Genomic DNA, 576716 nt, shown 5'->3' with positions numbered 1-576716 from the left:
AGGTCAGCATTTGCAAAACTGATCCACAAATCCCTCTTTCTAATACATATTAATGAATGGTGTACCCACAAAAAAGATTTTGTGATCAAACAACTTAGAAAAGTGCTACATAAATTTTGGGAAATTCAGCCTAAAATACATTTTAAAGGTACATTGATTTCAGTACTGAAGAGTCATAATTTTGTTTCATAAAAGATATTACAAAATTATGAATTCCTCTATTTATTAGAGAAATAAAATTTCTATATGTCATATATATATTTTAAATGTATATCAATCAAAATTTCTAGGCATTGCTTTTATATAAAGTCCACTCTGTTTTGTTTGCTAATTTCTAAATCTAGCAAGAGATCATAATAATAAAAACCCAATATTTTCTCTAAGAGGCAGATACCAAGAGTCTCAGCTGAATATCTCTTTTGGCTTGGTTAAAAGGTGGACAGAAGTTACTAAGTTCAATTACAACCCCCCCAAAAAATCCCTAAATATTTCAAACAATTGACTTTTCATACAAAGCACAGGGTATAGGCATATGGGCTGGTATAATTAACACCAGTTTAGGCTGTCTCTTTGAAATTTTCATTGTTTTTTGTGGCTCTGATTTGAGTCACAACAATGAAAAGATAATTAGTCATAAGAAAAAAAAATCTGGTTATATATGTGGTTCAGCTACATTATGAAACCAATATCAGACATTTTAATTTTTCCTTCTAATGAAGATGAAAATGGCTAGTGAATAAATCATATAGAGACACTATAAAAAGAAGGAGTGATTATCACATTGAGCAGTATCTTGCAATTTTTTGAAGACTGCTTCAATGTATCAAAAGAGGGAATGAGGTTTTAAGGATACTTGCAAGAAGCAAAAGGAATCATTTTTACTCCAGAATCATAAAATCGCATCATTGTTTTTTAAAAAAAACTACTGGACACTAGAATGAAAACTACAAACACTGAATTTAATGTGTTAAAATTCCAGACAGCCAATAATAACTTTTCCTGAAGAGTTCATCTTACTAGGATTCAGTGTGGAGACTGGGGAAATTCACACCATTAAACGGAAAAAGTTCCGGTGTTTGGTCAGTTCCAGGGAAATAGACTCTAAGTCTGGGATTAGCGTGCAGGGGGCTTGTTGAGGGGGCAGAAGCAGGGGGCAGAACACCGGGAGGTAGAAAGGGATGTGGAACTGGGCAGAGGGGAAAGTTGAACTGTTATGTGGCTGTGATAAAGTCTCAGTCAGCTCCAGTGAATCCTGTAGGAAGCTGTGGAGCTGGGATGGCCCTTTCAGAGCTGTGCAAACTTGAGGCAAGAGAGCCAGTTCCTTGTATCTCCACACTGAATGTGGACTGCCCTAGGGAGGAGATGGAACCTGGGGCAAGATCACCCTCTTTGGCCAAGAGCAATGCCTGGGGAAGGACTCAGCTGTGAGCCAGCAGCTGGTGGAATGTAGGGTTCCTGGGCAGTGCAGGAAGTATCTCAGGACTACTGGTCCCACGAGTGGGGACTGTTACTAATCAGTGACATTGAGCTGCAAGAATTCCTGACATTAGTGAAACGCAATGAGAAATTCATTTCATGCTTGTCTACTCAGGTAAAGTTCAAAGAAGAAAAATCAGCAGAACAAAAATAAATAAATAAATAAATAAATACATGCTAGAGTAGAAGTTTGGGAAGAACAGAAATAGATGTAAAACTCTGAGATAATTGACATCTGCTGAAGTCGGATGTTAAGTATTTATTTAGATTTTCTCCCCCAGGCACATGCACATACCATACACACCATGATCCTTAAGTCAAGAAAATTTAGTCTAAGCAGTAACTCCTGGTCAGAGAAATGTGTCATCACTCTGTTGAACAGATATCTGCATGCTATTACTTAACTCAGGCCAAAACTAAAACCACACACTTGTAGGTAGGTAATACTAATGCACAGCGACCTTGGCTTAGCAATAGCATTTTATTTCCCATTTCCCCCTAGTATTTTGGCTGCTGAGAAAGTCCTGTTTCCAAACACCTAAACCAAATAAAATGTAAAATGTAATCTCCCTATTTCCTATTTCTGTGTCTTCACTGCATCTCAAATCTAAAATGGCTCACACCAACCTCCCCACCACATTCACTCAGAGATTTTTTTCAAATTAACAAGATATAAAGCAGACAAGATAGGTACATGATGCTCTCAGTTGCATTTACTAAAATCAACCTGAAAAGCAGGAAATCATTAATTATTTTTAAGTAGAAGGAACAAAATACTAGATATTCGATCAATTTTCAGTGGCACAATTTTGGGGTGGAGGTGTTGATGAAATACATATCATGCATTTTTCCTCAACCAGAAACCTACCCTTTTTTCAAGGTTTCAGAATATATATACCCTTTTTTATAGTTTCAGAATCACTTATATACCTAAAACACATTGAACAAGCTATTACATGTGAAGAGTACAGATTCACAGCAAGAAAGGATCTTAGATCACCTAGTTCAACCCATTTGACAGGTAAGGAAAGTGAGGCTAGAAATGGGAAACCACTCATCAAAGAACATGGAGCTAATTAGTAGCCACTGCCACACAAAAACCCAACTCTCAAAGCAGTGTTCTTCCTGCAACAATAGCTCTGTTAACATTTCGGGAAGTTTCAATGTGTTCTTGTTTTCTATGTCATTGCAATTAACATTTAATCTAGTAGGAGACTGTGGTTCCTAATGCGGTGGCTAATGTTTAAATGTTTAAGCTACTTTGGTATTTTGTGAACAATGCAGGAAACTAGCCAGATTTTGTATCTTAGATAAACCTGGTTATATGTTTTGTATGGCTCTTAAAGCTGGGTAATGTGGTTATCAAGTCACAAAATTTTAAATGCATCTAACGTTAGTTCTTTACCTAGGCTCCAGGCCTGGTACAAAAAACTGAGTCCACGAGACCCATGTGCTGATGGAACCAGTGGCTCTAATAACCGCCAGCAATGTTCTGTCTGGCAAGAGGTTTCCAGCTTAAGAGGATGCATAGCCCAAAGCCAGCACCAATCTTACAGCATGAAAAATTAAAACCAGAATATAGTTTCAAAATCTGTAAGGCATTTTAAATGTCTGGCTAACCCTGTGCTGTAATTTCCATTCTAGCTTTTCCACTGTATTCAGAACGGGATTTTGTGTTAAGATTTTTTTTTTTTTTTTTTTTAAAGTATTTGTTTATTTATTTATTTATGGCTGTGTTGGGTCTTCGTTTCTGTGCGAGGGCTTTCTCTAGTTGTGGCAAGCAGGGGTCAGTCTTCATCGCGGTGCGCGGGCCTCTCACTATCGCGGCCTCTCTTGTTGCAGAGCACAGGCTCCAGACGCGCAGGCTCAGTAATTGTGGCTCACGGGCCTAGTTGCTCCGCGGCATGTGGGATCTTCCCAGACCAGGGCTCGAACCCGTGTCCCCTGCATTGGCAGGCAGATTCTCAACCACTGTGCCACCAGGGAAGCCCTGTGTTAAGATTTTTAAAGAAGATACAGAGGGGAAGAAAATCCATAACCATACATCCTCTCAACCTCCAGACATGATACACTTTTGCTGAGCATATTTTATATATTATCTATGGCACTTTGGCTCATTCCATGCTTATGAAGCCAAGGTTAAAAGTTCAATTGCAGCAAGAACTGTGGCCCTAGACACTCTGACCTGTGGCCCTAGACAGTGTTCCAGACCCTAATTACCCTCCAATAAAAGATGTTAGGAAAACCCCATACAGGAGTGAATGGTCTCCTGGAACTACTGGAAAATATCTTCAATGACATGTCCTTTGTCCAGAGACTAGTAGCACTATCTCCACATACAAAAAGCAGAGGCGCTGACATTTTTTAAAAAACCAACTACATTCCAGGCCTTTCCCTGGACCCTGGGGACAGACACATTAACGAGAAAGTTAGGTACAATCCCTGGATTCTAAATTCTGCTTCTTCCAGGAAGCCTGTTGGAAAATTTCAACTAATCCTGATTCCTCTCTTCTTTGAGCTCCTATAGCACTTAGAGTCTGTAACTAGATATCAGAGCACCTTCCACTGGTATCTCTTGCTTCGTTTTCATTTGTTCTTCACCACAAGAGGGTCTCATTTCCCCAACTAGATTACAAACTCTTTGAAACCAAGAACCATTGAGCTTTATTCTCTGTCCCACACAACGCTTAACACAAGAGTGATCACTCTATTGATACCAACTGTTGCTTTTTAATTGCCCTTAAGCAGCTAAAAAATTTTAAAAAATAGTTAAGAAGGAAGACTGAGTGATGTCAGATAAAATTTCAACTGAGAATTCATTTCCTTAAAAATTCTCTCTCAAAACATTGACAATAACTTTTAATCCACACAAAATGCAAAGCCTAAACATAAACTAGTAAGTAATACATTCACACATGAATGTTAATACACAGTATCTATACAATATTAGGTGAAAAAGCAAATTATTATCACTATATGTATAGAAAAAATAAGGATAAATACCAAAATATTACATTAAGCCATAGGAAATTGTGGGGTTTTTTTCCTCAAGAATGTTCAACTCCCACCAAGTTCATATGGCTAAAGTGTTATTAATTGTGTTTGGTTCTAGATGTGAACATTATAGGTAAATTGAAATGCTCTTCACATTTTAGGGTATTTCTATTACTTTTCTATTTTTCTACAGTGAGCATTTATGTTTAAATTAGAAAAACAATTTAAAACATACTCTGATTTATTGACTATACCAGTAAATTTTTTTTTTTTTTTTAATTTATGAAAAGATGGCTCTGCCACAGGAAATCTGGCATCTAGCCTACCGAAATCTTGGTCAGATTTGCTTCATTAGATTCAGCTCAACGCTCCTTGAGAAAGCAGCTCTTTAGTATCTAACCCCCTCTAGTGAGCAGATTGCAAACCCTCAGCTCACTCTTGGAATTACACTTGAAAACAGACTAGCCGTACATTGGATGCTAGCATTGTTCCTAACAGTTTTTAATTGCAGAATATTGCAAGCTCATTTCTCAATGAGTTGTTTTTATTTTTCTCCAGACCAAATGAGTCCAACATTTCTTTTATTAATGGGTCCATCCCTTACCTTCAATTCAATTTGAATTGCAAAGACTCAGAGTAGAAAATGGTATCACGATGTTAAGAACATCAGGGTTAGCTGGATCGTCCACCACATTTCTAACTTCAGTGCAACCGACCTCTGTTACCTAGGGCACATGCCATAGGGATAATACCCACAGAACTGACAGGAAGAACCAAATATGTGATCTAGTACAGGCGGGCTGGAGGGATCATTAAATGCTACACAACAAAGCTGGAGGCTAATACCAAACATGGCTTTCACTGTTGGTTTGTATTTATTCAGAAATTTTATCAATGTCAGTCTTTTATAGAATTTCAATTTAGCCTTCGGTTGAGCTTCTCCTGTGGGTTTAGATTTATTGTGAAAATTTTAATTTGATGCATCAAATAAATAAATGAACATCTAGGGACTTCCCTGGCGGTCCAGTGGTTGAGGCTTCACCTTCCAACGTAAGCGGTGTGGTTTCGATCTCTGGTTGGGGAGCTAAGATGCCACATGCCTCGCGGCCAAAAAACCAAAACATAAAAACAGAAGCAATATTGTGACAAATTCAATAAAGACTTTAAAAAATGGTCCACATCAAAAAAATCTTTAAAAAAATTAAAAAATAAATAAATGAACATCTAATATATGTACTCATTTGTAATTATAACTAGATTTCCTAGATTTATTATCCATTGCTTCCTGAGGTTGAATCACTCCTGAAGGAGTTGCTGTTGGCACATCTACGGGATCACTCCCCTCTTCCTCCAGGAAGGTCCCACACACAGTCTCTTGTTTCCCTTTACACTGGGAGGAGGGCTCTTTGTGAGATGCAAGCCTCGGGCTGAAAACCATCTCACATTTCCTACTTCTGTTGGTTCAACAAACATTTACTATGATCCCATTAGACATAAGTCACTGTGATGTGTGGAATACAAAGATGAATTAACTCTTTTTTTTTTGGAAAATGGAAAATTCCCCCAGGACAGCTGATCATCTAGAAAAGAAACTCACATCTGTATGTAAGTAACTATAGAGTGAGGCAGAGTGTGACAAGAGGCCTCTGTGAAAGGTGCAAATGAAGCGGGGTTGTGAGGAGGCGGTGGTGTCATCATCACAGGTGACCTTAGGGAGAAGGCGGCACTAGGTCTTAAACAACCATCCAGCTCAAAACCTTTCCTCTGCCCATTCCTACCCCAGTCTCCTCTGCACCAACCTCTCCTCTTCCAAATGTTTCCTTTTTTTTTTCTTGCCTATCACCCGTCAGAACTAAGTCATAGATAGGGGTTGGTCAGATACCAAGGGGGAGGTGGACCTGGGAAAAGAAAAAGAAAGTATAGAAGGCCAGGAGATTGAAGAGAAAGACAAAATGTGTCCCAGGGAGACAGGCAAAGGGCTTACACTGCAGGACTCAGGCAGGGGCAGCAAAAACCTGCTGCAGGTACCCCTTTCAACATGTAGCTTGGTGCAGGCCCAGGGGCAAGGGTACCATGTAGGTAAAACATACCTACACCAAGACATGTAAGTGCTTAGGGCTCCAGGTAAGTATGGCCCTTCTTTCAGCCAAGCCACAGCTGCTGTGCAGAGAAGAAGCATTTCTTCCACTCCCGTGATGGCCAAGGTCGCCTAGCCCAGTGAGGAGGCAACGCTCCCAGAATTTGAATGGCAAATTCAAATCTTTGCGCTCAGGCTCACTTGGTTTGGGTCATCATGTTTCATGTATGTTGAGAAAGCAGGAAAAGACCCATTCTTCTAAAGTAGGGAGTAGGATGGACTTTTTCTTCGGTGTCCCTAATAATCTCCTGTTGTAGAGGAATGGATAAAGAAGATGTGGTACATATATACAATGGAATATTACTCAGCCATAAAAAGGAACAAAATAGTGCCATTTGCAGAGATGTGGATGGACCTAGAGACTGTCACACAGACTGAAGTCAGAAAGAGAAAAACAAATATCGTATAATATCGCTTATATGTGGAATCTAGAAAAATGGTACAGATAAACTTGCTTGCAAAGCAGAAATAGAGACACAGATGTAGAGAACAAACGTATGGATACCAAGGAGGCAGAAGGGGGGATGAATTGGGAGATTGGGATTGACACATATACACTATTGATACTATGTATAAAATAGATAACTAATGAGAACCTATTGTATAGCACAGGGATCTCTACTCAGTACTCTGTGGTGACCTAAATGGGAAGGAAATCCAAAAAAGGGGGGATATATGTATACATATAACTGATTCACTTTGCTGTAGAGCAGACACAACATTGTAAAGCAACTATACTCCAACAAAAATTAATTTTAAAAAAATCTGTTGTAAGCAAGGGATAGCGTGGAGTAGACCTAAGGAAACAATCCTTCAAGGACACAGCCCCACCTTGCATCCTTACACAAATGACAGCAGAAATGCAAAAGGACCAAACCAGGCAGGGAACAAGCCAGCAGCCCCTTCTGTTCTCTTATTGACAACCCTTTCTCTCCCCTGGTCCCCTGCCTCTAACCTACATCTGTGTCACCCTGACCCTCCAAGCTTTCAAACTCTGCCCTCCATAAAGACTTGGACTTGATTCCTCTGATAACTATCCAAGAGTCATTTAATCTCAATTCCTCATTCAATCCCAGTTCCTCATTGCATTACCTGTAGAATGGAAATAATAATGACTACTTTACAGAAATGGGAGGATCACGTGAGATGATGTTTATAAGTTAAATGATTTTATGTATGTAAATTTTATGTGCATCATTTATATATATACATAAATGATTTTAGGTGAGGCGATCTGCACACATTTAGACAATGTTGTCTAGCACACAATAGTTCTTTAGCCCCCTTGCTGCTATCACCTTGGATTTGCTGCCGTTTATGCTATTATGGAAGTTAAGCATTAGTATGTGTGAAAGCGATTTATAAACTGTAAAGATCTATGCAAATGTGATATTGCTAATGATTTACTTACTCTGTACCAAGGGATATTTCCATTTTATTTGGAGACAAAATCTTAAGCTAAAGGTGATGCTATAATGGCGGGAATTCAGACATGGGGGAAGAGAATGTAGATAAGGAAGACAATCCCCTCAAGGCCCCCCAAAAAGATATTAAGTAGGAAAGTAAAGCAGCTTGACACTTTCTCTACATATAAAGGCAACTCTGAGTAAAGTCAGTTAGTGATTGTACACAATGTTGAGGATAAACAGAAATAGATGGTTCCAAAAAGTCTGTCGTAAAGATGGGATGTATTAGTCTTTGAGCATCTCGGGTCTCCTTGTATCTCCACCATCACATAAGGACTCGCGTAGGCATGCAAATGCAAACAGGCACACACTTTCCATCATGCAATACTGAACTTGCTTCCCTCCCAGCTTTGCTCTCCCGCCAGACAACTGGGGAAGGAGCATTCTCTTTGAGTTTAAGGATCAGAATCATTCACTACGGAAGCTTCCATTTTACACTTGTAAGTGAAGGCCAGAAAGGTCATGCAGCTGAGCGTGAATCACAGTCGAGAGAGGGGCAGACCCAGCTGGAATCCAGGCCTCCTCTTCCCCCGCCACCCCGTGCCTACACGGCCTCATGCTGGCATCTGGCTTTTAGTCTAGGGTCTAAGGTGAATGCATGTTCCAACATCATTAGCCATATAAGCTATTTTAAGGGAGACGCTTTGGTAAATTATGCCTGTTTGGATTCAGTACAACACTGATTCCAGCAGATGGCAATGAAGAACTTTATAATTCCCACATATGGGTGAGGAACCCAGTTTATGCTCTTAAGTGATTACAACAGCTTTTGTTCTTTTTTTTTTTTTTTTTTTGGTAGGTAAACAACTCAGTTTTTAATAACATGGAAAGATTTATGCAATCATCACCAACATCAAGTTTTAGAATATTTCCATCACCCCCAAAATTTCTCCATGCCCATCTAAGGTGAATTCTTGTGCCTACCTCCAGTACTGGGCAACCACTGATCTTCTGTCTCTCTCTATAGATTTGCTTTTTTCTGGAAATTTCACACAAGTTGAATCATGCAATAAGAATCTTTTGTGTCTGGCTTCTGTCACTTAGCAAAGTATGTTTGAGGATCCTCTCTGTTGTAGCATGGTTCAGTACTTTGTTCCTATTCATTACTGAACAGCATTCTACTATATGGATAAGTCATATTGTGCTGATGGACACTTGGATTACAGCAGTTTTTGTTCTGATCTAACCAATGTTTAGGTACAAGAAGAAAATTGTTCTCTTCTGAATGACGTTTATTTTTTCCCTCTTTGTCTGAATACCAAAAAATCTGAAACCTAAGTTTGTTAATTCATCTGACCCAAAATATATTACACTATGGCTCTGAACCAGGTACAGTGGAGGCTCTGTGGAAGGATACTGAGATAAACAGACGTGATGCCCCATCAGATCAAAACAAATGGGTCTGGTCCATCCACGCAGGGACTTTCACAGACAGTTCAACAACCGGAAGTTAAAGAGAATGAGTTTTAAGGAGACCTACTTACTTCTGACTCTAAATGTGAAGACTTAATAAAATCATGAAGGTGGTTGGACCAGAGCAGCAATTCCCAGATCTGCCTGATGTTTTCTCAAGTCCTTCTTCCATATATTCTGATTTATTTAACTTACAGATAAGCACTGAAAGTTATGTATTTTGAAGCTCCCCAGGTGAATCTGATAAACCTGATGTCAGGTTTGGGATCTTCTTGTCTCTAGATGGCCTTTGCTGTCCCTTCCAAGACCAAGGGCCCTCATTACTGTGGAAGACAGCCAAGAGCAACAGAACCAGCTCCTGCTGGGCCCCTTGTCAGCTGAAGCCAGAGCAGAGAGCCCTGAGTTTTGGAAGCAGTCTACTTGGAAATAGGGATGGACCTTTTATTCTGCATATGGACCTTAAAACATGATTTGTATACACATATGTATGCAAACACTGGTAATATATATATCAGCCGAAGGTGGTTATCAATATGAGGGTTAGAAAATGCTATTAACGCCATTTCCCTAAAAGATCCACTATTTCAGCCTTTTAGAAAGCACCGTATGTGGTGAATACACTTTTGAAGAAACATATCAACATATATAATTATCGAACAGAGAGCAATGGGATGTATAATATTGCCAATCTGCTTTACTTGAAAGCAATTAGAACACTGAGCATTGGCTTATAGTCCCTTTTCAGGGAACAAATTTAACTGAGAGCCAAATAGCACAAAGCTCTGTAACTTAGACAAAAAGAGTTATTAAAACTGTCAAGGCCAATACATACTTAAGGATGAAAGTAAACTGTAGTTGACGCCTTCTTTCCATTAGCTCACATCCATATTTCCCTTGGATGTGTGCTTGTCAATTCAAAATTATTAAGTTCCAAATGAGTCATTTGTTTTGTTTTGTTTTTTAACTTCTTTATTGGAGTATAATTGCTTTACAATTATACAATGTTGTGTTAGTTGCTGCTGTATAACAAAGTGAATCAGCTATATGTATACATATATCCCCATATCTCCTCCCTCTTGTGTCTCCCTCCCACCCTCCCTATCCCACCCCATTAGGTGGACACAAAGCACGGAGCTGATCTCTCTGTGCTATGCGGCTGCTTCCCACTAGCTATCTATTACATTTGATAGTGTATATATGTCCATGCCACTCTCTCACTTCATCCCAGCTTACCCTTCCCCCTCCCTGTGTCCTCAAGTCCATTCTCTACGTCTGCGTCTTTATTCCTGTCCTGCCCCTACTGGGTATATACCCTGAGAGAACCATAATTCAAAAAGAGTCAGGTACCACAATGTTCATTGCAGCACTCTTTACCATAGCCAGGACGTGGAAGCAACCTAAGTGTCCATCAACAGATGAATGGATAAAGAAGATGTGGCACATATATACAATGGAATGTTACTCAGCCATAAAAAGAAACGAAATTGAGTTATTTGTAGTGAGGTGGATGGACCTAGAGTCTGTCATACAGAGTGAAGTAAGTCAGAAAGAGAAAAACAAATACCGTATGCTAACACATATATATGGAATTTGTTTTGTTTTGATGGAAATATCTGAGATTCTTTTTGGATGTTATTTCTGAAATAGAAATAACGATGTACCCCTACTGATTATTGGCAGATTTATGTTTACATATGAATCCCTAAAGAATCCACTCGAGGAATACGCTGTCTTGATAGAGATCTTAGGATAAAGGTCTTCACTTCCAGTGTTCTCTTTCAGGTTCCTGCACCACCACTGTCAGAGCCATTCTTTGGACATTTGCTATATATTCCTAACTTGTTACCACTTAGGTGTTTTTGTTTTGTTTTGTGTGAAGTGTTTCCTGGTAGACAACTGTTTGCAGGCTGTGTCCTCTGTCCAGGTTAGAAAGAAGGAACTGTTAGACCGTCCAAGTTGACATTGGTGCCCAGATATCTGAAGTGTCACCCTGGCCCTCCTCCTTGGGGGATGGGGTTTTGGTGTGATCGATGGAGTCCACTGGGTCTGTAAACCCACCAAGTGAGTGTTTACCTGGTTCCTGAATTTATAGTTGGGAAAAGAGTGCTTAGTCAGTGGGTGTAATGCCCACATTGGATCCTCAATCTGTGAAATAAGGGATCTCATGGTGGGGAAGGTCAAACTGAAATCTCTGAAACTGCCCCCCACCAAATTTAAAAAATTATCACATCCAATGGGTAGGGGATGGCAGGAATCAGTGCCAGCTTTAAGGATCTAAAGGATGCAGTGGTGGTGGTCCCCATCATATCTTCATTTGATTCTCTAGCCTGGCCCATGGGAAAAAAACAGATGGGTTCTAAAGGGAACACTCTTACGCTGTTGGTGGGAATGTAAATTGGTGCAGCCACTGTGGAAAACAGTATGGAGGTTCCTCAGAAAACTAAAAATAAGGTTACCATATGATCCAGCCATCCCATTCCTGGGCCTATATCCAGAAAAGACAAAAACTCTAATTCAAAAAGATACATGTACCCCAATGTTCACAGCAGCACTATTTACAATAGCCAAGACATGGAAACAATCTAAATGTCCATCAACAGATGAATGGATAAAGAAGATGTGGTACATGTATACATAAATAAAAGCATAAAAAAGAATGAAATAACGCTATTTGCAGTAACATGGATGGACCTAGAGATTATCACAATAAGTGAAGTAAGTCAGAAAGAAAAAGACAAATACAATAGAATTCACTTATATGTGGAATCTAAAAAAAAATGATACAAATGAACTTATTTACAAAATAGAAACAGACTTCAAAAACAAACTTATGATTGCCAAAGGGGAAGAGGGAGAGAGATAAATTAGGAGCTGGGGATTAACAGATACACACTACTATATATAAAGTAGATAAACAACAAGGAACCTACTGTATGGCACAAGGAACTATATTCAATATCTTGTAATAACCTATAGTGGAAAAGAATCTGAAAAATATATCTATAAATATATATATATATAACTGAATCCCTTTGCTGTACACCTGGAACTAATACAACAATGTAAATCAACTATACTTCAATAAAAAGTTGTTTAGGAAAAAAAAAAAGAAAAAGCAGATGGGTTCTAGAGTGGACCTTTGAAAACTCCACCAGGTAATAGCCCCAATTGCAGCCACTATGCCAGATACGGTATTCTTCTAGAGCAGATTAACACAACCTCAGGTACATGCTATGTGGCCATTGATTTGGCATATATGTTTTTTTCTATTCTAATCAGAAGAGAGGATGAGAAACAGTTTGCATTCACATGGAACAGGCAGCACCGTACATTTACAATTTGCCAGAGAACTATGTTAATTCTCCTTCCTCTGGTCATAGTATATTCCAAAATATCTGGATTATCTGGATATCCAACAGAGAATCACATTGATTGATTAGACATATAACATTATGCTACTGGGCAAGATAAATGAGAAAGCTAGCATGCTGGAGGCCTTGGTAAGACCCATGCACCCCAGAAGGCGGTAGACAAGCCTTATAAAGATTCAAGGGGCTACATCAGGACAAATTTTGGAGCCCAGTGGTACTAAGCATGCCAGTAAATCCTCTCCAAAGTAAAACAAGAATTATTGCAGCTTACCTTCTACCCTGAAGTAGGAAGCTCAGTGCATTCAGGCTCTGACGGCAGCATACTCCATACCTGGGAACGCTGCTCCAGTCTCTGTACCAGGTGATGCAAAATACTGCCAGCCTTGAGTGGGGCCCCAGGAAAGAAAGGGCTCTTCAACAGGTCCAGGCTGTGGTGGTACAGCAACCCTGTCAACTTAGCCTTCTGAGCCAGCAGAACCTATGGTGGTAGAGATATCCGTGGTTGGAAAAGATGCTGCATCGAGTGTATGTATGCCGCAGTGGAGGATGAAGTCCTACAAGTCCTAGGAATCTGGAGCAAGGCCATGCCATAGGCGGGGAAGAATTAGACACCTTTTGAAAGACCACTCCTCATTTGCTCCTGAGCTCTGGGAGGGATGGAGTGCTTGGCCACAGGGTACCAAACAACCATGCAGACAGAAACGCTCAGCATGAGCTTGGTCCAATCAGACCCACCAAGTGATGACGTCAAGTAGGCCCAGCAGCGCTTCATCACAAGATGGAAAGGGAATATCTGGGATCAAAAGCCCGCCAGATCAGAGGGCATAAGCAAGCTGCATGCACAAGTAGCTCAGACCCCCTCACCAACCACTTTGTCAACCGCTTTGCCATTCCCTCAGCTCAAGCCCACAGCCATTTGGAGAATCACGTCTGATCAGCTGACCACCACGCTTTAAGGATGGATTGGCTCAGCAGGCGGTGCAAACTAGAAATGGATGGCAGCTGTTTCAGCCTCAAAGAACAGTTTCAAAGCCTCAGAATGCTTATATCAGGACCAGAAAATATTCTGGCCCATGGAAATTAAAGACCAGCAACATCTGACCAAAGCTGAAATGATTTATTTTTCAGTTGACTGATACCCAGGATACTATTATTGTCACCGGTGTTCATTATCCAGCAGATGCTAACTTTTTCACAATAACTGACAACCTGAAAGCCAGGCAGCTGAGCTACCCTCAAGCTAACTGCAAATGATGTTATTCAGAGTCCCAGATCCCTTCAGTTTCTAGTATCATCTTCTTTACCTGCTGAGGGGGTAAGGCTTTGATACTGGGTCACCTCACGTCACAATACAAAACAGGTTTTGCCAGAAGCCTACAGCAGCCTAGGATGCAGACACCTACCCAGCGGATTCACGGGAACAAATGCAAAGCATCTGCCCATGTTAATTACATTAAGATCAGCGGAAAGCTGGCTGCCCCTTAAAACAACAGAGTTAAAATGAAAGGAAGGCTGGTTCTTTGAAAAGTGGTAAACAAACAAATGACTTTATTCCTTTTTGGGAAACTTATTCAGAAAAGGCATATCATTTTACACACAGGACGACAAATACACAGTCATTTTAATTACACCACGCTCAGGAATCCAGCCCAGCACCTACTTTTACACCACCCCAGCAACTTAATTAGCTTTCTCTGGTTATCATTTTATTTTGCTGCCACACTTTTGGAATGACCACCTTTCAAACACAATCGTATTAACATGTAATATGCTGCCCTGTGACATGCCCCCTGCTATGGGGCAGTGCTTTTTGCAGAGCCTGACGTGTGCCGCTTCCCCTGGCAAAGTTGTCTTACCTGAACCCGGCAGGGACTGTACAAAACCTTTCTGTTTCCTGTCCAGGAGGCAGGGCACCCCATGGGGCCAAATCATTCTGCTTTCTTAATCCCGTCTTCACTTAGCATATGGGAAGAGACAGAATAGCTTTTCCCAACCGACCCTGAGCAAACACATCAATTAGTTCAAGAGGAGCTTCACAGCTGAAAGGAAATGTGGAATTCATCTAGACTAATCCTCACGTTTTGCAAATTGAAAATCCATGTCCTAAATAATGGATCAGACTTCCACCAGGCCACTCAGCTAGAGAGCAGGAAATGCTAGCGGGCATGGGCCCATGACAACGCACCCTGCTAAAGAGAAGGCATCAGCTGAATTAGCGGGATTGCCTTAGCAATCCACCCCCAGTGACTGCCTCCCATACAGCCCCAGACCTTTTCTCTGGTTACCGACCCTCTGCTCCGTCTTTGGCCTCTCTCTGGTTGGTTCCAGCTGTTCCTCTTGGTGTATGGTGTCAGCTGGGGTCCAGTCCAGAGGATAGTTATGCCAGGTATTTAAAACCGTGGGGATTTACTTCAGGGACTTGGTTATATGGTTGTTGAAACACTGAAAGAGCAAAAAATAGCACGCAGAGATAACCCAGAGGTTAGTAATTGCAGGAAGCAGACACCACCACAGGTAGGGGAACAACAGGAAAGAAGTGGGGTCACAGAGGCTCTGCAGTCACAGGATGCTCCCCAGGATGCAGGTGCTCCAACAGCCAAGGCTACAGCCGTCAGCTGGTGCCTCGTGGCTGATACCTGAATCCATGAAGGAATTGCCACGTGATTGTTGCTGGTCAAATCATTCCAATAGGACTTATTCTACCGCTGAAGAAAACAAACTGTTTATGAAAAGAAACTCTTTTACAACAGCTGAAAGCCTTGTTATGCGAATGAAAGATCATTTTATGTAACCATTAAAGCCAGTCCCTTAAGGATATATATACTAGGTAAAACTTTGTAGCCTGGCCCTAATTACTGCATGTAGTTAAAAGTAATCAAAAACCATTTCTTCAAAATTGTTCTGTAATTAAGACGGCTCATCAGTTAGATGTGACTTTTTCCCTATCCCAACTTGTCCGAATTAGTAAAGTTCTTACCAAGAGCAATAAATCAAAACCATTATAATTACACTGATTGTGTTCAGTCTCATCCATCATAGGTCTCTAATCATTTGACCTATAATTGCTTTTGTAATTGCTTCAAGCTTTAGTAACAATAATTGCTGCTATTTATTATGAGTTGATTACGTACCAAGTAAGTTATAAAAATTTCATTTGATTGTTGCACTTTACCTGGGAGGTATTATTCCCATTTTAGAGATGAAGAAGCAGTTCTGAAAATGTCCTTGACTCACACTCACAGAGATCTTTTAGGACTTACTTTATGATTTATAGTATTTATCTCTGTTCCTTATGCTACTACAGAGATTAATGGAATTATATAAAAAATAATCCAAAAAAACACATAGCAATACAACTATCCAAAATAGAACATGTGGAGCATTTTTATTATAGTTGTGGTAGCATCTGTGTCTGCTAATTCCATCATCTCAACAGCTTCTACTCTGTATCTACTGATTGATTTTTCTTCTGGTTATAGGCCTTATTTTTCTGCTTCTTTGCATGCCCGGTATTATGGGTTGAATTTTGTCCCCCAATAAGGTGTGTTAAGTCCTAACCCCTGGTACCTTGGAATGTGATCTTATTTAGAAATAGGGTTGTTGCAGATGTAATTAGTTGAGACCTGGATGAGGTTGGGCCCTTAATCCAATATGACTGGTGTCCTTATAAGAGGAGAGGGCAGAAATTCATGGTGAGAGCACCATGTGACAGAGGCAGAGGCTGGAGTTATGCAGCTGAAAGGCAAGGAGCACCACGGATTGACAGCCACCACCAGAAGCTGGAAGCAGCAAGAAAGGACTCTACCCAGAGTCGTAGAGGCAGCACAGCCCTGCAGACACATTGATATCACCCATCTAGCCTCTAGAACTGTGAGAGAATCCATTTCTGTTGCTGTAAGCTACCTAGTTTGTGTTCCTTTGTTACGGCAGCCCTAGGAAACTAATAAACTTGCCAATTTGGATTGGATGCTGGATATTGTGAATTTTGCATGTTTGGGTACTGGATTTTGTTGTATCACTTGAAGGAGTATTGGGCTTGGTTCCAGCAGGCAATTAAGTTACTTAGGAACAGTTTCATCTTTGTGAAACTTCCTTTTTTTTTTAAAATTAATTAATTAATTTATTTATTTATTTTTGGCTGTGTTGGGTCTTCGTTTCTGTGCGAGGGCTTTCTCTAGTTGTGGCGAGCGGGGGCCACTCTTCATCGCGGTGCGCGGGCCTCTCACTGTCGCGGCCTCTCTTGTTGCGGAGCACAAGCTCCAGACGCGCAGGCTCAGTAGTTGTGGCTCACGGGCCCAGCTGATCCGCGGCATGTGGGATCTTCCCATACCAGGGCTCGAACCCGTGTCCCCTGCATTGGCAGGCGGACTCTCAACCACTGCGCCACCAGGGAAGCCCCGTTTTGTTTTTTTTTTAACTTTATTTTATTTGTTATTATTATTTTTTTGGCCACGCCGTGTGGCTTGTGGGATCTTAGCTCCCCAACCAGGGATCGAACCCGGCAGTGGAAGTGCAGAGTCCTAACTCCTGGACCGCCAGGGAATTCCCAAAACTTGCTTTTAAAGTTCATTAGGATGGCTCAGGAGAAACCATTAGTCTAATGCTAACACCCTCCTTCAAACTATACTCAATGCCCATGTTTTACAAGGCCTCCCCACTCTGGCTGATGGGACTAAGAACTATTTCTAGCCCAGTGTGAGCTCCTGGAAACGTTTGACCTATTGCTGTCTGTGGGTCTTTCCCCAGCCTCGAGGAGTTTCTTCTCAGGCTGGTGCAGATCAGGACTCAGCCAAAGACTGGAGAGGACCCATCTGCCCATCTCAGGAACTCTCCGGGTAGCACTCTCTTCTCTGGTGTTCTCTCCCACAAATTCTAGGCATCTATTCTCTCAAAATTCTGATTTCTATCTCTTCCACTCAGCCAGACCTCTGGGCTCCACAACCTGGAAACTGCCTTTGGGCAGTAAGTTGAGTCGATTGTAGAGCTCATCTTATTGATTTGACTGTCCTTTTCTCAAAGATCACAGTCTTTCACTGCCTCTTAGTCAATTCATGGAAATCTTTGCTTCACGTATTTTATTTGATTTTCCTTTTTTTTTTTTTTTTGATGTTGAAGACTGAATCCAGTCCCTATTACAACATCATGGCTAGAAGGAAAGTATGTTATTTATTTTTTTAAGTAAACAAGAATATGGTGTTTTGAAGTTTCTTTCTTTTTTTTTTTAAATATTTTTTTAAACATCTTTATTGAAGTATAATTGCTTTACAATGGTGTGTTAGTTTCTGCTTTATAACAAAGTGAATCAGTTATACATATACATATGTTCCCATATCTCTTCCCTCTTGCATCTCCCTCCCTCCCACCCTCCCCATCCCACCCCCCTAGGTGGTCACAAAGCACCGAGCTGATCTCCCTGTGCTATGCGGCTGCTTCCCACTAGCTATCTATTTTACATTTGGTAGTGTATATATGTCCATGACACTCTCTCACCCTGTCACATCTCACCCCTCCCCCTCCCCATATCCTCAAGTCCATTCTCTAGTAGGTCTGTGTCTTTATTCCCGTCTTGCCACTAGGTTCTTCATGGCCTTTTTTTGAAGTTTCTTTCTTTTCCCCCTTCTTAGTAGCTGGAGGGCACATCCCCCGTCACTACTGCACATGAATGTGAAACATATCATGTATCTTTTTTGGCACCAATAGGTTTGCTGTGAAGTCTCCAAGAAAGAGAAAACTAAAAAAGTGAATCAGAGCCCGGCAGATCAGACCCAAGGAACCCCAATCTCAATAAACATCTTGAGTTACTGATGACTGTTAGAGGCAAACTGGTAACAGAAATCGCATTTTGCTTTTCAAGTGATTTCATGAGCCAAGCAGATGGCAAGCTTCCTCACTAGTCAGCAAGTACAAACTCTGCAATTGCCATCTTTCAAACAGTCTTACCTTGACACCATGTGGGACCAGGCAGGGCTGGAGGAGACAGAAAGCACTGAGATGACAAGTGAAAGCAGATGTCTTGTGTGGTGTGATCATTAGAAACCAGGAAATTTACGTAAGAGTAAGTTGGGCAAAAAGCAACACTCTATACTAAACACATGCTAAATTACAGAGAGTTCATAAACATGCCAAATGCCATATTTTTATAGCAATTCATAAATTATAAGACATTCCCACATTTATTTATTTTTTTCAAACCTACTGTATACATGGTCTTCTATTTCTCAGCTGATGGAAATTCCATTTTCCAGACGTTCAGGCCAAATCTCCCAGTCATTGCTGGCTCCTCTCCTCTCACACACCTCCCATCCAATCCAACCCAGCAAATCTGGTAAGTTCTAACTGTAATAGATCAAGATGCAACCACGCCTTAATACCCCCACTGTCTGAGTAACTAACTGTCCTCTCTCCCTGGATTCCTGCAAGAGCCTCCTAACTAGTGAACCTGCCTCAAACCCAGCCTTCCAAGACTATTTTCAATCCAACAATCAAAATGGCCCTAATATAAATCAGATTATGTCACTCCCCTGCTCAAAACCCAGTGATGGCTCCCTATTTCTCTCAGAGGAAAAGACAAAGTTCTTACAATAGCCTATAAGACCCCATAGGACCCAACTACCCTGCCTGGTTCTCCTTACCCTGGTCTACCTTTTCCTTTTTCCATAATTTCATCATCTAGCCTGCTATATAATAGGGTTATGCCAAAATGCAACCCAGTCTAGCAAACCAGCAGCCTTGACTGATAAAATGATACATATGCCCTCAGCTAATACATCTGGTGAGGACCGGTTTCCATACTGTTACTAACTACCTTAGCCAACACAGTCATACACAACTCTCCTTTTTGGTAGATAACAGTTATCTATAGAGCAGTTTGAGGTAGATGAGGGTGAATTGCTGCCACACTCTTGCTATTTAGGTTATAACCAAAGCAAAGCTGACATGCATGCAGGTATGGGTTGAGCAAACAGTTATTAGCAAGCAGCACAAAACATCTCTGCTAAACTGTGTAAGTTCAGAGAGATTCCAGCTCCCTGGATCCCTTTAATGTTACCTGACAAGTTCTCTCGAGGCAGACACAACAACATTTCAGAGGCAAGATTCTGTTAGCCTTTTAGACATCATCAAGCAACAAGAATCCTCTGAAACCAATGGACAGAGGATCATTTAGGGAATGAGCCTGAGGTGCCTTCCCTAAGGACATAGACTACAGGCTTTCCCCAGTTTTTATACCTTATTCATGCAAGAGGTATAGCCAATCCTCTTATCTTGACCACCTCAAATTTCACAAAGGAGACCCCATTTCTAACATACATTATATAGTCAACAGGTCCCCATTTTTATCAATAACACAGTTCTGACATTCAATTCTAATGGAATATCTAATTACCATACCCTTGGTTTGCTCAAGATACCAATAATCCTTATGGTAGCCACATCTAGTATGAGACTGCTATAGTCTAGAAGCTGATTACCCCTTTTGTATAGATTCTCCATTGGGCAAATCTCTGCCCCTAGATTTAAAACTTGTGTTAATTAGCACATACTTAATTTCACATTATCTACAGGGAATATATTAAAGTAGATTAGAGATCTTATAGCACATGGCAATGAGTTAACTGGTGCCTCCATTGACAAATAGTTCAATGCCTACTATTTTCACTATAACAAGCACCAAGACAGAGTAGGTTTTATTTTCCTTTTTTTTTTCTCACAGCCACAACTGTTGATCAATTCCTGGTATCATATAACATGCCTGTGGCAGAAACTGAAAATCCAATCACAAAGAATTGGAAGACGGGAATGTCACATCAAAATGTCTTAAGTGTGGGTAACTGCCTGCTCTCCACCAAAAATTTCTTATGTCTGTGGAAAGAAGTGATGGAAGAAAAATGGGCTTTCTGCAAAATCAGAAAATTCATAAGCTAGAACATATAGTAGAATGCAATCAGAGCCCTATATGTCAGTCATTTTTATTCTTTTTAAATGCTTTCTTTTATCCTTTGTGACTTGAATGATGCTGTTGTGAGTGTAGAATAATTGGCTTTTCTGTTTGAAAAAGGAATAATGTGTTTCTAGTAAAAGTACTAGATTAAAAATATTCTTTTCATTGTATGCCAATATTTTTCATTTTTATGTTTGCTAACATGTCTGAGCAAATAGAAACATCAGATACTTTAGATGTGAATTTCAATGTAAAAATTACTCATTGAACATGAGTCAACAATATTCCCTACAGAAAGCTCTGCCAAACACTATCAGTCTAAAAAATATTGCTCTATCAAGCCATGCATCATTCAGGGAGAGTTGTACAAGAAAATCTGTCTTGGTTTTTTATTGGGTTTTGCCAAATAATATTTCCAATATTTATGACCTTCAGATCATAAGTTCTCTAAAATTAACTATTTAAAAAGAGATCTTGAATTGTGTTCTAGAAAGTCAGTCACCTGGTTTTTCCAAATTTTCAGTTATTGATGAACAAAAACAAAACCCGTATTGATTCCGACAGGGCCAAGGTAGGGTTAAAAGAGTATTTCTGTCCTTGGAGGAGAAATGATTTGGCTGGGCCTTAGAGAATTGCTGGCATTCAGCTCATGCTTCATGCCTTTCCAGGTGACAGCCAAACACAAGTTTGTCACGGAGACCAGAAGGAGCACTTGTCAGGGTGAGAGTGAGGTCGAGGGTGGAGGAGGAGAGTGAGGAGGGAGGGGGTGAATGAGAAAAATCAGCTTGGCAAACTCAGGTGCATGATCGAAGGAGCAAATTAAGCACTGGCTTAGGGCACGAACACAGCAGAGGGCCCAAGAAAGGAGAAATATTAAATTTTGCCAAGTTGATCTGGAATTTTGCAAGCCAAAATTGTAAAAAAAAGGGGCTATTTTCATTTCAACATAGATGTGACTTGTACCTTTTATAGATGAGTGATGCTTTATTTTGAATTATGTCAGATGAGAGATGGGGGTGGCAGGACCTCTGGCACCAACATCTCCTTAGTCCCGGGGCCTCTAAAGGTCTTATTTGGGCTCCAAGTGGAGCTCTAGAGGAGAAAGCTTGGAAATGTGACAGGAAAAAATACACTGGCACATCAGGGGAAAGAAGGCAGCATCTTGTAAGATGAATCGCGCAGCGATATATGAGGTGGAGGAGAGCACAGTGAGAATTGTCACAGAGGGGTGAGGTGACGGGAACTGCCAGGAACACTAGCCCAGGGGTATTTTGAGAAATATTTCGTTTATCAGTACAAAGAGGCAGTGTTGAAAGTAGCATAATCCGCTTTCATTCTATTTTTGTATGGCAAAATATCCTATTTATGTAGGTTAAATGTAACTAATCTGTTAATACTCTTTATCAAATATCCTCCTTGTAATAACATCAAATCTTATAAAACATACATTCGTATATGTGTATGTATATATGTATATATGCATGCATGTATATATGTATATATACAAATGTACATAGAGAGAAAGAACTGATCCAATTCCTAAGATTACTAACGTCAGTGTATGTTTTTAAAGCAGCTTTGAGATAATAGTTCACATAGCATACAACGCAGCCATTTAAACTGTAGAACTGAATGTCTTTTAGTATATTTACAGGTGCATGCAACCATCACCACCGTCAATTTTAGAACACTTTTATCACCTCTAAAAGAAATCCTTTAGCTATCGCCCCCTACCTTTCCAGGTCACTCCCAGCCCTGGGCAACCACTAATCTCCTTTCTGTCTCTCTTCTGGATATTTCATATGAATGGAGTCATATAATATGTTGTGTCTTAAAGAGGGGCTTTTTCACTTATAATGTTTTTAACATTCAAACATGTTGTAGCATGTATTTGTGCTTCATTCCTTTTTATGGCTGGATAATATTTCACTGTATGCAGGTAGGTACCACATTTTTTAAAATCCATTCATCAGTTGATGGACATTTGGACTCTTTGCATCTTTTGGCTATTAAGAATAATGCTGCAATAAACATTTGTGTACAAGTTTTTCTATAGGCATGTTTTCATTTCTTCTGGGTCTATACCTGGGAGTGGAAGTTCTGGGTCATATGGTAACTCTACGTTCAATCATTAGAGAAACTGTTAGACTGTTTTTCAAGGTGGCTTCACCATTTTACGTTCCTACCAGCTGTGGATGAGGGTTCTGATTGCTCTACAGCCTCATCAACACTGATTTTTGATTCTAGTCATCCTAGTAGGTATAAAGTGGTATCTCATTGTGGTTTTGATTTGCATTTTCCTAAAGACTAATGATATTGAGCATCTTTTCACGTGCTTATTTGCCATTTATATAACTTTCTTGGAGAAATGTCTATTCAGCTCCTTTGCCCATTTTTAATTAAGTTATTTGGTTTTTTATTGAATATTATTGAATTTTAAGAGCTCTTTATATATTCTCGATATTAGATTCTTATCCGATAAATGATTTGCAAGTATTTTTTCCCATTCTGGGGAAGTCTTTTCACTTTCTTGATGGTGTCCTTTGAAGTAAATTTGTTTTTAATTTTGATGAAGTCCCACTTATCTATTTTTTCCTTTGGTTGTTTGTGTTTTTGGTATCTTATCTGAAGTATCTTATCCTTTGGCAAATCCAAGGCTATGCGAGTTTACCCCTATGTTTTTTTCTAAGAGTTTTGTAGTTTTAGCCCTTACATTTAGGTCTTTGATCCATTTTGAGTTAATTTTTGTGTATGGTGTGAGGTAAGGATTCGACTTCATTATTTTACACGTGGCTCTCCAGTTGTCACGGAACCATTTACTGAAAACTTTTCTTTCTACATTGGATGGTCTTAGTGCCTTTCTCAAAACTCAGTTTACCATAGATGTGTGGGTTTATTTCTAGACTCTCAGTTCTATTCTGGTGATCTATACATCTAACCTTGTGCCAGTACTACCTTGTCATGATTACCATTGTTTTGTAGTAAGTTTGAAATTGGGAAGTGTGAGTTCTCCAACTTTGTTCTTCCTTTTCAAGATTGTTTTGTCCAATCTGGGTGCCTTACAATTCCATATGAATTTTAGAATCATCTTACCAATTTCTACAAAGAAGTCAACTTCTTGCTTGAAAAAAGAGAAGTACCTAATAAGATACATTTCATTTTAACACTTGAAAGATATTTTAAAGTCCGGCATACCAATCAGACAGAAAAGATTACCTTATTTTTTGGCAGGAGCACATAAGAAAATGGAAAATGTTTTCAAATTTTTTCAGCCAAGCAGATTCAGCACTATCACAAAATTCAATCATATCTTCCTGGAGAGAGAATTAACTTTTCAACAATCAAGGAAACATGTTCAGATCCTGGGGTCAAAAGTCAATAGGAATCATTTCTACTACTTTAATGAGATATCCATCACTTCCTCCAATGTCCTAATTCCAATCTTCCACAAGTCTGGTACAGATAGAGCAGATGCATCATTTTAAAATGCTCATTCCCCTTGCTGATGGGCAGAGAAGGGTCTCAGAGAACCTCTGAAGCTCATTGTATTTTGAAATTGGAGGAACTTACATTCCAAGGAGAGAACACTGAGTTTTGAGGAAGCTGATAGTGTTAGAAAATTACTGTTTTCTTGGCTTCTGACTGGGCTGATTTATGTCAATTTTGTATGTATATTCATAGTTCGGTAAAATGTTAACTTGTCCTAAAAGGAAGAGCTCTAAAAAAAGGAAGAGCTCTAAACACTAAAATAATTTTCCCCAACTCATTTTATTCAGAAATTTCTGGGAATACTAAATTCTAAAATACCTCAATGACACACCTTGGAATTCCGATGTAGTCTCCCACCTCCCATTTCCCAAGATATAGTTCCCCAAAAGACATAGCTAATCAATGTACTCATAAACCAGTAAGAATAGGAGAAGTTTGTCACTCACTCAATCAAAACCACAAACGTAAATGGTTCTCTTCATTATTTCTATTCTTTTCCTCTAAATTCTTATTCTAGGAATGTATTTAGGAAGTAGACTTTACTATTGGAGCTTTAGAATCATTTTTAGGGGTTTTTTTCAGGAAAATAAAACTGCAAGACCTTTGCTTTTCATGACAGTATTTTTCTGCCAATAAGTATAAAACTCATTTGACTTTTTCCCATAGGAAAAGTGTTTTAGTGGAAATATAGGATACTCCAGGGACTGGGCATTTGTAACCAAATAGTGTGGCAGTTGAGTTACTCTGTAGCCTTTTAAATTAGCAGATCCATGTGACAAGACAGATAGCCAAAAAAGAGTTAGACAGCCTTGGGTTGAGCTTTGGTGATGTTATTCTTTAACTGTGTCATTTGGGGTCAGGTTAATCTGGTTCAATTTCTTCATCTCCACAAATAGGGGGAAAAAAATGTCCATCTTACAGCTTTGCTACGATTATATAAGAAAAAGAAAACTGTGTAGACGTTAACCCCCAACAAAGCTATAAAATATTCCCACAAGATTCATGCATTTTTAATGCAAGCTGCCTCATATGCTCTGAATTATACAGATAATGAAAAAAAAAAAAAAAAAGCTCAATTCTGCCTTGTCTGACTTAAAATTAATATTTTAACTTTACCTGTCTTTTAAAACCTATATATGATTTTGGGAAATGACTTGAATGATCCATGTCACTACAAAAGATATTTAGGGAAGATTCTACTGCAGAATTTTCTGTGTGATACTCTTCAGGGAGCAGAGACTACTCAAATCATACCTTCAGCCATTTCCAAAAATAACATGCATTTCTCACTTCTTGACACTAGATGGCACACCTCTGAAATAAACCAAGGAATTTGTATAAGGGAGGAAATGAATCTGGGTTAAAATAAGCCTCCTCAAACCAACATATCGTGACATTTGAAATGGAGGAAGATGGAGAGTGCCTGGAAAACCATTTATCTTTTCGACAATTAGGAAATGACATGGGAAATTAACCATTCAGCCATTGTATTATTTTCCTAGGGATGTTGTAACAAAGTACCACAAACCAGGTGGCTTAAAACAACAAAAATGTATGACCTCACAGTTGTGGAGGCTAGATGTGGGAAACCAAGGTGTCGGCAGGGTTGGTTCCTCCTTGAGACTCTGAGGGAGAATCTGTTCCAAGATCCCCTCCTAGCTTCCGGTGGTTGTCAGCAATCCCTGGCATTCCTTGGCTTGGAGATGCATCCCTCCCACCTCTGTCTCAGTCTTCACATGCCTTCTCTGTGTGTCCCTGTGTCATCCCGTGGCCTTCTACAAGGACACCAGTCATTGGATTTAGGGCCCACCCTAATCCAGTATGACCTCATCTTAGCGAATTACATCTGCAAAGACCCTATTTGCAAATAAGTCACAGTCTGAGGTTCCAGGTGGACATGGATTGCGGGGGACACTCTTCAGCCCAGTACACACAGCAACACCCAAACTGAGCAGCCAGGTTTGGAGCTGAGCTGTGAGACGCATGGACAAGCCATATAACCTGCCTAAGCACCACGTCTTCATCTTGTGAAAAAGGAATATTAACATATGTACCTCATAGTATTGTTGTGAGGGTTAAATGAGGTCATACACACAATGTACTTAATGACTGGCACATAGTAAGTACTCAATAAATATTAGCTGCTACTGATGTTATTGTTGTTACTAGAATTCAAAAACGGGTCCTCCCACCTAACGTTTCCTCCAGAGCCTGACATGAAGGGTTCTCTGGTCTGAGTTTGACAAAATGATGAAGAGGGTAAAATGCATCTCTTTAAAGACACAGACTTGCCTCTGTACTTCTCCTCTGCGGGAAAGGGTCCATCTGTGTCTTGATTTTTTTTATCATGTATTTATTAATCTTACTGAGTCTACTTTCCAAAAAGGATTTGTGGCAACAATGTCCTTGTGTTCTCTTCCTGCTTCCTCAGGTTCTAAATGTGCCCAGGAATGGTCCAGATCTAGAAGAGCGGAGGACTTCGCAGCATTTGAGTAAAGGGGTAATAGGGAGTGATGAGATGTAGTGACTGTCCAACCTCAAGCAGAACCAGCTCAGAACAGGCGAACAGAGTCGCACCTGAGCACACAGAAAGGGAGGGCCAGGCTGGGTCTGGGTGGGACTGCAGGGGTTGTAACAAAATAATCACACTTGGGGCCCAAAGCCAGCAGTGGATCTGGTGGGTGAAAGTGATGCTCTAGGGGAGGAGCCCCCCAGGGCACTCAGGAGGGAAGGAGTTTAGGGACGGCCTGAATACCTGCCAGTCGGAAGGAGGAAGGCTTTCAGACAGAAGGTGGTACCAAAGAAGCAGAGGGTGAGGAGGAAATGTCTCTTTCCAGGGTAGCCAGGATCAGTGGACTCTGAAACCCCTACCTAGTTCCCTGGGCCCCTCAACTTTCATGCTCTAAGCAAACCATCACCCCTACCAGAGGCCTGCTCTGGCTACCACATTCCCTTTCTCAGAGAAGGCCCTCCAGAATCACCAGTCAGAAGCAGGGGTCATTCTGGAACCCTCCCTCTCCCTCATGGTCCACATCCTATGGGTTCTACAACTCCAGAGTCACATGACTCCATCCCTTCTCTCCCTGCCCCTCCCCAGTACCTAAAGAACAAAGTCTTCAGCATGGAACCCAAGGCCTTTAGAATCTGAGCCCTTGTCTACCTTTTCAAGCCTCACCTGCTTGGTCCTCCATAGGTACCCTAACCTCCCTCCAAGACAAACTGTGACAAGGTGATTGCTGAATGAATACAGGAATGAATAAATGCATCACTACAAACAGGAGGAGGTTTAGAGCTTCCAAATATTTTTCTGTCAAATTCTACCTTTTAATAAAACAAACATTCTGGGGTTCTCTTATTAGACTGATAGTCTGTTGTGGAGTTAAAAGGACCCTATCCAAAAAAAAAAAAAAAAAAGACCCTATCTGTTATGAGAGTAGAGATTGCATCTTTCTCAGTCCTAGCATGGTACCTCACACAATGATATTTGTTGAATGGCAAGATCTAAATTCTCAGCCCTGGGGAGTTCAAGTTTGAGTTTTCTTCCAAGGTTGGGTCTTCCAATCTGCCTTGTATATGGAAGGAGCAGAAATGAGTGACCTGGATGAATGCACCTGCTTCTGCAGCAAGAATCCCTTGGCAGACACCTCTGACACAAGGGGCAGGAACTTGGAGGGAGAACTGAGGCCAAAGAGGAAGCAATGTGTGCAAGTAGGAGATAGGTGAGGGGCTAATGTTGATCTGCGGATGGAGTCAGTTGTGAAAGTCCTGGAGGTGAATCCCAGGATGGATTGTCAGGTGAGATACAAAGACATCAGTACTGGAGCCTACAACACAGGGTCAGACATCAGTTCACATGGGTGCTCCTCTCCCTGGGTCTTCTTCAAACTGAACTCTGTACCCCCCAAATTGATATGTTGAAGCCCTAACCCCCAGTGTGATGGTATTTGGAGACGGGACCCGTAGGGAGGTAATTAAGGCTAAATAAGGCCATAAGGGTGGAGCCCTAATCCGATAAGACTAGTGCCCTGACAAGAAGAGGAAGAGACACCAGAGCATTCTCTCCCTCTCTCTCTCCTTGTGCACACAGAGGATGGGCCTCGTGAGACACAGTAAGAAGGCGTCTTGTCTGCAAGCCGGAAGAAGATCTGTCACCAGGAACCGAATTTGCTGGCACGCTGATCTCGGACTTTAGTCAGTTTGGGATATTTTAACAAAGTACCATAGATGGTATGGCCTATAAACAACAGAAATTTATCTCTGGAGACTGGAAGGCTGAGATCAGGGTGCCAGCAAGGTCAGGTGAGGGCCCTTTTCCGGGTTGGTTTCAGACTTCTCATTGTAACCTCACAGGGTGGAGAGAGAGCTAGTTAGCTCTCTGGCCTCTTCTTACAAAGGAACTCCACTTTCATGACCTAATTACCTCCGGAAGGCTCCATCTCCAAATACCATCATATTGCGATTAGGGTTTCATCCTATGAATGTTGGAGGTGACCCAAACATTCAGTCAACTGCAGACTTCTAGCCTCCAGAACCATAAGAAAATAAATGTCTGTTGTTTAAGCCACCAAGTCTGTGGTGTTATATTATGGCAGCCCTAGCCACTAAGACAGGTCTCTCTGGAAGGATCAGGCCCTGCCCTGGTATAAGAAGCACTCTAGTCTTCCTATAGAAGCCACACACCGTGGTGGCTGCAGAAGACAGCCCCTGGCAAACACACACACACACAAAGATAAAAGAATGAATCTATAACCGTGGAGTACTGAGTATCAACCGAACAAGGCAAAGGAAGATATCCTGAAAGTAAGGCTATGCAAGCTGTCCATAAGGCCAGATCTCTCTCCGAAGAAGTTATTTAGGGACCCCACAAAGCAGGGCATTAAAGCAGTGACTCGTGCAGTTCGGGGACTCACAAACATCAAAATGGTCAGTCACACTGTCCCTAAATGATTGGCTTCCAAGTGTCTGTCTAGGTTCTTACTTGTTCCTCACCCACCTGCTGGCTGACCTTCACTGGGCTGCTTCTACTTCAAGATCAACAGTCTTATCTCCATGACCATGAGCCTTCCTGATTCCATTTATGCTTCACTTTGGAGATTTGGGAAATTAGAGCCACCATGAAACCAGACATCTATCTTTTTATTTTTGCAGTAAAAGTCCTTTAACAAAATTATTGCTTCTACTCCATGAAGATGCGATTAAGAAAGTTGCTTCCTCCAATCAATCTTTTTTGACTATTTCCCCTGTAATCCAAAAAGAATTTATTTATATGTCTGCAAAAATTGAATGAAGCCAGATATAAAGACATTTTTGAAAACTCTTTGGTCATGAAATATACAAGTTGCTGTCTGGCCCAACAGGTTTCCCAACAGTGGAACATATAAAGTGATCCTGTAGTTAAACCCCATGTGTTTAGAAGATGTGAAACATCCTCCCCTCTGTCTGTGAGTAGTGATGGTGCTTCGGTTTTTAACTACTACTAAAAGCAAGTTTGTTTTATGTTGAAATCCACCAGATCAATCATTTCTATATTCCTGCATCATTGCAGGAATTTTGCATCATTGCTAAAAAGGTATCTTGACAATTGGCTTCTGTGTCCCAGGTGGACCCTTGCACCAAAATAATGAACCTACCATTACATGAACTTTAAAGAATGTCATCCAGTGCTTTGCATGTAACAAGGAGGTCTGTTACTCTCAAGCACAGTTTGGGGTACACTTACCATGTTAGACCACAAAATTAGGGGGTTGGGGATCAGGATGATTTGTGCAGGCTTTAGGATATACAACAGAGGATCCATGAACCCTAGTGTGACACAAAGGCCCCTGCATCAGGAGCCTAGCTACACAGTTTTTGAACAAGTAATTAATAACTAATAATTAATTAAAATTAAAATAATCAAACAAATGTTGAGTTACCAGTTTACTGTTTAAAACAAGCTAGTTAAACATGCTGAAAATCTTATTTTCTGGAAATTTTTCTTCAGTATTAAAAACACAAAAAAATTTTCTTTCTTAATAAAGAAAAATTTAGCTCTTTATGCAGTAATAGAAGGCTTAGAGAAACACTGGACATGTTTGCTAGTTAAAACTAAAACCTATGCCTCTGAACTACATGCTGGCATGGCAGTGGGATTCTGGACTGCACTTCTCTCCTTGAACCACCAGGGGTCACGATTTGCACTCTTTAGCAGAGAACAAAGCGAGCTGGCCGTGAAACAAGGTCAAGAGGGACTTTTTTCCTGGTAGTTTGAGCAAAGGCCCAAAACCAGGAACAAAGGCACTAAAGTCCCCTTCTTAGCTCACAGAGCTGCCAACACCTGCCTGCAGCTGGAGCCGGTTGCAGGGCCTGCAGGCTGGCTGAGGGTTCCTAAAACCAACCTGAGCTCCAAGAGCATCCTACCTGCTACTCAGACTAGACAAGAGGAGGGAGGGAGTCGGTCACTTGGGGGACTGCAGCATCCATGGAGAGAGACAAAGCCTTCCTTATGGGGAGAGAGACAGGGCTTACTCTCCCCAAAGTCTAGTGCAGGAAGGAGCCCCCAAGAAATTCTCTTGTTAAGATGGGGTGTCTGCAAGAAACAGAAGGCAGTCCATTCCCTCAATCATGTCTGCTCAGTCCCTGACTTGCTGATCTGCCCCCAGCAAAGAACAAGAGAGGTGAGGTCAGGGCTGGAGAGCGGGCAACAGTGGAGCGGCTCAAACCCCTCTGATGGCCGTGGGAAGGGTGCCAGGTTTCCCCAAGGATGGCGTGGTCACTTCAGACAGTAGCTGAGCTCATACTGCCTCACCAATCCTCACCCTAACATGCACCAACCGGGGAGAGAACCCAGCACAGGGGCCGGGGATGGGCGGTCTTTGGAGGGGCTGAAGGGTGAGGTGAAGGAGGCCCAGCAGGAGCCGGCTCTCCCAGGCAGGGCAGGGAGCTCAGCATGGGAATGCCTGTGGCAGCAGCGCCCACAGGAGGGGACACTGGGCCCCAGCCCCACAGGGACTGTGCCAGAAAGGGCAGCCTGGATGAGCCAGAGAATCAGCAACAAGAAGGGACGCCACAGCCTGCCCAGGGAGGGAGAGACACCTCTGCTCTTTGCCTCTCCCTCCCTCTGTTCCAATGACTGGAGGGCTTGGCTGGGGGCAAGGGGAGCTTATAAAGAACAGATTGTGTTCCTCCCTGTACACACACACACACACACACACACACACACACGGCCATGAAAACCATAGATAGTTGTGACCTCCAGGGGCAGGAAGAGAGCTTCAAAAGGAGTTTGAACTTGAAATTTAAAAATGATTGAGGGACTTCCCTGGCAGTCCAGTGGTTAGGACTCTGTGCTTCCACAGCAGGGGACACAGGTTCGATCCCTAGTCAGGGAAATAGGATCCCACACGCCGCGCGGCGTGGCCAAAAAACCCCAAAAAGAATGAAACTTAGTCAACTACTAAAATAAGATTGTGATAAATCAAAGTGACTATAAACTTAATGGTTACCCTCACGGTTGTACTCAGTTACTAGTCTTCTACTGTCCTTTTAGAGAGTGTCAGCTCTCTTTCCCCTAAACTGGGATTTGCGTGAACCAGATCACCCAACACAGCAGGGAAAACAAAATGCGCGAGCATACGCACACACGCGCACACACACACACACATAAATCAAGAGTTCATGGAACTAGTACAACAAACCTTAAATATTATGAGAAAACTCATAATCCTGTTTGAGAAAAAGATATAAATTCAACTTTATGGATAAAGTACACCCTAATTATAGACTATTTAGGCAGTCAGAGTGGGTGTGGAGAAAATGTGAAATCATGTCAACCGCCCATAGGGTAGGTCAGATGGAGGATCATTGCCAACCTGCATCTCTACCTACAAAGTGTGGAACTTGGATTAGGCGGTCTGTAGCATCCCTTGTCACTCTCTGATTCTATCTTATATATACATCTTTATTAAAGCACATTCCCAATTTCTCACATCCTTTTTAAAAAGGCATGTCAAAGTGCAACACACTGAAACTTTCAACTCTGGAAAGAAGGCAAGGTGGACTCCTGGGTGGGGGGCTTCCAGGGTCTAGAGAGGAAGGCAGCCGGCTTCCTACTCCAGACAGATGGCGCCCTTCTACCTCCCGCTTCCAACTTGCAAACTGCCAGAGCTCCAGACGTTGTTTCTCGGCCAATTGTTTGGAACTTGGAGCCCCAGAGAAGTGCAGTGACTTACCAGTGTTGCGTGGCTAGTTAATGAACTTGGACAACAGACTGGTTCTCCTAAGTGCCTGTCCAGAGCTGAAAGTTAAGCAGATTCACTCACATGTTACACAGAGTAGTGAGGACCGTGCCTCCCCAGAGAGGCTCCCTCTGCCACAATCTCATCCAGTCACTAAGAGATCAAGAGCAGCCATTTCCATGGCTGCTGCCCCTCCCTGGGTCATCTCACTTCTTATGTTTGTCTCCGCTTCAGTCTTTGTCTCCCCATACCTGCCATGTCTCCCCTCCCTTTCCAATTCTCCCAACTCCTCCTGAACATAATAGTAATAATATTCTCTGTAACACTTTACAGTGGACAAAATGCTTTTGCCTGAGAGCACATTGTCTAAATTCCACCACAGTTCTATCTTGTGATTAGGGACCAACACGATTTTACAAACAAGGGTACTGAGTGGGGGGAAAAGGGACCTTCCCAAGGTGACAAGGCTAGTGTTGAAAACAAGACAACAGGCTAAAAAATTGAGTCATTTTGTTACTGAACCAAACTTGGGTCCCCTAGCACACAGTAAAGCCAATCTACTGACACCAGTTGTGGTGAAGGAAAGCACAGCATTTATTGCAAGGTGCCTGATGTGGGACTGAGCAAGGAGAACGAGCAGGGCAGCCGTACTCAAAAGACCTGAACTCTCCAATGGCTTTCAGGGAAATGTTTTTAAGGGCAAGGTGAGGAGAGGGTGGCAGAGTGCCTGATCAGCTCTTGAACATTCTTCTGATTGGTCAGTGGTGAGGTAATCAGGAATCAATATCATCAGCTTTGTGGTTCCAACTATCTGGTGTCTAAGTACTTTGATCAGCATGCAGTTAACTTCTTCCACCTGGTGGGTGTCTTATTAACTGCGAAACAACTCAAGGCCATGACTCAGGGTATTATCTATAGCCCTTGAGGAGGAACTAAAAGCCCTTGACTTTGTTTTATGGCTAAACTATTATTATTTTGTCTTGCTTGACTGTTTCCCTTTGCTTCTGCATTTTCTCACTTCTCTGATTAAATTTGTTCTTTGGGACTCAGGAAAGGTCTAGGAGACTAAAGCTTTTCTACAAACAACAGGCAGGTGAGGGACACCGGGGTGGGGGGGGGGTCTGTCCCCAGGAAGGCCCAACAGTGTCCCGCTCAATTTCAGTTTATGTTAAGTCCCACATCACCAAACCAAGCCTTAATTACGGCTTCCTTCAGGCTCTCCCAGAAATGGAAGCTTAAACCAGGCCATCAGCAATCACCCGACCAGCGCTAGTTAGGCAATCTGCCTGATAGACCCTACTGTCCCCTAAAGGAAAGTAAACTTGCAATAATTAATCTGCTTTTTGTGAGTCCCTCGTTCCTGCTTCCTGTTCCTTTTAAAAGTCTTTAACTTTATACAGCTTTTCAGAGCTCCTTTATATCTGCTGAATTGGCTGCTGCCTGATTCAAGTTGATTTTTGCCAAATAAACTCTTAAAATGTTTAATATGACTCAGTTTATCTTTTAATACTAGTATTAGTAGACTTGAGGATTTGCTCTTGTTCTCTGCAGCCCCCATCTTTGTTCTTCCCATTCTTAAAGATTGTGATTTTTTTTTTAAATAAGAAACTATGGTTCAGGAACCCTTTTGCACTGTTGGCTGGAATGTAAATTGATACAGCCACTATGGAGAACAGTATGGAGGTTCCTTAAAAAACTAAAAATAGAACTAACTACCATATGACCCAGCAATCCCACTACTGGGCATATACCCTGAGAAAAGCAGAATTCAAAAAGAGTCATGTACCACAATGTTCACTGCAGCACTATTTACAATAGCCAGGACATGGAAGCAACCTAAGTGTCCATCGACAGATGAATGGATAAAGAAGATGTGGCACATATATACAATGGAATATTACTCAGCCATAAAAAGAAATGAAATTGAGTTATTTGTAGTGAGGTGGATGGACCTAGAGTCTGTCATACAGAGTGAAGTAAGTCAGAAATTGAAAAACAAATACCGTATGCCAACACATATATATGGAATCTAAAAAAAAAAAAAAGGTTCTGATGAACCTAGGGGCAGGACAGGAATAAAGACGCAGACATAGGGAATGGACTTGAGGACATGGGGAGGGGAAGGGTAAGCTGGGACGAAGTGAGAGAGTGGCATGGACATACATACACTACCAAATGTAAAATAGATAGCTAGTGGGAAGCAGCCGCATAGCACAGGGAGATCAGCTCGGTGCTTTGTGACCACATAGAGGGGTGGGATGGGGAGGGTGGGAGGGAGATGCAAGAGGGAGGGGATATGGGGATATATGTATATGTATAGCTGATTCACTTTGTTATAAAGCAGAGACTAACACACCATTGTAAAGCAATTATACTCCAATAAAGATGTTAAAAAAAAAAAGAAAAGAAACTATGCTTCATTATGGAAAACAGTGTTTGCGCACTTAAAATGCAAATCATGTTAGCCATGAGTGTTTGACTTTACCACCCACCTACTGATAATTTGCCCTCTGATGACAACCTCACTGCTTTTATTCTAATTCACTTACATCCACCAGAAAGGTGGGTGTTTGGGGTATTTTCCTGTTGTTCTGTTCCCACTGACTTGAACAGTGCCTGACACTTAGAAGAGTTTCAGAAATATTAAATGAATGAGTGAACAAGACAACCAGTATTTTTTGAAAAGCCAGTATAGACTCTTCTAGAGCTAGAAACATTGCCAAAGGCATTCCTCCTTGTGAAAAGTTATTTTTAAGTAAAACAGAATGATTCTAAAAGATTAACTTTAAACCTGATGAGAATTGTCATTTTTGTTAAGATGTTATTTATCCTCTCTTTTTTTTCCCCTCTTCCACATGCCATGCTAGCATTGCCCAAGAAGACCCTCTCCCAGGACCAGTCTGGAGGTGAAGTGAGAACCTAAGAGTTTGTGTATGCGTGTGTGTGTGTGTGTGTGTGTGTGTGTGCCTGCATGCACACACAAGCATGAGTTATAGAGGGAAGAGACAGGAGCAGGTGATAGACAAGTAAGAAAGGGAAGGGGAGGAGAAAACTCCAGGAAGCAGTCTCCTACCTCTTTGCCACTTAAAGAAGCTGATATAAAAGCATATACATTCAGGAAAACGTTGCTTCCACCGCCAATGGGACAGATTCCAGGATGATGAGGAAGGGCCTCAGCAGGTAGAACTACTAGAAGCCACTGGTGGACATTCTGAATCTTGCATTTTACAAAAAGCTCTCATCTGGAACCACTGCCTCACGTGTCTTTCTCTGCATATCACATAAGCAATTTTTCTAACGTTGTCACATAAATTGATTTGGAGGGCAGAACTTCTCAGAGCATTTCATTGCTGATTCTTCATGAAGCCTAAACAAAAGCCTTTTGCCTGAGAGATGTTTACAAAAATCATTTCCTTTGTATGTGGTTCACTGAACTGAAAATGAATGAATCAGACTGAATTTTAACATCATTTGATAAAAATAAATGGATTTGAGTATAACCATGACTGGTCTACCTTAGTCATTCATTTGTTAGGTAAGGTTCTATTTGCAACCAGGTTATTTGTCTCCCATCCTTTTCCCCAACCCATTCCACCTCCTCAGTTGAAGGACAGTGATACGCGAGTGAGGAGAACCCAGCTCCTCCACCCTCTGGAGAAGGGCATGCTGGCTTGTTGCTCCACAGACCCCTGCTCTAGGAATTAAATGCCACTGCCTAATCCTTGCAGAGTCTGCCTTCCTGCAAAGGCCACCTTGGAGAGGTTAGTTGAGCTCCAGGAGAATGGGATGAGATTGCCATTTTTTTGGATTACTGAAATGCACAGTTACTATTTTAGAGCATTGTTTACACAATGTTGATAGAGCGTTCATCACCTCCTTTACATAGCACTTTCTCAGAGATGGTAAATTATCGGTCCAAATACCAAGTTTGGCTAGTTGCCAGGCTTTTGTTGGGCCCATTCAGTATACTGTTTTTTGATTTAATCAGTTGTCATCATTTAAAATTTGGGACGCTTTACATTTAAAAAAATGGATTTCTACCTTCTCTTAAGAAATAACAAATCTCCTAAGTTTAGGTCCATGTTTTTTCATGAAACAAAATCTCTGGAGTTGAGTGGTAGCTGACCGTTTTAGTAGACAGGACACGGTCCCACTGCTTTCTACTGCCTTGCACACAACCCATTACAACTCGTATTATCTGCCTGAACCATTTGAATTTGCAACTTCTGCTTTTCACTCAACAAAATAGTTCTGAAAATGTTCTTTTTATTGTTAATCAGAAATCCATGTGTGCTTGTTAGTAGTTTATGAAACATTGTGCATCTATAATTTGTCAGTTTAAACTATTTTTACAATGAGAGGCTTTAACATGTACATTTAGTCTTGAGACATATAATAGGACATTGAATAGTATTTTTCTTCTTGCCTCAGAACTTTTAAGTCCCAATGCTGAGGGTAATTAGTGATAATGTCCTCAAATCCTAAAGAGAAGCTGCTGGACATATTTCGTGAGAATCACTGAAAGATATAGAAGGTCATCCCCCAGGCCTTCATTCACCTACATGTCCTATGTAAGGAAAAGAATAGCAATCCAGAGGGAAGGCATCAAAGTAAAGAGCCCTGGGGAGAGAGCTTTGGTTCTCCTCACTCTGGAACCAAGGAAGGGGGAGTTCAAAGAGCATCTCCTGGGAGGTTAGAAGTGCCTGCAGGGAGGGGATCCTGACAGCAATCTCCTTATCTGGATGAGGCCAAGCAGCAGAATCTCACAGGCTCACCTTTCCAAGGAGGAGCACAGGGAGGGAGCACCTAGGAGAACGTGCCATGCATCCTCTTAAGCTGGGGACATGCATGAGCAGAGACTGGGGCTCACTCCTCACCTAGAGATGCTTTCAGGCAAGAGTCAAAGGAGGCTGAGCAGAGAGGGTAGCAGTGGGGTCACCTGCACCCTCCCCAAGGATGCTTGAGTGTCGCAGGCAGTCCTGAAGTTGGAAACTTTCAAGACTGTTATAAACTGATGTCTCGTTAGTCACTAAGGACTTGGATTCTTTCCCCTTAACTACACTTTCTGCAAAATCAAGGCCCCCCAAGGTGCCTAGCACTCTGGTTTCAAGATGTCATTTCCTAGGGTTACATCTGCCTCAGTTCCATCCTAAAGGAAAGTGTGTCAAGGTTCCAGCATTTCAAGAAAGGGTCCCGAGATGCACTCCTGTTGCCCCAGCTAAGGGTACACTCCAGGCTTGAGCCAATGACTGTGGACATGAGAGCTGTTGAGAGGGTAGAGGTGGTGATGGGCTTAAGCTGGTCAGCCTCCATCTCTGGAGCAGGATTTGAGCTTTGAGGGTAGGGGTATCCAATTGAATGAAAATCATTTGGAAGCAGGGAGTGAATTGGGTAGGCAACCAATATTCGTTCTCTGCAGAGGCAATTAAAGATATTTAAGTAGGGAGTGAAACAACCAACCATAGATTTGAAGTCATTTTGGCTACAGTGTGAAATTTGAAATGCAGGAAGGCAGGACTGGAATGGGTATCTTTCCTATAAATAAAGACTTGGCTATATTTGAAAGTAAAATCTTTGGCCTTTAATATGTGCCTTGGTGCTTATATCAAAACTGGGAGCAGTGAAGAAATGAAGGCAAATATTTCCTGAAATTGCCAGACATCCTGACATTGCCACATCATCTCTGTTGATGTGTCTTCAACCTATCAAAACCACTCTTCTGAAAACCGTACTGTCAACATGGATACAATTTCCCATCTAAAGAGCACCGAAAATACATGTGTCATAGATCTACAGAAGTTTGACTTGTTTTCAAAAGAAATAAATATCTCAGTTCCTATTTGCACCTAAATGTGTACATATGCATACATACACTCACACACATATTCATTCACTCACATGTACTTACATACACTTACACACAGACACTCATAATCACACACACAAACACATTCACACACACACTCATGCACTCACATATGCTGTCACACACACACACTTTCTCACTTACACACTTAAATATGCAAGAGCCAATGCAAAGAGAACCATGTATTGATATTACTCCGTAGGACCCAAAATGGAAGAAGCAAAATGATGAATATTTATTTGGGTCCAATTTTTAAAATCTTGCTGGTTTACTTTTATATTTCAAGGAGAGAGGGGAGATCAGTCTAGGTTTGGGGATTCAGATCTTGGAAATTTCCATCTTCATTATGTATTCTAACTGTCTGGGGAAAAGCATTTTTCTCATTTCAGCTTTAGCCTGCTCAATCAGTTTGCAACAGCTAGCATCTCTAAAAGAAAGGGCATCAGCAGCTTTCTTGGAATCCAAACTAGAGAAAAATTTCAAACATATTTACGCCACTATCTTAAAAGAGAAAAGGATGAGGATAATATCATGTTACTAATAGAAATAATGGAACAACAGTGAAGTAAGCTGTGGCAGCATCTCAAGTACAGTCTAGAGACTTGGGGAACTGAGTTTTAGCCCCAGGTCTGCCCCTGACCAGCGAGGAGACTTTGGTTAAGTCCCTTGAACTTTTTGAGTCCAGTCTTTATTCGTTCAATTCTGATAACCGAAGTTTTTTTTTCCCCAAATTTTTGCAAATTGAATTGGGTAACAGTGAGGTAGGTAATTTTCTTTGCAGAGCCTGACCTTAGCCGGAGTCTGAGTCCCGGCAATAATGTGCTCTGTGTGGCTACACCCTCATCCCCGGGAAACGCATTGCTGGGGTATCTGAAGCCCCTGACATGCTCCTTAAACCCTCAGCACGAATTCAGACCCCTCTCTCCGCTATGCCACGAGACTTCACTCGCGCCCACAGGCTGAGGACAGAGGATGGAAGTGAGGAAATGTGGTGGGTCATCTCCACGGTGCTGCTCTCCATGGGGTGGAAGTGAGAAAGCGCTGTAGCAGCATCTCTCCTCCGAGACCCACTGCATGCAGCCCAGCCTCAGGTCATAAAAGGATTTGTGTAAACAAAGAAGACACACTCTTATCTATGTCAGAATTTGTCATCCTTGATTTTCTTTTTTTTTTATTTTCTGGCACTGGCTTGGAAAAAATCTTAGAAAGTTAGACATACTGATGTCAGTACATAACAATATGACTCTACTACAGTTTTCATTCCAACCCTAGAAAAACCCAAGAAGTAGGTGACCTGTGTGTGAGCTCAGGGTCCCTCCAACTTTACTTCGTGGGCTTTTAACCCCAACACTGAAGGTCTCCCCACTGAACCTCAGATTCCCAGGATATTCCATGAAAGCCTCCATAACAGCAAGAAGCATCTCAAGCCCTTTGCCCTTTTGTTCCCTTCAAAACCTAGAAGTCCTAAGTCCCTATTCACTAATACACAACTCTTTGCCAGAAAAGCCATTAGAGCATGATGTATGCCTATTTAACTTGTGCAAATTGAATTATACACAGGTAGGGAGACAAAATAGAAAGATATATATTTATATAAACACGAGCCAAGTACCTCTCCTAGTGTTCAATAGAAGCAGCAGTCATTTATTCCAACTCTGGAGGAAAGAATTGCTGTCTGGGCCTTAACAAGAGGCAACAGAATCCACAGAAAACCAGGCCCACAGTCTTTATAGACCTTAGCACTGTGCAACTCCACTATAACTCAAGGCAAAGAAATAAAACATGTAATAAAAGCTTAATATTTTACCTCTTATGAGTCATTTTTCTCTCTTAACAGGGCTCGTCGGTATTCAGTGCCAAACGGAAGTTACTGTAATTTCCTGTTACCTACAGGATAAGTAAGTGACCACAGCAGCATGGCCCACCTGCCTCATCTCCCTCCCTCAGTCTTTCTTTTTTTTTAATAACTTTTATTGGAGTATAGGCCATTACAGAGCATTGAGTAGAGTTCCCTGTGCTATGCAGGAGGTTCTCATTAGTGATCTATCTTACACATAGTAGTGTATATATGTCAATCCCAATCTCCCAGTTTATCCCTCCCCCCCGCCCACCTAGCGACCATAAGTTAGTTTTCTACATATGTGACTCTACTGTGTTTTGTGAATAAGTTCATTTGTACCATTTTCTTAGATTCCACATATAAGTGATATCATATGATATTGAATATTTGTTTTTCTCTGTCTGACCTACTTCACTCAGTATGACAACCATCCATGTTGCTGCAAATGGCATTACTTCATTCTCTCCCTCAGTCTTCATTCTGGAACCTACCCTACACTTTCTTTAATTTTCTGACCTCATATTTTTCTATTAAAACAATATAAACTCATAAAAAGCTGAGTTCAAAAAATATAATGTAACAAAAAGCAATATGTATATTTTTCTTCTAGACTGTTATATAAAAAAAAAGATGAGCTCATTCCATGTAGACAATTATATTCCCTTATTTTTCTCTTAACTCTGTAGCCTAAGCACCTCCCCACAATGTTAAAATCTCTCTGTAAACATCATGAAAAAGGGTTACGTACTACTCCATGGTGTGACTATTTAGCAATGCACTTAGGCCTTCCCCTGTGGTGTCGAGCATTTAAGTTGCTTCCATTTTTCACTACGATAACGTGTACTGATCAGGCACACTTTATGCTTCTCTGCTGTCATTATGTTGTCACCTGCCTGTCACATCTTTCCCTCTGCTCTCTGCCTGGTAAACTCCCACATAGCCTTCAAGTCCCAGCTCAAGTGTCACCAGTTCTGCCTACTAACCTGTTCTATAACTAACTCCTCTGGGTTAGTTACTTTCTATTCTGGGTTTCTACATCACTCTGTGTATCTCTATTACAATACCATCCACACTGTATAATATTAAGATGTTTGAGCAACTCTTCCACCAAAATGTGAGCTTCCTGAGTGTACAGTCATGTGTTTTTCATCTTTCTAACCATATCACCTAGTACAACGCCCAGCACATAGTAGATGCTCAACAAATATTTGCTGAATAAAAGGATTTCAGTCATTTTAGCAGAGTGTCTGAGGCCCAGGGGTGTTTTTTTTTCCAGAACTCTTCAGTTATAGCATTCAGAAATTATGTCCATTCATTCTTTTTTCCATCTGTGCTAGTGGTCTGGTTGGTACAAATAATTTCTATGGCTAAAGAGTGTATTAAAAATTGTTTTAACTTCCTACTAAGTATGTGCCCAGAACTTTGCAAGATCCAATATGGGACTCAATGGGAGAAGCTGAAGTACTTTTCAAAGGGAGGTTAAAATGAGTGGGAAGACAGAGATAACTTTAAAAAAAATGTGAAAGTCAAAAGGATAGTTTATAACAGTTTGCAAAAATGAATATCGGTTGCAATTTTCAAGGCAGATTTTGTGGAAGAGGTAGATTTTTAGCAAGAATACAGATAATATTCTGTCTCCCCTCACCCACCCCGCCCTTCTTTCTCAAGTTCTACCAATTCCATACCTATGTGTACATCTTTTCGTGGCTTAATTAGAACAAAAATTCTAGGATATGGTGGTTCTTGTCTCTCCACTAAAGTGGGAGGAAAGTTTGGGTCTCCATTGCCTTCCTCAATCTCCTCTGCTTGTTACTTACATCGTCCTTATCTCCTCTTTCTATAGAAGAAATAGCACAATACCCACGACCAGAAAATTCTTGCACTTAGTATTATACACATTAATCTCTCTTAGTGAAATTGAATGTTACCTGCATACCTGAAATTTATGTAAAGAAGTAGTGTGTCAGATTTAAGTAAAAATGATTATTTTTCCTTGTGTGAGAACTCCCAGATGGAATACCTAACAACTGAATTTAGGAATCAATTAAAAAGGTCATTCGCACTAGGCTTTGTATGAGAACATGCAGAATATGAAGAGGAACACAATCCAGAGCCTTCAGTGAACACAAGCAAAGCAGATAACAGAGGTTAGTGTGCCAGCAGACTTTTCTTGTACTCACATTAAAATGCCATTTTTGTAGCTTCCAGGGTCTAAGAAAAGTTGTACAGATCTGCCCTTCCTAGTGACAAAACCTGAGTTGCCTTTACCCAAGAAGCAGTTATCAGTACTAATTCTGATTACTGGTTTGGTGCTTTTAGCACAAACTAGATTTTTTCCCCCTGAAATACAATAATTTTCCTCTCCACTATCTCCAGTAAAATTTGCACAGTTTTAGAATGTTCCCCAAAAGTCTTATGAAGAAATGAGGTGGGCTGAATTCCATCCCCTGAAAATTCATACTAACAAAAATCATACTAACCCCAATACCTCAAAATGTGACTGTATTTGGAGATAGGGTCTTTAAAGAGGTAATTAAAGTTAAATAAGGTCATTAAGGTGGGTCCTAATCCAATCTGACTGATGTCCGTATAAGAGGAGATTAGGACACAGATACACACATACATACATACACACACACACACACACACACACACGAAACACCATGTGAAGACACCGAGTGAAGACGACCATCTACAAGCTGAGAAGAGAGCCCTCAGAAGACACCAAACTCGTTGACATTTTGATCTTTAACTTCCAGCCTCCAGGACTGTGAGAAAATAAATTTCTGTTATTGAGCAAAGTATCCTGTCTGCGGTACTTTGTTGTGGCAGCCTTAGCAGACTAATACAGGAGGCTTTCACTGCCATGAATTTGATAGATACACAGCGAGAGAATTTGCAATTTGTGATTAACAAGATAAACTAACAAGGTGTGAAGTCTCATTTGTTTGCTTTGTTTTTAATTCCTCGTGTAAAGAAAACGTTTTTAAATTCAAATTTCTTACCTCTGAACCACAGGTGTTTACCTATAATGTTTTATTTGAATACTTATCATAAATATAATCTGTTAACCAGCTTTCCCATGGCTTTAGCTTTCATTATACTCATTTATTTCTAAAAGCCAGAGGATGAGGGAAGTGCCGGGGTGGGGGGAAGGCGGGGGAGAGGCAGAAGGTGAATCCTTTGTGTGTAGAGCACCTCCAAAATGAGGCTGCCTTTTACTCGGGGCTGTCTGATGACCCACCTCCCTCCAGGTGGAACAAAAGGGAGTGTCTGAGTCTGCGGCCACACTGTCACCAGGGTTAGCTGTGGCTGTGTTACAGAGGTGTGTAGCTTCCTGGCAGTGGCTTCCCAGCTCTGCTGACGCGTCTCCTCTTGAGCTTTCTCTGCACTTCTGTTCTCATCTAAGGACCTCCTGCTGCCCCCACCACCTTCCACGGCTTGCAGGACCTGGCGTCACAAGCTGAGCTCACCACGTGTCCGCCCAGGGAATCAACAAGCTTTCTCTACCCAGGCTTCGCCCAGTTAATTTGACATGATATTCAAGCAAATGACTTCACTCAGTACTATGTCTAGGGGGAAAGTAGACATTTTCTCCCAAATTTCTTTAAAACAACAACAGCACAGGCAGAAAGGAAGTCCAGCCGATCCACAGAGACTATAGTAAATGTCACACATAAAGACTCAAAGGTGCTAAAATAAATCACAGGCTGCCTTATTTTTCAGTCACACCATATTTTCCACGCTCACCTCTGTTTTCACAGAATCTCAATGAAAAGCTCCACAAAGAAGACCCACATCAGGGGTGGTCACCTCTCTGGCTTGACACACACACCCATCAACATGGGTGACAGTGCTCCCTAGCCCACAAAATGGAAATATATCAAGAGACCCACAATGACAGTCTGTCCCAGTTCAGTAAGATACAGATACGTCCAAGTGACATGCATCTTGGTAAAAGCCAAAATATTTAAGTTCCTTGATTTATGACCTGACTCCTGGGATTTAACCTTAAGAATTAAGGTTAAGGAAAATAATCCAAAAGAAAGAACAGTAGATTACAAATGCTTATCTCGGCATTATTGGGGGTGGTACAACAATCCCCAACAGGAAAATGGTTAAACAAAGCAAGATATTTGCACTTTAGTCTGTTATAGACTGATTTCTGGAGCCATATAAATCAATAGAATGGAAATTGCCGTAGAATAAATCAAATTATAGGAAGATGTGATAGAATTTCCCACTCACGTGCTAGGAAAAAGGAGTCACTACACCCCACACCTCACTCACCCAGAAAAAAACGTTACCTTTGGTATGTGAATGAACAGCTTTGTCAGGTGAAAGCAGGGCCCGGAAAAGGCTGGAGCTGGTAGGTTGCCAGGCTCCCACAAGATAAGGAAAGAGGGGCCCACATGGCAGCCACAAGCATTTGGCCTCTGGGAAGAGCCCTGGGAACGTCAGGCATGTAATAAATGGTGATGGAAGGTGCGTGGTGACAGTGCAATGCCAGATGTGCCACATGTGATCCAAATGACCAGCTGGGCCAATCAGGAGCTGTCCTTGGATGCACATATATGGAAATGAGCTGGAAAGGAACACAGTAAATAAAAACAACTGGTTTGTAACTGTACTAAGATTACGGACTCATTTCCCTTTAGAATTTTTATTGATATCATTGAACAAGAAATATTTCAAACATGTATTTCAATAGACTTTTAAAGAGTGGCACATGCTGGTTGAAGGAAACACCATGCATCCTATTTATTATATGGATCAGACAGGGACTCCCAGATGTGGAGGAAAGGGAACCCTCCTACACTGTTGGTGGGAATGTAAATTAGTGCAGCCACTATGGAGAAAAGTATGGAGGTTCCTCAAAAAAACTAAGAACAGAGTTGCCATGCGATCCAGCAATCCCACTCCTGGGCATATATCCAGAAAAAAAACTATAATTCAAAAAGATACATGCACCCCTATGTTCATAGCAGCACCATTCACAATAGCCAAGACACAGAAACAACCTAAACGTCCATTGACAGATGAATGGATAAAGATGTGGTACATATATACAATGGAAAACTACTCAGCCATAAAAAGAATGAAATAATGCCATTTGCAGCAACATGGATGGACCTAGAGATTATAATACTAGTAAAGTAAGTGAGAAAGAGAAAGACAAATACCATATGATATCACTTATATGTGGAATCTAAAATATGACACAAATGAACTTATCTACAAAACAGAAACAGACTCCTAGACATAGAGAACAGACTTGTGGTTATCAAGGGGAAGGGGGGCTGGGGGAGGGAAGGACTGGGAGTTTGGGGTTAGTAGATGCAAACTATTATATATAGAATGGATAAACAACTAGGTCCTATGGTATAGCACAGGGAACTATATTTGATATCCTGTGATAAACCATAATGGAAAAGAACATGAAAAATTTGTATGTATATGTAAAACTGAATCACTTTGCTGTACAGCAGAAATTAACACAACATTGTAAGTCAACTATACTTCAATAAAATAAATTTTAAAAAAAAGTAAGGGACTCCCAGCAGCAGGGACTTTCAGGATGTTCAGTGGCCAGGAAAGAGTCTTTTTTTCATTTATCAACAGTTTTAATACCTCCTGCCTCCTTCTCTTTCAGGAAAAATGACACCCTGACAGACATCTTGTCCTCTTCCACTGCCACTTTTGTGGCTCCTTTGCCATTCACCAGCCTCACTACAACTCAGATTTATTTATTTGTTTATTTATTTATGGCTGTGTTGGGTCTTCGTTTCTGTGCGAGGGCTTTCTCCAGTTGCAGCAAGTGGGGGCCACTCTTCATCGCGGTGCGCAGGCCTCTCACTGTCGCGGCCTCTCTTGTTGCGGAGCACAGACTCCAGACGCGCAGGCTCAGTAGTTGTGGCTCACGGGCCTAGTTGCTCCGCGGCATGCGGGATCTTCCCAGACCAGGGCTCGAACCCGTGTCCCCTGCATTGGCAGGCAGATTCTCAACCACTGCGCCACCAGGGAAGCCCTACAACTCAGATTTAATGTGGCCCTTTGTCAAATCCAAACAGCTGCCTTTTTCTCAGTATTCAGAACAAACTGTGTGCGGGCACGTTCCCTCCGTACCCTTCCTTTAGTGCAGCTCCTTTGGCAAAGTCCAGGGCATACCTAATGGTCATGAGGGTCGAGTGTTGGTTCCTACTAACTTAAATAGCCCCTTTCCCTTTAAAAACATCTGACACAGAAATGAAGAAGAATAATTCAATTAAGTTTCTCTTGGGATTTATGCTAACACCCTGAACTCTGGGAGAATGATCATACTGCCAGGACCATCACTGCCTTAGAGTATTTGTTAATATTAATATTAATAAAATGCAAGCAAATTATTCATTCACTATATATTCATTGAGACCCGCCATGGGTACTGAGTAGTGACAGAGCTGGGGCAAGGATCCAGGTCCGCTCTGAACAGATTGAGTCCTTACTCCTAGGTGCCCCAGGTAGGCACTTACTCTGGGCAATGCCCTCTTCTCAGACTAGAAGGATAGCAACGTTTGCACTCTGCACACTTACAGTCAATTTGGTTGCCTAAAGTTCTCTGTTTTTTTCAACCTTCCCTGGAGGCTGTACTTCCTGCAGCCATCACCTGGCAACCCCCATACATGCACCTACCCTTCCATTTGCTTTTTATTTTCATATGTTTAGCTACACCTAAAAAGCTTTCCTTTGGAGGAAATGTCTTCAGCAATTGTGTTACGTACTTTGAACTTCTTTCTCTTAAGCCATCGGCCTTTCTCTGTTCCCCACTGTGAAACTAACTAAAACCAGCATGAAGCTGACAGGTTTTTGTACAGAGACCAGACATAGCATAAAAAAATGTCAGATTTTTGTTCCCTCTTTTAACACATGGCATCTTCCAGTGCATCTTTTTCTTCATGTTGTTATTATCATTATTCACCAAAAGTTTTTGTTATCCAAAAAGATAATTCAGAACTAGAAACTGTATTCAAACAATCGTTCTCAAGTTGAGCTCTCCTGGAAAATGACTTATACCCTAAATGCAATATTAAAACCCTTTGCTGAAGAATAAAGTAAGTAAAAATGGATTTTTCAGATTTTCTTTGCTCATTTGAGTTTTTTCAACCCATAGCACATTTTCCAGTAAGAAATGGCAGGATATTCACCCTGTTCTGCTCAGAGAGAAAAAAATACAGGAGGGGACACAGAGCTTTAAAAATAACATCCGTGGCAGAAGTAGACGGACATCCGGGCGTGTGTCTTACTCAACCTCATGTCCACTAAGCCAAGCCCGAGGCCTGGCTCAGAGCAGATGCTCAATAACTGTTTGCCAAATAAACCCATGAGTGAGTGGAATCTGTGCCCCGGCACCAGCTCTTTGTTGGAAGAAGGGCTGGTAGATAGAGGTGCTCAGTCAATAGCCTCACCACATTCATGGTCCTGGCCAGCTGAAGATAGAAAGAGGCATCTCACCCCACAACCTGCACCAATGGCAGAGCCAACCTCAAGAGGACTCTGTCTGGACATGAGAGTCCTCTAAAAGCTATGTCCAAAGAAGGTTCTGGGGTCCCCTCCAGAACCTTTAGAGGCCTGAGGTCCCCAGGGCTACCTCTGGAGTCCAAGCTGGAGTGTAGGCCCAGCCAGCAGCTCTCACAGCAGCACCCAGAGGGTGCTGCCCAGATGCCCGGCAGCTTCTTAACTGTATGCTTTGGTTCCCAAAATTATGCCTCCAGTCAGACAGCTTTCCTGGATCTCAAACCATTTCACATTTTCTTTTGAACATCACCCTGGGGGCATCTTATAGAAATGTCCAACTCAAGCCATCGACTTTCCTCTGAAATATGCACTACCTCTCGCGTGCCCCAATACCAGACTCACTGTTTGTGCCTCCCAATGGCACCCTAACCTCCCTCAACACTGAACTCCCCACGTTTCCTGAACACCTCCACATTTTTGTGAGTGGCATTTCTGGTGGCTGAAATCTCCTTGCACCAATAGCTTTCTTGGAAAACTACTCATCCCTCAAGAACTTACTCCATGTCACTTTCCTCTCCTTACCTTTCCTCACTCCTCCCGCATGGAGTGAGCTTTCAGAGAACTTTGTTCAGGGGTTCAGCTAGCACTTGTAATTTAACTATGAGCTTATTTGTCACCTCCTGACTGTGACTGCCTCCCCCAAGAGATTCTCAAACCCAAGTGAACATCAAAATCATCTGGGGAATTTTTGAAACAGAAATTCCCAGGCCTTACACCTGGAGATTCAGACTCAATAGGTCTGGGGTGGAACCAGCAATGCTGAATCTCTAAAATCTCCTGAGAGGATTCTGGAGCTCAACCATGTGTGGGAGCCTCTTCCTAGATAATAGCTCCCGTGGGTTTTTTTTTTTCCCTAAAGTGTTTATCCATTCAATGTATTTGTTATTCTAAACATTGCAAGGCAGGATGGGAATTTTAAAGATGGGGGATAGAGGACTCAAGCACAGACAGCACACTCCACAATCATATTGCTAGAATACTGTAAAGGAATAGCTCCAAAATCACAGCCCCCACTGCCATGACGTACAATTTCCAAGACAAGCTGTGTCAGGAGGAAAAAAACGCGACCAAGGAGAAGCCTTTGTGAGAAGAGTACTTCAGGACGTTCCCCATCAGATGAGCACAGCCCTGATCCTGTATGCTCTCTCATGCAGCAGGTGGCATAGCATCAGTGTGTAGTAGAAGATTCATCTTTGGTGGGAGCATGGATGAGTAGACAGAAAGATGTTTGGTGGATAACAAAGGACAGGGAGACATTCTGAACCACTACAAAACTGAGAGGATCCTGAAAGAGACTCTCAAGTTAGTTCAGAGCCTCTGGAAATAGGTGGCAGAATTGAGCCCCATTTCCAGCTCCAGAAAGCCTTGGCTACTCTGGGGAGCAAATTGAATTTAATTTCTGGTAGATTCTCTCTTCTCCCTTTGTGCATTTCTTCCCCATCTCCCCACTTCCTCAAAGGCTTTTATAGACCAGTAGCTTCTCTAGTCTTCCCTAAACCCCAGATCAGGTGTTTCCAAAGCCCAAGGGGATAACCTGGCTGAATACCAGGGGCCTGGTATGTGTCCCATAAATGGGTCCAGCTGTCCAAAAGGTTCTCTGAATCAACCCTGGGCAGGGAATCCGACCGAACACAACTTCAGAAAGGTGAGAAAGACCTTGAGTTGGAGATGTGTGTGGCTGGTTCCCTGCTGTATAGGAAGGAGGAAGTTCCCTCCCACGGTGTTATCTCTGCAAGAGGCAGCCGGTGCGGGATCCCCTGCATGGCTCCCCTGCCATCTGGCAGCATTTGAAGCTCCTTGGGGACTCTGTTTAAGAGCCATTTAAATCCATAATTCAAACTCAAGAGCATTTTCGATGTAAAAAAGAGTAATGCTTGATTTAATTTTATTGCCTTGGGCTTACCGGGAAAAGGGAAGTGGGGAGGGGAGGAGAGGCTGCACTTCTTCCCCATGAGCAGTGACATCTGCTGCTGGTGGGAAAATGCGTGTAATTATTCCTGGGCAGGAAAATAAAAACAATCCACATTTTCTCCCCAACCTACCAGCCTCTTTGCATCTCAGGAAACAAGCTCTTTGCCACTGGAAACTTGACAGGCTTCTCTGCAACAAACATCAACTGTCACAGGCATAGTGCAAGGAGAAGGGAAGCCTCCGGGGCCAAGCAGAAGCCATCAGGAGAGTTCAAATGTGCCCACCAAAGGGACCTTCCAGATAAGCATCAAAGAGCATCAGGGTTGATTAGGGTCCAGCAGATGGCTCTCCAGGGTCTGCTTGTGTTTCAATGTCTATTTTCACATGGAGAATTCATGGGCTATTTCTACACACAAATCTCACCTCCTTGGAAAAACAATGGCAAGATTAGAGCAAAAGTAGATGCATCTAAACCAATATCATTGACCTCTTCAATCAACATAAAGTCATAGCAATCCTAGCACCCTCCCAATCTTCCCAGCTAGTATACTCCTCACACTCAGGTTGAGATGAGAGGAGGATGCAGCTCTCCTGTAGGCGGAGAGCGTGGTGGCTTCTCCTGCTCCCTTGCCACCTACAGATGCTAAAGTGGTCTGGCCAGGGCCACATGGCTCCCTGGAGCCCTAGTCTGTGAAGACCAGTGTCCCTGGAAAGGTTGGCAACATGGGTTAGTTTGGACTTTGCTGAATGTATCACATTTCACAGTGAAGGAATTACTCGTGGTATAGCATACGGCACTAAGCAAGTCCTCCAGTGGTTTGTATAGTATATGTATGAACAGCCATGCAATCTGTCAGGCCTGTCCCTCGCTCTGGGATTCCAGCCACACCCACCCAGTTAGCTATTTGGTACCATACAGCCTGCAACCCTGGTTACAGCTGGCTGGACCACGGAGGTATGCGTGACTGAAGAGCAGCCTGGCTCAGGGACCCTGCCCAACAGGCACAATTGTGACCTAATTAAGCTGATCAGATCTCATTGCTTAGACCTTGTGAGAGCCAGCATTAGGAAAAAAAAAAAAGAATTAGCCGTTGGTAGAGGGAATAAAAACATTCTGCTTACCAAATATGCAGACAAAGTTCATATCTAATCACCAGAGTACCAAAAACACTTATTTTGGAAATAACTGATATCTGTTTTATTTTATAAAAAATTAATCATCACAGAGGAAAAAATCAGAACTTTTTCTAGACTTATTTATATCTATCTTAAAACTCTGTATGGCATTTACTTTGAAATTCAGGATCGGGAGGGGAGAGCAGTCTACACATTTTCTGGCCTAAATTTCTTAATGTGAACCTGAAAAACTACAAGGAGAAGCAGCAGGAAGAAGCCCTGAAGTGGTAGGAGTCAGGAATAGGAGAGAAGAAAATATCAAGTAGCCAGAAGGCAGGAGCAAGAGGCGCAAATCAGAGACTTGCTGAGTCACCATAGTGACCGGGCAACAGAGAGAGGATGCAGGCACCCCTTTCTGGAGGAAACCTCTGAAATTCCTGCAGCACTCAGAGCTGGCCTCAGTGCAGCCTAAGGCTCCCTCTTTCCTCATGTAGCCTTATTGCAAATACTTACCTCCTAAGGTTGAGGTTTGTCTTTGCTTCTTGAAACCTAAAAGAACCTAACTAAGGCATCATATTAGCAAATAAAAGAAATATATTCAGATACTATAATCAAAGCCAAAGGTAAGAAACATTAAAGGGAGTGGACAGGATACTATGATTTGGGTGTCTCAATTGAGAGGCTTAATTCAAGAAGAGCTTTGAGTTGAAAGACATTACAGAACATAGAATACCTTCAGGAAGATAGAGCCCAGGATGAATACATGTGAAACCATGTCTTAAATGGGCAACAATCAGGAAGCTAGGGATGTACCACCAGAAGAAGAGAAGACTCAGGGGGCTCATGATAGATGGTGTCCTGTGTCAGAGGACTATCAGGTGGAGGAAGGATTGAAATTTTTTCATGTGCCAAAAGGAAAGATATAGGAACAGGGAGAGTAAAGGTTTCATTTCAATAATTAGAAAAGCTTTTCAAAAATCTGAATTTTTCAGAAGAAGGGGTGGTCTGCTTTAAAAGGTAGTGAATTTTTGTCATTGAAAATGTTCAAAGAAAGAGAAAATTTAAGAATCATCTCAATTCTGAAACTGAGAGAAAGACTCCTTCTATCCATGACATTTCCTACGTAGGGAGCACAAATTCTGGAGCCTTACTACTCAGGCTTGTATCCTGGATGACCCTAAGCAAGTTACTTGGCTCCTCTATGCAAATTTCCCAATCTAGAAAATGAGAAAATAGTAGTACCTATATCATAGAGATGTTGTGAAGATTAAATGAGATCATTCAAATAAAGAGTTTAGAACAATGTCTGGCACCTAAGAAGCACTAAATATATATATTGGTTGTTGTTGAGATTTGGTCCCCAGGACTTCTTCAAAGTGCTCATAGTTAAACTAATTATAACTGTGAAGGGACTATCTGCTCATCATTGAAGGAAATAAATATTAGAACTACTTTATTAAGTGTCATTAAATTAGTAAATTAATGCTGAAAATGACCTTAGGTTTTGGGATATTCCCTTCTCCTTAATTATAAAGCCATGTATGACTTTTAAAAGAACAAAAAAAAGGCAGGCCCAGGGGCTGTAATTGAATTCCACCACTGGTTCAGTAAATATTTGGGGGGTACCTTCCATGTTCCTGGTACTGTACTACACAAAACTAACACAACCAAAGAAATAACTTGCTCCAAAGGAGCTTACTTAAGTCAGGGAAATAAACCATCAAGATGAAAACAAACAGGTGGCCAAGATGGTGGAGTGGAAACACCCTGAGCTCACCTCCTCCCACAGGCACACCAAAATTACAACTGTTTGCAGAGCAACTATTTATGAGAAAGACCTGAAGAGTAGCAGAAAAGATTTTCCACAACTAAAGATATAAGAAGGAACCACAATGAGATGGGTAGGATGGCCAGAGATATGGTATAGTCAAGACCCACACTCCCAGGTAGGCAACTCACAGGTGTAGCCAGCTGCCCTGAGACTCAGCCCCTCATACCAGCAGGTCAGCCCCAGCCCAGGTCTCCCCAGACTCCACAGCCAGCTGCATCAAGACCCAGCCTTCCCCACAAGTGGCCAGAAACCACCATTAGAGGCAGGACATGGCAGCCAACTGGGCTGGGAGCCAGTCCCGCCTGCCAGTGTGCACACAGTAGTCAGTCCCACCGCAACAGGAGGGCCTACTCAGTTCATATAGGGGGTACCCCTAGAGCATATAGCTCTGGTGACCAGAGGGGAGTGTGCTACTGGGCCCCATAGGACATCTCCTACATAAGGCCACTTCTCCAAGATCAGAAGCATAACTGAATTACTTAAGACATAGAAATAAACACAGAGAATTAGGCAGAGTGAGGAGACAGAGGAATATGTTCTAAACGAAGGAACAAGACAAAACTCCAGAAGAAGAACTAAGCAAAGTGAAGATAAGCAATCTATCTGATAAAGAGTTCAAGGTAATGATCATAAAGATGCTCAACAAACTTGGGAGAAGAATGGATAAACATAGTGAGAAGGTTAACAAACAGTTAGAAAATAAAAAGAAGAACCAAACAGAGCTGAAGAACACAATAGCTAAAATGAAAAATACACTAGAAGGAATTGATAGTAGATTAGATGACAAAGAAGAACGGCTTAGCAAACTAGAAGATAGAGTAGTGGTAATCATTCAAGCTAAACATAGAAAAGAAAAAAGAATTTTAAAAAATGAGGACAACTTAGGAGGCCTCTGGGACAATATCAAGTATACTAACATTTGCATTATAGGGGTCCCAAAAGGAGAAGAGAGAAAGAGGCAGAGAACTTATTTGAAGAGATAATAGCTGAAAACTTCCCTAACCTGGGGAAAAAAACAGACATCTAGGTCTAGGAAGCACAGAACGTTCCAAACAAGATGAAACCAAAGAAATCCACACCATTTAATTATAATTAAAATGGCAAAAATTGAAAATAAAGAGAGAACCTAAAAGCAGCAAGATAAAAACAACTAGTTATGTACAAAGGAACCCTAATTAGACTATCAGGGTTAGACTGATTAGACTATCAGGGTTAGACTATCAGCTGACTTTTCAGAAGAAACTTTGCAGGCCAGAAGGAGTGGTACATTATATTCAAAGTGATGAAAGAAAAAAATCTTACAACTAGGAATACTCTACCCAGCAAGATTATCATTCATATTTGAAGGAGAGATAGAGCTTTCCAGACAAGCAAAAACTAAAAGATTTCAGCACCACTAAACCAGTTTTACCAGAAATGTTAAAGGGACTTCTCTAAGCAGAAAAGAAAAGACCACACCTAGAAATGTGAAAATTACAAAAGGAAAAATCTCATTGGTCAAGGCAAATACACAGTAAAGGTAGTGGGTCAACCACTTATAAAGCTACTAGGAAGGTTAAAAAACAGAAGTAGTAAAATCATCTATATTCACAATAAGTAGTTAAGGGATATACACACACACACACAAAATGTAAAATATGATGTGAAAAACATTAAACATAGGTGGGGAGTAAAAATACATGTTGTTAGAAAGCATTCAAACTTAAGAGATCAGCAACTTAAAATAATCATATATATATATATATATATATATATATATATATATATATATGCACATATAGAGAGAGATAGATATATAGATTGCTATATATAAACCTCATGGTAACCACAAATCAAAAATCTGTAACAGATACACACTAAAAAGAGGAAGTAATCCAAACATAACACTAAAGATATTCATCAAATCACAAGAGAAGAGAGCAAAAAATGAAGAAAGGAACAACAACAAAGAAAACTATGAAAACAACCCCAAAACAATTAACAAAATGGCAACAAGTACATACTTATCAAGAATTAGTTTAAATGTAAACGAACTAAATGGCCCAATCAAAAGACACAGAGTGATTGAATGGATAAAAAAACCAAGACCCCCATATATGCTGCCTACAAGAGGCTCATTTCAGATCTAAAGACACACACAGACTGGAAAGTAAGGGGACGGAAAAAGGTATTCTATGTAAATGGGAATGAAAAGAAAGCCAGAGGAGTAATACTTATTTCAGTCAAAATAGACTTTAAAACAAACACCATAGTAAGAGACAAAGAAGGACATTACATAATGATAAAGGGATCAATCCAACAAGAAGATATAACAATTGTAAATACATATACACCCAACATAGGAGCACCTAAATACATAAAGCAAATATTAACAGACATAAAGGGAGAAATTGATAGTAACACAATAATAGTAGGGAACTTTAACACCCAGACAGAAAATCAAAAAGAAAACACTGGCCTTGAAACACACATTAGACCAGATGGACTTAATAGATATAGAATACTCCATCTAAAAAGCAGAAGAATACACATTGTTTCCACATGTACATGGAATATCCTCCAGGCTAGATAACATATTAGGCCACAAAACAAGTCTCAATAAAGTTGAGGAGAAATCATATCAAACAACTTTTCTGACTGCAACAGTGTAAGACTAGAAATCAACCATAAGATTAAAACTGCAAAAAAGCACAAACATGTGGAGGCTAAACAATATGCTACTAAACAATCAATGGATTGCTGAAGAAGTGAAAGAGGAAATCAAAAAATACCAGGAGACCAATGAAAATAAACACAACAATCCAAAATCTATGTGATGCAGCAAAAGCAATTCTAAGAGGGAAGCTTATATTGATACAAGCCTACATCAGGAAGCAAGAAAAATCTCAAATAAACAATCTAAACTTATACCTAAATGAACTAGAAAAAGAAGAAATAAAACCCAAAATTAGTAAAAGGAAAGAAATAAAAATCAGAGCAGCAATAAATGAAATAGAGACTAAGTTTTTTTTTTAAAAAGCAATGAAACTAAGAGCTGGTTCCATGAAAAGGTAAACAAAATTGATAAACCTTTAGCCAGACTCATCAAGCAAAAAAGAGAACAGGCCCAAATAAGTAAAATCAGAAATGAAGTAGAGAAGTTACAACCAACACCACAGAAATACAAAGCGTCGCAAGAGATTTCTACAAACAATTATACAGCAATAAAATGGACAACCTAGAAGAAACAGATAAATTCCTAGAAATGTGAAATCTCCCAAGACTGAATCAGGAAGAAATAGAAAATATGAACAGACTAATTACCAGTAAGGAATTTGAATCAGTAATGAAAATTCTCCCAGCAAACAAAAGTCCAGTACCAGATGGCTTCACAGGTAAATTCTACCAAACGTTTAAAGAAGAGTTAATACCTATCTGTCTCAAACTATTCCAAACAATTGAAGAGGAAGGTTTGCTTCCAAACTCATTCTACAAGGCCAGCATCAACCTGGTACTAAAAGCAGACAAAAATGCCCACCCCCCCCAAAAGAGAAGAAAATTACAGGTCAATATCATTGATGAACATAGATGCAAAAATCCTCAACAAAATATTAGCAAACTGAATTCAACAACACATTAAAAGAATCATACATTATGATCAAATGAGATTTAACCCAGGAATGCAAGAATGGTTCAATATCCACAAATCAAGCAATATGATACACCACATTAACAAACTGAAGAATAAAAATTATATTATCTTCTCATAGATGCAGAAAAAAGCTTTTGACCAAATTCAAGATCCATTTATGATAAAAACGCTCAACAAAGTGGATATAGAGGAAATATACCTCAACATAATAAAGGCCATATATGACAAACCTACAGCTAACATTATACTCAATGGTGAAAAAGCTGAAAGCATTCCTTCTAAAATCAAGAATAAGACAAGCATGCCCACTCTCACCACTTTTATTCAACATAGTATTGGAAGTCGGAGCCACAGCAATCAGATAATAAAAGGAAATAAAAAGAATCCAAAATGGAAAGAAAAAAGTAAAACTGTCACTGTTTGCAGATGACACTGTATATATAAAATCCTAAAGACACCACCAAAAATCTATTAGAACTAATAAACAGATTAAGTAAAGTTGCAGGATATGAAATTAATATACAGAAATCTGTTGCAATTCTATACACTAACAACAAACTAAGAAAAAGAAATTAAGAGAAAAATTTTCATTTACAATTGCATCAAAAAGAATAAAATACCTAGGAATAAATGTAAGGAGGTAAAAAACCTGTACTCAGAAAACTATAAGACACTGATGAAGATAATTGAAGATGACACAACAAATGAAAAGATATACCATGCTCATGAATTGGAATAATTAATATTGTTAAAATAATCATACTCCCCAAGGCAATCTACATATTCAATGCAACCCCTATCAAAATACCAATGGCATTTTTAACAGAACTAGAACCAATAATTCTAAAATTGGTATGGAAACACAAAAGACTCTGAATACTCAAAACAATCTTGAGAAAGAAGAATAAAACTGGAGGTATCACACTCCCTAATTTCAAACTATACTACAAAGCTACAATCATCAAAACAGTATGGTTCTGGCAGAAAAACAGACACATAGATCAATGGAACACAATAATGAACCCAGAAATAAACTCACGTGTATATATGCAATTAATCTATGACAGAGGAGGTAAGACTATACAATGGGGAAAAAGTCTCTTCAATAAGTGATGTTGGGAAAACTGGACAGATACACGCAAAAGAATCAAACTGGATTACTTTCTCACACCATATACAAATATAAACTCAAAATGGATTAAAAATTAAATGTAAGCCCTGAAACCATAAGACTTTTAGAAGAAACATAGGTCTTTGACACCAGTCTTAGCAATTTTTTTTATATATCTCCTCAGGCAAGGAAAACCAAAGCAAAAATAAACAAATGGGACTACTTCAGACTTAAAAGCTTTTGTATAGTGAAGGAAACTGTCAACAAAATGAAAAGGCAGCCTACTGAATTGGAGAAGATATTTGCAAATGACATATCTGATAAGGGGTTAATATCCAAAATATACAAAGAACTGATACAACTCAACATCAAAAAAACAAACAACCCGATCAAAAAAATGGGCAGAGGACCTGAATAAACATTTTTCCATACAGCTGGCCAAAAGGCACCTGAAAAAGATAATCAACATCACTAATCATCAGGGAAACGCAAATCAAAACTACAGTGGGATATCACCTCATATCTGTAAGAATGACTGTTATCAAAAAAGACAACAAATAACAATTGTTGGCAAGGATGTGGAGAAAAGGGAACCCTCGTGGACTGTTGGTGGGATTGTAAATTAGTGCAGCCACTATGGAAAACAGTACGGAGATTCCCCCCAAAAAATTAAAAATAAAATTATCACACAATCCAACAGTTCCACTTCTGGATATTTTTTTCAGCAAAAAACAGAAACACTAATTTGATAAGATATAAGCACCCCAGTGTTCATTGTAACATTATATACAATAGCCAATATACGGAAGCAATGTAAGTGTCTATCAATAAATGAATGGATAAAGAAAATGTGGTATGTACTATATATATATACACACACAGATATATACACATACATATATATACACATGCATATATATATATATATATACACACACATATATATATATACACACATACATATATATATGCAATGGAATGTTACTAATCATAAAAAATTATGAAATCGTGCCATTTGTGACAACATGGATGGGCCTAAAGGGTAACATACTAAGTAAAATAAATCAGACAGAGAAGGACAAATACCATATGGTTTCACTTATATGTAGAATCTAAAAAACAAAACAACTGAACCAACAAAACAGAAACAAGCATATAGATCCAGAGAACGACCTGGCGGTTGCCAGTGGAAAGGGGGTGGGTGGTTCAGTGAAATAGCTGAAGGGAGATTAAGAGGTACAAACTTCCAGTTACAAAATGAATAAGTCATGGGGATATAATGTACAGCATAGGAAATATAATCAATAATATTGTAAAAACTTTGTAAGTGACAGGTGGTAGCTAAATTCATCGTGGTGACTATTTTGTAATGTATAAAAATATCCAATCTCTATGTTGTACACCTGAAACTAACATAATATTGTAAGTCAATTACATATCAATTTTTAAAAAGTGAAAAAAGGATAACAGATGAACACAGGGAATAAACAGAGTGCTGTGATGGGTGTTAGAGCGGACAGTGAAGTGAGGGTGAAATGCTTGCCTGTGGCCTGAATCCTCAGAAAAAGACAGGGTCTTTATTCCTCTGGGGGAAAAAGCAAACGACTAATGCAAATCCTTGTTGCCACAAAGAGGAAGAGAATTGAGGATAGGTAAGAATCTCTGTTTAACATCTCAGGTTTTTTACCAAAAATAAAAAGATTGGCCATTTTTACAGACAAAAGAAGTCTCTGCAATGTTTTAGTCATGTAGCCTCCATATAATTATATATTCCATTTCTCTGCAACCGCCTCAAATATTAAATTTCTCACTTTTCTCATAGTCCATTCTGCTTCACAGTAATAAGATCACATCGATAACTGAAACTAAAATATAAGCCAAAATTTTCATTTTAGTAAAAAACATCCAATTTCCTCAGCAAATCTTTAGTAGCCAGCATATCTTCTGAAGGGCTAGACTAAAAGGAAACCAGAGGTTAAAAGAGACATAAAGAGGTATACTCCTCCTGGGCTATCGGCTCCCATGTAAGAGTCGTCTAGCTGGGCAGTTTATTAATCAGGTTAAGCTGGACTATTCTAACAAAGTATTACAAATCTCCAAATCTCAGTGGCTTAACATGACAGCAATTTATTGCTTCGGTCATTTAAAGTCCATTGCAGACAAGCAATTCCCCAAGGTAACTTATCCTCCACATGGTGACTTAGAGATACAGGCTCCGTCCATCATGATTTCAGGATGTGTGTAGCAAAGCAAGAGAAAGTGCAAAGAGCTCACACCTCCTCTTAATTGCCTCTGATTAAAAGAAAAACATATCTCTTCTATTCACAATCTGTTAGTCAAAACCAGATACATGGTTTTGACCTCCCTGCAAGGAGGCTCAGAAAAGTAGGGGAGCACATGAAATACTGAGGGAGTATTACTGCCTCTTTTGGTATATGCAATTCTCACCAAAATCAAACTCAGGCCAGGAATATTCAGATGTCTTGGAAATTCAACCTCAGGCAGGTGCAGGTACCCCGGCCTCAACATTCCACAGTTTAAGAATTTCTACTTGCCTATGTTTGTTTGTTTATTTATTTATTTATTTATTTATGGCTGCGTTGGGTCTTCGTTGCTGCATGCAGGCTTTCTCTAGTTGTGGCAAGCAGGGGCTACTCTTCGTTGTGGTGCACGGGCTTCTCATAGTGGTGGCTTCTCTTGTTGTGGAGCACGGGCTCTAGGCGCGTGGGCTTCAGTAGTTGTGGCACTCAGGCTCAGTAGTTGTGGCTTGCGGGCTCTAGAGCGCAGGTTCAGTAGTTGTGGCGCATGGGCTTAGTTGCTCCGCGGCATGTGGTATCTTCCCAGACCAGGGCTCGAACCCATGTCCCCTGCATTGGCAGGCAGACTCCCAACCGCTGTGCCACCAGGGAAGTCTCACTTGTCTATGTTTAAAACACATGTAAATTTTCCTCATAAGGAGAGAGCACCCTGGCACTGGAATAAAGTGTTACAGAAAGCAAACTGAGCCCCAGTTTTGTAAAAGATGGAACTTTAAAGATGGCAGCAAAACCAGCACTGTTCTTGTCAGACTTGGTCCAAGATTTGGAGAATATCATACACCATAGACTGGACACCATGCACATAAGCCCATCATTGGGCATAGATCAGGTAATTAACAAACCTTTTTTTCAAATTATATCCACAGCAAAACATAGAGCCTTTCTATTGTTCCGTGATTTTTTTTCTGAAATGGTGTAGTCTTCAAAAAATTTTTATTTTTTTTTTTGTGAAACTAAGATAAGTCTATCTCTCTGTAGGGAGAAATACCTCTCCTATCTCTCTGTTTTTGTTTTTTGTTTTATTTTGTTTTGTTTTTGTTTTTTAGTTTTCTTTTTCTTGGAGCTATGTGTATAAAACTTACAAGTGGATCAACCCACACTGTGCAACGGTTTTGCTGCCAGGTCTATGTGGAAATTTACATCATGACATTTTTCTAGTAGTGGTTGTTCTTGGAAAAGTCTTCCGTTCTTAGTGTACGTATAGGAGAATGACATTCAGGAAAGAGACTCACAGTAATAAATCTGATTTAGGAAAGATATGTGACTGAGAAATATGAAATCATCCTAATAGCACCTGGAGTGGTAACTGTGCAGATTTTTTTCCTCTCTTTTTTTTAATGGCAATTAGTGACCTCCAGGTTTCTTTCCAATATGCACTGACTCTTTGACACCTTTCTACACAGCTATCTCTGCCATCGTCTTGGACAACAGGAATCCACTTATCCAACAGAAAGGCTCCTGGGCACTTCCCTCATGGTCCAGTGGTAAAGAATCTGCTTTCCAATGCAGGGGACAAGGGTTTGATCCCTGGTTGGGAAACTAAGATCCCACATGCCACGGGGCAACTAAGCCCGTGCGCCACAACTACTGAGCTTGTGCGCCTCAACTAGAGAGCCTGCGTGCCGCAAACTACAGAGTCTACGCACCACAACTACAGAGCCCACGTGCCCTGGAGTCTGTGCGCCACAACTAGAGAAGAGAAAAAAACCCGCACACCACAACTAGAGAGAGAAGCCTGTGCGCCGCAAGGAAAAGATCCCACATGCTTCAGCAAAGATCCCACGTGCCACAGCTAAGACCCGATACAGCCAAAAATAAATAAATAAATAATCTTAAAAAAAAGAAGGAAGAAAGAAACGCTCCTGTCTCCACAACTTCCTTAACTTCAGTTACCTTATTAGGCTCTATCCACATCAATCACCCATACAGGTCTGACCCAAATCCTGTGACTATCCCCAATAATTCAACTGCTCAAATTTAAACTCTAAAATTCCAGTCTTTAAGTATGATTTTCATTTCTTAGAGTACACTCATTCTGTCAATCCGTATACCCACTTTTCACATATTTACAGCATCCAGTCCCTAATGCCTGCCCTGGGAGGTAGTGAGCTTCTTGTCTCTGTGGATGTTCAGGAAGAGGAAGGATGATCATCTGTCAGGGATACAACACAGGCCTATCCTGACCTTTTGAGAAAGTCATGTTGCCCTAGAAGGTGCAGGGATACAGAATTCACGGACATATTGCAACTGTGATTTAAATGCTTGATTCTAGTAGCTGCAGGGACCTGACCTTCCAGTAAGTTTTCCATATTTAAATGACCAAGGTTCTAAATCAAGCACTAGATAATGACAAAATAAAGTGATAAATACTGAAAAACTTTAGCAGGATTAGGAAAACATGTGTCAATTTAAATAAGTTGAGTAATAGGGGTAGGGGATTAAGAGGTACAAACTATTATGTATGAAATAAATAAGCTCTGAGGATGTATTGTACAACATAGGGAATATAGCCAATATTTGAAAATAATATAATGGAGAATAACCTTTAAAAATTGTGAATCACTGTGTTGTACACCTGTAAATTTATAATATTGCATATCAACTATACTTTAATAAAATAAGTATAGATAGATAGATAGATAGATAGATAAAGCTGAGTAATGTTACAGCCACTACCTTGCAAATGCAAGAAACAAGAGACTGTAATTAATGTAATACCTGGAAGGAAAATGGTGCTGCTCAAGAATCATATACAGTGTATAGGGTAACACTTATTAGGGCCATAACATCAGCCTCAAATCCAGTATGCTGAGGTAAATTAAAACTTGCCTCAGTTTTTAGACTCCAATTTAGATCGGACTCAACTGGAAGAAACTTATTTGTTGTAATAAGAAAAGATAATACAAGAAAAAGAATCCTAAACTTACAAACTAAGTGAAAGCAACACAGCAAGTCAAATATACACAAACTTGTGACCAGTTGGAAGTACCTAAATGGTAATCTCCAGACTGCTGGGATGAAAATACTCCTGCATAGAAATCCTAAGCATTTATTGGATTTGGGATTATTGTTTTAGTATTCTTACATTGTCATCAAGGAAGACGATCATTAACTATCCATGTTTTTTCAGCTTAAGCGATCAAATAAGAGGATATTTTATGCATCAAAGAATAATGTCTCAGACATTGGTTACCAATTGATAAAATCAAAGGGTAGAATATTAGAAGAGACCCTCAAAAATCCTAGGACAATCTAATGTGACTATGGAATTATTTTTCTCTTCCTTGGGGAAAAAAAGGAAGTTAATAGAGCATAAGCATTGTTTGTAAGCTATTTACAAGAAGATCTATGTGCCTCCTTTCCAGAAGATAAATACACGGAGGGAGGAGAAAATATAACTCCTGCCACAAACCTTGCTCAAAGCTCTTTGTTAGATGATTGTGCTGACTTACTTCCTATGGTTCTTCGAGAGCAGAGAAAGAATCTCATCTCCCATTGTCCTGAGTGAATTAAGAGAATTATTGTTGACAGACACAATGGACCCAAAATTTCTGCTCTGAATAAAGTCTAAAAAAAAGAATCAGACCACCTTCCCATTACTACTGTTCTCTCCTGAAACAGCCACTGCATTTCTGCCCGAGACGTGAGAACTAGTAGTAAAACCTTTTTACTATATCCCATTACCAAACAAGCTCTGCAGCCTTGAGTTCCAGGGTTATTCAGATCTTTAAATCTCAGTTTTGCTGGAAAACTGGAAGCAAGGTAGACAAAATAAGATTATTTCTTAGCACTGTATTTGATAGCAAAGATAGGGTCAACAAAACGTTTTGACTTAAGAGTCCTAAATTGTCCATCTCATTGCAAGGAAAACAATATCAATAATTTCTAACCCTGGCTTCAAGAGACATCCTCTAATTTGGGGAAAGTTCTATGATACTTTATTCAGTGGTCAACTGGGCAAATAACGTCTAAGCTTCCTTGCAACTCCAGAGCATTACACAAGTGCTTATTATGTAGCGGGCTCCTTATATAGCACTGAAATAATATCTCATGCAAATGTTCAAAGGAAAGGAAAGGAGATACAATGAGAATACCTTTAGCATTCCCACAAAGGAAAAGCTGATCTTTCTCATCTGATGTGCAGACACTGGACAGATTTAGTCCACTTGCTAACTTTTCAGCAAGAATCCTAATGATGTTTAAGAGCTGCCACTGTTGTTGGTGGTAGTTTTGACCCCCCCTTTAAAAATATGTATAGAACTTTGATAGGTGATTCAAACCTGAAAACAATTTGTAAAATACGTCAGTTGTTTTATACCATGGAATATTAAGCAGACACCAAGCTGCTCAAATGAAGTAAAAAGGGGAAAATATATCTAGCTTATTAGCTTTTCGCAGCCATCCCTATTATGGCCAAAAATTCTTCAGCAAAATAATAGAAGACAAAAGCTAGTCTGAAACTAATGTCACAGGGAAAAATGGTCCTAAACTCTCAATAAGTTGAGTTCTAAAAGAAAAATAATGAAGCCACTAGCTTAAAAGCAATATCAATTTTAAAAGATAGAAATGCAGTGGGGACTACTCTGCATTTAAAATGACTAAACTCTTTCATTTAATGCAAGCCAGGTATGATGTTTACACAAACCGTTAGAAGTTGCTGGAATATATGAAATCCTAAGGAGTCCAATAACACACACTGTGTGATGAATCACACAATGCTTCTGAACATAAACAGCAGAGACAACAAAAATTTGAGATTTGAAATCTTAAAAAATGAGATCTGACGTCTTTGGTAGAACTGCTTGTATTAATAATGGCACTTTAAAGTCTATATTAAAGAGAAAATAAGCAAATCCATGTTCTTTTGGAATGCATATGCCCATTAAGAGACGCTAACAAGCTGACTGCAGCAAATCGTACATAAATGGCATCTATCCCAAAGTCAGGCTGAGGAGTGTTTATGGCTTCCTGTCTCCCAATCACATTAAGTTGCCTTGGTGACTTTCTGTCTCGTATTGGTTTGCTCTCCAAAAATACAACAAGCCAGATGCCTGTGGGTTCGGGTGTGTCTAACTGAGCTACACTGAGCACCAAATGACCTGGAAATGTTTAATCCAGCTTTTGTCAGAACAAATTACTGGGCTGTTCTCCTGCCCTTTAGGGACTAATTTATGATTGGATCCCAAGTCCTGTGCAACACTATGGGCCAAGGCTGATGCCCTCCTTCCCCCCTGCATGCAGAGTCTCTGGGTATGGTGCTCTGATATGAAGAAGATCCACCCTAAAATGGTAGGACAAATAAGAGGATGGCCACATGAAATACTGCGAGGGTCCTGGAGAGAGGTGTGCGTTTTGTGCTTTTTGCTCCTCAGAGAGCTCTTTTCTGGAAAGAGAGCCTCGGTATTCTCTCTACAAATTGCCCTGTGACGTATTGCCAAAGAGACGACATAACATGTGTTATGGACTGAATGTTTGTGTCCCCCCCCCCCAAAATTCAGGTCTTGGAACCCTACCCCACAATGGGATGGTATTAGGAAGTGGAGCCTTTTGGGGGGTCACTAGAATTAGGTGAGGCCATGAGAGCGCAGCCCTCATGAATGGGATTAGTGCCATTATAGAGTCAGGAGAGAGCTTGCCCCTCCCTCTGCTCTCTGCCGTGTAAGGCTATAACAAGAAGACAGCAGTCTGCAATCAACCTGAAAGAGGGCCTCACCAGAGCCTGACATGCTGGCCCCTGATCTTGGACTTCCAGCCTCCTGAACTGTGAGAAGTAAATTTCTGTAGTTTATAAGCCACCCAGTCTATGGTACTCTGCCATAGCAGCTGGAACTAAGACACCATGCCCTGGCAGTGAGCACTAACCTAGCAACTCTAATATTTTCAGTATCAAATTATTCCCATTTCATAAACACTTCACTAGGGTGCAGGACTTGCAGAAAGAAACTCGAAGATCAGGTCTGAGCTCGGTATATATTGATGTCAGGTGGGAGAGGCTCGGCCCCGCTGAGCTCCCTCTCAACTCCCCACCCTGCCACAGGGCCCTGAAGGGGCACAGGCTGCAGGGTATAAGCGGCTCAGTGGGTGTCTCCAGAGGACACCTTCTCTGCACTCAAACTTCTCACTCGGTCTCATGGACTCACCCGTGTTGCACACTCCTTACTTTGTTATCGCTCTCCTTTTGGATTTTGGACGCAGAGTGTTTAGTATGATATTCTTCAGTTTCAGGGTCTTCTATCATCATCAATCCATGCAAAGTCCTTCTCTTGTTTTATTTCTGTATTTTATTATTTCTGTATTTTTCCCCATCATAACCTATCCACACGCTTTTCTTCCTCCTGCCCTATAGGCATTAATTCTAATGTGTTTAATATATATCCTTGGATCTATATGGGTCTTGGAAAGATATGTGACTGTGATTTCAATTTATATGAATTGTATTGAATTACATGTCATTCGGTTTCCTCCTCTGCATCTACATAGGTACAATGTTGTTACCTCTGACTGCTATGGAGTATTCCACTATTTGCATCCACTGCTTATTACTAAGTACAGTCATATTGCTCTGCAGAGATTGCTCCTTTACATTCCCAGGAGATATGCATGAGAATTCCTGTTTGCCCACACTTGGTTTTATCCAACTTTCTAACTTTTGCCAATCTGATGTGGGTCTTATTACTGTTTCCATATGCATTTCTCTGATTGCTACTAAAATTGGACATCTCTTCACATACTTGATACCCATTTACATTTCTCTTTCTATGGGTTTCCTACTCATTTCTTTTGACCATTTTTTGTTTATTGATTTGTTCATTGTATGTCTTAGATATTAATCCCTTGTTAATATGCAGCATATATCTTCTTCAGGATGGTAGCAGAGTTCCGAGAGAGCACAGAAGTATACAAGGCTTCCTGAAGCTTTGGCTCAGAACTGGTACAGTATCACTTTTTGCTACGTCCTAATGGCCAAAGTAAGTCACAAAGCCAATGTAGACTCAAAGGATGGGGAAATAGACTCTGCCTCTTGATTAAATGAACTACAAATTCACATTGCAAAGGGCACAGACACAGGGAGGAAAGGATAATCAGGATCATTTTTGCAATCAATCTACCACTCGTTTCAGTTATCTATTGGTTTATAACAAAGCACCCCCAAAATTTCGTGGCTTACAATGACAATTCATTATTATCTCTTCTGGTTCTGTATGGTGGCCAGATTTATATGCGTTCTCAGTTGGGGTCTCTAATGCAGTTACTGGAGTTGGATGATGGATGGCTGGGACTGGAGTGGTGTGAAGGCTCAGCTGGGCTATACATCCAAGACGGTTCCTTTCCTCCCATGTCTGGTGCCTCAGCTGAGATGACTGAAATAGCTGGGGACTTCCTCCCATGTGGCTTCTCCATGTGCTAGCTTGGACAGTCTCAGCATGCCTTCTCAAGTTATTCAGACTTCTCACATGGCTGCTCATTTTCACCAGAGAAAGCATTCCAAGAGATCAGAGCAGAAGCTTCAAGGCTTCTTCTGACCTAGCTTCAAAAGTCACACACTGTTTCTTCTGGAAAATTCTATTGGTTACACAGGGCCAGCCCAGGTTCAGTAGAGAAGGGGGCTGCACAAAGTTGTGAATACTGGGCATTTGTGAGCACCTATATGTGTAAGTGTGTTCAGTGACATATATGTATGCAATGCAATATCATCTTCACTTTTAGTTCTGAATCTGTAGATTTTTTTTCCATGTAAATAAATATATGTGTACATGACACCACTTTTTTAGATAATACATTTTACTTATTTATCTATTTCCTGGAGTATTGGGTTTATTTTTATTCTTCCAGAATGTATAATTCTTTCAACTGTGTTGTCAAAGTGGACACTTTTGAGGCCTCGCACGAAATGACCTGGAAAGAATATCTTTATTGCATACTCACTTTTAATTTTTTTGACATTTCCTCCCTTCAATACTTTGTGTCTAGTGTTGCTATTAAAACACTTCTTCTCTAGGGTCATTAGACAAGTTTCCTTTGTCTTCACTTTTTTTTTTCTAATTTTGCTCTCCTTTTTGTCAGTCTAGGCTCAGTTATTACCCACTTCATCCACCCCCTCCCAATGTACTCATCAAGTGATGCTGTCTCTAAAGGAACTTCCAGGCATTACTCTTTCTCAGTGGCTGCATCAGCGATAATCCAGTCCTTGAAGTGGAGAGCAAGGAAAGCAGGGAACATTCAGGGTCCAGATCAAGGCTGCACTTGCTTTCATCCATGCCTCCTGCCAGACCACAGTGCTTGATACTGTCTTGCAGCCTCCAGCTAAGGGGCTGGCCCTACCATTGTCCCTCCTCACAGTGGCTTTGGGAAAGGCAATGTCACTCAGGGAGATGTGGGGCACAACGAAAAAACTCCCCCAGGCTACTCTACTCATACTACCTACATCTCCTCCATTCCAAGTTGCCCCTTCCACCCAACCTCCGTTATTTCTACCCCTACCTCTGGCGTAAAGAGACTCAACCACCTTCCACCTCCTCAGGCCGTTCTCACAATCTTTGTGCTCTGAGATATAGCATTGCCCCTGTGGGCTCTGTGTCATCCTCTGAGCAGAAATCACATTGTTTACCCATCTGATCAGGATACACATGTCCAATGTCCCAGACCCTTCACTTCATTTTTAGATAACACATTATTATATTAAAATGCAGTACTGAAATTAGAATACGCTAAACTTCAGAACATAATCTTTGAAATAAGTTTTCTCAAACAACTCTACAGTTCCGCTGGATATCGCACCTAATAGAATTACCTTGTTTTCTAAAAATTAGGTTAAAATGAATAAATTAGCACACATTATACATGTTTGTTTTCTAAGTTTGATTAATCAATAAAGAATAAAAATGAAAAATTATAAATATATTCATCTTGGTAAAATAAAGGACACTAGTGTTTCCTTACAAATTAATGGATATATTCCATTGTTTCCCTTTTTCCAGAACATTTGGCATTCTTTATCAACTAGTACATAAAAGAATAGAAAAACAAAGGTTTCTCATGTTGTCCTTTGTACTTCTATATGAATAAATCAGAAGGATAGTCCACTAGAAATTAGTAAATGACTTCAATTATAGAAAGGAAGGGATCTGCCTTACCATTTTGATAGGGCCAAAAGCAAGTGTTTCTTATTTTGGCTCAACCTGTTTCGATCTTTGAAGTCACACACTGGTGAACATTTTAATTGTTTTTTTCCATTGGTGTGTATAAATATAATTATTTTCAGTATGGAATCTTTTTCTTACTCAATTCACGCCAATCACAACCCTCTTATCGTTTGGGGTTTGTTTTGGGGGTTTTTGTTTGTTTGTTTTGTTTCTTTGTTTTGCATTTAATACATGGTTTGTCAGGGTCATTATTTTTGCCTCTACTGTGAAGTCTTTTTTACAGATGAAGATACATACTTTTTACTGATACAGAATTGGGACCAGATAAACCAAGCACCACATTCTAGTCTTTTTCTCCATATTCTTTTACATATATATATTACATATATATTATGTATATTATTACATATATAATATGATTATATATTATATCTATAATACATATATTATACATTACATATTGTATTAATTTATCATATATACTTTTATATTAATATAATGTTATATATAATATATATTTACATCTTTAGATTCTAAGAGCTTTGAACGTATAGCAGTACCTTTGCATCTGTTTCTTTTGGATGATTATTGATGTGAATCAACAATAAAAATCTCACAATCTATTCTATTAGTACATTTTCAACTGGAACCTCACAGGTATAACTGAAAACATTCTTGAACCATCACTTTGGAAATACTTTCTTTCTCACTTAGCTGAGCTTTTGGAAGAACTTCTTAAGTATAAGTTTTGAAGGGAATATTCAAAAATAATAAAGTAGTTAATTACTATTTATATTCTTTTAATTTTGAATTATTTTCTTTGAAAAATTTGGGTGGATGAAGAGATATTTTCCAAAGCCCACTTTTACTCTTAGCTCCCTGTTTGCTACTCTCCTGGCCTCAGCCAAGCCCATGCCATTCCCATACTTCATCTTCGTGCCTGGAAAACCAGCTGTGTTCTATGCCCTAGGTCTGTGCCCTGGGAGGGAAGTGAGACACTTAAAGCCTGTAACTGACCAATGTGAAGTGTAGCCATGATGCTCTCATGAACCTTTCTTGATAGCTGAGTATCAACATGCTTACTATTTGGGAGAAGATTGGAGAGAGGAAAGTTCATTCTTGCAAAGAATACAGCATGGCGAATTCAGTTAAATGAGAGGTTGAGAGCAACCATCTGCTTACCGTGCAAAGCAAAAAGCAGACCTCTGGGGAGACAGGTGATGGAGTGGAAACAGAGTTGAACTGAAAATCAGGAGGCTTGTGTGATAGCCCCAGCTTTGCCTGTCCTGGCAGCATTGTGACCTTGTGGGAGGTCAATTAACCTCTGAGGACCTCCGCTCTCTCAGCAGCACATCAAGAGTATGGGATTAGATGACACCAAAGTATTTACAAACTCAAAGGATTTTTTTCTTGACCCCAATTGACCTCTCCTGCTAATGCAGACACACATCAAACACAACTGTTTGTTCCTAATAGGGATTCAATATGCTAAATGGAATGTCCAGGGGCAACCTAATTAGGCAGGCAGTGGGGCTGTGGCTTTATCTGATGTGACTCCAATGACCTTGAAAAGCATCCTTTGGTCTGTCCGGCCTTGACCCCAGCTGTCAGAGTGTTAGTGTTCTTTGCTGACTTACGGAGAACCGTAGCTACACCCATGTTGAAACTCGTTGTCACCCATGCAGAATATCATTCTTACTGGGTAGTTAATACACGTTATTCCACGTGCAGAAAGCTTTGGGTTTCAGTTGGTTAGTCTGTAAGCTAAGATAGAGTCATTTTTCCAAAAATTAGTTCCTATAAATATTGACAATGAACTGAGGCAGTGGCAGAGGGACAAAGGGGAAAGGTCATATCTCAAAGATGAACGGTGACAGGCATCCCCATTCTCACCTCAGATGGCAAGATCAAGAGGTCACTCCTAATACTTCCTGGGGTCCTTTCATTAACTTGAATATTTTCATAAGTAAGAGTTACTTTCTTCTGAACAGGAAGACATATCAAGTACCATTAAGTTCCTGTGTCTTTTTCAGAAATTATTCACTGAGGATGAACATACCAAATAGGAAAACTGCTGTTAACAAATAGGGCAAGAAATATTCCTATGACCCAAGTCATAGGTTCAGAAATTGTATACACATTGCAAAGAAGTAAAATATTGAATTGCAATAACAGGCTCGTCTCCTTTTTTTTTATTGCCCGAATGGTTGGTGCCACGGAAACAGTGTGATTTCTATACTATATCAATAATTCAGTAGTCTGAAGTGGCATTAAGGATAAAAACATTCATTTTGTTAAATTGTTTTACCACAAAATCCATGAACAAAATTAAAGAAAAAGGAGAACATCCTATGAGGATCAGTTTGCTGGAATGAGACTACTGTTTATTAATATAAATAATCTGTTAAAATAAATCCCTTTTCAAAACAGTAGCACGCATCCCTTTCTCTCATTCTCCCTACATTTGACTCTCAAACTGAAATTAAGTGGTAACTTGGTTCTATTTTAGAATGATCTAAAGATACACAATATTTTTGGATACATTATAAAACCTTTCTTCTAGTTATTAATGGTATGTTTAATTCAAGTAAGAGCTTTTCTATCAAGTATATTTTTAAAATCTACTGTGTGTATACTTTATTGTCTTTTTTTCAAACTCTTATTATCAGAACTCTTTTGCTTCATCAATAGTCATTTATTGAAATCACTATGTGCTAGGATGATTTAGTTTTCTTCATTCTAATGGAGGCCTAGGTGTCATATAATTATGGGTCCTTCATTAGTAGTATTGCTTCTTCCTAACTCTTTTCATTGCCTTCTCCCTGATTACTTGAATCTTCAGGTTAATTGAGATTTCTCTGTACTGATGAATTGGCATCAGTCCATGGGCTATTCTAAATAGACCAGAAAAGAGAATCCTGCCTTTTCAACTATACACTAGTTGAAGCCAAAGGATGGGGAATGTTTCTTTAAGGACTCCTCAAGCAGCTAGAGTGGAAATGACAGGATGGCCGTTTCTATCCGAAGCCCTCCAAAAATTCCCATGCCATCGGTGTTAGTCAGGAGAAGGTAGGTAACACTGCAATAACTAACAACCACAATGCCACATACATTTATTTCTTGCTCATGTCACATGAGAAAGGCAGGTCAATGAGGGGCTCTGCAGCACACCATAGCAGGGAGACTCAGACTGAAAGAGGCCTCTCTATTCCCAGGACTGTTCTATTAGAAATATGTGACCTTCTCAGTCTCTGCAACAGAAAAAGAGAGTACTGGAGTGACTTGCACTTGGCAGTTAAATGCTTTGACCCAGAAGTAACATGCCACGTCCATTCACAGCAAATGGCCAGAACTAATTACTTCTCCCTGCCTATCTGCTTAACTGTAATCCTCCTGTGTACCTGGAGGGAAAATAGGCAGGATATGAGTAAGCACTCAGGGTCTTTATGACACCACTCATGGATCAATGAATGCAGGATAAAGGCTTTGGGCTGGGGTGGCCAAATGGACACTTTCCCCATGCCCTCACCTGGTGCCATTTTTTCCCCCATATGACACTTATGTAACGCAGAAGAGGGAGGCCCACAAGAGTCTCATATCCATATAAGGAGCAGAGCCACTAGTATTGACGGGAAGCCATTTGAGAGATTTGGCTCTTTTATCAGATGCCTGAGGATAAATGATGATTAGAAAAAAGATGGTTTACATAAACAATAGATGCCAGCTAAGGATACAATGTCCCATTTTCACCCATACAGTGGCCCACATAAGCCACCTCACCATCCACACACATAGAATTTAGATGAGATTTTAGGGAGAAAGGGAGAGATCCTGAATTTATTTGAGGATATCCCAGAAGTCACTAGCTCTGCATTATCCAAGATTATGTTTCAGCTACAAGTGGAATGAGAGTTCAAGATCGATGTTACATCATTCTGGGTAAAATCATACCCTCAACCATGGTTTGCAAGTATAATGACTGGCACATGATAATGAGTTAGTAAAATAACTAAGGAGTTATAGAAAGACATACCTGTCAGGTGTGGAACATCTTGGATGGGAAAAGTGAAAAAAATGGGAACCCTGACACACAGGCAGAAAACAGGTGTTCCTGGACTAAGTAAGTAAGAAGTAGGTAAGAAAGATTTGACCAAGCAGGGAATTATATTTAGTCTCCTCCAATTTTAATTTAACTTGTTTTGCCTCAGTGCTTTTTTAGGATAAGAATCGGGGCTTGATGGAAAGGAAGAGGTCAAATTATCTCTGTTTGCAGATGATACGATCATATATAGAGAGAATCCTGAAGACTCCACCAAAAAACTATTAGGACTAATAAAAAAATTCAGTAGTTTTGCAGGATCCAGAATCAACATACAAAAATCAGTTGTATTCCTATACACTAACAATAAATTAATTATCTGAGAAATAAATTAAGAAAACAGTCCCATTTAAAATAGTATCAAAAATAAAGTATTCAGAAAGAAATTTAAACAAGTAGTGAAAGATCTGTGCACTGGAAACTATAAAACATTAATAAAAGAAATTGAAGATGACACAATTAAATGGAAAGATATCCTGTGTTCACAGATTGGAAGAATTAATATTGTTAAAACGTCCATACTACCCAAAGTGACCTACAGATCCAATGCAATACTTATCAAAATTTCAATGGCATTTTTCACAGAAATAGAACCAAAAGTCCTAAAATTCATATGGAAAAACAAAAGACCCAAATAGCTCAAGCAATCTTGAGAAAGAAGAACAAAGCTAGAGGCATCACAGTTCCTGATTTCAAATTTTATTACAATGCTATCAAAACAGTACGGTACTGGCATTAAAACAGGCACATAGTTCAGTGGAACAGAGTAGAGGGCCTAGAAATAAACCCATACGTATTTGGTCAACTAACCTTTGACAGGGTGACAAGAATACATAATGGGGAAAGGACAGTCTCTTCAATAAATGCAATGACCACATGCAAAAGAATAAAATTGCACATCATTCTCAAAAATTAACTAAAATGGATTAAAGACTTAAACGTAAGACCTGAAACTGTAAAACTCCTAGAAGAAAACATAGAGGGTAAGCTCCTTGACATTAGTCTTGACAATGATTTTTTGATTTGACACCAAAAGCACAGACACCAAAAACAAAAATAAACAAGTGAGACTACATCAAACTAAAAAGCTTCTGCCTAGTAAAGGAAATCACCAACAAAAGTAAAAGAATAGGAGAAAATATTTACAAACCATGTATCTGAGAAGACATTAATTTCCAAAATATATAAGGAACTGTGACAACTCAATAACAACAGCAACATTAAAACAAATAACCCAGCTGAAAAAATGGACAAAGAACTTGAATTGACATTTCTCCAAAGAAGACATACCAATAGCCAATGGGTACATGAAAAGACACTAAACATCACTAATCATCAGGGAAATGTAAATCAGAACCATGAGCAGCTATCTCATCACACCTGTTAGGATGGCTATTATTGAAAAAAAAGAAAAAAAGATAAGTGTTGGCAAGGATGTGGAGAAAAGGGAACAATTGTACACTGTTGATGGGAATGTAAATTGGTGCAGCCACTATGGAAAACAGAATGAAGGTTCCACAAAAATTAAAAACTGAACTACCATATAATCCAGCAACCCCATTTCTGGGTATGTATCCAACAGAATTGAAATCAGGGTCTTGAAGAGATACCTGCACTCTCGTGTTCATTGCAGCATTATTCACAGTAACCAAGATATGGAAACAACCTAAATATCCAGAAACAGATGAATAGATAAAGAAGATGTGGTACATACACACAATGGAATATTATTGAGCCTTAAAAAGAGGCAATTCTATCATTAGAGAAATGCAAATCAAAACCACAATGAGGTATCACCTCACACTGGTCAGAATGGCCATCATCAAAAAATCTACAAACAATAAATGCTGGAAAGGGTGTGGAGAAAAGGGAACGCTCCTGCACTGTTGGTGGGAATGTAAATTGATATAGCCACTGTGGAGAACAGTATGGAGTTTCCTTAGAAAACTAAAAATAGAACTACCATACGACCCAGCAATCCCACTACTGGGCATATACCCTGAGAAACCATAATTCAAGAAGAGTCATGTACAACAATGTTCATTGCAGCTCTATTTACAAGAGTCAGGACATGGAAGCAACCTAAATGTCCACTGACAGATGAATGGATAAAGAAGATGTGGCACATATATACAATGGAATATTACTCAGCCATAAAAAGAAACGAAATTGAGTTATTTGTAATGAGGTGGATGGACCTAGAGTCTGTCATACAGAGTGAAGTAAGTCAGAAAGAGAAAAACAAATACTGTATGCTAACACATAAATATGGAATCTAAAAACAAAAAAAAGGTTATGAAGAACCTAGGGACAGGACAGGAATAAAGACGCAGACGTAGAGAATGGACTTGAGGACATGGGGAAGGGGAAGGGTAAGCTGGGACGAAGTGAGAAAGTGACTTGGACATATATAAATTACCAAGTGTAAAATAGATAGCTAGTGGGAAGCAGCCACATAGCACAGGGAGATCAGCTCAGTGCTTTGTGACCACCCAGAGGGGTGGGATAGGGAGGGTGGGAGGGAGACGCAAGAGGGAGGGGCTATGGGGATATATGTATATGTATAGCTGATTCACTTTGTTGTACAGCAGAAACTAACACACCATTGTAAAGCAATTATACTCCAAAAAAGATGTATATATATAAAAAGAGGAAATTCTGCCATTTGCAACAACACAGGCGAACTGGAGGACATTATGCTAAGTGAAATAAGTCAGGCACAGAAGGACAAGTACTACATGATAATACTTATACATGGAATATAAAATAGTCAGACTTATAGAAGCAGAGAGAATAATAGTGGTTGCCAGAGGTTGGGGGGAAGGAAGAAACGGGGAGGTGAGGGTAAAGCAGTACAAAGTTTCAGTTATTTAAGATAAATTAAGTTTTGGAGATCTGCTATACAGCATAGTGCCTACAGCTAACAATATTGTATACATAAAATAATCTAAAAGGGTAGATCTCGTGTTCCTACAACAATAATAATAATGATAATAATAATAATAATAAAGGAAGTGGGAGGAAATTTTGGAAGGTGAGGGATATGCCTGTGGCTTTGATGGTGGCGATGATTTCAGGAGCATATACTTATCGCCAAACTCATCTAGTTGTAAACACTAAATATGCACAGCTTTTTACAGGTCAGTCATACTTCAATAAAATGGTTTTAAAAACAAAGAAAAAGAATTGGGGGCTTCCCTGGTGGCGCAGTGGTTGAGAATCTGCCTGTGAATGCAGGGGACACGGGTTTGAGCCCTGGTCTGGGAAGATCTCACATGCCGCGGAGCAACTAGGCCCGTGAGTCACAATTACTGAGCCTGCGCGTCTGGAGCCTGTGCTCTTCAACAAGAGAGGCCGCGATAATGAGAGGCCTGCGCACCGCGATGAAGAGTGGCCCCCACTTGCCACAACTAGAGAAAGCCCTCGCACAGAAACGAAGACCCAACACAGCCATAAAACAAATAAATAAATAAATAAATAATTTTTTAAAACTTAAAAAAAAAAGTAAATACAGCACAATCTTGGTAATTATTAAAAAAAAAAAAAAGAATTGGGGCCTGAGACAGGTCAGAATTGAGATGAAATTGCCCTATGACTAATTAAAGCATTGTTTTGACTGCATCCTATTAGCCCATTGTTGTCAGAATGACCTTTCTAACCTAAATCCCATCCTTGCATCTACTACATAAAACTTTCACTAGATCACTTTATCCTTGTAGGACAAAGTGCAAACTTCTTAGCAAAGTGTACTGTTCTCACCTTCCTCTTTATCTTCATGTTCTCCAAAGAATCATGCTCTAGTTATGTTGAAAAATCTATAGTTCTCTGTCACACTCTTTTACTTCATATGTCCACATGCTCTGTCCACATGTTCATAAAATGAACACAAGCATCACCACCCCCAGCACTAGTGCTACTAGCACCACCACTACAAGCTCTACCATCACCTTTATATCCATCAACACGGTCACCACCACCACTGCCAGTATCATGTCCACTGGTACCGTCACCACCACCACCACCAGGATCACTTCCACTGCCACCACCAGCACCCATTTGGCAAAGACCCTCTTCATCCTTTAAGACTTGGTTTTAAGTGTTAGCTCTTCTACAATATTATCCTCTGTGCCATCAATGAACCCTTGTGTCGTCAACGTCCTTTCCTGAAATGTGATCATGGAAGCATTTGCCTCCAGATATTAATATTTGTTCCACACAATTACCTTTATTAATAGCTGCTTTATGTCATTTGAACTAGGTCTTTAATATGATTTAAAATAATGTTTTTAGAGGAGGAACCAAGATGGCAGAGTAGAAGGACGTACTCTCACTCCCTCTTGTGAGAACACCAGAATCACAACTAGCTGCTGAACAATCATCAACAGGAAGACACTGGAACTCACCAAAAAAGATACCCCACATCCAAAGACAAAGGAGAAAGCACAATGAGACGGTAGGAGGGGCACAATCGCAGTAAAATCAAATCCCATAACTGGTGGGTGGGTGACTCACAGACTGGCAAACACTTATACAACAGAAGTCCACCCACTGGAGTGCAGGTTCTGAGCCCCACGTCAGGCTTCCCAACCTGGGGGTCCGGCAACGGGAGGAGGAATTCCTAGAGAATCAGACTTTGAAGCCTAGTGGGAACTGATTGCAGGACTTTGACAGGACTGGGGGAAACAGACACTCCATTCTTGGAGGGCACACACAAAGTAGCGTGCGCATCGGGACCTGGGGAAGGAGCAGTGACCCCAGGGGAGACTGAATCAGACCTACCTGCTAGTGTTGGAGAGTCTCCTGCAGAGGCGGGGCATGGCAGTGGTTCACCGTGGGGACAAGGACACTGGCAGCAGAAGTTCTGGGAAGTACTCCTTGGTGTGAGCCCTCCCAGAGTCTGCCATTAGCCCCAACAAAGAGCCCAGGTAGGCTCCAGTGTTGGGTTGCCTCAGGCAAAACAACCAACAGGGAGGGAACCCAGCCCCACCCATCAGCATTCAAGTGGATTAAAGTTTTACTGAGCTGTGCCCACCAGAGAAACAGTCAGCTCTACCCACCACCAGTCCCTCCCATCAAGCCTCTTAGATAGCCTCATCCACCAGAGGGCAGACAGCAGAAGCAAGAAGAACTACAATCCTGCAGCCTGTGGAACAAAAACCACATTCACAGAAAGATAGACAAGATGAAAAGGCAGAGGGCTATGTACCAGATGAAGGAACAAGATAAAACCCCAGAAAAACAACTAAATGAAGTGGAGATAGGCAACCTTCCAGAAAAAGAATTCAGAATAATGATAGTGAAGATGATCCAGGGCCTCGGAAAAAGAATGGAGGCAAAGATCGAGAAGATGCAAGAAGTGTTTAACAAAGACCTAGAAGAATTAAAGGACAAACAAACAGAGATGAACAATACAATAACAGAAATGAAAACTACACTAGAAGGAATCAATAGCAGAATAACTGAGGCAGAAGAATGGATAAGTGACCTGGAAGACAGAATGGTGGAATTCACTGCTATGGAACAGAATAAAGAAAAAAGAATGAAAAGAAATGAAGACAGCCTAAGAGACCTCTGGGACAACATTAAACGCAACAACATTCACATTATAGGGGTCTCAGAAGGAGAAGAGAGACAGAAAGGACCAGAGAAAATATTTGAAGAGATTATAGTCGAAAACTTCCCTAACATGGGAAAGGAAATAGCCACCCAAGTCCAGGAAGCACAGAGAGTCCCATACAGGATAAACCCAAGGAGAAACACGCCAAGACACATAGTAATCAAATTGGCAAAAATTAAAGACAAAGAAAAATTATTGAAAGCCGCAAGGGAAAAGGGAAAAACGAAAAATAACATACAAGGGAACTCCCATAAGGTTGACAGCTGATTTCTCAGGAGAAACTCTACAAGCCAGAAGGGAGTGGCATGATATACTTAAAGTGATGAAAGGGAAGAACCTACAACCAAGATGACTCTACCCAGCAAGGATCTCATTCAGATTCAATGGAGAAATCAAAAGCTTTACAGACAAGCAAAAGTTAAGAGAATTCAGCACCACCAAACCAGCTCTACAACAAATGCTAAAGGAACTTCTCTAAGTGGGAAATACAAGAGAAGAAAAGGACCTACAAAAACAAACCCAAAACAATTAAGAAAATGGTCACAGGAACATATATATCGATAATTACCTTAAACGTGAATGGATTAAATGTTCCAACCAAAAGACACAGGCTTGCTGAATGGATACAAAAACAAGACCCATCTATATGCTGTCTACAAGAGACCCACTTCAGACCTAGGGACACATACAGACTGAAAGTGAGGGGATGGAAAAAGATATTCCATGCAAATGGAAATCAAAAGAAAGCTGGAGTAGCTATACTCATATCAGACAAAATAGACTGTAAAATAAGGAATGTTACAAGAGACGAGGAAGGACACTACATAATGATCAAGGGATCAATCCAAGAAGAAGATATAACATTATAAATATATATGCACCCAACATAGGAGCACCTCAATACATAAGGCAACTGCTAACAGCTATAAAAGAGGAAATCGACAGTAACACAATAAGAGTAGGGGACTTTAACACCTCACTTACACCAATGGACAGATCATCCAAAATGAAAATAAATAAGGAAACAGAAGCTTTAAATGACACAATAGACCAGATAGATTTAATTGATATTTATAGGACATTCCACCCAAAAACAGCAGATTACACTTTCTTCTCAAGTGTGCACGGAACATTCTCCAGGATAGATCACATCTTGGGTCACAAATCAAGCCTCAGGAAATTTAAGAAAATTGAAATCATATCAAGCATCTTTTCTGACCACAACGCTATGAGATTAGAAATGAATTACAGGGAAAAAAACGTAAAAAACACAAACACATGGAGGTTAAACACTACGTTACTAAATAACCAAGAGATCACTGAAGAAATCAAAGAGGAAATCAAAAAATACCTAAGACAAATGACAATGAAAACACGATGATCCAAAACCTATGGAATGCAGCAAACACAGTTCTAAGAGGGAAGTTTATAGCTATACAAGCCTACCTCAAGAAACAAGAAAAATCTCAAGTAAACAATCTAACCTTACACCTAAAGGAACTAGAGAAAGAAGAACAAACAAAACCCAAAGTTAGCAGAAGGAAAGAAATCATAAAGATCAGAGCAGAAATAAATGAAATAGAAACAAAGAAAACAATAGCAAAGATCAATAAAACTAAAAGCTGGTTCTTTGAGAAGATAAAAAAAATTGATAAACCATTAGCTAGACTCATCAAAAAAAGAGGGAGAGGACTCAAATCAATGAAATTAGAAATGAAAAAGGAGAAGTTACAACAGACACCACAGAAATACAAAGCATCCTAAGAGACTACTACAAGCAACTCTATGCCAATAAAATGGACAACCTGGAAGAAATGGACAAATTCTTAGAAAGGTATAACCTTCCAAGACTGCACCAGGAAGAAACAGAACATATGAACAGACCAATCACAAGTAATGAAATTGAAACTGTGATTAAAAATCTTCCAACAGGTACCGCTCCCTCCCCCCGGCCTGACTGAGCCAGAGCCCCCGAATCAGCTGCTCCTTTAACCCCGTTCTGTCTGGGCGGGGAACAGACGCCCTCAGGGGACCTCCATGCAGAGGCGGGTCCAAATCCAAAGCTGAACCCCGGGAGCTGTACGAACAAAGAAGAGAAAGGGAAATCTCTCCCAGCAGCCTCAGAAGCAGCGGATTAAAGCTCCACAAACAACTTGATGTGCCTGCATCTGTTGAATACCTGAATAGACAACGAATCATCCCAAATTTAGGAGATGGACTTTGGGAGCAGGATATATTAACTTTTCCCCTTTTCCTTTTTTTTGTGAGTGTAGATGTGTATGCTTCTGGGTGAGATTTTGTCTGTATAACTTTGCTCTCACCGTTAGTCCTAGGGTTAGGTCCGTCCGTTTTTTGTTTTTTTTTTTGTTTTTTTTTTTTTTGGCTTAAAAAAATTTTTTTTTCCCTAATAAATGTTTTCTTAATAATTTTTTCCTTATTTTCTATTTTTAAAAAAATTTTTAATAAGTTTTTTCATATTTTTTATTTTAAAAAATTAAAAAATTTTTTTTCTTAATAAATTTTTTCTAAATAATTTTTTTCTTATTTTTAGTATAAAAAAATTAATAAATCTATTTTTAAAAATTAAAAAAAATTTTTTTTCTTAATAAATTTACTCTTAATAATTTTTTTTCTTATTTTTTATTATAATTGCTTTATTTTATTTTATTTTATCCTCTTTTTTTCTTTCTTTCCATTTTTTCTCCCTTTTATTCTGAGCCGTGTGGATGAAAGGCTCTTGGTGCTCCAGCCAGGCATCAGGGCTGTGCCTCTGAGGTGGGAGAGCCAACTTCAGGACACTGGTCCACAAGAGACCTCCCAGCTCCACGTAATACCAAACGGCGAAAATCTCTCACAGATCTCCATCTCAACATCAAGACCCAGCTTCACTCAACGACCAGCAAGCTACAGTGCTGGACACCCTATGCCAAACAACTAGCAAGAGAGGAACACAGCCCCATCCATTAACAGAGAGGCTGCCTAAAATCATAATAAGGCCACAGACACCCCAAAACACACCCACCAGACGTGGACGAACCCACCAGAAAGACAACATCCAGCCTCATCCACCAGAACACAAGCACTAGTTCCCTCCACCAGGAAACCTACACAACCCACTGAACCAACCTTAGCCACTGGGGACAGATACCAAAAACAACGGGAACTACGAACCTGCAGCCTGTGAAAAGGAGACCCCAAACACAGTAAGATAAGCAAAATGAGAAGACAGAAAAACACACAGCAGATGAAGGAGCAGGGTCAAAACACACCAGACCTAACAAATGAAGAGGAAATAGGTAGTCTACCTGAAAAAGAATTCAGAATAATGATAGTAAGGATGATCCAAAGTCTTGGAAATAGAATAGACAAAATGCAAGAAACATTTAACAAGGACGTAGAAGAACTAAAGAGGAACCAAGAAACGATGACAAGCACAATAAATGAAATTAAAAATACTCTAGATGGGATCAATAGCAGAATAACTGAGGCAGAAGAACGGATAAGTGACCTGGAAGATAAAATGGTGGAAATAACTACTGCAGACCAGAATAAAGAAAAAAGAATGAAAAGAACTGAGGACAGTCTCAGAGACCTCTGGGACAACATTAAACGCACCAACATTCGAATTATAGGGGTCCCAGAAGAAGAAGAGAAAAAGAAAGGGACTGAGAAAATATTTGAAGAGATTATAGTTGAAAACTTCCCTAATATGGGAAAGGAAATAGTTAATCAAGTCCTGGAAGCACAGAGAGTCCCATACAGGATAAATCCAAGGAGAAACACACCAAGACACATATTAATCAAACTATCAAAAATTAAATATAAAGAAAATATATTAAAAGCAGCAAGGGAAAAACAACAGATAACACACAAGGGCATCCCCATAAGGTTAACAGCTGATCTTTCAGCAGAAACGCTGCAAGCCAGAAGGGAGTGGCAGGATATACTTAAAGTGATGAAGGAGAAAAACCTACAACCAAGATTACTCTACCCAGCAAGGATCTCATTCAGATTTGATGGAGAAATTAAAACCTTTACAGACAAGCAAAAGCTGAGAGAGTTCAGCACCACCAAACCAGCTTTACAACAAATGCTAAAGGAACTTCTCTAGGCAAGAAACACAAGAGAAGGAAAACACCTACAATAACAAACCCAAAACATTTAAGAAAATGGGAATAGGAACATACATATCGATAATTACCTTAAATGTAAATGGATTAAATGCTCCCACCAAAAGACACAGACTGGCTGAATGGATACAAAAACAAGACCCATATATATGCTGTCTACAAGAGACCCACTTCAGACCTAGAGACACATACAGACTGAAAGTGAGGGGATGGAAAAAGATATTCCATGCAAATGGAAATCAAAAGAAAGCTGGAGTAGCAATTCTCATATCAGACAAAATAGACTTTAAAATAAAGACAATTACAAGAGACAAAGACGGACACTATATAATGATCAAGGGATCGATCCAAGAGGAAGGTATAACAATTGTAAATATTTATGCACCCAACATAGGAGCACCTCAATACATAAGGCAAATACTAACAGCCATAAAAGGGGAAATCGACAGTAACACAATCATAGTAGGGGACTTTAACACCCCACTTTCACCAATGGACAGATCATCCAAAATGAAAATAAATAAGGAAACACAAGCTTTAAATGATACATTAAACAAGATGGACTTAATTGATATTTATAGGACATTCCACCCAAAAACAACAGAATACACATTTTTCTCAAGTGCTCATGGAACATTCTCCAGGATAGATCATATCTTGGGTCACAAATCAAGCCTTGGTAAATTTAAGAAAATTGAAATCGTATCAAGTATCTTTTCCGACCACAACGCTATGAGACTAGATATCAATTACAGGAAAAGATCTGTAAAAAATACAAACACATGGAGGCTACACAATACACTACTTAATAACGAAGTGATCACTGAAGAAATCAAAGGGGAAATCAAAAAATACCTAGAAACAAATGACAATGGAGACACGACGATCCAAAACCTATGGGATGCAGCAAAAGCAGTTCTAAGAGGGAAGTTTATAGCAATACAAGCCTACATCAAGAAACAGGAAACATCTCGAATAAACAACCTAACCTTGCACCTAAAGCAATTAGAGAAAGAAGAACAAAAAAACCCCAAAGCTAGCAGAAGGAAAGAAATCATAAAGATCAGATCAGAAATAAATGAAAAAGAAATGAAGGAAACAATAGCAAAAATCAATGAAACTAAAAGCTGGTTCTTTGAGAAGATAAACAAAATTGATAAACCATTAGCCAGACTCATCAAGAGAAAAAAGGAGAAGACTCAAATTAATAGAATTAGAAATGAAAAAGGAGAAGTAACCACTGACACTGCAGAAATACAAACGATCATAAGAGATTACTACAAGCAACTCTATGCTAATAAAATGGACAACCTGGAAGAAATGGACAGATTCTTAGAAATGCACAACCTGCCGAGACTGAACCAGGAAGAAATAGAAAATATGAACAGACCAATCACAAGCACTGAAATTGAAACTGTGATTAAAAATCTTCCAACACACAAAAGCCCAGGACCAGATGGCTTCACAGGCGAATTCTATCAAACATTTAGAGAAGAGCTAACACCTATCCTTCTCAAACTCTTCCAAAATATTGCAGAGGGAGGAACACTCCCCAACTCATTCTACGAGGCCACCATCACCCTGATACCAAAACCAGACAAAGATGTCACAAAGAAAGAAAACTACAGGCCAATATCACTGATGAACATAGATGCAAAAATCCTCAACAAAATACTAGCAAACAGAATCCAACAGCACATTAAAAGGATCATACACCATGATCAAGTGGGGTTTATTCCAGGAATGCAAGGATTCTTCAATATACGCAAATCAATCAACGTGATACATCATATTAACAAATTGAAGGAGAAAAACCATATGATCATCTCAATAGATGCAGAGAAAGCTTTCGACAAAATTCAACACCCATTTATGATAAAAGTCCTGCAGAAAGTAGGCATAGAGGGAACTTTCCTCAACATAATAAAGGCCGTATATGACAAACCCACAGCCAACATTGTCCTCAATGGTGAAAAACTGAAACCATTTCCACTAAGATCAGGAACAAGACAAGGTTGCCCACTCTCACCACTATTATTCAACATAGTTTTGGAAGTGTTAGCCACAGCAATCAGAGACGAAAAAGAAATAAAAGGAATCCAAATCGGAAAAGAAGAAGTAAAGCTGTCACTGTTTGCAGATGACATGATACTATATATAGAGAATCCAAAAGATGCTACCAGAAAACTACTAGAGCTAATCAATGAATTTGGTAAAGTAGCAGGATACAAAATTAATGCACAGAAATCTCTTGCATTCCTGTATATTAATGATGAAAAATCTGAAAGTGAAATTAAGAAAACACTCCCGTTTACCATTGCAACAAAAAGAATAAAATACCTAGGAATAAACCTACCTAAGGAGACAAAAGACCTGTATGCAGAAAATTATAGGACACTGATGAAAGAAATTAAAGATGATACAAATAGATGGAGAGATATACCATGTTCTTGGATTGGAAGAATAAACATTGTGAAAATGACTCTGCTACCCAAAGCAATCTACAGATTCAATGCAATCCCTATCAAACTACCACTGGCATTTTTCACAGAACTAGAACAAAAAATTTCACAATTTGTATGGAAACACAAAAGACCCCGAATAGCCAAAGCAATCTTGAGAACGAAAAATGGAGCTGGAGGAATCAGGCTCCCTGACTTCAGACTATATTACAAAGCTACAGTAATCAAGACAGTTTGGTACTGGCACAAAAACAGAAATATAGATCAATGGAACAGGATAGAAAGCCCAGAGATAAGCCCACGCACATATGGTCACCTTATCTTTGATAAAGGAGGCAAGCATATACAGTGGAGAAAAGACAGCCTCTTCAATAAGTGGTGCTGGGAAAATTGGACAGGTACATGTAAAAGTATGAAATTAGAACACTCCCTAACACCATACACAAAAATAAACTCAAAATGGATTAAAGACCTAAGTGTAAGGCCAGACACTATCAAACTCTTAGAGGAAAACATAGGCAGAACACTGTATGACATAAGTCACAGCAAGATCCTTTTTGACCCAGGTCCTAGAGAAATGGAAATAAAAACACAAATAAACAAATGGGACCTAATGAAACTTAAAAGCTTTTGCACAGCAAAGGAAACCATAAACAAGACCAAAAGACAACCCTCAGAATGGGAGAAAATATTTGCAAATGAAGCAACGGACAAAGGATTAATCTCCAAGATTTACAAGCAGCTCATGCAGCTCAATAACAAAAAAACAAACAACCCAATCCAAAAATGGGCAGAAGACCTAAATAGACATTTCTCCAAAGAAGAGATACAGATTGCTAACAGACACATGAAAGAATGCTCAACATCATTAATCATTAGAGAAATGCAAATCAAAACTACAATGAGGTATCATCTCACACTGGTCAGAATGGCCATCATCAAAAAATCTAGAAACAATAAATGCTGGAGAGGGTGTGGAGAAAAGGGAACACTCTTGCACTGTTGGTGGGAATGTAAATTGATACAGCCACTATGGAGAACAGTATGGAGGTTCCTTAAAAAACTAAAAATAGAACTACCATATGACCCAGCAATCCCACTACTGGGCATATACCCTGAGAAAACCATAATTCAGAAAGAGTCATGTACCAAAATATTCATTGCAGCTCTGTTTACAATAGCCAGGACATGGAAGCAACCTAGGTGTCCATCATCGGATGAATGGATAAAGAAGATATGGCACATATATACAATGGAATATTACTCAGCCATAAAAAGAAATGAAATGGAGGTGTTTGTAATGAGGTGGATGGAGTTAGAGTCTGTCATACAGAGTGAAGTAAGTCAGAAAGAGAAAAAGAAATACAGTATGCTAACACATATATATGGAATCTAAGGGAAAAAAAAAAAAAAAAGAGGTCATGAAGAACCTAGTGGCAAGATGGGAATAAAGACACAGACCTACTAGAGAATGGACTTGAGGATATGGGGAGGGGGAGGGGTGAGATGTGACAGGGTGAGAGAGTGTCATGGACATACATACACTACCAAATGTAAAATAGATAACTAGTGGGAAGCAGCCGCATAGCACAGGGAGATCAGCTCGGTGCTCTGTGACCACCTAGAGGGGTGGGATAGGGAGGGTGGGAGGGAGGGAGATGCAAGAGGGAAGAGATATGGCAACATATGTATATGTGTAACTGATTCACTTTGTTGTAAAGCAGAAGCTAGCACACCATTGTAAAGCAATTATACTTCAATAAAGATGTTTAAAAAAAAAAAAAAAAAAAAGGAACAATATTAGGGAGCTACCAAGGAGAGGCTGTATGTATTTAGAGCATCTTTTAAAAAAATAAATAAATAAATAAATAAAAAAAAAATCTTCCAACAAACAAAAGTACAGGACCAGATGGCTTCACAGGTGAATTCTATCAAACATTTAGAGAAGAGCTAACACCCATCCTTCTCAAACTCTTCCAAAAAATTGCAGACGAAGGAACACTCCCAAACTCATTCTATGAGGACACCATCACCCTGTTACCAAAACCAGAAAAAGATACTACAAAAGAAGAAAATTACAGACCAATATCACTGATGAATATAGATGCAAAAATCCTCAACAAAATACTAGCAAACAGAATCCAACAACACATTAAAAGGATCATAGACCATGATCAAGTGGGATTTATCCCAGGGATGCAAGGATTCTTCAATATATGCAAATCAATCAATGTGATACACCATATTAACAAATTGAAGAATAAAAACCATATGATCGTCTCAATAGATGCAGAAAAAGCTTTTGACAAAATTCAACACCCATTTATGATAAAAACTCTCCAGAAAGTGGGCATAGAGGGAAACTACCTCAACATAATAAAGGCCATATACAACAAACCCACAACAAACATCATTCTCAATGGTGAAAAACTGAAAGCATTTCCTGTAAGATCAGGAATGAGACAAGGATGTTCACTCTCACCACTATTATTCAACATAGTTTTGGAAGTCCTAGCCACAGCAATCAGGGAAGAAAAAGAAATAAAAGGAATACAAATTGGAAAAGAAGAAGTAAAACTGTCACTGTTTGCAGATGACATGATACTATACATAGAGAATAATAAAAATGCCACCAGAAAACTACTAGAGCTAATCAATGAATTTGGTAAAATTGCAGGATACAAAATTAATGCACAGAAATCTCTTGCATTCCTATACGCTAATGATGAAAAATCTGAAAGAGAAATTATGGAAACACTCCCATTTACCACTGCAACAAAAAGAATAAAATACCTAGGAATAAACCTACCTAGGGAGACAAAAGACCTGTATGCAGAAAACTATAAGACACCGATGAACGAAATTAAAGATGATACCAACAGATGGAGAGATATACCATGTTCTTGGATTGGAAGAATCAATATTGTGAAAATGACTATACTACCCAAAGCAATCTACAGATTCAATGCAATCCCTATCAAATTACCAACGGCATTTTTTACGGAACTAGAGCAAATCAGCTTAAAATTTGTATGGAGACACAAAAGACCCCGAATAGCCAAAGCAGTCTTGAGGGAAAAAAACAGAGCTGGAGGAATCAGACTCCCTGACTTCAGACTATACTACAGAGCCACAGTAATCAAGACAATATGATACTGGCACAAAAACAGAAACATAGATCAATGGAACAAGATAGAAAGCCCAGAGATAAACCCACGCACCTGTGGTCAACTAATCTATGACAAAGGAGGCAAAGATATACAATGGAGAAAAGACAGTCTCTTCAGTAAGTGATGCTGGGAAAACTGGACAGGTACATGTAAATGAATGAAATTAGAACACTCCCTAACACCATACACAAAAATAAACTCAAAATGGATTAGAGACCTAAATGTAAGACCAGACACTATAAAACTCTTAGAGGAAAACATAGGAAGAACACTCTTTGACATAAATCACAGCAAGATCTTTTTTGATCCACCTCCTAGAGTAACGGAAATGAAAACAAAAATAAACAAATGGGACCTAATGAAACTTCAAAGCTTTTGCACAGCAAAGGAAACCATAAACAAGACGAAAAGAGAACCCTCAGAATGGGAGAAAATATTTGCAAACGAATCAACGGATGAAGGATTAATCTCCAAAATATATTAACAGCTCATGCAGCTCAATATTAGAGAAACAAACAACCCAATCCAAAAAATGGGCAGAAGACCTAAATAGACATTTCTCCAAAGAAGACATACAGATGGCCAAGAAGCACATGAAAAGCTGCTCAACATCACTAATTATTAGAGAAATGCAAATCAAAACTACAATGAGGTATCACCTCACACCAGTTAGAATGGGCATCATCAGAAAATCTACAAACAACGAATGCTGGAGAGGATGTGGAGAAAAGGGAACTCTCTTGCACTGTTGGTGGGAATGTAAATTGATACAGTCACTATGGAGAACAGTATGGAGGTTCCTTAAAAAACTAAAAATAGAATTACCATATGATCCAGCAATCCCACTACTGGGCATATACCCAGAGAAAACCATAATTCAAAAAGACACATGCACCCCAATGTTCATTGCAGCACTATTTACAATAGCCAGGTCAGGGAAGCAACCTAAATGCCCATCGACAGACGAATGGATAAAGAAGATGTGGTACATATATACAATGGAATATTACTCAGCCATAAAAAGGAACAAAATTGAGTCATTTGTTGAGACATGGATGGATCTAAAGACTGTCATACAGAATGCAGTAAGTCAGAAAGTGAAAAACAAATATCGTATATTAACGCATGTATGTGGAACCTAGAAAAATGGTATAGATGAACCGGTTTGCAGGGCAGAAGTTGAGACACAGATGTAGAGAACAAACGTATGGACACCAAGGGGGGAAAACTGCGGTGGGGTGGGGATGGTGGTGTGCTGAATTGGGCGATTGGGATTGACATGTATACACTGATGTGTATAAAATTGATGACTAATAAGAACCTGCAGTATAAAAAACAAACAAACAAACAAAAAAACAACTAATACTAAACTTTCTTTGGGTTATTTGTATGGAAATATGTTAATATAAATGTTTCAGACATTACGTGAAATTTCTAAAAATCTTATATGTTCTTGTATAATGTTATAAGTCATAATTCTAGTTATTACTTTAAAATGTATATCTCAGAAGTAACTAAATTTCCTTGTCAATTGCTTTATTATGAACTTTCATCAAATCTTTAACTGTGCTCATTTTTAAGTCTTTTGTCATTACAGACAGTTCTGGGTGTACTGTGATGCTTTTGCAAAAATGTTACTATAAAAGGGTTTCATCTTCAAGGAATTCATGGAAAAGACTCTGACAAGTACAGGTTTCTGGTAACTGACTATACTGCTGAACCGAATGAATAAGCATTTTCACAACTCTAATGGAAAACTGATGAATTCATAAAAGTGCTAACAAAAGATCAAGATGAAAAAAAATTAATTACATGGGACTGAGTGAACTGATGAGGATGATTATAATTTTTGTGACTTTCTGTTTGAATAAAAAACAAAATCCCACAAGGACTCAGAGGCAAAAAATATACAAATCAATTTTCACTGCAAAGTAAAGGAGCTGTTACAGTGGAGGATTACTGGACTGAATGTCAATATTATGACATAGTATGAGTGTGTTTCGTGTTTGGTAATTGCAATCATTGTTGCTTTTGTTGTGGTCATTCATTTACAATGTTTGGTGTCAGTTTATTTATCTCTTGTAAAAATAAAATACAGTGTGTGTGTGTGAAAAAAATAAAAAATAAAATGTTTTTAGATAGTATAAATAATAGAAAATATAGTTTTCATGCCTTTGATGTAATAATTATGAATAATTATGATAGATTTACTATCCTTTAAGTAATAATTTTAAACTATGCTGTTTTGAGAGTCTTTCTGTGTTGGAATTATTTAGTTATATTTAAACCCAGTCTTTCCTCTATTTTGTGTACTAATATTTAGACTACATCATTGTTTAAGGAGGTTACATTTACATATACACATATACATATGTGTGTATATATACAACTTCCTTAAATAATGATGTAGTCATATAAATATACACACACACATGTACAGGTGTGTGTGTTTGTGTGTGTGTGGTTTTTTAGATTTAACTGGTATAAGTGTGATGTCCTTACACAGATGAGGGGAGATGGGATTCCGTGCATAAGCAGTGTTACAGACAGAAGGTTTTGTCCCCTAAAATTCATGCGTTGAAACCCTAACCCCCCAATGTGACTGAATTTGGAGATAAGGCCAGTGAGGTGACAAAGGTTAAATGAGGTCATAAGGGTGGGGACCCAATCTGATAGAACTGGGGCACATATAAGAGGAAGAGACCCTAGAGTTCTTCTCCCTGCCATGTGAGGACACAGCTGGCCAGGAAAAGAGCTCACCAGGAACCAAATTGTCCAGCACCTTGATTCGGACTTCCTGGCCTCTAAAACTGTGAGAAATAAATTTGTTTTTTAAGCCAAAAAAAAAGATTTAACTGTTTATAAAGATGTTTTTTTCTAGCCTTCTTGGTTAGAGGTGAAAAACCAAAAGCAATGTGTAGGTGGATGCTCATGTGGCATGGCACTCTCAATTCTATGCCAAGGGGGGAAAAAGTTGTAAAACCCATGAGATACATTTTCTATTTTTTAAAGCTAAATCTGCAACTTAAGTGTTGAAAAATTTATGTTTCATCCATTCATGCAAGTAGTATTTGTACAGTGCCTTTTCTGTGCCAGGCACTGAGCATCAATGGTAAACAAGACTGACCCGATCCTCAACCTCAGTGTAGATTCCATTCTATCAGGGCAAATGGATTTTTTTAAAAAAAGGAAAACAAAATAATTACAACTTGTGTTGAGTACTGTGAAGAAAAGAGGCAGAAAGATAATTCAGGGAGGCCTGTCTGTGAATTGAAAGATGAGAAGGAAATTAGCTAAGCAAAGAAAGGAGGTTAAGGGCATTGTAGGCAAAGGGTACAGTATATACAAAGGCCCTGAGGCAGAACAGGGCTTGGCATGTTTGAAGAACTCGGAAGAAACCAAAGCAGAACACAGTAAGATGACAAAGTCCAAAAATCTAGGCATGCCCTGGATCTGGCAGAAGATTCTAAGCCATGGTTGGGAGTTTGGATTTGATGACATGGCCCCAGGATTAAAAGGTTTTCAGCGGGGGGAACATGACCTGATTGATGTTTCCAGATATCCTAGCTTTTGTGAGGAGGCAGTGCTGTTGAGGGGAAAGAGTAAAGCAGGAACAGCAGTTAGGTGGCCCAGACGAGAGATGCTGGAGGTCTGGCCCACATGGTGCCCATGGAGATAGAGGCCAGTAGGGAACTTCTCTGACTTGTCATCAACCCTCAGAACTGTCCTGCCAGCGAAGTGCTCGTATCAGCACAGATGAGTGGCTTCTGTTAACTCATCTAGTCAACTGACAGCTGAGGCCAGATTGAATCCCACAACTGTCTAATTCTCAAGCACAGCTTTTTCTGCTGTGTTGCCAGCTTCTTACTGCCTTTGGAGGGCTGCCTGCCCCACATCAATTTTCCTGCTCCTGATTAGAGGCTGAGATACCACTGTTATTGCCAGTAGGAGGATATCCTTTCCCTTTTTTCCTTTCTTAGAACATAGGTTCCCATCCTAGGGTACCTGTGACCATTCAGCTGGCAGATAAGGATCAGGAGAACGTCCCCCAGATTCCCTCCAGGCTTAGCCACGATGCCTGTCCCTTCTGCCCCCTGCCCTCAGTCAAATACCCCAAACACCACCATACTGAGGGTTCAAGCTTCAAGCTGTGAATTTTTCAGGGGGACACAATTCAATGCATAACACCACATGATGCTTCAAATCTTCCCTTTCTCAATTTATATTATTCCATGATTCTGGTTTGTTTCCACATTTCCACTACCCAGGATGACTGGCAGTGTCAGTGAGGTTCTGCTTGGCACATTTAGTTAGGCTTCAGTAAGAGACAGGATTTCATAACCTCTCAAAACAAGTACCACAAACAATTCAGAGACCAGAGGAGATATCAGAGGCCCAGAACAGGTTAATTTACCCATTCCATATTTCATATGGCTGAAATTTAAGCTGTCTGCTGAGGCACATGGAATCTCTGCAAGAAATTTAGGTTTCTCATGTGTTGTTTCACACTTCTCAAATAATGAAGTGGACGTTAAGAATTCAGTCTTCAGATCTCATTATCAAAACTTGCAGTGAGTGGGGTGGAGCAGCTCTGGAGTTCTTGCCTGTCTACGGTGGGTACAGTGGTTAGCACCTGGGTTCTAGCCCTGCTTCTGCAACATATTAGTTGTGGGACCTTGGCAAGTCACTTCGCTCTCCTGAGGCTGCTTCTTGATTTGCAAACAGGGATAATAAAACATCCTCTGAGCATCTGACCGGATTACCGAAAAGGGCCAATACCAATGAGGCAACTTAAAACGGTGATGCTGTTATGGTCACACCTGAAATGTCACCCTCTAGAAATGGTTTAAGGTCTTGGTTTCCCAGAATTACCATAAAATCAGCATTCCAGAGCTGGTGAGTAGAAGTAACCAATCTTTTCCACTGGCCTTGTGCATGTGGTTGCTCCCAGTACTTCTTTAACAGATCCTAAATATGATGAGAAGGGATAAAGTGTGTCCCTAAAACCAGAGCTCTGCTCTAAACACAGTCACTTGTCTCAAATGTCACTTAGGAGACTGTTGTCAAGAACTTCATTTAGACTTTTTCTCTTCAAAGCAAAAGGTTCTTAAAGGACTGACTCTTTAACAGTAGCAAAACAAGCCACTGCTTTGCCTCTTCTAAAAGTTTAGGGTACTTGGACAGGCATGAAGAGAGGAAAAGTTATTAACTTAGACTTTTCCCCTTCCTCTGACTCTAGCTGCCTTGTCTCTTAACCAAACACACCTAAGTAAGCAGTGCACCAAAAATTAGGTAACCAGTCCTAGAAAGGGGATCTTTAACAGGTAGGCAGATACAACCAGTTTAGAAAAACTAACTGGTATGGGGCAGTAAATCCTGTGTACACACAGAGTAGTGAAGCTTTGAAATGAAACCTGAGATGTCAGCCAAACCTGCAGATAGCTTGCCTGGCTCAGGAGCAAGTGGGCTGCTTGGCAGAGCCGGGGAAAGGAGGGCTGCGAGAGGGAGTGATGGGCTGTGTGGGAACCTCAGGATGTGGCAAGGAAGGGAAAGGGTGGCCAAGGTCCCACTCTGGGTAGCCAGAGCATCTAGTTCAAAAACAAAACAAACAAATCTTAAGAAAGGTCTAAGATAGTCATCAAGCTGTTTAAAGTTTCAGAAGGAAATTTCACTAACAGCTGAGTCATTCCAGAAGTCCAGACTCAGTCTCCAGCCCAGCTCAGGGCCTTTCTGCACACTAGACAATCATTATGGGCTTGTGTTGCCCTAAAATTAACATGTTGAAGTCCTAACCCCCCAGTACCTTAGAATGTGGCCATATTTGGAGATTAGGCCTTTAAAGTAGTAATCACAGTTAAACGAAGTTTTGAGGATGGAGTTCTAATCCAATAGGACTGGTGTCCTTATAAGGAGAGGAGGAGACACCAGGGATGCACACACAGAGGAAAGACCACTCGAGGACACAGCAAGGACGCAGCCATCTGTAAGCCGAGGAGAGAAGCCCCAGGAGAAGTCAAACCTGCTAATATCTTGATCTTGGACTTCTAGTCTCCAGAACTGTGAGAAATCAATTTCTGTTGTTTAAACCAGCAGTCCCCAACCTTTTTGGCACCAGGGACCGGTTTTGTGGAAGACAATTTTTCCATGGGTTGGGGGGATGGTTCAGGCGGTAATGCGAGTGATGGGGAGCGATGGGGAGTGGCAGAGGAAGCTTCGCTGGCTCGTTTGCCACTCACCTCCTGCTTGCGGCCCAGTTCCTAACAGGCCGTGGACCGGTATTGGTCCGTGGCCTGGGGGTTGGGGACCCCTGGTTTAAACCACCCAGTCTATGGTATTCTGTTATGGCAGTTCTACTTCTAAGTGTAGTGGGAACTAATTGCAATCCAAAAAACCATTAGTACTTTATTTTTTAATAGCTCAATTTACAAGGATTTCAGAATCTGAACCCCCATATTCGCTCTACCCCAGCAGGGAAGAATCAAACCACAGTCAGTCAGGGCATAGAGAAGAGGAGGCAAGGGCCCTATCTGGCCCTTGGGTGTTATGACATTCTTTGTCCACATTGGTCCTTCAGGTGGGGATCTCTATAAGGCTGCAATGGTTCCACTGGCCTAGATGCACCATTACATGTTTTTGTTTTCTGGAGTCACACCACCTCCCCTTGACATTGACAGAAAGCAAGACCTGGGACCCTACTCTTATACAGCATACAGAGGATGCTCTCTCTAGTATAACAGGAAGTTCAGCTTCACTATCAACGTTTTTCTGTCTATAACTACAAATTTCATTCACTGGGGTAAAATCAGAAGATGGGCCTGATACCCTGAGAAATGGGCTATCATCCTTCCATACCCTAATTATAGCTATAGGCTGGAGTGGTCTAACCTTGCTACTGACAAGCCAGTAACACTGGCATCACTTGGGAGCCTGTTAGAACTTCAATATCAGGTCCCAACCTAGAATCAGAAACTACATTTTAACCATATCCCCAGGGGATTTAAAAATCCATGTTAAAATTTGAATAGCAGCAATATTGCACAATGATTCTCAAATTTTAGCAGGCATCAGAATCATCTGGAGGGCTTGGTAAATTACACATGCCTTGACTGCACCTCCAGACTCTGTATGGCTGGGGTGGGGCCTGAGGATTTGCATTTCTAACAATCTACCGGGTGATGACGATGCTGCCAGTTTGGGGACCACGATTTGAGTAGAACTGGTATAGAACATATAAAGATACATTAATGTTTTATAAGTTAAGAGACCTCAAGTAACTTTTTCTGACTATTTCATTATTAGTTGAGGCAAGCCTGTCATACATAACATTTGTGGAGTTCAGGGCAAGAGTACAAAAAGACACCCATGTACCATTTGTATAAATATTTAACAGTTATAAATCAGGATGAAAGAAAAAGGATTTAAAAATATTCTGTCCTCTATCTTGACAGATAACTTTGCATGATGATGTGGAAGATCAGGTTCAAAGGTAGAATTCTCAGGAGTTCTCAGGATCGTCAGAATTCCGTGCCTATCCTCGTCCCAGCCTACCCGCTTTCTCTTCCTAGTCTCACCCCCTTCCTCAACCTGGGAGAAGACACAAGAAGTGGGCTCAGGGCCTTTGGACAAGGAATTCCAGCATCTCAGGAATTCAGAGGAATGGGTTCAGAAGGGACACAGACTCCAGGGTGTCATATCACCTGACCTCAGGGACTCATTGCCTAATGGGGAGGAGTGAGGCCACAGAAGGACCAAAATGCACAAAACAAAAGCACAGAACACAGAACAGGACTCAACATGGTCAAATCTAAGTGTAATACAGGTTGGAAGGCTTGAGGCAGCCTATGGTTTTCTGATAATATTCTCAGAGTCATAAAACTATTTAGTGCCACCTAGGAAGTCTGCAAGATAAAATATAACAGTTGACCTACTAAGTTCTGTGACTCTCAGTGTGGTCCCCAGACCAGCAGCATTGTTATGGACTGAATGTTATTGAATGTTTGTATCCCTCCAAAATTCATATGTTGAATTACTGTGAACAAAACGTTGGTAGAAATATGCACAGTAAAGGCCATGCTGCTGACAGACAGAAATGAGGAAAGGATTATTGGGAAATGGACAAGAGATGATCCGTTTTATAAAGTGGCAAAGAATTTGGCTCAACTGTGTTCTGGTGTTTTGTGGAAGACTGAACTTGTGAATGATGAAATTAGATATTTGGCTGAGATTTCTAAGCAGAGTGTTGAAGGAATGGCTTGGTTCCTCCTGACTGTTCTTAGTAAAATGTGAGGTCAGAGATTAATTGAGGAAGGAACGGTTAAGCAAAAAGGAACCAGAACTTGGAGATTTTGAAAATCCTCAGCCAATCCATTTTGCAAAAAATGAGAATGCTTGTTCTGAAAAGAACACTGAACAATCATTTAATAAAGAGATCATGTTGCAGTTCATAGACTTTATCAGTCATCTCTGAAGAAATCAGGAACAGAGGTGGGATTACATTGGCAGAAACACTGTCAGCTGGGTTTAAAAGGACAATGGAAAAAAAATGGGACAGAATGAAACATGGTCAGACCTCTGGGATTCTATAGGACTGGACAATAGGCATAGAGCTATCCAGCTGCAAACATGTTTTATTCTTCAAGAACAGAGAAAAATGACCCTGAAGGTAATTCGGAGATCATCAGGCTACCACCCCCACCATAGACCCAAGGTCAAGGCTGCTTATTCCTTGGCTTCAAAGGGTGGGGCACTCTCAGAGAGCTGTAGGGGTGGTGCCCTCTGAAGCCAAAGGGGTGACGACCCCACTGAGCCATGCGGGTGACACTGCCACCCCAGTCAACCTAGAAGGCAGAGCATCAAACCAAAGAGGATATTCTTGAGTCTTAAAAGCTCATGGAATTTGTCCTGCTAGGTTCTGGATTTGCTTGGGACTCACCATATTTTTCTTCCTTCCAATTTCTCCCTTTTGAAATGGAAATGTCGACCTCACCTGTCCCACCATTGTATTTTGGAAGCTTATCTGGTTTCACAGATTCGCCATTGTAGAGGAATTTTGCCTCAGGCTGAATCATGTCTCAAGGCTCACCTGATTTCCATGATATTTAAATAAGACTTTGAACCTTAGACTTTAGAATTGAGGCTGGAATGAGTTAAGATGTTTGGGGGCAGTTGAGATGTTATTTCCCTAAACTGAAGTTGCTATTATAATTATATAATTCACAGAAAGAAAAAATGCACACCTTCCAGATCCCCCTTTTTCAGAAGAGAGAAAACTCAAGGAACTCTGGTTGTTCAAGGTTCTACACAGGTGTGGGCCCTGATTGGCTTTCATCAATTTCCTTGCTTCTAGCCTGCACAGGGAAGGGGTGATAGGTGGGGCTGATGAAGTCATAGGTGACCGTAGTGAGCCACTGTGGTGGTCAGAGGTTAAAGCTTCCTGGGAAAAAAAAAAGTTGTATACATATTTTGTAGTTTCCAAGCGCCCTCAAACAGCTAAAAATCCCCCTGAATCCAGCATTTTACTCAGAGTTCTTACTTCTTGGGAGAGCTGATTTGGTCTCCTAGAAAAAACAGATGAGAATTTGGCCAATGGCCTCAAAGAAACCTGCTATTTTAAGAAGGGGATGTGTATCATCAAATTCCTTTCCTTCCCTTCAGAAGTGGCACTTTGCTAGATTCAGGGCATTCCACCCTCATGAGTGTCTACCTAGGGAGTCCCCACCCAGGAAGTTTTACCCCATAGCCTAAAACCACAGAGTTTGTCGGGCCAGTCAATTGAAGGAAGTCTACTTGATGAGTCTAGTTGACCACTGGCTAAAAGAGGAACTAGATAGCTCTGTGGCAGGATTCAGGAAAGAGAAAGCTTGCTTATCTTCCCCAGAATTGGAAGGGCAATGCCTGGCTATTAGAAAAACAAGCCCATCCCTGGTGCTAGAAGTGTAGCTGTTGCCATGGCACCCATCCAGCCAAAGTTTCAGTTGCTGTGGAGGCTCCACAGAGACCAGGTCCTCAGAGCTGACAGCAACAGTAAGATGCAGCTGCTAATTATGTATTAAAGTAACAAGAAAACCCCCTCTGACATGCTGCCGATGGTGTCATGTCCTGAGGTAAGCTCTTGGCAAGAACAGAGCTGCCATTGATAAATTCCCCTTGTTTGTCCATTAGAAATGCACAATGCTGGGTCATGTCTGGGGCAACCAAACCCAGTCTATGGAACATTGAGAGTATATACCTCTTTGGCTTGTCCCTACAGTTTACACTGTAAATTCTGCCCCTTTTTACCTTTAGCACATTAGGACACCTTTTATTTTCATGGTATGATCTTGGCATCCATTTATCCAATTCCTTCATTTAACAGATGAGGAAATTCATGTTCGAAGGTGTATATTCCCTTTCCCAAATCACGTAGCTAATAAATGATGGAGGCAGGATTAGAACCCAGGTCTGTCTGATTCCAAATAAAACCCATGTTTTTCCTCATCAATCTGCATTGCTTTCCTGAACTAGTGGAAACTGTATTATGTCCTATATCAATTAGGAACAATTTTGACTGCAAGTAACTACAACAAAACAAACATAAAAACCCAAAACAAAACCGAAAACAAATCTAAGAGTATCTTAAACTATACAGAAATTAAATCTGAACATAGGTAGTTCCAAAACTGGCTCAAAAGCAGTACAGGGTCAGGACCCCAAGTCAGCATCTCTGCTGTTCTCAGGCCTTCATCACATGATCACGAGACGGTCAGTGCAGATGCAGGCATCAGGTCCACATGAGCATGTCCAAGCCAGGATCAGTGGACAGCTTTATAATAGGAGGAGGAAGGTGAAGGTGAAAAGATCTACTGTGATGGTCTCTCCTTTTCTCAGGGAGTAAAATCCTTCCCAGAACCCTCCCAGTGGATTTTTTCTTAAGTTTCACTGGACAAAACCAGATTATATGCACAACTGTAAGCTGCAAGGGAGGCTGGAAAAGCGAGGATTTGGCTTTTCTCAACTGCTCTAATGGGAAGTAGTTAATAGAAGTGCATTGGAATGGCCATTAAGTAGCCAAACACAAATTGTCTGGCACAGGTCCTCACAGGCTCCGGGGAAACTGTGCTCAATGGCAGGTCCCTGGCTCGGTGCTCTTGATCTTTTTCTAGCACTACTCTCAGAGCCTCCTAACTGATATTCCCTGTCCGGGATTTACCCATTTAGCAGAAAGATCTGTCTGAGCCTTCCGCTCAGCCCTCATGCCTTTTCCATCACAGGACCTAACTAACCATCCATGCATTTAAACATAAGCATTTAGAGAACTGTTGTTTAGATTTTCTATTCTGTGCATAAGTGGAGAATATTTTCAACAAAAATACAGCAGAAGAACCTACTGTCTTTCTCTTCCCCAGACCACCTCTCTCACCCAGGGTCATTTCATACAGATTCTCCAAATGATCTCAGTCCCAGATGAACTTGAAATGTACTCTGGAGGAAGAAACACACACACACACACACACACACACACACACGCTAAAATCAAGAGTAAAAGCAAGACAAAATCCTTACAGACTTACAAATTGACTACATGGAAACTTAGAGGTTTTCTTTCTTTCTTTCTTCCTTTCTTTCTTTCTTTCTAATATAATCATTTCAGTATGGTTGCTGGTTTACAGATTCATTGACTTGGAAAATTAAGGCTTTCCTATGGGATATTTTATGCTTGTCACTTGATAAAGTCCCTGCCTATCTGATTCAAAGGCCCAGACTCAAACAACTTCATCTTAAAAGGCACAGAACATTTGCATTTATTTTTTATCCATAAACTAGGGCTGGAATGATGCATCCATAAGAATGCATAGCAGCATCCCTCCCCAAGCATTACAAACTCCAGGAGGAGCCATTCACATATTATATGTAAATGCAGCCCCCTGGAGCTTTGCAGCTGCTGTCCTAACAGTAGCTGCTCCAAGAAACAGCAAATGGTACACCAATTAGCCTGAGAGCTAGTCCCCCAGGGTCTGTGCTCACAGCGATGAGCCAGTCCTTTCTGCTGTTGCCAGAGCACGTGTGTGAAGGTTACGCATAGAAATGATTGTCCTGTTCAGAGCCCAGGCTGATTGCACCCCAAGAGGAGCAGTTGCTCCTTTAGTCTTTGTGTACGATGCATAGCTCTTGTTTTTAAATGACAAAAGGAAAGGGGGCCCTGGTGTTTCAAGCCCTCCTCTCCTCAGAGAGAGTAAAGACAAAGGACAGAATAAGGGAATGAAGGTTAGGCAAGGGACAGAGGCAAGGGCCAGGAAGATACTGAGAAGAACTGGGAGCACGCAAGCTTTTTATTCTCTGAGAGAAGGATGCAGGTGATTTTTCAATCAGAGAGCAAGCCGATTTGGGGGGAGCCTGCACCACGCAGAGCATGTTGGAGCAAAGAAGAGAAATTCCAGCTGTTACATTAGTCCATGGGGAATCCGATTTAGCAGAAGAGAGCAGTCACAGAATTTTTATTGTGCTTTTCATTCATTCAACAAAGATGTATCGTCAAGCACAGCTCTATGCCAGGCACCGGGGCTGGGATTCAGCAGTGGAGGCACGCATGGTCCTTGCCACCAGGAAACTTACAGTCCAGTGGGTAAGGAAGACATTTAACAAATAATCACACAAAGAAGTGTGTAATTTGAATTGTGACAAGTGATGGGGTTTGGGGTTCAGGATATGCTACCCAAAATATGGCACCTTGGCATATTGAATAACTCAAGCTGAAGAAATTGGAGAAGTGGTGTATGCAGGAAGGACTTTCTTTCCTCTGAAGTAGATCATTAAATCCTCATTTGAGAGACGCCCTCTCTATACCTGGAGTTGAAAGGAGCATCCTTACCTATCTCCGAAGATGAAGAGACAGAGAGAAACCTGAACTAACAAGCCTTGCTGGGCTTCCCCCAATTTACTGCACTTAGCTCACCTTTGTCCTATTACATCTTTCCACGACTTTCCACTCTCCATCAAAACTAGCATAAAACACTCAGGTCTGTTTCTTTGGGTCTTCATTTCCTTACGAAGGCTCCTGTGTCACATAAAACTTAAATAAACTTATATGCTTTTCTTCTGTTAATCTGTCTTTGTCAATTTAATTTTCAGATCCAGTCAGGGACACTAAGGGGGTCAAGGGAAACTTCTTCCTCTCCTACCTCAGGATTTCAAAGAAAAAATACAGGGTACCAGAAGAGTGAAAAAGAAAGGAAAGATACCCAGACGGGGCAGGGTGCACGCAAGGAAGCAATATTTAAGCTCATGAAGGATGAGTAGGGTTCAGTCAAGTGAAGAAGAGAAGTGCTGGAGGCAAAGGGAACAGCACGTTGGGAGACCCTGAGTGTGGAAGAACTTGGCACTTCTGAGGACAGAAAAGAGGCCAGCGTGAGCAAGGAGAATGGTACTGGAAAGCCGAGCGCTCGGATTGGCTCTAACACGCGGGGAATTTTAGAGGACATCCCCCTTCCAGGTCCTGAATCCTCCCAGGTCACATCACATCCACTGCAAAAGTGTCCCAGTCATCAGCTCATCAAACACCAGGCAGGAAGCCACCTTGCTTTGAGAACACCGTCCCCTGCTCTGAACCTTCAGCAGAGTATAAATTTTCATCCCAGAGTAATTCAGAGGTATTAGTAGAGGAAGCACCAGGCCAGGGCAGGTCATTGGCTATTCAAATCTCTGACGTTTGGGGCACTGTGTCAGGTTCCTGGGGCCTCCCTTAAATCACACATGGCAACTGCCAACGCCAACAGGTAGGGGAACTGGCTTCAGACCAAAGCAGCAGATCTTCTCAAAGAGTTCCCTCCCCTTCCTCTCTCCTCCCACTGCAGACTAGTAATAGCCCAAAGCAGCCTGGCCCCTGGCTTCAAAATCTCTTTGGCTTCATTCCCTAGTAGTTGAAAAAGGAAGCATTTCCATAATATGAGATTTCAGGGTTCTAGTGGTTTCAGTTACCTGTTACCTGATACGTCAGCAATTTCTCCCCAGTAGACAGGAGAGGAGAGGAGAGCTAGGAGTGGAAGGAAGCTGTTATCCAGGCCTCCTCACAGGCACAGCCTTGGCATTCAAGGGACCAGAAAGAATTTGCCCATGCTAACTTCCACTAAAATGCTAATGTGGAAATATCTGGAGCTCTTCAGATCTGTAGACCCCAGAGAGAGGCTGCTCCAGAGCTCTCCAGAACAGCGTTGGGCAAAATAGCAAAGTGAAAGGCATAACTCTAGTCTTGTTTGGTTTAAAAAAAAAAAAAAAACTAAACTAAAATCAAAAAGGACTCAGTAATGAGAGACTAAATATTCAAACAGACAATGGCCAGACGATATATAAAATAGAAATCTGACCCACAGCCTGCAGCAACCAGGCCAGGAAAACAACGCTTTACCTACATTAGCCCGGCCAGGAAGTCCATCTGCTATCTAAGTCAGGCTTACAGGAAGTCAGACAACTATCTAGTACAACCCAGGAATCCAATCAATAACCCATGTAACCATCAGGCCAAAAAGGCCAGGACTTGATTAGTAATTGCCATCTTCCCTAATATTTGTCCCTGCTTCCAACTTAGGACCAATTAAAGGAAAGCCTGCCATGCACCCCCAACCAATCACATCGATGCCACCTACAGCTTCCCCACCAACAGCCCCCAATCAGGCATGTCTGAAACCTTCCCTCTTTTCCACGACAAAGCTTTCCCACTCCTCTGCCAGCCTTTGAGCCTCTGCCTAAACGTAAGTGACAGTGGCTGATTCCCTTGCTATAGCAAGCCCTGAATAAATAGCCTTTGCTTGCTCTCATTTAGTTGGTCTGCATTTATCTCCACATTAGGGTTCCATCTTTTGCTGGGTACCTGATACATACCTGCTCATCATCTCCGGATCTCAGTCTCCTCCTCCATAAAATAGAGTTGATATTGCTAACCTCCGTCTTCTTCATAGTATTAAGAGGAAGAAATAAGTGCTTTGGAAATGAAAACACTGAAGCAACAAAGTTACTACTTTGGGTGTCAACACTGCCCCTCCATCACCTTCCTCTGCTCTCCCTGTTCCTCTTCTCATTTTCACATCTCCATCTTAGTTCAGCACTTCAGTTTTAGTATGTAACACATGGAGGAAGCCATGTAAATGTCTATCAATTTAAAATGTTAGAAATAGAAACATGGAGTGTTTTTCTCCACTGCAATGTCTCTTTTAGCCCTTCTTAGCTTCCTTCCTTACCTCTCTCTGGCCCTCCGCCCCCTCCACTTTGATTTTTCTTCCCCAAAGTGTGTCTTTTGTATTGTGAACTTCTCTCTTTCTCCTTTCTTCCTTTCCTAATTATTGATGTTTTCTGTTCTCTGATGCTAGATTCGAGGATTTTTTTTAACACCTTTATTGGAGTATAATTGCTTTACAATGTTGTGTTAGTTTCTGCTGTATAACAAAGTGAATCAGCTATATGTATACATATGTCTCCTCGAGGATTTTTTTGATATTTTTTTAATATTGAAGTATAGTTGATTTACTATGTTTCAGGTATACAGCAAAGTGATTCAGTTTTATATATATATGTATATATATGCACATATATATAGTATTATGTATATATCCTTTTTCAGATTTTTTTTCATTACAGGTTATTAAAGATATTGAATATAGTTCCTTGTGCTATACAGTAGATCCTTGTTTATTTTATATATAGTAGTGTGTATCTGTTAATCCCAAACTCCTAATTTATCCTAAATTATCCCTCCACCCTCTTTCCCCTTTGGTAATTCTTTGTTTTCTATGTCTGTGAGTCTATTTCTGTTTTGTAAATAAGTAGTAATAAAAAATTGTAAATTATAAAATCCTGCAAGTTTTCCCTATTTGAGGACAAATGTCTGTCTGGAGGGTCTGAGAGCATTTTAAAAGAAATACAGTTTCATTACTCCCAAGGACAAAAGACAACACTGGTTGAAAAGTGAATAAGAAAGGCTTGCACTTGAACAGATCAGAGTTGTAATTAGCCTATTCATTGTTTGCATGCAAATTCAGGCTCACAAACTGAGAGTATTTCCCTTGTTTGTGCTCTCAATTCCATTAGCAAATCTTATTCTCTGAGATGCAGAAAATCCCATTACAGAGTAATATTCATCAAAAAAATTAATCCCAGGGTCTCCCATAATCACATGTATTAATCCCTAGGACTGGTCCAGTGCTTTGTTCACATGATTACAACAAATTTTCCACACATAATAACTTCATACAATAGATGCTGTTGCAGCAAATGGGCCTGCCTTGCTCATGCATCCAGAGTGGTGATCCCCAGGGCAGCGTTCTCAGACTTGAGGGTGATTCTGCACTGCCCCCTCTCCCCCTCACCTTCTTGAATTTCTGAGTCAGTAAATCTGGTGTGTGCAAGACATGAGCATTTCTAAGAAGTTCCCAGATTATGTTGATGCTGCCAATCCAGTGCCCACACAAGAGAACTGCTGCTTTAGGTGTCTGAGAAATTGGGCCAGACTTGAGTCCAGCCAAAGCCACTCTGGTCCTCTGATGCACACTTTCAGGTTATGAGTTTTCCAACTGAGGCCAAGCCTCCTGTCCTTAGAAATCAAAAGGTAACCAAGGACTTCAGTTCATGCTAAGACACAATGCCTGATATCAGCTCCTACCAGATGCTACCTTGAGAGGAGATTGGAGGGAGGACAATGACAGTGAGTCAACTGAATGACAGGCCAGAGGGCAGGGAGGAGGCCCTGCGAGCATGGAACAAGCTGTGTCCACACCATCTGTCTAACCCCAACTGGCTTTCTCAACAGGAGCCTCTCCCCATAAGGACATGCCTGTTTCGACATCTTCCAGTTGTAAGTGAAATGATAAAAGGAGAGCTGAGAGTCAGGGTGTGGTTGAATGATTCTGGGTCCTTGCTGCCCCACCTACCAGTCAACTACAGTTATCTCCCGTCCTGAAGCGTTCTTACACTTCTACCTGTAGTTATCTCACTCTGGGACTTTAGAATCCTAAAGGATGGGAGTCACATTTGATAGTTGGTATGTTTTGTTTAGATATAAAAGGAACAGGATAGATTTGTATTGGTTTTCTTGACCTGGAGCTCTAAGAAGGCTTTGGTTTCTAGGTATCACTAAACTGTGTGTACTGAGCATGATAAAACAGTAGAGCCAATATGAATTAGGTTCCCACTTCTCTGAGCAGGACTGAGGGTTATGTAAGACAAAGCAAAAAGTTCTTGCTGCTGATAGAATAGCTTGGGGTAGAAGGGCCTGTGAGGGGGATGGTTCAACAGGCTTGGGGTAAAGTGAGGAGCTCTGAAAGAGAGCTAAGTAAGTGCAGGCAGGATACTCACCTGTTGCCTATGCACTTTTTGCCTGTTCACGTAATAGGCTGAGGCCACCTTGATTTCACTGACTTCTTCAGCAAGAAAACCAAGCAATTTAAATACGTGGGGTCAGAGAAAAGTCTTACCCAGAGTGGAACTGCAGGGGCATGGCCACTACTGCAGGGCACTTTCTCAATATCAGGGACTGTTTAACAGTTTTTAACATAATGTATGGACATGGTAATTGTTAAGACAATGATGAAAGAACTTAAAAATGAAAGGAAGCCTTCCTACATAGGCTCATTCTACTCCTGTAAGTACCTCTTAGATTCATCTGTGGGTTGGCTAATAGTAGAATAAGAATACATATTATAATAAGCATAGCTTGTGGTTGATTATGAAGGAAGTCCAAGGTAGTAGTGAAAAGAGCATAATTATTCTCTGAGATGCAGAAAATCCCATTACAGAGTAATATTCATCATAAAATATAATTCCTTCCATGAATAATTTCATTGAAAATAGTAGGCAAGAGTCCCTCCCATCAAGCCTCTTAGATAGCCTCATCCACCAGAGGGCAGACAGCAGAAGCAAGAAGAACTACAATCCTGCAGCCTGTGGGAAAAAAACCACATTCACAGAAAGATAGACAAGATGAAAAGGCAGAGGGCTATGTACCAGATGAAGGAACAAGATAAAACCCCAGAAAAACAACTAAATGAAGTGGAGATAGGCAACCTTCCAGAAAAAGAATTCAGAATAATGATAGCAAAGATGATCCAGGACCTCGGAAAAAGAATGGAGGCAAAGATTGAGAAGATGCAAAAATGTTTAACAAAGACCTAGAAGAATTAAAGAACAAACAAACACAGATGAACAATACAATAACTGAAATGAAAACTACACTAGAAGGAATCAATAGCAGAATAACTGAGGCAGAAGAATGGATAAGTGACCTGGAAGACAGAATGGTGGAATTCACTGCTATGGAACAGAATAAAGAAAAAAGAATGAAAAGAAATGAAGACAGCCTAAGAGACCTCTGGGACAACATTAAACGCAACAACATTCGCATTATAGGGGTCCCAGAAGGAGAAGAGAGAGAGAAAGGACCAGAGAAAATATTTGAAGAGATTATAGTTGAAAACTTCCCTAACATGGGAAAGGAAATAGCCACCCAAGTCCAGGAAGCACAGAGAGTCCCATACAGGATAAACCCAAGGAGAAACACACCAAGACACATAGTAATCAACTTGGCAAAAATTAAAGACAAAGAAAAATTATTGAAAGCAGCAAGGGAAAATCAAAAAATAACATACAAGGGAACTCCTGTAAGGTTAACAGCTGATTTCTCAGCAGAAACTCTACAAGCCAGAAGGAAGTGGCATGATATACTTAAAGTGATGAAAGGGAAGAAACTACAGCCAAGATTACTCTCCCCGGCAAGGATCTCATTCAGATTCGATGGAGAAATCAAAAGCTTTACAGACAAGCAAAAGCTAAGACAATTCAGCACCACCAAACCAGCTCTACAACAAATGCTAAAGGAACTTCTCTAAGTGGGAAACACAAGAGAAGAAAAGGACCTACAAAAACAAACCCAAAACAATTAAGAAAATGGTCACAGGAACATATATATCGATAATTACCTTAAACGTGAATGGATTAAATGCTCCAACCAAAAGACACAGGCTTGCTGAATGGATACAAAAACAAGAGCCATCTATATGCTGTCTACAAGAGACCCACTTCAGACCTAGGGACACATACAGACTGAAAGTGAGGGGATGGAAAAAGATATTCCATGTAAATGGAAATCAAAAAAAAGCTGGAGTAGCAATACTCATATCAGATAAAATAGACTTTAAAATAAAGAATGTTACAAGAGACAAGGAAGGACACTACATAATGATCAAGGGATCAATCCAAGAAGAAGATATAACATTATAAATATATATGCACCCAACATAGGAGCACCTCAATACATAAGGCAACTGCTAACAGCTATAAAAGAGGAAATCGACAGTAACACAATAAGAGTAGGGGACTTTAACACCTCACTTACACCAATGGACAGATCATCCAAAATGAAAATAAATAAGGAAACAGAAGCTTTAAATGACACAATAGACCAGATAGATTTAATTGATATTTATAGGACATTCCATCCAAAAACAGCAGATTACACTTGCTTCTCAAGTGCGCAAGGAACATTCTCCAGGATAGATCACATCTTGGGTCACAAATCAAGCCTCAGGAAATTTAAGAAAATTGAAATCATATCAAGGATCTTTTCCGACCACAACGTTATGAGACTAGAAATCAATTAAAGGGAATAAAACGTAAAAAACACAAACACATGAAAGCTAAACACTACGTTACTAAATAACCAAGAGATCACTGAAGAAATCAAAGATGAAATCAAAAAATACCTAGAGACAAATGACAATGAAAACACGATGATCCAAAACCTATGGGATGCAGCAAAAGCAGTTCTAAGAGGGAAATTTATAGCTATACAAGCCTACCTCAAGAAACAAGAAAAATCTCAAATAAACAATCTAACCTTACACCTAAAGGAACTAGAGAAAGAAGAACAAACAAATCCCAGAGCTAGTATAAGGAAAGAAATCGTAAAGATCAGAGCAGAAATAAATGAAATAGAAACAAAGAAAACAATAGCAAAGATCAATAAAACTAAAAGCTGGTTCTTTGAGAAGATACACAAAATTGATAAACCATTAGCCAGACTCATCAAGAAAAAGAGGGAGAGGACTCAAATCAATAAAATTAGAAATGAAAAAGGAGAAGTTACAACAGACACCACAGAAATACAAAGCATCCTAAGAGACTACTACAAGCAACTCTATGCCAATAAAACGGACAACCTGGAAGAAATGGACAAATTCTTAGAAAGGTATAACCTTCCAAGACTGCACCAGGAAGAAACAGAACATATGAACAGACCAATCACAAGGAATTAAATTGAAACTGTGATTAAAAATCTTCCAACAAACAGAAGTCCAGAACCAGATGGCTTCACAGGTGAATTCTATCAAACATTTAGAGAAGAGCTAACACCCATCCTTCTCAAACTCTTCCAAAAAATTGCAGACGAAGGAACACTCCCAAACTCATTCTATGAGGCCACCATCACCCTGATACCAAAACCAGACAAAGATACGACAAAAAAAGAAAATTACAGACCAATATCACTGATGAATATAGATGCAAAAATCCTCAACAAAATACTAGCAAACAGAATCCAACAACACATTAAAAGGATCATACACCATGATCAAGTGGAATTTATCCCAGGGATGCAAGGATTCTTCAATATACGCAAATCAATCAATGTGATACACCATATTAACAAACTGAAGAATACAAACCATATGATCATCTCAATAGATGCAGAAAAAGCTTTTGACAAAATTCAACACCCATTTATGATAAAAACTCTCCAGAAAGTGGGCATAGAGGGAACTTACCTCAACATAATAAAGGCCATACATGACAAACTCACAGCAAACATCATTCTCAATGGTGAAAAACTGAAAGCATTTCCTGTAAAATCAGGAATGAGACAAGGATGTCCACTCTCACCACTATTATTCAACATAGTTTTGGAAGTCTTAGCCACGGCAATCAGAGAAGAAAAAGAAATAAAATGTATACAAATTGGAAAAGAAGAAGTAAAACTGTCACTGTTTGCGATGACATGATACTATACATAGAGAATAATAAAAATGCCACCAGAAAACTACTAGAGCTAATCAATGAATTTGGTAAAGTTGCAGGATACAAAATTAATGCACAGAAATCTCTTGCATTCCTATACACTAATGATGAAAAATCTGAAAGAGAAATTATGGAAACACTGCTATTTACCATTGCAATAAAAAGAATAAAATACCTAGGAATAAACCTACTTAGGGAAACAAAAGACCTGTATGCAGAAAACTATAAGACACTGATGAAAGAAATTAAAGATGATACCAACAGATGGAGAGATATACCATGTTCTTGGATTGGAAGAATCAATATTGTGAAAATGACTATACTACCCAAAGCAATCTACAGATTCAATGCAATCCCTATCATATTACCAATGGCATTTTTTACAGAACTAGAGCAAATCATCTTAAAATTTGTATGGAGACACAAAAGACTCCGAATAGCCAAAGCAGTCTTGAGGGAAAAAAACGGAGCTGGAGGAATCAGACTCCCTGACTTCAGACTATACTACAAAGCTACAGTAATCAAGACAATATGGTACTGGCACAAAAACAGAAACATAGATCAATGGAACAAGATAGAAAGCCCAGAGATAAACCCACGCACCTATGGTCAACTAATCTATGACAAAGGAGGTAAGGGTATACAATGGAGAAAAGACAGTCTCTTCAATAAGTGGTGCTGGGAAAACTGGACAGCTACATGTAAAAGAATGAAATTAGAACACTCCCTAACACCATACACAAAAATAAACTCAAAATGGACTAGAGACCTAAATGTAAGACCAGACACTATAAAACTCTTAGAGGAAAACATAGGAAGAACACTCTTTGACATAAATCACAGCAAGATCCTTTTTCACCCACCTCCTAGAGTAATGGAAATAAAAACAAAAATAAACAAATGGGACCTAATGAAACGTCAAAGCTTTTGCACAGCAAAGGAAACCATAAACAAGACAAAAAGACAACCCTCAGAATGGGAGAAAATAGTCCCAAACGAATCAATGGACAAAGGATTAATCTCCAAAATATATAAACAGCTCATGCAGCTCAATACTAAAGAAACAAACAACCCAATCCAAAAATGGGCAGAAGACCTAAATAGACATCTCTCCAAAGAAGACATACAGATGGCCAAGAAGCACATGAAAAGCTGCTCAACATCACTAATTATTAGAGAAATGCAAGTCAAAACTACAATGAGGTATCACCTCACACCAGTTACAATGGGCATCATCAGAAAATCTACAAACAACGAATGCTGGAGAGGGTGTGGAGAAAAGGGAACTCTCTTGCACTGTTGGTGGGAATGTAAATTGATACAGCCACTATGGAGAACAGTATGGAGGTTCCTTAAAAAACTAAAAATAGAATTACCATATGATCCAGCAATCCCACTACTGGGCATATACACAGAGAAAACCATAATTCAAAAAGACACATGCACCTCAATGTTCATTGCAACACTATTTACAATAGCCAGGTCAGGGAAGCAACCTAAATGCCCATCGACAGACGAATGGATAAAGAAGATGTGGTACATATATACAATGGAACATTACTCAGACATAAGAAGGAATGAAATAGTGGAAATGGGCAAAAACATAATATATATCCTTGTGATGGTCAATTTTGTGTCTCAACTTGGCTAGACAATAGTACCCAGATGTTTGATCAAACACAACTGGATGTTGCTGTGAAGGTATTTTTCGGATGAGATTAACATTTAAATCAGCAGACTTGGAGTGAAGCCGATTGCTCTCCATAATGTGGGTGGGCCTCATCCAAGCAGTTGAAGACCTTAAGACCTTAAGAAAAAAGACTGATTTCCTCAAGGAAGAGGGAGTTTCTCCAGCTGACTGCCTTTGGACTCAGGCTGCAACATCAATTCTTCCCTCAGTCTCCAGACTGTCAGCCTTTAGATTTTGGACTTGTCAGTCTTCACAATTGTGTAAACCAATTCCTTATAATCAATCTCTCTTTCTCTATTCCTCTCCCTTTCTCTCCCTCCACTTTACATATATATGTATGTATATATATAGATAGATAGATAGATAGATAGATATATGATTGGAGATTACCTATTCACCTATCATCTATCTTTCTATTCTATATCTATAAATAGAATATATATATTCAATATATAATATATAATTATAGATATGCTATATATGCATATATATTCAGGGTTCTTCAGACAAACAAAATCAATATGTTTATATATACATATAAAGAGACTAAGGAACTGGATCACCTGTTTGTGAGCACTGGCAAACCTGAAATTTGCAGGGCAGGCCAACAGGCTAGAAACTCAGGCAGGAGTTAACTCTGCAATCTTGAGAGAAAATTTCTTCTTCTATAGGAAACCTCAGTTTTTGCTCTTAAGGCCTTCCAACTGATTAGATAAGGCCAGCCACATTATCAAGGGTAATCTCCTTTACTTAAAGTCAACTGATTGTAGATGTTAACCATATCTACAAAATTCCTTCACAGCAACACCTAGATTAGTGTTTGATAGAATAATTGGTACTACAGCCTATCCAAGTTGACACAAAAAACTAACCATGGCTCCCACCAACAGTGAATAAGAAAATAAAGTCTAAAACTTATAGTATATCTGGCCATCACTTAATATTTCCTCTATGTAAAGCAGCTAGTCAACTGAAGAATTTTACTCTTGTTGGGCAAGCAAAAATTATTGTAGCAGATGTGAGATATACTTTGTGTCTAGAACTATTTCTGTGACAAATATATGATGTACTCACAATATATCCTAAAAATCTAACTGATGGTTTTGCTCATATTATTTCTATATAACCAAAGGATTCATTTGGCTTCCTGCATAAATAATAAGTGAAATTATTCTGAATCCAGATAAAATTAGAATAAATCCTTCAGGAAGTTCAAAGAATCATAATAAATATTGATGTGAAGTTGGGTCTTCACATCCCACTTGATCAAAGAAGGCCTATTAACAGTATAATAGTTATGGCTTTAAGTACTAGAAGTAATAATAATACAACTGCAACAATTAATACATATGGAAGAGAATGTGGTGTGCTGTTTGGGGTATACTAGGTAGTTTTAAGTTAATAATTGCAGTAATGAAATTAATGGCACCTAAAATGGTAGGTACGTGCTAAAGGAAGGGAGAAGATAGTTAAATATATGAGGTACCTGCCATATGTTAGATTTCCAGCTAATGGTGTACATTCTCCATCCTGTTCCAGTTCTTTAGGGAGAAAGTCAAAGGATGCAGGCTTACTCCTGTAGACGAAAAGTCATAAAGGCTTTCTGCAATTCTTTAGGCATCTCAAAAGGGCAATCCTAAGGAATATATGTAGAATCACTCCAGTGAGAATTAGCTGCCCAGTATGTTCTACTTCAAGCCAGTGTTACCCCAGCCTTCAGTGAGTGCTGTCTCCACACCCCAGGTATATCTGCCCCTGGGAATCAGAGTGAGGCCGCAGCCGAAACACTGAATGGACATATCTGTGCTTCCAACCCTACCCACTCTTCTCCTCACCCCAAATCTGGTCCTGTCACTTCCCTTAGGGGCCATTGAGAATTAATGATTTTTTCAAGCTGACTCATTCTTTCTGATACATGCCCTGGGGGGTTAAAACATTTGAATCTTTCTTTACCCCTCACCTTGAGAATGACTGCTGGGTTCAACTCTACTGACAGAGCAAGTTATCCTCATGGGTCTTGGGGAATATTATAGATTGGGAACCCAGATTATAGTTGGGGACCCTTAGTGTATTCGTTGGTATATTAGCCAGATAGACAAGGCTCTTCATGATCTGGCATCTTCCTATACTTCTAACATCATCTCTCATCACTATCCTCCACTCCCTTCACCACACACTATGCTTCCAACAATCACATCATACTTATTCACCCCTAGAAAGATTTTTCCCTTCTTGTCATTTTGGATAGTCCATACTAATTCTTCAAGACCCAGCTCGGTGAACTCTGTGAAGTCTTTCCTGACCCCTGTCCTGGGCAGAAGAAATCACTTCCTTGCTGTTGCTTCTACAGCATCACTCCACTGTACTGATAGGTTTTTTTTTTTCATGCCTCTCTCCCTACCTGGTAAGCATCCTAATAGCAGGAACCATAGCCCAATCATATCTGTATCTTCCAAATTTTTGATCTCCTGGCACGGAGCAGATATTCAATGAATGCTTGTTGAAAAAATAATGAAAGGCAGCAGATTATAATCCTCAACTCCATGTGTGGTGTTTGTCAAAGTGACCAACTCTCTTCCGTTCTGCCCCTCCACCACATCGTGAGTCACTGATGACACCTGTAGTAGAGCTGACAGAGATAAAGATACAGGTCTTTTTCATTGGAAACCTCTCCTAGACCTCAGATAGCTCCCTTGTTGGATGATTTCCAGACCTTCCCCTGGGGTCCAGCTTTGTCTCTTGAGGCAGGGTCGAGATGCACTGTACCTAGTCTGGATTTTGTTCTCCTCGGGTCGCCTCCCACAAGCTATACTTTATAGTTATACCCCTTTCTGGCACAGTCTGCAGGCAAACTGCTATGGTACTTGGCAATAAACTCAGTCTTCATAGCATACCTCACAAGGATGAGGAGCTATTCTATTAACTCTTTCCACAGGTTGACACAGGCATGCAGCCTTCCAAAGAAGCAACTTGCTCCTTGCTAATGGCCTTCTGTTATACTGTGGAGTTCTCTGTACTTTTCAAATCTATTTCACACATAACATTTTCATCTGACCATTACCATAGCTCTCTGCGCTAAATAAGCAGAGTAGATCTAGTATTCCAATTTGCAGATGCAGAAGAGACTCCAAGAGTTCTCAGCCACTAGGTAAGGACACTAACCAAAACCTGATTTCAGATCTTAAGACACCTAGTGTCCTGTTCTGTGTACTATACCATATTATGTACCAATATATTCCAAGCTATCTCCAAGATCTGCTCATTCAGTACAAGTTAACTCAGCTAACCATTTCATGGACTAGTTCAAGGAATTTCCAGCACAAGAAGCAACAGTAGCAGCAGAGTTGGTGAGCTAAGCTAGAAACACTAGTTAACAAAAGTATTCTCAACTACAAGTCCATTCTTAGATATTGCTGGAATTGGGATGTGAACATACTGAAAATATTTTTAATTATTCCTTAATCAAAAATTCCTTCCACTTACCTCATGTCTATCAAGTGGCACACTGTGCCTTTCAAGAGATGGGAAGAGATTGTATGCCTCACTGACCAACAAAGGAGGTTTCAAGACTACAGCTTACCCTCGTATGAACTCACCACAGTCCTTCCCCAGAAGCTTCTGTTCTGAAATGTTAAAAGGTAGCTGAAGAGGAGAAACGGTGAATTTTTGTTCCAGAAAGCCCTTCTCTCTCTCCCCCTCTCTCCCTCTTTCCATGCCTTCTTCAATTTAAGTTCTTAGATAAATCATTTCATCCCATTCAAAATAAAACTAAAGGACAATTCATTCAAAGAGTACTAATGACTGACATTGTCAGAGAAAAATTAAATATTCTAATGGTTTTTCCTTGCTTTTGTCAAGAATTCAGCTTTAAAGAAAAAAAATAAGTATGTGCTTTGCAAAGTTGAAGTGATTCATCTTATTCCTCCAAGGTGAGGTGACCCACATCATTTCGTCATTTCAGACTAGCAGTCATATGAGGTTTCAAAATGAAATGTGACTCCTCAGAGGTAAAAACCAAACATACCACAGTGAAAAGTCAAAATTTTCATTCCTCTATTTTGCATTTTCAAGTCCTCCCTGCTTACGTCTCTTTCCAGCTTGCCAGAATAAGACTTTTTTCTTCATAATATCAAGCATTTAGATGTGGAACTGTCTGCCTCAATTTCACTGTATATGGAAGAAGTCCAGTGGGAAAAACCTCAAATATTTCTTTGATCTCCCTAAACATCTCAGGACCTTGACTCAGTTCCCTAGGAATGGTCAGAGCCTAAATCTTATTTTCTTAATAATTCTAATCCCAACATTGGGTAGGAGAATGGTAAATTTGCCTACCCTAAGAGGCATGGATTCTCCAAAACATTTCCCCTAATTTATTGGATTTCCCAACTTCCTTGCACAGATAATACAGAACTTTACAAATACTTCTTTGTTCCTCTCCTTTTATTCCTGGATAACTCCTTAAGATTTACTTTAGATATAGCCTCTAAGCTTCTCTCCCTCTTCCTCTAAGATGGGTACTCCTCCTTTCTGCTCTCAAGGAAAGGTATGCATAGTGGCTAAAATATCTGAAGACCAAGATTTGAACTCTGGTTTTTCCATTTATTAGTTTATAACTTTGAGAAAAAAAGAAAAAGAAAGTAGACTCTCTCAGTCTGAGTTTTCTTATCTATAAAACCCGATGAAAGAAATTAAAGCAAACACAAATAAATGGAACGATATCTCATGTTCATAGTTTGGAAGAATTAATATTGTTAAAATGTCCATACTATCCAAAGGTGATCTACAGATTCAGTACAATTCTTTAAAAAAAATCACAAAGTCTTTTTTCTAGAAATAGAAAAAAAAATCCTAAAACTCATATGTAACTGCAAAAGACCCCAATCAGCCAAAGCAATCTTGAGTAAAAAGAACAAATCTGGAGGCATCACCCTTCCTGATTTCAAAATATGTTACAAAGCTACAGATATCAAAACAGCACAAAAACACTGGCACAAAACAGACACATAGACCAATGGAATGGAATAGAGAGCCCAGAAATAAATCAATGCATATATGGTCAACTGATTTTTGACAAGGGTGACAAGAATACACAATGGGGGAAAGGATAGTCTCTTGAATAAATGGTTTTTGAGCAACTGGATATCCACATCTAAAAGATTGAAATTGGACCCTTATCTTACACCATACACAAAAATTAACTCAAATTGAGTTGAAGACTTAAACATAAGATCTGAGACTGTAAAACCCCTAGAAGAAAACATAGGGAAAAATCTTGACATTGGTCTCAGCAATGATTTCTTGGATATGACACCAAAAGCACAAGCATCAGAAGTAAAAATAGACAAGTAGAACTACATTAAACTAAAAAGCTTCTTCACAGCAAAGGAAACCATCAACAAGATGAAAAGGCAACCTAAAGAACGGGAGAAACTATTTGCAAACTTTATATATTTTATATATGAGAAGGGATCAATTCCCAAAATATATAAGGAACTCTGACAACTCAGTAGCAAAAAACAAAAAAAAAACTAATTTAAAAATGGGCAAAGGGGGCTTCCCTGCTGGTGCAGTGGTTGAGAATCTGCCTGCCAATGCAGGGGACACGAGTTCGAGCCCTGGTCTGGGAAGATCCCACATGCCGCGGAGCAACTGGGCCCGTGAGCCACAGCTACTGAGCCTGCGCGTCTGGAACCTGTGCTCCACAACAAGAGAGGCTGCAATAGTGAAGAGGCCCACGCACTGCAATGAAGAGTGGCCCCCACTTGCCACAACTGTAGGGAGCCCTCGCACAGAAACGAAGACCCAACACAGCCAAAAATAAATATAAAAATAAATAAATAAATAAGACCCGGTGCAACCAAATAAATAAATAAATATTAAAAAAAAAAAAAAGCACTGCTCTAGAACGTGGAGAACTTCTCTCCTTATTAAAAAAAAAAAAAAAAAAATGCGCAAAGGACTTGAGTAGACATTTCTCCAAAAAAGAGATACAAGAGGCCAACAGATACATGAAAAGATACTCAACATTACTAATCATCAGGGAAACGCAAATAAAAACCAGGAGATATCTCTTCATACCTGTTAGGATGGCTATTAAAAACAAAAATGAAAACAAAAGATAAGTGTTGGCAAGGTTGTGAAGAAAGGAAACTCTGGTACACCACTGGTGAGAATGTAAATTGGTACAGGTACTATGGAAAAAAGTACTGAGGTTCCTCAAAAAATTAAATAAAGAACTACCATATGATCAAGCAATCCCATTTCTGAGTATATATCCAAAGGAATTGAAACCAGGATCTCGAGGAGATATCTGCACTCCCATGTTCACTGCAGCATTATTCACAACAGTCAAGATACAGAAACAAACCAAATGTTCATTGACAGATAAACTGATACAGAAAATGTGGTGTATACATAAAATGGAATAGCATTCAGCCTTTAAAAAGAAAGAAATCCTACCATTTGCAACAATACAGATGGACCTAGAAGACATTATGCTAAGTGAAATAAGTTAGTCACAGAAGAATAAATATTACATGATTCTTCTTATATGAGGCATCTAAAATAGTCAAAAGTATAGAAGTAGAAAACAGAATAGTGGTTTCCAGGAGATGCGGGGGAGGGAAATATTGGGAGTTATTATGTAATGGTTATAAAGTTAGAGTTTTACAAGATTAGTAAATTTCATAGATCTGCTGTACAACATAGTGCCTATATTTAACAATAGTTAATCATGTACCAAAAATTTTGTTAAGAGGGTGAATTTCATGTTACCTTTTCTCACTGAAAAAAAGGGGAGACAGGAAACTCTTGTAAGTGATGACATGTTTATTATCTTGACTGTAACATAAATGCATACATATGTCCAAACTCACCAAATTGTATACGTTAATTATGTGCAGGGTTTTTTTCTTTTTGTATAGCAGTTATACCTTAATAAAGCTGGGGAGAAAAAAAAACAATGCCTTGATTTTGATAAATGCCCAATAATGCCAGATATTGACATAGTTATTATTCTAATATTTATGGTATTGTTATAATTTATGTTTGTATGTATGTACCCTACCAGCGGCTCTTCCAAGTACTTCTTAAGGACAGGAAATATGATGTTTACGCTTATAAAATTATGCTTATAAAAATATAATACTTTTGGGCTTCCCTGGTGGCGCAGTGGTTGAGAGTCTGCCTGCCAATGCAGGGGACACGGGTTCGAGCCCTGGTCTGGGAAGATCCCACATGCCGTGGAGCAACTGGGCCCGTGAGCCACAATTACTGAGCCTGCGCGTCTGGAGCCTGTGCTCCACAACAAGAGAGGCCACGATAGTGAGAGGCCCGCGCACCGCGATGAAGAGTGGCCCCCGCTTGCCACAACTGGAGAAAGCCCTTGCACAGAAACGAAGACCCAACACAGCCATAAATAAATAAAAATTAAAAAAAAAAAATTAAAAAAAAATATATAATACTTTTGTCTAGCAAACTATCTAGCATAGAATGGGCCTTCAAAATATAGTAGAAGAATGAATGACTAAAGAAATCAGGCTTAGTATGTATCTGTGATAGGGCTCTACATTCTCTTAACCTAATTAGGTCAAAACAAAAATCTTTAAGACAAACCCAAAGTTCTGAGAGATTCAAGGCACTCAGAGGCCCAAGCAATGTGTTTATAGCAACTGTCTGATCCATCATATCCTGGACACAATTACAGTGACATAATTAAAAATATGGATTCTGAGGTCAGGGTTTGAGACCTAGCTCTGCAACTTAATTGCTGTTTGACTTTAAACTCCATAAGTCACAGCTTTCTCATACATGAAATAAGTATAGTTCTGCTTCATTGATTTGTCATGGGAATTAAGAAAAATAATTTACAAACAGTGCCTAGCATAATTCTTGGCATATAGTAGGTGTTCAGTTTCCTGGCAGTGAATTTTCCTGAGTCTTGTTTGTCTAAAAAAAATTTTTATTTCATCTTCATCTTCTCTGGTTATATATAGAAATTTAGGTTGTCAAAATTATTTTGTTGAGCACTTTAAAATTGTCATTCAATTGTCCCCTGGTTTTTATTGTTTGGGTTGAAAAATCTACGTCAGTCCTACTGGTGATCCTTTGAAAGGAATGTGTCTTTGTTCTCTGTTTTTAAGATGTTCTTTTTGTCTTTGAACCTCAACAATATTATGTGACAATGAGATTTTAAATTTTACTTCATTTGTAGTTTGTGACCTTTTTGATTTTGTAAAACTCTTAGCCATTATATCTTCAAATATTTCTGCCCCAATATCTTCCTCCTCTCCTTTTGAGACTGTAATGAATATATGTTAAACCTTTTCACTGAGTCCCACATGTTTCTAACATTTGTTTCTGTATTTTCAATTTTGTTTCCTCTATGTACTTCACTTCAGATACTTTTTATAGACCTCTCTTCAACCTGGTGTGTGTGTGTCTGTGTTTGTGTGCATGTGTGTTGGAGCCTCCTCACTCTGGAAGGGGATAATTTATTTAATACTGAGGAGATCCCCATTATATTAAGTCCTTAAAGTGAGGGAATTTTTCTTCTTTTTCAGAAGTCCAATCTTGACAACACTCAAGATCTGAAGAAATACACCTCATTTTAATTCCTTACTGAAATAAACTGGATATTTGTGTTTCGCCAAAATTTGTATGTTGTAAACCTAATCCCCAGCATGAAGGTATTTGGAAGAGAGGCCTTTGGGAGGTGATTAGGTCATAATCATGACCTAATGAATGGGATTAGTGCCCTTATAAAGGAGACTCTGGAGAGCTCCCTCATCCTTCTGCCATGTGTAGTTACAGCGAGAAAACAGATATCTCTGAACTAGGAAATGAGCCCTCGCCAGACACTGAATATGCTGGTGCCTTAATCTTGGACTTTCCAGTCTCCAGAACTATGAGAATTAAACTTCTGTTGTTTATAAGCCACCCAATCTATGGTATTTTGTTATAACAGCTCTAATAGACTAAGGCACTTACTTTTTATTACATAGGTTATTATTCCTACCTGTCATTCATTAACATTTTTCTTTCCTTCATTATTTTGGTTTCAATGTTCTCTATGCTTTTTAATCCCTTGTGGGTTTGCTTCTAAACCAAGACTAGATATTCACCATCAGCATCAGGGGTTCTGCTATAACCAACAGAAAATCTGGATGGAGATGGGCAGAGGGCTAAAATCTTTTCCAGTACACTCTAGAGCTATAGTAGGGACACTTAGACCAAACAAAAAAATCACACCATGTTTCTTTCTGGGAATTGTGAGAAAAAATTAATATGATCTAAAAGAAGAAAAATGGAGCACTGCATGAGAATTAACAGACATCTTCAATTTGGAACACTCCTTAGTGTTTATTATAAGAAACTAAAAACCAAGAATCTTCTATGCTTTTAAAAATGTAACACTGGCACACCTAAATATCATTTAAATTCTCCTGGAAGAGGAATATTTACAGTATATGAACATTTAGAAACCTGAGACATGAGAAAATGTAAACCCTGCATTTTTTGGTTATGGATATTCTGAATAGAACTAGGTTCATTCCAGGTGAATAAACATGAGGAGGCAGCTACAGAAGTGTTCCATGTTTATTTAAGTAATTACTCCCCTCAGGGAAAACACTTTACAACAGCAGTGGGGAAGTGAGGTGAAATCATGCAAGTTAAAATGCCTTCAAGTATAACCAATGGCCTGGGGACCCCAGAGAAGAAAGCCATATGCTAAGGAAATATACAGCTTGGCAACCTTTAGAAAACATTCCAGGAGCAGAAACTTTCTGGTCCTTTCAACTTCTCTCACAACTTCTTGCACAAGGGCCATTGCCAGCTGCAGTACCCAACCTAGAAAAAAGCATTAGATTCTGAGGAGAAAATAGATTTTATCCTCAAAACTAGAGGTAGAGCTTGCAGGGGGGTGGGAAATGGGCAGAAATGGTTACACAGAGAAAAATGTGAGTAAATATAGTCCAATTCTCTTGTCACTAGCTCTCCCCCTCAGAGTTTCTTGATAGTGGGCTGCATAGCCCCTTGAATATTAATATTAATCATCTTCTCAGATTATATATTAAAATAAAATAATTTGTTTTAGAATTCCTAGAAAAAATTCTATGGGTTGCACAGCTCTCAGATATCATTTACTGCACTCTGCTTTCTGCCACTAAATAAAGCATGTTAAGCATTAACTGAGTAATGAGGAAAGCTTCCTCGTGCATGTCCAGCAGTGTTACAACCAAGCAGAACTTTGCAAGATACAGTTGATTCAGAGACCCTTACAAATCCAAAAGAATGCCAATGTCTCCACCTACATAAGTGGTCAGCATTTACATTAAGAAAGAAGAAAAATTACTGAGAATCCACTTGTTAAATATATTTATAGGCATAGGATAAAATGGACAAGCAAATGAACCTCTGATCCCCTTATCAAAGGCAAGAATGGCTACTCTTGGTTTTGTTTTGTTTTTTCCTGTGACTGTAAGACCTCTGCAAAGTAACATTTTCAAAGGTTTTGTTTATCGCTGTTGACTATGGAGATTCTGAAAAGTGCAGTCAACAAAACAAGCTAAATGGCACAATATCAACTCCATCATCTTTAGCCATTTGGATTTCAATTTTCACTAAAGAGTATTTCATTCTCCCCCACCCCACCCTTACTGCAACAGACCTGGTACTATCACCTCCAGAGCTCTTTCTTTCCTCTTTGATGCAATGAAATTAGTTGTTTCCAGAATATTTTGCATGACTAAGAAGAAAGGAATTGAATAAAATATTATAATTTACAAATCTCAGTTGGGAAAATATGTGCATATAGATCAACATTTCTGGTAAAGGCCCCCAAATCCTTTTAGTCTCCCACTGAATTCACTCAGTCTTCTGCCCATGAATACATTCAGAGCAATAACACATTTTGAAAGTGACTCACTTGATAAAGGTGGTTAAAAAATAATTCAACAAGACAATCTCAGCTTTAAGTCTCATTTGAGTCCTCAAGGCAAAGGTGGGCATCAGTCATAACTATTTATCCTAAAGCTGCCAAGGTGAAGACCCAAAGCAGAAAGACATCTAGTCTTTAGCCATATAAGTAGGGCCATTCTACTCAAAAAAAAGGACTCTTTATAGGCACACACTCATACACATTCTAAGAGACAGTGTGGTAAAATGAACAGAACCTAGACAGGGTTTCAGAGTTGGGAAGAACTAAATTTGAACCCGAGCTCTTCACCATGGTCAAACCACTCTTGACCTTGGTTAGATCATTTAACCTTGTTGAAATTCAAGTCCTTCATCTGGAAAATGAAGGTAATAATATCTGCCTCCTGGAGTTTTGTGAGGATAAGTTCACATCCAATGGTGGTCATCACACCTTCATCCTCCCTATCTCCCAGCTATAACAGTCTGGCAAGGAATAATAAAAGCACCATAACTCAAGTAATAGTTCTTAAATTATATCCAGTCTTCCAAGCTCTACACCCTCTGTCTAGGAAAAAAAAAAATCACATATATTCCTGAAACCCTAGTATTTTTGGCTTCACATGGAAAGAGTGGGGTAGTAAAGTCTAGATCTAAATTGTCTTTCTGTTAGCCCATCAGACATATAGAGTCCCAAAGAATATATAAAACATTTTATTTCCTCCGATTTGACTTTTTACTGGAGTGGGACCTTAGTTCTTAACCCTTAAGACACCCACCCACAGAGCCACCACCTTAGAGACAGCAGAGAAACCTCCTCTCCTATTCCATCTTTATCTTCCCCAAGGCTCCTTGGACATGAACAAGATTTCTCTTTAATTTTGCACCTTTAGAATAGTCTCTTTTTATGTGCAGGTAATCATCCCTTCACCCCACCAAATGCCATCTAGATGGTTCTTGGGTAGGACATTCTGGGAGGGAGAGGAGACTAGGGACAGAGGGAAAGAGGCATGCATAGCTATTTTCATTGAAGATGCTATAGCTTCCTGGTGATGAGCACTTTCAATGTTCAGAAACCCTGTGGACATCTTCAATGTGTTTTTCCACCAACGAGAACAGGAAAAGGAAAAAACAGACCCATCCTGCTATGCACCCTCTCTATGGAAACTTCTCAGTCCTCACAAAGGTCAGTATCCCTCCCCAGCCCCACTTGTGGGTGAAAAGGTACTGAGGTTTCTCCATACATACTTTGCCTACATCATTTGGTCTCTAGACATGTAGCTAGTCTCCCAGAACCAACAGCTTACGCACAACCCTCCACCACTGGTACTCCCTCTGTCACCCCCATACACGTCCTAGGTCACTCTGCTTCCAGTGTACCATTTGCAGTCCCCTTCTGGACACTGCTGGCTCCAGATTAAGTTCTTTACAAGGGGTGCACTTCTTCCCTGTTTAGGAATGGTAGAAATCTCCCCACGCACCTGAGGGGAGAAATTCTGAGCCTTATGCCCACAACTCAAGTGTCACCCTCCCACAGTACATCTCTCCCTATCCCTAGGGAGGTTAGAGGGGACCCTTCTTGGCTCTGTAGTAGAAACTACTAACCTCTTTATGGGAGACAAGGTCAGCATCCTGAAAAGCAGCAGATCCTCTCTCCACCGGCTCCCAGCTGAATAGTAGAGCATTCTGAGCCCTGGTTTGGTGCAACCTTGAAACAAACTTCATAAACTTGACGGTATCCTAGCTGGCTTTTTATTAGATTGACTGTTGAGTTCAAATATGGTTTAGTACCCATCTATTAAGTATTCTGGGCTGTTGATGCCTCTGTAGGTGACAGTGGACAAGTTCCAGACTTTTTTTTAAAGATTTTTTTGATGTGGACTGTTTTTAAAGTCTTTATTGAATTTGTTACAATATTGCTTCTGTCTTATGTTTTTGATTTTTTGGCCACAAGGCATGTGGGATCTTAGCCCCCCAACCAGGAATCGAACCCACACTCCCTGCATTGGAAGGCAAAGTCTTAACCACTGGACCACCAGGGAAGTCCCAGTCCTAGACTTTTTAACCCCAAACAATTGAAATACTTTGGGTGGTAAACAGCTCTCAAAATTTCTCCCTTGATCAGAATGGACTCAAGAGAGAAATCTTTAAATTGTTAAGATTTTTTTCTGAACCTGTATGGTATGTGCCTGGGGGGAAAAGTGGGTAAACAATCCATTGCCACCAATATATTGCCAAGGATTCAGATGCCTAGCCCTCAAACAAACAAAAAGAAGTCAATGAGAATTAATTCTAAGGGTTTGCTGATTAAATAATTTCTAGATGGGCTGCCTTTGGGGAAAAATATTTTCTTGAATGTAGCAAACCCAGTGGTCTCATTTTGTCACCCCATTCTCCACCATCAGAGGCCGAAGGACTGTCCTAAGCACCTGTGGTGCTTCAGTCCTCCCCAGTGGCTTAAGTCATCATGCATCACCCTGGGCCCAGAAGGCACTATTTCCAAGTGCTTCCCCAGCCCACGTATGGGGCACTCAAAGACTTTCCATGACATTCCATTCCTGAAGCAGAGCCTTTCTGGTCCTGGAAAAGTTGGGTAACCTTTCCTGCTGCAGGGCTCACTTTCCCCCTTCCTCCACCACCCATAGCTCTGAGGCTTCTCACTGAGCATTTTACCAACCCCATTCCCACAGCAGCAGTGGTGAGGAGTCTGGCCTGATAAAAATTCACCACAGAGTGTGGGCATCTCTCAGGGCTTAGCTTGTCTTCCTCAGTCAGGAGTCTCTGATACAACCACTTCTCCAACATAAAACTGAAAACAGCAACCCTTTCCCAACAGTCTAAGGCATTCAGAATCTGCAGCACGGTATATTGATCCTTTTTTGCCCATTTGTTTAATATTATACTTTCTTAAAGAATTTGTCTCCTTCCATTATCCTAGCACTTTATATGTCCTATGCTAGGAAGAGGAAGGGAAAAAAGATGTCCTTCCACTCACAAACATGCACAACCTTGTATACAATCTTGTATGCCAACCACTGTATTAGTTTGCTAGGGCTGCTGTGACAAGTACCACAAACTGGGTGGCTTAAACAACGGAAATGTATCATCTCACAGCTCTGGAGGCTAGAAATCCAAAATCAAGGTGTCAGCAGGGTTGGTTCCTTCTGAGGACTGTGATGGAAGGATGTGTTCCAGGTCTCGCTCCTTGGCCCGTAGATGGCCATCTCCTCCCTGTGTCTTTTCATGTTGCTTCTCGTTTATGCATGTCTATCTCTGGGTGCAAATTTCCCCTTTTTGTAAAGACACTAGTCGTATGCACTAGGACTCACCATGACCTCATTTTAATTTGATGACCTCTTTAAATGCCCTAGATATCTTTCTGGGGAGGAGGGGGTCACACAATTCAACCCACAACACTGCCCATTCATAGACTCCGTTCAAGAATGCCTGGAATAAAGCATCACCCCAGTACAAGACAGACTCTAGTGGCAATTAGAAAAGAACTCTAAGTTCTTATCTTGTTGCTCAATCAACAGCAAGAAAACTGTATTCCCACCCACTGATTCATAGATCTCTCCAATTACACAGAAACTATAAACATTTTTTTTTCTAAGATTCTATCTTTAATGTGAACCCTTTCTAGAACCTTAAAGCTCAACTTTTAAACGGGTTATTTTTTAAATGCTCTTGGTGTTTTAAATTAATTTTGTTCATAATATTGTATATAATTATGAAAATATTTTTGAAATTTATTAACTCTAATGAATTAACAATATGTGCTGAACAAGTTGCCAGAGTGAATAAGATCGCATATAAAATTAGTTGTTCACTTGCCAATTGTCTGTTTTTTGTTGCCTGAGCAGTAACCTACTTGCTTCTGTACTCAAGCAAGACCAAGAAATTATCATTCACATATTTACCCATTTTAGCTGAGCTCAATGAAATTTGAAATTTTTCACCTACTTTAGAAGCGCGCTCTTCAAAAAAAAAAAAAAAACCTTCTTCCACTGTCCTTTGAACAAATGGCGTCAAAAGACAAATTAAGTCAGACAGGCAATAAGGTTTTTAGAAGGCATATTGGTTTTACACAGAGTTGAAATTTCAGAATCACACCTGCCCCCTAAGCCCAGAATCTATTTCAGAAACTAAAATCACTTTTTGCTTTCGGCTTTCAAGTTGGCTTTGGGGATCTTATTTCCCCGACCAGGGACTGAATCCCGGCCTTGGCAGTGAAAGCGCCCAGTTCCAACCACTGGACCGCCAGGGAACGCCCATCAGTTTTCAAGTGTTGATAAAACGTAAATCCCATTTTTTCCCTAAAAATCCCGTCTTAGGATGATACCATCTTTTCATAAAGGTCTAAATACTCTTATATTCCCATACAAACCCCAAAAGAATTCTGGAGATTCCATCAAATAAAAAACACAACGAGAAGAATCAATACTGGGAAGCAACATGAGCTTAATTTTCTTCTTTAATATTTAGGTGAAAACCCTGAAGCATTCAGCGACTCAAAGTTTCCAGGAAGGGTGAGGTCATCTGAGCCTCAGGTACTTGAATCAGGCCAATTCTATGGTGAAACTTGGGGGTGGGTGGGAAGAGGGGAATATCCAGGACACTGTGTCATACTGAATAACTGAGACAGTTTATCAATGTCCAATATCACTTTGGAGTACAGATGGTTAATATCCTTCTACACTAACTTTATTGGACTCAGTATCTATTTTCAAAAATGTGTCCTAGGTGATCTCCCAGCCTATTCATCTACTCTCAACACTATTCAGTCTGAACATTCGAGGGGGTTAAACAAAGGGGGTTCACCCTTTAGAACTCACAGCAGGCACAACTGTGCCAGGCCTGTCATGTACAAGCCTGAGAAACTGACAGACCAGCTTATCTGGTTCCTAAAAGAGTTGCCCTCATTTCTATCCCTTACATCTCTACCTCTGGGTTCCCCAACCCTGGCCAGCATCTCCTGTTTCCCTTGGGTTGACCCAATGGACACAGTTATTAGCATCTCCATAGTTTGGAATTTGTGAACTAATTTGCATGTCAGTTTCTTCTGGAAAATTATGGATGATACATCAGTATTTAGAAGTTGTATAAGCAATTTCATTATCTAGATTTCTGTCTTCGTGGGTAGACCCAGTTTGAGATGGAATGGCCAGCAATAATAGGATACCTCCTTTTTGATCATGGCTCAAATAGCTCTGGGTTTCCACTTCAGATCTTGGAGCATTTCCTAAATGAGCAGGTTAGTTTGGGTTCTGTCCTCTTCCAGTGTTTTTCCTCAAGTCAATTATTGGAAATTGGGGATTGTTTCTCATTGATTCATGTACTGGTCAGAGTTCTCTAGAGGAACAGAACCAGTAGGAGATACATATAGAAGAAGGTTTATTATAATGTATCGGCTCACGTGATTATGGGACTGAGAATTCCCATGATCTGCCATCTGCAAGCTAGAGACCTAGGAAAACTGGTGGTGTAGTTTAAAGGCTTGAGAGCTGGAGGGCTGATGGCGTAGATTCCACTCTGAGTGCGAAGGCCTGGGAACTAGGACTGGCGAGGGCAGTAGAAGATTGATGCCCCAGCACAAGAAGAGAGGCAGAGAGCAAATTCAACCTTCCTCTACCTCTTTGTTCTATTCAGGCCCTCAACGGATTGGATGATACACACCCACACTGGGGAAGGCTATCTGCTTCACTTAGTCCAATTCAAATGTGAATCTATTCCAGAAACGCCCTCATAGATGCACCCAGAAATTATGTTTAACCAGATATCTGGGCATCCAGTGGCCTAGTCAAGCTGACACATAAAATTAACCATCAAAAGCCATAGCCCTTGGGATTGCCACATGAAAAACAGCTTACTTCCCCATTGACTTGCTTCCTTCTAAGTCATAAAAATGAGGGTTATTTCTCATTGGTCCATCAGCTTAGTAATTCTTAGTAAACAGCAATTAGCAATACTAGGGACCCGCACATATTTGCAGTCAACAGTTACTACTTCATACAGATTCAATCTGCTATCTCCAAACGGTATGTGCTGCACATAAGCTAACTTAATGCTTTCTCTCATTCCTTTATCTTGTAAGGCAAGATAATAGAACAGAACAGAGAATCCCCAATACATTCAGGTTAACTTGACCTAGAATTCATTCTTAACGAAGGCATGAGGGGGAACACCAAAACAAGAGAAATGGAATGGAATAGACAAAATGGGGAGTTGCATTCTTTCAAGCTGCAAAAAGAAGGGATCATTGTTCTTCCACAATTGCATATAACTTAATACCACACTATAATGCACATGACTTTGGAGACATGTTCCAATTAGTTTAACAACCCTTAAATTATCTAAACAATTTATTTTATAAAAAATATATACAGTATGAAATATATCTTTTCTCCTCCTCCTCCTTTTTTTTTTCTCTTGGTAAATGCTTAATGGTATAAGGATAGAGAGTATTCATTAGATTGCCGTAAATCATCTCCCCTTATACATTTTACGTGATGGTCTGCAAATAAAAGAAATTTATGTACAGGGTTTAAGTCAGTAATACTCTAATGGAAATTCAGTGATATTTAAAATTTTCATGTGGAGAAGACAATATTAAATACAGCAGTTTATAATTATAGAAAGAATTACTACCTATTAAGTTGTTTTCTCATTAAAGAGTAATTTGTATTAATTGTAAAAGGTTCTATATTCAATTACATGTAAGTGAATATAGAATTCAAATATAAAAATATTCTTACTGTGTAAATAATTTTATAAATGACTTTTTCTTAACTTAGCTAAGTGATCTGAATATTTTTTCTTATCATTAATAATTTTGGACAAATTTTAAAAATTGCTCTCCACAAGGGTTAATTTGTATATCTACCAGCATTCAATGAAAATCTTCTTTCCCCCATAATGGCTATGATCTTAAAAATAAAGACCTTCTTTGACAACACTGTAAGGAAAACGTAGCTCATTGTTTTGTTTTGAATTTCTTTGACTGTAGGTTGAAAAATGTGTGGCCAATTCAATGACTATTTCCTTTACAAGTTACTCATTTAGGGGTATTCACCTTGTTCTCATTGGCATGGAAGAACTCTGTATGTATTAAAGATAGTAATCCTCTGTCTTTCATAAATGTTACTAAAACCGTTTGCTTTTCTCTCACTTTATCACTTGTCTTTATATTTTTAAAGTGTTTTTAATGTCCTGAAGATTTCCATTTTCATGACATCAAATCTATATATTGTACCTTACTGTTTCTACCTTTGGTGTCTGTCTGAGCACTGACTCTCTACCTTGAATCTTTATACTCACCTATGTTTTGTTCTGCAAATTTCATGGTTTTGTTTTTTATATTTATACCTTTAATCCAACAGGAATTTATTTAGATTTAAAATGTAAGTTGGAAGCTACATGTTCCTCTGTGCCCCACCCCCCATAGCAAGTTGGCCAATTTCTCCATGATTTACTAAATAAGTCATACTTTCCACATAGCTTGGACCCTCTTCATCACTCTTCTTTACTAAAAACAAAAAAACAAAAAAACTCCTGTATGCAGATTCTTCCTTAAGGTCATTCTGCAATTTTTGTCATTCCTGGTTTTTTTTAATCTCACTGTTATGTGATTGGGATTACATTATATTCTGAATTTACATAATAGGAAGGGGATTGACAGTTTCACAGAATCGAGCCTTCCCTTCAACAGCTCTTTCTAATCAAGTCTTTTATGCTCTTCAGTAAAATGTTTCGGCTTTCTTACAGAGGATTTGTTGAATAAGCATTTTATATTTTTATTTGTGATTTGGAATGGAATCACTTTTTCTCTTTTATTTTCTATCTGATTGTTGTTCCTATGAAGAAGGGTTTTTTGTTTTCTTGCTTGCTTATTTGTTTTGTTCTCTTTTTCTGTCTATTACACTCCTGAAGATTTCTGGCTGAGGAGAATGGGGTGATGGTATACATCTGAATGACAAGGGATTCAAAATTATTTCTAGTTACTATGGTTTGTTGCCTATAAGGATTGAAAGTAATATTAAATCTCTGTTAGAGATTAGTGAAAATAAAGATGCAATTTTTTTTTCCATCCAAGTTCACAAATCCCAGGTTACAACCCCTGATGGCTCTGGCATTTCTTAGGGTATCTTTGGAGTTTTCTGCTGGGTCCCCTACAATCAGCTGCAAGAGATGGGGAGAAGGAGCATGCCCTTAACCACTATTTGCTGGGATACATTTTTCAGTCTTTCTAAGTCATTTCATCTTACTTAGACAGCTCATGTACACACCACTCTTAGACTTTAATCTGGTCTCAGTCACTCACATTTATTATGAATACTGAACTACTTCAGACTTACTTCTGCAATCTTAATTTCCCTTGATATATTTCTTTCATGCTTTTGTTTTGTTTGGTAATTTGTTATATGTTCTTTCCTCCATTTTTTCCTTTTATAAGTTTGGAAGTTTTATACAACCAATTTCTATCCTTCCAGAGTTTTAAAATATATGAGCTTACATCTTTCTATTGTTGTTACTATCAACAGTTACTTAAGACCTGAAAAGAAACATAAAGATAAGCATATCTGAAAGGATGTTTACTTGTCTCTCTCCCACCCCATGTGCCCATTTACCTCCGAAGAACATAAAGGAGACAAGAGGAGAATGGGAGAAATCCTATCACCTACCTTCTGGTCGTGGCAGGCACTGAGGGGTAGAGAACATACAGCTAACAGAACAAGACAGAGCAGTATTCCTACACTTCTTTGCGGATGACAAGTAGACATGCCCCTTATCGAATTCTCAGTTAGAAGCAGTCCAGTAAAGTGATTTCTTCTTGAGGTAGTTTGCTTAGGATTGTAATGCCATTAACTGGGTGTAGTCTGACAACGTAGGCATGACCAGGAGCCTGGTCTACCAGTTGCAATGTTTTACCCAGGGTGAGTATCCATCTTTCTCCATCTATCTCTCCACCAGGGGCTCCTCACCTATTTTCTCTGTGTTTTGGGGTCCCTGGCTTAAAAAAAAGATTTCACTTCCAATGCAGGGAGCGGGGCTTCTCTCCCTGGTTGGGGAACTAAGATCCCACATGCACAGCCAAAAACGTACTGAGGGCAGGAAAAGGGAGTCTCCCATATGTTGAGGAGCCCCACAGACCTCACAAATGTGTTGTCTTAGACCCCGCATGTTCGTGACACCCAGGGCAGGGGAACGTGAGGAATTTTACAATCCCAGCAACACACTGCCACCTGGGTTCTTTCTACTCAGCCCCTTTCTCACAGTGTTTGGCCTGTAAAATCCCAGCGGTGTGTTGCATTCTGGGAAGTGTAGCTTTCACAATTCTGTGCTATATTCTCAGTGTAGGGGATGGGGGCAGGGGTGAGACCTCTGAAATAATCTAGGAGAAGTAGGGATTGGGGAAGAATTCTTCTGGCCTTCTTAAAGAAGCAAGTATCTCTTTTTTGGTTGATGTAGACTGGCTCCCTGATGCCAACGGAGGGGATACAAAGTATCTTCCTACTGTTTTTATGTTCTCTTTGTTTCCAGGATAAAAGACTGAATAAAATTTTTTTTTCTCTCAGTCCACCTCCATTTGGTTTAGACTTAGTGAACTTCTTCCCAGCTTATTATAATCATTTTTAAGTTATAGCTTTTAATGGCATTGCACCTTTTTTTCTTTTGCTGTCATAAGCAAGTTAACTGGAAGCTGTTAGAAAACTGTCATTTGAAACAGGAGTCTCTGCTACTGTCTTTTCCTTTTTTAACTGTTATTAAAGTCCCAGATGCGTATGATTCTAAAATATACAGTAACAGGTTATTTAGTGCTATTCATTTAATTGCCTAGAGTCGGAGAGTTGGTTCTTTGAAAAATAAGCCAAGTTTTGGTTTGTCTTTCCAGAGGGAAAATTTTTGCAATCAAGCCCTAGTTTCCTACTCATTTGTAGTCTACTATTTTGAGTTCCAAAAAACTGTATAAAGGAAGCTTCTTTTACATTGCTCTGAATTATCAAGCAAGAGCCATTATTTCTCATCTGATCAGACAAATAGACTTGTTCCCAGGAGGTTGCTTGATATTGGATCTCAGGAAATAATTTTCTCAGGAGAGAGAGGACGTGATTGAATACAACTCTGCCAACAGTGACTGTAATTCCAAGCTCCGCATGGTGGGAATTCAGGAAGTTGTGTTTCAACAGCATGGTGATCTGGGGCAAATATTTGATACTGCTGTTCTTGGACACTGAGAATGTTGTTGCCTTGTGTCTTATCCTGTTGACGTTGAACCCAAGAGCCATGCCCTACCCTCTTTTCTACACTGGCAGAGTCTGCCTCTCATGAGACAGGTTGAAAATGTCAGATGCTTACTTTGTCAGGCTCACCTGTAGCTAGAGGTGGCCAAGCAAGCCAGTTCTGACTGGTGTGGTACAATGGAAAGTCTGTTGTGATGAAAGATTTTCTTCCCTGATTGGAAGGGGAGGGGAATTGGGAGAGAGAGGCCCCACTCCATCTGATAAAGAAGCTAGGAGACCCCACCCTTCTCTTCCTGCTTTTGGATATTGACATGAGAGGATGTGACATTTGGAGCTGCTCTAGTCATCTTGTGACAAAAAGATGTCCCTGACAAATCAGGGACAGCAGATTGGAAAGACAGGAAGCACCTAAGTCTTCAATAATTGCCAAGCCACTGAAACAACCGTGGTTCTGTCTACCCCCAGATTTCCTAATGGAGAGAAAAATAAACCCTTGGGAATACCTATTACCTCTGGTTGCAAATGTCTTGTTCTTCTCTACTTCTGGACACACAGGAGCACAGCACTTCTCTGCCACCAAAGTATGGCTCTATGACTTGAAATGATGTGTGACCAGAGTATTGTATTTCGTGTTCAGTGATTGATCCCTGGTGCTCTTCCCTGCAGTGGTAATCATGGGAGCATGTACATTTGTGGAGGTGCCGAAGATCCAAGCAGCCTGGAATAATGAGCTAATGCCTAAAAAACCGCTGCTGTGGACAGTTGCCTGGACCCTCAGCTGATTTTGCATGAGTAAGAAATAAACTTCTGTTGTGTTAAGCCACTGATGGAGGCTGTTACTGCAGTATAATGCAGCCTATCATGCCAGACACAATCTCTATTCTTTTAGCCACTTGTATTTTTATATGCTCCTACTTGTAGCTGAAAGTACCTAATTGATACAACATACATAGCAATTTGACCTGCAGACAACTGTTTCTGAAAAATGAGATGGTTGCATTGGTGGGGAAACGAACATTTACGATTTTCTCCTGCCCAGACTTTAGTTTCCACCTTCTAGTAACAACATCCCAATTTTGCTTAAGGAAACTGGTTACTCTGGCAGACATATCCATTCCCTGACCATGTCTTCTCAGCACTTACTTCTACTCACAGAAAGCTGCTCACTTCAAACTCTTATGACTCCTTACCTGAAAACTTTTGTCTAATTTTAATAACATGCTGAATTCATACAGAGGACAAGCCAGAATTACCCAAGAGTTAATGTCCCAGAAGCTCTCAACCAACGGTTAGAAAATATTCTAGTTTCTTCATCTCTCAGTTGAAATAACTCTGATGTGCATTCTAAACTGTCTCCCTTTGAGAGTAAACCCCAATTGCCAAGAGTGGGAACTGCTTTGATAACACATCATTTATTGGCTTCTTCCCCTTCCTTGCCTCTCTTCCCCCCTCTTGAGTAAACCTCCCTGGGGTCAACTCCCAAATGAAGCGCTTGCTCCTGAATCCTTGTCTCAGAGTTAGACTCTGGTGGAACCTAAACAGACACTATCCCTCCCCAAGTGGACCCAATCTTTCTAGGACTATCAATAAAGGTACATTACTTGCTCTGTCTTTTGTATGTGGACCTTGAACGGAATCACACAATGACTATCTTCAAGAAGGCAGAGGCTCTTCAGAAGGTCTACTTATTAGTTCCTTCTTTATAGATTCCTGCAGCCCCTCTGACACCTGCCTTTTTTGAGCCAGATACCTTAGTTGTTTCCCCTGGTTCTATGAGTTAACCCATATCCTTTTAATAGATTCATTTTGGGATGAGATAGCTAGAATTGCTTTCTGTGATTTGTAGTCAAAGCAACCAATGGATATAGATGATGTATTAGACCTCTTTCAGCTATAAAGATTTCATGATAAAAATGAACGAGTTATAAAAAGTATAAGATCACTAAACGCTGTATGTTATTCATAAAATCAAATCCATAGAAGTCACTTTAAAATGTCAATGTTTTCATATTTCTTCACATTTTACTTGAAATAGCATCTCTAGCTTGTGAGAATGTCTTTCTAATATTTCAACACAATTCCCTCAAATAGTTATTGATCTGAAAGAGTGAAATAACTTTGTGGTGGTAGGGAGGGGTCATGGTGGTTGCTGCTATTTTGTTTTTATCTGGGTGACTATTAAGTTCCCATTATCTGGTGTAGAATCTTTTGAAACATTTTTAAGAATAAAAAGTTCTTAAGAAATTTCTATGCAAAGAAATCCATAATGCTAAAATCATAGAGAAACCTTGTTTATTTACATTAATCTTACATACCTGAACATGAGAATCACAGAGAAAAACTATTTAAATATACACTAACAACAAAAGATCAGAAAGACAAATTAAGGAAACAATCCCATTTACCACTGCATCAAAACAAATAAAATACCTAGGAATAAACCTACTTGAGGAGTCAAAAGACCTGTACTCAGAAAACTATAAGGTACTGCTGAAAGAAATCAAAGATGACAAACAGATGGAGAGATATACCATGTCCCTGGATTGGAAGAATCAATATTGTCAAAATGACTATATTACCCAAAGCAATCTACAGATTCAGTGTAATACCTATCAAATTACCAATGGCATTTTTTCACAGAATTAGAACAAAAAATTTACAATTTGCGTGGAAACACAAAAGACCCCAAATAGCCAAAGCAATCTTGAGAAAAAGAAATGGAGCTGGAGGAATCAGGCTCCCTGACTTCCTACTATACTACAAAGCTACAGTAATCAAAACAGTTTGGTACTGGCACAAAAACAGAAATATAGATCAATGGAACAGGACAGAAAGTCCAGAGATAAACTCACACACCTATGGTCAACTAATCTATGACAAAGGAGGCAAGAATATACAATGGAGAAAAGACAGCCCCTTCAATAAGTGGTGCTGGGAAAACTGGACCGCTACATGTAAAAGAATGAAATGAGAACACTCCCTAACACCATACACAAAAATAAACTCAAAATGAATTATAGACTTGAATGTAAGGCCGGATACTATAAAGCTCTTAGAGGAAAACATAGGCAGAACACTCTCTGACATAAATCGAAGCAAGATCTTTTTGATCCACCTCCTAGAGTAATGGAAATAAAAACAAAAATAAACAAATGGGACCTAATGAAACTTAAAAGCTTTTGCACAGCAAAGGAAACCATAAACAAAATGAAAAGACAATCCACAGAATGGGAGAAAATATTTGCAAATGAAGTGACTGACAAGGGATTAATCTCCAAAATATACAAAGAGCTCATGCAGCTCAATATCAAAAAAAACAAACAACCCAATCAAAAAATGGGCAGAAGATCTAAATAGACATTTCTCCAAAGAAGACATACAGATGGCCAAAAAGCATATGAAAAGATCCTCAATATCATAAATTATTAGAGAAATGCAAATCAAAACTACAATGAGGTATCACCTCACACCAGTCAGAATGGCCAACATCAAAAAACCTACAAACAACAAATGCTGGAGAGGGTGTGGAGAAAAGGGAACTCTCTTATACTCTCGGTGGAAATGTAAACTGGTACAGCCACTATGGAGAACAGTATGGAGGTTAATTAAAAGACTAAATATGGAACTACCATATGATCCAGCAATCCCACTCCTGGGCATATGTCCAGACAAAACTCTAATTTGAAAAGATACATCCACCCTGATGTTCATTGCAGCACTATTTACAATAGCTAAGACATAGAAGCAACCTAAATGTCCATCAACAGATGAATGGATAAAGAAGATGTGGTACATATATACAATGGAATATTACTCAGCCATAAAAAAGAACAAAATAATGACATTTGCAGCAACATGGATGGACCTAGATATTCTCATACTGAGTGAAGTCAGACAGAGAAAGACAAATATCATATGATATTGCTTATATGTGGAATCTAAAAAAAGATGGTACAAATGAACTTATTTACAAAACAGAAATAGAGTCACAGATGTAGAAAACAAACTTATGGTTACCAGGGGGTAAGGGGAGTGGAAGGATAAATTGGGAGATTGGGATGGACATATACACACTACTACATATAAAATAGATAACTAATAAGGACCTACTGTATAGAACAGGGAACTCTACTCAATACTCTGTAATGACCTGTATGGGAAAAGAATCTAAAAAAGAGTTGATATATATATATGTATAACTGATTCACTTTAGTGTACACCTGAAACTAACACAATTTGTATATCAACTATACTCCTATAAAAATTAAAAAATTAAAATTAAAAATTAAAAAAATAAATATCATCTCCCTTAAAAAAAAAAAAAAGTGTCTCCTAATACCCAAATCTAGGACAAGACGAGAAAAATTGTAAGAGTAATGGATTATAGCCTAGTATATAAAATATATATATATATAAAATTTGTGAGTCCATACTGATATAATTGAGTAAATAAATGGGAGAGAATTCCAATTAATAAATGTAGAAGGAATAATGGCAATATAAAATAATCATTTGGCAACATAATAGTAATAATTATCTCAGTCAAGAATCATTAATAGATGCTAAAATTAGCAGGAGAAAGTACAATGAGAAACAGAATATTTACATACTCCCAAATATCTCCTCACAAGATACTTGCCAAATACAAAGAGGAAAATAGTAATGTTACAGTGGAGAAATTTAGAAGACTCTGCCTTATTCAAGTGCTCCAATATCACCACTAATGAGACAAAGTGGCATCATGTGCCTCCTGATTTGATATGCTGAGAACGTGTGATGGTTAATTTTATGCACCAACTTGACTGGGCCATGGGGTGCTCAGATATTAGATTAAACAGCATATATGGGTGTATTTGTGAGAGTGTTTCTGGATGAAATTCACATTTGAATTGGTAGAATGAGTGTAGCAGATTGCCCTCCTCAATGTGAGCGGGCTTCATCTGATCTGTTGAAGGGCTGAATAGAATAAACAGGTTGAGTAAGAAAGAATTTTTTGCTCTGTGTATCTTACTAACTTCAAGCTGGGAAACCAGTCTTCTCCTGCCTTCGGGCTCAGACTTGGACTCAAACTATACCATTGACTCTCTTGGGTCTGGACTTCTCAGCCTCCATAATCACATGAGCCAATTCCTATTTATATTTGTGTGTGTGTGTGTGTGTGTGTGTGTGTATACATACACATATACACACACTATTGGTTCTGTTTCTCCTGAGAAACCTGACTAATACAGATATTTTGGTACTGAGGGTGGTTCTAGAGGAACAGAATTTTAAGGATGAGTTTTCTGAATTGATTCTGGCCTTCTGGAATTGACTCTCGAATCTGATTAGATTTAAAGATGCAGAATGACTCTGCATCCAGTAGTAAAGAGAGCACTTATAGTCCATGGCATGACCTGGCAAAGCAGATACAGAAAATATCTGCATTGGATACTCCTAATCAATCCTTTATAAGAAGCAAGATGCTGGGTGACTGTGTATATGATACTTTCAAACATTTTGGGAAATCTAACATATCAATATAATGAGGTTGGCTGGTTGCTCCTAATGTTGCTGGACAAAGTGACAAAAAAAAAAAAAGGATGAGCTCATGAATTCAATTTCCCAGCTCAGACACCACATAAATGACCTGAAAGCTTCTATACATGCCTTGGAATACTCTTGCCTCCTGTAGCTGCAGGGCCCAGATTGCTGAAAATCAAAAGAATCTCACCCTGTGATTAACTGAATTACAGGTTAGACTCCCAGCCTCACAGAGTGTCTACCGTTAAAGTGAGGGCATTGACTGGGGAAAAAATGGGATCCTGCATGCTACCATGGGGATATATGGGGAAAATCTGATGAAGGTGGAGACACCGAACGCCTAAATTCTGATGAGCCTTCTTTGCCGGTGGAAGAGGCCTCTCCACCCCCCACTGGAAGTGACATTGGGTCAGGTATGTGGGATTTTTGCAACAATGCATAACCTGAATTTAATCATGAGAAAATATCAGACAGACCAAAACAGAGGGACGTTCTACAAAATAACTGGCCAGTACTCTTCAAAAAGGTCAAGGCCATGCAGGACAAGCAAAGGCTAAGGAACTTTCACAGATTGGGGGAGACCAAGAAGCCATGTCAACTAAATGCAATGTGGGATCACTGATTGGAATCTGGTCCCCAAAAAAAGGTGATTAGTGGGACAATCGATAAAAGTTGCATAAGACTGTAGATTAGTTCGTAGTACTGTATCAATATTAACTTCCTGTTTCTGATCATTGTACTGTGGTTATGTAAGATGTTAACCTTTTGGGGGGCTGGGTGCAGTGTATGCAGGAATTCTTTGTGCTATTTTTACAACTGTTTTGTGTCTTAAATTATCTCAAAATGAAAAGTTCAAAAGTTAAAAAAAATAAGTTCAAAGCATTATTTAAAGTGAATTACACAAACGTGCACTGAAGTAGCAACTGGAGATGGAGAATATACTGAGGGAGTAAATGTAAAAAATATCCGGAATATTGATTAGGGTCCCTGAAATCATACTGTGTTCAAAACACGCCGCGGTCACACTGTGAAAAGCAAAATGGAAATAAGAAACTAGATGTAAAAAAAAGTCACAAACAGCCTGAAGAACAATGCAAAATGACCACTTATTCAACCCATGAATTGAAAGGAATTCGGAGTAAAGAACTGATTGAAGAAGGGTTTGGAAGATTTAAGAAAAATGTGACTGAACACAAGTGAGGATTTTGACATATATGAGTGATTTCCCTCCTCTACTATTTCTGATAAGAAATTATAAATATGTATTTCTCTATAGATGAATATTTTCTATTTCTTCTAATAAGTATGCATACATCTATAAATTATGAATAGAAATTTATCATCATCTCTATAACTAGGAAAGGGTAGATATAAAGAATTGTGCAAAGGTCAAAAAATTCTGCAAAAAAAAAAAATGGAGTTGTACTCCAGGGAGAAAGAAACTGATCAGCCCAGTAGTTACACAGTGACTAAACGGAAAGAAGATCTAATAGTATATCATCATCATTATCTTAAGGCAATTATAGTATAGCGGCAAAAATCTGAGCATTTACTATATACCAGCCACTATTAATCAAGGACTTTACATGTCAATTCACATAATCCTCACAACATATGAGGTTAGTCTACTATTCTTCCCATTTTACAGATGATGGTAAAATGTAAATGGCAAAAATGGGATTTGAGGGCAAGCAGTTTGGTCCAAAAGTAAAGTTTTTAATCACAAGTTTTAACCATGCCGTGAATTTGCAAGAAAAGACTTGACTCAACAGACTGGTTTTCCCATTCTCCTGGGAGATGAAGCTTCTAATTTGTAATACTATTATGCCTTAATATGATCAATACCCAGGATTAGGATCTTCCTGTCACCAGGAGGTGATGGACTAGGGCATGTGTGGCAAGGTGAAGCGTTGAAGGTAGGGAAGGGGTGACAAGAAGGCTCAGACGATAGGATGTAGAGCCCACACCCCTCACGCCAGCACTGAGGCTGGCTGTAGTCCCCTACTGGCCAGGGCTCTTGAAGGGACCAGAGTGAACTGCTCCTGCCATACAGACACTGCCTTGTTGATTAGAAAATGGTCTTTTGGGTAGAATTTGAACTGGTGATGTCAGGCCTTGTCACACCTACCACTTGACTCCAAAGTGGCAGCTGGGAGGACAGTCAGCAGAGGACAGTGGACAAATGCTCCTAAGTGTGAATTTAGATTTGGAAAACATCCTCAATCAGTTCATATATCCTGTGTTCAGAAAATCTGGACACCAACAGTCAGGACTCACTGCGGTAACTGACTAGGAAAAATAACATGATGAAAACATTTGAGAAATATTTGTTCTGGAAACAAAATTTGCAAATGAATTTAGAGTAGGGTCAACTCAAAAGCCTACAGAAGACAAGGAGGTAATGGATTATAAATCGAGTAAAACAGGCAGAGCTGTTTCTTTTGAAGAGGCTTTGCTTCCTTATTAAACACATAGACTAGTCATCACTTCCACAAAGAAATATGCCCTCTCCAATGTTGCTTTTAAAACACACAGCTCTTTTGGGCTATCTTTTGTTTTCCTGGCTTTGATGGAGAGACGCACAGAGAAGTAGTTCTCTCCTGTGGGACTTTCAGTAATGTAAGCATGATGATAAATGTGGACTGACAAGCCCTAAGAGGGAGACAAGAGGCAGTGTGTGGGAGGATGGGAGGATGGGAGGATGGACAGCACGCGTGCACTGATGAGTACAGGCTCTGTCTCCTGGCAGCTGGCTTTTGCCAAGCAGAATGTGGGCCCTGTGTGGTCAGACCTCCGTATTGTTGAAGAAAGCCTGAAAACATTTTTGTATGAAATATCTTGGCCTTCCAATATTTACCTCAAGCTTTCAAATTAGGTGCAGACCTCCTTCTTAAAACACTTTCATCATCTTCAGTGACACTCTCCCAAGTGTCTTCCTTCTGTACTGGATGCTCCTCATCTCCTTTTCTGGGTCCCCCTCTTCTCCTCATCATCTAAAATAAGGATGTCCCAGATCCACTTCTCTGCTCTATCTACATTCTCTACCTGGGCAACCTCACCTGATCCTGTGGCTTTCAGCCACCTGTGCCAGAGATTCCCAAACTTATATCCAGCTCTGACCTCTGCCTGGCACTCCAGACACTGTCACCGTGACTTCTCCAAATAGATGTCTAATAGAAAACTCAAATTAACATGGCCAAAAGGGAACTCTCCCCTGACCTACCCATACCTTCTCCTCCCCATCTCAGGAAATGGAACACCATCCACCAACGTGTTCAAAACAGAAAAAAAAAAAAGCATTTCATGCTTTATGTAATATTTATGTGTGGTATAATTTTATGCTTCACACTTGTTTATGTTATTCCCCCTTTTTAGGAGACTCTTTCAGCCCCTTCCTCATCCCTTTCACCAGGAAAATTCCTATTTATCTTTCAAGAATCAGTTCCAGCATCATCACCTCCAGGCAGGGCTGATCACATAATTTTCTGGGCCCCATGCAAAATGAAAATGTGGATGAAATCAATCTACTCGTCACATGTTTGGTCACCCCAAGCCAAGGGACTGTAGCCTCTGCACGGGACACTCTTGGTACCTGAATTGAAGGTGAGAGAGAGGCCCTCATGAGTTGCCTAGACAATGAGCCTGTGGATCTGCCAGCGCAGGGCAAGGACAACTGCCACCTTGCCCCACCCCAAGACACTGCGGGGCACAAGCCTGGCCTTGACCATCCTTGCTCCTGTGCCTGGTCTCTGCCTGGGATGGAGGGTGATGGCAGTATGCGGGCCTCCCCCTGCAAGTTTCACTGCCCCATGGCTCCAGTGGCTGAGGATGGGCTGCTGAGAACCCCTCCTGGGGAGACAGGGAAGCAGAGGAAGGTGGGACTGCACTGAGCTGGGGCTCCAAGCCCCGGGTACATGCCCATTGTCCCATTGAACTGCACCTACGAAACACACATTTCAAGGATAAAGCTACAATATTAAGAATTTCGAAAGGGGACCACAGAGCATTAAACCCCAAGCATGAGCACTTGTGAGCGTGAGGCCCTGAGATACTGGTTGTATGCCCATGAAGCTGGTCCTGCCTCCGAGAAATTTTCTCTGACCAGTCCCGCCAAACTGAACTAGCTGCCCCTTTCTGTGCTCCTTGCTTACCCCATGTTTGCATGTACCACTACATTTAACACATTATCTATTTATATGTATGTTTCACAAAATATTTTGTAAACGTCATAAGTTCAAGGAATTTGGCTAAATCCTTTTTTCTTTTTAATTTCTAGGTCTCAGTATTGAAACTGCTTCTCAGTAGACCTTTGATAGGTGTTCAAATGACCTGACAAATATACTAACTGGCTGAGCAGAAACCAATTTATACACCATCCCTTTTCGGCCCTGCCAACACCCCTACCATGGTTGTCTCCCTTGTGTTGCAGCCCCAGCAATGGATCACACCTGATCCACAGTTTTACATCCCCACTACTATAGCCACTGCCACCACCACGGACTAGGAAGTTTCCATGCACAGCTTCAACTGACAAGGAGAGATCATCATATCTGAACATCTGAACACTCACCAGATGGGATCCACAGAGGCTCTGGCTTCCCCTGGGGAGCTGGGAAAGGCTGTGTAACATAGCTGGAAAGGTGAGAAAGTTAACATCCTAAGGAGGCAGAATTCAACAATGAAAGGCAAGAGATAGAAAGGAGTCAGCAGATATTTACCTGTCTTTCCTTCCCCTAATGGATTGTTCTGAAATGCAGTCGTTTTATTTGGCCTCTCTGGAAATGTCCCACGAGGCTGGGCAACCAGCCATGTTTATTCTGAAGTCATAGCCAGCTTGCCAATACTCCTCCTTGTAGTTTCTTACCCTACTTAGGGTAAGTTTAGGGATATCAAGTTGCCACTGCAACTGATCAATGGGGGTAATGATAATTATAGTACTTTTGCAGCAGTTGGCTACTTATGATGGCATTGAAATCCTTGATAGGTTCGGGGCAGCTAACTGTCATTTTAAGGCATTCTGTGAAAGCCATAGATGGCTTGAAGGTAGGTAGTAAGTCCAGATCATGAACACATCAAGCAAGAACCAGAGGAACATCTGTGGGGGTAGATCTTGAGGGTGTTGGACCCTCAAGTGGAAATGGAATTTTAAACTAAGCAGGAGAAATTTGTTGAAATGGGCAACTCATCCATAAGTTGGAATTTAGTGTCTAGCAAGTCTTAATAATGTCCTAATAAAATTCAGTGTTTACTCCTAATAGTTAGCTGGGATGATGCCATAAAGCCTGGATTCACAATGGCTCAGTTAGTTGAGGTGGATTTGTTGGAACTTACTTGGCAGAGTAATGAGAGAGGGGTGAGAAGGCTCAGGAAAAAGAGAATATTAGAATGAAGATATGCAAACCCACTACCTGAGTGTATTCTCCAAGAGGGGACACTCCCTTCGCTAAGAAATGTACCCATGATGGGAGAGCCAAAATCACTGAGAAACTCACTGTTGGTTGTCTTCTTCAGGCCAGGGTTGACAGTGGAAGATCCTGGCATAGCACTGGACTTTATATCAATGGAGATATTGGGATTCTGGAAAGGCAGAAGCCAGGGGGGATATAATTACTAAACTGAGTAGTATGGTCAGAACGGCAATCAAAGTGCCTTGGCCCAAAGTGATCATTACCTCAAATTGATGATGGTTTTCCCAAAGGTAACATAGACAAACCACCATCTAAGAGCATTGGTTGTCCAAGTGTTGTCCTAAGATCAGCAGCTTTAGCATCACCTAGGAACTTCTTTGAAACGAAAATTCTCAAACCCCACTCCAGGCCTACTAATGTAAAAATTCTGGGGATGTGGCCCAACAATCTATGTTTTAACTAATCCCCTAGGTGATTTGGATACATGCTAAAGTTTAAAGACCATTGACACAGCTTTTGCTTGATTTGTACAACCAAAAAGAATTCAAAACTGATGATCATAAGGCTGATGTCAGACACTGATGGAAAACTGAAATTTCCAGTTACTAGATCCAAGCCAGTTCACAGAGCCAGAGCCCATTGATTAAAGGGAATATTGGGTCCCCACAATGCCACCACAGCATGGCAAGTATCTCTCTAACCTTTCCTCAAATTTGCCAGAGTAATTGTGTGCTGAAGAAAAGGGAATACCCAGATTTTTTTTTTTTTTTTTTTTTTTTGCTGCACCACGAGGCATGCGGGATCTTAGTTCCTCAACCAGGGATCAAACCTGTGCCCTCTGCAGTGGAAGTGCAGAGTCTTAACCACTGGACCACCAGGGAAGTCCCCAGATGTCTTGAGGATAGTTAGAATGAGATCACAGCTGACAACAATATTAGAGAACCCCAAACACCACCATGGTCCTCCAGTTAAAAGGGAGCCTTATAGATACCAGATTGTAAATGGTGTTTGTGTTCAAGGTCATCTCACAATGGATCCAATAGATCCAAGGACCCACTCTGTTGCTGTATCTCTAGTCTCTGAATGCCTAATGGGATAGATATACTTAGAAGTTTGCCCTTGGTTTCCTGACCTATGAATTAAGGAACATTATGATTAAAAAAGGTGCAAGGCACCTTCACTCCAGGCCAAGACAGTACATCAGAAGCAATATCACCTGCCAGACAAATTGCGGAAATTAGTACCAAAAAAGACTTAAAAGATTCAGGGATGGTGATTCCCATAATATACCTAGTCATTTCACCTACCTGGCCTCTGCAAAAAAATCATGTGGATCATGGTGGGTGCCAGTGGACTACTATAAACTTAAAATAGTATCCCCAATTATAGTTTCTGTGCTAGATATGAATTTTATGGGAGCAGATCAATTCAATCTCTGGCACTTCATTTGTGACTACTGTTTTGCTGAATGCTTTATTCCTGATTCTCATCAATAGAGAGGATCAAAAGCAGCCCATCTTCACGTTTCAAGGACAGCAGGAAGTCTTCACTATCTTGCTCTAGGTCTGTGTTAATTTTCTGCTGTCTGTCATGTTCTATTCTATAGCGATCTCCATCATCTTGCTGTTCCGCCGTGCATCATGTTAGCCTTCTGCACTGATTGACATTTCACTATTTGGACCTAATAAGGAGAACAGGTCAAGTAATTCAAATGCCCTATTAAAACACATATGTGTCAGAGGGTAGGCAGTAAGTCCTTGATGATCAAGGGGTCTGCAACTTCAGTGAAATTTTTAGGGGTTCAGTGGTCTGGAACATGACGGGCCGTACACTCTGAAGTAAAGCCTGAGAGCCTGACAATGGTACACCAAGTAACTGTGCAATTGGAGCTGCCCGTCATGAGCTTAGTGTTAACAGAAACGCCCAGAAGAAGGTTGAGAGGCAAAGAAGCAAACTATTGCATGAAAGAAATGGTAGGTTTAGGGAGACTCAGGTACTCCAGAAGATGCAAAAAAAATACGACTTGTTGGCCTAGACCTCCATATCGCCTGCCTCTGCTGCACTGATGCAACTCTCTCAGCCCACACCTATTCCAACTGAGGGAGAAAGAAAGACCTTGAACTCAAGTCAAAGACAGTTTGGTAGTATGCTATATTGGGTCCTATAGAAATGGATCACTGCCACATTATGCCACAAAGAGACTCCTAATAACCAGGGAGATAGAATGACCTATTTTCTGGGTGTCAGTCAGCTTCTCTCCTTGCTCAGTTCACTGCTTGCACAATGGGCTAATGAACAAAGTGGCCATGGTGGCATGTTCAGATCCTGTACACGAATCCAAAAGCAGGGGCTCCAGGGGAAGTGGGGGTGAGAAGCGGCTGCAGCTCCGGGCAGAGGAGGTAGGAACCCGAAGGCGAGCAGGGGCCGCGTGGGCACCACGGCGGGGGTCACCATCGAGGTGGTGAAGCGCGAGACCCTTGTTCTGCAGCAGCAGGCCGGTGACGCGGAGGAGAGGGCCGAGCGCCTCCCGCGGAAGTGGAGGGAGAAAGGCGGCCTGGGAACAGGCTGAGGCGGCCTCCTTGAGCCGTAGGATCCAGCTGGTTGAAGAGGAGCTGGACCACACTCAAGAGCGCCTGGCCACTGCCCTGCAAAAGCTGGAGGAAGCCGAGAAAGCTGCTGATGACAGCGAGAGAGCCATTAAGGTTACTGAAAACCGAGCCTTAAAAGAGGAAGAAAAAATGGAGCTCCAGGAAATCCAACTCGAAGAAGCTAAGCACATTGCAGAAGAGGCAGATAGGAGGTACGAAGAGGTGGCTCTTTGGCTGGTGATTATTGAGGGAGACTTGGAACGCACAGAGGAGCGAGCTGAGCTGGCAGAGTCCTGTTGCCGAGAGGTGGATGAGCAGATCAGATTGATGGACCAGAACCTGAGTGTCTGAGTGCTGCTGAAGCAAAGTACTCTCAAAAAGAAGACAAATATGAGAAAGAGATAGATTCTTACTGATAAGGAGACAGAGACTCATGCTGAGTTTGCTGAGAGATCGGTAGCCAAGCTGGAAAAGACAGTTGATGATTTGGAAGGTAAACTGAAATGCACCAAAGAGGAGCACCTCTGTACACAAAGGATGCTGCACCAGACCCTGCTTGACCTGGATGAGATGCAGGCACCCCAGTCCCGCCCCGCGCTGCTCCTCCCTCTGACCCCGACTCCGCTGAGGCCAGCCTGCCCGAAGCTGACCGTTAAGCTGACAGCTGATCTTTTTTTTTTTTTTTTTAAACATCTTTATTGAAGTACAATTGCTTTACAATGGTGTGTTAGTTTCTGCTTTATAATAAAGTGAATCAGTTATACATATACATATGTTCCCATATCTCTTCCCTCTTGCATCTCCCTCCCTCCCACCCTTCCTATCCCACCCCTCTAGGTGGTCACAAAGCACCGAGCTGATCTCCCTGTGCTATGTGGCTGCTTCCCACTAGCTATCTATTTTACATTTGGTAGTGTATATATGTCCATGACACTCTCTCACCCTGACAGCTGATCTTTAACTGGAAGGCTGCTTTCTCCTTTCGCCACCTCTCCCACCCCCTCCCCTGGGTCCTCTTCGCCAGACTGCCTCTGCCTCTCCCCAGAGATTCCAGTTGGACCAGAGGCTGAGCATCTTTGGGAACAATGTTTAAGGGAACGTGAGCACAATGCCAAGTGTCTTTAAAAGCATGCTGTGATGGACACATTTTGTAATTACCTTTTCTGTTGTTGATGTAGCAGCCATTGGTAAAACACTCCAGATAATTCCGTAGTTCTGAAGCAGCAGTCTAATCCTGGTCTCACTTTTGGAAGGTAACTTTTCACCTTAATGCACATTGCCCTCTCCGTAGAGGAGGGGAAAAGGTATGGGCCTGCCTTCCTGAGAGCCAAACAGCCCAGAGAAAGGCTCCATTTTGGGAAACCTCGTTGCTCTGTAAAAAGTACCCACCAAACCAGAGAGGTGATTCCAGGAGGAGTTAGCAAAAAAAAAAAGTGCTGTTCAGGTTCTCAGCTGAAAATGGTATCTTTGGGCAACTTTTTTTTTTCATCAGAAGTGACCAAACAAAATTTGTTTGGTGGCAAGGACTTCCCTGATGACACAGTGGTTAAGAATCTGCCTGCCAATGCAGGGGACATGGGTTTGAGCCCTGGTTCGGGAATATCCCACATGCCGTGGAGCAACTAAGCCTGTGTGCCACAACTACTGAGCCTGTGCTCTAGAGCCCACAAGCCACAACTCCTGAGCCCACGTGCCACAACTACTGAAACCCGTGCGCCTAGAGCCCGTGCTCCACAAGAGAAGCCACCGCAAAGAGAAGCCTGCGCAGCGCAATGAAGAGTAACCCCCACTCGCCGCAACTAGAGAAAGCCCACGTGCAGCAACGAAGACCCAACGCAGCCATAAATACATAAATAAATAAATAAAATTTAAAAATGGCGAGACCTCTGTATGAGACCAAATCCTTGTCCCAGCTCTACCCCATTCCCAACCGCTCACAGAATGGATCATGTGCCCCTTATATTGAGGTGACCACTTATTTGCTCTCCCGCCTCCTTGAAAGAAAATTATGTTTTGCCACTGATTTAGCCATCTGAAACTCATCTCAGCACCCTTTCCTGGGTCTGAAGCTGCTGTCTCTAACAGTGCCATCTCATTGTGCTTTGTATCAGTTAGCGCTGGAGAAATCTTAAATAGCTTATGTACAAAGCTGTTTTTAAGTTTTATACTATTTTGAAACTTTGCTTCTTTCGGGGCACACTGGTCACCCCATCTGGCTGTGAGAGCTCTCTAGTCTGTGGGCTGGCAGTGTGCTGATCTTTTAAAGTTTCTTTCCCCACCCAATCCCCCCTTTTTGGTGAGGTTTCAGTGAGGTTCGTTAGGTGTGCATCCTGCAGCTTAATTGACTTAAAATGTACTCTCCTTTGGTGTGGTCTCTTTGGGGGCCAGATGGGAGAAAGAAAAACCAATAGTGTAACTGTTTTGGTACTGAAAATTGATAAATGTCTTTTTGAAATAAAGAACCAGTCCCTCCCCCCTAATAAAAAAAAAAAAAAAAAACAAAAGCAGGGACTCTAGGAACCAAGAATCAGCCTATCTTCTACCGCTTTTAACGACCCACTTGCAGAATTTGTGCTATCTGTTCCTACAACCTTATACCTGCTGCGTTAGAGATCCTGATTCCCAAGGGAGCATTGCTTCCTAGAAACAACATTAAGTCTCACTGAACTGGAAATTGAACTACTTTGAACTCCTCATGCCAGTGGATAAGCAAGAAAAGAACTACTCTACTGACTGGTTTAGTTGACCCTGATTGTCATGAGAAGGTGGGGTTGTTGCTACACAATGGGGGCAAAAACAAGTACATCTGGATTGTAGGACTCACTGAGGCACCTCTTGGTGATTCTCTGGCCATGAATAGTTGTAAATGGACACTCAAAGCAACTATTGCCTGACAAAGGAAAACAACTGAGGGTTCAAATCTATCAGGGATGAAGGACTGGGTCAACCTACCAGGCAAGCAACCTACAGCAGCTGAAATGTCGACTGAAGGTGAGAGAAACTAGAATGGGTGACAAACGAGGTAACTGATGAATATCAGCTATGATCCTGGGACCAGCTGCAGCAGTGACAATTGTAGCTTGGTTTGTTAATCCTCTTTAAGTCTTGTTGAGAAATGGAAACTGACTGATACTTGGAAGGACTGGCCTTGCATCTTCCTTCTTAATGAAGTACAGGAAGTATATCTTGTTCTCATACAAGATCTAGGGTATTATAACAGGATGCAAGTAAATCTGATTGGTTCAAGGGATGTAGTATAGGAGGCCCAGCTTATGTATCACCCAGGATACACTCATCCCTGCTGCCCATTCCACCCAGGCATCAACCATCTGCAAGTCTTCTAGCTATTCAAAATATCCCTACAGTGGTTAAGTCCCAGCCACTGCCACTGTCATCGTGCACTGATGGTCCCCACACATAGCCCCAACTGGCACGTGGAGACTGTCCCATTGCAGGCCAGAGGCTCTTGTTGCCCCAGTGGCTGCCTGGAGGGTCTGCATAATACAACCTGGACACATAGGAAGTTAATGCCTCATAGAGTGGATTTCAGCACTGAAAGAAAGTAGGTAGGAAGGACAACAGGAGATAAAATTTGCACCCTTCCTTCTCTACAGTGGACTGCTCTGAGATGCAGTCTTTCCATTTGGCTTCTCTGGAGACATCCTGCAAATCTAGGCATCTCGTTCATGGTGTTGTGAAGTTTTGGCCATCTCAGTAACTCATCCCTTTGAATTTTCTCTCCTTTTTCTGCCTCAATTCCCTTTGACTCTCATTCTTGCTTCCCTGGGAATGCAGCCACCCCACCCTACCCCCAATAAAACGTTAGCATGTCAAACTTTGATGTAGGTATTTTTGTGTGATCCTGAGCTAAGATGTCAGCTATTTTAATTTTTTTAAAAAGTGGGTGATTCAGGACTCTCAGTTTCCAGTCCAACACGTAAAGAGCTTAGAAGTCACCATTCCTTCCCAACAAGGAAAAATCTAAGCAAACCGAAAAATCAACAATCTCTTCTAAGATCTGTCAGAGAAGTGAGGTCACAAGGCGAACTGCTGCCCCCCAAATTGGAGAGACACACAGGTGAACACAGAAAACCACAACTTACCATTGCAGAAATCCATGAACAGACATCTCCATGGGAACCAGTGCCAGGGCAGGAAAATCTGAACTGTAATTGATGAATTGATGATGGAGGCTCAGTGTGGACAAGTCTGAGACTTAAAAACTACAGGAGGAACCAGTGATGGGGCGGGACGGGATGGGGGGAGCATTGCTCACACTTCTGTGAGTTTCACCTCACAGGTCCTCACAGTCAATACTGGAGGAAAATCCCCTCAACCTTCCAGCAGGGGAAAAAGGAAAAGAAACCATTTTGAAATATGCTAGAGGATTCTGTCTTCTCAACAACCACCGCCCCCCCACCCCCACCCCCAGGAGAAACTATTTTACCAAAACTTAACCTGCTGGGGTTTTATCAGAGCCTGACCAACTTGAGGGAAGGGAAACACCCAACTCCAGCCCCATCTAACCATCCTGTACCACCTAAGCGGGGGGTGGGGGTGGAATACTTAGAAGTACTGGTGAACTTCACAGTCCAGGCACACAGACTCATGAAAAAAGGGAGACCTAATCACAGGACTTTCGAATGCTGCCCACTCCTCCTCCACATGTTACCACCACAACACTAAAGACTTACATACTTCAATTCCTGGTACATCACATCCACCTTTCAACCAAAAATTACAAGGCATACTAAAAGGCAAAAAATACTGTTTGAAGAGGCATGACAATCATCAGAACCAGAGTCAGATATGGTAGGAATGTTGGAATTATCACAACAGTAATTTGAAAAAAACTGTGATTAATATGCTAAGGACCTTGATGGTAAATGTAGACAACATGCAAAAACAGGACATGTAAGAACATGAAGTAGAGAGATGGAAATTCTAAGAAAGTATCAGAAAGAAATACTAGGGATCAATAAAGACGTTTGATGGGCTCATTAGGAGAATCGATACAGCAGAGGAAATAATCTCTGAACTTGATGATATGACAATGGGAACTTCCAAAACTGGAAAGCAAAGAGAATGACGAATTACAAAAAATAGTACAGAATATCCAAAAAATGTAGGACAACTATAAAAGGTATAACATACACATAATGGAAATAGAAGGAAAAGAGAGAAAGGAACAGAAGAACTATCTGTAACAACAATGTCTGAGAATTTCCCCAGATTAAATGTCAGACACGAAACCACAGATCCAGGAAGCTCAGAGAACACCAAGCAGGATAAATGCCAGCAAAACCACTACAGATTGGTATTGAAACTTCAGAAAATCAAAGCTAAAGGAAAAATCTTGCAAGAAGCTGGAAGGAAAAAACCCTTACCTATAGAGCAACAAAGATAAGAGTCACAACCAACTTGTCCCCAGAAATCACAGAAGCAAAAAGAGAATGGAATGAAATATTTAAAGTGTTGAGAAAAAAAGAAAAAAAAAAACCCAACAACCAAACCCTATTATCCTAGAACTCTGTGCTCTTTGAAATATACTTCAGAAGTGAAGGAGAAATAAAAACACTCTCAGACAAACAAAAATTGAGGGACTTTCTTGCCAGTAGACCTACCTTGCAAGAAATGTTAAATTCTTCAGAGAGAAGGGAAATGATATAGGTCAAACTCATATCTACATAAAGAAGAATATCAAAGAATGAATAAGTGAAGACCAAATAAAAACTTATTTTTCATAATTCTTCTAACAGCTAGCAATTTATTCAAAATAATTACAAAACGTTTTTGATTATGTATGCTTATGTGTGTACATATAAAACATACATATATGTGTGTATATATGTATATGTGCTTATATATGCATATATATAAGTGAAATGAATGACAGCAACGAAACAAGGGAAGGGAGGAATTAGGATTATTTTGCTATTATAATGTATTCACACTACCTGTGGAGTGGCACACAGGCATATCTTGTTTTATTGTGCTTTGCTTTATTGCACTTTTTACAAATTGAAGGTTTGTGGCAATACTGAGTGAAGCAAGTCTACTGGCATCATTTTTCCAAGAGCATTTGCTTACTTCATGTCTCTATGTCACATTTTGGTAATTCTTGTAATATTTCAAATTTTTTCATTATTATATTTGTTATGATGATCTGTGATCTTTAATATTACTACTGTAATTGTTTTGGGGTACCATGAACTGCAACCATATAAGACAGCAAATTTGATAAATGTGTGTGTTCTGACTGCCCCACCTAAAGGCCATTCCCTGTTTCTCTCCCTCTCTCCTCAGACCTCCTTATTCCCTGAGACACAACAATATTGAAATTAGGGCAATTAATAACCCTACAATGGCCTCTAAGTGTTCAAGTGAAAGAAAGAGTCGCACATCTCTCACTTTAATTAAAAGCTAGAAATGATTAAGCTTAGTGAGGAAGGCATGTCAACAGCTGAGACAGGCTGAAAGCTAGGCCTCTTGTGCCAAACAGCCAAATTGTGAATGCAAAGGAAAAGTTCTTGAAGGAAATTAAAAGTGCTACTCCAGCAAACACATGAATGATCAGAAAGCAAAACAGCCTCACTGCTGATATGGAGCAAGTTTTATTAGTCTGCATAGAAGATCAAAATCAGCCATAATGGGAATAGGAACATACATATCAATAATTACCTTAAATGTAAATGGATTAAATGCTCCCACCAAAAGACACAGACTGGCTGAATGGACACAAAAACAAGACCCATATATATGCTGTCTACAAGAGACCCACTTCAGACCTAGAGACACATACAGACTGAAAGTGAGGGGATGGAAAAAGATATTCCATGCAAATGGAAATCAAAGGAAAGCTGGAGTAGCAATTCTCATATCAGACAAAATAGACTTTAAAATAAAGACTATTACAAGAGACAAAGAAGGACACTATATAATGATCAAGGGATCGATCCAAGAGGAAGGTATAACAATTGTAAATATTTATGCACCCAACATAGGAGCACCTCAATACATAAGGCAAATACTAACAGCCATAAAAGGGGAAATCGACAGTAACACAATCATAGTAGGGGACTTTAACATCCCACTTTCACCAATGGACAGATCATCCAAAATGAAAATAAATAAGGAAACACAAGCTTTAAATGATACATTAAACAAGATGGACTTTGATATTTGTAGGACATTCCACCCAAAAACAACAGAATACACATTTTTCTCAAGTGCTCATGGAACATTCTCCAGGATAGATCATATCTTGGGTCACAAATCAAGCCTTGGTAAATTTAAGAAAATTGAAATCGTATCAAGTATCTTTTCCGACCACAACGCTATGAGACTAGATAGCAATTACAGGAAAAGATCTGTAAAAAATACAAACACATGGCGGCTACACAATACACTACTTAATAACGAAGTGATCACTGAAGAAATCAAAGGGGAAATCAAAAAATACCTAGAAACAAATGACAATGGAGACACGATGACCCAAAACCTATGGGACGCAGCAAAAGCAGTGCTAAGAGGGAAGTTTATAGCAATACAAGCCTACCTCAAGAAACAGGAAACATCTCGAATAAACAACCTAACCTTGCACCTGAAGCAATTAGAGAAAGAAGAACAAAAAAACCCCAAAGCTAGCAGAAGGAAAGAAATCGTAAAGATCAGATCAGAAATAAATGAAAAAGAAATGAAGGAAACAATAGCAAAAATCAATGAAACTAAAAGCTGGTTCTTTGAGAAGATAAACAAAATTGATAAACCATTAGCCAGACTCATCAAGAGAAAAAGGGAGAAGACTCAAATCAATAGAATTAGAAATGAAAAAGGAGAAGTAACCACTGACACTGCAGAAATACAAACGATCATGAGAGATTACTACAAGCAACTCTATGCCAATAAAATGGACAACCTGGAAGAAATGGACAGATTCTTAGAAATGCACAACCTGCCAAGACTGAACCAGGAAGAAATAGAAAATATGAACAGACCAATCACAAGCACTGAAATTGAAACTGTGATTAAAAATCTTCCAACAAACAAAAGCCCAGGACCAGATGGCTTCACAGGCGAATTCTATCAAACATTTAGAGAAGAGCTAACACCTATCCTTCTCAAACTCTTCCAAAATATTGCAGAGGGAGGAACACTCCCCAACTCATTCTACGAGGCCACCATCACCCTGATACCAAAACCAGACAAAGATGTCACAAAGAAAGAAAACTACAGGCCAATATCACTGATGAACATAGATGCAAAAATCCTCAATAAAATACTAGCAAACAGAATCCAACAGCACATTAAAAGGATCATACACCATGATCAAATGGGGTTTATCCCAGGAATGCAAGGATTCTTCAATATACGCAAATCAATCAACGTGATACACCATATTAACAAATTGAAGGAGAAAAACCATATGATCATCTCAATAGATGCAGAGAAAGCTTTCGACAAAATTCAACACCCATTTATGATAAAAGCCCTGCAGAAAGTAGGCATAGAGGGAACTTTCCTCAACATAATAAAGGCCATATATGACAAACCCACAGCCAACATTGTCCTCAATGGTGAAAAACTGAAACCATTTCCACTAAGATCAGGAACAAGACAAGGTTGCCCACTCTCACCACTATTATTCAACATAGTTTTGGAAGTGTTAGCCACAGCAATCAGAGACGAAAAAGAAATAAAAGGAATCCAAATCGGAAAAGAAGAAGTAAAGCTGTCACTGTTTGCAGATGACATGATACTATACATAGAGAATCCTAAAGATGCTACCAGAAAACTACTAGAGCTAATCAATGAATTTGGTAAAGTAGCAGGATACAAAATTAATGCACAGAAATCTCTTGCATTTCTATACACTAATGATGAAAAATCTGAAAGTGAAATTAAGAAAACACTCCCGTTTACCATTGCAACAAAAAGAATAAAATATCTAGGAATAAACCTACCTAAGGAGACAAAAGACCTATATGCAGAAAACTATAAGACACTGATGAAAGAAATTAAAGATGATACAAATAGATGGAGAGATATACCATGTTCTTGGATTGGAAGAATCAACATTGTGAAAATGACTCTACTACCCAAAGCAATCTACAGATTCAATGCAATCCCTATCAAACTACCAATGGCATTTTTCACAGAACTAGAACAAAAAATTTCACAATTTGTATGGAAACACAAAAGACCCCGAATAGCCAAAACAATCTTGAGAACGAAAAATGGAGCTGGAGGAATCAGGCTCCCTGACTTCAGACTATATTACAAAGCTACAGTAATCAAGACAGTTTGGTACTGGCACAAAAACAGAAATATAGATCAATGGAACAGGATAGAAAGCCCAGAGATAAGCCCACGCACATATGGTCACCTTATCTTTGATAAAGGAGGCAAGCATATACAGTGGAGAAAAGACAGCCTCTTCAATAAGTGGTGCTGGGAAAATTGGACAGGTACATGTAAAAGTATGAAATTAGAACACTCCCTGACACCATACACAAAAATAAACTCAAAATGGATTAAAGACCTAAGTGTAAGGCCAGACACTATCAAACTCTTAGAGGAAAACATAGGCAGAACACTCTATGACATAAATCACAGCAAGATTTTTTTTGACCCAGCTCCTAGAGAAATGGAAATAAAAACACAAATAAACAAATGGGACCTAATGAAACTTAAAAGCTTTTGCACAGCAAAGGAAACCATAAACAAGACCAAAAGACAACCCTCAGAATGGGAGACAATATTTGCAAATGAAGCAACTGACAAAGGATTAATCTCCAAGATTTACAAGCAGCTCATGCAGCTCAATAACAAAAAAACGAACAACCCAATCCAAAAATGGGCGGAAGACCTAAAGAGACATTTCTCCAAAGAAGATGTACAGATTGCCAACAGACACATGAAAGAATGCTCAACATCATTAATCATTAGAGAAATGCAAATCAAAACTACAATGAGATATCATCTCACACTGGTCAGATTGGCCATCATCAAAAAATCTAGAAACAATAAATGCTGGAGAGGGTGTGGAGGAAAGGGGACACTCTTGCACTGTTGGTGGGAATGTAAATTGATACAGCCACTATGGAGAACGTATGGAGGTTCCTTAAAAAACTACAAATAGAACTACCATACGACCCAGCAATCCCACTACTGGGCATATACCCTGAGAAAACCATAGTTCAAAAAGAGTCATGTACCAAAATGTTCATTGCAGCTCTATTTACAATAGCCAGGACATGGAAGCAACCTAAGTGTCCATCATCGGATGAATGGATAAAGAAGATGTGGCACATATATACAATGGAATATTACTCAGCCATAAAAAGAAATGAAATGGAGGTATTTGTAATGAGGTGGATGGAGTTAGAGTCTGTCATACAGAGCGAAGTAAGTCAGAAAGAGAAAAATAAATACAGTATGCTAACACATATATATGGAATCTAAGGGGAAAAAAAAAAAAGGCCATGAAGAACCTAGTGGCAAGATGGGAATAAAGACACAGACCTACTAGAGAATGGACTTGAGGATATGGGGAGGGGGAGGGGTGAGATGTGACAGGGTGAGAGAGTGTCATGGACATATATACACTACCAAATGTACAATAGATAGCTAGTGGGAAGCAGCCGCATAGCACAGGGAGATCAGCTCGGTGCTTTGTGACCACCTAGAGGGGTGGGATGGGGAGGGTGGGAGGGAGGGAGATGCAAGAGGGAAGAGATATGGGAACATATGTATATGTATAACTGATTCACTTTGTTACAAAGCAGAAACTAACACACCATTGTAAAGCAATTATACTTCAATAAAGATGTTTAAAAAAAAAAAAAATCAGCCATAACATTCCCTTAAACCAAAGTCTAATTCAGAGCAAGGCCCTAATTCTCTTCAATTCTCTGATGTCTGAGAAAGGTGAGGAAGCTGTGGAAGAAAAATTTGAAGCCAGCAGAGGTTGGCTCATGAGGTTTAAAGAAAGACGCTTTCTCCATAACATAAAAGTACAAGATGAAGAAGCAGGTACTGATGTAGAAGCTCCAGCAAGTTATTCAGAAGATCTAGCTAAGATAATTAGTGAAGGTGGCTACACTAAATAACAGGTTTTCAATGTAGATGAAACAGCCTTATATTGGAAGAAAATGCCATCTATTACTTTCATAGCTAGAGAGAAGTTGATGCCTGGCTCCAAAATTTCAAAGGACAGGCTGAGTCTTGTTAAAAGCTAATGCAGCTAGTGACTTTAAGTTGAAGCCATTGCTCATTCACCATTCTGAAAATCCTAAAGCCCTTAAGAATTATGCTAAATCTATTCTGCCTGTGCTCTATAAATGGAACAACAAAGCCTGTATGACAGCACATCTGTTTACAACATGATTTACTGAATATTTTAAGCTCACTGCTGAGACCTACTCCTCAGAAAAAAGATTCTTTTTGAAATATTATGGCTCACTGACAATGCACCTGGTCACCCAAGAGTTCTGATGGAGATGTACAATGAGATTAATGTTGTTTTCATGCCTACTGACACAACATCCATTCTGCAGCTCATGGATCAAAGAGTAATTTTGACTTTCCAATCTTATTCGTTAAGAAATACATTTTGTAAGGCCATAGCTGCCATAGATAGCAATTCTTCTGATGGACCTGGGCAAAGTAAATTGAAAACCTTCTGGAAAGGATTCACCATTCTAGATGACATTAAGAACATTTGTGATTCATGGGAAGAGGTCAAAATATAAACACTAACAGGACTTTAGAAGAAGTTGATTCCAACCCTCATATATGATTTTGAGGGGTTCAAGACTTCAGTAGAGGAAGTGATTGCACATGTGGTAGAAATAGCAGGAGAACCAGAAGTAGAGCCTGAAGATGTGACTGAATTGCTGAGATCTCATGATAAACTCTAATGAATGAGTTGCTTCTTATGGATGATAAAGAAAGTGGTTTCCTGAGATGGAAACTGCTCCTGGTGAAGATGCTGTGAAGACTGTTGAATTGACAACAAAGGATTTAGAATATTACATAAACTTAGTTGATAAAGCAGTGGCAGGGTTTGAGAGGACTGACTCCAATCTTGAAAGCAGTTCTACTGTGGGTAAAATGCTATCAAACATCATTGTACACTACAGAGAACTCATTCATGAAAGGAAGAGTTAATCAATGTGGTGAACTTCATTGCTGTCTGATTTTAAGAAACTGCCACAGCTACCTCTGCTTTCAGCAAACACCACCCTGATCAGTCAACAGCCATCAACATTGAGGCAAGACCTTCCACCAGCAAAAACATTACAACTTGCTGAAGGCTCAGGTGATGGTTACCATTTTTTATCAAGAAAGTATTTTTTTATTAAGGTATGTACATTTTTTCAGAGATAATGCTATTGCACACTTAATAGACTACACTATAGTGTAAACATAACTTATATGCACTGGGAAATGAAAAAATTCATGTGACTCACTTTATTGTGATATTCACTTTATTGTGGAGGTCTGGAACTGAACCCCCAAAATCTCCAGGGTATGTCTGTAGTATTATCTGAAAGTGGACTTGGATTAGGTGTAAATGTATATTGCAAACTCTAGGGCAACCACTAAAAATAGTAAGAGAGAAAACGGAATCATAAAATTATCAATTAAAACCACAAAAGGCAAAAAAAGTGTGAAAGACAAAAATAGGAACAAAGAACAAATAGAAAATAGTAACAAATATGGTAGATATTAATCCAACCATATCAATAATCACTTTAAATATCAATGATCTAAATAAACCTATTAAAAGACAGATTGTCAGAGTGGATCAAAAACCAAGGCCCAATTATATGTTGTCTAAAAGAAACCCACTTTAAATGTAAAAACACATAGAGATCAAAGTAAAGAGATAAAGATATACCATGCTAACACTAATCAAAAAGAGTGAGAATAGTTACATTAATTTCAGACAGCAGACCCAGAGCAAGGAAAGTTATAGGAATAAAGATGCACATTACATAATGATAAAGGGGAGAATCCTTAATGTGTATGTATCTAACAACAGAGTGTCAAAATATATAAGGCAAAAAACTAAAATAGATGGAATACACTAATAGAGTTGGAGAGTTTAATACTTCTCTATCAGTAATGGACAGATCCAGCAGGCAGAAATTCAGTAAAGACAGAGTTGAACTCAATAACATCATGAGTCAACGGGATATAATAGACATTTATTGATTTCTTCATCCAGTAGCAGATTACACATCCTGCTCAAGCTCACATGGAATATTCAAGATAGACCATTTTCTGGGCCATAGAACATACCTTAATAAATGTAAAGAATATATATCATACAATGCCTGCTTTCAAACCATAATGTAATTAAACTAGAAATCAATAATAGAAAGCCAACTGGAAGATCTCCAAATACTTGGAGATTAAACACCACACTTCTAAATAACCTACGAATCAAAGAAGAAATCTATATTCATTAAAGAAATTGAATTAATAATTAATAACCTTCCAAAACAGAAAGCACCAGGCCCAGATTGGGTTCCCTAGTGAATTCTACCAAACATTTAAGGAAGAAATTATACCAATTCTCTACAATCTCTTCCAGAAGATAGAAACAGAGGGAATACTTTCTAACTCATTCTATGAGACCAGTATTACCCTAATACCAGAACCAGACAAAGACATTATTTAAAAACTACAGCCTAATATCTCTCATGAACATTGACGTAAAAATCCTCAACAAAATATTAGCAAATAAAGTCCAACAATGTGTAAGAAGAATTATACACTATGACCAAGTGGGATTTCTCCCAGGTATGCAAGGTTGTTTCAACATTCAAAAATCAATTAATGTAACCCATCACATCAACAGGCTAAAGAAGAAAAATCACATGGTCATATTAAGAGGTACAAAAAAAGCATTTGACAAAAGCCGGCATGCATTTATGATACAAACTCTCAGCAAACCAGGAATACAAGGGAACATCTTCAACTTGATAATGAACATCTACAAAACACCAACAGCTAACATCACACTTAATGGTGAGAAATTCGAAGCTTTCCTGCTAATATCTGGAATAAGGCAAGGATGTCCACTTTTATCTCTGCTTTTAAATATTGTACTGGAAGTCCTGGCTAATACAACATGACAAGAAAAGGAAACAATGAAAGGTATTCAGATTGAAAAAGAAATAAAATTGTCTTTGTTCACAGATGACATAATTCTTTACGTAGAAAATCTAGAAGAATTGACAAAAAATAAAAAAAAAACCTCCTGGAACTAATAAATGATTATAGCAAGGTTGCAGGATACAAGGTTAATATGCAGAAATCAATTGCTTTCCTTATACCAGGAATGAACACGTGGAATTTGAAATTAAAAACACACTACCTTATATATTAGCACCCCCCAAAATGAAATACTTAGGTATAAGCCTAACAAAATGTGTACAAGATCTCTATGAAGCAAACCTCAAAACTCCAATAAAATATCAGTATATCTAAGGAGAATAAAATAATTGGAGAGATTGCATGTTCATGGATAGAAAGACTCAATATTGTCAAGATGTCAGTTCTTCCCAACTTGATCTATAGATTCAGCACAATTCCAATCAAAGTCCCAGCATTTTGTGGACATCAACAGACTATTTCTAAAGTTTATATGAAGATTAAAAGACCCAGAACAACCAATTCAATATTGAAGGAGAAGAACAGTGCTAGCGAGGATGTGGAACAATAGGAACTCTCATTCATTGCGTGGTGGGAAGGCATAATGGTACAGCTACTTTGGAAGACAGTTTGGCAGCTTCTTATGAAACTAAACACACTCTTACCATATGATCCAGTAATCATGCTCCTTGGTACTAACTTAAATGAGTTGAAAACTTATGTCTATGCAAAAACCAACACATTGATATTTATTTCACCTTTATTCATAATTGCCAAAATTTAGAAGCAACCAAGATGTCCTTCAGTAGGTAAATGGATAAACTGTAGTACATTCAGACAATGGAATACTATTCAACACTAAAATGAAATGAGCTATCACACATGAAAAGACCTGGAGGACATTTAAATGCGTATTTCTAAGTGAAAGAAGCCCATATGAAAAGGCTGTATTGCTCCAAGTATATGACACTATGAAAAAGGAAAAACTATGGAGACAGTACAAAGATCAATGGTCTCCAGGGCTTGGGGGTGGAGGGGGGGAAGATGAATAGGCAGAGCATAAAGGATTTTTAGGGCAGTGAAACTATTCTGTGTGATATCACAGTGGTGGATATATATCACTATACATTCATCAAAACCCACAGAATGTGCAATACCAAGAGTGAACCCTAATGTTAACAATGGACTTTAGGTGATAACAATGTGTCATTGTAGGTTCATCAACTGTAGTAAATACAGCCACTGTAGCAGATGATGTCAACAGTGGAGGAAGTTGTAGATGGGGCCGTATGGGCGGGAACAGAGGGCATAGCGGAAATCTCTGTCCTTCCTGCTCAGTTTTGCTATGAACCTAAAACTGCTCTAAAAAATAAAGTTTATTAACTTTTCAAAAACTGGGTTATTCATGGACATCATATGTATGGCAACATAACTTTCTAATTCTTTTTCCTTATATTTTCAACTACCATACGTAATATGTTTCTAAACGTTTGGACATTTGGAACAAAACCAATATATTATGTCTCAGCATCTCTACCAGCTGGTGGCTCCCTAAAGACAAGTCCCTATTCTCATAATCCCAGCAGCCAGCTGAGTCTCTAGCCCAGAAGGGATGCTAACCAAATATGCACTAAAGTCTTCACGAAAGGCAATGGTGTATAGGGTGAAGAGAACAAAATTAGGAGTTGGATTAACATTTCTTGGTGATTTCCTAGGCCCCATGACCTTGGGCAAATCACACGTTCACTGAGATTAATTTTCGGAAGCTACGAAATGGTGATAACCTCATCTCTTCACAAAATTGTTGTAAGGACCAAGCAAGATGCACCACATATAAAACTATTTTTAAATTGCAGAATCCTTTACAAAAACCAGCTACTCTTACTCATGGGAAATGACTAAATAGATACTAAATTAAAAAGGAGAGAAAAAGATGGGTTGGACGGAAAAAGGGAAATGAAAAAATTAAAGGGAAACAAAGATAAATTCAGTCATCACCACACTTGAAACAAGATTCTGTGCTTCTTCCTCCTTCCCTGCACACAACAAACTGTGACAGCAGACACAGGTTTTCTCTCACATTTTCCCTAAGTTCTCATTCATCAATGTATCAAACATTTACTGAATACAAATAAGTACCAGGCCTTGAGCTAGGAAAGGGCACAAGGCCTAATCAGTGCCCTCAGAGAGGTCTACGTCTAGTGGGGGAGGCATACATGTGAACAGACTGATACAATCGAGGGCAGTCAAAGGCCCCCAAATGGAGCTGAGGGATTCTTGATGGGTTGGGTACAACCAGGGAAGAGGAGATGACAATCAGAGAAGGCTCTCTAGAGGAAAGGACCCTCCAGGATACATCTTGGAAAATGTAGTGAGTAAAGGAGGAAAGGGCAGTCTAAAGCAGAGGAGACCAGGCTATAGAAACAAAGGTACCGAAACAAAGACCTTATATGCAAAGGCTATGGAAACTTATTCCATAAGTGATGGGGATCCACTAAAGGGTTTTAAGTGGGAAAGATGGCTTGATCAGATTTATGTTAAGAAGCTTTACAAGAGGGAGGGGATATGGGGATATATGTATACGTATAGCTGATTCACTAAAAAAAAAAAAAAAAAGCTTTACTCTGTCCTCGTGGATACTGCCACTGTTGCAGGCAACTCTCCCAGGCACCTGTCGCTGCCCAGGCTTGGAATATTCCATCCAGCCTCTAAGAAAGGAGTCAAATGAGAGAACTGAAACCTCACAGGGCTTGCTCTAGTCAGACTTGGCAGAGAATGGGGGCTTCCTGGACTCTCTAGCTCTCAAAAGAAAAAAATTAGAAAGCCTGTTAATATCTTGCTTGAGATCTCACTGGCTGTGTGATTTCCTTGTGACTGAGTGAGTCCCTGATCCATCCTCCAAACAAATGAAACCGTGGTCAGGAGTCTAACCCGAGCACTGAAAGCTTGCAGTAAAATTTAAGCTTTATTGCTTCATCTTCCTTGTTAGGCAACCCCCAAATAGTAATCATGAATTCACTTTCCCTTCTCTTCCTAAGTCTATCAGTAGAAGAATACTTCATGTATGGGCGACAGACACACAGGGTACCTGGGGGATTGGTCTCATAACCCATCACTTGGCACCAACCATTTATGTTACTACTAAATCACCTTGAGATAGGGTTGACATCCATATGTAAACTCCTGGATTTTTTTAAGAATACAGATTTCTGGGACTTCCCTGGTGGCGCAGTGGTTAAGACTCCACGCTCCCAATGCAGGGGGCCTGGGTTTGATCCCTGGTCAGGGAACTAGATCCCACATGCATGCCACAACTAAGAGTTCACATGCCGCAACTGGAGCCCGCGTGCTGCAACTAAGGAGCCCATGTGCTGCAACTAAGGAGTGGGCAAGCCGCAACTAAGGAGCCCGTGAGCTGCAACTAAGACCTGGTGCAACCAAATAAATAAATAAATAATCAGAATGCCTCTATATCCATTAAAAAAAAGAATACATATTCCATCAAATTAAAAAAGGCAGATAAATTCTATACCTTTTTGCAAATGAATTTCAACAACTTTATACCATGTTAATCTCTTTAAGACAAAGATACTTTAAAAACAAACCAAGGTCTAAGGATGGAACTTTGTGGGTTCAGAACCCCCAAGATGATGAAATATCTCAGGTTCACTAAGGGATGGAAAATGGGTCCCTCTCCTTTCACCATTAAACCCCTACCCCAACCAGCATCCCAGTGCTTGTCTAAAGAGAGGAAGACCCTCAGCACTGGGGAGAAGTTCAGGGTTGGGAACTGAGAGAAAGCAGAGTCTAACTGCTTTCCTCCCCACTCTCCCCACACACAACAAAGATTCAGGTGGCCTAATTTGCCAAATACAGCCTCTTGCCTGCATTGCCTGCATACCCTCCACCCCCCCCCCCCGCCCACCCCCCTGTCACACGCAGGATTTGGGAAGGACTTTTAAACTAGCAACATCATCACCAAATGCAAATAAACTCATTACATTGAATTTCTTCTCAAGTCGCCTTACAAATACGGTCTTTAAAGCACAGTGAAAACACTCAAAGACATGAAATGCTGCTTAAAACTATCCCTGTAGAAGTGATCTCTTCTGTTGCAAAGAGATGAAAAGGCAAATATTTCTGAGTGCTTCGGGTTCCCTACTCAACAGTCATCACATGAGCTTCAATTGTTAAAAAAAAAAAAAAAAAAAAAAAAAAAAATTCACGAAGTGTTTAAAAATCTCCTTTAATTTTATTTTCATGAACTCCAAGAAGAACATTGTTGCAGTTAATGTTACAAAAAAGCAAAGAGGGACATCTGAACATGCAATAAAAAATGGATTCACTGTGAAAATAATGTATGTTGGTACTAAAATATAGTTACTTGGCTCCCTGAAGGGAAAAGCTTTCTTCTAATTATCTATTCACTTGGGTTTTATCATGAGAAAAAATTTTTTTTTCTGGAAAGCTTTGGGAAGTTTTCAATTTGTGCTACTGTTATTGTTAGCATCTGCTGGAAGTCCCTCATTCTGAAAGCCATTATTTGCAGTCTATAATTTAATCAGAAAATTCAAAAGTACAACAAATAGCTTGGCAACTGTGTTCTTGTTACATACAAAGCCATTAGCAAAAATATGTAACAAAATTTATGTGAAACAAACAATTTTGTCCTTATATACAGAAGTTTGCTTTATTCCTCATACCCTCACAGCCTACTCAAAAATGAGAGGGTGTGGAGGGAGGCAGCTACCAATCTCCTTTGAACTCTCCTTCTGGGTGGGGTAGAGAAATCTTAAAAGTAAGTTAACTATTTGAATCTTCTTTTAACTGAGTTACAAAAATGCAGCTGGGCTTCTTAATAAAGAACAAAAACTAGGAAAAACGATAATGGCTTTAAAATAAAGAATTCATCCCTTTGTCCTTTGTAAAATCTCTTAACAGAGAGTAAAAATGACTACATTTGTGACTGTGATCTGAGGACACAGAGTAAAGAGCATCTTGGTGAAACATACGGACGGTAGAAACCAAGCTGCTGAGAAGTTTCACATCTAGGGCATGCACATACATCATACCGATAGAGTTTACAGCTCAGGGGAGAAAGGTCAGAAAGGTACACGGGAAATGTCACCCGAAGCTACATACAAACGCATGAACAAGAAGAACACATGGAGTCAAAGGGAGACGGTAATACAAGTTTAAAAATACATTTTAAAATCATCTCAAAGCCAAGGAACATATTTACTGAAAACTCGGACATTCTACAGAATATCTTGTAAACAGTGAAAATGCAGCTTATTTAAAATGTAAAAAAAAATAAAAATAAAAATAAATGCAGCTTTATGTAATTCACAGTCTCAAAAGAAAATAAATTTCTGGTTTATCATCACTGCTCGGCTCGGTCTGCAAAACGGAATGATGTGAACAGAACTGGTCGGCATGCCCGGAGCGCAGGGCTGCGCACGCGCCCTCGGGGATGCCGCGGCCCTCCACGCCGCAGCCGCCCTTGGCGCTCCGCAAGTAGCCCGCGATGTACGAGCCGGTGGAGTGCCGGTTCCCCGCGGGCGCCGGCGCGCAGGGTTTGCTTCGAAGGACCACTCCTCCCACAGGGCTGGGGTTCACACTTTTCTGCTTGTTGGCTTCCTGCTTTTCCTTGGCGCGACTGGCAATATTGCGCACTCTGCTCTGACTTCTGGATGACAACTTTCTGACCAGTGCCCTGGGGAATTGATTGACATCTTGCTTGGAATACAGCACTTGGCAGCCGTCTTCCTGGTCAAAGGACACAAGCTTCCGCAGCTGTTCGGTCAGGGCATCTATAGGCTCTAACGACTTTGTTTTCACAGTTACGCCCTTCTTGTCTCTGATGCCAGTTGTAACAAAGCTCTTACTAATACACTGGTACTTGCTTTCAAAATTACAGGCTATGTCCTCTGATGTTAAGTCCCCCAGACTTTTGGATTTGCAAGGACTGGGCAGCTTCAGAGCAGGCAGAGGAGGGTGTGTGGACCGCTCGGGGGCAGGGTCATGCATGTCTTGAACGCTAGACAGGGGCCCAGGGGTCTGGTTCTTTTTTGCATCTGAATTTGAGAAATGGTTATGCATAAAACCAGCACCCTGATAGGCTAGATGAGAAATATTTTGATTTCTGACATCTTGAATACGGTTGAATATTTCAGAGACAGAAGAGTGGAGAGTCTCTTTACAGTAGCCATTTCTCAAGCCTCTTTGAAAATGTTCCACCACATCCTGACTGTATTTCAGTTTTAAAGGAGAAGCGAGGTGACTTGTGCCCTCTCTCCTATATCCATAGGTTGTTAAAGGCAGACTTTGTGAGTCTCCATCCATTTCCACGAGACTGCTCTCCCCAGAATTTAAACAGAGAGTGGGATCCACTATTACATCTTCCAGTGTCAAGTCAGTGGAAGTGGCAGGGCTGTGGTTCTTCAGTATTTCCCAGTCTTTTTTGTGGGTGGGACTTTTTGGTAACCAGCAGGGAGGATTATTAGAGGACAGAGGCAGATTGTTTTCCATGGCCCCTGTCTTGGTCTTCCCAGAAAGGTCATCATCTGCTTTAGTTTTAGGGACAGGAGTGCAGATAGTTTCACAAACAGCTGCATGTGTTGAGCATTCAGAGTTCTCGTGCCCCAAGAATGCAATCTGCTCAGGAGATGAGCACAGGAAGGATGACTTGGGTTTTCCACTGGAAAAGCCATGCTTGAAGGGCATTTTTAGGTCCGTGGTAGGCAAGGGAGGATGGCCCGCTATCACACTGGGGCTCTGAAGATGCGACACAACTGTGGGGTTAACCTGGTCTCTGGTCTCATCAAACTGGCCAATCAGTGCTGAGATGGAACTGCCAGCCTCATTCTCATTTGTCAAAGTGACATTATCAATAAGATGGGAAATTTCACTCTCCTGGAGAATTGCAGTGGAATGTAAGTCAGGTGTGTCAGAACAGAGAGTAGAGACGTCTGACAAAGAAAAGGATGTTGCAGCTCTGCCCTTATCCCAATTACCTTCCAGCTTCTTAATCTCCAGATTGCTTTGAGAAAGGATGCTTCCTGACAGTGCGCTTTTCCCTACCATGAAGCCCCCAGCATTCCCGTTTTCCTTGGTTTTCACACCACACAGATCTTGTGTTAGGCTAACTGCAGGGTCACGAGCCAAATGCTGCCTTGGGGAGAGGGATTTGTTGGTGCACTGGTGTTCCTGGCGATCACTTAACACATTTGATTTGGTTCTCCCACCCTTTGGACCTGGTACCAACTGTTCTGTGATTGACAAGTTGGCAGTAGAAACAGCAGAGTCCCCGTGGCTGATGTCTTTGTGGAGGAGAGCGCTGGAGGAAGCGGATAACCTTTTGTTGAAATTTGGAAAATGTTGGTCTTTTATACTTGCCTTCCCATCTCTTCTGCCATCCTTATCTTCTGCTGAATGAAACAAACAATATTTTAAGTGACACGTATCACTTTATGTAGGACCTGCAAACACTCATGTTTGTCTTCAGACAGACAAATGGAAAATGTAAATCTGTTACATCGTGACAGAATATAATTATGGATTGCATAGATTTGCAACAAAGTGTCTGTGTGATGGATAAATGGTAAAATATAGTAATTTCACCGAAACTTCCCTTTGAATAGCTATTACATCAGCTAAGGATGTAATATTCATTGTAAAAAAAAAAATGTCAATGAGTTACCATACTTTTACAGTGAAGATTACCTTAAGTTGTTTCCTATTCAGATTTGTACTACACAGAAGCATGGCAATAAAAACAGAACAAGACAGCTCTGTTAAACAAAGTATTGTGGTACCTGTAAGCAAGATACTGTAAGCTTTCAAAGTTATACATGTGTTAGAGAAAAAAAAAAAAACCCACACAAATCATTTTGAAAAACATTTTGGCAAAATACTGATTTTAACCAATTAATTTCTAAAACAAATTGGAGGGTGCAATAGATGCATTAAAATATCAGTATCTGTTGACTTTAAAATGTAAAAATAAAGACTTGGTCACCAATTCTATACCATTGCTAATATCTAATTTTCCGTTGATCCTATCTTTTTGGTTTTAATACATAAATTTCATATTGCATTCTCCCCTAAAAGAGGCAGTAAGATATCAGGCACAGTAAGGAAAACTATAAAAATACACAATTCAAAGTAATTTGGGGTACCCCATCCTGTTTAGTATAGTGCTAAGACAATATTGATATTAGGTGTTCAAGGATTCTTAATCACATTATTTTAATGGATTTTATGCTTTCAGTTATGAGAATCAAGAAAATATGTTTAACTTTTTATTAAATATTTTCCTAACTAAAAAAATTCATCATGATAATTTGATAAACCCAAAAATGATAAGGAAAAATATAAAGATTATATGCTGTTACCACTCAGATAGCCACTGTAAGCTTTTGTAGAGGGATAGAATTATGTATACAATTTTTTATTCTGAATTTTTTCCACTTAATTTTTCTTCTACATGATAACTTGAATCATTGCATGGTTATGTACTGCTCCATATTTATAAGATTTATACTTTATTATTAAATATATTATGCTATATATATATGAATAACTTATATAAATTTCCTGTTTTTTAAAGGGAGGAAAGAAACATAACTATTCCTTTCTAACTCACCTTAATGGTAGTAACATCTTAATTGTGGCATTACAGGATTAATTGTTACTCATTTCTTTTGCTTTATTTTCCCCCCAAAATGGAGTTATTTATATTTATATATAGTTTACTTTCCCCCAAAATGGAGTTTTGAAATAAATTTTAAAGCATATATTTCATCTCTTCTCTGATACTGCTCTTAGCAAAATTTCAAACTTGTTAACTGCCTTTTTCTCCTTCAAATAAACCATTCAAAAATTGGTTTGTCTCCCTACAATATCTTACAATAAAAACCAATACAAGCAAAGTGGTGTTTGTGAGAAAATAGATCACTGAAATTAGATTGCATGATGAAAGAATTTTGCTAAAAGAAACAGGTATCACATTCTACTGTCTGAAGTGATTTTGATTTAATTAAAACTTATTTGTTGCAGAGACCTCACATGGACACAGTTTTGGTGCTTAAATTATCTAAAATAGGATGGGGGAAGAGTCACCGACACAAGGCAAGAGCTCTTTGGTACACTGTAAAGCAGATATCACTCTTTATCACGTTCTTGATATGAGTGAAGCACTATGCTCAAATTAGGGGAAAAGATAGGTAATGCCTGGTTCCTATGCCTGAGGACTCTGTGAATGGACAGGAGCTGCAGACGTGCTTCCTTCCCTGCCAACATCCAGCGGTCAGGGAAACGAGGCCACAGGAAAACAGCTAATAAGCTACCTCTTGAGGAAGCAAAGATTTCTCAAGTGAAGAAGGTGGATTACTTTTAACATCTGGCTTTTCCTCTTTCTCCATAAACATTTCCAATTGTAGAAAACATGTTATATGGTGGGAAAGAAATATAACTAAACTCAACCTCAGAAAAGTCAATTTAATTCTATTCCTCCTCAGAAAATCAGTAAATATTGTACCCACTTAGAAAACCATGATCTCTGCTCATATTTTGCAGGTTTCACCTCCCTCTGTGGTACCTCATAGACCCGGAGGCTCCATGCCATCACATCTGATCCCTCACTGCCAATTTCAGATGTCAATGTTATTTCGAGGCTTTAGGTGACTAGGAGATAGCTCTTCTACCACCCACTCCCCAAAGTTTAAAATATGGTCTAAAAGGTAACACTGTAATGTACTGTAATGATTTATTTTTCAGTATATTTTACTTTGACTACAAAATGTCAGCCATGTCATAATGGTAATTAGGGACCAAAATGGGCCTTAAAGGGGTGTATTCTTAGAGAAACTTAAAGCATCTTACCCAGAGAGTTTTCTTTTCCTTCTGTGTCTCTTGCAGTTTCGGATATAGGCAGCGACAGAGCCCCCAGAAGACTTCTGTCAACAGGCATAGAGACAGGGCGTGCTTGCAAACTGCGTGTGGTCCTTCTCAGGACCCCATCTTGATCTCTTGCAGCCTCAGACACAGAATCCTTTATCTCTACCATCTCCTGGAAGCCCATTTTGCTCTTTTTTCTGCCTTTGGCTGGAGCACTGGCTGTGCGTCGCAGAATCCTATCTCCAATCGATCGCTTCCGAACATAATGGGAACTGTTTTCTGAAGAGCTGTGCCTGGGATTCTTATTGAACAGCCCCTTCAGACCTTGGAGCTGTCTGTTCTGAAGACACAAAAGGACCAAGCACAAGTTAAGCAAATACCACTGTGTCAACTGCTTGCCTTTTCAATGACAGCTCCATGAAAAATGGATACAAAACGAAATCCCACAGCCACTGAAGAATATTCAAACCAAGAAAACAGCAGCTCACAGCATGTTTGCACAACGTCATGCACATCTTATCAACCTGACTTTGGGAGGAAGGCAGCCTCCCATTTTCACAACCAAGCTTTCCCACAAGTCTCCTGCCCAAAGATGACAAGGTGGTAGGAAGAGTTTCCACAGTGAAAAGACTATAATGAACTTGAGCCACCTTAAAGCAACAGATGCATGTTTTAAAGTGGTAAGCAGGAAGATGGAGCGATGTGAGTAAGCATGCCGCCATGACCACTGAAAGAGAAACGCGCCAGCAAGAACCAAGCACCATGCTGAGAAACTACCTTTGTAGCTCCTAGAAAGTGCAATATAGTGTAACTGGGGTTGAGTATTAAAGGGCTCCACTGCAAGGGGGAAAAAAGCACAACAGAACACAATTTGGGCTCATTCAAGAAGGCTGCACAAGTAAAAACAGAAGGAGATAGAACACATATGCTCTATAAACCCTTTCTCCCACTTTGGATTTTTAGTCACAAGTTCATTCATTGCTCAATTCACCACCATCATGTTGTGGTTTATGCATATCAACCCAAACACACCTTGAAAGTAATAAATGACTTACACATGGACATTTATTTAGGAGAGAGAACACAAGTCCTACAGAACATCTTCTTGGCTCAAGTTTTTAACAAACTGATTTTTATTACTTCCCTCAAGCATGTTAAGTGCTAGAGATGCTGCTTTGTTCACCTGGGATTCCTAGAAATTCAAGAATCATTTTTCGATCATTTACATTTGTTTATGTTTAGGCCAGAGGAGAGAGCCCAACAAGTGGCACAAATAGAAACCCAGGACTAAACACAGAAAGTCATAAAACTTTATCACTCTTAGAAATTAGGATCCTTAGCACCTCACCCCTCCCAACTGATGGATGTGAGAATAAACACATACCTCCTATTTCAGGCCAAATTGGTCCACTACCTGCCAGTTGGATTATAGTCTTTAATAATATTAATATTAGCCAACATTTTTAAGCATTTACTATGTGCCAGGCAGCTTTTTAAAAATAAAGTATTTGTTTATGAAGTAGGTACTATTTTTACCCCACATGTACAAATAAGGAAACGGAAGCACAGAGAATGTATATACCTCTGGAGGAGGAGCTCCAGGCAATGCAGACCTTCTGATAAAGAGCACTGGACATTCCTGGGCCCTGGGCAATGCTACAGTCCCTCCAAATCACATCTAGTCCTGAAAATTGATTCCAGTGGCCAAGTCCCCAATTACTTGGCATTACCAGAGGACAGCCTATTGATTTGTAAATCTCAAGTGAGCTCTGCAATGAAGAAATTGGCATCAGCAAAGAGCTAGAATACACTTTTATGGTTTCTTCCTTTTAAGTCCTGTGGGTGGCTTTTAATTCATTCATGATTTTTAGGTTTCCAGTTGAATACAATGGCACTAAATGAATGCATCCTGCCTAGAACTGGCTGGGATCATAGCCCGGTTAGTACAGGTAATTCAAACATCTGAGACTACATTTCCCACTGCAGCCAGCTGGGTCTTTTTAAGGATTATAATAAAATTCAAATATGTAAGTCTATCTTTACTGTTTTAGTCAAACAAATGATTGCCCTAGAGAGTAATAGTTTTCTCAATTCTTTTAAGCCCAGAGAGGGCCCCTAGGTGGAGGGAATGAGTACCCACCCCTAAAAAGAGGGAGGAGCACACACGGATGGAGACCTGTGGGCAGGAGAGCACACTGAGAACAGTGTGGGCTGGGCTTCCCTAGAGTTTTCTGTTAAAAAAAAACAGCTTGTCAAGATACACGTTCCCTTTTATGCAATGAATTAGAAAACTTTATTAAGGACCATATTATTGTTGCATGTGGCTTTAAGCCCTGTGATCTTTCTTACCTTTCCATAGATTTCATTGATTGTTATGTGGACAAATATGGATGCTTCTGTCAGTCCTTCCAAATAGACATGCCGGTAGCCTGATAAAAGTAGAGAAAGTAGTTTCCTTTTAGTTGAACCTGCATTTGGCTTTCCCATGGGTGCAACAGAATTCAATACCTGACTTTACTATAGTTCTTTATGCTAACACTCACATTATCATATAACACATATTTTATATATCATATATGCCATGGATCATGTATAGCACATATCACATATTAAATCTTCCAAAGAAAAGGAACGGTCAGTCTAGAGAGAAAAGGCCAGCCAGACTTACCAGGCACTAAGCTGCTAAAGGTCACAGTTCTTTGCCCAACAAAATCTCGTCCAATCGGATCGTGATCCCACACAAGGAACCGAACCAAAGCTATTTCTGGCATGTGTACTGTAAATGTGAGGGTTTCTTCCCACACAGGGTTAAATCCTCAGAGAAATAGGAAAAGACAAATTAGAAAAGCGAAGGGGTTGGCTAGAAATGATTTAGCAGCAACATCTGCAAAGCAGACAGTGAAAATTGCTTGCAATGGTTATTAAACTCGTGAAGACGACTGAGCCACCCGGGGATGCCTTACTGAAATAAAGCCTTGGAATTTACCCCATTGCTAGAAAATAATTGGTAAGAAATTGCCTGTAAATCATTACATCAATTCTAATAATCTTTGATGCCAAATTGCATTGTAGAGAAAGCTCTTTTAGACAATATCCAGAATGTTTCAATAAGCTCAAAAAGTATCTATAGTAGTGATCTAAGAATAATGTTTTAGCAAAAGCAATAAAGAATGATTCCTCTCCCCCACCCCCATCCCACCCCAGTAGAATGATGCTTCTCACCCACCAAAGATTCTGCTGCTGTAAGCATCACCAGCAAGCATTTTGTAAGGTTTCAATGCTATGGTACATGTACCATCCTATTTAATTCTTATGGTAATCCTCTAAGGGTGGCAGGGCAGAGGTATTTTTCTACTTAAGAAAAAATATATATTACTGACTTTCAAAAATATATAACTCCTAAAAATTACACAAGTAACCCATGCTCACTTTTTAACATAGGAAATATAATGCTCGTTTTATAGTTGAGAAAAACTGATGTTCAGAGAAAATAACATGCCTAACATCATACAACTAGTGACAGAGCCAAAGGAGACGAGGCACTGCTGATTTCCAGTGGCTTCTCATGAAGCAAGACCTTAATATATGAAAGATGACATATTTTCATAGCTACTGAAAATAAATAGGAAAGGCATATAATTCAACTCAAATTCTAAAAGGCAAAACCACGTTTATTTCTTGGTAAAATTCTCTCAGATAAAATAATTAAACTGATAAAAATTCAAGTACTCTATAAGTTTGTTTTTCTTTTCTAAAAATGAAAATTCATGCTATTAAATGTATGCGTTCAGGAGGCATCAGCCACTTAACCCTAATGCCTTAGCTAATGAAATAATTATGGACTGAAAATCATTGAGATGTCCCTCCTGAACAAGAGAAGAGATACTTTTTGTTGACTTAGTGATGACATCTCAATTATTCCTGAGACCAAAAAAAATATATTGAGCATTGGTAGGAAAATGCAGTCTGGGGAGTTTGCTTATTTTAAGCATGTTATTTCCTAAGTAAAAGGTTTGTGCTACTCTTGAACCCTCATATTCCTTTCCTTAAACTCCTCTTAAGGTGTCTCTAGGAACCTCTAATTTCCCAAACGTTTTGAGGATTGGGGTTTAGATTTTTTACAGTATTAAGGACTAGAGATTGAGAAAAACAGGCATGCAATAATGTTTGTCATATGTATGAGTAAGTACAACCTTAGAAGATTACTAAGAAAAAGACATGAGGCTTGAGTAAAGAAAGTTTTCTTTACATGATGGCCAAAACAGAAGAAGAATGCTGCCCATGCACCACAAGTACATATTCAAGAAGTAAACTTGCCAGAGCATGCTGCACTTGCCTTTACAGTTGTACATGCTCCAGAAAAAAATGAGAAATCATTAGGACGTGGGCTTCACACATGAGAACTTTGAGGCAACTCATGTCATGAAAACAATATAAAAATATAACGAGTCATTTTCCTACATGAAGTTTTAACCCAGATCTTTAAAATATCATTCATTTCACTGGAAAAAACCATTTGCTTCAAAAGCAGAAGTCTTGAGAGCCTAGATTACAACATCCATCAAAATATACCATGATGCATCAATCCCATATTTACTTAGTTTTATGTGTTGAAAAATCTTAACAAAACTCAGATGGCAGTTACAGGTTTTAGAAATTTGTTTCTCTTCCATGTAGACAAATTCTCTTTTTCAGTGCAAACTCTATTTCTAGAGCATCCTTATTAAAAGTGAACAGAGATTATAATCTTACCATTGTCATCTACCACACGAGTTTGATCTTTACAACAATCTACTGGCAATCCGATAATTTCAACTTCTACAAAAGGATCAATGATCTATATAAATAAAGAAAGTATTACTACAACTGATAAATTTCTACACATGTTAATTTAAGAATATTGGCCAAAATATCACATATCAACAGCAACCCATTTATTTAGGTGCTTACTAAGAAAGAGAAATTGTACCAGATTCAACAGAGTCAATTATGAAGCAGGAATAAAAAAAAAGATTACACTGTTATTTGCCAATATCTACTAATGCTACAAAAACTTAACCCGATGAACCTTCAACTCCAGTTGAAGGTATATACCCAACAGAAATGAGAGCTTCTATCTATGCAGAAATGCTCAGAGCAGGTGAATTCATAATAGTCACACATTGGAAACAACCTAAATGTCCATTATGAGTAAGATGGATAAACTGTGGAATATTCATTTAACAAATACTACACAGCAATGAAAAAATAACAAAGTTGTGCTACATAGCCATAATGTGGAACGAGCCAGACACGAAAGAGTGTATACCGTCAGAGTCCATTTACATAAAGTTTGAGCACAGACTAAATGAATCTGTTTTGACAGGGACTGGTATTTGATGGGGGGAGGGGAGGACTGGGAGTAGATATTGACTGGGAGGGTGGACGGAAGCCTTCTGGGGGTTCTGGATATGTTCTACCTTGATCTGCTTACATAATAATTAATCAAGTTATCCACATTTGATTGGTGCACTTTAATGTAGTTAAATCAATTGTGTACTATGATGTAAATTTAAAAGTACTTAAAAATAAAAAGATGAAAAGGTAATCAAAAGAAAAATATGAGTGTTTAGTGCCCCTCGTCCTCACCGTCACCTCCCCCATACCCCCCGCCCTCTGGGAGAGGGATCCTGCTTTGTTTGTCATCTGTAAGCTCTCCTTTGTAGTGTCATTACTGGATAAGTAGCAATGAAGGAATAAAATCCTAAGGAACCCAGAAAGGAGAGAATTATGAAGTCTGGGAAAACATATTTTTAGGAGCTTGGAGAGTAAGGAGAATACAGTTTTGGAGGGAGCTTCACGGAATATGAGCTAGAGGTATGATAGAAAAACATTTTGAGACAATTAGGTGGATAGACACACTTTTTGTTTACTAAATAAATCACAGCTAAAGTTTACTCGTTTTTCCATTCTTTGATGCTAGAAGTTTTTCCTTAGAATAGAACACTGTGGTAAAACTGTACCATTGGGAGTCTTGGATTTGGGGGCAGCTAATAAATATGACTAAGGAAAATATAATTAAATTCCTTAATCTTAAGGAATTTAAGAGGCTTAATTTAAGTCTAAATTAAGGAATTTAAGAAGCCACAGGCTTGAAGAACAACTTCCTGCTTCGACACTTGGTTCCTGTGCTGGACTTTGGCAAGTCGTGTAACTGTCTGTGCTTCAGTTTCCTCATCTGTAAACCTAAGATAACAGTGTCAGCTTCATCATGCTGTAATCCAGGTGACATGCTGGGAGAATGGAACTGGATAGTGGTAGCAAGATTAGGGAGAGATTTGGGAGGTAGAATGTCCAAGAGATGCTAATTGAGTAGATGTGGAGAGCAAAGAAAAGGTGAAAATTAAAGATGACAATCAATTTTCTGATTAGGAGCAAGAAAAATTATTATTTCATTCTCAGAGATATGAACAATGTGAGAGATCATAGGCTGAGAATTCAGGGGGACTAGAGGGGGGAGAAACTATATTTTCATTAGCCTCTGACTAAAGCACAAATAGTAGAGTATTAGTACTATAATTTTGTGCCTGGCAGAAATCACAGATGTTTTCAAGTCACATTACAGTTGTTGCAGAAATCTCTGTGTATCATCCATACTTATCATGACTTCAAAATTCTAATAGTTATTCAACCCCCCTCTAGATCCTGCTATTTATTGCACACACATTTGTATGTCACAGTTTGTTTTTAATATACTGGTAAGTGAATTTCAATATAATTTGTCCTGTGTACCTTTATCTATTTTATTTTACGCATTTAAAAACATTATTCTGAGAAGGGGTCCAAAGGCCTCATCAGATACCAGTGGGTTCTATGGCTCACAAAAGAGTTAAAATCTCCTGACAGAGAACCTCATAAACCACAATAAGGAGGTTGGATTTTATTTTAATTATAAAAGAAAGATAATCCTCATACATTTAAATGATTACTCTAACCCCACAGACTATGTATTACAAAGATAAAGAAATACCGATGCAGTGAAAAACACCTGGAAGAAACCTCCTTATCCAAGTAACATTATCAATCCTGGGATAAACTGACATAATATGGCCCCTGATATGATACACTGAGAAGGATACACATTGCCCATGTAGTATTCCTGCCAAATATGTTTAGTCTGATTCTAATCATGAACAAACAATCAGGTAATCCAAACTGAAGGACACTCTGGACACAACTGGCTTGGACATTTTTAAAAATATCAATATAATGAAAACAAAAGCTGGAGAACTGTTTTATATTTTAAAAGACCAAAGAGAAATGACAACTAAAAGCAATGTGTGATTCTTAATTGGATTCTGAATCTAAAAAGAAAAAAAGAAGATGTAAGAACAATTTGGGGACAATGGGGGAAAATTGAATATAGATTTTACATTAGATAACATTAGTGTACCAACAAACTATTGGGTATAAGATAGGCTCCAGGATGTACTGTACAACGTGGGAAATACAGCCAATATTTTGTAATAACTATAAATGGACAGTAACCTGTAAAAATTGTATAAAAATTGTTTTAAAATAAAATTTTAAAAAATGAATAAAGTTCTGATGGTCTAAAAAAATAAAATAAAATAGAAAAAAATATATTATTGTACCGATAGTAAATGTCATGGGTGTAACGACTGTACTGCGGTTATACAGGATAACCTTCTTGTTCTTAAGAGACAAATGCTGAAGTATTTAGGGATTGGGGTCATGATGTTAAATTACCCTCAAATGACTCTCCAAAGAAAAGAAAATGCATATATATACACACATATATATAATTAAATTTTGTTATATTTGCTTTATTTCTCCCTTTCATGTGGATAAGTATATATGTATGTGTATATGTATATTTATGCACACATTTACACATGAAAGGAAGATAAGGCAAAAGTAATAAAATCTAATGAGTTAACTGGTGAATCTAGGTGCTGGAGATATGGTGTTCATTTTATTATTCTTGCAACTTTCCTGAGGTTTGAAATTTTTCAAAATAAAAAGTTTGGGGGAAAATATAGGAAGTGAGTCTTCCTTTTTGCAGACAATAAAGAAAAATGGAAAGAAGAGGAAGTAAGGATAAACTTTCTGATACTACCAAAATAACTATTCTTGCTGCTGAGAGAACAGAATTGGAAGCAGGGAGGCCAGTGAGCTGGAGGCTACTGCAGCAGAACTGCCAAGAGATGATGGTGGCTTGGATTAGGCTGAAGGCAATGCAGATGGAAGACATGGTCCCACCTGAAGCTCCTACTTTCTGAGAGGGAGGACATGGGGCCATCTGCTGGAGAAAGTGATGAGAACGAATGTTTGAGGAGAGACGAGGTTGAAAATAGCCACTGTGGAGAACAGGATAGAGGACTGATCAGGGGGGAGTTGGGATGGCAGTGCAGCACTACGTGTGGGTCGGTGGAGATCTGAGACAGAGTTGATGGTGGGACCACTGCAGAGCTGCTTGGTTTCACCATCGACATTCAAGATCCAGAAAGGATAGTTTAACAGGTGGGAGAGGCAAAGAGCCTGAAGTGATGGACCACTCCTGAGAGGATGGACATGAACAGAGGAGGGGCTGACAGGTAGGGAGAAAATGGAGGCCAAGGAGGCCAAGAGCAGGTGGAATGGGAATAATGGAATGAAAGCTCTGGAAAGAGCGGAGGCTGTGGTCACAGAGGGAGACGTTTTAAAATCACGCAACAGAAGTGCAGCAAGGCAAGAGCCAGCCTGTGGCCAGGGAGCAGGTGGCTGATGTGCAGCAGAGGTGAGGGTCACAGTGGATGAGAAAGGCGGACGGAAGGTTAAGATGTTCTCCTAGGCAATGTGTCTATTAATAACAAAATTGCATCTCAGTTTATTGGCAGTGTCAGTCTTGAATCGTGAACTGAATTGTATTGCACTCATGCCTCCGAAATAGATGATGCACTGCACTCCAGAAAGAATTGTGTGTGCTTTGCCAATAAGTCAGTTAATATCTGATGAGCTGAGGTCAGTGCTCATTTACAAACACACATACACACACACACACAGAACCCTTAAGACATTTCAGATGAAATGTAAACACAATAAAATAAATCACATAATTAACCACTTGGTCGTATACAGCTTACCTCGCCTCGGTCTCCAAACATGGAATCTGGAGGTTTGGGGAGTTGCTGTCCACTAATCACTTTCAGGATGAACTGCTTCTTAGGGTTGGCAGGAAGTGGATCACCAGAGAAAGGGTTGAAAGTACCTAAGCCAAGTAAAGCAGAGGTTAAAAATCTAGGTTTGGTAGCATGGAAAAATACACACACACACACACACACACACACACACACACACACATACCTTAAGCTTGTAGAACAAAGAAACAATAAATGCTGGATTACTATAGTGTTTCTTAAAGCAAAGAAATTATCACATAACTATCAGCGTGGCTTTTGCCTGAAGGCAATGCCAGCTGGCATTTCCATAGCTGTGTTTTTTTGTTAGAGTCTATGCTCCCAAAGGCCAGAAGATTGGACCCATTTAAAACAAGTGTCTGTGATGCAATTATCAACCAAGGCAGGGGGTAAGAGGAACATTTTATTTGAATGTCCGTAGTATAGAGAAGGGGAGCAGTTGTCAGATTCACATAATTTTCTATCCTAAACTATTGCAGGTGTAGAGTGAATATAATAAACAGAAAGAAGACCTGAAATTAAGTAAACAGCATAGCAAGAAAACACGCAAAGCACAAAATTCTGAAGACACATCTGTCAACAGTTTTTTACCTGAACTGTTAAAAATCCAACTTGGAAATTTTAAAAAGAATGTTAATGAGCAGAACCAAAAGGAAGTGTTTTTGATCTAACATTGCATTACCTTTTGTTGTTGTTGTTGTTAGCACTGTTTTGTAATTGGAATAAACTGACTAAAAAGGGCTTGATAAAATTGTTTCAGGTGTTATTACAATTTTGCCAGCAGGTCTCAGACTCATACTCCCTTAGAGAGTTTCTGAAAGCATTCAGTGAATATCATGCTGGACCACTGGATTTCAGGTGACAATCCACTGCTATTATCCATGTCCCTCTTTAAGTGCATAACATCGCAAGGAACATTCTAAACATCACACTACCCAAATATTAAACAGTTGTGACAAGAGTTCTTTATTTACATTTCAATACCGAATTTATCTCTTTTTTAAAAATCATGTTGCAAAACAGAGGCATCACCCTTTCCACAGAGCTCCTTCAATAGAGGTCTCCTGCGTTCAGAGCCGTGACTATGAAATTAACACACACCTTTGCACATCTGCTGGGGTTTGAGGACATAGCCGCAATTGCCGTTTGTCTTGAATTTGGCTCGATTTAACTGCATCATTCGCCCTTCAGACTGGTAGTTCAATGCCACTGTGCAAATTCAAAGTTTAAGAGAATTAGGCAAGACGGCAGCGTAGAGTCAAGACACACGGAGAACCGCTCCTCCCCGAGGCATACACACCTAGCTGGCAACCTGCGTTCCAGTAGGGCAGAGGGTTGAAGTTACTGGAGTCGATGCGGTAGGCGGAGGGATAAATCCTCGTGAGCTGCTTCTGGTTATAAATCATGAACTGCTCAGATTTCTGCTGAACCACCTGATGTGCTCTTGTTTCACTGAAGGATAACACATTTCCTGTGGTTCCTAGAAGTTTTTAACAAAGAAAACAGAAACGTGAGAACTGCTGCAAAGAAAACACCACTCATAAAAGATCTTATGATGATGCCCGATTACACCCATCATAAAAGGCAGAGCAAAAGAGTGAATTCAACCAGAGCAGGTGCAGCTCCTGAGCAAGAAAGGTCTATAAAGTTCCCCTCTCGGGACTCTTTTGCCATCTCAGATCAGAGCTGTGCATCTTGCTCAGATAACTGCCTATTTCTGGATCCCATATTCTCCCGAGAATTCAATCATCTCACTACTTCATGTCTATCTGACTAGTATGAAGAGGACAGACAGGAAAATTATTTTCTAGGCGCATGATTCAAACAGAATAGCTTTGCCAGAGATCAAGACACCTATGGATAAATAAAACTGTCTTTGTAACTCATTCCTGATAAAAGGGAGACATCCGTTGAAGGCATTCATCTAAAAAGCATACATATGAAACACATTAAGTGACAGCATTCAGAGTCGAAGAAAATAAAGGGAAAAGACCAATTCCAAAACAGGAAAATTGGGTTTTAAAGTTACTTTGAATAGAATTATGAAACCAGTCAAAACCTATTTGGGAGAAAGGAATAACAATGGAAAAAGAATTCAAAAGAACATTATAAAAGAAATAAAAGTTTCAGAAACAAGAACAGTCATCCACCTAGCCAGATTTATAAATAATGGAAATGTAAAGGGAGGTAAAAAACAGGAAGCCTATATTAAAGTTTCTGCTTGGAGCATCATCAGAAAGGGTTAATCCAGGACCAACGAAGCTACAAGTTAGGGGGTCATGATGGAGTGAACCTCCAATTATTTAATATCTTACCCTTTTCTCCCAGTACTATCTTTTGTACCACATCTAAAATGCTCCCACCACTCCCACCCCTTCACCAAACATCCATACCCCAGCCCCAAAATGACCACCCCATGTCATCTGGACCTGTTGGAATAGACCAGCCTAGATAAAGATCCAAACTTGCCCACAGTCTCATTCTCATTCCAATGTGTGCTCTGAACGCAGACTGAGGGACATGGCCCATGAAACCAAGGAGGTGAATTATAATCTTACTGGGCCTGAACTGTATCCAGACTCTGCATGTTTATTCATGCACACAGTCTCCCAGGGCCCTTGTTGTCCTTAGGGTTGTACACCCTTAGTTATTAAACACTGGCCAAATGACTAGCAACTACACTCTACAACGTGGAATAGTCATAAACACAAGTGAGAGGCAAAGAAATTAGAGGATTACAGTGTTTAATCTGATGATTTCCCTCATTTAGACTCTTCCCTTATCAAATATATCAATAGCTTATTGACATAACTTAGCATAGTTTACATATCTCAAGCATACTAAAAATGGTCATATTTGTAGATTTTGATAAGGAATACTTTGAACATGATAAGAGAAAATATAGTCTTTTTGACAAACCACATTCAGATGGAATAGCACTAAAATTAGTACCACTATTTTCTCTGTCTCTCTACATAAATTACGCACACCACATTATCAGTAAGATGACCTTGCTAATTAGGTACATGTCAATTAGTATATTAATAGAGTTGAGTTGCTTTGCATTAAGATGAGCCATGCATTCATTATCTATTGCTTATTTTGTGGCTAACACACACACACACACACACACACAAAAGACAAAAACAGATAAAGTTCAAGAACTAAATAGTCCTCAATATTATTTTCCATTAAGCTAACAGGATTATGATTACCTAAGGCATGTAGTAGAAATTATATTTCTATGAACCAAATATACCTTTAACTCCATTAAAATACTTCCTGAGTTTATTTTCTAGCTGTGGGCAGATATTATAAGAATGTGATGTTCAGGTACCACCTCACACTGGTCAGAACAGTCATCTCAAAAAGTCTACAAATAATAAATGCTGGAGAGGGTGTGGAGAAAGTAAAACCCTCCTACACTGTTGGTGGGAATGTAAATTGGTGCAGCCACTATGGAGAACAGTATGGAGGTTCCTTAAAAAACTAAAAATAGACTTACCATATGATCCTGCAATCCCACTCCTGAGCACATATCCAGAAAAGATGAAGCTCTAATTCGAAAAGATACACACACCCCAGTGTTCACTGCAGCACTATTTACAATAGCCAAAACATGGAAGCAACCTAAATGCCCATTAACAGAGGAATGGATAAAGAAGATGTGATACTTATATACAATGGACTATTACTCAACCATAAAAAAGAATGAAATAATGCCATTTGCAGCAACATGGATGGACCTGGAGATTATCATATAGCAAAGTCAGACAGAGAAAGACAAATATCATATGATATCACTTACATGTGGGATCTAAAATATGACACAAATGAACTTATTTACAAAACAGAAATAGACTCACAGATATAGAAAACAAACCTATGGTTACAAAAGAGGAAAGGGGAGGGATAAATTAAGAGTTTGGGATTAATATATACGCACTACTATATATAAAATAAAGAACAAGGTCCTACTGTGTAGCACAGGGAACTAAATTCAATACCTTGTAATAACTTATAATGGAAAAGAATCTGGAAAAAGAAAAGAATGTGATGTTCACTTGCTGAGAATCCTACAGGTTCTCATGTTCTCACATGTGAAATTAATTTTTTTTTTAATAATTGTCACCATCTAAAGAAGGAATCAACACCAAAGGGAAGAAAATCCGCAGATAGAAAAAGATACACTTGTGGAATGGGGGGGAAAAAAGAAAGATCTGAGGAAAGAATCCTGGAGGTTGTGAGGACATAAGACTCAGCACAATGTTGTTTTCCCTTCACTGAGACACAAGAAAATGGGAGATCCTGACGTACATTTCTCTTCCACTAAAATTACAATTAGATTGAAAACCCATATGACCACAGTTTATTTTCATAAACACCCATTAACTGAACAAAATACAAGTGAGAAAGGAAGAGGATAAAGAGAAAGAGCAGCTAGCAGGAAACTCAGGGTAAGAACATTTGTAACTAGAATTTCTCAACTCCACATACGGCAACTGATGGGTAAGAAACTGTGAAAGAGTCAATGCTTCTGAAATTTCTGCTCTTGTTGTTAAAATTGCAATCTGTGGATTAAATTATTTTCATCAAGGTCAAAATTTTCAATGAGAAAATACAGGGCATTTCAAGATGTTATATTTGTCAATTAACTTCCTCTTTCTTCTAGTCATTCACACTTGGAACAGCCATCTGTGATCTGGCCATCAAACTAGGTCAAGTCTCCATAGTTTGAAGACTGGGAAGACCTTGCTCTGATACATTTGTCTTTTTAATAATAATAAAGTCTTCCTCTGCCCTGTTGGAAATTTCTCTGACCTCTAGCCAATCAGGCAAAGTAATCAGTAGACCCCTCCCTGTGAGCTAAGCATTGTACCAGCAATCAGTTTCCTGACACTCAAGCTGGATTCTACACAGTTCCAGAAATGTGTGCTGATGATCCGATTAACAAAAGTTTAATTAACAATTGACAAAGAAAGGTCAGGATTGTGTATCCAGAAGAAGAAACACTCAGGCCTTACCATCATCCACAATGTCCTGGGCTGCCACGGAGTTTGTGTACACAACCAAATCAGAGAGCTCTCGACAGAGCTTCATGGTTTTCCTTCGGCGGCCCAACCTGTAAAATACACACCCAGGACTCATGACATTTTAGAGCTGGAAGAGGTTTGGGCTTTTGGTTACTCCACCTTCCCTACTTGCTCCTGATGGAGCCAGGATTAGAAACCAAGTGTGATTTTTAGTTCAGCATTCTCTCCACCACAACACCGTACTCATGTGGCTTTTTTTCACCGCTCAGCCAGACTTTATTCACAGTCTCTTCTCCTGAATTTGTGAGTTCTACTGTGAAGGGCTTGATTCCCACCATTACCCAACTATGGAGTAAACCAGAATTTAGCAGGGAATCACTCTGCTTTGTCAGAAGGTGAACCTGGACTAAAAAGCAGTAGGGATACTGTACTGTCAGTCACAAGAATCCTATATCTAAAGATAAATACACCAAACTTTCCACAGTCATTATCTTCTAGAGGTATAATTACAGTGATTTTTGTTTTCTTCTTTATGCTTTTTCTATATTCTTCAACTTCTTAAGACAAACATCCATTACTTACTCTCTCTGTACACCTATATCATCTGTATCCCATAAACCACTCCTAGGATCTGCTCTGCAACTTTACAAATTCTGCTACTTACTCTTTGCCACAGTAAAATTCTCCATAGATTATCACATTCCCCTCACAGACACACTTTTCTCCTCTAGGAAAACATATAATCATTAAAAACTTCAATCCCCACCAAAGGAGATACACAAATGGCCAATAAGAACATGAAAAGAAGCTCAACATTAGTCATTAAGGAAATGCAAACCAAACTACAGTGAGATACCACTGCATATCTACTAGGTTGCCTATAACCAAAAAGGCAGGCAATAATGAGTGTTGGCAAGGATGAGGAGAAACTGGAATGCTCATATATTGCTGGAGAATTTTAAATGGTACAACTGCTTTGTCAGCATAGTTTGTCAGTTCCTCAAAAAATTAAACAGTTACCTTGTGACTCAGGAATTCCACTTTTAAGTATATACCCAAGAGAAATAAAAACCTATGTCCACATAAAAACTTAGAAATGAATGTTCATAGCAGTATTATTCATAATAGCCGGAAAGTGAAAACAACCTAAATATCCTTCAGCTAATGAATAGATAAATGAAATGCAATATATTCATACAATGGAATATTATTCAACAATAAAAAGGAATGAAGTACTGATACATTCTACAACATGGATGAATCTTGGAAATATTATACTAAGTGAAAGAAGCCAGACAAAAAAGGCCAAATATTGTAGGATTCCATTTATATGTAATGTCCAGAAAAGGCAAATCTATAGAGACAAAAAGTAGATTAGTTGGTACCAGAGACTGGGGGAGAGAGAGATGGAAAGTCGCTGCTAATAGTAGAGTTTCTTTTTGGTGTGATGAAAATGTTCTGGAATTAGATAGTGATGATATAGATTTATTCACTCAGTGAATATTTATTGAGCATCTATTGGAGATAAAATAGTGAACAAATCAGACAAAAATTCTTACTGTAATGATACTTATATACATTCAACAAAAGAATTAAGGCCAAAATGTGTCAACAACTCATTTTGCCAAGAAAGAAGACATGCACATAGACAGGTATAAAAACCAATGGGAAGAAGAGTCCATGTTCCTCCTTTACCATGTAATTAGGAAATTCTCTAGCCCTTGGTAAAAATCTGGTTTTGTGAAAGCAAATGATTATAAATCAATGTGAGGGAGGTAATGCCTAGAAATGACAAGTAAAACTAACTCCCAGGACACTCCATAACACAGAGAACTTCTGTATAAAGTTAGCTCTTTTTAGTCCTTATTTAAAATTGAATTATTTTATTGAAGTCCCAAAAGGACACCGTCATCGATGCTTGAGCCTCGATAGCTATTACGGGCAAATCTCTAATTGACTTAAGAGCAGCATGCAACGTGATTTCATGTGATAGCTTCCCTGGCTATATGATTCAGAGTCAAGCCTTTCTCAAACTTATATTTGAGAACATTCACAGCAGAGGTCTCCTGGAAGGTAATTCTATTTCTCTTATATCCTTTACTGTAACTACATATTGAATTTTCTGTACCCTAAGGGTAGGAACCATACACATCTCCTTTGCCCTCACTAATTAGTTACTATTTTATGTATGGACATGCTGTTGGAGTGAAGCTCAAATATAAAATTTAATTGAACACTAAATGTGATTCATTCCTATAGGACCTCTATGCCTCCAATTTTGTTTAGTTTCAGTCTTTTGATAAAGTCACAGAGGGGTGTGTGTGCACATGTGCACGTGTTTGTATATCTATCTATCTATGAAGGATATAATTTACATTCCTTTGTGAGACTTACTGTATACATAATTTGCCAGAAAATCCTGTATCAAATCATGTGTCACAATTTGGGTTCTAAAATTATGGCCATTTTACTCATCCCAAATTCTACTGGCAATAATAAAGAAAACAGCAGCTAATATTTTTGAGCACTTAGTTAATTGGAGTAGGGCTCATCAAGCTAAATAGCTTAATTCCTTTAATCCTTACAATGACCCTAAGAAATAGATACAAATGAGAAGCCTGATTTGCCCCGTCTTAAAGTTGGAGGAACAAGAGTTTGAAGTCTGGCTGATTTCAGATCCCTGACTCTTAACATGTTCTTGTCATCTATCTTCTCCTTCAGTCTCCTGTGAGAGCCCCTCTGTACGAGTTCATGAGGTCCCTCTCTCTTCCCTGAAGATATCTTTTACCTGACAACTGCTACAGCCAACATTTATTAAGAGCTCACTGTGTGCCAGGCAGCACAAGTCCCCTACATGTTTTATAATCTCACATCCTGTTGATCTTCACATGTCCCATTGCAGAGCTCTTTACCTTGCAATCTGATTTCCTAGACACGTACAAGTAAAACAGCCAAGCTGATGTGGATGGAGAGGTCCCAGGAGCCTGAACAAGAAACATGGAGAGCTTTCTTACCTGTACAGCTGGCCGGTCTCCTTGCCAGGATTCTGCTGTGCGTCCTCCTCCTCATCAGCACTATAAGATTTAGACCGTGATTTTGTGGTTTTCTGCCGGAAAAATCAGAGTTCACTTAACACAAACTCAGTGCATCAGGTACATCTACGACATACGGAGAAATGAGCTTTAAAATAGACACACACACACACAAGGACAATTACTTGGAGAAAAACAACTGACCAAATATTGCAGCTTGCCTCACCATCAATAATAAGCATGTCTGTGGCCCAAATTAACTTAAAATATCAAGGCAAAACTGAGGGTTTCATGCTCTCACATTGACTTCTAAGCCACATAAAATGTAGGTCTTAGACTATTAGTCATGCATTGAAGGTCTCTATGAGGGGTAGGGTTAAAGTTGTAATATCTGTTTAAATGATTATAAGGGATAAAGTGTCCTCTTATATAGGAAGCTCACTATTCCTTTTGACTTACTTATAAAAGGCAGATTTGATAAAAAAGACAAGTAGTAATTTTTAAATGAATAACTACCACTCCTGCTTTTGTTCAGTATGCACTCAAAAACCCATCTAAATCAAACTGTTCATTTGAGACTTTGACCCATTTTAATTTCTAGAGCAGAATGAAAATTGTTACCTACAGGAGTCAGGCTGAAAGACTGTAGGACTAACCTGGTGTCTTTGGACAGCTTAGCTGTTAGACATAAAACCTCTTAGGAATGATGCACTTTCAGCCCCACCACACTGGAGATAACCCCAATATTTGGCAACACACACCTCAACAATACAAATGATGCAGAGGGGCCCTAGCAAGTGCAGAAAAACTTGCCACCAAAACTACAGCTTCTACAAACAAAGGTAAGACTTTTAGAGTACCCTGGACATTTTGGGAACGTGGCTTAGAGAAGGAAAGGGACTCCATCCCCATATTACCATGGGACCAAATCGACTTCCAGATTTTCTCATTCTCAACAAATTAAAAAAATCAAACTACACTGTTGGCATAAACACATTAAACTCTACTGCACTGACAGCAAGGCGCCAATTTAGTCTAGAACATTTTTACGTCTAATTTATGCCTTGAAAATTTCAGTGCACATGGCGTGCACCCAGGCACCTGATGATCTCATGTTCCAGATTGGCCTCTCACCAAGCTGATAAATTGGCTAATCTCTCAAGCTTCCTATTGTGCTTTTTTAAAGGGTAGGACAAAAACATCTGTTCTAAAGGATTATTATTTTTGTGATGATTAAATGAGATGACATGGAAAGTCATTCTGTAAACCACATAATATTAACTTTCAATTTAAAATACTATTAATACTTATTTAAATAACCTATAAATAGTCTTGTAAACATTCACTCTTATGACTTGAGACATAATAAATTCTAATTCTATAGTAGCAAAGGTACTCCCTAAAAGCTTTACTTTGGAAAATAATTTTAATTTAAATGAGTGGTTGTAATCAAGAAATGAAATATTCTCCAATTCCGCATATAGTTAGTAATTTGAGGTGTTACAATAATAAATCTGTCTTTCCCAGGTTCATTTTAAAATATAAAATGCAGAAAGTAGAAATAAGTAATGAATCGCCAATGATAGATATTTGGAGAAGTGATGATATATTTTCTTTACATACAGTTTTGATACATCTGATCACAGTTAACATACGACATAATCAGTTTTTCATCTTACTTTTTTATTTAATGTTTTGCATGTTGAGCTCATCAGAGTGATCATCTTTTAATGGCTGCATAATTGTCCATTGTGTGAATGAATCATGATTTACTTAAGCAGTCTTTATGGGAGAACATTTTGGTTGTTTTCAGTTTATTATGACTATTTTGTCCAACCTTTTAATAAATTATCCTATTGATGGGGCAGGAAATTCCAGATACAACATTCATTAAAGTACAAGAAATGGCCTTGGAGAAACCTCATGCATAAAGTTCATCACTCAATAATTGACTTCTTGTTTAACATGTTTTACCTTTTTATTGAAGGTAAAGCATACACTTAGAAAAGCACAAGAATCATAAGTGTACAGCATGATGGCTTTCCACAAAGTGAAACCACCCAAATGAGGAAATGGAATATTATCTGCCCCAAAGCCTTCAGATTCTCCCGTTCGGTCATCACCTTCTCCCCAAAGGTAACTACTATCCTGACTTTTATCCCATAGATTTTTTTTTGCCTGTTTTTGAGCTTCATATAAATGGACTCAAACTGTATGTACTCTCTTGGGTCTGGCTTCTTTTGCTCAATGTCATGTTTACGAAGATCACACTATTGCATGTAGTTGTAGTTTTGTCATTCTCATTGCTGATAAATATTCCCTTATGTGAATACGCCACAATTTTTATTCTTTCTAATGCTGATGGACGTTTGAACTGTCTCCCGCTTGTACTACTGCAACTAATGCCCCTGTAAATATCGTTGTTTCAGTCTCATGACACACACCTAACAATGGAACTGATAAGACATGGTTCATAGAGCGGCTTTAGTTGGTACTGGGAAACAGTGTGTGGAAGTAGCTGCACAAAGGCAGGTTCCCATTAGCAGTTGATGAGAGTTCAAGTTGCCCAGCATCCTCACTAACACATGGTGTTGTCAATCTCTTTATGTTTGCTGTTGTGGTGGGTATACACGGAATCGCATCATCATTTCAGTTTGCATTTCCCAGAGGACTGATAAGGGGGAGAACCTTTTCCATATTAGCCACTTGGATATCTTCTGTTGTGAAGTTCATTTAAGTCTTTTGCTTGTTTTTTAAAAATTAGTTTGCCTTTTTTATTGATTTATAGGAATTCTTTATATATTCAGGAAAGAAATCCTTTGTGGACTTGTATAGAATATTGAAAATATTCTTTCCCAGTATGCTATTTGCTCTTTGATACTTCTGATGAACAGAAGTTCTTAAATTTTAAAATAGTTTAATTATCAACTTTTTCCCTTTCTGGGGTCCTCTTTAAGAAATCTGCAGTTATTCCAAGATCATGATGATAGTCTCCTGTCACCTTCTAGACTCTTTAAATTACCTGAATTATGCACACTTATCTTTCTTAATTCCTACCTTATGTTTTCCGAAGTTGGTCATGAGGGATCGCCCATGTGTTTTCTTTCCACTTTCCTTCACATCTGGATGCTGAGTAAATAAAGCATAACATGACTATTTTTCTTCTTTGCTTTTGTTTTTTCCTTAGTTCTGGTGGAAGGGCATGGAGTCCCCCTCTCCTTCCATCTCTAGGTGGGCAGCCAGCAGGTCCTGCTAATTTCCTCCTGCTCTACCCTCTACTTCCCTGAAGGTGGCTGTGTCTGCCTTGAGACAGGGGGGACGCTGCACAGAGAGACCTGGGCACCACCAGGAGATGGCAGCTGGCAACAGCTCCCCAAAGCTGGGGTCAAGGACCTCTCAGTAATGCCCAGGTGTGCAGGCCTCTCTAATGCGTGTTCACAAGGCTCTCTACAGCACAGGATGTATTCTTTCGAATGCCTTGAGGGGGAATAAATCATCTTCAGTTAAAAGTAGATTTAATTTTGAAAAATGGCCAAAAGTCATTAACAGCCAATTCAGTTGACTAAAAAAAACTAATCAGACTGATCACTTAATTACAATTTAGAATTTGGAAACATTAAAAATAAATAAAATCCAAGTATATCTATGAGGCAATAAGATTGTTTTTCTTTAAGTAAACTGCAACAGAGCTTATCTGTTCATTAAAATCATTCCCTCTGTGGTGAGCACAGGAAAGATGTATTGTAGATTCTGAATTCCTCCTCATGTTAATTAATTTTCCAGGCTAGAGATCTCTTTACTCTAGGGGACAGAAAGACCACTCTGCTAAAAGGGTTTAGACTCTTTTCCAATTGTCATCCCTAAAAATATGTATTAGGTGATTCACTGTTAATTACATGATGTAAGAGGAGACCAATAGGCCCCGCCCTCCCAGGACGTTCAGCTGAACAGAGATAATCTCATAAATGGAATAAATGTAGGTGAGCAAAACCACCCAAAATCAAAAGGTCAGGAAGAGCATCTACATATATCCATAGAAACTAATCAAAGATGCAATGCGGGATGGGGAGGGGGAACAGTGAGAACTGGGTTGGGGAAAAGGCAGTTCAGAAAATAATGGAGGAGGGTGGGTGGCAGGTTTACAGGGTAATTTTAGTTGACTGGCTTATATATATTGACTGCCTTTGAAGATCAATTAAAGCTGATCATTATTCAAAAACCCTAGAATTAAGAAAGTAGTAAGATATGGTAATAGAAGTAACACTGCTCTTCAAGTTAGGAGACCCAGTTCTGCCACCATGTAGCCACAGGTCCCCCATCTCTTTTTTTTTTTAAGCTGATTTAAAAGATTATTTTTAACCTATTAGAAAAGTTTTACAGAACTAGGCTTATTCAGTCTGAAGAACAGAGAATTGAAAGGGTATTTTAAGGTGAATGAGAGTCTCTCTGATGGATTTAAGTCTAAGCCGGAAATTATATACATCAATACATTGATGGGAAACAGAAGCTGAACACATAAGAAATACCCTGGGACTCAGAATCAGATGGAAGGAGAGGGATTAATAGGTGAAGCAAAACATAGGAGATTCCAGCACACACTCTGTGCTAAAGACTTGCTCCTCTGGGGCAAACACCCACCTCTTGACCTCAGTCCTCTTATCTGTGACATGGGGGAGGAATGGACCAATTAACCTCTGAGTTCCTCTCCAGTTCTAGTAGCTCATCTATTAGTAGGGAGATCATGTCATCTATTGTCCAAAACAGGACTCTTAAGAGTGAAATGGGGGCTTCCCTGGTGGCGCAGTGGTTAAGAATCTGCCTGCCAATGCAGGGGACAGGGGTTCGAGTCCTGGTCTGGGAAGATCCCACATGCCATGGAGCAACTAAGCCCATGCGCCACAACTACTGAGCCTGTGCTCTAGAGCCCGTGAGCCACAACTACTGAACCCGCGAGCCACAACTACTGAAGCCCGTGCGCCTAGAGCCCGTGCTCCACAACAAGAGAAGCCACCGCAATGAGAAGCCTGCACACCACAACAAAGAGTAGCCCCTGCTCACCGCAACTAGAGAAAGCCTGAGTGCAGCAACAGAGACCCAACGCAGCCAAAAATAAGTAAATAAAATAAATAAATTTATTTTTTAAAAAAAAGAGTGAAATGGGGCACCTTTAATAATTACGCTGGGACAATAGGTATAAAGCGAGGTTGCCCCAGGCAAGTTGAGGTATAAGGTCATCAATTTTAATAGGCACCTGCTATGCCCCAAGGATTATGCTAAGTGTATTACATATATTCTCACTTAATATATACAACCATCCCTGGAGATAAGTATAATTAAAATCCTAGTTTTGCAGATAAGAAAAACAGAAGTATAGTGAAGTTAGATAATATGCCCGAAGTTACAAAGCTACTTGGTGATAAAACAGGGATTCTGTGTAGTTCTGTCTCCTCTCTGGCTTTCTCCCCCTCCCCCACTCTACACTCCTTTTTGTACCAGAGGAATGCACACACATATCTCTCCCCAACTTGACCTCTCCTTGAGCATCAGCACTGCATCTTTCATTGAATCCATGGATCAAACACTGTGCTAGGAACTCGACATGAATACAAGAGAGACAGCAAGCAAGAGAGATGTAGACTCTGTCCTCCCTGGGCTTGCACTCTTATGATGGAGACAAATGATCATAACACACTATAATAAGACTATGACGGGGAAAGTTCAGGGTACTGCCTGAGGACACGGGAAGGCCATCTACCTAGACTTGAGGATCAAGGAGGACTTCTAAGGGGACATGTTACAAAAGCTGAAGCCAGAAGATAGGCAGACATTATCTACGTGAAGTAAGGAAGAGGAAGTGTGCAAGGAAAAAGCAAACACAAAGGCCAAGTGCCAGGAACATGGCACCTTCCAGGAAACAAAGAAAGGCAGGGGTTGGGTTGTGTATTTGTACTGTACACACGCACATTAGTGGACAAATCAGAGCTGGGGTCAGATGATGGAGAAAGGATCTTTTGGGCTATAGCTTTCAATTTGAGCTTTACCCTCCAAACTATGAAGAGCATTTGAATGGTTTAAAAAAGGAGAGTGATGTGATCAGTTGCATGTTTCTGAAATATCGCTATGGTAGTGGTATAAATGAGAGACGGGAGGGAGCGGGACAGCAGCAGAGGTGCAAAAGTTCATGGAAGGAATAATTAAGGCTACCCAGATGGCTGTAGCTGGGATGTAAACAAAGAAGTGAATTCAGAACTCTAAAGAAGGCAGGCATCCTTCTACTAAGTTCTTCCGGCGTGAAGGATGAGAATTTCATTTTTATTTTACTTCAGGGATCTCCAGGAAAAAGCTGACACCAGTAGCACACAGGACTGCACTGCTGAGTGACGATCCAGGAGGGAAGGGAGCTGAAGTGACGAGCTGTCCTGAACCCCACAGCACATTCTCAACCTCGGCTCTACATGTGCATATGTATCTGACGCAGATGGACTTGTCTCAACAGTAACTTGTCTTTGCTTGCCACTGAACCAAAACCATACTTTAAAAACGAACACAACAGCAGGGTTAAAAACCTTAACACTTCGTAGTCCAGTTTATTAAAGTTGCAGGCTCCATTTACTTTCTGCAAGTCTGATACGTTCTTGCAGTCACCCAGGTTTAAGGGAGAGTAAAAAATAAGAAAAAGGAGGATGAGTTTTGTCCTACTACATTTCTGAAATTTGAAGTCCCTTACCATCTTACCTGATGGGGAAACTACCATTAGGATCTCTTCCATAAAAAGAAAGATGGGCTTGATTTGTTTCCTCAAAACTCCCCAAGACCTGCTGTTGTCTTTCCAGTTGGAATGATCTAGGATGGAGCAAAGACTTCTCCAAAAGCATAAGGGGAAGTGACTGGCCCAGATTAGCCAAAGAGAGTTCACCAGGGAAGAAGAAGCAGAAATCAAGCTGTGTTAACCGAATGTGATTTTACAGACATTTGTGTGGTTTAAACTAAGAGGCTGGAGGGTCAGGGAGGAAAGGGAGAGGCTTGCTGGTATTTATAGAAATGTTTAAGAAAATTCAAAATTGTATGATAAACTGTAAGGGCAGTAATGCTGTAACTGACATTTTGGTTGTCTCCCAACATTCCATTCTGCCCCTCCAGCATGCAGGGGCAGAATGCATTTTCAGAGGGGCAGACCTTGGTGCCAGTTCCAGGGGTAAGTTCTCATTGGCATCAGCAAGCCAATGGTATCCTACGCCCTTGCCAAATTACTGTGCCAAGAAGGACACATATGCAAGGCCACCACGGGGATCAACTCAGGGGTGGGCACATGAGCTAAGATGCCCAACCAGAGCTCAGCACAAACTCTGGTTTGTTGGATGAGGCACATACACTGTCTCACTCTCTCTGGACTTGGACCAAGAAACACATAGCTCAGGGGCCTGTTGGCAGTCACCCTGCAACCACTAGGAGAGGGGGAACCGACATGGGATGATGCTAATCACGTGGTAGGTAGAACAGAAAGACAGGTCTTTGATGACCCTGCTGAGCCTCTGAATTAAGCCCACCTTGAAGGCCACTCTGCAAATGAACTTGCCACTTACCTAACCCAACACCTTTCTTCATTATTTAAGCCACTTTGAATTAGGTTTTCTATGTTTGGAAACTAAACAGACCTGAGAAACAGCCAGGCGTTTGAATGGCTGGACTTCTGTAGAGTCTAGAAAGTTACTACCAAAGTTGAGTGGTTGCTCAGATCCAAAAGTGATGATCTTCCCTCTGCCTGGGGAGCTCTGGGCCCTGGAGGATAGGCGGCAGTAGCAGGGGAGGCTGCTATCAGCTAAGCCAGTGACCACATGGATCTCCTCTGGTCCAGAATACATGCCCTCAATGTCCTTCCATGATAACATCAGTAAACCCACTATCCCTCTTCCTTGCCCATTTATGATATTTTTATTAGAAAGCAGAATAAAAACCTCAGCCAGAGCCCAAACCATTCATTCACTCAGCAACTATATATGAAGGTCATACTAAGTCCCAGGAACTATACAAGTCAGGAAAACAATGGTTATCAAGACTGACATTGTTCCTGCCTTCATAGAATCTACAGTCTAGTTGAGAAGACAGATATTGAACAAATAATTGCAAATGTGTAAGAAAAAAAAAAAGTTCTTGAAAAAGAAGATATAACAGGCTACCATCAACAATATAAAAGGGATAGCTAACCTAACCTAGGGGTCAAGGGAGGACTCATTTAGAATACCACATTGATGCTGGAATTTAAAAGCCTAAGTAGGAGTTAGCTAGAGTAGATGTGGAAATGGAGTGTTCCAGGCAGAGGAAATGGAATGTGAGGAAGACCATGGCATTTAGATGGTTGTGGCTGGTGTGACATCGTGGGTGGTGGTGTGACAGGGAAAATGGGGAGATCTGAGACAGGAGAGGTAGGCAAGGATGGAATTATGTAGTTCCTTGAAAGCCCAGTTAGTTTGTAATCTATCCCAAGCATAATAGGAAGCCACTGAAAAATTCTGAACAGTGGAGTGACATAATCAGATTTGCATTTTTAAAACACCATGCTGATTTCAGAATGAAGTTTACATTTAAAGAGGGCACGAGAAGTCTAAGTGAGAGTTAACATTGGCCTGAATTAGGACACAGCCATGGAGAAGAAGTGGACAGACATACACATTCAGAAGGTGTGACCAACAGGGCATGGAGGCCGCCTGAATGAGTCCCCACCCTCACCTGAGCACAAGTGGGGAAGGTGAATGCAGGGGCACTGGGCTTTGTCCTGAGCGTCCCAGTGAAGGAGTATATGAATCATTTCTACACCCACCCATGCACTTTAATCTATTATTCACTATTTCTCTCCATTTTGCGGAAGGAGATTCTCATTTTTCCAGCAATATGAGGATAGAAATGGAAGAAACTGGAGAAGCCTTCCACAAATGACAAATGATCAGAAACAAAGCATGAGGTGCTTTCTTTTTCCTGTTGAAGGACAAGTACAAGAGGGAAATGTATACCTGCTTCAGGTGTGCATTTAAGCCTTCATGCGTGGCCTTCAGTAGTGCCCTCACTGTGAAACTATCAGCATCTTCCTTGTCTCGAATTTGAGATTCTTTTAACAGCGACTCCAGTTTTTTCCTTATGAAAGATTCCACCTGATGCTCAGTGGTCCCGTTATTCTGTGAAGAATTAAACAGTGGAAATAATTTCCCTTAAGGAACACAGAATCACTTAGAACACAGCCTTCACTCAAGCCAACATTGCTGCTATAATTTCTCTCTCAATTACCTGTAAGAAGTTAAGCTTATTGTACCATTTTTTGTCCTTCTCCCACCAGCCCTCCACCAATCCCATAAAATAATGATGATTATGACTGCATTCAACCTTTAACAACCCTATAGTCCTATTATCATTCCCATTACAGAGACACAGAATCTGATGTTTAGAGAAATAAGTTGATCAAGGTTACAAAGCTAGCAAAGAACTGAGGCAGGATTCCAACTCAGGGCTCCTAAGTCCTTCTCCCCACACTACTTTACACTTTCACTAGAGGGAGGGCCAGGGAAAGTTTTGGGAGAAAAAGTTTTCTGTACCTACATAGGGAAATTTGAACAAGAATGTGCTATTTAAAACAAATCACTTCCTTCACTGAAGGGAAAAAAGTGCTATGGAAATCTTTGGAAAGGAGGATTATTCTGAGATAAAATTTCTTTCCTATCTCTGCCCCACTATGTAATTGGAGGGAATTCACTACTGACCTGTGCTGTGACTCAGCACTGTAATTACCTTAAGATCACAACTAATTTCAAGTGTTTTGGATAACAAAGCTCTGCCCATGTCTGGGAGATAATTTACACAATGTTTAAGTGATCTAGGGACCCAGATTTCCTAGAAGTCTGCTTAGTGCAGGTTTTTGGCCCCCTTGTTCTACCTGAAACCAACGGCCCAGGCTCTGTTCACTGCTTCTCCCCTTCTCAACTCCCTCCCCCTCCCCCTATGTCCAACACCCTTCCATAAACTCTTCAGCCACTTGCCAAAGGCCAACCCACCCAAAGGCAAGGAAGGGGCGCTCCTCCACCAGAACAATGCCCCTAGTCCTCACCAAAGGTTTAAGATCCATATTTCCACTTGCAAATTTGTTACTAAGAGGTCATTATATTTAAACAAGAGAATGGGCAGTTTTTCAGTAATGCATTCATTTTCACAAAATCTTATAAGAGCAAAGCAATATAAACACAAAGGGAAATTGGGGAAAAAAAGCTACATCAGAATAGGTTATTGAATTTCCCTGTATTAATATCACATGAATGAATATCTTTAATATACCCAGTGAATGAGGCACTCCACTTCACTGGAGGCCCTCAGGTCCTGCAGGAGACACAAAGGTGGAAAAGGGCTGGCCTTTGACATCAGGAGCAAAGATCCCATTAGGCTAACAAGGGCATGTCCCCAAATATCCTACCAAGGTCCGCACAGCTGCCTGCAAAAGCACAAATGACCAGCACAACAGTGGTTCTGAGAAGGAACACAGCATTCCTGCCTGAGTGACCAGAAAGACCTCAAAGAACAGGGGGAACTCTGTATGGTAACTAAAACTTCAACAGTGATGAAGACATGTCATCCATCACTCTAGCAAAGGTTTTACATTACCAAAGCATGTTTTATAAACATAGGAACAGATTCGTTTTCCTGGAACAGAAGTTCATGAAGGGGGGTAGTGGAAGATAAAGTTGGAAAAGTACTTTGGGAACAGGTTGTAGAGATGCCTGAAAGCAAGAAGTCAAGAGGTGTGGAGTCGCTGAGAGTCTCTGGGTAGACAAGTGTCTGAGTTGCATTTTAGAAATAACAGTAACCAGGCAGCATGTACAGAAAGAGAAAAGGTACCTTACAAATGAAAAGTCAGACGTGAGAATTGGTTCAAGATGGTGGAGTAGAAGGACGTGCTCTCACTCCCTCTTGCAAGAGCACTGGAATCACAACTAACTGCTGAACAATCATTGACAGGAAGACACTGGAACTCACCAAAAAAGATACCCCACATCCAAAGACAAAGGAGAAGCCACAATGAGACGGTAGGAGGGGCTCAATCACAATAAAATCAACTCCCATAACTGCTGGGTGGGTGACTCACAAACTGGAGAACACTTATACCACAGAAGTCCACCCACTGGAGTGAAGGTTCTGAGCCCCACGCCAGGCTTCCCAACCTGGCGGTCCGGCAACAGGAGGAGGAATTCCTAGAATCAGACTTTGAAGGCTAGCGGGATTTGATTGCAGGACTTCGACAGGACTGGGGGAAACAGAGACTCCACTCTTGGAGGGCACATACAAAGTAGTGTGCATATCGGGACCCAGAGGAAGGAGCAGTGACCCCATAGGAGACTGAACCACACCTACTTGTTAGTGTTGGGGGGTCTCCTGCAGAGGTGGGGTGTGGCTGTGTCTCACCGTGAGGACAAGGACACTGACAACAGAAGTTCTGGGAAGTACTCCTTGGCGTGAGCCCCCCCAGAGTCTGCCATTAGCCCCACCAAAAAGCCCAGGTAGGCTCTAGTGTTGGGTCGCCTTAGGCCAAACAACCAACAGGGAGGGAAGCCAACCCCACCCATCAGCAGACAAATGGATGAAAGTTTTACTGACTTCTGCCCACCAGAGCAACAACCAGCTCTACCCATCACCAGTCCCTCCCATCAGGAAACTTGCACAAGCCTCTTAAATAGCCTCAGCCCCCAGAGGGCAGACAGCAGAAGCAAGAAGAACTACAATCCTGCAGCCTGAGGAACAAAAAACACATTCACAGAAAAATAGACAAGATGAAAAGGCAGAGGGCTATGTACCACATGAAGGAACAAGATACAACCCCAGAAAAACAACTAAATGAAGTGGAGATAGGCAACCTTCCAGAAGAAGATTTCAGAATAATGAGAGTGAAGATGATCCAGGACCTCAGAAAAAGAATGGAGGCAAAGATCGAGAAGATGAAAGAAATGTTTAACAAAGACCTAGAAGAATTAAAGAACAAACAAACAGAGAAGAACAATACAATAACTGAAATGAAAAATACACGAGAAGGAATCAATAGCAGAATAACAAAGGCAGAAGATCGGATAAGTGACCTGGAAGACAGAATGGTGGAATTCACTGTTGCGGAACAGAATAAACAAAAAAGAATGAGAAGAAATGAAGACAGCCTAAGAGACCTCTGGGACAACATTAAATGCAACAACATTCGCATTATAGGGGTCCCAGGAGGAGAAGAGAGAGAGAAAGGACCTGAGAAAATATTTGAAGAGATTATAGTCGAAAACTTCCCTAACAGGGTAAAGGAAATAGCCACCCAAGTCCAGGAAGTCCAGAGAGTCCCATACAGGATAAACCCAAGGAGAAACACACCGAGACACATAGTAATCAAACTGGCAAAAATTAAAGACAAAGAAAAATTGTTGAAAGCAACAAGGGAAAAACAATAAATAACATACAAGGGAACTCCCATAAGGTTAACAGCTGATTTCTCAGCAGAAACTCTACAAGCCAGAAGGGAGTGGCATGACATATTTAAAGTGATGAACGGGAAGACCCTACAACCAGGATTACTCTAGCTGGCAAGGATCTCATTCAGATTTGATGGAGAAATCAAAAGCTTTACAGACAAGCAACAGCTAAGACAATTCAGCACCACCAAACCAGCTCTACAACAAATGTTAAAGGAACTTCTCTAAGTGGGAAACACAAGAGAAGAGAAGGACCTACAAAAACAAACCCAAAACAATTAAGAAAATGGTCACAGGAACATACATATCGATAATTACCTTAAACGTGAATGGACTAAATGCTCCAACCAAAAGACACAGGCTTGCTGAATGGATACAAAAACAAGACCCACATATATGCTGTCTACAAGAGACCCACTTCAGACCTAGGGACACATACAGACTGAAAATGACGGGACGGAAAAAGATATTCCATGCAAATGGAAATCAAAAGAAAGCTGGAGTAGCTATACTCATATCAGATAAAATAGACTTTAAAATAAAGAATGTTACAAGAGACAAGGAAGGACACTACATAATGATCAAAGGATCAATCCAAGAAGAAGATATAACAATTATAAATATATATGCACCCAACATAGGAGCACCTCAATACATAAGTCAAATACTAACAGCTGTAAGAGAGGAAATCGACAGTAACACAATAATAGTGGGGAACTTTAACACCTCACTTAAACCAATGGACAGAGCATCCAAATAGAAAATTAATACGGAAACACAAGCTTTAAATGACACAACAGACCAGATAGATTTAATTGATATTTATAGGGGATTCCATCCAAAAACAGCAGATTACACTTTCTTCTCAAGTGCACACAGAACATTCTCCAGGATAGATCACATCTTGGGTCACAAATCAAGTCTCAGTAAATTTAAGAAAACTGAAATCATACCAAGCACCTTTTCTGACCACAACACTATGAGACTAGAAATCAATTACAAGGAAATACACGTAAAAAACACAAACACATGGAGGCTAAACAATACGTTACTAAATAACCAAGAGATCACTGAAGAAATCAAAGAGGAAATCAAAAAATAGCAAGAGACAAATGACAATGAAAACACAATGATCCAAAACCTATGGGATGCAGCAAAAGCAGTTCTAAGAGGGAAGTTTACAGCTATACAAGCCTACCTAAAGAAACAAGAAAAATCTCAAGTAAACAATCTAACCTTACACCTAAAGGAACTAGAGAAAGAAGAACAAACAAAACCCAAAGTTAGTAGAAGGAAAGAAATCATAAAGTTCAGAGCAGAAATAAAGGAAATAGAAACAAAGAAAACAATAGCAAAGATCAATAAAACTAAAAGCTGGTTCTTTGAGAAGATAAACAAAATTGATAAACCATTAGCCAGACTCATCAAGAGGGAGAGGACTCAAATCAATAAAATTAGAAATGAAAAAGGAGAAGTTACAACAGACACCGCAGAAATACAAAGCATCCTAAGAGACTACTACAAGTAACTCTATGCCAATAAAATGGACAACCTGGAAGAAATGCACAAATTCTTAGAAAGGTATAACCTTCCAAGACTGAACCAAGAAGAAACAGAAAATATGAACAGACCAATCACAAGTAATGAAATTGAAACTGTGATTAAAAATCTTCCAACAAACAAAAGTCCAGGACCAGATGGCTTCACAGGGGAATTCTATCAAACATTTAGAGAATAGCTAACACCCATCCTTCTCAAACTCGTCCAAAAAATTGCAGACGAAGGAACACTCCCAAACTCATTCTATGAGGACACCATCACCCTGATACCAAAACCAGACAAAGATAGTACAAAAAAAGAAAATTACAGACCAATATCACTGATGAATATACATGCAAAAATCCTCAACAAAATACTAGCAAACAGAACCCAACAACATGTTAAAAGGATCATACACCATGATCAAGTGGGATTTATCCCAGGGATGCAAGGATTCTTCAATATACGCAAATCAATCAAAGTAATACACCATATTAACAAATTGAAGAATAAAAACCATATGATCATCTCAACAGACACAGAAAAAGCTTCTGACAATATTCAACACCCATTTCTGATAAAAACTCTCCAGAAAGTGGGTATAGAGGGAACCTACCTCAACATAATAAAGGCCATATACGACAAACCCACAGCAAACATCATTCTCAATGGTGAAAAGCTGAAAGCATTTCCTCTAAGATCAGGAAGAAGACAAAGATATCCACTCTCACCACTATTACTCAACATAGTTTTGGAAGTCCTAGCCATGGCAATCAGAGAAGAAAAAGAAATAAAAGGAATACAAATTGGAAAAGAGGAAGTAAAACTGTCACTTTTTGCAGATGACATGATACTATACATAGAGAGTCCTAAAGATGCCACCAGAAAACTACTAGAGCTAATCAATGAATTTGGTAAAGTTGCAGGATACAAAATTAATGCACAGAAATCTCTTGCATTCCTATAAACTAATGATGAAAAATCTCAAAGAGAAATTATGGAAACACTACCATTTACCATTGCAACAAAAAGAATAAAATACCTAGGAATAAAACTACCTAGTGAGACAAAAGATCTTTATGCAGAAAACTATAAGACACTGATGAAAGAAATTAAAGATGATACAAACAGATGGAGAGATATTCCATGTTCTTGGATTGGAAGAATCAATATTGTGAAAATGACTACACTACCCAAAGCAATCTACAGATTCAGTGCAATCCTTATCAAATTACCAATGGCATTTTTTACAGAACTAGAACAAAAAATCTTAAAATTTGTATGGAGACACAAAATTCCCCGAATAGCCAAAGCAGTATTGAGGGAAAAAAACGGAGCTGGCGGAATCAGACTCCCTGACTTCAGACTATACTACAAAGCTACAGTAATCAAGACAATATGGTACTGGCACAAAAACAGAAATATAGATCAATGGAACAGGATAGAAAGCCCAGAGATAAACCCACACACCTATGGTCAACTAATCTATGACAAAGGAGGCAAGGATATACAGTGGAGAAAAGACACTCTCTTAAATAAGTGGTGCTGGGAAAACTGGACAGCTACATGTAAAAGAATGAAATTAGAACACTCCCTAACACCATACACAAATATAAACTCAAAATGGATTACAGGCCTAAATGTAAGACCAGACACTATAAAACTCTTAAAGGAAAACATAGGAAGACTACTCTTTGACATATATCACAGCAAGATCTTTTTTGATCCACCTCCTAGAGTAATGGAAATAAAAACAAAAATAAACAAATGGGACCTAATGAAACTTAAAAGCTTTTGCCAAGCAAAGGAAACTACAAACAAGATGAAAAGACAGCCCTCAGAATGGGAGAAAATATTTGCAAACAAATCAACAGACAAAGGATTAATCTCCAAAATATATAAACAGCTTATGCAGCTCAATAGCAAAAAAACAAACAACCCAATCCAAAAATGGGCAGAAGACCTAAATAGACATTTCTCCAAAGAAGACATACAGATGGCCAAGAAGCACATGAAAAGCTGCTCAACATCACTAATTATTAGAGAAATGCAAATCAAAACTACAATGAGGTATCACCTCACACCAGTTAGAATGGGCATCATCAGAAAATCTACAAACAACAAATGCCAGAGAGGGTATGGAGAAAACGGAACCTTCTTGCACTGTTGGTGGGAATGTAAATTGATACAGCCACTATGGAGAACAGTATGGAGGTTCCCTAAAAAACTAAAAATAGAATTACCATATGACCCAGCAATCCCACTACTGGGCATATACCCAGAGAAAACCATAATTCAAAAAGAACATGCACCCCAATGTTCATTGCAGCACTATTTACAATAGTCAGGTCATGGAAGCAACCTAAATGCCTATTGACAGACAACTGGATAAAGAAGATGTGGTACATATATACAATGGAATATTACTCAGACATAAAAAGGAACAAAATTGGGTCATTTGTAGGGACGTGGATGGATCTAGAGACTGTCATACAGAGTGAAGTAAGTCAGAAAGAGAAAAACAAATATCGTATATTAATGCATATATGTGGAACCTAGAAAAATGGTACAGATGAACCGGTTTTCAGGGCAGAAATTGAGACACAGATATAGAGAACAAACGTAAGGACACCAAGGGGGTAAAGCGGTGGGGGGTGTGTGTGTGTGATGAATTGGGAGATTGGGATTGACATATATACACTAATATGTATAAAATGGGTAACTAATAAGAACTTGCTATATAAAAAAATAAATTAAATAAAATTCAAAAATTCAAAAAAAAAAAAAAGAAAAGAAAAGCCAGACGCATTGGTTCCCACTACAAGCACTAAGACCAATGTGCTGGTGGGGGAGTTAATACAGGTGCGAGAGAGTTTGAGAGCATTTTGCATAAAACAAACATATATTGAGCTGTTATATGCAAGGTGAAAACATTGATAAGGTACAACCCCACTGTCATAGAACTCTCAGTGTCACAGAGGAGGCAGACACATCAGTGCATAATTACACAACAGGTGCATGTAGGGTGACAGATGGGCACACAGAGGAGGCGCAGCTCGCCCAGCCTTGGGAGTGCAGGAGAGACTTGCAGGAACAGAGGACGCTTGAGCCGAGCCTTAAAAGAGGCGTGTATTAGGTTCCTGTGGCTGCTACAATAAGTTACCACAAACCTGGTAGCTTAAAATGAAGAGATATTTATTTTTTCACAGTTCTAGAGGCCAGAAGTATGAAGTCAAGCTGTTGTCAGTGCTACTTTCAGCCTCCCCAAGGCTCTCAGGGAAAAACCCTTCCTTGCTTCTTCCAGTTTATGGTGGCACCAAGCACTCCTTGGCTTGTGGCAACATAACTCTTGTCTCTGCCTGTCTTTGCATGGCCTTCTCCTGTTGTCCCCACTCCTAACATTAATAAAGGATGAGCTGCAAAATAAGGACAAAATAAGGACCCACAAAATAAGGACACTTGTCGTTGGATTTTTAAGGCTCACCCGGTTAATCCAGAATGATCTCATCTCAAGATTCTTAACCTAATTACATCTACAAAGAGTCTTTTTCCAAATAAGGTCAAACTCATAGGTACCAGATGGTAGGACTTGGACATATCTTTCGCTGGCCACAAATCAACCTTCTACAATGGGTTGTATGAATATGAGTTGATAATCTGGCAAAGAGTAGGGTAAAAGTATTCCAACATGAGCAAAATTTGAGCAAAGCAGTATCTATGAGAACTAGTAACCTATATGAACATGGAGAAAAGAGCACCGGGAAACACAGAGAAAGCAACTAAGACTTTATATGTTGTGCTAAGGCTTACAAAGCACTGTCATGTAACAACACTTTGAACCATGCAAGACCCTTTAAGGCAGCATAAGACTAGCCAGATTTTACTCATAATGATGCAGAGGCAGAAAGATTCAACACCTTGTCCAAACACACATGCCTATGAAGTGGCTGAGTTGGGACCTAAGACTTCCAATTCAAAATTCTGTGTCTACTTCACCATACAGCACTGCCGTCATCCCTTTTCTACTGTTACAGAAAAAGATAAATTCCTGAGTCAAATTAATCATATTTTAAATAATCTTTATTCCTACAGGATATCTGGGAAATAAAGCATCACAATCCCTCTGTAGAAAAATATACAATAGTAGGTTTCACTTTGGGTCAGAAGTGAATCCAAGAGGGACTTCCTTGGTGGTCCAGTGGGTAAGACTCCACGCTTCCAATGCTGGGGGCGAGGGTTTGATCCCTGGTCGGGGAGCTAAGATCCCACGTGCCATGCAGCCAAAAATAAATAAATTTCTTAAAAAAAGAAGTGAATCCGAGAAAGGAAGTCCAGGTCTCAAACTCCCAACACGTTTCATCAAGTGACCCAGAGCCTGGCAGGGAGCACGTGTGTTGAAATATCCAAAAGAGAAAGCGTGTAAGAGCACCTAGCATGCCTGGTGTCGCACAAATGCCCCAAATAAGTAAGCATCAGTTTCCTTGCCTGGCTCAGGGCCACGTGAGGAGTCAGAGACAGCGAGGAAATGAACCGTGGCAGTTATGCCCAAACACTTTCAGCATCAGCAAAACAAGGCTAAAGATACAAAGCCGGACAGACTGGTGCTGGTGAAATAATGAATGCTTAACACAAAAGCTATAGTTATTTATTCACTTCACATCCTCTCAACACTGGGAGTTGCTGAAGGAAAGATATTTCTGCCTGTTGATCTTTTTCTTCCCTGTGATTTACAGCACAAGAATAAATAAATGTGTGGCTGAGGTTTCATTAATATATTATCGTTCGGCCCCGGAACCCAATAGCACTACTGAAAGAAAGCTGAGACACACTTAACCTGGCAACAGTCAGCCACCGTGCAGCTGCAGCAGGGACCAGAGCTGAAAGCCATATGCATCTTGCTCTTTTGTCCCCTGAGCGGTGGGAGAGGGAGGATATTGCAGCTGGAGTCGGGGGGAGGGGAGAGCAGCCCTTCAATATTGTCTGGAGTAGTTTCCACCTGAGCCGCAAGCAGGCTTCCTAATTCCCATTTCTGAGAAGCAAATATGATCTAGGAATATCAACCACAAATAAATAAGTCAAACACAAAACACATTCTTGTTTTGTCTCCAGCATGAAATGAAAGGATCACTGGAAACAGAGAGGGCTGACCACTTCCAGGCTGGGAAGCAGCAGGAAAGGGGAGGGAGTGGTTTGGGAGTGGGCTGCCCCTTAATGAGGGGTTCTCTCTACCACCATGCAGAGTGATGCTCTACCTGGGCTGCACACTGGAATCACCAGGGACATGTGGCAAAATTCCAGGCCCCACCCCAGACCAATTACATGGGATCTCTGGGCGAGAACCAGGGCATTGGGATTTTTGAAAGCTCCCCTGTCATTCCAATGTGCAGCCAAAGTTGGGGCCTTTGCTTTAAAAACGAAAAACAGAACACTGGAATATCTCACTGTCCCAAAATGTCTTTTTTCCCCCTCTGGGCTAGAGTTGCAGACAGGAAGGATAATATATTAGCTGCCCTTTGTGAGTGCCTTAGAGCTCTCCAAGCTGGCCACCTGAGTGTCTTGGGCTGAAGAGCAGCTGCTTCTCAGCCATCCGAGGCTGTGCATTTACTCCTGTCCTCTCCTGTCTCCTGCCTGCTCCTTTAGCTCCCTTAAAACACCTTCTTCTGCTCAAGGACCAGCTCAGGACTTACATTAGTGATAATCATGCTGCAGCTGCTATTCTTCTTACTGATCGTACCTAACATTTATTGAGTACAAATTATGTGCCAGGCATTGTTCTGAGTTCTTTACAGAGTATGAACTTAACTTAACCCTTATGATAATCATTTTCTTCTTTTTTCTTCAGTTAAATAATGATTTCATTCCTTTACTACATAATAAGTCAAATTTATACAACTATGGCAGAGGATGAGAATGGCTTATATTTCCAACCAGGAGAAGTCACTATTCCTTACTGTAAAACTGAAGTATAGTTGATTTACAATATTATATTATATTATATTATTATATTAGTTTCAGAATGGAAGAAAATATTTGCAAATGATGCAACTGACAAGAGATTAATCTCTAAAATATACAAACAGCTCATGCAGCTCAGTATCAAAAAAACAAACACCTCAATCAAAAAAGGGACAGAAGCACTGTGGAAAATGGTATGGAGGTTCCTCTGAAAACTAAAAATACAATTACCACATGATCCAGCAATCCCACTCCTGAGCATATATCCAGACAAAACTATAATTCAAAAAGATACATGGACTCTTATGTTCATAGCAGCACTATTCACAATAGCCAAGACATGGAAACAACCTAAATGTCCACTGACAGCTGAATGGATAAAGAAGATGTGGTACATATATACAGTGAAATACTACTCAGCCATAAAAAAGAATGAAATAATGCCATTTGCAGCAACATGGATGCAACTAAAGATTATCATACTAAGTGAAGTAAGTCAGAAAGAGAAAGACAAATACCATATGATATCACTCATAAAATATGACACATATGAAACTATCTATGAAACAGAAACAGAATCAGGAACACAGAGAACAGACTGGTGGTTGCCAAGGGGGAGGGGGGTGGAAGAGGGTTGGATTGGGAGTTTGGGATTAGCAGATGCAAACTGGAATATATAGAATAAACAAAAAGGTCTTACTGTAGAGCACAGGTAACTATATTCAAAATCCTCTGATAAACCATAATGGAAAATATGAAAAAGAGTGTGTATATATATATATATATGTGTGTGTGTGTGTGTGTGTGTGTATAACTGAGTCACTTTGCTGTACAGCAGTAATTAACACAACACTGTAATTCAACTATAATTCAATAAAAAATATATTTTAAAAAAATGGGCAGAAGATCTAAACAGACATTTTTCCAAAGAAGACATACAGATGGACAAAAAGCACATTAAAAGATGCTCAACATCACTAATTATTAGAGAAATGCAAACCAAAACTACAATAAGGTATCACCTCACACCGGTCAGAATGGCCATCATCAAAAAATCTACAGACAATAAATGCTGGAGAGGGTGTAGAGAAAAGGAAACCCTCCTACACTGTTGGTGGGAATGTAAATTGGTATAGCCACTATGCAAAATAGTATGGAGGTTCCTTAAAAAACTAAAAATAGAGCTACCATATAATCCAGCAATCCCACTCCTGGACATACATCCAGAGAAAACCATAATTTGAAAAGATACATGCACCTCAATGTTCATAGCAGCACTATTTACAATAGCCAAGACATGGAAGCAACCTAAATGTCCATCGACAGAGGAATGGATAAAGAAGATGTGGTACATATATAATACAATAGAATATTACTCAGCCATAAAAAGGAAGAAAATAATGCCATTTGCAGCAACATGGGTGGACCTAGAGATTATCATACTAAGTGAAGTCAGAGAAAGACAAATATCTTACATCACTTATGTGTGGAATCTAAAAAAATGACACAAATGAACTTATTGACAAAACAGAAACAGACTCACAGACATAGAAAATAAACTTATGGTTACCAAAGGGGAAAGGTAGGGGGGAGGGATAAATTAGGAGGTTGAGATTAACACATATGCACTACTATATATAAAATAGATAATCTACAAGGACCTACTGTATAGCATAGAGAACTCTACTCAGTACTCTGTAATAACCTATAAGGGAAAAGAATCTGAAAAAGAATAGATATATGTATATGTATAACTGAATCATATGGTAGCTCTATTTTTAGTTTTTTAAGGAACCTCCATACTGTTCTCCATAATGATTGTACCAATTTACATTCCCAGCAACAGTGTAGGAGGGTTCCCTTTTCTCCACACCCTCTCCAGCATTTACTGTTTGTATATTTTTTGATGATGGCCATTCTGACTGGTGTGAGGTGATACCTCATTGTAGTTTTGATTTGCTTTTCTCTAATAATTAGTGATGTTGAGCATCTTTTCATGTGCTTTTTGGCCATCTGTAGGTCTTCTTTGGAGAAGTGTCTATTTAGATCTTCTGCCCAATTTTTGATTGGGTTGTTTTTTGATATTGAGCTGCATGAGCTCTTCGTATGTTTTGGAGATTAATCTCTTGTCGGTCAATTCATTTGCAAATATTTTCTCCCATTCTGTGGGTTTTTTCATTTTGTTTATGGTTTCCTTTGCTGTGCAGAAGCTTTTAAGGTTAATTAGGTCCCATTTGTTTATTTTTGCTTTTATTTTCATTACTCTAGGAGATGGATCAAAAAATATCTTAAGGCAATTTATGTCAGAGAGTGTTCTGCCTATGTTTTCCTCTAAGAGTTTTATAGTATCCCAGCCTTACATTTAGATCTTTAATCCATTTTGAGTTTATTTTTGTGTATGGTGTTAGGGAGTGTTCTAATTTCATTCTTTTACATGTAGATGTCCAGTTTTCCCAGTACCACTTGTTGAAGAGACTTTCTTTCCTCCATTGTATATTCTGCCTCCTTTGTCATAGATTAGGTGACCATAGGTGCATAGGTTTATCTCTGGACTTTCTATCCTGTTCCACTGATCTATATTTCTGTTTCTGTTCCAATACCATACTGTTTTGATTACTGTAGCTTTGTAGTATAGTCTGAAGTCAGGGAGCCTGATTTCTCCAGCTCCGTTTTTCTTTCTCATAATTGCTTTGGCTATTCAGGGTCTTTTGTGTTTCCATACAAATTGTAAAAATTTTTTGTTCTAATTCTGTGAAATGAATCATTTTGCAGTACACCTGAAACTAACACAACGTTGTGAATCAACTATACTCCAATATAAAATAAAAATTAAAAAATTAAAAGTAAATTGCTTATTCTTATAATATAGAGTCTATTAATTTAGTTGTTCTCAGTTAAGAATCAGAATTTAGACCCCTTATTCTTTCTGTTTGTCTCAAGATTTTTTCACATAGTAATAGCTTTTTTAAAGAGTAGAGATCCCCAGGAAGATAAGGAGATAAAATGGATGACTTCAAGATTCTCAAGATATTATGGCCAGTCACACAATGTACTTGTGCAAGGTCATGAGAGTCCCCTAGGTTTGTAGACCTGCTCCTTCTCCAGGTCAGAGGTCAATGTCAGCCAGGAGAGGATACTCCTACCACAGTTCAGAGCCAACTGGGACAACCCCTTCCCAGGAGTGTGAACACAACTTATGAAGGTGGGAGGCAGGTCAGAGAGCCAGAAAAACATTTTGACGTATTATTTTGATGTCCATTTAGAAGATGAGGATAAAGAAACTGAGGCCTAGAGTGGCAGAGCCAGGCTTTGACCTAGGCTCCAAAGCCTGTGTGTTTGATGACTGCTACCTAGTATGTCATCTGACCTACTCTGAGTATTCCAGGCTACCCTCAGCTCTCTTTCCTCTGAATTCACATTCTCTTAAGTCAATTCCACATGACATAACAATATGTCAAGTTTGTTATTATTTGTTGCCAGTGTGATAAGTGTGTCTCTCCAGCTAGATGAACTCCCCAAGACATAAATTTGAGAGGTCATACAAAATATCATGCTTGAGAGCAAGGATGGCCCATATAATTTTCCTCCTCTAAATTAATCACTAGATTAATTACTTTATCTATCACAACCCCATTTTCCTAATCTGTAAAACATTAGAAATGGTAGTTTCAACCCCATCCCCATGGCTATAGGAAAAAAATGAAATTCTATAAGTATAAAGTCCTTAGCATAGTGCTGGTGCTAATAAGGGTTCAACAAGTGGTTCATATTTAAAAGCTGATTTTAGCTCAGGTATAAAAAAATAATAGTACAATGTCAGAAAAATAGCAAAAGGTAATGTTTCTTCAGAGCTGTTAAGCATACATTTTAAAATGTTATTAGAGCAACCATTCTTCATATACATTAAGAAAAAACAAAAAAATACTGTCCATAATGAATATAAGTCTGGGTTTGTGCATCTGTACATACATGTGGGTTTATATATGACAATGTACATTCATGCTTTGAAGTCCCCCACTGCTCCAATGACAGAAGAACTAACAAAGAGAAAAGTCATAATCTTGGTCGAAATAAAATAAACAAGATCACTGCAGATCATAAATGTAGCTGAGCTCCACATTCACAGTGGGTAAAGGTGGCCAAGAATTTATACCTTATAGTACAATAGAAACTAAAAGTGCTCCACATGCTGTGGGAGGTTAGAGCTGGTCTCTCAACATGAAACCAAGGTGGTGAAGAAAGCTGGAATGGGATCCTTGCTTATAGTAGGAAACATTAAAAAAAAAAACAAACCAAAAAAACTACTGTGAGGAAGATTCAAAATTTAATATCAAAAGAGGCAAGAATAAGAAGACAACCAAAGTGCTGGTTTGCTTGGTGACTGAATGGGTAATACCTTCAACATCTCTAGTGGCAGAGAACTCTCAATCAATGTAAGGTCTGGTTAGGAACTTGGGGCACAGGTGGGCTGTGTGTATATGTGTGGGCACCATGGGGGTGGTGGGCGCTTAGTGTTCAAGTAGAAGCAATCCCAAAACCACTAGATAAGAAGGTTAAATACAGAAAGAAGGAGAATGGAAGGGGAAAAAACATTCCACTCAAAACTGAATATTCAACCCAAAATTCTAAAACCCATGTGGAAAAACTAATGCTAAGAGGGAGGGCTAAAAACATCAACACATGGAAAGGAGACTCACTCTTTCACTTTGAAATAAGTAGGTTTAGATGTTCAAAGATATAAAGAAATAGCTCCATAAAAAGAACAAGAAACTAAGAAGCCAAACAGTAAAATAAGAACAGGTGTCTATGAAAAAAAAAAAACAATAAAAATTTTGTAAATCAAGTATATAGTCATTGAAATTAAAAGAATAGCTGGGATAAACTCTAGACCAGACGTAGTCAAAGAGATAATTAATGAATTGGAAAATAATACTGTAAATATATAGTACCCAGAATCAGCAGAGACATAAAGAAAACATTAAAGAATTAAGAGATATAGAAAATAAACTAAGATTCTAACCTAAATCTAATAGTACTTCCAGAAAAAGAAGACTGATGAAATGGCATAAAAACATATTTTAAAAAAAAACTGTTGAGAATTTTCTAGAATGAAAGAAAACATGAGTTCTCCAGTAGGAAGTGAATACTGATTGCTAAGAAAAATAAACCTACTCCTAGTCATTTAATAGTGAAGTCACAGAACAGCTAGAATAGAAAGGAAAGACGTATTACCAACAAGAAATAGTTGTAGAAAACAAACTTATGGTTACCAAGGGGGAAAGAGGGAGGGATAAATTGGGAGATTGGGATTGACATAGACACACTACTATATATAAAACAGATAACTAGTAAGAACCTACTGTGTAGCACAGGGAACTCTACTCAATACTCTGTAATGACCTATATGGGAAAAGAATCTTAAAAAGCGTGGATATATGTATATGTATAGCTGATTTACCTTGCTATACAGCAGAAACTGACACAACACTGTAAATCAACTACACTCCAATAAAAATTAATTTAAAAAAACAACAGGGATAGTTGAGTTCTCGGCAATAATTCTCAGAAGATAATAACTTTGAAATATAAGGGAAATATATACATACACATATCGATAATAAATACAGTACTAGACCTTAAATGTTCATTACCTTAACTCTCTGGCAGGGCAGGGAGGAAGAAATTGTATCATATACTAGAAAACAACTGGAATCTTCAGCTCACCTTCCACTCCTCACCCCTTGTCACCAGGATGCAACAGCATGCCTGGCACGTGGGTGTTTACCGAGGAACAGGACCTCACAACATCATGAGGTAACTCATCCTTTCCATGAGCGCTGACAAGTCTTAAAACAACAAGATTCATAATCGCCCTTAAAATGGCTCAAATCATAAAATGAATAACTTAGGAAAGAAGGTCAATCTAAGGTAGTAGGGAGGGAGGAAACTATTGAAGTGTTTAGTGTGAGACATGCAGAGTGAATAATGGTTTTAGGGTACTAACATAACACAAAAAGTGGTTACATGTTACTCTACTAGGGCTTGTTTAAACTTGTTGGAAGCCTTGGTGTTCACAGGATAAGCTTCATGTAGGAGACAGACAGCTTGATATTTGTGCCTAAGAAGCTGGCTGAACCCAGATTCAGAGAGTGCAAGGAAAAAGATACTGAATAGCTCAGCAGAAGAGGCAAATAATCAGTGAGGTTGAACTATGGGGGTGGAAAGTCTGTAAGGCACACTGACATTAGAGGATCCCATAAAGATGAATAATGGTGAGCTGGCCCCACTGAATCAAATCTGTTAGATTACTGTGCTGTGGTTGAAACGAAGCTGTCCCCGGAGTCTTTGAGCTGTGTGATTCTTGGGTCATTGAACACACCGGCTTTACCTATGGCTTTTTACAGTATGAGCCAGATTTTCTCTACGGCTGAAGCCTCAAATTAATGGGGCAGAAGCTTAAAGGATTCAATTAATTCAAAAGAAAGCATGTCTTAAAAGAGCAAAAGCTTTTGGTGTGGTTTGAATCCCTTAGCTAGATGGTAGACTAGGAGGAGTAAGAAGGCCAGCGTGAGGGTCCTGCCTCCCTCTCTGTTCTAACGTCCGGGTAAAGCTGTGCGAGCCACAGATCCTGCTTCTGACCTCCGCATCTGCTGTTCCCTCCGCCTGGAACAACCTCCCCCAGATATGAGCATGGCTAACCTCGCCTCTTTCCGGTCTTTGCTCACGTGTTACCTTCTCTGTGAGACCTTTCCTGGCCATCCCATCTAAAACGTCAACAGACCCTTTACACACACACTTTCTACACTTCTTCCCTCCCTTTTTCCCTTTAGCACTTACCACTGCCTAGTACACTACACATGTTACTTATTGTCTATCCTCCCTTCTCCCACCAATGTAGAGACTCCACGAAGACAAAGATTTTTGTCTGTTTTGTTCACTGATATATGCCCCAACACCTACAGCATGTTGGTGCATCTCCAACAGGAGTTCCTCCATAAAAATCTTTTGAATGTGTTAATGAATCTTGCATAAGCCCCATGACAGCTAGCATTCCAGTGTTCGTGAATGCTAAGCTGCAAATCCTTATTTATTGCAATAATTCAGATATAACTTATAAATCTAACCACATTCTGGTAACTTAAAACTGAGGTTAAGAACTTCCTCTAAGGTAATTATTGGTTCCATACAAACTATGCACAGTACATCCGCCTTTGCAGAAATATGATCAGACACTCGATTTAGATCAGACAATTTACATTCAACACTCAGATAAGGCATCTGAGCCCTCTGCTGACAAGAGAACTAGAAATTGACCGATTATGGGATAACACTTTGACTTTCTAAATACAGCACTGCCTTTTCTCAGCAGAGCTCAAAAATAGACCAAAAAAAGATTTGAAAAAGATGAGTAAAAACCTTATATATTTCCACTAGAATGTTGATTTCTTTATATATTTTCTCTCTTAAAGTCTAACAAAGAGACACCTGTAAAACGTTACAGGTAAGGTGCTCTCCACTTTCACTTAGGCCCAAATCAAAGAATCCAAATGAAAGATCATGGCTATCTTTATGGAATCACATTCTAAACTCTCGACCTATATGGGTTCCTAGACATTAACCAAGAGACTTTGAAGATTGAGAGGAACCCACTTGGATACTTTCACAGGTGAATTTATTGGTTTGTTTCCACAAAACTATAGCTAATTCTCTTTTATAATTATAGATATTTAACTTAGAAAGTTAGAAGGCTCACTGACATCAGAAGAAATTTTATATTACTGGGTGGATTTAGAAACTAGAATAACTTGGCTTTTACTCAGAGCAATAAATGACTATTGTGATAGTATCAATAGCTAAATTTCCACCACTCATTTTCACTAAAAATTACATTCCCTAAACACATAACTTAGTCAAGACTCTCTGCTCCTTGCTTCTAAATGATAGACTACTCTGAGGCTGGCAACCAAGAGTTTTGGGAAACAAGAGGCAAAGATATTGAAATTCAGAGACAAAAATCTGGCTTATAAAATAAAGCTTAAAGAAAGAACAAAATTACCTATAATCGCAAGTAATTAATTACAAAAATAGCAATTAGCAGGAAGAGCAAAAAAACTAAAATATTAACTGTATTTTCACTTATGTAAATCTCTTGAGATTAATTTTCTGTAACCATAGCCCTATTAGTGGTATTTAATTGAGCTAATAAAAACTATTAAAAGGCAATAGATTAATACAGATGGTAATTTTTCCTTTTCACTTCAAGGCTGAGTCTTCTCCACTTCATCCCTTTTAAAATGCATTAAAGCCAAGAAAGAACTATCTACTGAGATGTCAGCTGTCATTAAGCTCTTGCCCTCTTTGAAAATAATACCAGGTCTCTTTAATACCTATAGGAAGCCATCACAGTTACTATTATTTCAAAGAGAGTAGACTTTTTTTAATGATGTAGTAATTGAATTCAGGGCAATAATGTAAATTAGCAGATTTTATACAATATTTCTCCTTTTTTAGAGGGTAGAATAATTGTCCAGACATCTAGAGGAATACTAGTTTTCTGTAGAAATTAAATTGTAAACCTTACAACAAATTAACATGAGCAGGTGCTACTCTCAGATTGTCATATGTTCCTGGAAATCACGTGAGTTGTAGAAGGTGTGGGAAGTCAAGAAGTCCTAGTCCCCCATAGTGATGGGGGGTGGGGGAGGTCTTTAAGCCTTACATTTCTCCCAGGTTTGCATTTCCATTGGATTACCTGGCTAAATGGTGCTTTTCTACAAAGGCAACTCCTTGATCTAGGACAGAGGTCTGAAGCACCATGCAGGTGGCAAACTATTCTATGCCATTTTATCTGAAATGTGGCAAATTAAAGATTTAGCCAAGAGACCCATGTCTGGAAGGGCTTGGAAATCTTCTGGTCCAAGGTACATTCTCTTAGGGAGGGGATGAGCATTCTAGAGAAGCATACACACTTGCAGCTGGGTTCTGCGAGCCAGCCTTGACAGGCAGCATGGCGGGGCTTAAAGCCCATTTATGTCACCAGACAGTGACATTTCCAACCGCAATTTGAGTTTTGACCAAGTTGTAGTAGGAGGGAATTTGTCCCTGGAGAGAGGGTCAGATGGGTTAATCACTAACATTCCTTCCAACTCTAGGACACAAGAATCCTTGACTCACTCACTCAATAAACATTTGGGAGTCTTTGTGCCAGCACACAAAGTAATTTTCAATAAATATCCTTTTTACACTACAGCCACCATATCTGTGAAGATTCCAACACAGCAGCAATTTTTACTGTAGCACACAGAGGGTAAAAATTATGGCCAAGCCTGTAACTTACATAATGGAGCTTGAACTTGCACTCATCTTCAATTTCATCTGCGCTGTCTTCATCGGAAACTTCCCCTTCCTCTGCATCATCTCCAAGGTGATAAGGTAACTTCTTGCCCTGAAATGAAACAAAACACTCAATTTAAAGATGAAAATTCAGCAAGATAGGGGTATGGGAATTAAGAAGTACAAACTACTATGTATAAAGTAAGCTACAAGGATATATTGTACAGCACAGGGAAATATAGCAATTATTTTATAATAACTTTAAATTGAGTCTAATCTATAAAAGTATTGAATCACTATGTTATACACCTGAAACTAATATAATATTGTAAGTCAACTATACTTCAGTTAAAAAATAAAATAGGAAATGAAAAATGAAAATTCACAATAGCCAAAAGGTGGAAATAACCCAGTGTCTACCAACAGATGAATGGATAAACAAAATGTGGTATACGCATACACTGAAATGTTATTCAGCTTTTAAAAGTAAGGAAATTCTGACTCATGTTACAACATGGATGAACCTTGAGGACATTAGGCTAAAGGAAATAAGCCAGTCACAAAAGACAACTGTTGTATGATTCCACTTATATAAGGTACCCAGAGTAGACAAATTCATAGAGACAGGAAGTAAAACAGTGGTATCCAGGAGCTGGAGGAAATGGGTGGTGGGGAAGATGGGAGCTGTTTAATGAGTATGGAGTTTTGGTTTTGCAAGAAAAGAGTTCTGTACATGGCAATGTGAAAGTACTTGACACAGCTGAACTGTACACTTAAAAATGGTTAAGATGGTAGGTAAGTTTTATGTTGTGTGTATTTTACCACAATTAAAAATAATTTTTAAAAATTAAAAAATGAAAATAGACTGTCATACTGAGTGAAGTTAAGTCAGACAGAGAAAGAGAAATACTGTATGATATCGATGCGGAATCTAAAAAGAAATGATACAAATGAACTTATTTATAAAACAGAAACATCTCATAGACTTAGAGAACAAACTTATGGTTATGGGGATCGGGGAGCAGGGGAAGAGATAGGGAGTGCAGGATTGACGTGAACACACTAATATATTTAAAATGGATAACCAACAAGGACCTACTGTATAGCACAGGGAAATCTGCTCATATTATGTAACAACCTAAATGGGAAAAGAATTTGAAAAAGAATAGATACATGTATATGTATAAATGAATCACTCTGCTGTACACCTGAAACTATCACAACATTGTTAATCCACTATCCTCCAGTATAAAGTAAAAAGTTTTTTTTAAAAAAAAAAGAAAAATGAAAATAAAATTTGTTATCCCCTTGCCAATCATTACTTCAGACTGACTTGAAGGCAGATCGCTTGAATTAGGGGCAAAACAAAGGGAGAAGAGACTTTCAAGAAAAGGCAGTTTTATTACTTCCAATTAAATACAATTAATTAGGGATACTATATTTACAAGTAAAAATCAGACCAGGCTTCTGTTCGAGAATATATGACTTGTCATAAACAGGCATCACCCCATCCCATGTCCTTAGAGCAGCTTGTTCTCCTGAGCAGGTTAAACGCGCCCTTCTCTCCTGCTGGCTGTGTCCTCTGCACTGACCAGACCTGCTTTTATGGACAATGCAATGACACTCCTGCCCAGCCAGAACATGCCCCTCGCAACCACTCACCAACACACTTTAGGAATCAGGGGCTTTTGGACAACGAGGGGGAATTCTTATAACAAAATGGTAGACAACCCAAGTTATAGAATTATACGCACATTATGATCTCAATGATATATAAAAACTCAGGGAAAAAAATCTGGCAAGAAATATGGTCCATTATTAGGAGTACGAATCTCTGGGTAACAGCATTATGGGTGATAGTTATTTTCTCCTTTTCTACATTTCCCAATTTATATTCAGAAAAAGTAAAAGTAAATAAAAAGCAGAAGCAGAAGGCATGGCCCAGGGGCCTGATAAGGGCTTCTAGGACAGCTAACCATCTGTATCAGTAAAAGCATCTTACTTGTAAGCAGAAAGGAATATTAATAGGAAATTGAATCACTCCCAGAATCTTGGGGGGGCAGAGGGGGCAGAACCAGACTCTGTGGCTAAGGGACCAAGGTCACTGTGGTAGACAGCCTCTAAAATACCCCCAATGGTTCCTACCTCTTGGTATTCATGTACTTCTATAATCCCCTCCCCTTGAGTGTGGGCTGGACCTAGTGACCCCGTTGAATGAATGGAATACAGCAAAAGCATAAAGATGGGGGAAATTCTTTAAACGTGGAAGGATGTCCATATGCTTGGCAGCCAAAAGTAATGATAAATTTCTAAATATCATCCCAGACTACTACCCAGGCTGATCTTCTCTAAACTAGAGCTCCAGTGACTTCTGTTATATATTCCTGCTCTTCACACCATGACTGGCCCGCCTTCAGCACTCTGGATCTTCCCCTCATCCACTTCTCCTCCCTCCACAAGGCCACCAGCACAGTCAGATTTTCAGAGAACTCTCCCTCCCAGTTTCCTGCATCTTCCCTGATACCCAAAGCTCTTGACCTAAAGGGCTTGGCAAAGACATAGATTCAAAGCTGGTTAAATCATTTATGTAATGAAAACAAAATCTATATTAAGAATCCAAACTCTTAGAATTTGAATACTTAAATATTTTCTTCAACTTACAAAAGGATGGTTATAGGTTTAAAAAGGTGGTATTTAATTTGCCTTCATATCCCTATGTAATATATTTCTTATTTGTATGTACTATCTGCAAAGTGAAAACTACATTCTTTTCCACAGGAATATATATAGCTATAGATATATAAATGTGGCACTAAGCTTCAAATCCCCTTTACTTAAATGTGGCAGTAGGTGGGGAAGCAAGGAGAGAAAGTTGCCATCTAGAGTATTCACAAGGCGCCCTCATTTTCAGTCCTTTCAAAATCCCATTAAAAGACATCAGGGCCATATCTTCTGCCAGCTTTTTCCACATTCCTGGTCTTTGAAAGATACTTTATACAGGCAGATAGGAAGAAAAGCAACACCACAGAAGATTGTTTCTTAACGCCTCTTATGAACAGTGTTACGCCTGAGGAAAATTATAGAATAAACTTAGGTAGAATTTTATGAACTTAACAGTGGTCCAGTGTAAACAAAGAATGACCTAGGAGTCCCCTTCAGATCTACATACTATTTCATGCAGGAGTCACACTCAAGAATTAGATTAATTCCTCCATGGTACATGGAAATATTTCTAGAGACTGGAACCATAGCCATCTCTTAGCTTTTAGCTGCGTGGCCCCAGGACAGCGGTAACTGCTCTATGACACACCTGTAAAAGTAAAATGCTTGGACCAGATAAGTTTTCTTTCAGTAATGAGTCTATGGAAAATTACTAAGTTCGTTATTATTTTTGTTCAAACGCAAATTTTTGTTTAATTTTTAGGAGATACGTACACACACAGTTGGCCCTCCGTACCCAAGGGTTGGTTGGATCTGCAGATGTGAAGAGCCAACTGTACTAGGCCATTTCATATGAGGGGCTTGAGCATTGTGGATTTGGAACCAATCCTGTGGGTACTGAGGGACTAGTATATATATATCTGTGTGTGTGTGTGTATACACACAAGGTTAGAAAGTTTGTGTGTTACAGTTATAATAATAAACAACTTGCCCATCTCCAAAGTGGTAAGTAGCCATTCAAATGCTGCCTTTTGGATCACAGATTGCTCTGATGCTAAAGGAACTTAGGAAAATCAGTTCCCTTTTTGTTGCTTCAAATGGGAGTGTGTTGGTCCAGAGATCTAAGAAATCTCCTTAAAGTTTGGAGAAGGTTACTACTAGCAAATGGACTGCAGCTACTTTGAAATACCCACAGTGCACATTGCTGCCACTCCTTCCAACGAGTGCCTCAGGTCTTCTGGCTTCAATTCTTCCTGGTGCCCATTAGCCCTAGGACATTCTATGCCCAATGATCCAAAGCCCAGTTATGCACAAGGGATTCAGTGAGTTCATATCAAATATTCCTTAAGTTCCACTGTCCAAATGAGAAGTATTTCAATCAGATGGACTCATTCTGCATTTAACCTTCTGACGCTTTGGCTAAAGACCATCTGGGAACATGGAAACATTTACAAGACTATAAAGCTGACACTGAGCTTTCTAACCTAGCAATCAGTTTTCACCACAAGAGACTGCGTTAGCAAGACTTCCCGAAAATTGACCTTAACGTTATTTCTCGCATTATATAATTGGAGCTTTTATTCAAAATGCTTTCACACGTACAAATGCCCAATGACACCCCTTTGATGGATTCAGCCTATAACTCTCATTTAACTGATAGAAAAACAGGTTTTGACCCATTCTAAAGATGAATACTTTACATCTTTCCCATTTGCTGTCCTCTCTTAAAGCTCCAGTTAAAGTCTTGCTATGAAATTACACTATCTGACTTTCCTGTGCCTCCTCTGTGATATTTGGTTTTCATATACACCCTTTTTAAGTAAAATATAACCCCATTTGATCATTAATACTCTATTGCTTTTCCTTAGGTTTTTAGTCTCAAAACAATACAACTATCCAAAATGCTTTTAGTCCAAACACACAAAATTAACTGCAATTAAATAAAATCACATCAGCAATCTGAGAACACAAGAAGCTGTCTTTCTGGCTACTCCTTGTATTAATAATATTCATTTCAGGTAGTAAGTTTTCTCCCTCAGAAGATCTGTTTATGAAATGCCATTCTATTCACCTACGGCTCCTCCGCATACACGCGAATCCTATGGGGCACTGTGTCTGAACGTGTGCTGCACTGTGAAGCGAGCTCTTCTCACTTACATAACCAAGGCTGACCAACCGTGAAGACTTTTTTTTGACAGACAGTTATTGGAGCTTGAAATGGCAGAGAAGAATCTGAAAGAAATGCTTTTGGATACGGACACATGTAATCCAGGCCTCCCGTACACAGACCCCTCTCCAGCGTCAACTACTACAGACTAAAATATTCAGTATTTGGTTTACAGTATTGAGGTTCTCACTTCATAAAAACAAATCCCAGAATACGTGGTCAGTCAGTAACAAGCTTTTTCTGAAGGTATGGCTATAAATAAGTTGGAACAAGGTGCATGCACAAATCTAGACAACCCTTCATATATTGACTATTATTCTCTTGATAAACCAGTTTTCAGTCCTTACGGGAGGGAGGGCTTAGCAGGTCATTAGTGCCTTTTATTGCATTCCTGAGGTAATTACCTTCACTAGGATTTTGCCTTTCAGACTTTGAGGGCTTGGAAGCTGCTTGGTCTCTCCTGCGTCTACAGATGACAGGTCGAGTTTGTCTCGGAATATTCCTTTCAGGTACTGAGCAATTTTCCTTTGCTGCTGGACACTGCAGTGATTCTCAATAGACAGTATGACCGGGAACCTGAGAGAACAGCAGCACATTGTAAAGGTGTCGAGTACAGCAACTCACAGGGACTTTGGAAAATTATTCTGTATTCATTATGTTCTTACAAGCCTAGTGACAGTATTTGTGAGAGAGGTGATAATTAAAATGCTTCTAAAATGAAAAAGATGCGAGATGCATTAAAAAAAAATAGCAAACTCCTCTGGCCAAATATATTTTACCAGGCTTAAGGGGTGAACAAAATACCAATCCATATGAGATGACTTAGTCTAATATTTTGTAGCTCTCTCTCTCCCTCACACACACATGCACACACAGAGTACATATATTTTGTCTCTTTTACAAGAAAAAATAAAAGAGAAAATTTTGAGAGATAAGAAACCTAAAGAAAGAAAACTCATAAGGTAATTTTGTCTTATTTATTCAAAAGTCTAGAAACATCTAGGAGACCACTATCATTAAATGAAGATATTTACTCTAAAAATATATATTCAACACACAGCTTGAAAATTACTATTGAGGATAAAATAACACAATGGAATTTTGTGTTTTATAGCGTCCTATGTCAGGCATTTCAAAATCATTTGTATAGAATTATATACTAGTCTTTACTTTCAGAAAGGAAAAAAAAGTCAAGCATTCACTCTCCTCCAGCACTCAGGGCTCTGTGCAGAGAATGTGAGACCCCAATGGAGCGATCAGTACAGACAGCCTTAGGAACCAGCAACGATTCCATGACCTTACTCCTCTTCTGACTTTGTTTTTTCCTCAGAAAAACAAATTCAGGCTTATTTTCATTTTTTTTTTTCTAGTTTCCATCACACATCTTCTGAAGTACTAGGCAATATATTTTTTTCCGGAATAGACACACCAATATTTAACTTGCCTAATACGTCTATATGGAGAAAAAAAATTATTTATGCGCTTGTATGAGAAGCACAAACTCCACAATACAGGCTGTGACCTCCTGAAATTACATTCTATCCTCATTAGTAAACCTGATGCCAGAGGTAATACGAGAGATGAACCTTTGTGACTGAGGTCGGTTTGGTTACCGGACTATAATCTGTTTGCTCCTGTGTCCTCACATGGGTTTTACCCCAGAGTGTTAGAAAGAGAGAAAAACAGCATACTAGCAGCCCTGAGTTGTCTGCACAGTCACATCAGGGAGTTCTAGCAATGGACTTTTAAGTTATCAATCTGTTTATAAAAAGGCTATCAGTGTCTAATGATGCTTGGTGTATGAAGCAGTGCTTCTCAACAGGGGCTGGGGCGACTGTGTGGCACCCCTTCCAAAGGGACATTTGTCAATGTCTGAAGACATTTTTGGTGGTCACAGTGTTGGGGATGGGGGTTGCTACTGGTGTTTAGTGAGTAGAAGTCACGAATTTGCTCACCATCCTGCAATGCACAAGACAGTTTCCCATAACAAAGAATTATCTGATCCAAAATGTCAGTAGTGCCAAGGTTGAGAAACCCTGGTGTAAAGATGCGACTAAGGACTTCCCTGGTGGTCCAGTGGTTAAGACGCTGCCCTTCCACTCAGGGGGCGTGGGTTCGATGCCTGGTCAGGGAAGTTCCGCGTGTGGTGTGTTGAGGCCAAAAAAAAACCACACATGAAACAAAACATTTTCAGTTTGGGACTTCCCTGGCAGTCCAGTGGTTAAGACTCTGCGTGTCCACTGTAGGGGGGTGCGAGTTCAATCCCTGGTTGGGGAACTAAGATCCCACATGCTGGGCGGCACGGCCGGGAAAAAAAAAAAAAGATGCAACTAGAACTTAAAGCTGCACTTTTAAAATGTGCTAAACAAGCTTATTAACTGTTTTAATTTGAAGTGCTTTTCTCCTAAGGATTCCCAGACTTTAAGTAAGCATAGTCAAGTCATCAGAGGGTCCTCCGAAGTACATAGACAGGAGGTCTTCTCAATGCCCTACTTCACATGTTGGAAAATAACGGCAAATCACTTCACCAACTTGGCTAAGATTAGTAGCAATCAGGGTAAAAAGACCCATCAGAATTTAGTACTCGGATTCTTCCATGTGGAAGACACCACAAACCAAACCTGCTATGCAGCAAGTGTCTCTCATCAGAACAGCACTTTAACTTCACATTTAATTAATGAGAAGACGAAGTGTTAGAAATTTTAAAGGCTACTAATGTCTATAAAATTAATTTCATGCAATTGTAATTTTAATTTGCCTCTTTTAATGCAAAAATCATTTCTTGAATGTCTGGTATATTGCAGGCACTGGCTAGGCAATAAAGAATGAATAAGGGGGAGTTCCCTGGTGGCCTCGTGGTTAGGATCCTGGGCTTTCACTGCTGGGGCCCGGGTTCAGTGCCTGGTTGTGGAACTGAGATCCTGTAAGACGCACATAGCAGCCCAAAAAAAGGGTGGGGGGGGAAATAAAGTTTTATTTTTAATTTCTTTTAAAAATGAATGAATAAGACATAGCCACATATTTTCAAGGAGTTCATGGTCCTAACTACTTAAAAGGAGGCAAGTCACCAACAATTGCAAGAAGGTGCTGTATGATATGATAGAAATATGCTGAGTGCTAAGGACAGCGAAAAGCAGCATTTAAATCAGTTGTAGTATTGGTAAGTTTGCCAGAGGGACAATGCCTAAGCAGTCTTCTAGGATGAGCAAGAATTGGGCAGGTGGAATAATGGAGATGAGTGTTTCAGACGGAGAGAACGGCACAGGTGAGGGTAGGGTCTGTGAAAGCACTGAGATCCCTAGCGACTCCGGAAGACAGTCAGTGACGGCAGAAGCCCAAGTCTCTGTGGCGCAACAGAGGAAGACAACACTGGAAGAGCAGGAAGAGGCCAGGCCTTGAAGGGCACGGAAGGCATGACCACGTACAACAGGGAGTCTTTGAAGGACTTTAAGAATTACAACATCAGCTTATATTTTCAGAAAGAAACATACTACACCAGCGTGGAGGAGAAACCAAAGGGAAATGAAAATGAAGAGGAGGCAGTGGAGTCAAAAGATAATTTAGCAAGTAGAATTGAAAAGATTGGCTGAATCGAGAGTGGACTCCCAGTTTCTAGGTAAAGCCACCGGTAAACAGTGCTAGCCTCCTAACTAAAAGGAAATGGAGCAAGGGGAAGCTTGGCAGAATGAAAGGCTGAGTTCAGTTTGGGGTGGAGGCCCCGTGCTGGTAGGAGTCTTATCCTCGCTCAGTGTTGAGGCTCCCCAAACCTATTATAGTATGCCTGGCTTAGAGTGGGCACCTTTAAATATCTAAGTAAATGTCTGAATAAATAATGAAATTTGTTAATTTTCAGGTACCTATGGGATACTCAGATGAATTTGTAGTAAGAATTTTTCAATATATCTCTGAAACTTAGGGAAAACATTCTGGATATATAAAGGGCAAATAACCAAAAAGTAGACCAAGGACAACAACTTAGGAAATAGTGCCTATTAAAGGAGTGAGGAAACGGACTAGAAGACCATAGGCTAAAGAAAGAGGTCGAGAAGCAATGGCAGCAATAGAGGAGAGAATGTTATAATAGAGGCCCCCCAAAAGCAAGTACGAAGGAGGAAATTATCACCATTATCAAATGCCAAGGAGGGGTCAAGCAACATAAGGACCCCAGGCACTTCAGTATACATAGGACATCCAGCAAGTCTGGAAACCAAGATATTATTATTTTATTGTATTGCAATATAATCCCAATAAGCTATTTATTATGTATAGTAACCTGTGTTTCTAAACTTTATAGACACTCTGTACACCCTGGCTTTAGAAACTTTGAGGTCACTCTTTGTAAGAACATGCTTCGAGGAGGCAACATCTTGAGAGAGAATGGGGTAAGGAATAAAGGGAGCAAGAGAAAGTATGTACATGCGGCCCTTGTTTGTTCGGTGTTTTGTTGGGAAGGAAGGAGAGAATCAGGGCAGGAGAAAGCGAGACGTAGACTCCAAGGAAGTGTGTGGCTTGGTGGCCGTGTTACATCAGGCAGTGGTCCATGTGCCAGCTGAGCCTGGCTCCCAGCTGCTGCTCTACTTACTCGTTCTTCACGAAGGCATGCTTGTTGATGGTCTCCACAACATCCCTGAAGAGGATCTTTGAAGTGAGCGTGTAACCGTGGTGTACGACCGGCTCTCCGTCGGGGCCATCCCAACAGTCAACTGCCAAAAACAGAATGTCACATCAACAACCCAAAGTTTCTGGTGTGTCCTGATAGTTCTGGAAATAGCAGACAAGTATTAAGTTTATTGTTTGAGCTTATACGTATTACGATCATGACAAAGATGTCAGACCGAAATGAGTGTTCTGGCATATTTATCAGAATAAGGAATTAGAGATTATAAATGATTTACTGCAAGTGCTTATAGTTAACAAAGAGGTCATATACACAAGCAGCTTAGCATTTACCAAGAACTCTCATTAGAAACTGATCTAAATCCAATCGAGTATGCCTGAGCATAGTGATATTTCTTAACAGGTTGTTTCTCTAATTTTACTTCTTCTTATTCAGTTTACTATAGTCTTTTAATGTTTCAATGACCCTCTCAAATCAGTAACCGGGTTTTTCATCATTGTCCTCCTAAACTCATTATGTTTCCATTAGATTTATTTCTATTTGATTAATTCGACAGTAGTTCTAAAATAGCATTGACTTCTTAACTTCGAATCTTCAGGCCCTGCTAAGATTTATGTGAATATAGGCAAATGATTTAATAATTTAAAGTATTGCTTCCCCATCCATAAAAGGAAAACTAAACACAGGACTTGAATCATAAGTTTGAGTGATTTATAAGTACATGAAAAGTTGATTATAAACCTGCATGGCACACAGTAATCATTATTGTCATTGATACTATTGATACTGTTACGTGTATTGACAACCTCACTGACCTCCAGCTGGAGAAAGACCACAGCTTCCTCACCATCCTCCCCAACTTAGAGTTTGCCTTCCCTTGTTTTACACTTTGTCACCAGACTAATTTCTCAAAACACTGCTTTCTCCATGTCACTACTTTGCTCAAAAGCCTACTCAGTGCATAACATAGCATCCAACACATGGTATGTACTCAGTAGGTCTATGTTAAATTTATTAATAAACAACTTATAGCAGCTCCTGCCTGCTTAACCCCAGGGTCCCTATCTCTGGCGCTAGAGACTGGCTAGCCATTCAACTAAGCCTGTTTTCTCTCTCGCCCTAGCTCACAGCTAGACTACAGTTCCCAGCCTTCCCTTGCAGTAGGACATGGCCATTGAAATGTGGGCAGAAATGATGTGCACCACTTCCAGGTCTGCTTTATGAAACCCTGCCCTCACAGCTATCCATGCCCTCTCTTCTGCTGTGAGTTTGGAAGTCATGTGCTGAAGATGGCACAGACACAGAAGGAAAGAGCCTGTACCCCTAAATCACTGCTTGAAAGAGTCACCCATTAAGAACAGCTATTTTGGACTTCACATAAGAAATAAACTTCAGTTGTTTTAGGGCACAGAGATTTAGGCTTAACTGTTAAAGAAACTAGTTAATTAATATCTTAGCTCCTGTTTGACAAGTCAAACTTATTTTCTCCTACTTCCAACCTCACAGACTTATTCTTTCAGTTAGGCAAGCTTCTTCACATACGATCCTACTTCCATGCCTTTGCTTCTTTCATTTAAGGTCAACTTAAGTGCCCTCTTTCACTTTGCTTATCTCAATCTCAACCAAGGGTCAAATCCTTGATTAAGGATTTAGATCCTAAACCAGGATCCCCCATAGAATTTTGCCAGCTCTCATGCCATTGCCCTTCCTTATGACAGGGGGTCACAAATTCAAATACCAACAAGAACCTAGCAGGTCACATAAATAAATGTAGCAGCCCAACAGGAAATGTGTGTCTAAATGAGGTAACTATTTCTCACTGTCAGTCAATCATTCCTAAGTAGGAATAAGGACCCAGTTACCAGATCTGAGAAAAGTCAAAGGTCTCTTTCCTCTCTCTTTCTGTCTCTCTCTCTAGATAGATGAGAGTTGGGGGGGGGGGGTTCTGTTCCCTAACTAATACAGTTACATATATCAATTAAATACTGCCTATTAAAATATCCTTGGGGGGGCGGGAAATGGAAAAAGGAAAAGGAGAAAGTACTTTCAAGGTTAAAACCATTGGAATACTGGAAACAAAGTTTAAGAACAAATATTTTGGGATGCTATCATACAGTGTTATACTGTTCCTTTGGGCCTGTAAATGAGGTCAAACATATAAAGGCATCTTCTCGGAAGAGAGGCTCCATCCCTCTTTTGACATGTGCTTGACAATCTTTAATTTGTCTTTGGACATAAGTGTGAAAAGAATAAACAGATGTTTCAAAAGTATGTAACTTAAACAATATACCCCAATTTATATCCCATTTTGGAAGAAAAAGGGCATAGGAGGGTTTCTCATAAATGAGCTAATACATTTTCAAAAAGAATGCAAAGTAGACGAGGCAATGCCACAGCTGACTTGATAATCATGTACATATAAAAATATCTCTTCATAAGAAACTACTTTGGTAATGAAAGAAGGAGCCCTTTTGCTAACATTTATAACACAGGCAGAATATGCATAGTTGAGGATGGTTCTCCTAACGTTCACTTTTTAGGTCTATTTTATCACTTGTCTGTTAAATGAGGATAGCAACATCCCCAAATGGTGCTGCCATCTGAACGCGTGGCATCCATAGCCAAGTTCAAATGGCCACGAAGAGCTCCTGTAAGAGCTAGTGCTATGATGAGAATGTTGGCAAAGTAGAAATCCTCTAACCAATCTCCTAGCCACAAAATAGCCAGGTCCATTTTTTCAATCAGACCACATGTTAGAAGCCCCCGAAAGCACCCTGACAAACAGCTGGTCAGATGTGAAGGCCAGCTGAGAGACTAACATGACAGCTTTTCATAGTGGAACTCAAAATGTTCCACCCTGATAGTGCTCCCGGAGATAACAGGAAAAGTTGTAAAGCGATTACAACAACAATACGTCAGTTCCATAATGAAAGTGAAAATCCCCTGGACAGAACATCTGTATTTATAAAGCAACTAGGGCTGAAAATCAAGGGAAATGAAAGGCCATGTAAAAAATGTCATCAATCTGATTTGCTGGCAAACCCACTTCACCAACAAAAGACTTATTCGTCTTCCCCAAGACACCATATATATCCTGACTGAGGACATTGTTGCAGCTGAACTAATGGAGATGGAAAACACAGTATTATCAAAATAGAAGCTTGAAAGTGGAGAGATTCTTCAGGTCACAATAGCATGAAAAAACTGTCCAGAATCATTACTCTCCATCCCTAAGAACTATACTTGGCAAAAGCTGCTTCAGAAAATTATCTGTGAGACCTGAAATTTTTAATCCATGACCTGCTACATTCTATAAATCAGGTTCTTTAACTCCTAGCTGCAGCTGTTTAAGAATAAAAACAACTTCATCCAGAAGCAAGGTAGATAAAGCACCACTGGGTGTGTATAGATTGGTGCCTCCAGGTCCAAGCTTGAAGTGTAAACTAAGATCTTCAAATTACAGGGCTGACAGAAATTGTCAGGAGAGCATGAAAAATCATGTTATCAAGTTCTAAAGTCTTCAGGAACATCTAGATATTTAGATGCCAAGCCTAATCACAAGTCAAGCAAATGCCTCCTGTTAAAGCCAACCTCCTCTCTGTGCTGTGTATTGTGCTTCCTAGTCTTCCTTATGTGACCTGATGGCCCTTATTTGATCCCCCTCTTGGGCTGGTCATGTCATTCAATGCTTGTTCTTCCAAAAACCCCAAAGGCTTCCTGGAGAAGCAAAGTGGGGGAGTCAGACAACTTGGGCTCAAATACCAGCTTCCAAGCTTCCTAGCTATGGGACCTTGAGCCACCAACCCTATCCCAAGTTGGGGTGCCTTCTTAAGGAGATTATTCCATCTTCCTTAGTGTTGTAAGAATTAAAGAAGAATGTATGGAAAGCACTTAACCAGAACCTAGCCCACAAAAGGGGACGAAATCATGGTGGTTTCCCTGTTCCTTCCCAGTATATTCAAAGCCAAGGTGACAACCATAGTTTCAGACAGGAAATAGAGCAAGCACAAAGCTGACCAAGTCTCTTAGATAAACACAGTATAATGCTTCTTCTCAACAAAACCTTCCAGAAATAGCAGCTTGACTTTCACTGTCTAGTCACAGATTATTCCAATAGTGAAAACTTCAAGCCAAACAACAGAGGAGAAATTTGCTGATGCAGGCTTGGCGAGGGAGATATTTGAGAGATTGCACGTCCTTTGAAATTATATCCAAGCTGTGCATCTTCTCAGTTTGTGTGAATGTCTGGAGCAAGCAACACCTTTTACACAAGGAGGGCAAAGATCAATAGCTTCTATTACTTTGGTGACTGGCAAAGAGGAAGAAAGAAGGTACAAGGGAAGGCCCATGTTCAATGTAATCTGCTGCACACAATTTCCAAAAGCTAATTTTAAAATTAAAAGATCCCTGAAAAAGCTAAAACTAAAAATTATCTGTGCCTTACTGTAAATTATCTTAATCAGATAACTTTCCTTCTTAATAGCCCAAGGAACGTCAGAGAATTAGAAGATCTGATTCAGTAAGGAGTTGATCATTAGAACATGGTTAAGCTTGGGTAAGACACTGATTTTGGACAGAGAAATCAAAAAAGAAATGATTGGGCACCTGAAAGACCTGAAAAGCAAAGGAAACAGTACAGGACAAAGAAGTAACAAAATCGCAAAACTGCCTGGAGTTGACTTTCACTTCATGGAGTCACCAGAAGTCATTTTCCACATTTGGCCTCCAAGAAAATGTCACCATTTAAAATGATAGGCAACCATCACTCTGAAGCCAATAAGGGTGTGTGACCTGGCATCTCTATGCATGACAGACTTGTAAAACTGCTTGAGTGCTGAGTGAACAAATGGTTGAATAATGGCTGAGAACAGAATGTCACCTCAAGACCTTTTGTTGCTCGAAAGGTTTTCCTTTATGCTCATATTTTATAAGCATCATCATTATCTAGTTGCTTAAGCTACTCAATTATCAGTCACTATTGTCAGTAGGCGTTCTCTGCATCTACTGCAAAAATGCCATGTCTTAAATCATACACTTCCAGAGGGCTAAATTTGTAGTGGTCCTAATGGTTCTGTATGCAGGTAGTTTTTAATACCTGTCCATTTTAAAAATATGTCAATTTGCCTTTATAACATTACTACTACTATTACTGTAACATTACATATGCTACTTTTGTAGCAGAAAATTCTTTAAGCCAGAAACTATCTGACAAAGAAGAGCTCCTCTACTCACCAGTATTATCTCACTGCCCTACCGCTTTATTCGTCTCCCTACACTATTCCACCACCCCAAGAACAACTTGCTACCTACTGCTGACTCCCGTATGCTCCCACCAAAAAGCAGTTCCCCTTTGCTCCATGGAATCTCCATTCCAGTGTAAACAAACCCCCTTTCATCATCAGATTCTCTAACAAACCCCCTTTCATCATCAGACTCTCTGGAATTCTTCCTCAACCTCCTTATCTTGGTTAACAACCAGTTTACCTGGGAGGATACTACTTCCTTTCTCCACAGATGCTTTTTTTGTATAAATCACAAAATGAGGATGCTACTTTTAAACAATTGTGGTTCTACATTCATTTAAAAAATCCCCCCACTTTTGAACCTCACTTTATCCATCTCTACCTTCCTGGTGTCTTCCAAGTGCCTTTTCCGTAGCATTCTTCTTCTACTTAAGTATGTGGTTTACAGTTTTTAATATCCAATTTTTGATCTTTTAATTTTTTAGTTTTGAATCTCCCTGTCAGCATCCTTTGACTTAAAAGTCCATGTGGGCAATCTACCCAATCACTTAACCTTGACCTCAATGCCAACAGCTCCTTGCTTCACTCTAATCATGCTCACCCACCACGCGCCCTGCATATAGTCATCACCTCAACTATATCCAAAATCCCACCTTGTGATAATAATTCTCTGTTCTTGTTTATTGTAGGTGTGATGCCAACATTCTCAGTATTTCTGTTTCTTTGAGTCTTCTAGTCTCTTAACCTCATTTTGTGGCCCCTTCATTTCCTTTCCTAGTTCATGGACCTACTGTCACTTACTTAAAAGAGCTCTCATCAACATCTTGAAGATATTTTATACGACCTAGAAATCCAGAGGCTTGGATCAATTCTAGAATCTGTCTTCACTGCTCCTATACCTAGTCTGTTGGGAATGGGGTGGGGGGGCAGTCTGAGCATGCAGATTTTGTATAACAAAAAGACTGTTTTGTAAAAGACTGTTTTTGAAATTAGCTAGGCCTTCCCCAATTTATCTTGTCAACTCCTTTCTCATTATTTGCTGATCTTTTTAAGCCCGCCATCCCCCAGCCAACCTCCACCCACTCTACACTTAGTGGATGGTGTTCTCTCCTACTATCCTGAGAAAAGAGAGGGTATCAGGCATGAACCATTTTAGAATTTCTTGTCCCCTACCCCATCTAAAAACAAAATGAATGAATCCTCATTTTCCCCTCTTCCAAGTCTCAAAACCTCCCCAACCCTGTATCAAGTCTTCCCCTAATGCAGAAAAAATGCCAAGTGACTAACTCACAGCAGATTAGCTACCTGACCTTCCCACTGAAAGGCCACCAAAACTATATAGCAAAAGACACTAATAACCTCCCAGCTGTCAAATGCAACCAGACCGGACACTTAGTCTTTATTTTACTTTTCTATTGCATGGGACATTTTTGACCATTTCATCCCTTAGGTCCAAGTGACTGCTTTGTGTTAGTTGTCTTCGTCAGTTCCCCTTGTTCTTTCTGCTTCGAAAGGTTGGACTGCATAAGTCCTCAGGCCTTGTTCTCTTTGCCACTCCTCTAAGTGATCTTGTCCACTGTGATGTACATTTACACACAAAGGTCTCTGTAAGTGATCTTGTACACTAACACACAGAAAACTCGGAATTGTGGAATCTTTATCTTTTCTGGATCCTTCTGTTGAGTTCACATATTGTTATTTAATTGACTGATAAAAATGTCCACGTAAATATTACAAAGTCACTATAAACTCAACCGATGGAAAGCTGAACTCATTGATGCTCTTCCTCTCAGTCCCCACAGTAGGTGATGGCACCATCATTCATTCCAGCTCTCCCCTTCAAGCCTTACATCCTTTACTTTGCTCACCAGGTCCTGTAAGTTTACTTCTTTAATATCTGTATAAGCATCTCTCTCACCTAGTCTAAGGTTTTATGATCCTTCCTTTGAATCATTTCAATAGCCTTCCCACCATTCTCCTTGCTTTAGTTTCACCTCCCTTCCCCCACCACAAACATACATCTTAAAGAAAAATTATCTTCCTACACTGCTGCCCAAGCAATCTTTCTAAACTGCAAGTCTGACCGTATCACTCTAGGTGTTAAAACAATCCACTGGACCCTCGTTACCAAAAGCTAAAGCTGAAATTCCTTATCACAGCACTCAGAGCCCTTTATCGCTGACCCAAGTCTACCTTCCCAGGCTAACTGATTTCTCATCGTATTTTACGTCACCCCTCACTTTCTGTATCACCTCTCAACCACGTTTGATTCAACTGGTGGAATTCTCACACCATACTATGATTTTTACCGTCCACCCCTCCTAATGACTGTGAGCGCCTTAAAGATAGAAACCACGTCTTACATCTGTGTCCTCACCCCCAGAAACCTCCTAGAAATTTAATAAGTGTTGGCTGATTGATAGACCATGAAGTATCTTAAAAATAAATATTTATCCTGAACCATTTTTACCATTGTTTAATCAAAAAAAAAAAAATCTTTCTAGGAAAAACTTTCACGTTCATCACAATTTTTCAGCATCTGAAGGTGTGCCTCCCAAATGCTAGTACACATCTCCCTCCCTGTTTGAAGTGTCAGGAGAAACCAGAGAGGATTATGAGTTAAGAACGACTTTACAGTGAGTGGGAAAATAGTTCTGATTAGCATGAGTGCATTTTTTTAGGTCTCCATTATTTACACTAGATGTGCCTGACTAAAGCACGTGTGCGCCCACACACACTCGCGCTCAAAGCACGCACCTTCCACGCAGCGACAGCCCTCCTGCAGCACCCGCGCGTACATGTCCACTTTGGACTGAGACAGGAGCTGGTCCCCGGTCAGGTATGTATTGTGGGAGGAAGCGATGTAGTAGTGGCACAGGGGCTGGTCCATGTCCTGGTACACTTCATGGTGCAGTGGGTTAAATATGTCACAAGCAGGACTACGCATGAAGTTCGTGAAGCCTTTGGAAATGAGAGAGAGTGAAGTACTATAGCTTTGAAGCATATATACTTAACCGACTCTAACAAGGACAAAACAGATCAAAGTTTGTTCATACTGATTACCTCATGTACCTTCAGGACAGCCTTTGCAGGGAATACCGGGGCAATGGGAGATGTGCTTCAGATCAAATAGACAGTGTTAAAAACTGAAATATGACTTTGGGGAGTAGCAGTTTAAATATAACCTACAGAAAAACAGACTTTTTAAGAGTTTTGATTGAGGGAGGGAGGGGGCTTATTGCAAAGCTCTTCAGTAACTGCTGAACTCAAGCTATGATTATTCAGTGTGACCTAATGGGTGGCTCATGCAGCGTTCAAGCCATATTTATCCTAAGTGATATACTGATCAACAGCAACCTGATAGGTTATTAAGTTGATTTGAAAAATAGTACTGTCAGTGCCATAGCTGAGGTAACAGGTCAGAAGTTAGGCATAGCTTAAAATCAGGGTATGATTATTTGACTATGAAACTGGTTTGGCAAGATGCTACTTATGGCTAGCACATTTGAGAAATGTGAAAAAGTATTTCAAGATTATGTAGAAAACCCCATCAGTTTTTCAAAAACATAGTGCCTGGGTGGGAGAGGCATTCATTAACATATTAACAGATATGTGAATGTCCTACAAGTACCTACACGGAATGATTATTAGGGTAAATTATTTCAAGTCTTCAAGAATCCTGTGGTAAAACTACCGGTAAATATCCTCTGAAACTCTGGAGAATTTCTTCATGCTCATCTTTATGGCCATAACTTAGAAATCAGGTTTAACTCCATCTTTTAAGGCCCCACCAAAGAAAAGATTCATTTATTGGTAAAGAAAGGTCCAAATTAGTTTATCTTCTTTGGTTGTTTTTAAAATAGCTTTTAATTATATAAATATTAAATAATTTCTCTTCGTTTTAATCAGCCTCTATCCCTGGAAGTAAACATACAGTATCATACCCCTTTGTCCACACTGAGCCTGTTTGGGGGAATAGGAGGCCAACAATCAAAATTGGTAAGATAAACCATGGTATCATATGCTCTTGCAGGAAGTGGGATGCCCCAGTAGTTTTTTTATTAAGATTATCTATTCTGCCTGAGACCTGTTCTCTTTCGGAGAGCAGCCTACAAATTTCTTTCCCTACATATTTTAAATACATATGACTTATAGATACATGTAGCTATATTCATGTCATATCATTTATATGTAATATCCTAGGAGCTAGATTCTGAATATATAACTGTGGGCGAGTTACTTAATTTCTTTTTTCTTTTTAAATTTATTCATTCACTCATTTATTTTTGGCTGCATTGGGTCCTCATCGCTGCATGCAGGCTCTCTCTAGTTGCAGAGAGCGGGGGCCACTCCTCATTGTGGTGCACGGGCAGCCTCTCCCGTTGTGGAGCACGGGCTCCAGGTGCACAGGCCCCAGCAGTTGCGGCACGTGGGCTCAGTAGCCGTGGCACAAGGGCCTAGCCGCTCCATTGCATGTGGGATCCCCCGGACCAGGTCTCCAACCCGTGACCCCTGCATTGGCAGGTGGATTCTCAACCACTGCACCACCAGGAAAGTCCCAAATTACTTAATTTCTTTAAGCCTCACTTTCCTCAATTATAAAATAAGATAGTCATATTAACAAAATTTGTGGTTTCTACAACCTCTCTACCACTACTAACTAGGGAAAACAAATTAGTTGCCAACATTTAAAAACAAAAAAACAAAAAAACATGTTTACTTATTTTAGGGCCAAATTTCCCTTCATGAGATTATGTGGTTGAGACTATTTCTAAAAATTAACGATTTGAGAAAAGTCAAAATATTTCTTGGCATCTATCATACATAGTGGCATCAAGTTGACTTGCTTGGAGTAGAAAATGCTACTGTTGTTGCAAAAGTAAAAGAAACAGCAAAATCATGGCATCTGTTTTGTAGGAAAATATGTGTGTCGTGGGTTTTATTTGAATCATCTGTAATTCCAAGGTTATCTCCCTATTTCTTTTCCTAAAAATTTTGCTAGAATGTAACTTAGCAAACTGAACTGAGAAATGAGAAATTAAGGATATTGGTTATTTTACCTTCTATGCCAAGGACATTTTTTGCCTTATTTTCTTCAGAAACTTCAAATTTTCTTATGACGTCAGTACAATAGTCTGTTGTCACATTCGTCATCTAAACAAAACAGAACAATAGTACAGTACCTGCAATTTCATGAGATATGTTCCTCTATGCTAAAAGGGCATACTGATTTTTTTAAGCATTCGTGATACAGTGCAAAATGGTTAAATGAGCCATATTTGAGGTTACTAGCGTCATAACTACTTAACCTTTGGAAAATGATCATGATCTCAGTATTCCTTATATCTTTCAGATTTAATCAGGGAAAACAGTCCTTCAACTACTAGACAAATGTTCTCTATGAAGCAACAAGATTAATAAAACCAAGTCAATAATCAGTGCAAATGCATTGCCAAGTATCCACTCACTGTAAGCTAGTAGTTATCTGCAAAAGTAATGCTTTCTACACAAACACTGAGGTTTGCTAATCATAAATTGTATGCAAAAAGAAAATGACTCTCTACCAAAGAAGAGTATTCTAGGTAAATCCACCTGTGTGTTTATACCTACAGATCCTTCAACCGATTCATGAGAGCAGTCTGCCATGGTGACTCAAGAACACAAAGGTTAGCAAAAGAAAATAAAAATAAAAAGGTAGGTGAGAATTCTGGAGTGAGAATGCTTGTATTCAAATCAGCTGGCTCATATTATTAACAGTGTGGTCTTAAATAAGTCACTCACCTTCTCTGTGGCTACCTTATAAGGTAGTTGTGGGGATTAAATTGATTAATATTTGTAAGAAAAATGTATGGTACCAAAAAAGCAGTATATGCTAACATTACTGAGTTAGTCTCAAGTTTGCTGCATGTACATTTCATGCTTAGTATCACTGGGAAAAGCAAACTCTTTGAGAATAATTTCTTTAATACTAATAAAGGATGCAATATTTTTATCAAAAATCCATTCAGCCCCACAATCTCATAATGATATTTAAATATACTAACAAGCACCAGAGAGCAGACAGCAGAAGCAAGAAGAACTAAAATCTTGCAGCCTGTGGAACGAAAACCACATTCACAGAAAGATAGACAAAATGAAAAGACAGAGGACGATGTACCAGATGAAGGAACAAGATAAAACCCCAGAAAAACAACTAAATGAAGTGGAGATAGGTAACCTTCCAGAAAAAGAATTCAGAATAATGATAGTGAAGATGATCCAGGACACTGGAAAAAGAATTGAGGCAAAGATCGAAAAGATGCAAGAAATGTTTAACAAAGACCTAGAAGAATTAAAGAACACCTAGAAGAAGTAAAGAACAAACAAACAGAGATGAACAATACAATAACTGAAATGAAAAATAGAAGGTATTTCTACTTTTTTCTTTTTTTTGATTCTAGAAGGAATCAATAGCAGAATAACTGAGGCAGAAAACGGATAACTGACCTGGAAGACAGAATGGTAGAATTCACCGCCATGGAAAACAATAAAGAAAAATGAATGAAAAGAAATGAAGACAGCCTAAGAGACCTCTGGGACAACATTAAATGCACCAACATTCACATTATAGGGCTCCCAGAAGGAGAAGAGAGAGAGAAAGAACCTAGAGAAAATATTTGAAGTGATTATAGTTGAAAACTTCCCTAGCATGGGAAAGGAAATAGCCACCCAAGTCCAGGAAGCACAGAGAGTCCCATGCAGGATAAACCCAAGGAGAAACACGCTGAGATACATAGTAACCAAACTGACAAAAATTAAAGACAAAGAAAAATTATTAAACGCAACAAGGGAAAAACGACAAATAAAATACAAGGGAACTCCCATAAGGTTAAGAGCTGATTTCTCAGCAGAAACTCTACAAGCCAGAAGGGAATGGCACAATATATTTACAGTGATGAAAGGGAAGAAACTACAACCAAGATTACTCTCCCCGGCAAGGATCTCATTCAGATTCGATGGAGAAATCAAAAGCTTTACAGACAAGCAACAGCTAAGAGAATTCAGCACCACCAAACCAGCTCTACAACAAATACTAAAGGAACTTCTCTAAGTGGGAAACACAAGAGAAGGAAAGGACCTACAAAAACAAACCCAAAACAATTAAGAAAATGGTAATAGGAACATACATATCAATAATTACCTGAAATGTGAATGGATTAAATGCTCCAACCAAACGATACAGGCTCGCTGAATGGATACAAAAGCAAGACCCATATATATGCTGTCTACAAGAGACCCACTTCAGACCTAGGGACACAAACAGACTGAAAGTGAGGGGATGGAAAAAGATATTCCATGCAAATGGAAATCAAAAGAAAGCTAGAGTAGCAATACTCATATCAGATAAAATAGACTTTAAAATAAAGAATGCTGCAAGAGACAGGAAGGACACTACATAATGATCAAGGGATCAATCCACGAAGAAGATATAACAATTGTAAATATATATGCACCCAACATAGGAGCACCTAAATACATAATGCAAATGCTAACAGCTAAAAAGAGGAAATCGACAGTAATAGAATAATAGTGGGGGACTTTAACACCTCACCTACACCAATGGACAGATCATCCAGACAGAAAATTAATAAGGAAACACAAGCTTTAAATGACACAAGAGACCAGATAGATTTAATTGATATTTATAGCACATTCCATCCGAAAACAGCAGATTACATTTTCTTCTCAAGTGCACACAGAACATTCTTCAGGATATATCACATCTTGGGTTATAAATCAAGCCTCGGTAAATTTAAGAAAATTGAAATCACACCAAGCATCCTTTCCAATGACAACATTATGAGATTAGAAATCAATTACAAGGGAAAAAAAGGAAAAAACACAAACACATGGAGGCTAAACAATACGTTACTAAATAACCAAGAGATCACTGAAGAAATCAAAGAGGAAATCAAAAAATACCTAGAGACAAATTACAATGAAAACATGATGATCCAAAACCTACGGGATGCAGAAAAAGCAGTGCTAAGAGGGAAGTTTATAGCAATACAATCACACCTCAAGAAACAAGAAAAATCTCAAGTAAGCTATCTAAACTTACACCTAAAGGAACTAGAGAAAGAACAAACAAAACCGAAAGTTAGTAGAAGAAATCATAAAGATCATAGCAGAAATAAATGAAATAGAAACAAAGAAAAAAATTGCAGAGATCAATAAAACTAAAAGCTGGTTCTTTGAGAAGATAAACAAAATTGATAAACCTTTAGCCAGACTCATCAAAAAAATGAGGGAGAGGACTCAAATCAATAAAATCAGAAATGAAAAAGGAGAAGTTACAGTGGACACCACAGAAACACAAAGCATCAAAAGAGACTACTACAAGCAGCTCTATGCTAATAAAATGGACAACCTGGAAGAAATGCACAAATTCTTAGAAAGGTATAACCTTCCAAGACTGAACCAGGAAGAAATAGAAAATATGAACAGACCAATCACAAGTAATGAAATTGAAACTGTGATTAAAAATCTTCTAACAAACAAAAGTCCAGGACCAGATGGCTTCACAGGGGAATTCTATCAAACATTTAGAGAAGAGCTAACACCCACCCTTCTCAAGCTCTTCCAAAAAACTGCAGAGGAAGGAACACTCCCAAACTCATTCTATGAGGCCACCATCACCCTGATACCAAAACCAGACAAAGATACTACAAAAAAAGAAAATTACAGACCAATATCACTCATGAATATAGATGCAAAAATCCTCAACAAAATACTAGCAAACAGAACCCAACAACATGTTAAAAGGATCATATACCATGATCAAGTGGGATTTATCCCAGCGATGCAAGGATTCTTCAGTATATGCAAATCAATCAATTCGATACACCATATTAACAAATTGAAGGAGAAAAACCATATGATCATCTCAATAGACACAGAAAAAGCTTCTGACAATATTCAACACCCATTTCTGATAAAAACTCTCCAGAAAGTGGGCATAGAGGGAACCTACCTCAATATAATAAAGGCCATATATGACAAACCCACAGCAAACATCATTCTCAATGGTGAAAAACTGAAAGCATTTCCTCTAAGATCAGGAACAAGACAAGGATGTCCACTCTCACCACTATTATTCAACATAGTTTTGGAAGTCCTAGCCACAGCAATCAGAGAAGAAAAAGAAATAAAAGGAATAGAAACTGGAAAAGAAGAAGTAAAACTCTCACTGTTTGCAGATGACATGATACTATACACAGAAAATCCTGAAGATGCCAGCAGAAAACTACTAGAGCTAATCAATGAATTTGGTAAAGTTGCAGGATACAAAATTAATGCACAGAAATCTCTTGCATTCCTATACACTAAAAACAAAAGATCAGAGAGAGAAATTAAGGAAACAATCCCATTCACCATTGCAACAAAAAGAATAAAATACCTAGGAATAAACCAACCTAAGGAGGTAAAAGACCTATATGCAAAAAACTATAAGACACTGATGAAAGAAATTAAAGATGACACAAACAGATGGAGAGATATACCATGTTCTTGGATTGGAAGAATCAATATTGTGAAAATGACTATACTACCCAAAGCCACCTACAGATTCAATGTAATCCCTACCAAATTACCAATGGCATTTTTTACAGAACTGGAACAAAAAATCTTAAAATTTGTATGGAGATACAAAGGACCCCAAATAGCCAAAGCAATCTTGTGGGAAAAAAACGGAGCTGGAGGAATGAGACTCCCTGACTTCAGACTATACTACAAAGCTACAGGAATCAAGACAATATGGTACTAGCACAAAAACAGAAATATATATCAATGGAACAGGATAGAAAGCCCAGAGATAAACCCACACGCATATGGACAACTAATCTATGACAAAGGAGGCAAGGATATACAATGGAGAAAAGACAGTCTTTTAAATAAGTGGTGCTGGGAAAACTGGACAGCTACATGTACAAGTATGAAATTACAACACACCCTAACACCATACACAAAAATAAACTCAAAATGGATTAAAGGCCTAAATGTAAGACTGGACACTATAAAACTTTTACAGTAAAATGTAGGAAGAACACTCTTTGACATAAATCACAACAACGTTTTTTTGACCCACCTCCTAGAGAAATGGAAATAAACAAATGGGACCGAATGAAACTTAAAAGCTTATGCACAGCAAAGGAAACTATAAACAAAATGAAAAGACAACCCTCAGAATGGGAGAAAACATTTGCAAAGAAATCAATAGACAAAGGATTAATCTCCAAAATATATAAACAGCTCATGCAGCTCAATATTAAAAAAACAAACAACCCAATCCAAAAATGGGCAGAAGACCTAAATAGACATTTCTCCAAAGAAGACATACAGATGGCCAAGAGGCACATGAAAAGCTGCTCAACATCACTAATTATTAGAGAAATGCAAATCAAAACTACAATGAGGTATCACCTCACACCAGTCAGAATGGGCATCATCGGGCTTCCCTTGTGGCGCAGTGGTTAAGAATCCGCCTGCCAATGCAGGGGACACGGGTTTGAGCCCTGGTCCGGGAAGATCCCACATGCCGTGGAGTAACTAAGCCCGTGTGCCACAACTACTGAGCCTGTGCTCTAGAGCCCGCAAACCACAACTCCTGAAGCCCACAAGCCACAACTACTGAAGCCCGCACACATAGAGCCCATGCTCTGCAACAAGAGAAGCCACTGCAATGAGAAGCCGGCGTACCGCAACGAAGAGTAGCCCTTGCTCCCTGCAACTAGAGAAAGCCCGCATGGAGCAACGAAGACCCAACGCAGCCAAAAATAATAAATAAAAATTAAATAAATAAATTTTTAAAAAATAGAATGGGCATCATCAGAAAATCTACAAACAACAAGTGTGGAGTGGGTGTGGAGAAAAGGGAACCCTCTTGCACTGTCCGTGGGAATGTAAATTGATACAGACACTGTGGAGAACAGTATGGAGGGTCCTTAAAAAACTAAAAATAGAACTACCATATGACCCAGCAATCCCACTACTGGGCATATACCCTGAGAAAACCATAATTCAAAAAGAGTCATGTGCCACAATGTTCATTGCAGCACTATTTACAATAGCCAGGTCATGGAAGCAACCTAAATGCCCATCGACAGACAGATGGATAAAGAAGATGTGGTACATATGTACAATGGAATGTTACTCAGCCATAAAAAGGAATGAAATGGGGTCATTTGTCGAGATGTGGATGGACCTAGAGACTGTCATACAGACTGAAGTAAGTCAGAAAGAGAAAAACAAATATCGTATATTAATGCATATATGTGGAACCTAGAAAAATGGTACAGATGAATGGTACAGATGAAAAGGCAGAAAAAGAGACACAGATGTAGAGAACAAACGTATGGACACCAAGGGGGGAAAGTGGGGGGGAGGGTGGTGGGATGAATTGGGAGATTGGGATTGACATGTATACACTGATGTGTATAAAATAGATAATAAGAACTTGCTGTATTAAAAAAAATTTTTAATAAAATAAAAAAAGATCAATCAATAAATAAATATACTAATGAATAATGATAGAGGAAGCTAACTTGGGAGCCAGTACTTTATATTTCAATGATATTCTCAAAAATTCCATTATCTCTTAGGTTCAATACCTATGATTTAGTGAAATCTAATTCAAACTGTCTATTTAATAGCATTTAACTTATTGCGGGGGAAAAAAAGCTCTGTTATGCAACCATTTTTTGCATGTTTGAAAGAGCACAGAATGCTTTTTCCCCCCTAAAACTAGCTGCATAAAGGCTAACACGTTCTTTGAGTAAATTTTATAACCTTTACTGCATGCAGAGACCTACATTACCAGACACCACCCTAAAATACCATAAATAAATGAAACCATGCTACCTGCGAGGAACTCAACTGACCTAGTCTGGTTTTAAGCAGCTCATTAATTTGTCTGCTATAAGCTAGAGAGACTTATCACCTGCAGTCTAAAAAATAAATAATTTCTCACAAAATAGAAAGAACCAAATTGATAAAAATTGTATGTGCCATTGGAAGACTGAGTTTACATTGCAATTATTTGGTTTACGAGGCCATTTGTTCAGAGATGTTGGGGCCTTGCACTAGACTCAAGTAGTCTACCAGGAACCCATGAGATCTAAAAAAATTCAAGCAAACAAAAAAAAAAACCCCGGCATCCTGGGATGGAGCTAATTGCCGATGAGAACATGTTACTAGCTCAACGTACAAAGCAGAATGTGTTAACAAAAATCATCATATTTGAAAAGTGTTCATTAAATTGGTGAAAATATCAGGAGGCATTCTAGGAAGCCCAAAATTTCCTGGGCACCATGTAAGAATTAATGGGAACTAATCCAAAATTCAAGTATTAAGGATTAACTCAGTGAAATACATTAAAACCTCATAACAATGAGAATTGAAATGTAAGTCAATCTGCTTCCATCCTTCCTCCATCCCTGCTTTCATTTAATTAACTTCCCAATAGCAAAATCTTGCATTTTACACAACTGACTTTTTCGGACCTCACTTTGAAAGTTACATTGGGATTTTACTGTATGAATGAAGGTTTAACATAGTTTAATGCTCTTTATTGTTCTTTTTACCCTTGTTTTGCTTTCTATTTGACATGGCTGATAAGGTGAAATAGAAACATTTTCTCCCTGTTTCCCATGGAGTTCACTTGAAAGTCTTGTTTGCTATCAATATCTGAGCCACTCACTGTCTCTTAACACTAGTGATTGTTTTTTCTATACAGGGCAATTTGTGCTAAAAGAACTTGAGGAAAACTTGATTATGTTTATATAATGTAGTCAATGCTATGCAGTTTATAAAAAGTTTTTACATCCATAATCTTAAATAGTTCTTGTAAACTTAGTATCTTTATCCCCATCCTGTAGGTAGGAAAACTGACACTGAGAATGGTTAATTATCACAACCAAAGTCATAAAATCATTAAAAGGCAGCACCAAAGTTCAAATTTCAACCTTCTCAATTCAAGTCCAAAGCTTTTTCTTTTACGTTGTATCTACTGTCTGGGTGTTTTCTTTATTTCTACTAAGAAATTGAAATACTTACTTTTAAAAGTGATTATTTTTTCAGTATAGCTGAAACTCCTGGATCTTAACTTTTGAAATTTTTGCAACTTTCAAATCAGTTATCATAATTTGACCTCTTTGATGATTCCAGATTGGAATGACTCCCAAAACACACGAAACACAAAGTCATAATATAATTCGCAAAGAATTTTAACATTCCTAAACTCTCTTCCATTTATTTTTACCAAAGTAACATATCCATAATTAAGTCAGTCAAAACAGAGACGCCTATGACTAAAAGCAGAATTCCCCCTCTATACGCAGAGCCACTGTGCAGAGGTAATAATGCCAACATCTCTAGATATTTCTTGTGGAATGAGTCTTTATACTCCTAAGTATTATGTTAATGATGCTATTTTCTATTTCATACACTTTAAACATTATCTCTTAACTTTTTATTGTTTTTAAATAAAGACAACTCTTTTGGGCCAGCAAAACTAACTTTCGCCCTCTATCCATCCTCCCAATACAGTTATATCTTGACTTTTATTAAACTACAATTCAGTATGTAAATTGTCCTGAATATGCAAATGTTAACATTAGGTCTATTGTATAATCTGATTGTGTTTCTATTCTTATAGAATTTTTTTCTGATTTAACTGCTGGAATTCCCATCCATTCGTTTAATTTGTAATGTCCCTATCACAAATTCTTCCCAATGACTCTAATGGTCTCTTGGTATAATTTTCCACATCAAAGCCAAGAGGGAATCCATGAATTCCATTTTTTCCACTATAAAGGTCCTCCTTTTTGCAGGCTGGTTGAGTTCTAAAATTTCACTCAGCTTTTTGTCCCAATTTCATTCTGTCACTCTTATCAAAGAGCACTTGAGAGGTAAATTATTTATTTCTTGCACATATTCTTGTGTGTGTTATGTGTGTTTTTTATTCTGTGCACACATTTGGTTGACAAATTGACCAGGTAGAAAGTTCTAGGTCGGAAATCACTGCTTCATGTTTTTTGGCTTCCAGAGTTGCTGTTGAGAAGTCTGATGCCATTCTGATTCCAATCCTTTTTACAGGACCTGTCTTTGTTCATTAATTTGATAAGGCTTTTTTTTTTTCCCCTTTCTGCAAGTCTTTAGGGTTTCATTCTATCCTTGGCATTGCAAAATTTCACTTTGATTTGTCTCTGCATGGATCTTTCTACATTCACTGTGTTTGGCACTCAGTGGACCCTGCCAATTTAGACATTCCTCCCTTTTGGTGCTAATCATTTTTTGTATTACTTATTTGATAATATCCTCCCTTCTATTTTTTCTTATCTTTTTCTGTAACTCCTGTCATTCAGATAGCGGACCTTCAGGATCGATCTACTAATTTCCTTATGTTTTTTCCATTTCTTTCCTGTTTGTTCTCCTTTTGGGACAATTTTCTCAACTTTATCTTCTAAGCCAACTAATGAATTTAGTTCTCTGCTCTCTTCTTCCTCTGAATCTTCTTTTCTCATAGCATCTTTCTCTTGCTTCATGGCTGAAATTTTTTTAATCGCTCTGCTGTATTAATGTCAGTTGTTTTTTTTTTAATTTATTTATTTATTTATTTTTGGCTGTGTTGGGTCCTCGTTTCTGTGCGAGGGCTTTCTCCAGTTGCGGCAAGTGGGGGCCACTCTTCATCGCGGTGCGTGGGCCTCTGACTGTCGCGGCCTCTCTTGTTGCGGAGCACAGGCTCCAGACGCGCAGGCTCAGTAATTGTGGCTCACGGGCCCAGCCGCTCTGCGGCATGTGGGATCCTCCCAGACCAGGGCTCGAACCCGTGTCCCCTGCATTGGCAGGCAGATTCTCAACCACCGCGCCACCACGGAAGTCCTTAATGTCAGTTTTTAAAGTTTCCTTCTCCCTGCATTGCCTCTATTTCCTCCAAGTTTCTTGATTCTAATTGTTTGCCTTTGTCTCTTTTTTATAGCAGAGAATTTCCTCAAACGTGGTAAGCCTTGGTTATTTAAAACACATTTTTTAAATCGACTATTTAAAAATCTATTTCAAACTAAGGCAAGAAAAAATTGGCTGGAAGCTCTGTATTCATGAGCAGAGCTTACTGACTAGTGGGCTTCACTGTAGAATTCTCTGGCTGGACTCAGGAAAATTCTGATGTAAATATCTTTAGGGGTTTTTTTTCCTTGGGTTGGTGTGTTAGTTTCCTAGGGCTGCTATAATAAAGTACCACAAACTCAGGGCTGAAAACAACAGAAACTTATTCTCTCTCAGTCCTGGAGGACAGAAGTCCAAAATCAAGGTGTTAAAAGGGATGATTCCCTCTGGAGACTTGGAGGGAGAATCTATTCCATACCTCTCCCCTTGCTTCTGATGGCTGCTGGCAAATCTTGGCATTCCTTGGCTTGGAGCTTCATAACTACAACCTGCTTCCATCTTCACACAGCCACCTTCCCTCTGTGTGTCTATGTCCTCTTTTCTGTTGCTTATAAGAACACTCATCATTGGATTTAGGGTCCACACAAAATGTAGGATAATTTCATCTTAACATCCTTAAGTACATCTACATAGATCCTACTTCCAAATAAGGTCACATTTACAGATACTTGGAGTTAAGGACTTGGACATATCTTTTCAGGCTACTATTCAACCCACTATAGTCTGTAATATGCCTCTAAGGAAATTTTTCCAATGTCCTACTTGGAAGGGATAAACCTGGGATCTGAACCTTGGAAGAGGGTTATTGCTCTCACACTTCAATGCATACATGTTCACTTAATCTTTGTATTCATATCTATTTTTGTGAAACAAACCTCCCAAAACTTAGAAACTTAAAAGCACCACCACTTATCAATACTTGTTCACAATTGTGTAGGATGGTAAGTGGGACTGAGTCCAGCCACACGGTTATCGTGTTTTCACCTAGGGGTTACTCACGTGACTGCAGGCATCTAGTCAGGTGACTACAGTCAGATGGTCCAAAATGGCCTCACCAACATGACTGTGGCTGGTGCTGGCTGTTGGCTGGGCCTCTTCACGTGGTCTCTCCTCCTCTCGCTTCCTCACATGATAGTCTCACAGCCCCAACAGGGCAAGAGTGGAACTGCCAAGGCTCCCTGAAGCCTACGTTCCTTGTACATCAATTCTGCTACAATCCATTAGTCAAACCAGGTCACAAAGCCAGCCCAGATTCAAGGGGCAGAAAAATAGACTCTACTTCTTGATGGGAGGAGAGGCAATGTCACGCTGCAAAGCCACACACATACAGGGATGTGGGAGCTACTGTAGCCATCTTTATAAACCATCTGCCACGCTCCCCATGTTTCAGTGCCCACACTCAGGTGTGCCTGGTATGCCTCAGCCCAGATTCTTCTGGTCCATCCTCCTCCAACTCTTATTTTCAGTTTTATGCCAGGGTGGAGAAGGGACAGCTGTCCTGCTGCAAGAGGTAGGGGAGAGAATCTGGAGCCCTAACTACATCTGGGGCAGACTTCCAACCAGTGCTTGTGTTTTCAACCCCTGCTCTTCTCCTGTTTTCAGAGTATCATGTGAATTTCATTTTTGATCTTTCTTGGGTTCTTCTGGGCAAGTGAACTTGCTTCGTGGTTTCTTGCTCCGTGGGCTTGAGTTTCAGTGCTCTGGGGTCTCTTTCGGATCAGACAAGTTTTAAGATTTTGTTGTTTCTGTTTCCTCTCCTATTCTCTTTGTCCTTGTGGTTTTACAGGGGGGAGAGGTCTTTTTACTGTATTTTTGGGTAATTTCAGCAGGGAGTAGAGAAATATCTCTAAATGAGTGGTCATTCAGTTTCCAGCTGAATAAGACAACCATGATAGTTATTTATCTCCCCAAAATGGCTACTCTCACTCATCCAAAAATTAATCCACAAATTTCAAAGCATTTAAATACATGACTATTTCACAGAAAAATGTCATTTGGGAACTATATTCAAGGGAGAAAAAATATTACAAGACATAATTACTCCGAACAGTCTCTCACTGCTTTAACTGTGAATAATTAAGAAAAATGAAACAAATTCAGGAAAGCCTCTTAAAGGAATGCTTTTATGATGAGGAGAATGCTTTAAAAAAAAAAAAAAAAAAGATAAAGGTACACTAGCACCAGAAAGGGGTAGTTATAGCAAAGAAGAATTTATAATTATTTCTCACAAGAGAGGTAAGATTAGAATGACCATGACTCTCACCAAACCAGTCTGGATTCAGTAAAGGGTAATGAAGGGAGAGGGAACAAATGACATCTATAATTGGATCAGAAGAATCAAGGAAATATTTCAGCAGAAAGAATAAAAAAGCAAAATGAGCAACTGTTAGAACCACCACAAAGGGCTAATGTATAAGTCTATGTCATAAAGTTCAGTAAGAAGAGGGCGCTGTAGCATGGGATCAGAAAAGTTCCGAAAACTCCCCTGGAATTAACCAGCCACGTGCATATTTCAGATAAAAACACTACATAAATAGAAATCTGCTTTTGACTTATCTATGGAAGTAGCTTTCGCTCTTGGTTAACAGCTAGAAGGGTTTGCAAACTGTAAGGGCTCTTCAATATTCCTGCCTTCTCTTCCTCACTCTTCAATCCATGAGAAACAAAAAGATAAAAAGAAGGTAGAGCCTTGCTAAGAAAGGTTGTCAAGAAGAGTGGGGGGAATGAAATCAATTTCTCACTCCTGAACCAAAACTCTGAAAAGAATTGAACTCAAAACACATTCAGCGCCAGTGCCAAAAAATGGATAGGAACTCTGGAGGAGATGAAGGTTGCTTTTTGGCAAACAGGGGAAAAAATGAAACAAAGAGCCTCAACCAACTCTCGTACTCTGGAACCACAGACTAGTGGACATCTGTGATCTTGATCTGTGGATGTAAGGAAGCAACGGAAGAGAAACCTCAGCCAACTGGCTTCTTCCTTAACTGGCACTTCTTCACAGATATAAAAGACAGTAAGAATTTACCTTAGCACATCATATTTTAAGGATGAAAGTCCTAATCAAACAGCAATTGGACCTGTCAGAGGCATAAATTCAATTTGCAAAGAGCTTCAGTGGAATAAAAATCTGACTCACAGGCCAATATTTGAACTCCCATAATCCCGGACAGCATATGTGGCCGGCAGTGATATTTCATTTCACAACTGAGTAAATCTGTAAAATTTGAATACTCTGGTGTCTACACCAATCTTACGCCATCAGAAACAAATGAATTACTGCCATATGGATCATCAAATTGCCTCAGATTCGTTCCACTGTGAAAATCCCATTTTGAAACTCAAAACCCCACAAAACTCTTGACTAATGACCCTCCTGCTGCACTTTTAGATCATGTCCAATTTTTCTCTGTCTTAAAGAATGCTGAAATGCACAACTTTATAACTTTTTTTTTTCTATACACAATTATTTCCTTAGGATGAATTACTAGATGTAAAATGGATTGGTAAAAATTTTATATATTATATAAAATTTAATGATAAAACTGCCCATAGAAAGATTGTACCATTCCACAGCTTCACCAGAAATATAAGAAGTGGACACCATGTTTGGTAGTATATTTTTTTAACCTTTACTAATTTAATGGGTGAAAAATGGTCCCTTAACATTGTAAATCAACTATACTCCAATAAAAAAAATTTTTTTAATGGAAATAATGCAGAAGCATATTAAAATAAAAAGTAAAATTCAAAAAAAGTCTCAGTTTTATTTCACATTTTTAAATTACTAGTGAAGGATGAACATTTTTAATAGATCATTGACGTGCAATTTTTTTTATATGTTTCAAATGTTTTGCACATTTTTCTATTGGGTAGTCATCTTTTCCCTAAATAGTCTATGAGAGCACTTTCCATATTAAGGAAATTCACTATTTCTCTCTTTTGTATATTATAAATATTTTCTGAGTTTGTATTTGACATTCATTTTATGATGTTTGATATATTGGACCACATATAAAGTTTCAGGACATTAATATTTTCCTTTATGGTTTATGCCTCTTGATATATGATAATTTCAAAAAATTTCTTTCACATTATATCTATATGTAGCTTCAGGCTAGTTTAGAAAATTAAACTGGAAACGCGTAATCATCTTTCAGGAGCAGATGTCACAGAACACTGGCTTCTGTTTTCCCCAACTAAAATTTACTGGTTGAATGTCAATATAACAAAAGGAGGGAAGAAACATATGCCCCTTAGCAAGTGACATCCACTATTGCTATTCAAATGGATTGGGTAAATTCCACTAGCACAAATGAATTTGAAGTCACTTTCTTTGAACATTTTAATTTCTCACACTGCTGTGCTTCTGAATATCTCTGTCAAAGGGCTTTCACATTCATCATCCCAATCAATTTTCAATCTGACATTGTGAGATAAGAAAGGTAGGTATCGGGCTTCCCTGGTGGCACAGTGGTTGAGAATCTGCCTGCCAATGCAGGGGACACGGGTTCGAGCCCTGGTCTGGGAAGATCCCACATGCCACGGAGCAACTAGGCCCGTGAGCCACAACTACTGAGCCTGTGCGTCTGGAGCCTGTGCCCCGCAACAAGAGAGGCCGCGACAGTGAAAGGCCCGCGCACCGCAATGAAGAGTGGCCCCCGCTTGCCGCAACTAGAGAAAGCCCTCGCACAGAAACGAAGACCCAACACAGCCAAAAATAAATAAATAAATAAATAAATAAAATTTTTTTTAAAATTTATTAAAAAAAAGAAAGGTAGGTATCAGCCCCCCTTTGTACAGATCAGGAAACCAAGGCTCAGAAACAATACTGATTGGCCTGCGCAAGATTCTCCAACCGATAAAGCTTGCAGGATATGAAATGCAGATTTTCTGTACCCCTGGTCTAAGGTTCTTTCCACTGTACTGGGAAGAGTTCTTCTGATGACAGTGCAGGAGTAGTTATAATTGCAGGAAAACAGGGAAGAGAGATTTAGAAAGGGCATGTTCTCTGGGGAAAAATAATTTTTCTATTACCCCATTCCCATTTTCTGCCTATCTTAAGAGTTAACTTTGTTAATGGAGAATCTCTGCCTTTGCCAAATTATCAAACTAAAATAACTGATTTTGATAAAACATTTTGCTAACACTATCTGGCTTAATCCTTAAAGCAACAACAAAATGTATAAAATCTGAATCTGTAATTCCTAAAATGTATGATTGTGGTAATGGGATAAAGTAAAATATTACCAGGTCTAGTGTCTTTTTTCTGACCCCACCAACTCTCTGATTCTCCGACACTAAGTAGGGATCCAACAATGCAGTTCAGTTATGACACTGACCATCTGGAGTTAGCATTAGACCCTACAGGGCTCAGTCCCACAGACTAACCCCACTTCAGATGCCAGCCGCAAATGAGGTGCTCAGGCTACCCCCACTTCTGCCTGGCCTACTACAAATTCGGGAGTTCTTGACATTACTTAAAACAGTAAAAATAGATTTTAATCAATAACTATTGCAAAACGGAAAAAGAGAGCTCAGTATAGAACTGGCTTATTTTCAAATACAAGTGGAGATTTATAGCCAAGGAGCAAGGTAGGGGTCAGTGGAGGCATAAGAGGGGATTCTGGCTAACCCGACCTAACAGGATTCTTCCTGAAATGCAGGCCAGGGTGATCAAATATCACCCAGGGAATAGTGGTAGGCGAGGAATTTTATCAGATATTGAGGGCGATTAGATATTGAGGATGGAGATTCTGGTTAAACTGACTTAGGATTCTTGCTACAGCTGGACTCTTAAGGACAAGGCCAAAGGATGGAACCTTCGAAAAAATGGCTCAAAAGAGCCTGCTTAGAGTTTGTTTCATTAAGGAGAAAGTCTTTGTCAATTCCCACATCTCAGTTTCCAAGATTCGCTAGAATGACTCACAGAACTCAGAAAAGTGCTTTACTTACTATTACTGGTTAATTATAAAGTATACAGCTCAGCCAAAATGGAAGAGATGCACAGGGCAAGGTATGAAGGAAGACATTTACCAATGAATTACTATATTGCTAGTTAAGAATTATGTCATAGTTAATAAACGTCTAGCTATATTATCACTATAAAGAAAACATTACCATGGTATCTGAAAGGAAACACATGAGTTAATTGTCACTACTCTGTGGAAAAATATGCATATTTAAGGTTAAAAATTGTATAAGTGTTCAATTTGTCACTCCCTCTTTAAAGATGCTGGAAACACATTTTAAATAACTCATAGATAAGATTTTTGTGGAATTGTGATATTTACCCCTCTATCCTAAATTTAAAGTATACCTACACCCAATCTCAAGAAAAACTCATGTATCTTTCACAAGTATTTTTAAGTAAACATTCAGTTTAACAGTCTAATGATACCTTTTGCTCCACCTTCAAAAACTGAGCCAGTTCTTCCACAGTTAGGTGATCTTTCTTGTCACTGTAGCTCAAAAGCAACAAATAAAGGTCCCGTCTCAATGACATCATTTTGTAAAAAACACAGAACTCTTCAAATGTCAAAGTTCCCTGATTCTCATCTGTATCAGCTTCCTGAAAGAGGCATAGAAAATAACAAGGCAGTGTGAGAGTTTGAAATAGGAAATTCAGTAGCCGGAAATAATATTTACTATAAAAAAGGCTAATACACATTTCACAAATGGTAAACAAGTTCTTTTCAAGCACACATGGATCAATTTAAAAACTGACTATATATTAGGCCAAAAAAAGTTTCAAATTATAAAGAATCAACCTCATAAAAACTAATTTCTCTGATCACAGTAAATTTATAAAGCAACCAACAAAGCTTAAAAAAAACTGCCTCTGGAAAAAACACATTTCTAAATAGGAAATGAAACATACAGAAGTAAACGCATGCACCACGTACAACTTGTGTGATGCAGTAGTTAGAGGGAAACTTAAAGTTTTCAATGTATAAGCAAGGTAGATTAAAATCAGAGAAGCTAATAATTCAACTCCAAACGCTAGAAAAAAGTTAAGCTAAAGAAAATAGAAGGAAATTAATTATAAACAAAAGCAGAAAGCAATGAAATAGAAAACAAGCAGATATAACATCAAAGGTGAGCAATTAAACCAAAAGCTGGTCTTTTGGCAAAACTAATAAAAGAAATTTTGGACAAGACTAATCAAGAACAAAAGAGAGAAAATACATTTAATGAAAATTAAATACATGATGAAAATTAATACATGATGAAAATTCTAGTCTCTCATCAGCTTCTGAACTGCGATTCAATCAAATGTAATTTTTACCTATAATAGAATCTCTCTTAATTTTGCATAGGTAGCTTATTGCTCTTACAGCCATCAGCATCATTGGTACCTTTTCCTCCATAAAAGCCTGAAAAATCCATCTGGACTGATCGCTAGTTGAAATTATTTGTTCCTAGTAATTATTGAGCAAGGATCTTTCACCACGTACCTGCCTTCGGATTGGCTGAATTTGTCATAAGACCATAAAACTGTTGGGGATATATAATGAGTAACCAATCCATTTACATGATCTCCTTTATTTTAAGTGAACACAGTTGTAGCTGAGCAAAAACTGACAGGGACTGAATGGCATTTTGAAATTCATAGATGTGTGACATACAGTCAGCTGGTATGTGGTTTTAAATACAGTTTTGAAAGTCAAAGTGTGTATAAAAATATACTTTTTTAAACTTTGCTAACTTTGGGTCAATTATGAGCAAACACTTAGACCAATATTTAAATCATACACTGTTTCTTTGTGATGCTGTTGCTGTACCTTCTGTCATTTTAAAGGCAGAGATTGGTCTACAGAATACCAACATTTTTGGTGTTTGAGGCTCTTGGTTGTAGAGTCTTTGCATCCAAAGAAAGTAGGTCTAATGTTCATATTTCTGCCATAACTTTGTTTCAAAATATCTAACCCTGGATCGAGAGATGATACATTTTTCAAGACTTCCTTGGAAATGCCTAAACCATTAAGAACAGTAAAACTCTAAGGTTTAAGCAATAGCATCAAAGACTTCAAAATAAGCTATCCATACCTTAAAAGATTATTTTTTTAAAAAACCAGTTGAATCTTGCACTGCAACAAAAAGGCAAAGAAACTTCCAGGAAGGCTTTAATGTCTTTAACAGCAATTCATTAAAAAAAAAAAGTTCCTTAAAATAATACTAAGATCTTTGTTTCCATCACTCCACCCTGAGCACTCACAGAATTCTGCTACGTGCAAGACCTATGATAGAAATATTCTACATACAATAGAAGCCCAGCTGCTTCTCTAGTCACTCCCGGCTTGAGAAGTCTTTCAGTCTTTAAATCAAAGGTCATAAAAAGAGACCTTAATGTTTTCTTAAAACTTCTCTAAAGCATTAACTTTGAACTTACAAGACTTTTGACATAAACATTTCCCGGTTTACCCTCTAAAATACTTAGTGTATTAGAGATAAAATGTGTCTGAAGGAGGAAAAAATATAGGAGTAAAAATAGTTCAATATCTTATGTTACTTCTCTATCTTATTTCCAAAAAGCACCCCCCAAATCATTATTTTTGTAGGTATAGACTTTGCCCTCCTATTTAAGCATGGCCTCTCTGATTTAATCAGAGCTATCTCTCCAGTACTATGAATATCTCCTATGGAAAGGAACGCATGGGGAGGTGGGGCTCGAAACAGAACAAAAGTAAGGTGTCACAGGGAGTGCCAAGAACATGGCAAACCTTTCCATATACTTTAAAGACAATTCACTCTGTGACAACTCATTTCTCCTCCAAAGTCCCTCATTCCACCTCTGGTTCCTTTTATAGACTATCTCATTCCTTCCTCTTCTTTCCTTTCTCTTCGGTGCAATGGGACCAAGTTCCCCCAGTGCAAACCATCTCCAGCTTCCAAGGACAAGACCACAGGACCTGTGACCGTAAGAGGTCACAGATCGAAGCCATCCTCCATCTTCCATTCATTGTTGCAACTCACCCCTCATGCTGTTTCTGCCCTTACCATCTCTGATAAGACGAGGTTAGAAAACAAAGGAAGCACAAAACATTAAACATCATAAAATATAACCCTTATACTTAATTTTACACATTAAAAATATCACCTACCTAGTCACTTAGAAAATCACTGCAAAACATGGATTATACATATGACTTATCTCCAAATAAGAGCATTTCCTAAATTAGTAGTCTACTAATTACTAATAATCTAACATGTCTTTGCACCAACTTTAACTTAACAGAACTCACTTTTGCACCTTAGGTGGAAGACTGAGTACAATCCCAGCTGGGGGCCACAGAATAAGTTTGGGCCCATGGATTTTCCTCCAGAACTTACCAACAGGGAAAGAGCATCTCATCTAACACCAACAAGCAGTGGAGTGAACTTCTGGAGGGCTCCCTAAATGGTAGAAGTGATACAGCACTTCTAAGCCTCATGGATTCTAAATCTTAAACTCCTCTGTAACAAAATAGAGGGCTCTTGAGGATTTCGACACGTGCTATTTTGTCACGTTACTCAGTCTTTATTCTGATCCTCACAACAGACCATGAGGTTGGTAGATGAGATCTTATCATCCTCTCCAAGTGACTTGATCCCATTTACCCCATTATTTAAGTGTCAGGTAAAATGCTTAGAATTACTCTCTGAAAATGGCAACAACAACAACAAAGCACTTTAGGAAGTGAAACTGTGGATGCATGTTAAGTTTAGGAAGTTTTCCTTGATGAAATAAAATGCCTCTGTCATCAAAGAAAAACAAAACAATACAGAGTAGTAATATTAGCTTCCAACAAGACAAAATAGCCTTTTGAAATACCTCAGTATATCAATAACCTCCAACGTGTATTTTACATAAGGCCCATCCAATTGTGAAAATATACCTGAAACATTTGTCTGACTTTTCTTCGGGGCAGATTGACATTTAGTTTGTGCATCAATTGGTGTATCTCTTCAATGTTCAATAAGCCATCACCATTCTTATCAGCTTCCTCAAAGGTCTGCTTCACCCACTTGCAGAAAGGTCAAGAAAAACACTTGCATTTTCATCAAAATAAAAACTGCTTTCACAGAATACTCACAAGGACATTTATCATTAACACCAAACTTGAGAAGAAATTCTTTTGAGGAGGACCTGCAATCCACAGGCTCTTAGTGAGCTACTAACAGTGACAACAACAAAAGGAACTGGGGGAAGGAGAGCACATACAGGTGATTCCCTTCACGGGGAAATGAGAGTCAAACCATATTATTCTGGGAGCTTCTTTAACCTTTTATCCAAGCTGTTAAAGCATCTCTATGATGTGATGAGACCCCATGTATACCAAATTTAGGCCTTATCTTCTCCGTCTATGACCTTTCATCCAGTATTTTTTTTTTTTACCTTCACAATACCCCTACACAACATGATCTTTTCAATTCCCTTTTCTCAGTCCCACTCTTACATTTAGAAGCTTAGACCATCTCATTCAATCTCCTCATTGTTCAGATGAGGATATAAAACTAGAAGAGAGGGAGAAATTTGGTAAGAATTAGTAAGAGAACCAGGTCTCAACCCCAGGTCTCCTCCAACTTGGTCTAGCACTGTTTTCTCCTGCACAGAAGGCCTGTCTCTACACTGCTCCTCTTCCTATGACTAGCTTTGATAATTCTTACCTAATGTCCCCAACTTCTAAATCAAGGGCATTAATAGGAACTGCAAGCCTGATATGATAGAGGTTGATTCAAAGCTCAGGTATGATACTAGGTGCCTGAGGATATGAGTTTAGATACAAAGGATTTACATCATGTGAACTGAGATTTTAAAAGGCCCCCAGGAGGATGAGTCTCGGGTCGTTTTACATAGTGAGGAAGCAGAATAACTGGTAACAAATGGATGAATTTAAAATTCCCAGTTAAGTTTTAGCAGAGGGCTTTTTTAAAATGTATGCTTCACAGTTGTTAGGAGGTAGATAACAGAAGGTAGGAATGGTATGTATATTTAGAAAACCAAATTGAGCTTCAAAATTCAAAGGGTAATGAAGAGGAAAAGAATGAAAATGATGGAAGAAAAACAGAATCAAAGTAAGGGAAAGACTTAGGTTTAAATCTAAGAAATGGGAGAATGGGAGTAGGTCAAAGGAAAGTGTCAAAGAATAACATTTGCTTATCAAACAGGTGACATCAAACTGAAAATTTTTCATTTAAGACAAAATATTAACTAACCTCCCAGTAGTAATTCAGAACACTTATACTTCTTAGGTGATTCAAACTATGATTATAGGAGATTATACCTTAGAAAGTAAAAACTGGAAAATTAGTCTTATTTCTCCTAAAGTTAAATAGATGTTATTTTTCAATCGTAAATATCTGTTTCACATTTTGTTCCCTTTATAACATTTGAATATAACCAGCCCAGTTCTTTCAAATTCAATTGTTCCTCATAGAGTGCAGGCAGGACCTCATTATATATGATACCTGGAAATTAAAGGGTGACCCAGGACCAGGGGAAAAATAACTGAAGAATCAAAAGAGTGAAACATTTGGGCCAATTACTAGTAAGTACCTGAATCTCATTTTTTTTCTGTTTTCTGGGAATACAGCACCCATTGCATAAGCTCTATTTCTTTTGACTGTGAACACTGCTCTGTGCCCCACAAAATATTTGGTCAGAGTTCAAAGAAATGAATGAGTCCAAGGATGGCAGCATTTTCATCCTTTTATTCTATACTTCTTTATCGAAGCATCTCAAAGATTTCTCCAGAGAAGAAGCAGGTACAAGCAGACACTAATCATGAATATTCTGCAGAAACAAACCCTTTTGGGTGAGCCTGTGTCTGCAAGGCCTTTAGTGTCAACACACAAGCTGGCCTTGACAATTGGTTTAGGGGATCTGGGATTGGTAAGACAGAAACAGAGGCCGACTCAGACCAAGAAATATACACTACTTCTGATTCCATGCTGACCTGGCCCTGTGACAGTGGGTCACTTATATCACCTCTTGGGCCTTCCATTTCTTCATGTATAATGTCAGTGAGCACAACTAGATGACCTTGAAGCCCCTTCCAACTGTAAGATTCTATGAAAGGAAATACCATTCTCTCTCAGTAACAGTACACATGGTATAAGATATAATTGCAGGTAAAAGTATTCTGATACCTTAAAGTTGTTGTTCATAATTAAGACATGAGTGCCCAAGAAAACCCTGAATTAATGATTCATAGCCAATACATGATAAATTTAAGAAAAGAAATAGTAATTCTGCAAAGAAAAACTAGGAGAGTAAAAACTGAATGAAAAGTTACGGCCTAGTATTGTTTAATCAAAAAACTTTAGGAGAATGTAAAGCATTGAACGGTATTATTTACTGCAGGGGTGGGCAAACTTTTTCTGAAGAGGGCCTGATAATAAACATTTTAGGTTTTGCAGGCCATTTGGTCTCAATTGCAACTACTCTACTATGCCATTGTTACACAGAAGCTACCATAGACAATACATAAATTAATTGGCATAAAATTTCATGTGTCACAAAACTTTATACTTCTTTTGACTTTTTCAACCATTGAAAACCCACTGTTAGCTCAGGAGCCCATATAAAAAGGTGGTGGGTCAGATTTACCTACAGGCTGCAGTTTGCAGGACCCCTGATTTATAGGGAAGGTGTAAGGCTTCAGTTTACAACACCCATAAAGTCTTCTACAGGTAATAATTTCCCAAGTGGCATCAAGAGGTAAGGTGGGCGCATCAAGGAGGAGAATGATCTGATGGAGGAATATGCCAGCATCATCATCTTTGCATGCTGGGACCATCGACTTTTCAGACATCAATCTATCTGAACAGGAAAAGCAAAAGATTTGCCAATCCTTATCTCTCTTTAGCAGTAACAACAGCAGCTACTATTTATAAAATGCTTAATATGAGCTGGACAGTGTTCAAAGCACTTTGTGTATAATCAACTCATTTGATGGTCACACAATGACATAGGGTGGGCACCATCATTATCATCATCACCATGTTACAGATAAAGACTCTGAAGTAAAAGAGTTTAAGTAAGTCCCCCAAAGTTACATAGTACACGTCAGAGCTGGGGCTGGACCCAGACAGGGCAGCACTGTCTCGCTCCTTAACCACAATACTGTATTGCTTCTGATAGACACGAGTACTTCATCTACCTCCATTCAACATGGCCACACTGCAGAAATAACCTGAATTTCACTTTACACTGGATGGATTTTTTTCACACAACTATTTAAGATTCATTATTCTCATTATTCATTCACAGTTGAAATTTTCAGGCCTAACTGAAATGTAATGATAATGAACATATCAGCTCTGTTCTCCTCAATTAATGTTATTAAATTTACATCCAATCAAGGATGTCATTCTGATTTTAAGACATTATCTAAACCCCTATCCAATTCTGACAAATCTGTATGAGAATGGTTCTCTGACTCAATATAACATTCCCTATTTTTGACATCAGCTTCCTCTTCATTATTCATTAATTTCCTGTTTCCTTTTCGTTCCTCACTGACATAAGCATCAACTCTTCAATGTTTCTTATAAAATTGTTCCTCTGTGTGGTTCTGGGGTACACTCGCTTTCCAGATAGCATATTTTCAGAATATGAAATTCCTCAACTGTCAATCTGATTAATTCAAATATGAAAACTTTCTACTGCCAGTAAACATGGACAAACAAATCATGTTCAAAAAAGTATTCACCTAAGCTGGTAAAAATTCAAACTAAAGTATTGTAACTTTAGGACATTAAATGTAATCCCCAAGGTAACCACAAAGAAAAACAGCTATAGAATTTATATAAATGGGATTTAAATATTTTGATACAAAAAAAAAAAGAAGACAGTAATGCAAGAAATAAGAGACCAAAAAAGCTATAAGGTATAAAGAAAACAAACAGCACAATAACGGATATTAATCCTTATCAATAATTATTTTAATGTAAATGAATTAAACTTCCCAATCAAAAGACAGATTGACAGAATAGATAAAAACTCATGACCCTACTATATGCTGTCTACAAGAGACTCACTTGAGATCCAAAAACGCAAACAGGTTGAAAATGAAACAATGGAAAAAGATATTCCATGCAAATCATAATGAAAAGAGAGCTGGGGTGGCTATACTAACATCAAACAATAGACTTTAAATCAAAAAAAGGCTGTAAGAGACAAAGAAGGATATTATGTATTAATAGAAGTCTCAATACAGCAAGATATAACAGTTATAGACATTTATGCATCTAATGACAGATCATCAAAATATATAAGGCAAAAATGGTGAAAATTGAAGAGAGAAATAATTCTACAATAATACTTGGAGACTTCAGTACCTCACTCACAATAGTGGATAGAACAACTAGACAGAACTAAGGAAATAAAGAATTTAAACAACACAATAAACCAACTAGATCTAACAGACATATACAGACACTCTACCCAACAATAACAGCATATACAGTCTTCTCAAGCGCACATGGGACATTTTCAGAATGGATCACATTTGAGGGCAGCAATTAAGTCTCAATAGATTTAAAAAGATAGATAGCAGAAAGAAGGAAATAAGAAAGATGAGAACAGATATGAAGTAGAAAAACAACTGAGAAAAATCAATGAAACCAAAAGTAGTTTTATCAAAAAGATCAATAAAATTGACAAACCTTTTGTTAGATGGACGAAGAGAAAAAAAGACTCAAAGTACTAAAATCAGAAGTGAAAGTGGGGACATTACTACTGATTCTACAGAAACATAAAGGACTATAAGATACTACTATAAAAAATTATACACCAAAAATTGAATAACCTAGATGAAATGGACAGATTCCTAGAAATATAAAACTTACCAAGACTATATCACAAATAGAAAATCTGAATAGATCTATAACTAATAAGAAGATTGAATCAGTAATCAAAAATCTCTCAACAAAGAAAATCCCTGGACTTGATGGTTTCACTGGTGAATTCTATCAAATATTTAAAGAACAAATACCAAAATCCTCAAATTTTTCCAAAAAAAAATTAAAGTGGAGAGAACACTTCGTAACTCATTCTATGAGGTCACCAAAGGCAGACAAAGACACTACAAGATAACTACAGACCATTATCTCTTATTTACACTGATGCAAAAATCCTCAACAATATATAGTTGATCCTTGAACACCAGGGGGTTTGAATTGTGTGGGTCCACTTATATGGGAAATTTTTTTCAATAAATAAGTACTACAGTACTACACAATCTGCAGCTGGTTGAATCCACAGATGCAGAACCTCAGATATGGAGGGCCAACTATAAAGTTATACTCAGATTTTCAACTGCTCAGGAGGTCTGCACCCCAACTCCTGCATTGTTCAAGGGTCAGCTGTACTAGCAATACAATTCAGCAGCATATTAAAAGGATTATACACCATGACCAAGTGGGATTTAGTCCTGGAATACAAGGATGGTTCAACATATAGAATTGATCAAAGTAATATGCTGCATCAACATAATGAAAAGAAAAACCACAATCATCTCAATTGATGCAGAAAAAGCATCTGACAAATTCAACACCCTTTCACAATAAAAACACTCAACAAAATAGAAATAGAATAAAACTACCTCAATATAATAAAAGCAATACATGAAAAAACCACAGCAAATATTATATTCAATAGTTAGAGACTGAAAGCTTTTCCTCTAAGATCAGGAACAAGACAAGGATGCCTGCCTTCACCACTTCTTCTCAGCATAGTACTAGAAGTTCTAGCCAGAGCAACTAGGCAAGAAAAAGAAATAAAAGGCATCCAAATCTGAAAGGAAGAAGTATAATTATCTGTTTGCAGATGATATGATCTTACATGTAGAAAACCTTAAAGACTTGCAGAAGAGTAGAGCAATACCACACTTCTCACTAATTTCTTTTACTTTGAAAAAGTTATTTTTCATAAAAATACATTAACATGTAATAGTTTATTATAATTTTTAGTGAGATATTTTTGAAATTCTCAGATTTAATGTCTTATATGACAAATATCAATAGATTGAACCCACATAAAAACTCTTTGGAGTCTTCAGTTTTTAAAAATGCAAAAAGGGTCCTGAGATCAAAGTCCAATTATGTTAATTTCTCTTGTCAGAGGTTGGTTTAGGAATGGGCCTGTAATAGCATTTCTGGCCATTGATGAGAGGTAGTCTTCTGTGGAGCTCCTGGAAAGTTTTTCTTTGCTCTTAAAAAAAAGGGGGGGGGCGTGGTTATGAGAAGAAACTTTGTTCCGTCTGGGCAGGACTTCTCTGTGTTTAGAGCTGCTGCACTTCTCTTTGACCAAAGGGTAGCCAGCTTAAGGACCAAGCCAACATGCTGAGAATGGCAGAACCTAGGTCTCTAATGACATTACTGAGCCACTGAATTAACTAACCCTGGAACCGCTCTATCTCAGATCTCTTGTTCATGAGAAAATGAATATTCTTTATTGTTTGAGGCACTGTTAATATGGTTCTGTGGCTTGCACCAGAAAGCATTCTCAATGATTCAGTATTTGTTTTTTATCAAATGTAAAGGAGTTAGGAACCAAACTAGCAGGAAAAAGCACAGAAAGTTAATTCTTATGTTTATGTTTTGTTCATTTATGAATCCCAGTTGCATTTATCTGCATGCTGTGAATACTGATGAAAACATCATGGCTCATCAGCTTAGACCTTTACACTGTCAACATCCTTTCAGGGGCTGAATATTTCCAGTCTGCTCCAACAATGCCCTTCGTGAGGGATTATAGCTAGAGCAGCACAAATTTACCACCACTCTGGGAAAAAATTAGGGTGCACATTCCAGTGACACCCAAGGAAGGAAGTGGTACTATTTCCTACATGGAGAGGGGGAACATGTATTCTTAAGACCATTCAAAATGTGAGGAAGGGAACCAAAGCGGTCAACAAGCCTAACACCCTCACTTTACAGATAAGGAAACTGAGGCCAGAAAGGCCATACATGTCACAGATTGTGAGAGTAAATCCAGTCTCCTCAGAAGTCTGCACCTCAGTTCACGCAAGCTTAAGTTTCTACCTGTTCTATGCATTCATTTACTTGGAGTGGGAGTGAGGAGGGGACAGAAAGGTACTAAGGGTAAAGAAAAAAACAGCAATCGGGGGCTTCCCTGGTGGCACAGTGGTTAAGAATCCACCTGCCAATGCAGGGGACACGGGTTTGAGCCCTGGTCTGGGAAGATCCCACATGCCGCGGAGCAACTGAGCCCGTGCGCCACAACTACTGAGCCTGCGCTCTAGAGCCTGTGAGCCACAACTACTGAAGCCCGCGCGCCTAGAGCCCGTGCTCTGCAACAAGAGAAGCCACCGCAATGAGAAGCCCGCACACCACAACGAAGAGTAGCCCCCCACTCGCTGCAACTAGAGAAAGCCCGCACGCAGCAACAAAGACACAACGCAACCAAAAATAAATAAATAAAAATTAAATTAAATTAAATTAAATTTTAAAAACAGCAAGGAAAGTGGATTTAAGCCTCAAAATTATGGGAAAAAAATATAGTCTAATCCACACACACACATACACACACTCACACACAGTTTAGAATTAAAGTTCTAGGGAGGATATTGGTCGTGGGTCCTCTGCCTTTTGGCAAGGGAATCTTCATCACTGATGCCGGCCATCAGGTACTTGAGGCCTGTGATCCAGGTGCGGGCCTCCTCAGGGTTGGAGGTGATGAGGTCCAGGGACTCCATGTGGTTGCCATGGTAGATGGTGAAGCAGCAGCTGGGATCAAAGTTCCCCTCAGCCTGTCTGTGGAATATTTCAGACTGCCGACCCTCGGTAACTTTGTAAATGGAGTCAATAAGTACTGTGAGGAAAGAGATACACAGTTATGTGGCAGGTGAAGATATGTAGGCAAAGCAAAATCATCTTAAAATTTAAAAATAAAATTCACTGTCTGTGAATCTTGATATTAAGCCTGAATGTGAAATACAAGCTCTGTCATTTCCTGCTAGTAACCTTCTCCATGTACCACTTTACTCTCCTGGACAGCCAGACAACACCCTCCTAGGTGTTGCGTCAGGATGTATTGAAATTTATGATAGGAAGACAGATATGCCCAGCAGGACAAGAAGGTTGGTACAAAAGGAGGCTATGAATATGTCAAATGTATAGTTTATACGTTTATGCAAGGAAAACATACAAAGACCTAGAGCCAACTTTGACGTTTTACAATATGCATAAAACAGCAATTAAAAATTGAAGGGAAAAAAAAAATTTGGTGGTAACCAAATAGCACAGCTAAATGTGATTGGGATTTATAGAGAGAAAGCTATGAGGGTAAAGGCAGAGCGGGGCTTACAGAGGCGGAGGGGAAAACACAGTGGCAGCCCAGGGAAAGACATAAAGATACAGAAACACGAGGCCCACTCCACAGATGTTGAACAGGCCATTTACGCTGGACTGAAAAGCTCAAGAGGGAGAGGAATGGGAGATAAAGCTGGAAAGAGATCAATCGAGCTAGAGGCTAGATTATGAGGGGCTGGAGTAACAGACCAGAGATTAGCATTATTTAGGTAGTGGAGCAACGCTGCAAGTGTGTGTCAGAGAAGCACTTGCCGAGCGGATTACTTTAGACTAAGACAGTATTTTTTGTTTGCTTGCTTGCTTGTTTGGGGGCATGAATCAGAAGGGTTGCAATCTTACTGATTGCCCATATACACCGTCCACGCCTCTGCTCTGCCTTAATGGCACAGTCCCAATTTGTCTTTCTAACTCATTCTCCACATGACTCACAGGGAAATGAGCCTATGCCCAGCCCCAGGGCAAGTTCTAGTGGGTCCAAGCCAGTGGGGTGGCCCCACTCCTGTGTCCTACGATTGCTTTAGGTGTGGGAACATAACCCAGTTCTAACCAAGGAGACATGGGCACCCTGCTTTGAGAGAAGGGTGTGGAAAGGGGTTCTTCCCTCTTGAAAAGGAAGCACTGAAGAGAAGGTCCCTTTCTGCATCTTCACGATCCTATCAGTTTTGAAGCCACGTTGCTGCTGCCTCAATTACGATGTCAACACACAAGGGACAGAGCCAAGGGCACTCAGGGAAAACAGAACTAGAGACTCAATGTCCCATGCCTGTGGCCGGCCAATCTGAGTTTCTTGTTATGTGAGAGAATAAATTTGTGTATCACGTAAGCCTAATTTGTCGAGGTCGTCTATGAGTTGAAGAGGAAAGCATCTTATCTGATAGGGGCAGAAGAAACTAGCAGAATGGAGCTTGGTTAGGAGGCTTTGCAATAGGCCACCGGAAAGGTGAAGAGACCCTGGACGAAGAAGACCCCTGTGCAAACAGGAGGGAGGGAGCAGATGAGAGAGACACTACAGGGGACTCAGCAAGGACTTGGTGCTGAGTGTAGAAGGTGTGAGAGAGAGGCTTTACAGAGGAGACAGATCAACGCTATTTTACTTGATATCACTGAAACAATTTTGTTAATTCATTCATCAGTTAACTGTGTTCAGAATATGTCAAAACACTTTAAATCCCACTGGATTTATGATGTCCTTTACTTTTTATAGGAAAATAAAAGACCTCAAGATATAAAACCTCATATCCCAACTAAAAAAATATGTCTCCAACACAGGGGAAATATTACCATTTACAGCACTCGTGGATAAAACTTTTTATGGATTAAAATTCCTCCAAAGAATTAACAAAAGTAAAAATGGTCATCACTTATTCTGTCTCTTCACATTCTCTAACAACTGACCCTAAAACTTGCAGAAATATGAAAAGTCTACGGATCTGAAGCTTCAGAGCTCACCCAATAGAACCCATGTGTTACTCTGTCAAGCCAAACAGAGAATTCAAAAGTTAGTCTTACTTTTTGCCTTCTCGCTCTTCCTAGAGGGTCTCCATCGGAGGCGGGTCCGGTGCTCATCCAGGTAAAAGAGCCGGACGAGCCCTTTGGTTCCACGCTTCAGTTTGATCATCTGTGTCCCGGACTGCATTACACTCATGCATCTTTCAACTGCAAACAAGATTAGAGTACATTCAGCTCTCACACAATGCAGGTGAGTCCTGGTGTTCAGAAACCTTACTGTCAAATAAAACTTCTGATCACACCCTAAAGGCTCAAGATCCAGAAGACGAATTTAGAAGAGGTAATCTGAAGAGAGAGTTGTTAAAGAATTGATTCATCAGGCTTAAACCAGTAAAAAGCCTTACTGATAGAAATAAAATTCTACTTCTAGATAAACAATGCATTACTGTTGAACAAAGCATCTTTTGTTCTAGCTGGCAACATGCTTTTTGGTATAAGATCAATGATAATTTGGTACTTGAATTTATGTACGTAAAGCAAGTTCTCAGACTTCATGTTAAAACTTGTGAGTTTTTATATAGCCAGCAGTAAAAACATCTTACGATAATGCTTCAAAATGCAATTTAAAAAACCACAACTGGCAAAATGTTTTAACAATTGTTGAAGTTGTATATGGGTTCACATTATAATTTTGTGTATACTTGAAAACAGCTAAATAAATGTTTTAAAATGTGATGAGGAAAAAAATCAAGTTTTCACAATTAAACATAAAATATTTGTTAATGAATTTAGCTGCTAGGATTTTCTAAGTAGAGAAATAACTTGGTGATTGAACTCAGATAAAATCCAAATCACTTATTATCCAAGTTAATGCTATCATTTAAATTCTCCTCTTTGAGATGAACCTTGATGGAAGTGAGCATCTGTATCTGTTGGTGTTGTCTGTCTCCCTTTCTTTGTTAATAGCACCCACTTTTCCTTTGGAAATACTTCTTTCCCATTCCATGTGCCTTTGGTGGCCTGTCAATCACCCCAAGCAAGAAATGGGCACCTGACTTAAGCTGAGAGCAAATCTGACTCCCTTTCAAGGAACATGAACTCTGAGTAGAGCACTGAATGAAAACAGAACTGAGTCATTTCAAAGTACAAGATTTAAGAGACACTCCTGTTTGGCCACCCCAAGATGTTACAGTTGTCACAGTTACTCTTCCTGAAGGTGGCAAATTATTCCATTTTCCCCTTGGTTCTCCAAGTTATACAATACTCTTCCAAATGCCCTTTTCTCATTGCATAAGCCAGAAACAGCTTCTGTTTCACCGACTAATACATAGGCACAGATGCAACGATTAAAGCACTAGGAACAGCTGGCTCTGAGTACCTACCTGATCAAGCAGCCTACCGTTAGATAAAAGAAACACAGTAAGTCAACTCCAACAATGTTAGGCTTCGGCTTCTTTGGCTAACTTGTTTTTACTAGGAAAAAACCTGATCCCGAAGCTTAACATTGTATGCACAGAGTACTCAAGGTAACTTCAACATAACCAACTTCCACTATTTCCTCCATGCAGAGCCTTTTCTTCTCCCAAAGAAATCAAGGAAGAACTGCACAAAATCTAGCATGGTTTTAGGATTTGATACTGCAAGGAAGGTGAAGTGTAGGTTGCTCTTACCCATTTCATATGACATACCAAATATACAAGTAATAAAATACTGCTTAAGAAAAAAAACACGCAAACTTAAAATGTTTACTTTGAAGCCCAGAACACAATTTGAGATTTGGTTTCACGCACATTAGTAAATTTACCTACCACTGAGCACCATTCATTTAGGTGATGAAAGCCACAGATTTGAATTCTTGACAGTCACCCTGACTATCTCACACCAGTAATTAGAGGGAGAACAGAAGACAGCCAGTGTATCAAGATAAAATCATCAAGTCTAACCACGCAAGCCAAAACTCCCAGAAGAATCTATTAGAACTTCTTTGGCCACTGACCTTAGGTCACATCAGTAAGCAGATATTCACAGTCACCCCCTGCACCATGCACAGGGCTATATAATGAGGTGGAGCAGAGAACAAGGAGACTTTGACTTAAAGAGGTTAAATTTCAAGAGCATGAAACCTTTAAAAAGATAACTTATAAATGGTAGTTTAGAGCTATGGTTCAGAACAGTGTTTGGATCTAGACAGCCTGGGATAGAACTCCATATCTGCCACTTATTAGCTGTAGGAGGTTAGGCACATTACTTAATCCCTCTGTGCCTCTATGCCTTTGTCTATAAAATGGCAATAATGTTACCCCTTGAAATGTTGTTGAAGACTGAATGAGTTAATTCATGTAAAGTACTGAAAATGGTGCCTGGAACAATATAAACACTATAAATGGTAGCTCTTATTACAGTTTTATTACTGATATTTTTAAAAATAAATGTCAAGAGAAAAATACATGAGAGTCCATAGTAAAAAGAGAATACGGTGTGCTGAGACGGGGATGAGTGTGGTAATAAAACAGTGTCAATGGAGGCTTGGGGGCAGGAAAGAGCAGGGGTATGATCAGAGGATCGGAAAAGACGGTCCTCGGTCTACAGTGACCTAAAGGGGATTAACAGGATATTTGATCCTTTGGGCCAGATAAGACTAGGTGTCGGGGGTTAGGAATGTTGGCCTAAGATTTAAATCCAACAGCAATAAGAGATTCACTCGATATTTCTGAGCAAAGGAATAGTGGAATAAAAAAAAACATAATTCAGGAAGATGTCTGTTTGGGAAAAGAGAATAAAATGAACTGTTTATACCAGAACAGAAAATTGAATTAACTGTACCATCAGAGATCTAAAGCAAAGACTACAGACCTATGGAAAGGACCGTCTATATATCTGGCATGGTGTCCTCTACTTTATTCACACTGCCCCTTCTTTCCCTTTACTTTTCACAGTCCCATTTCTTTTCCCTGAAATGGAACTGCTATGGCTACAATATTCTCAGCATTTTAACAGGAAAAGCACAGTGATATAAAAGTTTAATCACGTACTTGAGCTAATAAATACCGCCTATCACTTAGCGTCATCCAAAGAAACCCAAACATTTTAGAAAGTGGAATCCAACCCCTTAGAGAGGGAAAGTGTTTGAATAATATATTAAATATTCACTAGCTTCACAATTTATCCCACCAACTCATCCATGGGCTAAAACTCCAGCATTATCCGTTGACAAGAACAAGTATATACGATCAAAATGTACTTGGCAGAGCTAGGGTCTGAAACAATGGGCTGCTTAAAGTGTTTATGTAGTCGCTTTATGCTTTCTCCATGATGTTCCCTATCACACAATAAAAGCCACGTAGTCAGTCACCTTGAAAAAATCAAGTCTAGTGAAGTCTTGAAAGTCATCTAAACCCATTCCTCCCTTCCTCAAACCAGACAGTCCATTGGAGCTGTACAGCTAACCAGAGAAGGAGCACCCTCCTTCTTTCTAACTCATTCCCACTGGGAAATAATCACCCATGTGAGAGACAAAATATTCTTCCAGTGTCAGCTAAACTACTTAAGGGTCAGCATAATCTCTTCATGTTCTACCTGCAGTTGAGATAGGTAACAGTACCCGCTATAAAAGTCATTCATCAGCCATGCCAGATCAGTAGATTCCATAAAATAGGGTGAGAAACAAGGAGACAAAGGCAAAATTCCAGGGGCAGGAAAACAAGGCAAGAGTGCCAGAGGCTTAGGATGATGTAACCTCATCACACACACTTCCATTGCTGGAAGGTATCTGGGGAAAGTCTGCAAATACAGGTTACAGGTTCAGGCAGCTACAAACAATGTCTCTGATATCACATTCTCCCTGTGGTAGCCTTAATATTTTTAGAAAAGAAGTTTATTTGGATACAATGCAGCAATGTTCAAGAATATTAAGGGAGAAACGCCCATCAGCCCATTACATAACACACATACTGTTTTTGTCTATTGTGCTCCAGGCCTCAATATGAATACAAATTTGACATATTGGTTGCAATCATGATATTTCAGCCATTTGGCACTCTGCTTTTTTTCATTTGTGTTGTAAACAGCTTTCCATGTTTTTACAGACTCTTAATAATTATTATTTTAACCGCTGCGTAACAGAATAGTATAAATATTTAAAGAGCAGAACAGATGAGTAGAGGACTACATTTCTAACTTTACTACATAATTAGAGTTTTAAAACTCTCAGAGTCTCATCTGTAAAATAAAAGGCATAACAAAGTGGTCTATAAGGTCCTTTAGAATTCATCTCTTTAAAGGGATTAAATCAATCATTTCTGCTACAGTTAGTTTAAAATAAGTAAATTTCCTTAGGGTTTATCAGTTCACTAAGTCCCTCAAGCAGAAAATGCTGTTAAAAAATACACTTCCTATTTGAAGCATCATAGTAGAAAGTATCATTTGAGGGGAGATGCCCAACATTTCCACTAAGTCTATATGGCATCCAAATGGGTTCAAGTCTTTAAGCCAAGGTCGAATCAGAGAAAATCACATTCTGTTAGGAATGCCATACATGCCACCCGATGGTGATTTTTCTAACAGCTTTGAGATATAACTTACATACATTAAAATTCAAATGTTTTAAATGTACAGTTCCATGGCTTTGGCATATTTAGAGTTGTGTGATGATCTAATTTTATTTTACTTTTTTTTTTTTAATTTATTTTTGGGTGTGTTGGGTCTTCGATGCTGCACGTGGGCTTTCTCTGGTTGTGGTGCGCAGGCTTCTCATTGTGGTAGCTTCTCTTGTTGCTGAGCATGGGCTCTAGGCGTGCAGGCTTCAGTAGTTGCAACACATGGGCTTAGTAGCATGTGGGCCCTAGAACACATGGGCTTCAGTAGTTGCAGCATGTGTGCTCAGTAGTTGTGGCTCGTGGCTTTAGAGCACAGGCTCAGTAGTTGTGGCACACGGGCTTAGTTGCTCCACAGCATGTGGGATCTTCCCGGACCAGGGATCGAACCCATGTCCCCTGAATTGGCAGGCAGATTCTTAACCACTGTGCCACCAGGGAAGTCCCTGATGATCTAATTTTAGAAAATTTCCATCACCCCAAGAAGAAACCTCATGCCCATTTGCAGTCACTTCCCATTTTAACTCACAGTCCTAGACAACCACCAACCTACCTCCTGTCTCTACAGATGGGCCTTTTGCAGATATTTCATATAAATAAAAATCATACAATATGCAGCCTTTTGTGTCTGGCTTCTTTCACTCAGCATAATGTTTCTGAGGTTCCTATGATGATTGTGTTCATTTGTTTTGTCTTCTCTTTCCCCTTCTTCCCTGACATCACACGAAACTCTTCCACTGTCACTTAGGGTAAAAATGATGCAGAATGGGAGACTGGCTGAATAAAATAATATACACATACACACAAGGCAGTACTATGCAACTATAAAAAATAATAAGATCTCTATGAACTGATACGGAGTTTCCAGGAGATAATAGTAAGTGAAAAAGGCAAAGCGTTAAGTAAGCATATATACATTTAGAGTATGCTACTTCTTGTGTAATAAAAAAGGATGGGAATTTTTTTAAATATACAAATATTGTTTATCATTACAAAAAGAAATATAAGAAGGATAACCCAGAAAACAGTGAAGCTGGTTACCTGTAAGGGTGGGAGAGAATTGAGTGAAGAGGGTAAGGAAGGGACTGATAACGCTCGTAGGATCCTACATGTTCGAAGTTAAAATTTAATCAGTGAGAATGAGAGGAGTGGAAACAAACACAAAAAGTAAACAAATTCATACACACATAGACACAAGTATTTGTGTATGTATTTGTATGCTTGTGTGGACATATACACAAGCATACAGATCTTGTATTTCCTAGATCTGTTCTCTAACAGGCCAAGAAGCAAAATCCCCTCCAATAGTAATGAGCACACCTGGTGCCCTGCTCATTCTCTGCTCTAAAGGTCACCTTGAGACAGTTTCTCACATACAGCCTCATGGCCATGCCTGTGCTGAGGCCATACAAAAATATCACTTGCACTCTCTTGTAAACACGTCTATTCTGGGACACTGATTAACAAAAACTGTGCGGAGCGGGCAAAAAAAAAAAAAGTCCAGATCCTCTGCAAGAGAATCTTTTCAGCCAAAAGGTACATGAAAAATGTGAATTGATTTCTTGCCAGCTTCCACAGATCAGAGTAAATCTGTGTGGCTGAAAGGGATTAGTTTCTGAAAACAATTTCATTTCTATATGGAAACAGTACCAAATAATGCAGGTAATGTTTCTGTCAAAGGAAGGAAAGCGAGATTTCCTAAAATCATCAGAGCAGAAGTAAAGGGTATGCTTAAGTCTCAGCACAGACCAAAAACATATTTTGGGTCCTGGTACATAGTGAGTCCTGAGACACCTTGTTGATGGGCTGGATGACAGAGTCAGTCCAGATTTAGGGACAGAAGGAGGGGTAGCAAAAAGAGCTCTGGTTTGGGTTCTGTCACTAACTAGCTGTGTGGACTTCAGAAGGTCACTGAGTATTGCTGATTATCCTACTTCCCTCAACCTAAAAATACATTTTTCTCTAAGTTCTGTGATCTGGCTGATCTGGCTTTCACAAATATTATTTTACCTTTCGATAAGCTGAAAGCCTAGTTCAATCCAAAAGCCTATTAGAATAACTTTAAAGAAAAAAAAAAAAGCTGATTAACATCTGGATCTCTTACTACAGATATGAATTTTCAAAATGATCTTTATATAAAATATAACTGCTCTCACAGGGAATGGCTTCAACTTGAAATGCTCTTTCATGCCAGTAATAAGGCCTTAAAGTCAAATAATATCAGCTTATAAGTGTGCTTACAAACAGCCGTGGAGAGCTCCACTCTTATTAAGTCATGATTCTTCCCAGTGAAAAGCAAACAATGTGAAGTTCATTGATTTTTTTTTTCATTGCCTAAATCACTCCTGTGAAGAAGATAAGACTATTTGAAAGGCTTTTAGAAATTAATTGATTAGCAGTAACATTCTAGAACTTGTTTGCAAACTCTATATACACATAGTCACTATGTTTGCAAAGTTGATAAATACATATGGGAGGATTTAGGTCAAAGAAAGGGTGAAATGAATTAATCAGTAATTTTTTAAATGTCAGAACCTTTTTTCTATTTTATTACAGCCTTTCACATGATACTTTCTTTTTTAATAAGACCTGTTTTATATTCAACAATTGTTTCTGGTCCATAATTGTTAGCCCTGGGGAACAATTGAAATACAAACAAGAAATCATAACAAGATCGTTTTGTTGGTTTTATTTTAATGTTATCCCATGGGGAAGGGCTATATGAATTAATTTTAAAATTCTAAATTTAGTTCCATCCACTATGTAAAGAGTTTTCTACATCAACATAAGAAATGACAATGTTGTCACCATTCAACAATATGGTTTGTATACATATATGTATATGTATGTATGTATACATATACATACATAGACTATAGACCCTGTTCTGTCACTTATTTAGTGCTATGACATTGTACTGAATACCTGGGAGCAAAATTCCCAAGCCACGGTAAATACTGAACTGTACTTATAAAGACCATTGCCATCCAGCAAGGCTCTTCCATGGTTCTTCACCCTGGCTGCACATTAAAATCACTTGGGCACTTCCTTAAAAGTGTTGATCACAAAGCCCCACCGCATACCAATTAAATCAGCATCTCTCAGGGTACGACTGGACTGGGCATCTATTTTGTTTGTTGATTTGTTTAGTCCTCCCAGGGATTCTACTGGATATCCAGAGTGAAGACCACTGACATATATTATGTGACTTATTCCTCTTAATATCTCTGTGTAGTAGGTAGAGATAATTAATTGCCTCTCATTATGAGTCAGAGAAATGAAGAACCTGTCTGAGGTCATAAAGGTAGGAAATGGCAGAGCCAGCTTTGAAATCAGGTGCCCTGAGCCCTGGAGCAACTCTCATTCTGTTTCACGATGTGGACTGCCTGCCTTCAAGTCCTGTCTAGGCCGCTAACTGGCTCATCACTGGTAAGTCTTTCCAACAGCTTTGCCTCCAATTTTCTCATCTATAAAAACAAGGAATCTGTTTGCTCGTTCCTTAGACCCTTTCTAGCAAATACTAAAAATCTATAATATACCAGGTCTAGCTTTTGTAAACTTTATCACAGTGATACTACAACTTCATGGGAATGACAACTCTAGTAAGTAGTATGTAAAAATAACAATAAAATAGGGGGTGGGATGCAAAAAAAATAGGGATAATAAGGAATGGGGGTGGGGAATGTGGCATGGATCAGGTGAACTCCAGAGGAGATAGAGTTTGAGCCTGACCCCTGATGAAAATAATAAGAGCACTTGGTGCATTTTTTACATTGTTCTTGTTCTAGGTCTGTGCACACTTTTTCTTCCCACTTAGAGTATGCAAACAGTAGCTGTGATTACTTTAAATGAATTATAAATACTCTGTTTACCACAGTAAAAATTAGACCTTGGCATTTCTTCTTAGTAACTAGAAAGCCAGTTTCATTTATTGCTTACTCCTCATCTTAGTTGTTTCCTTGATGACACTGGACAAGGGGACTTAGGGAGGCTTAACCTTCCCTAAAACCAGTAAAATATTTTCCCTTAGTTCTACAAAAACTGCCATGTCAAAGCACAAAAGCATCTCTACTGGGCATATTAAAAAGAATAAAAAGTTTACTATACCATGCATTAATTTCAAAATGCTAGCTTGTTGTTTGACTGATGGTTAGGTCAAAATGGAAGGGTACACAGCTGTTAGGAGACGGAAGTCAAGTGTGAACCTTGGACAAATCCAACTTGTCTTAAGGCAGCAACTGGTCCCCAAGCTTGGCTTTCTTTGAGATAACAGACTCCCAGACCACGTCTCCAGAAATCCTTGTTGCTTGAGAATCTGTATTTTAAAAGCTCTCCCAGGTAATTCTGAGGCCCATTTAAGTTTGGAAAACACAGCTCCAGGCACCATTACTGCTCACCGTACCTGTTTAGCATGTGGTCAGTGGGAGCCAATCAGTTTCCCAGGTACAGCACTTAATTCAGAGTCACTTAAATGAAAGAAGCAAAGGCTTACTAGCTCGGTTGTATATTAGGATGTTAGCACAAAGTCTCATCCTCTACTGAAAAAATATGAAATATCCCAGTTAAAGCAAGGGTTAAAAGATATGAAATTCTGACTTTCAAATAATCGTTATTGATTATGTCTCTATAACTTCTTATCCCCTTGGGAGCTGCTCGGCACCTCACAATTTCAGATCTACTCTAACTTGTAATTAGCTGCTAAGTAGGGCAGAGGTGCTTTCTTAGTTCTGAGCCTTATGACCAGTCCGCATTTTATCTGATCTCACCTACACCCCAACCAGAGACATTTCTTTGAAAAGCAAGATACCTCGACAGGAAACTTACACAGTGGGCTACACACACTAACACAGAATAAGTGTCTGTTGAGGTTGTTAGTGTCTCATTTATTTCTTGAAGTCACTGTACACACTTTCCACTTACCTCCCGCGTTTTATTTTAATTGCATTTTAAAAGAATGTCTATTTTGTACTCTAACAAATTCATAAACCCCCAGCAGTTCCCAGTTCTTACCCTTAAGCCTCTATATCCCTCACCAACCACTGGTTTGCGGAGTTGATCCTTTTTTGCCGAAAACAACAACAACAACAACAAAGTCAAGAAAGTTTAACTGATTTCATGCAAACTGTCCTAATTTTGTCCACAGAAGTCCTACTTCTGTGTGCCTGTAAGGCTTTCTGTCTATGAGTCAAAGAACAGACAATGGAGGAAGAGATCACATTTTCTCTAGAAAACAAAGAGCTTCCCTACCCCCAAGACTTTGTTGCTTTCAGGCCAGCGGTCTCCCAAGGGCGGAAGGAGTCAGAGACCACCTGCTGAGCTGAAGCAGGCCTGGCACCTTCCAGCCACAGCCAGTTGGAAACCAAGTTGTACGGCATTTAAAGCAGGCACCTTATTTCTGCGGCAGGTGGTTTTTTGCGGGGGGAAAAAAAAATCCATACTAAAAAAAAAAAACCAAAAATAAATCTCCCCGTGGTAAGGAAAATGCCTCAGCATATCCCCTCAGGTTTATTTTTCAAAAATCGTTAGTCCCCCACCCCAACCCTGGTCCTAATATCATAAGCTTTTCCTTTTTTGTTTTTTTAATACCACATAAACATCACTAAGTAACTGAGCATTCACCATAGCTTATCTGTGGCATTTTGATTAGAGTCGTTATCCCAAATCACTGACTATAGATCTTAAAATCATTTTTTTAAGTAGAAAAATCTAAAAATGGGAGAAAGATGAAAAAACCCGAAAACTTCTTTTAAGCAAAATTTGCATATGTAATCAGAGCAGATGTGCTATAAAGTTTTCTAAATAGTCAGTGCCCCCCCCCAAAAAAGGCCAGCATTAAAACCGAAACTAACTGGTTACAAGACTCCTTGAGCCTCTCTGCATTCAGAAATAATTACACACATAACACACGCATGTGCATGTGCACACAAACATTCTCACACTTCTTCAGCAGTATAAGGATGCCCACCAAGCAAGAACAAACAGGGCTGAGGAGCGCCCATGATTACCCTATGACCGGCGGGGTAAATCTTGGGAAGCATACAGGAACTGACAAGGGACAGAAAAAATGTCAGGGAGGGTCGGGAGAGTGTCAGGGACGGATCAAGAAAGAATAGGAAATATTAAACACAGTGGTGGCAGGGACACGAAGAAGCAACTGGAAGCAAAACTTTCGATGGTGAAGAAGAGAGTCAGTGAGAAAGAACCAAAAGATAAGAAAGAGCTGTGGCCCAGGAAAAAAGTAGGAGGTAGGCAGAAAGTTGATGAACACCTGACAGCCGTCTTAATATCAGAAACATAGGACACTGGGAGTGTCATACATGACATCAGTAGTCAATGGAATGCAGGACCTATTTCAGCCACTATCGTCTACACAATTTTAAGCACGTGAGCAATGCCATATGACTCAGTCTGTCCTCATAGAAGCTTTGCCAGGGTAAGGATTCTACACTTTCTATAACATAGGCAAAGGATAGAAGTCCTAATGGAAAAGGATGATAAACTTAACTACATATAAAAATATCTATATAAACCATAAACATAATTCAACATAAGCAAAAGATTAGGAGAAAACATTTGCAAAGAGACATAACAGAAAAAAGGATTAATATCCATGATCTAAAGGGTTCCTGCAAGTCAATAAGCAAAAGGATAAGAAGAGACAATTCACAGAAGAAATGACCAATAAATAGATAGAAGAAAATGCTTAACCTTACTCATGGTTAAAAGCTTAAAGTAAAAAGTGAAATGATATTTCACCTGATAAGCACAAATTTTAATGTGAAGAAAGCTATTGTGGATGAAGTTGCAGGGCTAATAATAAGATTATAAATTAGGTAATATTATTTGAATCAATTAAGCAATATTTACCTAAATTTAAAATAAACATGCATTTTGACCTTGCAATCATAGTACCAGGGATTTATCCTGTACAAATACTGGCATAATAAAGCAAGAAACAGAGGTAATATGGCTGATCACTACCACCTTGTTTGTAATTGTCTAAAAACAAACTAGAAACCACCTAAATGTCGATAAGGCCTGATTAAATAAATTATGAGTTAGTCATAAAATATTATGATGTCATTTAAAATAATACAATAGATCTAAATTTGCCAAAATAGAAAGCTGTCCAATATACATTATTAAGTGAATAAAAAGTTACAAAGCAATATTTAGAGCATGACAATTCTATTTGAGTTTTGTAACATACATAAATATATGTTATATAGTCTTGGAAATTTTCTGGAATTTGTGGAAAAGGAATGGTGCTTAAAGAGGAAGAGACAAGGGTACTTCAATTCCTACCTTAAAGCCTTCTGTACTGCTAAAGAATTTTCTTGTCTTTGCCATGAGCCAGTACTGCTTTGAAAAAAAAATTTTTTAACATATGTGAAGTGTTATATTTACTTTAAAATTGCATGTAGTTTGCAAGAGCAAGCAAGATAAAATATCGCCACTCCTTTGCAATTCTGCCAACTGCAAACATGATGAAGAAAAAAAAATAAAAAAAGTCCAAAGACCTGCATTCAAATCCTGGGTTCATTTCTCAGTCACAATGTCACCAGGTCTACCTAGCTGACTCTGAGCCAGTCACCTTCACATGTTAAACACAATAATCATGGTAAAGATTCAATGAGATAAAGTATAATAAGTGTCATGCTCAATTCTCAGCACACATTGCACCTTCAACAAACACTAGTTTCTCTCCTTCTTCCTAAATGATATCAGAGCTCAGAGAAACTAGCAGCTCAGGGTATTGTCAGCAGACTCTGAATCACTGAAAACTCTACGGCAGGACAACACAACTGCTTCCGAATGTTGAAGGAACATTTGGTGTCTATGCCACCCTATGCAATGTGGCCTAATCCTGGGGTATTGATTCCAGTCCACACACAGATGACTCCAAATGTAGATCTCTGGCACCATTCTCCACCTTCAGTTTCAGGCATCTATGTACAACTGCCGGATGACAGCGCTGGGATATCTAAGAATCTTAAACATCACATGGATCCTAAACCTGCTCCTGCCCCAGCCTCTCCATCTCAGTAAATGGCTTCACCGTCCCCTAAATAAGCCCAAAACCAAGAAGTCATCATTGTTTCCTTTCTCCATCCTTCACAAAGTCTTGACTCTTCATCGAAAGCACAACCCAAATCCACCATTTCTCTCTATCAGTATGGCAACCTGGTGATTCAAACCCCACCATCATCTCTCTCCTAGATGTCTAAGCATTCCAGCTGACCTCTCTGCTTCTCCTCATAAAAGTTCTCCATGTCATAGCTATTGTGGTATTTTTTTTTCTTTTTCTTGTTTTTTTTTTTGTAGGTCCTTGTTTTTTATCCATTTTATATACAGTGGTGTGTAACTGCTAATCACAAACTCCTAATTTATCCCTCCCCTATCCCCTTTCCCCTTTGGTAACCATAAGTTTGTTTTCTATGTCTGTGAGTGTGTTTCTGTTTTTTATATAAGTTCATTTGTATCATATTTTCTTTTCTTTTCGGCTGCATTGGGTCTTTGTTGCTGCGAGAGGGCTTTCTCTAGTTGTGGCGAGCGGGGGCTACTCTTTGTTGAGGTGCGCGGGCTTCTCACTGCAGTGGCTTCTCTTGTTGCAGAGCATGGGCTCTAGGCGCACAGGCTTCAGTAGTTGTGGCACGCCGGCTCAGTAGTTGTGGCTCGTGGGCTCTAGAGCACAGGCTCAGTAGCTGTGGCGCACGGGCTTAGTTGCTCCATGGCATGTGGGATCTTCCTGGACCAGGGATCGAACCCATGTCCCCTGCACTGGCAGGTGGATTCTTAACCACTGCACTACCAGGGAAATCCTTGTATCATATTTTAGATTCCACAAATAAGTGACATCATATGGTATTTGTTTTTGTTTGACTTTCTTCACTTAGTATGATAATCTCTAGGTCCATCCACGTTGCTGCAAGTGGCATTATTTCATTCTTTTTTATGGCTGAGTAGTATTCCAGTGTATATATGTACCACACCTTCTTTATCCATTCCTCTGTCGATAGACATTTAGGTTGATTCCATGTCTTGGCCATTGTGAATAGTGCTGCTGTGAACATTGAGGTGCACGTATCTTTTCAAATTAGAGTTTTCTCCAGATACAGGCCCAGGGGAGGGACTGCAGGATCATATATCTCTATTTTTAGCTTTTTAAGGAACCTCCATACTGTTCTCCATAGTGTCTGCACCAGTTTACATTCCCACCAACAGTGTAGGAGGGTTCACTTTTCTCCACTCTCTCTCCAGCATTTATTATTTGTAGACTTTTTAATGATGGCCATTCTGACCAATGTGAGGTGATACCTCATAGTTTTGATTTGCATTTCTCTATTTAGGTCTTCTGCCTGTTTTGTGATTGGGTTGGGTTTTTTTGTTGTTGTTGTTATTAATGTGGTATTTTTTAAAGGTCAAGTAGACTTTTCAGAAAAATCCAACAGCCTCTCACAATAAGTATAATTAATCCCAAACTCCTCGCTACAGGCCTGCACAATCTCCCTCCAGCCTGTCTCTCCTACTCCTCTTCCTATGATCACTGGGCTCCACATGGTTCCCCAGTTCACTGTGACTCACTGTCCCTTCTCTCGAATGCTTTCCCTCCATATTTTTGCAAGACTGACTCCTTCTTGCAATTCAGGTTAGAATTAAGTAACCCAGAGGAATAGGTCCTGATCACCCAAACTGGAGAGGCCTCCTGGTTGTCTATTATTAACAGCCATTTACTTTATTTTCTGTCATTTCCCACTAAAATGTTAGCTCCACGAAAATAGAAATGTTTTATTCACTCATGATTCCCTGTGCCTAGAACAGTGCCTGGCACACAGTGGTGACGCCACACGTTTTTGCTTATTGGATTAACGATTTTGTGGTTCCTGATAAACAGATCTAAAAGAGATCCCCGACTGTTATCTGTCGCCATGAAAAAAAAGTATTTATGAATAAAAGCTGGGGATTGATTTGTGTTTATCCCAGGAACAGTGATTTCTTTAGCATTTAAAACTAAGGTTAGAGTAAGAGTCAGTATGGATGATGAGAAATGATAACTATCAGCTTAGTGGCAATCAATGTATCGTCATTTCTGCTAATAATGAATAATATGACTGAAAGTGTTTTTATTAGACCTTTCAGAGTATAGTGGGGTCACCTAGCTGGCCGGAGGGCTCATCTAATCAAAATATTTTATTCTCCCAGAACTCCAAGTTAAGTATAAGTAAACTTCCTAAAGCTGTTCGTGAGCTATCCATGTGATTTCACTGTATTATGGATGAGGCAGCATTATTATAAGCCCTTTCAGTTATGCTGGTGACTCATCTGCTCATTTGGTATCTACCATCTATATTTGCTTTTTTCTGACTCCTGCACTGTAGTGAATCACACAAAAGTAAGGCTCCAACATTACATCTGTATACTGTACATCACAAGAAAAGGAGAAAAGACTAGAAGACTTTATACCAAAATGCCAACTGTAGTCATTTCTGGATTACAGGGTTATGGATGATTCATAATTTTCTTCATTTTCTTCTGTGTTTTCCATTGTTTACAGTTAACAAGCAATATTTTAAAAATAACTTTTTTGTTTAAATATCTAATATGCTATTTGCCCATATGGAATAAGAACTGAAAAAGATTTGAAAATTAAGAGACAATACTAAAATGCCTTAATATGATGGAGAAAGTTTTTAGAATTTAAAATATTCTTTTTCAGTTACCACAAAAACTACTTCTAATCTTTTTTTCTTTTTTTTAAATTTATTTATTTATTTATTTATTTATTTATGGCTGTGTTGGGTCTTCGTTTCTGTGCGAGGGCTTTCTCTAGTTGTGGCGAGCGGGGGCCACTCTTCATCGCGGTGCACGGGCCTCTCACTGTCGCAGCTTCTCTTGTTGCGGAGCACAGGCTCCAGACGCGCAGGCTCAGTAGTTGTGGCTCACGGGTCTAGTTGCTCCGCGGCATGTGGGATCTTCCCAGACCAGGGCTCAAACCCGGGTCCCCTGCATTGGCAGGCAGATTCTCAACCACTGCGCCACCAGGGAAGCCCCTCTAATCTTTAATTTTGAAGAGAAAAATATCTGCCTTATTCCTAAAAGTCATTTCTCTTAACCCTAAAATTTGATCCAAATTTATTATTAAAAATTTTATTGATCCATACTTAAGTCACATTTGCCTGACTTAGAGCCATAGCAAAGCATAAGACAGAAAACAATTCTGGTAATTTTGGTAAATTCAGAAAAGCATAGTAGTAGATCCAACAAACAAATCACAAGCCTTAAAAATGGGATAGTGTTCTTGCACATAAGTGATTGTATAAGCCTCAGTATAATGCTAGGATCACTGCCAAATTCAAGCTCTGCTATGTTTAAACATAATGCATGTACCAGGAGCAATAGGACTTCAGTCCAAAAAATACCATTGAGGCAGCAGTGTAGGTCAACACCCAGGAGATTCACAAGCCTTCCCAGGATGTCTGCTCACCCTGCCCTGGGTCACAACATTCATATGGGATTCAATAACCTATAGACCCTCATCCCATTAGGCTGCTTCCCTAAAGATCTATTCACAGGACAATTACGTCCCAGTCTGCGTGCTATTTTAAATTTTTGCAACTGACTCAGCACTCCAATTGCTAATAAGTGCTGTAATCAGAAATTCTTTTCCTCTAGCAGAACAAGAGCAATTCAAACATCGGAGTTTATCCCCACAATCCAGATCTGAAAGCTAAAAAAGCACCAACTAGGCCTACATCTTTAAATCTCAGAAAACATTTGCAGCACTGTGAAAGCAGTGTGATTCTAATGACAGAAAACACTTTTGATGAATAATGCAAAAGCATCTGTCAGTATTTAGGAAACAATCACCACTACTGGCCATTTGAACAAGTCCATTCTAGGTGAACGAATAACCAGAAGGACTCTTCTTTGTTTTTAAGTATTCAATTCAGGAACATAAAAATAATCAACAAGGTTCATTTAACTGGAATCATATTTCCAACCAATGTACCCTTCCTTCTGTTCTTGAAATGTGGGGATCCAAGGTTTAAGCCATTCAAGCCAGCTTGACTCATCTAAAGCAGCTTTCAGTAGTTTCACAGTGACCATCAGCTCTGTCAGATGGTAGATGTGGCTTCAGAGGGTCATACCAGCAAATGATAATTACTGTGTTAAAAGAGCTATTCTCAGTGGCATAAGTATCCCAGCTACCAAAAAGCTACAAGTGAAAACCCTACAAAACCAACTGATTTGTTGTTATAAAGTATCCTATTCCGACCCATTGCAAGCACTCACTACTCCCTGTATCTCTATCAAAACCAAAAAGTCACATCTCCTTTAAGTCAATTACCATGCTCTAGTTCAGAATTTGGAATTATTCAGGACAACTGAATCAAGTATCTATTACCTTCTAGAGCCATCATCATATCCATGAACAAACCAGCTGTAAAGCAGTGTATCACTAGAGACAAAATATTTCCCAGTCCAAGCTGCAGTTTCTATAATACAATTTTCTGCCTTCCTCATCTGTATTCTGAGATGACTGGGCCTAAGTCAATTTAACTGTGTCTCTATATAGCCATGCCCATGTAGGCACTTTAAAGTGCTTGATCACAGAAGATTGTTAAGGGCTCTGCTCAAAGGAAGATCTTACAAAAGGAAAAAAAAAATTCCCTAGTGCAGTTAATTTAAAATGAGAAAGACAGGGAAGGAGAAAGGGAGAAAGGGAGAAAGGGAGAAAGGGAGAAAGGGAGAAAGAGAGAGAGAGGAAGCAAGGAGGGAAAGGAAGAATTTCTTAAAGTTTTACCTGATTTATGGGACTCTTACTAGTAAACGAAAGAGGACAGCCTGCACATGACCTGTAATAGTAATATTATGAATGCTCATGGCATTCACATTAGGGAAGTAACCCCCATTTGAGTATGTGATCTTAATAAAAAGCTTGTTTCTAACTTGCCAGATTCCTAGGCTGACCTCCTTGCCCTATCCCTCTTAGATGACACATCAAAATTCTTTCCTGGAAAAAAAAAGTCACTTTTCACTTCTACTGCTAACATTGCCAATGACGACAACAAGCTACCATAAAATATTTTTTATGACTCTGTTTCCCCTCCCTTGAGTGTGAAGAACTCCTAAGTACAATATCTCCCTTTTTACGATGGTCAGTTTTACTGACAGGGTCAGAGGAGAGAAAGGGCAGAAGATGTGGTAGAACGTGAAAAACGTCACTCTTGAGAGTTGAGAGGGGCCTATAGCTCCCCTGGTGGAGGTATCAAGAGTTTCCTACTGTCAAGATGCCCACCTTCTCAAATGTGTCATAGTCCAAAAACGTAAATGTCCTAAGAGGCTACATATTTTAAATGTTATAATCTTCCTGTTTTACTTATTGTCTGCCTCTCCCACTAGAAATAAGTTCCATGAGGTTAAGAATTTTTATCTGGAAATGCAAATCAAAACTACAGGAGGTATCACCTCACACTGGTCAGAATGGCCATCATCAAAAAATCTACAAACAATAAATGCTGGAGAGTGTGTGGAGAAAAGGGAACCCTGTTACACTGTTGGTAGGGATATAAACTGATACAGCCACTATGGAGAACAGTATGGAGGTTCCTTTAAAAACTAAAACAGAACTACCATATGACCCAGCAATCCCACTCCTGGGCAGATACTCGGAGAAAGCCATAATTCAAAAACATACTTGCACCCTGACGTTCACTGCAACACTATTTACAATAGCCAGGACATAGAAGCAACCTAAATGTCCATCAGCAGAGGAATGGATAAAGAAGATGTGGTACATATATACAATGGAATATTACTCAGCCATAAAAAGGAACGAAATTGTGCCATTTGCAGAGATGTGGATAGACCTAGAGACTGCCATACAGAGTGAAGTCAGAAAGAGAAAAACAAACATCATATAATATCACTTATATGTGGAATCTAGAAAAATGATACAGATGAATTTATACACAAAGCAGAAATACAAACACAGACATAGAGAACAAACATATGGATACCAAGGGGGGAAGGGGTGTGTGGGATGAATTGGGAGATCGGGATTGACACATGTACACTACTATATATAAAACAGATAACTAACGAGAACCTACTGTAGAGCACAGGGAACTCTACTCAGTGCTCTGTGGTGACCTAAATGGGAAGGAAATCCAAAAAAGAGGGGATATATGTGTACATATAGCTGATTCACTTTGCTGTATAGCAGAAACTAACACAACATTGTAAAGCAACTATACTCCAATAAAAATTTTAAAAAAGAAACATGAAAAGTCAAAAAACAGAATTTTTATCTGTTTTATTAGTGCTTTATCCCCCCCCTACCTGCCAGTAAACACGCTGCAACTAGTTAATGAGTAAATCAAAGGATAAATTATAGCAAAGTCTCCATGCTGATGCATTCCTGACTCAACCATTTTTTAACTTAAGGTAAACATACATTTAGGGGGTTATGGGCTGAAATCCGTGACTTCTCCAAATTCCTGTGAGTTGTCTAACCATATCAGTAACTAAGCCTTAAGCAGGCCTATAACACTCTGCTGCTTATCACCCTGGGGTGGCAAGAAAAGTTTCATTTCAATATCAAATTAACTATTAAACGAATCTCACAAATCCTTCAGAAATGATCAAACTAATTTCTTGGAATCAAAACAGCTCAGAGAAAACAGGACATTCATGACCAGAAGAGGGATGCAAGGAGGCTGGTCATCTCCCCTCCATCGAAATAACACGCACTGTGTTGTGCTAGGATGGTGCAACTGTGCTGTAAGCAGAGGAAAAACAGTGCTCATCTGCACCACCTACTGATGACTGGCAAATAGGAATAAGCACTGTCCAGAGTAGCAATGAAAAAGAGAGCTTTTCTCCCAAACCACGAGGCCCTTTCTGTTTTCCCATAAGGCTCGCAGTGGTGAGAGGGGCTGAAATGTTGGGGCAGCTGGTCACCAGGACCAACAGCGGGCAGTGGGGTGTTATTGAGCACTGGCAGGGAAATGAGGACTAAATGAAGGCTAAAAGGATCCACCCTGTGTGGTCCAGAGCTAGGCTCACTGTCTAGGATGCAGAGCTGAGGTGTGGCTCTGGGCTACAGAAAGAAGGCTCAAGAAAATGACTTCCAGTAGCCTTCAGAACTGCTGCTTAATTAAGTAAGCAGGGGCCAGGAGGTATGAGAAAGTAGACCCAGGCCCTCTAGCAAAAACTGACCCAAACTTCATGCCAGAGAAAGAAAGATCACAGAAAGAGAGGGAGGGGGGGACTTCCCTAGTGGTCCAGTGGGTAAGCCTCTGAGCTCCCAATGCAGGGGGCCCGGGTTTGATCCCTGGTCGGGGAACTGGATCCCGCGTGCATGCCACAACTAAGAGTCTGCATGCCACAGCTAAGAAATCTACATGCCTCAACTAAGAAAAGATCCCATGTGCCACAACTAAGACCCGGCACAGCCTAAATAAATAAATAATTTAAAAAATTAAAATTAAAATTTTTTTAAAAAGAGAGGGAGGGGTAGGAGCAGGGAGAGGTGCTCAAGGACCAACTATGTCGGTAACATTGAATCTCTCTAAATGACAGAGTGGAGCACTGGATATCTGGGTGAGTTTTAAACTATTCTGTGTACTTGTCCATACAGCTGAAATATTCCACATGGAGAGAGTGTAGTTCAATGGTAAAGAGCATGGACTGTGGAGGGTGTGGGCCTTGGGCAAATTACCTAACTTGCCTGGAATCACTTCCTTCATTGTAACAGCGCATGATAATGGTATCTGTTCTGTGGATTTGTTGTGAGGATTAAATGAATAAGTGCTTAGAATAATACCTGCTACATAATGTCAGACTCTTACATGCCATTTATTTCATAATTTAAAAAATTAAAATCTCCCAGCTCTATTGCCACTCCTCAAACACTCCAACTCCCAAAATGCCTGGTAATGGTTCTTTTTACACCACAAGGTGTTTCTCAAGCTGTGCAGCTTCTATCTTCATCCATCTGGGCATTTCAGTAAACTTTAAAGGCTAAGAGCAGAGTGCCCGGTGGGGGGAGAGAATGTGCAACCCTTCAGTCAGAGCTTCCAGCAGTTACTGATAATCCAAATCCTATAGCCTGCTCTGAGAGTACCATGTACACGGTGCGCTTTCCTTCACACTCAGAACAAAAGATGAAGACTTGATTTTAACCTATCCCACTCCAAAGATTAGAAAAGCCCTGTATCTCAAAACAAAAACATCAGTTGTGATGAGTCTTGTTTTTATGACATATGCTAGTGCTGAAATGTATGGCTTGCAGAGCAAATCCTACAGAGATCTATTTAGTTGTTGGAAGCTTTTTGCCTGCAAGTCTAGGAGCTTCCACGTGATGAAAAAACAGGCCTAGGGGTAGAGCACTACTTGGAAAACTGATTTTTAAACATCAATCAATTTTTGCTTTTCCTTAAAAGTTAACTCATTATTAAAATATATGCATTGAAGTTGGGAATCTCCTTGTGAAAGTCTTACTATTTTTTTTTTGCAGGGATGGGAGTTTCTCATAGTGTTGTTTTAAAAATCTCAGCTAACGTTGCATTTAGTACATAATTTCAAAAATAAAATGATCAAAAAAATTTATAGAAAAGATATATATATGCATTCAACTACTCCTAAATTACTCTGTGTAGATGCTTTGGGCTGCAAGCAAGAGAAAGACCAACTATTACAAATTGCTTAAATAATAAAGAGGATTTTTTAATCCCACATATAAGTTTGAAAGGTAGTAACATGGTTAGTTCATTTAGCAGTTCAGTAATTCATTATAAAATCCAAGTTTCTTCCTAAACTGATAGGTTACACCAAATGTATAATAGCATCTCCAGGCATCATGTCTTCCTATCATATCACTATGTCATTTTTAATAGGAAAGAAAACTTTCTCCGAAGTGCCCTGATTTTCTTCACATCTAATGGGCTGGAATTGTGACATGTGTCCCTGCCTACAACCAATTATTCATAGGAAACTGGAATAACCAATCCGATCAAGATTCACCCAGACTGGACAGATGCTCAGATTTCCCTTGAATAGGATTGATTAACCTGATCGAGGCTCTGTCAGAAAAAAGGAAGTTGTTTTAGGCAACAATATTAATATAACAAATTTAAGTCAAGATACAATTCTCAGAAATTTCTTAAATAGGAACACCTAGGCATGATGTAACTTTTTCAACTTCAGCTAAATAATTAGATTCAATGTCTCAAAACCTAACCCCAGGACCCATGCTGGATGTGATGGGTCCAAAATGAGGTAAGTGCAGAAACTGAAGAATACAGTATTTTTATAATATTTAACAGATTAATTTTATATGTTAAGTCTAATAAAAATTTGGAACTTGTCTTTTTCATGCCTTGGTTTTTATTTTTAGTAATTTATTTCTATAGTATTCCACAAAATTATCAGTCCATGATGGCCTGAAAAATGAAAAAAAACCAAAATAAAAGCCTCTTGATAGCCTCATTCACCAGAGGGAAGACAGCAGAAGCAAGAAGAACTACAATCCTGCAGCCTGTGGAACAAAAACCACATTCACAGAAAGATAGACAAGATGAAAAGGCAGAGGGCTATCTACCAGATGAAGAAACAAGATAAAACCCCAGAAAAACAACTAAATGAAGTGGAGATAGGCAACCTTCCAGAAAAAGAATTCAGAAAAATGATAGTGAAGATGATCCAGGACCTCGGAAAAACAATGGAGGCAAAGATCGAGAAGATGCAAGAAATGTTTAACAAAGACCTAGAAGAATTAAAGAAACAGAGATAAACAATACAATAACTGAAATGAAAACTACACTAGAAGGAATCAATAGCAGAATAACTGAGGCAGAAGAACGGATAAGTGACCTGGAAGACAGAATGGTGGAATTCACTGCTGCGGAACAGAATAAAGAAAAAAGAATGAAAAGAAATAAAGACAGCCTAGAGACTTCTGGGACAACACTAAAAGCAACAACATTCGCATCATAGGGGTCCCAGAAGGAGAAGAGAGAGAGAAAGGACCAGAGAAAATATTTGAAGAGATTATAGTTGAATACTTCCCTAACAGGGGAAAGGAAATAGCCACCCAAGTCCAGGAAGCGCAGAGAGTCCCATACAGGAGAAACCCAAGGAGAAACACGCCGAGACACATAGTAGTCAAATTGGCAAAAATTAAAGACAAAGAAAAATTACTGAAAGCAGCAAGGGAATAACGACAAATAACATACAACAGAACTCCCATAAGGTTAACAGCTGATTTCTCAGCAGAAACTCTACAAGCCAGAAGGGAGTGGCATAATATACTTAAAGTGATGAAAGGGAAGAACCTACAACCAAGATTACTCTACCCGGCAGAGGATCTCATTCAGATTCGATGGAGAAATCAAAAGCTTTACAGACAAGGAAAAGCTAAGAGAATTCAGCACCACCGAACCAGCTCTACAACAAATGCTAGAGGAACTTCTCTAAGTGGGAAACACAAGAGAAGAAAAGAACCTACAAAAACAAACCCAAAACAATTAAGAAAATGGTCACAGGAACATACATATCGATAATTACCTTAAACGTGAATGGATTAAATGCTCCAACCAAAAGACACAGGCTCGCTGAATGGATACAAAAGCAAGACCCATATATATGTGGTCTACAAGAGACCCACTTCAGACCTAGGGACACATACAGACTGAAAGTGAGGGGATGGAAAAAAGATATTCCATGGAAATGGAAATCAAAAGAAAGCTGGAGTAGCAATACTCATATCAGATAAAATAGACTTTAAAATAAAGACTGTTACAAGAGACAAGGAAGGACACTACATAATGATCAAGGGATCAATCCAAGAAGAAGATATAACAATTATAAATATATATACACCCAACATAGGAGCACCTCGATACATAAGGCAACTGTTAACAGTTATAAAAGAGGAAATCGACGGTAACACAATAATAGTGGGGGACTTTAACACCTCACTTACACCAATGGACAGATCATCCAAAATGAAAATAAATAAGGAAACAGAAGCTTTAAATGACACAATAGACCAGATAGATTTAATTGATATTTATAGGACATTCCATCCAAAAACAGCAGATTACACTTTCTTCTCAAGTGCGCACGGAACATTCTCCAGGATAGATCACATCTTGGGTCACAAATCAAGCCTCAGTAAAATCAAGAAAACTGAAATCATATCAAGCATCTTTTCTGACCACAACGCTATGAGATTAGAAATGAATTAAAGGGGAAAAAACGTAAAAAAACACAAACACATGGAGGCTAAACAATACATTACTAAATAACCAAGAGATCACTGAAGAAATCAAAGAGGAAATCAAAAAATACCTAGAGACAAATGACAATGAAAACACGACAATCCAAAACCTATGGGATGCAGCAGAAGCAGTTCTAAGAGGGAAGTTTATAGCTATACAAGCCTACCTCAAGAAACAAGAAAAATCTCAAATAAACAATCTAACCTTACACCTAAAGGAACTAGAGAAAGAAGAACAAACAAAACCCTAAGTTAGCAGAAGGAAAGAAATCATAAAGATCAGAGCAGAAATAAATGAAATACAAAGAAAACAATAGCAAAGATCAATAAAACTAAAAGCTGGTTCTTTGAGAAGATAAACAAAATCGATAAACCATTAGCCAGACTCAACAAGAAAAAGAGGGTGAGGACTCAAATCAATAAAATTAGAAATGAAAAAGGAGAAGTTACAACAGACACCACAGAAATACAAAGCATCCTAAGAGACTACTACAAGCAACTCTATGCCAATAAAATGGACAACCTGGAAGAAATGGACAAATTCTTAGAAAGGTATAACCTTCCAAGACTGAACCAGGAAGAAACAGAAAATATGAACAGACCAATCACAAGGAATGAAATTGAAACTGTGATTAAAAATCTTCCAACAAACAAAAGTCCAGGAACAGATAGCTTCACAGGTGAATTCTATCAAACATTTAGAGAAGAGCAAACACCCATCCTTCTCAAACTCTTCCAAAAAATTGCAGAGGAAGGAACACTCCCAAACTCATTCTATGAGGCCACAATCACCCTGATATCAAAACCAGACAAAGATACTACAAAAAAAGAAAATTACAGACCAATATCACTGATGAATATAGATGCAAAAATCCTCAACAAAATACTAGCAAATGGAATCCAACAACACATTAAAAGGATCATACACCATGATCAAGTGGGATTTATCCCAGGGATGCAAGGATTCTTCAATATATGCAAATCAATCAATGTGATACACCATATTAACAAATTGAAAAATAAAAACCATATGATCATCTCAATAGATGCAGAAAAAGCTGTTGACAAAATTCAACACCCATTTATGATAAAAACTCTCCAGAAAGTAGGCATAGAGGGAACCTACCTCAACATAATAAAGGCCATATATGACAAACCCACAGCAAACATCATTCTCAGTGGTGAAAAACTGAAAGCATTTCCTCTAAGATCAGGAAAGAGACAAGGATGTCCACTCTCACCACTATTATTCAACATAGTTTTGGAAGTCCTAGCCACGGCAATCAGAGAAGAAAAAGAAATAAATGGAATACAAATTGGAAAAGAAGAAGTGAAGCTGTCACTGTTTGCAGATGACATGATACTATACATAGAGAATCCTAAAAATGCCACCAGAAAACTACTAGAGCTAATCAATGAATTTGGTAAAGTTGCAGGATACAAAATTAATGCACAGAAATCTCTTGCATTCCTATACACTAATGATGAAAAATCTGAAAGAGAAATTATGGAAACACTCCCATTTACCATTGCAACAAAAAGAATAAAATACCTAGGAATAAACTACCTAGGGAGACAAAAGACCTGTATGCAGAAAACTATAAGACACTGATGAAAGAAATTAAAGATGATACCAACAGATGGAGAGATATACCATGTTCTTGGATTGGAAGAATCAATATTGTGAAAATGACTATACTACCCAAAGCAATCTACAGATTCAATGCAATCCCTATCAAATTACCAATGGCATTTTTTACGGAACTAGAACAAATCATCTTAAAATTTGTATGGAGACACAAAATTCCCCGAATAGCCAAAGCAGTCTTGAGGGAAAAAAACGGAGCTGGAGGAATCAGATTCCCTGACTTCAGACTATACTACAAAGATACAGTAATCAAGACAATATGGTACTGGCACAAAAACAGAAACATAGATCAGTGGAACAAGATAGAAAGCACAGAGATAAACCCACACACCTGTGGTCAACTAATCTATGACAAAGGAGGCAAAGATATACAATGGAGAAAAGATAGTCTCTTCAATAAGTGGTGCTGGGAAAACTTGACAGCTACATGTAAAAGAATGAAATTAGAACACTCCCTAACACCATACACAAAAATAAACTCAAAATGGATTCGAGACCTAAATGTAAGACCGGACGCTATAAAACTCTTAGAGGAAAACATAGGAAGAACACTCTTGGACATAAATCGCAGCAAGATCTTTTTTGATCCACCTCCTAGAGTAATGGAAATAAAAACAAAAATAAACAAATGGGACCTAATGAAACTTAAAAGCTTTTGCACAGCAAAGGAAACCATAAACAAGACGAAAAGACAACCCTCAGAATGGGAGAAAATATTTGTGAACAAAGCAACTGACAAAGGATTAATCTCCAAAATAAATAAACAGCTCATGCAGCTCAATATTAAAGAAACAACCCAATCCAAAAATGGGTAGAAGACCTAAATAGACATTTCTCCAAAGAAGACATACAGATGGTCAAGAAGCACATGAAAAGCTGCTCAACATCACTAATTATTAGAGAAATGCAAATCAAAACTACAATGAGATATCACCTCACACCAATTAGAAGGGGCATCATCAGAAAATCTACAAACAACAAATGCTGGAGAGGGTGTGGAGCAAAGGGAACCCTCTTGCACTGTTGGTGGGAATGTAAATTGATACAGCCACTATGGAGAACAGTATGGAGGGTCCTTAAAAAACTAAAAATAGAATTACCATATGATCCAGCAATCCCACTACTGGGCATATACCCAGAGAAAACCATAATTCAAAAAGACACATGCACCCCAATGTTCACTGCAGCACTATTTACAATAGCCAGGTCATGGAAGCAACCTAAATGCCCATCGGCAGACGAATGGATAAAGAAGATGTGGTACATATATACAATGGAATATTACTCAGCCATAAAAAGGAACGAAATTGAGTCATTTATTGAGATGTGGATGGATCTAGAGACTGTCATACAGAGTGAAGTAAGTCAGAAAGAGAAAAACAAATATCGTATATTAACGCATGTATGTGGAACCTAGAAAAATGGTACAGATGAACCGGTTTGCAGGGTAGAAGTTGAGACACAGATGTAGAGAGCAAACATATGGACACCAAGGGGGGAAAACCACGGTGGGGTGGGGATGGTGGTGTGCTGAATTGGGCAATTGGGATTGACATGTATACACTGATGTGCATAAAATTGATGACTAATAAGAACCTGCAGTATAAACAAACAAACAAACAAAAAAACCAACTAATACTAAACTTTCTTTGGGTATTTGTATGGAAATATGTTAATATAAATGTTTCAGACATTACATGAAATTTCTAAAAATCTTATATATTCTGGTATAATGTTATAAGTCATAATTCTAGTTATTACTTTAAAATGTATATCTGAGAAATAAGTAAATTTCCTTGTCAACTGCATTATTATGAACTTCCATCAAATCTTTAACCGTGGTCATTTGTAAGTCTTTTGTCATTTACAGACAGTTCTGGGTGTACTCTGATGCTTTTGCAAATATGTTCCTATAAAAGGGTTTCATCTTCAAGGAATTCATGGAAAAGACTCTGACAAGTACAGGTTTCTGGTAACTGACTATACTGCTGAACCGAATGAATAAGCATTTTCACAACTCTAATGGAAAACTGATGAATTCATAAAAGTGCTAACAAAAGATCAAGATGAAGAAAAAAATTAATTACATGGGACTGAGTGAACTGATGAGGATGATTATAATTTTTGTGACTTTCTGTTTGAATTAAAAAAGAAAAAAATCCCACAACGACTCAGAGGCAAAAAATATACAAATCAATTTTCACTGCAAAGTAAAGGAGCTGTTACAGTGGAGGATTACTGGACTGAATGTCAATATTATGACATAGAGTGTGTTTCGTGTTTGGTAATTGCAATCATTGTTGCTTTTGTTGTGGTCATCCATTTACAATGCTTAGTGTTAGTTTATTTATCTCTTGTAGAAATAAAATACAGTGTGTGTGTGTGTGTGTGTGTGGGAAAAAACCCCAAAAAAACAAAATAGTCATTCAACAGAGATAGATTGCCCCATGCAATGCATCTAACTTTAGTTTAAATGTTATACATAGAACAACTTAAATTTTACCTTTAATTGTCAGAACAAATCTCAGCTTTTTCCTCCCAACCTGATTAAGGTCTAGGACTTTGAGACCTAAATTTGTGGTCTGAACATTGTAAAATATATTTGAATGTAAAAATTGTATTAAAAAATAAAACTGCTAGGGCTATTGAGCCCTAGATCAGAGGTCCATTACTCGGTTGGCTAGTCAGTTCCAGAAGAAACAAGACCTTTAACTTTGGCCAGCCCCTGGACACATCAAGTAAAAAGGGAGTAGAAGAGAACTGTGTATGAATTTGAGCAGGCCACTACTACTAGAAAAACCTGTTAGGTTCCCTCCTAACACAAGATGAGAAAAGTCCTTAGGATAAGCAAAATGCCATTGTTGGTAAGGACTGGTTTCAAAGTTCATATCCCTTTTTCCTTCAAATGAGAAAATCACCTACATTCAATTAGCACTTGAGCTCATCTGCTATGAAAAATGTGTTTTGTAAATAGTCCCACATCTTATCATATTTATTTTCTCAGACAAAAATCATATTAATTAATTCTTGCACCTCTCCATAAAGGACAGGACAGACCTGTAGTTAATACTGAAGATTAGGAGATTACCTTTGCCATAATAAGTATACATCAAGAGCACATTTTCATAACCAAAGAACCTTTCCACCTACTTGAGTATGTTTATTCAGTAGATTTAAAGTAAACTTTCAAATCACCAACTGCAGAGAAAACATTCCATTTCAAAATGTATTCAAATTGGGCTCTTGTATGGTGTTTTTACAAAATTATTAACATACCATCTTCTTATGAAAAGCTCTCCGACATCTCTGAGAGCACTAACCAGGGCATAAAGGAAACAAGGTACTCAACAATTAAGAATTCTACACTGATTCTCAGACAGAAACTTGAGAGCAAGGATCATCCTGAGCTTTAGCACATCTACTGATGGCATTTATTAGTGGGTTACACTTTCTTCTCCTTATTTATTTCCCAGTGGTTATCCTGGCACAGCTCTCCAAATGATTTTTTTAAGGCATTTAATTTTAAGAACGCAAGTTCAAGTACACTCCCTCCCTTACTGCAGGAGAAGGTAATTTAAAATATTCAACAAATAGGTTTACCAACAGGTCTTTTTCTAAGGGTTTCCTACTTTTCATCCACTATCATTCTAAGAAATATTCCCATGAAATAATCCCTTCAACAGTTCCCATATTAAACCTTAAAAATACAATGCCATACTTTCAACCACACACAAGTCCTCCCACAAGTACCAGTTCCCACAAAGAGCTAAATTTAAGCCTGATAGGAGAGACAAAACTCCATTCCTCTTAGACTCTGGGACCTACACTTTGGACATGAAGAGCTGACTTTGCCATCAAAGCTCATCCTTCTTTTCTCCAAGCAGCCAGCTGTGACTTCATTTTGGGCTTTAGACTATGATTTTTCTGATTTTTCTCTTTGCATGTGAATGTTTATTTGTGAAGTCTTGAACTTTGAGCTACCTGCAAATCTAGAAATGATTTGTGCAAATTGCCATGTTCATAATCATAAAGTCTCCAGCTTCCCGGATTATAAAAAATCTCTTGTTATTTAATTAATCTCGAACTCATAATATCCTGCAACATTGCTGTTGGAAAATTTCTGTTTTTTCCAACATGTCTATTCTCTTACACATAACTAGAGTGAGTAAAATTTCTGAATAAATCAGAGGCATCTGTACAGGCAAATGATTAAAGAGTTTGACTGCCTGCCACAATATTGGAACAAGATCTGGGAGAAAATATTACTGAATAAAGGATTATAAACTTGGACATGCAAGTAAATGCAGCTTAAATATATACCATTAGTTTCCTCAACAAATAGACTTTAGACATGCTTATATTCCATGCATCTCTGTATTACAGCACTTTAAATAATCTAGGTAATGAATAAATATTTATTAAAACGAATACATCTTAAAAACCACAAGATATACCACCTGATTGAAAAGGCAACTTTTTGGTGGCATTAGGCTCCCCATAAATAAACCACATATAAGGCAATCACAGTCCTTGATACCAAAGACAAAAGCCCAAGTGTATTTGAAGATGTCTAAGGATAACTGGGGGAGGCGACTCAAAGGTGGAATATCTAAAAGAGTTCCCTGGGAGCCCTTTGAACACTCCCACCCAGCAAATGGCAGCCTGTTTTCACAACCACTACTACCCATGTGAACATCTCCCAGGCTCAGTGCACCAATGAGCCCATCTTACTCTCGTCCATTAGATTCACTTCCCCAAGAATTTGTAGTAGGGCCTGAGAAATTAGTTTCCGTCTCTGCTCATCACTTGCAGGAAAGATCTAAACCAGGAGTTGTGAGATGGCCATTTCCTAGCATGCCAAAGCAGAGAAAAGCAGTCTACAAAAAAAGAGAATGAGGCAGGTAGTAGGGAGAGCCATGGAGATCAGAGTTGGGCATCCAGGACTGCCTATGCTCCTAGCTCCAGTCTCCTGTGAAGCCTGGCCATCAATGCGGTTCCTTGAGTTGACTCAATATCCAAGATGTCTGCAGAGTAAAACGGTGGGGTAGAATAAGAATAAGAGAAAGGATGCAATGATAGTCTGGGCTCCCTTTGAGGGCTCTGGGAGCCACTGAAGGGCTTTAAACAGAGTGACCCATATTTGGGAATCATCTTTACAAATACCACCCTGGCTGAGAATGGGCTCAAATGGAGCAAGATGGCAGTGAGGAGGTTTCGTGGTAATTTAACAGCCCATAGTCCCAGGGAAGTATCTGTTGCTAATGTTTAATGCTGCCTGCTGGCATAATTTAAACAGATGGGCTATTTCTCTTCAAAGGAGCATGTTTTATGTAAGATCTCTAAACATTACACAAAACTCATTCTTTGTCACCCCAGCACAATAAATTATTAGATTGTTAGTCTAAACCTTCATGAGTATGTAATTAAATCATTAGCATTAGAGATTAAGTCACTAGAGAGTTTCCATTATTTAATAGCACTGTATTTTGGAATCGCCCAGGGAGAGTATCACTCTACTGCTTTTAGCATGGTCTCTAACATTTCTTCCTGAATGTTGTCGTTCCTTTCTTTCCTAAGCCTCTCAAAGTAAATTTCAACACATGAATTCATATAGTATTACTTGGTAGCAGATACTTTTGCTAATTTCACAGAATCTTTCTAAATCCCTTCAGATTGGGTGCTTTGTGCATTTCTAAACATAATTGATTATTAAGTTGGCTAAAGACAGGGAGAGCACAAGTTGGGTATTGAAATGGGGACCAACTTCGCATTCTACAACTACTCAAGATCTACAGCAGGTGCAGCTCTTGGAACACATTTTTAAAACTGATTTTCATTCTAAAAAATAAACCATAAAAACAAATACTTTTTAAGATTATTTCACTGGCACTGGCATTTATCTTTTTTTTAATTAAAAATGTTGAGAATTTAAGTCAATATTTTCTATAAGCTGTCTTTATAGTTTTTTGTTTTTTTTTAAGAGTTAAATGGTCAGGAACATTATACTGACTTTTATTTCTATCTGTATAATAAGCCCAAATTTTCCCTAACTATGCTTGATCCATTTTGTGGTCAAATTTTGGGGCATCAAAACTCAAGTTTAGGGCACCTGAATCCTGCTAATAGAAAATTCAACTAAACCTTCAAAAAAAACCCTGTTTTATTCTGGCAGAGACGTTATCAAACACTATCAGCCAAAAATCTTAATAAAACCACTAATTCAAAGACTCACGAGCTACTGAAGGGTGGCATATTAAAAAATGGGTCAAATGTAATTTTTTCCAGTTCTAAGAATAGTGAAAACATTAATACAATAATAAAAAAGAACAGCTAAACTTTATCAAGCACTTAATATGTACCCACAATGCACTATTCACAGTGCTTGGCATGCTTCCGATCATTTAATAATCAAAATAACCCTATGAGTAGTACTATCATTATCCCTATATTACAGCAGAGGATACCGAGGCATAAATAAACTAAGTAATTTCCCCAAGGTCACGCAACCAAGAAGTGGTGGAATAGGATTCGAGCATCCACACTGAACTACTTTCCAAGACCCACATATTACCTTGGGTTAAAAAAAAAATCACTGCATTCTTTAGTATAATGAAAGCAGAAAGAAAAAATATTCAGGGTAAACTGCAGACTCTTCCACGATGCTTCTACCATCACTTTCATTGAAAGAAGCCTAAGGGACTCCACTCTGCAGTAGTTTCTATAGCCAATTTTAAATAACCAATTTTAAAAAGACAAATGTATAAACAAGTGGCAACCTCAAGACTTTATATATTAAAATTATATTCAGTAGAACAGTCCTATGGCACCCAGAGGTGAAGTGCATTTCCCAAGTAAGGATCTTCCCAAAGCCAGGAGGTCAATAGAAGGTCACAGTTCTTTTGGGGACATGATCCAGGCTCTTCAAGGAGTACCCATACACTTAACTCTGTCATGCATACCAGTGACAATCACACAGCAAACAGCCAAAATGTCAAAGAAATCAACCAAGTATGATCAGCTATTTGTATTTTCCCCATTAGTATTATTGTTCCCTTTAGAATAACAAGTGTTCCTTTATCAATGGTCTATATTCACATGGAAACAGATACCAAAAAAAAATTTTTTTTAATGCATGAGAATATCCTTCCACTAACTTAAGATTTTTCTATAGTTTGTGTAGTGGAGGTTGGGGGAAATTCCACTGACCAAATTTTAACTAACTTGAATTTAGCTCACCAAATTTTGTTTTATGGGACTATGGTTTAAGAATCACTGATCCACAGCCCTTCGTATCCTTTGTGATTAATATATTTATTCTAAATAACTGTCTGCCATGCTAACTAGTAGAAAATTTTGCCATTTCCCTCATCTCTTCTAGACATTAAATTTATGTTTGGGCTTTTTAAATAAGCAGGGAATTAGAACTAAATGTAGAACTAAGACCAAACATTCCTATTTTCTGGTTCAGGGAGATAAGGCTTTAGGCAAACAAGCAAAAAAAGCCATGATAATTAGCTAACCCAATTACAAAATACAGAACAGAATGCACAAATACCCTCTGTCCATTCTGGATGATGTCAGGCACTTGAATGAACAACGGCAGAAAATTCGCCTGAAAAGCTGCTCATATACAGGAACTTTATCTACAGTATTTGAATTTCTGTGGGCATATTAGTTAAACAAATTCTCCTGGTAAAATGGTTCTCAAACATTGGGGCCCTAGAAATCATCTCATTCATAAAAATAAACATTTTGGCTTTATTTTGTTAGGTATTTTCCTAAAAATAATAACCCTTGTGATCAAAAACACACATTTGCAAATTGTTTGTTACTGAAAACAAGTGGGTTTAATGGTCCACAATCAATGTACACAAGAAGCAAAAGAGCCTGAGTTTTTTTTTTAACCTCAGGCAGATACTGCCCATTACTTATTCAGGCATGCTTTGGCCTTGTGCGTAGCTTTAAAATATTCCCTAGCCTCCTTTGCACATATGGGATACCAAGTCATGTTACTAATTTCTGGCCAATGTGATGTAAGTGCAAGTTCATGAGTGGATTTCTATGAAAAGTATTCTAAAAGGGGACTAATTCAGTTAACGGGTGCCATTTTGTTATTGATCCTTCCTGCTATCTGAATGTAGATTATGATGGCTGGAACTGCAGCAATCATCTTGCAATTACAAGGCTTCCTTGAACAAGGAACCAAGAGCTTTCCCTTTTCCCTTCTCTCTCCCCCTTCTTCTCCCTGTATCACACAGCATAATAATTACAAAAGTCCTAACAATGTCGGGAAGACAGAAGAAACCTGAAACCTGGAAGGGCACAGTTGCCACAACAGTCCTGCACTGCCTATCCTCAAGATTTTTACATGTAGAAAAATGAATTCTTGTTTAAGGCACTGTTATTTAGATTTCATGTTATATACCTGGCTTTAATCCCAGAACAATACCTGTGGGAGCCAGCCTCCAAGAGAGCTCACCCTGCCAGATAGTCAAGGTATCTGACTATACCCGATATCTTTGTAGAGTCTCCTCCCACATTGAATCAGGCAGCCTATAGCATATGGCAAAAGGGAACTGTGATTTCCAAAGCCAGGTCATAAAGGGCCTTGCAGCTTCCAAGCTGGTTTCATGGATCATTCCACTCTGGGGTTAACGTCACAACATCATAAGGAAATTCAAGCAACCCTGTGGAGATGCCCACATGAAGAGAAACTGAGGTCTCCCACCAGAAACCACTTGAGAAGCACATGAGGAAGCCACCTTGAAAGAGGATCCTCCCTCCCCAGTCAAACCTTCAGATGACTGCAGTCTCATCCGATATCTGACTGTATTCTCATAAGACACCCCAAGCCAGAACCAGACATTCCTGAATTCCAGACTCAAAGAAACTATGAAAGGTAATAAGTGGTTATTCATTTGGGGGTAATCTGTTATTGGCGGTAGATAATAAAATGTGTGTCTGTTGGCATTAATCCTCCAGAACACCCTGGTATTGTAATGTAGCACCCATGAAATTAACCTTGAACTGCTCAAAATTATTTCATTAGTTATACTCAGTATTCACAGGGGATTAGTTTCAGGACCCCTGGTGGATACCAAATCCATGGATGCTCAAGTCCCTTATGTAAAATGGTGTAGCACAGTCAGCTCTCCATACCTGCAGGTTCCACATCTGCAGATTTAACCAACCCTGAATCAAACTCCATTGGTACAGAGGGCTGAGTGTATTCTGCATTATCATTTTATTAGACCTGCCAACATGATGCCCTGTAGCACATAAGTTCTATGAGACTAAGGATCATGTCTGGTTTTGCTCATCATTGTATTTCCCCAATATATGCAACAGAACTTGGCATGTTCAGTAAGTATTTGTTGAATAAATGAACAAATAAATGTATGACTGAAGAATGAAGGAATAGTGGCAGTCAGGTACTAAGGTCATTTAGTTGTGTGATTTTTATTTTCTTCTCTCTTTGTTGGCTAGTCCTGCCTGACCAGTGACATGTTGTACAATACATGAAAGAGCCTGCCCAGTCCTTGATTGTTATCAGGCCCAGAAAAGAAAATTAACTTGAGATCACATCCTGAATTGGTTTCCATTCCATTTTGTTTTGAATTCCAAATAAAAAACAGAGCAACTGGGATGAAGGGTCAGTGATGTTAACAGATAGGTATGATCACAGAGGTAGCACCTTGTAGCAGAGAAGGTGACAAACACAAAGCTATGGGAAGATGAAGGGATGTGAAGGGTGGGGTTACATGGTCCCACTCTCCAGAGTCACAGCCCTAATCACTCTCTGTGATCTCTGGGACCCAGAGCTATTTAATCCCCAATTTAAGAAGCACTTGAGGTGAATTCAACAACTCTAAAACTACTAACTCCAAAAAGTATACCATAAAAGAAACAATTTTTTGAAGGAGAAAGAAAACAATTCCCAAGAAAGGAAATTCAAATCTTGATTTTATGCTAAATCATAAGTTTTTTATTCTTATTTTAGTCCGCCAATTACTATCTCTAGATCAGAACAAAGGAAAATACAGTCATCTCTCAGTGGATACCAAAATCTGCAGTTGCTCAAGTCCCATAGTTGGCCAACCCTCTGTATTCGTGGTTCTGTATCCACAGAAACAACCAAGCAATCAACCAACTACCTGTAGTACTGTAGTATTTATTGAAAAAAATTTGCGTATAAGTCAACTCATACAGTTGACTTATTCCACTGTATTCACTTCCTAATACTCCCCTCTTCTGCTGTTAGGACAGGTTGCTCTTTTATTTATTTATTTTTAATTTATTTATTTTATTTATTTATTTTTGGCTGCATTGGGTCTTCGTTGCTGCGCGCGGGCTTTCTCTTGTTGCAGCGAGCGGGGGCTACTTTTCATTGCAATGCATGGACTTCTCATTGCGGTGGCTTCTCTTGTTGAGGAGCACGGGCTCTAGGCGCACAGGCTCAGTAGTTGTGGCTCGCTGGCTCTAGAGCGCAGGCTCAGTAGTTGTGGCGCACGAGCTTAGTTCCTCCGCGGCATGTGGGATCTTCCCAGACAAAGTCTCGAACCCATGTCCCCTGTATTGACAGGCGGATTCTTAACCACTGCGCCACCAGGGAAGCCCAGTTTGCTCTTTTAAATATACAACCCAAGCCAGTATAGTGGTAGCAACATCCTGCCAGGGAACTCCTATAAAAGTTTCTGTCTAAATAGAGATTGACAAACAAGGGGATAAGGCAAAAATTCCTTTTTCACTTATTCTCAACAAGGTACATCTATGTCAACAGTATATAGCCCTAGACTCTAAAGGAAAGTGATAAAATAAGAATTTTTTTATTGACATAGCACTTCATAATTTTCAAAGGCCTCCTCCTACATTATCTTACCTATTTCCCACAGCTACCCTATGAGGCATAATGAGAAGGAAATATTGAGATTTCTTCCCTAAAGCCCAAAACCCATATGTCCAACTGCTCCTAGACCTCTCCATCCAGATATCCCAGTACCCCAGACCACTTCAAACTCAACAAGTATAAAACCAAACTCTCCATCAACCCCACTGTTTTAAGGGTACCTGGAGTTTGTTTTAAAATTCCAGTATGTTTGGTAGGACACATAGATACAGAAATGACCGTCATGTAGGAACAAGTTTTGTACCCTCTCAGCTCCCTACAAACAGGAGGCACTGCAGTGCGGGGCAGGGGGCACAGAGGGAAGACCAGGGTCAGTCAGGAGGCAGAGGGGGGATCGGGGTGGGGCGAGGGTGAAATGAGGGCAAGAGCCTTTCCTGTGGCTTCCACAGGAAGGATCAGGTGAGGCCAGGTGAATGAGCTGAGGATTCACTAGTTTAAATAATTTTAGCAGGCTGTGGGACTTAGGGGCTATCTCTAGTTAGCTGGTACCCGGGTGTTGGGTGATTAGGGCAGGTGAATAGTGACGTGGGTATAAGAGACTGATAAATGAGGCAGTTGGGGTGACAACTCTGGATTGCTTGGTTTGCATATATAAAAAGTATGCTCATAGGTGAGTTTTTAGCTCTAGGAATTAGCTAACCCTGGGAGGGGCAGTCCCCCAGGGTCAGTAAGGTCCCGGATGTGAAGCATCAGAGTACAGAAAATAAAAAAAGAAATGGTTAATACACCTACCTACACATCGTTGCCCATCCGGTTTCAGTCTCATGAATGGGTGGCATCACCAACTTCCCACGGGCCCAAGCCAGACACCTTGTTACTACTGACTCTTCCACTCTCCTACACCACACGTCTTCCCTTCTCTCTCCTGGATATCTCCCCTCGGACCCCACCCTGCTCAGTCCTTCATCTCTAACCTTGGCTATCACACCATACCTTTGGAATGCTATCCTGGAAAAGTTAGCCAGTGTCATGGTCCTACCTCACCCACCCCCCTCCTCAGTACTGACAATAGTGACCTTTCAATGTGCAGCTCTAACCACTTAACTCCCATGCTCAAATCCTTTGAAGACTTTTATCTTTATAAAAAGTATGTGAAATTGTATCCTCAACTCCTTAATAAGAGTCCCCCAAATTCCTTGAGTAAAACTAGCCTTCTAGGAATAGCCCCCTTTTGTCCTGACACTCCCCCAAATGACCCAGAGAGTGAGGTCACCACAATTTGGGGAACACAGGCCTAAGCAAAGAACCTAAATCAAGGTCTTTCTGGAGCAGCCTCCTAACCAGCCAGCCTCATTTCCCACACAGCCCGCCTCCTGCCCCAAATTCACGTCCTTGACTCGTCACTAACTCTGAAAATGTAAACCCTGAACACATCATGCCTCTGATAGTCTTTGACCTGATTTTGCTGGGCTGGCTCTTGATAAAAGAGTTCAGTGAAGCAATGGAGTGTAGGGGACATTACAATACATAACTGTGGTGGTTTAAGACATATCCACAAATTCTTTGTCACTCCTGTCATTGAGAGATCAAGTCCAATTCCCCAACTCTTGGATATGGCTTCGCCTTAGTGACTCATCTGACAATCAGAACGCAACACCAGAACAAATACCAATATAGACTCAAGACTTCTTGCAGCTGTGCAAAATTAACCACCACCTTCATTCTTGATTTCCAACTCTCCCCAGAGAGTGAAACAATCTTATATAAATGCAGTATCGTGCAGGGCAAACCCCATTTGCTTTTCCTATTCAGTAGGCTGAAGATACAAAAGCTTAGCTAATGCATGTATTCTTAGCCTGAGAGTCAATAACGAGAATGAACGTGCTATCCCATCCAGCGTAACAAGTATGGGTGCTCCTAACAATTTAAGTAACTCCCTGCGCACACTTTAACAGTCCCAGGATGAAAGATGCTTGACCGCTTCATTCAAAAGTACTCTAACAATGTTCCTGGGACAGCACTAACAGCCAAGGCACATTTCCTAAACCGCTTTCTCTCAAACTTGCAGAATCTTTTAGATAGATCAAAGGACACAATTAACAGGAAATTGCATTTTCTTTGCAGATCAACAAAGCAGCCAATTTAGGAGATCAGAGAGAAAAAAAGTTGTACACAGAGCTTTAGGAAAACACACAGAATCCAGAGGCTCCTGGTAAAACAATGCCCACACGATCTTTGACATGGAAAAGGTTTTAACTGATGACTAGTAAACACTTAAATTAATCCCACGCCTGCCCTCTAAAATTTAACGAGAACTTCGAACGCCTTTAAAAAAATAAAGAAAAAATTTAACATTTAAAACTCCTGAGATAAGAGAAAAAGAGATGATTGTCTGAAGAGTAAACATTAATTCTTTTATGCACTCAACAAGTAGTTTTAAGCATCTGTGGAATATCTAATCCAGTACTAAGAATTTCTAAGCCTAAGTCAGAGGTACAGTCTTAAATCCTGGGCACTTAACCTGTTCTCTTCCGTTTCCTTAGTATTGACTGTCCTCACTATATGTAGTAGAGGAATTTTGGCAGGGTTTTTGGAAGGAGCAATTTGTGTCTTCAATCTGCCAAGTTTACCCAAAGGCAGTAAAAGAGGAATTTGTACATGTTTTCAAACAGAAAGCTTGAAAATTTGACTCTTGGATCAAATGAGAGAAAAAGCATAACAATCAGTGATACAGTCATCTAAAATTTAAATTCTTCCTCAACCCCAGGGGGCAAGGGTGGTGCTGTTGGAGATTTCCTGATATCCAACCTCAACCCTCTTACATTCATCAAGTCAGATTAAAAACCAAGAAACAAACAAAAAGAGGCAGAGGAACCATCACCATAAGATGTAGGTAGTCTCGAAAGGGAAAAGAAGTCACTAAAAGGCAGCTTAAGAGCAGGTGGGACCATTTATAGCTTAGGTACGGTTACAGGTCTCTGGTCTTGGTATCCTTCCCAGAAAAAGGAGGCTCCTCCTTTGCAAAGGCCCCTCCTTCTCTGGTGAATGTCAGCTTACAACAGGGGGAAAGGCCTGGTCACATTTAAATTTCCCTAAGTGCCAAATTATTTATGTAGTCATTCATTCTATCTTTCAACAAATAAATAGTGTCTACTGTGTACAAGATGTATTTGGAGGTGTTAAGGATATAATAATGAACACGACACACAGAATCAAGCAAGCATGATTGACAGTACACAACAAATTAGACAACAAATTATTTCATAATATTTGTCATAAGTGCTATGAAAAGAGCAGGATGTAAAGAGAAAGCAAATGACAGAGGACCTGACAGAGGCTGGGCTGCCAGGGAAGGGAAGGCTTCCCTGTGGAGGTGGCTTTTCATCTGAGCTCAGACCCAGCAGCAGCTAACACGGAACAGGTAGGCGGGCGCAGCCCATTACAGGGATGGACACGGGCGGGGCGCTGGGACGTGGCGGGAGGGGAAGCAGGACAGATCTCGTAGGGTCTCCTAGGCCACACTAAGGATCTCGGCTTTCATAATAAGAGCAAGAAAAATCCACTGGAGGCTTTTAAGCAGGGAAGTGACATGATGAGGTTCATCTTTTCTAAAGATCAGGACAGTCTGGGAGGACAACAGTGAGGCTGAGAGGACAATCGGAGAAATACAGCTACATAAGGGGTGACTTAGACCAGGGCAGAGCTGAGCTACGCGGGCTCATAATTTGAGGTCTTTGTCACTGATTTAAAGACATGTCTGCAACTGCCCGAAGAAAGTAAGGCAAAGAAGCCTCTCCTCCAGAGCCCCCAAATAATACCTTGATCAACAGAACAAACGCTACCACTCAGCAGGCCTTGTCCTCCTTACAGGGAGGTCAGGGACAATCTGATGAGCACATACCCTTCAGGCAGGGCCAGCACATGTGGTGGGCTGGCTGTGTAGACCACAAGTAGCACAGTACACATCCTATGCAACAGTACAGAGCAACCCTGCTATGGGGGGTGGAGGGGGCAGGGGTCTCACCTCCTACCCTGTAATGAGTTCCAACCCATTTTCTCCATCTCAACTTTCTAGTGATTACATCACTCCCTTATCACAGAGCTACCCAGCTGACCCATCTTTAATCCAGCTTTGATTTGGACTAAGATGATTGTAGTGGGAATGGAGGGAAAGAGAACAATTCCAAAGTCTATTAAGAAGTAGAATTAGGGACTTCCCTGGTGGTCCAGTGGTTAAGACTCGGCGCTCCCCATGCAGGGGACCTGGGTTTGATCCCTGGTCAGGGAATTGGATCCCACACACATGCCGCAACCAAGAGTCTGCACGCCACAACTAAGAAGTCCACATGCCACAACTAAGAGTCCGTGTGCCACAAATGAAGATCCCACGTGCCACAACTAAGACCTGGCACAGCCAAAATAAATAAATAAATATTTTTTTAAAAAGAAGTAGAATTAATAAGACTCAGTGAGTGTATGACATAGGGAGGCACGGAAGAGGGAAGAGTCACACTTTTACAACTTCCTGGGGTCTTCCTCAAATGGTTCCTTACTAGTCCCACCCCCAAAAATCCTGTCACATGACTAATAAAAACTTGTATAGAGCCCTTTATAACTTATACTAATTTATTTTGGGTATATCATGTGACTATCACAACAGTCCTGTGAGACGTGACAGGCATAATCCTCGTTTCAAAAGTGAAGCTCACAGAAGACCACACAATTAGGTACAGCAGGAAAAAAAACCCAAACCAAGAACTTCTGAATCCAAATCCACACTCTTGCTACTAAAACACATTGCCTGTAAGTGATACAATAATCTAACAGTGCCACAGACAAGCACTTGGTGGGCTTCTGTTATCTTGGAGAGGCTGCCACAGGAGATAAGCTGGCAGGCCTGCAGTGGGGACTGCTCTGGCCAGGGGGCTGGAGGCTTCACAGTCTAATGTTACTTGGCAGCCTGGAATTAGCCTCAAGTCACCAAACTAGAACGTTTCTTCTTTTTTAAAAAATTAATTAATTAATTATTTAATTTAATTTAATTTTGGCTGCATTGGGTATTTGTTGCTGCGTGAGCTTTCTCTAGTTGCGGCAAGCGGGGGCTACTCTCATTGCGGTGCGCGGGCTTCTCATTGCAGGGGCTTCTCTTGTTGCGGAGCACGGGCTCTAGGCGCACGGGCTTCAGTAGTTGTGGCACGTGGGCTCAGTCGTTGTGGCTCGCGGGCTCTAGAGTGCAGGCCCAGTAGTTGTGGCGCACGGGCTTAGTTGCTCTGCAGCATGTGGGATCTTCCTGGACCAGGGCTAGAAACCGTGTCCCCGGCATTGGCAGGCAGATTCTCAACCACTGCGCCACAGGGAAGTCCCTAGGACGTTTCTTTTAAACTAAAGAAGAAATGGTAAAACACACCAAAGTCAGAATTTAAAAGAAAATGGGTAAATATATTTTCAATATATACGACAGATATTCCATTTGCCTCACTCAATGAGTTACTGCAAGTCAATAAGAAAAAGATAAACCAATACAAAAATGGTTACAGGACAGACAATATATAGAAGAGGAAATTACCAGTACACGTGGAAAGATGCTCAACAAAGCTAATGATTCCAGAAGCGCAGATTAAAACAAGAATATTCTACTGTTGACTGATATCATCCAGTGTTGGCTAGAGTGTGGGTAAGCAGGCACTCTCATAGACTGAGGAAATTTAGCCACATCTAAAAATTTTCCTATTCTTTAAACCTGCAACTTCAAAGCTTGGAGTTTACATACTGCACAAGGGTACAAAGGCAAATGTAAGTGAATGTTTGTCATAGCATTATTAGTAAGAACAAAAAACTTAAACATCCATCAATAGAAAACTAGTTTCTTAAAATATGGTACAGCCATCATTATAGAAAACAATACAGTTGTTAAAAAGAATGAGGTAGATGTGTATTTAATGACATGAGTGTGTGTGGGTGTGTGGGGGTGTGTGTGTGCCTAGAGAAGGAAGTAAAACAAAACCAATTAAACAGAATGTATAAGGTCATACATTTTTATTGTTAAGATAATGTATGTTTGCATGTGCACAGGTAAAGTTGGGAAAGATACACAAAATTGTCAATTGTAAATACCTACAAAGGTTGGATTAGCCCGTAGGGAACAGAGAAGTATAGCTCAAAAAGACTTCTACATTTTATTTCTTATACTTCTGTATCATTAAAATTTCCAGTGATAAGCATATATTAATCATTTTTAAACTAATAAGAATATCTTAATATGAAAAAAAATCTCTGGAGTTTAATGTTCTTCAGTAAGTGAAGTAAAATATTGAGTAAGTATACTCTCTTCTTATTCCCTTTACTTCCGGATCACTTTCTGTTTCAGTATGAAATTACTTACCAGCCAATCTCACATGAAACAAGAAATTGCTGTTTTCTTCTTCCGCTTTTATCGTTAGGCAGATTAGATGTTCCAATTATCTTCTCTGAAGTGCTGCTCTTTCTAAATCAGTCCTCGGAAATGATCAATTCTTAGCTAAGATAAACTAAAAGGAAACCTGAGTACCTATCTCTTGGCCTCCATTTTTCAAGTCTCAACTTCCTAGGCTTTCCTCCCTCCAGGAATCTCTAAAAATATGTAAGTTATGCCTCAGAGCCTGTAGACCCATGGAGTTAACCATGCAGAACAAGCTTATTAATTTGACTTTCTCGGCGAACATAATGATCAAATCATGCTAAATGAGCAGGAGGACAGAGCAAAGTCCAAGTGGGATGTTAGCGTTTATTTGACTTTACATCTAACCCTAGGTCTCATTTTTCCAAGCATTCCAGGAGCATTTAGGCCACGAGAGCCAGTTAGCTTTAATCACTCATGCTGCTCTATCCCTCAAATGGCTAGAACGTTTAAAAAGCACCACATTAAACTTCTTACACGTGATCATTTTATAGCTTGCTAATAATCTACATTTGCACAGCATCATTTATCTAATGCACGCAAAGAAGCCAGCATGGCCTAGATGGCTAGACTCAGACTATTATCCACCAGAGCTCTGCAGAGTCAGTAGGACAAATCCACACTCAGTTCTGGGAGGCCAGAATTTCCCTTCAGGTTAGCAAAGGGAGAGAGTTCTGTTTTGTTTTTTGTTTGGGACTCTGTTGAACACATTCACATTTTCTGAGCCCACTCTGAACGCAGCACAACATTTGCAAGATCATTCATTCACCAAACATTTAGGACTAGATACCATCTGCGTTTCGCAGAGTGCTTATTACACGCAGGAAGATCTTTAAGCACTTGATCTCATTTACTTCTCCTCACTGCTGCTTTCAGACCACGCTCCCTCTCACGCCTAAAACTGAAGCACATACCTCCGCTTATGACACCCGCCCCCTCGCCTTGCTGCAGACACATACACCAGCCACTCAGGCACTCCCCCTATTCACTGACAGTCTCTGCACCCAGCTCCACTTCTACTCCTGTCCTCATTCCTGTTGACACTGACTTAGAGCTGGAAGACACACCCAAGGCTCTGACATTTTTGTTCCTGGATCTCCTCACTTCCAAAAATCTTGTCATCAAACCACCTCGGCCTCCCACTTCAGTGGTGTCACCCTAGACCTCTAATTATACAATTACCACTAATTGTTTCATTCCTAAAATCTCCACTTCAAGCTTTCCACTAGACTATCACCACCAGTTCTGTTTTGTTTTGTTTTGTTTTCTCCCTTCCTCTGTTATCCCAATTACTTGACCCCATCATTAGTTTTTGGCTTTTGTTTTTAAACTGTCCTTACGCCTTCCTCATGGCCCTCTTTACCCAGCGTTGGTTGGACAGCCTTGCACGCACACAAAATTCCTTCACCCTACTCTCCCTCGCTCACGTCAGGCCTGTCTCCACTTCTTCCGTGCCTGCACTCGGTTGGCAAGAACAAAACACAGGAACAAGTCTCATTTTTAAAGTTACACCGTCGACTTTCAAATGGGCCCTCATTTCCCTTCTCAGTTCATTCCCTCACACTCCAAAATGACTTCTATATAACTCTTCTTTTGAAATCGCCAATACCCTTCCCACTCTCAGCTAATAACTGTGCTTCTAATTTCACCAATATGAGAAATAGGTAGAGAAATTACCCATTCCACCCGCCATCTTTATCTACTGTCCACATGCACTGCTTCCTCTCTCTCCTGCATCATCAATTTGTTTTCTCTCTACTAGATGATACGCAATAGTTTTCAAATGTGCCATAAAAAGTCCCTTAAATATTCCACACCTTGATGCCACACTCCTCTCTGGTGACCACCCCATGTCTCTATATATCTTTAGTGAAAAAACTCCTCAAAAACGGTTATCTATCTCTCTCCACTTCTTTCCCTCCCACTTTCTCTTTAATCCATTCCAACCAGGCCTTTCTCTCTACCTCTCCACTGAAACCATGCTAATTAAGCATGCCCATGACCTCCATGTTACCAAATCCAATGGCCATTTCTTAGTATTCATTGTACTCAACTCCACAGTGGCATTTGGCCCAGCTGACCACACCTTCTCCTTGAAAGGCTGCCCCCTAATGGTTCCTGCAACACCATATTCCCCTAATGTTTCTCAAATCATACTGGCCAGTCCTCCTTGGTTTCTTTTGTTTGGTTCCTTCTTTCCCTGAGCTCCAAATCTGGAGAAATCCATCTTCTTTCACTCATTCCTTACAGAGCTTAGCAAGTTACTGTGACTTTAAGTATGCTGACAATTTCAAAAATGTATATCTACAAAGCTACACCCTCTCACCTATCAACATCTCCACCTAGAGGTCTAATAAACATCTCAATCTTAATATGTCCAGAGAAAAATTATGGACACCCACCACCACCACCATGACCTGCTCTTCAGTCAAACCTTTCCATCTCAGAAAAAGGCATCACCATCACCCTATTTATCCTGGATGGTTCTCTGGCACATCCCACATCCAGCCAATCAGGAAGTCCCATCCAGTAAACCCTTAAAACATATTCTGAGACTGATCACTTCTTATAACATGCCCAGTTATCACTCCAGTTCAGACATCATCATCTCATAGAAAAACACTGTAAATAGTCTCCCAGTTTCTCTCAACTCATTAAGTCCATCTTCTGTGGTGCCGTCCAAGAGGTCCCTCTAAAGAGAATTCTGTCACTTCCCCCTTAACATCCTCCAATGGCTTCCAGTTACCCTTAGGAAAAAATCTAAATACCGTGGTTGGATACACACAAAAAAACTCAAAATGGATTAAAGACCTAAATGTAAGGTCAGACACTATAAAACTCTTAGAGGAAGACATAGGCAGAACACTCTTTGACATAAATCACAGCAAGATCTTTTTTGATCCACCTCTAGAGTAATGGAAATAAAAAACAAAAATAAACAAATGGGACCTAATGAAACTTAAAAGCTTTTGCACAGCAAAGGAAACTACAAACAAGACGAAAAGACAACCCTCAGAATGGGAGAAAATATTTGCAAATGAAGCAACTGACAAAGGATCAAAAATATACAAGCAGCTCATGCAACTCAATATCAAAAAAACAAACAACCCAATCCAAAAATGGGCAGAAGACCTAAATAGACATTTCTCCAAAGAAGACATACAGATTGCCAACAAACACATGAAAAGATGCTCAACATCACTAATTAGAGAAATGCAAATCAAAACCACAATGAGGTATCACCTCACACCAGTTAGAATGGGCATCATCAGAAAATCTACAAACAACAAATGCTGGAGAGGGTGTGGAGAAAAGGGAACCCTCTTGCACTGTTGGTGGGAATGTAAATTGATACAGCCACTATGGAGAACAGTATGGACGTTCCTTTGAAAACTAAAAATAGAACTACCATATGACCCAGCAATCCCACTACTGGGCATATACCCTCAGAAAACCATAATTCAAAAAGATACATGTACCATAGTGTTCACTGCAGCACTATTTACAATTGCCAGGACACGGAAACAACCTAAATGTCCATCGACAGATGAATGGATAGAGAAGATGTGGCACATATATACAATGGAATATTACTCAGCCATAAAAAGGAACGAAATTGAGTTATTTGTAATGAGGTGCATGGACCTAGAGTCTGTCATACAGAGTGAAGTCAGAAAGAGAAAAACAATTACTGTATGCTAACACACATATATGGAATCTAAAAAAAATGGTACTGATGAACCTAGTAGCAGGGCAGGAATAAAGACGAAGACATAGAGAATGGACTTGAGGACATGGGTGGGGGGAAGGGAGGGAAAGCTGGGACGAAGTGAGAGAGTAGCACTGGCATATATACACTACCAAATGTAAAATAGATAGCTAGTGGGAAGCAGCAGCATGGAACAGGGATATCAGCTCGGGGCTTTGTGACCACCTAGAGGGGTGGGATAGGGAGGGTGAGAGGGAGGCTCAAGAGGGAGGGGATATGGGGATATATGTATACATATAGCTGATTCACTTTGTTGTACAACAGAAACTAACACAATATTGTAAAGCAATTATACTCCAATAAAGATATTTTTAAAAAGTTAAAAAAAAAAAAAAACATACATACCATGGTCGGACCTGTGGCTACTTCTCTGACTCCATGTCCTAATATTCTTTTAGCTCTTATACGGTCACTTTCTCACATTATTCGGGATTCTGCTCAATTATCACCTCTTATAAAGGTCTTCTTGGAGCCTTCTTTCTAAAATATTCCCATTTCGTAGCTACTTCTCTCTGGTACTTGGATCGATCTTGTACTTTCAGAATCTTTGCAGATAAAAGAAACTGCCTGAATCCAGATCTATCCATACATCCACCAAAGAAGAGCAAATAATATTGATACCATCTATAACCCACTCCCAGAGCATAGCTAGGAGTCAGAGTACACTACAGAGTTCGATTTACATAAAAGCGATCAAATACATGGCATAACCAAACATAGTCAGTCCCCGAATCAGATGGCTATTGCATGAAAAAGAGAAGAGGGTAGTAGTAGGGACCTGGAGATGGTGGAAAACAGACAAAAATCTCTCTCAGAAAGAAAAGGAACCATCTAAAAGGCTAGTAAACCCTAAGAAAGCAGAAAGGAAAGAAGAAAATTTTTGAGTAAGATTACTAAATAAATTTTAAAATGCAGATTCCTTGGTAGAAAACACCAACAAAACAGACCAAAAAAAAAAAAAAAAACCAATAACAAACCTACTCAAGAAAAAAAAAAAAGAGAAAGCATAAATAAACAAAATAAAAAACTTCAAAAGGGAAAAAATATTGAAACAGAGGTTATGTTTAAAATACCAAAAAACAATCTTTCACCAACTCTAAGCAAATAAATCTGAAAACCCAGATAAAAGGGATACTGTCCTTAAAACAATGCATTTACTGCATTTCCAACTCAAACTTAAACATCAATTTTCATAGAAGAAATAGAGAAAATTATTCCCCCAAATAAACTACTGCCATAAAGCACCACAGACCCATGTAGTTTTATGGGGGAATTCTACCAAACCTTCAAGGAATTGATAATCCCCATGCTAATAAAACTGCTCCAGAGCAAACAAAAAGAAGCATAAATTGCCAAATTCATTTTATGAAGCAGATATAATACTGATACCTAAACTTAACTTTTAAAAAGACTGCCAAAAAACCCCTACAAATCTCACTTATGAATATTGATGTAAAATCATATATAAAAAGTGAGTAACAAAAAATACAAATATTGCATTAACAAGTGGAATTTTTTTCCAGGAATGCAAGAATGATTCACTTTTAGACATTACACATTCATTACTGTAATTTACCATCTTAATAGATTTAAGGAGAAAAACCATATGATTATCTCTAGAAATACTAAAAGGGCCTCTGATAGAATTCAATACCATTCCTGATTTCAAAAAAGAAAAAAAAAAAAAACCACTCAAAAATTAATGGATGTGTGTAAGTGTGTCCTTCAGTCCTAAAGCCAGCATCTTATTTAATGGGGAAACACTAGAATAACTTGACTAATGTCTGAAATAAGGCAAGGTTGTTCATTATCTTTATATAATATTGTATTAGAAGAGGCATTAGCCAATGTAATCAGACAAGAAAAAAGCAACTAAAGACATGAAAATTAGATATAATTGCATTTCCTTTCTATTTGTAGATTATGCAATAGTATACCTATAAAACCCAAGATAATTAAAGATAAAATTTTAAATAATTTAGTAAAGCAGAGAGTTATAAACTTAACATACATATAGTCATATGTCATACAGTCATATAATCATGCAGTGACCAGTTAGAAGATATAATGGGAAAGAAAATACCATAAGCAGAAACAAAAAACCTTTTTTTTTTTTTTTCGGTGTTTCTGCAGGTAAACAAGTTGATTCTTAGTACAAAGAAAAATAAACAAGCAGAAGCTCAGAAAAGGGATTTCTGCTTCTGACCAAGACAGAGTAACCCACCTTAAAAAAAAAAAAAAAAAACCTGAACAAAATATATGAAACAATAACTTTCAAGACTTCAGTATAGGGGAGAATTTACAAGGGTATTTTTCCTCTACCCTTGTAAATTCTCAACTGGGAACTCAACCAAAGGCAGATTAGCAAGAGAGAAACATACAAATTTTTTTAATATAAGTTTTACATGACACAGGAGGCTTCATAAGGAAATGAAGACCCAAAGAAATAGTTAAAACTGATTGTTTTTAATGCTAGGTTTCATGAAGAGTGGAAAGTTATGCAGCAATATGATAGGACAAAGAGTATGAAGTAAGTTCATTTAATTGGGGGAAACCTAGCAAGGCCTGTTTGTTCAGATTCCTCTCTGTGCCCCTTTGTCTTCAGAGATAAAGAAACTTTTTTCCTCTGGTTATATGGGCACCTCTTACATAAAAACGTTATGACTTGCTTCAGGGGAAGGTCAGAAAGTCCTTCTTACAAAACACTCCCAAACTCATTTTAAATGACTAGCATTACCCTGATATTAAAGCTAGATAAGGACACTATAAGCAAATAAAACTATAGACCAATATCCCTGATAAATATAGATGCAAAAACTCGCAACAAAATATTAGGAAACCAAAGGCAACAGCACATTAAAAGGATCACACACCACAATCAAGAGGGATTTATCCCTGGGATGCAGCTAGTTCAACATACACAAATAAATGTGATACACCACATTAATACAATGAAAGATTAAAAAATCATATGATCACTTCAATAGATGGAGAAAAAGCAACTGACAAAATACAAGATCCTTTCATGATAAAAAATCCTCAACAAACTGGGTATACAAGGAACAAACCTCAACACAATAAAAGCCATATATGATAAACCCGCAGCCAACATCATAACTCAATGGCGAAATGCTGAAAGCTTTTCTTCTAAGACCAGGAACAAGATGAGTGTGCCCACTCTCACTATTCCTATTTAAAACAGTACTGTTAAGTCCTAGCCAGAGCAATCAGACAAGAAATAAAAGGTATCCAAATCAGAAAGGAAGAAGTAAAACTGACTGTTTGCAGATGATATGATCTTACACATAAAAAATCCTAGGGACTTCCCTGGTGGCGCAGTGGTTAAGAATCCACCTGCCAATGCAGGGGACATGGGTTCGAGCCCTGGTCTGGGAAGATCCCACATGCTGCAGAGCAACCAAGACCGTGTGCCATGACTACTGTGTGCTCTAGAGCCCACGTGCCACAACTACTGAGCTCTCATGCCACAACTGCTGAAGCCCGTGCACCTAGAGCCCATGCTCCGCAACAAGAGAAGCCACAACAATGAGAAGCCCATGTACCACCACGAAGAATAGCCACCGCCCGCCACAACTAGAGAAAGCCCGCACACAGCAACAAAGACCCAACGCAGACAAAAATAAATTAATTAATTAAAAAAAAATTTTTTTTAAGAAATATATATTTTTTAAATCCTAAAGATGCCACCAAAAAGTGGTTAGAACTAATCAAAGAATTCAGTAAAGTTGCAGGATACAAATTCAACATAGAGAAATTAGTTGTGTTTCTAGGGACTTCCCTGGTAGTCCAGTGGTTAAGAATCCCCCCACTTCCAGTGCAGGGGGCGCTGATTCGATCCCTAGTCAGGGAGCTAAGATCCCACACGTCTTGTGGCCCAAAAAACCAAAACATAAAACAGAAGCAATACTGTAACAAATTCAATAAAGACTTTAAAAACGGTCCACATCAAAAAAAAATTTTTTTTTAAAAAAGAAGAAATTAGTTGTGTTTCTATACACCAACAAAAAAAAAATTTGAAAAAGAAATTTTAAAAAAATTCCATTTGCAATAGCATCAATAACAATAAAAATACTCAGGAATAATTTAACCAAGGAAGTGAAAAATCTGTACACTGCAAACTACATTACATTGATGAAAGAAACTGAAAAATACACAAACAAATGGAAAGATATCTCATATTCATGGATAGAATTAGTATTATTAAAATACCCATACTACCCCAAAAAATCTAGATTCAATTCAATCTCTAACAAAAGTCCAATGACTTTTTCTCATAGACATAAGAAAAACAATCCTAAAATGTGTATAGAGCCACAAAAGATGCAAAGTAGCCAAAGCAATCTTGAGAAACCACAACAAAGCTGGAGGCATCACATTTCATGATTTCAAAATATATTACAAAGCTATAGTAACCAAAACAGTATGGTACTGGGATATAACTAGACATATAAACCAATGGAACATAATTGAGAGCCCAGAAATAAATCCTCACATATATGATCAGCTAATATTTGACCAGGGAGCAAAGAATACTAAACAGGGAAAGTATCCTCTTCAATAAATGGTATTGGGAAAACTGGATAACCATATGCAGAAGAAAGAAATTGGACCCCTATCTTATACCCCCTCACAAAAATTAACTCAAAATGGATTAAAAACTTAAACATAATAACTGAAAATGTAAAACTCCTAGAACAAAACAAAGGGGAAAAGCAATGATTTTCTGGATTTAACACCAGAGAATAAGCGAAAAAAGCAAGAATTAGTAAGTGGCACTATACCAGACTAGAAAATACAGCCAAAGGAAAAAAAAAATCAATGAAAAGGTAACCCACAGAAGGGGATAAAATATTTTCAAACCATATATCTGATACAGGGTTAATCTCCAAAATATATAAAGAACTCATTCAACATAATAGCCACCAAAAAAATCTGATTAAAAAATGGGCAAAGGAATACATACAAATGACCAACAGGTACATGAACTCATCAGGGAAATGCAAATCAAAATCACAGTGAGATATTGCCTCACACCTATTTAAAACGCTATCATCAAAAAGTAAAAAAACAGCAAGTATTGGCTTGAATGTAGGGGAAAAAAAGGATCCTATGTACTATTGGTGGGAATGGAAATTGGTGCAGCCACCAGGGGAAACAGTATGAAGTTTCTATAAGAAATTAAAAATAGGGTTTCCCTGGTGGCGCAGTAGTTAAGAATCCGCCTGCCAATGCAGGGGACACGGGTTCGAGCCCTGGTCTGGGAAGATCCCACACGCTGCAGAGCAACTAAGCCCGTGCACCACAACTACTGAGCCTGTGCTCTAGAGCCCGTGAGCCACAGCTACTGAGCCAGCATGCCACAACTACTGAAGCCCACGAGCCTAGAGCCCGTGCTCCGCAACAAGAGAAGCCACGGCAACGAAAAGTAGCCCCCGCTGGCTGCAACTAGAGAAAGCCCTGCACGCAGCAACGAAGACCCAATGCAGAGTAAATGAATAAATAAATAAATAAACAAATAAATAAATAAATAAAAAAGAAATTAAAAATAGAACTACCATACGATCCATCGATCCCACCTCTGAGTATATACCCAAAGGAAATGAAAATAGGATCTCGAAGTATGTGCACTCCCATGTTCACTTCAGCATTATTCACAATAGCTAAGACATGGAAACAACATAAGTGTCCATCAGTGGAAGAATGGATAAAGAAGATGTGGCATATATATCCAATGGAATATTATTCAGACATGAGAAAGAAGGAAATTCTGCCATTTGCAACAACATGGATGAACCTTGAGTGCGTTATGCTAAGGGAAGTAAATCAACCAGGAAAAATGAATACTGTATGATATCATTTATATGTGGAATCTATAAAAGCTGAACTCATAGAAACAGAGTGGAGTGGTGGTTACCAGGGGATGGTTAGACAGAGGGATGCCAAGAGGAATCCAAATACACGGGCCTTGCTAAATTTCCCCCAGTTTACTACCCTTAGCTCATACCCTTTTTTCCTATCACATTTTTCCACTCTTCATCAAACCTACTATAAAAACGTTCTGGCTTAACCGGTACTTCAGGTCTTCATTTCCTTATGAAGGCTCCTGTGTCATATAAAACTTATATTAAATAAATTTGTATGTTATTTTTGGCAGTCCAATTTACAGGGCCCTCTGCCAGAGAACCTAGGAGGGTTGTAGGAAATACAATTTTTCCTCACTTATATTATTTCAAAAATATTTATTGAATTATAAAATCTGAAACTATACTTTTGAGAAAAAGCTAAGATATTCCCCATCATTTCCCATTTTTTACTCCTTAAGCTTTATTAGTGGAGTATTAAATGTCATTTAGTAAAGAATATTTCTTAAAAAATAAAACTTGCTTTTAAAGAAGTGTGTTTCCATAGTTAATCTCTATTCATCTTAGATGCAACAACTTAAGTCTGTTTTTATCTAATGGTTAAATAATCCTACTGAGAAGTATGCCTTTCATACTTGGAAAGAAGTAGTCACACATTTAGTTACATTCTTTTTCCCTTGGCTGCCTGCCAAAAACAATCACAGTTTGATATTACAGCTTCTCCTTCAGAAGTAATTAAGAAGTTAATCTTACTTAGAAAACATAATTACCCAGCAGCCCATAGAACTAACCTATCTACTTGTCAAAGCAGTAGTACCACACTCACAAAGACAAACCCAAATTGTCTCCCTAGCTATCCCATCACCACTGTTTGGAGCTAGCTATCCCATCACCACCCATTACAATGCATCAGTCACTGGAAATCAAGCCTCCTCAGCTTCTTTGAAGCATGAAGAAGCAATGGAGCTGAAGATGGTGAAGGACATTAGGCACAGGTCAGTTAAGTTCCTAGTCATCAGGATAAGAGATATGTCTCAACAACCAAGGAGACTTCCCTAACTCAAAATTGCAAAATACTCCTATATTGCTCCTGACCACCAGACAGCGGTGAGATGTTCACTCACCCTTAATCTTCTTCCAACATCAGTCGAACATGAGAGAACGAGGCCTTCTGCTTCATTTGACATTGGTGTATCAAGTGCCTACTATGTGATTTCTCTTATTTAACATGGAAAGCATTTCTATCTCTAAATTCATTACCTATACCCATGAATGGGGGAGCCAGATGTCTTCTAGAATGGAAGGATCTTTTGAAAAGGCATCCACACCTGGTTTATAAAGGCACTGCCCCCTCTGTGTGGCAGTCTTCAGTGCCTAACAGGCTGAACACAATTAAAGACTTTTCCTAATAGTGCAGACCCCGTGGCCACCTGTGCACATCATCTTTAGGAGAACTGTATTCTTTGCACAAGTCAACAGCCACTTTTACCAGCCTCTTCTCTCACTAAGCTAGCTCTCAGAGCAAATTCTGAAATTCTTAAGAATGCTGCAGAAGCTGAAGGCATGTGAAATTCAGACTGCAGCAGCAGACCAACTCCAAGGCTATTTCCAGCCAGCTACAGTAGGTCATACACAATAAGGATGTTTCAACAGTTAATAGCCCTTAAAAACCCGCTATGTGCACAGCACTATACTAAAATGCATAGGGATTTATAAGAAAATCTGCCCCTTAGAAACATATACTCCATCCTAATATCTTAATATTAGAAGTGATCTAACTACAGCTACACCTGAACTTTCATTAAAGTATTTCAACTACTGCAGGAATGGGAAGGTGGGGAAGGGGGCATAAAATAATTCTTCTACCCATTTACCCATATCAGTCTCATGAATTTTGCTTCATCTTTTGTGTATTTGGATCTTACATTATTAAAAGAAAATCAACATGCTCCTTTTAAAAAGAAATCCCTTTAAAAGAAAATGGTTCTGAAGAACCTAGGGGCAGGACAGGAATAAAGACACAAACAGAGAATGGACTTGAGGACACGGGGACGGGGAAGGGTAAGCTGGGACGAAGTGAGAGAGTGGCACGGACATACATACACTACCAAATGTAAAATAGATAGCTAGTGGGAAGCAGCTGCATAGCACAGGGAGATCAGCTCAGTGCCTTGTGTCCACCTAGAGGGGTGGGATAGAGAGGGTGGGAGGGAGACGCAAGAGGGAGGGGATATGGGGATATATGTATATGTATAGCTGATTCACTTTGTTATACAGCAGAAACTAACACACCATTGTAAAGCAATTATACTCCAATAAAGATGTTTAAAAAAAAAAGAAAGAAAAAAAGAAATCCCTCGTTGGAAAATGAATTGACACTTTTCCTTTTCCTATGTACCTTAGGATGAGCGGCTCCCCTAGAGTGACTTCATAGGTAATTGAATTTCATATGAAATTTACCAAATAACAAAGGTCTGCTGTGCTCTGCAGAACATTCCATATAGCCCAAATCCCGACCCGCCTGAGGCTTTCAAACATAATGTCACATGGAAAACTGGCATACTGAGGAACAGAGGAGTATTGTCCCCTTGATACGTCAGCAGAATCAATACAGAAAGCCCAAAAACTGACCCAAGATGGAGCTGTCACCTCCATATCCTGGCTGGGGGCCTGTCACCCACATAGTTCAATAAAACGCCTTGAAGGTACAACTCTGTACAAGCTTATCATGGGGACATTCATAATTATATAGAGGAACTACCGTGATCTAAAAGCAATATATATTTTTTGTACCATAAGCCTGAGACTAGAAAATAAGAGACCAGAGAGAACAGAGAATGTATTACAACCAAATATCCCCAGTCCCAATGAGAACTCTGAATTGTTCACTGATTGATCTTTGCCTCCTGTGTCTATGTATTTCTTTTTTCAATAACTAAAAGGATTATTAAATTAAAATTCCCAATATTTTAACAGTAAACAATTATTAAGGACCAACTCCCACTGTTGTAGATTCTAGGGGGCCAAGTGAAATGAGACTCTCTCCTTTTTCTGCTAGTTTCTTAGGTGTAATATCTGAGTATTTTCTTTTTTTTCCTTTTTTTGCATTTTATTTTATTTTTTGAATTTTTGAATTTTATTTATTCTTTTGTACAGCAGGTTCTTATTAGTTATCTATTTTATACAAATTACTGTATATATGTCAATGCCAATCTCCCAATTCAGCACACCACCCCCACCCCCACCCCCACCCCACTTTCCCCCCTTGATGTCCGTACGTTTCTTCTCTACATCTGTGTCTCAATTTCTGCCATGCAAACTGGTTCATCTGTACCATTTTTCTAGGTTCCACATACATGCGTTAATAAACAATACTTGTTTTTCTCTTTCTCACTTACTTCACTCTGTATGACAGTCTCTAGATCCATCCACGTCTCAACAAATGACCCAATTTCGTTCCTTTTTATGGCTGAGTACTATACCATTATATATATATATACCACATCTTCTTTATCCATTTGTCTGTCAATGGGCATTTAGGTTGCTTCCATGTCCTGGCTATTGTAAATAGTGCTGCAATGAACATTGGGGTGCATGTGTCTTTTTGAATTATGGTTTTCTCTGGGTATATGCCCAGTAGTGGGATTGCTGGGTCATATGGTAATTCTGTTTTTAGTTTTTTAAGGAACCTCCATACTGTTCTCCATAGTGGCTGTATCAATTTACATTCCCACCAACAGTGCAAGAGGGTTCCCTTTTCTCCACATCCTCTCCAGCATTTGTTGTTTGTAGATTTTCTGATGATGCCCATTCTAACTGGTGTGAGGTGATACCTCATTGTAGTTTTGATTTGCATTTCTCTAATAATTAGTGATGTTGAGCAGCTTTTCATGTGCTTCTTGGCCATCTGTATGTCTTCTTTGGAGAAATGTCTATTTAGGTCTTCTGCCCATTTTTGGATTGGGTTGTTTGTTTTTTTAATATTGAGCTGCATGAGCTGTTTATATATTTTGGAGATTAATCCTTTGTCAGTTGCTTCATTTGCAAATATTTTCTCCCATTCTGAGGGTTGTCTTTTCATCTTGTTTGTAGTTTCCTTTGCTGTGCAAAAGCTTTTAAGTTTCATTAGGTCCCATTTGTTTATTTTTGTTTTTATTTCCATTACTCTAGAGGTGGATCAAAAAAGATCTTGCTGTGATTTATGTCAAAGAGTGTTCTTCCTATGTTTTCCTCTAAGAGTTTTATAGTGTCCAGTCTTACATTTAGGTCTCTAATCCATTTTGAGTTTATTTTTGTGTATGGTGTTAGGGAGTGCTCTAATTTCATTCTTTTACATGTAGCTGTCCAGTTTTCCCAGCACCACTTATTGAAGAGACTGTCTTTTCTCCACTGTATATCCTTGCCCCCTTTGTCACAGATTAGTTGACCATAGGTGTGTGGGTTTATCTCTGGGCTTTCTATCCTGTTCCATTGATCTATATTTCTGTTTTTGTGCCAGTACCATATTGTCTTGATTACTGTAGTTTTGTAGTATAGTCTGAAGTCAAGGAATCTATTTCCTCCAGCTCCGTTTCTTTCCCTCAAGACTGCTTTGGCTATTCTGCGTTCCTTGTATCTCTATACAAATTATAAGATATTTTGTTCTAGTTCTGTGAAAAATGCCATTGGTAGTTTGATAGGGATTGCATTGAATCTGTAGATTGCTTTGGGTAGTAGAGTCATTTTCACAATAGATTCTTTCAATCCAAGAACATGGTATATCTCTCCATCTGTTGGTATCATCTTTAATTTCTTTCATCAGTGTCTTATAGTTTTCTGCATACAGGTCTTTTGTCTCCCTAGGTAGGTTTATTCCTAGGTATTTTATGCTTTTTGTTGCAGTGGTAAATGGGAGTGTTTCCTTAATTTCACTTTCAGATTTTCCATCATTAGTGTATAGGAATGCAAGAGATTTCGGTGCATTAATTTTGTATCCTGCAACTTTACCAAATTCATTGATTAGCTCTAGTAGTTTTCTGCTGGCATCTTTAGGATTCCCTATGTATAGTATCATGTCATCTGCAAACAGTGACAGTTTTACTTCTTTTCCAATTTGGATTCCATTTATTTCTTTTTCTTCTCTGACTGCCGTGGCTAAGACTTCCAAAACTATGCTGAATAATAGTGGTGAGAGTGCACATCCTTGTCTTGTTCCTGATCTTAGAGGAAATGCTTTCAGTTTTTCACCATTAAGAATGATGTTTGCTGTAAGTTTGTCATATATGGCCTTTATTATGTTGAGGTAGGTTCCCTCTATGCCCACTTTCTGGAGAGTTTTTATCATAAATGGGTGTTGAATTTTGTCAAAAGCTTTTTCTGCATCTATTGAAATGATCATATGGTTTTTATTCTTCAATTTGTTAATATGGTGTATCACATTGACTGATTTGCATATATTGAAGAATCCTTGCATCACTGGGATAAATCCCACTTGATCATGGTGTATGATCGTTTTAATATGTTGTTGGATTCTGTTTGCTAGTATTTTGTTGAGGATTTTTGCATGTATATTCATCAGTGATATTGGTCTGTAATTTTCTTTTTTTGTAGTATCTTTGTCTGGTTTTGGTATCAGGGTGATTTTGGCCTCATTGAATGAGTTTGGGAGTGTTCCTTCCTCTGTAATTTTTTGGAAGAGTTTGAGAAGGATGGGTGTTAGCTCTTCTCTAAATGTTTGATAGAATTCACCTGTGGAGCCATCTGGCCCTGGACTTTGGTTTGTTGGAAGTTTTTTAATCACACTTTCAATATCATTACTTGTGATTGGTCTGTTCACATTTTCTATTTCTTCCTGCTTCGGTCTTGGAAGGTTATACCTTTCTAAGAATTTGTCCATTTCTTCCAGGTTGTCCATTTTATTGGCATAGAGTTGCTTGTAGTAGTCTCTTAGGATGCTTTGTATATCTGCAGTGTCTGTTGTAACTTCTCCATTTTCATTTCTAATTTTATTGATTTGAGTCCTCTTCCTCTTTTTCTTGATGAGTCTGGCTAATGGTTTATCAATTTTGTTTATCTTCTCAAAGAACCAACTTTTAGCTTTATTGATCTTTGCTTTTGTTTTCTTTTTTTCTATTTCATTTATTTCTGCTCTGAGCTTTATGATTTCTTTCCTTCTACTAACTTTGGGTTTTCTTTGTTCTTCGTTCTGTAGTTCCTTTAGGTGTAAGGTTAGATTGTTTATTTGAGATGTTTGTTGTTTCTTGAGGTAGGATTGTACTGCTATAAACTTCCCTATTAGAACTGCTTCTGCTGCATCCCATAGGTTTGGGGTCGTCGTGTTTTCATTGTCATTTGTCTCTAGGTATTTTTTGATTTCCTCTTTGATTTCTTCAGTGATCTCTTGGTTATTTAGTAACGTATTGTTTAGCCTCCATGTGTTTGTGTTTTTCACGTTTTTTGCCCTGTAATTGATTTCTAATCTCATAGCATTGCGGTCAGAAAAGGTGCTTGATATGATTTCAATTTTCTTAAATTTACTGAGGCTTGATTTGTGACCCAAGATGTGATCTATCCTGGAGAATGTTCCATGCGCACTTGAGAAGAAAGTGTAATCTGCTGTTTTTGGATGGAATGTCTTAGAAATGTCAAATCTATCTGGTTTATTGTGTCATTTAACGCTTGTGTTTCCTTATTAATTTTCTGTTTGGATGATCTGTCCATTGGTGTAAGTGAGGTGTTAAAGTCCCCCACTATTATTGTGTTACTGTCAATTTCCTCTCTTATAGCTGTTAGTAGTTGCCTTATGTATTGAGGTGCTCCTATGTTGGGTGCATATATATTTATAATTGTTATATCTTCTTCTTGGATTGATCCCTTGATCATTATGTAGTGTCCTTCCTTGTCTCTTGTAACAGTCTTTATTTTAAAGTCTATTTTATCTGATATGAGTATTGCTATTCCAGCTTTCTTTTGATTTCCATTTCCATGGAATATCTTTTTTCCATCCCCTCACTTTCAGTCTGTATGTGTCCCTAGGTCTGAAGTGGGTCTCTTGTAGACCACATATATATGGGTCTTGCTTTTGTATCCATTCAGCGAGCCTGTGTCTTTTGGTTGGAGCATTTAATCCATCCATGTTTAAGGTAATTATCGATATGTATGCTTCTATGACCATTTTCTTAATTGTTTTGGGTTTGTTTTTGTAGGTCCTTTTCTTCTCTTGTGTTTCCCACTTAGAGAAGTTCCTTTAGCATTTGTTGTAGAGCTGGTTTGGTGGTGCTGAATTCTCTTAGCTTTTGCTGGTCTGTAAAGCTTTTGATTTCTCCATCGAATCTGAATGAGATACTTGCCGGGGAGAGTAATCTTGGTTGTAGTTTCTTCCCTTTCATCACTTTAAATAGGTCATGCCCTTCCCTTCTGGCTTGTAGAGTTTCTGCTGAGAAATCAGCTGTTAACCTTATTGGAGTTCCCTTGTATGTTATTTGCCGTTTTTCCCTTGCTGCTTTCAATAATTTTTCTTTGTCTTTAATTTTTGCTGATTTGATTACTATGTGTCTCGGTGTGTTTCTCTTTGGGTTTATCCTGCCTGGGACTCTCTGCCCTTCCTGGACTTGGGTGGCTATTTCCTTTCCCATGTTAGGGAAGTTTTTGACTATAATCTCTTCAAATATTTTCTCTTCTCCTTTCTCTCTCTCTTCTCCTTCTGGGACCCCTATAATGCGAATATTGTTGTATTTAATGTGGTCCCAGAGGTCTCTTAGGCTGTCTTCATTTCTTTTCATTCTTTTTTCTTTATTCTGTTCTGCAACAGTGAATTCCACCATTCTGTCTTCCAGGTCACTTATCCGGTCTTCTGCCTCGGTTATCCTGCTATTGATTCCTTCTAGTGTATTCTTCATTTTAGTTATTGTATTGTTCATCTCTGTTTGTTTGTTCTTTAATTCTTCTAGATCTTTCTTAAACATTTCTTGCATCCTCTCGATCTTTGCCTCCTTTCTTTTTCTGAGGTCCTGGATCATCTTCACTATCATTATTCTGAGTTCTTTTTCTGAAAGGTTGCCTATCTTCACTTCATTTAGTTGTTTTTCTGGGGTTTTATCTTGTTCCTTCATCTGATACATAGCTCTCTGCCTTTTCATCTTGTCTATTTTTCTGTGAATGTGGTTTTTGTTCCACAGGCTGCAGGATTGTAGTTTTTCTTGCTTCTGCTGTCTGCCCCCTGGTGGATGAGGCTATCTAAGAGGCTTGTGCAAGTTTCCTGATGGGAGGGACTGGTGGTGGGTAGAGCTGGCTGTTGCTCTGGTGGGCAAAGTTCAGTAAAACTTTAATCTGCTTGTCTGCTGATGGGTGGGGCTGGGTTCCCTCCCCGTTGGTTGTTTGGCCTGAGGCCACCCAACACTTGAGCCTACCCTGGCTCTTTGGTGGGGCTAGTGTTGGACTTTAGGAGTGCTCATGTTAAGGAGTACTTCCCAGAACTTCTGCTGCCAGTGTCCTTGTCCTCACAGTGAGACACAGCCACCCCCCGCCTCTGCAGGAGGCCCTCCAACAGTAGCAGGTAGCTCTGGTTCAGTCTCCTATGGGGTCACTGCTCTTTCCATGCGTCCCGATGCACACACTACTTTGTGTGTGCCCTCCAAGAGTGGAGTCTCTGTTTCTCCCAGTCCTGTTGAAGTCCTGCAATCAAATCCTGCTGGCCTTCAAAGTCTGATTCTCTAGAAATTCCTCCTCCCATTCCTGAACCCCCAGGTTGGGAAGCCTGACGTGGGGCTCAGAACCTTCACTCCAGTGGGTGGACTTCTGTGGTATAAGTGTTCTCCAGTTTGTGAGTCACCCGCCCAGCAGTTATGGGATTTGTTTTTATTGTGATTGCACCCCTCCTACCGTCTCATTGTGGCTCTCCTTTGTCTTTGGATGTGGGGTATCTTCTTTGGTGAGTTCCAGTGTCTTCCTGTTGATGATTGTTCAGCAGTTAAGTTGTGATTCCGGTCCTCTCGCAAGAGGGAGTGAGAGCACGTCCTTCTACTCCGCCATCTTGAACCAATCTCCTATCCTCGTATTTTCAATGGCTAAGTTCTACAAAGAGTATACTATAAAATACAACTGTGCAAAACAAAAATGAGAAAAAGCTACAAATACATATGTACTATACATAGCTGTAAAAACATCCCTTTTGGAACGTGTGATTTAATCAACTTAGACAAGTGCCTTTGGTTAGATTTGGGTAACTAAGAATATGCATGGAGAAGTAAATCTTGACCCCGTTCTATCACTAACTAACTGATGAAATCTTATACTTTTTCTCTTTCCTCTTCTGCCCTCTCCTTCACTTTCCATAACCTAGCCAAAGTTTTCAACCTCCTGATTATTCCAGTTGCACAGACTGCGCTCCAGATATTGATGTCTATAAAAATATTATCTCCCACGAAAATTCTCCCTATCTCTCAAAGGTAAGGAGATCTGCCAATTCTTTTTGTATCTTCTCCCACTAAGCTGTATGTGCCTCAAGCAGAGACTCTGGCTTATCTATCCTACTATTCTTGGCACCTGGTCCAATGCATGGTGCATAACATCTACTCGGCAGTCAATAAATGTTATTTCAGTGAACTTCCTCTCCATTACCTAGCTTAATATCTCTATGTGCTAAATGCTGAATTTGTACTGATTGACTGATATATATATTTACTTATTTATTTATTTATTTGGCTGCGCCAGGTCTTAGTTGCGGCATGTGGGATCTTTGTTGCAGCGTGTGGGATCTTTAGTTGCGGCATGCAGGATCTTTTTAGTTGCAGCATGTGGGATCTAGTTCCCTGACCAGGGATCGAAGCTGGGCCCTCTGCATTGGGAGTGCAGTCTTAACCACTGGACCACCAGGGAAGTCGCTGATATATACCCTTAATTTGCCAATCATTAGAAGAAAAGAGTTATTATCAAGTTTGCACTACTATTGTTCAGGCTGTCATGTCTTCAAACTTGCAAAAGTCAGGCTTCGTAACAAGCAAAAGCAAACATTCATGAGACAGTGCACTTGTAAAATAAAAGCATTCCTCAGTCAACTGTCCCTTATTCTGCCTTTTACTTCCTGCAATAATCACTCACTTAATATTTGCCAACGATAATGAGTTGAATAGTGATGCACCATACACAGTTTGATGATTGGACCAATTATAATGATGAGAAGGAGCATTTGCTTCTGTTCAGAAAAGAACCTGGCAAAGGCAGCATAGTAGAGGGGATTCAGCTGGGCCTGCACTCAGGGTGCCTGATTATTTTTGCTCTTTGGCTATTCAAAGAGTGCAAAGGAACCTACAGTGCTCATCCACTCGGACAGAGAGGCATCTTTCCTCCTAAAGTTGCCTTCCGGCTGCATAATCTCTGAGCTGCAGGGCTCTAAAAAGAGATTTCAGCCCCTCGGTAAAGATTCCCTGAGCATCTGCTACATCTCAGACACTATGCTGAATATCAAATGAATGAGACCTCAGACACTCACAGTCTAGTCCAAAGGTCAGCAAACTTTTTCTGTAAAGAGCCGTATAGTAAATGTTTTAGGCTTTGTGAGCCATACAGTCTCTGTGGCAATCACTCAACTTTGCTTGTAGTCCAAATGCATCCTTAGAAAATATGTACACTAGTGAACATGGCTGTGTTCCAATAAAGCTTTATTTACAAAAACAGGCAGCAGGTCAGATTGGCCCACAGGACGTAGTTTGCTAATTCTTGGTCTAATCCACAGGTCGGGTACATTCTTTAATGCAAAACAGAGATATCTGTGTTGATGAAAGCTTCCCCCTTGTATCTGTGTAACATTTCAGAAATAATGAAGCTATTTCATATATAATGACTCAAAGTTTATTCCTCATACCAACTCTTTGCAGTGGGTAGGTCTTATTATCCTCATTTTATAAGTGAGAAAACTTAAGCTCAAATAAAGAACTTTAAGTCATCCCACAACAAGGAGTGGAGGTAGGATCTGAGTTTCTGCGTAATAGGCAGAGATTACTATGTGTTCACCAAAAGTAATTTCCTCTTCCGCCAGGGCACACACCAGACTACATTTCCCAGGCTCCTCTGCAGTTAGGTATGTCCATGTGCTTGGGTTCTGGCCAGTAGAATTTCCACCTTGCCCCTTAAAACTTCCTCATAAAAATCTCCTATACACGATTCTCTATTTCCTTTACACTTTTCACTTGGCTGGGAAGGAGACACCCCTAGGGCAACCTTGTAAGTCACATGTTGACAAAAGCAGAACCACAAAATTGAAAGAGCCTGAGTCCATGAACCACCACCTGGAAGAGAGCCACCCAACCAGAAACATCTGCATTATTAGACTACGAAAGCTGTAGGAAATTTGCATTAAGCCACTGAGATACAGACCTTTATCTGTTACAGCAACTCCCTTAACAAACGCAGCCTGTGCCCAGGTCCAGTGCTGTTTGCACTCAGCTATAGAAGAGATGTAAAGGCTGTGTTTATCAGGCTGATGAAGCAGAAGAGATCATATTTCAGACAGGAGATATATCAGAATAAGCAAGGGGGTGTGTTTAAGAAAGTACAAATTGTTCTAAATGGTTAGATAGCAAATTAGCAAAGCAGTGGAAGGAGAGCCAGCAAAGATAAGCACTGGGAAGGGACTTGTCTACAACCCTAAAGAAAAAGAACTTGGAGAGAAAAAGAGACAGCCAAAAGTAAGAGAAGTGCCATTAGTACAGCCAACCAGAGGAAGAATAGGCTTGAGGCAGTGAGACCATCTCAAGAGTCTCAGGATAGTCCTGGCATAATCAGAGCAGAGCTGTGAGCTAGCAGAAGACTGTTCTTTACATAACTTGTTTCTTAGGGTTTTTTTCTGATTATAAATGTAATATGTGCTAATTATAAATGTATGAAGAATTGAGAAGAAAATAAAACATATATAATCCCATAGTCAAAGGTAACTAGTATTATAACTTTGAGGTATAAACTTCTGAACTTTTTTCACCTTTTTTATGCACATATATGTAGGCATTAAGAAAAATGGGAATATAATATTTCCCAATGAATATAACCATGGGAAATCTTCTCATATCAAAAGATCTTCGGGGGCTTCCCTGGTGGCGCAGTGGTTGAGAGTCTGCCTGCTAATGCAGGGGACACGGGTTCGAGCCCTGGTCTGGGAAGATACCACATGCCGCGGAGCAACTAAGCCCGTGAGCCACAACTACTGAGCCTGCGCGTCTGGAGCCTGTGCTCCGCAACAAGAGAGGCCGCGACAGTGAGAGGCCCGCGCACCGCGACGAAGAGTGGCCCCCGCTCCCTGCTCTCCGCAACTGGAGAAAGCCCTCGCACAGAAACGAAGACCCAACACAGCCAAAATAAATAAATAAACAAATAAAAAATAAAATAAAATAAAATGAGGACCCTGACAGTGTAAGGCTGTTGTGAGGATTACATTAGTTAATATACATAAAGCGTTTGGAAAGGTGTTTGGCACAAGTGTTATATAAAAGTGTAATTTCTGTATTAAAAAAAAAAAAAAAAAACCATCTTCACATCATTGTGAGTAGCTGCATTGCCCCATGATATAGATGTGTTATTTTTCAAAAATCAGTTATTTCCTAGTGCACATTTAGGTTGTTCCCCTTTTCTTGCTATTACAAAAAACATTACTGCAATACATTGATAGATATATCTGTGCAAATGTGCAAGTACTTTTACAAAGTTAAAAAAAAAAAAAGAGACTTTTTACCAAGGGTCAAACTGCCCTCCAGAAATACTAATTCAGATTCCCACTAGCTATGTATAAAAATGTCCATTTTCCCACACCCCTACTGACACTGGATATCTTTTTTTTTTATCCTTTGCCAGTCAGGTTAGGCAAAAACAAAAAACAAACCTCTCATTTAATTTTTGAAAACACAGTTAAACAATTTTTTAGTTCTCTTCCTTGTATTTTTTAAAAAACATCCTGTTTCATCTGTGGAAGATCCTAAATGCATAACATTTAGAAGTTATCTTTAAGGTGACAGTATGCTTAATTTATACAATTGGTCTTAGTGACTAGAAGCAGAGCAACTTCTGGATTTGAAAGACTTAACATGAAGAAATCAGCATGAACAATCAAATATTAATTCTTCTCAGGGGATACTTCCCAAGTGATACTGCATACTGTAGGTGAGCTATGACTATCAGAATTGAGTGGGTAATCTGTTTCTAAATTAAAAAGCTGTTTTGCTAATTACAATCAACTTTATTTAACTTATTGCTTCCTTAGGTTTTTTCTTTCATACTTTTATCAGTGCTTGACTTATTTTTGGTTTTGGTTATACAGTAGGTACCTAAAAGGGTAAGTACCCAAGAATGAGTGGAAAAATACAAATAGAAACTGATAAAGGTTGTCAACACTGACAGAAAGGAAGGAGGGGACACAGATGAGGGGTGTACAGAACACAGGTAGTGAAATGAGCAGGCGTGTATTATTAGGGGAGGGATGCAACATTCACTGAAGTCCTAGGTACCAAGCACTGGGCAAGACTAGTTACACACATCTTCTCATTTAACCCTCACAACTCTTTGAAATGCATGGAATCCATATTTGTTAAGTGAGGAAAAGAGTGCCAGAGAAATTGACCCAGGTGATTACCTAAAAGGCTAAGCACTATTAGAACTTTTGGTTGTTTTTTGCTGCTATTTTATTCCAAATCCCACATTCTCCCCCAGTGTACCGCACTGCACTGGAGAAATCCTGTGCTCTCCCTGCCACCAGTTTCCCTGTGTCTCATTAAAGGGTACAAAGAAACAAAGAAATGGTAAAGTTAAAAATGTGAGAATGGGGGAAGGTCCCAGCAATACGAATAAAAGAACAAGGAAAATAAATTATGTATTGAATAAATGAGAAAATAAAGAAACTGAAGAAAGGAGTATAAACGTGGAATTGTGTCCAGAAGAATAAAGGAGTAGCACAAAACAATGGCATAAAAAACCCCACATTAACATATGCACATTACTGTATATAAAATAGATAGTCAACAAGGACCTACTGTATAGCACAGGGAACTCTACTCAATATTCTGTGATGACCTATATGGGAAAAGAATCTGAAAAAGAATGGATATATAAATATGTATAACTGAATCACTTTGCTGTACACCTGAAACTAACACAACATTTTAAATCAACTATACTCCAATATAAAATAAAAATTAAACTTAAATTTAATAAAATAAGATTACAGATAGAAGAAAACACACATTAGTCAAATGAAGAAGAAGTATAAAAAGGTAAATAAATAGCTAGAAACCACAGAATTACAAAACTGAATTGTTCAACCAAGAAACAGTATGTTCAGCCCCTTAATCTTTTTTTTTTTTTAAACATCTTTATTGAAGTATAATTGCTTTACAATGGTGTGTTAGCTTCTGCTTTATAACAAAGTGAATCAGTCATACATATACATATGTTCCCATATCTCTTCCCTCTTGCATCTCCCTCCCTCCCACCCTCCCTATCCCATCAGCCCCTTAATCTTGACCTGTTCCTAAAGGAACCCATTTTCCATTCTGTTACTATTCATTACCATACACCAATTTCCACCCTTTTTAAATGCAGTGACCAAAATTGAACTCGCTCTTCAAATAAGGGCCACATCCACCCAGTAAATCCCAAGAGAACGTTAGCCATGGCCTGCTGACACTATTTGTACTAACGGTCGATAACTTTAGAACTTTCATCAGTTTGTTGCTCTCCAAGATCCTTATGGCTTCTGCCAAGCCTGCCAATGTTTTTGTTGCTTTGTTTTTGTTCTTAACAACACTTCTGAGCTCAGAATGAGAAAAATCACAGAAAGCATCTTAGAAAGATGCCCTAACCCAACACAAAGGGTAGGTAACTGCTCCAAGATCTTACAGCTAACCATGTCTGAGCCAGAATAATACCAACCATTGATTCTGATCTTCATGGACTTGCACGTGGCTTTACAAATCAAATACATTCTAAATTTTATTTCTATGAAAAACAAAGAACAAAAGGAAATTAGAAAACTAGGGCAGGGACGTTTAAAAACAAAAAGGAAGACTTTGTGGAGGAGAGGTCACAAGCAACAAGAGTGAGTGCCCAGAGCAGAAAAAGAAAGAAATGCAAGCCTAAGAAGAATGGGGTAGCTTCGTTCTTCATTCACTTTATTCATCCTTTGTTCCTTTCTGCCTATCTTGCTTCCATCTGCCACATCTTCAGGGGAAAATAGGCGTAAATTTGAGACAGAAAAAAAAAAGTAAATAGTGAAACAATATGAACTAAAGTTCAGAATGACTACACACCATGATTAAATAAGAAGATTGGTCAACCAAATTTTTTAAATAAGATGAAAATTAAGTGGTAAATAAGAAATATGAAACATGATTCCCTCCTTCCCCCCACTGCACCACCAAAATTTGTATATTCCTATTACGCTCCCCATGCCTGCTTTCTTTCATTTTCCTACTTGATTTTCTGAGCTTCATTTTTCGAAATATCAATGAGAAGCTGAGAAAAGAAATGAGTAAATAAAAAGCACAAAAATGAGAGAATAAGGATGAAATAATATAAATTAACCTTAAAACCCCAGTATCAGGAGAATGCTCATTGTATGAGAGGAATTTAGTTACTAAATCTAGCTTAGTAACTAAGTAATTCTAGCTAAATAAGTAATAGCTGAGGTCCTACCTCATGTTCATACTGGGGCTCAACAAGTAAAGATGGGAAGGTAAGTTATGAATGGTCCACACAATTTATATTTTTCATCCTCCTTGCTGATTACATAAAAATTTAATTCCCCAGGAAACCTTCCCTACTGATGTGACTCCTTTCTGTATATGTGTGCACACACATAACACACACTCCTGGAAGGATGCAAACCCACGTGCCAAAATACCAAGCACAATTATATCTGAGGAGTGAGAAAAGCAAGGAGAAATTTCACTTAGTATTTAATTTAAAATCAATATTGCTTGTTTTTTTAAACAGTCTTTGGACATAACTTTGGACATTCAAAATAAACAATAAAGAAAAGGGGAAATGAAGAACTTAGACATGAGGGGGAAATGTGCAAAGAGAAACTATAAAAGGGAAAGTAACAAAATTGTTCTTCACAGTTTTTACATCGTTCCTTCTTATCTCTTCTCCTGATTTTGTACATTTGAAGGGGGGGTGCCTCAGACCCCTGCTTGTATATTTTCTCAAATTTTATTTTTTCATACCCTCCCTGGGGGAAAAAACAGACAATACTGACATCAATTTTAAAGAAAAGTGAGAAGCAACAGGTCACTGGATTAGACGAAAACCTTATGTTACACACATCTACCACTGTGGCTTATTCTTTAAACAGATCAGTAGAAACAATCATTCACCTTTCTTCAAAGAGACAGCTGAAGTAACTCTAGCTCACTCATGGTAGCTTCTGTTTTGCTGACAAGTAATTAGAGACCATAACAGATCATTCGTCAAAACCTCAATGACAAGTGTTCATGGCCTTGATATGCCTGAACCAATTTCTCAAGTAGATTGCAGGACTCTTTATCTTTGGCTATTGAATCAATCCTTCACAGCACTTCTTTTCTCCTTAAATACCCTATTTTTTCCTAAAATACCATTTTTTTCTGTAAAATACCACTTTTATATCATCCATTCACTCCAAAGCTTACCATCCTCTCCCCTTCTTTGTTAGATCCAGCCCAAACTCCTCATGGGGGTAACAAAAACCTTGTGTGATCTGGTCCCACGCTAACCATTCTTATCCCACTGCTTCCCTATACTAACCCCCATGTAATCTACCACACATTCTTCTTTTTGTTTCTTACTCAGGAAGCACTCATTTGCAGGTCCCTTTACTCAAGGTAATGTCAGGCCAGGCTAATGGCTGGGGAAAGACATCTGCAGAAAGCAGAAGTTAAACCAAGATGTCTGTAGAGACACAGTAGAGAAACCTGTACAGAGAAGGCAATCGATTGCTTCCTCCCTACATATCTTACCACCTACAGGACAATAATATCATCACTAAGAGAGGGAACATGACTGCAAGTCAAGCTCCAAAGTCAGCCAACAGGATTCAAATGTCAGCTCTACCCATTACACTGTGACCTAGGGCAAGTTACAATATTTTTCTCTCTCCGCACCTCAAATTCCACACCCCAAAAATGGAGATACCTATACTCGCCTCATTGAGCTATGATCAAGACTGCTAGTTGTCAAATTATCAGGTTCTCAATTTTCTCTAATGAATTTGATGCTATCATGTGATAAAGAAATCTCCAGAATCTGTCCTTTTCCTCATATACCAACTTCTGAAGTAGTACCCTTAAATAAAGTTAACTTAGACAATTACCTTGCTCTGGTGAGCATTCATATAGTCAAAATTGTGTAAACATATGTAATCATAGTATATAAACTTTGCTTACTGATAATAAACTTTTTAGGACTTCCCTGGTGGTGCAGTGGTTAAGAATCCACCTGCCGATCCAGGGGACATGGGTTCGATCCCTGGTCTGGGAAGATCCCACATGCCACAGAGCAACTCAGCCCATGAGCCACAACTACTGAGCCCACGCACCAAGAGCCCGTGCTCCGCAACAAGAGAATCTACCACAATCAGAAGCCCACGCACCACAATGAAGAGTAGCCCCCGCTCGCCACAACTAGAGAAAGCCCGCGTGCAGCAACGAAGACCCAATGCAGCCAACAAAAATAATAAACTTTTTAAATCAACCTATTATTGAAACATGGAATGAGTATTTATGAATACAGAAAAAGAATGGAAAAATTATTATATGTGAGAAAAGTTAGGAGGGATAACCGAGAGAAAGGATTGGGAAAAGGGAGTGCTATGATCACTGAATAGAGTATTTCTTTTTTTTTTTTTTTAATTTACTTATTTATTTATTTATGGTTGCTTTGGGTCTTCGTTGCTGTATGCGGGCTTTCTCTAGTTGCAGTGAGCGGGGGCTACTCTTCATTGCAGTGCACGGGCTTCTCATCACAGTGGTTTCTCTTGTTGCGGAGCACGGGCTCTAGGCGCATGGGCTTCAGTAGCTGTGGCACACGTGCTCAGTAGCTGTGGCTTGGGGGCTGTAGAGCGCAGGCTCAGTAGTTGTGGCACACGGGCTTAGTTGCTCCGCGGCATATGGGATCTTCCCAGACCAGGGCTCGAACCCGTGTCCCCTTCATTGGCAGGCAGATTCTTAACCACTGTGTCACCAGGGAAGCCCCCTGAATGGAGTATTTCTATTTGGCAGAGCAGGGAACACGAAAGTATAAAAGAATCGTTAAAGTTAGAAAGGTAAGCAATGGAGTAACTGAGAGACATGGGTTATAAGTGAGTTAATTCCTCATCTACCATAGAATAAAATCAATAGACAATATCAAAAATTGAAAATCAGTAAATAGTATAGTACATCATTTAGAGATACGAAAGTAACACTAAAACTCTACAAAAAAGGATAGTAAAAGTAGTTTATTTAGGAAAGAGGTGAAGAGGGCTAAGAGAGGGAACTATACTTTTTGTGCTAATTCTTCTATACTACTATGTTTAAATTTCTATTTTCAAAAATAAGAAAATGTAACTGAAAAAAATCTATTCACAATACCAACTAAAACCACAAGAATAAACCTAAAAAGAAACGTGGACAACCTGCATGAGAAGAAAACTCTAAATCTTCACTGACATAAAAGAAGACCTAAATATGGTGCCTTCTACTGTGTTCCTGAAAAGGAGGACTCAATATCTTAATGTTGATGGTTCTCCGCAGTTAATTTATAAATGTAATGCAATTCCCATCAAAAATCCCAATGAAATTACTCTTGGGACTAGATAGGCTATTTCTAAAATTCATCTGGAATAGAAAATACATGAAAAGAGCCAAAATTTTTTGAATAAGGACAATGATGGAGAACTTGCCCTAACAGATAGTTCAAGAAATAGACTTAGAGAATGAACTTGTGGTTAACCAGGGGGGAAGGATGCAGGGAAGGGATAGTCAGGGAGTTTGGGATCGACATGTACACACTGTTATATTTTAAATGGATAACCAACAAGGACTTACTGTGTAGCACAGGGACCTCTGCTCAATGTTATGCGGCAGCCTGGATGGGAGGGGAGTTTGGGGGAGAATGGATACATGTATATGTATGGCTGAGTCCCTTTGCTGTGCACCTGAAACTATCACAACATTGTTAATTGGCTATACTCCAATATAAAATAAAAAGTTAAAAAAAAAAATGTTTGCCCCAGTTGACCCTGCAGTTCCATTTCTTGGAGTTTATCCTGAAGGAGAGAGGCAAGTATGCCAAGATGTGCATAACTGCTAATAAAAAATATAAAAAGTAAAAAAAAAAAAATTGACTGATAGATCTGTGGATCAGGATAAAGTACACAGCGTCCTGAGCATCATCATCTTCATTAAATAAGGAAAGAGCCATTTTCAACAAAAACAAAATTAAGTACCAAGAAATGGCCACCGACCTCCCAACTCTAATGTTTTAGTTGGAGTGATTATGCAAGCAACATGACAACACTGAAACCAATGTCCTACAACCTAAAAAAGGTGGAGTTGGGGTTCTCTGCGCTTCTTGGGGAAATAGTTTTTTGTTCTCTGTAAGAGAAGAGCAGAGATACTCATTATTAGGCACAATTCTGTCTAATGGGCAAGAGGTTGCAAACTTAGTAAGAACAGAAATGTTAAATTTCGTATAAGGCAAATACCTACTTGTAGCTAATTTAGTTCAACTACAAGACAGTGACTGGATACAAAGCGTATGCAGAGGAAGAAGCAGTGTGAGTTCTAGGGCAGCTGTGACCAGGGCAGAGGACACCAATGGACTTGGACTTGAGAGCCTAGTGTTTTCTCCTGAAAGAACATCTAAGCTAAGAAACCCAAGTTGAGGCCACTGTATTCTCACCTGTTCACTTCAACAGCCTTCTGGTCTCCCTTGCTCAAGCCTCATCCCTCCCATCATTCCCTAAACTGTTGTCAGAGAGATCTGAAATTCAAATCAGGTTAATCTCTCCTCAGCTTAAAACCATCTGCTTTTTTTTTCTTGGATAATGCCTACATTTCTTAACCTGGATTATGAGGTCTTTGATTGGCCCTTGCCTACTTCATCTTCAATCTTTGCCTATCCACCTGATATAATCCTTCTTATCCTTCAAGGCTCAGTTCAAATGTCACCTCCAGAAATCCTTTGCTGACTTCTCCATGCTCAAGGTACCACTGGAATTCTCCCCTGCTACAGTGCTACCATAGTTACAATGATATGAGCATGTCTTTGCACTAGGTCATGACTTATTGGAAAAGAGGTTAATACTTTTATTCACTTTCATACCCCCAATCGGCACCTTGTAAATAAAGTATATATTTGATATATTTGGTTATTCATTTTCAGCAGTTAAGAATTCCACAAGGAACTCTCAGTTTTCCCCTCCTTAAAAATGGCCTTGAACAAAGAATTCAAATGACGCAAGATGAGAGAGATCACAAATATCTAAATGTTTAGTATCTGCTAAAAGCAAAAATCTGTATTTGAAGAGAGTGGGTCCAGCCATCATGAACTGGGAATTGGAGGGCCTGATTCCAGTCACAGATCTGATCCATGTCTTAAGAGAAAATTGCACAGCCTTTTTTTTCTCCTTTAAAAAGAGAAAGATTATTATGGTTTCTTCCTGCTCTAGGAATCTAGGACTCACTCTTACATTGACATCAGCCCTTCCATAAGGCATTCAAACACAGCACGCACACTGCTGGCATGTAGGTTATATTAAGCCAAGGGGAAAATTAGTAGCAGATGGTACCAAGGTTCTAGGTCAAAGTGCTTTTGATTTGCACTCCAGAACAAATGCAAATTCTTTTCAACTAAAGTAGACAGAATATGCATTATCCTTATTTTCATGACTGTATCATTTTCCATTTCTGTCGTCCTTTTCCATCTTCCAAATGCTTTCAGAGACATTATACCAGTAATTCTTATAACAACCTTGTTAAGTAAAGCAAGAAAGCAGTGTTCTCTCTTGTTACTAAAAAGGAAACTGGGGTTCCTAGACATGATGAGATTATAAAACACTTGCCTTACATGTCCGAAGCTTGCTCTGACTTCTGTTTTTATGCTGCAAATCAAGTCCCTTACATATTCAGTGTTGTTTTAAGAATCAATAAAGATGCCTTCTAATTCGGAGGTTTATAGTACATTGCATTAAATTACAAGGCAAATGATGACAATAAGAATAATTCCCTAAGGATATGCACAAATACAAAATGTAAGAGCAAACATGAGTTTTACACTTAATAGATGTTTTAAGACTAAGGATATACCATCAAAACTCAGGTTTCTTCTTTCTGGTCTTCCTGCCTCTGAATGAACATTTTTCAACTTCGTACCCCCATAAATTGAAATCACTTCCACTGACATTACTGTTAAATAATGCAACTCAGATTTCAAGAGAATTCAGAATCTACTAATTTCACACACTTGGAAATGGAGTTGATCTGTATAATTTAAAAGGTTCCACTTCATAGTGATTTGGAATTCAGAAGAAAGATTTATTCTTAAAAAGTCTTGCTACCCACTAAGATGATTTTAATACCAAGATGGACAGTCCATAAAGAAAATTTTTCACTCAGCAAAATAAATCATTAAAATGAATAAATGAAAATCTATTAAGTAAAATATGAAGTATATGCCCATTTAAAAAATCTCTAGTAAGACCATCTCTATGTGACTACATCTACCTTCAAACAAGACACCTTACATTTGTCAACTTTAAAAGCTCATCTGACTAGAAAAATTCATTCAAATTTCCATTCGGTTTAAGAATCAAAGCTTAATTTTAACTTTAATCCTAAAGATTACTTTATGTGGTAAAAGTAATAGAAGTCATTTTCATCATTACTTCCATGATGTGTAAAGCAAGACAATTCTGATGCTATGCTATGCCATTCAATTGACTCCCACATTCAGCATACAAAAGAGTTTCCAAACATATTAAAAGATAAAACTCTAATGGAAAACCCTTCTGACAAACTGCATACTGAGTAAACCAAATCCTACCCGATTTCTGTATAAAAGCTCCTTCCTAAGTCTTAGAAAAGTCAGTTATACCCAGAAAACCTCAACCATGGTTTAATTTATATTTTGAATAAAAAGCAAGCATCCCTGCTGGTACTGCAAACATGGCACATTGAAGTTGGTATCATCAACTAGCAACAGCCTCGAGACAGGCTCTTAGATGGAGCATTCACATGATAAAGTTACATTTGAGTAGACGCACATGAATAATCTAAATAACTGACAAATTCCAGTTTGAAGATAAGTTCAGAAGACATTTCTTGACATGTCATTTATTCTGTCTGACCAGGCAGGAACATTTCTTATAATTCAAAAACAATCTCCATATATTTCAAATTTCCAATCTCCTAACTCATACTTTAAAATGTGTTTTTCACGCAGGGGAGCTGACAGATAGGCTCTGAGAACACGATACATGGATTCTGCCTCCATTTTATCCAGGCTGAATACTTATGCCATTTCATTTTCAAAAGCTAATTATTTTCACTCTTCATGACTTTCTTTAATTGATACAAATTGGGAATGATTTTGTCCAGATTACTGTAGGAAGTTAAAATAGAGTTTTAACCATCATTATTCAAACTGAATAAGACTAGACAATGTTTAAATTAAAACCCACTGTTTATAAGTATCAGACAAATGAGATTTTTCAGCATGTCTGTATCCTTGACTTATATCCTAAGAATACAAATGGTTTTGTCACTGACCACTTTACTATAATGATACGCTTCCAATTTGTCAGCATGCAAATTCTACCATTATAAAAGTACACATTGGCAAGAAAAAAAGACTAATCAAAAATACTTTGTTACCTTTTCCTCTCATATTGAAATACAATACCTCAAATATGTTGTCAAGAGTTCAAATAAATCTTTAACTTAACTCGACATGAAATAAAATGACATGTATAGCATCTTTTACTAGGACTATTACACTTACCTTAAAATTGGTAGTATGACTCTTACCTTTTTCTGGACTTAAGTTTTTATACACTTCAAGGTCTGCCATTAAATTTAATATTGTTAAACATTATTGGCAAGAGCAGTAAAATTTCTCTCTAAAGGCAAAGCCTTTTCCTGATACACATCTCCAAAAGGGAAAAAGAAAAAAAAAGGCAAAGAAATCCTTAGCAGCCCCAAGAACTTGACTCATGTTGCCCTTTATGGCATGATGAGGTCTTCACAATTCAGGCTTTACAGTGTGGAAAAAATAAATCCATGAGATATGATTACAGAACTTTGTCCCAAAGTGAAAAGCGCAGCCAGATAAGAACACTAGAAGCATCTGCTCAGGGCTGCCGCTATTGTGGGAATGCAGGCACTGTGGCTACTTTGGGTATGAGACATGCATGCTTAGTGCAGCGCTGAAAGCCCTCAAGGCATTATGCACATTTAATGTCTGGGAAGTGTAGGTCTTTAACCATCAAAGAAACCTCCTCACCTACAGAGGCCACTGAGAAACACTGATTACCATGGTAGTGACGCAGGCTGAATGCAGAAAATGAATGCACACACACAGAGACACACTGAAGCACACACAGACACGCACACACTCTCGGAAGCAAACATCACTCCATTTGAGGCAAAAACAATCCACTGAAAATAAGCTACGTGTGGTCCTCTACACTGCACACTGCATTTGTGCCCGTCAGGTTAAGCACGTATGTACTGACAGCGTTGAAGCTTTTCCTTGATTTTTGTCCTGATTCCACACACAAACATAGCAACGATCACAGAAAAGACTGGCATGTTTCCAAATTAGAATGAATGAGGTTACAGTAACAAAACACTTAGGCAGTGGGGGTTACTTCTCAGGTAAAAAGCATATCCCTGTGGGCAATGTAAGTAGCATGAATGGGTCTGAAACAGGCAGTTTTTAGTGAATGAACTAGCATGTTATCAGAGGACAATTTTCCCTCAAGTATACAAAAGCGTTATTTGCATGTTTTAATCCACTTCTTCATAGAGACAGGCAGACAGACAGGTAGATATTTCAAAAACAATTTACTATAGTCCTGTATTTAGGCGTTGTAACTAGGTCTCTTCATCTTGAGCATTAACTCCCTTACTCCCAGAATTCTCTATCTAGTATCAACCCCTCTTACCATTTTCTTCTTCCGGGCTTCAGATGTGGCCCCTGAGACTCCCAGCACCTCCCATGCCAGTGTCAACCCCTTTACTCCATTCCCGTCAGGACCACCCAGCCCAGACTCCTAACCGACCCCTCTCCTCTAAGATGCAAAGCTCTACCCCAATTCCCATTCACTTGTTTCCCAACTGGCATACCCCTCAGCCAATTTGCAAACCCCACTATTTACTCTTAAATACTCCTGAGAAATTTGAATTTCAAAGGTGTGTGTGTGGGTACAAACAATTAAAACGTCCTTCTGGCAAGATTTTATCTGACATACATATATACACAACTATACAAAACAGCAGTTAAGAGCCTATGGGGACTTCCCTGGTGGCACAGTAGTTAAGACTTCGTGCTCCCAATGCAGGGGACCCGGGTTCGATCCCTGATCCAGGAACTAGATCCCACATGCATGCCTCAACTAAGAGTTTGTATGCCACAACTAAGGAGCCCCCCAGCCGCAACTAAGACCAGATGCAACCAAATAAATAAATAAATAAATACTTAAAAAAAAAAAAAAAAAAAGGAGTTTAAGACCCCAGGTTTCCCTGGGTTCAAATACTGACTCTGCCACCAACTAGCTGTGTGACCTTGGGCAAGTTACTTAAATTCTTTGCTCCTTGGTTTCCTTATTTGTACAGTAGGCATATTAATAGTTCCCACTTCAAAGTGTTACTGCAAAATTTTAATACATATAAAGTGCTTAGACTCACAATTATTTTATATTATCATTGTTATGCTATTATAATTAGTCTGGAAATCCTTTACATCAACCCAGAAAAGAAGTGGATTTTATTGTTTAATCTGAACTAACCAGGACTTTGAACACACAGAAGCACCCCAAATTTTGAGATATCTCAGAAATACTCCTGTTAAATAATTCAAATAATTAATACTCCTAGATAATCTTATACAAAAAGACAGTGGTTTCCGTAACACAAAATTGGTGCCAAGTGATGGATTTCTAGTTCCTTTAGCTTCCCAGAACCAAAGCTACCTGAAAAGCAAAAGGCATCTTTGGGTCAATTTCCCGCTCAATCCGGAAAAGAGATGGAAACCAAAGTAGCCCCAAGGAAGGCTTGGAAAACCTCTCTTCTTGCTTTTCCTTACAAAGATCCCCCACCACAATCTTGTGATGTCAAGAGAAGGGAGTGCGAGGGGAGGGAGCAAACTGCACCTCACCCTCCTCATCCACAGGGGAGTCTTTTCCTCCCAAAAAGTTCTCCAGCCCTCTCGCCCTAGGCTCCTCCCTGGAAAAGCCTGTGTACAGGTTAGATATGCAGCCCAACACCACAGCAATGGGCAGTGCCTTGCGCTTATCCTGAATGGCTCTGGGGCACCCTCAAGGGCCAAGCAAGATACCCAGTGTGAGCACTCAGTGGCTCCACAGGGCAGGTAGATGACTTTTATTTTTTATTTTATTTTTTTTTAATTTATTTATTTTATTTATTTTTTGGCTGCATTGGGTCCTTGTTGCTGTGCACAGGTTTTCCCTAGTTGTGGTGAGCAGCGGCTACTCTTCGTTGCAGTTCGCGGTCTTCTTGTTGCAGTGGCTTCACTTGTTGAGGAACACAGGTTCTAGGCACGTGGGCTTCAGTAGTTGCAGCTTGCGGGCTCTAGAGCGCAGGCTCAGTAGTTGTGGTGCACGGGCTTACTTGCTCCGTGGCATGTGGGATCTTCCCGGACCAGGGCTCGAACCCGCGTCCCCTGCATTGGCAGGCGGATTCTTAACCACTGCGCTACCAGGGAGGCCCTAGATGACTTTTAAAAAGCAGGCATGGCCCATGAGTATGCATTTGACCACCAAGGAACCCTCATGGATTTTTTGAGAGCCCAGAAATATCGACCCCTTATTAAATACCCAATGTCTCAGCAGCAGTAAATAACCTTCTGTGCAGCCCATTCAAAAAAATCATAAAACAAACACCAATTCTAAAGTCAGCAGGGGCACTGGATGACACAAACATGGCAGCCACGTCACTTAATGAGTCAATGATTATAAAAGCTACCATTTACCAAAGACCACTACACAAACATGCCCTTCTCTAAATCCTCATGAAACTTCTGCAAGGAGATATATTAAGATCCAAGAAAAATATTCAAGTGGACAAGATGTGCTAGAACAAAAATTCAAACTCAGGCCAACTCTAGATCCGGGCCCTTCCCACCAGCTCCACGCTTCAGGTCATGGGAACCATCTGCAAGATTTCAGGCCTGATTTCAGAATTCCTTGCTTTTCCCAGTTAGAGAATATTCCCACACAATGCCAGAGTTGTTAGGGCCTCTGGCATAGGAGCTTAAAAAGAAAAATAGCCTGTAAAACCCAAAATAATCCCAAATTACCCATTCAATTTTTTAAAGTATATTCACAATTTTGTTTACAACATGCAAAGTAGTGGAGAGCAGCAGTAGCTTTGCAGTGTAAGAGCCTCCGGGTGGTGCCCAGCCTGGACCTTCCACTGACCCTGTCCTCTGGCCCTTCATTCAAAGCACCTAGGTAACTTGGTGAGGGGTGGATTTCACAGGAACTTTCACACACTGCTAATGTATTATAAACTGAGATCATGAATCGTAACAAATTTAATAAGAAGTCAGTCATCAGGCAAGATGCAGCAAGTTTCGTAAAAATGTTTGTACTTATTTTAGTCAATAATCATTATAGTTAGAAAGCTATCATAAAGCAATCATCAGAAATATAAAAATCTATGTACAAGGATATTTCCTTAGTATTAGTTATAATAGTAAATAACTAAAGCTAAATGCCTATCAACAAGGGAATGATTAAATAAAATATATATTCATGCTTTGGAATACTATCTAGCCATTAACAATGTTTTTAAGACACTGCAACTACCTAGAGAATGTTTGACAAGCTATGTGAAGAAAGGATCCAAACTAAATATACGAGTTTAATTATGTAAAATACATGTGTATAGAAACACAGAATAAAGGACTAGAAAAAAACATGTGAAAAAGATTAACAATGGAACCTCCAAGTGTTCTTATTTTCTTCTGAAATTTAACTATATTGTAATTTTTTAGAACCAGCATTTCTTTCTTTTATTCAGGGAAAAAAAAATTTTTTTTTTTTTTTTACAGTGTAGCCAGTTTAGTAACACTCAACTAGGGAGGAGATAATCCTTTCCCACTGCTGTGTTGAAACAATGGAGAATTTTGAGGATTACTAACATTTCCGAAGCACTTTACTATGTTTCAGACACTGCTCCTAGCATTGTACACACCTTATTTAATCCTTACGGTGTCCCTGTGAGTGAATTCAGTATAATCCTTTCTTCAGCTTCAGATGTGGAAACTGAAGCAGAGATAAGTAACTTCCCTGAGCTGGCACAGCAAATGAGTGATAGACATAGGCTTTGAATGCCCACAGTCTGTCTCCAGGGCCAGTACTCTTCACCAGATAAGGTAACACGGAGATCTTGAGCATGTCATATATATCCTGCTAACTGTTTTTTTCATCTGAAAGCCCCGTGGAACAATAAAAAGAGCTACTAGAGCTTAAATCCTTTCAGAAAATTTCACTGTGCACTCAACTACACAGGAAACCCAAAGTCCGCAAAATAAGTCATATAGCAAAATCACCAGTGTAACTACACAAACACATGAAACCCCAAAACAAGAATCCCACACATACGTACAAACCAAAAGAGCTAGATGTGGGGAAATTCCCACATAGATGCTTCAGGGAGGTGTCCCCAGGATGAGCAAGCACATTTGCTTCCAGAAAACAGAGGGTACCTACCACTGCAGCACTGTCCTGTGTGAGCCCCCCTGCTTAGCCCCAAGCTGTTCCAGGTCATTCTGGGGACTCTGGGCACCAGTCCTTCATCAAAATCCCCTGACTACTCAGGGCCTTCTGTACTCAACTAGCTGTCCTGAGCAATATCTGGCTTTTAAGTAGAGGCACCACCATCCCATTACTTGGCCTATGTGAATCACAGAGACTAAAAAAAAAAAAAAAAAAAAGCAGCTAACTGAAGGGTAGAGACTTTAGCCTGTGAGTGTCTATTAATCTATGGGTTGGCACTGAAAATCTGCTCTCAGTTTATATTTACAATGGACTCAACTCACTAGATTAAAGCTGCTGCAGCCACTGCAAATTTGGAGTTAAATGGATTAAAAAGAGTAGAGATCATATATCAATTCAAACAAACCAGCACAGTGCATGCCTGTGGCCTATTCATCACCAGTGCATTTGAGGGAATCGCCATTATGTAAAGCTCAGAAACCCCTGTCAGGAATATGCTGAAAAACTGCTAGAACTTTTCCATCCAGTCCCATGGAACAAAATGAAATGCTACCATGAGTTCATTTTCAAAGGAAGAGTTAAGGTGCTCCAGAGACAAAGGTGTACACGAAGTACCAATATATTCAATAGCAATGACAGTGATAACCTCATGCTGTTCCTGCATACCATGCATACGTGCTCAATAGGTTATTGCCAGCCATGATCAATTGCTAGACAACAGAGAATAACCAAAAACTTAAATTGCAAGCCCAGTATACAACAAAAATTTCAGCTGAGAGCAGAGGTAGAACTGTAGGTTTCCATCCAGCGCCTGTTAAACTAATACTGAGAATGGCAGAAACAAGGGTTTTATTTAGACAGCAGGATTAACATGGCTGTTTATTCAACATCGGAGAGAATAACTACACATTCTCATGATATAGAACACGTCCTATAGATCACACATGCTTGTCAAGTAAACCAATTTGGACTTCCCCTACATTAGAAACCTGACACACATCAGTAGGCAGCAATTGCTACACATTTTTAAGCATCTGAATTCCAAAACAAACTGAGTATTACCCATATTTAATTTTGCTATGTTCCACGGGACAGAGAGGAGCCGACAGTTTTAGGCCGACAGTTCTTTGAAATGATGCCTCCTTGATGATTTATCGATCTCCCCTTCAAGACTCTTGGCTTTAAAATAAAATTCTAATTTTTTTTGAAAGACTTGACTATTTGTTGGTCATGTCACTTTAAATTTTATGGGTTAGCATAAAAATTTATAGGCACATCACTATCAGTTTGATGATGATGTCAATATAATTCAAAATAAAATCCCTAGTAGGCTCAGAGCTTGATTTCAGCTTGAGATATCCATGAAAACAACTGAGACCTCACGGGCAGGATCTTATTCACCGGCCCTGTAAGAAACCCAAGAGCTTGCAGCCAGTGATCATATACAGCACTTGAACTGGTTTTGATAGAGACTTGAGAAATGTGAAAATTCAATTGACACTTGGGTTTCATGAACTCATACCCAGATATAAACAAAGGTAGCCAGACTTTATAAATCAGCATCAACTCTTTGGATATCTACCATCAGTTCTGATCAGTGTTAATTATAACATTAATAGAAGGGAATTAACCAGAGATAGGTAGGCACGTGGGAATCGCTAATGGTTGTTGACAGTGACATATATTAAAACAAGTATCTACCCTGAGGGCTAACACTTTAATTAAATTCTCAGATTGAAGTAGTGACATATTCAACCTCTCCCATAGCACACTCAGGAGGCACTTGTACCTTGAACTGAAGCCCCTTAAACTTCTCCCCTGGGAGGAGGAGCTGGACAGCTTAAGTGTAAAAGTCCGGAAGAAACCGCAAGTGCTTGTACTCTCCAGCTAAAGGAGGACTGTTTTCTTATACAATAACCATGCTTGTGCGTATCTGATATTTTTTTTTAATAAATTTATTTATTTTATTTATTTATTTTTGGCTGTGTTGGGTCTTCATTGCTGCGCACGGGCTTTCTCTAGTTGTGGCAAGCAGGGGCTGTTCTTCGTTGCGGCACGCAGGCTTTTCATTGCGGTGGCTTCTCTTGTTGTGGAGCACGGGCTCTAGGCATGCGGGCTTCAGTAGTTGTGGCACTTGGGCTCAGTAGTTGTGGCTCGCGGGCTCTAGAGCATAGGCTCAGTAGTTGTGGTGCACGGGCTTAGTTGCTCCGCGGCATGTGGGATCTTCCCGGACTAGGGCTCGAACCTGTGTCGCCTGCACTGGCAGGCGGATTCTTAGCCACTGCGCCACCAGGGAAGTCCCCATATCTGATATTTTAATAGAGGAAATTTTTCCATGCTTTAACCTGACATCCCTGGGTCTAATAAAAGGTAAATGATATTATGTGCCAGGCCTTGCTTGGCTTACAGCCAGTTAAAGAAGGATTACAATATGTGCATTCAAATGGGAGGCACATGTGGTCATCATAACGCAGCCCCCTTATCTGGTGATACTGAACCCCTGAACACTATATATACAGACTGATCCCATGAGGAATGCAAACATAAAGATAACTATGAGGAGAGAGGAGTGGGGAAAAGGAGATTCTAGATTAAGAAACAACCTCCTTCTATACAAAGCTCTTCTGAGTACCAAGAGTTTAGAGCAACTCAGGTGCCCAGAATACAGAGTCAGTAGCCACAAAAGTTCAGGCGCGAGAGACAGAAGCCACACTTCTGTAAAGTCTCTCACAGGCCAGCCCAAGCCAAGGCCTGGCTAAGGAGGGGCCAGACCCCAAGGCTCCTTCAGCATAGCAAGCTGGCTTCAGGGCTATTGACCTTTGCGCAGCTGACCACAGACTCTTCAGAGAATAGGAAGCTGGTCTCCAGGAGAGCTGGGTGGACATTAATCCCCCTGAAGGACAGAAAAAGAGATGCACTCCTGGGCTTTCCTGGCGGCGCAGTGGTTGAGAGTCTGCCTGCCAATGCAGGGGACACAGGTTCGAGCCCTGGTCTGGGAAGATCCCACATGCCGCGGAGCAACAAAGCCCGTGAGCCACAACTACTGAGTCTGCGCGTCTGGAGCCTGTGCTCCGCAACAAGAGAAGCCACGATGGTGAGAGGCCCGCGTACCGCGATGAAGAGTGGCCCCCGCTCGCCGCAACTAGAGAGAGCCCGCGCACAGAAACGAAGACCCAACACAGCCAAAAATAAATAAATTAATTAATTAATAATAAAGTGATTAAAAAAAAAAAAGAGAGATGCACTCCTCTGAAAATCTAATCCTGTCATGGCTGAGGAGGACATGTTCATAACACAACATGACCTTTAGGGAAAGGATGACTTTAAATGACCTAGGCAGAGAGACATCACCCCCTTTCTGGAAGAAAACCAAAGTAAGAGATGGTACTGACTCCTCTGATAACAATTTTCATTATGTCACAGCACACAGAACTATCACAACAGTCTAAATTCCTAATGTAGATTACTCTACAGAAATGAAAAATCGACTCCTTTGTCTCCTTCTTGATGAAATAGAAAGTGAATGTTCTCCCAGCTTCAGCAGCGCATTTTTCACACGTATTAATATCTTGCAGTCTCTCTTCCCCAAGTCAAACAACTTCACTTCTTCAGCCTTTCTCCTTATCTTATTTTCCTCAACAATGATCCTGATTTATTCTTTTTATGACTAATAGCCATCCCAACAGGTAGATGGGACACAGCAAACAGAGCACCATAATGTAAGCTCCTTGACAGCAGGAATGGTGACTTCCTTGTTCACTGATGTATCCCTGGGCCTAGAATGGATCAGGCCTTAGTGACACCAAGAAGGTCTGAGTAGGAGGACCCAACCGAACACGGGAACTCAGATTCCAAAGAGTTCTCCAATTCTCAGACAGACACTGGGAATAAAGCAGGACCTGGACCCCAAATGATGACAGAGGGACTCCAAAAGCTAGGAGCATGAAGGAAACCAGTTGCTGGATATACAGTAAGGGCAAATGAGGGAGTGACCACAGGCAGCCTTTTTCTACAAATATAGGAGAAGATTAATATAGAAACTACTCATAGGCAGTTCCTTTGAGACAAAAATTACTGATTTATTAAAGTTTCCCAAATGGCTTTCTAGTTAACACTTTACCGCAGGAATTTAGGATGAAAGAGAGCCAGCCTGTGGTACCAAAAAGAAGGTAGAATTCCTAAGGAGAAAAACAGAAAGGACAGGTCAAGTCCAAATCCAGAAATAATTAAACACAGTGCAGGGGGAGTTGCAGGCATGGAATAACTGGAAGCAATGTGACAGCCATTGGATATGGGATCAAAAAGACCTGAGGTCAAATCTGGGTTCCACCAGGTAGCTCAGCAATCTGAGCCAAGTTATTTTAAGTCCCTCGAAGCCTCAGTTTCCTCATCTCCAACAGTACCTACAATAACATATGCAAAAGCTCCTAGCCCAGTACAGAAAGACGCTAATCAGGACCAGCTACATAATCTGCAAGTTCAGTGTGAAATGGAAATATGGGGCTTTCCCCCAAAAAATAAAGAATTTTAAGACAGCAACAGCAGAGCATTAAACTAAGCACAGGGTCCTTCTAAGGCACAGATCACACACAAGTGAAGCTGGCCCTCACCCAAGAACTTGGTAGGTTTTGTGATGCTGTAACATTTTCTCCATGTTTGTTACTCTCCTTCTCCCTTCTCTGTTTCCCTATAGATATCGGTTGAAAAAAAGTTCTTTCAAAAATAAAGGACCTTAAAAAGAAATTAAACAGGCTTATCGATGTTGAATTTACTTAGGTTAATAACTGTACCCTGCTTATGTAAGAGAATATCCCTATTGTTAGGAAATTCACAGTGAGGTATTTGGGGCAAAGAGCTATGAGGTAGGCAACTTATTCTCAAATTATTCAGAAAAAATAAGTGTGTGTGTGTGTGTGTGTGTGGAAAGAGAGGGTGTGCAAGCATACAGTGATAAAGCAAATGGGGTAAAATTCAACAGTAAATAAATCTGGGTAAAGGATATATGGAGGTTCTTTGTTGCATATTCTTGCAACTTTTCTATGAAGATAAAATTATTTCCAAAGAAAAAGCTAATGTAACATAAAGGTCCCATGTGAGCTCTGGGGGAGAAGAGGGAAGAAGAGGGTAACAGCAAAGAGAGGCAAGATTGAAAGCTCTGTTTAGATAGGGGCCGTTTCTTCTTTGTTAACTGCTAAATCCTCAGCACAGAACCTAGGTCAATAAATATTTAAGGCAGGAAGGAGAAAAGGGCAACATCCCATGGGGAATAAGGGCTCAGGGCAAGGACAAATGATTGATGGTTACACCAGCACTTGGGAATCAGCGAGCTGCCTCTGTTTAGAATGAGACCAAGGAATCTCAACCAGAGACACATGGTGTGACATGGTGTATACCGCACACTGCACTACCAGGGTCTTGGTTCTCACTGCTTACTAAGAGTTCGGTTAGATCCAGCTTGGGCCCACCATTTAACTTCCCAAGCTTCAGGGTCCTCACTGATGAAATGTGGAAGGTTACTAACTCATTCACCAAGTACTTACCGGATGTCTCCCATAGGCCAGGCCCTCAAGTCATGTTCCCGGTTCTCTAGAGCTTTCATTCTAGAAGGGATCTCACAACTGACTGCATTAAATAATTTCTTGATGTCTCTTCCAGCCCTGAAAATTCTATGCAAAAATTCTGGGGCTTTGGGCTTCCCTGGTGGCGCTGTGGTTGAGAATCTGCCTGCTAATGCAGGGGACACGGGTTCGAGCCCTGGTCTGGGAAGATCCCACATGCCGCGGAGCAACTGGGCCCGTGAGCCACAACTACTGAGCCTGCGCGTCTGGAGCCTATGCTCCTCAACAAGAGAGGCCACGATAGTGAGAGGCCCGCGCACCGCGATGAAGAGTGGCCCTCGCTTGCCGCAACTAGAGAAAGCCCTCGCACAGAAACGAAGACCCGACACAGCCAAAAATAAATAAATAAATAAATAAATAAATAAAGAAGTTAGTTTGTGAACTAGGTTCCCACTTCTCCATTCTTTGATCATTGAATAAAGCTTGTGCTGTTCCAGTCTCAGCATTGCTTTAAAAAAAAAAAAAAAAAAATTCTGGGGCTTTTTACTTCAAAAATGAGAATGAATATTATAGTTTAACCACTCTCTAAAGTACTCATAATAAATGCATACTCTCTTAAAGGTGAAAATATATTCAGATGCCCTATGTTCATAACTTAAAAGAAGTCTGTATACACAGGCAGGGAAATGCCTAAGAGCATATATAATTAAGCCTTCTGCAAATGATCAAGTTGATTTTAGTTGCCAAAATTCTCGTTCCTTGACAAGTTATATAAATAGCAAGAATTTCAAAAATCTAACAGAGCTCTGTAGATAGAAAAAACATTATAAAGATAGAAATACATTTTTAAAAGCAATAAATTTATCAATGAGAAAAACAACTTTGTAGTGTAGATTAATGATAAGTATTAAAATTACAGCATCGAAAGTATTTTAATTTTCTGCTTCATCAGTCCTCCTCATTCACAGTCAACTAGCACAAAAATGGTTACAAAGGTTAATTTTGTTAAAGACCTTGGAGAAAAGAGGAAAGAATTGCTCCTTCATGAATACTAAAGATGATAAAATAGGAAACCAATAACAGTTTATCACTTTATATAAATTAATCTAATTTAGAAATAATTTAGTACTATGATTTATGCAGAACTTGTTATCTAGCCAAGAAAAATTTTTATATTACCAGTATCAGAAAACATGGTACCTACGCTTGCCAGATATTAAACATCTGCACTACTTTATACAATTTAGGAGAAATGGTAAGGGTAGAGGATCAAAAAATATAATTATAAGATTCAAAGAGATCAAAGTAAGAGGCATATGATAATATTATTTCCCAGATGGGTTCTCAGGAGCTAAAATAAGAGTACACATCTATGAAAGATGGTTGCAACCACAGGCTGCAAGTTGAGATAACTGAAACTGAGTATTTGTCCTTGAAAAACAACCATTCTCCTGACACTAACATAATTCACAAAGATCTGGACACTCTTACTATTTCTTGGTAGATGCAAAGAGGGACCACTAAAGAGTTAACTTCCACAACTAAAGGCTATTCATCTGTGGTTTTACAAAGCAGCAGCTTTAAATGTTTTATTACTAGAAATGAAAAATGTTCTAAATGTCCTTTGGATTCATGGAGTCAATACTTTATCAGATAGTAAATTACCAGATAGTGAAATCATTACTTGATCTAAATGCTACATGGATTATATGACTTTATTTGTAAAGTTCAGCACCTGGTTCCCCACAGAGAGTTAATAATCATTTATTAGCCATGAAGACAAAAGAAGTCAGTTGGATGCCACCAGGTGAGGAGAGCCCTGTCTCACAGAGCCCTGCTGCCCTCAGCGATGGAGAAACCAGGGCGATGCTCAGTACGCCCCCTCCTCCAGCAGCTCTGCAATGAATACTTCACACTCACCTGGCCAACACACAGAGGCTTTAAAATGCTTTCATGTAAAATTGCTTTTATGTCACAATAGTCCAATGCTATAAAGATGTAACCATTTCCAATAATCAGAAAATGCAGAGATTTGTGAGATTGATCCCACAGAAAATCCACTTACCATTTCATAATATTTAGCTCAGATCATAAAGGCCAGCTGAGTTGGAATAGCAGAATGTTGGCTTTTAGAATTAACCCTGCAACTAGCTGGTTGAATATGAATATGCTTTCTCATCTATAAAAGGAGAGTGGTTTTAGTCAAAGGTTTATAATGTTCCAAAGGGGCAAGTAACAGATTGCTTTGAAATATGATGAAAGCTAAGGACTTTGTTCATAGGAGGGGGATGAACAAATGTATATGCATATATACACAGAGTGTTTGGAATGATATTTTCAGAGATTTCACAGCTTCCTGAAGCCCAGCTAGAGGTTCTGTTCAGAATTTCCCAATCAGATGGCTTCTCAAGTCCTTTCTAGTTCTGCTATGCCATGCACACTGCAGACCAGGGTGTTGCTTACATCCTTAACTATATACACAAGTTTCCATCCTCTAAATGTGTTGGTTTGTGGGAGTTATTCTCTTCCCTCTAACCCCATTCCCCTTCCACCAGTTCCTTGAAGAATAAGGACTAATCCCTCACTCATGAGGACTCACACCCAAGCCCAGTGGGTCTCTCAGAGCAGCACTGCCCACACTTTACTGTACACTCAATCACCTGGAGATCTGGGGAAAATGCAGATTCCAATTCAGCAGGTCCCAGGTGGGGCTGTGAGTCTGCATTTCTAACAAGCTCCCAGGGACCACTCCAGTAGATACCAGCTCTCAGCTCCTACTCCAGTTCCCTAAGCTCCCTTCTCAGCCTGAGGGCAGCTCACCATGGTGTTTCTGTGGAGTTCTCTAGTGACCTCTAAAAGGTCTGAAGTTCTTTTAAAACATTCGAATCCATCCTAGCCATCCCCAAATCCGAACTGCTTTAAAAGAAAAAACTTCGTGTAATACATCATTGTGTCACAATAGTGGAAAAACTCTAGATTTTAGAGTATGACAAACCTGGGTTTGAACACCATAACCTAACAATGTGGTTTTTGGCAAAATGTTTACCTCTCTGAGTTTCATCCCTAAAACTGTCCTGATGAAAGACTTCAAAGCGATAACGCTGGATGCAAACTGTTATATATAGGATGGATAAACAACAAGGTCCTACTGTATAGCACAGGGAACTATATTCAATATCCTGTGATAAACCATAATGGAAAAGAATATGAAAAAGAATATATATATTTGTAACTGAGTCACTTTGCTGTACAGCAGAAATTAACACAACATTGTAAATCTTCTATAAAATTTATTTAAAAGAGATAATGCTAGTAAAGCAACCAGCATCGCCAGTCCTAATGATAACCTTGATTCAGCATCAGCCCTAACATTTCCTGATGGTGCCCCAAGAATACTGGAATACAGAATCCACCGATTCCTCCTGACAAGGTCTAAACTTCGTTATCTTAACATTGACCCCAAATTCCTCTTTGTGTTCCCCATATGACTCCAATGTGCAAAGAAGGAACTATCATGCAAAACAAGAGTGATCTGAGAAGACAAGATTTTTCCTTCACAACTCTGAACTTCTAGGAATAACATAGGGACACTGAGAATCAGTCTTCTCACATGTGAAGTGATGAAGGCAGAACATATGTCTACAGGGGCTGACAAAGTTTGCCTTAGTTTTCCAGGGTAGATAGACAAACACAATTCTAATAATACTCAAGATTAATCTGACATACTCCAAATGATGGTACTGTTCTCCCAATTCCTGTGCTTCATATTTATTTCTGCATCCATCCTTTAATTTATCCTGTTGTGAACTGTGTAGTCTTCATTATGGATTAATCAAAACAAAACACTTAATACATTCTGCTTCCTGTTGTTAAGAATCTTCCCAAAGTATTTCTGTTTACCATCAGGAGGCCATGGATAACCCTGTGAGGTCAGTTAAGGCTAAAAGGTATATATTTGTATCATGCAACAAATATATCAGCTGTAATGTTAAGACAAGTCATACATAAAGGGCACTAAGAAAGCATGATATTAAAAGGAATATGAAATTAATCTGTTGGAAGAAAATGACCATATGAAGGTGAGCATATCACTTGCCCCTCCCACTCCTCTGCATAAAATCAAGAGTTTCATGCATCACTTTTGCTCAAACTAGCAAATAATTACATACTGTTCTAAATCAGTAAATTAATTCGATTTAGTTTACTGATTAGATCAATATTTTAGTAAGTCAACAATTTTAGCCCAGTGATTCTCACCCCTCACAGTGCATCAAAATCACCTGAAGTTAAACAGAAAGATACAGATATAAGGAATGAAAGGATGAACACACAGGCACCCACCCCCACCCTCCTAGAGATGATTTAACTAGGATCGGGTAGAACCCAACCACCAGTATTTTTTAAGCACCCCAGCAGATTCTAATGTATAACTAGAGTTAAGAATCACTACTTAGGACTTCTCTGGTGGCGCAGTGGTTAAGAATCCTCCTACCAGTGCAGGGGGCACGGGTTCGATCCCTGGTCTGGGAAGATCCCACGTGCCGCGGAGCAACTAAACCCGTGCACCGCAGCTACTGAGCCCGGGCGACACAACTACTGAAGTGGGCACGCCTAGAGCCCGTGCTCCGCAACAAGAGAAGTCACCGCAATGAGAAGCCCGTGCACCGCAATGAAGAGTAGCCCCCGCTCACAGCAACTAAAGAAAACCCACGCGCAGCAACGAAGACCCAACGCAGCCTAAATAAATTAATTACTTATTAAAAAAAAAGAATCACTACTTAGTCTTTGGTTTTTAAATCACTTTAAGAAAGTACAGACTTAAAACACATACTGAGATTATAGATTATTTCTTCCTATTTCTTTAGTCTTTTCTATACTCTCCAACTTTTCAATGGTGAACTTGTACTGCTATCAGAAAAAATTAAGTGAAAAAAAATTTTATAGAAAACCAGCATCCACAAAATGCCAAGCATAAATGACTCCTACATTTTCTGCTTCTATGTTCAAACACATACTTGCATCCATATTCTTATGAGATGTCCCCCCTTCCCATACCTTCAAGATTCAGTATAAAATAGGCTATCATCCAGACACTATCAAACTCTTAGAGGAAAACATAGGCAGAACACTCTATGACATAAATCACAGCAAGATTCTTTTTGACCCAGCTCCTAGAGAAATGGAAATAAAAACACAAATAAACAAATGGGACCTAATGAAACTTAAAAGCTTTTGCACAGCAAAGGAAACCATAAACAAGACCAAAAGACAACCCTCAGAATGGGAGACAATATTTGCAAATGAAGCAACTGACAAAGGATTAATCTCCAAGATTTACAAGCAGCTCATGCAGCTCAATAACAAGAAAACAAACAACCCAATCCAAAAATGGGCAGAAGACCTAAATAGACATTTCTCCAAAGAAGATATACAGATTGCCAACAGACACATGAAAGAATGCTCAACATCATTAATCATTAGAGAAATGCAAATCAAAACTACAATGAGATATCATCTCACACTGGTCAGAATGGCCATCATCAAAAAATCTAGAAACAATAAATGCTGGAGAGGGTGTGGAGGAAAGGGAACACTCTTGCACTGTTGGTGGCAATGTAAATCGGTACAGCCGCTATGGAGAACAGTATGGAGGTTCCTTAAAAAACTAAAAATAGAGCTACTATATGATCCAGCAACCCCACTCCTGGGCAAATATCCAGAGTAAACCATAATTCGAAAAGATACATGTACCCCAATATTCACTGCAGCACTATTTACAATAGCCAGGGCATGGAAGCAAACTAAATGTCTATCAATAGAGGAATGGATAAAGAAGATGTGGTATATATAGAGAATGGAATATTACTCAGCCATAAAAAAGAATGAAATAATGTCATTTGCAGCAATGGATGGACCTAGAGATTATTGTACTAAGTGAAGGAATTCAGACAGAGAAAGACAAATGTCATGATATAGTTTATATGTGGAATCTAAAAACATGGTACAAATGAACCTATTTACAAAACAGAAATAGAGTTACAGATGTAGAAAACAAACTTATGGTTACCAAGGTTGGGGGGAGGGATAAATTGGGAGATTAGGATTGACATATACACACTACTATATATTAAATAGAAAATCAACAGGGACCTACTGTATAGCACAGGGAACCCTACTCAATATTGTGTAATGACCTATATGGGAAAAGAATCTGAAAAAGAGTGGATGTATGTATATGTATAACTGATTCACTTTACTGTACAGCAGAAATTAACACAACATTGTAAATCAACTATACTCCAATAAAAATTAATTAAAAAAAAAAAAGATTAAAGGCCAAACTTGAGAGTGCAAAAATAATGAACGAGTAGGTGGTTCTTATCTCCCCTGTAATTAAAATGAGTGTATGCAATGCACTCTACTATGTACTGGAGATACGAGTGAGAACAGTCTCTGCTCCCCTGGAACTTAGAAGTACAAGGAGGACAAAAATTAAACTGGTTATCACAAAATTGTTTTATTACAACAGTGATAATGCAATGAGGCAGCAATGCAGGGTGATAGGAGAGCATAAAAAGGGGACTGACCCAGTCTGGGAAGTAAGTATAAGCTTCTCTGCAGAGGGGACCCTTATTTTGGGGTCTGAAGGATGGGGTAGCAGCCAGCTAAGCAAAGAAGGGGTAAGTTTTGTGGGCAAGGAACGGGAAGGTCAGTGTAGCTGTCATGCAAAGAGGGAGGGGAAGCAAGAGATAAGGCTGGCAAGGCAGCCAGGTACCGGTGGGGAAGAGGGAATTCTGCTCCAGACATGCTGAGTCTGAGGACCTGCAGGCATCAGCAGAGCTGTCAGGTAGGAGGATGGACATCTGGGTATGGTGCTAAGCCAGGAATACACTGTTAGGAGCTATCGGCACATAGATGGGAGTTGAAGCTGCGGGAATGGGTGAAAAACACACTAGGCTATGGGCTTTAAATTTTTTAAAAATCTGACTATCCCTTTGAAACCAACAGTTTGCATCTGTAACAACCCCAAACATACTTGCTGAAAGGAATGAGCCCTAAAAATATATAAACTATCACAGGTCCACTGGGATGACTTTTCATGTACACAGTGTAAAGGACCAAACTGGAATTTTTAATCTTTGTTTTGATAGATGGAAGACAAGAGGGTTTTGTGATTACAAATACAATCACTAATAATTACTGTTGTCCAAGAAAAAAATCTGGATCTTTTGTATAACTAAATTAAATAATTATGCTGCCCTGGAAGAACCCTGAATCTACCCGTGGAAAGACATTTCATCCTCCCATCAATCTCTGTGCATACATTAGGCACAGAGAAGAAAAGACAACTGGGAAAATGAGAGAGCAGAGGAAAATTAATTATAATTATGGAAATGCAGCTTAAAGAACAAAGGCTTAAATTTGTAACACAGGTCTAAGGGGACATAATTCTCTTAAGTAACCACTTAAAACGTGAGAAGTCTGCAAATCTGAAGGAAAAGTTGACTGTTTATTAGATATATTTCTTCTAACTTAGTAACTAGAAAATCGGTATTCCCAAGCATAAAGGAATAAAATAATCAAGGGCCCTTCTGCTTGACTGGACTCCCAATGGCCATAGGTTTGAGAGAATTTGAGAGTCTATCGGGAAAGGCCAGCCAAGGATATCACTTAACACTACAGGCTTGTTTCAAACAACGACTAAAGCTAAAGCTTCAAAGACTGACCACTGTTAACTTCTCATCCATCTGGGCTTCCCAGGTATCCAGATCTTCAATTTGCCATTTTGCTACGCATTCCACCAGGATCTTTTCATGCCCTCCATCATTACAGAATGTGAATGACCTCAACACAGAAAGCATGACAAAAGAGAACAGAGTGGGTTCTCTTTTGTCAGCAAAATCCCATCAAATTAGATTCCCGATGGGGAAAAGAGGCCGAGACATCTCACCATGGATTTTTATAAATCTAGATCGTTGCTTGGCTCTGATCAATCCAGCTACACAACCTTGCAAGAAGCAAGCACAATAAAGAACACTAGTACCTTTGGGGAAAGTAAGTCTCTCTAATCCAAAATGTTCGTGGACAAGGACCAGCCTGGAGTGGCTCTAGAGAGGTCCAAGGAGAACTGTCAGGGGTGAAGAGGGTGGGATTCCATCCATTCACAATCACATGACCTGAGCCCCTGTTACGTGTACAGCCTAGGCACCTGGAGTGGCACAAACAGTACTCTGAAGATTAAAATCGGAGCACCCCTCATTCCCAGAGACAAGCAGGGGAAGAGCTACAAAAGAATAATTCAGAGGCTTCCTAAGGCTTGTGGGAGTAGCCCCCATAACAGCGTGAGAAGAAACAGAGAGATTGAGATCAGCAGGTCTGGGAGGAGGACAGGAGCAACTTCATAACCAGTCCATCCTTCATAGCCCGCAGCAGCCTGCAGAGCTCCATGTGCAGAAACACGGAGATAAGAGAAAAGGCAGGGACCAGGGAGTTGCCCAAGAGCCCTCAGGGCAAGGGAAGCCAGGCTTCAGCCAGAGGGAATAAGAAATGGACAATGGGTGGGGCTGAAGGGAGACAGCGGGTCCTCTCTGCAGAGTCCTTGGTGACAGAGGGGTCAGGGTGAAACCAAACATCCACAGAAGATGGAACAGGAGACGGAGTCTTGATCATCTCTCCGCCACTAACATACAAACTGGCCGGGGTGCAGCTCAAAGACCTTTGCTTTTCCCCCATCTCTCTTCCTTGTACCAAAATCTGAGGATCTAGGCCTTGAGTTCCTCTTCAAGAAGAACTATAGCAGAGCCAAATGAACGCCCACCCTCAACCCCTGACAGACAGGTCAGGCCCACGCTGCAGGTAAGGAAGAAGATGGGATTTAGATGAGTTTGAGATTAACCTTTTAAACTGGATTAGACCCTCAGTAACCAGAAGTAGCCAGAAAGTAATAGAATCTGCCCAAGATGTTGCAAAGAGTATTTTTTAAAGTAGTAATTGGTGAAAAATAAAACAATTTTGTTTATATGCTACACTAAGTTGAGAATGTTCAATAAACCAGTTTGGTCATCATGGAGAAAGACCAAAAAAAAAAGGAACTTTGGATTTTGATATAAATAGCATTTCACTGAGACTTTCCTCGACAATTTTCTCTGTCTCCAAGGGATGAAGGAAGAACACATGTTCCCAAGAAGTTATAGAATAAGATTGTTTCATACTAGCTCACGTTAAAGTTTGTGTTCTAACTAGATATAAGTATCTACTTTTGTAAGGCCTGAATGGCTGGCTCTGATTTGTCTCGGGCAAGGGAAGAAGTACATAAATCAATTTGGTCAGTTAATTCACTGCAAATTCCCCAGCTGGCCTCTGTTTAAAAGTGGCCTGAGGAGGGGAAATGGAGAAACAAGCATTTCTTGAAATTTTACCACTTAGGAAGAAGTTTACAGGTCATTTGTCCTAAACTGAAGCATTTTGCTGACATGGAAACTTAGTCCCAAAGGGACAACTCATCCAAAGCAACCCAGAGGGAGGGTGGCCCCTGCAAGATGCCACACCTGGGACAGGCCTTGCTCCCTTTGCTGAGCCTTCCTGCCTCTGGCATGTTCACGAGATGCCCCTGAACATCACAGACCTGAAAGTATACCTGCCCTCTGTGCTTTCTGCCTGGCGGCCGTGGAGGGGGGAGGGGGAGACTTGAGTGTGGGGCTAAAGAGGAATCTTCTGGGCAAGGCTGCTTCCAGAATTAGTTCTATTATATCATTTAAATGACTCAAGTACATTCTCTCCCTTTAAGGCCTATCTATTTTTTTTTTTTATACTTTCTCTCAACTGTCTTTGAAATTTTTTCCATGCAGTGTTCCTCTAAGAGATAATACTTTTGATCTTAATGATGTTCACAATATCTTGACTATCATTGCATTAGCAGGAATTCTCTGTGCACTGGTATTTTTCTGGACCTAGAAGAGGATGTATATACAGTCATTGGCCGGAAAAGCTAGGCCTTGACTCAGTAAAGAAATGACACTCTGATAAAAAATCTAGTAATGCCCCAAACCGCTAAAGCAGGCAGGCTGCCAAAGTCATACCTTGCTAATAAACCAGCCTAAATTAATGAGAACCGAAATTCATGCCTGCATAATTTCATTCTCCTTTCATATTTACCGGGCCGGATCTGGTATTCTTCTTTTTTACAACGAGGATGGAATTCCAGTGAGAACTTCTCCACTCTTCTTCTTTGAGTATAATGACGTTTGTCCTGAAAGCTTGTCAGTCCTAGCTCCTGGTCTCTCCATGTTTGGGAGGGACTCAAGAATAACCCTACACACACACACACACACACACACACACACACACAAATCCTAAAGGGAAATGCAGCTTTTTGCCAGTGCAAAGGTAACTACAAAGTTTACAATCAAACAAGAATCTTACTCCTCTTCACTGCCATCTTGTCAGCCCTCTCTTCCCATGTTCTGGCCTGTAGGACACTCCCGTTCACCACACATCCTGTTTGACTACACAGAGACCACAACGTTGCTACTAGAAGGGAACTTTGGAATCTGGAAAAACCCTCATTTTAGAAATAGAGAAACTGAGGGTCACCTAGGTGACAAAGGCTACACAAGTGATTCATAAAAATGGAGCTAGAACTAGTCTCTGGGTTCCAATTCAAGCCTACTTTCTTTTACAAACTGGCAGTCCAGTTTCTGTCCTACATCACCAATTAGGCCTCTGGCCAGGAAGGGGAGGCTGGCTAAAAACTAATTATTTAATTACCTAAATTAATTAGTTTGATTAGAAGTTTGTTGTGAGGCAAAGTCAAAGTACATATAAGGCACTTTTTAAAAAGACATACTACATAAATATTTAATAACAGAACTATCCTTAATTTTATCCCTTGTACACTCATAATTCAATTCAAAACCTTTCTAGTCTAGATTTGTCTTGGTCATTCAGAAACATTCATATAACAACATGAGAGCAACAGAAATAAATTTCAATATAGTAAGTAGGGGTGATACCATATAACTTACAGGAAAGCAACATCACAATTTTTTCCAACCTCAAATTTTTCCAACATCACAATTATAACTAGCAATGCATGAAAACAAAAATTAAGTCACCTCCAAGTAGGAACTCAAATGTTTGAAAAAAGCTTATGTGCATTAGAAATTGGATATATATAAATTGTAAATACAATGATAACAGGTTTAAGAATATGTGTCCCAGGTCAGAAAAAAATGCTGCAATTCACGACAGCCAAGAGAAAGAGCTGAGGGCACAGGTAATTTTCAAATAAAAATAATTCATGAAAATATAAGCCATTAAACAAGGTTCATACTACACAAATTATTCTTTGCCCAAGTTTTTTCTCTATATCAAACATGTTAAAACAAAAGCCAACTAGAGAAAACCTCTGGCAATTGGCTTCTTTGATAGGCTCAAAATCCCTTTGGATTCAAGATTCCCTAAAAATCTGGGCAAAGGCCAGACAAGTGGGAAATACAAAAACAGTTCATCATAATGCCTACCAGGGGTCCTCTCCTCACTGACACGGAATTAAGTCAATTCAACCAGTTCATTTCTGTTGCCTAGTACCCACCTTTACCTACCTTTTCCAGGTATTCCATTCCTACATCAGGATTGTTGCGAAGATGAGAGGATATAAACCACCGGATAGAAACACAATTAGTGTTACTCTTTGGGTTGTGGGATTGTGGGTAATTTTCTACATTGTTTCCAATGAGAACCTACCTCCTCTACACTCAGAAAGGGAGGCTATGAACCTGCTTTATGAACTGTGAAACAATATACAAGTGTTACATTTGTATTTTTACTTTTATTGACCCCCTACTGCCCACCTAGGCCTCATTTTAAGGTGGTTCTTTTCTCCTGGGAATACTGCTTAAGTCTGGCTAGCACAATTTGCACATCTGAGTCTGCATATTCTAAAAGTCTATTATCTTGCAGAGGAAATGGTTCTTTTCTGTTTATAATGGAAGGGGTTTTGTTTCTTTTTGTTTGGCTTGATTTGGTTATGTAAGGAGAGTTACCAGCAGACCAGGAGAAGCCCCTCTAAAAGAAATCTGACCTTTCTGACTCAACATGTCCTGTCCCCTATCTTTCCTCAGAAATGCTCAGAAATCATCTACAAAGATGTTATCCCTAGTGCTCCCTTGGTTTAAAATATACCAAGACTCCTCACAATCCTCCATAAAGTTAAATAAATTCCTGTCTTCACAGACATTACTTTTCTGCAGAAGTAAATACAGTGGAAGAGCAGAGGCATCATTCTTTCCTGAATTACATATCCTTTGGCATAGAGATCCAAAATGATATTTTAACTATCAGAAATACTTAAAGCTACTGCTTTATTATAAATGAACAGAATCATAATTCTAACTGGCTTTAGTTCTTTTAATCTTGGGAAGATTTGATATCTCTAAATCTTCTCAAATGAGTAATTCTTCAACGTAAGTAACCAATTCATATTTTAAGTATTCTACTGCCCTCTTGTGAATCTCATGTTCAGAGACAAGACAGCTCACAAAATACATGCAGCAACTGTAATTCTCAGAAATACTTCAATGGAACCTCAGAGACTAGAACTAGAAAAAACCTAAAAAATCATCGAGACCAGCACACTCATTTCACAGAGGAGAAAACTGAGATCCTGAAGGATTATATAACTTGGTCAAGATCAGACATGGCTAGTTAATAGCAGAGCGAATACTGTTGAATAGAACTTAAACCTCTCAGAGTGTTAATTTTTCTATTAAAATGGAGATGCAGCCTGGAAAAAAAAATAGTGGGGTTTTGGAGTTAAGCAGATACGAGTTTGATTTTAGATCACCACTTCAACAACCTCCCCAAACCTCTGTTTCCCCACCCATAAAATGGGATGAATAATAACTATCGCAAAGGTGTTGAAAGGATTCAGTAGGATCATGTTCCTCAAGCCCTCAGCAAAACTATCAGCAATACAGTAATTCACTAAGTGGTAACACAGCTGTAACAATACATAGGAAATTGTTTTTAAGTTGTTATAGCCTTTGAGATCTCTGGACAAAGGTATTCTAAAATAATGAATGAATAAAATCTGAACTTTTTCAAAATTGGCACAAAACTTGGAAAAAATAAAGCTAATTTTTCTAACTCCTGTGTTTCTTTATCATATTTATTCTTTTTTTTTTTTTTTTAATACAAGTAAATTTGTAACAGAAAGCACCACACAGCAAACACTGTGTGAGAGATGAAGCAACCAACAGGGTCCTTAGATGAGGTTCACAGGGAAACAAAGCAGAACTCAGTGCCAGCGTGTTAAGTCACCATATCTTAGTCTCCTTTGCTAAGAGGCTGTCGCCACTGCAATGCCAAGAGAGCCAGCCTGGAAGGGTAGAGGCTAGAATTTTAGATCTGACCTTGCTAATAACTGGCTATGCCAACCTGGGCTGGTCATTTCATCTCTGCTTCCCTTTCTTGACCTGTAAATGAAGGCATCCTCTACGGAGTAAAGTCCGATAGTGAGGTGGCATAATGAACGTGAAAAAACATTGTAAAATGTGCTTTAACAAAGTAAGTAGGGTTAAGTTTGTTGTCTTAAACTTAATCTAAAGCAATAAAAAAACAGTAAGTCTGCACTAAATTGGGGAAGAAAAACCAAACTAAGAAAGTTGAAGGCAGCTTAGATCAAGGATTCTGTTCAGCAGCACTCCACTTCTCAGGAAATCTCTCTCTTCCCTCTACAATTCCACCAGCTCTTAATGGAGATTACTCCAAAACTTCTGCCAACACATGAATCTCCGACTCTTAAGTAAATTTCACTCAAGGGCATCCTGATATCAGGATTGACAGAGCTTATCCCTGGCTGTATATCACAAAACAAATATGCCAGCAGGGTAAAGGCAATTCACCTTAGTTTGCCATGAAAATGACTAACGTTGATTATTCTCTCTGATTTACAGCTGCAGTCATCCACCCTGATAGTTATGGTTAAGTGCCCTCACCTGCTCTGTTTTTATATGGAGCCTGATAGAAGGCACACACCATGCTGGTTATAAGCCCTGATTGATGATCCACCGATATTAACCGAGCACTACCTATGGGTCTAGCTCCCCAAATTTCAAACATCGGAAAGGGATATTACTGGAGTTGACAGTGTAGTAGAAGAGGAAAGGCACCGACATAAACTAACCTGAGAGGTAGAAAGTAACGATGCCGTTATGGTTGCTGAGGTGCGGCACACAGCTTGCAACTCTGCGGAATGAGTCCAGTGGGGATTCTTGGGTAATTTTTCATCAACAAGTTAACTCAAGCTCTTGGTTCAACCCAACAATCATACCACATTTGCATCCAGAGTGCTGGAATAAAAGTGCTCTCAGAAACAAAAGATCCGCCTACGGGAGTAGAAAAGGCAACTCACCGTGAAACAGACTGTTGTCCACCAGAAAATGCCTGCGGTACTGCACACAGCTCCTTTTCTCCAAGTTCCAGTAACTCATTGTCAGAAGATTTCTGGCACAGCATCAAAACCAAATTGCTCTGTCAAGGGAAACGGAAGGAGACGAAAATGAAGAAGGCGGAAGCCACACGCTCACGCTGGCCGCCTGACGCCGTTAGTCCCCGGGCATCAGCGGGCAGCACGCAGGCCTCACGCCTTCTCCACGTGGGGAGCTGGAATGCCCCAGGCCCCAAGAAATTCCCCACAAGTCTTCCCACTGGATAGAAGGTCACTTAACATACCACGACAGGAGCTTTTTCTAATAGCACCTTGCGGGGCTCAAAGTTACCGCCGTCCTGGGGGGGGAAAAATCAATCCACCAACGGAGAACAAGTTTCAGAACTGGTTTATGTGCTCCAGGCTTCGCCCACACTCAGCCAGGATTCAAACCAGTCAATACTGGTAGCTTTTCAGGAAATCTCAGTTGCAGGCGGGGAGGGGACTAACAGGAGGGTGACTGTCATTCCCAGTTTCCGACTTTTGTGTCAGCACCAGTCTGGTGGACGGCATACCTGATCAATCCAGGGAAATCTTAGAAATTATAATGGCGTCCATGTAGCCATGGGCCAGGCAAACACAGTAACAAAGGCTGCCTCTCTCCTTTGGACTCACTATGGGTGTCCATTTAGGGTCCCTAGGGCCTGCCTCTGCCCCCTGTAACCAGAGCCGGGTGAACAAGCAGCGGGCCTGCTCCTCCAGAAGGCTTGCCCCTCCACGGACAGAGAAACACAGTGCTAACCAGAGCAAGGACTTGAAAGGCAGAGATGCCAGCTGATGAATTAGACTCCTCCAAAAGCTGGTGTGCATAACCCCAAACAAGGCTCCCTTTGTTCACAGGATTTGGCTAAAGCAACTTTTCAGAATTCCATCTTCTTTTCTGGTCACAGAATAAAGCCAGGCAAAACCAAGCAAGGCTGGCATGAAGGAAAATCCACAGGTGGGAAACAATTTGTCTATCTGTCCTATTAAAGCAATCTAGACTTTTGTAAAGGCACTCCAGGATGGAGTCAGTACTGAAAAAAATAAATGATCAGAGCTGTGCCTATTCATTAATGGAACCAAAATTGGTGTAGGTTCCTAAAGCTTTTGCCAGAGCTTCTCCTTGGGTCCCGAAGCCTCATGCTTCCTCCCTCCCCTAACTGTAACCTATCCTACCTTTTCTCGGGCTCCAGGAGACCTGGCTCCCCCTTCTTCTTACCCCACCCCCACCTGGCTAAATCTGGCTGCTTCTCCCACTCCCTCGGGCTGAGGGTGAGTCCCATCACGCCAAGATACAATCACTCACGGAACCAGCTGTAAAATAAGATAGAAAACAGGTGATTATGGAGACAACCCTCCCTGCCCCCTCCCCACCCAGTACTCCATACTACAAGGATTTCTTTCAAAAAGTATTTTAGTTATACAGTTAGATATGCTCAGTTTTAAAAAACTCAATACTGAAACTCGAAAAAAATTTTTTCATTGAAAATCCCCTCTTCCCTCATTTCATGTCTCTCTCCTGGAATGACCACTTTTGCTTGGTGTGAATCATTCCAGTCTTTTTTATGCATTTATTTATACATATATTCATGTATTTGATTTTGAAGACATGTTTTTTAATAAGAATACCTTTTTTCAAGAATTGGAAATAATTTTCAGTAATATCAGTAGTAACTATTTCCTACAAAAGTATATTCATGATTTATATTAGACATATTTTACAAAAAAAGAAGTATTTTAGGTTACACAGAATTAAGGAGAGCTGTCTGTATTCATGCTAACTTTTCCTTACTAACTTGATCTTATGGTTTCATGTGTCATTCTTTTTTTTTAAACATCTTTACTGGAGTATAATTGTTTTACAATGTTATGTTAGTTTCTGCTGTATAACAAAGTGAATCAGCTATATGTATACATATATCCCCATATCCCCTCCCTCTCGTGTCTCCCTCCCAGCCTCCTATCCCACCCCTCTAGGTGGTCACAAAGCACCAGCTGATCTCCCTGTGCTATGCAGGTGCTTCCCACTAGCTGTCTATTTTACATTTGGTAGTATACATATGTCATTGTTACTCTCTCAGTTCGTCCCAGCTTACCCTTCCCCCTCCCCGTGTCCTCAAGTCCATTCTCTACGTCTGCTTCTTTATTCCTGTCCTGCCCCTAGGTTCATCAGAACCACTTTTTTTTTTTTAGATTCCATATATATGTGTTAGCATACGGTATTTGTTTTTCTCTTTCTGACTTACTTCACTCTGTATGACAGACTCTAGGTCCATCCACCTTACTACAAATAACCCAATTTCGTTTCTTTTTATGGCTGAGTAATATTCCATTGTATATATGTGCCACATCTTTATCCAATCATCTGTTGATGGACACAGGTTGCTTCTCATGTGTCATTCTTTATTTTGCCCTCTCTGTTCATTCTCAATCCAAGGAAGAGGGTCAGTGGAATCAGAACATGAAAGAATAAGGTGCTTTTGTGTATTGTTAACAAAACACAAGCACATACTTGGCTCTCATTTGGCCCTTCCTTTTAACCAGATGAAAGGAGAGAAGAGGATGTTAGAGTCAGTGACTCACCCATGCTGCTAGGAAAAAGCAGCAGTGGGACTTGAAATCGTACCTTTGGAATGCAAACTCTGCTGGGTAGGTGTTTTTAAGAAGAGGGGACTCAGTTTAAATGGTTGAACTAGAACACAAAGGTATAAGTCATTGAACCCTATGGTCTCCAGGCTGTGTGCCCCCTATTTTGGTTAATCACTGGCATGTCTTACCTCCCCTGGCATCTGTTTGCTGCTGAAGGGCAGACAGTAAGCCACCCCTGAGTGCCAGACCTGAGCTGTGCACACACTACAGGCCCTCGGTAAACATCAGTGACGCCCTCGTTCTATGCCCCATTTCCTGGATTCCCTCCAGTCTGAGACTGAAGGAAGGAAGTGCCCACTCTGGCCTCCAGAATCACAGCAAATGATTTCAAAATTGAGAGATAACTGGAGGTGGAGGTAATGAATGGAGTCAGTAGGGCTGAGGCAGGGGAAGAGACAGCTGTGCAATAAAGCCAATCTCAGCCACAACCAGATTTAGATAAACCAGGGGCCCAGCACTCACTAAGGGGAAGCAACTGAAAGGGACCTTAGAAACGAGCTCAGCCAAACCTCACATGGTGTAGCCAGAAGGAAACTGAGGCCCAGAAAGTAGGTGTAACTTGCAAGATAGCACTGCTAGCTAGCTATTCGAGAAAGCTGGCAGGAACCCCAGGCTCAGCAGTACCAAAGCAGAGATCTTTTGAGTGTTTCATGATCCCATTTTTGTGAACATAATGGGTGAAAATATCTACTAAAATATACTTTCATTGATTTAATATTTGCTATTTAATATATGTTACATTTGGAACTCTTTATAAAACATACAGATCCCCAATCCTTGTAAAAAATTAATAACTGACAGTGACTAAGGAACATCGGGTAGAGAAACAACTCATTATTAAGACTAGTTTCAGAGCCTGAAGGGGTTAGCGCACCACAGCTAGCCGGGAGGGAGTCCGGGAAAAGGTCTCGAGCTGCCGAACAGGCAAGAGACTTTTTCTTGCCTCTTTGTTTCCGAGGTGCACGAGGAGAGGGGATTCAGAGCGCCGCCTAAACGAGCTCCAGAGACAGGCGCGAGCCGCAGCTATCAGCGCGGACCCAAAAGACGGGCATGAAACGCTAAGGCTGCTGCTACCGCCACCAAGAATCCTGTGTGCGAGCACAGTTCACTCTCCACACCTCCCCTCCCGGGAGCCTGTGCAGCCCGCCACTGCCAGGGTCCCGTGATCCAGGGACAACTTCCCCGGGAGAGCGCACGGCGCGCCTCAGGCTGCTGCAATGTCACGCCAGCCTCTGCCGCCGCAGGCTCGCCCCGCATCCGTACCCCTCCCTCCCCCCGGCCTGAGTGAGCCAGAGCCCCCGAATCAGCTGCTCCTTTAACCCCATCCTGTCTGAGTGAAGAACACACGCCCTCAGGCGACCTACACGCAGAGGCGGGGCCAAATCCAAAGCTGAACCCCGGGAGCTGTGCGAACAAAGAAGAGAAAGGGAAATTTCTCCCAGCAGCCTCAGGAGCAGCGGATTAAAGCTCCACAAACAACTTGATGTACCTGCATCTGTGGAACACCTGAATAGACAACGAATCACCCCAAATTGAGGAGGTGGACTTTGGGAGCAAGATATATTATTTTTTTCCCTTTTCCTCTTTTTGTGAGTGTATATGTGTATGCTTCTGGGTGAGATTTTGTCTGTATAGCTTTGCTTTCACCATTTGTCCTAGGGTTCTGTCCATCCGTTTTTTTGTTTTTTTTTTTACTTTAAAATTTTTTTCTTTTTTTCTTAATGATTATTTTTTATTTTTTATTTTAATAACTTTATTTTATTTTATCCTCTTTGCTTTTTTCCTTCTATTTTTTCTCCCTTTTATTCTGAGCCATGTGGATGAAAGGCTCTTGGTGCTCCAGCCAGGCATCAGGGCTGTGCCTCTGAGGTGGGAGAGCCAACTTCAGGACACTGGTCCACAAGAGACCTCCCAGCTCCACGTAATACCAAACGATGAAAATCTCCCAGAGATCTCCATCTCGCACCAAGACCCAGCTTCACTCAACGACCAGCAAGCTACAGTGCGGGACACCCTATGCCAAACAACTAGCAAGACAGGAACACAGCCCCATCCATTAGCAGAGAGGCTGCCTAAAATCATAGTAAGGCCACAGACACCCCAAAACACACCATCAGACGTGGACCTGCCCACAAGAAAGACAAGATCCAGCCTCATCCACCAGAACACAGGCACTAGTTCCCTCCACCAGGAAGCCTACACAACCCACTGAACCAACCTTAGCCACTGGGGACAGATACCAAAAACAACAGGAACTACGAACCTGCAGCCTATGAAAAGGAGACCCCAAACACAGTAAGATAAGCAAAATGAGAAGACAGAAAAACACACAGCAGATGAAGGAGCAAGGTAAAGACGCACCTGACCTAACAAATGAAGAGGAAATAGGCAGTCTACCTGAAAAAGAATTCAGAATAATGATAGTAAAGATGATCCAAAATCTTGGAAATAGAATAGACAAAATGCAAGAAACATTTAACAAGGACCTAGAAGAACTAAAGAGGAACCAAGCAATGATGAAAAACACAATAAATGAAATTAAAAATACTCTAGATGGGATCAATAGCAGAATAACTGAGGCAGAAGAACGGATAAGTGACCTGGAAGATAAAATAGTGGAAATAACTACTGCAGAGCAGAATAAAGAAAAAAGAATGAAAAGAACTGAAGACAGTCTCAGAGACCTCTGGGACAACATTAAATGCACCAACATTCAAATTATAGGGGTCCCAGAAGAAGAAGAGAAAAAGAAAGGGACTGAGAAAATATTTGAAGAGATTATAGTTGAAAACTTCCCTAATATGGGAAAGGAAATAGTTAATCAAGTCCTGGAAGCACAGAGAGTCCCATACAGGATAAATCCAAGGAGAAACACGCCAAGACACATATTAATCAAACTATCAAAAATTAAATATAAAGAAAACATATTAAAGGCAGCAAGGGAAAAACAACAAATAACACACAAGAGAATAGCCATAAGGTTAACAGCTGATCTTTCAACAGAAACTCTGCAAGCCAGAAGGGAGTGGCAGAACATATTTAAAGTGATGAAAGAGAAAAACCTACAACCAAGATTACTCTACCCAGCAAGGATCTCATTCAGATTTGATGGAGAAATTAAAACCTTTACAGACAAGCAAAAGCTGAGAGAGTTCAGCACCACCAAACCAGCTTTACAACAAATGCTAAAGGAACTTCTCTAGGCAAGAAACACAAGAGAAGGAAAACACCTACAATAACAAACCCAAAACATTTAAGAAAATGGGAATAGGAACATACATATCGATAATTACCTTAAATGTAAATGGATTAAATGCTCCCACCAAAAGACACAGACTGGCTGAATGGATACAAAAACAAGACCCATATATATGCTGTCTACAAGAGACCCACTTCAGACCTAGAGACACACACAGACTGAAAGTGAGGGGATGGAAAAAGATATTCCATGCAAATGGAAATCAAAAGAAAGCTGGAGTAGCAATTCTCATATCAGACAAAATAGACTTTAAAATAAAGACTATTACAAGAGACAAAGAAGGACACTATATAATGATCAAGGGATCGATTCAAGAAGAAGATATAACAATTGTAAATATTTATGCATCCAACACAGGAGCACCTCAATACATAAGGCAAATACTAACAGCCATAAAAGGGGAAATCGACAGTAACACAATCATAGTAGGGAACTTTAACACCCCACTTTCACCAATGGACAGATCATCCAAAATGAAAATAAATAAGGAAACACAAGCTTTAAATGATACATTAAACAAGATGGACTTAATTGATATTTATAGGACATTCCACCCAAAAACAACAGAATACACATTTTTCTCAAGTGCTCATGGAACATTCTCCAGGATAGATCATATCTTGGGTCACAAATCAAGCCTTGGTAAATTTAAGAAAATTGAAATCGTATCAAGTATCTTTTCCGACCACAACGCTATGAGACTAGATATCAATTACAGGAAAAGATCTGTAAAAAATACAAACACATGGAGGCTACACAATACACTACTTAATAACGAAGTGATCACTGAAGACATCAAAGGGGAAAACAAAAAATACCTAGAAACAAATGACAATGGAGACACGACAACCCAAAACCTATGGGATGCAGCAAAAGCAGTTCTAAAAGGGAAGTTTATAGCAATACAAGCCTACCTCAAGAAACAGGAAACATCTCGAATAAACAACCTAACCTTGCACCTAAAGCAATTAGAGAAAGAAGAACAAAAAAACCCTAAAGTTAGCAGAAGGAAAGAAATCATAAAGATCAGATCAGAAATAAATGAAAAAGAAATGAAGGAAACAATAGCAAAGATCAATAAAACTAAAAGCTGGTTCTTTGAGAAGATAAACAAAATTGATAAACCATTAGCCAGACTCATCAAGAGAAAAAGGGAGAAGACTCAAATCAATAGAATTAGAAATGAAAAAGGAGAAGTAACAACTGACACTGCAGAAATACAAACGATCATGAGAGATTACTACAAGCAACTCTATGCCAATAAAATGGACAACCTGGAAGAAATGGACAAATTCTTAGAAATGCACAACCTGCCGAGACTGAACCAGGAAGAAATAGAAAATATGAACAGACCAATCACAAGCACTGAAATTGAAACTGTGATTAAAAATCTTCCAACAAACAAAAGCCCAGGACCAGATGGCTTCACAGGCAAATTCTATCAAACATTTAGAGAACAGCTAACACCTGTCCTTCTCAAACTCTTCCAAAATATTGCAGAGGGAGGAACACTCCCCAACTCATTCTACAAGGCCACCATCACCCTGATACCAAAACCAGACAAAGATGTCACAAAGAAAGAAAACTACAGGCCAATATCACTGATGAACATAGATGCAAAAATCCTCAACAAAATACTAGCAAACAGAATCCAACAGCACATTAAAAGGATCATACACCATGATCAAGTGGGGTTTATTCCAGGAATGCAAGGATTCTTCAATATATGCAAGTCAATCAATGTGATACACCTTATTAACAAATTGAAGGAGAAAAACCATATGATCATCTCAATAGATGCAGAGAAAGCTTTCGACAAAATTCAACAGCTATTTATGATAAAAGCCCTGCAGAAAGTAGGCATAGAGGGAACTTTCCTCAACAAAATAAAGGCCATATATGACAAACCCACAGCCAACATCGTCCTCAATGGTGAAAAACTGAAACCATTTCCACTAAGATCAGGAACAAGACAAGGTTGCCCACTCTCACCACTATTATTCAACATAGTTTTGGAAGTTTTAGCCACAGCAATCAGAGAAGAAAAAGAAATAAAAGGAATCCAAATTGGAAAAGAAGCAAAGCTGTCACTGTTTGCAGATGACATGATACTATACATAAAGAATCCTAAAGATGCTACCAGAAAACTACTAGAGCTAATCAATGAATTTGGTAAAGTAGCAGGATACAAAATTAATGCACAGAAATCTCTTGCATTCCTATACACTAACGATGAAAAATCTGAAAGTGAAATTAAGAAAACACTCCCGTTTACCATTGCAACAAAAAGAATAAAATATCTAGGAATAAACCTACCTAAGGAGACAAAAGACCTGTATGCAGAAAATTATAAGACACTGATGAAAGAACTTAAAGATGATACAAATAGATGGAGAGATATACCATGTTCTTGGATTGGAAGAATCAACATTGTGAAAATGACTCTACTACCCAAAGCAATCTACAGATTCAATGCAATCCCTATTAAACTACCAATGGCATTTTTCACAGAACTAGAACAAAAAATTTCACAATTTGTATGGAAACACAAAAGACCCTGAATAGCCAAAGCAATCTTGAGAACGAAAAATGGAGCTGGAGGAATCAGGCTCCCTGACTTCAGACTATACTACAAAGCTACAGTAATCAAGACAGTATGGTACTGGCACAAAAACAGAAACATAGATCAATGGAACAGGATAGAAAGCCCAGAGATTAACCCACGCACATATGGTCACCTTATCTTTGATAAAGGAGGCAAGCATATACAGTGGACAAAAGACAGCCTCTTCAAAAAGTGGTGCTGGGAAAACTGGACAGGTACATGTAAAAGTATGAAATTAGAACACTCCCTAACACCATACACAAAAATAAACTCAAAATGGATTAAAGACCTAAATGTAAGGCCAGACACTATCAAACTCTTAGAGGAAAACATAGGCAGAACACTTTATGACATAAATCACAGCAAGATCCTTTTTGACCCAGGTCCTAGAGAAATGGAAATAAAAACACAAATAAACAAATGGGACCTAATGAAACTTAAAAGCTTTTGCACAGCAAAGGAAACCATAAACAAGACCAAAAGGCAACCCTCAGAATGGGAGAAAATATTTGCAAATGAAGCAACTGACAAAGGATTAATCTCCAAGATTTACAAGCAGCTCGATAACAAAAAAACAAACCCAATCCAAAAATGGGCAGAAGACCTAAATAGACATTTCTTCAAAGAAGATATAGATTGCCAACAGACACATGAAAGAATGCTCAACATCATTAATCATTAGAGAAATGCAAATCAAAACTACAATGAGATATCATCTCACACCGTCAGAATGGCCATCAGCAAAAAATCTAGAAACAATAAATGCTGGAGAGGGTGTGGAGGAAAGGGAACACTCTTGCACTGTTGGTGGGAATGTAAATTGATACAGTCACTATGGAGAACAGTATGGAGGTTCCTTAAAAAACTACAAATAGAACTACCATACGACCCAGCAATCCCACTACTGGGCATATACCCTAAGAAAACCATAATTCAAAAAGAGTCATGTACCAAAATGCTCACTGCAGCTCTATTTACAATAGCCAGGACACGGAAGCAACCTAAATGTCCATCATCGGATGAATGGATAAAGAAGATGTGGCACATATATACAATGGAATATTACTCAGCCATAAAAAGAAACAAAATGGAGTTATTTGCAGTGAGGTGGATGGAGTTAGAGTCTGTCATACAGAGTGAAGTAAGTCAGAAAGAGAAAAACAAATACAGTATGCTAACACATATATATGGAATCTAAGGGGGAAAAAAAAAAGGTCATGAAGAACCTAGTGGCAAGACGGGAATAAAGACACAGACCTACTAGAGAATGGACTTGAGGATATGGGGGGGGGAAGGGTAAGATGTGACAAAGTGAGAGAGTGGCATGGACATATATACACTACCAAAAGTAAAATAGATAGCTAGTGGGAAGCAACCGCATAGCACAGGGAGATCAGCTCTGTGCTTTGTGACCACCTAGAGGGGTGGGATAGGGAGGGTGGCAGGGAGGGAGATGCAAGAGGGAAGAGATATGGAAACATAGGTATATGTATAACTGATTCACTTTGTTATAAAGCAGAAACTAACACACCATTGTAAAGCAATTATACTCCAATAAAGATGTTTAAAAAAAAAAAAAAAGACTAGTTTCAAATTCTGCCTTCAGAACAAGGTTAATATGAAATTTTTTCGTGGAGGGTAAAGTTATAGGAAATGCTATGTGTATGTATTTTATTTATCTTTAACAATTTCTTCTTATTCATTTTTAGAACTTGAAACATGCAGAAAAGCTAAAAAAAAGAAAAAAAAAAAACTTCTATAGTGATATCACTTATCACCCAAAGACAACTACCATGGATACTGTGGTCTTTTTTTTAAACAAACTAGATCCTATTGATTTGAAGCCTTTTTTTTTTTTTTTCACATAACTTACTAATATATTACAACATTCTAGCCATATCAATAAACATACTTCTACAGAATACATGTGATTTGAAAAAGAAATTGTAATCAGCTCTACTCAAAACCTCCAAACTCCAAAAACTCTAAAGCAGCAACAAGAAATAAAAGAAGCCAAGCAAGCATGCAGAGAAGATTCATCAGATGAACTAAAAATATCTAAAAAGTTGTAATGTTCCTAAGCCCATTTTTTTAAAATTTATTTATTTTATTTATTTTTGACTGTGTTGGGTCCTCGTTGCTGCGCATGGGCTTTCTTCTAGTTGCGAGAGCGGGGACCACGCCTTGCCGCGGTGCGTGGGTCCCTCACTACGGTGGTCTCTCCCACCGCGGAGCACGGGCTCCAGGCACGCGGGCTCAGCAGCTGTGGCTCGCCGGCTCCAGAGCACAGGCTCAGCAGCTGTGGCGCACGGGCCTAGCCGCTCCGCAGCATGTGGGATCTTCCCAGACCAGGGCCCGAACCCTTGTCCCCTGCATTGGCAGGCGAACTCTCAACCACTGCGCCACCAAGGAAGCCCCCCTAAGCCCATTTTGTAAGCGATTAGTAACTTTTATAATCATTCCACATTTCTTTTTGCCATTTTTTTCTATAGATACATGACCAAAGTTGCCAGTGTCAAACTACAGGCCAGACGTAAACCTGTGGCAGCAGGACACCATGAAGAAAGAAAATATTAGAAATTCGAGGACACTTTTCACTAAGAAAAGCAGGAACGATTTTGATTAATAAGCATTTGTCAATGAGTTTAAAACTCCACAAAGGAAAGAGAAATCCTTCACAGCAACACCCACTCATTTTAACTAAAGCCCCTTAAGAAAAAGCACACAGTGGCAGCCACCTACTGGTTGTCCCCCTGCTTCCTCTGGTTTTCCTCTAGGAAACACCTTCTCCCACTTTCTTTCCATGAGACTTAGCTGGTGTCAGCTCCATCCCAATTCAGGTGGGGACGTGGCTTAGGTCTGACAAAGCTGAGCACTGCCTCCCCCAGGCCATACTAGTACAGATGGTGCACATGGCCCACCTAATTCGGACCACTGAGAGTCAGGCATGGATGTCTGTCTGAACTGTTGGAGAAAAGAAACTTTTTCTATTGGACTCAAGGTTGTGAGGCTGTGAAGTTGTGAAGCCTAGAAACTTAGAACTCCTGGCAGCCATCTTGTTACTACAAGAGAAGAAAAAAATCTGTGTGAGACTGGATTCAACCCAGAGGAATGAAGATAAACTTGGTCCTACTGATATCATTTAAGGCACACCTGAAGCCAGATCTCTCCCTGTACTTTTTAGTTAAATGAGCCAGTACCTTCCCTTCCTTGCTTTGTTTAGTTTTGTTTAAGCCATATTGAGTTGGGTTTACTGTCACTTGCAACCAAAGAGTTCTGACTGATGAAGTGTGTCAGCAAAGCAGAGTAAAGAGAGCCCACTGGGCAGTCATGAGCTCTGTTTTTTGGTTTCATCTCTAACAGTTGACTCACTGGGGGAACTTGGGCCAGGTTTTTTAGCTGGTCCTCTGAGTTTCAAAATATGACTCCATATTTACTTGGGCTTTCCCTAGGGATATGCTGCATTCAAGTCCTTTGTTCTGGTAGTAAAGGATTCCCTCACACCCCTTGAAGGTGTATTTAAGCAGAGCAAACCCTGAAATCTTTTCTTCTTTAGAATTCTCTTAACTGTTTTTACATGTGAGGCAAATCTATATCACTGCTTTAACATGAGTTTTATGGAACACTACAAATCTGCTCAAGCCACTTGAATGGCTTAATAAAAAACAAACTATTCAAGTTCATATATGGAAATCAGAGTTCTAACAAAGGAAAAGGAGGAATAGGAGAATCTTAAAAGAGAACTTTGGGGAAGGGGGTATATATTCATATATGTGTATGTATGTGTGTATATATATATATATATATATATATATATATATATACACACACACATTTTTTTAAATTTATTTATTTTATTTATTTTTGGCTTTGTTGGGTCTTTGTTGCTGTGCGCAGGCTTTCTCTAGCTGCGGCAAGCGGGGGCTACTCTTCGTTGTGGTGCGCGGGCTTCTCACTGCGGTGGCTTCTCTTGTTGTGGAGCACGGGCTCTAGGTGTGCGGGTTTCAGTAGTCACACATTTTTTTTTTTAAGTACAGGGATTTGTTACTACATGCTGACTATCTCCACCTCTTCACCTACTGTGACTGCTACTACCACAGCCAATTCTTCTCCGGCACCCCTCTTCCATAAAAACCAACACTCCCACTCCCACTCCTTTATATTCTTTCTTTCTTAAAAATATTATTTGTAAATAATTCTATGGTTCATACAATATTTCCATTTATATCTTGCATTTAAAAAAAATGATCCTTACAATAGCCCTATAAGTCATGCATCATTAAGCATGAGTTCAAAGAGGCTAATAGGAAATAGTAGGTTGCAAATTCATGTCTTCTGACTCCAAATCCACTGTCCCAGTCCCAGGGCTACACTCTGTCCAGCCGTGTTTCCTCCCTGACACTCCCTTCCCTATGGAAAGAACCTAGAGTTGTATTACTCATAATATACAAGGTTAATTCTTCTCACCTCCACCACTCAATCCAACTCCACTATGGGTCAATGAAGGGGAAGAGCCAGAAGAAGGAGAAGAGATGACTAAATGAAACATTACTTATTCAAAATATACCTACCTTGTCCCTCCAGCCAGGAGACTTTGGAGTATACAGACTGGAGGGGATCCAAGCAAAGTGTCAGTTCTTTGAGAATCAAATGGTGGGAGGTTTCTTTGCAATGAAATTTGAGTGAGCTGTTTGGACCAAGCTCAGAAACACCAAGGCCAAATTTTCGAGCCAGAAATCATTGTGAAAACTATCTGAGGGGTTCAGGTGCTTTCCAAATTGCTAACAACAGGGAGGAAAGCTATAGCCAGAAATTAAAACAATGCATAAACTCACCCTGCTGTTGGAAAAGGAGTAACTGCTTCATGGGATGCAGTAAGGCATCAAGGGACAATGGGAAAATGTCTGACTGGATGTCAAGAGGCCAGAGTTGCAGCCCAGTCTGCCCTCTGACTAAACAGTGTCAGGTAAATCTCTTCAATCCCCTGTGCTCGGGCTGCCTCATCTTTGGAACAAAAGACGAGTGGTGGTGAATGAGACGCTCTCTCAGAGCTTCCAAACTTAATATTCTACATTAATAAGGACTATGGGTAATCCCTACCCCCGCCTAATATCCCCATCATTCAGCTGTAATTATAAATTAAAATAGCCCTGAGAAACCACAGAGTTAATTCTCATTAGTATACCCTTTAACTCATATGGAGAAGTGATTTCCTTCTTAAGCCTCGCTGAGAGACAAAAGACATAACTAATATGCTCTGACAGCAATATTCATAAAACAGGAAGTGCTTAGAAAAAGGAAGGCAGAGGGGAAAAGTCCCCAAACTGTGTCCTGCACCTCACAGCCTCTGACACAACACGTTTGGGAATTTCTGCACCAAGGTCTCTCTCTTGGTTGAGAATTCAAACTCAGTCCAGTTAAAAGCTAAGATTTCAAAGACAGCTGCTCTTCTCTCATTTCTCCACTAATTTTAAGACAAACAAATCAAGAGACTTACACAGCGCAGGGATGGGATGGGAGGGCCCATGGCTCCTGTCCCCTGGACCAGGCCTAGACTAACAGGTTCTAAAGCAGCTCAGATGCCTGGGTCAGAAGGCCCTGGTCAGAGGGGCCCCACTCCACTCCACAGATGGCAGGTCACTATCCTCCCCTCCCCCTTCATAAGCTCCTTCCCCCACTTCCCACAGGTTTCCAAGCACTGCCAAACTGGTTGTTAAAGGGCTCTGCAAACAGCCTAATTCCATAGCTAGCCCCCTCCCAGCTATGTACACACAGGGAAAGAAATAAAAGGGTACTTTGTTCATTTTTTAAGGCTCACAGGGGACACCACTAAACCCCAAGTTCCCCGTGTGTTTTCTTTAAGCGATCAAGAGCTGAAAATGCTCTGAGCTAAGTTGAGCAGTGAGATACAATCACCCTCCAAAGACACATGGATGCTTCATTTGAAAGGGCTGGTTTCAAGTATATAATAATATGTATCCAGTGCTTGAAAGAGTTCATACCTTTTGGTTCAGTAATTCAGCTGCTGGAAATATATCAAAAAGAAATCTTTAAAGATACAAAAATGTATACACAAAAAATATTCACTGCATCATTTTTTATGATGCAGAAAAATTAGAACACTAAATAGTCAGCTACTGGGGTAGCATTGACTGTAGGATAGATATTAACAATTGTGTTCTGCAAAAACTTTGTAAGTGAACATGGAAAATGCTCATGATATGATGCTATGTGAAAAAATAGGATACAGCATGGTATCAACCATCAAAAGCAGTATTGCATAGAATAATGGATCTTGATCTTAAGAAACAAAGTGCTTTTAATATTTTACCACTAAGTGTGATGTTTGCCATAGGTTATTTGTAAATATTCTTTATGTTAAGAAAACTGCCTCTATTCTGATTTTCTGAACAGCTTTTTGCATAATTTGATATTAAACATTATAAGACATTTTCTCTGCATCTACTTAGATCATAAGATATGTCTCCATTAATCTGTTAATATGAATTTTCTAATGTTAAATCAACCCTGCAATCCCAAGATAATACATTGTGAACAAATTGGATTTATCTTTTTAACACATTGCTAGATTTGGCCTGCTCAGGTTTTATGATTGTTACTTGTATATTTCTAAGTAAGTTTGGCCTATAATTTCCATTTCTCATATTGTTCTTGACAAGGTTTTATACTGAGGTTATCACAGCTTCAAAAAATGTGTTTCTATTCCCTGGAATGATTTATGCAAGTTTGAAATTATTTTTTCCTTGAGTGCTTGGTAGAACTTGCTCATAAACCCATCTAAACCTAGGCCTTCCTTTATGGAGAAATATTTGACTAATGGTTTATTTAATTTAAAAATTATAGAATTATTCAGCCTATTTTTTCTAATTTAGTTTTAATAAGTTATACTTGTCTAGAAAGGTATTCATTTCCTCTAAGCTTTCAAATGTTTTAGCATAATGTATTTCATAATTTTTTTTACTATCTACAACATCTGCTTTTCCACTCCTAATATTGTTTAGGAATATTGTGCCTCTCTCTTCTTCTTTTGAAATCGGCCTCACTAGCTGTTCATCAACATTACTAGCTTTTACCAAGAGCCACACTGTATCATTTTTGATCCTCTCCATTGAATAATATGGAATTATTATTATTTCCTTCCATCTATTTTCTCTGGGTCTATTTTGCATCTTTTTCTAACTCTTCAACTTCAACATCTAGCTAATTTTCAGGCTTTCTTCTTTTCTAATATAAGCATTTATACATGCTTTAGCTGCTTATCCCCACCCCAAGTCTTGACCCAAAATATTTTTGCTATCATTCAGTTAAAAATATGTTCTGATTTCCATTGCAACTTCTTTGATCCAAGGGTCATTTTGAAATATATTTCTATAATTATTCATAGTCATCTTTTGTTATCAGTTTCTAGCTTAACTGCACTGTGGTCACAGATCTGGTCTGGATGATACCAACCATTGTTCGCTGTTAAGACTTGCTTGATGACATAGTTTGAGGTCACTTTTTATAATGGTCTATCTGTGTTTGAAAATAATGTGTATTCTGCAGTTTTGAGATGCAATGACCTTCACATGTCTATCAGCTCAAACTTACTAACTGTATTGCTCATATCTTGTATGTGGTAGCTGACCTTTTCCCCTCTTTATCAAGTACTGATGAAGTATATTAAAATATCACTAGGAAGGGAATTCGCTGGTGGTCCAGTGGTTAGGATTCCATGCTGTCACTGCCGAGGGCCCAGGTTCAATCCCTGGTTGGGGAACTAAGATCCCACAAGCCACGCGGCATGGCAAAAAAAAAAAATCACTGGGAATATATGTTTCCCATTGTAGTTCTCTCAATTTTTGCGTAACATATGTTGAGACCATGCATTAGAGACCACGTTTTGTGTAATATATATTGAGACCACATTTAAACACCACAAAAGGTTTTTCTCTGATGAGTTCAAACTTTTGAACCAATATGACCTTCTTTTATATCTAAAAATGCTTTTGACATTTAAAGTCTATTTCATCTGATATCAATATTGCCAGCTTTTAGTTTTTGATGTTAATAGTGACAGCTTTTAGTTTGTAATCACCCATTTATCTTTTTCTATTATTTTACCTTCACCTTTCTGTACCCTTATGTTTTAGACATGTCTTTTATAAACAGCAAATAGCTGAATTTTCATTTTTCATGTAGTCTAACAATCTTTGGTTTCTTTATAGTTGCTAATACACTGGATTTTATTTCTACATCTTATTTTGTGTTTGCTACTAGTCGCCTATTCTATATTTCTTTTCTCAACTTTCTTGACTTCAGATTTAATAGTTTTCTCATTTCAGTTTTCCCTGTTAGAAAGCTATTCATTCATTCTTTTACTAAATTTTAGTGGTTGCCCTAGAAATTTTAACAGCTACACTTTACTTATCAAAGTATAAATTTAATCTGTAACTTTAACTTCCTCCCAAACTATACAGGAACTTTAGAAGATACGGACTCCTTCTGCTTCTCCAACTTATTTATGTCACTTATTTTACCTAGTTCCCACTGAAGACATGATTATTACTTTATACAGTCAATGTGTGTTTTACTTACAAATTTTCCTTTTCTTTGTTCTTCATTTTTTGTTTCTGAGACATTCCATCTGGTAATAATTTTCTTCTGCCTGAAATGTATCCTTTTTGTGAGGATCTGCTAGAATTCTAGGGTTTGTTGGGCGTTTGTTTGTTTGTTGGTTGGTTGGTTTTAAGTCTGAGAGTCTTTATTTTGTCTTTGCTTTTTAAAGATATTCTTAATGAAAACTGAATCCTAAGCTGATAGTTAATTTCTATCAGGGCATGAAATTTAATATTCTACTGTCTTCTGGCTTCTATTGTCACACCGTCAGGATAATTTGTCATGTCTTTGAAAATAAGCTGCCTCTTCTCTCTGACCTTGCTTAAGATCTCTTTATATTTTGTGTTCTGCAATTTAATTATATTTTGTCTGTGTGGATTTTTCCTTATCCTGAATGGAATTCAGATGACTTCATGAATATGGAAAGTGATGCTTTTTATCAGTCCTTGAGAATTGTCAGTCATTATCTCTTTAAATGTTGCCTCTTCCCATTTTCTCTCTTCTTGTGAAATTATAATTAAACTTACATTGAGTCTGAATTCTCTGTCTTCCACATTGATTAACCTTTATTTTGGGTTTTTCATTGTCTTGCCTCTCTGTTGCCATCTGAAAATTTTCTTCACATCTATCATTCAGTTGACAATTTCCCTGTTCAGCTTGGGTTAATCTGTTCACTGAGTTCTTTTCTTTTTTTTTTTTTTTCCCCAAGTTCTATAATATTTGGTTCTTTCTCAAATCAGCTTGGTTAGTCTTCAGAGTTTCTGGTTCTCAGCTTAAATCTTGTGTTTAGTGGTTTTTTTCAAACTATGAGATGCTCATTTTCCTTCTATTGGGTAGGACAAAAGGTTCATTCAGTTTTTTCCGTAAGATGGCTCCAGTAGCACTTAGTTGTCTTTAACTTCATTTGAAACAATTTTGTTAAATTGTATGTGATAGCTGTCATATCAGTGTGCGTTTAAAAAAAGACTTATCTAATAATTAGTGATGTTGAGCATCTTTTCATGTGCCTCTTGGCCATCTGTACGTCTTCCTTGGTGAAATGCCTATTTAGGTCTTCTGCCCATTTTTTAATTGGATTTTTTTTTGATATTGAGCTCCATGAGCTGTGTGTATATTTTGGAGATAAATCCTTTGTTGTTTCATTTGCAAATATTTTCTCCCATTCTGAGGGTTGTCTTTTTGTCTTGTTTATGGTTTCCTTTGCTGTGCAAAAGCTTTTAAGTTTAATTAAGTGCCATTTGTTTATTTTTGTTTTTATTTCCGTTACTCTAGGAGGTGGGTCAAAAAAGAAAGAAATGCAAATCAAAACTACAATGAGGTATCAACTCACACCAGTCAGAATGGCTATCATCAAAAAATCTAGAAACAATAAATGCTGGAAAGGGTGTGGGGAAAAGGGAACCCTCCTGCACCGTTTGTGGGAATGTAAATTGATACAACCACTATGGAAAACAGTATGGAGGTCCCTTAAAAAACTAAAAATAGAACTACCATATGACCCAGCAATCCCACTACTGGGCATATACCCTGAGAACACCATAATTCAAAAAGAGACATGTACCACAATGTTCACTGCAGCACTATTTACAATAGCCAGGACACGGAACCAAAATAAATGTCCATCGACAGATGAATGGATAAAGAAGATGTGGCACATATATACAATGGAATATTACACAGCCATAAAAAGAAACAAAATTGAGTTATTTGTAGTGAGGTGGATGGACCTAGAGTCTGTCACACAGAGTGAAGTAAGTCAAAAAGAGAAAAACAAATACAGTATGCTAACACATATATATGGAATCTAAAAAAAAAATGGTACTAATGAACCTAGTTGCAGGGCAGGAATAAAGATGTAGACAGAGAATGGACTTGAGGACATGGGGTGGGAGGGGGAAGCTGGGGCAAAGTGAGAGTAGCATCGACATATATACACTACTGAATGTAAAATAGTTAGCTAGTGGGAAGCAGCAGCATAGCACAGGGAGGTCAGCTCGGTGCTTTGCCATGACCTAGAGGGGTGGGATAGGGAGGACGGGAGGGAGGCTCAAGAAGGAGGGGCTATGGGGACATATGTATGCATATGGCTGATTCATTCCAGTGTACGACAGAAACTAACGCAGTATTGTGAAGCAATTATACTCCAATAAAGATCTATTAAAAAATAAAAATAAAAAAATTTTAAAAGGCATCAAAATTGGTGAATTTTTTATAGCCATTTTAATATTGGAGATGGAAGAAAAAAAGCAACATTTTCCGTACATTATGCTTTATTATTTCAAGAAAGGTAAAAATGCAACTGAAACGCACAAAAAGATTTGTGCAGTGTATGGAAAAGGTGCTGTGACTGATCAAATATGTCAAAAGTGGTTTGTGAAGTTTCGTGCTGGAGATTTCTCGCTGAACAATGCTCCATGGTCGGGTAGACCAGTTGAAGTTGATAGTGATCAAATCGAGACATTAATTGAGATCAACGTTATACCACGAGGGAGACAGCTGACATACTCAAACTATCCAAATCAAGCATTGAAAATCATTTGCACCAGCTTGGTTATGTTCATCGTTTTGATGTTTGGGTTCCACGTAAGTTAAGCGAAAAAAACCTTCTTGACCGTATTTCCTCATGCAATTCTCTACTGAAACGTAATGACAACGTTCCGTTTTTAAAGCAAATTGTGATGAGCGATGAAAAGTGGATACTGTACAACAATGTGGAATGGAAGAGATCGTGGGGCAAGCGAAATGAACCAACACCAACCACAACAAAGGCCCGTCTTCATCCAAAGAAGGTAATGTTGTGTATTTGGTGGGATTGGAAGGGAGTCCTCTATTATGAGCTCCTTCTGGAAAACCAAGCGATTAATTCCAACAAGTACTGCTCCCAATTAGACCAACTGAAAGCAGCACTCAATGAAAATCGCCCAGAATTAGTCAACAGAAAACGCATAATCTTCCATCAGGATAACACAAGACCGCATGTTTCTTTGATGACCAGGCAAAAACTGTTACAGCTTGGCTGGGAAGTTCTGATTCATCCGCCATATTCACCAGACATTGCACTTTCAGATTTCCATTTATTTCGGTCTTTAAAAATTCTCTTAATGGAAAAAATTTCAATTCCCTGGAAGACTGTAAAAGGCACCTGGAACAGTTCTTTGATCAAAAAGATAAAAAGTTTTGGGAAGAAGGAATTATGAAGTTTCATGAAAAATGGCAGAAGGTAGTGGAACAAAAGGGTGAACACGTTGTTCAATAAAGTTCTTGGTGAAAATGAAAAATGTGTCTTATTTTTACTTAAAAAACCGAAGGCACATTTTGGCCCACCCAATAATTTCATTGGTGGGGATTCTTTGAAGTCTAGGATAAAAATAGATTCTTCCAAAGGAAGGGGAAAAATTGGTGTTCGCTCAGTACCAGGAACACTTGCAATGTAGGAACTCTTTAAATCAAATTTTCATCTTGATGTTTTTCTGACCACCTAGTTATTATGATTCCAGATGCAAATCTGTATTAAAGCTGGCTCAGGATCACAAATTCTCAGGACCAAATAATCAGGATCTGCTCAGAACCAAGATTTTTGAAAGGTGATTTTCCTTACAATATTATAGGGTTAGAAAGAAGGTAGATAATTATTTTTATTTTTGTTTTTATTCTAATTCACCCTTACAAGGAGGGAGAAGCCCTTTGAAGTCCTAGCTTTATGACCAAACGGTCCCTCTCAGATGTTTTAACTTTATCTCTTGTCCCCTATGCCCTCAGGCCATGAAAGCAGAAGTTCAAGTTAACCTGGTTTGGCAAATGTCCTCAAGGCAAAAAGCCAGCTTCATTACTCAGTAGACCCCTCTTCACTTAGCATTTAAAGCCCGAATATTCATTACTTTCTTACAGGTTACTGCACTTAAGAAAATAATCTTTCTACTGTACCCAACATATTCAAATTGCTTCATCGGGAGTATTAGTGAACTATATTGCTAGAAACAGAATTCAAGCCTGGGAATTCACATTCAAAGCCACAGAACCTTGCAATCTGACAGTCAAATCAGGACCTGATCTAACCCAAAAGCTTATTAGCTCAGTGCCTGCTAATTTGTAATAACGGCTGATACTTTTTAGCACTTCCTATGTGCCAGGTACTGTGGTAAATATTTTACGAAATATTATTTTTTTCATCTTTACAGTGATCCTAAAGGCTAGGTATAATTATTATCCCCATTTTACAGATAGAGAAACTGAAGCACAGAGAGGTTAAGTAATTACCTAAGGCCCACAGCTATCAAGTGACGGCACTGGTACTTGAACTAAATAAAAATTAACTTCAGTGATTACACTCTTAAGATCTATGTAATTTTACTCCCTAATAAATAATGAATATAAGACAGGGAAAGAGAAAAAGACAATAAAAGAAAGAGAAAGGGAGCGAACACACTATTAGGTATGGCAAACTCAGTAATGAGATCCAGACTTTTCAATGTACAATCTTTTCCAGTTAACAACTAACTCCTGGTTATTTGTCACTGGCCTATATGTTTTCTATTATATTCTCTTGCATAGTGTCCTTCCCTTGAATATCTAATATGTTCCCACTAAAATCATGGGAACCAGACTGAGACACTATTCTAGCGGCCAGGTCTTGGTTCATGGCCACCCTCAGAATCCTCCATTATTCCAAAAGAATCTCGTCCACATTCAAGGAAGAGCAGGGTTCTCCTGAGTGTCCAAACAAACAGAATCAGAACCCACCGAAGTCTGAACGCTCAACATTTCTCCTTTCCTTCAGTAATGCTAGGACACAAGAACCTATGCAGCCACAAGAGACAATAAGGAATTCAAGTTAGCTACGATCCCAGGGAGTGGGAACCCAGCAGTGCTACAGCCAAGCCCAGTGTTGACACCATCCTGCCAGGACTGGAGATACTTTTGGATTCCAAAGACACCAACTCTCCCAGACCTGGGGAGATAAGTGAAATATTTGAGACTTGGAAGGAAGTGTGAAAAGCAACTAAATGCTTATCATATAAGAAAAGTAAGCTGACTTACTGATCCTCTATCAGGCAGTGATCTGAAACTTATTCATTTGTTTCTTCAAAATTGATTTTTTAATCTATAATAGAAAGAATGAAGTGACACCTTCTACTCTGAGGCTCTGCTCAAAATGGAAATTTGTAAAGTCACCTGTAAGTGAATATGAGAAAAGCAAGTTTTATCTATATCAAGATGCTAATTTTTTACCTATCAGGTTAGCAAAAATCAAGAAGTTTAATGACAAACTGTGTTGGTGAGGGTGTGGAGAAATCATCATGTAATACATTTCTGATAAGGGTAAAAACTGTACAAATTCCATTGAAGTCAATTTGACGATATTTATCAAAATTACAAATGTACATACCTTTGACTTAGCAATCCCACTTTCAAAAATATATTCTATAGCCATACTTGAACATGCAAACAGTGTATATATAGAGTTATTTACTGTACCATTGTTTTCAAAAGATCAGAAGCAACCTAATTATCCATTAATCTGATTAAATTTTCATATATCCATACATTGGAAAATATGTAGCCCTTAAAAAAATCCAGAATAGCCAACATAATGTTGAACAAAGTTGGGAGACTGAAACTATCCTACTCAAGACTTACTCTAAAGCTACAGTAATCAAGACAGTGTGGTATTGAAGAAAGAGTAGATAAATAGGTCAATGGAACAGAATACATAGCCCAGAAATAGACCCACATAAATGGAATTACTGATCTTTTACAAACAAGCAATACTATGGAACAAAGACAGTTCTTTTCAAAAAAATGGTGCTGGAACAACTGGACATCCACATGCAAAGAAATGAATCTAAACATAGACCTTATACCCTTCACAAAAATTAACTCAAAATGAATCACAAACCTAAATTTAAAACACAAAACTATAAAACTCCTAGAAGATAACATAGGAAAAAAATCTAGATGACCTTGGGCATGGTGGTGACTTTTTAGATACTACACCAAAGGAATGATCCATGAAACAAAGAATTGATAAGCTGAACTTCATTAAAACTTAAACCTTCTGCTCTGTGAAAAACAATGTCAAGAGAATGAAAAGACAAGCCACAGACTGGGAGAGAATATTTGCAAAAGACACATCTGATAAAAGACTATTATTCAAAGTACACACAGAATTCTTAAAACACAAAAAACCACCTGATTTAAAAATGGGCCAGAAACCCTAACAGACACCTCACCAAAGATATAGAGATGGCAAAGAAGCATACGAAAAGATGCTCTACATGATATGTCATCAGGAAATGCAAATTAAAACAATGAGATACCATTACACACCTATCAGAATGGCCAAAATCCAGAACACTCACACCACAGAATGTCGGTGAGGATGTAGAGCAACGGGAGCGCTCCTTCCTTCCTGGTGGGGATGTAAAACGGCACAGCCACTTTGGAAGACAGCTCGGCAGTTTCTTACAAAACTAAACGTATTCTTACCATACGATCCGGCAGTTGTGCTCCTTGGTATTTACACAAAGGAGTTGACAACATATGTCCACACAAAAACCTGCACATGAATGTTTATAGCAACTTGATTCGTAATTGCCAAAACTTGGAAGTAATCGAGATATCCTGCAGTAGGTGAAGGCAGAACACAGGATGTTTAGGGCAGTGAAAACACAGTGTATGATATCACAATGATGGATACAGGTCATTACACATTTGTCCAAAGCCATAGAACGCACAACACCAAGAGTTAACTGTAATGTAAACCATGTAATCTAGGTGATTATCATGTGTCAATGTGGGTCATCAATTGTAACAAATGCACCATTCTGCTGGGGGTTGTTGGTAATGGGGTGTCTATGCATGGGTGGGGCAGGGAGCACATGGGAAAGTCTGCACCTTCCCTTCAATTTTGCTGTGTACCTACAACTGCTTTTTTCAAATAAAGTAAAAAGAAAAAAGAATTAAGAAGCTCTATGTGCTGATATGAAATGATATATAAAATATATTGTTACAAGAAAAAAATGCAGAATCATATGGATGGTACATTACCATTTGATTCTTAAAAGGAAGAAAGCATCCATATATATTTGCTTGTATATATATATCTTTTTGAAAAAATACATAAGAAACTAATAACACTATTGGTCTATTAAAGAACTGGACGGCTGAAGGACAAAGGTGAGAGAATTTTCACTAAATGCCCTTTTAGCTTTAAAAAAAAATTTTTTACACATGAGAATGTATGATCTATTCAGTTATTCTTTTCTAGCAAAAGTTACAGAGTAATAAGAATAATTCTGTGAGGAAAGAATGTTTTATTTACTTCACCAAATTGGAGATGAGAAATTTTCAAGAAAGTGCTGAGAGCTGACCCTGACTTGAGTTTTTGCTTTTGATTGAAACTGGACACTAAATAATAGATTTCACATTTCTCTTTTGACAAGTGAAAAAGTTGGTACACAGTTTGTGTTCACTCTCTTCCAAGGCTGTATTTTAATGATTTACCCAGTAAACAGAAAACTACTTCCAATTCACAACCTATTTCAAACAAGAAAAGCTGTGGTTCACAATAAAACATTTGTACACAAGTTTTTTTTTTTCTTGTTCAATTTGAGAAGAAAAGATTCCTCTGACATTCACATTCAGACACTGCTCAGCAAAATAAAATCATCACATTATAGGGATTTCTCTATGGGGAAAAAAAATGGGGCAGGGTGTGGGGGGCTTTCTGGGCTTCACTCCATACACACACTGCCAGCATAAGACAGGTTTAGTGACTCAGGAGTGGGACAGGTCTAATTCCCATTGGCCCACTGAGTCTGGGGGCAGCCAATACCTGATGCTCTATGAGAGGGAAGAAAACCATGAAAATTCAAAACAAACCTCCCCAAGCCCTGTTATTGAAATCCAGTGTTAAAAAACATTTAAAAATGACTAAATACAAAAAAAAAAAAAATTACTAAACGTGAAATTTGAGACTTAAAAAGATAGTAAAAAAGAGAATTTCTTTTCTTTGAAATCACTTCCCAGTTTCCTACTTCTACCACTTAGGACCCAGGAGGTGGTTACTTATTTCTTCATTATTGAAACCCAAGTATTGTTTTTCTTACTTTAATTTTACTTATTAAGTTTCAAAATCTAAAGGTATACAATGAAGAGTTTACCTCTCGTATCTGTCTCGCAACTAACATTATTAGTTTCTAGTGTATCCTTCAAGAAATATTCTATATGCATGGAAGAAAATCCTCCCTTCTCTTCTCAACCCTCCTTTTCTGTTTTACACAAATGGTTGTATGGAACCAACAGTCTTTACATTGAAATAAAAATCAAAGGATCTTTTCATAATCCTAACTCCTTTTTCTATGAAGAAATCTTTTTTAAAAAAAATTTCTTTTCAATCCCATATCACTCAAAGTTAAGAAAGAGTTGCTTGGCAAAAAGAAATAGGAGGTCTAGAGAACTAAATAACATACAATTACACAGCAAATCAACTCACTTAACTTCTGGTTCAGGATTCTGACCCCTGAAAAAAAACATACAGGTCTTCAAAGTTCCCACCAGAGGTTCCGCTAGCACTCCACGGAGACCTGTTCCAAGATCCAGAGGCTCCTTCAGTTAAATTGAAGAGGGAGAGAAGAGGGAAGTGGGAAGCTGAATTCAAATGTTTGGTTCTGGTGGACCAGCAACAAGGAAGTGAAGGCAGATCTAAGAGAAACCATGATTGCCTTAGATCAGTTAATCAGTAACTCACATGCGATAGCACCAAACTAGATCTTTCTGCCTTCCAGTGGCAATTGAAAGCTAAGGCATGGGCACCTGAATGGTTGGACAGGTTCTTAAGTCCCTTGCTAAATTCAGAAGACCGAGCCACAGAGAAAAGAGGCTGCTAGTAGGGTAAGACACAGAAAAACTCATGAAGAAGGAAACTCAGAGCGCTCCAGGGTCCTATGCGTTGCCTCAAGCGAGGCTGGCATCCAATCTTCTGAAACCCTCCACCTTTTCTTCTCCCCTGGAGTCAGAGACATAGGGAGAAAAGAAGGCCCAGGATAGAGTTGTGCTCTTAAGGTGTGGTGTACTAATAAGGTCAGTAGACCAGGTGTCTGCTGGCAATGTCAAGGTTCAAGTCCCATTTCAGCTCTGTGAGTGTGGACATTCCTGAGCCTCAGTTTATTCATGGGTAAACCCACTCAAAAATACTGCAAATCTGAAACCAGCTTAGTACAGTCTCAACACCACAGCCAGAGTCGTTTTAGAAGCACCAAAACTCCAGATTCTAGCCTAAGTTTAGAAATTTTCAGCAACTGTGCAAGTTGATTCAGGTCTCCAATTTGAAAAGCATTACAGAAAGACACCATCTGATTCTATCCAGCAGTAAAGTTTATGCAAGATAAAAGTCAACATCTAAGTCTTGGGATGCCAGAAAATACACATTAAAATCATGAGGGGTCCTCTTAGACCCAGCACAATTTGACAACACAATCTCAAAGTGATAAGTGGGCCACTTTGATGTGAAAAAGCATCTGCAGAAGGGAATCTAAACACCACTCACTTCTAAACAAATAGCCAACACAGTTTATAAACAAAGTCTTGAATGTTTTTCTGGAACCAGGCCTGAATTTATAACCTCCTAAACTCCATAGAGGGAATGCAGCTTCTCCACTCAGCAAAAAGCTGATCAGAAAAACCTCTAAAAGTCTATTTTGATTGGCATGGTGAGTTTGAAATGAAAACTCAGTATTTTTCATAAATTAAGCCTTGCTTTTCTGAGTGGCAACATGATGTAATAGAGCACGTAGGCAGACAGACCTGGGTTCAAATTCCAAGACTATTCCATACTCACTGAGATCTTGGGCAAGAAACTAATCTCCAGGTCTCACTAGTAACATGGGATAATAATTCCTGCGTCTTTTTATGAATTTTAAAGTGACCTAAAATAAATGCCCAGGCACATGGTTGGAATAAATCATGGCAGAATTCCTCAGGCCAAAATACATGCTGAAAAATCTCTCTTTGGCGTTTATGCATGTGAACCATATACATTCTCATGACATACACATGGTTATAACCAAATATCAGAAGGTGCCCACTGTCAATTCCACTCAGTGAAATTAGATTAAGTCATAAAACATTGCTGGTGTTTGACCATTTTATAACTACAACTACAGCAAGTTCATACGGTTACAAATACCCAAAGTCTAGAGCAAGGATTTCCTATCTGTCCTCCCTAGATTTCCTAGAAACAGCAGGATCATTAGAAATCAGAACATTTTCACCCCGGTTCTTTCATTTATTAGCTGTATGACTTTAAGAAAATCCTTTAGCAACCTTGGGCCCTGGTGTCCTGATTCATATAATAAAAATAGTAGACGTATTTTTCTGCTCTGTAATTTCATGATGATCAGGAGGCACAAGCATTTAGTTTAGTGCATCTAAAATGCAGACTTGATGAGAATTTTTTTTTAACTTTTCTATAAAAGTTTTCTTAGTTGTCCCTCTGTGTTCATCCTGTCCTCTTTTACTTTGAAGCACGGAAAACAGAGACCCTGAGGATAATAACACAAAGCTGTGTAAACTTCTTCATGGGCTTCTTAAAATGCACTTCTAATTCGGCACACCCTACCACAGCAGTCCTGGATTTCTCCTTAAACAAAAATGGTCACGGGTGTCAAAGAGATGTGAGTGAGTGTCCACTGAACTGTGTCTAAATGATTTTCCTTGTGAGCAAAGCCGGCCTGGAATAAGCCCCTACTAGTGAGGAAAGAGAACATGCTTCCCAGGCCGAGGAGGCATTGTTCAAAGTAATGAGTTCTGCACCACTTGGGCCACAATTCACAGCTGAGTCTGATTTTCCAAGACAGAGAGCAATAACCAAATAGGGATGATCTTCAGCAAGCTTCTCTGAGCTGATAATAGTAGACTCATGAGGTGGTGCAGGAAAGGAGGCTACAGTCTCCTTAACCTTCTATGTCCTAGGAGTGACAATAGGAAATGTTGGTCAACCTTGGTCAATATTATGCCAGAGGTTTGTCACTGCTGTAATGGATTTCAATAGAGTCTGAACTCATGAAAAATGTCTAGAAATTATTCCAGTTCAAAAGTTAAAATGTTCAAATGCCTTACTGTATTCCTTTTATCTGTCTACCACAATTTTGTATCCTTCTTTTTTTTTTTTTTTTTTTTCCTCTCAGAGAAATGATAGTCACGATCCTTCAAGCAAGCAGACCAACACTATTCTTAGAAGGGAGCAGCAGGAGGTTTATTATGTCGTGAAACACGGAGCCAGAACAAAGGACTACTGAATCACTCACCTTATCTTCATCTAAGAAACCTGAGAATTACAGGATTCCTCTGTTGCTCCCAAACTCAGAGCTGCACTTGCCAAGAAGGAAGGTTTTAGGGCTGAGACTACATTACAAAAAAGTAAAAAGATAGGTGCACACAATGCTTCTTACCATATATATAAGATTCTTATCTAAAATGCTCAAAAACAATGTTCAGGGTTTTTTAAATCAGAATTTAAGCATTTGTTTCTGAATCTAGACATCTGATTACTTGGCACTTAATTAAGTGCTCCCCTTAAGACTACCAGATAGTATCTGTACCCTGAAAACCTGAAACAGGATTAGAATTATTGCAGAAGTCACAAGTCTTAGTTCATTGAGGACAGACATCTAGGTTTATTTGTCTATATCATATATAACTAGCTTTCAATAAATATGTTGACTAAATGAATAAATTAAGTAGAAAGCATGTAACAGTTTTCCTAGTATATTACATCAAAGCACCCTAACATAAAGCACCTTTATCATATTCTATTTCTATAATTCTATCCTTATATTTAGAAGACTGATTCTAAAAATAAGTTTAACCGATGTTGATGATGTGGGAAAATGTCATCAAACAGAAGCAATGACTGTAACAGCTTTTATTAAGAATCTGGTGCAGCGATAAATCCTGGCTCTGCCCATCAACCTTCCCTCCCTTTGTCTCATCCCATCGCCGCCACCCCCCAGCCTTCCCCCAAGCACTCCCAATCTCATTATCCCATGATCTGCTAAACTGCAGTTTATACCTCCTGGAACCAGCAGAAACACATGTCACTGAGAATCAGGGAACTGGAGGCAGTTACGAGCCACCAAATAGGGTCACAAAGTATCTGAACCTGGAAATTAAGAGGTTTTCTATTTTTCTAATTATGAAAAAAAAAGAAAAATTTAACTGGACATTTTTAAACATTTGAGCTAGATGGATTGCATAATGTCTCGGCATTTATAATGACTGCGATGGGAGAGAGAACTTTAACAGCACGTTTTTTGCTAATCATCTGAAAAATCATATTACCGTTGACTTCATTTGCTGATGGTGGAAGGATATTGTTTGAAAACTTCTACCAGTAATAAACATTTGCTATTCTTGAAGGCAGATTATTTAAAAATAGGATACTGCAAGACAGTACTCATATGTTACTTCATCTAAGGTATTTTTATGCCACACTTTATCCCAGGAAGAGTAACTTCATTTTAAAACTTTTATTAGCAGTTAATTCTAACCAATGTTTAGTTAACAGCAACTAGGTATACCAATCATGCTGCCAAATATTGATGCAACCTAAGAAACAGTGAGCCACAGAAAGCTACAGCTCATTCTACATGCCCCTTAAGATGTGTACCCTTGCCAAATGCTAACCTGTGTGTAAACAAATGAAACTTTTAAAGGGGGATGGAGCTGTCAAGACTTACAATTTTAAGAAAAGGAAAACGACTCTCAATCTCTTAACAGAAAGCTTGAGGAATCTGACTGGTTCCTATCAAGGCTTCTTGAACATTCCCTGAAGATTAAACCCAGAAGTGACAAAAACACCGGAGCAACTGGAAAAACAATCACTTCTTCAGGGAAAGCCCTTGTTTCTTTTCTTTGGCATTTTACTTTGGTCCATTTTGGGACGCATCTCGTTCTCATAAACAAGCCAAAAGGAAGACACAGGTGCTGCCAGTTTGTACGCGCCCGGCTCTCCACCTGCGGAAAGGCGGCGCAGGTCTGTCCCCTTAATGCTCAAGAGCAAACACCTGACCAATTTTTTTTTTAACTGCTTAACCAGTAAGTAAAAATATTTTATTGGTCTCCACTTTCATGGGCTAGAAGGGGGTGGGGGGGAATCTCAAATACTGCCCTAATATGCAATTCCTCACCTCTTCCGTCTAAGATCAAAGTGGTATTGCCGTGGGAGGTGGGAGGAGTCCTCTTTTAAATTTTAACTGGTTATTGTTTGAATGCTGAATTCCTAACGTCAAAATGAGATCATAAACTTATTCCGAGTTACAAACAACAAAGAATAAGTCTAAGGGAGCGCGAAAGAGGGCGCCGCAGACACCCTGCAGGGAACAGGGCTTGGGGGCACGCGGGGTGGCGTCTCGGACCCGCGGCGCGGTCGCCATGGGAACCCCGCGCAGGCGCAGAGCGCGCCGCTGTGTGGCCGGGACTTGCCTCTACCGGTCAGCGCCGCGCCGCTCCGGTGCCCCTGGTTTATTCCAGGAAGGGGCAATGGAGTAAATCCTCCTCGCGCTGAGAGCACCAGGTCTTCTGCGAAAACGCCCTGAGTGGGGTCACCGGGAGCAGGAAGAACCGTGAGACTCCAAGTGTAATGGACACCGCACTCCCCTTGCTGGGAAAAGCGGACCTGCTCTCTTTGCGGCGTCCGGCGGTCAGAGACCGGTCCCGAGGGTCCCGCGTGGGGGTGAAGCATCCTGCAACGAGCGATGCTTTACCCTCCACGGGGCGTAAACCCCACTCACCACCACAAGAGACCCGAGAATGAAATTCTGGCGCGGGCTCACACACCCATTCTGCCGAATTACGGAACCCCAAGACCAGCCGAGGTCCAGTTCTCCGCACAGGGGTTTGGGGGATCCCCACTCACACCACCACTCACACTGTCCTAAAGAGCGTGTCCCGGCCGGAACTGCAACGAGAGGAACTCGAGCCACCTGCTCACTTGCACACGGGGACTGCTGTAACAGTCCTCTTTTTCTTTCTCGTCCCCCCCCCTCCCCCCGCCTCATTCCCTCCCAAAGCACTGACCTGCTCAACTTCTGAGTGTTCGGGAGATGAAGGACTCCTCGGAGTCGCCGGCAGAGCAGCAGCCTCCAAAGTGCTGGCGTGATGAGTTATTGGCCCCTGTGACTCCAACTTCAAAACCCTGTCGAGGAGCAGAAGAGCCCCCAAGAAGGGCCCTTCTCCACACCGGCCTGCAGAACCCCCGAGACGGGCTGGGCAGAGTGGAGCGCCGCAGCCACAACCTGCTTTCTCATTCAAATGCTCACGCTCACTCCGGCGCCCCCTCCCTCCCAGCCCCGCAGCTCCCGCGGAAATCAGGAACTGGAGCTCGGGAGAGCGGACTGGAGCTCCCGCCGCCACCACTGGGCCCAGCCGGCTGTGTGGAGGGGGCCGAGCGCCGGACCTGGACCCCTGGGCCTACACCTCCTTGCGGGGCTCGCCGGCAGGCAAGGGCCAGAAGCACTGGGAATGAAGTCTTTTTCTTCTTCTTCTTCTTCCTCAAGTTTCAAAGGTTCCCAAACCCAGGGAAACCCCCTTGACACTCAGTTTGGGGCTGTGCTCCGGAGAGCGGTGGTGGGAAAGTACAGGAGTTTGGCGAAATGAAGTTGGCGAGGAAGGGCGCAGGGACTGTGTGCAGGTTGTACCAAAGTAAAAAGTGTCAGAACTACATCTTAAATTCCGAACTGCCCATTTTCTCTCCCCTCGCGTTTTGCACCATTCTAAGAAAAATAGCATCTATTACGCTGCTATAACCAACGAGATCCGTTGTGAATCAAGTCCAGCTAAGACTGAGGAAGACAGAGGATAGTTAACACTGCTTTTATTCCCTCCCGCCCCCCACCCCCGCCCCATCTCTTCTTCCAGATGCTTCTCCTAAGCGCTAACAGGCCAATTATTCAATCAGATCAATTTGATGGCAGGTGGACTCAAGCGGTGAATGAGAGCACGGCCCTGGCGGAGGAAAGCTTGCACACAGTAGGCACTCAAATGGTGCTGAAACGATGTCTAGTGAGCGTCCTGACGTGGTGAGTGACCAGGTCGCTGCGGCTGTTGGAACGCTGACCACCGCTGGCCCGGGCAGCAGCCGTGTGATCCGGCTTCGGGATTCCAGGATTTGCATTTATCAGCCTTCATTCAACCTGCCCTATTGTTAGTTCAAAGCCTGGCTGGGAGGGACTGGGAGACGCTGCTTCTCACTCACCTTCAGTTTAAAATTCTCCACCAATAAGAAGGTCCTAGAAAAGCTGGCAGCTTGGGGTTGGCAGGGATTTTCTGGGCTTAGTGGCAACATAAACTAAAGTCATTTTCTTTTTCAAGCGTGAATTTGCTCAGGAAGTTACAAATGAGTGCCGGAGCTCGGAGAGCTTGGCTGCCCGTCAGCTTTGACGGACAGTTAGTGTGAGGGGTGGTAGCACCGCGACCTCTCAGCGCAAGATCTAAGGTTTCACCTTTTCATCCCACTTAGCCGATACCATAGAAACAACCCATTTGTATTATTCAATTCAACAGAGGCAATTACAATGTCACAGCAAAGCACCATGGGCAAGAAGAAACTTTATCCCGAAAGCAATCCTGGACTTTCAGAAAAAAGGAAAAAGCCACCAGAATAGTCACTTGGATTTCTTCCTGCCAGGGTACCAGGAAGAAATCAGTCTGGGAAAAGATGTATAAGGTCCTTTGGCTCCATAGAAAGAAACCTTCCCAAATTTTCTTGCCCAGCTGCAAATCCCCAGTGTATAAGAAATTAAACAGATATCCCTTCTACCCCTAGATTGCTTTTTGGAGATTTGTTTGACTGGTAATCTCCATGGTGAGTAGGAAGTCCCCCCACCCACCACCAAAAAAAAAAAAAAGAGAGAGAGAGAGAGATAAAGATACCAAGACACCCCCTCACACAACCACGGAAGTTATCCACCCCCCAACCTCCTGTGTTTGTCTTTCTCATATCAAAAACTGCAGATGCAAATGGTGAAATAAACTCATACAAAGTTCATAACAAGAGCACTTGTTTGCTGTGCATTCTTTATTTTGATAGTTTTAATCGATTTCCATAATTTTGAGAACTTAAATTTTTTTTTAATTATGCAATATTTCAAACCTACCAAAAACAAGGCAAACATGCATATCATACTATCCCTCCCCCACCCCTTCTTTTTTAAATAAAGTGTTACAGATACAGGTAAAACCCCATCTCCTGGCCCTTCTCCCTCCCTTTCTCCTCAAAGGCAACCATTCTGAAGTTGGTGTGAATCATACTTCATCATGGTCTTAATGTATATATCCATAAATCTTTTAATGTAGCTTTTCCCTCTGAGTCTTTTTTTCACCATTAATCGGAGAAAAATTACTAACACCAAGAAAATGTTGTTTCATTGCTAAGTTTTTAGAAGCAGGACAGAACCATTTTTCCCTGCTTGTGACAATCAGAGGGAACAATAACAAAGGGATTAGACAGTGGGTAGGACAGTGGGTAGTAAACAGCATCTCTAGGTTACACAAACCCTTCCATGGTTACCGAACAGTCAATAGGAAAACAAAACAAATAATACCCCCTTCTGCATTCACTGGTTACAAGGGAATTGGAGAAAATGGGACCTAGGTTAACACTTCTTTAGGCAGGTAAAACAAAAGTCCTATATGGTAATAAAGTACTTTTTTGACTGGTCTCTTGGTCACGTAAGCTATAATCTTTTAGTAAGGATTTCCAAGTGTAAGGAACTCCTGCTGCTAGCTCAATTCAAGGTTGAAATCAGCCCTGCTGAAAAATCTGGGGTTGAATTCTCTCAGCTTCCCCATACACAGGGACCTCCATCCATGCAGTGAGTTACAGAAAGCCCTTTATAGGACTCCTTTGACTTAACCTCCTCCCAGCAGTAAAAGGGCTATGAAAGCACCAATTTTTCTTAAATGCCATTGACTGGTGAAAGACATCCTTCCCAACCCCCCTCTCCTCTCGCTTCCAGAGCGATGACTCTCATTAATTATACTGGCACAGCACTGCCTGGCCTCCCTTCTAAATAGCTGCCAGATTCCTACATATCACCTCTGCCTTGATACAGGATGTGCACTGACACCAAGATCACAGAAAATCCTGTAAAAGGTGCCTGATACACGGTAGATGATTGATGTGCCTCGTGGTGGGCCCGCTGTGCTGCATATCATAAGGAGTTCTTAGAAAACTGCACTAGAAATCTGTGTTGGAAATAGCTTTTTCTAGCTGTACAAAAATCATGCATTCAGTTGCAAAAATAGCTATATTTGAGACACTCAAATTTAGCCAGCAGTTATATGCGTGAAACAAGAGAGTGAAAGAGATGAATGTTATCCCTGTTTTAATCAATGCACCAAGAAATCAAGAGAATGACCAAAGAGCTTAACAACTGTCAAGGAGGAGTTACTGCTCTTTCAACACATATGTCTTAAGGACTTGCCATGTACCAGGCACTGCTTAAGTCTTAGCTGGAATATAGATAGTACTCCTGAAATACAGGGCAGTAGCTGTCCTTATGGCTTATTTAGATAAAAATCCCAAATCAAACCAGCTTGAGGGAAAAAGGCAACGTGCTGACTCCTACCTTAAGACAGGAGAAAGGATAAGGGCTTCAGTAATGACTGGATCCAGGCATTCAGAGTCACCATCACACTCATTCTCACTTTTACTCCTACTCTTTTTCTCTCTCTGCTTTTTTTCAGTATTTTGATCGTATTCTCTCCTACTACACACGAGCGTCCTCTACAGGCTGGTGGGGATGGAGCATGACCAGGGACAGCTCCAGACTTCAATCGTCTCAGCTAATGATCCCAGGGGAAGAGAGGCCTTCTTGCTTTTGCCATCTGTAAATAAGATTGAAAGGGGGGCTTCCCTGGTGGCGCAATGGTTAAGAATCCACCTGCCAACGCAGGAGACACGGGTTTGAGCCCTGGTCCGGGAAGATCCCACATGACGCCGAGCAACTAAGTCCGTGCGCCACAACTACTGAGCCCATGTGCCACAACTACTGAGCCTGTGTGCCACAACTACTGAAGCCCACCCGCCTAGAGCCCGTGCTCCCAGCAAAAGAATCCACCGCAATGAGAAGCCCGAGCACTGCAATAAAGAGTAGCCCCCGCTCACAACCAGAGAAAAGCCCGCATGCTGCATCGAAGACCCAATGCAGCCAAAAATAAATAGATAAATAAATAAATTTATAGAAGAAAGAAAAGATTGAAAGGGATTCTAATTGACCTGGTTCAAGTCACGTGTCCATCCCTAGGTCAATTAATGTGGTCAGCAACAAATAGAGTATATATGTGGCCAGTTCCTGATTATATACCCACCCTTATAGGCAGGAAGGTGGGATACTATGAGTAGCAGCCCCACCAGAACTTGGTGGAGTCAGGGAGGATTTGCTCACCATGGTAAGGGGGTTGCTCTTCCCAAATGAGGATAGGAAGGGAATCTGGCAGATGAAAAAAGCAGGTGTTCCCTACAGTGCCCTCTCCCGGATGTGCCACTAAAGAAAGACACGGGGCTTCCCTGGTGGCGCAGTGGTTGAGAGTCTGCCTGCCAATGCAGGGGACACGGGTTTGAGCCCTGGTCTGGGAAGATCCCACATGCCACAGAGCAGCTGGGCCCGTAAGCCACAGTTACTGAGCCTGCGCGTCTGGAGCCTGTGGTCCGCAACAAGTGAGGCCACGGTGGTGAGTGGCCCCCGCTTGCCACAACTAGAGAAAGCCCTCACACAGAAACGAGGACCCAACACAGCCATAAATAAATAAATAAAATAAATTAATAAAAAAAAAAGAAAGACAGGAACACCTTTTGTACAGATTCATATGTGTATGACAGAGAGAAAAATGAGAAGAGAAACTTCCTGAGTCCATCAGGAAGGATGGGGGTAGGGGAGTAGACCAGTGTAAGTGCCACCAATCTTTCCCTCCCCCGCTGGACAGTCATGTGTCCACATATGTGGCCAACCGTCATGCTGAGATGGAGATGGAGAGAAAGGAACATAAGCAGAATGGATGATCTTGGGAAGAGTTGCTTGGGTTTATGTTTTTTACTTTTTATCATGGAAATTTTCATACATACACAAAAGTAGAATAGTATAATGAAGCTCTATGTATTACCCAGTTTCAACAATTATAAATACTTTACCAATCTTTTAACTATTCAGGAATGTGGGGAATCCACTGGAATACTTAAATTCATAATGGAAGAAATGCATGCCTCCAAAATAACTAAACTGAATAAGACCAGTACATGTGAAGCTTCTTAGCAAAGTGTCTGGTACAAAATGAGCTCTCAAAAATGTCAGTTATCTTTACTGCTATTATTGGCAACCTGTTTCAAGCTTTTAAATGCTAACAAAGTCTACACATTGAAATGTACTTGGCCTACAAAAGAAAAAAAATTTTAAGGCTAAACTCTTTACCAATAGACAATAAATAACATTTTTAAATGATCCATTTTTAAATAGGCTATTCATATTCTTTTTTTTTTTTTTTTTTTTTTTTTTTTTTTTTTTAATTTTTATTTATTTATTTATTTATGGCTGTGTTGGGTCTTCGTTTCTGTGCGAGGGCTTTCTCCAGTTGTGGCAAGTGGGGGCCACTCTTCATCGCAGTGCGCGGACCTCTCACTATCGTCGGCCTCTCTTGCTGCGGAGCACAGGCTCCAGACGCGCAGGCTCAGTAATTGTGGCTCACGGGCCCAGCTGCTCTGCGGCATGTGGGATCTTCCCGGACCAGGGCTCGAACCCGTGTCCCCTGCATTGGCAGGCGGACTCCCAACCACTGCGCCACCAGGGAAGCCCTATTCATATTCTTTTTTCTAAAAAGCCTTTATAATTGTTTCCCCTTTTATATGGAAATGTCAAAAATATTACAAGCAAATGCAATTTTCACCTTACAAATAAGGAGAAAATATAGGTTAAATTGTTTGTCAAGATCAGGAATGAGTTTGGACTAGATATCCAAATTCTAAACTCTAGGTTCCCTACTTTAATACCTTGGGAAAGAAATTCATCCTGTGAATGCTGGATGAAGGTAAAATAGCAGAGTTGTGGCTACCTAAGTTCTTCAATTCAACTAAGATTTTCTTATACACCAGTTATACATCTCAAGAGAGTTTCAGTTCCCAGCATAGAATGAATACTTTAAAAGGCAGAAAGTATGCTAATTAAAGTGAACTTTTCCCATTTTCTATTTTTTCCCAACTTATTTCGTTGTTTTTTTCTCTTGGGGGTTGGGGGAGGGAATGAAGTATTTTACAGGAAACAATAGTGTCAGAGCCCCTTTTCCTTCCTCCTGAAAGCTTCACAACTCAGCTCTGTGTGTTTTGTTTCTAAAAAGACCTCCCACAGAGCCAATATCTACAACTTTCAAGATGGCCAGAGCCTGAGGGTCAGGACAGGCATATAACTGAAATACTTCCTACAGCATAGGAAATAATATTAAAACTTTGAGATTACATGTTTCCATTACGGAATATACTGGGTTTCTCCCTCCTGTACCACACCATTAGAAATTCCTGCAGAATCCCATAATATAATCAAAATAAAAGTGAATCTTCTTAATCTAATTGCAGACCAGTCATCTAATGCAGCAATCATTTTTATAGACATTGAACAAAAGTTTAGGCAAATGAGCAAATTGTATTGCAGAGAGAAAATGTAGAAAGAAACTGGTAAGACAATACAAATTCTAAAACTTTGAAAGCTGGGGGCTGGACGAGGCAATTTACACCATGAGGAAAATTCTATTTGGAAGCCTAATGAGGCATGCACTCTCTATTACTAACACTTGTTTATTTAAACCAGACAACAAGTGGTTAGGTTTTCCCGTACAAACACAGTGAAAGGGAAAACTGCATTTTAAAAACCATATGTTAGTTTTTGTTTTATTTGCATATTTAAACTAAATATATACTTAGGGGGCTTGATTTGTCCAAAATAAATATCATGTTCAAATTTGACAAGCTTAAAAAATGTTCTTTCAGACTATTTAAGGCAAATTAATCTTCTTGTGTAGGATCATGAGATGTATAGGGGAAAACTAGACTGGGAAAACAGGTTTTGGTCAAAATGAGAAGGCAATGCTGTAATGGTCCACTTCATTCCTTATTTGATTCCTTTATTTAACAAATATTTATAGAGTTCCCCAGTGAGCAAGAAACTGAGCTAAATGCTGTGGAGGGAGCAGAAATGATCCAAAATTTATAAGGTATCGTTTGAGTAACAGGACCCACTATACCTTGGATGTGAAAGAAGACAGGCAGATCTGCACATAATGTGTCAAGGGCTAAAATAGATATGTGTAGTGTTGTTGAAGAACAGAAGAGGGCGCTAATTACTCAATTTCATTGATGGTTAAAGTCTCTATGTGTTTTGATAACCGAAACAAACGACCCCAGTGAACTCAATTTTTGTAAAACCTCATTTCTGTCTGAATTAGCTGTGGTCCTAACTTTAGTTATATAAATCTGTTGATTTGGCTTCTTCAAAAGAGTGTGTGGGGAATGAGAGCTTCTGTCGTGACTTTCAGTAACCCAAATATTTTTGCATTCCAAGCCAGTACACACATTCAAATATATTTGTAACAAAAAAATGTAACAAACCAACACTTATCTTTGCTATGTGCAATGCACTCTTATATATTATCTTCTGTTCTTTTATCTTTTTAAATTGCTAGTGGCAACCCAATAAATTGATTCCCCATCTCACTAATTATAGTTCATGGCCTACAGCTGAAAAACATGGTTCCAATATGTCCTTTAGAAGTGAAAAGGAGGCAAAGCAGTAGTGTTCAGTACACTGATAGATATCAAAGCCATACAGAATTAAATCTCTGGGAGAATAAAAAAGACATGTGATTGCTCAACCCTTTGGCCATGAACCCACATCAATAGAAAGGGGCTTCTAAAGTTGTCCAGCCCTCAAAGGGTGGATCCTCCCCAATGGCTACTTGTGAAGAGGCTATGGAAGATAAGGGCAATCTTCCGGATAGCAGAACTGGGCACCCAGAATGACTGAGAAATTCACACACTGCCAGGACTGGGAGTTATCACTGCCCAGCAGGGTGAGACATATGCTATAAACTACTGACATTCTATTTTCCCTCCACGTTGTAGATTGGATGCACTGACATTTGGCCTTAGGCTTCCAGATCATGAGGAACTACCTTGGGACCTAAGCAAAAGGAATTCGTACCACTCAGAGATTCCAAACTAGGGTATGGACTTACTTCCTAAATGAACTCACCTTCTTTCCTGAGGAATACTGAACCCTAGAATCATCAGTATCTTAATCAAACTCTTTTCATCATAGTTTGCAAAACTTCAAAATATCTAGCTAATTAATGGCATTATTATTATTATTTCCAACTTTGATACCATTTTTTTATTCTAATATTTGTTTGATATTTTGACATAATTTGAATAGAAGTTAAATGAGTGAGCTCAACAACCATCTTGAAATAGAAATACGGTTCATTTTTTTCTTTTTTTTAATAAATTTATTTATTTATTTACTTTTGGCTGCATTGGGTCTTCATTGCTGCGCACGGGCTTTCTCTAGTTGCGGCGAGCGGGGGCCACTCCTCGTTGCGGTGCGCGGGCTTCTCATTGCAGTGGCCTCTCTTGTTGTGGAGCACGGGCTCTAGGTGCGCGGGCTTCAGTAGTTGTGGCTCGTGGGCTTTAGCAGTTGTGGTTCGCGGGCTCCAGAGCGCAGGCTCAGCAGTCGTGGCGCTTGGGCTCAGTTGCTCCCCAGCATGTGGGATCCTCCCGGACCAGGGCTCGAACCCGTGTGCCCTGCACTGGCAGGCGGATTCCTAACCACTGCGCCACCAGGGAAGCCCTACGGTTCATTTTTAAGCTTTTTTTACTATTTTACTTTTAAATTTCTGTTAACATTTTAATTTCTAATCCTGGGTTTCTTTATTTTCTTCACTCTTTTCATAAATTTGCATTACTTTCTTCTTGCGATTTGCCTTCAATGAAATAGCTACCTTGGTAATGGCATTAGAAAAGTTCCAAACCACTGGTGGGGTTTGGGACATGCTACCCCAAAATATGGCACTTTAGTATATTGAATATTTTAAGCTGAAGGAGTTTGAGAAAACAGCAGAAGGAGGAAGTTCACTCTTACCTCCTCCTTCCCTCACCCTTCTCCCCTGAAACAGGCCATAAAATCCTCACATGAGAAGTGCTGGAGGAAAGGAGCATCCTTATCTCCAAAGACAAAGGGATACCGAGAGGAATCCTAACAAACAGGACTTGCTAAATCTCCCCCAGTTTACAATTACCTCAGACTCCTTTCCCTATAATATTCCTCCATGACTGTGTACTCCTCATCAAGCCTACCATGAAGTACTCAGGTCTAACTATTTCTTTGGGTCTTTATTTCCTTATGAAGGCTCTTGTGTCATATAAAACTTGTATTAAATAAATATGTGTGCTTTTCTCCTGTTAATCTTTGTCAGTTTAATTTTCAAACCCAGCCAGGGACCCTCAGGTCAAGGAAAACTTTTCCCTCCTCACACCACAAAAAAGAGCCAGAAAATCATCTCCACCCCAGCTATCCCAGCAGCAGTTGCTTCTCCTTAGTATGTCTGCCATCTCTTTTAATGGTGACTTAAGCAATAATGACTCTGCTGGTGCCTTGAACTTCTGAAATGCTGCTGTTTCTTGGCTTCTTGAAATATGCTGTCTCTTTATGAAGAGTCACTGTCTTCAAACCAATGCCATATGCAACCATTGAATTTAGGACAGACGGTCAACAATATGCCCCTTGACAGCACATGGAATTACATTTCTCCAGGGAGAGACTCATATCTCAAAGATGTAAACTTCACATTGGTGAGGAATCAAATGATGCTGGAGACCCTTCTACACTGTTAGAGGGAATGTAAATTGGTACAGCCACTATGGAGAACAGTATGGAGGTTCCTAAAAAACTAAAAATAGAACTACCATATGATACTGCCATCCCATTCCATGGCATATATCCAGACAAAACTATTACAATTCGAAAAGATACATGCACCCCAATGTTCATTGCAGCACTATTTACAAAAGCCAAGACATGGAAACAACCTAAATGTCCATCAACAGATGAATGGATAAAGAAGATGTGGTACATATATATACAATGCAATACTACTCAGCCATAAAAAAGAATGAAATAATGCCACTTGCAGCAACATGGGTGGACCTAGAGATTATCACACTAAGTGAAGTAAGTCAGAGAAAGACAAATATCATATGGTATCACTTATATGTAGAATCTGGAAAAAAAAAAAAGATACAAATGATGCTGGAGAAATCCAGAAGAGAATACAACTCTTGGCACACCATTGCCTGCCTGCTTCAGATGCAGTTAACTCTCCTAAAGCAGGTTTTGCAAGTGTACCAGGTTGGTATGAGGTACTGACTGGGATCTTTACCATGTGCGGAGTTACCAGAGATGAGAGACAGCAAAAGTGTTGGGATCAGTGGCCCTAATTTTTCTTTGACTCCAGTTTTTAAAAGATGGCATTTCAGGCAGCAGATTCCCAAGCTTTCCCAGGGGTGGGAAAGGTCAAGCCAATTTAGAAGGTTCCATGACCAGGAGATATAAGAGGTCTTGGAGTAAGGAGGAGTTGGGCAGTTAGTTTGTCAGGCAGCAACCATCCCTGCCCTCTCCTATTTACATAGGGTAGAAAGACTTGACATTAGCACTGCACTCTCCTTTCTACAAGACTGAAGGTGCCATGTATCCTGTTTCCACTAAGTTTGGAAATAGTGATTATCTCTTTCCTGACATTTACTAAGCCACTGGACCTCATTTTCCTAAGGAGAAAGAAGCATGATAAAAAGAGGGAAGCAAAAGAGGAAATGCCTGGTGGTCAGTTTGTGACCACAGGAGTTTCCTATAAGTTGGGCTGACATCATAGAAAGTGGCAGGAATGATCAGGCTTGCTAGTACACCCCCCAACATACACAGTGAGTGGAGTAACTAAACCCAGTAACCTTCCACAAGCAAACTCAAGTGTCCTTCCCATCCCAGATGGTGAGAATCCAGCAGTCAAAGGCTGTGGACTAGACTGCCTTGGGAGTCAAGCAGGTGGGGAAAGAAGAGTTAAGAATCTCCCAAGCCTGAGGATTATGATAGCGAGCCCTTATGGAGCCCTCACTGAACAGTAATTGTCCCATGTGCTAGAGAAGAGCCAGTATTTGTTCATCTGTCTCATGGATGGAACTAACAGAAACACCAACACAACAAACAGAAAGCAACATGTAAGGAGCCCTTAGTTGTCTGTTTTCCTCCTTTGGATGTTGCTGGAATATGCCTTTAGCTGCCAGTAATGACAGTGCTGAAAGATACGTATGGCATAGTTTTCACTCTTCTCCCAAGTTTTGTTCACCATTAATTACGATAAAGCTGGTATTGCTGTCAACATGGCATATATAAGAAGTATGACTGAAAAATGAAAAACAAATAAAACCCCAAAAAGGAAATGTGGATCTAAGACAAAACAGATTTGAAAGGGCCATAAAAATTCAACCTTTTAGAAATACAATAAGAACTAAACTCATCTGATAGAAATATATTTAAAAAGTAAAGGGTTCTAAATACCCAAGATACCAGAAGGAAAAAAGGTCAAGGAGAAAACGGTGGTCATAGACCCTGTTGTTTTGAAGATAAGAGACTAAGAAGTAGTAAATCCTCTATTTGAAAAAGGTAAAGAACCTGGGCTTTGGTCAAAAATTCAGCCTAAAAGGACTTTTCCACTTTTTCAGATGGCCCTGTTATAACCATCTCCAGTGACAAAGATCTAGCCTCTCTGCAATTATCTAGTTCACCTTGCCCTTGGACCATCAAACAAACTCGTCTGATCAGGGTTCCCTACTATATCTTCAAGGGAAAGATTAGACCAGGTCACCTAGTCCCCAGAAAGACCTGCACCAGCCCCACATTCACACAGCTTAACTAGAAAGACAAAAGCTGGTAGAGGCCATCAGTGATAACTGTGATGAGATCTGACATCATTCGGAGGCAAACCGGGGGAAAAAAAAAAAGGCTCAAGAGCTTGCCACAAAACTAGTTTAACATCCCTAAATAAAAATCTTGTTAAAATCTCTAAATAAAAATAAAACAACCTCTTAAAACAAAAAGCTAGTGAGGCATTAGACCCAGGGAATAAAAACTACCACATAACTTCCTATCCTACCCCAAAGATGATGAAATAAAGTCACACACACAAAAAGTATCTTTGGAAGATTTGAGACCTCACTAAAAATTAATGTTGTTTAATTAGAAAATGTTGAGAAATCTACTTTGCTATGTTTTAAACAGGAAAGCAGCAGTTTCCTGTTTTAATCAGGTAGCAGCAGTAAACTTCTCATTCTGTATTACTGATTCTGACAGGAGTCAACTATTTAGACCAGATGATACCTCTGACTTTGGTCAGTATCACAAATCATTAAGAAAAACTTCTGGAGGGACCTCCCTGATGGTCCAGTGGTAAAGAATCTGCCTTCCAATGCAGGGGACACAGGTTCGATCCCTGGTCAGGGAACTAAGATCCCACACGCGGCAGGGGAACTAAGCCCACACGCCACAACTACTGAGCCCGCGCGCCTCAACCAGAGAGAAGCCTGCACACTGCAAGAAAGAGCCCGTGTGCCACAACTAAGACCTGACGCAGCCAAAAATAAATAAATAAATAAATAAAATAATTATAAAAAAAAAACTTCTGGAGACATTGTGGGTGGATTATTGCTGGTGTTGTGAAAGAAGCTTATACTGTCAGGAGGATTTTAGCAGCAACTATGTGTGTACATCACATCCTCAAACCAACTAAAACTGTCTTTAAAAATAAAGAAATTTACTATCTCACGTAATAAGAAATTGGGAGGCAAGAGAGTTCAAGCCCTTAGGGGCTCGACAATGTCAGAAGGCATCCTTATTCTTTTTATCCTGTGTGCTGCCATCCTCGGCTCATTCATGATTTTGTCCTCAGGATTATCCCCCTCATCTAACAACAGGTAGAAATAAGCCACTCTTTACTAGTAGAAAATGGTCTAAGTGACCTTCTCTTGTAGCTCTGCCTCAAATTCACAAGCAGTTATAAAGCAGTGGAGAGAAAAGAGCAGCCTCAGACATGATGCATAAAGAGTCCCTTTATTATAAGTAACCAAAAGTAAACAAATACTCTCTTTAAACAAAAGTTAAATATGGCTGCCCAAAATGACTAAAATAATACAATGGCCAATAGTTAAACTCTCTCTTCATATATTATCACTACATGTATATCGCCCTCAACCTGATAACTTTTTATAGAGCATTTCATTTTTCCTAAAAGGATATTACATTAATCACAATTTATTTAAATTATTCTGATATTACATTTATAAGAATAATCTCTTAAATATTTAAATACATTAGAATGCAACTTTGATCATTTGGGGAAATTTTCCATTTCAACCCAATGAAAAATATCCATTATATTTATCCATTATATTTTATTCTTTTTGGAGTAGGTCACCTCCAGATCTCTTGGAATATTTCATCCTTTTCTACGAAAGTGTATGCGACTCAGAAGTTCTCTGAACTTCAGTATTAAGGAGTAGTTATTCATGTTTTCTTTCCATGTTTCATAAGTCCTTCTAAATTTGTCATAATAACTTTCTTTTTTCAAGTTGAAATCTGATCCAATTTTTTTTAAATAACTGTCTTTTTTCCATATTTCTCTCCAGGAGCCTTTGAATTTTTCCAAATAACTTTCTTTTTCAGATTCTTCCTTCCATATTCCTTCTCCTTTTTTTAAGGCTATTAATTCAGCTTTAAGTAAGTTTCTGTGAATTCTCCAATAGATTTTAGAATCATAATTTAGCCCTTTAACGAGAACAGTTTTGCCAAGGCCTCTTCTCAAAATTTCTTCATTCAGACTCACACTAAAATATCTACCCTTGAATAAAAAAATAACACAAGCCAATTATTTAATAAAGTTACTAGCATACCTGTAACACTTTATTTACTTTAAAATCAGTCATTCTGCAGCTTGAGTCCTCCAAATAAAAGTCAAAAATATAAATGCAAAAGGGTCCTTAAGAGCTTAAAACAGTTAATGCTAAATCCAAGAATTTCACTACTAGCAGAGACCATTGCTCAAAGACAATTGACTCTTTTATAACATATAGTCCTCCACAGGCTCACTGGTCTCCTACCCAAAAATGTGTAAAAGCAATAAAGTACGAAAAGCGTTTTTTGCTTTTATTGTTGTCGTTTGGAGGGGAAATGGAGCACACACCAGATAGGTAAAATGACAGGAGGCCACAGCAAAAGAGAAACTAAAGAAAAGTAACGAAACTAAAAAGTAGACAAACGCAAAATGAAATGAATCATCACTGAACTGTTAATTTAGGTTCAGAATTCCAGTGTCGAGGAAGGCACTGGCATGTAAATACATTTTTAAAAGATGTCCCGTAAAATAATGAACATAAAAATAGTCCTGGCCCTTGAATCTTCACCCTTCAGGAAATTTCATTCATACCTCACTGCCTAATGAAACCTAGATAAATGGGATTTTTTTTTTTCTCGCTAATTTACAATGTAAAGGAGATCCTGCTTAGCTATTTCCATAGTCCTTGTGGGATTTTAACCTAACAAGATTAATTTTAGCAAAGTATTAGTAATTTATAGCTTCATTAGACAAGTAATTCACAGTTAAATTTTTTTAATGTGAAAACTAAAGGTTTAAAGTAGGAAACATTTCCTAAGACTATCTAAAGGAATAAAGTAAACTTTTGTTCCTTTAAATGCAGTAACTTTTGGTACATGATGATAAGCGGCTAATAAATACAGTTTTAAAGGGATTATCATATTTGTCTCAGTGTTTTAAATTTAATGAGCTGAACCAAAATAAAAATAATTAAAATTCAACCTCACACTACAGTAAAATTCAACAGAAGTAAATTACCGAAATATGCATAAAGCATAATTTGGTCACCTTGTAGGAAAGAGTATGAGGTAAAGACAGATAAGGTGAAGTGTGGGCTCAGGAGCCAGGAAGAGCTGGGCTTGAATACCGGTTCTTCCACTTGGTTACCCGGAGTCCCCCCTGTAAATGGGAATAAAATGATTCCATAGGGGGGTTTTGAGGATAAATAATATATACTCCTCAACTGAAAAGAGAAGTTAATATTTTTGTAAGGCCTTTGGGATCTTTTATATACTTTTGTATTATCAACTTAGTCAAGTGTAAGATGCTTCAACCAATCGGTATTGGGTAATTCTTATTTTGAAAGAACTGAATGTGATCTGGACATGCAAAAATTAATGGATTTCATTAGGTGTTCTATTAATAATTCAAAAAGCTTTTAATAATTAAAATGGTTACAATTCTAATCACTTTAATGTGAGGTTATTCTTCTCTTCAGATTATTCTTGTTTGTTATATAATAAGGAACTTTAAAAATAAGAAAAATTACCCTCAATCCTGTTATAATAACATTTCAACTATTTTATTTTTCCATGTTCTTTTTTCAGTAATTGTCCACCAAAAGAAATTTGGAAGACGGCACATCGAAGGACTCAAGACATGACAGGGCAACAGTAATGAAGCTCTAAGGCATCCCCAGTTACAGAATGGCTAATGGCCAATCATAAAGGTAAGGAACCTGAGGCAATGTCTTCAGATGACTGACTACTGATCATGAATAGTATTTAAATAGGCTCAATTTAAATATGCCCAGTAGTATTAAATATGCTCAATGTTTTTAGAGTTCAAAGACTTATATGTTAAGGCATACCTATCTACAAGGTATTGGACCAGAATGAGCAATATTTACCTTCAGAAAACACCCTTGCTCTTTGCAATTTCCAGTTGACAAGTCGCACTCAACAAGTGGTTTATAATAACAAGTGTGATATAATATCCATAAATAAATGTATAAGATACTCCTTAAACTGGCAATGTCCAGAGTCATTAATAATTTGAAGTTTTTTTACTTTTTCTTAATTTTCTAGCTTTTCTATAATAAACATATAAACATAATTTTTTCTATAATAAACAAATTTTATAGCAAAATTTATATATAAAACATCTAGTTCTCGATACATAATCACTGTGAGTAGTACTTTAAAAAGACAAAAAAATTCAGTCTCATTATATATTCAAGGTTCTGATTAATGAGTTTATGTATTAAATAATAAGAATAAAATATTGCTAGTTATTTCTTCACACTACTTACCTTATTCACTAAAAGGTAGCAAAAGAGTGCTGAATTCTCCTTTCCAAGAAGTTGGAACCATACTACTTGGGAAGGTTTTAGCTCTTTTTGTAACCACACCTTCCCAGTTTCAGTGAGTTCTACTCCAGCCAACTTAACCAGCAAAGCACCACACGGCTCTTCTAAAAGGGTTAGGTAGAAAAGAGTTTTAGCTTTAATACCACGTTGCAAAAGCAAATTCCAAAGTCATTTGGGCTCCAAAAAACAACTGGATATATTATGTTTATTTATAAATACCCAGACTCTCTGGATATAGATCCATTCATTTCTAGAGTCAACTTGTCTTTTAAAACAATACAAGTATGTAACAGATGGAATAATTTCAAAAACTAATTTCAGTAAGCTCCAGAACAGGATGTGGGGTTTAACCAATTTACCTTTTTTTAAAAAATCTGCCAGATTTATTTCTATGCACACATACATGTAATGCTACAAGATATGTCGTTCAATAATACAAGCTCCTACGACCAATAGGACTGTATAAACCGCGTTTTCACTTAATGTACTGAGGATATTTTCCCATCTCAATAAATATTGATTAATATCAACATTTTTTTTATATACATTTTACAAAACTGACTCCCAGACAGGATTTTATCAATTTTTTATCCAAGTAACATAGTGATAAGAAAGTTTGGGCAAACTCTTGATAAAATTTTAACCAATTAAACTTTAATAACAAGATTTTATTGTAGAAAAAGTTTATAACTTTCCATAAAGGATAATGGCTGACAAAAAAAAAAATCTTAATGACTTTTTTTTGAAAGAAATTATACATTTAACATATGTTAAACTCTTATACAAGTAGCTGAAAGTATAAAGTTAACTTCATTCAATTGCTAGGGAAAAAGTAATACTTGAGTTCAGGAAGATATCCTAGAAGCTTGCCACAATATTATTTGATGATAGAAAAACATTTTCTTTAGGTCATGGGTTCTTGAAACCTGTCCTAGAGTTTCAGTTAGAGAAGTATCAAAAGGTGTAAGTAGGATTATGTCCTTAGAAAAGTCTGTGACATAGTAAATACACAAATTAGATTAAGGCAGAACATATAATAAAGACTAGATGAATTCAAATCACTGGTACATAATGAGTTAAGGGAAGCCTGAAGATTCTGAGGTCTCTCTTCAATCCTTTAATGCTGCCATCAACACCAGCTGCCTTCCAATAAAACAACCTCTGGTCTTTAAGACCAAAACTTTGGGGACCAAAAACATGAATCTAAGTCAACACTATCAACCTTAAGTATTAATGTCCTAATTCTTCACTTCACAAAAGGTCATTGGAATTCCTTTAAAATCAGCAATTCCCCATTAAGCATTTAAAATATGATGCGGCCAATAAAAATTTAAAAATAAATCTTCCAAGAACTAATCTACTGAATAAGGTTAGTTATATCCATCATATATTTTTGCCCAAACAGTTGAGGTTTTTTTGAAAAGGAGATGTAACTTTTAATGCTTATGATGTCTAATTTTAGCTTTGTGTGAATCCCTCTATCTTACCAGCTCTTCAACAAATCTTTTATGCACATATTTTAAAAAAGCCTAATTCATACTGGATTCGATGACACAGATGATGCCAAAGGTTATAAGGGGACAGCAACATGGGCTCCAGTGGAAAAGCCCAAGAGCAGGACTTGGGTTTTGCAGAATGAACAGAGAGGCAAGAGGAGGAGTAGAAAGTGAGTATGTCAAGTAAGGGAAAGACCATGGGCACCTGGAAAAAACTGCAGACACAAGATGAATACTGAAGCAAATCACCACTAAGGAGTCTGTTATATTTCTGTTCCATCAGATGGGTCGGAAACTTCATGACTAAATATTCTTAAGGTTTTTATAAAGATAGTACTTGATAGAAAAACAACTGATTTATACCCTCAATTTAGAAAATATTATAAGTGAATTCATGACAATGGACAATTTCACGAGACAGGAGTATCACATATGTCAAAAAGATTATTTTTTACCATCCGGGATAGGAGAAGCTTTGAGTAATATCCTCACTAGACTGCAGGTTTTGTGACTACTGTAGGATCACATCCATTGCTTGCCACTATATACTGAGATTGTGACAAAACAGCAGGCATTCAGTAAACATTTACTGAAGAAATGAAGTGTCCTAAGAGTTTCGCTTCATAAAAATTTTCAGCTCTGTGTGTGTTTGCCTCATCATACACACCAAAGATAAGATCATGGAAGGAAGGGATATCACAGAATAGTCATGAGGAAGGAGTCTTGGAAATATTATAATGCTCTTCTCTGATGGTGGTGGAAACCATAAGCCAAAACTAGAAACAGAACACAAGCTCTCCACGCCAATACACATTCTACTTCACCACACAGACTCTACTCTGATGTAGTTATCTGAGCTAAATCTTTTTGGTTAGAATGGCCTTAATTTGGGGAGCCTGAATCTTAGCCCTCCTTCCAATAAAATCAAAAGTCCATCCCTGGGACTTCCCTGGTGGCGCAGTGGTTAAGAATCCACCTGCCAATGCAGGGGACATGGGTTCGATCCCAGGAAGATCCCACATGCCGCAGAGCAACTAAGCCCGTGTGCCACAACTACTGAGTCTGCGCGCCACAACTACTGAAGCCCTCACTCCCCAGAGCCCACGTGCTGCAACTATTGAGCCCACGCACCACAACTACTGAAGCCCACATGCTCTAGGGCCCACATGCCACAACTACTGAGCCCGTGTGCTGCAACTACTGAAGCCTGTGCACCTACAGCCTGTGCTCCGCAACAAGAGAAGCCCACGCACCGCAATGAAGAGTAGCCCCTGCTCGCCGCAACTAGAGGAAGCCTGCGTGTAGCAACAAAGACCAACGCAGCCAAAAAAAAAATTAATTAAAAAAATAAAAAAAAATAAAAGTCTATCTCTATCCTACAGGCCAGGTAGTAAAAATAGTGAAAGGAACATAAGGAGCTTTCAATTAACAGCTATTTTTAAATGAAAAAGATTATGCTGTAACATCTTATTATATCATTCAAAATAGTGCTTGGAAAGCAACCTTCTAGTTCTACAACCATTTTATAAGTAAATAGGTTTAACTAATGAAAATGCAAAATGATCTCTTTAACAACTGACATCAACAATTTATGTCAGTTACAAAAAGTATTAACACTACCATGACATTTGCACTGGTTATCATCTGTTGGGACGAATAACACATGTCTGTTTCTTTAACTTTTGCATCTCTATACATAAAGTTGTGGACTGGGTAGCAGAAAATCTGTTTTCTACCTTTGATTTCATCAACTGTTAGGTAGATGGCTTCATACATGGCCTTTAACCTCTACAGAAAATATTTAAATAAGTTGGGGGAGAAAAGTAAGTTTCCTTTCAGCTCTAAAATTTTGATTGTTTGTACCAACTTGATAAACATTTTTATTTGATGTGAAACCCATTAATAACAGTATGTGTATACGGCAGTTAGAGTGCTGTGGCATTGCTCGACTTCCAGGGCAGATTCCCACTGAGTACCATCCCTGGAGTTGTACGATGTACAGCCTGGACAATCACAAGTGATGACCTTGCTGTCTAAGCACTAAAGAATCATCACTATTTCAGACAGGAGAGATTTAAATTATTGCAGCATTATTACAACAACTGAGAAGGTAGAGGACTTATGAAGTATAAACCATGCTTAGAGCTGAAATGGCCAACAAATAAACATCTCAGGTATCTTTCTCTAGGGAACAATACTGTTTGATTTGTTAAAGAAGTCAATCATGTCAGGTATGTTTGGGGAAAAAAAATCAATCTTATTCCTTTGCAGCCCTATCTAATTGAACAGAGTGATATTCATTCATCTGAGGCTAAAGAAATAAGAATCCCTTTCTTCAAAACAGTAAAATAATATTAAGAAGATCTTTAAATATAACTCAGTTAATTCATTTGACAAATTTTGCCAAGTCTCTGTTGGCTAACAATTATTTTTCTAGGGACTGCAAATAATGAGATAGATAAGAAAAGTTCCCTGCCCACCAGGGGCTCACAGTTTAATAGAAGGATATAAACCTAGATATATAATTACAGGAAAATGTGTTTCAGTACTGTAATTGCAGTGTGTATAAATTGCTTGGGGGATAGGAAAGAAAAAGGCTAATTCTGCTTGGGAGTTAAGGAGAGCTTCACAGAAGAGCTGACATTTGAGCTAGATCCTAAAGAATCCACAGGAGCCAAGTCACTCTGGGCAAAGAACTATGCCCAGGGCATGAGAACACATAGAAGCAGCAGGCATGTCTGTGTGGCTGGGGGCTTTGCCATGAAGCAGGGAGAAATGGGAATTGCAGCAGCAAAGCTATGGACTCTGCCCAGCTCTCCAGCCTCCTTTGGTGTCTCTTGTCCCCTTCTTCCCTATGCCCCGGCCAGACGAGCCTTCACATGCTTACCAAAAGAGCCAACTCATCCCTACACATATTCTTCCTAGCCAGCCCCCTTCCATTCTTCGGGTATCTGATTAAATAGCAACTCCTCAGTGAGGCCTTCTCTGACCACCATATATGTAGGTTCGCCCTTCATACAACCTCCAATAATTCTCATCCTATACCCTGATCCTTTTCTTCATAGCTCTTAGGACAATTTTTCATTTGTTTGTTGCCCATCTTCCACCTGTACTATAAGCTCCAAGGGGTAGAGTGGTCTTGTTTATTTCACTCCACACGTACGGCTAGCATAGGACCTAGAACATAACATGTGCTCAATATTTGTGGAATAAATGCTTGAATGCCTGAATAAACCACTGAGTGGCTGAATGAGAAAAGGAGGGAAGGAAGAAAAGAAATCTAGAGCCAAATTAAATAGTTCCTGTATGTAAGTCAAGAATTTGGACTTTCCCTCATAGACAATGGAGAGTTACTAAAAATTAAAATGACTTTTTTTTGCTATTTTTAAAATAACTTCTAATAACGGAACATTAAAATAGTTATTTAGTGTTATTATTTTTGCACCTTACTTACTTCTCCACGAAGATATAATAGGTAAAGTAATGGGAATATGTTCAATCTCTAAACCATTCTCGGTTATTCGGCGTAGTCGTCCTCGTAGTTTAACATTCCTTCTTATAAATTCTACTGGAATATCTGAAGAACTTGTGAATTTTGATGTCTGTTGATTTACAAGGAGAAAAATATAACATTTTATTACCATTTTCATATTAAAATTAAGCATGTCAAATTCTCTAAACATTTTAAAGAAGATATAACCACTGAAATTTTTTAATTTGGTTCTCAATTTTATATTAAAATTTTAATAAGATTTAACAGAAAGTGTTTATTGGAACATTATTGAGAAATCTTTAGTCATTATTTTACTATTTCAAGCTACTATATAGAGAACATTAAACAGACTCCTAACTTCTAAAAGCTTACATCCTCGAAATATGACACAATCCATCAAAAAGCAGTGAGTCTGAACATGGCACCACACAAATCTGGCTAAACAGTCACTCTCCTATACTATAGATGTACCATGTATTCATGCAGGTACTGCTGGGAGAACCTAACCAAAACTGAGGCAAATTAAATTTGACTACTAATCAACAAGGTTTTTTTCCTTATTTTTTATCTCATAGGAGAAAAAGGCCCCTCCTAAAAGGCCAACATTAGGAATTTATTTAAATACCTAAAACCTCGGAGTTAGTCAACATTTTATATCTGTGTCTTCCATATTAACAGTACTATAGAGACAAGCCTAATTCATAATCATGGCTGGGTGAGAGCCTCATACAGGCAGAAGGATAAATGAGTACCCAACTTCCTAAGATAGTAAAGTTGGTCTAAACATTAAAAAAATATTTTTCAAACAAGAAAAATATTGTAGCAGACAAATCCAGAATGTGGAACATTAAAAATGGGATAAATGACTTGGTTACTCTAACAAATCAAAGGCGTAAAGGGGAAAAAATGGGGGTGGGGGTCTAGACTGTTATAAAATAAATGACTCATAAGAGATATAACAAACAAATGCAATATATGGACCATTTGAATCCTGATTTGAACAGATCATCTGTTGAAAAAAGACACCACTGAGACAATCAAGGAACTCTTAATATGGTCTGGGTATTAGATGATGCTAAGGGGTTATTAATTATCTTAGATGTGATAATGTTCTAGGACAGACGGACACTGTGAGTCTCTTGATGCGGCACAACAGGAAGCAGTATACACCGTCACCTTCTTGTTCACACGAAATCTACCAAGGAAACACAAATCCAGACGGTGGGACATTCTCTAAGACAAGTGGCTTGGGCTCTTCAAAAATGGCAGTGTCATGACAGACAAAAATTAAACGTAAAGATAAAGTGGGACTGAAAGTTTAGATTAAAGGAGACTAAAGAGACATGACAACTAAATACAGTGTGTGATCCTGGACTGAACCTTAGACTGGGGAAAAAACAGCTACAAAGGATATTTTCAGAAGATAAATATGAATATGAACTGGATTTTAGATATTACTGCAAAAATGTTAAATTTATTAGCTGTGATATTAATGTGACTATGTAGGAAAATATCCCTGCTCTTAGGAAGTACACTATGAAGTCCTTATGGGACAAGTTCCATCATGTGTGCAACTTGCTTTCAAATGGTTTCACTGAGGGAGCGAGAGAAAGCACAACCATGCAAAAATGTTAACAACTGGTGAATCTAGATAAAAAGGAGGCGACTGCTTTTTCTGGAGAAAACACTGTGAGGGAAAAGATTCTGAAGGTATGTATTGTCAGCATTCGTTCAAGAATGTGGAATATGCAGAATGTAAACAAAAGGGAAGAGAAATCCTAAATCAAACACACATGAAAAGTTTGAGTGAGTCACCTGACAGAAGTTGTCTACGAAAAGTTTATGGGAAAGACAGAGAAATGTGGGCTAAACATCCACGCAGATGGCTCCCAATATGGTTCTGTGACATCGCTAGGGCAGCACTGATGAGTTAATGTCAGTGGGAGGGGCACTCTAGGAGTAAGCCACGGGGCTCTGACCTGGATCCTCTCCTCTTTAATATGATCACCAGTGACTTGAATGCAAGCATGAGGATCGAACATCAGCAGGTCTGATGCTTGGAAGGGTATGAATATTAAGTCAGAGTTAGTATTTTAAAAGATCCTGACAATTAGAATGAATGGCTACAATATAAAAGTCTGCCCCTGTATTCTCCCAAACTAAAGGATAGAAGAGAATAAAGTAGCATATATGAAAAAGATTTACAGGTTTTAGTTAACTGTGGACTCAAAATGAGTGAAAGTGTGACAAGGCTGCCAAAAACAAAAAGTGCAAACTCCCTCTCCTCTTTGCCCACCCCCCCCCCACTCCCCTCTGCAAAGTTCCACCCAAAGCAACATTATTAGGAGCAGGATCCAGAACAAGAGAGGTGAGGGAGAGAATACTCTAAATCAGGCTCTAAGTGGAATCTATCAGGCTGTTCTGGGTGTCATATTTCATAAAAGACTTCATCGAACTGGAACAAAGCCAGAAGAGGAGAAAAAAGATGGTAAAGAACCTGGAAACTACATCACATGAGAAAACCAAGAGTATTTTGCACAAGGAAGGCAAGACTTAGAAGGAGTAGAGAGGGACGTTAAAGATGTCTTCAACTACTAAAGGTCCATCCTTTAAATTCTGAGGTGTTTTCATTAAAGGATACACATAAAAGGGCAAAAGCGTGCCTTGATGCTTGGAGTTTTGGAAGTTATTAAGGAGCTAGGGGAGGAAATGGAAAAACGTAGACCCCAATGTTCTACTTTCAAGTAGCTCACAGTCTATGTGAAGAACCTCTAAAGGCAGATCCCACTGCATCTACCTCATGATGGGAGGAATCCAATAATCCCTCAACAGCCAAAAGTTCAGTGCAGCATTTCTGTGACACAGAAGGCATTATCTGGAAGAGGAAAAGACAATAGGCATAAAACCAGAAAACAACTATAGAGCAACACATGAATAGGTTTAATATAAGGTGTAAGTGCTAAAGGGTCAAAATGGAAAGGATAGGAACACCTGAGGAAGACATCTTTCAACAAAAAAATCCTGAGTTTGTGATAAACACAGCCTGCTCTCTGGAGCAGGCAGAAAGATGATCCCACTAACAAGGGTGTTATGCCCAAGCTTCAGAGGCTGAAGGGCGTGTCCTAAAGGCAAACAGACAAAAGCTGGAAGCATCGCAGTGAAGAGAAAATAATAAGGGTTTTAAATTCAGGAAGATGTCATATGAAATCCAGTTCTGCCATGTACTAGCCGGATGATCTTGTGAGAGTTATTTCTTTGACCATCCACCTCCTCATCTATAAAAGTTAGGCATAAGAATACCTCTATCACAGAATTATTTTACCTATTAAATGAAATTATATATATAAAGTGCTCAGCACAGTACCGAACTTAATAATCCTTTTTTATTTTTAAATACGAAATTTGGAATTGTCAATCTGTAATTGAAAGAATATGAGAAACTGATAAACTCTCAGAGGGAAGAAGAAGGAGAGAAAACCAGCAATCCAAAAAGAAAGCTGGAGAGGAATTATCAAGGCTCCTTGTGGCAAGATATCAATGCAACATCCATTCCCAAACCCCTTCTCCCTTGCCAACATGCTCTGTATGGGGTGGAAAAGCTAAATGGCCACTTGCCCAGCCTACTTTCCCCAGCTAGAGGTGGCCATGTGACAAAAGGATGTGAGCAAAGGTCTACAGAGGGCTTCCGGGAACGTTTTTGCTTTTTGCATAAAAGGAAAAGATGCGGCTAGCACCTTCCTTCCTTTTTCCTCTCCTCCTGCCTTGAGCAGCCTGCTATAGAAGCCATCTGTGCCATGAGGAAAGGCAAGGAAAATCAGACAGACCTAAATTCTACGTTACTGAGCCGGGGAAGCAATGCTAGCAGCCTCTAACCTCCAAACTTCTTGTGACATGAGAAAAATCAACTTTTTAATTGGTTAAGCCACTGTTGATTGGGGTTTCTCTTATTTCTAGCTAAACCTCTCCAACTGTTCTATAACAGAGTTTTTTATCCCCTAATGTTCCAATGTTCTTTTTCTCTTCCTTAGTCTGCTCTTCTCATCACTATTATCAAAAACCATAAAATCTAAGAAAAAGACACCAAACTTAAGTCTAAAATAAATAACCTCATAACTATATATATATCTCATTGAATAATTTGCATAAGTCAATGATGTACCTAACATAAGCAGGATTAGGACATGAAAGTCAATGAGAAAAAAAAAAAAAGAATGAAAGTCAGTGAGAATAAAAGTGAAAATAATAAACAGTAACACACTCTGCTTTTAATATTACCAAAGTGAAGTATTGAACTATATACTAAAAATAACAAAAAACTTAAAATGATCTCTAATTGATTCATGTGTTTTTTTAAGGGCTAACAAGAGAAACGATCCCTCAGCACCATTTTCCCCTAAACTCTTAATCAGATAATTTAATATTTTGGCAATTTTGGAAACTTCAAAATACAGATATGTCATGGAATGTTAGAGATATAAGAAAACGAAAAAAGTAGAACGAAAAGAACTAAAGTTTCAAAAGCTCCATTCTAAGAATATACATAGGCTAAAAATGAATGACTTATAAAATCATGGAGGTGTTATAAGAAAGAGCCTATTAAATATAAGGTTAAAAATGAGTTCAAGCCCCCCCACACCAAAAAAGACAGCCACTTCAATAAATGGTGTTGGGAAAACCGGACAGCTACATGTCAAAGAATGAAACTGGACTACACTCCATGCACAAAAATAAATTGAAAATGGATTAAAGACTGAAATGTAAGGCCTGAAACCATAAACCTTCTAGAATAAAACACAGGCAGTATGCTCTTTGCCATCAGTCTTATTAGTATTTTTTTGGATATGCCTCCTCAGGCAAAGGAAACAAAAGTGAAAATAAACAAATGGGACATCAAACTAAAAAGCTTTTGCACAGTGAAGGAAACTATCAACAAAACAAATAGGCAGCCTACTGAATGGGAGAAGATATTTACGAATGATATATCCAATAAGGGCTTAATTTCCAAAATATACAAAGAATTTATACAATTCAGCATCAAAAAAACAAACAACCCGATTAAAATATGGGCAGAAGACCTAAAGATACATTTTTCCAGTGTATACCAAAGACGGTATACAGATGGCCAACAGGCACATGATAATATGCTCAACATCACTAATCATCAGGGAAATGCAAATCAAAACCACAATGAGATATCACCTCACACTTGTCCGAACTGCTATTATCAAAAAGACAACAAATAACAAGTGTTGGTGAGGATGTGGAGAAAAGGGAACCCTCATGTACTGTTGGTGGGAATGTAAATTGGTGCTGCCACTATGCAGAATAGTATGGAGGTTCCTCAAAAAGTTAAAAATACAACTACCATATGATCAAGCAATTCCACTCCTGGGTATTTGTCCAAAGAAAATGAAAACACTAATTTGAAAAGATGTATGTACCCACATGTTCACTGCAGCATCATTTACAGTGGCCAAGATGTGGAAGCAACCTAAATGCCTATCAATAGATGAATGGATAAAGAAGATGCGGTATGTATATATACAATGGAATATTACTCAGCCATAAAAAAGAATGGAATCCTGCCACTTGCAACAACATGGATGGACCTAGAGGGTATTATGCTAAATGAATAAGTCAGACAGAGAAAGACAAGTACTGTATGATTTCACTTATACATGGACTCTGAAAAATAAATGAACAAATGCAACAAAACAGAAACACAGTCATACATACAGAGAACAAACAGGTGGTTGCCAGAGGGGAGGGGAGGGAGGGAAGGAAAGAAACAGGTAAGGGAGATAAGACTAGGAGATAAACTTCTAGTTACAAAATAAATGAGTCACAGGTATGAAGTGTACAGCATGGGGAATTTAGTCAGTAATTATGCAATATCTTTGTATGGTGACATGGTAACTAGACTCGTGGTGATCATTTTGAAACGTATTGAAATATCAAATCACTACGTTGTGTAACAGGAAGTAACATAGTGTTGTAGGTCAATTTTACTTCAAAAACAAACTCATAGAAAAAGAGATCAGATTTGTGGTTAGGAGAGGTGGGGGTAGGGGAAGGGGGAACTTGGAAGGTACAAACTTCTAGTTATAAGATAAATAAGTACTAGGGATGTAATGTTCAACATGAGTAATATAATGAACACTGCTGTAAGTTATCTATGAAAGTGGTTGAGAGAGGAAATTCTAAGACTTCTCATCACAAGGAAAAAATTTTTTTTCTATTTATTTAATTTCGTATCTATATGAGATGATGGATGTTCACTAAATTTACTTGGTGATCATTTCATGAGGTGTGTAAGTCAAATCATGCTGTACATCTTAAACTTACACTTTCACTGTATGTCAATTACCTCTCAGTTTAAAAAGATGAGTGCAAGGCACTAAAACAAAAAGAAGGGAAAAGAGAGACAAAAGTTTTGAAATTGGTGTCTGGTGAAAAGGCAACAGTTGGAAAAGATATAGTATGATAAAGTAATGGGGTGTAGTCAATGATAATACAAAACAATATAGAGATAAGTGTAGGAAATAAATATATATAGAAGCAATATATCCATCGCAGTTGGATGACACATGACACCGACACTGAACATGACACTGAAATTACATCCTATGATAACAATAAGGTGTATTAAAAAATACTTGTAAATCTTGAATTATCAAATGGATTTCCACAATGTCTATTATTAATACATTATTGAAAGGGCAAAAAAATACACTAAATGAAAGCATAAATTATTTAGTTCTAAGGGACATAATTCAACGGCGATTTAAATTTAATACCACCATAGGAAACACTTTTGACTGTTTTCAACATCTGAAATGCAAATTTAGTGTTTACACCATTCTAGCAAATTAAATCCTTTTCAGATTCCTTTTTAAGCAGGAAGAAAAATGATTATGGAAATACAGGCTGTGCAATTACTTTCCATAAAATCCTGTGTATGTTACTTTTAAACCAACATCTTAAAATATGTTCATTGTTCTAAAATACTATTTAAAAGCTTCTAATATGAATAACAAAATGATACACTGCTTGAGATATCATCTTTCTCGTTTGAAGTGAGAAAAATTAACTGTCTGGTGCTTATCATAATGTCTTCTTCATTTTTTTAACTTACCAGTCGAACACTTCTTAGAAGTAACATTACTCCAGCTATGGCCATTACGGTGCTGATGTTCTTCAAAAAGAGATTTAATGATTAATCCTAATTATTATTCACAATAGTGAAAGTACTAATTAGAAGGCAGAAAAAAAAATCCTCCCTGTACCTAACTGCCCAAATAAGGCATATCCTTCAACTAAAGGTCCACTTCTTCCAAAAAAACTAACTGCCCACCCGCCCATTAATCTTCCCCTTTTTCTCCAACCAAACTGGCACACACAGTAATTATATACATAATACGGTACTGCCCTCTATTGATTGTATTGCTTTAACCATGAGTTCCCTGAATGCATGAATTAGTCTAATACTTCTTCTGCAAGGCCCACAGGAACTCCATAACCCTGAGTCTGCAGGCAGAATTTAAGTATCTGGTAGAAAACTTTATCACCAAAACCTTAAAATATAACACTTGGGAAATACATGTTGCAAACAGTTGGGAAAAACTTAGCGATGCCTTTAAAGTGCTTCGTTTAAACTGAAACAGACCTAAAGGAGTTTAATTAATTAATAAGGATCCTGTAATTCCCTCAACAGTGGTAATCTAACATGCTTTCCTTCAATAAATACAACTAAGCATATAAGAGATGAAGTTGAAAATATACACAAGGGTACATTCTGTGATTGGATTATTTGGAATGAAATATCCATGTGCTAACTTAACACTGTTTCCTCCCCAATGCTGATGAGGTTATTTTTTTAAGTTGTAATAACCAATGCATCTCTTCCTGCTTAACTGGAAGAACCAAGGCCTTGTCAATTTACATACATGTGTGTGTATATTCACATATATATATACTGTATTAATGCTACAAATATTTATCTAGCACTTACTAAGTGGTAGTTACTACTCTAAGGACTGAGCTGCACTGGTGAGTGAAAACAGACATGGTCCTGGCTCTTGTGCTGCTTGGCTGCAAAGTATTTGCAAAGCTGATGATCCTACTCAACTTCCCAGCAGAACTCAACAAAGTTCATCATTCCATCTGAAAACATACTCTCCACTTGGCTTCCAGGACACCTGGTTTTCCTGATTTTCCTCCTCCTCCTCCCTGTCTGTTCCTTCCTAGTCTTTGCTGACCTCCTTTTCATGCCCCAAATTCTAAATGTTAGAGAGGCCCCCAGGTCTCAGTTCTAGGGCTTCTTCAGGAGCTTTTCTGACTGGCTCCAAAACGTCATCGAAGCTTTAAATACTACTCAAGGTTTATGCAGCCCATTCCCAAATTTATATGCCCAGTTCTGATTTCCCTTCAATACATGACTCCTGTCTCCAGTTGCCTAGAACATCTACAGCTACGTTTAGATGTCTAATGACCATCTTCAAGTTCACACATCTCCATTTAGAGGTCTCATAGGCATCCTCAAGTTCACACGTGCAAAAAGCTCCCTAGATTTCCCTAACAATTCATTTATCCCAACTCCTCTATGTCAGCAATTTCCAACACCATTCACGAAGCAGGCAGCCCCCTTTATTCCTCTCTTTGTTAGAAAGAAAGGAATCACCACAATCCTCTCTCGTCTAGTCGCCGAAGATGGAGCCCTCCTCCCCCCCCACCCCCGCCCTTTGTTGGAACTCCAGTGGCCTCTCACTGCATTAAATAAACGAACTCGTCCACTCTCCGCAGGCCTATGGAGTTACGTGCCCTGCTTTGGTCTGTGCCCGGCCCTTCCCAACTGCCCCCGCGGCCCCGCACACGGTGCCCTGACCGGGTGGCCCTCGAGCTGCTCCCCCGCGGCCCTCCATGCCTCCCTGGCCCAGCGGGTCCGCTGCCCGGGCCTCCCCAGGACGCGTCTCCCTCAGGCTCGCGCCGCGCAGCCCGCGCCCACCACCTGCCCGACCGGCGGGTCTGCGGTACCCGGACGAGACGCAGGTGGTCGTCTGCCCATTGCGAGATCCACGCCACCACGTTGGGCGCTGCTCGGTCCCGGTCCGGCGGCGAGGTGCCGGCGGCCGCGAGCCTCCCCGCCATGTTCCCGGCCTCCCGCGAGCCCGCGCCGCCTCTTTGACCGGGCGACAGGGGGCGCCGCTCTCCGCGAGCGGGCGGACGTGTTCGCGCTCCTCCGGCTGGAGGGGAAGCCGTCCGAGCCGACCGCCGGGTCCCCTTCTCCGCAGCCTAGGAGTGGCCAGGGACAGGCCTCCCAACCCGTAAAGAGATATCTTCACAGTGACCCCAGCATTTATGCAGGGTTTTCCCACAGCGCAGGAGATCTCTGTGGTACGGGGACAGGAGCTGCAGAATTCCTGGCCATGCTGATGGGAGATGATCACTTTCAACTCGCCTAACTCACATCAGTGTGGGTAGCATGTGCCACACAAGAAAGAAAACTGAAGTAGGTCATCCCTTCCACCTTCTCCCAAATATAACAAGATGCGTATTTCTTATAGTTGAGTTGTTGCTTCCTAAGCCAAATATCAGATGCTCTAAATCTTTGAACTGTTAATTGATTAAATGTAGGGAGCTGACATATTCCAAAAATCAATACATGGATATTAACTTATTGTGGTAATCATTTTGCAATATATGCTTATATCAAATCATTATGGTGTACACCTAAAACTAGGAAATGTTATGTCAATTATATATCAATAAAAAATCAATAGTTAGTGTATTTTAAAACAAACAAAAATAAGTCACAGTACAGTGCAAATTATATAATGTTTATGAAAAAAAATTGTGTGTCTGAACCATGAAAAGCTGTGCAAGAAACCTGTAACAGGGATTACCCCTGGGAGGAAGGATTTGGGGGTAGGAATGGGAGGGAGGTTTCACTATCTGCCGGCTCTAATAGAACATTTTGCAATGACAGAAATGTTCTGTATCTGCACTCTCCAGTTTCATAGGTAATAGCCACATGTGGCTATTGTGTGCTTGAGATGTAGCTAGTGCAACTAAGGAACTGAATTTTTAATTTTATTAATTTTGATTAATTTAAATCATCACAACTGGCTAGTGGCTACCGTATTGGACAGTTTTGTTTTACCGTATGCATATATTCCCTTTAAAAGTCAAAATAGAGTATGCTGTATTCCTAATAATACATATTATAAGGATTGCTTCAAGGAATGTATTGTCTGAGTACTGTAGTCAGTGCAAAGTAAATACAATAGCTAACACTTAGATCTTGCTTACTATGTGCCAGGCGCCGTCCTAAATACTTTTCATATATTAACACCTTTGATCGTCATAGCAACTTTATGAAGTAGACACTATTATTAATCCCAGTTTTAAAGAGGAAGTATTTACAGAGTGATGAAGCCAGTAGCCAAGGTCACCCAGCCAAAAAGTGGTGAGCTGGGACGTAGTGCTGGGATTCAACTCAGCCAGCTGGCTCAGTCTGTGCACTTAACCACAACACTGACTCCCACAAAGGCAATCAGCTAAATCACATAAATCCTTATAAATTTCCAGTGAAGATACAACCCAAATGATATTGGGGAAAATCCAAGAAAAAGATACACTATAACCAAAATCTTTAATCACTATTTCAAATAAAAACAAAAGTTCTGTATATTAATAGATTTTGAATAGCTTTAGTTAATAAATGAAAAAATAAGATTATGGGCAATTATGTGCCTAATTCTGCTTCCTTTTCTTTTCCAACGTCCTGTATCTCTTACCTCCTTTCTGCTCCCACACTCACTGTCCTAGTTGAAGATAACTAGTCTGTTCTCCCTACTTTCCATCCCAGTCTTTTTTTCTATACCCCAGATATCAGCCACCTGGGTGTCTCTAAGACTTCTCAAAAGGTCCTTCTCAATAATATTTCAGCATCGTCCCACTAACCAGTGATGTGAGAAGTATAGTGCCTGCCCCAGGATTTCTGCAGATTAACCAGCAATTTAACATTCTCCTGGGGTAGGTCCACCAAGGAACCCTGCTCCTTTTACTGCTGGTGACTTCTGAGAACTCACTGGATATGTTGCTTAGGCGAGTAGAGAGGTAGGCACAAAAAGGCACACTTAGATTCTCTGCCCATCCCTTAATTTCCCACAATACCATAGACACAAAGACTGTGTCTATAATGACTTTTTGAGGAAAGTTTGATATTAACTAGGTACAATTACATATTTAAAAAATCAACTAGATATTAAAGTGAATGTTCCTAGAATCCAAAGAAAAAGGGGAAAAAAATTGAATGGGACCACTTACAAAAACCCCCCAGTTTCTATCCTTGGCTTCTGAAATCAGGAAATGAGGTAGTAAAACTCTGAAATGTTTGCCTCCTGGGGTTATCACTACAGTCCTTAGCTCTTATTAAATTTACATGCACTGTTTACTTTCACTTCAGGGCATTAATCTGGCAATTAAGTCTATGTAAGGAATTTCTGGCAGATCATTGCAAATTATATACAGACAAAATCTTTAATATATTAATATATATCCCTAATTTTAGCCTTTGCGGTAGAACCATATTTATTTTATTGAGCTCTTTTGTTGGCCAAGAACAGAGATTTACTTTGTCTACCTCAAATAAAAGAAATCAGGAATTCTCTTACTGTAGTTGGTATGTAGATTATGCAATGAACAGAGACTGCTGGAAAATGTGACAAGATCATGAAGATAATATGGATTTTTATCACTTAGGGGAAGCAATTTACTCTAAAGAAGAGTTCATAATTTCTGATTGCATTTTGGAAGAACACTATAATATCTGTAGTGAGGAATATAGACATAGTAGAACTGAGAGTAAGAAGAACCATCAGAAGGCTATTGCACAATCCTAGATTGATAAGCACCTCAAAAAATACTATGATATTCACCACGAGGAGTATGAGTTTTAATAACAAAATTCCAACTCATAATTTTTTTTCTTATTTTTATCAGGACTGGAATAATGAAGAGTGTACCATTAGATTTTTTTACAGTAATAAATGTTAATTTTTAAAAAGAAAACTATTATCTTCATCCTGCCTTCTCCAGAACTTTGTCCTACAAATTTCCCCCTTTCTCCTTTGCACCCTTAATGGGTTCATTTCCCTGGCTCACTCACTGAACTCAAGAGAATGCTCAAGTCTCAATTCCTTCGGAAAAAAATGTTTGAAACAAGTCCCTATTTACACTCATACTACCATCTTCTGATTAAAACTGCCTTCTCTTTCAAAGCTGCTCCCCCATCCACATTTCCTACATCATCTACACTCAAAAGTTCATGTCCTTGCTTCCTATAGTATCCAACTGTCCTTGCAATTCATCTTCACAAACGCTGGAATCCATTTCCTCTTTAATGTTACTATTCTAGTTTGGTCCCTGTCTATTCTGAAGGCCTTTAACTGATCTCTCCTCCAATTTCATTTTATTAGAAATTGGCAAAAAAGAAAAGAAAAACATCACTAATAAACCAATGCTTATGGACTGCAAAATCTTAGCTTTTGCATTCTCTGACTATATATATACCTTATGATCCATGTATACGTCAATCTCAGTGTGGGCAGTATCTGATTAGCAATTTTAAAAAAATTTGAGGACTGAAAAGAAATGAATTTTTAAAAAACACTATACTTTTTGTGTGGAGAAAAGGGAACCCTCCTACACTGTTGGTAGGAATGTAAATTGGTGCAGCCACTATGGAGAACAGTATGCAGGTTCCTTAAAAAACTAAAAATAGAGCTACCATACGATCAAGCAATCCCACTCCTGGGTATATATCCAGAGAAAACCATACTTGGAAAAGATACATGCACCCCAATGTTCACTGCAGCACTATTTTCAATAGCCAAAGCATGGAAGCAACCTAAATGTCCATCGACAGATGAATGGATAAAGAAGTTGTGGTACATATATATACAATGGAATACTACTCAGCCATAAAAAAGAATGAAATAATGTCACTTGTAGCAACATGGATGGACCTAGAAATAATCATACTAAGTGAAGTCAGACAGAGAAAGACAAATATCACATATCACTTTTATGTGGAATCTAAAAAAGTTATACAAATGAACTTATTTACAAAACAGAAACAGACTCACAGACTTAGAAAATAAACGTATGGTTACCAAAGGGGAAAGGTGGGTTGGAGGGAGGGATAAATTAGGAGGTTGGGATTAACATATACACATTACTATACACAAAATAGATAATCAACAAGGACCTACTATAGAGCACAGGGAACTCTACTCAATACTCTGTAATAACCTATATGGGAAAAGAATCTGAAAAAGAATAGATATATGTATAACTAAATCACTTTACTGTACACCTGAAACTAACACAACATTGTAAATCAACTATACGCCAACATAAAATAAAAATTTTAGAAAACTCTACTTTTTCTTTTATCAGAAGTTATTAACCTAGCAAACAAAAAAGTTCAAAAAACTGTAAAAGTTCAATTTTGAAATGGCTTCACCATTTCTTTTTTCTTTTTAACCCAGAGTTAGTTGTTTCTGCTTTTGTAATAATTTTCATTTCCTGACTTACAGGGTCTGATTTCTTTACATATGACTTCCAATTTTTGCCTCAGCTCATACCTCACTACTGAACTAGATTTACAATTTCCTCTACCCACAGGAGTGGACTTTTTTATTATCACCTTAAATTGAATTACTTAGATAATTTGCCCCATTTAGCCTAGGAGAAAACATAAAAGGAAACATCTAATCACTTGAGACTGAACTCTGGCTTCTAAGACACAGGTTTTCATAACCCCAGGCCTCTGACCATAATATAACCAAAAAATGTGAATTAAACAGAATTCAGTTTCAAGAAACATCAGCTAATACATGTCTGTTAAGTTATATTTATCCACATTGTACTGAAAGTACACAGTTTCTGGAGCAGCGACAGATTTAATTATTACTTTTAATAACCACACTGGTTTCCCATACTCTAATTCTCAATTCTCACCTGTGCTGTGACTAATAAGAGCCAGACTGATAACAGCCTACATATACTGGGTTTAGTACTATCGATGAGGAATCTCAAAATATGAATCTGGGGCCCTATATAGGACAGCTGTATGGAAGCCCTCCTCTCTTCCAGAGAAAGGAAGATAAATCTTACCTCCTTAATTTAAATAAATTCTCCTTGGGAAGGATCCTGTACTCTTACCCTTTGGAATGTAAATATATGTCTTTAGGGGCAAGACAAGACTTGTGTCTCCAGATTTACAGCCCAAAGATGTCTCCATGGTCTCCATTCTCATACCCTTTTGAACTTGTGCATAGCGGAGATGTGAACATCTGTGTTATGGACTGAATTGTGTCTTTCCAAAATTCTTATGTTGAAGCCCTAACTTCCAATATGACTGAATTTAGAGATAGGGCCTTTACAGAGGTAAATAAGGTAAAGTGAAGTCATAAGGGTGGGTGCCTTATTCAATAGAACTGGAGTCCTTATAAGAGGAAGAGACACCTCGGATGTGCATGCACAGAGGAAAGGTCATGTGAAGACAGCAAGAAGGTGGCAGTTTCCAAAACAAGGAGAGACCTCAAGAGAAACCAAACCTACTGCCACCTTGATCTTGGACTTCCAGCCTCCTTAACTGTGAGAAAATCATTTCCATTGTTTAAGCCTGTAGTCTGTAGTATTTTGTTATGGCAGCCCTAGCAAACTAATATATACTCTGGATGGTTTTTCACTATCTATTCAGTCACAATTTAACTTTGAAGGCTTCTCTTTGAGCCCAGGTTCCAAGTCTGAGTAAAATTTGCTCAGAAAGCTCTAACTCTGCAGAAACAAAATATTTTAGCCACAGTCACAAACTGTCCTTTAAAGAAATTTTCAAAACTGTAACTACTGAAGAAGCCATATCCAAACACAAATGTTTCAAGGGAAATTCTTTATAATCCCAAACTATCCATACATCATTTCCTCTTGAAGGAGAAGTGTTGTGCCTCCACCTATTCTCCATTTTGCCCAGGTTACTAATAGTACAACCAATAATTCAGGCTGACTTCATAAAAAGACAAAAGATTTGGTGGAAAGCGTACATCTCTTGAAATTACTGTATTTGTTTTTAATTATATAATGCCAAGCTAGTAAAATTTTGATATGAATGATCTGAAGGTAAACTTGGTTATTACGTAATAAAAATGAAAATAAGATCTTTCATTAATGTTTTTTTTTTAGAGATTAATTGTTAAGCAATCATTTTGAGCATTTAAATAATCCTTTATATAAAAATCTGGAGAATTTATTTCAAATATACTCTAAATATTTAAATACTGCATAAATATCAAGCTTTAACACACATCTTTTAATAACTTAGCCAAATAAACATTTCACATATACTAATGCTAAACTATCAAAGCTAATGCTAGATCTTCCAAAAATGATAACAGAAATGATTTTGGACTGTGCATTTTTAATTCAAAACTGGACCCAAGTACAATGATTCCATAAAAACCTCAACAATGACAGCTTTCAACATTGAGTATTTTTTTCAATTTTACTCTAATCCTTGCAAAGGCACTGTCTGAGGACAATAGATATAGACTCACCAATAAAACTTGACAGTGGTAATCTATCAATTTATCAGATATGCCAAACTAACTTTTTAAATTAATCAAATTTCCCAATTTTATATTTTCCTAATTGTATAGTTGCATGTGATAAAAAAATTTCAATTTCATTAACTATAAGGCTATAAAAAGTAAACTTTTCCCAACATTTAAAGTCATTTTGGGGACTTCCCTGGCGGTCCATTGGTTAAGACTCCACACTCCCAATGCAGGGGGCACAGGTTTGATCCCTGGTCAGGGAATTAAGAATTACTGCATGCCACACAGCACGGCCAAAAAAAAAAAAAAAAAAAAAAAGATAAAGTCATTTTGATGAAAATAAGAAGAGTCTTTAATACTCATATTTTATAATATTGACTGATTTAATTGTAACTAAGGTGCTAAATTTTAGATACTTAGGATAACTCCCTAAGAATTATACCAAAACCTTGTTCATTTCAATCACACTATTTACTCATTATTCTTCACACAAAATTGTTATAAAAAGTTATGTCTATATTGACAAAAAACTATTAAAATGTAGCAAAATTTTTCTCTATGCTTCAAGACTTCTTGTAAACTATGCAAATTAATGTTGCTGATATTTTAATATGATCTTTTAAACTATACCCAGCAACATTTTTTAAAAAAAGGAACAGTGATTAATCATACAATTTTCATCCTGCTATATAAAACTATTTTCTCCTACAAAATGTCTGCCCCCCCAAGGTAAAAAACAAAACAAAGCAACAAACAAACAAACAGACCTTCTTAAAAGCAGTCTTTATAATCCAACAGTCAAAGTTTCTCTTAGCTTAAGGGAGAGGACATGCGTCCTGTACATTAACTATTCTGCCCTGATACAGGACTTGCTTCCACCAAAACAGAATTCCAGTAAGGAATATTAGCTCTCCGTGGCCATTTTACCTTGCTAACAATTTAGAGGACTAATATGAAGACTCTAATAGTAGTTTTGACAGGTAGGAAATGTAAAGGCTTTCCATCCCAAACTAAATAGTGATTACGTTAAAAAATTGGCACTGTCAATTCAGGCAGAGATTAAACTGAAGTGGAAAAGTACCTATTACAGATACTTTAAATCTTCTAAGAGAAAATCAAATAATTATGCCTAACTATCTGCCAAAGACATTGGTTAAAAAAAAAAAAGTAGTTACAGTGCACTATATTACCTTCCCTTCTGTAACTAAAATGGCTGTCAAATATATTAATCCTATTTATTATGAAATTATTTTTTAAATTTATTTTCTTTCTTTAATACTAAAGTAAAATACATTTTGGAAATCTGCATGGAATGTTCCCAACAGGTTGGTTCTTTATTTTTAGCAGGGTCTGAGTTATATAGTTTTACTCATTATTTCAAATACATGAAAAGACATCATCCCCCAAAATACAAAAACAAATCTGGTCTTGTGTTATATTAAATAATGATCTCAACCATATAATATAAAACAACATACTTTTGTGGGGGGGTATGTTAACAAGGCAAAATATAAGTTGTTTATAGGAGGAAAAGGATTTAATGACTAAGATATGTCTTTTGTGGAATACCATTCACCCTTATGCCCCTCTTTTACCAGTAATGTCTTATCTGCTCTAATCCCTTCAAGATTCAAGTTCAGTACTACAAACGCAGAGATTTTCCAGCTTTCAGCATAGATTTTTCTTTTAACATTGTTTTCAGAATGCTTTAAACAATTAGTTTTACAACTATTATCTCAAATATATGTTTAAAATTCACAGTACAGCCCATATTCAATAAGGCCATGGCTTTTACATCTTTTTGGATCACAGACCATTTAATATTTTAATAAGAACTCTCTCCAGGAAAATTAAAAATTACATATCCAGAGTTTTGCAAGTAGTACAGGGGTTTCAAGCCTCCACTGACAACTGTTTAGGATAAAAACCCTTGTCATAAAAGGATGAAATCAAACAATAGGTTTAGATTTCAAAGGTTTAATTTTTTTTTTTTTTTTTGGGCCGCGCTGCGCGGAGTACAGGATATTAGTTCCCCAACCAGGAATTGAACCCGGGCCCTCCACAGTGAAAGCGCAGAGTCCTAACCACTGGACCACCAGGGAATTCTCTCAAAGGTTTAATATTTTTAAAAATAGAGAATTTGGGACTTCCCTGCCGGTCCAGTGGTTAAGACTTTGAGCTCCCACTGTAGGGGAGCGCCCTACAGCTCCCACTATAGTTCCCACTGTCCCTGGTCGGGGAACTAAGATCCCACATGCTGTGCTGCATGGCCAAAAAAATAAATTAAAAAAAAATTTTTTTAATAAAAATAAAAAATAGAGAAATCTATTTTAGGTGTTGAACAAATTTTTTATGATTGATCAGGCAAAATTAAAATATTTACAAAGGAGTACCGCGCAGCTTGCAGGATCTTCCCCGACCAGAGATTGAACCCAGGCGACCACTGTGAAAGCCCAGAATCCTAACCACTAAGCCATCAGGGAAGTCCAAGGAGGGAGTTTTCAGTTTTAGTCTCAGCTAATCTTAGCTAATCTTATAAGAGCTTTTCAAACTCATCTTTTGATTTAAACGGGTTGCAACCAATGTGCAAATGGAAATACTGATATAAAGAGATGTATATATATATATGTATTTATAAACGTATATATGTATTTATAGTCAATATTAGCCAGTAAATAAATAATTCATTAACTGGAGGAGTTAATGTTCATACTTGAGGGTAGAGTTTATCAGGATCTGTCAGTAAGGAAAAACACAAAAATAGGCAGTATTTTCTAGCAGATTTACAACAAACAGATCCTCACATTCAGGTAGATCATTTATAAGATGCCATCAGTGATCAGTGTATGCAACATTGATATTAACAAGTCATTTTTTGGCAAACCTTACAAGCATGTATCCAAATAACCAAATGACTACAATTCAAAGCAAGTGTTCATTTCTAGAGCAAGTGCAATTAATGGAATGGCTTTCACCTTACAGTTAAGGCTTAAAATACATTTTAAAACTTCAAGTCATCAATGATTTATAAACTTAAAGTACGTTTAAAAGTATGTATAATTTGTCATAATATGGGGAAAAGATAAAGGTAATTATGGCAACGTAAGCTTCTTAATCCAAAAGTTAAAAATCAAAATACATTTCACATATGAGAGTTAGTGGGTTTTCTTTATTCAAGTAAACATTTTGATTATAATACATGACAAAGGACAACACACGTGACAAAGTACTGTAGTCTATGGTTTGGTATGTCTCTAGGACGATTTTCCAGGTGATTCTTCAGGATCTGACAGCGATGCCCAACACAGGCTTTCCAATGGCAATGCATGAGTTCTAGAAGCCACTGCCACTATCTTTCTTCAGATGCTGAGTGCCATTTTCTCCCACCCATTTTATCCTCCATTACTTATAAAAACCCCACTCTAAAATTCAACCTATGTTATAAAATTAACAAAATCAAACATTAGTATGTATTTTCCCACAAAGATAATAATTATTAAATAAGAGTCAACTGGTATGGGGACATACGTATATGTATAACTGATTCACTTTGTTATAAAGCAGAAACTAACACACCATTGTAAAGCAATTATACTCCAATAAAGATGTTAAAAAAAAAAAGTCAACTTAATATCTCTTTTTCTCTAACTTTTGAAGGCTTTATGTAATCTCTAAAGAGTCTGAGTACCATACAACACAAAATATGCAAAGAACCTTATTACCAGGTACACATAATATGTTGGAAATTGCTAAAGTACTCAAAAGCTTAATTCTCCTGGGACAGCAACTCTCCACTAGAAACTATAGTTTACAAACAGAAGGTTGTGTTTTAATAAGAGGAAACATAGTACCTGATTTGGTATAATTGTGAGAGCTTTTCTCATTAGTACAGTGCTTAATTAAGAAATCTTTTTCCAACACATAATTTGTCAAAGGCACAAAATGTCTTTGTCTCTCTCTTCAAAACAGTTTCTAAAATTACACTATTATTCATTTAAATTTTTCTTTATCAGTAAGTTTTACTGTTTTTCTCTCAATAATAAAAAGAAAACTACTTGAAGAAAAACGTTTAATTTTTATTTTCAAAACTTTGCCATGAACATACATACAACATTAAATTTGAACCACTTGTGAGCTGTCCATGTGCCATGAAGCACTTATGACAAAAAACCGTATGTAAGCTTTAGGGTAAAATTAACAAGGAATCAAAATATCTTCCAAAAGGGGGGAAGGGGGAGGGGAAACCAATAAATTAAAAGTCATAGCTTTCATTTTATAAAAAATAGTTTGAATAATCTTCCTATAAATCTTTAATGCTTACAAAAGCAGGAAATACATTTAAAATAGTCTTTTTAACACAGATTCATTAGCACAATGTGGTTATGGTCAGAAAAATTAAAACTAAATTGGTATTTAGTTTTTAAAACTAAAATGGTATTTCAGTAGTTTCTCTTCTCAAGAAATTCCACATAAAATTTAACCAATTTGCAATTCAAAATAAGATTGAACTGCCAACAAGGCCAAACTAGTTGTAGTTAGTACCTGAATATCAAGCTCTGTTCCATTTAATATATTTTACCAAACATTTTAATATAGCTCAATGATAGGTACTGATAACAATACTTGACTGCATGGTTACCACCCATGACTACTGCACTGCAGCTTAAAACATGCTTTGGTCAGTAAATTAAAAAGACATAAATCAAATAAGAAGATCAGAAAAGTTGTTTTAGTACCAATTTCCTGACCTTAAGTAAACTTTAAATACATTGACAAGGCAAGGAAAAGTATATTTAAATATACAGAGAGGTCCCTATATTTTTAACCATTTGGCATTTTATATTAATAATTTCCTGTTTAAAATAATATTTTATACTCCTGTACACTGATTACTGTAACTCTCTGAGTTAAAACTAAACTAGAGTTACCTTTCTAGAATGTCCAGTAGTGAATGCATTACTTGCTCCTTTTGCACTTCCATGAAGATGGTCCTTCATCCTGTAACTTTTTAAGTTTCGGACCAAGAAAGAACCACCAACCAAATCCAATAAAAACACAAATAACGGACTCCACATAATAACCATCCAGTGCTGTAACACATGAGCCACCGAGTTTTTTGCAAAGCTGTAAAAATAAAATTATAATATCAATAAATACTCCACAATTTCAAAATGTAAGTATTCAGCAATTTACATGTTTCTACTTTGTGATTTAAAGGATTAATCAAAATATACTTTTGTTAAAACATTTCATTCACTCCAAGTGACAAAACAAGTTAATGTATCTTAATCTCTCTAATGCTACTAACAGTATTAAAAACAATTTTCAGCTCTTGCTGTAAACAATATTCATTTTCAAGATACAGCTTTTCATATTTGGAAATGTGAGGAAATTTCCAAGGAATTTACTCTAGAAGTGGGTTAATGTTACTTTGAAATAATTTATCAACAAACTACTAACCATTCAGTTTTACCTCCATTTGTTATATGAATAGCCAATGGAATTTTCCTTCTTCTATCATTATATACCTTAGCTATTAATCATGCATTTATTAAATGCCTAGTGTATAAGGACAATGGTACACAAGGTGAAGGAGAGAGACTGCTCCTCCCTTGCTGAGAAGCAACTTCAAGTGAGCTTCACTTACTGATGTGAGTGTGTTTATACCCTCAGTTACGATGGGAAAGAAGAAACTATGGGCAGATACGATTTTAAAAAGATGTAGTACTTCTAGAGGCAAAAACGAGGAAATTAATATCTTAATATTACCTTAACATTATCTAAAATTGCAACATACTTACCTCAACAGCATCGTGTGTTTGGCAATTCTGGTTTGATGCTCCTACACACTCTTTCACTGTGAGGGGATCTACCAGCCAAAGAGCTACTGTAGAAGGCCAGTTTCCTCCCAGGTTGGACACAGTATTTAAAAGGGTCATATATGTTCCGCCAATAAGTGGATCACTAACCTTCGCATTGAAAGCCATTACGGAAACATACATGCTATACAATGTAACCTACAGGGAAAATGTAAAACATCTTCAGTACAATTAGACTTTAAAAAGCTATGGTCTAAATTAAGAACATTGAAAGCATAAACCGAAAATTATTTTTCATGACCCTTATTAAACTCAATCAACAAACATTTATTGAGCACCTACTACAAGCCAGGCTTTACGTCTGGTCATGGCAATACAAAGATGAATAAGACACAGTCCCTCTGTGCCATTGAAGAATTTATTCTAAGCTGGGAAAATAGGTAATAAATAATTATGATGAAATGTGTTAAGTATTGAAAAAAGAAGTACACACATTGTGCTATCAGGGCCTAAATATATGGGAGATTAATTTCATCACAAGTAGTCAAGGAAGGCTCAACTGAGAATGACAGATGAAGTAGTAATGAAGGAGCCATATAGTAATAAGCAAAACACTATATTTATACTATACCTAAATATATCATATGTGTGTATAGTATATATGTATTATACATAGAAGCACTCAAATATTCAAAGGGAATATGAATATATAATTATATGTATATAATTTTCTTATATATAATTCAAAATTTATGTGACAAACTGAAGAGAAAAATCTCCTTGAGAGGCAAAAAGTGCTTAAGAGGCAAGAATTAACCCTTCATTTAGGAACATGAAAACAACCCATGTTTCTAAAATAAATTCCTTTGAATACTGTTCCATGGGATGTTCATAGAAAAAGGAGTTCCAAAGTCAAATAAGACTGAGAAACACTAAGTTATACAAAATTAGACTGTAGGCCTCCTGAAAGCCTTTAGAATATAAACTCCTTAAGGGCAGGGATTCTGGCATGATTTAGTCACGGTTTTATTTAAGTACTTACAATGGTTCCTGGCATGGAATAGGTGTATTCACTTAATATTTGCTAAAGGAATGATTAAGATGCTACATAAAGAGGGGTTATGTCAGGTATCATTTCTCAAATTCACTTGGCCTTGTAATTTTTTTTACCACAAAGCATCTGGTTTTCTGAGTTTCGATGACTACACTTTGGAAAATTCTCTAATGAAATCCAAAGCCAAACAAATGATTTTTGGACAATTACATCATATTTTTCTTTACTTACTCAAGAAGTGAAGCATTACTAAGCTAAACTACTTCTTTTAACTTCAATTTGGCACCTAGCATTAACTATGTGCAAAACAGAAAAAAAATTATATTTGACACCTTAGCCTCAATGTTTTTACATACAGCTAGTCAGACATGATCCACTACAGAATTCTCCTAAATGATATAAATGTATGCAAAAAATTATTGAGGTTACCTGGTAGCCATATTTTTAGGTTTCAGTTAAAAACAGTGAGGAGTTGGTAAATATAATTTTCAAAGAGTTTAAACTAGGTACTATAGAAAAATCCAAAGTGAATCTGAAACACACATTAGCAATAACTGCAACTGAGTCCCAAAGGTTACTACTGGGCATCTGCCATTTATTTGAACCATTTATTCGCAGGGAAAGAAAAACCCATTCTGCAACAGCAGCTTGGGTGAGACTATGGAAAAGTGGAGATCAGTTCTTTTGGGGATTACAAACACATTTAATAAAGAAAAAAAAGCAGATTAACACCCAGCTTCCAAAACCACAAAGAGTAAGTCATAATGTTTAATACAGGGAATTCCCTGGTGGTCCAGTGGTTAAGACTCCATGCTTTTCTGCCAAGGGCCCGGGTTCAATCCCAGGTCAGGGAGGGAAGAAAGAAAGGAAAGGAAGGAAAGGAGAGAGAGAGAGAGAGAGAGAGAGAGAGAGAAAGGAAGAAAGAAAGAAAGAAAGAAAGGAAGGAAGGGAGGGAGGGAGGGAGGGAGGGAGGGAGAGAGAGAGAGAGAGAGAGAGGGAGGGAGGGAGGGAGGGAGGGAGGGAGGGAGGGAGGGAGAGAGAGAGAGAGAGAGAGAGAGAGAGAAAGAAAGAAAGAAAGAAAGAAAGAAAGAAAGAAAGAAAGAAAAAAAAATGAAGTGAATGAAGAAGAAACTCTCTTTCCATGAATAAAACTCATTAAAATAAAACCCAAAAAATAAAAATAATAATAAAAAAAAATCCACAAGGTTTAAAGTTCACTGTCAAATAATTTCTTCAGAAACAGATTCGTGCTTAAATCTTAAAATTTTTTATCATTATTTTAAGGCAATTATAGAAGAACTTCTTCTTTATTTTACATAGGACAGTTTACTCCCTGGGAAAAACCATGGCAAGCTTACCTGATGTAACGCATAACTGAGCAGCACTATAATATAGTAATATATAGGGAATCCCCCTTGATGTTCTACTTTAGGAGTCCACCAGACCAGTAGAGCATATTCTAATCCAAGCAATAATCTATAGAAAAAGAAAGAAAGGTGGAGCTGACTTCCATTTTAGGTTAAAAAACAGTAACAAAAACAGAAATCTGTGTGCCTACCATATGAAAGAAGCCTGTATCTAAAACCTGTTAGGAAGTTAAAAAGAGATAAAAGTGCATATAAATGATACTGAAGTTAAAAATGTTTTTCAAGCCTTTTGCCATATACACTCTATACACAGATATTAGTGATACTGATGACCGCTCCTCATTTAACCTCTCTCATTTTAGTAAGGTTTCATTTCATTTTTACCTGTAGGGCATGGCTTTGTAAAATATGTTTAGTGGCTGGGGACCTGCAGTATATTTGCTGATAATCAGAGGCAATATTATTTGCAAAGGAACCATTGGAACTGCCAATAAGGCTAAATGTTCTTTGGGTACTCCCTCTTCTACCAATTTCAGTCCTGTTACTGCATCTGCTGCTGAAAAACCAATCTGCAATATAAAAACAAAAAAATATTTTAATTTGTGACTTATGAAATATTTTCCTCCAAGCATATGTAAGTAATTTAAGAACCTCAGTCTCATTATTGACCCATGCCAGTTACAAGTAAGTATCATATTATTATATCTGGTACAACAATCAAGTTACGGAGGCACACTTTGCCCTTATGGTCTACTAACAATATGAAGTAAAAACAAGTGAAAATTCAGCACTCTTAGGAACTGTAATTTTAATTACAACTAAATTTCTATTTCAAAAAGTTCTATATCTTACAATAAACAATGTCCAAGTCCAAACCTACTGATTTGTATATTTTAAGTTTAAAAGAAAAGCCTTTGATTCCAAATAAATCTGGTTAAAATGAAGCATCATTGCCACAAACCGTACACATTTTTGATGATTTCTGACTGACAACAAAATTTCCAAAAAGTCATCTAGCTTTTCAAAATTAATTCTGAGAAAACATTATATCTAAGAGGTTGCGTTAAATGAGGGGTAAGAAAAGGTATAGTTAGATTAATTCTTAAAAACAGCAAAAACAAATAAGAATGTTAAAAGTAATGGGTAAAAGTTTGAGGTGAAATAAGATATTTAGATAGCCTCAAAGTATTTCCCCACAAATTAGTTTTTAATTACAAAAGGAAAAATAGTAACTTTGCAATGGATTAACGAGGTAATCAAGGTTAACAACAATAATTAATGGATAAAGGGACATGATATGGCTCCTGATATAATTCCCTGAAGATGTCACAGTATTATTTCTGTGATATTTCTGACATATATACACAGCACGAACCTAAACATGAAGAAACACTAGACAAACATAAATGGAAGGCCATTCTACAGAATAACTGGTCTGTCTTCTTTAAAAGTGCCCAGGTTGGGCTTCCCTGGTGGCGCAGCGGTTGAGAATCTGCCTGCCAATGCAGGGCACACGGGTTCGAGCCCTGGTCTGGGAAGATCCCACATGCCGCGGAGCAACTAAGCCCCTGTGCCACAACTACTGAGCCTGCGCGTCTGGAGCCTGTGCTCCGCAACAAGAGAGGCCACGATAGTGAGAGGCCCGCGCACTGCGATGAAGAGTGGCCCCCGCTTGCCGCGACTAGAGAAAGCCCTCGCACAGAAACGAAGACCCAACACAGCCATAAATAAATAAATAAATAAATAAAAAAGTGTCCAGGTCACCACACACTACTAACTATGAGGTAGATAACCAACAAGGACCTATTATATAGCACAGGGAACTCTACTCAATATTCTACTCTACCTATATGAGAAAAGAATCTAAAAAAGAATAAATATATTGTATATGTATAACTGAATCACTCTGCTGTACACCTGAAACAAAACATTGTAAATCAACTATATGCCAATAAAATAAAATAATAAAAAATTTTTTTAAAAAGTGTCCAGGTCATGAAGGACAAAGAAAGGCTCATACTAAATAAATGCAATGTGTGATCCTGAACTGCATCCCTGACCAGGAAAAAATAAAGTTATAAAGGCTGCTCTGGGGACAACTGGTGAAATCTGGATATGCACTGTGATTAGAAAATAGTACTATATCAATTTAATTTCCTGATTTTTTATTAAGTTGTGGCTTTGTCAGAGAAAGTCCTTGTTTTTAGGAGATACATACTTAAGGTATTTATGGATAAAGGGACATGATATGTACAAACTACTCCCAAATACTTCATAAGAAATATGTAAAATAGCACAATTTACAGAATAAATAAAGTGGAGCTAAATGTTAACAATCACAGAATTTGGATAAACATATATGGACATTCTTTCAACTATACAAGTAAATTTTCAGTAAGTGTGAAAATACACAAATAAAAAACATTTTTTTAATGATAAATATTACTTTGAATACTTTTAAATACTTGAACTTCTCGTAATGGAGCCAAAGAGCAAATTTCACATAAAAAATTAAAGGTCAGAGATATTTCATTTAAGTCCAGAAAAGAATTTCACTTATACTTAACACATTCTCTTTGTAAACATTAGATATACAAACTGACTTCAACATTTACTCTGTCTTAAAAGTGGTACAGGAGATATTTGTAATACACATATCTAACAAAAAAACTCATATCCAGGATATATAAAAAATAAAAATTCTACAAATTTAGAAAGAAGGGTAACTCTGGATATTCAAACGGCCAATAATCATACGAGAAGATGCTCAACTTCTTTAGTCATCAGGGAAATGCAAATTATAACTATAATGAGATGCCACTACACACCCACCAGAAAAGCTAAAATTGAAAAGACAATACATGTGGTTTCAAGGCTGCGTAGTGATTAGAACTCCCTTACAGTGCTGGTGGTAGAGAAAATTGGAACAATCACTTTGGAAAACTGTTTGGCAGTATATACTATGCTTTTCTTAATGACCAGCAATTCTACTCCCAGGTATTTACCCATCAGAAATGTTCACCTATGTTCCCCAAAAGTAATTTACACAAAAGTTCATAGAAGCACTATTAATAATAGTCCAAAAGTAGAAATAACCTAAACATTTGTTGATAGAATGGATAAATTGTGGCATATTCATACAATGGAATATTATAAGCAATGAGATGAACGAACTATTGCTATAAATAACAATATGGATAAATTATACAAATATGATGTTGAGTGAAAGAGTACAAGAGCTAGACATAAGAATACATACTGGATATTCCATTTATATAAAACTCAAAAGCAGGGAAAACTAATCTATGGTGTTAAAAGTTAGGAGAGATGTTATTTTTGGTGAGGTTTACTCCACAGGGGGAACATGGGATTCTAGACTCTGTATTTGAAGCAACTCCTTATACATTGCTGGTGACAGTATAATTTATTATTAAAATCTTTTAAAAACCAATTTAACAATCATATTCACTGATCCATTAATTGCTCATTTAAGAATCTATTGGAAGGAAATATTCAGAACACCAAAGAGTTACACACAAAAATATTCACTAGTGCATTTTCATAATTAAAACACATGGCAAATTAAATATACAACAATAGAAAAATGAGTACATTATGGCAAATTTATATACTGTGACAATTTATAGCTATTAAAAAGTATATTATAAAATATTATTTAATGATACAAGAATATGGAATAAGAAGACAATAACAAAACAAAAAATTATACACAGTATGATCCAATTCCACTTTTGAAGTATTTGTGTGTATATAAATATATTAATATTAATTCTTAATTATAATTAATGTATTAATTATATATGTCAAGTTTATATACACACATGTGCATGCACACACATACATACATAGGGGAAAAAAGGAGGCTGGAGGGAAATATACCAAAAATGTTACCAATGGTTATCTCTAAATGATATAATTAGATAATACTATTATCTTCCTTGAACCTTTTAGCATTTTCTAAAGTTGAACCTTAAGTTTAAACCTTCCTAACATTTCCTAAAAATTTAACCCTCTTTATCCTTAGAGAGGAGGAAAAACTCAGTACTTCAAAACAATGAGGCTGTAATTTTTACTTTAGGGTTATCAAAAGATAGCTGTGAAAGTGTTTATGTAGATAGGTTTAAATGTAATATGAAAATCCTATAACTGATTTTATATTTTAGGATATTAATTCCAATACTAGCAATAGTTCACTATAACAAAATATACTTACCTTTCTTCTAACATAATCTCTTTAAAATGTTTTAGAACTATAAAATTAAGACATCTTAATACAGAAAACACAGAATTCTTAAAAAGTCCCTAAAACCCCCCTTTATTTGATAGTATATTTCCTTCTAACGTTTTAAAATAATTCAATTGATTTTTAAATGGACTTCTAATATTCATACATTTCCATATCTTTGTAAATTACATTCTAAGTAAATAATTTTAACACCTTTGACATTAAGTATATACTCATTCTAACGGTAGAGAGCTATTATTTTTTTAAGGTATTCATTTCCATTCCAAGCATTAATATCATTCATTTAAAAACTCACATTTATTAGAAGTACTTCAAATTGGCATAATTTTTTTCAAGATCTTAAGACATTTAGCTTACTTTGAAGTTATGTTCGATTTGATATCATCACACCTTTTAAAACACATTTAATAAACAAAGTATACTAGTTTTTATTGTTAAATTCTAAAATTAGTGGAAAGGGACTTAGGAAAAGGCAACAGAAGTATTCCATGATATTGGTAATTTTAACAGAATGGGGAATTTGCTTTATAAATCTCTTACCTTTGCAGTTAGAATCAGAAGGCAAAATGTCAGAACTGCAGGCATTTTTATAATTGCAAAAAGCAGCTTGTAAGTATCTGTGATCCCTTGGGTTTCTTCTTTTCCTACTGATACTTCTTTGTGTTCTTTTTTCAGAAGGGCAACTAAAGTTGTTGTTATCAAAAATACAGTTCCCCAGAAGAAAAGGAAGTCTGAAATTTAAAATGTTTTAAATCTATAATTAACCTTTGAAATAACATATCTTCATTGATACTAAATAATTCTGTATACAACTTTTCCTCAACTAAAATCTGTTTAAAAAAAAATGAACACATAGGGCTTGTCATGTTCAAGGCACCAGATGAGGCACAGCAGATGAATAAGACAGTCCTGTCTCTGTTAAACATACATTACATAGACCCAGAATAGACAGTGATACTTAACAAGGAAAAAGGAAAGGGTTTAGTGGGTTGAATGAAATAAAAGTTACCAAACTGTGACACCTGCTGTGTTATTTTATTCAAGGAAACTGCTTAAGGGCAGGAGATGATTTTCATATCCCGTAAGATGCATCAGTCATACTTCTTAAGCACTTAAACCATTTCAGCTCTTTATTAAATTTCGACAACTTAAACAACAAACAGATGATCATTTACATTAGATTTTCTGCCTTTTGTTTTTAAACTGTTTTTAATCTGTTTAAGAATAACCCTCTCTTTCAATACTATGATACATAAGTAATTTTCTCATACTTGTAGATGCACAAAAAAGACAAATGAAGAGTACTATTTGGGTTGTTTCAGTGAAAGATGGCTGGGCCATTAGCCCTTATTGCAAACAAATTAAGCGGAGGGAGTGAATAATGTCCTGGAAGATTCTGCATAACAGCTAAAAATAATAGTAATAATAGAGGCACCATTTCTTGAGTGCATACCATGTGCCATAAATGTGCTAAGCATCTTACATATATAATTTCCTTTACTACAACAATACAACAGGGGAAGTTATTACTAGCCCCAATCTTCAGATGAAGAAACAGGCTGAGAGGTTACATTGCCTGATGTTACATTTTAAGTCAGTGCCTCATACAACTGATTTCAAAAACCTGTGTCTCCTTAACCACCCTAATAAATGCATCTTATTTTGTCTCTATAAAACTTTCTCCAATACCTGTATTTTATGCTACATGTAATGGAGTTGAACCCTTTTATTATTTAGTAATTCCTATAATATGTTTCTATACTTTTCATTTTCAAGACTATTACTCTATTGTTTCATGGCATTTCTAGAAATATAGCTCCATGAGATATGTACTTTGTTTCATATTGAAAAGTATAAAATTTACCTTTAAATTCCTGTGTGTGTATCCTATGGTTATCCGCATGTATTATTTTTCATTATTCTAATAAAATTTATTTTAAAAAACCCAAAACTTAGTGGATAACCCTCAGTTTCTTCATCTGTAAAATAAGAGGAGCTCCCTAGAAAATCCCAGATGTTTTCTAGCTCTAACATTCTAAAATCATACTCAGTTTTAAATGTGTTTGCTTTTTATTTTATTGCTCATGCAGCATAACTGACTGTTCATGAAGCCTAGTCACCTTTTTCCAAAAAAACGTCGACCATTCTTGAGTCAGGGTTTCCCTCTGTATTCAGTCTTGCTCGGCTGCTGTGCTGGGTCACTACAGCTTAACTCTCACTTATGATGGCGGCAGAGAGCGTCATTCATTTAGATCAACTTCCCTCATGCATAGACCAAATTCACCTTAGTATTTAAATGTTCCTTTCTTATAAGTTATTTCATTTGATTTTTGTAGTAAACATGTGAGACAGGCAAAGTAGGCATTATTACTATGCAGAGACAAGGAAAAGCTCAGAATATTTAAACCTTTGCCAAAGGTCAAATTATTAACAGGCAGAACTTGAACCTAAATCTTCCGAATTTGAGATTCATACTCCTTCCATTATTTCACAGTGCCTATATAAAGACTTTTTAAAATTAATGTTGAATTAAGAATCTATTAGAATTGGCTAATTGTGTAGTCTCCACAAGCCTAACCAAAAACAAGGCTCTGCTATTCAAATTTTGCAAATTAAAGAAGCTAAACTGCTTCAAACACATACCGAAATGTGTATTCTGAGGTGAATTCTTTTCTCCATAATGTGAAATTTATACAGATGGTCCCCGACTTATGAAGGCCTCACTTGAGATTTTTCAACTTTATGATGGTGTGAAAGCGATATGCATTCAGTAGAAACTGTACTTCGAATTTTGAATTTTGATCTTTTCCCAGGCTAGCGATACTCAGTATGATCCTGTCATGATGCTGGGCAGCACCAGAAAGCTACAGCTTTCAGTACAGTATTCAATAAATTACATGATATTCAACACTTTAATATAAAATAGGCCTTGTGTTCGATAATTTTGCCTCACTGTGAGCTAATATAAGTGTTCTGAGCATGTTTAAGGTAGGCAAGGCTAAGCTATGATGTTTGGTATGTTAGGTGTATTAAACACATTTTTGACTGATGATATTTTCAACTTATGCTGGATTTATCAGGACATAACCCCATGAAGAGTCGAGGAGGATCTGAAATTAATTTCAGATATCAGAAGAGAAACAGGAAACATTCCTAAATGCAAAGGTATCCATTTTAAAATGCACTAATAAATACAAATCTTATGATTAAAGTTCATTAAAATAACATGATAACATAATTTCCAGTTTATGTTAATATAGTGTTTTGGACTCTGATTCAAAAGGAACGAACAATTTAAGATTATTCTTATAAGTGAGGCTAACGTTCACTATTTTTACATTCTTAATTTCATCTGTGAAATGTGACAAATAATGACTTGTTTACAGACTTTCATCTACAATCTTATTCTCATTGAGGAAGTTTTTGTTCATTATTTGGTTTAAACTGGCTCTTTAAGAAATCCTGAAAAACACTTTCACTGTCACCAGAAATTTCAATTAATGGTCTCTATAAAAATGTTAAGGGGCTTCCCTGGTGGCGCAGTGGTTAAGAATCCGCCTGCCAATGCAGGGGACACGGGTTCGAGCCCTGGTCCAGGAATATCCCACATGCCGTGGAGCAACTAAGCCCATGCACCACAACTACTGAGCCTGCGCTCTAGAGCCCGCGAGCCACAACGACTGAGCTCATGTGCCACAACTACTGAAGCCCGGGGGCCTAGAGCCCGTGCTCCACAATGAGAGAAGCCACCACAATGAGAAGCCTGTGCACCGGGACAAAGAGTAGCCCCCGCTCGACATAACTAGAGAAAGCCTGTGCGCAGCAACGAAGACCCAACACAGCCAAAAATAAATAAATAAAAATAATAAATTTTTTTAAAATGTTAAGTGAAAATTAAAAGTTTTCAGTTATATACTACTTTCAGCAAAGAAATTTTTTAATTTGCTTAGTATACACTCCCAATTTTTTTTTTTTTTGGCTGCGCCACAAGGCTTGCAGGATCTTAGCTCCCCGACCGACCAGGGATTAAACCCGTGCCCCCTGCAGTGGAAGCGTGGAGTCCTAACCACTGGACCGCCAGGGAATTCCCTATTCTCCCAATTTTAATGAACAAAATCTTCATCTGAATTTAAACTCCTTGATACCAGTACCAAGGGAAAAAAGATTAAGAACAAGTTAAACAGGTTTCAGTATTGTTTGCAGATAAGATTATTTCTAATTTCTTTGTGCTTTGAGGGTAAGATAACAGTACACAAGAAAGAAGAAAGGAGTGACAATAGGTCATTCAGAGCCCTCATTCAAAGGCTTTCCACTGCTCAGAGAGACTGAAGAATGAATAGCTCAGAAAGAGAGGCTTAGCCACTGCCAGAAAATATATTAAGATTTATGAATGCAATTACCATAAATACTATTATTAGACTATTGGCTATTGTTTATTAATACTGCTTGGATCCTACAGAACATCCATAGTCTGATATACCAACCACTGTAAAGATATTATTAGCAAGAATAATCTAAATATTTCATTACTAACATTTTGGTTGATTCTGATTTATATATTTTATCTGCAAAAGCATTGTGACGTATATATGTATGATCAAGATGTCAGAGCTGATGTTCAAGTTCCTTAAACATGATTTTGTGCAAAGACCTGTAAGACAAGTTAAATATTCTGAAGTGGCTACTAGATCTTACCTAATGCTCCAATGCGTGCAAAAATTAAGAGCATGTAACAATGCACCAGTAATCAAAAAGGATATAATAGCCAGCACCTGAGCTCCTATTATGCCAAAGCAAAACACAGGACAGGGCAATAACCCTCAAACTCACTCTCCAAGACAAGCATTATTATTCCTGTTTTATACTCAGTGAAAGAGAATCACAAACCAGGAAGTGCCAGAGGTGGGATTCAAACTCAGATCTGACTCTAAAACAAGAATGTTCTTCATTATACTACCCAGATGCTCAGAAACACCTACTGCAAGTAGGCTCTCTTCCTACTAAACAGAGACACCTGACAAAAAGGTACTTATTGTAGCTCCAATCATGAAGTCTGGAACATAGACACTTGAGAATACTTCTTTGAACTGGTTACTTGTATTCCCCCCTCCCCACCTCCATCTCCCCATAAGGTGGTATGCCATAGGGTATGCAAACCAAACATGGTCCATCTTCATAAACAGTTCATTTACTCAATAACTTAGAAAGAAACATTTTCATGAAAAACATATATTATAGAGAAGGCAAAATTTCCATGAATTTTAAAGATAAAACATTAGATTTCAAAAAAATTTCAAGGGGCTTCCCTGGTGGCGCAGTGGTTGAGAATCTGCCTGCCAATGCAGGGGACACGGGTTCGAGCCCTGGTCTGGGAAGATCCCACATGCCACGGAGCAACTAGGCCCGTGAGCCACAACTACTGAGCCTGCGCTTCTGGAGCCTGTGCTTCGCAACAAGAGAGGCCGCAATAGTGAGAGGTCCGTGCACCGCGATGAAGAGTGGCCCCCACTTGCCACAACTAGAGAAAGCCCTTGCACAGAAACGACGACTCAACACAGCCAAAAATAAATAAATTAAAAAAAAAAAAATTTCAAGCTTTCAAGGCTTTGGACCAGGCCCCCAGACCCTTCGTGGTATAGGTTCATTCTCTTCCACCATCAGAAGAGGTAGAAAAATTAAGAAGCACTGTCTGATACAACCATCCTTGGCTCACACCAGGTCCTCTAACTCTCACACTATGGAAATGAACTTTAGTCCTTCAGAAGTCGCAGGAAAACAAACTTTCAGTTTCTGTTCTAAATAACCGTCAGGCCTTCCTTTCATCTTGCTTTCAGTACAGCTTTCTCTACTTCACAAGTTAGAGCATGAAGGGAATTTAGACACCTATCATCAGTCCACTGCTCTCACTTTCACAATGGAAGAAACTGAAATAGAAATACTATGTATCTGGCCCTGGGTCTCCAGCTAAGTCTCAGCAAGAAACAGAATTTTCTTCTATGTCACAAATCTCTCCCTTTTAAGCATTTGCTCGAAATATCTATGCTGAGGAGCACTCCCAGAAAATTCTGTTTTGATTATAATACAATATAGTCATATCTTATTTGGGGATTAGATTTTTGAAAGACAGCATGCAATGCAAAAACTGACTAAATACAAAGCTAATTTTGAAAGCTTCCTAAGCGTTTAGTTTTCCTAACCCCTTAGGAAGGTGCCATGTTTAGATCACATACTTTTTCATTAACTCCAACAATGTCAGGTTCTCCTCTGGGGTAGAAGAAACGGTTTCTTCAATCAAGCACTAGATTAAACAGCTGTCTGACTATCAAGATCCCTGTTGTCCCAAAACACTAGACTTAAACTCAGCCCAGGATGCAAGACTGAAGCTGAGAGGCCAACAGATTCAATGCTCCCACCACATGCTAAATCTGGGGCCTGTATCATTGAATAGATGGAAATGAATCACTCTTTCCATTTTTTAAAATATGTTCAGGCCAAGCACAAAATCCATTTAAATTAAACATGTATGATATTATCTCTACTCTGATGCTATGATAGGAGGTTCTTGCATTCAGCTTTTGTAAAACCTACATCCTGACACCCCTAAATCACTTTTTGTAAGCTGGAAGCTGAATTCAGACTTTTATAGAACAGTTGACAGTGAGCATTCCAAACTATCACATGAAGATGCAGGATTCATCAGAATAGCTAAAATGAAAAATAATGGTAACATGAAATGCTGGCAAGGATGCAGAGAAACTGGATCACTCACATATTGCTTGTGGGAAGATAAAATGACATAGCCACTCCAGAAAAAAATTGGGCAGTCCCTTTCAAAAGTGAAAATGCACTTAACATAAACGAGCATTTGTACTCTTGGGCATTTATCTGAAAGAAATGAAGACTTACTTTCACATAGCAATAGCCAAAAACTGGAAACTACTCAAATTGCCTTCAATGGATGAGTGGTAAAATATACTGTGGTATGTCTAACAAATGGAATATTTCTCAGCAATAAGACTGAACAAATCATTGATCCATGCAACAACTTGGATGAACCTCAAAGAAATTATTCTGAGTGAAAAGAGCCAACCTCCAAAGCATACAGACTGCATGATTTCATTTATCTAACATCTCTGAAATAACATAATTATAAAGATGGAAAACAGATTAGTGGCTGCCAGGGATTAGGGATGGAGAAGTGGAAATGGGTATAGCTGTAAAGAGGCAACACAAGAGTCTTGTGGTGATGGTACAGTTGAGTATTTTGATAGTGGTGGTGGAGGTTATATAAAGCTACACATGTGATAAAATTACATAGAGCTACACACACGTACACATAAATGAATATATGTATAACTAGTGAAATCTAAATAAGCTCTATGGATTGTACCAATATCAATTTCTTGGTTTTGATATTGTACTATGGTTATGTAAGATTTTAACAATGGATGCTAGGGGACGGGTGCATGGGACTTCTCTAAACATTTCTCTGCAACCTCCCGTGAATCCATAATTATTTTTAAATAAAGTTTTTTAAAACTAATGGGAAATTTAAGAATGCAAAAGTTCTACGACTGTGGTAGGAATAAGAAATGCAGGTCTCAAATACAAGACAATATAAAATATCTAAAAACAAAGAAATCTTTAGGTGTTTTGAAATCATGTATTCTGTAGCCTTAACTGATGATGATTGGACTTCAGCTATCATGTGTTCAAAAGTAAAGGGAAGGGACTTCCCTGGTGGCACAGAGGTTAAGAATCAGCCTGCCAATGCAGGGGACATGGGTTCAATCCCTGGTCTGGGAAGATTCCCACGTGCCGCGGAGCAACTAAGCCCATGTGCCACAACGACTAAAGCTGTGCTCTAGAGCCCGCGAGCCACAACTACTGAGCCCACATGCCACGACTGCTGAAGCCAGCGCGCCTAGAGCCCGTGCTCCGCAACAAAAGAAGCCACTGCAATGAGAAGCCCGCACACCGCAATGAGTAGCCCCTGCATGCAGCAATGAAGACCCAATGCAGCCAAAAATAAATAAATAAATAAATAAAAGTAAAGGGAAAAAATTAAATTAAAAAAATTTTTCTTAGATAACAGCAAACCAAGAAATGGAAATTCTGTAACGGAACAAACATCTTGCTTTTTGAATATGCACCCCATCCTTAATAAATGTTTCAGCATGCACACTCACATATAAAATACATACTTGTATTGACACATACACACTACTATATATAAAATAGATAACTAATAAGAACCTACTGTATAGCACAGGGAACTCTACTCAATACTCTGTCATGGCCTATGTGGGAAAAGAATCTAAAAAAGAGTGGATATATGTATAACAGATTCACTTTGCTGTACACCTAAAACTAACACAACATTGTAAATCGACTATACCCCAATAAAAATTAAAAACAAAAATATGTATTTGTGACCTCCTATACTAAGATATATATATACATACATTTTAAGATAAAAACCCCACATTAAAAAATATGAAATAATAAAAAGAATGAAAAGGACATGTATAAAATGCAACATTTATCCAAAATTGTATTTAAAAGAACAGGTGAAATCAGGGGTTTTATATTTTTCATTTTTTAAAAAAATTAATATTTATTTATTTTTGGATGCATTGCGTCTTCGTTGCTGTGTGAGGGCTTTCTCTAATTGCGGCGAGCAGGGGCTACTCTTCGTTGCAGTGCGCGGGCTTCTCATTGCAGTGGCTTCTCCTGTTGCAGAGCATGGGCTCTAGGTGCCCGGCTCAGTAGCTGTGGCTCGCAGGCTCAGTAGTTGTGGCGCACGGACTTAATTGCTCCGCGGCATGTGGGATCTTCCCGGACCAGGACTTGAACCCGTGTCCCTGCATTGGCAGGTGGATTCTTAACTGCTGTGCCACCAGAAAAGTCCCTATTTTTCATTTTTAATTTTCTAGGAGAACATCTTGTATTAGGTAAGTCTATTTTGCTTTCTCCAATTAAATTATAGTTTTCAGGAACACTATAAATGAAAGTAGGAGACTGCTTGTAATTAGTGAGGTTCTGACTGTTTTGTTGATAAATTTACATAGTAAAGGCTAATTCAATTGGCCTCCAAATAAATTTCAATAAAATTAGAAGTGAAATTCAGAGTAAGACATATGCCAAATAAAATCAAATACTTTTTTGGTTTACAGTGTATTTTGTAAATTGGCTTTTATGCACCCCATCCACAAAAGCTATTCTACAGTTCTTTACTGGACAAGGAAAGCATACAGTACCATTTCTCCTTTGCTTTGTTTTAAAAAGAAAAAAGGCTTTAAACCTTCTTTCTGGGGTATGGTCTCCAGTTTTTAATATTTAATCTCTCCTGAATCTAGCAGCCCCAGTATTCCCAGCTATCTCACTTTACTACTAGGGCCCCAACATTTGAAAAGAAGCTCACTTCTTCCTTTGTCTATACTGAGATGTGAGATCCACCAGATTTATGAACTTGTTCCATTCAAGGCAAAAATAGAGTGAAACTCAAGGACTGTATATCATATACTGTGTATGACATTTACCCAGGGATTAACTTGTAAGGTAATGGATTCCTTTTTTAAATTTTTATAAATCTTAAGTAATTATACAGTAAAACAATTTTTTGGTGTACAGTTCTATGAATTTTAACACATGCATAAATTCAAATCACTATCACCATAATCAAGATACAGAACAGTTTCAACACCCCCAAAACTCCTTCATGCTATTTATTTATAGTAACCTTCTCACCTACAACCCCTAGCAACTACTGATCTGTTTTCTATCTCTATAGTTTTATCTTTTGAGAGTATAAGGGAATGTTTCAAGCCTAGATTTAGATGCTAAAGAATGTATTACAGCCTATATAAGAATAACTGATCTAGAAATGGGTCAGTTAGTTCTGCCCAAATTCTAAATAGTATTTCTAGTCACGTAAAATATATTAATGAGTACTGCTTCAGAAAGCAAGACAAAGAAATTTGTCACTAAGTCAGAATTAATGGTCCTGCTCTCTTCCTAATTCAAAGCATGAATATCATGAGTCTCCCTGGTGGTCTAGTGGTCAGAATTCAGCACTCTCTCTCTCAAAACACAAATGTCTTAAAAATAATGTTTTTACTATTATTATCATCAGTTTGATTACCTTCATACTTAGAGCATCTGTTTTTTCAAAGCATCATTTCATTTTTCTCTGATTTACTCCTATATGTGCAGGCCTATCTATAGATAAACAGATTCATAGCTCTAATATGTTTGGCCCTCTTCTCCACTATCAGACTATCCTGCTCCCTGTCTCAAAACCCAAATATACTGCAACCATCCCAATCACTTCTATTCATTATTGTTACCACTGCTTCTAATTTTTTTTTCCCTTTTTTTGGCCATGCCATGCGTGTTATATGGGATCTTAGTTCCCTGACCAGGGATCGAACCTGCGCTCCTGCAGTGGAAGCACGAAGTCTCAACCCCTGGACCACCAGGGAAGTCTCTACCACTACTTCTAGAGGAGCAGGCCTCGACTACCAGTTCTCAGGCTGGATCTGGCCTAAGGACATATTTTATGATTCTAGCAAATGTTTTTAAAATGAGGAAATAAAAGGAATTTCCAGCTTCTCCTGAATACTCATAATATCTAGCAATCCTGGGATCCTACTGGCACAAGACAACAATTTATTGGAGATGAAGCTACCTGCCTTTAAAAGGGCATGAGTTTTTCAGGTCACCACTGTCCCCTCCAATACCTACAGTCCTGCACCAACTCATCATTTTGGTTTGCAAACCTGCACTATAGACTATAAATTCCTTGCAAGCAGAGAATGTCCAGGTTTTATTCATCAAATTGTAACACCTATCACATGACCAGTACCAAACAGGCATTGGGTCACTTTAAAATCAAAATAACAACACAACAAGAAGAAACCCTTAGTCTGTCACTTCTGGGCATCCGGCATTCTGGGAGCATGTTGATGTATTTTAGACATCAGCAGTCGGAGTGCTGATTTCTCTTATAGAAAAGCCCAATCAGCACATATTATATTCAGGTTTTGAGGCTTTTTTTTTTTTTGAAGTTTTTCCTAGTTTCCTACCAACTGGAGGCAAAACACCAAATAAGGAGTCAGGAAACCTAAGCTGTAGGTATATCTATCTCTACCTCTAACTAGCCAGTTGGAATTTCCTGATCAGTTTCCTCATCAATAAGAATGAGGAACTGAAATATATGATCTTTTCAAGGCACAAAACTTTATGTTCTAATCTCTGTGTTCTACTGGGTTACTCTCACATTGCTTGAAGCTTAAAAGGTTATCTCTTTTTGCTGCCAAAGATCCTTGAAAACCAAGGGGGCAGGAGCAAAAAAAGGCTACCTCTGAGTTAAGGACTGTTCTGTATCCCTAAAGGTACCAAAAAGCCAATCTCAGCATAATCAAGGTTTTCTTTCTAAGGGATTGTATTTTCATCCTCTCCTTCCTGTTCTAAATTTACTATTTAGATTACTGCTTTCTAGATGGCAAAAACTGTTCTTTCTCAATATATTCTATCTCTATGGATCTGTAACTCAAAACAAAGTGCTAATCACAGAACGTATTTCAGAATTTTAAAAAATAATTATGCCTCTTTTTAATTTCCTCATTTTGTAAACATCTGCCTCAGTGTTTGCCTCTTCTTTTATTACCTAAGCAACTGTATTTCCTTCATGATTCTTTCTGTGCTCTCTAAATTCCTCAAGGCCACTGGTTACTCTTAGTTATACTAAGTTCCAAAAAAAAAAACCTATAAATGTGATATGTACAGTCATACAAAGGATAATGAAAATGCAGGACTGCTCAACTCTTAACTTATTAAAAAGTAAGCTATTTTTACAATTTGCTGGAGAACAAAGTTCAAATTCCAGAACAAACAGCTATTCAAAATAATAAATCAGTGTAAATAAAAATCCAGTGGCACAATTTTGATCTTCCCATAGGGGAACAGTTAATGGCATTCTCTGGAATGATATTTTATTAATCACTCTTTTATCACACTTACGAGAAAGCTCTAATTTACTTAGTAATTTAGTTTCCATATCTCTTCAATCTTGATTTCTTTACTGAGACTTCCCCATGTTAAGTAACACATCATCCTATTAGCCCTTTTTGGTGATATGAACAGTCCCGGTAAAAAAGGAAAAGCAAGACACATAAAAAAGCAACGATGCATTCATGAAGTATTTGTAAGCAGAGAATTATCCATATAGCAGGAGTGGGACCCCAGAACACTCAGAGACAAATCTGTTTAGGTGCAAAGCAGTATCTCTCAACCATTTTTGGCCGTAAACCAACTGAGGAAAAGTATAACTATTATTTCATCAGTAGTAGTGGCTCACTAGCAGTTTGAGGAGGTAGAAAGGGGGTCACTTATAGGGTGTAGGGGCGTGGAGGAGGTGTATATGATTTCAGTAATACAGTTGGGAATCCCTTCCTCCCTTCCCTGAATATTATGATATAGCCCTTAAACTTCCCTCACCACACACCCTGCCCTGACATTTACCCTATTGGGAACCCCCTAGTACTAGGAAGATGACAGAAAGTTTAGCTGTTTAAACTTCAAGAGACAGTCACCTAAATTGATCATCGCTACCAGAATGAAGAATTCTACTATATTCCCAGTGTTGGTCATTCCTGATATTGGTAATTTTACTGTTTCTCAGTTGTTAGGAAAGTTAAAAAACAAAACAAAACAAAACAAAAAACCAGAAAACCTTACAGGGCCTTGTGTTGTGCTCATGCAGAAAGAGGGGGAAATCTGTAGAATTTACACCCAATTTCCTACGGGATAAACCTTAAACTCTTACTCACAGCAACTAAAGAATTTGGTCGGGCTTCCCTGGTGGCGCAGTGGTTGAGAATCTGCCTACCAATGCAGGGGACACGGGTTCGAGCCCTGGTCTGGGAAGATCCCACATGCCACGGAGTAACTGGGCCCGTGAGCCACAGCTACTGAGCCTGCGCGTCTGGAGCCCGTGCTCCGCAACAAGAGAGGCCGCGATAGTGAGAGGCCCGCGCACCGCGATGAAGAGTGGCCCCCACTTGCCGCAACTAGAGAAAGCCCTCGCACAGAAACGAAGACCCAACACAGCCATAAATAAATAAATAAAAATTTAAAAAAAAAAAAAAAGAATTTGGGCAACAACCTTTAACTTGGTCACAACCTTTCTTTCAGCACCATTTTCCAAAATCAGGCCCCACAGTGACTGCTTCAGGCACTTTGAACATTGTATGTACTGTCTTGTATCTTTCTGTACTTTGCTGCTTCAGTGCATTTTCACCTGGTGTTTTGTGCATTCTGGAACTCTACTTACCCACTTCATGAAATCTTGTAATTCAACAACAGCAAATGCCAAGCCTGACTCCCACAAGTTGTTCTTGTGGGCGGGAATTGGCTTTAATCATAGGAGGCCCTTTGAACCCTGTCACTTAGCCTGCTCATTAATGTTTGAATGAATTAACCCTGTTCCATTCACCAGAAGGCTAGATGAGGCCTCTTGGTATAAGGGTAGGGGTAGAAATGGACCAGGAAACATGGAGCTAGAAATCTCAGTCTAACAAAAAATGAAAGGAAAATTCTGAAATAAGGCTAGGCTCATGTCTTCACACTAGCCAGTCTTCTAAAAAATGTGCATCTGAGTATTATTAGGCAAGTACCAAGGTATCCCTAGACTCAGAGTTTTGTTTGCTATGACACAACAATGTTTACTGGATGGGTTGCCTTTCCCTGCTCACTTCAGAATACTGATCAATTATGATTGCTCTAATGTAATCATTCTGGCTGAAGCTCATTTTAGTAGAACAGAAAACTTACCTCGGATTATCTCCCATAAAATGATTTCCAGTACATTAAATAATGGTTCCTTCTAACACCACACACACTGTCGAAAGGATTCATAAACGTACAATAAACCTAACAGCATAATAAATTAAATACACTACCTGAAAGAGTAACGATTCCCCTGGGTTGAGGTTGAAACCGCAAGTATTTGTTACAAAAGTCGGCAGATTCAAGGGCCAAAAACAAAACATTGCCCAAAAAGTAACCGGCTGTTTGGCCCACTGAATTGCAAGTAGAAGCATAACCCACGTTTTCCCGGGATAACATAGTTAACGCCCAACCATCCACAGCGATGTCCTGCGTAGCTGCCAGGAATTCAAACAAAAAGAATGTCACTGTGAGAGCAACCACATCGGGGGTTCTGCCATCTGTATTTCCGAGCAAATGGTCCACTTGAGTAGAGAGATATATCATGAAGAGTCCCAGTATATACTGTGTAGGGACAAGCCAAGATTTGCGACGACCGAAGTTCCTAAAGTAAACCGCATCAACCAAAGGGGCCCAGAGCAATTTGAGACTGAAGGGCCAAAAGACAAAACTGAAGAAAGCTTGATCTGTATAGCTAACATTTTTGCTCTGTAAAATGAGTGGGATGCTTCCCGCCAGGCCCAGTGGAATGCCCTGAAGCACGTAAAGAAAGAGCAACAGCAAAATGCTTCTTAATTCCGCCCGGCAGCTCCGTGGGGGTTTTGAGAAGTCACTAGCGCCGATATCCCAAAGAAAAGCTTCTTTGTCCCCTTCCCCGCCAACCAAGTCCGGATAATTATCCCAGGCGCCCGGCGGCAGAGGACCGCTCTTCATATCTAGAGAGTGGTTAAAAGTCCCTGGCCGTCGTTGCCGACTGCTGTCCTTGTGGGAGATGGTGGGTGACATATCAGAGACGATGCAGAGCCCCGTCTGTAGGAGGCCAGGGCTTAGCGTCTTGGATCCGTCTAGTCCCAGGTCCAAGGCTGTCGCTCTGGACCAGGGTCTCGATGGCTCAGGGAGGGGGGCAGGGCGCGGGTTGATAAGGGCACTTCTTACAGTGGCCCGGAGTGCTGAAGCCGGGAACCAGTCCCCCGGCGGGAGACCCTGGCGATGCCCAGGTAGATGCCCCTTGGAGCGGCGTCAAGGAGCCAGAAGGAGCCCCCCGGGCAGCCGCGCCGGGGTCTGGGCTGGAGGATGGGGCCGTGGTGCTGCGATGGAAACGGCCCCTAGCTGCGGCGAGACCAAACAGCCAGTCCGCCGACCCACCGCCTGCTCTAGCCGCCACCAGTGCGGCAGCCAGTACTTTCTCCACGGGACTCCAGAGATACCAGATAACTTCCTGTCTCGCGCTTCAGGAAGTGGTCCTAGTCTCAAATGAGTCCTCAGCCCGCCTCCAGAGCAAGCCAATCTGGAAACGCTCTCCTGGCCAAGTTCGGAAACAACGCTCGGTAGGAACCCGCAGCCCCAGAGGCTGGGACCTCATGGGAGGATTAATGCGGCCGCACCGTACGGCCGGGGCGGGGCGTTGCGCGAGCTCCGGCTCTGTGAGCACATGCAGCGGCCTGGAAAGCGTGGGCCTCCGTCATTGGGCCCCTGCGGCCACGTGATGGCGGATACAGCTAGGTCGGCCCCCACCGCCGAAGGTTAATACGGTTCAACCTTACAAGCCCGGGCGACGCTGTGAGGGCTCGTCACTAGGCTTGGGTGGGTAATACCCAAGCTCCAAGCTGGGAATTTTGTGATGCTCCTGCTTTCGTGGGCCGGGCAGAAAGAGAGGAAGGGGATTGAAGTTTACGGAATTCCCTTATCAGCCGGCAGGGGCGCTTTGTGCTCCCAAAAGGGTAAAAAAGGCCTGGCTAAAAGGTGAAGTCCCTTACAGTGCCTACTTATTCATGGAATGAATGAAACTGCCTAAGAAGCGCTAGGTTTCTTTGTAGTCCGTTTTTCCAAAGTGGTGAAAGAAGTGTAGGGGAACTGGTGTCTGGGTAACAAACTAGTTACATTGGGTAGATTGGAATGATAAGACTCGTTACATCCCTCTATTTTTGAGCTATTGTAAAAGGTCTTGTAAGGGCCAAATATTAAAATTGTTTCATGTTAACAGGTGTGAGTTATTGAAATGATCCTACAGAGAACTTAACCTTGAGTAACCAGTATCGTAATTTGTAATGTATAGAAAATACGTTACCTATACAAGTTACATATATACATGTATCTGTATATATGTTGCTTTCCATTGGGTAATTAAATACTAAAAACAGAAACTTAAAACCTATATTTAAAGTTAGAGCGTTCCCTGGCGGTCCAGTGGTTAGGGTAGGGCCCTTTCACTGCGGTGGCCCAGGTTCAACCCCTGGTTGGGGAGCTAAGATCCCGGAAGCCGCGCAGTGTGGCCAAACCCCCCACCCCCAAAACAAAAAACTGTAATTAAAGTTAAACCTCACACCATTTAAAAGGTAAAACATGTTATAGCTGGCCTCCTACAAATATAAATGCAAATGTTGAAATAACTGTTCATCTCAAAATTATTCGGAAAAAAAGGTTAGCTTCCTGAAGATGGACCTTAAAATTTGAATACAATATTGTATCTTGATCAATAACTCCAGAACTTGAATAGAGAGTTCTTGTATTTTATACATGAAAGTGCCATCAAGCCTCACATTCATTCATGAATTACCCATACTGGTTAAGGATACCACCTTCATTGTTAGTTCAATGAGAAAGAAAGAAAAAGAAGTAGGAAGGGAAAGTAAGATCATTTTAGGCTTCTATTTTCTTGAACTCCCATAGTTGGTCACCTGTCAAACTTCTTGAAATATATCCTCATGACCCATTTTATGAAGAGTTTCCTGGCTATTCCTAATCTCTAGAAAATGTGGTTATTCTGAACTGTTTGTTATCACTTTGCTTTAAAGCTTGCATTTATAATTTTTTTTTTCCTGACTTCTTTCTCTAAACTCATTTATGTCAGGGCCTATGTTGTCTTCATGTTTGATTTTATAGTGGCCAATACAGTGCTGACACATGGTAGGTATCCAGTAAATATTTGTCAAGTGAATTGTGCCATAAGGTATCAGAGGCTGAATTAATAATATGGCCTTTTCAGAAATTGGCAGTATGACCAAGGATAAATTTCTTCATGTTTATTTTCAGTTTCCACATCTGTCAATTGGGAATGTGCTGTATTATTTACCTTCAGCAAAGAGATGTTGAATGATTAACAAAGATTCATTTAAAACAAAAATGAAGTGCTGGAGAAATGATAATGAATTATATTAGATTATGGAACTTGGAAAAAAATTTTGAATACAAAAAGTTACACACTTATTAAATGTAACCTAGAGCTTACACAGGAAACCAAACTATACAAATAGCACATTTCTGAAAACTAACATTATGCAATGTTTCAGGAAAGTTTTTGCAGGGATGGTAGTTCTTAAGTTTCATTTGTGGGCATCAAAGGTCTATTCACTTGCTGAGAATTTTTTTAAATACATATTCATAGTAAGTGACAAGTAAGTACTTGCTGAATGATGAATTATGTAAGAGAAAGTTTAATACTAAGCTATGTAAATATGTAAGTGAAAATTATTTGTATTTCAAGACTAATTTTATAGCATATTACAAATTCCCATTCATATTGTCAGCATCCATTTAGATTTAAATATTGCAAAATAGCCTTTTGTGTGTGTGTGCTTTTTTATCTTGCCTGTAAGATCTTGGTATAGTCATGAGTAAATTCTATTCAATTTTTATATGGTTAGAGAATTTCTTCAATTATTTTTTAAGATAGGATGTATAGGTAAATTGAATCTTTGCTTGTCCAAAAACTGTAGTTGTTGACTTCCAACTTCTACTATTACTGATAAGAAAGAAATATTCATCTTATTTTGTTTCTTTTGTAAATAGCTTGTTCTTTCTGTCTGATGCTTTAAGATTTTTTTAAGATTTTTTTCTTAATTTCTAGATGTGCCTTTTAAAAAATAAATCTTAATCCTTCCTGGTTATATTCATTATCTATTGCTGAGTAACATATTACTTCAAAGCTTAGCACTTTAAAAGAGCAAACATTTTATCTCACAGTTGTTGGTTAGAATTCAGAAATGGCTTAGCTGAGTGGTTCTGCCTTGGTATCTCTCATGAGGTTGCAGTGAGATATCAGCTGGGGCTTCAGTCATCTGAACGCTTGACTGGGGCCGGAGAATCCACTTCCAAGATGGCACACTCACATGGCTGTTGGAAGGAGGCCTCAGTTCCTTGCCATGTGAATCTCCCTGTGGAGCTGATGAGGTAGTTTTCCAACATGGCAGTTGGCTTCCTCCAGAGCAGGTGATCTAAGAGAAAGAGCAAGGAAGAAGTTACAATGCTTTTATGACACAGTCTCAAAAGTCACATACTGTCACTTTATTTATTTTTTTTAAATCTCCACCATATTCCTTTCATCAGAAGCAAGTCACTAAGTCCAGCCTACACTCAAGGGAAGGAGAATAAAGCTCCACCTCTTGAAGGGAGGAGTATCAAAGGATTTGTAAACATAGTTTAATACTATCACACTGGGCATCAGTGAATCATTTCAATCTGAAGATAAAAATCTTTTTCCAGTTCAGCAGAGTTTTCTTCTATTATTAAAAAAAGAATTACATGTAATAATTTACTTGTAGATTTTTAAGGGTTTTTTAAATTGAGACATTTTCAGGAAAGAAAGGTGCAATTTTGGCTTAACTCAGATGTAGGTGCCAATGGAAGGACTTTGCTATATTATAAATCATTTGAATTACAATCTGCTATTGTATTTGTCATCTAACCCCTAAATCCATAGGTTACTATTAGAGTTAATACTAACTATAGTTATAAATATAGTTATATATCTAACTATAGTTCTATTATTATTGTTAATATTACTAACCCCAACACACCTACTCTGTATCTCTGATACTGATATTACTACTGTTACTGATGTTTCCTAGAGCCTCAAAGAAACTCCAGGGATGTCAAGGATAAAAAAAAAAAACATAGACTACTGAAATAGGCTATAGTCCAATTATTTTCTTAGATATTCAGATGCTACAACAAAATATATTGAAGTCCATCAGACCAGATAAATTTATATAGTAATTGGTACTTGTGGATTACTATAAATAAAAAAAATTGTATCTCCTTAGTGTAAACCCTCAGGACTATTCTTGTGTATTCAGATGGTCTTCATGTACTTACTCTATCAACTGTGACCTGTAGTTTGGACAGGTAATCCTGCATTTCCAAGTATTCAAAACAAACCTCTTAGTAACTTATTATTTTTTAAAGTTCAGTTAACTTATCAGGAGGAGTCCAGGACATAGGTGTCTACACTGACCAGAAGTTTCTAATCTAAAACAAGTGATCATACTGACTATGATACCAAAAACACCCCCAAAAACAAGAAATTCAACAACTAATATAAATGTGATGTCTAAAATCATCCAAAATAATACAATTGCCCTTGACTATTTTCAGGCCAGCCAAGAGAGCCGTTCAATAGCTAGTATATCTTGTACCCATCAAAAAAAAAAAAAAAAAAAGATGAAATGATTAGTCATTTTTTTAAAAGGCTGCTTGGTTAACTAAGGTTGATCAAACTGATCCTTGATGTCTTAGTCTCCTGATTAGGTACAGGCTACCTAAAAAATTAAATACAAAATAGTTTCCAAACGTCTCATGATATTTATAATTGTCCTCATTATGCCATTCTCCACAATCTGCCAGAGGTTTAAATGTTACTACATGGCTATCCAGAGCTGACATTCAACTAATAATGCTGCATCAAAACCAGCCAAATCCCTCTTGGTCAATTCCTCTCATTTAAGAGCAGAATTTTGACCAAAAGCACTCTGAGGGTGAGGGATAGTCAAGAAATTCTGATGTAGGATATGGTGCAATCTTGGTGTAATTAAGGTGTAGGTAGCAATGTAATACAATGCCAGATATTACCCATAGTAAGCCAGCTGGTCATACATAATGTATACTCCACATTGAGTATCTAAACTCTTGAGGTTTTTTAGAGGATCCAACCCTAACCCTAAAAATGTATTATCTTCCCTGAACTTGATAGGGCAGTTTTAGAAACATAGCTTCCAAATTCTTTACCATTTCTCCCTTTGAGAGGTAGAGTCTATGTCTCTTTCCTTGAATCTAGGCTCTGTGACCAATAGAATACAGCTTAGGTGATGCTGGAATAATTTCCAGGCTCAAGTCTTAAGAAACTGGTAGTTTTCACTTCCTGTCTCTTGAGATAATCACTCTTAGAACTGAGTTCCACGTGCTAAGGGAAGGGCCACCTGGAAGGGAACAAAGGCCCGTGGCTCTCAACGGGAGCTGAACTCCCATTCAACAGCACCAACTTACCAGCCCAGTATGTGAGGTATCTTGCAAGTGAATCTTCCAGCCCCAAGTTGAGCTGCCCTTGCTGACATCATGTGGAGCAGAGGCAAGCCATGCCCAAATTGCTGTTTCCTCCTTGGAAGGCCTTGTGGTAGCCTTCCTGTGGGACAGACTGAGACACTCCTTTACAAATCTGGAAGCACTCCCCCAGCAGGCTGTGAACCTCAGCAAATGGGGAACAACTGTCACTACCACTATGAGCATAAGACTGCTACAGCATGGAACTTTCAGCCAGTACTGTCATGAGCAGCTGCTCTTTTTGCATACTCAGTGCCCCTTACTCACTTCTGTTAACATCATTCTCCCTTTTCTTTGGGAAACTGGTCTTCCTTGATTGGTGTGTTCTGATAAAGCTAGTGAAACTGCCAAACACAAAACCCTCCCGGTGGTAGCCATGATCCGTATTTGTCTTCAGTTGCCCCACCCCCATCCTCCATTGCCTACACCTGAATGACCTTAAGAGTGAACACGGTGTCCACACTGGGCCTATCAGAGTCCATTGTATGGATTTGCTAAAATTTACCAACCAGGCTCATACTTATGATACTGATGACCATTTAGGTTCTTTCTGGTTTGATGGTTTGTTTTCCCAATACTCTCCCAAATACATACATAAAATATAAAATTTATATCAATATTATAAATGTGTATAAAAATAAAACACACGTATATATTTTAGAAGTGAAACTTCTGGGTCGAAATATATATTTAAAATGTAATATATTCCCAAATAGTTCTCCAAAAAGCTTTGTACTAATGTATACTGTTTAGCTGTGATTAATTGGATTTGCTTGCCCCTCATCTACCCTTCGTATTTCAAACTTGTTAGTCTACACCAATATGAAAGCACAAAAATGTGATGTTATTTTAATTGTAATCTATTAATGATAAAAGCATATGTGCATGTTTATGATATCAATTTTTTTAAATTTTATTTCTTCTTTCCTGTGACTTGAGGCTGAAGCTCTCAAAAACAAGATATGAATTACACCAAAAAAAGTTACTTATAACATATTATTATATTATTGTTGTTCACTATTGCCAACAAAAAAAATGTCACTCACCATCTGGTTCTACAAGAATGAAGTCACTAGCCACTGTAGTCACTGACCTTTAACACACCCTGAAAGGAGTTCAGGGTGGATATCAGAAATGAGGCACTCTATGCTCTGGGAAAACTGGCAGAACAGGCCTTCTCATAGTGAAATATTTTCAGGAGAAAATTTTATGAACCAAATTTCTTGCATCTTCTCTTACCTAGAAAAGCACTAAAATCATTAAAGGAGACATCTGCTCCTCGTGACTAGCAGCAATCTTCTACTGAGATGTGTGCTTGATTGCATATACCTCTTTGCCAAAATCACACATATACTGACCTCCCCACCTTACCTCTTCTGAGTGCTTCCTCAGAACTCTCTGAAGGGCTGTCTCCTGGGCTATAGTCTATAGTCTTCAGTAACTCCCCAAATATAACTGAACTCAGAGCTCTCACATTGTGCTTTTTTTTTTTTTTTTTTCCTTTCAGTTGACACCATCAATCCATTTTTTTTCCTTTGCTGGTATCCTGTTTTTCCATTTGGAAGCTTGTGGAGTTTTCTTTTTTTTCAGAGTTCAGAATTTTCACCAGAATGTGTGAAGGTATGTGCATGTATGTTTTTCTATTAATCTTATTCAACATTTATTAGGCCTTTTTGAACAAAGTTCCAAATCTTTCATGAATTATGGGAAATTTTCTTTTATAATATATTTGATTTTTCCTTTTTTTCTTTCCTCTTCATTAAATCCTCCTGGAAATCCTAGTAAACTTTTAGTTTGTTTACTGGACTTATCTCTTTAGTCTTCTCTTACAACTTTCCCTTTTCTTTTTTGCTTTATGTTATTATAAACTTCCAAACTAGGTCTGTCCAAAACAAATTGGAATTGTATAGTTAAAATCTGTGCATTTTGCCAGGGGTTAGGGAGAGGGAGGAATGAATAAGGGGAGCACAGATAATGTTTAGCGAAGTGAAAATACTCTGTATGACACCGTAGTGATAGTTATATATCATTATGTATTTGTCCAAACCCACAGAATGTATGACACCAATGTAAACTATGAACTTTGGGTAATAATGATGGATAAGTTCATCAGCTATCACAAATGTACCACTCTGTGATGTTGATGATGGGGGAGGCTGTGCATGTGTGGGGACAAGGAGCATATGGGAAATCTCTGTACATTCTGCTCAATTTTGCTGAGATAAAATAAGCCTATTTTTTAAAAACCTGTGCATTTCAAAATAATGTAAATTTATCTCATTAGAAAAATGGCTGTAAAAAACTATTTGCATGAGGGTTGGAAGTGATGAAGGTTTGATGGATTAAGAATGGCAGATTATCAATAACTATTGACGTTTGGTGATATTGGAGTTCATTATACCATTCTGTTTATTTCATACATGTTCAAAATTCTACGTAATGAAAAGTAAGAAGAAAAACCAAACAAACAAAAAAAAAGTTGGTTAACAGCCTTAGTAGTTCTGCTATTTGGTCTGTTTCAGAAAACAAAAACAAAAGCAGAGAGTGAGAGAGAGAGAGAGAATTTAACTGGAAGGATATTGATGGCCTCCCAGTATCAGTGGAAGGCTGGGAGACCTAGCTTAGCAAAAACACAGAAACCAATGCAGCTTAAGGCTTGACAGCAGGAGTTATAGCTATGGATTTATAGGAAATTTTTGAAAAAAACTGCTCCAGGCCTGTGATATCTGAGCTTCCAGCGTTTCCTGGGCTCTATTACAAAAATTAATACCACCATCTAGTGGCCTCTTCCTAAACCTGTGTGTAGTTGCAGATTTCTTGACTGGTTTTCCAGTTCACTATCATTCATATGCTAGTGGACTGGAATCTTCTATGTATTCTTCAGAATTTTTTAATTGCTTTTTTTTGGGGGGGTAAGGGGGATCAGGTTTACTGAGGTATAATTTATGTACAGTAAAACTTTAGTGTACAGTTCTATGAGTTTGGACAAATATAAACCATTTTCACAAATAGTTGTGTAACCACCACCACAATCAAGATATGGAATAGTTTCATCACTCCAAAAAATTCTCCTGTGCTCATTTGAAGCCAGCCTCTCCAGACAGCCCACAGCCCATGGAAACCCCTGATACGTTTTTTCTCCCTATAGTTTTGTCTTTTCCAAAATGTCAAATAAATGGAATCGTACAATATGTAGCCTTTGAGTCTGGCTTCCTCCAGTCCACATAATGCATTGGGATTCATCCATGTTGCCGCCTGTATTGATAGTTCCTCCCTGAGTACCCCCCTACCCCCCATTTTTTTGGCTGAGTAGACTTTCATTGTATGGATGTATCAACGTGTGTTTATCCATTCACCAGTTCAAGAACATTTGGACTATTTTCAGTTTTCGGAGATTATGAATAAAGTCACTATAAACACTTGCATATAGGTTTTTGTGTAAATAAAAGTTTCATTTCTCTTGGGCGCTTACCTAGGATAGGATTGCTGAGTTGTATGGTATGTGTATATTTAACTTTATAAGAAACTGCCAAAGTATTTTCTAAAGTAGTTGTGCCATTTTGCACTCCTGCCAGAAACATTTTTCTCTGCTTATGACCTTCTACCTGTTTTTCCAATATTGCCATATTTTATTTAAAATTTTTTTCTTCTCTCATTTTATGGGATTTCAGAAGGCTGGGAAAATGATGCCAAAATATTTAAGATAGCATATCATGTTTATTAACTATTTGTACTGCCTAATTTGTGAATTTTGTCTCTACCTTTCTCAATTGGGGTCTTGGTAATTTTTGTTTTTATTTATTATAATGTGCTACATATACTTTAGAGATTAACATACCTGTTCTGCTGTTAAAATTTCCCTATCTCTTGTCATGTTCCAATGTACATGGTTTTAAAAATTAGGACAGAGTATATAATGCTTTACTAAATCATTGGGTACCCACAATGTGCTAGGCAGTGGAATATATTCTGAAAATAACTAACATTTTGTACAGTGTTTTATCATTTACAGAGTGCTTTCATATATATTATCTAATGCTATATAAGAAAATTAAAAGAGAAGAAACACAATTGAAACAGGAGGGAAGGGGGCAGGGTACAACATTTAAAAGAATGACATAGCCATTGAGGATACAACATAAATTGATTAGAACCAACTAGGTCCAAGATGGCAGAAGATTCGCCTTCCAGTGGACCTTGAGCCTCATTATATGCTCACTGTAATACATTAGCATATGCTAAATGACACACCCACCAGTGCCATGACAGTTCTGAGGCTGACCATAAAAGGCTAAAAAGCAGGCGGTGGCCCAAATCCAGGAAACCCCTGCCCCTACTCCAAAATAGTTGTAATAATCCTGCCACTCATTAGCCTATGAAATTACCCAGCCCATAAAAACTAACCACCCCATATTTCGGGGCCTCTCGCCTTCTGAGATGGCCCACACTCTGTCTCTGGAGTGTTTTTCTTCCAGGGCCACTCTTGCCTTTTGAGATGAGAGCATTCTGTCTATGGAATGTGTATCTCTCTAAATAAATCCCTTCTTACTCATTACTTTGTCTCTCGCCGAATTCCTTCTGTGCTGAGACATATAGAACCTGAGCTTCATTAAGTCCTGAGAGACCAGGTGTGCAATCTCAATTAAAAGACAGTGGGTTCAAGTCCCAATCTGGGTTTTGGCTGGGTTCGAGTCCTGTTTCAGTTGTACGATTTCACAATCACCCACAACCAAACATTCTTTTCATGTATATATTGTGGACAATTAAAGGGCACAGAGAAATGTCAAAATGAACAATAGAAGGACAGTCAAAAGATGTGTTGACTTGGCTAAGGAATGAAGAAAGTTGGAGAATGAGGTAACAAATGTGTGAGTGGGAGGCTGGCAAGTGGAGAAAGGAAGGCCATTCAGAGAGTATTGGGTAAACATTCCCTTGGGTATCTTTACAATATACTTTCACATTTTTAAATAGTCTTTTGAAATGCTGCTTACCTATCTTTTCCGACAAGTTGTTCCCAGAGAAGGAATTTTACTTTGGGCAACTAACACCGCCACTAGGGGAAGAAATCTTAGGTAAAATGGGAGTAGGTTTGAAAAGGCAGACTTTGTGAAGTTTCTCCTTTCAGGAAACGCATCTACTCTTGTAACAGTCCCTAAGTAAATTTGAGCCACGCCGCTTTTTTTTAGCCTCAGATTTGTGGTGTCTTGGTTGAACTGAGGCTCTGAATGTAGAGCTTATTACCAGGAAGATGCAGAAGTTTAAAGACATCAAGCTATTGGTTACAAATTGAGCCCAAAATATATGCAAAACTGAGTCCCCTTAAAACTGAGCTCCCCTGCCAAATCTATGATTAACCTCTGTACCCAAAACTTGATTCCCTTTCTTGTCCCACTCCTGTCCCCCTCAGGATTGAGAAGTATCAAAGAAAAGGGGGGATTGAAACTAAGCAGGACCATGCAGGGCCCTCGCAAGTACGAAGGCCCCTACTGTCCCCAGTTCTTTTTTGTTGAAAAAAAGAAAAAGGCTTTGGCCTCCTAGGCCTTCCCTGAGTTCCAAAGAGCAGACTCAAGCAGTTATTAATTAAGGAAGTGAAGGAAACAAAGGAAAAGCAGTTAAGAAACAATAGTTTAGTGATAAAACAGAGTCCCAGTTCCTTCTCAAGGGCTATACATAACAATCTGACACATATTTTGAGTTGTTCTGCAGGAACTAAGACCCCCACCCAGGCGAAGGATGGTGGTTACCTTCTGAGCACAAGCACTAGGCCCCAGACTGGTTGGAACCAGAAGGTTGGTGACTGAGATTCCTGAAACACCACCCTGTTACCTCACCACCAACCAATCAGAGGAAAGGCAGGTACCCTGCAGTCCTCATCCCAAATGTTGCCTTTAATAACCCTTCCCTGAAAGCCATAGGGAAGTTCAGGGTTTTTGAGCATGAGTTGCCTGTTTTCCTCACATGGCACCTGCAATAAACACTGTACTTTCCTTCACCACAACCTGGTGTCAGTAAATTGCCCTTACTGTGCGGCAGGTGAGTGGACCCAAGTGCAGTTCAGTAACATATGTACTTGTATAAGTATTATGATTCCTATTGCCAGAATACTAAATTCATGGACATTATGTAAAAAGTGATTTTGACATATGAAAACAGCTTAAAGTCCTAAATTTAAAAATTCCATGTAGGGACTTCCCTGGTTGTCCCAGTGGGTAGGACTCTGTGCTCCCAATGCAGGGGGTCCAGATTCAATCCCTGGTCAGGGAACTAGATCCCGCATGCATGCCACAACTAAAAGTCCTCATGCCACAACTAAGGAGTCCGCACACCACAACTAAGAAGTCTGCATGCTGCAACAAAGATCCTGTGTGCTGCAACTAAGACCCAGCACAGCCAAAATAAATAAATAAAATTTTTAAAATTCCATGTAAAGTGTTATCATTACTTATACAAGAACAGAAAGCATACTACATTTCAAAATCTGAAGAGCTTCATTTTCTTCACCCTCACTGTGAGCTATTTTATGTTACCATGTTTTATTCTTATATTTTCAGTTTTCAATATATGAACATGCCAATAGCAGCATTATTCACAATAGCCAAGATGTGGAAGCAACCCAAATGCCCATAGACAGTTAAATGGATAAACATATGTATATATATTTCATATAAAATAGAATTTTATTCAGTCTTAAAAAGGAAGGGAATCCTTTCACATGCTACAACCTGGTTGAAACTTGAGGACATTATGCTAAGTGAAATAAACCAGTCACAAAAAGACAAATACTGTATGATTTGAGGTATTTAAAGTAGTCACATTCATAGAAACAAAATGGAATGGTGGTTATCAGAGGCTGAGAGGAGGAGGAAATGGGATGTGTTTTTTGCAAAATGAAAAAGTTATGGAGGTTTGTTGCACAGCAATGTGAATATACTTAGCACTATTGAACTGTACACTTAAAAATGGTTAAGATAGTAAATTTTATGTTGTGTATTTTTTTTTACCACAATTAAATATATAAACACCCAGTGAATTTGTGCCATGAATTTTGTTAAGGATAACCAATTCAAAAAAATTCATCAAAATCATGGCACTGTAAACAGATGAAAGAAACAGTGGTAACAGGGCCATTACTCTGCTTTAAAATGTGCCCAGTAATACATGTGGCTTTAAAGATTGTTTGGCAATGTATATTTTGAATATTTAATAAACAATAAAAGGCTAGAGCCAGTTGGCCTGGTTTGAATCTCAGTTCTGTGGTTTACCGTCTATATAACCTTAAGTTAGTCTCTCTCTCTGTCTTCTCAATCATAAAAGGGCAATGAGAAGATAATAATAGTACCCATCTCATAGGACTGTTATGAGGATTAAATGAGTTGACATATGTAAAGAATTTACAATAGTGCCTTGGCATATAAAGTGCTATGTAAGATTTACTACTACTACTACTACTACTGTTAAGTGTTTTCTTCATCACCAGTTTTAGAAACTTGTCAAAGGCAAGACACCAAAAGTTGCATTCTTCCTTTTCCTAGAGATGATGAAGGGACAGGCTTTGGCTGAATCAGTTCTCACCAGGAGGATGTCAGTTTGGCTCTAAGAGAAGGTGACCAAAATTTGAGAGAACAGTTGAGACAGAGGGCATAGCAGAGGTAATCAATAAAAATATAATTATGATAATAACATTCAATGATCTGCTTTAATAAAATGTGACATTCAAAAATATGATTGTATCATATATGGGTGGTTATTTCATTACACAATCATCTGTTGCTTTATGAAAGGATTAATCATAAGATTTTTAAACAAGCTTCTATGGTGTGTCTTATTATTTTTATTTATTATTTCAAACTTATAGCAAAGTTGCAGTAAAGAGCTCCCATAAACCCTTCTCTTAGAGCATTCAAGGTTTGCCAACTGACCCAATAATACCCTTTAGAGCAAAAGTTTCAATCTAGGTGCATGTATTTCTCGCAGCTTCAATCTAGAACAGTTCCATATACTGACCTTCATTTTTTTAAGATTACTGTAGCTGATTGTATTTTCCAAGCATTGCACCACATTTGCAGTTCCACATGCTCTTCCAGAACCCTCTCCTTGAATCTGGACAGGCCTTGTGACTTATTCCATGAATAGAATGCAGAGAAGTAAACGGTGACTTCAAGTCTAGATAGAAAAGGCCACACAGCTTCTACCTGGTTCTCACTAGTTCTTTCTCTGTCTTGCTCTTGTGTGTGTCTCTCTCTCACACACTCACACTCCCTGGGAGTCCTGAGCTGACCCATAGGAAATCCAGTTACTGTGAAGCTGTGGTAATGGAGAGACCACATAGAGACAGAGATGCCAGATGGGCTGCAGCTGTTCCAGCTCTCAGTTGTTTGAGTCTCCCTGTTTAGGTGTTAGAGATGTGAGTGGGAAAGCCTTCACATGATTCTAGCTCCCAGCCTTTGAGCCACTCTAGCTGAGGTCTACTGGAGCTGTGCTCTGGACTGTATTAGCTGACACATTAGGGCAAAGAAGAGCTGCTCCTGCTGAACCTGTCCAAATTGTAGTAAAATGAATAATGTTGTCTTAAACCACTAGATTTAAGGGTGTGTGTTGCAAAGCAAGAGATAACTGGAAAAATTACAGACCTGTTATTTTTTTAAATGTGCCTCCATTTGGGTTTGCCTGATGTTTACTCACCCTTAGGTTATACATTTTAGGCAAGCACTACTGAAGTAATACTATGGTTGCCTCATTGCATTCATCAGGTGACACATGTTGTTGATTTTTTCCTAACTTCGACCGCTTGAGTAATGAGGTATCCTCAAGTTTTTCCACTGTAAAGTTACTATTTTTCTTATATAATTATTATTTCGTAGGGAGATACTTTGAGACAATGTAAATAAAACCTGTTCTTGATCCTACTTTCATCCACGAATTTTACCATCCATTGATGTTTCTTGTCTGAATTTATTATTTGTGTGATGGTTGCCAAATGATGACTTTCCTTTTTTTAAAATGAATTTTTATTTTATATTGGGGTATAGTTGATTTACAATGTTGTGTTAGTTTCAGGTGTACAGCAAAGTGATTCAGTTGTACATATACATATATCCATTCTTTCTCAGATTCTTTTCCCATATAGGTTATTATAGAATGTTGAGTAGAGTTACCTGTGCTACAGTAGGTCCTTGTTGATTATCTATTTTACATAGTGTGTACAAATGATGATTTTCTAACTCAATTATTCCTTTGAACTTTATTAGTTGACACTCTATTATACGGAACGGTTTTCTCTCCATTTAATCATTTATTTATATGATCAGAGACTGATGGATTCCTAATTTAATCAGAGCGTACAATCTGTTTACCATTGCTATTTTGATATATTGTTCCAGATTTGGCCAGTAAAATCTTTTCAAAGTGACTCTGTGTCCCTCTGAAATGTGCCCATCATTCTCTGAGCACTTCCTAACTTCTTGGCACAAAAAGATGTTCCTGGTCACCTTGTCCCTGCCTCAGTCCTGAGATCAGCCATTTCTCCAAGAAGTCCTGGTTCTTCTTGCTGGAGACCGGTATTTAGAAACCAGTATCTGGGTGCTAGGTTTGCTTGTGGCTCCTGGATGTTACTGTTTCCAGGGCTTTTCTGCGGACAGAGACAAGGGAACAGGTAAACACTGTAGAGGGTGATGAGTAATGATGAAGGGGAAAGGATTATGGGGGCACAAAAGAGGAAGAAACATCTAACCCAAGACTTCGGGGTTGTGGGGAGGGGAACAGAAATATTCTAGACAAAAGACATTTCTGTGCAAAAGGCCCAAGTCAAGAGAGATCATGTCATATTTAAGGAATGACAGAAGTTTAATATGGCTAGAGAGTAGAGTGAGGAGGGCAGTGGTAATAGCAGGCTACAAGGTATTCGGGCTGGTCAAATTTCCAAGTACCAAGTAAGCAATGTTAGAAGTTTCGGAGTTTATCCTGAGAGCAATGGGGACCCATTAAGAAGATTCTGGGCAAAGGATGTATGATCAAATTTAGAACAGTTGTCTTCAAGGTTGTTTTTGTTTTCTAACTCACATACCATCCTAAAAGGATTTTGAAAAACTATGTACTTCCTTCCACATTTTAAGTTGACATCTAATGTTCTTTGTAAGTTTAAAAGTTAATTTTTTTGTTAATGGCAGATTTAAAATATTAAACATTTGAAAGATGAAATAAGATGACCATGGATTATACCTGAAATAAATATTTTATGATATGATACTCATCAAATCTGAAAAGTCAAGTAAATTTTCTCTCTGTGGATTTTCTGAAATGTTTCTTTTAAAATGTATTGGTCCCAGAAACCACACAATTACATTTATAAGCATCAGCATCACTATTCTATGTTGCCTAAGTTGTTCTGAATTCAGGGCAATCTTCACCCTTAACCTTAATAATCATATAAAAATATGATAGGACAGGTAACAGAAGGAAGACCTTACAGGTTTAAGATGCCTCAACTAATCATTAAAATACTTCCACTTCTGCCAGAATGGAGTAACGAACTGGACGCACCCTCCTGGAAACAACAACAGAAAACTCGGACAAAATATATGCAACAATGGTTGCAAGATACTGGATATCAAGCAACAAAGGACAGATCCCTGAGAGATGGGAAGCAAAAAAGATGAGCCCTTCAACTGCCTCAGCTTACTGCCTTGAGAATCTCCAGATTAAAGAACTAAACTTAGCCATATCAATAATCACATTAAATGTAAATGGTATAAACACTCCAATTAAAGCAAGACGTAATTATGTGCTGTCTACAAGAAACACTTTAAACATAAAGACACAAACAGGATAAAGGGTTGCAAAACATATATCACGCCAAGAACCAGTCAAGAAAGCAGGCATGCTATTTTGGACACAGTAGATGTCAGAGTGAAGAATATTACTGGGGATCTAAAAAATATCATTTCATAACTATAAAGGGATCAATAATGATTCTAAACATTTATGATCCTAAAAACAGAGCTTCAAAATACACAAACCAAAAACTGATATAACTATAAGGAGAAACTGATAAAATCACAATTACCGTTGGAAATTTTAGTGCCCCTCTTTCAATAACTGATATATAAAATGAACAGGAAATTAACAAGAATAGTCTTGAACAACGTTTTGTTTCGGACTTGAGTTTGGGACCCACTATGACATTTAACATCTAACTGGGGATGTACACAGTAATAGGGACCTGGAGCTCAGAAGAGAAAGCTGTCATCACATACAGCCTATTAAGGTGTTTTTAAGCAAGTCTATATTTTTAAATAAGTGCCCCAGGGGAACACAGGTGAAGAATAAGATGAGAAGAGGGCTAGGAATGGAAATACTGAAGAAAACCAATACTTAAGTTTCCTCCTATAGGAAAGATATACAAAGAGGGACAAGAAAAGGTGATGGAGAACAATCATGGAGGTAAAAAGATACCTCTATGGTGCCCTGTAAGGACATCCAGTTTCAAGAAGGAGGAAGGGGTGAATAGAGTCAAAAGCTGCAGAAGACTTAAGCTATAAGGATTCCGGTACATGCTGACATTCTTAGCCATAAACACAAGTGACCACTAGAATATATTTAAATTAGACATTATCTAATACAGATGGGGTTTAGCCAATCCTTAATGCCGTCACATCACATGCCATTCCATTCCAGGTGGATGTTAATGCAATTCTCCTATTGGTTACCACACTGTTCTCTGGATTGTTCACTCAGACCTATCAAGAGAACACAATCTCCATGGCTTTAGAAAGTTCAAGTATCCATTTTTCACTTCGAAAAAAGGTAAGTAAAATACTTTACTTGACTGTGAGGTCCAGGAGGGCCTTGGGCCTTTTGATCCTGTAAATATTTTACTAACAAACTGTCTATCCTTTCCCAGGTCAGGTACCCCTTACCTCCTATATAGAGAGGCAAAAGCACATAATCTCACTGGGCCTCAAATTTCTTATAAGTAAAAGTGGATAAGAACATCAATCTTACTGCACTACTTCCACGGGATTATTTAGAATAAAATGAGTTTTTGGAAGTCAGGGCAGTCTCACTCTAGCTCCTTAATACCTGGACTAGAGCTTGACACACAGCATGAGCTCAGCAAATATTGGCTGTATTATAATATTAACTGAATATCTGTTAAAAGGCTTTGTAAACGGAAAGCCGCCCCAAGTGTTACTATTTATTCCCCAACCCTGATTTAGACCCACAGGTGACCAAATTCAAGGTACTGTAATACTGGCATTGACGGGTACCAGTGAGTAGGTGGAGAGACTACACAGTTCCTCCCTTTCCCACAAACAATCCAAATAAAAATATTGCTGTGCAAACAGAGCTCTACTCCGCCGGTCCAGTTTCCCACCAGGTTGCCGCTCCCAAACCCCTTCCTTTGGGAAATTCTGGACCCGCTGTAGAACTTTTGAGGGACCTAAGTGATCAAATGTCACTTTTAAGTCCACGTTGAAGTCACCACGAAACTCTTCAAAGCAGCCTTGGCCTTCCCCCTGACCCGCAACCTGGGATGAGGCCGCACCACCGGGTAAGCGTTCCCCAGTGACCCAGCTTTCTGCAGGCCTCCTCTTCAGTGCCACCAGCCTCTCGCATCAAAGGCTGCGGGCCGGCGGGCCAACAGTAAGCGCACTGCGGCTTCGGTTTTTCTCCGAGGCCAGCTTTAGCGGCGGGGGTGGGGCATGGCGCCACCGGCCTTCCTCTCAGCGCCTGCTGCCGGGTACGGGGGCGGGACCGGGGCAGCTAAGCTGGGCGCCGCGGGCTCCTCCTCCAAAGGGCGGGCCAGACAGGGGCGGGGGCGCGGCCAGGTGCCGCAGGCCCCTCCTCTTGTGGGTGGGCAGGCCCGAGACCCGCGGGTTTCTACTCCCGGGGGCGGGCCTGGGCGGCCCGGACGGACCTGGAGGCGGGGCCGGACGCCGAAGTCCCCGCCTCCAGAGGCGGGCTTATTGGGCTGCAGCGGCGGCGGCAGCTGCGGGTGTCCGCTGCTCGGCAGCCTAGCCACAAGGGCTCTGGCTCCTCCCAGTGGCCGGCCAGTGCGGAAGCAGGAGGCGGGGGCAGCGTGCGCGCTGCTGGTCTGCTCTCCCGCGGCGCTGGGGCCCGCGCTCCGCGGCTGCTGCTCCACTCGGCGCTTCGCAGGCAGTCAGCTCCTCTCCGCGCCTCCCGCCCGCTCCTCGACCAGGCCTCCTCCTCAGCCCCGGCCCGTGGCGTCGACCCCACCGGCCCTCTCCCGCCCCGTCTCATCTCTGGCCGCCGCCGCCGCCGCCCCAGCCCCGATGGCTCTGTGCAACGGAGACTCCAAGGTCAGTCTCTGGCGTGGGGGGTCCCTGGCTCACCGCTTCCGGACGGTGGCAAGGCTCCGGGGCCGGGGAGCCACCGCGCGGGGCCCTTCCCCGCCTCCTCCCCCGAGCCCGCCAGCGGAGCCCTGCGGCCCTGGCAGCGGCGCGTCGGAGAGCCCCCCAGTCGGGGCCTGTGGCATGTTTTCTCCTCGGGAGCGGCAGGTGCTTTGTTGATTTTTGTATGCGTGTCGGGGTTCCTGCGCCCGCCGAGCTCCTGGCGTCGGGGAGGGCGTCACCTTCCCGTGGTCGCGCCGCTGGCCCCAGCCTCCCCCGCGTCGCTGTGGGGCTCAGAGCCCGCGGAGCGCGGTCGGAGGGTGGGGGTAGGGAGGCGAGCGGGCGTCTGTGTGTGTGTGTGTGTGTGTGTGTGTGTGTGTGTGTGTGTGTGTGAGTGTCTGTCTGTCTGTGAGGGGGGCTTCCTCAGCCCTCACCCAGCCCCTTCGGGAGTCGGGCAGCCTTTTGTGGAGCTCCCGGGGCCCGCCGAAGGCAGAGCGGGGTCGGGGCCTCGCGTGCGGCGTTGGAGCAGGGCGGGCCTCCCGTCTTCCCGCCACCCCGTTTCCCGCCTGCCCTCGGTGGGGCTCGCCGGGTTCCCCACGTCGGCCTTGGGGTCCGCGGCGGCGAGGCCGGCCCTGGATGAGGCCGCGTGACCGCGCGCCCTCCCCCCTCAGCCCCCGTCAGCGCCCTCCCGGGGTCGGGGCCGGTGGCCGGAGGGTCGCTCACTCCGTTCCCCTCCCCCAATCCTTCTCCGAGGGAAGGAGCGTGTGTCCAGCCCCGCCCCCATCCCGCTCACTGCTTATTTTTCAAGTTGGTTTGCGATGGGACCCGCTCCCGGTTTTGCGAGCCCCTTCCGGGACGCAGGCCGCCGCCACCGCGCCCGGGAACTGGGGAGGTCGCGAGTCCCGGGTGCGGGAGAAGTTAACTCAATGTGCCGAGTGGAGGGAGCAGTTTGGGCCGCCTCTGCGTTTCTCGTCACCTCCGACTCACTTCTTCAGACCCTCTTCTTTCGTGTCGCTTCTGAATTGAGCACCTTCGCTTTCACTTCTGTGTTAAAATTGTCGTTGGCCTGGAGTTCTTTCAGACCCTCACAATCAGTGTTGTCAGCGGGAACCCGCGCGGTTTTGAATTGCGATTTAAGCGAAATTTACCTCCCACACGCTGTTTAGGGCCTGGCTGTAAGAAATTACTTCATTACGTTTCATTCAGGATGTGTGGAACTTTAAACATCAGGTGGGAATTGGTGTTCTAAGTCAGGTAGAATTGTCTTTTCGGCAGTATTCTCTTATAAAGGTGGTGCCTAGTCACATCTTAGTGGGTCCTCTCCATGAATAATTGCTTACCCTCTAGTAAACATTCAAAGAAATATTTGTTGAACAAATGAGTAAAGATTAAGGTAGCTGATAAACTCCTTTAAACCGAGGAAAACTAGTGCTCAGACTAGTTGGAGCTCTTTCTCAAGATTATAAACGTGAATGAAGACAGGCTAACCTTTAGTTTTTGACCTCAGAAGCTTATGTAAACCTCAACATAACAGCTCTTTCCTGTACACTCGTTAACTTACAAAGCAGTTTTCTTCTCCCTTTAATTTTGAGCCGTAAAATCATTGAAAAGATTCATCTTTGTGCTGGTAGAGGAAATGACTGTGTTATTAGGAGGATTCAAACCTAATTTACAGACTTTGAAAAATATGTGCTGATTTGAAAACAGTATTTACACAAAATTGAGTGACAGCAAGAAGTTAAAAGATTCAGTTTCCAAGTTACCTGACTCCAGTGTACAGAACATACAGTATTTTTCCTAGCTGGTATGTTTTTTTTTTTCTTCAACTTGAATTTTAAAGAGAATCTTATCAGTTTGATATATTTGAGACCCAGGTGAATTGCTGGTTACCTTATTTTTATTTCAAGGTTCTTTATGTTTTGTAGCATAAGCAAGCATGTGTCTTTCTTTCTTTCTTTCTTTCTTTTTTTCTTTTTTTTTTTTTGGCTGTGCTGCTCGGCTGCTTGTGGGATCTTACTTCCCAGACTAGGGATCCAACCTGGGCCCAAGCAGTGAAAGCGCCGCCGGGTCCTAACCACCAGACTGCCAGGGAATTCCCTTTTTTTTTTTTTTTTCACTTTACTAACAAGTAAATGTAAAACAGATTGAAAGCATTTTCAAGAGGAGCAATCCAAGAAAATAACATTTCATCACATCTATGATTATTTCATGTACTCCTAAGGAGGGGAAAAAATACCTCTATAAGTAAGCCATGATATGTAAAAACTTTCTGATGATGTGATCAATGATATGTCATTGAGCATAAGAAACATTTAAAGTAAAGAGATGTTTAAATATGGGGGGGTTTGCAGAGTGAAGTAAGTGAAATATGATATTCTGAGAGGTCCACCCAGAAATCTAAGTAGGCATCTATTTTCCATAGCTTACCACTGAAACCACCTTTCCCTCTGGTGTGAAATACAGGTACTGGACCCAAGCTTACGTTGTATATCTATTGTGCCTCTGACAGTTGTGTGTAAATCTTAGTTGATAAAGTGGGGAAAGAGCTCATTTTGATTCCTATTCTGGTACATCTCAGTATTTTTCGGGGTTTTCGAAAAAGACATTTCTGCATGATAGAAATTAGGGAGAGACCTACCTAAATTCTGTAAAAGGATTTGGGCTGTTTTCATTAGTTTTACCCACAGAGTATCATTTTAGAGCTGGAAAGGACCTTTATGAGTTCTAGCTTCCTAAGCTGAAAAAACATAGCTGGCTTTTCTTTTTCTTCAGGGCTACTTTGGTTAACCATCCAAGGCAGAGATTATTCTTTTCCTTAAAGAGCTGATATAATGTTATTTAGTTAAGATCTTATCTCATATAAACAAGAGCATAGGCAGTCAGCTTTTCTTTAAAAAGTTTTTACAACTATTCAGTGTTTTATATGAATATATGTATGTAGCAAACATTAGACATAGTAACTTTTTTCAGTTTTATTAAGGCAAGACTATGAGAGTAAAGTTCTTTGGACTACTTGTCAAGTTTCCCACTTTTGGTCCCATCTAAGCCTTAGACTTTTTTTTTTTTTTTAACATCTTTATTGGAGTATAATTGCTTTACAATGGTGTGTTAGTTTCTGCTTTATAACAAAGTGAATCAGCTATACATATACATATATCCCCATATCTCCTCCCTCTTGTGTCTCCCTCCCACCCTCCCTATCCCACCCCTCTAGGTGGTCACAAAGCACTGAGCTGATCTCCCTGTGCTATGCAGCTGCTTCCCGCTAGCTATCTATTTTACATTTGGTAGTGTATATATGTCCATGCCACTCTCTCACTTCGCCCCAGCTTACCCTTCCCCCTCCCTGTGTCCTCAAGTCCATTCTCTACGTCTGCATCTTTATTCCTGTCCTGCCCCTAGGTTCTTCAGAACCTTTTTTTTTTAGATGCCATATATATGTGTTAGCGTACGGTATTTATTTTTCTCTTTCTGACTGACTTCACTCTGTATGACAGTCTCTAGGACCATCCACCTCGCTACAAATAATAATTCAATATTGTTTCTTTTTATGGCTCAGTAATATTCCATTGTATATATGTCCCACATCTTCTTTATCCATTCATCTGTTGATGGACACTTAGCTTGCTTCCGTGTCCTGGCAATTGTAAATAGTGCTGCAATGAACATTGTGGTACATGACTCTTTTTGAATTCTGGTTTTCTCAGGGTATATGCCCAGTAGTGGGATTGCTGGGTCATATGGTAGTTCTATTTTTAGTTTTTTAAGGAACCTCCATACTGTTCTCCATAGTGGCTGTATCAATTTACATTCACACCAACAGGGCAAGAGGGTTCCCTTTGCTCCACACCCTCTCCAGCATTTATTGTTTGTAGATTTTTTGATGATGGCCATTCTGACCGGTGTGAGGTGATATCTCATTGTAGTTTTGATTTGCATTTCTCTAATGATTAGTGATGTTGAGCATCCTTTCATGTGTTTGTTGGCAATCTTCTTTGGACAAATGTCTATTTAGGTCTTCTGCCTAGTTTTGGATTGGGTTGTTTGTTTTTTTGATATTGAGCTTGCATGAGCTGCTCGTAAATTTTGGAGATTAATCCTTTGTCAGTTGCTTCATTTACAAATATTTTCTCCCATTCTGAGGGCTGTCTTTTCATCTTGTTTATGGTTTCCTTTGCTGTGCAGAAGCTTTTAAGTTTCATTAGGTCCCATTTGTTTATTTTTGTTTTTATTTCCATTTCTCTAGGAGGTGGGTCAAAAAGGAGCTTGCTGTGATTTATGTCATAGAGTGTTCTGCCTATGTTTTCCTCTGAGAGATTTGTAGTGTCTGGCCTTACATTTAGGTTTTTAATCCATTTTGAGTTTATTTTTGTGTATGGTGTTAGGGAGCGTTCTAATTTCATTCTTTAACATGTAGCTGTCCAGTTTTCCCAGCACCACTATTGAAGAGGCTGTCTGTTCTCCATTGTATATTGTTGCCTCCTTTATCAAAAATAAGGTGACGATATGTGTGTGGGTTTATCTCTGGGCTTTCTATCCTGTTCCATTGATCTGTATTTCTGTTTTTGTGCCAGTACCATACTGTGTTGATTACTGTAGCTTTGTAGTATAGTCTGAAGTCCCGGAGCCTGATTCCTCCAGCTCCGTTTTTCTTTCTCAAGATTGCTTTGGCTGTTCGCGGTCTTTTGTGTTTCCATACAAATTGTCAAATTTTTTGCTCTAGTTCTGGGGAAAATGCCAGTGCTAGTTTGATAGGGATTGCATTGAATTTGTAGATTGCTTTGGGTAGTATAGTCATTTTCACAGTGTTGATTCTTCCAGTCCAAGGACATGGTATATCTCTCCATCTGTTGGTATCATCTTTAATTTCTTTCATCAGTGTCTTATAGTTTTTTGCATACAGGTGTTTTGTCTCCTTAGGTAGGTTTAGTCCTAGGTATTTTATTCTTTTTGTTGCAGTGGTAAATGGGAGTGTTTCCTTAATTTCTCTTTAAGATTTTTCATCATTAATGTATAGGAATGCAAGAGATTTCTGTACATTAATTTGTATCCTGCTAGTTACCAAATTCATTGATTAGCTCTAGTAGTTTTCTGGTAGCATCTTTAGGATTCTCTCTGTATATTATCATGTCATCTGCAAACAGTGACAGCTTTACTACTTCTTCTCCGATTTGGATTCCTTTTTTTTCTTTTTCTTCTCTGAATGCTATGGCTAAAACTTCCAAAACTATGTTGAATAATAGTGGTGAGAGTGGACAACCTTGTCTTGTTCCTGATCTTAGAGGAAATGGTTTCAATTTGTCACCATTGAGAATGATGTTGGCTGTGGGTTTGTCATATATGGCCTTTATTATGTTGAGGTACGTTCTCTCTGTGCCTACTTTCTGGAGGGTTTTTATCATAAATGGGTGTTGAATTTTGTCAAAAGCTTTTTCTGCATCTATTGAGATGATCATATGGTTTTTCTCCTTCAATTTGTTAACATGGTTTATCACATTGATTGATTTGCGTATATTGAAGAATCCTTGCATTCCTGGGATAAACCTCACTTCATCATGGTGTATGATCCCTTTAATGTGCTGTTGGGTTCTATTTGCTAGTATTTTGTTGAGGATTTTTGCATCTATGTTCATCAGTGATATTGGCCTGTAGTTTTTTTTCTTCGTGACATCTTTGTCGGATTTTGGTATCAGGTTGATGGTGGCCTCGTAGAATGAGTTTGGGAGTGTTCTTTCTTCTGCTGTGTTTTGGAGGAGTTTGAGAAGGATAGGTGTCAGCTCTTCTCTAAATGTTTGATAGAATTCACCTGCGAAGCCATCTGGTCCTGGGCTTTGGTTTGTTGGAAGATTTTTAATCACAGTCTCAACTTCAGTGCTTGTGATGGGTCTGTTTATATTTTCTTTTTCTTCCTGGTTCAGTCTCGGAAGGTTGTGCATTTCTAAGAATCTGTCCATTTCTTCCAGGTTGTCCATTTTATTGGCATATAGTTGCTTGTAGTAATGTTTCATGATCTTTTGTATTTCTTCAGTGTCAGTTGTTACTTCTCTTTTTTCATTTCTAATTCTATTGATTTGAGTCTTCTCCCTTTTTTTCTTGATGAGTCTGGCTAGAGGTTTATCAATTTTGTTTATCTTCTCAAAGAACCAGCTTTTAGTTTTATTGATCTTTGCTACCGTTTCCTTCAATTCTTTTTCATTTATTTCTGATCTGATCTTTATGATTTCTTTCCTTCTGCTAACTTTGGGGTTTTTTGGTTCTTCTTTCTTTAATTTCTTTAGGTGTAAGGTTAGGTTCTTTATTTGAGATGTTTCTTGTTTCTTGTTGTAGGATTGTATTGCTCTAAACTTCCCTCTTAGAACTGCTTTTGCTGCATCCCATAGGTTTTGGGTCATTGTGTTTTCATTGTCATTTGTTTCTAGGTATTTTTTGCTTTCCTCTTTGATTTCTTCAGTGATCTCTTGGTTATTAAGTAGTGTATTGTTTAGCCTCCATGTGTTTGTATTTTTTATAGATTTCTTCCTGTAATTGATATCTAGTCTTACAGCATTGTGGTTGGAAAAGATACTTGATACGATTTCAATTTTCTTAAACTTACCAAGGCTTGATTTGTGACCCAAGATATGATCTATCCTGGAGAATGTGCCGTGTGCACTTGAGAAGAAAGTGTAATCTGCTGTTTTTGGATGGAATGTCCTATAAATATCAATTAAATCTATCTGGTCTGTTGTGTCATTTAAAGCTTATGTTTCCTTATTAGTTTTCTGTCTGGAGCACCTGTCCATTGGTGTAAGTGAGGTGTTTAAGTCTCCCACTATGATTGTGTTACTGTCGATTTCCTCTTTTATAGCTGTCAGCAGTTGCCTTATGTATTGAGATGCTCCTATGTTGGGTGCATATATATTTATAATTGTTATATCTTCTTCTTGGATTGATCCCTTGATCATTATGTAGTGTCCTTCCTTGTCTCTTGCAACATTCTTTATTTTAATGTCTATTTTATCTGATATGAGTATTGCTACTCCAGCTTTCTTTTGGTTTCCATTTGCATGGAATATCTTTTTCCATCCCCTCACTTTCAGTCTGTATGTGTCCCTAGGTCTGAAGTGGGTCTCTTGTAGGCAGTATCTATATGGGTGTTGTTTTTGTATCCATTCAACCAGTCTGTGTCTTTTGGTGGGAGCATTTAATCCTTTCACATTTAAGCTAATTATCGATATGCATATTCCTGTGACCATTTTCTTAATTGTTTTGGGTTTGTTATTGCAGGTCTTTTCCTTCTCTTGTGTTTCCTGCCTAGAGAAGTTCCTTTAACATTTGTTGTAAAGCTGGTTTGGTGGTGCTGAATTCTCTTAGCTTTTGCTTTTCTATAAAGTTTTTAATTTCTCTGTTGAATCTGAATGAGATCCTTGCTGGGTAGAGTAATCTTGTTTGTACGTTTTTCCCTTTCATCACTTTAAATATGTCCTGCCACTCCCTTCTGGCTTGCCGAGTTTCTGCTGAAAGATCAGCTTTTAATCTTATGGGGATTCCCTTGTATGTTATTTGTTGTTTTTCCCTTGCTGCTTTTAATATTTTTTCTTTGTATTTAATTTTTGATAGTTTGATTAATATGCGTCTTGGCATGTTTCTCCTTGGATTTATCCTGTATGGGACTCTCTGCTCTTCCTAGATCTGGGTGGCTGTTTCCTTTCCCATGTTAGGGAAGTTTTCAACTATAATCTCTTCAAATATTTTCTCAGTCCCTTTCTTTTTCTCTTCTCCTCTGGGACCCCTATAGAATGTTGGTGCATTTAATGTTGTCCCAGAAGTCTCTAAGACTGTCTTCAGTTCTTTTCAGTCTTTTTTATTTTGCTCTGCAGTAGTTATTTCTACTATTTTATCTTTCTATCTATCTCAATAGATAAAATGGATAAGGTCACTTAACCATTTTTGTGCCTCAGTTATTCTGCTATTGATCCCTTCTAGAGTATTTTTAATTTCATTTATTGTGTTTTTCATCGTTGCTTGGTTCCTCTTTAGTTCTTCTAGGTCCTTGTTAAATGTTTCTTGCATTTTGTCTATTCTATTTCCAAGATTTTGGATCATCTTTACTATCATTATTCTGAATTCTTTTTCAGGTAGACTGCCTATTTCCTCTTCATTTGTTTGGTCTGGTGGGTTTTTACCTTGCTGTTTCATATGATGTGTGTTTCTCTGTCTTCTCATTTTGCTTAATTTACTATGTTTGGGGTCTGCTTTTCACAGGCTGCAGGTTCGTAGTTCCCGTTGTTTTTGTTGTCTGCCACTAGTGGCTCAGGTTGGTTCAGTGGGTTGTGTAGGCTTCCTGGTGGAGGGGACTAGCGCCTGTGTTCTGGTGGATGAGGCTGGATCTCGTCTTTCTGGTGGGCAGGACTGCGTCCATTGGTGTGTTTTGGGGTGTCTGTGACCTTATGATTTTAGGCAGCCTCTCTGCTAATGGGTGGGGTTGTGTTCCTGTCTTGCTAGTTGTTTGGCATAGGGTATCCAGCACTGTAGCTTGCTGTTTGTTGAGTGGAGCTGGGTCTTAGCGTTGAGATGGAGATCTCTGGGAGAGCTTTCGCTGTTTGATATTACGTGGAGCCGGGAGGTCTCTGGTGCACCAGTGTCCTGAACTCGGCTCTCCCACCTCAGAGGCACAGGCCTGACACCCGGCCGGAGCACCACTACCCTTTTGGGAAGTCTGAGGTCTTCTGCCAGCGTTCAGTAGGTGTTCTGTAGGAGTGTTCCACATGTAAATGTATTTCTGATGTATCTGTGGGGAGGAAGGTGATCTCCATGTCTTACTCCTCCGCCATCTTGAAGGTCTCTTCCTAAACCTTAGACTCTTTTGGAGTAGATGTAGGACCTGCCCCACCACCTTCACTGAGATGTAGACTAGGGTATATCATACTTGGATTAAAGGTTTTTTATTGTAAATACTTATTGATTGCATGTGATATAGAATCTTTAATGACATCTAATGTTGAAAATTTAAATTTGCCATTTTCAAATTTAAGTTTTGAACTGAATGAAAAGATGACCTGAGATTTTTATTTGGGGTGCATTGAGAATGGAAAAACTATCCTTCTATGATAACCCTATAGTACATTTTTTTCAAAGGTCAAAGTTGGATATTTTTTTTCCCTCCAGATTTTGTCCTATCTGTTAAGGAAGAGCTGTTACAGACAAAAGGAATGGTTTTTATTCTTCTCTGTTCTTAGACTTGAAAGGTTTTGAGATTCCTCCAGGAACCTCAGATCACCTTGGGCCAACTTGTCTCTTAAGGAAAATAATTGTCTTTTAAGAATTAAAAATATACATAGTTTTGTCCTATACTCGTTCAAATGTGTTTGATACTTTTTAAGGCTATTTAATGGTATATTTTAAAGGATGCCGTTTGAAGTAATGAATAATTATTTGCTATCCAAAACCATGGAGTTTTTCTTTGTTAAGGTACTTAAACTGTTTTCATGCCTCCTTCTAACCTAAACTCTGTTTAGATGCTCAAAGTCAATGAAGTCCTCAGGGTTAATATGTGATTCTGAAGCACTTTATGATTCTGAAGCACTTTATGAATCAATGAAGAAGTAATAGAACTTAGAATCTTTGTGTCACATATATAGTTCTAGGTTGTGTAGAATGTTCTTCCCATGTAGAATTGGTGGATTTTTTTTGTATTTGTTTAAGAATCACAGCAGTTCAAAAATAGCTTTACTATAGTAATAGTGTGATATTAGTTTTCTGGTTGGCTGACCCTTGCCATCCCTTCGGGTTCATGGTTTTGAGGACCCAGGAGATGCTTTATGTAGTTATGTCTGTAAATTCCCTCATGTAGTCCACTACAACTTGATAGGGAATAAGGTCTTTGTTTATTGTAGTGTGACCATATACTCTTTGTGTAAACTGGGGCACTTGAGCATAAAAGGAAATGCTAAAAATAATTTAAATTTATAATAATTGCTGTGAAATGTTACCAAATAAAATAAATATTTGCTGTATTGTGTAAATCCAGTTAAATAAATAGCAAAACTACTGTAGCATTAAGTGCAGATTACTCTCTCTGTACATTATGCACAGGAATACACAGAGTCTCTTTCCTACATGTATTTCACGAACACCTTACATATCCCACTGACCCAGCTGATGGAGGCCTGGAGGTTATGCGCATTTTGCAAGCTGAAGAATGGCTGTGGCACAACTAGCATGTACACCAAGTGGCTGGCCGGGACAGCAGCTTCAAACACTCTGCTATCAGCACCCATAACTGGATAGAGTTAGTGTCCAAGTGTACTTCTTTGATCAGGAAAGGGTCAGGAAAGAGAGAGATGGGTTCTCAGTGGTTGGCTTTTAGATTGAACCAGAAGTTGAAGTGAGAACTCTGTTAACTGCACCTGCACTCCACAGAGTACTAGGCAAAGCCATGGTAGAAGGTGGAAGTATAAAGTGGAAATATAGCAAACCCATACTATCTTACTTTAATGCAGTTATTCATAATAATATTTAAAAAATGGAAAACATGAGACAGTTGTTAAGTTGGATGGGATGTGGGAATAACAGCTGTAAATTAGTACAGTCCTGGGCAAACTGGGCCATATGGTCACTCCAGTTACAGAGTACATATCATCCTGAATTTGGATCTTGATTTCTCTAGTGACATGTATTTAAAATTTGGCTAAAATTCAAGCCTAATGTATATACATTAAAATAGTTTTTTTCTGAATTAGTAACTATTTTGGGAGTTATTCTAAACTTCTTAAAAATTGAGTGTCAGGACTCCCCTGGTGGCGCAGTGGTTAAGAATCTGCCTGCCAATGTAGGGGACATGGGTTCGATCCCTGGTCTGGGAAGATCCCACATGCTGTGGAGCAGCTAAGCCCATGCGCCACAACTACTGAGCCTGCGCTCTAGAGCCCGTGAGCCACAACTACTGAAGCCCGTGCACCCTGGAGCCTGCACTGCAACTACTGAGCCCACCTGCCACAACTACCGAAACCTGCTAACTTTAGGGCCCGCATGCCGCAACTACTGAGCCCGCATGCTTCAACTACTGAAGCCTGCGTGCCTAGAGCCCGTGCTCCGCAGCAACAGAAGCCACCACAATGAGAAGCATGCGCACCCCAACGAAGAGTAGCCCTCGCTTGCTGCAACTAGAGAAAACCGGCGCGCAACAACGAAGACCCAACACGGCCAAAAAAAAAAAAAAAAATTCAGTGTCAAATTACTTGCTTTCTAAAACTTGAGAACCAGCAATGTTGAAACTGACCAAAAGGTAAAATAATCTGCTCTAGTCTGCCATAACATTTGCAGAGGATGTTTCCCAAACCTTTAAAACTGCCTGGACATGTAAAATTCCCTATTTGTCCTGTTTGTCAACAGGAGAACAGAATCCTTTTTATTCTCAAAACTCAACGGAGGTTTACGTAAAATTAAGTCACCCTCACCTTGTTTGTAATTTGGAGAACTAATTCTTATCCTCTGAGTTTTCGTTGTGAATGTAAATCAGGGACTCCAGAATTCTAAAATCTGCTTTGGACAACTTTTGGGTGAACAATCCCTAATTAATTTGGGAGACTCTTGATGCATAAAAATGGTTGTGGATAGATCATTGTTTTGGTATATTATTGGTAATAGTGAAACTTTTTTATGCTGTGATTTTTCCTGCTTTTAACATTTCATGAAAAATTTCAGACAAGCAAGTTAAAAGAAATTTTAGTCAACATTTGTGTCCACCACCTAGATTCTACCATACTTTTCTCAAAAAAATTTATTTTTGTAAAAGCTTAATTCAGATATAATTCAAATACCATAAAATTCTGCCCCCCCCCCCATTTAAAGGGCACAATTCAGTAGTTATTAGTATATTCACAGATTTGTGCAGCCATCACCACAGTCGATTTTTAAACATTCTCATTACCCGCAGAAGAAATCCGGTACCCTTTAGCAGTCAGTCCTCATTCCCCCCACCCCCCGCCTCTCCCTCCCAACCTTAGGCAACTACTAATCTATTTTCTATAGATTTGCCTACTTTGGACATTTTATATGACTAGAATCTTACAATATGTGGTCTCTTGTGACTGGCTTCTTTTACTTAACAATGATTTCAAAGTTCATACATCTGGTAGTATGTATAAGTACTTTATTCCTTTTTATTAGCAAATAGTATTCCATTGTATGGATATAGCACCTTTTATTTATCTATTCATCAGTGGATGGACATTGGGTTGTTTACATTGTTTGGCTATTATGGATAATGCTGCTATTAATATTCCTGTATAGGTTTTTATATAGAAATAACTTTTCATTTCTCATGGGTATATACCTAGAAGGGGAATTGCTGGGTCATGTAGTAATTTTATGTTTAATCTTTCGGTGAACTGTCAGACTGTTTTCCAAAGCAGCTGCAGTATTTGTTTTCCAAAGTGGCTGCAGTATTTTACATTTCTGACAGCAGTATATGAGGTTCCAATTTCTCCACATCCTTGTTAACACATGTCTTTTTGATTATAGCCATCATAGTGAGTATGAAGTGGTATTTCACTGTGGTTTTGATTTGCATTTCCCTACTGAAGGATGATCATGAGCATCTTTTTTTTTTTTTTTTTTTTTTCTCTTTCATAATTGAGATTTTATTGGTTGTTTTGAGGATCAGTACACAGACATTTCAATTTGTACACAATTCTCAACATACGTACCAAAAACCTAAAAAATCATGTAGTTGTGATTCTTTTCTGAACAGTTATTCCAGTGACTTTCCAGCTTAAAATTTGGGGGCAAATTTTCCTTCGCAGGATATCAAGTACCAACATCTTCAAATATTGATATGCTGTTACATCGTAAGTCCCACTAATTCACAATTTAATATCATGTACACTACATACTCAAATTGTCAATCGTTCACAGCACATTAACAGTTACTAGAAGAACTGGACTACCACGACCAAAGTTGTTACATACAGAGTGCACAAAATTCTGCCCAGGTGAGCCAAGATCAAGGGGTGAGTGGTTTGCTTTAGGAAACAATTCTACCAAAAACAACGTGGGAAGAGAAGTAATTTAAAGTGTTTAAGACATTAAATGCACAACTGACTCCAAACTGCCATTTAGTATGCTTTGTATTATAGGATAGAAAAGCTACCCCCCATCTGTGGAATGTTCAGCTGACACCCAAGACAATCAAAGCCTCCCATATTCAATATCCCACTATTTTCTGGTTGTACCAAAAAATAAACAACCAGCAAATGATTTCACCTCTTAAAAAAAAGCATTTACACTTAAAAAATGGGATGAGGTGGGATTCCTTCCTTTTTAAAAATGTTTCTAGAGCTACTAAAAAACTTGCATTTACAAAATAGTTGATAAAAATATTCCTCTGGATTGTACAAGAAGGGAAACAGGGACCACTGATAGGACCAGGTGTGTGATATTAATCAGACTTGGCTTCTTTCTCTCCTGCTTCATCAGAAGCTGGGCTCTCCTCATTTTTAGTTTCTCCATTTTCTGCAGGTAAGTCTTCTTTAGTCTCTTGGTTAGCCACTTCAGCCTGTTTTCCCTTTGCTCCCCTTTTCCCTTTTGTTTGCACTTTTTTGTCGGAAGATTTATCCTTTCCTGCCGCCTTTTTTGGCTTCGTTTCCACTTTTGCAGGAGCTGGTTTAGCTGACAACCTCGCCGATCTCCTCTTGGGCTCCTCCTTCGCCGCCCCCTCGCCGGAGCTGACCTTCCTCTTGGGCATCGTGGCGGCGGGGCGGGCGCGTGCCGGGTGCCTGCGGGCCGCGGCGCGCCGAGAGCCTTCGCGAAGCTGGGCTGCCTGGCCGCTGCCGCTCCTCCCGCCGCCCGAGCTGCTGCGACCCGCGGCGGGGGCGGTGGGAGAACCGGATGGAACCGGATTGGGAGCCCCATGAGCATCTTTTTGTGTGCTTATTGACCATGTATATTTTATTGGAAGAAATGTCTGTTCAGGTCTTTTGCCCACTTTGAAGATGGGTTATTTGTCTTTTTATTGAGTTGTAAGAATTCTTTATTTTAGTGACAGGTCTCATCAGAAATATGATTTGCAGATATTTTCTGCCATTCTGTATGTTGTTTTTCACTTTCTTAATGATGTCTTCTGCCAAATAAAAGCTTTTAAAAAAATTTTTTTTTAAATAGGCCTAGTTAATTTTGTTTATTTACTTATTTTATTTTATTTTTGGTTGCGTCAGGTCTTAAGTTATGGCATGCGGGCTTCTCTCTAGTTGTGGCATGCGGGCTCAGTAGTTGTGGTGCATGGACTTAGTTGCCCTGTGACATGTGGAATCTTAGTTCCCTGACCAGGGATCGAACAGGCGTCCCCTGCATTGGAAGGCGGATTCTTAACCACTGGACCACCAGGGAAGTCCCATAAAATCTTTTAGTTTTCATGAAGTGCTACTTATTTTTTAAAATTTTGTCACTGTGCTTTTGTTGTCATATCTAAGAAACATTCTTAATTCAAGATCCTGAAGAGTTTGTGCAATTGCCTATGCTTTTTAAAAGTTTTATAACTTTAATTTTTATATTTAGGTCTTTGATCTATTTTAGCTAATTTTTGTATATGCTATAAGGCAAGGTACCAACTTCATTTTTTAAATTTGTGGCTATCCACTTGTTGCAGTACTGTTTTTTGAAAAAACTATTATTTTACTTTTGAATGACCTTGGCACCCTCCTTAGAAATCAGTTGACCGTTTATTTTTGGACTCTCAGTTCTGTCCGATTATCTGTATGTCTGTCCTTTTGCCAATATCACATTGTCTTCATTTTGTAGCTTTGAAATTGGGACATGTGAGTCTGCCAGCTTTGTTCTTCTTTTCTAAGCTTGTTTTGGCTATTCTGGGTCCCTTGACTTTCTATATGAATTTTAGGATAAGCTTATCAATTTCTGCAAAGGATTTTGATAGAGATCACGTTGAATCTGTGGATCAGTACGGGGATTAGTACTATCTTAACAGTATTAAGTTTTCTGACGCATACATGGGATGTTTTCCCACTTATGTCTAAATCTTTCAGTAGTGTTACATAGCTTTTTAAGTATAGGTTTTGTACTTCTTTAGTTAAATTGTTTTATTCTTTTTGATGATATTGTAAATGGAATTTTATCTTAATTACGTATTTGGATTGTTTATTACAAGTGTATACAGTTGATTTTTGTGTATTTATTTTGTATCCTACTACCTTACCAAACTTATTTATTCTAATAGTATATTAATGGAACTCTCAGGATTTTCTTTATATAAGATCATGTCATCTGCAAATAGAGATAGTTTTACTTTTCCTTTCCACTCTAGATACTTTTAATTTCATTTTCTTGCTTAATTGCCCTGCCTAATACCTCATACTTTTGCATAGAAGTGGTGAGGGCAGAAATCTTTGTTCCTGATCTTAGTTGGAGGGAAAGCATTTTGTCTTTATCCATTAAGTGTAAAGTTAGCTGTGGGTTTTTCATATATGCTCTTTATCAGATTGAGGGCATTTTCTTCTGTTCTTTGTTTGTTGATTGTCTTTATTATGTTAAGATGTTGGATTTTTGACAAATGCTTTTTCTGCATATATTCTGATCATCATATGGTTTTTGTTCTTTATTGTGTGGATACGTTAGATTAATTGATTTTGAGATATTAAACCAAACTTGCATTCCTGGGATAAATCTCACTTGGCCATGGTGTATAATCCTTTTTTGTAAGTTGCTGGATTTGGTTTGTTAATTTTGTTGATTTTTACATCTACATTCATAAGAGATAATGGCTTGAGGACTTCCCTGGTGGTCCAGTGGTAAAGAATCTGCCTTCCAATGCAGGAGACACGGGTTCGATCCCTAGTCATGGAACCAAGATCCCACATGCTGCAGGGCGAATAAGCCTGTGCGCCGCAACTACTGAGCTCGTGTGCCACAAGTAGAGAAGAGAAGACCTGCACGCCACAACTAGAGAGAAGCCTGTGCGCCACCACGAAAGATCCTGCGTGCCACAACTAAGACCCGATGCAGCCAAAATATAGAAAGAAAGAGATAATGGCTTGGAGTTTTCTTGTGATGTCTTTGGTTTTGGTGTCAGGACAGTACTCTGGCCTCAAAGAATGAGTTGGGATACCATTCCCTTTTTTTTTTTTTTTTTTTTTTTTGGCTGTGCCCAGCAGCACGTGAGATCTTAGTTCCCTGACCAGGGATTGAACCCGTGACCCCTTCAGTGGAAGCAGGGAGTCCTAACCACTGGACCACCAGGGAATTCCCTACCATTTATTTTTTACTAAACTTGCTTTGTGTGATCAGTTTCTGGACTGAGACCCTAGTTTACATTTTAGTGGATCATTTTCATATTAATGCATTACTGTATTGAACTGTGAGATACGTTCCTCCCAAGTCCATCATCTAATTGGGCAAAATAAGGCACAAGACTTAGAGCATCACACTGAAGAAGATAGCTTTTTTAGAGGTAATTGGTATACTTTGAGTGGATGTAGCTTGAGTTAGACTAAAAATTTTTAGGGATAAAAGTATAAACTTTTAATGGATGATTAATCCATCCACATAAGTGGATTTAACTTGATAGGTTTTTGGTTTTGAAACAGGAGTGTCTCTTAGGTTTGAGTGACTGTTGGCCTTGTTATTGACACCATGGCAGAGCTTGACCATCCAGTGCCCCTGAAGGCTGAGGGTAACAGTTGCTTATTGTAACATTGTCTTTCAGTTTGTGGAGAGAAATGGTAGTTTGAAAAAGGTCACAAATAGGTGATTTATTTTGCTTGTTTTTGTAGAGGTAAAATGTACATGTAGTGAAGTGCACAGATCTTTAAGTGTACAATTTGAGTTTTGACAAATATATATCCCCACATAACCCCTACCCCAATCAAGATACAGAACATTTCCATCCCTCCCAAAGTTCCCTCATGCCCCTTGGAAGTCAGTTCCTCCACTCCTTCAGCAGCAACCACTGTTCTGATTTCTGTATCTATACATTAGTCTTGTTTGTTTTTGAATTTTATATCAGTGGAATCATACAATGATTCTGGCTTCTTTTACTCAATATAACGTTTTTGAGATTTATCAATGTTGTGTGTATCAGTAGTTTGTTCATTTTTATTATTATGTAGTATTCCACTGTATGGATATACCAGAATTTGTTTATCCATTCACATATTGATGGCCATTTGGATTGTTTCCAGTTTTTGTGGACTTGGGTGTTCATTTCTCTTGTATAAACACCTAGGAGTGAAATTGCTGGAACAGAAGATAGCCCCTGATAGGTTTTGGTATTCCCCACTTCCTACAGCTTGGAATATTTAGGCTGTAATAATAGGTACTTGATGCTTGGAAGAGATAAATCTTGATATAGTAAAACAAACTTTTAAAAAGTTGCATTATAATATTTTATCCTTAAGGATATTTTTAAAGTATCTTGCTCAGCTGTATTTTAATCAAAATAGTATGTGGTTTGTGGACAAACGGGCTACTTTTAGACAGGTTTATAAAAACCAGTAGAAATGAACCACTACTTTATTTGGTAGTAGCAATTTGAATTTTAAATTAAAAAATAATTTGACAATAAAGTTGATAAAAAATAAATAGAATTTGAAGCATTCTGGATTTAACAAGTTTGAATGTTTTAAAAATGCAACCTTGGATTTGGTGTAGTATTTTCATAGAAAAGCTATTTTCAGGTACTAGATAAGAAAATTTCTATTGGTTTGTCTGTGAGGCATATTATCCTGTCTAGTCTGGTACCTCTTGAGTTCACCAGCCCTAGCTCTCCAGAGGTTATTTAATAGTGCCTCTAAGTGGTTTCTCTTCCCTGATGTCTTTCCTTCATTAGTTACCCCCTTTAAAAAAAAGAGGTAAGTATGCAGTTATATTTTAATCTCTAAAGCCAAAGGTTCAGTATAATGTATATTTTGAAGTCAAGGTCGTAGAGAACTAAACGTAATGGTAGCCATTTTGTACAATTTCCCCTACATTCTTATATATTTCTGCTATATATGGCCAGGGAAAGCAGAATCATAATTTGTTATTGATTCATAACCTGCCGTGGATGCTTTGGTGTTAGATGGTTTTTTAAAAATTTCACTTTAGGTAGTATTAGAAACATTTTCAGAAAGACAAGTGATGCTTACTTCTTGCTTAGGAGTTTGTGGGTGAGCTCGGCTGAGCTTCACTACTCTCATCCTTTGCTTGGATCAAGAAGTAGGCTCTTGGTGTTTTCATGATGATGGCAGAAGCACAGGAGACAAGGAACATTAAAATGGCTTAAGGCTTGGCACACTATCACTTCTGCCCTCATTACATTGGCAAAAGCAGGTCTCGTGGTTGAGCTCAGTGTCAAGAGTGATATATTCTGCCTATAATAGGACAAACTGCAAAGTGACATGACAAAAGGCATGGATGTAGGGAATAGTGAAGAATTAGGGCCAGTGTAGTCTGTTACATACGGAAAATTTAAAAACATGCACAAGTAGAGCAAAGAGTATAATGTCTCTGTCACTCACCTCAGCAGTTATAAACATGTGGTCAGTTTTCCTTTACATACGTTTACTTAGTGCCTCATAGTAAGAATTACATATGTCTGTAAATCGTATCAGTGTTTTATTAGGTCAGTCTCCCAAGGCAATAGAAATAAAAACAAAAATAAACTAATGGGACCTAGTCAAACTTACAAGCTTTTGCACAGCTAAGGAAACCATACACAAAACGAAAAGACAACCTACAGGATGGGAGAAAATATTTGCAAATGATGCAACTGACAAGGGCTTAATTTCCAAAATATACAAACAGCTCATACAACTCAACAACAACAAAAAACAACCCAATCGAAAAATGGGCAGAAGACCTAAATAGACATTTCTCCAAAGAAGAAAGACAGATAGCCAACAGGCACATGAAAAGATGCTTAACATTGCTAATTATTAGAGAAATGCAAATCAAAACTATAGTTAGGTACCACCTCACACCGGTCAGAATGGGCATCATTAAAAAGTTTACAAATAACAAATGCTGGAGAGGGTGTGGAGAAATGGGAACCCTCCTGCACTGTTGGTGGGAATGTAAGTTGGTGCAGCTACTATGGAGGTTCCTCATAAAACTAAAATAGAATTACCATGTGATCCAGCAATCCCACTCCTGGGCATATATCCAGACAAAACTCTAATTCGAAAAGATACATGTACCCCTATGTTCATAACAGCACTATTTACAGTAACCAAGACATGGAAGCATCCTAAATGTCCATCAACAGATGAATAGATAAAGAAGATGTGGTATATATACACAATGGAATATTACTTAACCATAATAAAGAACAAAATAATGCCATTTGCAGCAACGTGGATGCAGCTAGAGATTGTCATACTAAGTGAAGTAAGTCAGAAAGAGAAAGACAAATACCACATGATAACAATTATGTGTGGAATCTAAAATATGACACCAAAGAACCTATCTACGAAAAAGAAACAGACTCACAGACATAGAGAACGGACTTGTGGTTGCCAAGGGAGAAGGGGTTTGAGGGAGGGATGAGTGGGAGGTTGGGGTTAGCAGATGTAAGCTATTACATGTAGAATGGATAAACAACAAGGTCCTACTGTATAGCACAGGGAACTATATTCAATATCCTATGATAAACCATAATGGAAAAGAATATAAAAAAAGAATGTATATATATGTATAACTGAATCATTTTGCTGTACAGCAGAAATTAACAACATTGTAAATCAACTATACTTCAGTTACAAAAAAAGAGTTACATATGTCTTGTCTCTATTTTCGTAGGTTAAGATTGATCGGTTGATTCAGGGTGTTGCCATCTGATTCATCTGTTATCAAATTTCTCATCAGTCTTTAACCTAATGATTTTAATAGCCAACACCTAGTTCAGTGCTTCTCACAGATCTGCAATAAAGATCCAGTTTTTAAAAAAAATTTCCAATCCTACCATGACTGCTATTTTTACAAAATACAATAAACTTTTAGACAAAAGAAATTTAAAACTCTAAGACATAGAAAGTAAAAGCCCCAAATTTTTATTATAGATTCAAGGAAATAAAATTGCTGTCAACTTGTTATATAAGTTTATGAATGCTTATATAAAATTTATGTACCTTTTGTTATTATGAACTGGCAACAGTTTGCATACCAGCACTGATCCTTTTGTGGACCACAGTAGCCTTAAACACATTATTTTATGAGAGATTGCAAAATGGTGATATTCTAATTCTATTCTTTCTGGAACTGTTTATAAAGAACTTTCTTTCATTTACTGTGTGGTTACTTGTGGCAGAGTTGATACTAGAAAGGCAGAATGCATGCTTGATTCCTTCCCTAACTTTCACCAATTTTGTGCATAATTTTTTCAAGTTCTGTTAACTCATTATTATTTTCAACAAAGTGTAGTTCAGGCACATGTTACAGTAGAAAGGGCAAGATGTAGAAAGGAGTTTGGGTTTATGGAGTATAATAGTTGTATCTTGAAAAATGGACCATGTGCTAAATACCTGTGAAATTGTGACATTCTACGCTTAAACTTTAAAATTTTTCTTAGGAAAAAATGTATAGATCTAAGCTAAAACTACTTCTTAAAAGTATTTTAGGAAAAGTAATTAAAGGCAAAATTGAGTCTGTTCGCAAACTCAGTATATTTAGGAAGAGAAAGCCCTTTGATTATCTTTCATCTCTGCATGAAAAGTGTCATCTGAGGTTATCTTTAGTATACTGATAGTATGGGGAGATGAACTGAAGAGAGGCTGTTTAGGTATGTAAATCTATAATATTCTTTCTATTTCTTTGTCTCTTTGCAAAGAACCTTTGGTTCTTGTTCATGTGAACAGGCAACACACACTTGAATCACCATCCAAAGAAGTATTTTTTGTTAAAGTAGTAGATCTCAGTCACAATTGGAATGCAGTCAGTCAGGAAAACTAAAGGTCAATATAAAGAAAAAATCTGTGAGGAGTGTAACTAAACAGATAAGAGTGAACATGGTTCAAAACTTTTCCTTCTAATATTTTAATGGTATGACAACAGTTGTTACTGAATGTTGTTTCTGTGTGTGTTTGTGTGTGTGTGTGTGTGTACATTGCCAACTTTTAGAAGTAGGATGATTTGGGCTAATTAATAGTGGGTTAGATTTATCTAGAGATAACCTTGTTCCTCCGTTGGCTAATGCTCATCATCAAATGGGAAAAGTAGCTATAATAAAACTTTGAAGGATTGAAAAATCATAAGGTAAAGGATAGTGTACTTTGATTTTAGCCAACAGTGCCAAGTTTTCTTAATTATTTAATTTAAAACTGGCTACATAAATATAGTTTGTCAGCCAAATAACATTGCTATAACTTTCTGGAAAGACTCTTTTAGGGTCATTGAAATCCAAGGGGAAAATATATAATTGATTTCAAAAGGTTTAAAAATTGGAATTAGAAATTGTGACACTGGAATAAATTTTTATTTCCCCTGAAGTTGGAAAATAAAGGTAATAAACAGTTGTGTGTTTATTTTCTTACCCAGTGATCATATGTATCAATTAAACCCATTAGAACTATATTTAGCATTACAACTATATTTAATTTACCTGAGAAGTTGAAATTCCTCAACCATTTCCACGGTTTTAGAGTTTGTGTACATGGGGTCTGGCTGTTTTTAAGTGGGTGCTAGTAGTAGTATCTGAATCCAAGCTAAACCGCTTTTTAATTCATTGATTTAGATAGTACATTCAGACTGTTCATTATGCTCAGCAATAGTGCCCACTTGAACTTGAAAGGAACTGTTGGCACCGTTATACATAAGGGGAGAAGAAGATTTGGAATGACTTTGAAGAATCAAGAGACATATTTGTTTATTCAAAAGAAGATGAAGTTGTAATCAGAACTACTACAAATTGGTTCAGTAAAGGAGAAAAAGTAATTAAATTAGAAGCAATATGGAATTCATAGTAGCATGATCCCACATAACATGTAGAAACAAAGCAGGAACATTGAATAACTACTAGCTTGAAATCTCATTAGGGAAAAGTGTTTCCTCAACATATGAACTCATTAACAAACCAGGAGCAGTAAAAGGCTAAGACAATGCTCTATGTCACTAGGGACTTGTATTTCCCAAACCTGTTGAACACTGAAAACTTAAAAAAATAGTAATTTATTGAAGCTATTTACTGAAGAGGTCTGTAGGTTGCATACTTAGATTAAACAAGATAGAGAAAAATGAATGCAGATGAATTGAGTGATCAGAATTTTTGCTTATAATGCTTAGTATCTACAAATGTATTGAAATTATAAGACAAATGGAACAAAACTTAGTGATCATAATTTAGGCAACATGAAATAGTCGATGATAAGTAAGCGCTGCTTAACCAGATGTATGACATCATTTTCTAAAGGCATTTTATACATTTATTATGTAAAATGAACAACTGTATGTCACCTGTATTCAGTAATTGCACCTAGAATTTTTTATATATATTTCAGAGACTTAGACTTTTTTAGAAGACTTACGTACTACTTAGGTATAGATAAAACATGTCTATATATCTATTTATATGAAATAAATTAGTTTTAGTATTTCTAAACTTTCTTCATGTTTAGCCTGACTCTTCTGAATTATTTTTTGACTTGAGTTGTCCAGGTCCTGTTTTTCCACAGATCTCTTATTCCATCAGGAATTTTGATGATTCATTATTCCTTGTGAGTACTCAGTTACTTCTGGGATTTTCTTCCAGGCCGCTGAGAACTCATTCTGGAATTTTTGACGCTAGCACTTCTTTGTTCTTACCAGAAGATGTCAGTGGAAGTTTTTCAGGTAATAACCAGAACTCAGTCCTCCTTCAAATGGTTTTTATTTTTATTTTTTTTAATATATTTATTTATTTATTTTTGGCTGCGTTGGGTCTTTGTTGCTGCACGCGGACTTTCTCTAGTTGTGGTGAGTGGGGGCTACTCTTCGTTGCGGTGTGCGAGCCTCTCACTCCAGTGGCTTCTCGTTGTGGAGCACCTAGGCCCGCCTAGGCGCACGGGCTTCAGTAGTTGCAGCACACAGGCTCAGTAGTTGTGGCTCAAGGGCTTAGTTGTTCCACGGCATGTGGGATCTTCCTGGACCAGGGATCGAACCTGTGTCCCCTGCATTGGCAGGTGGATTCTTAACCACTGCGCCACCAGGGAAGCCCGGTTTTTAAATGTTTTGCTGACTGAAGTGTTAAGGGGTTGCACTTGTCCAGGCATACCACTAGGAATAAGGAGCCACTACACTTTCCAGGGATCTTACTCATTCTTACTGTTCATAGAATGCATAGAGAAATGGCGTACTTGGTGAGTTACATAAAGCTCCAGCATGTCTATTCTAGATGACTTTCAGCCATGCTCACCTGTATTTCTTTCCCTGAACTCTTGGGGCATCTTTCTGCTCTAAGGGAGATTTCCTGAGAGATTCCGGGAATCACTTTCCCTTAAAGGATTTTATGTCAAATTGTACATAACTATGACCATGGCAATGACAGCTTTGTCATTGGGCTAATGGAAAATTTAAGATATAGCATGATTTCAGAGATGTTTTATTTCTTTCAGTTGACATGTTTGAGATTGATTCAGAGAGGACAGCATACTACTCTGTGGGACTGTGGAGAGTTTAAAAGAGCAGTTTAGGCTAAAGAGTAGGCCAAGGCCTCATAGGACTTGGAAAGTATTTTGGACTTTATTGAACTTTATTCTAAGGGAAAGTCACTATAGGGTTTTAAGCAGGGGGAGGACTTGAATCAGATTTTTTTTTTCTTTCAAGCACACAGTCATGTTAACCAAGTGATCAAAGTCAGTATTACCAATAGTGGAACAAAGTGACATTGTGTCCTTGCCATTGTATGAGATCAGGAGAAGGCAGCGTAAAATCATCACTAATGTAAAGTTGTTGCCAAAAAAAAATGTTTATCTGGAGTCTAATCATGAGACAGGAAACCCATCCTGGTGGTGGGTCATTCTACAAAAAGCTACTCTGAACTTTAAAAAATGTCAGTGTCATGAAAGACCATAAAAATGTGAAGAGGTGAATAGTTCTAGATTAATGTGTGTGCAAAATGTGTGTGGTCTTTGATAGGGTTCTGGAATTAAAGAAAAAAAAAGCCATAAAGGTATTTGTGACATTTGGGAAAATTTGTTTATAGATACTATCAGTGTTAACTTTCTTGGGTGTGAAAATGGTATTGTAGTTATGCAGGGGAATGTTCCAGTTTGTAGGAGGTCCATGATGAAAAGATTTTTGGGGAATGAAAAATCTACAATTTACTTTCCAGTTGTTCAGGGGAAAAAGTATATATATATAGGTAGAAATAAACCAAATGTGGCAAAATGTTACTAATTGTTAAATTTAGTTGGAGGATGCTGTTCATTGTACCATACTTTCAACTTTTTGTAGGTTCAAAATTTTTCAAAATAGAAGGAGGGTATAACAAGCATATGGTAAGGTCAAGAGCTATAGTCTCTTTGTTTTAACCCTTTAGTTGTAGCCTCAAACTTCGTTCAGCATTGTATGTGCGGTGATGGGCTCTTATGAAAAACCTTTGGTGAGGTTGATTCATCTAAAGTACCTGAGATGTTGGATAATTTTGTGAAGAAACTGTACTGTTTTTTTAGTTATAGGTGTGGTGAGATTAGATAGATAAACGTGGTCAAACTTCCAGTAGCCTTTTGATAATGAAAGGATTATTCTGAGTAGTTGAGAATCTCAGATCACCAAAATGGGTGTGGGTGGGTATTTTTAAAATCTTTCTTAACCCTAAAACTTTTAATTTTATTTCAACAATTGAAGGCTCCTAATTTGAAAGGGCTTTTAAAGGCAACTACCTGAATAAGTTTAGTATTGATGAAATTCAATTTAAAAAATCATTTATATAGTATAATAGTTCTTTTCTTAGAGACATCAACAGAACATTATTTCACTCATGTAAGGAAACTTTTTAAAGTAATAAAGCTTACCCCTTTTAAGTACCAAAATATTAAAAAGTAAAATAACTTTGAAGGTAGTCTTCCAGAAATATAATGCATATTTACCCACTTTTCTTCTGCAGTGCTAATTATTTTGGGGTTTGAAAAGACTTACATTTTAGTCCTATCCCCAGGCAACTGACATTTTCTTCATCTGTAAAACAAATACATTATGAATAAGAAAATATGTAAGACACCTGAAATAATAGGTACAGACTCTTAGTTTCCTTCTTTTGCTTTATTTAAAAAATCTTTATTGTAAAATAAGACACATGTAAAGAAAACTACATGCAACAAATGTGTAGTTGAGTGAGTTGTAAGTTTTTATCCAATATATTCAAAGGTTTTTTTCCTTTAAAGCCAAATAATATTGTTGAGAGTATGTCTTGGGATTGGTCGTTCTGGATTTATAGTCTAATTTTGATTCATATTCTTTCATGCCTTGCATAATTTTAATACCTTTTAGCTTATTTAGAAATAGCACATTCCACTTTTCATCTGTTGTTTGAGGTTGTCTTTCTGTTTTGCTCTCTTTAGAGATATTATTCTATTCCTTATTTCCTTTTTCACTTTTAGTAACTGTATGGAATTTAACTTCTATGCTTACTGATTCTCTTTCATGCAAACTTAATTTCTTGCATTTTACTTTTTTAAAATTATTTTATATTGGAGTATAGTTGATTAACAATGTTCTGTTAGTATCAGGTGTGTTTCTTGCTTTTTTTTTTTTTTTTCTCTTGGCTGCCCACACGGATCTTAGTTTTGGGACCAGGGATGGAACCCGTGCCCCCTGCAGTGGAAGCGTGGAGTCCTAACCACTGGACCACCACGGAATTCCTAGTATTTCTTACATTTTTAGAATACCTTCTAAATTTTCAGATACTTTCTACAAATTGATAGAGCTCCCTCTTCTGTTAAAATCATGGCAGTTTGTTTTCTGAGCATTCCTGGCACTGATTCCTCCCCACACTTCAGTCTGGCCCTTCTGTTTTCCTTATCTTTTTTTTTTTAATTTTTGAAATTTATTTTATTTATTTTTTTATACAGCAGGTTCTTATTAGTCATCAATTTTATACACATCAGTGTACACATGTCAATCCCAATCGCCCAATTCATCACACCACCACCCCAACCCCCCCACAGCTTTCCCCCCTTGGTGTCCATACATTTGTTCTCTACATGTGTGTCTCAATTTCTGCCCTGCAAACTGGTTCATCTATACCATTTTTCTAGGTTCCACATACATGCGTTAATATACGATGTTTTTCTCTTTCTGACTTACTTCACTCTGTATGACAGTCTCTAGATCCATCCACGTCTCAACAAATGACCCAATTTCATTCCTTATTATGTCTGAGTAATATTCCATTGTATATATGTACCACAACTTCTTTATCCATTCATCTGTTGATGGACATTTAGGTTGCTTCCATGACCTGGCTATTGTAAATAGTGCTGCAATGAACATTGGGGTGCATGTGTCTTTTTGAATTATGGTTTTCTCTGGGTATATGCCCAGTAGTGGGATTACTGGATCATATGGTAATTCTATTTTTAGTTTTTTAAGGAACCTCCATACTGTTCTCCATAGTGGCTGTATCCCACCAACAGTGCAAGAGGGTTCCCTTTTCTCCACACCCCCTCCAGCATTTGTTGTTTGTAGATTTTCTGATGAAGCCCATTCTAACTGGTGTGAGGTGACACCTCATTGTAGTTTTGATTTGCATTTCTTTAATAATTAGTGATGTTGAGCAGCTTTTCATGTGCTTCTTGGCCATCTGTATGTCTTCTTTGGAGAAATGTCTATTTAGGTCTTCTGCCCATTTTTGGATTGGGTTTTTTTTTTTTAATATTGAGCTGTATGAACTGTTTATATATTTTGGAGATTAATCCTTTGTCTGTTGGTTTGTTTGCAAATATTTTCTCCCATTCTGAGGGTTGTCTTTTCGTCTTGTTTATGGTTTCCTTTGCTGTGCTAAAGCTTTTAAGTTTCATTAGGTCCCATTTGTTTATTTTTGTTTTTATTTCCATTACTCTAGGAGGTGGATCAAAAAAGATCTTGCTGTGATTTATGTCAAAGAGTGTTCTTCCTATGTTTTCCTGTAAGAGTTTTATAGTGTCCAGTCTTACATTTAGGTCTCTAATCCATTTTGAGATTATTTTTGTGTATGGTGTTAGGGAGTGTTCTAATTTCATTCTTTTACATGTAGCAGTCCTGTTTTCCCAGCACCACTTATTGAAGAGACTGTCTTTTCTCCATTGTATACCCTTGCCTCCTTTGTCATAGATTAGTTGACCATAGGTGCATGGATTTACCTCTGGGCTTTCTATCTAGTTCCATTGATTATGTTTCTGTTTTTGTGCCAGTACTGTATTGTCTTATTACCGTAGCTTTGTAGTATAGTCTGAAGTCAGGGAGTCTGATTCCTCCAGCTCCGTTTTTTTTCCCTCAAGACTGCTTTGGCTATTCAGGATCTTTTGTGTCTCCATACAAATTTTAAGATTTTTTGTTCTAGTTTTGTAAAAAATGCCATTGGTAATTTGATAGGGATTGCATTGAATCGGTAGATTGCTTTGGGTACTATAGTCATTTTCACAATGTTGATTCTTCCAATCCAAGAACATGGTATATCTCTCCATCTGTTGATATCATCTTTAATTTCTTTCATCAGTGTCTTATAGTTTTCTGCATACAGATCTTTTTTTCTCCCTAGGTAGGTTTATTCCTAGGTATTTTATTATTTTTGTTGCAGTGGTAAATGGGAGTATTTCCTTAATTTCTCTTTCAGATTTTTCATCTTTAGTGTATAGGAATGCAAGAGATTTCTGTGCATTAATTTTGTATCCTGCAACTTTACCAAATTCATTGATTAGCTCTAGTCGTTTTTCTGGTGACATCTTTAGGATTCTCTATGTACAGTATCATGTCATCTGCAAACAGTGACAGTTTTACTTCTTCTTTTCCAATTTGTATTCCTTTTATTTCTTTTTCTTCTCTGATTGCCAAGGCTAGGACTTCCAAAACTATGTTGAATAATAGCGGTGAGATTGGACATCCTTATCTTGTTCCTGATCTTAGAGGAAATGCTTTCAGTTTTTCACCATTGAGAATGATGTTTGCTGTGGGTTTGTCGTATATGGCCTTTATTATGTTGAGGTAGGTTCCCTCTATGCCCACTTTCTGGAGAGTTTTTATTGTAAATGGGTGTTGAATTTTGTCAGAAGCTTTTTCTGCATCTATTGAGATGATCATATGGTTTTTATTCTTCAATTCATTAATAAGGTGTATCACATTGATTGTTTTGCGTATATTGAAGAATCCTTGCATCCCTGGGATAAATCCCAGTTGATCATGGTGTATGATCCTTTTGATGTGTTGTTGGATTCTGTCTGCTAGGATTTTGTTGAGGATTTTTGCATGTATATTCATCAGTGATATTGGTCTGTAATTTTCTTTTTTTCTAGTATCTTTGTCTCGTTTTGCTATCAGGGTGGTGGTGGCCTCATAGAATGAGTTTGGGAGTGTTCCTTCCTCCACAGTTTTTTGGAAGAGTTTGAGGAGGATGGGTGTTAGCTCTTCTCTAAATGTTTGATAGGGTTCACCTGTGAAGCCATCTGGTCCTGGACTTTTGTTTGTTGGAAGATTTTTAATCACAGTTTCAATTTCATTACTTGTGATTGGTCTGTTCATATTTTCTATTTCTTCCTGGTTTGGTCTTGGAAGGTTATACCTTTCTAAGAATTTGTCCATTTCTTCCAGGTTGTCCATTTTATTGGCATAGAGTTGCTTGTAGTAGTCTCTTAGGATGCTTTGTATTTCTGCAGTGTCTGTTGTAGCTTCTCCTTTTTCATTTCTAATTTTATTGATTTGATTCCTCTCTTTTTCTTGATGAGTCTGGCTAATGGTTTGTCAATTTCGTTTATCTTCTCAAAGAACCAGCTTTTAGTTTTATTGATCTTTGCTATTGTTTGTTTCTATTTCATTTATTTCTGCTCTGATCTTTATGATTTCTTTCCTTCTGCTAACTTTGGGTTTTGTTTGCTCTTCTTTCTCTAGTTCCTTTAGGTGTAAGGTTAGATTGTTTATTTGAGATTTTTCTTGTTTCTTGAGGTAGGCTTGTATAGCTATAAACTTCCCTCTTAGAACTGCTTTTGCTGCATCCCATAGGTTTTGGATTGTCGTGTTTTCATTGTCATTTGTCTCTAGGTATTTTTTGATTTCCTCTTTGATTTCTTCAGTGATCTCTTGGTTATTTGGTAAAGTAGTGTTTAGCCTTCATGTGTTTGTGTTTTTTACGTTTTTTCCCCTGTAATTCATTTCTAATCTCATAGCGTTGTTGTCAGAAAAGATGCTTGATATGATTTCAGTTTTCTTAAATTTACTGAGGCTTGATTTGTGACCCAAGATGTGATCTATCCTGGAGAATGTTCCGTGCGCACTTGAGAAGAAAGTATAATCTGCTGTTTTTGGATGGAATGTCTTATAAATATCAATTAAATCTATCTGGCTTATTGTGTCATTTAAAGCTTGTGTTTCCTTATTAATTTTCTGTTTGGATGATATGTCCATTGGTGTAAGTGAGGTGTTAAAGTCCCCCACTATTATTGTGTTACTGTCGATTTCCTCTTTTACAGCTGTCAGCAGTTGCCTTATGTATTGAGGTCCTCCTATGTTGGGTGCATATATATTTATAATTGTTATATCTTCTTCTTGGATTGATCCCTTGATCATTATGTAGTGTCCTTCCTTGTCTCTTGTAACATTCTTTATTTTAAAGTCTATTTTATGTGATAGGAATATTGCTACTCCAGCTTTCTTTTGATTTCCTTTTGCATGGAATATCTTTTTCCATCCCCTCACCTTCAGTCTGTATGTGTCCCTAGGTCTGAAGTGGGTCTCTTGTAGACAGCATATATATGGGTTTTGGGTTTTTTTGCGCCCATTTGCTGCTGTAATTGATGGTTATCAACTTTTTTTTTTTTAAATGTTAAGATGTTGTGATCATTATTTATTTATTTATTTATTTTAATGATGATATAAGCTTGATGGTATTCACATTGCCTAATTTGTGTCATGCTTTACTTATTTATTTATTTATGGCTGTGTTGGGTCTTCGTTTCTGTGCGAGGGCTTTCTCTAGTTGCGGCAAGCGGGGGCCACTCTTCATCGCGGTGCGCGGGCCTCTCACTATCGCGGCCTCTCTTGCTGCAGAGCACAGGCTCCAGACGCGCAGGCTCAGTAATTGTGGCTCACAGGCCCAGCCGCTCCGCGGCATGTGGGATCTTCCCAGACCAGGGCTCGAACCCGTGTCCTCTGCATTGAGAGGCAGACTCTCAACCACTGCACCACCAGGGAAGCCTGGGGTCTTGTTTTTGTATCCATTCATCAAGCCTGTGTCTTTTGGTTGGAGCATTTAATCCATTCACGTTTAAGGCAATTATCGATATGTTATGTTCCTATGACCATTTTCTTAATTGTTTTGGGTTTGTTTTTGTAGGTCCTTTTCTTCTCTTGTGTTTCCCACTTAGAGAAGTTCCTTTAGCATTTGTTGTAGAGCTGGTTTCGTGGTGCTGAATTCTCTTAGTTTTTGCTCGTCTGTAAAGCTTTTGATTTCTCCATCGAATCTGAATGAGATCCCTGCCGGGTAGAGTAATTTTGGTTGTAGGTTCTTCCCTTTCATCACTTTAAGTATATCATGCCACTCTCTTCTGGCTTGTAGAGTTTCTGCTGAGAAATCAGCTGTTAACCTTATGGGAGTTCCCTTGTATGTTATTTGTCGTTTTTCCTTTGCTGATTTCAGTAATTTTTCTTTGTGTTTGTTTTTTGCCAATTTGATTACTATGTGTCTCGGCGTTTTTCTCTTTGGGTTTATCCTGTATGGGACTCTCTGCGCTTCCTGGGCTTGGGTGGCTATTTCCTTTCCCATGTTAGGGAAGTTTTCGACTATAATCTCTTCAAATGTTTTCTCGGGTCCTTTCTCTCTCTCTTCTCCTTCTGGGACCCCTATAATGCGAATGTTGTTGCGTTTAATGTTGTCCCAGAGGTCTCTTAGGCTGTCTTCATTTGTTTTCATTCTTTTTTCTTTATTCTGTTCCGCAGCAGTGAATTCCACCATTCTGTCTTCCAGGCCACTTATCCGTTCTTCTGCCTCAGTTATTCTATTGATTCCTTCTAGTGTAGTTTTCATTTCACTTATTGTATTGTTCTTCTCTGTTTGTTTGTTCTTTAATTCTTCTAGGTCTTTGTTAAACATTTCTTGCATCCTCTCGATCTTTGTCTGCATTGTTTTTCTGAGGTCTTGGATCATCTTCACTATCATTATTCTGAATTCTTTTTCTGGAAGGTTGCCTATCTCCACTTCATTTAGTTGTTTTTCTGGGGTTTTATCTTGTCCCTTCATCTGGTACATAGCTCTCTGCCTTTTCATCTTGTCTGTCTTTCTGTGAATATGGTTTTTGTTCCACAGGCTGCAGGATTGTCATTTTTCTTGGTTCTGCTGTCTGCCCTCTGGTGGATGAGGCTATATAAGAGGCTTTTGCGATGGGAGGGACTGGTGGTGGGTAGAGCTGAGGTTTGCTCTGGTGGGCAGAGCTCAGTAAAACTGTAATCCGTTTGACTGCTGATGGGTAGGGCTGGGTTCCCTCCCTGTTGGTTGTTTGGCCTGAGGCAACCCAACACTGGAGCCTACCTGGGCTCTTTGGTGGGGCTAATGGCAGACTCTGGGAGGGCTCATGCCAAGGAGTACTTTCCAGAACTTCTGCTGCCAGTGTCCTTGTCCCCATGGTGAGCCACAGCCACTCCCCGCCTCTGCAGGAGACCCTCCAACACTAGAAGGTAGGTCTGGTTCAGTCTCCCCTGGGATCACTGCTCCTTCCCCTGGGTCCCAATGCACACACTACTTTGTGTGTGCCCTCCAAGAGTGGAGTCTCTGTTTCCCCAGTCCTGTCAAAGTCCTGCAGTCAAATCCCACTAGCCTTAAAAGTCTGATTCTCTAGGAATTCCTCCTCCCGTTGCCGGACCCCCCAGGTTGGGAAGACTGACGTGGGGCTCAGAACCATCACTCCAGTGGGTGGACTTCTGTGCTCTAAGTGTTCTGCAGTCTGTGAGTCACCCACCCAGCAGTTATGGGATCTGATTTTGCTGTGATTGCGCCCCTCCTACCGTCTCACTGTGGCTTCTCCTTTGTCTTTGGATGTGGGGTATCTTTTTTGGTGAGTTCCAGTGTCTTCCTGTCAATGATTGTCCAGCAGCTAGTTGTGATTCTGGTGTTCTCACAAGAGGTAGTGAGAGCACGTCCTTCTACTCCGCCATCTTGGTTCAGGCTTATCCTATTAATTTTGATTCTGATCCCAGCAGTTGCTCCTTATTGTGAGCCCTGACCCAGAAGGGAGTCCTGGCCTGTCAGTTTCAAAGGTTCAGGGGAATTAAACCCATTCCACCCTTTAGGCTTTACCTTAGGTTCGCTTGCTGCCTCTGCTCCATTGGAGTGGCCACACCTCCTCCCAGTGCAGCTACTGTTCTTCAATTGGCCCCTGTGCCTTTTAGCTACCCCCTGTTGGCCATTGTGGAATTCTCCGGTTTTCTTTAATGAGTCCTGGTTGCTTGCGACACAGATGCTGTAACACCAGGGATTGTGGCTCTGGTAGTTCATTCCCACCAGCTTGTATTTTGGGTTTCTTGGAGGAATAACTTGTCATTTAGTTATATGATATATGTCTTGGGTTCTGGTTTTGCTATCCAGTGGTCAGTGATATGAGGAGATTCAGGAAGATCCAAAAATGATGCCATTTCCATCTTTATAGAATCTGCAAGATTCTTTTGCCTTATTCTTAAATAGGGTGCTGAATATGGTTTAGTTTTTACTTAACATTCTTGCTATCATAAAAGATATGAACATTACTTACTTTATTATGATGACTTCAGGTCACCTGAGAGGGGTAGCCTTCGTCTTTAGTTTTAAATCAATTTTATAAATAGATATAATAGGTTTTTCTGTCTTGTGATGTTGAATTTCATTTGTCTCGACTACTGATGTGACTAATGAGCTGTTTTTCTCTTTAAGGTGCTCTTTCTAATCCCTTGAAGGTTTGGAAGCCTAATGATCAAACTTTATAACTCTGTGTGAAGTAAGAGTAAATAGATTCAAGGTTTTCAGGGAAAGAAACTTTTGCTTTTACTACTGGTGACCTTTTTGCTTTTGCCTGAGTTGTTGAAGCTTTTTGCTTGATAGTCAAGTTGATAGCTGAGGTAGAAAGAAGTGAGGCAAGGATTCAGTGTTTCCTCAGTGATCTCTGATGTCATTTGATTAAACAGTTTTAAAACGTGCTAAGAAAACAGTATAAAGCTTTCTTTTAAAACTAATTCATTTAAGAAAAAAATGGTTGATTTAAGGAAATAGACAGTCCTCACTGTGTGATAGTAAAATGATCGTAAAAATGGACTTGCAAGCTGAAACCATGCAAAGCAATCATATAATCAGTAGGAAAATAATGATGGGTTTGTGACGTTTTAAAATTTTTTGTTGAAATATTAATTCTTACTGTTAATTTTAAAGAATAGGGAAGTAGTGAAACTACTATTTAGTATAACTTAAAACTTTAGAAACATTGAGAATTGTGTTTTATTTCTTTTTAAACTACTCTTTATAAGTTTTTTACACAGTACTTCCCTTCACATCTTTTCTGTGCTCTGATGGCTTTCAACATTTTATCCTTTGCACTTTGAATATCATGAAATATTTCCAAGAGTTTCTTTAAATTGAAATATTTTCTCAGAGTGACTTCCTCTGGGACATTGTTATCTGTTTTATCACAACCACTCATTGATGTTGATAAGTTGCCTTCACTAAGTTCCTCTGACTGCACATCTAGAGGGGCTTATACTGCAGCAGTGTCAGCCTTGCCACGGCCAGCTATTTCTTCTATAATTCCATTTACACTGGATTCGAAATTCACTTCCAGCATATCACTTTTAATTTCTTTGCTGCATTTTCATCTTTGTTGATTATCCATATGTGTAAAATGGCATGTGGATTTATCATTGGCCAACAAGAAGGCAGCACAATTGCACTCTCGGCTGTTTGTTGTGCAGTGACTAATCACCAGTAGACTTTTAGAGAAGGGACATGATTGGCTACTGATTATGATGTTCATCTTATATATGTGATGATTTGTGGACTGAGGAGCAAAGTTTGTACTTTATGTAATTATTATATGTTAATGTATGTTAACTGAAATTGGAGCCATGATATTGGGGACTGTTTGTAGTTAACTAAACCCTGGTATAAAGCATGGCATGAAATTCTTGCGTATCAGAATCATGCAAAATGAGAACTCTGCCTGTAATATGAGAAAACAGGTTGTACTTGGATTTGGTGAAAATTGTGAAGGTGATAATGGACCTAAATCTGAGACATTTACACAATAACATAGTGGTCTTTAAAAAGTACTTTATTCTTTACAAAAAATAAATTTAAAAATTTTTAGATAAATTCCTTAAAGGGAAATGTGTGTATATATTATACGTATACTAAGACTAAGGGTAAAGGTGTGAAAGGAGAAAGTTTTAGCATTTCTTGCATTAATATATTCTATAAACTTCTGTTTTCTGTGATCTGATTATTCTACATTGCTTGGTATTCTTATGATTAAAACCTTCATTTTGTGATCTGAGGAATTCCTTCTGGCCTATGGTTGGGTTCCTCTCACACATCCTCCTCTGTAGATGCTTATGATTGTTGCTTTTTTCATTACTGCAGTGAAGAAGTGTTAGTGGTGTTGTGAAGCCTGCATTTGTTTTTATTTATTTTTTTAAAAAATATTTATGTATTTATTTATTTGGCTACACCGGGTTTTAGTTGTGGCACGTGGGATTTTTGTTGTGGTGTGAGGAATCTTTAGTTGCAGCCTGCGGGATCTTTTGGTTGTGGCATGCAGGCTCTTAGTTGTGGCAGGCGGTATCTAGTTCCCTGACCAGGGGTGGAACCTGGGCCCCCTGCATTGGGAGCGTGGAGTCTTAACCTCTGGACCACCAGGGAAGTAACAGTCTGCATGTATTTATTCACTTAAATGGAGAGGGAAGAGGGATGGAAGTGTTACACAGATGCCTAAGGGGCTGGCTTAAGTTTTTTTTTAGGGTGCAAATTTTACAACTGGAGGGGGAAAAACTACAAAAATATATCTATTGTAAATATTTGAACATACTGAAGAGCATAAAGAAAAATTTTAAATCATCTACTATGGTTCCATTAGTACTCAGATACTGCCTCTGTTAATATTTTGGTGTATATCTGTCTATACATTCTTTTTCATACATGTACATACACTTGCACTTTTATACAAAATGTTTTAAAATGGGATCATATTGTATATGCTTCCTCCAAGTGGATTTACAGGGTACATACACATTTTAAAGCTTTTCCTTATGTAAAATATACAAAAACAGAATCGAGACTAGGTGTGTGGCTCTCTTCCCTTTTGTGGCCATCGCTGGATCGCTAGCGGCCGAAATGAAGTTCAATCCCTTTGTGACCTCTGACCGAAGCAAGAACCGGAAAAGGCATTTCAATGCGCCTTCCCACATTCGCAGGAAGATTATGTCTTCCCCTCTTTCTAAAGAGCTGAGACAGAAGTACAATGTCCGATCCATGCCCATCCGGAAGGATGATGAAGTTCAGGTTGTACGAGGGCACTACAAAGGGCAGCAAATTGGCAAAGTAGTCCAGGTTTACAGGAAGAAGTATGTCATCTACATTGAACGAGTGCAGCGGGAGAAGGCTAATGGCACAACTGTCCATGTGGGCATTCACCCCAGCAAGGTGGTTATCACCAGACTAAAACTGGACAAAGACCACAAAAAGATCCTCGAACGTAAAGCCAAATCTCGCCAAGTAGGAAAAGAAAAGGGCAAATATAAGGAAGAAACAATTGAGAAGATGCAGGAATGAAGTAATCTTGTATACAACTTTCATTAAAAACTGTTAAAATGAAGAAAAAAAAAAAAAAAAAAAAAGAATCGAGACTAAAGTGAACACAATATATGTATCACCCAACTTCAGCGGTTTCAGTACCTATAGTCAATCTTGTTTCATCCTTACCCACCTACCCTTGCATTATTTTGAAGCCAGTTCCAGGTAAATATTTTAGCACACTCCAGATAAATATTTCAGCACATATGGTTAAAATTTTATGTTTTGCCAAATTGCTCTCCAGAAAAGTGTTTTCAATGTAGACTTGTCAGAGATAAGATTAAAAAACATTTTAAAACTTTTAGTGTTATGAGTCAGATGCATATATATTTTTTCCTCAGGTAATACAAAAAATCCTAATAAAGTGAATTTGGGTATGCTTATATACTCTGGCAGGAAACTTTCAGTTCCTCATCAGTATGTCCCTCGTAGGAATGCTGTGACAATTAGATAGGGTGATCATATAATTTATTGCCCAAACTGGGATGCTTTTGAGATTCGAAGGAGGCACTATTAATAATAATGCCAGTATAACAGGCATGGCATAAACCAGTACTGTATTTTGGCACAGCTGGACTGTATGCTTACCCTAGTATTGGATAATGTGCATAAGATGCATTAAACATAAAGTGACTATATCATGTAGTCAGTAGATGGTAACTTTTATTTATGCCTGTGTATGGATATCTATAAAAATCTTTTCTTAAAGAAAAGAAGTGTTTTGAATTGGCAACTCAAAATCCTAAGTTAACAGTTTCTGTGTGTTTTTGGAGCTGACAGTGACCACAGTTTTTAAAAGTAGCTCTAATTTTCATAATTAAGAAGACATTTGTGTTAATATTTGCAGCTGGAGAATGCCGGAGGAGACCTTAAGGATGGCCACCACCACTATGAAGGAGCTGTTGTCATTCTGGATGCGGGTGCTCAGTATGGGAAAGTCATAGACCGGAGAGTGAGGGAACTGTTTGTGCAGTCTGAAATCTTCCCCTTGGAAACACCAGCATTTGCCGTAAAAGAGCAAGGATTCCGGTAGACTTTTAACTTACGTTTTTCTGAGGAGGCTGGGCTTAGATTGTAAGATATTTTATTATTAATTTGTTTGGGCACTGAATTACTTAATGAAAATAAGACATGGAATGGTTTTACAAGAAATTTCCCATTTCCCTGGGAATTAAAAGGAATTTAAATTAAAGGAAAAGATTACATTAATTTTATTTGCATAGTTTTAAGAATTTATCATTTGAACATCTTATGTTTCATAGGATTTCTGGATCAGACTTAGATTTGGCTATTATGGTCATTCATTCATTCATTCATCCCAGAGCATTTGATCAAAGGAATATATATGTATAATGGCTAGAATACCTAAATTAGAGAGTTCTGTGTACAATGAGTCTCTTTTGCTTCCTATTCCACGAAACTAGTTTCTAAATTATGCAGACTTCTAATTTAAGGGCTAATTCCATAGTTTGTACTCTTAAAACTAGTCAAAATGACATCCAACTTGTAACTTCTTCCTTTAACAACTATTTCTGGTTAATGCTGTGTCTTTTCTCTTGGAATTAATGTTTTTTTTTTATTGAGTGTTATTCAGAAGCAAGCAACTGCAGTTTATATCCTTAATTAGCTCTTAAGCCTTAATGCTGTATTTCTTCCAAAATATAATGTGTTTAATTTTTCTTAAAAACACAATGTTTTTCCATTAGACAAATGGTTAACTTTTAAAAACTTCACAGGTGAGTATACATTATCCTTTGTTTCTTGTTTTTGAAATAGAGTGAATTGCAAATCAGAAAAGGCAGGTTTACATTTAACTCTGTTCTAGTTTTAGGATGTAGATTAAAAACAGGTATCTCTTTTAAACTGTAGAATTTTGGAGTAAGAAGTTTATCTAATTCAACTGTCTTGATTTGCCAGTGAGAACCAGTTTTAAGGGAATCAAAAACCGCAAGAAATCTGAATGGCTCTCTGTCAGATCCAAGTTCCATCATTCTCCCAACCCAAAACAAACACAAAAATCCCCAGCAAACTAATTGACCACATGTTTTGGAATAGGGTAACCAATATTGGCAATAGAAGTCTGATTGTTTTTCTTGTCACCTGATTACCTGATCATAAACAGTTTCTAGGTCCTGCTTATGCCTATAGCTTCTTTTCTCTGTAGAAGAATAGGAACTATAGCACTGTGGCTTTCATTACTATAGTCCTCTTTGCTGAGATAGTTATTTGACCACCCTTTTTCTAGAATAAATTTTAGGTTTATGACTTGAGAGACATCTTAACCTACCTGTTTTTAGAAACTTGATTTGCTTGATACATAAAATTGGTATCTGGAATGCCTTAGGACTTCGTGGGCCTTGTAATTGCAAGTTGTTTCAAAATAATAGGGTAGAAATAGAAAACTCAGAATGAGTGATTAGCTCTTCTCAAGACTTACTGAGATAAGAATTTTCATAATTGGCTTAAGTGCAGCTTGAGTTTTATCCTTGACTAAGTCCATTGCCTTTTCTTTTTAATAGTATTAAGAATCTTTATAGCCTTGAGTTGTTTAGCAGATTAATGAGGGATGCTGCGCAGTTGCATGGTGGTTGTCCTTTATAAAACTAAATACAAACTAAATACTGAAATTCTAGAGATTTTGATTATTAAGTATGTTTTAGAGAGTTTTAGCTTCTGCATTTTTAAGAGGCTAGGTTACATATCTACCCTTAGGGCTAGCCCCATTCCCCTTTAAAATTGTTATCTTAAAGATGTCACATTTATCATCTGAGTAGATTATCTTCAGTCTCTTTTGCAAGAGATAAGCTGACAGACATAATGTATACCAAAATTCATGTTACCAATACAAGGTTTTAAGAGTAGGGCTTTTGTGCTCACTTAAATTATTGTTATATATTTTAAAAAAATACATTAGCTTGTTGAGTAATTTTTATGAATTTGACTTATATTATTTTTCTGGATGTATTATAAGTCTAGCATTTTAGTTTATATGTTTTTACATGGCAGGCAGCCACTAATTATAAGGTGAATTGTAATCCAGTTTTGTTTGTAAGTAGATTTTGGTTATATGTTGGAATGCATTTTCCTTTAGAAATATAGATAAATTAGGATTCCTGCAAACTCAAACTTAAAATGAGTTTGAGGATACCTTAAATTGATTAAAGGGCATAAGTATGCCTGTATTGTGTAAACTGGAGAGCATGAGTAGTCTGAAGGTGCAAGTCTCTCTGTGATTCCAGTTATTTGTGGCTATGTAAGGGTGAAAGTCCAGTATTAGCAGATTTTTTCCCTTGTTTTTCCTAAAGACAATCTAGAAATCTGAATTTTTATGTAAAAATCATAACATTAAAGTGTTCTAAAAGTCTTTGATTGAATGCTGAGGACCAAAGTTAGCTGTATTAGAGGCCAGGTGAGGAATATAGGCCTCAATTTTCAGCTTTCTTTACATGAATAGTTCTATTCCCAAGTTAACTGATGGAATGCTCTATAAATTGTAATGTAGTTAAGTGATAATACTGACCACGGTTCTGAGAGCAGGGCATGTGAGGCAGGTCGTGTTAGCTCTTATTCCTAGGTCTCAGGTAAAATTGTTGGGACTATTGGACAGGTTTTAAACAGGCAAAGTTACGTAATTCTTCACATTTTCTGCCATTCTTTATTATAGAGTATTTTGCCCTGCATAATCCAGGGCCTTCATAATACCTTCACTTGTCCTAATGTGACCTGCTTCACTCCTGACCTCTCAGGAGACCTGTATTTTCACCATCTCACTTTAGAATTCTCATTTACTTCCTCCATTGATGAGGAAACAAAACAAATACAGGCTAACCTTCATAGATTGAAACATTGGTTTTATATATTTGGAAGTTTGTACTTATTAACAAGTGTTTGTTGAATTGATAAACTTCCATGTATTGCAATAAAGTAGAGTAAAAATAAGTAAGCTGTGTAGAGGACTTCCCTGGTGGTCCAGTGGTTAAGACTCTGCGCTTCCACTGCAGGGGGCACGTGTTCAATCCCTGGTCAGGGAACGAAGATCCCGCATGCTGCGGCCAAAAAAAAAAAAAAAAAAATTAAGCTGTGTAAGAGGCTGTTAATAGGCTGATGGAATCTGGATCTGCTATAGCATACTGAAAACATAACAAAATCTCTGAATCTGTATCGAGTCTCCCTCAGTGGTACAAGCAAGAGAGGGCATAGACCTTGTATAAAAATTAGCAGTTAGAGATTCTTCATTACTCTCTTCCTTAAATCCACAGTGCTATTATCATCTCTGGAGGACCTAATTCCGTGTATGCAGAAGATGCTCCCTGGTTTGATCCAGCAATATTCACTATTGGCAAGCCTGTTCTTGGAATTTGCTATGGCATGCAGGTATATACATCTATGAATTTGCCTTAAGAGTTAATTTATTCTGCTTGTGACTCCTACTGTATTAGTATTTTCTATCTTTAGAGTAAGTGGGATATTTAGTTATATGAGATAATTTGTTCATATTACAACTGTTTATGAGTTGCTACACTAGTATGGCAGAACTGACTTCAGTGGGGATTTTCAGAAAAGCAGCTATATTACTGCTTACAACAAAACACTGTCCATTAAAAAAAAAAACTTAGACATTTAAATACACATAAAAGTTGCAGACGTAGTTCACAGAGCTCCTGTATACTTTTACTCAGTTCCCCAATTATGACATTTTAAACCATTTTGAGAGTAATTTGCAAACAAGGTGTTCTGTTACTTGTTGTATCCTAAGTACTAGAATTCTGTCCTACATAACCAGAGTACAATTATCAAAATCAGGAAGTTAACATTGACTCAATGTTAGCATCTGATCCACAGACTCCATTCACATTTCACTGTTGGTCTCATTAATGTCTCTTATAATTCATGAATCCAGTCTAGGACCATGTGTTGTATTAGGTTGTCATGTCGCTTTACATTACTTTAGTTTGGAATCATTCCTCAATCTTTCCTTCTGTTTCATGGCCTTGGCAATTAAGAAAAAAGTACATTCCAGTTACCTTGTAGAGTAGTCCTCAATCTTGGTTTGTTTGATGTTTACTCATTGTTAGATTCAGGTTATGTATTTTTGGCAGGAATACCACAGCAGTAATGCTGTGCTCTTCTCAGAGCATCTCATTAGGAGGCACATGATGTCAATTAATATCATGATAAGTGATGTTCATTTTGATTATTTTGTTAAGATGGTGTCTGCCAGGTGTCTTCACTGTAATGTTAATTAAATATATGTAGGGGAGTGGCCAAGATGGTGGAATAGGAAAACCCTGAGTTCACCTCCTCTCATGGGCACACCAAAATTATGACTATTTACAGAGCAACTATTGATGAGAATCTAGCAGAAGAGGTCTTCTACAGCTAAAGATGTAAAGAAGGAACCACAATGAGATGGGTAGGAGGGTCAGAGTTACAGTCAAAACACATAGCCCTGCATGGGTGTCCCACAAATGGGAGAATAATTACAATTGCAGAGGTTTCCCCCAAGGTCAGAGCCCCATATTGGGCTCCCCAGCCTAGGGGTCCTGCACCAGGAAAATGAACCCCCAGAACATTTGGCTTTCAAGGCCAGTGGGGCTTACTTTTGGGAGAGACAGAGGGTTGTGGGAAATACAGATTCCACTCTTAGAGGGCGCACACAAAATCTTACACGCTCCAAGGCTCAGGGCAGAAGCCTGGGTTTAAATTTAAAGGAGCCTGGGTCAGACCCACCTGCTGATCTTGGAGAGTCTCCTGGAGAGGCAGGAGGCAATTGGAGCTCACCCTGGGGACATAGACCCTGGAGGCAGCTATTTTTGGGAGCTTATTCTACCATGAGGACACCGGTGTTGGTGCCATTTTGGGATCCTCCTCATTTTAGTAGTGAGCAGAACAGTGAATTGTCTTTTTTTAAACAGCCTGGTTGAAACTTGTGTATTGATATGAATAATGCACAAAGGGAAGCTATTCAAAAGTTAGAAAGTGAACAGACCAATATATTTTCTAATAGCTGTCTCTGGAGCTTTCAGTAAAGGAAGGAAACATAAATCAATGTTCACGTAAGAATGTGAATATTTTTATTATTCCTACTCTTGATACAAGGGCAGACTATTAGAAATCACTGGTCTGCAAAACAGCTTTACCAGATTTTGCTTCTTGTTAATTGATTGTTATGGTTTTCCACTGATGTGGAGGAAATGCTGACTGTAAATATATAAAATACAAAATCTATAATAATGGATATTTTCTTATCTAGGCAACAAGAATTTTATAGTAAAGGTTCTTTTTCCCCTGTAATATGCTCCGAAAAGTCAACTGGTGATTATAAATTTGACTTGGATAATAGCTTATTTTTAGATTTTCCCACCTACTATTCTAATACGTTTTCTCATAAGAGCCTGTTTCCTGATCAGATTTAACATTGGAAATTGGCTGACTTTTTTTTTTAAATATGTCTTTGCCCCATGATGTAATGTATTTACATAATTTATTGATCTTCCTTGCCTGAGTAGTCAATATTAATCATAAAGCACAACTAATAATTACAATTTAAAAAAAAGAAATTTTTGGCCATACCACACAGCATGTAGGATCTTAGTTCCCCGACCAGGGATCGAACCTGCCCCCCTTGCATTGGAAGTGTAGAGTCTTAACCACTGGACAGCCAGGGAAGTCCAGCACAGCCTGTAATTAAATGGTTTTTAGTGTATTGAGAGACATTATAACATTTTGTAAGGAAGAGTCTCACAAGATATTTTTTTGGCACCCACTTAGAGTGAAATAGGTCTGGAAAATGCTCCCTTAATTTAAATGATAGCGGCTGACTGTTTCTCCATTATGTCAGTACCCCCTTATAATTGTAAGACCACATTTTTCTGTCATTCAGTAGGGGTCTATGGTAGCCAGAGCCCGGCCTGCTTATGTTAAATGCATAAAAACTTTTGCCTTTGTCATCTGTACTTTCATAGTAGTATAAGGGAATAGGCTGATCTTGGTCCTTTGGGCAGAAATTGTCTTTATATAAAATATTGATAAATAAATAAATAATACCATGTAGCTAATATGCTGTTTGTAAAGGACTACCACTTCTTAGTGACTCTTAGTTGAGTAATTTTAGCACCAAAGGTCTCACTCTGGTATATACCTTTGCCCCCTCCATGGCATCCTGAAATTTTAGTTATTTCAATGTCTTCTGTACCATCTTTTGCCATTAACTCTTGTCAAGAGTCTTTCTGATTGCTTCCTGGCAGTTCTTTGCTTTGGAAGAAAAAAGTCTGTCCTGCTCCTTGCTCCCTTTACCTCTATTACCGTTTATGCCCCACTCAGCATAAGAAATAGAATATTAGTAGAACTTTTAAAACTCTTTATGCTTTTTTCCATTCTACATTCTTCTCTCTTCCTGCAAGAGGTAACACTTTCCTGAAATGTTATTCATTCCCTTTCTTTTCTTTGTAGCTTTATACATATTGTATTTCTAAATAATATTTTACTTAGTTTTGCCTGTTGACCTTAATATAAGTGAAATCATACTTCGTGTATTTTCATTTTTGGTTTTGAGATTAATTAATTTTATTTTCACTACTGAGTTTATTGTTTGAATGTAGCACAAATTAATTATACATTCCACTGTTAGTATCGCTGGTCTTTTCCCAGGTTTTTGCTATTACAGATACTGCCATGAATATTTTTGGACTCTTCATCTGGTATTGTACATACACAGACTTTTCTCTAGGCTAATCATTAATTGAAATGCCGAGTCTCAGCTTCACTAGGAAATGATACTTGCCCCCAGAGTACATTCCCAGAGCAGTACATAAGTATATAAAAATGCCTTCTGCTCTATATCACTGCCAGGCCTTGACAAGGTTAGCTTTTTTTTTTTTTTTTCCTGAATTTGCCCAGCTGAAGAGGTGTTAAATGACATCATGTTGTAGTCTTAATGGTCATTTTCCTTATTTTGAGATTCATGTGTTTATTTGCCATTAGTCATTAGTGTCTGCTTTGCTGTAAAAGCTTATTTGTGATTTTTGCACATTTTTCTGTTGAATTTTTTAGATTGTTTTTATATATGCTGGATACTAAACTTCTGCCAATCATATATATTGCATATACCTTCTAGATTGTGACTTCTCTCTTCACTATAATTTCATTTTTTTTTAAAGAAACATCTTTATTACAAGCATTTGGCTTCTCTATACACTCCCACAGGTTTTGTCAAATTGTTTTTATTGGTGGAATTTCCTTCCGTTTCCCCCTCCCAAATTAAGATTTATTTTAAAACCTTGGCATATAAGACAGATAAGAGGGAAGCTGACCCAATTAGCGTGGTAGACCTAGTAGACTTACAGGGGTTTTTTTGAGGCATTAAGGACCTCGAGGTTATCAGGAATCCATACTGAAAACCATTTCCTTAAGTCAAAATAGAATATTAAAACAAAATTTTAACAAAGTAAAGTGTTTTACTCTACATAAAGTTATTCCCTTCTCCCACACACACACTTAACTAGTCTTTCAACTCCTTGTATTTTCACCCTTAAGTAGCATACATAGTCAGGAATCAAGAATAAGCATGAAAGCCTTCTGAACAGATGAGATAGCTTTAAATTTTACTTCAAGCCTTTGGCTTTGTAAAAGCCTTTAATTTAGACTTTGTGTACTTTTAAATTGTGTAGAGTTCCTACAGCTTTGGTTATCTTGATCATTCAGCTGTCTTCTAATTAAGAACTGCAAATTAGAGGAGGCAGAGGTGCACAGGGTTCATTGAGTGGTGTAGAGGAAAACATTCATTTTTCATTCAGCAAATTTGAATGACTGACTGCTCTGGGCCACATACCTTGTTAGGCCCCTGGGACTGTGAAGAGACCTGAAGAGAATGACAGAGAAGATGAGAGGTGAAATTAGACGGCGGCAATGTATTGGAAAGTCTGTGTTCCATATAAGGGACTTGGACTTTATGCTGTAGACAAGAGGCCAGCAAACTACAGCCTGCTGCCAAAGCTGGCCCACTGCCTGTTTTTGTATGACCTGCAAGCTAAGAATGGTTTTTATGATTTTAAAATGGTTTTTATGGTTGGAGTTGAAAACCATTTTTAAAAAAATTACATTTTGTGACATGTGAAAATTAAGTGAAATTCAAATTTCAGTGCCCATAAATAAAGTTTATTGGAACACCGCCACATCCAGTCCTTTAAGTATTGTCTGTGGATGCTTTTGTGTTAACGACGACAAGAGCTGAACAGTTGCTCCAGAGACAGTAGGGCCTGCAAAGGCTAAAATACTTACTCTTTGGCCCTTTACAGGAAAAATTTACCAACCCAGATGTAGATGATAGAGAGCCATTAAGAATTTAATAATGGACTAACACAATCATATTTATATTTTAGTAGCTGACATTCGTAGATCTCTGGAATATAGGCTGGAAGATAGGCAAGACTGGAGGCAATGGGACTGATTAGACTGCAGCAGTGTTTCCTAAACTGTGTTGGTTAAGATGCTGCAGAAAGTGTTTTACTTATGAGTCTTTAGTTCGGGAAATACTGGGTTAAACAAGGGTTAGCAGGGTTTTTTTTAATTGCTGGACTTAACCCAAACCTTTATTGCAGGAAGGTTAATTGTGAATGTCTGAGAGGAGAATGTAGGGGGCAGCATTTGCTGATGGTTTTGAAGAATATGCCATTGTGCATCACAAGAATGAACATTTATTTAGCCCTCTGCCTGCTTTTCTGTTGGGGACTGGGTCAACCTGCATCACATATTGTTGTGGCAGATATCTTATGACACCTGTTGTGGAACAGACATACCAAGATGGGTTGTAATGATTTTATCGATGCAGATTTAATGTTCCTAAAAATCTTGTGTGTATCTGTTTGGTGTTGGGGGTGTTTGGACATATGTAAGTGATAAATAAGAAGATTGACACAAGAAGGGTCAGAATGTAGAGACCACTTAAAATAAAAGTCTGTAGGTGTATGGGATTTGAACAAATAAATTTAATTGAAAGACCAGATTTTATTGCTTATCCCATCTCCACAGCACAGCCTTCTGCAGACTTTTAGACTATTCCTTTGGGGCCAAAGATTAAACAGTTTGGAGGAATTTATATCTGCCTGGTTTTAATACCAACTAGGTACTTTCTAAGCTCAAAGTGCCTTTTAAAATGCTTTAAAATTAAATAGATATAAGTGTTAAAGAAATCCCTATTTTTAACAGATGAATTAAAGTACACTAAATGGAAAATTTGCCAGTGTTTAGGAATTTGACCTGAGGTTAATATTTATTAATCTAGTTTTGTTTTATAACTATGCCTTTTAAGAACTTTACTATTATATATAATAACACCAAGTTATCTACAGTTATCAGACTTCCTTTATTTTTTGGGCACAAACATAACAGCTATCCTAAAAATAAGAAACGTAAATTATTAATGTAAGAAATTGAGTAATTTTCTTTTGATTTACATTAACATCAATTTATTTTCTCTTTGAACAGATGATGAATAAGGTATTTGGAGGTACTGTGCACAAAAAAAGTGTTAGAGAAGATGGAGTCTTCAGTATTAGTGTGGATAACACATGCTCGTTATTCAGGTATTAAAGATATTTTTAGATCAATAAGAATGTTAGTAGATTAACTAACTTACAGCTGGGTATGTTATTCTTCAAAATTGGAGATTCTGTAATTCTTAGACAAAATTAAGGCCACAGTAGTGGCCAAAGGTGTTAATTGTCATATTTGTCTTCCAATTGAGTGTCAAGACAGCAGCAGGTCGCAGTGATGCTAATTAGGGATAAGAAAAGCACTTAATGACATAATTTAAAAGCACCTGTGCAGTCTTGAACCCCTCTTTGGGACAGCATATTGTGATGCCAACATTTGTAGTTTTCCCTTTTCACTCTTTTAGTAGAGTGTGATTCTAAACATTAGTATGACAGACGTGGCAAATGGATAACGTCTTAAACTGTCCTGCGTTTGTATACTACCTCTTCCTCTACCATGTTCTTGCTCTGGGTACTTAGCAAGCTACCCATTGCTGGACTCATTACTAAATATGTGTTTTATTTCCCTCTTCCTCACTTTCTCTACTGTATCTGAGCATAACTATACTTGGTGTACTGTCTTTAATACAGTGAATGTATTCATTGATTTTATTGCTAGGTGATAATAGATTAGGTACAGTAGCTCTAATGTGTTTGAAGATTGGTGAATGAGCTGTTCATTGGCTTTCTAGAATCATTTATCTTCTTCCTTACTAAAAAAACTGGCTGAGTTTTCATTTAGCTTCCTGAAAGACCAGAAAACTTAAGTTTTAGTCACTTGCTTTCTTTTTTGGGGTTTTCCCATGTTTTGGATATAGCCCATTTAGGTGGACTATTGATAGAGTTACTCACTTACTTTTTTTTGAACTAAATTTCATTTTTATTTAAAAATCACATTTCTCCCTAACTGCATTCAATCTGTAGAACACTGGCTGATGTCAATTAATATGCACATGTTGTTTTTATTATCATTTCTTGTAACTGTGCTAATTATTTTTATAGATTTGTTTTGTTTATTAACATATTCTTACAGCCTCCATTGAGTTGTGCCTAAATTAATTCTTAATGAATAGTGTTCTCCAAATTGGACAGATCAGAAATTTTAAAATTCAAGTTAAGAACTTTTATCTGAAATGGAGATTTCCCAGTTTTTACACAGAACTGGCTGTGGCTGGCTTTTCTTTAATACTAGAAAGAACAAAAATAAGTGTATCTATATTCAAAGATTCTTGTTTTCAAAGGGATATTAATAAAAAAAGCCAGAGTTGCTCAAAATAATTTTATAAACTGAAGCTGCTCATTGCCAAAATACATTTTTGAAATCCAGTGCCTGTTCTACTTCATAATGGAGAGGTGTTGCTTACATTGATCTGTATCTCAAGTGACTACTCTTGAGAACTACTTCAGGAATCTTGCTGGTAGAAGGTGATACTACAGGAGGCTTTAAATGTAAAGATCTGGTTAACATTTAAAGTTTTTCTGTCTTTATAGTTCTAAAATCCTGGCACTCAGTTACAACCTACACTAATCCTAAGTAATAGTGATGACAATAATAACAACTGCAAAACATCCTTTTGCTTTTAAAGTACTTTATCTTCTTGCTTTATTTAAAACTTTTTATTTCCTAATATTATTTAATACCGAGTCCTTGTTCAGATTTTTTCATAATGTAAAAAATATCTTTTTATGGTTGATTTGTTTGCATCAGGGTCCAAAGAAAGTCCACACAATTGCATTTGATAAATGTTACTTACATCTGTTTTAATCCATGCCATTAATTGCTTCTGTCCTTAAGATAAATTCCAATAGAGATATAATTTTGAAATTATTATCTTATAGCCTCTTGAAATTGTGTGTGTGTGCTGGGGGGGGCGTTATATTACCAACTTTATTTATTTATTTTTTACTCACAGACTTAGAGAACGAACTTACAGTTACGGGGCGGGGGGGGGACGGGCTGGGGGTGGGGAGAGTCAGGGAGTGTGGGACTGACATGTACACGCTGCTGTATTTAAAATGGATAACCAACAAGGACCTACTGCATAGTACAGGGAACTCTGTTCAATATTATGTAACAACCTAATTGGGAAAATAATTTGAAAAAGAATAGGTACATGTATATGTATAACTGAATCACTTTGTTGTACACCTGAAACTAACTCAACATTGTTAATCAACTATACTCCAACATAAAATAAAAAGTTTAAAAAAATAACAACTTTATATATTGTTTCAGTTTTCAATTTTTATGGATTGTCTTTTTTTTTTGAAATTTATTATTGTTATTTGCTTTATAATGGACAGAATAAGTTTAAATTCTAGCAGTGTTGCACTGTTACATACTTTCTCTCTTTTCTTGATTTACACACAGAAGAAGCTAGTATTTCTAAAGCAAAAAACTACCAATTATAAGATGAATAAGGTCTAGGAATCTTACGTACAGCATGATGACTACAGTTAACAACACCGTATTGTATATTTGAAAGTCACTAAGAGAGTGGATCTTAAATGCTCTCACCACACACAAAAAATGGTAACTGTGTGAGGTGGTGGATATGTTAACTAACTTTTACTGTAGTAATCATTTCACAATATATATGTATATGAAATCCTCACATTGTACACCTTAAACTTACATAATGTTATATATGTTATTATATCTCAATAAAGCTAGAAAAAAAAAGAATCCATTAATCATGTCTAATAATTAAGCTATTTGTCTATTGTTTTATTTTTTATTAGGGGCCTTCAGAAGGAAGAAATTGTTTTGCTTACCCATGGAGATAGTGTAGACAAAGTAGCCGATGGATTCAAGGTTGTGGCACGTTCTGGGAATATTGTGGCAGGTAAAAATTCTAAAACTTGCAGATTTCATTGTAAAAAATTTATCTGAGAAGCCTATAAGCATATGTTTCTGTATGAGGTACTGTTTTTGATGTTTCTTATTTTTTTAAAGATATTGTAAATGTCATAGGGTCAACCATTAATTTATGAAGGGTATTTAATAGTAGAAGGATTATCTAGAAGTCACTTACTAGTTTGCTCTGAAATACTTTTAAAAATATTTATTCTAATATGTTTTTCAGACATAAAATACAGCTATTACAACTCAGGAAAAATCTGAGAACTATTTACCTCTCCAACATGCTGTATTCATAATTGTCCTTTTTTTATGCTTTTCTTAGGTATATATAGGCATGTATCTTGGATGCTATAAAACACCAGACTAAGCATTCAGGGCATTTCTCTGAACCAGGGTTGGCAGACTATTACCTGTGGGTCAAATCCAGCCTGTAGCCTGTTTTTGTATGTTTAGGAACTAAGAATGATTTTTACATTATTAAAGGGTTATAATAAACAACAGGAACTATATGTATGTGTCCCACCAAGCTTAAAGTTTATACTATCTAGCCCTTTGTAGGAAGTTTGCCAGCGCATGCTCTAAACCATTTTTTGTTCTCTGTTTTTTTTTGAGGAAGAGGAGTTAATTTTCTGGCAGTTTGTGATTTTTTTTTTTTTTTTTTTACTTGCTTACTTGAATAATTGTAATGTAAATAATCACCGGTAATCCTGGGTATCTGCAAAAGAAAAAAGTGGGGTTATCAATAAAGTTCTTGTTTGATATGCTACACCTAAAAAGTTGAAAAAAAAATTTGTAATGGATAAATTGAATTGAGTATTCTACCTGCAGTTACTTAACAGATTAATGTATTAGCATAGGAATTATCAGGAATGGTTTTTATATTGACAGGTTTTTATTTCATATACGAGATCAATAGTGGTAGATGAGCTTATATATTTTAATTCATTCAACAAATATCTGAGTACCCACATGTGCCAGGCACAGTTCTAGGTGCCAGTGAACAAAATGGACAAAACCTCTGTTTAATGTTACAGTTGGTGAGGGCAGAGATGGGGGAGGGGTGGGACAGACAGAACACAGATAAATACAAAATAAGTCGGGTGTTGGACCCATTTAAATGCACTGAAAAAATAAATAGAAGAGAAGAGTGTTGTGGAATGTGTGGTTAGGACTGTTACTGTTTTAGATAAGGTATTCAGAGATGGAGATGGTGTTCCTATTAGATGATATTAGACATGGAGGAAGTAAGTGCTGACCCTTTTGGGTATTTGGGGAAAGAGTAAATAGCAGTACAGAGTTCCTGGGATGGGACCTTGTTTAAGGAACAGCAAGGAAGCCACATGGTTACAGCAGAGTAAGCATGGAGTGTGTGGTAGAAGATGAGGTCAGAGAGGTTGTTGGGAACCAGAACACCAGGACCTTTGAGGCCATTGTGAAAATGTTGGCTTTACTCATAGTGAGGTGGAGTTTTGAACAAAGGAGAGAGAGACACAATCTGATTTCAGGATTACCGTGGCTACAGTGAGGAGAAAAGAGACCATTAAATGTAGAAGCAGAGACCAGCTAGAAATCTATGGTAGTAATCAGGAAAGGAGACTGCGTAAGGAACCGGGTGGTAGAGGTAGAAGTGCTTAGGAGTGATTGGGTTCTCATATAGATCTTGTACATATTTTGTTAGATTTATACCAAAGTATTTAATTTGGGGGGGCGTGCTAATGTTAATTGTATTTTTAATTTAAATTCCACTTGTTCATTGCTGGTATATGGGAAAGCAATGAACTCTTGTGTGTTAACCTTGTATCCGGCAACTTTGTTGTAATCATTTATTAGTTCTATTTCCTTTTCTTGTCCTATGGCATTAGCTAGGACTTTTATTATGATGTTGAAAAGCAATGGTGAGAGGGAACATCCTTACTTTGTTCCTGATCTTAGTGGTAAAGTTTTGAGTTTCTCATGGTTAGGTATGATGTTAGCTGTAGGCTGTAGAAGATAGTCTTTATCAAATTGATGTCCCCCTCTATTTCTAGTCTCCTGAGAGTTTTAATCATGAATGGGCGTTTGGATCTATTTCATATGCTTTTTCTGCATCTATTGATATGATATAATTTTTCTTCTTTAGCCTATTGATGTGATGGATTACAGTAGTTGGCTCTATTTCTGACAGAAGGATGTTGAAGTATCTTAACTGCAGTAGTTGATTCATGTATTTCTCCCTATAATTATATCAGTTTTTGCCTCATCTATTTTGATGCTTTCCTGTTAGGTGCACACGCATTAAGGATTATTATGTCTTCTTTAGGAATGAACCCCTTTATCATTATATATATGCCCCTCTTTATCCCTGATAACTTTTCTTGGCTGAAGTCTTCTCTGTTTGACATTAATGTATTTACCCATGCTATCTTATAATTAGTGTTATCATGATATATCATTCTCTATCCATTTACTTTTGATCTGTGTCTTTATATTTAAAGTGGATTTCTTGTAGACAACATACATAGTTAGGTTTTCTTCTTGATCCACTATGACAACCTCTGTCTTTTAATTGATGCATTTAGACTATTGGAGTTTAAAGTGATTATTGATAGTGTTGGATTAATATCTACTATATCTGTTACTGTTTTCTATTTGTTGTCCTTGTTCTTTGCTCGTATTTTTGTCTTCTATTCTTTTTCTCCCTTTCGTGGTTTTAATTGAGCATTTTATGTGATCCCATTTTCTCTTTTCTGCATATCAGTTCTATTTCTTTTTTTACTTTTTTTAGAAAAATTTGCCCTAGATTTTACAATATACATTTACAACTAACCCAAATTCTCTTTGAAATAACACTGTACCACTTCACAAGTAGTGTACCTTATAATAACAAAATAAGCCTAATTCTTTCCTCTCATCCCTTGTACATTGCTGTCAATTCATTTCACTTATAAGTAAGCATGAATAAGCATATCTATCTATAAGCATACATAATTGTATCACTGTTGCTATTATTCTGAATAAAGTTATCTATTAGATCAATTAGGAAGAAGAAAGGTTTAATTTTACCTTTATTTATTCCTTCTCTGATGCTCTTTTTTATGTAGATCCAAGTTTCTGATCTTTATCATTTTCCTTCTCTCTAAAGAACTTTTTTTTTTGAATTTTTGAAGTTTATTTTATTTATCTTTTTTATACAGCAGGTTCTTATTAGTTATCTATTTTATACATATTAGTGTATACATGTCAATCCCAATCTCCCAATTCATCTCCCCCCCCCACCACTTTCCCCCCGTGGTGTCAGTACGTTGGTTCTCTACATCTGTGCCTCTATTGCTGCCCTGCAAACCGATTCCTCTGTACCATTTTTCTAGGTTCCACATATATGCATTATTATACGATACTTGTTTTTCTCTTTCTGACTTACTTCACTCTGTATGACAGTCTCTACATCCATCTACATCTCTACAAATGACCCAATTTCGTTCCTTATTATGGCTGAGTAATATTCCATTGTATATATGTACCACATCTTCTTTATCCATTTGTCTGTCGATAGGTATTAAGGTTGCTTCCATGACCTGGCTATTGTAAATAGTGCTGCAGTGAACATTGAGGTGCATGTGTCTTTTTGAATTACGGTTTTCTCTGGGTATGTGGCCAGTAGTGGGATTGCTGGGTCATACGGTAGTTCTATTTTTCGTTTTTTAAGGAACCTCCATACTGTTCTCCATAGTGGCTGTATCAGTTTACATTCCCACCAACAGTGCAAGAGGGATCCCTTTTCTCCACACCCTCTCCAGCATTTGTTGGTAAATTTTCTGATGATGCCCATTCTAACCAGTGTGAGGTGATACCTCATTGTAGTTTTGATTTGCATTTCTCTAATAATTAGTGGTGTTGAGCAGCTTTTCATGAGCCTCTTGGCCATCTGTATGTCTTCTTTGGAGAAATGTCTATTTAGGTCTTCTGCCCATTTTTGGATTGGGTTGTTTGTTTTTTTTACTATTGAGCTGCATGAGCTGTTTATATATTTTGGAGATTAATCCTTTGTCCATTGATTCGTTTGCAAATATTTTCTCCCATTCTGAAGATTGTCTTTTTGTCTTGTTTATAGTTTCCTTTGTTGTGCAAAAGCTTTTAAGTTTCATTAGGTCCCATTTGTTTATTTTTGTTTTTATTTCCATTACTCTAGGAGGTGGGTCAAAAAAGATGTTGCTGTGATTTATGTCAAAGAGTGTTCTTCTTATGTTTTCCTCTAAGAGTTTTATAGTGTCCAGTCTTACATTTAGGCCTCTAATCCATTTTGAGTTTATTTTTGTGTATGGAGTTAGGGAGTGTTCTAATTTCATTCTTTTACATGTAGCTGTCCTGTTTTCCCATCACCACTTATTGAAGAGGCTGTCTTTTCTCCACTGTATATTCTTGCCTCCTTTATCAAAGATAAGGTGACCATATATGCGTGGGTTTATCTCTGGGCTTTCTATCCTGTTCCATTGATCTATATTTCTGTTTTTGTGCCAGTACCATATTGTCTTGATTACTGTAGCTTTGTAGTATAGTCTGAAGTCAGGGAGTCTGACTCCTCTAGCTCCGTTTTTTTCCCTCAAGACTGCTTTGGCTATTCGGGGTCTTTTGTGTCTCAGAATTTTAAGTTTTTTTTGTTCTAGTTCTGTAAAAAATGCCACTGGTAATTTGATAGGGATTGCATTAAACCTGTAGATTGCCTTAGGTAGTACAGTCCTTTTCACAATATTGATTCTTCCAATCCAAGAACATGGTATATCTCTGCATCTGTTTGTGTCATCTTTGATTTCTTTCATCAGTGTCTTATAGTTTTCAGAGTACAGGTCTTTTAACTGCTTAGGCAGGTTTATTCCTAGGTATTTTATTCTATTTGTTGCAGTGGTGAATGGGATTGTTTCCTTAATTTCTCTTTCTGATCTTTTGTTGTTAGTTTATAGGAATGCAAGAAATTTCTGTGCATTAATTTTGCATCCTGCAGCTGTACCAGTTTCATTCATTAGCTCTAGTAGTTATCTGCTGGCATCTTTAGGATTCTCTATGTATATATAGTATGTCATCTGCAAACAGTGACAGTTTTACTTCTTGTTTTCCAATTTGTATTCCTTTTATTTCTTTTTCTTCTCTGATTGCCATAGCTAGGACTTACAAAACTATGTTGAATAATAGTGGCGAGAGTGGATATCCTTGTCTCGTTCCTGATCTTAGAGGAAATGCTTTCATTTTTTTACCATTGAGAATGATGTTTCCTGTGGGTTTGTCATATATGGCTTTTATTATGTTCAGGTAGGTTCCCTCTATGCCCACTTTCTGGAGAGTTTTTATTGTAAATGGGTGTTGAATTTTGTCAGAAGCTTTTTCTGCATCTATTGAGATGATCATATGGTTTTTATTCTTCAATTCATTAATAAGGTGTATCACATTGATTGTTTTGCGTATATTGAAGAATCCTTGCATCCCTGGGATAAATCCCAGTTGATCATGGTGTATGATCCTTTTAATGTGTTGCTGGATTCTGTTTGCTAGTATTTTGTTGAGGATTTTTGTTGATGTATATTCATCAGTGATATTGGTCTGTAATTTTCTTTTTTGCTAGTATCTTTGTCTGATTTTGGTATCAGGGTGATGGTGGCCTCATAGAATGAGTTTGGGAGTTTTCCTTCCTCTGCAATTTTTTGGAAGAGTTTGAGAAGGATGGGTGTTAGCTCTTCTCTAAATGTTTGATAGGGTTCACCTGTGAAGCCATCTGGTCCTGGACTTTTCTTTGCTGGAAGATTTTTAATCACAGTTTCAATTTCATTACTTGTGATTGGTCTGTTCATATTTTCTATTTCTTCCTGGTTCAGTCTTGGAAGGTTATATCTTTCTAAGAATTTGTCCATTTCTTCCAGGTTGTCCATTTTATTGGCATGGAATTGCTTGTAGTAGTCTTTTAGGATGCTTTGTATTTCTGCGGTGTCTGTTGTAACTTCTCCTTTTTCATTTCTAATTTTATTGATTTGAGTCCTCTCCCTCTTGATGAATCTGGCAAAAGGTTTATCAATTTTGTTTATCTTCTTCAAGAACCAACTTTTAGTTTTATTGATCTTGCTATTGTTTTCTGTTTCTATTTCATTTATTTCTGCTCTGATCTTTATGATTTCTTTCCTTCTGCTAACTTTGGGTTTTGTTTGTTCTTCTTTCTCTAGTTCCTTTAGGTGTAAGGTTAGATTGTTTATTTGAGATTTTTCTTGTTTCTTGAGGTAGGATTGTATTGCTGTAAACTTCCCTCTTAGCACTGCTTTTGCTGCATCCCATAGGTTTTGGATCATCGTGTTTTCGTTGTCACTTGTCTCTAGGTATTTTTTGATATCCTCTTTGATTTCTTAAGTGATCTCTTGGTTATTTAGTAACTTATTGTTTAGCCTCCATGTGTATGTGTTTTTTATGTTTTTTTTTCCCCTGTAATTCATTTCTACTCTCATAGCGTTGTGGTTGGAAAAGATGTTGATATGATTTCAATTTTCTTAAATTTACTGAGGCTTGATTTGTGACCCAAGATGTGATCTATCCTGGAGAATGTTCCGTGTGCAAATGAGAAGAAAGTGTAATCTGCTGTTTTTGGATGGAATGTCCTATAAATATCAATTAACTCTATCTCGTCTATTGTGTCATTTAAAGCTTGTGTTTCCTTATTAATTTTCTGTCTGGATGATCTGTCCATTGGTGTAAGTAAGGTGTTAAAGTCCCCCACTATTATTGTGTTACTGTCGATTTCTTCTTTTATAGCTGTTAGCAGTTACCTTACGTATTGGGGTGCGCCTATGTTGGGTGCATATATATTTATAATTGTTATATTTTCTTCTTGGATTGATCCCCCCTTGATCATCCTTCCTTGTCTCTTGTAACATTCTGTATTTTAAAGTCTATTTTATGTGATACGAGTATTGCTACTCCTGCTTTCTTTTGATTTCCATTTGCATGGAATATCTTTTTCCATCTCCTCACTTTCAGTCTGTTTGTGTCTGTAGGTCTGATGTGAGTCTCTTGTAGACAGTATATATATGGGTCTTGCTCTTGTATCCATTCATTGAGCCTGTGTGTTTTGGTTGGAGCATTTAATCCATTCACATTTAAGGTATTTATCGATATGTATGTTCCTATTAACATTTTCTTAATTGTTTTGGGTTTGTTTTTGTAGGTCCTTTTCTTCTCTTATGTTTCCCACTTAGAGAAGTTCCTTTAGCATTTGTTTTAGAGCTGGTTTGCCGGTGCTAAATTCTCTTAACTTTTACTTGTCTGTAAAGCTTTTGATTTCTCCGTCAAATCTGAATGAGATCCTTGCTGGCTAGAGTAATCTTGATTGTAGGTTCTTCCCTTTCATCACTTTAAATATGTCCTGCCACTCCCTTCTGGCTTGTAGAGTTTCTGCTGAGAAATCAGCTGTTGATTGAACCTTATGGCAGTTCCCTTGTATGTTCTTTGTCGTTTTTCCCTTGTTGCTTTCAATAATTTTTCTTTGTCTTTAATTTTTGTCAAATTGATTATGTGTCTCGCCGTGTTTCTCCTTGGGTTTATCCTGCCTGGGACTCTCTGCTCTTCCTGGATTTGGATGGCTATATCCTTTCCCATGTTAGGGAAGCTTTCAGCTATAATCACTTCAAATATTTTCTCGGGTCCTTTCTCTCTTTGTTCTCCTTCTGGGACCCCTGTAATGCGACTGTTGTTGTTTAATGTTGTCCCAGAGGTCTCTTAGGCTGTCTTTATTTCTTTTCATTCTATTTTCTTTATTCTGTTCTGCGGCAGTCAATTCCACCATTCTCTCTTCCAGGTCACTTATCTGTTCTTCGACCTCTGTTATTCTGCTGTTGTTTCCTTCTAGTGTATTTTTCATTTCTGTTATTGTATTCTTCATCTCTGTTTCTTTGTTCTTTTATTCTTCTAAGTGTTTGTTCTTTAATTCTTCTAGGTCTTTGTTATACATTTCTTGCATCTTGATCTTTGCCTCCATTCTTTTTCCAAGGTCCTGGATCATCTTCACTATCATTATTCTGAATTCTTTTTTTGGAAGGTTGCCTGTCTCCATTTAGTTGTTTTTCTGGGGTTTTTTTGTTGTTCCTTCATCTGGTACATAGCCCTCTGCCTTTTCATCTTGTCTATCTTTCTGTGAATGTGGTTTTTGTTCCATAGGCTGCAGGATTGTAGTTCTTCTTGCTTCTGCTGTCTGCCCTCTTGTGGATGAGGCTATCTAAGTGTCTTGTGCAAGCTTCCTGGTGGGACAGACTGGTGTTGGGTAGAGCTCTGTGTTGCTCTGGCTGGCAGAGCTCAATAAAACTTTAATCTTCTTGTCTGCTGATGAGTGGGTCTGGGTTCCCTCCTGTTGGTTTTTTGGCCTGAGGTACCCAGCACTGGAGCCCACCCAGCTCTTTGGTGGGGGCTAATGGCAGACTCTGGGAGGGCTCAAGCCAAGGAGTACTTCCCAGAACTTCTTTTGTCAGTGTCCTTGTCCCTATGGTGAGCCACAGCCACCCCCTACCTCTGCAGGAGACCCTCCAACACTAGTAGGTAGGTCTGGTTCAGTCTCCTATGGGTCACTCCTCCTTCCCCGGGTCCCGACGCACACACTACTTAGTGTTTGCCCTACAAGAGTGGAGTCTCTTGTTTCCCCCAGTCCTGTCGAAGTCTTGCAGTCAAATCACGCTAGCCTTCAAAGTCTGATTCTCTAGGAATTCCTCCTCCTGTTGCCGGACCCCCAGGTTGGGAAGCCTGACGTGGGGCTCAGTACCTTCACTCCAGTGGGTGGACTTCTGTGGTATAATTGTTCTCCAGTTTGTGAGTCACCCACCCTGCAGTTATGGGATTTGCTTTTATTGTGATTACGCCCCTCCTACCGTCTCATTGTGGCTTCTCCTTTGTCTTTGGATGTGGGGTATCTTTTTTGATGAGTTCCAGTGTCTTCCTGTCAATTATTGTTCAGCAGTTAGTTGTGATTCCAGTGCTCTTGCAAGAGGGAGTGAGTGCATGTCCTTCTACTCCGCCATCTTGAACCAATCTTCCTAAAGAACTTCTTTTAATATTTCTTGCAAGGTAGTCTCCTGGCAACAAATGGCCTCAATTTTTGTTCGTTTGAGAAAGTTTTTTATTTTTCCTGCATTTTTGAAGGGTAATTTCTCAGGGCACAGAATTTTAGGTTGGTGGGTTTTTTTCTCCCAACTGTTTTTAAAATTTAACTTTTCCAGCTTTATTGAGGTATAATTGACAAAATTGTAAAATATTTAAAGGGTACAATGTGATGATTTGATATACATTGTGAAAGGATTTTTCCCCACTGAGTTAATTAACCCATCCATCACCTCACATACAGTTGATCCTTGAAAAACACGGTTTTGAACTGTGTGGGTCAACTTATACGTGGATTTTTTTCGCTAAATGTGTCCTTCAGTACTATGTGATCTGTGGTTGTTTGAAACTGTGGATGTGGAATTGCAGATCCAGAGGGCTGACTGTAAAGTTATATGCAGATTTTTGACTGCACAAAGGGTAGGTAACCCTAAGCCTTGCATTGTTCAAGGGTCAACTGTATTTACTATTTTTTGGTGAGAACATTTAATTTCTACTCTCTTAACACTGTATTGGATCACTGAAATTTGCTATCAGCTATAGTCACCATATTATACATTAGATCCTCAGACCTTATTCATCTTAAACCCAAGAATTTGTACCCTTTAACCAACCTCTCCTTATTCCCCTCATCCCCCAGTTCCTAGGTCACCACTTTTCTACTTTGCCACTTTTGATAGAGATTGAATTCAATCTGTAGATTACTTTGGTGAGAATTGACATTTTAATAGTAGTAATTCTTCTAATCCATGAACATGGAATATGTTTTTATTTTTTCCTTCCTCAGTTTCTTTCATCAAGGTCTTACAATGTTCAGTGTACAGATCTTTCACCTTTTTGGTTAAATTTGTTCCTAAGTGTTTTATTCTTTTTGATTTTGTTGATGGCAATGTTTTCTTAATTTCTCCTGCTGATAGTTTGTTGTTGGTACACACACAATTGATTTCTGTAGGTTGGTTTTCTTTTCTGCAAGCTTGCTGAAATAATTTATTAGTTCTAACAGCATTTTGGTAGAATCTCTAGGGCTTCCTAGAGACAGTGTTGTGGCATCTGCAAATAGAGACAGTTTTACTTCTTCGTTTTCAACATGGATGATTTTATTTCTTTTTTCTGGCCTGACTGGTCTGGCTAGGACGTCCAATACTTTGTTGAATTCTTGTTTTGTTCCTGATCTTAGAGGAAAAGCTTTTCACCACTGAGTATGTTAATTGTGGACTTGTTGTATATGGCCTTTATTATGTTGAGGTACGTTCCTTCTCTACCCAGTTTGTTGAGAGTTTTTATCACGTATGATGTTGAATTTTATCTATTGCTTTTTCTGTATCTATTGAGATGACCATATTATTTTTATCTTTCATTTGGTCAATGTGATATATCACACTGATTGTCAGATGTTGAAACCCTGGAATAATATCTCAGAGCCATAGATACGGGGAAGTACATGTCTATGTAAATCTAACCTAACATCTGCTGCTTTATAGATGATAAAGTGTCAGAAACACATTAATCAAGTCAATGAAGTTATATTTGGTTAATAGTACCCAAGAAAGAAACACTTAGAATATTCTGATAGGTTTAATGTATGAGGATATTCTAATATAGAAAATTGGTACCTGCACATTGCATGTGAAGTCATATGGGACCGAGATCTAAAATCGAGTTATCACTGCATTAAATAGACAAGACAATTGCAGTAACCTAGGTAGAGAAGTGAGGGTACTGTGAATTATCTCTGTAGGACTTATTTCAAGGTCATGTAGTTCATTAATTGCTGTATGAGGAAAGACCTTTATAAAGCTGCACCATGGCAATGTAGTTTTTATTTGTATTTTTTTTCCCCATAGCTAAAAATCCACTAATTTGTATCAGTTTCCACATTTATGGAGGAAGAAATTGTGAGGAATTACTGTGGGTTCTGGTTGAGTCTTTTCAATAGGAAAATTTTTAAATTTATGATTATTTTCTCTATAAAGGTATAGCAAATGAATCTAAAAAATTATATGGAGTCCAGTTCCACCCTGAAGTTGGCCTTACAGAAAATGGGAAAGTAATACTGAAAAATTTCCTCTTCGACATAGCTGGGTGCAGTGGGACCTTCACTGTTCAGAACAGAGAACTTGAGTGCATTCGAGAGATCAAAGAGAGAGTCGGCACATCAAAAGTTTTGGTAAGCAATTTACATCTGAAAGTCTATAAATTTATGTCAGTGATATTAGAACTCAGAGTTGGCTTACTCAGCATAGCCCTTAAATTTTGACTGGGTGATCATGTGCTTTTGAGTTGCACTGTTTCAGAGTGCTCTTTCAGTTACCATACATACCTTTCGTACAGACAGTGGTTGTTTTTGTTTTTGTTTTGTTTTGTTTTTTTGGCTGTGCTGCACAGCTTGTGGGATTTTAGTTCCCCAACCAGGGATTGAACCTGGGTCCTTGGCAGTGAGCATGGAGTCCTTACCACTGGACCACCAGGGAATTCCCCAAACAGTGTTTTTAGGTAGTAATTTAAGCTGATAACTTTTATCTTCTTTTTCCTTATTCTACTCAGTTTGTCTTTTCATTTCACCCTGTAGGTTTTGCTCAGTGGTGGAGTAGACTCAACAGTTTGTACAGCTTTGTTGAATCGTGCTTTGAACCAAGAGCAAGTCATTGCTGTGCACATTGATAATGGCTTTATGAGAAAACGAGAAAGTCAGTCTGTTGAAGAGGCCCTCAAAAAGCTTGGAATTCAAGTCAAAGGTATTGAACTCCAGAAAAGTTAATTTACATGTCAGAACTTGTTTAATCAAATCTAGCGTATGATTAAGTGAGCACGTTGCCTTAACCAAGTACAGTTTTCCCACTAAGCTTATGGTTGAAAATGTTTTTTATTTTTACCTTGTAATTACTTTTGGTTCAAGAGGGGTCACAGTATAAATTTGGAAACTTGATTACTCATAATGTTATATATACATCAGTAAGTTACCATTTTCCAGCTACTGTTCTGTTCTTTCTGTTCATCTTCTTAGGCCTTAACTGCTTTTACGTTTGTGGATATCTTTTATACTTTAAAAAAACAAGATGTAAGCAATAGCTATAGTGAAATTAAGTCAGTAGTTTAATGATATAAACTACATATTATTGATTTAATTGGAATTGATGCCAAAAGGTTTGAGTATAAAATGAAGAGTTGTAGTTAAACATGAAATAAAGATGAGTCTATTTCTTTCTCCTTTGGAAACGTCACTAAAATAACAGTACAGTCATAAAACATGTATAATGCCAGAAGGATGAGGAATAGGGAGGAGGTAATAGCAGTCTGATGGTTTCAACAAAATATTGGAAAGTGAAAAGCAGATGGATTATGCAGATTTTGTCTGTTAAGCTAATGAAGCTTCAATTTCAGGACTGCTCACTAGCCAAGCCTTTTCCAAAATCTGGGGAAGGACCCTAGTAGTGTCTTCTCATAGTTACAATTTTTATGCAATTTGCAAGTAAGATATTTTAATAATTTGCAGTTAATTTAGATTACTTTTTCTTTCCACTCTAACTTTTTCTCTTTTGGGTAGTTTTGTAGTGGCTGCAGGCATTTTGGGATTACTCTAAGAAAACATTGAGTTGGGGATACATTTAGTCCAGCTTTGGTGCTATATTTGTGATTTGCAGTGTTTCTGTGTATAGTTGATAGTTTGTGTTAGCTGTGCTAGTATTAACTTGTGATTTAAAAAATGCCTGATTTGTTATTCTTTTTCTTGAAGGGGGCATCCAAATTGTTTAAGTTTCAGCCCCACAAAAACCTGCATCTGTCCTTGTTAACTGACATAGTAGAATAGAGGACTCCAAAACCTTGGGGTGTGGGGTGAGGGAAGGAAGCCAACAAAACAGAAGACTTATGTGTAGGCTCAGGAGTTGGAAACATTGGCTCCCCTATGGGGCCTGGTTCACTGGGTTAGCCTAAAATGGATTGGTTAAAAATCTGAGAAGCAGATCCTTTTTCCTTAAAACAGGAACACACTCCTGCTATCCCTCCTCATCAGAAGACTGTGGATTTATTCTCTAGAGACTCTAGGCTAAACAAGAGAGATTTTGGTCTTGGGCATATCAATACCAGGCATAGCTGAGGGTGGAAGTAAGATTAAGTAAAAATCTTATGTACTGAATGGTATCTCCCTCCCCCTTGCCACTTCCTCTATTCAAACTATCACAATGCTGATAAGCAGGAAATTGGAGGTGTCTTCTCTGGGTAATTGACCAGCTTAAGAGAAAGACCTACAAATTGACTGATGTCCTCCAGTGAAGTAGCCAGGTGCCTTGGCATTTATAGTGAAGCCCACCAATTGTTCAGCCTTACTACCAAATAAAGATCCTAGTTTTTTAAATTCTTTGCTCTTTAAAAGGACAGCCAGGGGTGACGTTTGAGTGGGAAGCGGGGCCTAGGCTCAGGACACATGCAGCCAGAAAAGACCTTCGGGGCAGGGCATAGGCAGGGCGATGTTCAAGAATGGGGCAGGGCCTCTGCTTAGGACCTCTGCGGAAGGGGAGCGGCAGCATGGCCAAAGGGGGGCCTCTGGAGTGTGGGGTTTGGAGAGACAGCAGAAGGTAGAAGAACTACAATCCTGCAGCCTGTGGAACAAAAACCACCTTCACAGAAAGATAGACAAAATGAAAAGGTAGAGAATTATGTACCAGATGAAGGAACAAGATAAAACCCCAGAAAAACAATTAAATGGAGTGAAGATAGGGAACCTTCCAAAAAAAGAATTCAGAATAACGATAGTGAAGATGATCCAGGACCTTGGAAAAAGAATGGAGGCAAAGGTCGAGAAGATCCAAGAAATGTTTAACTAAGACCTAGAAGAATTAAAGAACAAACACCTAGAAGAATTGAAGAATGAACAGATAAACAATACAATAACTGAAATGAAAAATACACTAGAAGGAAACAATAGCAGAATAACTGAGGCTGAAGAACAGATAAGTGACCTGGAAGACAGAATGGTGGAATTCACTGCCGTGGAACAGAATAAAGAAAAAAGAATGGAAAGAAATGAAGACAGCCTAAGAGACATCTGGGACAACATTAAATGCACCAACATTCACATTATAGGGGTCCCAGAAGGAGAACAGAGAGATAAAGGACCCGAGAAAATATTTGAAGAGATTATAATCAAAAATTTCCCTAACATGGGATAGGAAAATGCCACCCAAGTCCAGGAAGCGCAGAGAGTCCCAGGAAGGATAAACCCAAGGAGAAACACGCCGAGACACATAGTAAGCAAATTTACAAAAATTAAAGACAAAGAAATATTATTAAAAGCAACAAGGGAAAAATGACAAAGAACAAGGGAACTCCCATAAGGTTAACAGCTGATTTCTCAGCAGAAACTCTACAAGCCAGAAGGGAGTGGCAGGATATATTTAAAGTGATGAAAGAGAAGAACCTACAATCAAGATTACTCTAGCCAGCAAGGATCTCATTCAGATTTGACAGAGAAATCAAAAGCTTTACAGACAAGCAAAAGCTAAGAGAATTCAGCACCGGCAAACCAGCTCTACAACAAATGCTAAAGGAACTTCTCTAAGTGGGAAACATAAGAGAAGAAAAGGACCTACAAAAATAAACCCAAAACAATTAAGAAAATGTTAATAGGAACATACATATCGATAATTACCTTAAACATGAATGGATTAAATGCTCCAACCAAAAGACACAGGCTCGCTGAATGGACACAAAAGCAAGACCCATATATATGCTGTCTACAAGAGACCCACTTCAGACCTACGGACACAAACAGATTGAAAGTGAGGGGATGGAAAAAGATACTCCATGTAAATGGAAACCAAAGGAAAGCTGGATAGCAATACTCATATCAGATAAAATAGACTGTAAAATAAAGAATGTTGCAAGAGACAAGGAAGTTCACCATATAATGATCAAGGGATCAATCCAAGAAGATATAACAATTATAAATATATATTCACCCAACATAGGAACACCTCAATACATAAGGCAAATGCTAACAGCTGTAAAAGAGGAAATTGACAGTAACACAGTAATAGTGGGGGACTTTAACACCTCATTACACCAATGGACAGATCATCCAGACAGAAAATTAATAAGGAAACACAAGCTTTAAACGAGTTAATTGATATTTATAGGACATTCCATCCAAAAACAGCAGATTACACTTTCTTCTCAAGTGCACACAGAACATTCTCCAGGTTAGATCACATCTTGGGTCACACATCAAGCCTTGGTAAATTTAAGAAAATTGAAATCATATCAAGCATCTTTTCCGACCACAGTGCTATGAGATTAGAAGTCAATTACAGGGAAAAAAATGTTAAAAAACACAAACACATGGAGGCTAAACAATAAGTTACTAAATAACCAAGACATCACTGAAGAAATCAAATAGGAAATCAAAAAATACCTAGAGACAAATGACAATGAAAACACGACAATCCAAAACCTATGGGATGCAGCGAAAGCAGTTCTAAGAGGGAAGTTTATAGCAATACAATCCTATCTCAGGAAACAAGAAAAATCTCAAGTAAACAATCTAACCTTACACCTAAAGGAACTAGAGAAAGAAGAACAAACAAAACCCAGTTAGTAGAAGGAAAGAAATCATTTTCAGATCAGAAATAAATGAAATAAAAAAGGGGGAATGCTAGCAAAGATCAATAAAACTAAAAGCTGGTTCTTTGAGAAGATAAACAAAATTGATCAACCTTTAGCCAGACTCATCAAGAAAAAGAGGGAGAGGACTCAAATCAATAAAATTAGCAATGAAAAAGGTAATGTTACAACAGACACCGCAGAAATACAAAGCATCCTAAGAGACTGCTACAAGTAACTCTGTGCCAATAAAATGGACAACCTGGAAGAAATGGACAACTTCTTAGAAAGGTATAACCTTCCAAGACTGAACCAGGAAGAAATAGAAAATTTGAACAGACCAATCACAAGTAATGAAACTGTGATTAAAAATCTTCCAGCAAAGAAAAGTCCAGGGCCAGATGGCTTCACAGGTGAATTCTCTCAAGCATTTAGAGAAGAGCTAACACCCATCCTTCTCAGACTCTTCCAAAAAACTTGAGAGGAAGGAACACTCCCAAAATCATTCTACGCGGCCTCCATCACCAGATACCAAAACCAGACAAATATACTACAAAAAAAGAAAATTACAGACCACTATCACTGATGAATATACATGCAGAAATCCTCAACAAAATACTAGCAAACAGACTCCGACGACGCATTAAAAGGATCATAAACCATGATGAAGTGGGATTTATCCCAGCGTTGCAAGGATTCTTCAGTATACACAAATCAATAAACGTGATACACTGTGTTAACAAATTGAAGAATAAAAACCATATGATCATCTCAATAGATGCAGAAAAAGCTTTTGACAAAATTCAACAGCATTTATGCTAAAAATAAAAACTGTCCAGAAAGTGGGCATAGAGGGAACCTATCTGAACATAATAAAAGCCATATACGACAAACCCACAGCAAACATCATTCTCAATGGTGAAAAAATGAAAGCATTTTCTCTAAGATCAGGAACAAGGCAAGGATGTCCACTCTTGCCGCTATTATTCAACATAGTTTTGGAAGTCCTAGCCATGGCAATCAGAGAAGAAAAATAAAAAGATACAAACTGGAAAAGAAGAAGTAAAACTGTCACTGCAGATGACATGATACTTATACACAGAAAATCCTAAAGATGCCACCAGAGCTAATCAATGAATTTTGTAAAGTTGCAGGATACAAAATTAATGTACCAAAACCTCTTGCATTCCTATACACTAACAACAAAAGATCAGAAAGAGAAATTAAGGAAAGAATTCCATTCACTATTACAACAAATAGAATAAAGTACCTAGGAATAAACCTACCTAAGGAGTTAGAAGACCTGTACTCAGGTGGCTAACAGCGCGGACCCCAGAGACGGGCATGAGATGCTAAGGCTGCTGCTGCAGCCACCAAGAATCCTGTGTGCAAGCACAGGTCACTATCCACACCGTCCCTCCCGGGAGCCTGTGCAGCCCGCCACTGCCAGGGTCCCATGATCCAGGGACAACTTCCCTGGGAGAACACACGGCATGCCTCAGGCTGGTGCAACGTCCCTGTGGCCTCTGACGCCGCAGGCTCGCCCCGCATTCCGTACTCCTCCCTCCCCCTGGCCTGAGTGAGCCAGAGCCCCCGAATCAGCTGCTCCTTTAACCCCGTCCTGTCTGAGTGAAGAACAGATGCCCTCAGGTGACCTACATGCAGAGGCAGGTCCAAATCCAAAGCTGAACCCCAGGAGCTGTGCGAACAAAGAAGAGAAAGGGAAATTTCTCCCAACAGCCTCAGGAGCAGTGGATTAAATCTCCACAGTCAATTTGATGTACCCTGCATCTGTGGAATACCTGAATAGACAAGGAATCATCCCAAATTGAGGAGGTGGACTTTGGGAGCAACGATATATATATATTTTTCCCTTTTTCTCTTTTTGTGAGTGTGTATGTGTATGCTTCTGTGTGTGATTTTGTCTGTATAGCTTTGCTTTTACCATTTGTCCTAGGCTTCTGTCTGCCCGTTTTTTTTTTTTTAATTACTTAAAAAAATTTTTTTAATAATTTTTTATTTTAATAACTTTATTTTATTTTATTTTACTTTATTTTATTTTATTTTATCATCTTCTTTCTTTCTTTTCTCCCTTTTATTCTGAGCCTTGTGGATGACAGGCTCTTGGTGCTCCAGCTAGGCGTCAGGGCTGTGCCACTGAGGTGGGAGAGCCAAGTTCAGGACACTGGTCCACAAGAGACCTCCCAGCTCCACGTAATATTAAACGGCAAAAATCTCCCAGAGATCTCCATCTCAACTCCAAGACCCAGCTCCACTCAATGACCAGCAAGCCACAGTGCTGGACACCTTATGCCAAACAACTAGTAAGACAGGAACACAACCCCATCCATTAGCAGAGAGGCTGCCTAAAATCATAATAAGGTCACAGACACCCCAAAACACACCACCAGATGTGTACCTGCCCACCAGAAAGACAACATCCAGCCTCATCCACCAGAACACAGGCACTAGTCTCCTCCACCAGGAAGCCTACACAACCCACTGAGCCAATCTTAGCCACTGGGGACAGACACCAAAAACAATGGGAACTACGAACCTGCAGCCTGCGAAAAGGAGACTCCAAACACAGTAAGTTAAGCAAGATGAGAAGACAGAGAAACACAGCAGATGAAGGAGCAGGGCAAAAACCAACCAGGCCTAACAAATGAAGAGCAAATATGCAGTCTACCTGAAAAAGAATTCAGAATAGTGATAGTAAAGATGATCAAAAATCTTGGAAATAGAATGGAGAAAATACAAGAAACGTTTAACAAGGACCTAGAAGAAAAAAAGACCAAACAAACAGTGATGAACAACACAAAAAATGAAATTTAAAATTCTCTAGAAGGGATCAATAGCAGAATAACTGAGGCAGAAGAACGGATAAGTGACTTAGAAGATAAAATAGTGGAAATAACTACTGCAGAGCAGAATAAAGAAAAAAGAATGAAAAGAATTGAGGACAGTCAGAGACCTCTGGGACAACATTAAACGCACCAACATTCGAATTCTAGGGGTCCCAGAAGAAGAAGAGAAAAAGAAATGGACTGAGAAACTATTTGAAGAGATTATAGTTGAAAAGTTCCCTAATATGGGAAAGGAAATAGTTAATCAAGTCCAGGAAGCACAGAGAGTCCCATACAGGATAAATCCAAGGAGAAACACGCCAAGACATATATTAATCCTACTATCAAAAATTAAATACAAATAAAAAATATTAAAAGCAGCAAGGGAAAAACAACAAATAACACACCAGGGAATCGCCATAAGGTTAACAGCTGATCTTTCAGCAGAAACTCTACAAGCCAGAAGGGAGTGGCAGGACATATTTAAAGTGATGAAAGAGAAAAACCTACAACCAAGATTTCCCAGCAGGGATCTCATTCATATTTGACAGAGAAATTAAAACCTTTACAGACAAGCAAACGCTAAGAGAATTCACCACCAAACCAGCTTTACAACAAATGCTAAAGGAACTTCTCTAGGCAGGAAACACAAGAGAAAGAAAACACCTACAATAACAAACCCAAAACAATTAAGAAAATGGTAATAGGAACATACATATCGATAATTACCTAAAATGTAAATGGATTAAATGCTCCAACTAAAAGACATAGAGTGGCTGAATGGATACAAAAACAAGAACCGTATATACGCTGTCTACAAGAGACCCACTTCAGACCTAGGGACACATACAGACTGAAAGTGAGGGGATGGAAAAAGATATTCCATGCAAATGGAAATCAAAAGAAAGCTGGAGTAACAATTCTCATATCAGACAAAATAGACTTTTAAAAAAAGACTATTACAAGAGACAAAGAAGGGGACACTACATAATGATCAAGGGATCAATCCAAGAAGAAGATATAACAATTGTAAATATTTATGCACCCAACATAGGAGCACCTCAGTACAAATGGCAAATGCTAACAGCCGTAAAAGAGGAAATCGACAGTAACACAATCATAGTAGGGGACTTTAACACCCCACTTTCACCAATGGACAGATCAACCAAAATGAAAATAAATAAGGAAACACAAACTTTAAATGTTACATTAAACAAGATGGACTTAATTGATATTTATAGGACATTCCATCCAAAAACAACAGAATACACATTCTTCTCAAGTTCTCATGAAACATTCTCCAGGATAGATTATATCTTGGGTCACAAGTCAATCCTTCATAAATTTAAGAAAATTGAAATCATATCAAATATCTCTTCTGACCACAACGCTATGAGACTAGATATTAATTACAGGAAAAAATCTGTAAAAAATACAAACACATGGAGGCTAAACAGTACACTACTTAATAACCAAGAGATCACTGAAGAAATCAAAGAGGAAATCAAAAATTGCCTAGAAACAAATGACAATGAAAACACAACGACCCAAAACCTATGGGATGCAGCAAAAGCAGTTCTAAGAGGGAAGTTTATAGCTATACAAGCCTACCTTAAGAAACAAGAAACATCTCAAATAAACAACCTAACCTTACACCTAAAGCAATTAGAGAAAGAAGAACAAAAGAACCCCAAATGTAGCAGAAGAAAAGATATCATAAAGATTAGATCAGAAATACATGAAAAAGAAATGAAGGAAACGATAGCAAAGATCAGTAAAACTAAAAGCTGGTTCTTTGAGAAGATAAACAAAATTGATAAACCATTAGCCAGACTCATCAAGAAAAAAAGGGACAAGATTCAAATCAATAGAATTAGAAATGAAAAAGGAGAAGTAACAACTGACACTGCAGAAATACAAAGGATCATGGGAGAGTACTACAAGCAACTATATGCCAATAAAATCGACAACCTGGAAGAAATGGACCAATTCTTAGAAATGCACAACCTTCCAAGACTGAACCAGGAAGAAATAGAAAATATGAACAGACCAATCACAAGCACTGAAATTGAAACTGTGATTAAAAATCTTCCAACAAACAAAAGCCCAGGACCGCATGGATTCACAGGTGAATTCTATTCAAACATTTAGAGACGAGCTAACACCTATCCTTTTCAAACTCTTCCAAAATATAGCAGAGTGAGGAATACTCCCAAACTCGTTCTACAAGGCCACCATCACCCTGATACCAAAACCGGACAAAGATGTCACAAAGAAAGAAAACTACAGGCCAATATCACTGCTGAACATAGATGCAAAAATCCTCAACAAAATACTAGGAACCTGCATCCAACAGCACATTAAAAGTATCATACACCGTGATCAAGTGGGGTTTATCCCAGGAATTCAAGGAATCTTCAATATACGCAAATCAATCAACGTGATACACCATATTAACAAATTGAAGGAGAAAAACCATATGATCATCTCAATAGATGCAGACAAAACTTTTGACAAAATTCAATACCCATTTATGATAAAAACCCTCCAGAAAGTAGGCATAGAGGAAACTTACCTCAATGTAATAAAGACCATATATGACAAACACACAGCCAACATCGTCCTCAATGGTGAAAAACTGAAACCATTTCCAGTAAGATCAGGAACAAGTGCCCAATAACCACTGTTATTATTCAACATAGTTTTGGAAGTTTCAGCCACAGCAATCAGAGAAGAAAAAGAAATAAAAGGAATCCAAATCAGAAAAGAAGAAGTAAAGCTGTCACTGTTTGCAGATGACATGATACTATACATAGAGAATCCTAAAGATGCTACCAGAAAACTACTAGAACTAATCAATGAATTTGGTAAAGTAACAGGGTACAAAATTAATGCCCAGAAATCTCTTGCATTCCTATACACTAGTGATGAAAAATCTGAAAGAAAAATTAAGGAAACACTCCCATTTACCACTGCAACAAAAAGAATAAAATATCTAGGAATAAACCTACCTAAGTAGACTAAAGACCTGTATGCAGAAAAGTATAAGACACTGATGGAAGAAATTAAAGATGATACAAACAGATGGAGAGATATACCATGTTCTTGGATTGGAAGAATCAACAGTGTGAAGATGACTGTACTACCCAAAGCAATCTACAGATTCAGTGCAATCCCTATCAAACTACCAATGGCATTTTTCACAGAACTAGAACAAAAAATTTCACAATATGTATGGAAACACAAAAGACCCCGAATAGCCAAAGCAATCTTGAGAAAGAAAAACGGAGCTGGAGGAATTAGTCTCCCTGACTTCAGAGTCTACTACAAAGCTACAGTAATCAAGACAGTATGGTACTGGCACAAAAACAGAAATATAGATCAATGGAACAGGATAGAAAGCCCAGAGATAAACCCATGCACATATGGTAACCTTATGTTTGATAAAGGAGGCAAGCATATACAGTGGAGAAAAGACAGCCTCTTCAATAAGTGGTGCTGGGAAAATTGGACAGGTACATGTAAAAGTATGAAATTAGAACACTCCCTAACACCATACACAAAAATAAACTCAAAATGGATTAAAGACCTAAGTGTAAGGCCAGACACTATCAAACTCTTAGAGGAAAACATAGGCAGAACACTGTATGACATAAGTCACAGCAAGATCCTTTTTGACCCAGGTCCTAGAGAAATGGAAATAAAAACACAAATAAACAAATGGGACCTAATGAAACTTAAAAGCTTTTGCACAGCAAAGGAAACCATAAACAAGACCAAAAGACAACCCTCAGAATGGGAGAAAATATTTGCAAATGAAGCAACGGACAAAGGATTAATCTCCAAGATTTACAAGCAGCTCATGCAGCTCAATAACAAAAAAACAAACAACCCAATCCAAAAATGGGCAGAAGACCTAAATAGACATTTCTCCAAAGAAGAGATACAGATTGCCAACAGACACATGAAAGAATGCTCAACATCATTAATCATTAGAGAAATGCAAATCAAAACTACAATGAGGTATCATCTCACACCGGTCAGAATGGCCATCATCAAAAAATCTAGAAACAATAAATGCTGGAGAGGGTGTGGAGAAAAGGGAACCCTCTTGCACTGTTGGTGGGAATGTAAATTGATACAGCCACTATGGAGAACAGTATGGAGGTTCCTTAAAAAACTAAAAATAGAACTACCATATGACCCAGCAATCCCACTACTGGGCATATACCCTGAGAAAACCATAATTCAGAAAGAGTCATGTACCAAAATATTCATTGCAGCTCTGTTTACAATAGCCAGGACATGGAAGCAACCTAGGTGTCCATCATCGGATGAATGGATAAAGAAGATGTGGCACATATATACAATGGAATATTACTCAGCCATAAAAAGAAATGAAATGGAGGTGTTTGTAATGAGGTGGATGGAGTTAGAGTCTGTCATACAGAGTGAAGTAAGTCAAAAAGAGAAAAACAAATACAGTATGCTAACACATATATATGGAATCTAAGGGAAAAAAAAAAAAAAAAAAAAAGAGGTCATGAAGAACCTAGTGGCAAGATGGGAATAAAGACACAGACCTACTAGAGAATGGACTTGAGGATATGGGGAGGGGGAGGGGTGAGATGTGACAGGGTGAGAGAGTGTCATGGACATATATACACTACCAAATGTAAAATAGATAACTAGTGGGAAGCAGCCGCATAGCACAGGGAGATCAGCTCGGTGCTTTGTGACCACCTAGAGGGGTGGGATAGGGAGGGTGGGAGGGAGGGAGATGCAAGAGGGAAGAGATATGGCAACATATATATATGTGTAACTGATTCACTTTGTTGTAAAGCAGAAGCTAGCACACCATTGTAAAGCAATTATACTTCAATAAAGATGTTTAAAAAAAAAAAAAAAAAAAAAAGAACACTCTGTGACATAAATCACAGCAAGATCCTTTTTCACCCACCTGTTATAGTAATGGAAATAAAAACAAAACTAACAAATGGAACCTAATGAAACTTAAAAGCTTTAGCACAGCAAAGGAAACCATGAACAAGACGAAAAGACAACCCTCAGAATGGGGGGAAATATTTGCAAATGAAGCAACTGACAAAGGATTAATCTCCAAAATTTACAAGCAGCTTATGCAGCTCAATATCAAAAAAACAAACAACCCAATCCAAAACTAGGCAGAAGCCCTAAATAGACATTTCTCCAAAGAAGATATACAGATTGCCAACAGACACATGAAAGAATGCTCAACACCATTAATCATTAGAGAAATGCAAATCAGAACTACAATGAGATATCATCTCACACCAGTCAAAATGGCCATCTTCAAAAAATCTACAAACAATACATGCTGGAGAGGGTGTGGAGAAAAGGGAACCCTCTTGCCCTGTTGGTGGGAATGTAAATTGATACAGCCACCATGGAGAACAGTATGGACGTTCCTTTAAAAACTAAAAATAGAACTACCATACGACCCAGCAATCCTTGTACTGGGCATATACCCTGAGAAAACTATAATTCAAAAAGAGTCATGTATCAAAATGTTCATTGCAGCTCTATTTACAATAGCCAGGACATGGAAGCAACCTAAGTGTCCATCAAGAGATGAATGGATAAAGAAGATGTAGCATATATATATAATGGAATATTACTCAGCCATAAAAAGAAATGAAATTGATTTATTTGTAGTGAGGTGGATGGACCTAGAGTCTGTCATACAGAGTTAAGTAAGTCAGAAAGAGAAAAGCGAATACCGTATGCTAACACATATATATGGCATCTAAAAAAAAAAAAAAAGAGGTCATGAAGAACCTAGGGGCACGTCGGGAATAAAGACACAGACCTACTAGAGAATGGACATGAGGGTACGGGGAAGGGGAAGGTTAAGCTCTGACAAAGTGAGAGAGTGGCATGGGCATTTACACACTACCAAACATAAAATAGATAGGTAGTGGGAAGCAGCCGCATAGCACAGGGAGATCACCTCCGTGCTTTGTGACCACCTAGAGGGGTGGGTTAGGGAAGGTGGGAGGGAGGGAGACTCAGGAGGGAAGAGATATGGGGACATATGTATATGTATAACTGATTCACTTTGTTATAAAGCAGAAAGTAACACACCATTGTAAAGCAATTATACTCCAATAAAGATTTTTTTTTTAAAGTGAATTAGAAAAAAAAAAAAAGACCTGTACTCAGAAAGTTATAAGACACTGATGAAAGAAATCAAAGATGATATAAACAGATGGAGAGATATACCATGTTGTTGGATTGGAAGAATCAATATTGTGAAAATGACTATACTCCCCAAAGCAGTCTACAGATTCAGTGCAATCCCTATCAGATTACTAGTGGCATTTTTTATAGAACTAGAACAAAAAAATCTTACAATCTGTATCTCTGTATGGAGATACAAAAGACCCCAAATAGCCAAAGCAATCTTGTGGGGAAAAAACGGAGCTGGAGGAATCAGACTCCCTGACTTCAGAGTATATTGCAAAGCTACAGTCATCAAAACAGTATGGTACTGGCATAAAAACAGAAATACAGATCAATGGAACAGGATAGAAAGCCCAGAGATAAACCCACGCACCGATGGTCAACTAATCTATTAGAAAGGATCAAGGATATACAATGGAGAAAAGACAGTTTGTTCAATAAATGATGATGGGAAAACTGGAAAGCTACATGTAAAAGAACGAAATTAGAACACTCCCTAACGCCATACACAAAAATAAACTCAAAATAGATTAAAGACCTAAATGTAAGACCAGACACTATAAAACTCTTAGAGAAAAACATAGGAAGAACACTCTTTGACATAAATCACAGCAACATCTTTTTTGGCCCACCTCCTAGAGTAATGGAAATGAAAACAAAAATAAACAAATGGGACCTAATGAAACTTAAACGCTTTTGCACAGCAAAGGAAACTATAAACAAGGCAAAAAGACGAAAAGACAACCTTCAGAATGGGAGAAAACATTTGCAAACGAATCAACGGACAAAGGATTAATCTCCAAGATATATAAACAGCTTTTGCAGCTCAATATTAAAAAAACAACCCAATCAAAAAATGGGCAGAAGACCTAAATAGACATTCTCCAAAGAAGACATACTGATGGCCAAGAGGCACATGAAAAGCTGCTTAACATCACTAATTATTAGAGAAATGCAAATCAAAACTACAATGAGGCATCACCTCACACCAGTTAGAATGGGCGGCATCATCAGAAAATCTACAAATAACAAATGCTGGAGAGGGTGTGGAGAAAAGGGAATCTTCTTGCACTGTTGGTGGGAATGTAAATTGATACAGCCACTATGGAGAACAGTATGGAGGCTCCTTAAAAAACTAAAAATAGCATTACCATATGATCCATCAATCCCACTACTGGGCATATACCCAGAGAAAACCATAATTCAAAAAGACACATGCACCCCAATGTTCATTGCAGCACTATTTACAATAGCCAGGTCATGGAAGTAACCTAAATGCCCATTAGCAGACGAATGGATAAAGAAGATGTGGTACCTATATACAGTGGAATATTACCCAGCCATAAAATGGAACAAAATTGGGTCATTTGTAGAGACGTTGATGGACCTAGAGACTGTCATACAGAGTGAAGTAAGTCAGAAAGGGAAAAGCAAATATTGTATATTAACTCATGTATGTGGAGTCTAGAAAAATGGTGCAGGTGAACTGGTTTGCAAGGCAGAAATGGAGACACATATGTAGAGAACAAACGTATGGACACCAAGGAGGGAACTTGGGGGTGGTGGGGGGTGGTGGGATGAATTGGGAGGTTGGGATTGACCTATGTACACCAATATGTATGAAATAGGTAACTAATAAGAATTTGCTGTATAAAAAATAAACTAAAATTCAAAAAAAAAAGAGACAACCAAGGATTGCTAAATATATGTTTATAGACCTCGGTTTTTCCAAGAGACTGGTCAGTGTGCACTTCTGAGGACTTTGATCCCCGTGTATGTACCACTGCTTTGATTCCCTTGGGGTTATGCTTCTTGTTGGGGTTTTTGCTTGTTGCTGTGGTGAAGCACTGAATAAGAGGAAAAGCAATTAGCATAATTTGTGATATTATGGCCCTAGATAATTAATATTTATTTATTTATTTGGTTGCACCGGGTCTTAGTTGTAGCAGGAGGACTCCTTAGTTGCGGCTCGCCGGCTCCTTAGTTGTGTCATGCGAACTCTTAGTTGTGGCATGCATGTGGAATCTAGTTCCCTGACCAGGGATAAAACCCAGGCCCCCTGCATTGGGAGCATGGTGTCTTAATCACTGCGCCACCAGGGAAGTCCCCGGCCCTAGAATTAATGCCACAGGATTCTCAATGGAACAAGATTCAGTGAGTGCCTGTGTATGGACTCTGTCAGTCATAGTTTACTGGTAGTTCTGGAATATGTAGGCAAATTAAGGGGGGATCAGAGGATCCATCTAGGTTTTCTTTTTGTAGTTTGGCCTATCATTTATGATTTTCAAAAATCATGTTAGTTTAAAACATGCTTCTCTCCTCTTACCTAGTGATAAATGCTGCTCATTCTTTCTACAATGGAACAACAACTCTACCAATATCAGATGAAGACAGAACTCCACGAAAGAGAATTAGCAAAACCTTAAATATGACTACGAGTCCTGAGGAGAAAAGAAAAATCATTGGGGATACTTTTGTTAAGGTACCTTTTTAGTATCCTCAATGTGTACTATTTTCGATGTGAATTTTAGTATTTTTTTTCCTTATCATTATACCAAATAACCAAATTTTGTGACTAATTTTGATTCTTTCGTTGGCTAAGAATTTTACCATATATTGCTATTATACTGACTTAGTAGAAACTGTTTTATGTTTTTAAAAAACATATGTACTTATGTTTTCAGTTTGTTGTTTTCACTGCTTAAGAATAGATATTTTCAGTTGATATTAGATTTTAGTTCTTTGGGTATTTCAATGGCTAGATGTTTTTAGGCTTTTGATGGGAATGTTCACATACCTTTTTGAATCACATTAAGCATGTGTTTTGAGGGTTTTTTTGACTTTTTAAAAAATTTTATTAATGTATATAGTTGGTTGACATTGACAATGTGTTTTTTTTTATTGCTAATATTTTGTCTTTTTTTTTTTACATCTTTATTGGAGTATAATTGCTTTACAATGTTGTGTTAGTTTCTGCTGTATAACAATGTGAATCATCTATATGTATACATATGTTCCCCATACCCCCTCCTTCTTAAGTCTCCTTCCCACCCTCCCTATCCCACCCCTCTAGGTGGTCACAAAACACCGAGCTGATCTCCCTGTGCTATGCGGCTGCTTCCCACTAGCTATCTATTTTACATTTGGTAGTGTATATATGTCCATGCCACTCTCTCACTTCGTCCCAGCTTCCCCTCCCCACCCCCATCCCATCCTCAAGTCCATTCTCTACATGTGTGTCTTTATTCCTGTCCTGCCACTAGGTTCCATCAGAATCATTTTTTTTTTAGATTCCATATATATGTGTTAGCATACAGTATTTGTTTTTCTCTTTCTGACTTACTTCACTGTGTATGACAGACTCTAGGTCCATCCACCTCACTGCAAATAACTCAATTTCATTTCTTTTTATAAGCATGTGTTCTTAAAGGAGTTTATTTTAGAGGATGGTAGATTTCATCTCCTGGTCAATATTGCAAAAGGACTCTTAAGAAATTTAGCTGAAAGTATAAAATTTTGCTGTCTTTTAGAAGAATTCATCTCTTAAAAGGCTGTTTTACTCCTGTTGTTTATAGATTGCCAATGAAGTAATTGGAGAAATGAACCTGAAACCAGAGGAGGTTTTCCTTGCCCAAGGTACTTTACGGCCTGATCTAATTGAAAGTGCATCCCTTGTTGCAAGTGGCAAAGCTGAACTCATCAAAACCCATCATAACGACACAGAGCTTATCAGAAAGTTGAGAGAGGAGGTAAAAGCTTATGAGAACTTTCGCATAAAACCTCCCTCCCTTAACCATTTTTAAGTGTACAGTTCAGTAGTGTTAAGTATGTTTGTATTGTTGTGAAACAGATCTCTGTAACTTTTTCATTTTTCAAAACTGAAACTCTATACCTGTTGAGCAACAGCTACCCTTTTCTCCCTCTCCCTAACCCCTGGTAACCTACCACTCTAATTCCTGTTTCAATGAATTTGACTACTTTAAATACCTCATAAGTGAAATCATAACAGCATTTGTTTTTTTGTGACTGGCTTATTTCACTTAGTATAAGTCCTCAAGTTTCATCCATATTGTAGCATGTGATAGGATTTCCTTTTTAAGCTGAATAATATTCTGTTGTGTATATATATATATATATATATATATATATGGTTAATTTATTTATCCACCGATGGACATTTGGATTGCTTCCACTTTCTTGTTGTTGTGAATTGTGCTGCTATGAACATGGGTTTACAGATACCTCTCGGAGCCCCTGCTTTCAATTCTTTTGGATATGTACCAGGAAGTGGGATTTCTGAATCTTATGGTAGTTTTATTTTTAATTTTTTGAGGGACTTCCTTAATGTTTCCTTAGCAGTTATACCATATTACAGTCCCACCAACAGTGCACAGAGCTTCCAATTTCTCCATACCTTGCCCAACACTTGTTCTTTTCTGGGTTTTTGTTGTTTTTTTTTTAATTAGCCATCCTAATGAGTGTGAATTACCTGTACTTTTTTATTGTTTTAGGCATCCTAGTGGGTGAGAAGTGGTAGGTATCTCATTGTGGTTCTGATTTGCATTTCCCTAATAGCTAACAATGTCAATCATCTTTTATGTGCTTATTGGCTACTTATATGTTGCCTTTGGAGAAATATCTATTTGGATCTTTTGCCCATTTTTAACTTGGCTTATTTATCTTTTTATTATTGAATTGTATGTGTTCTTTATATAGTCTTGTTACAGCCCTTTATTAGATATATGATTTGCCTTCTGTAGGTTGTCTTTTCACTTTTTTGATGGTATCATTTGGAGAGTTTTAATTGTTAAACACTAGTATATTTTCTGATTTCCTTGTATTACAGTGAGAACTAGATCAGAGATAGGTGGGTAGGTATGTTCTGATTTATTTCTATTTAAGAGGTTTACGTTTAAAATGTGTTTCAAAGAGAAATATGAAGATCACTAAAATATCTAATTCCTTATAAGCACATAGGAAGAAATACTTTAAAAGATGAAGTTTTAAAAAATGATTTTTAAAGGTAAAAGACAACAGGAAAAGCCAATAATTTGTTACTCTTTGCTTTCCATGTCATTTTGGTTACTAATTTGTATTAATAGGCCTTTTTCTTCCCTGTAGGGAAAAGTCATAGAACCTTTGAAAGATTTTCATAAAGATGAAGTAAGAATCTTAGGCAGAGAACTTGGACTTCCAGAAGAGTTAGTTTCCAGGCATCCATTCCCAGGTAAAAGAATAGAATTCTGTTTGATTTGTTACTATGCCATCATGTTGAACAAAAATCAATTCAGACAGCTTTTGAAGTAATTTATCATCTTAGGGAGTATGTAACTTTAAAGAAAGGAAAGGATGGATAGGGAATAAATATTCTTTTTAGTGCCTACTGTATATATTTCATTTTATTAAATACTCATTTTTTATTGTATATATATTTAAATATTACATTATCCTTGTGTAAATAGATTGTCATGTAATGTTGCCATCAGATGAGAAAGCCAAGAGATATTTTAATAACATTGCCACACAATTCTTAGTGTTAGAACTTGGGTTTTTATGTTCTTTCTACTATACCATGATGTATTCCACAGGGTTAAAACTCGGTTCTCTGAAATCCTTATCCCCTGACTTGTCTGAATGGTTGAACCATTTCTTTGCACAGTGCTGTATGTATTTAATTCATGACCAAATGAAAATATTCAGTTATTAAATAGTCATTTGCTGTCATAAAATAAAATTAATTAGAGGTGGTATTTGTTAAAGTTAGGACTGTGAGTCTTAACCTGTTTTTGTTATGAGTTCTTGAGCTCGGCAAATCTTATACCTCAGTTTCTAGGTCTCTACAATAGTCATTGGGTGATGAGTTGAGGGAATGGTCTAATTAAACGAAAAAGCATAGTAATAGTTAACATTTCTTGAGTACTAGTATGTGCTAGGCATTCTGCTAAATACAGTATTTTACACATGTTGTCTTATTTGATCCTCACAATAGAAAGTATTATGATCCTGTTGTCCAGCTGAGAGAATTTTGGGACAGAGGCTAGTTTGCCAGAAGTTATGCAGGTTGGGTTTGGAACCAGGATTCTAGCCCCAATAAGCTCTCCTCAGAGTTTGTTACTCTTAACTACCGTATTGCCTCCATAAACAGTGTTACAAAGGTATAGCCCATATGGAAATGAGCACTTGTTTATATTACTAACTTCAACTATAGTAATTTAAGACGTTCAGTCCTAACGTGTGTTGGCAAAGGATTGTGTATGAAAGTAATTTTAAATAGATTGGCATGTATATTGTGAATTTAAAATATTGGAGAATTTTGAGATTCTTAATACAGGGACTATTAAAATAAGAGGTGGATATCATTGATGTGAACAGAACTGAAGCATTCTAAAAATGATGAGTTGGATGGGAAACTAATAGCTGCATTTCATATTAAACACTTTAAAAAACCTAAAGTGTATATGTCAATTATATTTCAATAAAACTGGTTAAAAAAAACAATGGCAGGGGTGTTTTATATTTTGGGAATAGTGACCTTTTTTTATTTAAAATTTTATATTAAACATAACATTTATATTAAATACCATTGTTACTCTTCTCTTTAGGTCCAGGCCTGGCAATCAGAGTAATATGTGCTGAGGAACCTTATATCTGTAAGGATTTTCCTGAAACCAACAATATTTTGAAAATAGTAGCTGATTTTTCTGCAAGCGTTAAGAAGGTAATAATTTGTGTTGAATTTGTTTATTATAGGAGCTTTAAACAGACACAGCTAATTGGTGCAAGGAATTGAATGGATTCTTGCTGTACTCCAGTAATTACAATAAAATTGATTAGGGTTTCATTATTTGAAAATTCAGGGTAATTTAACCTTTGGATATGACTATGAAGAAGGTATTCTACAGACACTCTTAAATGCAGACTTCTCTTTTCAGCCATTCCATATATTTTAACAGATTGGATACTTTGAATCCCTGAAAGTACTAGATACAAAGTATTTTAAAATACCCTTTCACATTTATTGCAAGAAGGCAAGGGAGATCATTTTAGTTCCAGATTGAGGATGATGGAAAAGTCTCCAGTTCTTCTGTATATTTGGTGCCTAAATTTATAATCTTTGTTAAAGTGGGCTTTGGTTGGTAGTGCTTCCAGGTGTCAGACAAGAAGCAATGTAAATTCTCTTTGGAGTCTCTTCAACCAGGCCTCAAAGAATTCCCATAAATAGAGTTTCAACAAATATGAGCTTACAATAAAAAACTATAAAATAGATATAAAAGTAAGGCACCATGAATGAGAACTACTGGAAACAACTAGTAGAAGACCCTCAAGCACTTCAGATACTGGAATTAGCATATAGGCAACGTTTAAAAGTACTGAGAATTAAAAGACGCAATTGTTAATAAGAATAAGGTATATAAGAGACTATAAAAAGTGACTGGGGAGCTTTGAAAAAAAATTAAGTTCTAGAAATGAAAATAACTAAAAAAGAGCTAAAGAGAGAATTAGTGAAGATCGATGTTAAATTATCCAGAAATTGGAACAAAGCATCAAAGACAAAATATGGTTCGAAGAGGTTAATGTAGAATGAGAATGTCAACTTTAATGTATATCCAGAAGGAGATAATAGACAAAAGTATTGAAATTTCTCCACACTGGTGAAAGACACCATGCCTCAAATTCAGGAAGCATAACGCATCCCAATCAGGATAAAGGAGAAGAATTTGACACCTAATAGGCATAACTATGGAAACTACAGACTGCCAAAGACAAAGCGGCTGCAAAGAAAAGATTGCTGCGTAAAGGAAAGGCTATTCCTGGAAGCAGTAGTAAAAGCAGGAAGAATTCAAAGTACCAAGAGAAAATAATTGTGAACAATAGTGAACAGATAAACTGTCTCAAAGAACTAGGGCAAAATAAAGACATTTTCACATAAACAGAATTTACTACCAACAGTCTGTTACTTAAGGAACTATAAAGACAGTGGTTCTCAACCCTGGCTGTGTATTAGATTCAACAGGGGGAGCTTTTGAAGTATTCTATGCTTGGGCCCCTTCTCCCTAGAATTTATTTAATTGATGTGGGATGGGACCTGAGCATACTAAGAAATTTGAGTGTATAGCTAAGGTTGAGAACCACTGTTTTAAAGAAATGACTTGAGAAGCAAAAGGATACCAGTTGAAAGGTCTGAGATACAGGGACTAGTAAGCAAATAAAATGGTAAATGGATAAAATTAAACAGACATGGACTGTATAAACTGATCTAAATTTTGGTGTTTATTTTAAAAAAATAGTATAACATTATATAGCTAAAATAGCATATAAGCCACACAGGGATCAATTGGAGTTAAAGCATTCAAAGATCTTTGTATTTTTTGCCAGATGGGCAGAGATGATTCTCTTTTGTTAAATATCCCTACTTAAGGGGAAATGATAAAGAATAAAAATAGAGGGTTTAACTTCACAACTAGTAAAGGGGAAATAAATGAGCTGGGAGAAATCATCAGTTCAGAGGAATATAAAAAAGGAAAAAGAAATATAAAAAGTGGGGCAAATAGAAACTACTGAATTAAATGGTAGGATGGAATTCAACCATATTATTAACCCACAATTAAAAGGATTAACATCTTTAGTTAGGACATAATTGTCAAACTAGATTGAGGAATAAAATCTAACTATAGTCTGTTTACCTAGAGATAGGAAGAGGGAAGGTAAAAGAACAGAAAAACATATACCAGGCAAATAAACCAAAAAAAAGGAAGTAGGTGGAGATATATTAATTTCAGACAAAGTTGACTTTATGACAAAAAGTTTCCTTAGAGATAAGGAGAAGGTTCGACTCACGTGAGGTGTCCCTTGCTGTTGACAGAGGATTAAAGCCTCCATGTATGTAAATCTAATCTGTGTTTCTTGTCCTGATATTTAACTTTTCATAACCCTGGCCCTCAGAAATGAAATTCTGACACACTGCATAGCCCACACAAGTCAGAGAGAAATACCAAATAGAATCTATTGCTATAAACCAGAAAGTGTAGATACATAAGATAGTAATATGTACCAAAAGAGTGAATACTGTATTTCTTGAAACCCTGAGAAGTGTGTCTTTGGTTTTCCTAGCCACATACACTATTACAGAGAGTCAAAGCCTGCACAACAGAAGAGGATCAGGAGAAGCTGATGCAAATTACAAGTCTGCATTCACTGAATGCCTTTCTGCTACCAATTAAAACTGTGGGTGTGCAGGTGAGTTGTGTGACTTCATTGACCTGTGACATAACTTTCTGCTGCTCCTTTTGCTAATATTGAAATAGGAATGTCTTAAGAAAATGAAATATGAAAGTATATACACCAAGTTTAAAAATGTAAAAAGGCAATATTTTATAGAATGTTTATGAAGTGAATAAGGTAATAGGAACTAAATATTCAGGCTGAGATTTTGTAGATTTGAAACACCTGTCATCTGTAACAAAAGTAAAAAAAATTCAAAGAATGATTTGCTATAGGATTGGCTTGCTTGCTTCTGCCTTGAAGAACAGGTACTGAGAGGTCATGTCCTCATTTATCCTTCTTGATATGAAATACTCTGTGGCTTTAGAAGTCTCTAACTGCAAGAAGGCCCCCAGATGTACATGTTACACCATTTAGGCATTGTTCTCAGCTTGTGTATTCCTTAAACCAGTGTCCTCTGCCTCTTCAACATGTCCCGTCTCTCCCTCTCTCTCTCTTAGCTGTGATAATGTACAACTAACATTTTCAGTACGTTCTGTCTTCCCAATTGTAAAAGCATGTGACTGTAATATAGTTCTCATTTTTGAAATGCTATTCATAAATAGATTATATTAAGTTCTTTATTTATATGATCATCAGGTGAGTTTCTGGGGGAAAAAAGCTTGGGAATCTAGGGAAGAGGAAGGTTTCTTTTCCATGATTTAGAATTTGAAGTTAAATGAAAACTAGAAAAGGTGTCAATAATTCAACTCAAAATGGTGCGAGTGCCAGTTAAGTGGGTTAATGTGTTTATAATGTTCTCTTATAGTAGAATTATGCGTGGGAAGAAATTAAATACGTTTTAGAGATTGTTCATCTAAAACTTAATATATACTGTTTTCCATAAATATGTGAATCTGAGCCATCCTTTTAAATTCCTCTTTCTCCTGAATTCATGTAGCTCTGTTTGTAAATAAGACAATAAAAATTCATCGTTAACTTTAAAATTAAACTAAAATATTTTAGTTCATGGAAATGATAAGGCCAGCTATTTCCCCTCTTCTCCCTCTTTTTAAAGACCCTATGTGAAAGCTACTTATATTGTTTTTAAATCATGTTGAAATAACCATTCCTGGAATTGTAGGAATAATTTTCTTTCAATGGTGTATGGATTATCTCATTTATCATATACAGATTCATTTTGAAACTCATCATATGATATTTCAGGCAGATATTACCCTACTATATAAAAATAGAAGAGCAGACAAGTGGTTTGTTTTTGTTTTTGTTTTTGTTTTTTCCAGTCCTAAGTAGATTATAAAAAACTTCCAGCTCTGTATGCTAACTCCTGCTAGGCAGGGAGATGAACTAGTTCCCCATTCCCCTTTTTTGATAAGTTCATAGATAATGCTATGGATAAATAAATAAATATAATTTGTTGGATGAGTGATTTCTTTTTTAAAAAATATGATTAACATATATATACACTACTATATATGAAATAGGTAAACAACTGTATAATACAGGGAACTATAACCTGTAATGGAAAAGAATCTGAAAAAGAGTATATATATGTATGTATGTATAACTTAATCACTTTGCTGTACACTTGAAACTAACACAACATTGTAATAACTACACTTCAATTAAAAAAAAATGAAGCTTATTCAGGCTCCACTATTTTTCCCATCAAAATAGAAGTTTCTTTTGTTGTTGGATATCTAACTTTATCTAGTCTCTTAGGCCTTTGAAGCTGAGACTCTTAGAAGTCCAGATAAAAATCACAATTCATGGTTAGTATAGCAATGAAGTTTATTTTCAAACCAAAATAAACTGCATTTGTAAAAAAAAAAAAAAAATGTAGAGTACATTTAAAAAGTAATTCTCCCTATTTCTGCTCTCCAGTTAAATGTTCCCTCCAGAACCATTTAGAAAGAAAATGAAAGGGAATTATTGACACATTGTTCATCACCTTTTTCTTTTAACTGAACATCATGAACTTCTTTTTATGCCATTGCAAGTAGATTCTTATTCTTAACTGCTGCCTTATATTCCATGTATGATTATACCATAATTTATTTAATCATTCCCCTACCAATGGACATTTAAACCATTTTCACTTTGTCATTATTATAGGCATTTCAACAAGTAATATCTGATTTTTTCAAGCAGTTATTCATGTATTTCAGTAATATTTCCTGGATTAAAGAGCATGTACATTTTAAACTTTGATAGATGCTATTATATTAGCATTCAAATAGTCTGAATTCTTAAGTTTATTGTGTATTAGGTAGTTATCTAATGAATCTTACTTTTAAGTTGCTTTTCAGTTTAATTTTTTTTTTTAAGCCAATTACTTGGATTAAACAGGACCGAGGAAAAGGGAATCAATATTATCAATTTTATTCACTTATTTTAAAATTAACTTTCTTATTTTAAAGGAATAAATTATTTTTATATCTGACTTGAGAATTCTTTATCCATCTAAAGGATTTGGCAGATCTTGTCTGCCAAATTAAGTGTGCTGGCTATCTGTAGTTAGGCAGGTATTTGGAATGAAATCCCAGTGGATCTCTGGTGTATGTTAAATAAATTATTGAAATTACCGTGACACTTCTTTTTAATGTCTGAGCTGATTTAGGTAGAATTTAACGGGATGTTAGGGACTTCCCTGGTGGTCCAGTGGTAAGGAGTCTGCCTTCCAGTGTAGGGGACACGGGTTCGATCCCTGGTCAGGGAACTAAGATCCCACATGATGCGGGGCAACTAAGCCCACACTGCTGAGCTTGTGCGCCTCAACTAGAGAGCCCGCATGCCACAAACTACAGAGCCCACACGCTCTGGAACCCGTACACCACAACTACAGAGCTCACGGGCCCTGGAGCCTGCGTGCCACAACTAGAGGAGACAAAACCCGCACACCACAATGAAGAGCCCACGCGCCGCAGTGAAAGATCCTGCATGCCCCAACTAAGACCCGACGCAGCCAAAAATAATAAATAAATAAATAATACAAAAAAAATGTTAAATAGGGGATTTTAATTTAGGATTTGTTTATATCATTAGCAAACTATCCATATATACTTATAGTCAAGCATATTTTTGTTTAAAAAATTGCTATTAATGGTGTCATCATGCATGAAATATTTTCCAGTCCATCTTTTGAATTCTGTAAAATCATTAAAATTATCAATTGTATTTTTATTTTCAGGGTGACTGTCGTTCTTATAGTTATGTGTGTGGAATCTCCAGTAAGGATGAGCCTGACTGGGAATCTCTTATTTTCCTGGCTAGACTTATACCTCGCATGTGTCACAACATTAACAGGTGTGTTCTGCAGGTGGTGGAGGGGTGAGAGGTAATGGAAGGATGTGTTTTTTTTAAGGTCTTCCCACGTTGAAAGACCAATGGCTCAAGTGTAGATACAGGTATGTGCTTAGGTCATAGTCCAGCAGATATTTAATAATACCTTGTACTTTGTTCCTTCATCACAGTACAATCATCTGCTTATTAAAAAATTTTTTGCTTGAGAAATAGGAAAGTTTTTAATTGTAGTATGAAACACTAAAGACAGCTTTAAAAACATGTCTTCCCAATTAGCAATTTACACTACTTGTTTTATGATTAGATGTTTTATTACAGAAGGATTGAAAAAATTGTACAGGTTATAGAATTACCGTTAGGGACTTAGTCAATTTAATAATAATTCCAGAGTAAATCAAAAGAAAGAGACATATGCCAGATATCATCAAAGTAACAGTGTTAAATGTATAAAAAAATTTGAATTTAGTTTTTCAGATCCAGTTTTCCTTTAATTTACACATTAATTTCTTATGTCAGATATATCAATAACTGCTTTATTGATATAATCTTTGTGTAATACTGAGCATTGTCTGTTATAAGTTCAAAAGTCTTACTCATTTAGTACCAGATTGCTAATTAAATGTTCTTATTTTACAGTGCTTCACTCTTTTCTATTTACTTCGTGGGTTTTAGGCAGTTAACAACCAAAAAGAATTTCTTGAGATTTCAGTTTACTCAAATTAGCTACAGAAATTATAAACCTACTTGTTGGTGTTTACTTAGCAGGGTATGTATATTTCTATACTGGTGTGGCTAGTATTTGTAGGCTGGTATGGCCTTCAAGACAAGAAGTCAAAGGGAAATCACATTTTTACTGATGGAAACATGTCCTTTAAAAGGCTTGCATAGATGAACCGAAGGCCCCCAAATACAGAAGCACCTTTAACACACTGAAAGGATGAATTATTAATAAATAATGGTAAATTTGTAATTGCCTGTTTTGAATGGAGATAATTGTCTTGGTTAAAATAATGGTTCATAATTCATCTTCTGAAACATGCTAATAACCTAAATAAACTTCATAGGTCATACAGAAAATTCCCTTTCACTAAGTTTGGCTCCATGGCTTTTACTATATAATTAATATGTTTTTCATTTCACAACATTCTTGTTTCATCTGTCTCTCTGTCCTTTTCTTTTGCCAAAGAGCACTCACCCTTGTTTAAACTTTATCTCGGTCCTTTTATAGTCTGGTTTCTCTGCCTGTCTTTTCTTTTTTCCCCATTTGTCTCTCCCTCCATTCTTAACCCTTCCTCCCTCCCCTAAAAAGGAAAAAAATAAAGTCTAACAACCAATAAACAAAAATCTAGATTTTAAAATATGAACCTAGCAAGCCCTTAAAGAGTGTTAGTGAATTTTTGATTTCTTTGCCAGGGTCTTTTTTTGGGAATTGGAATTTAAATTAAAAAAAAAAAAACTTTCCATTTTTACCAGTCTTTCCCCCCTAATTTGCATGATGGAATCTTTATATAGAGAGGGACGGTTCCAGTTTTACTGGAAGTCTGCCTATCCCTGTACATTCTATGATCACTCTTGTTTGAACGAAATAAGAGAAAAAGGAGCAAGTTCATGGCATTCTCTTGCATAGTTGCTTTTTTCCTCTAAGGATTGTTTATGAGCTCTAGGAACTATTTTATTTAGAAGAAGTGTGGCTTACTTTCTATGCATGGAACAAAACCCTTCTTGTGACAGTATGTTTGGAAGGAGGCAATGAAGTATTTGGTGGTAGTGGTGGTTTTGATCTGATGCTTTTTTCTTCCATATGTTTTATTTTAAGTACCTATTAAGAAGAAAGAAAAAGCATTATTAAACTTCACCATGGTAGTTGCAGGGGAGATTTATTTTCTCTGCTAAAGACAGATAGGGCTTAGGAAAAGGGACAGTTGCCTGCTGGCTGGAGTTGGATTGGAAAGAGCCAGGTGGCACTCATCTCTACCCCTTCTCTCTTGTTTTCTGGGTGAAAGTTATAGAACAGATTCCCCAAACCAGTGGCAAGATTCCCCTTGAATTGTTGTAATTATTTGATCCTAATTTCCTCAAGCTACCTTCCAAATCCTACTTTTATTAACATCTGCAGCATATCTTCATAAGTTTCAAACAGACATTTACTTGAAGCAGTAGTAAGTCATTCCTTTTCAACCAAGTCTTAACTTTGGTGATATTCTTAACCTTTCTTTGGGATCAGTGTTTTCCAAAATTAAAAAAAAAAAAAAAAAAGGTTGAGTTGGCAGTCAAATAAGTTTGGGAAATTCACTGTAGTCTCATCTTGGAAGTTTCCAGCACATATTAGCATATTATAGTTTCTGAAGTTTTGTTATAAAACCTATTCATTTAATTTAGTGTTTCCCCAGGAATTTCCTAGGGCTACCATAACAAACTTCCACAAACTGGAAGGCTTAAAACAACAGAAATCTATTATCTCACAGTTCTGGAGGCTATTGAAGGCTATAAGTCTGAAATCAAGGGTGGTGTCAGCAGGGCCATGGCTCTCTCAGAAGGCTCTGGGGGGAGAATCCTTCCTCGCCTCTTCGTAGTTTCTGTTGTTTGCTGGCAATCATTGGCGTGTGGCAGTATAACTCCAATCTTTGTCTCCATCTTTACATGGCTGTCTTTTCTCCGTGTGTCTGTGTTTCCAGATTTCCTTTTTCTTAGAAGAACACCCAGCAATCATTGGATTAATCCCCCCAAACACCATTATGACCTTTTTTCGATTACATTTACAAGGACCCTATTTTCACCCACAGATTCCAGATGGACATGAAGTTTTGGGGATACACTTCAATCCAGTACATTAAATGGAAAGAGGATTGTGATAATCACTTATATCTTCGCACATTCTGAGATACTAGTATTCCAGAAAATATACTTTGAGGAAGGTTCATAGAATAGAGACCCTTCTATAATCTTATATCCTATCCTACCCATTTGGGGATTTGAAGTGGGTAAGAGAGGGGCCTAAGAACAAATGGAAAGAATGTTATTTTATGTGCTTTGCTTCTCTTACTAAAACGTATTTTCTCTATAATTTTCACTACCCCCTTCTAGAGTTGTCTATATATTTGGCCCACCAGTTAAAGAACCTCCTACAGATGTTACTCCCACTTTCTTGACAACAGGGGTGCTCAGTACTTTACGCCAAGCTGATTTTGAGGCCCATAACATTCTCAGGGAGTCTGGTAAGCTGCCCATTTTGTTCATCACTGAATGCTCTAACTAGATTTTGGAAGCATGGCATTATTATTTCTAGTAGGAGGACTCAGCTTTTAGTTTTATTATTTAATTCTTTGGGTAGTTCTATGACATTGCCTAATCTGTATAAAATTTATTCACCTTTGTGGTCATTTGCGGACATGTACAAAGTGGCAAAAAATTTGAGTTGCTCAGCTCATATGTTCCCAGCTGAGGTTGAACAAGGCAATCCTCTGCCGTCTTGTTTCAGCTCTTTCTATAAACAAGTGTCCTTTTTGTGGTCTATTTAATGACATATTTTTTTCATTTTCTTGCTTTTTGTTGGTGATTTCACTTTTAAAATAGTGCTGAGGTGCTGTCTAGGTTCCTAAGCACAGGAAGGCTGTGATGTACCTTACTGAGAAAATAGGTTTGTTAGATAAGATTCATTCAGGCATGAGTTATAGTGCCATTGGCTGTGAGCTCAACGTTAATGAACCTACAATAAATATTGCATAAGGTGTCTTTAAACAGAAACACACATAAGCAAGGATATGTATTAATCAGTTGATGAAAGCGGTCAGGAACCTAACTCTGTATTTCCCCTAGGGTTAGTGGTTCAGTATTTTCTTATTCAGTGTCTGCAGTATAGAAGATAACTACTATGAATAATGAATTGACTTTATATGTATATCACATCACTGTAACATATCACTGCAGTCATCAAATTCTGTAATTTGTATTTGTGATTATGTTTACTTACAGTGCTATGAGAGTAGCTAAAAACAGTACATGATGACAGTCCTAAGAAGTGGTGTGTGTATGTGTGCGATTTTAGATCTGTCTGGGGGGATTTAATTGAGCAGAGAGTGCTTTTCTATGGTGTGGTGATTGGTTCTACATGTTAACTTCCTTTCTTTAGGGTATGCTGGGAAAATCAGCCAGATGCCGGTGATTTTGACACCTTTACATTTTGATCGGGACCCACTTCAGAAGCAGCCTTCATGCCAGAGATCCGTGGTTATTCGAACCTTTATTACTAGTGATTTCATGACTGGTATACCTGCAACCCCTGGCAATGAGATCCCTGTAGAGGTAATTTATACTTTTTTTCCTAATGTACATTTTTAATACCTTATACATTTTATAACAATGGTGAATGGAATAGGCTATGGCAATGTTGGTATTTCTGAGGTTGGTTTTCTGTTCATAAAATAGGCTCTTATTTTTTTAATCTCCACGTTAATTGGTTGTTTAATACACTATAGTAGAAAAAGGCCTTAGGTTTATTAAACTCCAGATGTCTGATTACTATGTGGAGAATCACCAACTCTGATCTATCATTTTATCTAATCTTGCCAACCTCTACTTTATAAATAGTATCCTCCAAGTAGAGAAGAAAACACTAAGAGTGAAGAAGAGTTTATTAGACATAAGGGTGAGATTTGATGGCATTATGGCCAGGCACCCATGAATTTCTTATTGCTCTGCCTATTACCAATTGCAGTTTTGATCACCATCTTCCTTTCTTATTATCCCTCCACTAGAGTGTTCCAGAGGAGCTATTTGCATAATAGCAAATGAAAGTCAAAGTGAGACTTTATTAGTTGGACCACTGTTCCAGGACTCTAATACAGGGCTCTGATTATATATAGCTAGATAGCTGGGTTGGGGAATGTGGCTTAGAGTCTGTTTTCCCTTAGGCTCACATTTGCCAAGTCTCTGGCCAGTCAAGTGACAAGGCCTTCCTCGTCTATACATGTAGCAATGATTATTATTACCTTGCATTATGTGCCACCTTGGTGGGCTCGACGTTGTAAGCCACAGATAATTTGTGAAGCATTGGCATAAACCCGTAAAATCAGATACTTGGATGCCACAGCAATGTCAAATTGCTATAAATGCTTCTAAACACTTGTTATGGACCAGTAACAAACATGATTTGCAGACTGCACTTTGAGTAGTACTGAATTTGTCACTTAAATCTATAGAGGGTCACTACATAAAGTAATCATAAATATATCCCATATACATAGAGAACAATAGTAAAAATAGATTGTGTTTTAATTTCAAATTACAAATGCAGGACTTCTAAGTCTGTTAGACACACAGTGGACCCTGGCTCTTTATTTATAATCTTTGTTTTATAACAGGTGGTGTTAAAGATGGTCACTGAGATTAAGAAGATTCCTGGTATTTCTCGAATTATGTATGACTTAACATCAAAGCCCCCAGGAACTACTGAGTGGGAGTAATAAACTTCTTGTTCTACTAAAGTTCCGTGTGCAGATTAAATTGATTAGAAACCATTCCCAGTATTGACATGCAGTACTGTCAAAAGAGTTACTGGAGCAACTACATCACATCTGAGTTCTCTGCAGCAAAAATCTACGGCTTAAGAGCTGAGTTGGGGATAACTAAAAGGGACTGAAGAGTTTGTATGGGTATAATCAAAGCACCATTGCCTACACTCAGACAGACTGACACTGCTTTTGCCTTTACCTCTGCCTCACTTGTTCTTTATGTATAAACTCACTGTTGCTATTGATGTCTCTGTCATCGAAGATGTATGGGAGTGGGTGAGTTTGGGGGCTGGTAATGGACTTCTGTCCCCTTGCCAGTTTCTAAGAGATGTTAGAAACACCATTATTTACCAGTGTGACTTAGTATGTATTCCTTATGGAGAATCTGCGTTTCCTGTAAAGTAACCTTATTCCTCCAAAGGTTCCGGGAAGGGGTCAACATATCAGATAAAGGTTTAGGTGGGCTATTCCATCCACTTTTGCAGGACACTGGGGCCATAAAATGGTAAGCTACCTTAAGATGGAAAAGCACCAGGAATTTGTTCAAGTACTTTGAATTTTATGTCATCACAGCCATGGGAGGAAGGAACTATGAGTAGTCTCAGTTTAAAATGTTTTCAAATCATGCTCCACATTGCATACTGTCAACCTGTTCATTGGTAAGGAGCTTTATCCTCCCAGCCTTATATTGCCAGCTCCCATAGCCTTGTAGAGGAAGTTTCCGTTCTTTCCCCAGAAGAGACTGTCTTTGGTCTAGCATAGATAAAGTTCAAGCATTTTAATCTTGTTTGGTCAGAGGAGCAGCTCTGAGATCACAGAAACCATCGTGCATGCCCACAGCTTACAAATGCATGCCTGCAGTAATCTAGTAAAGAGTTGTAAAATGAATTCTTAGATGTAATCTATAGATACATTTTTTTATGCACTGCTCAGAAGATTGTGACCAGTCTTGGCTCGTGCGAAGTATTGCCAAACTTTGTACTCCTTTCTACCAGCTGTAAGAGAAGATTTAAGAACTGGTGTAGGACTCTTTGCCATTGCCACCAGTTTCTAAGAGATGCTTTTATAACATTCATAAAAATAGACAGTACTAGGTTTGAATTCTGCAGCCATTTCTCTCTCAGTATTTTAGCTGATATTACTATTTAAAAATGTTACCATGTTTTTCTCATACCAGTTCCATCTCAGGTTGCTGCCTCTTACCTAATCTTCAAGATCTTTTTCTTTTTTTTTTTTTTTAATTTTTATTTATTTATGGCTGTGCTGGGTCCTCGCTTCCGTGCGAGGGCCCTCCCCAGCCGCGGCAAGCGGGGGCCACTCCTCACCACGGTGCGCGGGCCTCTCACCATCGCGGCCTCTCCTCCTGCAGAGCACAGGCTCCAGATGCGCAGGCCCAGCAACTGTGGCCCACGGGCCCAGCCGCTCTGCGGCACGCGGGATCCTCCCAGACCAGGGCTCGAACCCGCGTCCCCTGCACTGGCAGGCAGACTCCCAACCACTGCGCCACCAGGGAAGCCCCTCTTCAAGATCTTTTGTATTAATCAGGTATACAATTTTGTTTGGGATTCAGTGTTAGGTAAAAAATAAAATTTATTATAAAGAAGTCTTCCTTTCATTCTGTTTGGCACAGGGTATAAGAAAACTGTGTTGCTGAACCAGCAAGGGAAGAGCTTCTGACTGCTGTAACAGATATCTGTATCTGAGAGACAGGAGTATTTGATTTCTACAAAACTTGAAGGGTTCATTCTCTGTCCTAATGATGAGGAACTCATAATGGCTCTTTGCAAAGAGGGTATGTTAGTGGTCTGGCCTTAACAGATTTGGAGGCATGTTATTTTAGAGCTGGAATAGACAACCTAAAAAAGGCTTATAAACATTTGTGTTTAGTGAAAAGAATTCCTCTTCTAGCAAAAGTGTCTTATGATTTTGTATTCAAGCAAATAATAGGAATCTAGGAAGACTTTTTTCCTGAAGTATGTTCTGTGGAACACTATTGCACAGAGATAAAGGGTTAGGTGATCATATAAGTTTGGAAAATGCTGCTCACTTGTCCTTCCGTCTTGGAGATTTGTGGTATACGTTATCTTCAAAGCTCTGAGAAATTTTGAAGTTAGAAACAATTGTTTTTTAACTTAATGTTTTCCTGATATTTGTTCACTAAACCCCTTTTGTATAATCCTTCTTAAAACTGTAAAAATGGTTTCTCCAAAACACTTCTCAACACGATATAGTAAAAAAAAATCTAGAATTCAGAGATTTCTTAATATCTAGTACCCTCTCTTCCTTTGCAAAGCACTTTTTGCTTTGTGCCATATAGTATTACTCTATACCTTCACAGGATTTCATCTGAGGATCTGAGAAAAGTTAAGATTGCAGTTCCATTTTACAGTTAAGGAAACAAGCTCAGCTTAGTAATGACTACCTAAAGAGTTTCAGAATTAAATGTAGGGTTTCCCAGTTACTCTTTTTTTAAGTGAATTTTGGCACCTAAAATTATATAAACTTACTGGATGGTTATTTTTAACCAAGGCTTAGAACAGTGACTCCCTGTCTAATAACATTCATCATTGGTTATCCTTGACAGCTCATGACTGCTTTCCCAACACTCACCACTTACCTGGGAATATATTCTATCTAATAAATATATTTTGTTTCTTTGTACTTATAGAAGGAGGAAGGCAGGTTAGTGAAAGCATCATTTATTCTTAAGATTGGTGGGCACGAAAGAAACTTGAGAACCAAATAACCTTGCCCCACCTTTGTGGCCCCATCTATGATCATCAGCTCTGTTAGAAGTAGCAACCTGGCATAATTGCTGAGAGTAGGTCTTTAGATGTATCTGGGAGATAGGGTTACCCAAGTTTCCCATCTTTTGCCACTCCTTTATCCTAAGATAGGTGCATGCATGTAGCCAAACAAGCATCATAAAAGTTTGTTTCCTTGCTATGTTTGGGCTTATCCCCTGATAGCCCATTTTATTGAGTAACTTGAATCAAACCTCTAGAGCAGGTGTCCTCAACCCCCGGGCTGCGGACTGCTACCAGTCTGTGGCCTGTTAGGAACTGGGCCGCACAGCAGGAGGTGAGCGGCGGGCAAGCGAGCAAAGCTTCATCTCCCGCTCCCCATCGCTCGCATTACCGGCTGAACCATCCCTACCCCGTCCGCGGAAAAATTGTCTTCCACGAAACTGGTCCCTTGTGCCAAAAAGGTTGGGGACCACTGCTCTTGAGAATGAGGACATTCAGAGTAGGTAGGTAGGGCCATTCATCTTTAGTGCTTTGTCTTGCCATTAAACAGCTGTGTGAACTTGGTCAAGTCATTTCTGTGTTTTTTTAACATGTAAGATGAGGCAGTTGAATTATATTTACATCAAATCCAGCTCTAAATTCTTATTTTATAAATAACAAGAAAAAACATGGCAGGAGATAGAATGGAGAAATGGGATAGTTTTAAGTGCTTTTAACATCAGATATGACCCAGTCAAAGGTAAACATTAAAATATTGTAAAATCAGATATTAATTACCATTTTTTGAACCTGAGGCATAGATCAAGGTTTGACCACTTGAGAATCTTTCTTCTTTTGTGACCGTGACACTTGGAAGATACTCATCAACAACATGTTCCTAGTGGCAATCTCCTTATGTGTTTTTGGAAAAGTTAACAAGAGTATGCTTTGGCTTTGAGAACAATGAAAAGTCTCCCATACTCACTTATATATAGCTAATTGTTGGCAAAGCTAGGATCCAGGTTTTCTGCTCTCTACATTGAAGAGGTAATGCTCCAAGGCCCTTCAAGGCAAGGCCTAACAGGAAGTTCTCAGTGTGTAATTGACCATCAGGGATAAGTGTATTTCCAAGGTGTTAGTCATCTTCTTACAATTAAGTATTAGTTTCTGGAAATAGTACTGTCTCTCAGAAATCTTCCGAAACTCTCATGCCCAATGTTATATCTCTGTTTCTTCCTACCTTTCCAAACAGCTCCCTTTCCTACTCCTAACACCCTCCTCCTCTCTCCCCCTCTCCTGAATTCTCATTGGAATGTGGTGAGAACACACCTTAGCTATTACCTTAGTAGATGCTTCTTTCATTGGCCCCCAATTAGAATTTTTTTGGACTGTTCGTAGTATTATTTATTTATTTATTTATTTATTTTTGTTTTTTACCTTTACTCATTCTTTTTTTTTTAATTTTTATTGGGGTATAGTTGATTTACCATGTTGTGTTAGTTTCAGGTGTAC

At 38.8% G+C, this 576716-nt stretch overlaps 6 protein-coding genes and 2 pseudogenes across 10 annotated transcripts; 4 read left to right on the top strand and 4 right to left on the bottom strand.

Annotated features, from left to right (window-relative positions):
- The first annotated feature begins 138796 nt into the window (after nt 1-138796).
- LOC133093029 (tropomyosin alpha-3 chain-like) lies at nt 138797-148588 on the top strand (annotated as a pseudogene).
- A 3470-nt stretch (nt 148589-152058) lies between these two features.
- Nucleotides 152059-161209, top strand: LOC133093028 (tigger transposable element-derived protein 1-like; annotated as a pseudogene).
- Nucleotides 161210-165126: 3917 nt separating this feature from the next.
- Nucleotides 165127-397616, bottom strand: PLCH1 (phospholipase C eta 1). The gene is made up of 23 exons (XM_061194551.1): nt 397383-397616; nt 366118-366236; nt 265812-265958; nt 263560-263802; nt 255860-255990; nt 252382-252552; nt 236063-236156; nt 233760-233963; nt 225724-225844; nt 221546-221717; nt 216318-216425; nt 196013-196174; nt 190062-190133; nt 186987-187078; nt 183964-184061; nt 180240-180419; nt 180041-180148; nt 178886-179010; nt 174513-174597; nt 172429-172575; nt 172110-172189; nt 169746-170100; nt 165127-167290 (listed from the first exon to the last, which is right to left on the bottom strand). Exons 2-23 carry the CDS (start codon nt 366194-366196, stop codon nt 165207-165209), a joined length of 5058 nt encoding a protein of 1685 aa, XP_061050534.1. The 5' UTR covers nt 366197-366236; nt 397383-397616; the 3' UTR covers nt 165127-165206.
- A 12906-nt stretch (nt 397617-410522) lies between these two features.
- C6H3orf33 (chromosome 6 C3orf33 homolog) lies at nt 410523-427772 on the bottom strand. The gene is made up of 5 exons (XM_061193527.1): nt 427651-427772; nt 425753-425812; nt 418579-418726; nt 413572-413732; nt 410523-411287 (listed from the first exon to the last, which is right to left on the bottom strand). The coding sequence occupies exons 1-5, from the start codon at nt 427762-427764 to the stop codon at nt 410886-410888; spliced, it is 885 nt and encodes a 294-aa protein (XP_061049510.1). The 5' UTR covers nt 427765-427772; the 3' UTR covers nt 410523-410885.
- Nucleotides 418710-461910, bottom strand: SLC33A1 (solute carrier family 33 member 1). Of its 3 annotated transcripts, none has more exons than XM_061193525.1 (7): nt 460709-461910; nt 447285-447475; nt 442862-443046; nt 442469-442586; nt 440039-440254; nt 439166-439361; nt 418710-418726 (listed from the first exon to the last, which is right to left on the bottom strand). In XM_061193525.1, the coding sequence occupies exons 1-6, from the start codon at nt 461478-461480 to the stop codon at nt 439194-439196; spliced, it is 1650 nt and encodes a 549-aa protein (XP_061049508.1). In that variant the 5' UTR covers nt 461481-461910; the 3' UTR covers nt 418710-418726; nt 439166-439193. The 3 variants fall into 3 exon arrangements, with proteins under 3 accessions (XP_061049508.1, XP_061049507.1, XP_061049506.1); XM_061193524.1 differs by lacking the exon at nt 418710-418726 and adding an exon at nt 437398-437671; XM_061193523.1 differs by lacking the exon at nt 418710-418726 and having other exon boundaries at nt 438193-439361.
- A 16846-nt stretch (nt 461911-478756) lies between these two features.
- Nucleotides 478757-572831, top strand: GMPS (guanine monophosphate synthase). Of its 3 annotated transcripts, none has more exons than XM_061193520.1 (16): nt 478757-478811; nt 517135-517316; nt 520547-520661; nt 526773-526870; nt 529562-529665; nt 540752-540945; nt 541348-541513; nt 556774-556925; nt 558019-558192; nt 559565-559670; nt 561046-561161; nt 563555-563680; nt 566856-566971; nt 570053-570183; nt 571098-571270; nt 572329-572830. In XM_061193520.1, exons 1-16 carry the CDS (start codon nt 478767-478769, stop codon nt 572428-572430), a joined length of 2100 nt encoding a protein of 699 aa, XP_061049503.1. In that variant the 5' UTR covers nt 478757-478766; the 3' UTR covers nt 572431-572830. The 3 variants fall into 3 exon arrangements, with proteins under 3 accessions (XP_061049503.1, XP_061049504.1, XP_061049505.1); XM_061193521.1 differs by lacking the exon at nt 478757-478811 and adding an exon at nt 480031-480328 and having other exon boundaries at nt 572329-572831; XM_061193522.1 differs by lacking the exon at nt 478757-478811 and adding an exon at nt 503091-503149.
- Nucleotides 493691-494213, bottom strand: LOC133093596 (non-histone chromosomal protein HMG-14-like). The gene has a single exon (XM_061193519.1). The coding sequence runs from the start codon at nt 494082-494084 to the stop codon at nt 493779-493781; it is 306 nt and encodes a 101-aa protein (XP_061049502.1). The 5' UTR covers nt 494085-494213; the 3' UTR covers nt 493691-493778.
- On the top strand, nt 515782-516302 carry LOC133093595 (large ribosomal subunit protein uL24-like). The gene has a single exon (XM_061193518.1). It carries the CDS (start codon nt 515829-515831, stop codon nt 516264-516266), a length of 438 nt encoding a protein of 145 aa, XP_061049501.1. The 5' UTR covers nt 515782-515828; the 3' UTR covers nt 516267-516302.
- Nucleotides 572832-576716: the final 3885 nt, after the last annotated feature.

The sequence above is a fragment of the Eubalaena glacialis genome, chromosome 6 (assembly GCF_028564815.1).
Source record: "Eubalaena glacialis isolate mEubGla1 chromosome 6, mEubGla1.1.hap2.+ XY, whole genome shotgun sequence".
Taxonomy (NCBI): domain Eukaryota; kingdom Metazoa; phylum Chordata; class Mammalia; order Artiodactyla; family Balaenidae; genus Eubalaena; species Eubalaena glacialis.
The sequence above is the reverse complement of the archived record's forward strand: the minus strand, read 5'-3'. Positions and strand labels throughout refer to the sequence as shown.

Bases quoted from the DNA above. Each gene is read 5' to 3' on its own strand.
- SLC33A1 (XM_061193525.1), bottom strand. From the start codon at position 461,480: ATGTCACCCACCATCTCCCACAAGGACAGCAGTCGGCAACGACGGCCA. The intron at 443,047-447,284 runs GTAAGAGATTTA...TTTATATTGCAG, and splicing joins TTCTGATTCTAACTGCAAAG to ATTGGTTTTTCAGCAGCAGA. The intron at 442,587-442,861 runs GTAAAAATGAAA...CTTTTTCTATAG, and splicing joins TACAAAGCCATGCCCTACAG to ATTATTGCTTGGATTAGAAT.
- GMPS (XM_061193520.1), top strand. From the start codon at position 478,767: ATGGCTTTAGAAAGTTCAAGTATCCATTTTTCACTTCGAAAAAAG. The intron at 526,871-529,561 runs GTATTAAAGATA...ATTTTTTATTAG, and splicing joins AACACATGCTCGTTATTCAG to GGGCCTTCAGAAGGAAGAAA. The intron at 540,946-541,347 runs GTAAGCAATTTA...TTCACCCTGTAG, and splicing joins TCGGCACATCAAAAGTTTTG to GTTTTGCTCAGTGGTGGAGT.
- LOC133093596 (XM_061193519.1), bottom strand. From the start codon at position 494,084: ATGCCCAAGAGGAAGGTCAGCTCCGGCGAGGGGGCGGCGAAGGAGGAG.
- C6H3orf33 (XM_061193527.1), bottom strand. From the start codon at position 427,764: ATGGCGGGGAGGCTCGCGGCCGCCGGCACCTCGCCGCCGGACCGGGAC. The intron at 418,727-425,752 runs GTAAGTTAAAAA...GTAAATCAACAG, and splicing joins TTCTAAGAAGTGTTCGACTG to ACATCAAAATTCACAAGTTC. The intron at 413,733-418,578 runs GTAAGTAAGGTG...TAACCCTTTTAG, and splicing joins TATTATATCTTCGTGGAGAA to AAGAGCCGTGTGGTGCTTTG.
- LOC133093595 (XM_061193518.1), top strand. From the start codon at position 515,829: ATGAAGTTCAATCCCTTTGTGACCTCTGACCGAAGCAAGAACCGGAAA.
- PLCH1 (XM_061194551.1), bottom strand. From the start codon at position 366,196: ATGAGTTACTGGAACTTGGAGAAAAGGAGCTGTGTGCAGTACCGCAGG. The intron at 265,959-366,117 runs GTGAGTTGCCTT...TCTTGTTTGCAG, and splicing joins GGACAACAGTCTGTTTCACG to TTGAAAGATGCATGAGTGTA. The intron at 196,175-216,317 runs GTAAGTTACAGG...AATTCTTCACAG, and splicing joins GCAAGTTCAAGCTCCATTAT to AATAACGGGACCACTGAGCA.